Source organism: Homo sapiens, chromosome 16 (genome assembly GCF_000001405.40).
Source record: "Homo sapiens chromosome 16, GRCh38.p14 Primary Assembly".
NCBI classification, from domain to species: Eukaryota; Metazoa; Chordata; class Mammalia; order Primates; family Hominidae; genus Homo; species Homo sapiens.
In genome coordinates, this window is record NC_000016.10 from 11,245,593 (window position 1) to 11,654,629 (window position 409,037).

The 409,037-nt window shown below is 50.1% G+C and overlaps 8 protein-coding genes, 4 long non-coding RNA genes, 2 other non-coding genes and 3 pseudogenes across 40 annotated transcripts, besides 91 other annotated features; 6 read left to right on the forward strand and 11 right to left on the reverse strand.

The window, feature by feature from the left end:
- The first annotated feature begins 4,008 nt into the window (after window positions 1-4,008).
- On the forward strand, window positions 4,009-150,198 carry LOC105371082 (uncharacterized). Of its 7 annotated transcripts, XR_933073.3 has the most exons (4): window positions 67,281-67,345; window positions 70,549-71,292; window positions 134,230-134,295; window positions 135,206-137,933. It is a non-coding gene; the product is annotated as an uncharacterized LOC105371082 (long non-coding RNA). The 7 variants fall into 7 exon arrangements; XR_933070.4 differs by lacking the exons at window positions 67,281-67,345; window positions 70,549-71,292 and adding an exon at window positions 4,009-4,186; XR_933072.3 differs by lacking the exons at window positions 67,281-67,345; window positions 70,549-71,292 and adding an exon at window positions 106,852-110,088.
- Window positions 4,590-4,797: a silencer, noted in NCBI's record as "fragment chr16:11344039-11344246 (GRCh37/hg19 assembly coordinates)". NCBI's record gives its function as "represses an EF-1alpha promoter that drives an FKBP-Casp9 reporter gene in an ReSE screen in HepG2 liver carcinoma cells {active_cell/tissue: HepG2}" and the evidence as "EXISTENCE:reporter gene assay evidence [ECO:0000049][PMID:32094911]".
- Window positions 6,012-6,091: an enhancer, noted in NCBI's record as "active region_10426". NCBI's record gives its function as "activates an Ori minimal core promoter by ATAC-STARR-seq in GM12878 lymphoblastoid cells {active_cell/tissue: GM12878}" and the evidence as "EXISTENCE:reporter gene assay evidence [ECO:0000049][PMID:35858748]".
- Window positions 8,478-8,647: an enhancer, noted in NCBI's record as "active region_10427". NCBI's record gives its function as "activates an Ori minimal core promoter by ATAC-STARR-seq in GM12878 lymphoblastoid cells {active_cell/tissue: GM12878}" and the evidence as "EXISTENCE:reporter gene assay evidence [ECO:0000049][PMID:35858748]".
- On the reverse strand, window positions 8,825-10,612 carry SOCS1 (suppressor of cytokine signaling 1). The gene is made up of 2 exons (NM_003745.2): window positions 10,487-10,612; window positions 8,825-9,936 (listed from the first exon to the last, which is right to left on the reverse strand). Exon 2 carries the CDS (start codon window positions 9,884-9,886, stop codon window positions 9,251-9,253), a length of 636 nt encoding a protein of 211 aa, NP_003736.1. The 5' UTR covers window positions 9,887-9,936; window positions 10,487-10,612; the 3' UTR covers window positions 8,825-9,250.
- Window positions 9,258-9,347: a silencer, noted in NCBI's record as "silent region_7197". NCBI's record gives its function as "represses an Ori minimal core promoter by ATAC-STARR-seq in GM12878 lymphoblastoid cells {active_cell/tissue: GM12878}" and the evidence as "EXISTENCE:reporter gene assay evidence [ECO:0000049][PMID:35858748]".
- Window positions 9,758-9,907: a silencer, noted in NCBI's record as "silent region_7198". NCBI's record gives its function as "represses an Ori minimal core promoter by ATAC-STARR-seq in GM12878 lymphoblastoid cells {active_cell/tissue: GM12878}" and the evidence as "EXISTENCE:reporter gene assay evidence [ECO:0000049][PMID:35858748]".
- Window positions 9,918-9,967: a silencer, noted in NCBI's record as "silent region_7199". NCBI's record gives its function as "represses an Ori minimal core promoter by ATAC-STARR-seq in GM12878 lymphoblastoid cells {active_cell/tissue: GM12878}" and the evidence as "EXISTENCE:reporter gene assay evidence [ECO:0000049][PMID:35858748]".
- Window positions 10,068-10,807: a silencer, noted in NCBI's record as "silent region_7200". NCBI's record gives its function as "represses an Ori minimal core promoter by ATAC-STARR-seq in GM12878 lymphoblastoid cells {active_cell/tissue: GM12878}" and the evidence as "EXISTENCE:reporter gene assay evidence [ECO:0000049][PMID:35858748]".
- Window positions 11,058-11,257: a silencer, noted in NCBI's record as "silent region_7201". NCBI's record gives its function as "represses an Ori minimal core promoter by ATAC-STARR-seq in GM12878 lymphoblastoid cells {active_cell/tissue: GM12878}" and the evidence as "EXISTENCE:reporter gene assay evidence [ECO:0000049][PMID:35858748]".
- Window positions 13,159-13,388: an enhancer, noted in NCBI's record as "active region_10428". NCBI's record gives its function as "activates an Ori minimal core promoter by ATAC-STARR-seq in GM12878 lymphoblastoid cells {active_cell/tissue: GM12878}" and the evidence as "EXISTENCE:reporter gene assay evidence [ECO:0000049][PMID:35858748]".
- Window positions 20,434-20,934: an enhancer, noted in NCBI's record as "H3K4me1 hESC enhancer chr16:11359883-11360383 (GRCh37/hg19 assembly coordinates)". NCBI's record gives its function as "activates a minimal SCP1, AML or CMV promoter by ChIP-STARR-seq in primed H9 embryonic stem cells {active_cell/tissue: H9 hESC(primed)}" and the evidence as "EXISTENCE:reporter gene assay evidence [ECO:0000049][PMID:30033119]".
- TNP2 (transition protein 2) lies at window positions 22,265-23,733 on the reverse strand. Its single transcript, NM_005425.5, has 2 exons — window positions 23,271-23,733; window positions 22,265-22,420 (listed from the first exon to the last, which is right to left on the reverse strand). Exons 1-2 carry the CDS (start codon window positions 23,668-23,670, stop codon window positions 22,404-22,406), a joined length of 417 nt encoding a protein of 138 aa, NP_005416.1. The 5' UTR covers window positions 23,671-23,733; the 3' UTR covers window positions 22,265-22,403.
- Window positions 26,422-27,118: an enhancer, noted in NCBI's record as "H3K4me1 hESC enhancer chr16:11365871-11366567 (GRCh37/hg19 assembly coordinates)". NCBI's record gives its function as "activates a minimal SCP1, AML or CMV promoter by ChIP-STARR-seq in naive H9 embryonic stem cells {active_cell/tissue: H9 hESC(naive)}" and the evidence as "EXISTENCE:reporter gene assay evidence [ECO:0000049][PMID:30033119]".
- On the reverse strand, window positions 27,607-28,037 carry PRM3 (protamine 3). Its single transcript, NM_021247.3, has one exon. It carries the CDS (start codon window positions 28,001-28,003, stop codon window positions 27,692-27,694), a length of 312 nt encoding a protein of 103 aa, NP_067070.2. The 5' UTR covers window positions 28,004-28,037; the 3' UTR covers window positions 27,607-27,691.
- Window positions 28,521-28,644, reverse strand: LOC124900380 (uncharacterized; annotated as a pseudogene).
- Window positions 30,047-30,888, reverse strand: PRM2 (protamine 2). Of its 6 annotated transcripts, NR_104428.2 has the most exons (3): window positions 30,508-30,888; window positions 30,245-30,345; window positions 30,047-30,159 (listed from the first exon to the last, which is right to left on the reverse strand). NR_104428.2 is itself a non-coding variant. In NM_001286357.2 (2 exons), exons 1-2 carry the CDS (start codon window positions 30,776-30,778, stop codon window positions 30,308-30,310), a joined length of 234 nt encoding a protein of 77 aa, NP_001273286.1. In that variant the 5' UTR covers window positions 30,779-30,888; the 3' UTR covers window positions 30,047-30,307. The 6 variants fall into 6 exon arrangements, 5 of the variants coding, with proteins under 5 accessions (NP_001273286.1, NP_001273287.1, NP_002753.2 ...); NM_001286357.2 differs by having other exon boundaries at window positions 30,047-30,314; window positions 30,552-30,888; NM_001286358.2 differs by having other exon boundaries at window positions 30,047-30,338.
- PRM1 (protamine 1) lies at window positions 35,249-35,738 on the reverse strand. Its single transcript, NM_002761.3, has 2 exons — window positions 35,535-35,738; window positions 35,249-35,443 (listed from the first exon to the last, which is right to left on the reverse strand). The coding sequence occupies exons 1-2, from the start codon at window positions 35,644-35,646 to the stop codon at window positions 35,400-35,402; spliced, it is 156 nt and encodes a 51-aa protein (NP_002752.1). The 5' UTR covers window positions 35,647-35,738; the 3' UTR covers window positions 35,249-35,399.
- Window positions 40,515-41,015: an enhancer, noted in NCBI's record as "H3K4me1 hESC enhancer chr16:11379964-11380464 (GRCh37/hg19 assembly coordinates)". NCBI's record gives its function as "activates a minimal SCP1, AML or CMV promoter by ChIP-STARR-seq in primed H9 embryonic stem cells {active_cell/tissue: H9 hESC(primed)}" and the evidence as "EXISTENCE:reporter gene assay evidence [ECO:0000049][PMID:30033119]".
- Window positions 41,016-41,516: an enhancer, noted in NCBI's record as "H3K4me1 hESC enhancer chr16:11380465-11380965 (GRCh37/hg19 assembly coordinates)". NCBI's record gives its function as "activates a minimal SCP1, AML or CMV promoter by ChIP-STARR-seq in primed H9 embryonic stem cells {active_cell/tissue: H9 hESC(primed)}" and the evidence as "EXISTENCE:reporter gene assay evidence [ECO:0000049][PMID:30033119]".
- Window positions 41,064-41,213: an enhancer, noted in NCBI's record as "active region_10429". NCBI's record gives its function as "activates an Ori minimal core promoter by ATAC-STARR-seq in GM12878 lymphoblastoid cells {active_cell/tissue: GM12878}" and the evidence as "EXISTENCE:reporter gene assay evidence [ECO:0000049][PMID:35858748]".
- LOC124903805 (small nucleolar RNA U13) lies at window positions 47,618-47,721 on the forward strand. Its single transcript, XR_007065249.1, has one exon. It is a non-coding gene; the product is annotated as a small nucleolar RNA U13 (small nucleolar RNA).
- Window positions 51,891-52,070: an enhancer, noted in NCBI's record as "active region_10430". NCBI's record gives its function as "activates an Ori minimal core promoter by ATAC-STARR-seq in GM12878 lymphoblastoid cells {active_cell/tissue: GM12878}" and the evidence as "EXISTENCE:reporter gene assay evidence [ECO:0000049][PMID:35858748]".
- Window positions 52,202-52,885: an enhancer, noted in NCBI's record as "H3K27ac-H3K4me1 hESC enhancer chr16:11391651-11392334 (GRCh37/hg19 assembly coordinates)". NCBI's record gives its function as "activates a minimal SCP1, AML or CMV promoter by ChIP-STARR-seq in primed H9 embryonic stem cells {active_cell/tissue: H9 hESC(primed)}" and the evidence as "EXISTENCE:reporter gene assay evidence [ECO:0000049][PMID:30033119]".
- Window positions 53,339-53,388: an enhancer, noted in NCBI's record as "active region_10431". NCBI's record gives its function as "activates an Ori minimal core promoter by ATAC-STARR-seq in GM12878 lymphoblastoid cells {active_cell/tissue: GM12878}" and the evidence as "EXISTENCE:reporter gene assay evidence [ECO:0000049][PMID:35858748]".
- On the reverse strand, window positions 60,848-60,935 carry MIR548H2 (microRNA 548h-2). The gene has a single exon (NR_031678.1). It is a non-coding gene; the product is annotated as a microRNA 548h-2 (primary transcript).
- Window positions 66,140-66,434: an enhancer, noted in NCBI's record as "tiled region #10157; HepG2 Activating DNase matched - State 5:Enh". NCBI's record gives its function as "activates a minimal TATA promoter and a strong SV40 promoter by Sharpr-MPRA in HepG2 cells {active_cell/tissue: HepG2}" and the evidence as "EXISTENCE:reporter gene assay evidence [ECO:0000049][PMID:27701403]".
- Window positions 66,140-66,434: a silencer, noted in NCBI's record as "tiled region #10157; K562 Repressive DNase unmatched - State 7:EnhWF". NCBI's record gives its function as "weakly represses a minimal TATA promoter and a strong SV40 promoter by Sharpr-MPRA in K562 cells {active_cell/tissue: K562}" and the evidence as "EXISTENCE:reporter gene assay evidence [ECO:0000049][PMID:27701403]".
- Window positions 67,441-67,560: an enhancer, noted in NCBI's record as "active region_10432". NCBI's record gives its function as "activates an Ori minimal core promoter by ATAC-STARR-seq in GM12878 lymphoblastoid cells {active_cell/tissue: GM12878}" and the evidence as "EXISTENCE:reporter gene assay evidence [ECO:0000049][PMID:35858748]".
- Window positions 69,038-69,735: an enhancer, noted in NCBI's record as "H3K27ac-H3K4me1 hESC enhancer chr16:11408487-11409184 (GRCh37/hg19 assembly coordinates)". NCBI's record gives its function as "activates a minimal SCP1, AML or CMV promoter by ChIP-STARR-seq in naive H9 embryonic stem cells {active_cell/tissue: H9 hESC(naive)}" and the evidence as "EXISTENCE:reporter gene assay evidence [ECO:0000049][PMID:30033119]".
- Window positions 69,736-70,433: an enhancer, noted in NCBI's record as "OCT4-NANOG-H3K27ac-H3K4me1 hESC enhancer chr16:11409185-11409882 (GRCh37/hg19 assembly coordinates)". NCBI's record gives its function as "activates a minimal SCP1, AML or CMV promoter by ChIP-STARR-seq in naive and primed H9 embryonic stem cells {active_cell/tissue: H9 hESC(naive and primed)}" and the evidence as "EXISTENCE:reporter gene assay evidence [ECO:0000049][PMID:30033119]".
- Window positions 70,434-71,131: an enhancer, noted in NCBI's record as "NANOG-H3K27ac-H3K4me1 hESC enhancer chr16:11409883-11410580 (GRCh37/hg19 assembly coordinates)". NCBI's record gives its function as "activates a minimal SCP1, AML or CMV promoter by ChIP-STARR-seq in primed H9 embryonic stem cells {active_cell/tissue: H9 hESC(primed)}" and the evidence as "EXISTENCE:reporter gene assay evidence [ECO:0000049][PMID:30033119]".
- Window positions 75,325-75,920: an enhancer, noted in NCBI's record as "H3K27ac-H3K4me1 hESC enhancer chr16:11414774-11415369 (GRCh37/hg19 assembly coordinates)". NCBI's record gives its function as "activates a minimal SCP1, AML or CMV promoter by ChIP-STARR-seq in naive H9 embryonic stem cells {active_cell/tissue: H9 hESC(naive)}" and the evidence as "EXISTENCE:reporter gene assay evidence [ECO:0000049][PMID:30033119]".
- Window positions 80,267-80,316: an enhancer, noted in NCBI's record as "active region_10433". NCBI's record gives its function as "activates an Ori minimal core promoter by ATAC-STARR-seq in GM12878 lymphoblastoid cells {active_cell/tissue: GM12878}" and the evidence as "EXISTENCE:reporter gene assay evidence [ECO:0000049][PMID:35858748]".
- Window positions 81,754-81,813: an enhancer, noted in NCBI's record as "active region_10434". NCBI's record gives its function as "activates an Ori minimal core promoter by ATAC-STARR-seq in GM12878 lymphoblastoid cells {active_cell/tissue: GM12878}" and the evidence as "EXISTENCE:reporter gene assay evidence [ECO:0000049][PMID:35858748]".
- Window positions 81,904-81,973: an enhancer, noted in NCBI's record as "active region_10435". NCBI's record gives its function as "activates an Ori minimal core promoter by ATAC-STARR-seq in GM12878 lymphoblastoid cells {active_cell/tissue: GM12878}" and the evidence as "EXISTENCE:reporter gene assay evidence [ECO:0000049][PMID:35858748]".
- Window positions 82,034-82,093: an enhancer, noted in NCBI's record as "active region_10436". NCBI's record gives its function as "activates an Ori minimal core promoter by ATAC-STARR-seq in GM12878 lymphoblastoid cells {active_cell/tissue: GM12878}" and the evidence as "EXISTENCE:reporter gene assay evidence [ECO:0000049][PMID:35858748]".
- Window positions 82,984-83,033: an enhancer, noted in NCBI's record as "active region_10437". NCBI's record gives its function as "activates an Ori minimal core promoter by ATAC-STARR-seq in GM12878 lymphoblastoid cells {active_cell/tissue: GM12878}" and the evidence as "EXISTENCE:reporter gene assay evidence [ECO:0000049][PMID:35858748]".
- Window positions 83,092-83,871: an enhancer, noted in NCBI's record as "OCT4-NANOG-H3K27ac hESC enhancer chr16:11422541-11423320 (GRCh37/hg19 assembly coordinates)". NCBI's record gives its function as "activates a minimal SCP1, AML or CMV promoter by ChIP-STARR-seq in naive H9 embryonic stem cells {active_cell/tissue: H9 hESC(naive)}" and the evidence as "EXISTENCE:reporter gene assay evidence [ECO:0000049][PMID:30033119]".
- Window positions 96,217-99,620, reverse strand: LOC105371083 (uncharacterized). The gene is made up of 2 exons (NR_135174.1): window positions 99,521-99,620; window positions 96,217-96,831 (listed from the first exon to the last, which is right to left on the reverse strand). It is a non-coding gene; the product is annotated as an uncharacterized LOC105371083 (long non-coding RNA).
- On the forward strand, window positions 99,867-106,168 carry RMI2 (RecQ mediated genome instability 2). 2 transcript variants are annotated; one of them, NR_130754.2, is made up of 2 exons: window positions 99,867-99,951; window positions 105,050-106,168. NR_130754.2 is itself a non-coding variant. In NM_152308.3 (2 exons), exons 1-2 carry the CDS (start codon window positions 99,880-99,882, stop codon window positions 105,196-105,198), a joined length of 444 nt encoding a protein of 147 aa, NP_689521.1. In that variant the 5' UTR covers window positions 99,867-99,879; the 3' UTR covers window positions 105,199-106,168. The 2 variants fall into 2 exon arrangements, 1 of the variants encoding a protein (NP_689521.1); NM_152308.3 differs by having other exon boundaries at window positions 99,867-100,174.
- Window positions 99,936-100,095: a silencer, noted in NCBI's record as "silent region_7202". NCBI's record gives its function as "represses an Ori minimal core promoter by ATAC-STARR-seq in GM12878 lymphoblastoid cells {active_cell/tissue: GM12878}" and the evidence as "EXISTENCE:reporter gene assay evidence [ECO:0000049][PMID:35858748]".
- Window positions 100,116-100,195: a silencer, noted in NCBI's record as "silent region_7203". NCBI's record gives its function as "represses an Ori minimal core promoter by ATAC-STARR-seq in GM12878 lymphoblastoid cells {active_cell/tissue: GM12878}" and the evidence as "EXISTENCE:reporter gene assay evidence [ECO:0000049][PMID:35858748]".
- Window positions 108,659-109,511: an enhancer, noted in NCBI's record as "H3K27ac hESC enhancer chr16:11448108-11448960 (GRCh37/hg19 assembly coordinates)". NCBI's record gives its function as "activates a minimal SCP1, AML or CMV promoter by ChIP-STARR-seq in naive H9 embryonic stem cells {active_cell/tissue: H9 hESC(naive)}" and the evidence as "EXISTENCE:reporter gene assay evidence [ECO:0000049][PMID:30033119]".
- Window positions 109,689-109,838: an enhancer, noted in NCBI's record as "active region_10438". NCBI's record gives its function as "activates an Ori minimal core promoter by ATAC-STARR-seq in GM12878 lymphoblastoid cells {active_cell/tissue: GM12878}" and the evidence as "EXISTENCE:reporter gene assay evidence [ECO:0000049][PMID:35858748]".
- Window positions 116,745-116,804: an enhancer, noted in NCBI's record as "active region_10439". NCBI's record gives its function as "activates an Ori minimal core promoter by ATAC-STARR-seq in GM12878 lymphoblastoid cells {active_cell/tissue: GM12878}" and the evidence as "EXISTENCE:reporter gene assay evidence [ECO:0000049][PMID:35858748]".
- Window positions 124,888-124,947: an enhancer, noted in NCBI's record as "active region_10440". NCBI's record gives its function as "activates an Ori minimal core promoter by ATAC-STARR-seq in GM12878 lymphoblastoid cells {active_cell/tissue: GM12878}" and the evidence as "EXISTENCE:reporter gene assay evidence [ECO:0000049][PMID:35858748]".
- Window positions 125,133-125,633: an enhancer, noted in NCBI's record as "H3K4me1 hESC enhancer chr16:11464582-11465082 (GRCh37/hg19 assembly coordinates)". NCBI's record gives its function as "activates a minimal SCP1, AML or CMV promoter by ChIP-STARR-seq in primed H9 embryonic stem cells {active_cell/tissue: H9 hESC(primed)}" and the evidence as "EXISTENCE:reporter gene assay evidence [ECO:0000049][PMID:30033119]".
- LOC400499 (putative uncharacterized protein) lies at window positions 126,423-281,985 on the reverse strand. Of its 4 annotated transcripts, none has more exons than NM_001370704.1 (67): window positions 281,517-281,655; window positions 277,828-277,881; window positions 276,360-276,520; window positions 273,308-273,378; window positions 270,550-270,715; window positions 270,337-270,471; window positions 268,767-268,947; window positions 263,124-263,263; window positions 256,485-256,588; window positions 255,212-255,377; window positions 248,983-249,168; window positions 248,052-248,204; window positions 246,109-246,253; window positions 243,117-243,275; window positions 241,670-241,794; window positions 239,287-239,481; window positions 232,938-233,093; window positions 232,229-232,413; window positions 231,172-231,354; window positions 230,032-230,123; window positions 226,062-226,225; window positions 223,916-224,075; window positions 223,583-223,662; window positions 216,525-216,711; window positions 215,372-215,527; window positions 214,885-215,018; window positions 214,304-214,462; window positions 211,267-211,447; window positions 205,017-205,228; window positions 203,327-203,515; window positions 202,342-202,481; window positions 201,156-201,318; window positions 200,958-201,044; window positions 195,347-195,484; window positions 195,132-195,251; window positions 193,897-193,989; window positions 190,070-190,287; window positions 185,444-185,637; window positions 179,533-179,841; window positions 178,517-178,752; window positions 178,273-178,434; window positions 177,587-177,664; window positions 172,040-172,247; window positions 168,750-168,916; window positions 167,249-167,361; window positions 165,654-165,735; window positions 161,608-161,745; window positions 159,112-159,274; window positions 156,445-156,566; window positions 155,674-155,814; window positions 154,110-154,223; window positions 153,880-154,008; window positions 152,756-152,917; window positions 150,919-151,083; window positions 147,799-147,967; window positions 146,725-146,909; window positions 146,418-146,510; window positions 146,074-146,269; window positions 144,687-144,871; window positions 144,513-144,610; window positions 141,519-141,703; window positions 139,619-139,824; window positions 139,296-139,473; window positions 138,624-138,733; window positions 138,294-138,416; window positions 138,050-138,191; window positions 126,423-127,146 (listed from the first exon to the last, which is right to left on the reverse strand). In NM_001370704.1, exons 1-67 carry the CDS (start codon window positions 281,581-281,583, stop codon window positions 127,142-127,144), a joined length of 9,963 nt encoding a protein of 3,320 aa, NP_001357633.1. In that variant the 5' UTR covers window positions 281,584-281,655; the 3' UTR covers window positions 126,423-127,141. The 4 variants fall into 4 exon arrangements, with proteins under 4 accessions (NP_001357633.1, NP_001382434.1, XP_016879435.1 ...); XM_047434105.1 differs by lacking the exon at window positions 126,423-127,146 and adding an exon at window positions 136,845-136,936 and having other exon boundaries at window positions 281,517-281,985; NM_001395505.1 differs by lacking the exon at window positions 178,273-178,434.
- Window positions 133,781-134,100: an enhancer, noted in NCBI's record as "active region_10441". NCBI's record gives its function as "activates an Ori minimal core promoter by ATAC-STARR-seq in GM12878 lymphoblastoid cells {active_cell/tissue: GM12878}" and the evidence as "EXISTENCE:reporter gene assay evidence [ECO:0000049][PMID:35858748]".
- On the reverse strand, window positions 135,267-135,769 carry LOC100420951 (mitochondrial ribosomal protein L18 pseudogene; annotated as a pseudogene).
- Window positions 141,270-141,579: an enhancer, noted in NCBI's record as "active region_10442". NCBI's record gives its function as "activates an Ori minimal core promoter by ATAC-STARR-seq in GM12878 lymphoblastoid cells {active_cell/tissue: GM12878}" and the evidence as "EXISTENCE:reporter gene assay evidence [ECO:0000049][PMID:35858748]".
- Window positions 141,270-142,237: a biological region, named in NCBI's record as "H3K4me1 hESC enhancer GRCh37_chr16:11480804-11481686".
- Window positions 141,355-142,237: an enhancer, noted in NCBI's record as "H3K4me1 hESC enhancer chr16:11480804-11481686 (GRCh37/hg19 assembly coordinates)". NCBI's record gives its function as "activates a minimal SCP1, AML or CMV promoter by ChIP-STARR-seq in naive H9 embryonic stem cells {active_cell/tissue: H9 hESC(naive)}" and the evidence as "EXISTENCE:reporter gene assay evidence [ECO:0000049][PMID:30033119]".
- Window positions 141,770-141,859: an enhancer, noted in NCBI's record as "active region_10443". NCBI's record gives its function as "activates an Ori minimal core promoter by ATAC-STARR-seq in GM12878 lymphoblastoid cells {active_cell/tissue: GM12878}" and the evidence as "EXISTENCE:reporter gene assay evidence [ECO:0000049][PMID:35858748]".
- Window positions 144,275-145,029: an enhancer, noted in NCBI's record as "H3K4me1 hESC enhancer chr16:11483724-11484478 (GRCh37/hg19 assembly coordinates)". NCBI's record gives its function as "activates a minimal SCP1, AML or CMV promoter by ChIP-STARR-seq in naive and primed H9 embryonic stem cells {active_cell/tissue: H9 hESC(naive and primed)}" and the evidence as "EXISTENCE:reporter gene assay evidence [ECO:0000049][PMID:30033119]".
- Window positions 168,329-169,300: an enhancer, noted in NCBI's record as "H3K4me1 hESC enhancer chr16:11507777-11508748 (GRCh37/hg19 assembly coordinates)". NCBI's record gives its function as "activates a minimal SCP1, AML or CMV promoter by ChIP-STARR-seq in naive H9 embryonic stem cells {active_cell/tissue: H9 hESC(naive)}" and the evidence as "EXISTENCE:reporter gene assay evidence [ECO:0000049][PMID:30033119]".
- Window positions 177,856-177,935: an enhancer, noted in NCBI's record as "active region_10444". NCBI's record gives its function as "activates an Ori minimal core promoter by ATAC-STARR-seq in GM12878 lymphoblastoid cells {active_cell/tissue: GM12878}" and the evidence as "EXISTENCE:reporter gene assay evidence [ECO:0000049][PMID:35858748]".
- Window positions 210,887-211,406: an enhancer, noted in NCBI's record as "H3K4me1 hESC enhancer chr16:11550335-11550854 (GRCh37/hg19 assembly coordinates)". NCBI's record gives its function as "activates a minimal SCP1, AML or CMV promoter by ChIP-STARR-seq in primed H9 embryonic stem cells {active_cell/tissue: H9 hESC(primed)}" and the evidence as "EXISTENCE:reporter gene assay evidence [ECO:0000049][PMID:30033119]".
- Window positions 211,407-211,924: an enhancer, noted in NCBI's record as "H3K4me1 hESC enhancer chr16:11550855-11551372 (GRCh37/hg19 assembly coordinates)". NCBI's record gives its function as "activates a minimal SCP1, AML or CMV promoter by ChIP-STARR-seq in primed H9 embryonic stem cells {active_cell/tissue: H9 hESC(primed)}" and the evidence as "EXISTENCE:reporter gene assay evidence [ECO:0000049][PMID:30033119]".
- Window positions 212,917-213,056: an enhancer, noted in NCBI's record as "active region_10445". NCBI's record gives its function as "activates an Ori minimal core promoter by ATAC-STARR-seq in GM12878 lymphoblastoid cells {active_cell/tissue: GM12878}" and the evidence as "EXISTENCE:reporter gene assay evidence [ECO:0000049][PMID:35858748]".
- LOC101927131 (uncharacterized) lies at window positions 219,668-227,583 on the forward strand. The gene is made up of 3 exons (NR_110907.1): window positions 219,668-219,940; window positions 225,023-225,131; window positions 225,686-227,583. It is a non-coding gene; the product is annotated as an uncharacterized LOC101927131 (long non-coding RNA).
- LOC124903807 (uncharacterized) lies at window positions 222,049-222,137 on the forward strand (annotated as a pseudogene).
- Window positions 224,699-225,200: an enhancer, noted in NCBI's record as "H3K4me1 hESC enhancer chr16:11564147-11564648 (GRCh37/hg19 assembly coordinates)". NCBI's record gives its function as "activates a minimal SCP1, AML or CMV promoter by ChIP-STARR-seq in naive H9 embryonic stem cells {active_cell/tissue: H9 hESC(naive)}" and the evidence as "EXISTENCE:reporter gene assay evidence [ECO:0000049][PMID:30033119]".
- Window positions 248,579-249,575: an enhancer, noted in NCBI's record as "H3K27ac-H3K4me1 hESC enhancer chr16:11588027-11589023 (GRCh37/hg19 assembly coordinates)". NCBI's record gives its function as "activates a minimal SCP1, AML or CMV promoter by ChIP-STARR-seq in naive H9 embryonic stem cells {active_cell/tissue: H9 hESC(naive)}" and the evidence as "EXISTENCE:reporter gene assay evidence [ECO:0000049][PMID:30033119]".
- Window positions 251,754-251,803: an enhancer, noted in NCBI's record as "active region_10446". NCBI's record gives its function as "activates an Ori minimal core promoter by ATAC-STARR-seq in GM12878 lymphoblastoid cells {active_cell/tissue: GM12878}" and the evidence as "EXISTENCE:reporter gene assay evidence [ECO:0000049][PMID:35858748]".
- Window positions 251,754-252,075: a biological region, named in NCBI's record as "Sharpr-MPRA regulatory region 8116".
- Window positions 251,781-252,075: an enhancer, noted in NCBI's record as "tiled region #8116; HepG2 Activating DNase unmatched - State 1:Tss". NCBI's record gives its function as "activates a minimal TATA promoter and a strong SV40 promoter by Sharpr-MPRA in HepG2 cells {active_cell/tissue: HepG2}" and the evidence as "EXISTENCE:reporter gene assay evidence [ECO:0000049][PMID:27701403]".
- Window positions 252,567-253,115: an enhancer, noted in NCBI's record as "H3K27ac hESC enhancer chr16:11592015-11592563 (GRCh37/hg19 assembly coordinates)". NCBI's record gives its function as "activates a minimal SCP1, AML or CMV promoter by ChIP-STARR-seq in naive and primed H9 embryonic stem cells {active_cell/tissue: H9 hESC(naive and primed)}" and the evidence as "EXISTENCE:reporter gene assay evidence [ECO:0000049][PMID:30033119]".
- Window positions 255,849-256,780: an enhancer, noted in NCBI's record as "H3K27ac-H3K4me1 hESC enhancer chr16:11595297-11596228 (GRCh37/hg19 assembly coordinates)". NCBI's record gives its function as "activates a minimal SCP1, AML or CMV promoter by ChIP-STARR-seq in primed H9 embryonic stem cells {active_cell/tissue: H9 hESC(primed)}" and the evidence as "EXISTENCE:reporter gene assay evidence [ECO:0000049][PMID:30033119]".
- Window positions 270,611-271,139: an enhancer, noted in NCBI's record as "H3K4me1 hESC enhancer chr16:11610059-11610587 (GRCh37/hg19 assembly coordinates)". NCBI's record gives its function as "activates a minimal SCP1, AML or CMV promoter by ChIP-STARR-seq in naive H9 embryonic stem cells {active_cell/tissue: H9 hESC(naive)}" and the evidence as "EXISTENCE:reporter gene assay evidence [ECO:0000049][PMID:30033119]".
- Window positions 272,691-273,190: an enhancer, noted in NCBI's record as "H3K4me1 hESC enhancer chr16:11612139-11612638 (GRCh37/hg19 assembly coordinates)". NCBI's record gives its function as "activates a minimal SCP1, AML or CMV promoter by ChIP-STARR-seq in primed H9 embryonic stem cells {active_cell/tissue: H9 hESC(primed)}" and the evidence as "EXISTENCE:reporter gene assay evidence [ECO:0000049][PMID:30033119]".
- Window positions 280,984-281,918: an enhancer, noted in NCBI's record as "H3K4me1 hESC enhancer chr16:11620432-11621366 (GRCh37/hg19 assembly coordinates)". NCBI's record gives its function as "activates a minimal SCP1, AML or CMV promoter by ChIP-STARR-seq in primed H9 embryonic stem cells {active_cell/tissue: H9 hESC(primed)}" and the evidence as "EXISTENCE:reporter gene assay evidence [ECO:0000049][PMID:30033119]".
- Window positions 281,919-282,852: an enhancer, noted in NCBI's record as "H3K4me1 hESC enhancer chr16:11621367-11622300 (GRCh37/hg19 assembly coordinates)". NCBI's record gives its function as "activates a minimal SCP1, AML or CMV promoter by ChIP-STARR-seq in primed H9 embryonic stem cells {active_cell/tissue: H9 hESC(primed)}" and the evidence as "EXISTENCE:reporter gene assay evidence [ECO:0000049][PMID:30033119]".
- Window positions 297,962-298,777: an enhancer, noted in NCBI's record as "OCT4-H3K4me1 hESC enhancer chr16:11637410-11638225 (GRCh37/hg19 assembly coordinates)". NCBI's record gives its function as "activates a minimal SCP1, AML or CMV promoter by ChIP-STARR-seq in naive H9 embryonic stem cells {active_cell/tissue: H9 hESC(naive)}" and the evidence as "EXISTENCE:reporter gene assay evidence [ECO:0000049][PMID:30033119]".
- Window positions 302,130-394,725, reverse strand: LITAF (lipopolysaccharide induced TNF factor). Of its 12 annotated transcripts, none has more exons than XM_047434928.1 (6): window positions 394,505-394,725; window positions 390,233-390,361; window positions 387,941-388,045; window positions 310,919-311,143; window positions 307,941-308,097; window positions 302,130-304,153 (listed from the first exon to the last, which is right to left on the reverse strand). In XM_047434928.1, exons 3-6 carry the CDS (start codon window positions 388,023-388,025, stop codon window positions 304,045-304,047), a joined length of 576 nt encoding a protein of 191 aa, XP_047290884.1. In that variant the 5' UTR covers window positions 388,026-388,045; window positions 390,233-390,361; window positions 394,505-394,725; the 3' UTR covers window positions 302,130-304,044. The 12 variants fall into 12 exon arrangements, 11 of the variants coding, with proteins under 11 accessions (XP_047290884.1, XP_047290885.1, XP_047290883.1 ...); XM_047434929.1 differs by lacking the exon at window positions 394,505-394,725 and adding an exon at window positions 390,697-390,785; XM_047434927.1 differs by lacking the exon at window positions 394,505-394,725 and adding an exon at window positions 390,649-390,785.
- Window positions 314,626-315,480: an enhancer, noted in NCBI's record as "H3K27ac-H3K4me1 hESC enhancer chr16:11654074-11654928 (GRCh37/hg19 assembly coordinates)". NCBI's record gives its function as "activates a minimal SCP1, AML or CMV promoter by ChIP-STARR-seq in naive H9 embryonic stem cells {active_cell/tissue: H9 hESC(naive)}" and the evidence as "EXISTENCE:reporter gene assay evidence [ECO:0000049][PMID:30033119]".
- Window positions 316,581-317,210: an enhancer, noted in NCBI's record as "H3K27ac hESC enhancer chr16:11656029-11656658 (GRCh37/hg19 assembly coordinates)". NCBI's record gives its function as "activates a minimal SCP1, AML or CMV promoter by ChIP-STARR-seq in primed H9 embryonic stem cells {active_cell/tissue: H9 hESC(primed)}" and the evidence as "EXISTENCE:reporter gene assay evidence [ECO:0000049][PMID:30033119]".
- Window positions 317,841-318,470: an enhancer, noted in NCBI's record as "H3K27ac-H3K4me1 hESC enhancer chr16:11657289-11657918 (GRCh37/hg19 assembly coordinates)". NCBI's record gives its function as "activates a minimal SCP1, AML or CMV promoter by ChIP-STARR-seq in naive H9 embryonic stem cells {active_cell/tissue: H9 hESC(naive)}" and the evidence as "EXISTENCE:reporter gene assay evidence [ECO:0000049][PMID:30033119]".
- Window positions 318,471-319,098: an enhancer, noted in NCBI's record as "H3K27ac hESC enhancer chr16:11657919-11658546 (GRCh37/hg19 assembly coordinates)". NCBI's record gives its function as "activates a minimal SCP1, AML or CMV promoter by ChIP-STARR-seq in primed H9 embryonic stem cells {active_cell/tissue: H9 hESC(primed)}" and the evidence as "EXISTENCE:reporter gene assay evidence [ECO:0000049][PMID:30033119]".
- Window positions 326,393-327,330: an enhancer, noted in NCBI's record as "H3K4me1 hESC enhancer chr16:11665841-11666778 (GRCh37/hg19 assembly coordinates)". NCBI's record gives its function as "activates a minimal SCP1, AML or CMV promoter by ChIP-STARR-seq in naive and primed H9 embryonic stem cells {active_cell/tissue: H9 hESC(naive and primed)}" and the evidence as "EXISTENCE:reporter gene assay evidence [ECO:0000049][PMID:30033119]".
- Window positions 326,481-326,775: a silencer, noted in NCBI's record as "tiled region #1740; HepG2 Repressive non-DNase unmatched - State 14:Gen5', and K562 Repressive non-DNase unmatched - State 22:ReprW". NCBI's record gives its function as "represses a minimal TATA promoter and a strong SV40 promoter by Sharpr-MPRA in HepG2 and K562 cells {active_cell/tissue: HepG2 | K562}" and the evidence as "EXISTENCE:reporter gene assay evidence [ECO:0000049][PMID:27701403]".
- Window positions 326,695-326,744: an enhancer, noted in NCBI's record as "active region_10447". NCBI's record gives its function as "activates an Ori minimal core promoter by ATAC-STARR-seq in GM12878 lymphoblastoid cells {active_cell/tissue: GM12878}" and the evidence as "EXISTENCE:reporter gene assay evidence [ECO:0000049][PMID:35858748]".
- Window positions 326,755-326,804: an enhancer, noted in NCBI's record as "active region_10448". NCBI's record gives its function as "activates an Ori minimal core promoter by ATAC-STARR-seq in GM12878 lymphoblastoid cells {active_cell/tissue: GM12878}" and the evidence as "EXISTENCE:reporter gene assay evidence [ECO:0000049][PMID:35858748]".
- Window positions 326,815-326,884: an enhancer, noted in NCBI's record as "active region_10449". NCBI's record gives its function as "activates an Ori minimal core promoter by ATAC-STARR-seq in GM12878 lymphoblastoid cells {active_cell/tissue: GM12878}" and the evidence as "EXISTENCE:reporter gene assay evidence [ECO:0000049][PMID:35858748]".
- Window positions 327,072-327,314: a silencer, noted in NCBI's record as "fragment chr16:11666520-11666762 (GRCh37/hg19 assembly coordinates)". NCBI's record gives its function as "represses an EF-1alpha promoter that drives an FKBP-Casp9 reporter gene in an ReSE screen in K562 erythroleukemia cells {active_cell/tissue: K562}" and the evidence as "EXISTENCE:reporter gene assay evidence [ECO:0000049][PMID:32094911]".
- Window positions 328,921-329,215: a silencer, noted in NCBI's record as "tiled region #2706; K562 Repressive non-DNase unmatched - State 22:ReprW". NCBI's record gives its function as "represses a minimal TATA promoter and a strong SV40 promoter by Sharpr-MPRA in K562 cells {active_cell/tissue: K562}" and the evidence as "EXISTENCE:reporter gene assay evidence [ECO:0000049][PMID:27701403]".
- Window positions 340,081-340,190: an enhancer, noted in NCBI's record as "active region_10450". NCBI's record gives its function as "activates an Ori minimal core promoter by ATAC-STARR-seq in GM12878 lymphoblastoid cells {active_cell/tissue: GM12878}" and the evidence as "EXISTENCE:reporter gene assay evidence [ECO:0000049][PMID:35858748]".
- Window positions 341,091-341,170: a silencer, noted in NCBI's record as "silent region_7204". NCBI's record gives its function as "represses an Ori minimal core promoter by ATAC-STARR-seq in GM12878 lymphoblastoid cells {active_cell/tissue: GM12878}" and the evidence as "EXISTENCE:reporter gene assay evidence [ECO:0000049][PMID:35858748]".
- Window positions 341,201-341,680: a silencer, noted in NCBI's record as "silent region_7205". NCBI's record gives its function as "represses an Ori minimal core promoter by ATAC-STARR-seq in GM12878 lymphoblastoid cells {active_cell/tissue: GM12878}" and the evidence as "EXISTENCE:reporter gene assay evidence [ECO:0000049][PMID:35858748]".
- Window positions 349,321-350,194: an enhancer, noted in NCBI's record as "H3K4me1 hESC enhancer chr16:11688769-11689642 (GRCh37/hg19 assembly coordinates)". NCBI's record gives its function as "activates a minimal SCP1, AML or CMV promoter by ChIP-STARR-seq in primed H9 embryonic stem cells {active_cell/tissue: H9 hESC(primed)}" and the evidence as "EXISTENCE:reporter gene assay evidence [ECO:0000049][PMID:30033119]".
- Window positions 350,195-351,066: an enhancer, noted in NCBI's record as "H3K4me1 hESC enhancer chr16:11689643-11690514 (GRCh37/hg19 assembly coordinates)". NCBI's record gives its function as "activates a minimal SCP1, AML or CMV promoter by ChIP-STARR-seq in primed H9 embryonic stem cells {active_cell/tissue: H9 hESC(primed)}" and the evidence as "EXISTENCE:reporter gene assay evidence [ECO:0000049][PMID:30033119]".
- Window positions 357,641-358,233: an enhancer, noted in NCBI's record as "H3K27ac-H3K4me1 hESC enhancer chr16:11697089-11697681 (GRCh37/hg19 assembly coordinates)". NCBI's record gives its function as "activates a minimal SCP1, AML or CMV promoter by ChIP-STARR-seq in naive H9 embryonic stem cells {active_cell/tissue: H9 hESC(naive)}" and the evidence as "EXISTENCE:reporter gene assay evidence [ECO:0000049][PMID:30033119]".
- Window positions 359,683-360,182: an enhancer, noted in NCBI's record as "H3K4me1 hESC enhancer chr16:11699131-11699630 (GRCh37/hg19 assembly coordinates)". NCBI's record gives its function as "activates a minimal SCP1, AML or CMV promoter by ChIP-STARR-seq in naive H9 embryonic stem cells {active_cell/tissue: H9 hESC(naive)}" and the evidence as "EXISTENCE:reporter gene assay evidence [ECO:0000049][PMID:30033119]".
- Window positions 363,610-363,659: an enhancer, noted in NCBI's record as "active region_10451". NCBI's record gives its function as "activates an Ori minimal core promoter by ATAC-STARR-seq in GM12878 lymphoblastoid cells {active_cell/tissue: GM12878}" and the evidence as "EXISTENCE:reporter gene assay evidence [ECO:0000049][PMID:35858748]".
- Window positions 368,184-368,233: an enhancer, noted in NCBI's record as "active region_10452". NCBI's record gives its function as "activates an Ori minimal core promoter by ATAC-STARR-seq in GM12878 lymphoblastoid cells {active_cell/tissue: GM12878}" and the evidence as "EXISTENCE:reporter gene assay evidence [ECO:0000049][PMID:35858748]".
- Window positions 368,184-368,603: a biological region, named in NCBI's record as "Sharpr-MPRA regulatory region 4417".
- Window positions 368,201-368,495: an enhancer, noted in NCBI's record as "tiled region #4417; K562 Activating DNase matched - State 5:Enh". NCBI's record gives its function as "activates a minimal TATA promoter and a strong SV40 promoter by Sharpr-MPRA in K562 cells {active_cell/tissue: K562}" and the evidence as "EXISTENCE:reporter gene assay evidence [ECO:0000049][PMID:27701403]".
- Window positions 368,394-368,603: an enhancer, noted in NCBI's record as "active region_10453". NCBI's record gives its function as "activates an Ori minimal core promoter by ATAC-STARR-seq in GM12878 lymphoblastoid cells {active_cell/tissue: GM12878}" and the evidence as "EXISTENCE:reporter gene assay evidence [ECO:0000049][PMID:35858748]".
- Window positions 368,739-369,346: an enhancer, noted in NCBI's record as "H3K27ac-H3K4me1 hESC enhancer chr16:11708187-11708794 (GRCh37/hg19 assembly coordinates)". NCBI's record gives its function as "activates a minimal SCP1, AML or CMV promoter by ChIP-STARR-seq in primed H9 embryonic stem cells {active_cell/tissue: H9 hESC(primed)}" and the evidence as "EXISTENCE:reporter gene assay evidence [ECO:0000049][PMID:30033119]".
- Window positions 369,347-369,954: an enhancer, noted in NCBI's record as "H3K27ac-H3K4me1 hESC enhancer chr16:11708795-11709402 (GRCh37/hg19 assembly coordinates)". NCBI's record gives its function as "activates a minimal SCP1, AML or CMV promoter by ChIP-STARR-seq in primed H9 embryonic stem cells {active_cell/tissue: H9 hESC(primed)}" and the evidence as "EXISTENCE:reporter gene assay evidence [ECO:0000049][PMID:30033119]".
- Window positions 369,418-369,591: a silencer, noted in NCBI's record as "fragment chr16:11708866-11709039 (GRCh37/hg19 assembly coordinates)". NCBI's record gives its function as "represses an EF-1alpha promoter that drives an FKBP-Casp9 reporter gene in an ReSE screen in HepG2 liver carcinoma cells {active_cell/tissue: HepG2}" and the evidence as "EXISTENCE:reporter gene assay evidence [ECO:0000049][PMID:32094911]".
- Window positions 376,407-377,175: an enhancer, noted in NCBI's record as "H3K27ac-H3K4me1 hESC enhancer chr16:11715855-11716623 (GRCh37/hg19 assembly coordinates)". NCBI's record gives its function as "activates a minimal SCP1, AML or CMV promoter by ChIP-STARR-seq in naive and primed H9 embryonic stem cells {active_cell/tissue: H9 hESC(naive and primed)}" and the evidence as "EXISTENCE:reporter gene assay evidence [ECO:0000049][PMID:30033119]".
- Window positions 376,624-376,913: an enhancer, noted in NCBI's record as "active region_10454". NCBI's record gives its function as "activates an Ori minimal core promoter by ATAC-STARR-seq in GM12878 lymphoblastoid cells {active_cell/tissue: GM12878}" and the evidence as "EXISTENCE:reporter gene assay evidence [ECO:0000049][PMID:35858748]".
- Window positions 381,492-382,026: an enhancer, noted in NCBI's record as "H3K27ac-H3K4me1 hESC enhancer chr16:11720940-11721474 (GRCh37/hg19 assembly coordinates)". NCBI's record gives its function as "activates a minimal SCP1, AML or CMV promoter by ChIP-STARR-seq in naive H9 embryonic stem cells {active_cell/tissue: H9 hESC(naive)}" and the evidence as "EXISTENCE:reporter gene assay evidence [ECO:0000049][PMID:30033119]".
- LOC124903643 (uncharacterized) lies at window positions 394,870-395,955 on the forward strand. Its single transcript, XR_007064986.1, has 2 exons — window positions 394,870-395,360; window positions 395,713-395,955. It is a non-coding gene; the product is annotated as an uncharacterized LOC124903643 (long non-coding RNA).
- Window positions 394,941-395,235: an enhancer, noted in NCBI's record as "tiled region #8349; HepG2 Activating non-DNase unmatched - State 1:Tss, and K562 Activating DNase unmatched - State 20:ReprD". NCBI's record gives its function as "activates a minimal TATA promoter and a strong SV40 promoter by Sharpr-MPRA in HepG2 and K562 cells {active_cell/tissue: HepG2 | K562}" and the evidence as "EXISTENCE:reporter gene assay evidence [ECO:0000049][PMID:27701403]".
- Window positions 396,185-396,848: an enhancer, noted in NCBI's record as "H3K27ac hESC enhancer chr16:11735633-11736296 (GRCh37/hg19 assembly coordinates)". NCBI's record gives its function as "activates a minimal SCP1, AML or CMV promoter by ChIP-STARR-seq in primed H9 embryonic stem cells {active_cell/tissue: H9 hESC(primed)}" and the evidence as "EXISTENCE:reporter gene assay evidence [ECO:0000049][PMID:30033119]".

The following is a 409,037-nucleotide window of genomic DNA, read 5'->3' on the forward strand; positions in this document are numbered from 1 at the left end:
GGGAGCTAGGAAGGCCTAGGGAACCATGAGAAATTGGGGTAAATGGGAGCAGACGAGGAATGTGACAGGAATGAGGTGTGGTTGGAAATGTACATTGAAGCCAGATGGCGGGGGGGCCTCAAGTTTCACGGGAAAGGGGTCATATTTGAATATCTAGCAGTTGAGAGCTGCTGGAACACTGTGGAGTCACCTTGTTTGGTTCAAATACTGCTTCTACTACTTTGACTACCTTGAAATCATGGACAAGAAACATAACCTCTCCTGGCCTCAGTTTCCCTGTCTGTAAAATTAGACAATAATAATACCTAACTGGAATGTGCTAGATAAGGGTGAGCTGATAGTAATTTTTATTTCCAGTGGGAGCTAAGTGTATAACTGGGGGTGTAAGGTGATCAAATTTGCAATTTGGGTAATCATACCCAATTCCCTCCTAATGCCTGCAAAGGGAGCTGGGGCCCACATCTCTGGTCCTCAGTTTCCCCATTGTGAATCCAGTGAAGGGGAGCCTGCTTTAAGGCTTGAGTGTGCCTTCCTCCCCTGCCCCCACACCCCTGCCCAGGCTAGACCTGAGATAGTTTCACTTTGACCCAACTTCTGGCAACTGTGGCCTTTCCTGTCAGAAGGCTGGCTACAAGAGGACTTGGCAAAGGTGAGACAAATGGCAGAAATATGCCCAGGGCTGGGCATGCTGGGGGTTTCATTTTCAACAGTACAAGCTGGGGTCAGAGGCAGGGTCCCCTGACTTAGGATCCAGCCTGCCCTGGGAATATCATCCCTTTAGTTGAGCATGTATGCTGGGCTCCACAGTTTATTATCACTTTTTTATTTTTTATTTTTTTTTGAGACAGGGTCTCACTCTGTCACTCAGGCTGGAGTGCAGTGGCATGACCTTGGCTCACCACAACCTCCACCTTTCACCTTCAAGCGATTCTTGTGCCTCAGCCTCTGGAATAGCTAGGACTACAGGTGAATGCCACCACACCCAGCTAATTTTTTTTTGGGGGGGTGGTGGGTAGAGATGGGTTTTCAACCATGTTGCCCAAGCTGGTCTCAAACTCCTGAGCTCAAGCAATCCTCCTGCCTTGGCCTCCCAAAGTGCTGGGATTACAGGCATAAGCCACCTCGCCGGGCCTATTATCACTTTCTTTTAATCCTTCACACGCTGTGAGCTCTGGGTGCCTATGCCATTTCACAAGTGAGGAAACTGAGGCTCAGCATCAGTGAAGGGGCTACTTGTCAATAACACACAGCTGGCAGTGTTTCTCCAGGCATGGGATGAGTGCCCTGGAGGGTCTCTGGGTGGGGGTTTTAGGTGAAACATGGACATTTTTATAAAACATCGAGGCCCCTCCTCCTCTGTGAAACCATGATTTCATATTTTCATCCTCTTGTAGTCTTTCTGCTTAAGTCAAAAAGAAAGTCTCATATTGGTGCTATTGTGTCATAAACACCTCTCCAATGCTTGCTAATACTCCCCCTTCTCCTTCTCCTTTTTTTTTTTTTTTTTTTTTTCCCGACAGAGTCTCACTCTGTCACCCAGGCTGGAGTGCAATGGCACGATCGTGGCTCACTGCAACCTCTCCCTCCCAGGTTCAAGCAATTCTCCCGCCACAACCTCCCGAATACCTGGGATTACAGGTACCTGCCATCATGCCGGGCTAATTTTTGTATTTTTGTAGAAATGGGGTTTCACCATGTTGGCCAGGGTGGTCTTGAACTCCTGACCTCACGTGATCCACCCACCTCAGCCTCCCAAAGTGCTGGGATTACAGGAGTGAACCACCGCGCCCGGCCTCTCCTTCTTCTTTTTTTCTTTTCTTTTTCTTTCTTTCTTTCTTTCTTTTTCTTTTTTTTTTTTTTTTTGAGACAGAGTCTCGCTCTGTCTCCCATGCTGGAGTGCAGTGGCAATGATCTCGGCTCACTGCAACCTCCACCTCCAAGGTTCAAGTGATTATTCTCCGGCCTCAGCCTCCCAAGTAACTGGGATTACAGGTGTGCGCCACCATGCCCAGCTAATTTTTGTATTTTTAGTAGAGACAGAGTTTCACCATGTTGGCCAGGCTCGTCTCAAACTCCTGACCTCAGGTGATCCGCCCACCTCAGCCTCGCAAAGTGCTGGGATTACAGGCGCAAGCCACTGTGCCCGGCCTCCTTCTTTCTTTTTCTGTCTCTAAACCAAACATGGAGCAGACCTTTTGCTCAGCACACAGCAGTATCTAGCTAGAACTTACAATTTTTGGATTTCATTTCATTGCTTAAGGGTTACCTCTTTGTTGCGGGTGATTCTACCTTCCATCTATGGTAATAAAACATTTCCCTTGAAATAAAATTAACTTAAGGAAATCATGTAACTTAATTTGCAGGAAATATTAATTAAATAACAGAACAGCTGGGGACTTGGACAGATCTGGCAAAAAAAAAAAAAAAAAATACAAGTGAAGCTCCAGTGACTGGTGTGACAGCCTCAGCTTAGAGATGAAAATGAAGGCATGGCTATAAAATTAGGCTGCCCGAGATTCGAATCCATGCCCCCCACCAAGGCTCTGCTACCTACCTGCAGTGTGACCCAAGCCCGTTATTTAACCCTGTGCCCCAGTTTCCTCATCTGCAAAATGAAGGTAGTAATAGTCATACCTGATTCATACAGTTCTTGTGAGGATTAATTGGGATACTACGCATGAATTACTTAGAATCATGCCTAGCGTCTAGCGACATGGGTGAGCTGGCAGTCACCGCTGTTATTAGCAAGAAGCAACCTGAGAATGGGACCAGGTGGGTCTGACTTCATGGCTGTGCTGATTCAAATCCTCTGCACAGCTGCTATGACGCAAAATAATAATTATTATTATAGTTCTGTCTGGGTGCGGTGGCTCATGCCTGTAACCTCAGCACTTTGGAAGGACAAGGTGGGAGAATCACTGAGGCTGGGATTTCGAGACCAGCCTGGGCAACATAGCAGGACCACCGTCTGCAGTAAAAAAATAAAAAATAGCCAGGTGTGGTGTTGCACGCCTGTAGTCCCAGCTACTTGGGACGCTGAGGTAGGAGGATTGCCTGAGCCCAGGATTTTGAGGCTGCAGTGAGCTGTGATTGTGTCCTTGCATTCAGCCTGGGCGACAGTGAGACTGTTTTTCGCTTGTTTTTTTGTTTTGAGGCGGAGTCTTGCTCTGTCACCCAGGCTGGAGTGCAGCAGTGCGATCTCGGCTCACTGCAACCTCCGTCTCCCAGGTTTAAGCGAGTCTCCTGCCTCAGCATCCCTAGTCGCTGGGACTACAGGTCCATGCCACCACGCCCGGCTAATTTTTGTATTTTTAGTAGAGACGGGGTTTCACCATGTTGGCCAGGCTGGTGACGAACTCCTGGTCTCAAGTGATCTGCCCACCTCGGCCTCCCAAAGTGCTGGGATTACAGGCGTGAGCCACCGCGCCTAGTCAATGAGACGGTGTTTCAAACAACAACAACAAACAAACAAACAGCAGCAATGAAAGAATCAAGCAGAGAGGGCTGATTCCAATGACTGGGCACACATCACGTATTAAGCACTTTTCAGGCATCCTCTGATTGAACTTCACCCATGAGGTGGGTAGTTCTTAACCTCATTTCCAGGTAGGAAAAGAGGTTCAAGACCTAAGGTCTATGTGAGGTTGGGTAGGCAGGGATTGCTGTGGACCGGAATGGGGTGGGAGAACACGTTGGTCTCCGACGACTACAGGGCGTGGGAGAGGGCTCGCTATTGTGGCCTTGACCTGGCATGCCCTTGGGACATGCCCTCCCCGGGCCTGGGGTCTTCCAAGAGCCCTGAGATCCCGGCAGGCAGGACGTACCACGAGAACTGGGAACCACGTGAAGGCCAGAAGGGCTGCGGAGCCCGCAGTGCTGCCGAGAGGCCGAGAGGAAGCCGAGGGAAGCCGAGTGTGGCCGAGCCGAGCCAAGTCAAGCCGAGCGTGGCCGAGCCACGCCGAGTGGGCCTGGGGCAGCGGTTGGTGGGGAGAGCGGCGCAATGACGTCACTGGCGCGGCGCGTGGTGGCCTCTCGAGAGTGCAGGCGCCGTGGGGCGTCAGCTGGACAAAAGCCGACCCGACTTCATTTGTCTGCCTCGACCCCGACCCCGGCTGGTAGACAGCACTCCTGATGCACGGGACGAGGGAGCGGCACGAGCAAAGGCCCTGAAACAGGAGGGAGCGCGGTGAGTGCCTTGCCCAGATCCCTGGGCCGTCGTGGGACTTGGGCCTTCTGTGCGCTGCGGGGAGCCGTGCAGGGCTGCGGCGTGGGATGCTGGACTCGCCCTGGGTGTCGGGGGAAGGAGATGGGGGAGGTTGTACTGGGGCCATACAGTCATTGTAGAACCTGTTCCCCCCGAGGGCCGTCTGTCGGGTCCCAGAGCCAGGACCACGGTTGGGACAATTTGAGCGCCCACCTGAGCACCGTTGTCCCTGTGCGAATGTGCTTTGGTGAAAACTGTGCCTCCTTCTCTAGAGGAAATTAGATACCCCCTACCCGCAAATCAGGCCAAGCCCACCATGTTATTCCTGGTAAGCTCCTAGCCCTGGGGAGGCTCCGAGTGATGGCAGTGGGAGGCCAGGTGAGAGGTACAAAGCTGGCATCCAGGTGGAACTGGCCACACCCACCATGGCCCAGCATCCACCAGGCAGGTCCTGTGGCCTTCCCTTGCCGTTGGTCTGATTGGCTGGAGCCAAAGGGCCTGGCCGAGAATGAACCGCTCCCTTGTAAATATACACCATGAGGCAGGAAGCCGAAGCCCATTTCACCAGGCCCTCTGCTTAGATCATCTCCATCCAGCAGCCAGGCCAGATCAGGTTACCTCCACGTTCCCCATCAATCTTGAAATCCACACTTTCCACCAAGGTCTACAGGACCCCACGTGCCCGGGCCCCTGCCCATCCCTCCCGCTTCTTCACCCCTCCCACTCTGCCAGCCTTCTTGAACGGGCCGAACTCCTTCCTGACTGAGCGCCTTTGCACTCGCTCTTCCCTCTGCCTGGACTGCTCATCTCATCTCCTGGCTTTGCCGGGCTGGTGCCTTTCTGTCATTCCAGGCACAATAATTTCAGTGTCACCTCCTGACCTTTCTAAAAGAGCCCCATCCACTGTCCAACCACCCTGTCGAGTTTTCATCTGACCACTGTCACTATGTACTTGGAATGTTCCTTTTCCTTTATTTCATGTTTGGTTATTTACTGTCCAAGGCCCTGAATGTAAACTCTGTAAGCAGGGTTCAGACCCCTCTATTTTGTTCATTCCTGTATCCTTTCGGCTTAGATTAATGCCTGGCTGGGCGCAGTGGCTCACACCTATAGTCCCAGCATCTTGGGAGGCTGAGGTGAGAGGATCACTTGAGCCCAGGAGTTGGAGACTGGCCTAGACAACATAGGGAGACCCCATCTTGGCAAAAATAAATTAGCCAGACATGGTGGTGCATGCCTGTAGTCCCAGCTACTCAGGAGGCTCAGGTGGGAGGATCGCTTGAGTCCAGCAGGTCAAGGCTACAGGAGCTGTGATCACACCACTCCACTCCAGCCTGGGTAACAGAGTGAGACCCTATCTCTTAAAAAAAAAAAAAAAAAAGAAAGAAAGAAAAAGAAAAAGAGGAGGAAAAGGATAATGCCTGTAACGTAGGAGGTGCTCAGTCAGTGTTTGCTATATTAACCTCAACTATCATTATTGGCACCGCATCATTCAGAGATGTATTTAGCGCCTACTGCATGCTAAGTTGTGCGCTAAGCACTTTCTACCTATTATGTCATAGAAGAGGCTCAGTTCGCCGCTTCCTGGGATAATGACAGTACCTACTCATAAGGTTGGGAGGATCAAGTAGGCTGAGGCCTAGGAATATGCATTTTCACCAGATTCCTCCCTTATCCCATCCCCTCTCCCACTATTTAAGCAACCCATCCTGCGCTGGGCACAGTGATTCCTGCCTGTAATCCCAACACTCTGGGAGGCTGAGGTGGGAGGATCGCTTGAACCCAGGAGTTTGAGACCAGCCTGGGCAACATAGCGAGGCCCCCTCTCTACCAAAAACAAGAAAATTAGATGGGTGTGGTGGCTCACACCTGTAGTCCCAGCTACTCAGTCCCTGCGCTGAGGCGGGAGGATTGCTTGAACCCAGGAGTTTGATTCTGCAGTGACCTGTGATCTCGCCACTGCATTCCAGCCTAGGTGACAGAGCAAGACTCTGTCTTAAAAAAAAAAAGAAGAAGAAACCTGTCTTGTTGTTTAGAGTGGGATGGATTTGGTCCAAGTCCTGGCCATCACTTACGAGCTGTGTGACCTTGAGTAGGTGGCTGCACTTGTCTGAGCCTCCATTTCCTCATCTGGAAAACGGGGGCCAGAGTTTTCAGCTCAAGGGTGGCTTGGAGGCTGGTCACAGGCTGTCCCCACACCCACACACAGTCCTTGTCATTCCAAAGAGTGCCTCCTTTCCCATGGTGCCCGCCCCACACTGCCCTGGCTCACCCGCTCAGTGGGGAGGACACCTCCACTGCACCTGGGCCCCCAACTCAGTCTCTTGCACACACAAACCCTCCTCTCACTTTTCATTCTTGTAAATTGACGTCAGCGCTGCTGAATCATGAAGCTGAGGTTTGAGAGAGAGACAGAATCTGCACCACCCGGGAAGCCACATGGCGCTGGTGCGCGCGCACACACACAAACACACACACACACACACACACACACACAGCCTTTTCCCCCTTCAGTGATGCCTGCACACACTTTGTCACACGGGACGTGGGGTGCAGCTCCCAGGGCTTTAGGTCACTGTACCTATGTTAGTATGGATTTAAGTGACTCATAAAGGGAGGAAGGGGCCAGCTCTGGGAAGTGTGATCAGAGGGGGCCTTTACTCTTAGCTGTTCTGCTTCAAGTTCTGCAAGGGGAATGGGTTTGGATACCCAACACTTGCGTAAGGAAAATACGATTTTCATACTTTTTTCAAAGGAGGAAAAAAAACTGTAACATATTGCAAGCTACCTGCTAGCTGACCCCTCTTTTGAGGAGGACCTGTTTTCCCATCTGTAAAACGGGGATGTTCACAGTCCCTACATCGGAAGGCTGGGTGTGAGTTCAATGTTTTACACAGGTGATGCGGGACCTGGGAGCAGTTCCTGCACAGACAATGCTACATAGAAATATGAGCAGCTGCTATTATTACTGCAGCGGTTAGGTCCTCCGGTTGCCTAGTGGTACCCAGCCTCTGAAAAAGTCCTGAGTGGGTTTGCAAAACCTGGCTCCACCCCTTGTTGTGGTCCTGCTTTGCCTCTTGGAGCCCGTTTTCCCATCTGTAAAATGGGGCCAGCACAGCCACTGAGTGGTCACTAAGGGTCTGTGAGTATACTAGTATTACAACCAGATCCCCAAGCATTGCCATCTTGGATTTCTGTTTCTCCAGACACTGCCCACAGCAGGCAACAGACAGGAAAGAACAAGGACAGGACTTAATTAATCCACAGCAGAGAAGAAAGGGCAGGGGTGTGGCAAAAAAAAAAAAAGAAAAGAAAAGAAAAGAAAAGAAAAGAAAAAGCAAGATTTTTGGAGATAGAGACAAGACATCACCTCCTTCCCTCCCACTTCACCTTATTAAGGGATGAAATTGCCAAAGCTCTCTGAGATCCTAAATCTCTTCTGGCCATCCTTAAAGTCCTGGAGCCTACTTAATCCCCAAGACAGGCCTGGGCTGCTCTGACTCTCTGACCATCAAGTTAATTTTATGTTGTACTTTCAAGTCTGAAAAGTATTATTAAGCATTAGAACACTATTATATGTGTCTCCAAGGCTGAAGAGGGCCACTCTATCTTCTAAAGATGAAGTATGACGTGTCCACCAGGCTGCTTAACCCTAAATCTGAAAATGACTCAGTTCACCATGTGTTGAGTACAACCCTCAAGTTACCACCATGGCCCATGTGTCAGGCTGGCCAAAGACACAGAAGTTGCCAGAAACCCAGGTCCTGGACACTTTCTGGTGCTGTGGGCCAGCCCCACAAACGTCCTGGAGCCACTCTTCCCTTCCCTGGCTCCTGAAAACATCCACCTCCTCTATGATGCGCAGAAAGTTGCCCTTAGAAAGGTGGAGGCCCAGGGAGGCAAGGGGAATTGCCCTAGCCGCCAGCAGCACCCTCCCGCCACCACAGACCACACAGTCTCCTTCTGGCTCCAAGTTGTGTGTTCACCAAAAAGTACACAAGACAGAGCAGGGTGAGAAGAAGGAAGCTAGACCCAGCCCTGTATCCCCCATCTCATCTCAACTGAGTATCCCTTGATGCTGGTTCAGAATGTGCCACTCCTCTGTCCAAAAACTCACTAAGCCCCCACCCCCACCCCTTCCTGGAAGCTGTTGTGGTCATAGAACCAAAGAAGTTTCCTCTCTGTTATCCATTTCAAGCAGATGTTTAGTGGACAGCCAAAAAAAGGCCCAAGTGTTGTCTTTGACAGGAATGGCCACAGGCAGATTTACTCAGTTTTCCCTTCTGTAGAATGGAAATAAGAGCCCGTGCCTCACAGGGTTGTGCCTCTCTTTATAGGATTAAGTAAATTTAAGTATGCAAAGCACAGAATTAGGGCTGGCACGCACAAAGTGCTCAAACGCGAGCTGCTGTCTTACCGGACACACGCCAAAACTAGACCAACCGTTTCTCTCCCTGGAGAGTTGTGGGTGGAACCGTGAGGGATGCCCAGCCACAGGGCAGGCCCCGTACACCACCTGCAGCCCAGCAGGTCAGCCTTAGGACCCTCTCCCCTGGACCTGTTCAGAACCAAGTTAAACTTTTGGCCAAAGCACACTCGCTAGAAAACTTATTTTTTTTTAAAAAAAAAACTTTCATAATAAAGTTTATTACCTAAACTGACTTTAAAAAATATAAAATAGGATTCTGCACAGCAGAAAAATAAAGCCAGAGACCCTCCCCCAACCCCTGGTTTGTGCAAAGATACTGGGTATATGTAAACATGAAGAGGTAGGAGGTGCGAGTTCAGGTCCTGGCTCCAGATACAGTTAAGCTGCTACAACAACCAGGGGGACCCAGAGGGAGCACCAGGAGGGGGAGGACCCCCTCAAGAGGTGAGAAGGGGTCTGCGGCCTCGTCTCCAGCCGAGGGCGGGAGGCGCCTCGCCCCTACACCCATCCGCTCCCTCCAACCCAGGCCGGGGAGGGTACCCACATGGTTCCAGGCAAGTAATAACAAAATAACACGGCATCCCAGTTAATGCTGCGTGCACGGCGGGCGCTGCCGGTCAAATCTGGAAGGGGAAGGAGCTCAGGTAGTCGCGGAGGACGGGGTTGAGGGGGATGCGAGCCAGGTTCTCGCGGCCCACGGTGGCCACGATGCGCTGGCGGCACAGCTCCTGCAGCGGCCGCACGCGGCGCTGGCGCAGCGGGGCCCCCAGCATGCGGCGCGGCGCCGCCACGTAGTGCTCCAGCAGCTCGAAGAGGCAGTCGAAGCTCTCGCGGCTGCCATCCAGGTGAAAGCGGCCGGCCTGAAAGTGCACGCGGATGCTCGTGGGTCCCGAGGCCATCTTCACGCTAAGGGCGAAAAAGCAGTTCCGCTGGCGGCTGTCGCGCACCAGGAAGGTGCCCACGGGCTCGGCGCGCAGCCGCTCGTGCGCCCCGTGCACGCTCAGGGGCCCCCAGTAGAATCCGCAGGCGTCCAGGAGCGCGCTGGCGCGCGTGATGCGCCGGTAATCGGCGTGCGAACGGAATGTGCGGAAGTGCGTGTCGCCGGGGGCCGGGGCCGGGACCGCGGGGCACGGCCGCGGGCGCGCGGGGGCCGCGGGCGAGGAGGAGGAAGAGGAGGAAGGTTCTGGCCGCCGTCGGGGCTCTGCTGCTGTGGAGACTGCATTGTCGGCTGCCACCTGGTTGTGTGCTACCATCCTACAGAAGGGGCCAGCCGGAGGGGTGGGCCATAGCGTCCGGGGGTGCGCTGCGGGAGAGACAAAGAGGTGAGCTGGGGCGCTGCGGGGCCGGGCAGGTGTGCGCCGGCCGGACAACTCCGGAGGGCGGCGCTCCCGGCGGACCCGGCCCTAGGGGGCGAGCACGGAGCACCAAGTCCGCGCGGATCCGTTCAGCCTCAGTGGACACAGCTAGAAAATGGGCTCTGTACTCCGCGGAGCTCTTCCCGGCGGGTGGGGGCTCGGTGGAGGCGGAGTCCGGCCTCCGGGCAGCACCGAGAGGGGGGCGTGGAGAGCAGCCGGTTCTGGCTCCAGCCGTCCGGCCCCGGCTCGCCGCCCCGCGCCCGCCGCCTGCTGGCCAGGCTGGGATCCGCGCCTGGTCTGGGCGATTTGGGCTAGGGCCGGAGAAAGGCTGTGCTGCGGGAGCCCCGCGCGCGGGGGGCGGCCTGGGTGGGGCCGGCGAGGGTCAGGGGCATCGCGGCCGCGACCCCATTCTGCAGCCCCCGAGGCTCGCCCGACTCCTGGCTGCCCTGGACTCCCCTCCCTCCTCCCTCCCGCCTCCTCGCCCAGGGCCCGGCTCACCTGGCGGCGGGGCGCGGGACGCCGCGGGCGGGACGGCGGGGGGCTCCGGGGCGCTCCGGGGCGGCTCTCGCGCATGCTCCGGGGCCAGGAGCCGTGCAGCTGCCACGGCCGCAGCTCGCTCTGTTCGGCGCCCGCCCCTGCGCCAGTCTTTTAAACCGGCTCGGAGGCGGGGCTGGCGACGGCGGGAGGCCCCGCCCCCTGCCGGCCCCGCCCCCAGCTCCACTTTTGGTTTCTCTTTCCGCGGTGGCGTCCGGCGAGGACCGCTTCGGCCCTGTTTCCCTCTCTTCTGGACCCTCCCGCGGGGCCCTCTGCCCGCCTGTTCGCACCTGCCCCAGCACCCGCCTCTCGAGGGGCTCTGGCCCCGACCCTGCGCCTTCCGGCCACTTCTCGGACCCCTCCTTCGGACTTGGCGACCCCGATTTTGCCCCGCTACCTCGGGTTCCACTTTCTGCCGCCAGGCCCTCTTGGGACGCGCCCTGACACACCCTCCTCCGCCCCAGCTGTCTCCACACCCGCCGGGGGCAGAGCCCTGTCCTCTCCTCCCCTGCAGCCAGATCCCCCTAGGAGGCCACAGAAGGTGTCCCCAACCCTGAGCCTGACCCCACCCGTAGACCCCCTCCTAGCCCCTGCTCCACCCGCCGTCGACGCCCTCAGTCGCCCGCCCTGCTGTCCCGAAGCCCCGGCCGGCCGCGGTCTCTGGTCTTGGCTCGGGCTTCCCGGGAAGCGGCGGCCTGACCACAGGCTTCAGAGGAACCCCTGGCGGCGCGGGCGCCTCCACCCCGGCCCAGTTCCTCGGAAACTGGGCGGGGCCGGGCAAGGTCCCTGGTGGCCTCGACTGCCCTCCCTGCGCTCCCACTACCCGGCTGCGGAAGAAACTGAGGCTGGGGAGGGGCTGGGATTTGCAATGGCTTGCAGATTGGGAGCTCTGGACCTGGATCTCGCCTTCCCCGTCTTCATTTTGGGGAGAGGTGCAGCTGGACGACATCAAATTGGAGCCCAGTGAAAAAATGGTGCATTCTCAGACGTGATGAATCCCCAAACCTGGTTTCCTAGCCCTCCTCTCCCCCGACCCCTTCCTCATAGATTTCCCCCTCCTACTGCTCCGTCAGGCATCTGCCCTTCAAAGACTGCCTTCCCACCACACACACGGCCGGGGCTTGGGATGGTGGGCGGTCGGTGGTCGGGGCTGTAATTTGCACACGTGTTTGTGATTTAGTGATTCCGATTGTCGTGCGAGGCCATGGAGTAGGTGCCTGGCTGCTCCGTGTATTTTTGAATGAAGGCATGTGAGGAGCCCCAGCATCACAAGGGGCCACATAAAAACCTGGCTAGGCTGGGCACTTGGTTACTGGCCTCACACTGGGACACACTGCCCTCTACAGACAGCTCTCAGACGGCTTCTCTCCTGGAAGCCCTGGTGCCCAGTCCCTTCCCGCCTCCCTGGCCCCACGATACCTCTTTCCCCAGGCAGAGCCTAGGTCCTTATTAACCTCCTGAACACAGGGAGTGGCCCAGAATCAGCCCAGCTTAGCACCCCATCAGTGCCCTGAATCTGCATGTGGCCAGGGCTGGTGGTGGTCATTGGTGTAGCCTCCTAGGTTGTGCGTGTGTGTGCGTGCGCGTGCGTGAGGGGGTGAGAGAAGATGCAGAACCTTGCCTGCACCAGAGGTCAGGTGTGTGATCATTCGAGAGATGTCCACTGAACATCTGCTGGAGGCCACACTCTGTGGAGGGTGATGGAATACAAGGAGACCCAGTTCCAAATCTGCACCTTTCTATTCTTGTGACCTTGAGCATGTAATTAACCTCTCTGCCATGGTTTCTTTATCTGTGAAATGGGGATAATAATAGTACCTCTAGCAGGGCGCAGTAGCTCATGCCTATAATCCCAGCACTTGGAAGGCCAAGACAGGAGGATTGCTTGAGCCCAGGAGTTTGAGAACAGCCTGGGCAACAAAGTGAGACCCCCTCTCTACAAAAAAAAAAAAAAAAAAAAAAAAATAGTACAAAAATCAGCCAGTCGTAGTGGATTGCACCTGCAGTCCCAGCTACTTGGGAGGCTGAAGCAGGAGGATTGCCTGAGCCCAGGAGGTCAAGGCTGCAGTGAGCCACGATTGTGTCACTGCACTCCAGCCGGGGCAACAGACTAAGACCCTGTCTCAAAAAAAAATAAATAAATAGTACCTCCATCCCGGGGTTGTATGGGAATTAAATGAGTGATTATGGGTCAGGTGCTTAAAACAGCCCGTAGTGTCTAATAAGCAGTCGGTAGATGTTTGTTGTTCATCTGAGGGTGCCTGTGGGTGTGGCAGTGTGTTGGAGCCCACAGACGCATGGCTTCAACCCCTGTGTCCATTTTTTTAAAGAGATGGAGTGTAGCTCTGTTGCTCAGGCTGGAGTGTAGTGATAGGATCGAGGAGGCACTATAGCCTCGACCTCCTGGGCTCAAGAGATTCTCCCATCTCAGCCTCCTGAGTAGCTGAGACTACAGGCACATGCCACCACACCCGGCTAATTTTTTAAATTTTTTGTAGGGATGGGGTCTCACTACGTTGCCCAGGCTGGTCTCGAACTCCTGTCCTTTAGTGACCCTCCTGCCCTGGCTTCCCAAAGCACTGCCTTATATCTATGTTTGAAGCCCTAGTCCAGGGACCACAGGCCAGGGAAGGCACAGCAAGGGAGCAGGAAAGCTTCTAAAGGTACACTCAGCACACGTGGGTTCTCCTCACTGCCACCAGTGACAGACAGCTTTGGTTTCATTTTCTGAAGTCCTGTGTTCAAAATGAAACCAAATCCAGATGCCGAAAGAGAAAAGGAAATCTGCTGGTTGACAAGCATCCACCTTGTGGGCTGTTCTGCTGGAGGGCTGGGCACCAGGCTCACAGGAAGCCAGGCAGTGCGAAACCCTGAGGGGCTCAGAGTGCTCGGTAGGATGGGACCAGGCTCTGACCCCAGACCTGCTGCATGACCTTGGGCAAGTGACCTGTCCTCTTGGGACCTGATTTGCCCCAACTGCAAAGTGATCTCTGGACATCTCGTACCTCACAGAGCAGCCAGACATGCAGAGCCAAGGGCAAAATGCCAGGCATGGAGTCGGTGCTTGGCACAATGACCTCTTGTCACAGGGCGGATGGACCAGCCCTATATCCACAGCTTACTAAACCACAGCCACAGCCAGATGTGTGGAAACATTCTCCTCCCTATCTTGGCAGATCCTCGTACCCCAAATGTGAGGGGCCCAGCCAGCATCTGGGGGAAGTCAAGATCCTGGTGGCTTATGGCACTTAGCTTTTCAGTTTCTCTTTCCGGCTTTGGTGGCGCCTTGCTGGGAAAAGTAGCTCCTGGCCAGGGTGTGTAATCGTGAAACTAGCCTCTGCCCCGGAATTCCTCAGCCCTGCTTTTCCTCTAACCCATGTGTCGGGAAGGTTCCCATGGGAGTCTGTGCCCCTGGGAACCCCGAGCAGTGGGGCTCACAGTGTGGATTCTGCTGACCGCTGGTCTGAATTTAAATGGGTCATTTCATAAGTATGTGGCCTGGGGCCAGCTTCTTAGCTTTTCTGTGCCTCAGTTTCCATATTTGCAAGATGGGATAATAACATATCTATTTCACTTCTTCAGTATTTATTCAGCAGATATTTACTGAGTTCTTACTGTGTGCCAGGCGCAGGGGACTCAGAGGTCTTCAGGCAGACCTAGGGGAGTCAGTGAATTCACACCATCAGTGCAGACCATACTGGGTGCTATGTGGGAAAGAAACAGAGAGAAAGGGGTGACTGGGTGTTTGTAAGGTGAGATAAGGAAGTTAGGGAAAGCCTCTTGGAGGTGGTGACATTAGCACTGACGTCTTTCTAAAAGTGGGATGAAGACCCCAGGTGGCGAGAACAGCCAGTGCAAAGGCCCTGTGGTGGGGGTGCTTGAAGATAGGAAAGGAGAGTTGGTATAGCGAGCCAGGGGGTGGTGTAGGGGTGAGGCATAGGGGTTGGCAGGGTCTGATCCATCAGGCACGGCCTTGCTGGGCTGTGGCAGGGCTTTGGATTTTGCCCTGAGTGCATGGACCAGCCATCCAGGCCCAAGCGACAGCATAGGACTGAGTGTGGAAAGAACCTTCTAGCTGCTGACCTTCCCAGCTGCTGGGCTTTAGCCACGATGAGCTGTAGTAGTGGCCTTGGGACACTTTCCCATGGTCCTGTGAATTGGAAATTATGTGTTTCCCTTGATCAGATGAGGAGAGCACAACTCAGGGAACTGGTGGAACTTGGTGAAGGTGTTTTGGGGAGCCCTGGGGCTTGGCAGAACCTGGCCTGAAGTCCTCTGTCGGGAGAGGTTGCTTTGATGTTTGGAGTAGATCCTTTCTGCTCCCACCACAGGAACGATTGTGTGTCTCAGTGGCGGGTAGAGGGGTGTGAGCTCAGAGGACCTGAGTCCAAGGAGAAGGTGTGAGAGGCCAGGGAACGATGGCATGAGCCAGTGGCTGACTCCAAAGTGGCGCCAGTCCTGGAGACTTGATGAGACTCTTCTAGCAGGCACAGGTGAAGAAAGGAGAGGTGAAGTCAGCTGTTACTTGAAGTAGTCAGTAGTCACTGGCTTTCAGAAAGCAGTCAAGATTGTTTCGTTAACAGCTGCAAAATAGGAGGGGCAGGAAAGTAGAATTCTAGGAATGCTGGTGGAGGGGTCCAGACACACCTGCTTCCAGTCCCAGCTCCCCTCCCCATCAGCTGTGTGGCTTCAGGCAAGTTGACTGAATCCAGTGGTCCAGAGAACTCTCACAAAGCCCGAGCCTGGGAAGCACAGTGCCTGTTCCTCAGTAAATCCCTTGGGATCTTTGTCGTGGCCTATTCACTCCATTTTTGCACAGTATTCCAACAAGCCTAACAGGTTTCTACCCACCCCACCCCATCCCATAAGTGACAAATTAGGTGTCAGCAGCTGACAGCAAGGACCAGTAGCGGTGACATAGGGGGCAAAGAACTTGCAGAAACTATGAAACTAGGCACAAGAGCTAGCACGCAGCAGGCTGGGGACGTTAGAGTGTGGAGCAGGAAGATTCCTCATGTCCATGGGCCCTCACTGTGGTGATGCTGTTGAGAATGTCGGGTATCGCAATGAGAGGTAGAATAGGGCCCAGTTCTCTCTGAGGAGGCGTCTGGTCTCAGGGCACACAGAGCAGCAGCAGTCTCCTCCCATGCCACGATGTGGGAAGCCCAGCGTCTACTGGCCCAATTGGCAGTGCCCTGAACAGGCTCAGGGAGGGGTAACCCTCAACCGAGTTGTAAAGAGTGAGCATCACGGCCGGGCGCAGTGGCTCACGCCTGTAATCCCAGCACTTTGGGAGGCGGAGGCAGGCAGATCACGAGGTCAGGAGATGGAGACCATCCTGGCTAACACGGTGAAACGCCGTCTCTACTAAAAATACAAAAAATTAGCCGGGCGTGGTGGTGGGCGCCTGTAGTCCCAGCTACTTGGGAGGCTGAGGCCGGAGAATGGCGTGAACCCAGGAGGCGGAGCTTGCAGTGAGCAGAGATGGCGCCACTGCACTGCAGCCTGGGCGACAGAGCAAGACTCCATCTCAAAAAAAAAAAGAGTGAGCATCACTTGAGTTCAGGAGTTCAAGACCAGCCTGGGCAGCATGACAAAACCCCATCTCTACAAAAATATGAAAAAATTAGTTGGGCATGGTGACACATACCTGTGGTCCCTGCTACTTGGGAGCCTCAGGTGGGAGGATCACTTGAGCTCGGAAGACAGAGATGGCAGTGAGCTGAGATCACACCACTGCACTCCAGCCCGGGTGACTTAGGGAGACCCTGTCTCAAAAAAAAAAAAAAAAAAAAAAAAAAAAAAAAGAGCTCTCACCAAGGGAACGGAGGGAGAACATATTCCGGGCAGAGCATGACAAGAATGTGAGGCCCTGGGCAGAGCATGAGGCCAAAGGTAAGCCGGACACCCCAAGGCAGCCCTAGTGGCTTCTAGGAGGAGACTCGTCTGGAGGAAGGGAGAGGGCTGGACTGGACCTCTGCCTGCCCTGGAGTAATGAGTCCCTCTGTGGGAGAGCGTTCTGGGTCACCTTGCCCAAACCAGCAAGCCCAGAGCAGGGGCTGATGTTATATCCACATGCCTTTACTGCCTCTCCAGATTCAACAGAGCTTCGCTGAGCACCCATTAGACACATTCACTGATGCTCATTCCTTTTTTATCCTCTTTTTCCTTCAATTTTCCTCCCTCTAGGTAACCCAGGCACCAGCTTGGTCTGTTCTTTGGGATCTTTTTTATTTTTATTTTTATTTTTTGATACTGGGTCTCCCTCTGTCACTCAGGCTGGGGTGCAGTGGCGTGAACACAGCTCACTGCAGCCTTGACACCCCCACCCCACCCCCACTGTGCTCAAGCAATCCTCCTGACTCAGCTTCCCATGTAGGTGGCACGCATTGCCATGCCCAGCTAATTTTTTCATTTTTAGGGAGACAGAGTCTCACTTTGTTTCCTAGGCTGGTCTCAAACTCCTGGCTTCAAGTGATCCTCCCGCGTGGGCCTCGCAAAGCGCTGAGATTATAGGCATAAGCCACTGCTCCCACCCTGGGATCTTTTTCTATGCATCTACATGCTTGTATTTTGACCCATAAAAATTATGTTCCTTGGCCAGGTGTGGTGGCTCATGCCTGTAATCCTAGCGCTTTGGGAGGTCGAGCTGGGAGGATCACTTGTGGTCAGTTCGAGGCTGTGGTGAGCTATGATTGTGCCACTGCACTCCAGCCGAGGTGACAGAGCAAGACCCCAATTATTTAAAAAAAAAAAATAGTATTCCTTTGTGTAGGACTTTTCCCTCTATCAATGTCATGTCTTTCTCCATCTTGCACTTTCCACCCAACAGATACTCTGGCAATCTGGCTAGATCACATATAGATCGACCCCATGCTCCTTAAGAACTGCATGATACTCCTCAGCGTATGTTCATTTAGCCGTCCCCGGTGGGTGGACACATAGGTTGTATTTTTGCTCTTGCAAACAGCGTGGCCTGCACCTCCCTGTACAGCCTCTTGGCACACATGTGATAAACCGTTCTTACCGTTTGAATGTTCATAGGTGCCACCCAGTCACCTGCCAGCGTGCTGTGCACATTTACCTTCTGGGCAAAAGCATTCAACAATGTTTCCCCATGCCTTCACCATTATCTTACTTTTTCCATTTTTGCCTATTTGATGATTTGGTAAGTGGTGGCTTCTCATTGTTGCTTTAATGCCTGCTTCTTCTTTCATTTATTCAACAAATACTTACTGCACTCCTAATATGTGCCAGGCACTGTGCTAAGTCCCGGAGATGCAGCAGTGAACAGCATGGCCTCCTCGGTTCTCTTTACAAAGTGTGAGACGCACCTGAGACTCAGAGAGATTAAGGAATAGTCCTGGGGTCACCCAGCGAGGGAATGGGAGAGCTGGGATTTGAAGCTGGGTCTGTGTGGCTGCAGGGTTTGAGATGTTTTTCCTTTCGAATCATAGCTCACATGGGCATCTCCACCAGGGTCTGCCCTCTCATCTGACCCACTCCATTCCCGACTCCTGCCCCAACCCAGGACCACTGCATTTCCCCTTGGTGATCCCTCAGGCCCACAGGAGTGACAGCCCTGCAGCTAACCCCACCACAGGACAGGCTGCACCTCATTGTTCCCCAGACCTCACCTCACCCCCTAGTAGCCCACTGAAATTAAATCTCTGAGTATCAAGACAGCTCATCTTCAGAACCCACGTACTCTCTTGCTGGCTGGATTTATTGTCTGTCTCTCTCCATTTCCTGAATTTGGGTCTCCAGCAGGCCTGTCCCCAACCTGCTGCCACCCACCCCAAGCCGAGTAAGTGAAAGCATGAATCTGTGGTTGGATTATTTTTTCCTGTCATCATTGTACGTCTGACTGTACAAGGGTGGCGTGTATTGTGAGTGCTTGCCTACATGTGTGTTTCCTGTGGGAAGGGTCAGGGGAGGTGACTGAGAGCCTTCATGCACATGTAGGGGTGTGTATGTGTACTTGGGGTCCACATGTGAATGTGGGTCTCTGTGTCTGAGTGGGTTTGAACAGCTGCTTCTTCATACGTGTGGCCAGGAGTTCGAGGCTGTGGTGAGCTATGATTGTATATATGACTATCCGTGTTTGTGCCACTTTTGTGTTGGTTGTGTTGGTGTTGCTTTCAGGGAAATGTGGAGTTAAAGGTAGGTCCATAAGCCACACGTGTGACCCAGTCCATTGGCTTATAATAAAAGATTTACCTTCAGTAATCATATCATAAAAGGACACTGCCCAGGAAGTAGGGAGGTCCTTTGGTGAGTGGGGCTCAAAGTCCCTGACTTTATGTCTAACCCTGTCTCCACTTCCTCTTTCAAAATATGTTCCCCAGAAGGGCCTCCCTAACTCTTTTGCACCGATGTGTCAGTGACTATCATGGCTTAATGTGGCCTTACATTTGGGAACCAGTAAGTTTTGGGCAAAACATGAATCTCTTATCTCAGACCTGCCTGCCAGGAGTCCTTGACCAAGTTGTTTCACCTCTGAGTCTCAGCTTCTTCATCTGTACAGTGGGACCAATAATGTCTCTTGTTGAGGAGCGTGGATTCCGTGGAAATATTTATGTCAAAACATCTGGCATCTAGTAGGTGCTCGATAAATGGAATTCCCGAGTATGCTTGGGTGCTTCCCCATACCCTCTCCTAATAGAAACAACCTGGAACATTTCCCTGCTGTGAGAGGAGGATAAAGGGACCCAAGGAAAGGAGACTGATGGTGACATTGAGTGGCATTGATCGGGTGGACCAGGCCCTCTCTTGGATGCTTGCAGGTGCATTATCTCAATGAACCTCCACTGGGACCCCTCCAGGCAGGCACCATTAGCCTCCCATTTTACAGAAAAGACCAGGATGCAGACAGGGGACATGACTTGCTCAAGGCCACACAGCTGAGATCTGAAAGAGGACCTTCCATGTCATGCCACTGCCTGGGATGGGCTCAGCAAAGCTTGGAGTCCTGCAAGGCCTTCCCCAAGACACCTGGGTCCATTTCCCTTCCCTGCAGACAGCCCATCACCACTCATTTCTACTCCTGCCCCACCTCCCTTCACCTGTTCACCCTGTTCCTTCAGCCCAAATGTCAAATGCAGCACAAAAGAAAACAAAGTGACCCTGTGTCTGGCGCTATGCTGGGCAGCTTATCACACACCAGGCTGCTGGGTACCCCGCCCCCCAGTATGTCAGAACGATGAGCCCATTAGACAGAGGGGGAGAGTGAGGCTCAGAGTGGTCTAGTCCCAGCCGCCGCAGCTAGGATAGTGAGAACTAGGGCAAACTTGAGTCTGACCCTAAAACCAAGGCTTGTGGGTATGAAGGTCAGAAGCCAATTTACCCAAGACCCTGACCATTCCCCAGTCCTTTTGTCTGGCAGCCGGCATTCCTTCACGAAAATCTGCCTGGTACTTTTTATGCCATGTTAACAGCAGAGGTTTACTGAGTGCCAAGCACTGAGCCCAGACACCATGTCACATGCATGACACACTGACCTCTCCCAACCTCCCAGCAAGGGTGCCCATTTTGCAAATGAGAGCAGGTTTCCTACTTGGAAGCAGGGTTCTGTCTGGTTCACCCTTATCTTCCCTCCTTGGCCTTAGCCCAAAGCCCACACAAGTGGGTGCTCAGTAAATGTTTGCGAAAGAGGAATGAGGAAGGCAGGACTCTGGGCATTATCTTGGGAGGAACCTCCAGCCCACCCGTTGTGGAAAATCACCCCGCTAGACCGGGCTGCCATTCTGCCAATTGCTGTACCCTGTCCCATCCCCTGCAGTCCAGTCTCCACACAGCAGCCAGCACCACTTTGAAAACACACACCAGGTGGCCGGGCGCAGTAGCTCACGCCTGTAATCCCAGCACTTTGGGAGGCCAAGGCAGGCGGATCACAAGGTCAGGAGATCGAGACCATCCTGGCTAACACGGTGAAACCCTGTCTCTACTAAAAATACAAAAAAGTTAGCTGGGCGTGGCGGTGTGCACCTGTAGTCCCAGCTACTCGGGAGGCTGAGGCAGGAGAATGGTGTGAAGCTGGGAGGCGGAGCTTGCAGTGAGACGAGATGGCGCCACTGCACTCCAGCCTGGGCGACAGAGCAAGACTCCATCTCAGAAAAAAAAAAAGAAAAAAGAAAACACACACCAGGCTTGGTGCAGTGGCTCACGCCTGTAATCCTAACACTCTGGGAGGCCGAGGTGGGAGGATTGCTTGCGCTCAGGAGTTTTTAAGACCAGCCTGGGCAACATAGTGAGACCCCATCTCTACAAAAAGTAAAAAAATAAGCCGGGCACAGTGGCTCACGCCTGTAATTCCAGCACTTTGGGAGGCCAAGGCGGGTGGATCACTTGAGGTCAGGAGTTTGAGACCAGCCTGACCAACATGGTGAAACCTCGTCTCTACTAAAAAAATACAAAAATTGGGGTGTGGTGGGAAAGGGGAGGGAGAGCATTAGGACAAATACCTAATGCATTCAGGGCGTAAAACCTAGATGACGGGTTGTTAGGTGCAGCAAACCACCATGGCACATATATACCTGTGTAACAAACCTGCATGTTCAGCACATGTATCCCAGAACTTAAAGTAAAATGAAATAAAAATAAAAAGCAGTGACAAAACTTGCCTGCACAGTGGGGGAAAAAAATTACAAAAATTAGCCAGGTGTGGCGGGCACCTGTAATCCCGGCTACTTGGGAGGCTGAGGCAGGAGAATTGGTTGAACCCAGGAGGCAGAGGTTGCAGTGAGCTGAGATGGCGCCACTGCCCTCCAGCCTGGGCGACAGAGCGAGAAGTCAAAAATAGCTAAGCATGGTGATGCATGTCATGCTACTCGGGAACCTGAGGCGGGAGGATGGCTTGAGCCTGGGAGATCAAGGCTACAGTGAGCCATGATTGCATCACTAAACGCCAGCCTGGGTGACAGAGTGAGATGGTCTCAGAGAAAAAAGCACACACCAGACTCTATCAACTCACCCAGTTGAGACCCTCCCCTGACTTCTCACACCAAGAATAATGTCCAAGCTCCTTCCTGCGGAGATTGGTACAACCCCGGCATGGTCTGGCCCCCACCTGGTGCCCCCAGCTCATGTCCCAGCACCTTCAGATTCTATGCCAGCTCCTCTGGAACACAGGTTCTAACCCAGGCTCATTCCCTCACGGGGACATGACATCACCCTGCTCCCTTGATACAGCTCATTCTGACAAGTCTTGTGTGTTTGGACTGTAAGTTCCATGAGGGCAGGGCCTTGTGTGTTCTCTAGTTCTGTTCCCAGAGCCCAGCACAGTCCCTGAACAGACTTTGGTCCCTTAGTAAAAGTTTGTTGAAATGGCTGCTTTGAGGAACGTTGAGGTTGGTACTATGTTACAGAATCAACAAGTGAGACTCAGAGGTTGGTCACAGTCCAGGGTCACACAGCGAGTACGAAAGATGAGCCAGGATTCAAACTCAGGATGCTCTGGATTGCAAAAGGCACATTCTGAACCCCTCTTCCTGTCTCCTGTCGTGTTCTTGGGCTACATACATGTGGATCACGTGAATAGGTTGTGGACATGTGTGCATCTTGTGTGTCCACATGTGTACACACCCATGTGGGAGCATACAGGGCAAAAGATTGTTATCCAAGCAGAGTGGACTCTGCAGGCTTCTTGGCATCCTACCCCCATTCATTTCTGCCCCTGTGCAGGCCCCCAAAACACATAACACCTTTATTAGTGAAATCAAAATGACTATGACTACTCAGGGATAGTCTTCCAGGTACAAGCTTTAATTAGTGTTGCGTAGAAATCACCATAGTAACATGTTCCTGCAAGAAGATTGACTTCATCCTAGCATTTTCTCCTTTGGGTGAAACACGCAGGAACAAGCCAAGGAGTGCGGTCTCATTAGTTGGATTTCCATCCTAAGGGATAAGAGTGGGAAAGGAACCTTTAATAGCTGAGCACTTCATGAAGTCAGTGACCTCCTTGACCTCCTGTAAGGTCTTACAACTACTCATTTGTGATTGAATATGGGACATAGATAGAGTTTAGACTACCGTCAGTGTCCTTTTGACCTATGTGAATCCAGGTATCCATCCATTTATCCCTTCCATTTGTCATCCACCCATTCATTAGTTCACTCATTCCATTCATTTATTCAACATTTCTTTCCCATTCTATCCCATTAGTCTAGATATCTATTCTTCTCTCTGTTTATTCAATTACTCTATATTACTCTATTAAGATAATATTTAACCAATCAAACCAACCCATCAAAACTTCTACAACTATTTAACTCTATTTCTAACCAATTCATCCACCAACCACAATCTTCAAACTGATCATCTACCTAACCAACCAAATAACTAGCCAGCCAGTGCATTCATCCATTTATCCATCCATCCAGCTAATCGTATCCAAACTTCCTATCATTCAGCCAATGCATTCTTCCAACTATCCTTTCTATAACCTATTTATTGTTTACCCACCCAGTCATCCACCCAACCTCTCAACTCCATTCATGCTTTCATCTAGCTTATCTGCTATCTGTCCATCTTTCCATCCTCCTAATCAACCCATCCAATTTCAAAGAGACTTTCCGTCAATGTATCATACATTCAGCTAGCCAACTGCCATTGTTTCTCTTCTCCCTCTTCCTTCTTGCCTGTGGTTCCTTTGTGACCTGGCTGCAGCCTTCCTCTCACTGCCCCCAAGGTCTGCTCTCCATCATCTGTGGGCTCGGTGGCCCTTCCCCACCTCCTTAAAGGGTACCTGAGCTCCGCGTCTTGGTTTTGTACACCTGCTGGATCCTCTTGGCCATTTTTTTCTTTTTCAGCTTGCCTTCCAAGTTCTTTCTGTTCTTGGGGCAGCGGCAGTGCAGGATGGTGGGCCGCATGGGAGAGTGGTGGGAGTTCATAGTCTTTTTGTGGCGCTTTGGTGGTGGACTAGTGTTGGGACTCTGGCTCTGGTGGCCGGATGAGCTGTGGGCTCCAGTTGGGTTGCGGTGGCTGGCCGGGCTCTGGCTGGAGCTCTGGCTCCGGCTGCCACGATGGCTCTGTCTGCAACTCTGGCTGAAGGTTTGGCAATGGCGGGTGCAGGTGCGGCTTTGGGGCTGAGAGTTGCTATGGAGCTGAGTGTGGGTGATAGGAAGGCTGTGAGTCTGGGTGTCCATAGGAGGCCACGTTTGGAGGGGCAGGGCCTCCTCCTCATCCTCTCCCAGCAGGCCTAGCTTTACAGAGGCCCTGGCAGCCCACCTGGTTATATAGTTGGGGCTGATTATGATGGCCCAGGCCACAGGGGTGTGAGAGATGTGGCTCAGCCAAGACAAAGCCCCCTACCCCTTACCCTCACCCCCAGGCTGGGGCAGCTCTCAGGGGTACCCTGGGGATAGTCCCAGCTACTGGTTCAGGGTAGGAGCCCTTGGGTCAGATTAAGCTGAGTCTGCATCCCAGATCTGCTTTTTCCACATGGTCAGCCCTGGGAATTCGCCTGAACAAGTCCCAGTTTCCCCATCTCTGCAGAATAGGGATAATAATTGTACTGACCTCATTCGGACATTAGAAGAATTATTAATAAAGGAGAGAATTTATATCAAGCAGTTAGCTCAGGCCCAGCCCACAATAAGAGCTCAGTAAACATCACTGACCAGCATCATCAGGTGTTTTTCTTAACGCCCTGGGCAACTTGGGTACCAGGAGTGCAGCCCTGACCCTGGTGATGGCAGCTGAATGGTGGGCAGTTGTTAAGACAGATGATTAGTGCCCAGATGATGGGGAGGTGATGAATTGGTCAGATGGCTTGGTGGATGGATGAAAGATGAGTAACCACATGGACCAAGGGGTGGTCCTGGGGCTCGCTTGGCAAGCCTACCTCCCCAGCCAGATCTAAAGTCGGGAAATTCAGAGCCGGGTTCAAATCCCAGTTTGCACTGATGTCCAGTCTTGGGTAGGCCATTGTGGTTTCTGAGGCTTAATTGCCGTATGTGACAAAGGGGTGTCTTTCCTTCTTTCCTGGTATTCTCGTGAGCCTGAGATGCCTGTCAAGCTACAGGAGGCCCTTGGAAACCCGTCTCTCTCCTTCAGTTTCTGCCTCTTGATTCTCCTCCCCTTCCTGCTAACGAAGCCTCGCCATACCGTTTGAATCACGCCGTCCCTGCTCAGATACCCCAGTACCTCTAGAAGAAAGCCCAGACTTATGTTTGAACACTAAGCCATTTGATCTTCTAGTCTTTGGGTTTCCATCCAGAGCCCTCCACCCCTCCCTGTCTTGGCCGATGCCTTTGGGCTTAGCCCTTGGCCCTGTACTTTCCCACTTCTCTCTGCATGGAACTTCCTCTGTCTCTGTCTGTCCTCCCCGAGCAGGCCTCCGGCCCAAGCCAACCTCTCACTCTGCCCATGTGCAACTTTGCCTCTTGCTATGAGGATTTGCAATCGTCTGCTTTTATGGAAGTTTTTTTCTTTTTCTTTTTCTTTTGAGAAAGGGTTTTGCTGTGTTGCCTAGGCTAGAGTGCAGTGGCACAATTACAGCTCACTGCAGCCTCCACCTCCTGGACTCAAACGATCCTCCCACCTCAGCCTCCCAAGTAGCTGTGACTACAGGTGCATGCCACCACACCTGTCTAATTTTTTTATTTTTATTTTTGTAGAGATGGGGTCTCACTTTGTTGCTTAGGTGGGTCTTGAACTCATGAGCTCAAGGTTTTCTCCTGCTTTGGCCTCCCAAAGTGCTGGCACTACAGGCATGAGCCAATATGCCCAGCCTTTGCAGTTTATTTCTTAATAAACATTTCAAATTTCTTACAGTGAGAACTGCTTTCATTTACTGAATGCTTTCTATGTGGCTGGGCTCTGGACCTTACCCTCTCCAGGCAGCTTTGCCCTCAAACCTCACAGTGACCCTTTGTAGTGGAATGAATGGCAACCCCCAAAAATCTATGTCCACGTTATAACTCCTAGAACTTGTCAATGTGATATTTGGAAAAGGGGTCTTTGCAGATGTAATTAAGCTAAGAATCTTGAGATAAGCATGTTGGCTTAGCTGGTGGGCCCTAAATCCAATGATAAATGTCTTTATGAGAGACAGAAGAGGTGTCACCCAGGGAGAAGAGGAAACCATGGGAAGATGGAGACGAGCTTGGAGTTGTATGAGCTAGAGGAGGCAAGGAAGGATTCTCTGCTAAGGCCTCCGGAGGGAGATCAGCCCAGCTGGCACCTCGACTTCAGACTTCTGGCCTCCAGAACTGCAGAGAATACATTTCTGTTGTTTTAGCCACCAAGTTTGTGGTCATTTGGTATGGCAGCCCCAAGAAACTTATGCACCCCATGAGGCAGATACTATGATTACATTTAGCAAAGAGGGAACAGGCTCAGAGAGGTGGAGTAACCAGCCCAGAGTCCCTTAGCCGATCACGGCAGAGCCAGTCATATTCAGGTCTGGCCTCCTCTCGAGGTCACTAAGGGATTCTCGGCGATTAGAGGGACAGCTGCAGCAGGGTTCTCAGGGCCCTGCCTTGGGTGGCCTCAGCAGGTCCGGTTGTGGGGTATATGCTAGACCAAGCCGTGAAGACTCTCTGGGTCTCTGGACCCCCCTTCCCATGGTCTCCTGCTCCTCCACTGCCAACGCCCCACTTTCCCATCCTGAAGCACATAGCCTGGAATGGAGATCGTGGCCTGCCATCAACCAGCCTCTCCTCCACACACCTTTCCAGTCCTCCCAGGGAGGGCTGACCTCTCCCAGCAGCGGGTGTGCGGCACGTCACGTACCTGCCCCCGCACCCATGACAGTGAACTCTCTCCCAGGACAGCGGGGACTATGTTTTATTACCAGGGCTCCTTGTGACTAGCACCATGTGGGGCATACAACAGGGACTCAGCTCATGTTTCCTGGGCAAATGAATGGGTGGGTGGACCTTTGGGCCTTGGACAAAAGGACAAGGCTGACCAACCGAGTCATTTGTGGGTCTGGGAGTAGTGGGATAACAGGGCCTCCCTTGCCCTAGGCCATTGCCGGGCAGAGCCGTGGCCTCCCCACAGGGTAGCCCAAGGCTCCTTCCTACGTCAAACATGGCCCCCAGAGAAACCGAGGCTTCCCTGAAAATTCCCCATCCCCCAGCCCCACTGCCACGGTACCAACTAGGATCCCCTCGGGAACAGGGGATCAGCTGATCCAGAGAATTAGCTCAAGGTGGCTGGTGCTTGGAGGACTGTGAGGGAATGTGGTGGAGATCGCATTTGTGGCTTCTTTGGGATGGAAGGAGTGAGGGAGGAGCCGGCAGTAGGGTGGGCAGCAGACGCACTCCGAAGCTCCTTGCGGAAGGCGCACCGAGCCCAGAGCGAGAGGATGGGGCCTAGGTTCTGTGTCTGTACCCAGTCGCCTCCCTGGGCCTCTTTTGCCTACTGCTCTCATGGGGTACTGTCTCCGCCCCCAGGGCTAGACCCCTTGAAGAAGGCGGGAGTGAGCTTCCAGGTAGGGGTGCAGGTGGTTGCCAGCAGCATAGACTGGCAGTGGAAGAGTCTGCAGCCAAGAAGGACCTAGAGGAACCACCATGACCCCAGCAACAATCCCTGTCCTAGCTCAGCACTGACTGGTGCCAGGCCTGGTCCCACCCATCACTTGAGCTAATTTTTCTGATCATCTGACCCATGAGTAGCTATTAGCTTCCCCTAAACGCTGGGAGGGGCAGCCTGAGGCTCAAAGACACGCAGTGACTTGCTCAAGGGCACGCAGCTACCAGAAAAGAAGTTTGAACCCAGGTCTGCTGAACTCCCAAGCCAGTGTTCTTAAAAGACGGTCCATAGTTGGGGCAGCACAGTGGGGACTGCGATGAAGGCAGTTACCCTGTCCCGCTGGATGCTCTCGGCTGGGGTGTGCTGGGACTCGCAGAGGAATTTCCCGTCCCAGAGATGGGAAGATTTGGCGGAGATGATTTCCCCCTCTCAAAGCCCCTCAACCTCTGGCTGGGGCTTGGGAACAAGGTCACCGAGCCTTGCTGTTCAGCCTTCCTTGGCAGCTGGCCTCCCTCCGTGTGCACCCACACACACACGCCTTCACACACGTGCACACGTGGGGCCAGAAGGGATAGGGTGAGGGGAACCAGAGACAGGGAGGATTCCTCAGAGACTTTTTATTGACTCTTCTCTGAACACTGTCGCCGGAGCAGCAGTGGGCGTCCCTTCCTGGGCCTTCGTTGCGGGTCAGGAGGGTGTCCGCTTGGGCTCGGGGCTCTGCTGGGCCTCGGCGTTGTCCTTGTGGCCCTCCTCCTGCCGCTCAGGCTCCAGCAGCAGCAGCTTGCCCTGCACCGGCAGCTCTTCTTTCTCCTCCTCTTCCCCCTCCTCCTCCTCTTCCTCCTCTTCCTCGCCCGCTGATGACAAGGAGAAGTTATCCTGACTCACACAGGCCATGAGCTTTTTCATGGAGGATTCGTGGCCCCGGCCATGGCCCGTGCTGTGGCCTGGGCTGTGGCCTGGGCTCTGGCCTGTGTTGAGCTTGGCACAGCGGGAACCCATGGTCTACGTTGCCTGTCTCTCTGGGCAAGGAGGTGAGGCGGTGGGTGAAGGGGCTGCGAGTGGGGGCAGGATGCTGACATCACAAAGGGAGCCCATCCCCACTTGGGAACCTGGGTCTGAGCCAACAGTTAACTCACACCTCAGCCACTGGCAGCTCCCAGCCCCCACAGGGGAGGTCTGCAAGGCTGAGCACTGGGGCCAGTTCGGATGCCACACCATAGTCCTCATTTGCCCTGGAGAAAGTTTCCCTTGTAGCTGGGATGGGAGTTAGGGATTGAATTTCTAGAAGCAGGAGGGGCACACACAGACTCCTCCCCACATCCCAGAAATCGCCAGCCAGAGAGAGCTGTCTCTGTTGAGTTTCTTGACTGTTAACCCTTGGAAATAAATCATCAAGCTGTGTGCTTAAAATGTATGCACTCTGTAAGCTCATAAAACTCAGGAACCCTTGGAAGTCTTCCTTCGGGGGCCTGAAAGTGTGAAATCTTCTTGAAAGGCAATGGCTCCTAAGCATTGTTTGTTTGTCCAAGGCATGGGAACAGGCCAGAAACCAAGCTGGGATGAACAAGGGGTTGCTTTGTCCCTGACTGATGCAAGATGGACACCACCAACCAGAGGCCACTCTACCCAGGTCAGGGTGGAGTGACATCCTCTTAAGTGTTTTGGGGCCACAGAGAAGACATCATGGAGCTGCCCCTTGGCAAGGTTCCACATCTGTGCAGCACAATTTCAGCATGGGGGGAGGGGGTTTAGGACTTTGTCTTTTATACATTGAAATGAGTCGTTTGTACACTGCAATGGTATTTTTTAAATATAAATTTTTTGAGGCCAGGCGTGGTGGCTCACACCTGTAATCCCAGCACTTTGGGAGGCGAGGCAGGCAGATCATCTGAGGTCAGAAGTTCGAGACCAGCCTGGCCAACATCGTGAAACCATGTCTTTACTAAAAATACCAAAAAAAAAAAAAAAAAAAAATTTGTTTAGCTCCTTCAGCTACTCAGGAGGTTAGGGAGGAGAATCAGTTGAACATAGGAGGTGCAGGTTGCAGTGAGCCAAGATCGCACCACTGCACACCGCCCCAGTGACAAGAGCGAAACTCCGTCTGTTTTTTTTTTTGTTGTTGTTGTTTTGTTTTCAGAAACTCGTTGCTTCCTAAAGATTGGTCATTTCTGAGCACCAGAAATCCATTTGCCAACATATGGATTGGATCTTGCCAGTCTTATCCCCCCAGTCCTCAGTGGCTATGGTTGGCTAAGGTTGGCACTCTCCGAAGTGCCCCCTTCCTGATCCTGGAATCTATGATGTAAGGATTGTGAGATGGGGAGGTTATCTTGGGTTGTCCAGAAAGTCCCTCAGTGCAATCACAAGGGTCCTTGATTTCAGACAGGAGGGAGGAGTGATGCAGCCACAGGCCGAGGAGAGCAGGCAACAAGGATCGGATTCTGCCTGGGTCTCCAGAGGCTTCAGCCAGCACAGGCCTCACACAGCGCAGCCCATTACTCTGCATTCATCTACTCCTTGCCTTTTGCCGTCTCTGTGCTGACCAAGTTGTTGCTGGAGCATGCCAGACCTGTTTCCCACCTCGAAGCTGTGGCCTGCACTGAGCAGTGCCCCCACCTCTGCCCCCACCGTTTACACTTCCAACCACCCAACACTCAAGATGGGTTGTGTTTTTAAACTGTGGCACACAGTAGGCATTTAAATATGGCCACAAGGTGCCTTGGCATCTTTGTGACTTAATTAGGACTCGATCTGTTCTAACCATTTTCTCCTTTCATGAGGTAGGATCAGGTTCTTCACTGGAGGGGGATCCAGACAGACTAATGTGGCCTTTGACACCATGGAAGGATGCACAATAGACAGGACAGCATCATAGGGTGGCCTCCCAGGCACAGTAACCCTCTCCTAGGTGTCCTGAGAGCATCAGAACTCCCGCCCTACCTGCCTCTGAGGAAGGGCTGCAGAGAAGCCTCTACCCGCCCTGGGCGTGAGGGAAGCCAGGTTTGTGTGATTCGTGCAAAGAAAACCCGACAGGCCAGCGAGTGTCTTGTCAAGCTTTATTGGGCAGGTGACTTTTGCTCGTTTCACTCAGATCTTGTGGGCTTCTCGGCGGCAACTCAGGGCTTGAGCATTTGATGTAGGGGAGTTGCTATGGCCTCACTCGGTGTTTCTTGGGCAGGTGACTTTCTCTTAACTTCCAGCTGGGGGCTTGAGCATTTGATGTAGGGGAATTGCTATGGCCTCACTTGGTGTTTCGGGCGACTTTTTCTTAATTTCCAGCTGGGGGTGAGGGGCCCAGGAAGCTTAGTGCCTTCTGCATGTTCTCTTCCTGGTTCTGCAGCCTTTTGGGAAAGAAAGTTCTGGTTGAGGGGGTCACCTAGGGACTCTGGGTGGGGACGGGGGTTAGGGGGCTGGAGCTTTTGTCAGGTGGGGTGGGTCCCCGCCTCCCTCCTGTGCCTGGGGTGGTCAGGGACATGCAGGGCAAGGCGGGGGCGCAGGCAGACCTCTGCGATGCCTCCTCCGGTGCCTGCAGGAGCGTCTTTTGCGCCTTCTGCAGGAGCGATGCTGCCGCCTGTGGATCCGGTGCAGCCTCCTTCGAGAGCAGTGTCTGCGCCTATAGTGAGACTGGCCATGGGTCCTCTCGTAGACCTCGACGTGCTCCGGGCTCAGCCCTTGCTCCTCTTGGCCGTGGTGTCCTTGCTCTTGCCCATGCAACTGCTGCCTGTACACCTCGTGCGAGCGTTCGCTCAGGCTCCTCACGCGGTATCGGACCATGGTGTTGGGAGATCTGGTGGCTCCTGGGCTGAGGCTGCAGTGGGCCCTGGAGTAGGGGAGGAGGGCGGAGGCCTGCCCACCTGCCCTTGGTGTTACTGTTGGTCTGGTCTGCAAGGCTCCCCGGGAGCTTGTATATAAAGGGGGCGCCCACTATGACTCTGCGGCCCCGCCCAGTCCCCACCCTGCCCAGCCTCCTCTGTGAGGGCAGCACAGGGCCAGGGGTCACAACTAGCAGGGCCCTGGCACCCAAGCTGCAGGGCTGGAAGGGCGAGAGACCCCCTTGCCTTGCCTGTAAAGCATGTCCTCTGTCTCTTGCAGTAGGTGAACCATACAGATGGCAGGTGTTTTATTGCCTAATCCAAGCCCTCATCTCCCCAAGCCGGTGGGTGCGCACATTGTCATTTGGAAGCTTCCTTGCCAACTCACTGCTGTGCCACAGCCACCATGTGGAAGGGACTTCCGTGCTTGGATCTCTGTGCACACAGCTTACTGTTAAGATGGCAACAGCAGCAAACAGTTCCCTAATAGCTCCTATGTGCCAAGCATTGATTCATTTATTTCCCATACATTCACTCATTCTCTCTCTCTCTCTCTCTCTCTCTCTCTCTCCTCTTTTTGTTTTGAGGCACTGTCTGTCGCCCAGGCTGGAGTGCAGTTGTGCAATCATGGATCATAGCAGCCTCTACCCCTCCAGCTCAGATGATCCTGCCACCTCAGCCTCCCGAGTAGCTGGGACTATAGGCGTGTGCTGCCACTCCCAGCTAATTTTTTGTATTTTTTGTGGAGATAGATAGGGTTTCACCATGTTGCCCTGGCTGGTCTCACACTCCTGGCCTCAGTGAGCCTCCCATGTCGGCCTCCCAGAGTGCTGGGATTACAGGTGTGAGCCACCACCCTTGCATTCCTCACTCTTACAATCCTCATTTTCTGTGGGGCAAACAGGCATGAAGAAGTTGAGTTGCTCAAGGCCACTCTGCTGAGAAGGCCAGGCCGGGCCAGCATTCAGACGGAGACAGCCTGGTTTTAGTCATACCCTTGGCTCTCCACCTCCTCCCTAGCCCAGGGAATGCTCCCCTCTCCGCCTCCAAAATATTCATCTTCTCCCCTCCCGCTCGGCCTTGCCGGGGCTTCTCATTGAACTTTGATGATCCCATTAAAGTCCGGGATCAGAATCACAGAAACTGCAAAACCAGTTTCCCTTTCATGGAGGGCAGGGAGAATGTGGGAATGTGGCAGATACACAAATTTAAGGACTTGAAGATGCAGAGATCATCCCAGATGATCTGGGTTGGCCCAGTGCAGTCACGAGGGTCCTTAGAAGAGAGAATAGGGAGGCAGGAGGGTCACAGGAAGAGAAACTGGGAGACACCACACTGCTGGCTTTGAAGATGGAGGGAGAGGCTATAAGCCAAGGGATGCAGGCGGCCTCTAGAAGCTGGGATGGACAAGGAAATGGGTTATCCTCCCCTCGTGCATCCAGGAGGAACACAGCCCTGCTGACCCCTTGATTTTAGCCCCATGAGACTTCTTTCAGAATTCTGACCTGCAGACCTGTAAGATAATGCATTTATGTTGTTTAAAGCTACAAAATTTGTGATGATCTGTCACAGTGGCAATAAGAAACAAATTCAGGAGGCTTAATCTTCAGATCCTTACAGGAGGTGATGGGTGATATTGCCATGCCCTTGGTGTTTCTATGCTGCCTCTCTTTAGGGATAAGAAGGTCCTTTATGATGGCCCTCAAGCTCTTCGAGGGCGCGTGTTAAAAATATGAATGCTGAGGCCTTACCCTACGTCCCGCTAAGTCAAATCTCCATGGCCAAAGCTTGCAGATGAAAATAAGAAGGGGCGGGGCAGGGCTCGGTGGCTCACACCTGTAATCGTAGCACTTTGGGAGGCTGAGGCGGGTGGATCACCTGAGGTCAGAAGTTCAAGACCAGCCTAGTCAACATGGTGAAACCCTGTCTCTACTAAATATACAAAAATTAGCCGGGAGTGGTGGCGGGCGCCTGTAATCCCAGCTACTCAGGAGGCTGAGGCAGGAGAATTGCTTGAACCCAGGAGGCAGAGGTTGCAGTGAGCTGAGATGGCACCATTGCGCTCCAGCCTCGGCAACAAGGGCGAAACTTCGTCTAAAAAAATAAAATAAAATAAAATAAACATAGGAAGGGGCTGGGTGTGGTGGCTCACACCTGTAATCCCAGCACTTTGAGAGGCCGAGGTGGGAAGATCACTTGAGCCCAGGAGTTTGAGACCACCCTGGGCAACATAGTGAGGGCTCTGTCTACAAAAAATAAAAAAAATAGCCTGGGTCCATGGTGGCATGTGCCTGTAGTTCCTGCTACTCAGGAGGCTGAGATGGGAGGATTGCTTGAGCACAGATCAAGGCTGCAGTGAGCCACGTTCACACCACTGCACTCCAGCCTGGGTGACAGAGCAAGACCCTTATCTCAAAAAAAAAAAAAAAAAAGGCACACCCAGGGGTCTGCCTGTCCAGCCAAGCTGCTATCATGATCCGAGTGTGTTATGGGGAGTCATTGCTAAAGTGATCAGGGTCATGGTAGTGCCAGGGCTAGCACTGAACTCTCATGTGCTCACTTGAAAGAACATGGTTGTTGATACCCACCGTAGGTGAGTGCAGTGGCTCATGCCTGTAATCACAGCACTCTGGGAGGCCAAGGCAGGAGAATCGCTTGAGCCCAGGAGTTTGAGACCAGCCTGGGCAACATAGTGAGACCTCGTCTCTACAAAAAAATTAGAAAAATTAGCCAGGCAAGGTGGTGCATGTCTGTGGTCCCAGCTACTCAGGAGTCCAGGAGGCTGAGGTAAGGAAATCACTTGAGCTCAGGAGATTGAGGCTGCAGTGAACTGTGTTTGCGCTACTGCACTCTATTCTAGCCTGGGTGACAGAAAGAGACCTTGTCTCAAAAAAAAAAAAAAAAGGAAGTGATGTATGCAGAATACCAGGCACACAGTTGGTGTCCCATAAACAGAAGTCATACTGTGACATTTCTGAGGTGCTTGGTGGGCCCTGTCACTTCAGGGAACTGGGTCTCAGAGCCTCTGGTCTCTGCCAAAATGCTCTGGGTTTGCTCTACCATCAGGAAATGACTGTGACCCAGGGCCTGTGTCAAGGAATCGGAGAGGTGGGCTTTCTTAGGCTGTGGGTGAGCCAAGGAGACCAGTGCCCAGCAGGACTTCTTATGTCCTTCCCCAGATCTCACTGGGGTCTTAAACTCTTGCCTTAGAAATTTTAGTATAGGTGGTATATCAAGCAGCTTGAGTGTGGACTTAGATCCGACCAGATGGACAAGTTAACCTTTGTTTCTTCGGTGGACATAACGTTGTGAAACCGTGCCCCAAAGAGTAAAGAAACCGGTGGTTAACAAAAATGTTTGAGTTTACAGGATGGCAGATAAGAGACTTCCTTAATGGTGCTTGATTAAATGTGAAAAGTTCAGCTCCACTGCTACCTGGACAAGTTATCTCTGTACCCAAATGGGGATGAAAACTTCTGGCACAGAGTGAGGAATAAGCAGTTTTGAATTTAATTTTCCTGATGGTGACTGGCTTAATCTATTTAAGTTATAACCTAAGAGTTCCTTTGTTGAAGAGTGGAAATTTCAGCTTTGGGCTGAAATAAACCCGGGTGGGCAGCTAGGGGACAGGTCAGATGGGATGAGCTGGTTCAATCTTGAGCTCCAGCTGGTAAATGTTTAACTGGCTTTGGGGTTCCTGGGATGGAGGGAACCCAGATTTGTAGCATTTGCTGATTTCTGTAAATACTCCATGGTCCATTTCAAGCTGCCAAGATGAGGTCACCAAGCAGAGTGGGGAAATGTACACAGTGGGTCCTCAAACTCGAGAGACCTGGATAGAGCACCCCACTGGGTAGGGATCTGTTAAGAGGGTTTAGGAGGCAGGTTCTGGTTGTGACTTGGGGAGACTGGTTCTTGTTGTATCTTAGGGAGGCAGGTTTGGGTTGTGACTTGTTGGTACTACTAAGAGTTTGGAACAATGGCCAGGTGCAGTGGCTCATGCCTGTAATCCCAGCACTTTGGGAGGCCGAGGCAGGTGAATCATGAGGTCAGGAGATCGAGACCATCCTGGCTAACACAGTGAAACCCCGTCTCTACTAAAAATACAAAAAATTAGCCAGGTGTGGTGGCGGGCACCTGTAGTCCCAGCTACTCGGGAGGCTGAGGCAGGAGAATGGAGTGAACCTGGGAGGCGGAGCTTGCAGTGAGCCAAGATCGCGCCACTGCACTCCATCCTGGGCGACGGAGCGAGACTCTGTCTCAAAAAAAAAAAAAAGTTTGGAACAAAACCCAGCGTGACAACTGTCTTTCATGTCCCCCCCACCGACATCTTTCTCCCGTTGCATGCCCAGGCCCTCTCCCCCTCTGCTCATCCCCGAGCCCTCCTCCCCACTGAGCCTCCCCTCTCAAGAACAAGGAGAGAAGAGTGGGATGACTTTTCAACATTTATTGACAGGCGGCATTGTTCCTTAGCAGGCTCCTGATTTTTATTGGATGGTGGCATTTTCAAGATGTGGCAAGAGGATCTTGAAGTCTGGTAACATTCTCAGGCAGGAGTTTGGTGGATGTGCTATTTTGTGCAATTAGTGTCTTCTACATCGCGGTCTGTACCTGGGGCGGCAGCACCCTGGTGAGACCAAGAAAAGTGGTGAGAGGAAGGCTGGGCCCTGAGAGCTCCCAGCCTCAGCCCCAGCCCACCCTCAGCTGGGCCCACTTACTCATGGCTCTCCTCCGTGTCTGGCAGCTCCGCCTCCTTCGTCTGCGACTTCTTTGTCTCTGGCGGTAATATCTGCTCCGGCTCTGGCTGCGACAGCATCTGTACCTGGCCATGGTGCAGGATGGGCTTGGCCTGAATGCTCAGAGCAGGGCACCACCTTGGCTGAGCCAGCCAACCTGTGAGCAGGTGGAACTCTGTGGGCTGTGAGTCAGGGGCCAGCTCTGCGGCCTGTTATAGATGCCAGGGGGCCGTTGGTCATTGTGAGGGCAAAGGGGCTGGGACCTCACAAACCATGGCCAGGTGGCCTGCATCATGTCCATATATGGGCATTTGAGAGGCGGGCAGGCCCCCGAGTGTAGGGGCTGCCTATGTCACAGCTGGGGCGATACAAGATGACTCCTCCGTGGGAGCAATCATCTAGTTATTCAATTAACAAAATATTACTGTTAATATTTTGGCCTGTTCCATGCCGGATTTTGGCCTAGGCCCTGGTATATAGTGATAAACAAGACAGACATGCCCTTGTTAAGAAGTATTATTATTATTATTTTATTTTTTTAATTACTTATGTATTTTGTTTATTTTTTTGAGACAGAGTCTCATTCTGTCACCCAGGCTGGAGTGCAGTAGCACAATCTTGGCTCACTGCAACCTCTGCCTCCTGGGTTCAAGCAAACCTCTGGCCGCAGCCTCCCGAGTAGTTGGGACTACAGACATGCACCACCACACTCAACTAATTTTTGTATTTTTAGTAGAGATGGGGTTTCGCCATGTTGGCCAGGCTTGGTCTCGAACTCCTGACCTCAAGTGATCTGCCCGTCTCAGCCTCCCAAAGTGCTGGAATTACAGGCATGAGCCACCGTGCCTGGCCATTATTATTATTTGTAGAGACGGGCTTTCCCTATGTTGCCCAGGCTGGTCTCAAACTCCTGACCTTGAGCAAATCTCCTGCCTCTGCCTCCCAAAGCACTGGGATTACAGATATGAGCCACCACACCCTGCCCCTAATAGACTTTATAATCTAACTACAGAAAGCATGAATGAAACAGCCCTGAAGAATAATTGTAATAGTGACAAATGCTGATAATGGAAACCTCGGGTTTCTGAGGATATGTGCTGGGAGAACTTGACCTCAGGTGAGGCTCTAGGGAGAGCCCCAAAGGGGTGCTGGCGAAGTGAACCCTAAATGGATGCTATAGTAAGAGGAGGGAGGAGCACCTGGGAAGAAAGAGCTGCTCCTGCAACTGTTCTGAGGCGGTGCAGGATGTGCAGTTCTGTTTCTATGCAGGGCCAGGCAGCAGGGGATCCGTGGAGACAGAAAGTGATCGGGGTGACCAGGGCGGGTGGAGCAGGGAGCAGCTGTGCCATGGGTGGGGGGCTTCCTTGTGGGCTGATGCTTTGGAACTTGATAGAGGCGGTGGTTACACAACATTGTAACTGTACTAAATGCCACTGAATTACACACTTTATTTATTTATTTAATTTTGAATGAACGAATGACAGGGTGTCGCTCTGTCGCTCAGGCTGGAGTGCAGCGGCGCAATCTTGGCTCACTGCAAACTCCGCCTCCTGCTTCAAGCGATTCTCCTGCCTCAGCCTCCCAAGTAGCTGGGATTACAGACGCCCGCCACCACACCTGGCCAATTTTTGTATTTTTAGTAGAGATGGGGTTTCACCTTGTTGGTCAGGCTGGTCTCGAACTCCTGACCTCAAGTGATCTGCCCGCCTCAGCCTCCCAAAGTGCTGGGATTACAGGCATGAGCCACCACACCTGGCCTTGAATTACACACTTTAAAATGATGTATTTTATGTTACCTGACTTTCAGCTCAATTGCAAACACGAAAAGCTGTGAGGCCAAAAGGTGCTAACAGGTGTGAGGGATTGGAGCAGAGCATGGTGCAGGGCACTGGTCATGGTGTGGTCTTTTCCACAGCCCCATGGATTTTAAGGGTAAAGAGGGGAGCAGTTAGAATTGGTTTGGCTACTTAAACAGAAAACCGAAATGAGTGAGTTGGGTGGAAGTTTTATGTTTTTCTTAAGGAGTCAGAGGTGATTTCGGGGGTCATTAGATTGTCCCTGTTTGGGGGATACACATGCTGGAGGATTTAGGGGTGATGACATATGTTTGCCAACTACTCTCAAGGATTTACCCATAGAGAAAGAGGGAGAAGAAGGGAGAGAGAGGAGACAGAGATGGGGGCGGGGAGCTGAACAGATGTGACAGAACGTTCACAACTGGCCATGCCAGGCGCGGTGGCTCACACCTGTAATCCAGCTCTTTGGAAAGATCGGCTGAGCCCAGGAGTTCGAGACCAGCCTCGGCAACATAGAGCCCATCTCTACAAAAATAAAAAAAAAATAAAAAAGATTTTTTTGAAAAAACAATTGGCCAATCTGTGTAAAGGGGAGGTGTTTGTCAGGGGTTCTTGCAAGTTTTCTGAAATTTTGAAATTATTTCAAAATAGATTATTAAATTTTTTTAAAAAGAACAAAAGAAAACCCAGGGAGGTCAGCCAGGGCTGGTGTGAGGCTCCATCCTTTTCAAGGGTCCAGGCTTTTGTCTTTTAGCTCTGCCTTCAGCAAGTGCTTTCCATCCACAAAGTTGCCTCATAGTCCAAGATCAGGGCTGCCAGGGATGGTTGTGCAGTTTGTGTCCTGCTCCAAGCTCCCTGCCAAAGGGATTGAGTAGGGACTGAAATCCAGCCTGTGGTCTACTTGCCACTCCAGGCCCTGTACTCACAGGGAATGTTTCAGCCCATCGGAGCTGTCTTTTTCCTAATTTGCCTGCTCACAGCAGAAGTCTCTTCCAAATTTGAACAAAGGCACACTAAGGGCTAAACTTGGCCCTGCTGGAGTCCCACCCATATCCACCGTGCAAGCAGGAAGGAGAAAGAGGAGGGGTGGCAAAGGGAGTTCTTGTCTCTTTTTTAGAGACAAGGTCTAGCTCTTTTGCCCAGGCCGGAGTGCAGTGGCGCAATCATAGCTCACAGCAGCCTCAATGGAATCCTCATGGTATAAAGAGCTTTCCCAGATGCCCTGTCCAGCAACTTCCCCTTCTGATCACTGGCCTCCCTGCAAAAGCACACTGCCCCCTGGGGTAAAGCAGGGCTCCTAGAAAGGAGAAGGGGCTGATGGATACCAGGTAGACAGTTAGTACTCTCTTCCCCGAAGGGGATGGAGCCCACCCCTGACCCCAGCAAGATGGGGAAACCATGAATTTGAAGCTAAAGTCTATTGTCACTAAGAGGGATACAGTAGCACATAGTAGGTTAGCAGTAACTTTTCATTAATTGATTCAGATCTAGATTGAGGTAAAATTGTTACCCCCAATCCTCTAACACTTACTTTTTTTTGTTTGGTTGGTTTTTTTGTTTGCTTGTTTGTTTTTTAGATGGAGTTTTGCTATTGTTGCCCAGGCTGGAGTGCAATGACACCATCTTGGCTCACTGCAACCTCTGCCTCCCAGGTTCAAGCGATTCTCCTGCCTCAGCCTCCTGAGTAGCTGGGATTATAGGCATATGTCACCACGCGTGGCTAATTTTTGTATTTTTAGTAGAGACGGGGTTTCACCATTTTGGCCAGGCTGGTCTCAAACTCTTGACCTCAAGTGATCCACCCACCTCAGCCTACCAAAGTGCTAGGATTACAGGCGTGAGCCACCACACCCAGTCCAGGGTGACTATCAATCTTCGACATCTCATCAGGTTCCTCTGAGACCATGTGAGTTACCCTGTCTCTACTAAAAAGACAAAAATTAGCTGGGATGGTGGCTCTTGCCTGTAATCCCATCTACTCAGGAGGCTGAGGCAGGAGAATCACTTGCTGGGGTTACAGGCATGAGCCACTTTGCCCAGCCACAGAGATTAGTTCTGAGTTCTGGGAAGAGGATGCCCTGGAGCTAGGCGGTGGGGACATTTGGCCTCGTCTGGGATCTTGAAGCCTTCCGTGGTCATCTGAAATTTTGGGTTTGTCACAGCAGCTGGCTGTTACTCTAATACAGTACTTGCCACTCACTGATACTGTGTTTATAATTTGTCTCCCCAAGTGGGATGGAAGTTCAGTGAGACTTTCTTTTGTTCAGTGTGACAATCCTAATACTGAGAATAACCTGAACTAAAAGGAACTGAAATATTTGTTGAATGAATAAGTGAATGGCAAATGGATGCTTTGTATGATAGGATTCTTTTCTTGGCTTTTTCCAAATCTAAAATTGTGTTATCATGATTTTTAAAACGACGTTTAGCTTCTCCCTGCCAGCCACCCCACTTCTGTTGGGTATTGTCCTTGGCACTGGCGATTAGAAATCACCAAGACTCCTGCCAGTTAAACACACGCTGAGTCTCATAAGGGGACATCCAATACTGTTCCCTGAGGTCCTAATTGGGCAGCCACATGGCTTGTCCCTCTGCCGACCCCCACGTCTGTGTTGTCACAGTGGCCTCTCACCCCCGCCCTGTTCAAGGAAAGACATCACCAAAGGAGGAAGGCAGGGGTAGGGGATATGTGCCCTGCTGTGCCACTGGGAGGGGTGAATGCAGGCAGTTCATTCCCAGAATAATGAAAGGATAATTTAGCAGTAAGATGACAGTGTTTTAAATGTGCCATCATAGCCACAATTCCATAGTCAGGGATTTATCCCAAAGAAATTCTCCTGCGTGTTCATACAGGTGTGAGATGGAGGGTGTTCATTAAAGCATTGTTTGTGGGGGAAAATTAGAAATCGCTTAATGTTCATCTTAAGGAAATGGTAAATCAGTTGTTTCACCCATGTTGTGGAATAGCTCACAAGCATTCAGAACCCTGGAGAGTGATGTGATGTGGACTGATATGGAAGGAGGTCTATGCTATATCGAAACTGAGTGAGTTGCCAAAATGTAGGGTGTCATCCCATGTTTGTAAAAAGATTAGAAATTAACACTCACATACACAGAGGAAAAAGTCTAGAATGTGATACATTGACCTGACAGTGGGAGGTGGAATAATGGAAGGCTTCACTTTCTACTTTATTCATTTCTGTATTTTGGGGGGATTTTTCACTGTAAGGGTATGTTGAATGAGTTATTTCCATGAACAGAAAGAAAACAATGTCTGTAATCCTAGCACTTTAGGAGGCCAAGGTGGGTGGGTCGCTTGAGCCCAGGAGTTCAAGACCAGCTCGGGCAACATGGTGAAATTCCCTCTCTACAAATTATACAAAAATTAGCTGGATATGGTGATATGCACCTGTAGTTCCAGCTATGCTGGTGGGAGGACCACCTGAGCCCAAGGAGGCTGAGGCTGCAGTGAGTCGTCATCCCGTCACTGCATTCCAGCCTGGGCAACAGAGTAAGACCCTGTCTCAAGAAAAGAAAAGAGGCCAGGCGTGGTGGCTCACACCTGTAATCCCAGCGCTTTGGGAGGCCGAGGCAGGCAGATCACGAGATCAGGAGATCGAGACCACGGTTAAACCCCGTCTCTACTAAAAATACAAAAAATTAGCCAGGTGCGGTGGCGGGCGCCTGTAGTCCCAGCTACTCGGGAGGCTGAGGCAGGAGAATGGCGTGAACCCGGGAGGCGGAGCTTGCAGTGAGCCGAGATCGCACCACTGCACTCCAGCCTGGGCGACAGAGCGAGACTCTGTCTCAAAAGGGAAAAAAAAAAAAGTTGCAGAGTTAGTAAGGGGATTTCCATATACCTCTCACCCAGTCTCCCAGTCTCCCCCATTGTTAACATTTTACATCACTGGGGCACATTTGTCACAATTAAAACACCAACTTTGGCACATTAGTACTTACCAAGCAAGCTCTAGATTTTATTTGAATTTCACCAGCTTTTCTACTAATGCTCATTTTCTGTTCCAAGATCCAGTTCAGGGTGCCATACCCACTTTCTGCTACTATTAACATCTTATGTGAGGATAGTGCATTTCACAATTCTTTAACCAGTAGTGGTGCATTATTATTAACCAAAGTCTATACTTTCCTCAGATTGCTTTAGTTTTTCCTCAATGTTTTCCTGTTCCAGGATCCCGTCTCCCTTTAGGCTCCTCTGGGCTGTGACATTCCTGTCTTTGATCATGTTGACAGTTGTTTTGTTTTGTTTTGTTTGAGATGGAGTTTTGTTCTTGTTGCCCAGGCTGGAGTGCAGTGGCACAATCTTGGCTCACTGCAACCTCCGCCTCCCAGGTTCAAGCGATTCTCCTACGTCAGCCTCCCCAGTAGCTGGGATTACAGGCATGCGCCACCACGCCCAGCTAATTTTGTATTTTTAGTAGAGTTGGGGTTTCTCCATGTTGGCCAGGCTGGTTTCGAACTCCTGACCTCAGGTGATCCACTCGCCTCGGCCTCCCAAAGTTCTGGGATTACAGGCATGAGCCACTGCACCCAGCCGGTCACACTGACAATTTTAAGGAGTACTTGTCAGATATTTTGTGAATATTCCCTCTTCCTCTATTTTTGGAATAGTTTGATTGAGTAGGATTGGTAGTTTTTTTTTAGATGTTTGGTAGAATTCAGCAGTAAAGCCACCAGGTTCTGGGCTTTTCTTTCCTGGGAGACTTTTTATTAAGGCTTCGATCTCATTACTTGTTATTGGTCTGTTCACATTTTGGATTTCTTCATGATTCAATTTTAGTAGGTTGTCTGTGTCCATGAATTGATCCATTTCTCCAGATTTTCCAGTTTATTGGCATATAGTTGCTCATAGTAGCCACACTAATGGTGCTTTGAATTTCTGCAGTATCTGTTGTAATGCCTTCTTTTTCTTTTCTTTTCTTTTTTTTTTTTTTTTTTGAGACGGAGTCTCGCTTTGTAGCCCAGGGTGGAGTGCAGTGGCGTGATCTCAGCTCACTGCAAGCTCCACCTCCCGGGTTCATGCCATTCTCCTGCCTCAGCCTCCCGAGTAGCTGGGACTACAGGCACCCGCCACCACGCCCGGCTAATTTTTTGTATTTTTAGTAGAGATGGGGTTTCACTGTGTTAGCCAGGACGATCTTGATCTCCTGACCTCGTGATCTGCCCACCTCGGCCTCCCAAAGCGCTGGGATTACAGGCGTGAGCCACCGCGCCTGGCCTTTTTCATCTCTGATTTTATATCTTTAGGTCTTCTCTCTTTTTTTCTTAGTTAGTCTGGCTAAAGGTTTGACAATTTTATCTTTTCAAAAAACCAACTTTTTGTTTCGTTGATCTTTTGTATTATTTTGTTTCAATTTCATTAATTTCTGCTTTGATCTTTATTTCTTATTTTCTACTAATTTTGGATTTGGATTGCCCTTTTCTAGTTCTTTAGGATGCATTGTTAGGTTGTTGATTTGGTCAGGTATTTTGTAGAGTGTCACTCAATTGAGTTGTTTTCTTTTTTTTGAAATGGAGTCCCGCTTTGTCGCCTAGGCTAGAATGCAATGGCATGATCTCAGCTCACTGCAACCTCCCCCTCCCAGGTTCAGGTGATTCTCCTGCCTCAGCCTCCTGAGTAGCTTAGATTACAGGCAAGCACCACCATGCCTGGCTAATTTTTGTATTTTTAGTAGAGATGGGGTTTTACCATGTTGGCCAGGCTGGTCTTAAACTCCTGACTTTGTGATCTGCCTACCTCGGCCTCCAAAGTGTTGGGATTATAGGCATGAGCCGCTGTCCTTGGCTTCCATTGGGATTTGACTGATACTTTTCTCATGATTAGACTGGGGTTATGTGTTCTGGGAGGAAGAGCCAGGAGGTGAGTGCCCTTTTCCTCACGTCCTACAAAGGGGACGTGCTCTCAGGAGGACTAACTTGATGCCTGGCTGAGGCAGTGCCTGTCAGGTTTCTTTATAGCAGAGCTACTGTTTTCCCCTGCATTTGATACTGTGCTCTTTGGAAGGAGGTCACTCTGTGCAGCCCATGCCTAAGGAATGGGGAGTTAAGCTCCACCTCCTTCAGGGCAGGGCATCTTCATCACTTATTGGAATTTTCTACCCTGGAGATTTGTCTCTTCTCCATTTATTTATTCATTCATTTATATCAGTATGGATCCATGGATCCTGTATACTTTGGGTGTAATCCAATTCTACTGTATTTTGTTGCTCAAATTGTTCCAGCATTGGCTACTGGATGCCTTTCAGTTATCTCCCATGTCCCTGTGACACACTCCATCATTGTGAGATTTTGAGCACTTCCTTAACTTTCTGGCACCACAAGATGCTCCAGGCTCATCTTGTCTGTTTCCTGTCTTAGACCTAGAATCAGCTGTTTCTGCAAGGAGCCCTGGTTCCTTTCATTGGTGAATGGTATTAGAAACCAAGATCAGGGTGCAAGATGTGCTCAGGGCTGTAGGGTGCTGTTGCTTCTTGGCCGTCTTAGCGGACAGAGCAAGGAAATCTGTGTGTGTACTAACCTGTATGTACACAAATCTATATTTCTATAGGTAACCATCTATGGTACTGTTTTAGCTAAACCTGTTCATGCTAACATCTCCAACTCTAATCCATGGTCATCACATGGATCATTCTAAATACCTCTCCTTGCTCATCTGTAACAGTGGGAAGCCTGGCTCCTACCATCCTCCATCCATTTACTTAGTTGTTCCCTTTCACTCTGCACGTATGGTGGCTTTAGAATTGTTAACCTTTCTAAAGGCTGGGTATGGTGCCTCACACCTGTAGTCCCAGCACTTTGAGAGGCTCAAGCAGGAGGATCACTTGAGCCCAGGAGTTCGAGACCAGCCTGGGCAACATGGTGAAACCCTATCTCTACAAAAAATACAAAAATTAGGTGGGCGTGGTGGCGCAGGCTTGTAGTCCCAGCTACTCGGGACTGAGGCAAGAGGATTGCTTAATATGAGAAGTTGAGGCTGCAGTGAGCCATGATCATGCCACTGCACTCCAGCCTGGGTGACAGAGCTAGACCCTGTCCCCCCAACCAAAACAAAAAACAACAACAAAAAACCCCACCTCACCCCTGATACCTTTCCAGTCATTCATTTATTTATTGAATGCCCTCTATGCTGGGCACTGTTTTCAACACCATGAACAAAACAAAGATCCCCGCCCTCGTGGAGTTATGTTCTAGTGCAGGAGATGAGCAAAACAATAAGAATGATAGATGGATAAACGATACTTTATATTGAAAGGAACACAGAAAAAGTAGGGCACAGTGAGAACCCTTGGGCCTGATGGAGGTAACTGGGACAAGTGGCAATTCAGGGTGCTCAGGGCAGGCCTTGTTGAGAAGGTGACATTTAAGCAGATTTTGAAGGCAGTGAGGGAGTTAGTCATGAGGACATCAGGGAAGAGTGCTCCAGGCAAGGGGAACATGATGGGGTGGGGACAAGGGGGGAACAAGGGGAACCCTGGGGTGGGGATGCACAGCCCTTCTGCTGTGCCCAGGGAACAGCAAGGCCAGCATGGCTGGAGCAGAGAGAGGTGGGGGTTGGTAGGAGATGAAGTCACAGAGGTGGGAGGGGGGCACCACATTATAGGTGGCCTTGTCAGCCTCCCTGAGGATTCGACTTTTACACCAAATGAAATGGGGATCGTAAGAGTGACACTCTTTGTCTTAAGGACCCCTGTGCTCCTGTGCTGAGAAGAATGTAGGGGCAGATGTGGAGGCAGGGAGGCTGTTGCTGTCACACAGGCCCAAGGCTGTGGAGGCTCACACCAGGGTGGTAGAGGAGGATGGTGAGGAGTGGTCGGAATCTGGTTGTGTGTTAAAGATGGGGCCAGCAGGACTCACCAGCAGCCTGGATGAGGGGAGCGATAGGGACAGAAGAGTTAAGGCTGGTTTCGAGACTTTGGGCTCAAGCATCTCAAAGGATAGCATTGCCACCAACTCTAATGTATGGAGAAGGCTTGGGAGGAGGGTCCAGAATTCAGACATCTCAGTAGAGGTGTCCAGTAAGTAGGCAGCTGAGTATCTGAGTGTGACATTTAGCCTGGAAGTGATATATTTGGGCATTGTCAGTGTTTACAATCAGGAGACTGGCCAGGATCACTGATTTAGTTTTTGCTGCTGCTGTAACAAAGTACCATAAACTTTGTAACTTAAAACAGCACGAGTTCATTATGGTTTTTCGCCCCCAACTCTGTCACCCAGGCTGGAATGCAGTGGCATGATCACGGCTCATTGCACCCTTTACTTCCTAGGCTCAAGTGATCCTACCTCAGCCTGCTTGAGTAGCTGGAATGGAAGCCTGGCTCCGTGTCCAGCTACTTTTTTTCTTACTTTTTGTAGAGAGAGGTCTCCCTGTGTTGCCTAGGCTGGTCTCAAATTCCTAGCCTCAAGCGATCCTCCCGCCTCGGCCTCTCCAAGTGCTAGGATTACTGGTATGAGCTGCTATGCCTGTCCTATTATCTCACAGTTCTGCATGTCAGAATTTCAAAATGGTCTTAAGGCGCTAAAATCAAAGTACCAGCAGGATGACATTCCTTTCCAGAGCCTCTGGGGGAGAATCTGTTCTCCGCCTTTTGTTTTTCCTCATGTTTCTAGAGGCCTCCTCCTTGGCTCATGGCCCCTTCCCTTGTCTTCAAAGCCAGCAGTATAGCCTCTTCGAATCTCTCTCTGACTCTGGCTCTCCTGCCTCTGTCTTTCCCTTATGAGGTTTCTTGTGATTACACTGGACCTACCCGGGTAATTCAGGACAATCTCCCCATCTCAAGGTCCTTCATTTAATCATATCTGGATAGTCCCTTTTGCTACATAAGGCAGCTTATTGACAGGTTCCAGGGATTCACACATGAGCATCTTTGGGGCCATTATTTTGCCTACCTCAAGCACGAAGGGGATGATGGAGAGGAAGAGAGTGCCCAGGACCAAGCATTAAGAAGTCAGGAGCTGGCTGGGTGCAGTGGCTCATGCCTGTAATCCCAGCACTTTGGGAAGCTCATTTGGGCGGATCACTTGAGGTCAGGAGTTCAAGACCAGCCTGGCCAACATGGTGAAACCGCGTCTCTATTAAAAATACAGAAATTAGCCAGGCATGGTGGTGCATACCTGTAGTCCCAGCTACTCAGGAGGCTGAGGCATGAGACTCGCTTGAACCCAGGAGGCAGAAGTTGCAGTGAGCTGAAATCACGCACAGAACTCCAGCCTGGATGACAGAGTGAAACTCCATCTCAAAAAAAGAAAAAAAAAAATTCAAGAACTCAAGAGTTTGAGACCAGCCTGGCCAACATGGCAAGACCCCATCTCTACAGAAAATACAGAAATTAGCCAGGTGTGGTGGTGCACACTGTAGTCCCAGCTACTCAGGAGGCTGAGTCAGGGAATCACTTGAGCCCAGGAGATTGAGGCTGCAGTGAGCTGAGGTCGTGCCACTGCACTCCATCCTGGGTGACAGAGCAAGACCCTGTATCCAAAAAAAAAAAAAAAAAAAATCAGGAGCTGAGGAGGAGCAGCTAGGAAGGTAGGAGGAACCAAGAGACCTGGGTCCAGGAAGCCCGGTGGACAAAGGGCACTGGGGAGGGGGTAAGCAGCAGCTGTGTCAATCACATCAGAGGTCGACTCAGAGGTCACCCATGGACATGGCAATGTGGCAGTTACTGGCGACCTTCAGAAGAACAGTTTGTGTGTAGCAGTGGGGGCCAGGCAAACCTGGTGGGAGTGGGATTTATTTATTTGATTTTAATTATTATTATTATTTTTTTTTTTTTTGAGATGGAGTCTCGCTCTTCGCCCAGGCTGGAGTGCAGTGGTGCAATCTTGGCTGACTGCAACCTCCGCCTCCCGGGTTCAAGTGATTCACCTGCCTCAGCCTCCAGAGTAGCTGCAACTACAGGTGCCTGCCACCACGCCTGGCTAATTTTTATATTTTTAGTAGAGACAGGGTTTCACCATGTTGGCCAGGCTGGTCTCCAACTCCTGACCTCAGTGATCCACCTTCTTTGGCCTCCCAAAGTGCTGGGATTACAGGCGTGAGCCACCGTGCCAAGCCTGGGGGTGGGGTTTAGAAGGAACACTGGCCACTCTTTCAAGGACTTTCACTGCCAAAGAGAACAGAAAAACGGGAATGTGGCTGGCAGCGTAACTGGGCCGGGAGAATATTTGGTTTAGTTGGGGTTTGGTTTCCAGCGGGACAGCAGAGCAGGATTGTTTGCTGGTGGGAATGTGCAACAACAGAGAATGACAGATGAGGTGGTTTTGTGGCTCCCAAGCACGATGGTCTGGTGTTCACGAGGGTGTGTAAGATGCACCTCCCTCAAACCTTGTTACAAGGTTGGCATGTTACCCGTCTGATGTGAAAAAAAAAAGAAAAATAGACGAGACTGAGGAGGGAGTTGTTTGATGAATAAATGGATCACACCACACTTCTGCAACTTTTGTTCACTTAACCACATATCTCAGCAACATCTCCATGGGTAGTATTGCTCCGAGCAGTTCTGCTTGATTCTGCTTGCATAAATCTATCCTGTTGATCAGGGTCAGTAAATAGAAAGATAATGCAAGCCAGGCAGGTAAGGTGGCTCATGCCTGTAATCCCAGTGCTGTGAAAGGCCAGGGCAGGAGGATTGCTTGAGGCTAGGAATTTGAGACCAGCCTGGGCAAAATAGTGAGATCCCGTCTCTACCCTCCTCCCCCGACCAAAAAAAGCCAGGTGTGGTGTGATGCTCCTGCAGTCCCAGCTACTTGGGAGGCTGAGGTGAGAGGATCACTTCAGCCCAGGAGTTCAAGGATGCAATGAGTTATAATTGCACCACTGCACTCCAGCCTGGGCAACAGAGTGAGACTATATCTCAAGAAAGAAAGAGAAAGAGTAGAGAAAGAAAGAAATATAATGCAAGAAACAAATGTGAGCTCTATGTCATTTAAATGGTGTTTTAATGTTTTATTTAACTCAGTATATCCAAAATATCATCACTTCAAGTGGTCAATATAGAATGGTTGGGCTACTTTACATACTTCTCTTCATACCTAGTCTTCGAAATCCAGGGTGCATTTCATCCTTACAGTGCACCTCAGTTCAAACAAGCCACGTTTTAAGTCAGTGGCCACATGTGACTCGAGGCTCTATTGTGGTCAGCACAGCCCAAAAAAAACTCACATAGCTTTGGGAGGCCGAGGCAGGTGGATCACAAGGTCAGGCGTTCAAGACCAACCTGGCCAATATGGTGAAACCCTGTCTCTACTAAAAATACAAAAATGAGCTGGGCGTGGTGGTGGGCGCCTGCAGTTCCAGCAACTCAGGAGGCTGAGGCGGGAGAATCACTTGAACCCAGGAGGTGGAGGTTGCAGTGAGCTGAAATTGTGCCACTGCACTCCAGCCTGGGTGATAGAGCAAGACTCTGTCTCAAAAAAAAAAAGAAAAGAAAAAGAAAAGGATCTCACATAGATGAGCAGAGGCTACATACGAAACAGATGATCGCAGTGCTGCTGGTATAACCACAAAGCTAGAGCCAGCCTCACTGTACCCTGGCATGGGGCTGACAATGTATATATTGTGGCTTTTTGCTTTTAAAAGCATTAAAAGGAAACATTCATTTGGGTTTAATTCGTTTATTTAAATTTTTTTTTTTTTTTTTTTTGAGACAGGGTCTCGCTCTGCTGCCCAGGCTGGAGTGCAGTGGCGCCATCTCAGCTGCAACGTCTGCCTCCGAGTTCAAGCAGTCCTCCCGCTGGGACTACAGGTGTGCAACACCACACCCAGCTAATTTTGTTTATTTTTTGTAGAGATAGGGTTTCATCATGTTGCCCAGGCTGGTCTCGAACTGCTGGGCTCCAACGATCCACCCACCTCAGCCTCCCAAAGTGCTAGGATGACAAGTGTGAGTCACTGCACCCAGCCTGAATCATTTTTTAAAGAGCATGTGTCCATTAAAAATTATTTTAATGAAGCTTCTCAGGCATTCAAAGTATCTCATCTCCAATCCCTGGCTTAAATTAGAAAACAATCTCGGCAGATTGGAAGCCCTCATTTACCCCTTCCTTCTGTCATTCCCATCCCTCCTCTCCCTGGACACTGGTGTTTATCGATTCGAAGTCCATCTTTATATGTGTAAGTATGTGTCCCCAAATGATCAGAATACCGTTTTGAGGTGTTGAAAGCTTTGTGTCCCCGAACAGTGAGAACAGTTTTGGGGTGTTGAAATCTTGGTCTGGCTTCACACTCTATGTCTCACATAATAACTTGCTTTGTCGCTGAGGGGTACCTGAGTGAGATTCATCGTAGATGCCTGGATGAAGAGAGGGGCCTTGCGCTTCTATTTGCCTTGTTACATAGTGGTAAGTTACATATTATGTTACATAGTAATCCTTATGTGCCTACCTTGTAACTGTCTTAATTGCCTCTTGTTTTTTGTGGGGGTTTTTTTGAGACAGAGTCTCACTCTGTTGCCCAGGCTGGAGTGCAGTGGCACAATCTCGGCTCACTGAAACCTCCGCCTCCCAGGCTCAAGTGGTTCTCATGCCTCAGCCTCCTAAATTGCTGGGACTACAGACATGCACCACCACGCCCAGCTAATTTTTGTGTTTTTAGTAGAGATGGAGTTTGGCCATGTTGGCCAGGCTGGTCTCGAACTCCTGACCTCAAGTGATCCACCCACATCAGCTTCTCGAAGTGCTGGGATTAGAGATGTGAGCCACCATGCCTGGCCTTCATTCCCTCTTGATGGACACTTGGGCTGTTTCCAATTTTCTGCCATTATAAACAGTGCTGCTGTGGCTAGAATTTCTCTGGAATATATTCAGTGGACTAGCAGTTCTCAAATTTTAGCATGCACCAGAATCACCTAGAGGGCTGGTAAAGACACAAGGTTCAATCTAGAATCCCACGTTGCATTTACGCTACTACTTTTTCTGTTTTTTCCTCTTAAAAATTAAAAAACAAAAAATAGAAACGGGTTCTCACCATGTTTCCCAGGCTGGTCTCAAACTCCTGGGCTCAAGCAATCCTTCCACCTCAGCCTCCCAAAGTGCTGGGATTATAGGCGTGGACCACCATGACCAGCCCTATTCCTTTTTAAATTAATAGTAATAATAAGCAAACCTGGAAAAGACCCCACACGTCCAGAGGTGTTCAGGTGAGGAGTCGGGGGAAGGATCATGAGACAGGATCAGCGTCTTGACCCAGACTTGCTTGGGCCCTGCAAGGACCTGTGGGACCTCTGGGCCCCTCTCACCTCCAGACAGGGCGGCTCCTCCCCACACCCAGCTGGGTGGAGTGGGTGACCTATCTATACTGCTGGCCCTGTGGGCCCTGTAATTAGAGAGATCTACTGGAGTTCAGCATCTCTATGACCTAGGAGAGTCCCTACAAAGAGTCTCAGGCTTCCCCTCTGTGGAGGAGTCCAGGGTGGGGGTGAGAGGCTCTGAGGGGCTGCACTCAGAACCTGGGTCTTTCATTTATTTGGCAAATCTTAAATGTCCCAAGTATTCACCAAGCCTTGTGCTGGTGCTGGGGGGACAGCAGAGAGCCTGACACTCCCAGGGGGCTCCTCATCAAAGGGGAGGCCTACAGTAAACAAATAATTACACAAATAAATATAGAAAATGAACTGTCACTTGGGGAGGCGTGGGTCTTGGAGTGGGGTTTTGAGGTGTGAATAGGAGTTCACAAAGCCTCAGAGGAAGGGGAAGGACTACGTTATTCATAAAAATCTCACTGGAAATGAAAAACACTTTGAGGGTTCCGCTGTCTGTTGTCAGACTACCCAAATACCATTGCCAGGAAATTCCAGCAGGCCCACACAGCAGAGCGGTCCAGGGCCAAATAACTTCAAAAAGTAAAATTAGAAAAGCCTCTCTGAAAAGTAGCTGTACACCTAAAGTCTATGTTTAATGTGGCCCATAGATGTGTTTTGTAGGTTTGCTCTGATGTGGATTGGGGTCCCCCAAGCAGTTGTACCAGTCACACCTCTGAGCTCCTAAAGCAGCTCTGGCAGCCAGGCAGGAAAACCATGGGCAGTTTCTTATAAAGTTAAACATTCACCTACGCTGAGACCCAGCAGTCCCACTCTCAGGTATTTACCCAAGAGCAAAGAAAGCATGTGCCCATCAAGATCTGTGCACAGATATTCATAGGAGCTCTGCTCCTAATAATCCCAAACTGGGAAACGTCCCAAATATCCATCAACAGTGAGAATGGATAAACAAATTGAGGTACCTCCATACAATGGGACACTGCTCCCCAATAAAACATTGCAAACCATTGCACACACCACGTCATGCACCGCTCTCGCACGTGTTGTGTTGTGTGAAACAAACCAGACAAGAAGGGACGCATCCCAAGTGACTGATTGGTTTATGTACAGTTTAAGAACAGGCAAATCTCACTGCTATTTATAGATGGCACAGCAGTGGTTACCTCTGCTAGTGGGGCCGGGGGTCGCTTGTGTACTGGGAAGGGGCTCCAGGGAACCTTCTGGAGGCTGAGGGTGCCCTTGATCCTGATTTGAGTGGTGACTATATAGGTATAAAAAATGATCAAGCTGGACACTTAAAGTCAACATAGTTTATGCACTTTCACGTGTAAACATTATTCCTTAAGAAAATAAAAACAGCACCAGTGGCTCCCCCCTTCCCTGCAGACTCCCCCGACACCACCACCTCCTTCTTCGCCTTGCATCGGTACGATAAGGCACTTGCTTGACGGGAAAGAGAAACTCAGCTGCCAGCTGGGGTTCATTTGCACTTTCCCCCGCCTGGTCTGCGGTCTGGCTGTGCAGCTAGCCGCTCTGACGGGGAGGAGGGGCCCAAAGCCACTGCCTGCCGCCTGGGCAGGGGAGAGGGGCACGTGAGGCTCATGGCAGAGGCACAGCCAGCTTCTTGCATGTGCCCTCCCCGGGGAATGTCTGCAGAGCCCAAGACTGCCACGCCGTGGGCACAGCCCTGGCAACAAACAGCCACTTACCCAGTCACCATGCTCTACTTCTCAGCTGCAGCCCCACGGCCTGGACTCGCTTGCCCAGGCCCCCCAGCCACAAATCCTGGGCCCCTCCCTGAAACCTCCAGACACAAACTCACTTCAGGCTGGGGCCTTGGTTTCCCCATCTGGAAAAGGGGTGAAAAGCCCCATCTTTCCAGTGTAGCAGTCGAGGCATTTGCAGCAGGTGTTTGTGCTCAGTGTATCGATGTAGGAGGCTCTCAAAAAGGATGTAGAAAACATGAATAGTTATGAGTCCTGTTTTAATAAAATTAGAATAAAAAATAAAAGCCAGGCAAGGTGTTGTGCGCCTATAATCCCAGCTACTCATGAGGCTGAGGCGGGAGGATCACTTGAGCCCAGTTCAAGCCCAGCCTGGGCAGCATGATGAAACCCAATCTCTACACAAAATACAAAACATAGCTGAGCGTACTCCCTAGCTACTAGGGAAGCTGAGGTGGGAAGATTGCTTGAGCCCATGAGTTTGAGGCTGCAGTAAGCTTTGATCACACAAGTGCACTCTAGCCTGGGTTACAAAAAATAAAATAGGCCAGGCACAGCGGCTCACAGCTATAATCCCAGCTCTTTGTGAGGCTGAGGTGGGAGGATCACTTAAGCTCAGGAGTTTGAGACCAGTCTGGGCAACACAGCAAGACCCCATCTCTACAAAAAAATTTTTAAAAAATTAGCTAGGCATGGTGGCGTGTGCCTGTAGTCCCAGATACTCAGGAGCTTGAGGTGGAAGGATCACTGGAGCCCAGGAGTTCAAGGCTGCAGTGAGCTATGATTGCACCATTGCACTCCAGCCTGGGTGACAGAAAGACCCTGTCTTTAAAAAACAAACAAACAAACAAAAAGAGTGAAAGATAAACAAATAATTAAATTTAAAAATAAATAGAACTAGAAGAGGAAGCCCAAACTATTTCTGAATGTGTTCATCTGAGAAGAGGGCAAAATGTAAAATACACACCAATTGTTTCACCATTATTTTCCCCCGAAGTTCGGATTAAAGAAAGGGAGGGGATTAGCGCTTCAACACACCTCCCTTTGTCCTGGGTGTCGTGCTTCAGCATGTGTGGATGGTAGCTTTGTGGTTAAAAAAAAAAAAGAAGAAGAAATGAGAGCAAAAAGTACTTTGAGAACTCTTTGTAGCTGTCACGTCCCCAGACCCTGTGGTGAGAACCTCCAGGGACACCTGTGAACATGCATGTTCCCAGGCCCAGCCTCAGGGGTCTGCACGTTTAAGAAATGGATGCACTTGTCTAATGATGAGGGCAATGGTGCCGGACACTGCCCACGTGTCTGCTCTCTAGGACAAGCCCTTGAGACAAGTATCATTATCCCGTTTAAAGACGAGAAAACTGGCAGGGTGTGGTGGCTCACTCCTGTAATCCCAGCACTTTGGGAGGCCGAGGTGGGTGGATCACCTGAGGTCAGGAGTTCAAGACCAGACTGGCCAACATGGTGAAACCTTGTCTCTACTAAAAATACAAAGATTAGCCAGGCGTGGTGGCGCACACCTGTAATTCCAGCTACTCAGGAGGCTGAGGCGGGAGAATCGCTTGAACCCAGGAGGCAGAAGTTGCAGTGAGCTGAGATCATGCCACTGCACTCCAGCCTGGGCCACAGCATGACTCCGTCTCAAAAAATAATAATAATAACACAAAATAATAAAGATGAGGAGACTGAGGCCAGCATGGCTTTGATTCTGGCGTGAGAGTCCACAGTCTGGAAGTATCTGATTTGGCACTCCTATCCCTGAAGGCCCCACTTTACAGGTGGACCAACTGAAGCTGAGGGAGATGACCAGACTTATCCAAGGTCAGGGCCAATGAGGGGCACTCAGGTCTGAGGTTCCCTTCATTTCCCCCAGGGGAACCTGGTGAAAGTAAGCCATGGATTCACCCCCAGACTCTTCTCTTGTGCCCTGAAACCTGATTTCTCTAAGACCCACAGCCTAGGAAGGCTGGGCCAGGGTGAGCCTGGATAGCTGCTTCCCCCGCCATTCCCCCACCCACCCCAGGCCAGCAGGCAGTCATTTCTTGTTTTCTGCCACCGCTGGGTGTTCTGCTCTGACGAGGAGGCCCCAGGTAAACAGTAAGGCTGCCTGAACATGCACTGCTGGCTCGACCTTCCCCAGGCCCCCCAGCCACAAATCCTGGGCCCCTCCCTGAAACCTCCAAACACAAGACCCAGTTTTGCATCAAATGAGTCTGCAGAGGGAGGGAAAGGAAGCTGCCTGTGGAGTCAGGTGGAACCTGGTCAGGTGTGTTTGTGTCTCTGAGCCTCAGTTTCCTCATTTGGACACAGAGCTGGTAAGATCAGCCTTGTAGATTCTATGTAAGGATTAGAAACATCACCAGGGTAGGGCCTGGCACATGTGCTGAGAGGCCGGAGGGTGGTGGTTCTAGCAGGGGGTCTGGAGCCCAGTGCTTGGTTTAAGTCCCAGCATAGGACTTAACTTCCCTCTGTCCACCCAGGTCACACTCAGAGGATATCTGCTGAGCACCTATGGTATACCAGGCACTGTGCAGGGGTGCTCTTGGCCTCAGTTTCCCCATCTGTCCAATGACAACTCTCACGGCCATTGCCTAATAGGGCTGTTGGGAGGATTAAATACCTTAGCAGTGCCTGTCACAGCAAGCAACTGAGTTTGCTGCTTCAGGGGCAGTGCCCCTCACGGGATGATGGTGACTCGATGACAAGTAGGGCAGAGAGTGCAGGCTGGGCCAGGACTGCTTTCCAAATTGGGCCTCTCTGTTCCCTTGCTGGCCTGGATTTTGAAACGCCTTGCTCAGGCTGGCCAAGCGTTCTTGGTCCTCAGCATCTGTCTCTCTCCTGGTGGCCTGTCCAGAGATGCATGGTGGTTTCCATGGACACCTTCTTCCATAAAAAAGAGAAAATGAAATTGTACTTACGACCACATTGGTATAACGACAAACGTAATGCAGGATGGATTTGTTATTACATTGTCATCATGATCCCATGTGTTCTCCTCCTTTCTTTTAAAAGAACTTTAAATGAAAACATTTCCGTGGGCACCTGAAGTGTCATAGCCCCAGGAGCTGTGCCTGCTGAGCCCACAAGGGGTCCACCCTGGGTGGGCTTTTTCAGATTGTAAATCCCCCCCATTACCTCTTCTTAGAAGGTCACCCTTGCCCGGGCGCAGTGGCTTATGCCTTTAATCCCAGCACTTTGAGAGGCTGAGATGGAAGGATCACTTGAGCCCAGGAGTTCAAGACCAGCCTAGGCAACATAGTGAGACCCCATCTCTAATTTTAAAAACAAACAAAAAAACAAGCTAAGGTCATGTGCAGGTGTGTTTAAAAAATAACAAAAAATTGGCCAGGCACGGTGGCTTACGCCTGTAATCCCAGCACTTTGGGAGGCCAAGGCAGGCGGATCACGAGGTCAAGAGTTCGAGACCAGCCTGGTCAATATGGTGAAACCCTGTCTCTACTAAAAAAATACAAAAAATTAGCCAGGCATGGTAGGGTGCGCCTGTAGTCCCAGCTACTCGGGAGGCTGAGGAAGGAGAATTGCTTGAACCCAGGAGGCAGAAGTTGCAGTGAGCCAAGATCAGGCCACTGCACTCCAGCCTGGGTGACAGAGTGAGATTCCATCTCAAAATAAATAAATAAATAAATAAATAACAAAAAATAAGCAAAAAAAAAAAAAAAAAAACAAAGCCACCCTTGTTGTGTTAGAAACTTGGAACTTCCCAAGGAACAACATTCCCCATCTAGACCTCACTGTTCTGAAACCTACTCCTCCTGCCCTTTTCCTTTCCTACTTTCCCATTTAAAGTAGGGTGCAGAGGACCCTGCTTGCCAAAGCCATTTGACTGACTGTGAGACTGTAGCCATGACCATGGAAATCACAGCTGCTAGCAGTGGTGGAGTATTTCACATATTTCACGTAAACCACTGCTCTCCCCAGTAGACAGAAGCCCAGGGAAGCCACAGAACGTGCCCAGAGTTATGCAGTAAGTGATAGAATCAAGATCAGCCAGAGATCCCCTGAAGTGTCTGATCTTCTTCCCCACAATGTCATATAAAATATCAGCAAGACCCTCAGTGGTGGATGTGAACTTATTAATTATATACATTATATTCATTTCCCAACGTTGTGGTAACAAATTCCCACAGACTGGGTGGCTTAAAACAATAGAAATGTATTCTCTCATGGTTCTGGAGGCCAGAAGTTCAAAGTCAAGGTGTTGGCAGGCAGGGCTGGTTCCTCCCAGAGGCTCTAGGGGAGAATCTGTTCCATGCCTCTCCCTAGCTTCTGGGAGCTGCTGGCGACCCCCAATGCTCCTGGGTGTGGAGATGCATTAGTCACTCCAGTCTATGCCTCCCTCTTCACAAGGCCTCCTTTCCATTGTCTTCTACCCTTCTAAGTACACTTGTTGTTGGATTCAGGGCCCACCCTAATCCAGAATGATCTCATCTCTAGATCCTTCACTTAATCATGTTTGCAAAGATCCTATTTCCAAACAAAGTCACCTTCATAAGGCTTTGAAAGGGGTTAAGATGTGAACTTATCTTTTTGGGGCCAGTACACATGGGACACAGATGAGTGCCAAAAGGAATCCCAGGAAGCTGTCAAAAGCAACAATAAGGATGTGAATAAAAGTAATATCTTAGGCTGGGTATGGTGGCTCACACCTGTAATCCCAGTGCTTTAGGAGGCCAAGGCAGGAGGATCACTTGGGCCCAGGAATTTGAGACCAGCCTGGGCAACATAGTGAGACCCCACCTGTACAAAAAAGTTTAAAAATTAGCCAGAGGTGGTGGCACAAGCCTGTAATCCCAGCTACTTGGGAGGCTGAGGCAGGAGGATCATTTGAGGCCAGAAGTTCGAGACCTGCCTGGGCAACATAGCAAGACCCCATCTCTACAAAAAATAAAACAAAAATTAAATAGTAATATATTGGCATATGGCCCAGCACCTGGCATATGACAAGTACATATGTATGTATATATGTATGTGTATATTATATATATATATACACACACACATACATACTTTTCTTATATCTATAAAGTTTTCAATCTCAGAGAAAATGTTTGGATGCGCTGGTTTTGCCCAGTTTCAATGTTTTCCCAAACACTAGCAGGTCTCCTCCATCTCTCTTGACTTTGTTGAAACACCTTTAGTCTCGTTTTCTGTTTGGCAGATGGCCAGTGTTCCTGCAGCTGCTTCAGGTCTGTACAAGCCCCACTTGTGGACACTTTATCTGCAAAGGGGGCCCCTGATTTTTCCAGCCTGGGGCCTTTCCTCCTGCCTCTCTTGGCCCAAGATGCCTCCACCCTCCGCCTTTCACCTGTTGAGACGCATTTTGTAAAATAAGTTTGCCCTCTGTCTGCCCTTGTTACAGTAGGCAGTCAGACATAAGCAGGGCAGGAGAGGGTGCCCCCCAACCAGGACTGTCAGGCCACCATCAGGTGATGGTCAGGTGATTTAACTGTCTCTCCAAAATAATAATTGGTTGTAGCCAGCACTGAGGAAAGGCAGGCTCCCAATAGATTAAAAAACACCAGAAATATGATCAGCAGCTTTGCGATAAGATCTCAGAGTTGGCTCAAGCATGCATACTAAGAGGCAGAATGGCAGAGTCTGGTCTGTGACCTGCTTCTAGGAACGCTGGACTGGTAAGGGAAAAACGCCTCAAGTGAGCATGCGCACAACTTCAGTAAACACACTGCGCATGCTCCCCTCCCAAGGACAGGCAGGCCACGGCTAAGGGGACGGCCCACCCCAAGGGAAGGATCGGGAGAAGTAGTGCAACCCTGGAAGCGTGCCAGCATATAAGACCTCAAGTCAAATGGCAAAGTGGGCAGTTGACTCGTTCAAGTCGCCCGCCTGGCACTCTTCCAAGTGAACTTGACTTCCTTTCATTCCTGCCCTAAAACTTTTTAACAAATGTTCACTCCTGCTCTAGAGCTTGCCTCTCTTTGCCTTATGCCCCCTGCGTCGAATTCTTTCTTCGGAGGAGGCAAGAATTGAGGTTGCTGCAGACTCGTATGGACTCACTGCCGCTAACACACACTGGTGCCCTGTGACTCAGATATGTTCCCTAGTGCTAACATTCCCAGCTCCAAAAGAACTGGGTCAAGTCTGTCCTGTTTACATTGCTGGGTCCTTGTGCTGGAAAAGGAGCCCCCACCCGCCCCCACTCCACAAAACCATTTCCAATAGTCTTGAGATTTCTCACCCTGCCCCGACCCACCTTTCTGACTCCATCTCCCCCACCCCTCCACATGCGTTATGTTTCAGTTGCCGGAATTGAAATCACGTTGCCGTTCCCTCTGCCTGGAATGCTTTTCTGCATTAGGGCATGGCTGATGCCTTCCTAGCTTCCAGATCTCAGCAAAGTGTCCTGGGGCTGCTGTGCCTGGAAGGGACACATTTTGGGTGCCTCCTTACATTATCCGCCCATACCACTGGACAATCGGGTGCTCTGTCTTGCCTCTCTGTGTGCTAGCTGCTTCTCTCCACCAAATCACAATATCCTTAAGAACAAGGACGTTGTTTTGTTCATGGCTTCAGTCCCAGCACCTAGCAAGTCGTAAGTGCTTAGAAAATAATGTGTTCAGAGGCCAGGCGCGGTGGCTCACACCTGTAATCCCAGCACTTTGGGAGGCCGAGGCGGTCGGATCACGAGGTCAGGAGATCGAAACCATCCTGGCTAACACGGTGAAACCCTGTCTCTACTAAAAATACAAAAAATTAGCCGGGCGTGGTGGCGGGCGCCCGTAGTCCCAGCTACTAGGGAGGCTGAGGCAGGAGAATGGCATGAATCCGGGAGGCGGAGCTTGCAGTGAGCCAAGATTGCTCCACTGCACTCCAGCCTGGGTGGCAGAGACAGACCTTGTCTCAAAATAATAACAATAATAATAATAATAGTGTTCAATGTGTGAATTACATCATTCTCTCTCTCTGAAACAAGGGATTCAACTTACGGGTCATGGGTAGATTTCATGGTAGAGAATCTCCTAAAGTTGTAGGCAAAATATGGTCCCTGTGGAAGCATTTTTCTCACTGTGTCCATTTTAGGGGTCAGCATTCCCCAAAGACAGAACCTTCGCTTTACTTAAGTAATACTGCCTACCCCTGCAGTCGTCCTCTCCTTCCATTCTTGTTTCATTCTACTTGTTATTAAACATACACCAGGCCTCCTGTGCCAGTAGTTAAGGACACCAAACCATATGAGGGAAAGTCTCCGTCATGGTCATTTGGGTCTCACAGTGCCACGCATGCAGTCAGCATCTCATTCGTGCTGCCAAATGGAGGAAGGAAGTCAGATTCCACTTCAGCTGCGGAACCCCGGGCTGAAATGTTGCCTGTAATATCTACCCTGGAATCCCCAAGCAGAGAAAGCAGCATGAGTCTCAGCACTGGAAGCAGATGGAACCACCTGGAGGTTTCTACAGATCGTGGTGCCCCACCTCAGGCTACTTGGATCAGTGTGTCTCAGTTGGGGCACCAGCATCGGTATGTTTTAAAAGCTCCCGGGCCTGGCTGGGCGTGGTGGCTCACACCTGTAATCCCAGCACTTTGGGAGGCCGAGGCGGGCGGATCACAAGGTCAGGAGGTCGAGACCATCCTGGCTAACACAGTGCAACCCTGTCTCTACTAAAAATGCAAAAAATTAGCCAGGTGTGGTGGCGGATGCCTGTAATCCCAGCTACTTGGGAGGCTGAGGCAGGACAATGGCATGAACCCAGGAGGCGGAGCTTACAGTGTGCTGAGATGGCACCACTGCACTCTAACCTGGGCGACACAGCGAGACTCCGTCTCAAAAAAATTACAAATAAAAATAAAAAGTTCCCGAGGCATGCGATGGAATATTATTCAACAACAACAAAAAAGGAATGAGGTTCTGAGAACTGATTTTAAACCACGATACTACATTCAAACTACACCATGAGTGAACGTGGAAAACACGGTGTGTGGAAGAAGGCAGGCACAGAAGACCACTTATTATATGGTTCCATCTATGGGAAATGTCCAGAATAGGCAAATTCGTGGAGACAAAATTAGATTAAGCCTGGGCAGCATAGCAAAACCCCATCTCTATAAAAAGCAAAAAAATCTGGCCAGGCGCAGTGGCTCACACCTGTAATCCCAGAGATTCGGGAGGCCGAGGCGGGCAGATCACTTGAGGTCAGGAGTTCAAAACCAGCCTGGTCAACATGGCAAATGCTGTCTTTACTAAAAATACAAAAATTAGCTGGGCATGTTGGCACATGCCTGTTTTCCCAGCTACCCAGGAGGCTGAAGCAGGAGAATCGTTTGAACCCAGGAGGTGGAGGCTGCAGTGAGCTGAGATCACGCCACTACACTCCAGCCTGGGTGACAGAGTGAGACTATCTCAAAAAACAACAACAACAACAACAAAACCTTTTGTACACCCATGTTCATAGCAGCACTATTCACAATAGCCAAAATGTGGAAGCAACCCAGATGCCCATTAATGGGTGAATGGATGAACATGATGTGGTTTATATTAGGTTGGTGCAAAAGTAATTGTGGTGTTTGCCATTGAAAGTAATGACAAAAACCGCGATTACTTTTGCACCAACCTAATACACATTGCTATGGTCTGAACGCTTGGGCCCTCCGGCAATGCATATGATGAAATTCTCACCCCCACTGTGATGGTGCATTAGGAGGCGGGGCCTTTGGAAGGTGATTAGTTCATGAGGGCACAGCCCTCATGAATGGGATTAGCACCCTTATAAAACAATCCCATGAGAACGGGTTCACACCTTTCGCCATTAAAGATCCAACAAGAATCCTTCTTTCCGGTCTGTGAACCAATAAACAGGCCCCCAGCAGACATTGGATCTGCCAGCACCTTCATCTTGGACTTTTCAGCCTCCAGAACTGTAAGAAATAAACGTTTGGCCGGGTGCAGTGGCTCATGCCTCTAATCCCAGCACTTTGGGAGATCCGAGGCAGACAGATCACCTGAGGGAAGGAGTTCAAGACCAGCCTGGCCAACATGATGAAACTCCGTCTCTCCTAAAAGTACAAACATTGCCCAGGTGTGGTGGTGGGCGTCTGTAATCCCAGCCACTCGGGAGGCTGAGGCAGGAGAATCACTTGAACCTGGAGGCGGAGGTTGTAGTAAGCTGAGATTGCACTACTGTACTCCAGCCTGGGCAATAGGGTGAGACTCTCTCTTAAAAAAAAAAAAGAAGAAGAAGAAGAGAAAGAAATTTCTGTTGTTGATAAACTCCCTAGTTTATGGTAGTTTGTTATAGCAGCCCAGATTGACTAAGATAACATGTAGTGGAATATAATTCAGCCCTAAACAGGAAGAGAACTCTGACACATGCAACAGCATGGATGTGCCTCAAGGACATTATGCAAAGTGAAAGAAGCCAGTCATAAAAGGACACAGGTCATTTGATTCCACTCACAGGAGGTACCCGGAGAAGTCGGATTCAGAGAAACAGAAAGTGGAATAGTGGTTGCTGGGGCAGGAGGGAGGGGAAATGGGAGTTGCTTAACAGGTGGAAAGGTTCAGTTTTGTAACATGAAAAGAGTTCTGGAGCTGCATGGCGGTTATGGTTGCACAACAATGTAAAAATGTACTTAACATTTCTGAACTGTGCCCTTCAAATGGTTCAGGTGGTAAGTCATATGTGTATTTTATTACAATTAAAAATTTTCTTAGGCTGGGCGTGGTGGCTCACGCCTGTAATCTTGTTGCATGATCCTTGGGGTGCTGCTTTTATGGCCAGAAACCTCTGTGGCTGGTGGCATCTTTTGGCCAAGTTTTGCTTGGGCCCACTGGGCTAGTTCTGCCCACTCAGCCTGGCAGGCTGTGCTCGGCTCACACTACCAGCCTGGATCCCACCCTTGCTTGGGCAAGCCAGGTGTGGCACAGTGAGGGGTGTGTGAGCAAGTGCGCATGGGGTCTGGCCACTGTGCATAGTCAGGCACACTGGCTGCTACAACGGGGCAGGGACCAGGTGCCCGCACAGGCGCCAGCTCTCTGCGAGGCTGCGGCGGGACCAGGTGTACCACAGGCAGCCTCCACGGCTGCCACTGGGGAATGCATTGGTGCCTGGAAGCCTGGAGGCTCCAGGAACCACAGGGCCCCAAAGAGGGAGTCCCAGTCCTGACTTGGGCTCCCAGGTCTGGGCTCCCTGAAGGGCCACAGCTCTTCTCTCCTTCTCTTCACCCACAATATGGCAAGCAACGGGCGTGTTTCTGCCCTGTTTGTGTTACAGTTCCTTCAGCCCTGCCATTCGGCAGTTCCCGAGTTCTTGTCTTGCTTCCAAGAAGAATGAGGTACGCAGACAAGCGTAGGGCGAACAAGGTGATGAAGAGCTTTATTGAGTGACAGAATAGCTCAGAGGAGGCCTTGGAGTGGGTAGCTGCTCTCTGCAGCTGGTTGACCTGACGTCTGCTCAGCTCTGGCTGAGTCCGGTGCTTTTATGGGTCTCAGAGAAGAGGAAATGCATGCCAAACGGTCCATGGGTGGCCGTGAGTGGGCCCAGAAAAGGCACCACAAGTTCCCACTCTGGTCCTGTGGGACTGGCAGCCTGGCCCACAGCCTTCGGACCCTCCCTGGGTGAAGGTGGGGCCTCACCGGGGACCCAGCGCCTGCACCAAGGAACCTGTCTGCCTCTTGCTGCCGTTCATGGGCCCAGGCTGTAGGTGCCAAGGGGTGCCTGCAGGTCAGCACCAAGCTGCCCTCAGCTCCCCTTCAACTTCCCTTCTATGCTTGTCAGTGCTCAAAGTCCAGAGGGGGCTGAGGCAGCAGGGGACTAGCATGTCAGCACTGCCCCGGGTGTTCACACCTGGCCGGGCTTTGCTTTGCTCCAAGATCAGAGTGGGCACCGACAGCAGGGAGAAGCCAGGCAGTGGGAGCAGGCACTTCTGAGCCTGTGAGGGGAGGGGGGTCTTCCTGGGCCACCAAGAGTGCAGGGATGCCTGGGTCCACAGCTGCAATTTGGGCAGCTGCAGGTGTGCTGGAGACAGGGAGTGCAAGGCTTCTGCCTGCTCTGTGGGGTGGGAGGCCTGAATCTGCAGCTGTGGTTTGGGTGGCTGCAGCTGTACCCAGGAGGGGGCAGGGCTCCTGCCTGCTCCATGGAGCGGGACGCCCAGGTCTGCAGGCACGACTTGGGCAGTTGTGGCTGCATCCGGGAAGCTCCCACCCCACTAACTCAAAAGGGGCGGGGCTCCCACTTGTCCCCAGCTCCTGCCACCTCCAGAGAATGTGCAGCCCCAGCCATGCCTCCTTGCTGCAGCTGGAGTGACGGCAGAGGCCGCTCCACATGGGCCACCGCTGCCATCAATCCTAGCACTTTGGGAGGCTGAGGCAGGAGAATTGCTTGAGCCCAGGAGTTCAAGACCAGCCTGGGCAACAGAGCCAGACCCTGTCTCTACAAAAAATAAAAAACTAGCCAGGCATGGTGGCACACACCTGTGGTCCCATCTATTCAGGAGGCTGAGGTGGGAGGATCCCTTGAACCCAGGAGTTTGAGGCTACAGTGAGCCACTCCACTCCAGCCTCTGCTCTCCAGCCTGGGCAACAGAGCCAGACCCTGTCTCTAAAAAATACAAAAATAAAATAAAGATACAAAAAGTTTTTAAAATTATTGGCAGAACGCGGCGGCTCATGCCTGTAATCCCAGCACTTTGAGAGACCGAGGCAGGCAGATCACTCGAGGTCAGGAGTTCGAGACCAGCCTGGCTAACATGGTGAAACCCTGTCTCTACTAAAAATACAAAAATTAGCTGGGCGTGGTGGCAGGCGCCTGTAATCCCAGCAACTCGGGAGGCTGAGGCAGGAGAATCACTTGAACCCGGGGGGTGGAGATTGCAGTGAGCCGAGTTTGTGCCACTGCACTCCAGCTTAGGCAACAGAGTGACACCCTGTCTTAAAAAAAAAAATTATTATGGTATGCAGTAAGGTCCACAAATCTTCCAAGGAATTGTACATGAGTACACACTCGTGTGGTGACCACCCAGACTGAGATAGAGAACAGTGCCAGCTTCCTGCCTATTCAGTCCCTCTCTTCCCTCCCCCCAGCTCCCTGGGGATCAGACTGTATCACCAGAGTCTGTTTCTGTGACCAAACGTCCTATAAACAGAATCACGTGGTGTATGCTTCTCTGTGCCTGGCTTCCTCCTCTGAACATGATGTCCAGGTGCTTCACCTTGTTGATGTGTGCAGTTGTTTCTTTGTTTTGTTTTCTGAGACTGGTTTTCATTCTGTTGCCCAGGCTGGAGTACGGTGGTGTGATCATAGCGCCCTGCAGCCTTGACCTCCTGGGCTCAAGTGATCCTGCACGTCAGCCTTTCCAGTTGCTGGGACTACAGACACAGGCCACCACACTGGCTGATTTTTGTATCTTTTTCTAGAGATGTGGTTTCACCATGTTGCCCAGGTTGGTCTTGAACTCCTGGGCTCAAGTGCTCCACCCACCTTGGCCTCCCAAAGTGCTGGGATTACAAGTTTGAGCCACTGAACTCAGCCTGTTATGTGCAGTTGTATCCATTCCTTCTCACTGCTGTGTAATATTCCACTGTCTGAATAGACCATAGGTTTATCTGACCTGATGTCAACAAGCTCTGCTGTTCCCAGTTTGGAGCTGTCATGAATAGCGCTGATGTGTGTGTGCTTGAACGTGTCTTTTGGAGAACGTACCACCACATTTCTGTTGGACATATCCTTGGAAGTGGGATTGTGGGGTCATAGGCTGTGTATGTGCCCAGCCTCGGGAAATCTGTGGCAAGCAGATTTCTGAAACATTGCACCAACTTACGTTCACAGCAGCAGTGAGTGGGGGTTCCAGTTGCTCCCCATCCTCACCACTCTTGGTTTTGCCATTTTCACTTTGCACCTTCTGGTGGGTGTGTTGTGTGTGGGCAGCTCCTTATTTCAAAGTGATCAAGGTTAGGGCTCACTGGTGAGCCCAGGCCACAGGCTCTGGGATATGTGTGGGTATCATGAGACCTTCCGTGAAGAATCTCTGGTTGGAGGGCCTTGAAGACCAGCTCTTGTCCAGTAAAGGCTCCTATGGAACGTATAGAATTACCCGGCGCTTGTTAGAAATGCAGACTCTTGGCTGGGCACGGTGGCCCATGCCTGTAATCCCAGCACTTTGGGAGGACAAGGCAGGAAGATCCCTGGAGCCCAGAAGTTCAAGACCAGCCTGGGCAACATGGCGAAACTGAAACTGACCCAATAGTCCCATAGATAGTTTTTTGGATAAACAAAGAAATTGACCCTTCTTGTCTTAAAACTTGAAGCTTTTATTTGTTTACGTGAGTTCTATATCAGGAAAGGACCTTCAGGCCTCTCAAAAAAGTATCAAAGAACTGAAACTAACCACCACATCCAGACAATGAGATGTGGAGGGGCAGGGAGGGGCCCTCATTCATCACGATTGTTTCCTTGCCCCTCCTAGTTCCTGTTTTCTTGCACATCGTTACATTTCTTTCCTGCTGTATAAACCCCTAGTTTTAGTTGGTCAGGGAGGTGGGTTTGTGGCTGACCTCCCATCTGCTTGGCTGCCAGCACCGGATTAAAGCCTTCATCCTTTCCTTGGTAATACTCGTCATCTCAGTCATTGGCTTTCTGTGTGGCGAGCAGCAGGACCTAGTCTGAACCTCTGGTGTCTTGGTAACAAAACCCACCTCTACAAAAAAAAAAAAAAAAAAAAAAAAAAAAATATATATATATATATATATATATATATATATATAAAACCCAGGAGGTGGAGGTTACAGTGAACTGAGATTGCACCATTGCACTCCATATATATATATATATATATGTACATATGCATGCCTGTAGTCCCAGCTACTCTGGAGGCTGAGGTGGGAGGATGGATTGAGCCCAGGAGTTCAAGGCTGCAGTGAGTCATGATTGCGCCACTGCCCTCCAGCCTGGGCAACAGAGCAAGACAGTGTGTCAAAACAAAAACAAAAACCAAAAACCAGACTCTGTGGCTCACCTCCCACTCACAGGGTCAGGAACTCAAGAGGGGCCCAGCACGAGGTATTTTCACAGACCTGCCTGTGAGAGCCTCTGCCCAGAGCTCAGTGGTGAGGACAAGCGCTCTGCCTTTCCATAGCTCCATGGCCTTGGACTCAGTGCTTACCCTGTCTGGCCTCAGTTTTCTCGTTTGTAAAATGAGCATAATAACAGGACCCACTTCATAGGATGTTTTGGGGATTAAAGGGACTCATGTTTGTACTATGCTTGAAACAGTCCTTGGCACCTAGCTAGCACTCAATAAATGGCCGTAAAATTTAAAGTTAAGGCCCTGGCCAGGCACGGTGGCTCACGCCTGTAATCCCAGCACTTTGGGAGGCCGTGGTGGGTGGATCACCTGAGTTCAGGAGTTTGAGACCAGCTTGTCCAACATGGCAAAACCCTGTCTCTACTAAAAATACAAAAATTAGCCAGCTGTGGTGGTGCATGCCTGTAATCCCAGCTACTTGAGAGGCTGAGGCAAGAGAATCACTTGAACCCAGGAGGCGGAGGTTACACGAGCTGAGATTGCACCATTGCACTCCAGCCTGTGCAACAGGAGCAAAACTCCATCTCAAAAAAATAAATAAATAAAGTTTAGGCCCTGTCTCGCCCAAGGGAGGTTGGCACTAGCATGACTTGACAAATCAGTGCCATATAACTGTTGTTCCAGTTGGGACACAGGAAACTTGCCACCTGCAAGCCCTGGCCCAGTGTAAAGCTCAAGTCCAGAGGGCTGGGGTTTGTGGGAGACAGAACTGTCACCCCAGGACTATCAGAGAGAGAGGGGCTCCTGGCTCTTATTTCTGCAGAAGCAGCTAGATGGACAGGTCCCTCACTCCAAGGAGCCTCCACCACGTGCCCACACCTTTCTCTGGTTTCACTTTCAGTTTCTTGGAAAGGCTGTCCTTCCCTACTCCAAGCCCCTCCCCTCACTCCCCACCCAGGATCTGGGCACTGGAGGCGCCAGACATCTTATGCCCTGTCCAAGGCTAGCAGGTAAGAAACGCCCCTTGTATCTGCCAAGGTCAAAATCATACACACCCAGGTGGGGCAGTCCCACCTCTGGGAGGTGTCTTGCAGAAGCACTCCTAGGAGTGTGAGGTGATTTGGCTCCACAGTGCTTGTGGTCAGAAACAACTGGAAAGAAGTTGTGTGCTCAGCAGCATGGTGGGGTGAGGGGGTTGCAGGGCATCCCACGCCATAACCCACGAGGTAGCCTCTATGGGCTGATGGGGGATCAGTGCAGGGTGGTAAGGGCCAGGGCCAGGTCTGAAGGGAGAGTGGGCTCCCATTCATGTGAGTGGGAAAAGCAATGTATGTGTCCAGGTGCGCCAGGTCGTGCAGAGCATATCTTGAAAAGGCACACAAGGGATTGATCAGAGAGGTTGCCTCAGGCAGGATAACTGAGATCTGGAAATGGTGTGGGAGGGGAACCAGTTTTTTTTCTGTGAAGTCCTTGGATGCTTTGAATTTTTGTTTAAGTCATGCGCATGCATGATTATTGTTTATTCCCTGCCCCCACCCCACCTCAAGTACAGAAGAAAAGAAAGACAGTTTCTTTCTTAAACTAGTTTGCTGGAGGGCTGGACATCCTTTGTTGCTCATTTTCTGGGAGATGTAGGTTAAAATTAACCTACATCTTTGGAGGGCTTTGGAGTCAGACTGTCTGTGTTCAAGTCCTGGCTGCCCCACTTTGTAGCTTCTCGAGCAAGTCGCTTAACTTCTCTGAGCTTTTATTTTCTCTCCTGTAAAATGGCACAATATTATTGATATAATGTTGACATTATTATGGATACATTGATTTTTTTTTTTTTGAGACAGGGCCTCCATCTCTCACCCAGGTTGGAGTGCAGTGGCAAGATCAAAGCTCACTGCAGCCTTGACCTTCTGGACTCAAGTGATCTTCCCACCTCAGCCTCTTGAATAGCTGAGACTACAGGCATGCACCATCAAGCCCAGCTAATTTTTTGTAGAGACAGGAGTCTTGCTTTGTTGGCCAGGCTGGTCTCAAACTTCTGGGCTCAAGCAATCTTCCTGCCTGGGCCCCTCAAAGTGTGGGGATTACCAGCATGAGCCAACCCGCCCGGACTGATGTGAATATGTTGATATTAATGTGATACTAAAGTTTCTGCCTTATAGGCTTGTTGCGTGGCTTCAATGAGACAGTGCAGGGACATGCCTGAGAAAGTGCCAGGCACCCCCCACCACATGACAGCAAGACTCAGTGTCTACAGTACACTTCCACTGCTATGGGCGGCGGGTTGGGTGGAGATCTTCATGCCTATTTGCAGATGGGTAGGTTGAGGTACAAAGTAGCAAAGTCCCAGGGTAAGAGGCCTGGTCGGGGCCGCTTGTGCCCTGGATCTATTAGTGACCTGCTGTGGGACCTTGGGATGGTCCCTTCCCCTTGTCAGTGAATTGATGGGGTTGGAAAGGCTCTCCTGGGAATCGTGAAATGCAGGGTCTCCAAGCACTAGTGACAAGTGAGGTGGCAGCACCTCAGATCCTGTTCCAGGCCCTGGGGCTAGGCATCTGCCCTCAGGCTTAGGAGCCTCCGTCTGTGTCCTCTGCCAGCACACCCGCTTTACCAAGCACACGACTTTCCCGGGGTCTTGTACAGTAGAATGCAGATCCTGACCCAGAAGGTGCTGGCGGGGCCTGCAGTTCTGCATTTCCAGCAAGGTTCCTAGAGAGGTCAGTACTGCTGGTCTGAGGACCGCACTTTGAGTAGCCAAAGTCTGAATTTGATGTGGGTCATGGTATACACCTGTGTAAAAAGCTATCCAGGCCAGGCGCAGTGACTCATGCCTGTAATCCCAACACTTTAGGAGGCCAAGGTGGGAGGATCACCTGAGGTCAGGAGTTTGAGACCAGCCTGGCCAACATGGCAAAACCCTGTTTCTACTAAAAATACAAAAACTAGCCCAGCATGGTGGCACATAGTCTGTAGTCCCAGCCCTTTGGGAGGCTGAGACGGGAGAATTGCTTAATCCCAGGAGGTCGAGGCTGCAGTGAGCCATGATCGTGCCACTGCACTCCAGCCTGAGTGACAGAGTGAGACCCTGGCTCTTAAAAAAAAAAGGAAAAAAAAGCCATCAAGCTGCACATTTAAGATGAGTGCACTTGTCTGGTCTGAAGGTAGTAAGTTATCTCAGTCAATTGTTCACAGGCAGTTACAGATCCAACTCCTCATTTTACTCTTTCCCCTTTCTCATGACTGCACTTGACTAGTCTAAAAGCCAAAAAGGGCTGGTTGCGGTGGCTCACGCCTGTAATCTCAACACTTTGGGAGGCCGAGGTGGGTGGATCATTTGAGGTTAGGCGTTCGAGACCAGCCTGGCCAACACAGCGAAACCCCATCTCTACTAAAAATAAAAAGTAATTAGCCGGGCGTGGTGGCACGCGCCTGTAACCTCAGCTACTGGGGAGGCTGAGGGAGGAGAATTGCTTGAACCCGGTGGCAGAGACTGACTGAGCCAAGATTGTGCCACTGCACTCCAGCCTGGGCGACAGAGCAGGACTCCACCTCAAAAAATAAAAATAAAAAAATATCCAGCCCAAGAAGGGCCGCAGGATGAACTCAGAATGGTTAATGAACCATGAGCCAAGTGGTGAGTACTGGCCACCCACGGTGCCCCTTAGCCCTCCCCTCCCCCTCCCCATCTCCTCCATACACTCATCCTCCAACACGCCCTCCTGGTCCAGGTGCTAGGGCGGGATGCAGGCGCCTCACATTCCAGCAGGGCAGCCGTGTCTGTCTCAGGAAATGCGTGTGGTCTCCAGCTCTGGCCGCCAGGAGACAAAGCCACCCGCTTTGTTCCTTGGCCCCCAGCAGGAGGGGGAAGGGGAGAATTTCCTTAGGAGAGGTTCCAAGAAGAGGAATTACTGCTTCAAAGGGAGTGCACCATTTCAGGCGGCTGAGAGCTGCTGCGCCGCCTTCCAGAAGGGGCCCGGCACCCCTTATTGTTCCCAGCATGTGGGTCCCGGCTGGGTCTGCCTTAGGGCCCACTCTCCTGTCACCTGCTCCCTCTCTTGCAGTTGGCGACCCCTGGGGTCTCCTCTGAGTGGCCTCTGCCCTCAGTTGCCCACCCACCCTGCCCCCTGTCCTTGCTGTCCTCTTGGTGGGGATGGATAGCCCCTTCTTTTCCCCTCCCCTACTGCCCCACTGCCTCACTCTCGTCATTTATTTCCTCACTTAGGTCCTTGTCCCTGAAGGGCCATGGAGCTAAGTGACCAGCGTGCCTCTCTGGGTCCCGTGTGTGTGGTAGGAATCTTCACACTGCCTTGCTGTGACCGTGGGCCATCGCATCACCTCCCTGTGCCTTGGTTTCCTGGCCTCTAAAGACTGACCTTAAGGGGTTGTTTGTAAGGATGAAGGCACAAATGCAAGCCAAGTCCTTAGAATTCTCAGCACATAGCAAGTGCTCAATGAACCGCCTGGCTGCTGTTCGCTGGGGACACAGTCTTTTGCTCTCTGGATGTCTGACCGTGCCCTGTCCCTGCCTCACAGGGCCATCCATCAGTGCTGGTGAGCTGAGCTCAGCTGACAAGCCAGCCTGGCACGGAGCGCTGCCCCTCCTGCTGGTCCCAGATCCGTTCTGTCCGGAGGAGAATTTCTTATCCCCAGGAGATGCCTGGCCTCGTTAGGAGCCTCCTCACCCGCCCGCCCGCACCAACCCTCTGACTCCCTCCACCTCACCGCCTGGGAACAACAGGAAGAGAGCAGGACAGCAGCAGAAAGGAGTGCTGCTTATGTGGCTCTTCTCAGAATCAGGAGGCTCCCAGGCCAGGAATGTGAAACCATTATGCAGATGAAGAAGATGAAGCCCGAGAGGTTATGAAACAGACCCAAGTGGGCTCGCTCTTCAGTCTCGGCATAAGGAATCCGGAACCTGGGCCCGTGTCCGGAACTGCTGTGCCCAGGCAGCTTGCCTGGAAATCAGGTAGCGTGGGGGGACCCCAAAATCCCCCTGTGACAGACCACGAATCTGCCGTGTTTGTGCACCTCTGTTTTGCTTCCCAGAAACGAAACTTTGGCAACTGGAGAGGGATGGAGTGGGGCGGGTGGGGTACAGCAAGATCGGGAAACAGCACCGTCCTCAAATGCCTGCAGAAGGTGAGAGAACCAGCAAGTGTGATGAAGCACCTGTGTGCTTCGCAGCCATTACCGTGTCTAAATCTCACAACCACACAGTGAGGAAGGGTTTCTGTTTCCATTTTATAGATAAGCAAACTGAGGCTCAGAGAAAGTAAAGTCACTTGCCCAGGAGACACAGCTGGAAGGAGGCAGGGCGGGAATTCATAATTGTTTTTTGGTTTTTTTTTTTTTTTTTGGAGATGGAGTCTTGCTCTGTCTCCCAGGCTGGAGTGCAGTGGCGCGATCTCATCTCACTGCAAGCTCCGCCTCGCGGGTTCACGCCATTCTCCTGCCTCAGCCTGCCAAGTAGCTGGGATTACAGGCGCCCGCCACCACACCTGGCTAATTTTTTTTGTATTTTTTAGTAGAGACGGGGTTTCACCGTGTTAGCCAGGATGGTCTCGATCTCCTGACCTCGTGATCCGCCCGCCTCGGCCTCCCAATCATAATTGTTTTTGAGTGTTCAAAAGATACTTTTTATTTGCCTGTTTTCAAAAAATATTTCTCCCTTACTTTAGACAATTAGTAAAAGTTACAGGAGCCAACAAAAGGTGGAGAGAGCGTATCATTCAAGGCCTTTTCAAAAAACATATCAATCTGAAGAATGATAAAAAGAATATGGAATTCAAAAATTTTAAAAACTCCTTGCATTAAAAATAAGTCAGTATTTGTAATAAAATCTTGTTTCTGGCTGGGCGTGGTGGCTCATGCCTGTAATCCCAGCACTTTGGGAGGCCAAGGTGGGCAGATCACTTGAGGTCAGGAGTTCGAGACCAGCCTGGCCAACATGGTGAAACCCCGTTTCTACTAAAAATACAAAAATTTGCTGAGTGTGATGGCACATGCCTATAATGCCAGCTACTCAGGAGGCTGAGGCAGGAGAATCACTTGAACCCGGGAGGCTGAGGTTTTAGTGAGCTGAGATTGTGTCACTGCACTCCAGCCTGGGTGACACAGCAAGACTCTGTCTAAAGAATAAAAAAAAAATTAAAAAAAAATCTTGTTTTAACCAATTATTTAGTTTTGTATTAGTGTATTTTTTAATATTAAAGATGCATCTCTAGAAAGATTATTATAATTTTTAATTATAGCCAGCTGAATTATACAACTCCTTTAAAAATTCCTTTTACTGGGGAGGGATAGCATTAGGAGATGTACCTAATGTAAATGATGAGTTAATGGGTGCAGCACACCAACATGGCACATGTATACATGTGTAACAAACCTGCACGTTGTGCACATGTACCCTAGAACTTAAAGTATAATAAAAAAGATTCCTTTTACTAACCTTATTATGACTTACATAGACCATTCACAATGTATTTTTTTTTTTTTTTTTTTGAGACAGGGTCTCACGCTCTCACTCAGGCTGGAGCCCAGCGGCATGATCATAGCTCACTACAGCCTCAACCTCCCTGACTCAAGCAATTCTCCCTCCTCAGCCTCCTGAGTAGCTGAGACTACAGGCACGCACCACCACACCTGGCTAATTTTTTATTTTTTGTAGAGTCAAGGCTCACTATGTTTCTGAGACTGGTCTGTAACTCCTGGACTCAAGTGATCCTCCTGCATCAGCCTCTCAAAGTGCTAGGATTACAGGTGTGAGCCACCGTGGCTGGCCCAGGGCTGGAATTCTGACCCAAGCCCTCATCTCACAGGCTGCAGAACTGAGCTCACATTCCATTGTGGGGGAGACAAGTGATGAACAAATAAATAAGATTAATTTAGGCAGAATGATGTTTTGGAGGAAGTTAAATGATTAGATGATGTAACAGAGGATGATAGCAAAGGGGTGGAATCTAGACCAGCCAGATGGTTGGGGGTAGTGGGGTCTCTTGGCAGAAGCCGTGTTTGAACTAAGATGGGGAGGAAGAGGAGGAAGAGCCAGATGTGTGAATGTCAGAGGGAACAGTGTCCTGGGTGCAGTGACGGCACGTGCAAAGGCCCTGGGGTGAACTTAGCCTGGCGTGCGGAGGAACAGAAAGGCCTGCGTGGCCGGAGCTCTGTGAGTGATGAGGATGGAGGAGCTGGGGCTGGAAAAGTAGGCAGGGGCCTGGCAGGTCACGTGGGGAGGAGTTTGGGTTTATTCTGAAGGTGGGAGGAAGCCACCAGGAAGGACTGAAGCAGGAGGTTAACCAGATTTTTGGGAGCCACAGCCTTACCTTTCCTCAGCCCTGGTCAGGTTGGGGTGGGTGCCTTGGAGAATGGTTATGGGAGTGTCCTGAGGCCCCGAAGCCTGGAACTGTCCCAGACTTTGAGGTTCCCCATACCTGGGATCGCATTCTTGCTCTGCCACTTAATGGCTTGGTGATCTTGGGCCTATAGCTTCAGTTCTCTGGGGCTTAGTTTCCTCTGCTGTAAAAATGGGGATGTCAGCCAGGGGCAGTGGCTCATGCCTGTCATTCCAATGCTTTGGGAGACTGAGGTGGGAGGAATGCTTGAGCCCAGGAGTTGGAGACCAGCCTGGGAAACACAGAGAGCCCCGACTCTACAATATATGTATATTTTTTTAATTAGGCAGGAGTGGTGGCACACGCCTGTAGTCCCAGCTACTCTGGAGGCTGAGGTGGGAGGATTGCCTGAGCCCGGGAGGTCGAGGCTGCAGTGAGCTGTGGTGGTGCCATCCTCCCTTTGCAGAGCAGGCCTTGAATGAATACCAAGCCCTTGGCACAGAGCCAACAACCATGAATGGCGCCTGGTATTTCTGCAGTTGTTGCTGTGAGCATCCCTGCAGCACCTTCTCAGACCCAAGGTCGGTCGTGTTCTGGCTCCCTGGGGGTCCCCACTGCCCAGGGGAGGCTCTGAGGAATTGCAGGAGCCTGGGGATGGCCCAGCTCCCAGAGCACCCCATTCCTGTTTCCTTGCCAGGGCCAGCTCAGCAAGATTTCCATGGACATCAAGTGTTCTTTCCTGTGGGGGCAGTGCAAGGAGGGTCCAAAGAGCAAGCTCCTGTGCCCCCGGGGGTGGGGGTGGGTCAGGGAGCCTCAGTTTACCCACTTGTGAAAGGGCCATAGTAACCTCAGACCTCTTCAGCACTGGTTCCCTGATTTGAGGATTTCAAAGATCAGCAGACTTAAAAATATAAACATAGAGGCAGGGGTTCCCAAACCCCTGGCCACAGACCAGTACTCATCTGTGGCCTGTTAGGAACCGGGCTGCACAGCAGGAGGTGAGCAGCAGGTGAGTGAGTGAAGCTTCATCTGTGTTACAGCCACTCCCCATTGTTCGCATTACTGCCTGAGCTCCGCCTCCTGTCAGATCGGCAGCAGCATTAGAGTCTCATACGAATGCAAACCTCATTGTGAACTGCGCGTGCGAGGGATCTAGGTTGCGTGCCCCTTATGAGAATCTAATGCCTGCTGATCTGTCACTGTCTGCCATCGTCCCCAGAAGGGACCATCTAGTTGCAGGAAAACAAGCTCAGGGCTCCCACTGCTTCTACATTATGGTGAACTGTATAATTATTTCATTATATATTATAATGTCATAACAGAAATAAAGTGCACAATAAGTGTAATGTGCTTGAATCATCCTGAAACCATCCCTTACCCACTAGTCCATGGAAAAATTGTCTTCTATAAAACCGGTCCCTGGGCCAGGTGCGGTGGCTCACGCCTGTAATCCCCGCACTTTGGGAGGCCAAGGTGGGTGGATCACCTGAGGTCAGGAGTTTGAGACCAGCCTGTCCAACATGGTGAAGCCGCATCTCTACTAAAAATACAAAAATTAGCTGGGCGTGATGGCGGGCACCTGTAATCCCAGCTACTCCAGAGGCTGAGGCAGGAGAATCACTTGAACCTGGGAGGTGGAGGTTGCAGTGAGCCAAGATCGTGCCACTGCACTGTAGCCTGGATGACACAGGGAGACTCCATCTCAAAAAAAAAAAGAAAAAAAAAAAAAGAAAAGAAACTGGTCCCTGGTGCCAAAAAGGTTGGGGACTGCGGTATGGAGGGATTGGTAGAGTTAACTACCAATTTAAAAAATTCGCCAAACATGGAGTTGCAAAGAAATCAAATACTATCTATGGTTTTCATCCCTTCCTAAAAGAAAAGATAATTAGCTGGTGCACGTGTGTTAGCTCCTATCGTCAGATGGAAGCTGGTCCCTGAAATGCCAAGTGCTGCTCTGGATGCTTAAGAACTCATTGAGAGATGCATGCCCGGGGACAGGAAGTAGCCATGCAACTGTGAGGTGGCAGATCTGGGATTCAAGTCCTCAGGGGCCGGCTCCCCCATCTGTACTTTGCATCCCTAAGGCCAGTGGTCCTCAAACATCAGTAGGCACCAGTGCCACCTGCAGCACCCACCTGGAGCTCCAGTAGCCGGGGTGGGCCTGAGAATGGTCATTCCTCACCTGTCCCCAGGTGGTGCCAGTGCTGCTGGCCCCAGGCCACCCTTCAAGAACTGCTCCTCATGGGGGCTGAGCAGGGTGGATCTGCTTGTAATCCCAGCACCTTGGGAGGCCGAGGCTGGAGGATCTCTTGAGGCTAGGAGTTCAAGACCATCCTGGACAACACAGCGAGCCCTCATCTCTAAAAGAAAAAAATACACACATGCAAACATACATATGTGCATACACATGTGCAAACACACACACCTAATGCACATACACATACATGCATATATACATGCATACATACACATACATACACGTACATACACTTACATGCATACACGCCTGCATATACACATGCACGCACACATGCATGCATATACACATGCATGCATACACAGACATGCATACACACATGCATATACACATACATGCTACACATACACATGCATATGCATATACATGCATAAACATACACATGTATAAACTCATACATGTATACGCACATGCATGCACACATACATGCATACACAAATGCATGCACACATAGTTGTATACACATACATGCATACACGTTTACATGCATACACATACATGCATACACATACATACACATGCACATGCATATGCACATGTACATATGCATACATACACACATGCTTATACGCGTACACGTATACACATACATACGCACATGCATACACACCTACATGCACACGTACATGCATTCCACCACTCTCTGCTCTCCTATGCCCCAGATGGGCTTCTGCTTTATGAAAAACCTATTCACTTGTTCTGGTTTCTCTTTTTCCTTTGAAGATGTCAGGGAGCAAACCCATTCTGGGACCCATCACATGAGACCTTCGATTGGGGCTAGGACACCAGGTCTGGGGCTCCCCCACTTCCAGGGCTGTGTTCTCATCTGACAAGATGGTGACCTCCACTGTCTCCCTCCAGGAGGCCAAAAATGTGAGGAGGGGAATCCAGAGAGATGCTTGGTGAGGAATTTTCCGGAAGATGGCCAGTTCCCTCAGGCAGTGTTAGCACTTACTGAGGGTCCGGGGTGTCCAGACATGATTTTCCCTTTGTTTTTTTTTGGTTTTTTTTTTTTTTTTTTTTTTGAGATGGAGTTTCATTCTTGTTGCCTAGGATGGAGTAAATGGTGTGACTTGGCTGGCTGCAGCCTCCGCCTCCCAGGTTCAAGCAATTCTCCTGCCTCAGCCTCTGGAGTAGCTGGGATTCCAGGTGCCCGCCACCATGCCCGGATAATTTTTTGTATTTTTAGTAGAGATGGGGTTTCACCATGTTGGCCAGGCTGGTCTTGAACTCCTGACCTCAGATGATCCACTTGCCTTGGCCTCCCTAAATGCTAGGATTACAGGCGTGAGCCACCACGCCCAGCCCCGACACCATTTTCTGTATTGATCTATCAAATTTTTGTTGAGAGCTTTCTAGGTTCCAGGCAGCCACTGTTCTGATGCTTTACATCAACTCATTTAATTTCCCTCATGAGGTAAGAACTGTCATCCCCATTTTACAGGTGAAGAGACAGGCACAGAGAGGCTGAGTTATTTGCCTGAGGTCCCACAGCAAGTAACAGGCAAGGCCAGGATTCCAGGCCAGGCCAGGAGGCTCCCGGCTCTCTGTTGGCCCAGCCCTGGTCTTCTTAATGAGATCCCAGATCAAGGCTGGGACGAGGGGAGAGCTGTGCCTGGCACTGCTGCTTGCTTTCCAGGTGTAGTGGGTTAAAAGTGTCCCCAAAGAGATAAATCCACGTTCTAACCCCCCCAGAACCTGTGACAGTGACCTTATTTAGAAGATGGGTCTTTGCAGATGTCATTAAATTTAGGATCTGAGGATCTGGAAACGAGAACATGGGTGGACCCCAAATCCCATGTGAGGTGTCCCTGGAAGAGAGAGGCAGAGAGAGATTTTGGACACAGACACGGAGGCGAGGAGGCCCTGTGCAGATGGAGGTGGAGGCTGGAATCACACAGTTCCAAGCCAAGGAATGCCTGGAGCCACCAGAAGCTGGAAGAAGCAAGGAAGGGGCCTCCCTTCCATCTTCTGGAGGAAGCAGGGCCCTGCTGAAACCTTGACTTCAGACTTCTGGCCTCCAGAACTGTAAGAGAATCAAGTTCTATTGTTTTAAGCCACTGAGTTCATGACTTGTTGCTTGTGGCCTCGGGAAACTGACATCCTGGGTAAAACTCCTCCCCTCTCTAGGCCTGTGTCTCTTCACTTCTGTGCCCACCATGCAGCTCCTGGGTCCCCTGCTCACTGGTCCCTGACACCAGCTGGCCAGGGACCCCTCAGTACCTGTGGGGAGTGCGGTGGGCCGGCGGCCTTCCAGAACTGCATTGGGCAGGCCCCGCCAGGTTTATGCCTGGAGCGGCCTCCCTCGCCTGATGCACTGGGCTGGGATCAAGAGGCATGAGCTCTGCTGCAGACCCCACTGACCTTGGAGAAGACGTTGCCCTCTGGGCCTGTTTCTTCTGGGAGATGGGAGCCCTGTCACCTGCTAGGTTTGCTGGGAGGGTTCACAGGGTTCTTTAAACATGGCAGGGTCTCAGTCTGTTGTGGACGTCATTGTCATTGGTTTATTACCTGTCTGTCTGTCTGTCTATCTATCTAATCTATCTATCTATCTATCTATCTATCTATCTATCTAATCTATGGAGATGGGGTCTTGCTGTGTTGCCCAGGCTGGAATGCAGTGACGCAATCATGGTTCACTGCAGCCTTGACTGCCCAGGCTCAAGCAATTCTCCCACCCAGCCTCCCAAGTAGCTGGAACCACAGGCTCATGCCACCACACCCAACTAAGTTTGTTATTATTATTTGTATAGATGAGGTCTTGCTATGTTGTTAAAGCTGGTCTCAACTCCTGGGCTCAAGCAGTACCCCCACTTCGGCCTCCCAGAGTGCTGGGATTACAAACATGGTATGTTGAGCATTTAAAATTTCAAATTATTTTATTTTATTATTATTTTTTGAGCCAGAGTCTCGCTCTGTCACCCACGCTGGAGTGCAATGGCATGATCTCGGCTCACTGCAACCCCCCTGTTGTGGGTTTGAGCAATTTTCGCGCCTCAGCCTCCCAAGTAGCACCCACCACCATGCCCAGCTATTTTTTGTGTTTTTGGTAGAGATAGAGTTTTACCATGTTGGCCAGCCTGGTCTCAGACTCATGACCTCAAGGGATCCACCCGCCTTGGCCTCCCAAAGGGCTGGGATTACAGGTGTGAGCCACTGTGCCCGGCCTATTTTATTTTACTTTATTTTATTTACAGAGACAGAGTCTCACTATGTTGCCCAGGCTGATCTTGAACTCCCGGGCTCAAGCAGTCCTCCCTCCTTGGTCTTCCAAAATGCTGGGATTACACGTGTGAGCCACCATGCCAGGCCCATTGTTATTCTTTTAATGAGCTTTTTTCCTGAGCCCCTACTATGTGCTTGGCTGGACATGAAACCCTTCTCAAGGAAATAAGGTTTGTCTGATGCTAATAATGAACTTCATTTTAGTAATGAGGATTCTGAGGTCCAGAGAGGTTAAGACTTTTATGGAGGAGCACAAGCTGGCCCAGGACCTCCACACTTTAGTGCCCTGTAACTGCTGGGAGCTTCCTGGTTGGATGGGCAGGGGAGAGCTGGCGATTTGGCATGTTGGGACAGGGGGAAGAGCAGGCAGAAGGGTGTTCCAGGCCGAGGGCACACTCCAGTGAAATCCAGGAGTGTAGACTTTGATGCCGGGTAAGGCTGGGGCAGCAAGGGGCCCGGAAAGTGCCACTGGCTGCAGTCAAAGTGGCCTGAGCAAGGTGTTCTCTGTGTTTCTGAGGCTGACCTCTGTGAACTCAGAGAGAGAAAGAGAGAGAAGGGATATTGGTGTGCGCTTGTGTGCATGTGTGCACAACCATGCGGTCTGGCAGGCTTGTGGGACAGTGCCCATGTACAAGCAGCTCTCTTGTGTGTGCAGGGCTGCTTGGAGGCCATGGTCCTGGGCTCTTGGGTGTGTGTGAGTGTGTGTGTTTCCACTGGTGGAAAATGGGTGTATCTCTTGGCAGGAGCTGGGAATGTGAGTGGGTCTGAGGTCCAGGGAGAGCAAGCCTACGGTTGCAAGTGGGCAGACTACGTGAGAGGGGTCTGGGAGCCTTTGTGTCTGTGTGCATGCGTATGTGTGCCTGCGCCTCAGAGTGTATGCATGAGTGGATGAGTGTATGCACACCTGTGTATGCAGTCATGCACACACATGCATGTGTGTGTATGTGCGTGTATATATGCTTATGTGTATGGGAGTGAATGTGCCGCCATGTGTCTGCTTGTGTCTGCAATAGCCTGAGTGTGCATGCGTGTGAGTTTTGCTTTCACATTCAGTGCTAGTCAGAGGCTCCAATTCCTGTAAACCTCATGGTCTCATCTTCCAGCAGACATCCCACAGCAGTGGCAGTGGGCACCACAGCCTAGGCTTGATCTGACTTATGGCTTCCCCTTTTCAAGCCTCTGGTTGCAGGGTGTAGAGGGGATGTAGGTGAAGGCAGGACACCCGGCCCCCAGCTGGCCGCAGGCCCCACCATCCCTGGCATCTGCGGCATGAAGCCACCCATGGGAGTCTGAGGGAAGTCACATTACTGGGACTGGCCAGGGTAGAGCTGCCCTGGGAAATGTGGGTTCACTTTCATTCTACTGAAGGTGAAAATCAGATCACGCCTCTCCTCTGTCTCTCTGAAAACCCTCCAAAGAGTCCCTGTTGCATTTCAAGCGAAACATGAGTCTCTACCCAGTATCTCAGATGTCACCAGGGCCCTGCTGGCCAGAAAGACTTGGGAAGGAACCACCCATGGTGTATCCACTGTGTCACTCTTGGCTTCGAGTCCCTTCCTGTAAAAGCTGAGTAGGAAGTCCTTGCAGGGGGCAGGGATGATTGCGTGCTTGTGGCCGTTCCTCTGTCCAGTGGGTAGACACTGGGAGGCTCTGGAGACTTGGCCATGAAGGAGACAGCCCTCCCGGTGGGCCAGAGCCTTTTCCCTTTCCATATAGCCATATGCGATAGTAAAGAGCGGTTGCTTCTCCAGGCTTTAAAAAATTTTTTATTTTATATTTTATTTTTTGAGACAGGGTCTTGCTGTGTTGCCCAGGTGGAGTGCAGTGGTGCAATCACCACTTACTGCAGCTTCAACCTCTCAGGCTCAAGTGATCCTCCCACCTCAGCCTCCAGAGTAGCTGGGACCACAGGTGTGCACCACCACACCTGGCTAATTTTTTAATTTTTTCTAGAAACAGGGTTTCCCTGTGTTGCCCAGGCTGGTCTCGAATTCCTGAGCTCAAGTAATCCTCCCACCTCAGCCTCCCAAAGTGCTGGGATTACAGGCGTGGGCCCCCGTGCCCAGTCCCTCATGCCATTTCTGTGCCACTAGGAAGTAACACTGGCTAACCAGGTTGACATTTCTCTTGTTCCCAGAGTGAAACGAATGAGTGCTTCTTCTTTAATCCTGCAACTACCCCACATGGTCAGCACTTATATTTTCACTCTTACTTGGCAGATGAAGAAATTGAGTCCTGTTAAGGAACGTGCTTAGGATCACATGCTAGGAGGTGGTCGTGCTGGAATTCAAATCCAGGCAGGTGCTAGCTTGAGAGCCACTGCTCTATAAAGCCCTTCTCAGGCCTCCACTCAGGCCAAGGGAGGAGGAAGGGCCCTCAGGCAGGAGCAGCGTGAGCAAAGGTCTGGAGCTGGGACTGAGCATGGCATGTCAGGAGAGAGAGACAAGAGCTCTGTGGCCATGGGGAGCAGCGTGAGGTCAAAATGGAGAGGCAAGAGGAGGGAGGGGTGTGGAGGTCCCTGAATGCCAGCATGAACGCTCCGGGCCTTCTGTGGGGTGGGCGGCACGGGAGAAAGGGAGTCTAGCCAGCTCCGGCTGGGTGCCCTGGCTCAAACCATCCTTGCCTCAGGCAAGGACACCTGCATGGACCCAGTCGCTCAAGTCCCAAACCAAGTCCATCCTTGAGTTCTGTCTTTGTCTCCCCTCATCGGGCCGTGGGGAGTAGAGTGAAACCGCAGCTGCAGCCTCCTGGCTAGTCTCTCCACTCCTCTGCCCCCACAGCCCAGTCTCCACGCGGCGGCCAGGGGCGTCTACTGAAAACGAAAATCAGGTCATGTCTCTCTCTTTCTCTTTCTCTCTCTCTTTTTTTTTTTTTGAGATGGAATCTCCCTCTGTTGCGCAGGCTGGAGTGCAACCACCTCCCGGGCTCAAGTGATTCTCCTGCCCCAGCCTCTCAAGTAGATGGGTTTATAGGCCACCCACTACCACGCCCGGCTAATTTTTGTATTTTTGGTAGAGACGGGGTTTTGACATGTTGGCCAGGCTGGTTTCCTGACCTCAAGTGATCCTCCCACTTTGGCATCCTAAAGTGCTGAGATTACAGATGTGAGCCACTGTGCCCAGCCTCCTCTCTCTGTCTCTCCCCACCCCTCCCCTCAAAAATGCGCATTCCTGGTACATTTAAAGCAAAATCCAAATTCCTTTAAGTGGCCTGTGAGTCTCTACCTGATCTTGCCTCACCGACCTCTTGACTGCATCACTGACTGCTCCCCCATCACTGCGCACCCATACTGGCCTTTCTGTTCCTCATACACACAGGGTCGCTCCCGCTGCAGGGCCTTAGCATTCGCCATTCCCTCTGGTGGGAGTGGCCCTTCCCCAGCCCACCAGCCCCTTCTGTCATTCAGGTCTCAGCTGAGGGAGCCTGTGCAGATAAGCCCCTCTCCCCACCCCTCCTGGTTTATTTTCTTCATCTGCATGTGCTTAGCACCCGAAATTGTCTCTTGCTCTCTCCCCATCCTTCACCAGATTATAAACTCCATAAAAGCAGGGTCTTTTGTTGGTTTTGTTCACCGCTGCATCCCAGGCATTCAGTGAGCACTTGTTGAGTGAAGAAATCAGACTCAGTCTTCCCCTCTGTAAAATGGGACCACATCAAACCTCCTGGCAGGGTAGTGGTGTGGCTCAGAGGTAACGTTTGTACACAGTTGGACTTCTTCCCTACTGGCCCAAGGACTTACCTGGCCACCCCTCCTGGAACCCAGCCTCCTCCAGCTCCCCCAAGCCCTCTGCCTTGGGAGCGGACACCTTAGCAGAAGGGCCGTCCTCCAGACCCTTTGCAGCCAGGCCTCTCTGCTCACAGATCCCTGAGGACATCCGGAGGTTGGTGCCCAGAGCCTAGCCCCAGGCTCATGCAAATTCTGTCTTCCAGTTCAGCAGCTGTGGCCTCCTTCACTCGGCCTTTTAAAAGAAATTCTTGGGCTGACTCACACTTCCTTTGTCTCCAGCTGGGTTCACTCAAGTGTCGCTGTTTTGCAAGGCTGAGGTTTGAGTCCCTCAGAAGCAATCTCTGATGCAGGGGCGCTGTGTGCTTCATTGAACTTCGAATGAAGGTCAGGCCCCCCAGAAAACCTCATACCAGGACAGTTGGGAAACTACCCCTCACTGGTGGTCAGGGCATTCTGGGTTGGAGAAACTGCTTTGGGGCTTTGGCAGGTGTTCATTTTGTCCATCCCCCTGCCTCCCACCTAACCCCATCCCAAACTCACTCAAAAAAATGCCCCTACTGCCCTGGGGGGTGCATTTCAACGTCTCATGTACCCCGCTTTTCCTTCCTTCCCTGTGAAATCAGGCGTTTGGATTCAGCGCACTGCTCAGAAGGTTTGTTTCTTTCTGTGCAAACACGTGGAGTGATGCTCTGTCTCGATTTTCTAGAACACTTCCACTTTCACAGAATTGCGGTTATTTTGAGAAAAAGGGTCTGTTACAGGTACAACAATATACTGGTACTGGTCTGCATTTCTTGTTTCTGTCCCTGGAAGAGTTTTTATGTAAATAAAGTCACACTGCTCCAGGGGAAAGGAATTCCTGAGGAATTCCCTGGAGAGAAAGGGATGAGTGATATTTAACCCATTTTCTCCCGTCTCCAGTAGAAAGAACTGGAGCTTTGGAGGCAGGCTGATTTCAGGGTCAACCTCTTCCTGGCTGTGAGGCATTGAGTAAGTTACTTAACCTCTCAAAGGGCCTGAATTTCTTGGGGGTAGATTTAGGGCACAGTTATCCCTGGATACTATTTTTGAGGGGGGAGTCGAACCTTTTTTATTTACTTATTTTTTTTAGAGACAGGGTCTTGCTCTGTCATCCAAGCTGCAGTGCAGTGGCATGATCACAGCTCACTGCAGCCTCGACTTCCTAGGCTCAAGTGATCCTACCACCTCAGCCTCCCAAGTAGCTGGGACTACAGGCACACAACACCATGCCCAGCTAATTTTTTAATTTTTTGTAGAGACGGGGGTCTCCCTGTTACCCAGCCTGGTCTTGAACTCCTGGGCTCAAGCGATCCTCCCGCTTTGGCCTCCCAAAATGTTGGGATTATAGGCGTGAGCCTGGCCTGGAACCTATTTTTAATAAATGGAAGTGAAATTCACGTAACATAAAATTAACTAATTTGAAATGAACAATTCAGTGGTGCTTAGTACATTTACAGCGTTGTGCAACTACCACCTCTCTTTAGTTGGAAAACATTTTCATCATTCCCAAAGGAAACTCTGTATCCATTAAGCAGTCATTCTCTACTCCCTCTTCTCCTTGGTAGTTAACTTAGGTACTACTGGGCTTTCTTGACTGAAGTCCCTGAAGAAGAAACAAATATTTTCCAGCTGGGCCACCACCTGTGACAAGTTGTCATTTGCACGGGGCTGGGATTCTGTTCTGGGTATGTATGTGCCATTCTATATATATGTGTGTGTGTATATATATATATATATATATATTTTTTTTTTTTTTTTTTTTTAATGCAGAGACTCACTCTGTTGACCGGGCTGGAGTGTAGTGGCATGATCTCAGCTCATTGCTACCTCCGCCTCCCAGGTTCAAGCGATTCTCCCACCTTAGCCTCCTAAGTAGCTGGGACTACATGTGTCCACCACCATGCCTGGCTAAGTTTTGTATTTTTTGGAAGAGACAGGGTTTTGCCATGTTGGCCAGGCTAATCTCGAACTCTTGACCTCAAGTGATCCACCCACCTCAGCCTCCCAAAGTGCTGGGGTTACAGGTGTGAGCCACTGCGCCCAGCCCCCCATTCTCTAAATTTTGACACAGCTGAGAGTCATCTAACCACCACCACAACCAGTACACAAAATAATTTCATCCCTCCAAAAAATTCCCACTTGCTACCCTTTTGTCATCATCCCCTCCCCTGCTCCCAGCCCCTGACAATCACTGGTCTGTTTTCTGTCCCTAGAGTTGTAGCTATGCCCAAATGTCAGATGAATGGAATCCTGTAGATGTGTACTTTTGGGTCTGGCTTCTTTTGCCCAACACCAAGTATTTGAGATTCATCCAAGTTGCTGGTTGTATCGGTAGTCCACACCTTTTCACTGCTGAGTAGTAGTTTATGGTGTGGATGTACCACAGCTTGTTAAATTCCTCTGTTAAATTGGGTTGTCTCCAGTTTGGGGTGATGATGAATAGACTGCCCTCAACATCTATGTATAGGTTTTTGTGTGAATGTAAGTTTTCTTTTCTTTTTGACATAGGGTCTTGCTGTGTTGCCCAGGCTGGAGTGCAGTAGTGTGATCATAGCTCACTGCCCCCTTGACCTCAGGGGTTAAGTGATCCTCCCACCTCGACCTCCCAAAGTTCTAGGACTACAGGCGTGAGATGCCACACTCAGCCTTGAATCTAAGTTTTTATTTCTCTAGGTTAGACACCCAGAAGTGGAAACGCTGGGTTGTATGGTGAGCGGATGTGATTCTGCTCTGTTTGACCTGGGTAAGTTAAATCTCTGTAGACCTCAATCTCCCACTTCTGTAAAATGGGTATAAGAACAGTGCCAACTCCATTGGGTTATTGTGAGGATGAATGAGACACATAAGGCACAGAGTAAGTGCTCAATAAATGTTGCCTTTTGTTTTTGGGTTGGAATTTTTTTTTCTTTTTCTTTTTTTTTTTTTTTTTGAGACGGAGTCTCGCTCTGTCGCCCAGGCTGGAGTACAGTGGCGCAATCTCGGCTCACTGCAAACTCCGCCTCCCAGGTTCACACTATTCTCCTGCCTCAGCCTCCCGAGTAGCTGGGACTCCAGGCGCCCACCACCATGCCCGGCTATTTTTTTTGTATTTTTAGTAGGGACGGGGTTTCACCGTGTTAGCCAGGATGGTCTCGATCTCCTGACTTCGTGATCCGCCCGTCTCGGCCTCCCAAAGTGCTGGGATTACAGGCGTGAGCCACCGTGCCTGGCTGGATTGGATTTTGTTTCATCCATATCTTTGGCCATGTTTTTACCTGCAGCATGGGGGCCATTGGCCAGTGCTGTTGAAAGAGGTGGGGTATGAGGATTTCCTTGAACCCCCTTTTTAGGGCCAGAGGTTGGACTCCTGGGGAATTCATTATCAAGTCTGGCTGTAGACAGAGGTCCTCTCTGTAGAAAAAACATGAGTTAGGATGGTCCAGTCCCTTTATTCCACAGAAGGGGAAAGTGAGGCTCAGAGAGGGACAGTGTCTTGCCCAAGGCCACTCAACCAGGCAGTGGCAGAGAAACAGTTGGCTCCAGAGCTCCTGACTTGCCAGCCCCATGTACCTCCACCTTGATCCAGTAGCCAGTGTTTGTTGAATGACTGAGTGTGAATGAGTGAGAACACATTCCTAACACATTAGGAACACAGGCTCTGGAGCCAGCCTGCCAGGGTTTCATATCAGGTTCTTCCCTGCACAAGCTGTGTGATTTTGAGCACATTCTTTGACTTCTCTGAACCTCAGTTTCTTCATCTGTAAAATGGGTACAATCATTGTATCTGCTGTACAGAGTGATCAGGAGGCTTAAATGAGGTTACGTGTCCAGGCATGGTGGTTCACACCTATAATCCCAGCTCTTTGGGAGGCCGAGAGTTCCAGATCAGCCTGGCCAACATGGTGAAACCCTGTCTCTACTAAAAATACAAAAAAATTAGCTGGGCGTGGTGGCAGATGCCTGTAATCCCAGCTACTTGGGAGGCTGAGGCAGGAGAATTGCTTGAACCCGGAACAAGGAGGTTGCAGTGAGCCAAGATTGCGCCATTGCACTCCAGCCTGGGCGACAAGAGCGATACTCTGTCCGCCCCCCCCCAAAAAAAAAGATAATTTATGCAAAGACTTAAAACAGTGTCAGGCACACAGTAAGTGCTGAATTAAAGCTAACTTTCGCCAGGCGCAGTGGCTCAAACCTGTAATCTCAGCACTTTGGGAGAGTAGGGAAGGAGGATCGCTTGAGCCCCAGAGTTTGAGACGAGTCTGGGCAGCTAGTGATGACCCCATGTTTACAAATAATTTAAAAATTAGCCAGGTGTGGTGGCATGCAGCTGTGGTCCCTGCTACTCAGTAGGCTGAGGCAGGAGGACTACCTGGGCCCAGGAAGTCGAGGCTGCAGTGAGCTATGATCATGCCACTGCACTCCAGCTTGGGCCACAGAGCAAGACTCTATCTTAAGATAATTTTTAATGAAATTAATGACAAGGACATGGTGGGGGGCTGCAAACAGATGTTTCCACAGGGAGTGCACAGTCCTGCCAGTGACGGAGCAGGTCTCCTTCTTGGTTTATTGAAAAGTCGAGGAAAATGTGGATAATTCATGTCCAGGGACCTGTAGCCAACAGAAAAAAGCCCCTGCCTTCCCCGACTCAGAGCTGCTGTAATACAGAAGCCACAAGCCACATGGGGTGACTGAGCACTTGAATGGTGGCTTAATATGAGTTGAGACGAGCTGTCAGTATCAGTTATACAATGGATATCAAAGATGCGGTATGAGCAAAGGTCCTGAGGCAGCTTACCTGGCATGTCTACGAACAGCAAAGCAGTGAGTAGGAGATGAAAGCAGTGATGTGATCTTGTGGTGTCTGTTTCTGTGTCTGTCGCCCCACTTGACTATTGCTTCCTTTGGCAGGGGCTGCATCTGCCGTGTACGTTTCCATAGCCACGGGCTGGCATGGCATCTGGCATATAGTAGGTGCTTACCACATGTTTGTTGAATGAATGAATGGATGTTGGTGGTAACTACATGCAGCTGAGTTAAACTGAGCCCAAGGAGAGAGAGGACCAAATGCCTGCTGTAGTGGACACTGGTGTGTGCCCGGGTCCCCCTTCTACACAGAGGCAGTCACTCCCCAGCTGCTGGGAGAGCTGGTGGCTGATGGTTTGTGCCCAGCTGAGTCCCTCTCTGGGCATGGCCCCCTAGACCCCCTACCCCACGGGTCAGCACACCTCCAAAGACTGGTGAATATGGAGTACAAAAGCCCGGCCCCCTTTTCCCCAGGCAGGACAGCTCTGCTGTGCTACTTGAGCTCCAGAACTTTCCCCAGGGATGACTGAGGCCTTTGTTGCGACTGCATCTGCATCGCAGCTCAACTCCTCTGCCTGGTCCTGCTGACCTCACTCCCACGCAGGTGCTGCCTCCAAGAGCACTCCCCAATAAACCTGCTCACTCGTCCGTGGGCTTCCCTGGGAACCTGACTTGTTACTCTTCTCAAGCCATAACCCTGTCATTCGTCCATTCATTCAGTAAATATGTACTGAACAGCTATGCCCCAGGCATTGTTTTGGGATCCAGCAGCAACCCCAGACAGACCAGGACTGTTTGTGTAGGGATACTGGCCATCGAGTTTTTAGATTTCACCAAGACTGAATCTCATCATCTCCAGCCCCACCATGGCCATGACACTCCTGGGAGGCCTGGCTGCTTCAGCTCCCTAGAGTGGCCCTTAGAAGGTGTGGACAGGTGTGGGGACAGGAAGGGAGCAGACCCAGGAGCCCAGGTCTGTGGAGTCAGGCAGACCCAGGTTCGAATTCAGCTTAGTGCTTTTTTGCATTTCCCTAGTGACTAATGATATTGAGCATCTTTTCATGTGTTCACTGGCTTTTGTATATGGTGTTAGTCCACTTTTGTTGCTATAAAGGAATACCTGAGGCTAAGTAACTCATAAAGAAAAGAGGTTCGGGCGCAGTGGCTCACACGTATAACCCCAGCACTTTGGGAGGCCAAGGTGGGTAGATCACTTGAGGTCAGGAGTTCAAGACCAACCTGGCCAACATGGTAAAACCTCGTCTCTACTAAAAATACAAAAATTAGCTGGGTATGGTGGTGCGTGCCTGTAGTCCCAGCAACTCCGGAGGCTGAGGCAGTCAAGACAGTGCACTACAGCCTGGGTGACAGAGCGAGACTCCCTCTCAGAAAGAAAGAAAAGAAAAGAGGGCTGGGCGCGGTGGCTCATGCCTGTAATCCCAGCACTTCGGGAGGCTAAGGTGGGAAGATTACTTGAGCTTAGGAATTCGAGACCAGCCTGGGCAACACAGCGAGACCTTGTCTCTATTATAAATAAAAACAAAAAGTTAGCTACCAAAAATGAGGTGGCGTGCACCTGTAGTCCCAGCTACTTGGGCAGCTAAGGTGGGAGGATCACTTGAGTCTGGGAGACTGAGGCTGCAGTGAGCTATGATCACACCATTGCACTCTAGCATGGGTGACAGAGTGAGACCCTGTCTCGAAAAATAAAAAAAAAAAGAAAAGAGGTTTATTTGGCTCACAGTTCTGCAGGCTGTACAAGCATGGCACCAGTATCTGTTCGGATTCTGGTGAGGCCTCAGGAAGCTTTTACTCTTGGTAGAAGGCAGAGCGGGAGCAGGCATGTCATGTGGTGAGAGAGAAGGGAGGAGGTGCTGGGTTCTTTTAAACAACTAGACCTCAGATGAACTCATAGAGTGAGACCTCATTGCTGCAAGGACAGCACCAAGCTGTTCATGAGAGATCCGCCCCCATAACCCAGACACCTCCCACTAGGCCCAACCTCCAACACTGGAATGATGTCACATTTCAACATGAGATTTGGAGGAAAAAAAACATCCGAACCATACCATATACCTTCTTTGGAGAAATGTCTGTTTAGGTCCTTTGCTTATTTTTATTTTTATTTTTTTATTTTTTATTTTTTATTTTTTTATTTTTTTTCCAAGGCAGAAGAATTTTTCTTAGTACAGAACAAAATGAAAAGTCTCCCATGTCTACCTCTTTCTACACAGACACGGCAACCATCCGATTTCTCAATCTTTTCCCCACCTTTCCCCCCTTTCTATTCCACAAAACTGCCATTGTCATCATGGCCCGTTCTCAATGAGCTGTTGGGTACACCTCCCAGACGGGGTGGTGGCCGGGCAGAGGGGCTCCTCACTTCCCAGTAGGGGCGGCCGGGCAGAGGCGCCCCTCACCTCCCGGACGGGGCAGCTGGCCGGGCGGGGGGCTGACCCCCCACCTCCCTCCCGGACGGGGCGGCTGGCCGGGCGGGGGGGCTGACCCCCCACACCTCCCTCCCGGACGGGGCGGCTGGCCGGGCGGGGGGCTGACCCCCCCACCTCCCTCCCGGACGGGGCGGCTGGCCGGGCGGGGGGCTGACCCCCCCACCTCCCTCCCGGACGGGGCGGCTGGCCGGGCGGGGGGCTGACCCCCCCACCTCCCTCCCGGACGGGGCGGCTGGCCGGGCGGGGGGCTGACCCCCCCACCTCCCTCCCGGTCGGGGCGGCCGGCCAGGCAGAGGGGCTCCTCACTTCCCAGTAGGGGCGGCCGGGCAGAGACACTCCTCACATCCCGGATGGGGCGACAGGGCAGAGGTGCTCCCTGCATCTCAGACGATGGGCGGCCGGGCAGAGACGCTCCTCACTTCCTAGATGGGATGGCGGCCGGGAAGAGGGGCTCCTCTCTTCCTAGATAGGATGGCGGCTGGGCAGAGACGCTCCTCACTTTCCAGACTGGGCAGCCAGGCAGAGGGGCTCCTCACATCCCAGACGATGGGCGGCCAGGCAGAGACGCTCCTCACTTCCCAGACGGGGTGGCGGCCGGGCAGAGGCTGCAATCTCGGCACTTTGGGAGGCCAAGGCAGGCTGCTGGGAGGTGGATGTTGTAGCGAGCCGAGATCACGCCACTGCACTCCAGCCTGGGCACCATTGAGCACTGAGTGGAGGAGACTCCGTCTGCAATCCCGGCACCTCGGGAGGCCGAGGCTGGCGGATCACTCGCGGTTAGGAGCTGGAGACCAGCCCGGCCAACACGGCGAAAACCCGTCTCCACCCAAAAAATACGAAAACCAGTCAGGCGTGGCGGCGTGAGGCTGCAATCGCAGGCACTCAGCAGGCTGAGGCAGGAGAATCAGGCAGGGAGGTTGCAGTGAGCAGAGATGGCAGCAGTACAGTCCAGCTTCGGCTCGGCATCAGAGGGAGACCGTGGAAAGAGGGAAGAGGGGAGGGGCAGAGGGAGAGGGAGAGGGAGAGGGCTGCTCATTTTTAAATTGGGTTTTTTTGTTGTTGTTGAGTTGCAAGTGTTCTTTATATATTCTAGATACTAGACCCTCATCAGATATATGACTAGCAAATATTTTTTCCCATTCTGTGAATTGTCTTCACTTTTTGGATAATGTCCTTTGATGCACAAAAGTTTTTACTTTTTATAAAGTCCAATTTATTTTTTTCTTTTATTGCTTGTGCTTTTGCTGTCATCTCTAAAGATCCATCACCAAACCCAAGGTTGTGAACATTTACCCTTCTGTTTTCTTTTACGAGTTTTACAGTTTTAGCTCTTATATTTCGGCCTTTGGTCCATTCTATACATAGACAGAGAGGTTGAACTTTCTTCTTTTTCTTATTGTTCTAGCATTATTTATTAAATGATTATTTTCCCATGGAATGACCTTGTTGGCCCTTGTTGAAAAGCCACTGGGGGCCGGGTGCAATGGCTCATGCCTGTAATCCCAGCACTTTGGGAGGCCAAGGTGGGCAGATCACCTGAGGTCCAAAGTTCGAGACCAGCCTAGCCAACACAGTGAAACCCCAACTCTACTAAAAGTACAAAGATGGCTGGGCGTGGTGGCTCACGCCTGTACTCCCAGCACTTTGGGAGGCCGAGGTGGGCGGATCACCTGAGGTCGGGAGTTCGAGACCAGCCTGACCAACATGGAGAAACCCCGTCTCTACCAAAAATACAAAATTAGCCAGGCGTGGTGGCACATGCCTGTAATCCCAGCTACTAGGGAGGCTGAGGCAGGAGAATCGCTTGAACCTGGGAGGCGGAGTTTGCAGTGAGCCGAGATCGCGCCATTGCACTCCAGCCTGGGCAACAAGAGTGAAACTCCATCTCAAAAAAACAAAACAAAACAAAACAAAAAACCAAAGATTAGCTGGGCGTGGTGGTGCGTGCCTGTAGTCCCAGCTAATCAGGAAGCTGAGGCGGGAAAATCACTTGAACCTGGGAGGCGGAGGTTGCAGTGAGCCGAGGTCACGCCACTGCACTCCAGCCTGGGTGACAGAACAAGACTTTGTCTTGGAAAAAAAGAAAAGGAATAGATGTATGGGTTTATTTTTGGACACTCATTCTGTCCTCTGGATCTATATATGTCTGTTCTCATGTCAGTACCACACAGATTTCATTATTGTAGGCTTAGTGCCTTTTTGAGCCTCAGTTTTTTTTCTCCCATAACGGGAGGGAGGGCAGAAGTAGGTCTCTGGTAGGGGTTTGTGGATGAAATGAGCTGGAATACATCATAGCAGCTAGCAGCATGCTTGGCCTGTAGTTGTAGTGGAAGCATTACTGTTATTATCATATCCAAGATGTAGATTGTGCTTAAAGACTCCTCAAGAGAGCTGGAAATGTGTATCAGTCAGTTTAGGCTTTAAAACAAAATACCATAGACTAGGAAACCTACAACAGAAATGTATTGCTCATAATTTCTTTTTCAGATGGGGTCTTGCTCTGTTGCCTAGGCTGGAGTGCAGTGGTGCAGTCACGGCTCACTGCAGCCTCCACCTCCTGGGCTCATGTGATGCTCCCACCTCAGCCTCCCAAAGTGCTGGGATTACAGGTGTGAGCCACTGTGCCCAGGCTGCTCATAGTTCTGGAGGTGGGAAGTCCAAGATCAAGGCACTGGGAGATTCAGTGTCTGGTGAGGACTCATATTCTAGCTTACTGTGTCTTCACAAGGTGGAAGGGGCAAAAGAGCTCTCTGGGGACCCTTCTTAAAAGGACACTAATCCCATTCATGAGGGCTCCATCCTTATTCATGAGACCTAACCACCTCCCAAAAGACCTACCTCCTAACACTTTCACGTTGGGAATTAAGTTTCTTTTTCTTTCCTTTTTTAAATTTTCTTTTTACATTTTTTCCCTTTTTTTTTTGAGACAGAGTCTTCCTCTCGTCGCCCAGGCTGGAGTGCAGTGGCACATTCTTGGCTTGCTGCAGTCTCCGCCTCCCAAATTCAAGTGATTCCCCTGCCCCAGCCTCCTGAGTAGCTGGGATTACAGGCACCCACAACCACGCCCAGCTAATTTTTGTATTTTTAGTAGAGATGGGGTTTCACCACGTTGGCCAGGCTGGTCTCAAACTCCTGAGGTCAAGCAACCTGCCCACCTCGGCCTCCCAAAGTGCTGGGATTACAGGCGTAAACCACCACATCCAGAGTATTCTAGTTTTTTGAGACTATACAATAAATTATAGTTAACCACATACAGTGGAACATATGAATTTGGGAGGAGAGGGCACAAACATTCTGTTCACGCCATGGCAGTGTGCCGTGGACAGCAGAAATCACTACTGGTGCAGAGGGCTAGAGAGTGTCAGTCATCAGGCACTGAGGTGTGACTTTACCCTATTCTACCCATGCTCCCTTGAGCCCAGCCCTGGGCCTGCGTGAAGTGGAGAAAAAGGGGCACCAGAGGCCAAGATGCATCGACTTTCACATGACCTGGTGATACTCTGTGAGTGAGAGAGCAGAAGTTTGCTTGTCACTGAGTAGGGGAGGGCTGGGCCCCAGAATCATTCTAGGGTCCCACCCCCAGACATTCCAATGCAGGAAGGCTGTGCTGCAGCCCTGGAACCTACAGTTGTCCCCAGATGTTGTGTTCTTGAAAGAACTGTGCAGTGAACATCAATCACCCACCATGCGGATTCCACAATGAACAGTTGACTCTAGTTGCCTTATCTCAGCTCTAGCCACCTGTCCTTCCCTCTATCCACCCATCCATCCACCTTATTTCTTATCTTTTTTTTTTTTTTTGAGATGGAGTCTCACTCTGTCGCCCAGGCTGGAGTGCAGTGGCGCCGTCTCAGCTCACTGCAAGCTCCGCCTTCCGGGTTCACGCCATTCTCCTGCCTCAGCCTCCAGAGTAGCTGGGACTACAGGTGCTCGTCACCACGCCTGGCTAATTTTTTGTATTTTTTAGTAGAGACAGGGTTTCACCGTGTTAGCCAGGATGGTCTCAATCTCCTGACCTTGTGATCCACCTGCCTTGGCCTCCCAAAGTGCTGGGATTACAGGCGTGAGCCACCACGCCCAGCCATCCACCTTATTTCTTGTTGCATTTCAAAGTAAGTTGCATCCAAAGTAAGTAAGAGACATCCATCCACTGCCCCTTTGCATACTTTGGCAGGCATTTCATTAAATACAGTTCAAAATTTGTGTGCGTGTATGTGTGTGTTTTCATAAAACCTGTATTTCCAAAAAAAAAATTCCCCAGAGTATTCTTCCACGGTGCCAATCCAGGATAGTGGGTAAGACGTTATGTTAAGAACCACCATCCTGATTACTGAGACACCTAAGAGGAACCCTTTATAAGGGTTCCCAGGGTGGGGATGGGTTCCTGGCTCTACCTTCTCCTAGCTGTGTGGTCTGGGGTAGGTCACATCACCTGTCCAAGCCTCAATGTCCTCATCTCTAAATTGGGCTTAAGAAAAGTATCTACTTCTTAGGGTTGTCATGAGGAATAACTGAGTCTCTGCACATGAAGTGACTGGCATGGTGCTTGGCACATAGTAAGGGCTCAGCTAATAACAGCTTTTGCTATTTTGAAGATGTCACTGTATGGATACCCTTCCAGAACAACCCATTTTATTTTATTTTATTTTATTTTTTCCTTCAAGACCGAGTTTCATTCTTGTCGCCCAGGCTGGAGTGCAGTGGCATGATCTCAGCTCACTGCAACCTCTGCCTCTTGGGTTCAAGTGATTCTCCTGCCTCAGCCTCCCAAGTAGCTGGAATTACAGGCACGTGCCATCATGCCCAGCTAATCTTTATATTTTTACCGGAGACAGGGTTTCACCATGTTGGCCAGCCTGGTCTCGAACTTCTGGCCTCAGATGATCCACCCACCTTGGCCTCCTAAAGTGCTGGGATTACAGGCGTGAGCCACCACGCCCCACCCAGAACAACCCCTTTTCTTAGTGTAGTAGGGTTGTTTCTGGAAACCAGAAGCATTTTTGGCCTGATTGGCCTGGGAACTGGTGAACGAGCAGATTGAGGATAAAGCCAAGGCCTACAATTCCTCTCACCTTACCTTTGTCCTCACTGGTGCAGGTGGCAGGAAACCGCCTTCCAAGGATCTTTGATCTCACTGGGAAGCTGGAGCTCGGGGAGGCTGGCACAGGGGGTTGCTTCAGGCCTGAGTGTGAGGGTGATGGATTGTGGTGTGGGGGAGGGGGGATAATCCTCCCTAGAGGGGAGGCTTACCCAACATGTGTCAACAGACCCCACTTGTCTGCTCATGACTGTAATTTAAAATGCTGATTTTGCAACTCTTGGAGCTGGTGGAACACTACAGCCCCTTGGCTATTTTGCAGGAGATTTAAGGACCTGCACGTTAGTGAACATGCAGGCTGCCTTGGTGCCTGAAGCAGAGGTCACGTTCTAGAGAGAGTTTGCAGATTGGAAGCCCACGGGCCAGAGTCAGTCCATGGATGACTTTCTGGGGCACATGGTTTGTTTTTGTTCCTTTGTTTCAGAATTGAATTGTTTGCCAGCATTTTTTTTTTAAACATGGAAATTATACATGAAAATGTCTTGAGCTGGGCGCGGTGGCTCACGCCCGTAATCCCAGCACTTTGGGAGGCCAAGGCAGGTGGATCATCTGAGGTAGGGAGTTCGAGACTAGCCTGGCCAACATGGTGAAACCCCATCTCTACTAAAAATACACAAAATTGGCCGGGCGTGGTGGCGGGCACCTGTAATCCCAGCTACTTGTAAGGCTGAGGCAGGAGAATCACTTAAACCTGGGAGGTGGAAGTTGTGGTGAGTTGAGATCGTGCCATTGCACTACAGCCTGGGCAACAGAGTTAGACTCCATCTAAAACAAAACAAAAACAAACGAAAAAAAGAAAATGTCTTGAAAAATCAGATCTAGCAACAATGGGCCCACAGTCCTGCACGACAACCACCGGCTGAGTGTGATGGACCCCTGTTGCCGGGACATCAGAAGGCCAGTTTGCCCCTGCTACACCAGGGTTACCTGTCTGTCTGCTGCTGACAACTTAGTTTGAGAACCCAGGCTTTACTGGTAAGATAGACACAGACACAACTATTTATGGCTCAAAACAGAGGGCAGTGAGTATTGTAGCTTAGGACAGTGGTTCTCCATAGAGGTGATTTAGTACCCTAGGGGACAGTGGCAATGTCTGAAGACATATTTTGGTTGTTGCAACTTGAGGAGGGTGCCATGGCATCTCGTGGGTGGAAAGCAGGGGTACTGCTCCATATCCTGCAGTGCACACGACAGCCCCCACGACAAAGATTATCCAGCCCCAGTGTCAGTAGGGCTGAGGTTGGGAAACTGTGGATTAGGGGCACCACCAAACTGGTCTGGAAGGAAGAGGTTAATTCCAGTGGTGGGGCTCAACAAAGGCTCTGTGAAGAGAAGAGGTCTTGCTGCTGAGCAGGCACTTGATGACTAAGCCAGGTTTCAACTGAGAGCGACTGAGGGGGAGGCATGTCAGGCAGAGAACAAACAACACAAGCAAAGGTCTAGAGGCACCTTTGATGGGTGGAGGTGGGTGAGAGTGTGAACAGTGAGATGGAGCCTGTAGTTCAAGATACATGAAGTTTGGGGTCAGGTGGATTTGGGTTTGAGTTCTGACTCTGCCACTCACTAGCCATGTGGCTTCAGGCTTGTCATTGGCTTGAACCTCAGTTTCATCATCTGTAAAATGGGGATAAGACATGAGGTTATGTAGAGCCAGACTCATCTATCCCCAGTCCTCCATTTCTACTCTGTGTCCCAGCCATCCTTAACTACTGGCAGTTTGCTACATGCTTCTTGCTTTGTCTCCCCTGTCTGGCCCCTCCATGTGCAGTTCCCTCTGCCTGGAATGCTCACATGCCAGATGTGTGGATTACACCATCAAGGTGTTATAAACCCGGTGCTGACATGCTAAGACTTGTGTTTTGAAAAGATCACTCTGCCAGCAACATGGTGTTGGGCTTGTGGGAGCAGGTGCAGGGAATCTGGAGGCCAAGGGAATGATGGGGGATTCCCAGGCTCATACAAGAAGCCTGGGGGCTTCTCCCTTCACGCTAACTCCCTTCTCCGTCACTTCTCTGTCCTTAAGGTACCTCGGGGGAAGGTCAGTGAGGACCCACCAGGCATGAACGGGTTGGATTCTCTCTTGGTTAATGTTCCTGCTCCTTTCTCAGCCTAGGAGCCTGGTTACTTCATAGGTCAGGGTTGAGGTGTTGTATTAGTCTGTTCTCACACTGCTATAAAGAACTGTCCAAGACTGGGTAATTTATAAAGGAAAGAGGTTTAATTAACTCCAGTTCCGCAGGGCTGGGAGGCCTCAGGAAACTTACAATCATGGCAGAAAGGGAAGCAAACGTCCTTCTTTATGTGGCAGCAGGAAGAAGTAGTGCCGAGCAAAGGGGGAAAAGCACCTTATAAAACCATCAGATCTTGTGAGAACTCACTCACTATCACGAGAACAGCATGGGAGTATCCGCCCCCATGATTCAATTACCTACCACGGGGTCCTTCCCACGATATGTGGGGATTATGGGAAGTACAATTCAACATGAGATTTGGGTGGGGACACAGCCAAACCATATTAGGTGTAGAGGCCAAAACCTCATAGAGGCTACTGAGAGTCTATGGGCCAGCCCTCTAGCTTCCTTAAGCCTCAGTTTCCTCACCTGTGTGGAACAGTCTTTTCAGGGTCTGTGGGGGTACATGGGATACTTCCTACAAAGTTCTTACAATAGGACCTGGCTCAATTTTATAAAAATGAAGCTCTTGGCCGGGTGCGGTGGCTGACGCCTGTAATCCCAGCACTTTGGGAGGCTGAGCGGGCAGATCACGAGGTCAGGAGTTTGAGACTAGCCTGGCCAGTATGACGAAACCCCGTCTCTACTAAAAAATACAAAAATTAGCCAGGCGGGTGGCGTGTACCTGTAGTCCCAGCTACTCAGGAGGCTGAGGCAGGAGAATCACTTGAACCTGGGAGGCGGAGGTTGCAGTGAGCTGAGATGGCACAACTGCACTCCTGCCTGGGTGACACAGCGAGACTCCGTCTCAAAAAAAAAAAAAAAAAAAAATCAAGCTCTTGCTGAATACTCTCTGAATGCCTGGTACTGCAGGAGGCCCTGGGAACTCAAAGTTTCTCTTAAGAACTGACCTTGACTTTAAGGATTGCCTGATTTAGGATCTGTGGACTTTGCTGACTGGGGACATCCAATTTTTAGGGAGAGATTCCTGGGAATTTTATTTGAAGGATGCACAAAAAGATTTAGCTTTTACGGGTGGATCACGAGGTCAGGAGATCGAGACCATCCTGGCTAACACGGTGAAACCTCGTCTCTACTAAAACAAAGTACAAAAAATTAGCTGGGCGTGGTGGCAGGCACCTGTAGTCTCAGCTACTCGGGAGGCTGAGGCAGGAGAATGGCGGGAACCTGGGAGGCGGAGCTTGTAGTGAGCCCAGATGGCGCCACTGCACTCCAGCCTGGGTGACAGAGTGAGACTCCGTCTCAAAAAAATAAATAAATAAATAAATAAAAAAGATTTATCTTTTAAGTAGGTCCACAGTGGATATATTTATAAAGTGAAAAATTGGAAATAGCCTTAATGTCCAACTGTAGGATATTGGTTTAATATGTGATAAGACAAATCGAGTATTATGCAGTCATTCAAGAGGAAGCAGATGGATATTTGCTGATACAGAAAGATGTTCATTATTAAGTGAAAACAATATACAAAACACTATTTGTATATCAGTAATAGGCCAGGCATGGTGGCTCACGCCTGTAATCCCAGCACTTTGGGAGGCCAAGGAGGCAGGATTGCGTGATCCCAGGAGTTCCAGACCACCTTGGGCAACATGGTAAGACCCTGTCTCTACAAAAAATACAAAAATTAGCTGGACGTGGTGGTGCACGCCTGTAGTCCGAGATACTTGGGAGGCTGAGGTAGGAGAATCACCTATGCCCGGGAGGTGAACGTTGTAGTGAGCCGTCACTGTGCCACTGCACTCCATCCTGGGCAACAGAGTGAGACCCTGTCTCAAAAAAAATACACACACATATTTTAAAGCCTAAAGGCTAATATACCCCAAAATTAACAGTGGGTATCTATAAGCGGCTTTTACAATTATTTTCTTGTTCTACATTTTTCCCCTATTTTTTTTACAATAAATGTGCATTTCTTGTCTGAAAAATAGCAATATATTTTATTAACCTTAAAATTATTTGATGCTATTAAAATATAACTGAAAATAATAATAAAAGAAAAGGCAAGTTTGCCAGCTCTCCCCGTCTCCCTCCCCAGCCTTATCTCCTGACTGGATTCTTGCTCACTCCCAATAAACACGGACTCTTAATTCGTTTCAGTATTTACTAACCTCAAAACAAGGCAATGTAAAGATGAATAATCATACTCTGTAGGTGATCTGCATCCACGCCAAATTTTGAGATGCGTTGAAAGAGGAAGTTCTTTACCTCTCTGCCTTCAATTATTTATTCTCGTTTAACCCATTTCCTCCGTTCATTCCTAACTTGAGGGCGTTTATTTACTTTTATCTACGCATGCGCACTCCTGGCTGCTAGAGAGGGCCTCTTCGCCCGGCGGTCCCGCCTTCTGACGTCGACCATTGGCCGGCTCTGCCAGCGCGCTCCTGATTGGTGGCTGAGGGCCGGGCCCCGCTGCTTCTCAAAGTTGGCGGGAAAGCGGAGGCGGGGCGGAAGGGTGCGGCGAGGCGGAATGGCGGCGGCTGCGGACTCGTTCTCAGGCGGCCCCGCGGGGGTGCGGCTTCCGAGGTCGCCGCCACTCAAGGTGCTGGCGGAGCAGCTGCGGCGCGACGCGGAGGGCGGCCCGGGCGCGTGGCGGCTGTCACGGGCGGCGGCGGGCCGCGGGCCGCTGGACCTGGCGGCCGTGTGGATGCAGGGCAGGGTAGTGATGGCGGACCGCGGCGAGGCTCGGCTGAGGGACCCGAGCGGGGACTTCTCGGTCCGCGGCCTGGAGCGGGTGCCGCGCGGGCGGCCCTGTCTAGTCCCAGGTAATGCCCGGGCCTTACCGGGCGCCCTCTTCCCTGCTGCCCGCCGAGAAGTTGCCGAGGCCAGATTCGATCTTGTTGTTGACACTCGAACGGGGGCGGGGCGGGTCTGGCCCTCCTCCGGGCCTCTGCCCCTGCGGGTCCCCGCTTGGGTACCCTTGCTCCGGTCCCTCCTTGGTGAAGTTGATCTGATGATAAGCATCACCTGCCGTCCCTTTTACAAATACAGATTCCTGGGACTCTCCCACCCCTAGTGGGAATCTTCTGGGGAGGGACTCCGGCACCTTCGTTTGTCACAAGCCCCCTCTCCCAGTTGATATCCTTGTTTTGGGAAATACTGTCCTGGGAAACTTCTGCTCATCCTTAACGTCTCAGCTCAAATGTGCCTTTCTCAGGGAAGTCCTCCCTAGCCCCTAGGAACGGGAGACCCTCCTGTACTTCTCCTTAATTGAACTGTCTTGGGCTGTAGCTCACTCATGTTTGCCTCCTCTCTTTTTTTTTTTTTTTTTTTTTTGAGACGGAGTCTCACTCTGTCGCCCAGGATGGGGTGCAGTGGCGCGACCTCAGCTTACTGCAGCCTCCACCTCCCGAATTCAAGCGATTCTCATGCTTCAGCCTCCCGAGTAGCTGGGATTACAGGCATGTGCCACCACACCCGGCTAATTTTTGTATTTTTTAGCAGAGACTGGGTTTTGCCATGTTGGCCAGGCTGGTCTCGAACTCCTGGCCTCAAGTGATCTGCTCATCTCGGCCTCCCAAAGTGCTGGGATTACAGACATGAGCCGCTGCGCCCTGCCTGCTTCCTCTCTTAAACCACTGATGCTCAAACTTGAGCCAGCATCAGTCTCTCCTGGAGGGCTTGGTAAAGCTGGGATGGCTGGGGCTCCACCCTCAGGGTTTGTGAGTCAGGAGGTCCAGGTGGGGCTGGAAATTTGCATTTCTAACCAGCTCCCAGGTGATGCTGATGCTGCTGGTCTGGGGACCATACTTTCGACTTTTTAAATGTTTTATTTATTTGAGATAGGGGACTCACCGTGTTGCCCAGGCTGGCCCTGAGCTCAAGCAATCCTCCTGCGTCAGCCTCCTTGGGTAGCTGGGACTACAGGCCTGTACCACCACGCCTGGTTTGGGGGCCATACTTTGAGAACCACTGGGCCAGCCCAAGCTACTGGAGGGCCAGAGCTGTGTGGTCCTGACAACTGTATCCTCAGCATCTGGCCCAGTTCCTGACACATAAGTGCTCCAAGAACCAATAGTCTTGAGTGATAGGCAATGGGCATCCATCTCACTTGTTCCCTGGGATGTCAGTTGAGCACGTGTTGTACATCAGCCCCTCATGTGCAGTGTTGGGCTGCAGCCGAGACCTAGATAGAGTCTGCTGGGAGACAGGCAGTGAGCAAGTGTCGCAGAGGATCGCTGATCTTTGGGGAGCCATGAGGATGTGCAAGGTGCTGAGTGGCCCGGGGAGGCTTCTAGAGGATGTGAGGTCTAAGCTGAGGAGCTCTGAGGCTCCATGGGCCTTCCCTCACCTCAGCTCCCTCTCCTGGGAAATCAGGCCAAGATCACTTCATTCCTAAGGGCCCTTCCTGCTCAGTCTTGGAGTCTAACTAGAGGCAGATAGGGCTGTGGTCTGGCCTGAGCTGCTGTGGACTCGGAAAGGCTTAGGTCGAATTTCTGGTTCCACCCCTTCCCAACTGAGCTGCCTGGAGCACTCTTGTTAACTTTTCTGGACTTGTACTATTTTGTAAAAAGGAGCTAATCATTCCTGCGTGTTGTGTGGATTCAATAAGTAAACAACTGCCTTAGTACTGCACCTGGCTCACAGTGAGGATGCAAAATATCAGGACTCGTTTACTGCCACATGCTCCTGTTCCGTCTTCCCACTGCCTTACCCATCAGCCTTCCCTCTGTCTGCCTGCCCTCAGCCGCAGCGTTGGTCTAGGACAGGGTCAGCAAACTACAGGCCTCCTCTTTTCATGTGTCCTGCGAACTAAAAATGCTTTTAAAATTTTTATGTATTACTATTATTATTTTTGAGACAGAATCTCGCTCTGTCTCTCAGGCTGGAGTACAGTGACGCAGTCATGGCTTGCTGCAACCTCCACCTCCTGGGTTCAAGCGATTCTCATGCCTCAGCCTCCCGAGTAGCTGGGATTACAGGTGTGCACCACCACACCCGGCTAATTTTTGTAGTTCTAGTAGAGATGGGGTTTCAACATGTTGGCTAGACTGGTTGGTCTGGAGCTCCTGGCCACCTTGGCCTCCCAAAGTGCTGGGACTGCAGGTGTGAGTCATTGCACCTGGCAGGATTTCACATTTTTAAATGGTTGAAAAGAAAATCGTGATATGTGAAAAGTATATGAAATTCAAGCATCAGTGTTCATAAGTTAAGTTTTATTGGAATACATTGGTAATTTACAGAATGTCTCGGGCCGCTGTCCCACCCCAGCTAGAATTTTATCTGGGACAGAGACCCTATGGCGGGAAAAGCCCAAAATATTTGTCTCGCCCTTTACAGAAAAAGTTTGCCAACCCTTGGCCTTAGCCTTGGCCCAGCAAGTAACCCATGCTGCTTGGTGTGTTGGTTTGCAGGCAAAGCACCTTGCAGGCAGGCTGGGGCAGTCTCCTATCTGGTCTCAGCCCTGGCATAAGCCTGGCATCTAGTAAATAAGTGTTTGAACCCATGGGCATTGGTGAACCTGTCTGACATACCCACTGGCCTGAATGCCAGCTGGCAGGGGCCATGTCATTTCTTCTTGTTAATTAATACTGAGTCCAGCTTGACAAAATTGAGTCACTGCCATCAGGGAGGCAGGGAGGTAAGCGGGCCACTAAAACACAAAGTAACATTGCAGGCAAGAGTGAGGTGGCGCAGAGGAGGGACAGCTGATCTAGGTTTGAGGGCTCAGGGAAGGCTTCCTGGAAGAGGCAGCCCTGAAGGATGCATTGGAGTTATCTGTAAGGACCAACCCTCCTGGGTTGCCTGGGACTGAGAGGGTCCTGGGACGTGGGACTTTCAGTGTTAAAACTGGGACACTTGGGCACCCTCTGTCTGTGTGCAGTGGCAGGAGATTGTGCAGCTCCATGGAGCAGCCTGTGCAAAGGCTTGAAGGGGATAGAGCCGCGTGCCTTTGGGGAGCCTGGGGCAGTGGTGGAAGGTAGGAGGGCTCTATCCTGATGAGCCTCATTGGCTGTCTGGAAGGACCTGCCTGCTTCAAGATGGCCTTGAACTCTGCTCACTGCACTGCTGCTGTAGTGCTGTTCCTCCACCGCCTCTTCCTCTGGAACATCCAGGAGTTTGTTTCCATAAACCTAAGGTGCTGAAGAGGCAGAGTTGAAGGAGAAGCTCTTCCTGCCCTCAAGCTGCTCTCTGTCTGCAGGAGAATCAGAGAAACCATGCTTACCTAGATCGCGCTTGGATCAACTGAGTTCTGGAGGCAGGAGGTGGATTTGACAATGTTGACTGCAGCAGTGGGGTGGGGATGGTTTCGAAGAGGAGGAAGCTGGCAGGAGATGGGCTGGAGCCATTGGAATGGTCATGGCAACCGCGGGGTGGGGATGCAGGAAGGAGAGGGAGAGACAGCGGAGAGCTGCTTTGGAGTGGGAGAGGGTGTGGGTAGAACCTACAAGGTCAATTTGTCCCATCGCGTGCCTTCGAGTTCATCCGGCTGGCTGTGTGTGCCTTCTCAGTAGAGCTCCTGTTCCCCTCTCCCGGTTGGAATGCCCTTGGGCTTGTTTTTCTCTTCGTGGGCCTTCAGTCATTCTACTTCTGTGTGTTCCAACCCTACCAGCACTTTAGGCCCCTTCAGAGGGGATGGCAAGTGCATTTTCAGAACTAGCCTCTGTCACGGAGGGACCCAGGTGGAATGTGGGGTTGGAGTTCTGAGATACTTGAGCACATCCTGCCTGGGGTTGAACAGCAGGATCAGGGGTCAGCTTGCCTGGGGCTTCAGTCAAAGCCCCAGGCCCCACGTGCAGTGCAATGAAAGCCTCACGGGGCAGGCAGCAGGGCTGGCACCGGGCCTGTCCTTCCTGCAGCATTTGGAGTTTTCTTTTACACAATCGGGTTTTATGTGGTTGAGACTGGCCAAGTTTTGCTTTCAAGGAGAGTCACTTCCCCAAGGGAATGGGAAGAGAGTCACAGTTAATACGTCATTAGATCATGCCGGTGGCAGCCGGCCCTTGTGTGGATTTGCTTGTATGTGCTGGAGGAGGTGGCAGGGATAGGTCCCAGCAGTTGGAACAATGGGGCGGGGGGCTGCCTGCCCAGCCTTTTCGGCAATGTGGAGGGAAAATTGGATTGCTTAGTAACTGTCAGAGGGTGTCTGCAGAAAGAGGATGTGTCCTGTGCACAGAAACCAGTCACATACTCTGTAGCATTGAGCAAGGAACAGGATTAGAGGAAAGCTGAGGTTTTCTGCCCCTACCTCAGAGCCGCCTAATTATAACTCGCTCTGATGGGAGCGTCTCCTCCATTCCTTGGGCGTGGTTACATTTTACATGACAGTTTTGTTTGGCCTAGTAAAATCAGAAACCAAAGAAGATGGCTGGGTACAGTGGCTCATGCCTATAATCCCAGCACTTTGGGATACCAAGGTGGGTGGATCACCTGAGGTCAGGAGTTCAAGACCAGCCTGGCCAACATGTGAAACCCTATCTCTACTAAACATACAAAAATTAGCCAGGCATAGTGGCAGGCACCTGTAATCCCAGCTACTCAGAAGGCTGAGGCACAAGAATCACTTAAACTCAGGAGGTGGAGGCTGCAATGAGCCGAGATTGTGCCACTGCACTCCAGCCTGGGCGACATAGCAAGACTCTGTCTCAAAAGAAGAAAAAAAAAAAGAACATTACTATGGGCTTTTCTTCTTTTTCTAGGAAAGTATGTGATGGTGATGGGAGTGGTTCAGGCCTGCAGCCCTGAGCCCTGCCTGCAGGCTGTGAAGATGACAGACCTTTCTGATAATCCCATCCATGAAAGTATGTGGGAACTGGAGGTAGAAGATTTACACAGGAATATTCCTTAGAGTATGTTGGAACTGTCGTTAAAAACAACCAAAATCCCGAAACTATTTAGAAGCTTATAATGATGTGGATTTCATGGACACTTTTCAATGCGTATTTTTCAAATGCTTCTCAGAGAGCCTTGCTTTGGTTGACCAAGGAGTCCGGATGTAGGAATGTTTAAATCCTCGGATACTTCAGTGACACAGCCTCTGCTGCCCCTTGCTTTGCCTGTGTTTGCTGATGAAAAGCAGATGCTTGTGTTTCATTTTCCTTCCTGGTTTGTGTGTGTTAATTCTCTCTCTCTCTCTCAGACACAGAAGTCTCATGTTGCATTTTCCAAATTTTATGAGTGATGATACTTTTTCCATTACTGCTGCGTCCCTGTTTTACAATGCAAAATTTAAGTACGGTCGTTGCCCATGGTGATTAAAGTGTGGTTATGGGCAGGAAGACAGACTGTGTAAAAAAGGAATGACATCCTGGCTCCTCATCTTCTTCATCAGCAACTACCATAACCAGTTTGCGAGTCAAATGGCATTTCCTAACGGCAGGCATGGCGGCCCCTGAAAGACAACAGCTCCCTTTCTGCTTCGGACACCACTCAAACATTTAGACGCAGCTCTATCCCTTTTCCTAGCTAGAGAAGGTGATGCCTTCTTCCATTACTCAGAGATGTTGAGACGTTTTCAGAATTTCTTGTTGAAATGAAAAACATCAAGATAAAGGACGCCTTTCAGGCATTAGCTAAACTTCCACTTCATAACTTTCGGCGAGACATGGTGAGCCTCCTGGTGTAGAGTTCTTTTGTCTTTGTATGGAATGACTTTTTGCTGTGATGGTTTTGAATGTTGGGTTTCTGCTGTCTGCTTAGTACCCATGCCTGAATTTTTTGAGATTGTAAATATCAAAGGAGTTAGATTGTGTTCTGACATGGTTGTAGACTTTCACCTGGATTATTGATATTCTACCTCTAATAAATTTTTAATAGGCTGTATGAGTTTTTTTTTTTAATGGACTTAAGAAAACAGTTTTAGGTGTTCAGGAAAATAGAGGAGAAACTACAGCGTTCGCATATACTCCACACACCCCACTCCCAGTTTTTCCAGCTATGAACATCTTTTATTAGGATGGTACATTTGATAAACCAACATTACATTCTTATTAACTAAAGTTTAGTTTACATTAGGCTTTATTCCTTCTCTTATACATTCTGTGGATTTTGCCAAATGCATAATAACATGTATCCACCACTACAGTATCGTCCAGAATAGCTTCACTGCCCTAAAAATCCTCTGGGTTCCCCTTATTCACCCCTCCCCACCAACCCTGACAGTCACTGATCTTTCTTTTCAGTTTTGCCTTTTCCAGAATATCATATAGTTGGATCATACAGTAAGTAATTTTTTCAGACTGGCTTCTTTCATTTACTATGCATATAAGATTCCTCCATATCTTTTTTTTTTTTTCTTTTTTAAGACAATCTCAGTCTTGCCCAGGCTGGAGTGCAAGGGCACAATCACAGCTCACCACAGCCTCAACCTCTCAGGCTCAGGATCCTCCCATCTCAGCCTCTCAGGTAGCAGGACTACAGGTGCGCATCACCTTGCCTGGTTAATTTTTTTGTATTTTTTGTAGAGACAAGGTTTTGCCATGTTGCCCAGGCTGGTCTCAAACTCCTGGGCTCAAGCAATCTTCCCATCTTGGCCTCCCAAAGTGCTGGGATTACAGGTGTGAGCCATTGTGTCTGGACTCCTCCAGGTCTTTTTGCAGCTTGTTAGCTTTTTTTTTTTTTTTTTTTTTTCAATAAATGCCCGTGCTTATTACAAGATAGAAACATGAAGAATTCCTTAGGTACTGTTTTTTTTTTTTTTTTTTTTTTTGAGACAGAGTCTAACCCTGTCACCCAGGCTGGAGTGCAGTGGTGTGATCTCTGCTCACTGCAACCTCTGCCTCCCGGGTTCAAGCGATTCTCCCGCCTCAGCCTCCTGAGTAGCTGGGATTACAGATGTGTGCCACCACACCCAGCTAATTTATTTATTTATTTATTTTGAGTTTTTTATTTTTGTTTGTTTGTTTAAGATGGGGCCTTGCCCTGTCACCCAGGCTGGCGTACAGTGGCGTGAACGTGGCTTACTGCAGCCTCAACCTCCCAAACTCAAGCAATCCTCCCATGTCATCCTCCTGAGTAGCTGGTACTACAGGCACAAATTCCTCGGCTCAAGCAATCCTCCCACCTTGGCCTCCCAAAGTGCTGGGATTACAGGTATGAGCCACCACGCCCAGCCAGCTCATTTCTTTTTATCACTGAATAATGTTCCATTGTATGGATGTACCATAGTTTTATCTAATCCACCTATTGAAGGACATCTTGACTCCAGTCTCTGATAACTATGAATAGAGCTGCTGTAAACATTCATGCCCAGGTTTTGAGTGGGTGTAAGTTTTCAGCTCATTGGGGTAAATGCCTAGGAGTGCAATTGCTGGGCCATATGGTAGACCTATGGTTAGCCTTGTAGAAACTGCCAGTCTGCTTTTGCATTCTCACCAGCAATGAAGGGGAGTCACTGTTCCACATCGTCTCCAGCACTGAGTGTTGTCAGTGTCTCGGGTGTGCTGTGCTTTTAAACTATTTTCTTTTTAAAGCCGGGCAGATTGGAAAGTATGCATCATTTTTGTTGCCCACAAGAAGCTTGTTTTGAACTGTTTTATGTTCACAGTTTGGGATTTTTCGGGCAATATTGCTGAGCTTTAACAGGAACTTTGCAGTCCTGTCAACCTGAATTTGAGCCCTTCATTTGCAAGTAACCTTGCCGTGTGACTATGAGCAAGGTACGTAACCTCTCCATTGTTCAGTTTCTTTATCTGTAAAATGCAGATTATGCCCAGCTCATAGCACTGGTGTGAGGAATAAATGAAGATGTAGATCACTTTTACATGGTATGTGACACTTGGTAGGCACCAAATCATTATTGCTGGGAGGATCAGTATGTTCTTGCTTGTCTACACACACACATACACACACACACACACGAGAGAGAGAGAGAGAGAAATTGCAAAGATAGTACAAAGAGTTCCCATATACCTGTACCCAGCTTCCCCTATTATTAACATGTTAGTATAGTGCATTTGTTAAAATTCATGAACCAATATTGAGATGTTATTAACCCAAGTCTGTACTTCATTCAGATTTCTCTGGGTTTTTCCTAATGTTCTTTCCTGTTCCAGGGTCCCATCCGGGACACCACATTCCATTTCGTCATCATGTCTCCCTAGGTGCTCTCCCTGGCTGGGTCGTTCAATCAGTTGCTTTTAATTGCATTTAAATTTAATTTTGGTGCAGACAGTGAGATCTGTTACAGAATTCTTAGGTTAAAACTTAGTCACAATGGCTGGGTGCAGTGGCTCACGCCTGTAATTGAAACACTTTGAGAGGTCGAGGCAGGCTGATCACTGGAGGCCAGGTGTTCAAGACCAGCTTGGGCAACATAGTCCCCCGTCTCTACTAAAAACACAAAAAAATTAGCCAGGCATGGTGGCACGCACCTGTAATCCCAGCTACTCTGGAGGCCGAAGCATGAGAATCTCTGGAACCTGGGAGGCGGAGGTTTCAGTGAGCCAAGATCATGCCACTGCACTCCATTCTGGACGACAGAGCCAGACTCTGTCTCAAAAACAAAAAACAAAAAAAGCAAACCTTGTTCACAAAATTATTATGGGGCACCCAGTAGTAGCCCCTGAGCTGGATGTGTGGTAGACTCCCCAGATGTTAACCTGAAGTCTGCCCTACTGTGGCGAAACCTGCTTGTGTGCTAGAAAAAAGACCCAAGCTGCCGAAAACCACCTGTACCGTATCCTGCCCCATTTGTCCTCACCCAACTTCTGGTAAGTAGTGTCCATTGAAAAATGCTAGTTGGGCTGACATGGTGGCCTGAGCAATAATGCATCTCAGGAGTCTGTTGGCGGGGTGGAGGTAGGAAAAGGAGGGCACTGTGTGTTTTTCCTGACAGTCCCCTCAGAAATGCTGGTGGCTTGGTGCTGGAAGGGTGTTGCCTCACCATGTTAGCTGAGCTGTGTGGTTTCTTTGAATGTTAACAACTTTCACTGTTTCGGCTTGAGTTTCCTCCCTGACATCACCAGATGAAAACATATGTCAGAGGTTTTGGGTTTCTGGTGCCAAATCCAAGATGGCTTATCAGCAAGCGCCCCCCGCCAGACAGTGGAGGCTGTGCTGGGGCAGAGCTGCTTCCCCTTTGACATTGGCTTTTTTCTAAAACCGAAAATAAGCAACCGTGGCTGTGACTTCACTTTTCTTGGAACTGCTTTACATTACCCCCCAAATGGAGAAAACCCTCATTTAGCAGCTTTTGGATTGCCAAGTTCTCTAATTCTTTCTGTTGCATATTCTTGTAATGCTCAAGTTTTACTGACAAAGTCTTCTGCATCAGGTGAAGCAGGAGGAGGAAGGAATGACCATGTGAAGTAACTGAGCGCTTTGTTGCCTGGCCTGTGGGTGTGTGGTTTCATGGTTGAGGAGAAAAAGCACCTGGAAGACACAGTGTGTGTAGAATGCCTTCCAGTTCCAAGGGTGACAACCCTGCGATCTGCTGGCCAGCAGATGGGCTAGGGCTGCTGTTGCTAAACATCAGGCTACAGCCGAAACTTACAGAGCAGCTGCCTGCTTCAAGGACAAGGGGAAAAATGCATTTTCAGTCATAATGACCTACATTTAGCAGATATTTCGGAGCCCGTGCGAAAGGACATCTTCAAAGGGCCTCTTCCTCCTTGTGATAAGGGAGACAGTGATGTTAGTCAAACGTGGGGCCCAGTCCTGGTCCTGCCCGTTCCTGTCTGACTTTGGCCTTGGAAGTCTGTGAAGCCGAGACAATTCATCCTTCAAAGGGTGGTACCGGGTAAGTTCTTGGGAATGGAATCCCAAGATCCACTCCTGAGAGTGGATCTTTGTAGACAGGCACATACGTTGTTCTGAAATCATCTGTTGCTATCTCTGTCCCTGTTGGAGGCGCTTCCAGTGACGTCGTGATTGTGTCCTACTTATCTCAGTATCCCTGCCCAGCATGGGGTCTTAGGTAACATACATGGGCAGTCGGTCAATGTTAGGACTGGCTGGGTTTTAGGCTAGAAGACAGAGGAAATATACAAGCAAAGGCACAGTGTCTTAAATTTACACTTGGCCCGCAGCAGTTTTCAGAAGAAAGGAGCCCCCTGCTTAGTAGCGCCTTTTGAATTGGGCCCCCTGTGTAGTTTATAGCAGGCCTGAGGGTGCTGGCTAGACTGTTGGGGAGTGCTCTTTAAGCACAGAGGAAAGATTTGGTAAAGACATAAAAGGGTGGAGGAAAAGGAGCGAGACAGCCGAGTCCAAAAAACGATTCATGTGGTTTGGGCAGAATCTGAAATGAGAGTCCTTTGAGATTGACTGAACGTCTCTTGATAAAGAAAGCAAGTTCAGCTGGGCGTGTTGGTTCATGCCTGAAATCCCAGCACTTTGGGAGGTTGAGGCGGGCAGATCACCTGGGGTCAGGAGTTCAAGACCAGCCTGGCCAACATGGTGAAACCCCATCTCTACTAAAAATACAAAAAATTAGCCGGGTGTGGTGATGTGTGTCTGTGGTCCCAGCTACTTGGGAGGCCGAGGCAGGAGAATCGCTTGAACCTGGGAGATGGAGGTTGCAGTGAGTAGAGATCGCGCCACTGCACTCCAGGCTGGGTGACAGAGAAAAACTCTGTCTCAATAAAATAAAATAAAATAAAAATAAAAGAATGCAAATTCAGCTAAGAGTTAAGTGCCAGGGCCTGTGCTGGAAGCCGTCTCATGAGTCGCTTCATTTTACTGTCCCAGTACGCCTGGGAGGTCTGTTTCCCATCCCCTTTCACAGCTGTGAAAACCGCAGCCACGGAGATGAAGTCCTTTTTCCAGGGGCATCTACCTGGCAGCCGAAGAGCCAGGTGGTGAACCAATAGGTGCCCCTTGTCGTTAAGGGCACTGTTGTTGTGGGTGGCCAGGACCAGGCCCTTCCCTAGGGCAGCTCTTCCCCAGGGCAGCTCTGGGAGCTGATGGTCTCTACACGGGCGCTGGCCCCCCCTGCTGGTCTATGCACAGAAAATGGGATGACAACCCGTCACCAGAAAACAAGGGCACAGAATGGAGCAAAGGAACAAAATGGGGCCATGAGAAACTTCACCCCTGTCTACCCAGGAGTTCTGCCCATTATGGCCAAGCCCAGGTGGGGGTGGGGAGAGTGCTGGATTTGGCAACCAGATGGGTTCTGAGGGGCTTGCAGTGGGGCCAGCCCCACTGTTCATTCAGTGGATGACCTTGGGTGGGTTATTTTCACTGCCCTTCTGATATCCATAGAGAAGGGATGACGTGGGGTCAGAGAGGTTAAATAATTCGTCTGCATGACTGTTAACTGGAATCTGGTGCTTCAAAGTTCACTTTAGTGGCCTTTCTGTCGCCAAGCACCTGCTGGGTTCCAGACTCTGGATACACGAGGTGAAGGAGACACGTGGCTGCCCCCTGTGTGCATGGTATCTTCTTGGACCTCCCATTCCTCCTTATCGTTCCTGTTTTAAGCCCGAGGAAGTCCTGTGCTTTTAAGAACTTGTGCGGTTAGATTGGGCTCACCTGGGTATCGAAGCTAATCTCCCCATCCCAATGCCCTGACTAATCCCATCTGCAAAGTCCCTTTTGCTACGTAAGGTGTATGATATTCAGAGGTTCTGGGGATTAGGGCGTGGACATCGTTGTGTGGGGAGGGACATTCTGCCTACTAGACCCCAAAGATGTGTGTTCATACCAAATACAAAATACATTCACCCTGCCCCAAGGTCTCATCCCATTATAACATCAACTGAAGAGTCCCAAATCTGCTCTCAATCTCGTCACCTAATCACCTCAATCTGGTGCTGCGGAGGCTTTGGGTATGACCCATCCTGAGCAGTTCGTCTCCCTCTGTGAACCTGGAACTCACTAAACCAGTTACCAGGCCCTAAAGTGCAGTGGGTGGCCACCTAGAGGAGCACAATCTAGTTCTGTCCCTGATCCAAGGGACCTGAGATGTAATATGGGCAAGAAAGAAAAGGAAGAAACAATGAGGCTGTACACCCAGAAATACCAAACTGCCTAGCCTCCCTTCCTCCTGCTCACACAGGACAGGGAAAGGAGTTTCTCCAAAGGGCCTGTCAGCACCGAATTCCACATCCTGTGAGCTTGGGAAGATGCCAAGCTACACGCTTTCCTCCAGCGGGTACTGCTCATTTTAGAAAGTGAGTCAGTCTGGGCGTGGTGGCTCACAGCCGTAGTCCCAGCACTTTGGGTGGCCGAGGCGGGTGGATCACCTGAAGCCAGGAATTTGTGACCAGCCTGGCCAACATGGCAAAACCCTGTCTCTACCAAAAATAGAAAAATTAGCCGGGCATGGTGGTGCACGCCTGTGGTCCCAGCTACTTGGGAGGCTGAGGCAGGAGAATCACTTGAACCCAGGAGGCGGAGGTTGCGGTGAGCCGAGATCGTTCCACTGCACTCCAGCCTGGGTGACAGAGTGCCACTGAGACTCCGTCTCAAGAGAAAAAAGAGTCAGCACCTGCCCTGGGGTCTTCCATCAGACAGCTGTGCATTACCTCAGGTGAAGGTTTTCCCAGAGCACAGCTGAGCTTGGTCATCCTGCATGTAGGACTCAGTGTTGTCAAAAGTAGTTGATTATCAGCTCCACCTGGGCTGTTTTTAACCTGGTCCCTACCCATATCTTTAATTAGGATCCACGTGCTGGGGGCTCAGGAAGTCTAAGCTTTTAGAAAGCTCTCCGGTGGGTCTCGTCATCAACCAGGCTTGGCAGCCACAGATCTACAGCTTCCTGGCCCAGAGATAGCTGGGCCACAGGAGGGGTCAGAGCTGCCCGTGGCACTGGTTGTGAACTGGTGAAGGCTTCCTCTGGTGGGGACCCTGGAGCCCTGAGTACCAGGACCAAGGGGTCCATGCATGCCCCAAGCTTCTGAGGAGGAGAAGAAAGGAAGGATGGAAAAAGCCCATGTGGAGGAACAGGGCTGCTCCACCTCTTGGACGTCCAGGGCCATCTTGATGCTGGGCCGTTGCAAGGTAGTGATATCAAGTTCCCTTTTTAAAAAGCCCGGTGGCTGGATGCAGTGGCTCACGCCTGTAATCCCAGCACTGTGGGAGGCCAAAGCGGGCAGATCACCTGAGGTCAGGAGTTCCAGACCAGCCTGGCCAACATGGTAAAACCCTGTCTCCACTAACAATACAAAAATAAGCTGGGTGTGGCGGTGGGTGCCTGTAGTCCCAGCTACTTGGGAGGCTGAGGCAGGAGAGTCGCTTGAACCCAGGAGGCGGAGCTTGCAGTGAGCTGAGATGGCGCCACTGCACTCCAGCCTGGGTGACAGAACGAGACTCCATCTCGGGGAAAAAAAAAAAAGTGAGCCCTTTTACAGAAAACTACTAAGTAAACAATAGTACAGTGGTACCTGAGTGACTGATGTTTGGGTACTTTTTCCTGATGTTCTAAAATAGAGCTGCACTGTCCAATGTGATTGTCACCAGCCTCATGGAGCTGTGGAGTACTTGGAGTGTGCTGGTGTGATAGACAGAGTGGCCAAACTTAGTAAATAAAAGTGTAGGGTGCCTCCCATTCCACCAGTGTGGGCTGTGCACAGTGACTTCCTTCCAGAATGGAAAGGGGGATGAAAGAGTAACTTTACGGTGGTGAAACCTGACAAACTGCCTCAGCCAGCTGGCCAAGGTTAACATCAAGTAATACATCACGTTAATAGCACACATGGGTAAGATGCCTGAGGCCCTGGGAGGCCAGGACTTAGAAGCCTCAAATTCCACAGCCAGTCCTCACCGCCCTCACGTGGCTCCTGCAGAGAGTAGGGACAGTGCCCTAAGGGGACTTTGGGAGTCTCATGTGACCACATGAGGTCTCTTGAAGGCCTGGAGAGGCATTTGCGGACATGGTGTCTTCCATAGGTATGACAGCCGGGGTTGGTGCTTGAGACCTCTGGTCAGAGCCTGTAATGCCACGTCATGAATTGCCACAAACTTAGCAGCTTAAAAAAACAAATGTATTAATATCTCACAGTTTCTGTGGGTCGGGGTCTGGTAGGGTGTTGTTAGGTTCTCTGCTCAGGACCTCTTCAGGCCAAAATCAAGGTGTCAGCCAGCTGAGCTCTCTTCAGGAGGCTCTGGGAAGAATCCCGAATGGGCATCCAGGCTCATCAGGCTGTTGGCAGAATTCAGTTCCTTGCAATTGTAGGGCTGAGGTCCCATTTCCTTGCCGGCTGTAAACTGGAGGCTCCTAGAGGTCCCCTCCATCTTCAGGAACGAGCCTTGAATCTGCCTCCTGCTCTCCAGCCTCTGATTTCCTGGGCCCAGGTTTAGAGAGGGCTCATGTGATTGGCTCAGGCCCCCTACCTTAAGGTCAGGTGACTTGGGACTTTACCTCTCCAGAATCACTGCACAGCAACACCTAGATTCGTGTTCGATTGAATGACTGGGGGAAGGTGTATCCAACGGGTTGGAATCGTGTCTGTGGAGGGGAAGGGGTATCTTAGAATTCTGTCCACGAGGACCTGCCTGATGGAACAGCACAATAGGGCTTCAGATCCAGACAGCATGGTTCCAATCCCAGCTTTACTACCACTCAATAAATGATTTGGGACACATAGCCTTTTTGGGCTTCCATTTCCTCACTTTGCAAAATTGAAGTAAGAACAGCCTTGTTTGCCGCCTTGTAGTCCCTACTACTCGGGAGCCTGAGGCAGGGGAATCACTTGAACCCGGGAGGCGGAGCTTGCAGTGAGCCAAGATCACACCATTGCACTGCAGCCTGGGTGACAAAGCAGGACTCCATCATACAAAAAAAAAAAACAAAAAACAAAACCAGCCTTGTTAAATTCATCCCATGTGTTGATGCACTGGCTGTAATATTCCTGCTATTATTAGTGACTTGCTCCCAGAGCTGCCCTGCCCATTGGGAGAGCTCTTCTGTCTTCCTAGGTGGAAGAATCGTGTTTTCCCTGCCTTTACCACATTCTCCGCCTCTCTGGCTGGTGTCACGGTCCTTTAAGGAGAATGAGCGCATTGACTCCAGGATCTTGGTCTCCCCAGTTTGGCGGCTGGCCCCGACTTGGCATGAGAAATAAATGTCAGTGGGAAAAATCTTTTTAAAGATGTACGTATGTAGTAAAATGCATATCCAAACACAAATGTCGTTGCACGTGTTGATGTGTCTTCAGAAACCTGGGGTAGGGAAGTTTGGTAGGTGGAAGTTACTGTCCATCTCCTTTCTCATTGCATGGCGCATGGAAGATGAGATTTTGGCTTTAGCGTTTCGCTGTGAGTGTCCTGTTTATTTCATGGTCATGGGCCTTTAGTATCAAATTTACTTGAAAACCTTATGAAATTATACAGAAAGAAAGAATGAGGAATCTTGGGTAATGGGAAAGCAACCAGCCAGTTTTGCAAAAATTCCAACATGGGTGATTTTTAACTAATTGGAAAAACATGTCTCTTCTCAGTTGACTTAATCCTTTTTGCAGTGCTGGGGGCCATAAGCGTTCCCAGGAGGTTTAAGGAGCATAATCAGCCCCCAAGGTGGTCTGCACAGTGACAAAAAAGGACAAAGGGCTCTGCCTGCGTCTGAGGGTCCTGTAGTCATGGCCAGCTGTGTCTAGGGGAGCAAAGACCCTGTCTGTCATCAGCCTTCCTGGCTAAGGCAAGGGGATGAGTTTGAGATAGTAGAGTGTGGGCACTTGTTCTGGCTGGAAACTTAGCCTTCAAAACAAGATCCCAGAGGCAGAATTTGAGACCCAAACAGGAAAAGGAAATGCCCAATGTTGAAGCACTCAGAGCGGAGGGGTCCAGAGCCGTTTGATTATAAGCAGAGTGTTGGGTCCTTACACACTTTTACAAAGTTGTTTTCAGAGACACGGAAGTCGATGGTCCGCACTTTCTCTTCCTCATTGGAGTTCCCTGGAAAAGCGTGTTGCCAGGGACAGATGATCTGACGGGGCCACAGCCCCACCAGTGTCCTTAGGAGGGAAACCTGTCAGCAGAGGGACCTCAGCCCTGGCTGATCACATGGGCTATGCTAGGCCAGTATCTGCAGAAACCAACAGCCTGCCCTTAAAGCTCCTAAGTTGGAGAGACCTGCTCGGTCACGATCCTGGCTTTGCTAGCCACACTCAGTCCCCGGGTTCATCTCTCGGGGCCAATGCGATGTTGTTTGTGAGATGGAGAGAATGGCATTGCCCCTACCCCCACCAGGGTGGCTTCAGGATGAAATTCAACACGGGAAGCAGCCTCCCCCCACCCCCATGGACCGAGAGGTGATACTATTAGAGTTATATGGGTTTGTGGTTTCCCCTTACTGTCTCCACTTCCTTCCTGAAACCCTGAAAGAGGCTTCGCAGGAAAGGAAGGGTCTTTCAGATGCCTGAGTGCAGCTGGGAATGGCTGTCCCCAGTTAGCCAGGCTGGTTGGAGCCTAGGGTGAGTTGGCTGGGTTGTGGGTTTGAACCACCAGAATCACTGAGGCACAGCTGGCCCACTGCCGAGTGCTGCCAGCCATCCTGCAAACGCCACCATTGCTCATCCCTGGGAGATGCTCCAGCATTGACCAAAAGGGTTGCCGGGTCTTGTCCTGCTCAGGACAGGCCACTCTAGAGTGATCTATAGTCATACTGTAAGGATAGATCTGGGTCCTGTGCCTCCCACGGACCCTGAGCACAGAATACACATGACAGGGCCCCAGCACACGGGCGGCGGCCCCTCTTGTTAGTATTAATTATGCACTTATGTGAAATGCACCTGCTCTTGAAGAAGGGGACAGCCAATGATTAAAACAGTTGAGGGCAGGTCACCAGGCTGTTGCAGGCTCCATTAAGAAATGGCTCTGAGAGGGTTACTTTAGAGCAAGGGAAGGGTCTTCTGTTGCAGGGGCTCTGTGCCTGGCCAGCACCACCTCCCCCGCCTTTTTTTTTTTTTTTTTTTTTTGAGATGGAGTCTCGTTCTGTTGCCCAGGCTGGAGTGCAGTGGCGCAGTCTCGGCTCACTGCAACCTCTGCCTCCCAGGTTCAAGCGATTCTCCTGCCTCAGCCTCCCAAGTAGCTGGGACCACAGGCGTGTGCCACCATTCCTGGCTAACTTCTTGTATTTTTAGTGGAGACGAGGTTTCACTGTGTTAGCCAGGATGATCTCAATCTCTTGACCTCGTGATCCACCCACCTTGGCCTCCCAAAATGCTGGGATTACAGGCGTGAGCCACTGCGCCCGGCCAGCCAGTCCCTTATTTTATGGAAACCCCAGCCTATTCCAGCCACCCAAGAACCTTCGTTAAGTGGCTCTGAAGTGGGAATGGCTACTTAATTTGCAGGGATCAGCACAAAATGAAAATCAATAATTTTCAGAAATTAAGATTCAAGATGGTAATAGAGCATTCGAGTGAGCATTGGGGACCCTTCTGAGCACAGGGCCCTGTCTGTGCAGTTTGCACACAGCCCAGGTCTGGGGAGAGTACAAGGCAGGCAGCTGGCTTGTAGCATGTGAATGAACTGAGTCACCCTGCCCTTTGTGGGAGTTGACCTGCATCTTTTCTAGGCTGTTGGCCAGGGCAGGGCTGATGACATGAGCGGGGCTTGCCCTGGTGTGGGCTGAATATGATACACTGTGAGAAGTTGAAGGGAGGGGGATTGGAGTAGGGTGCTCCAGGCAGCATCATCTCTGTACAACAGGAAGTCCCTGAGCTTGGACACATGACTTGATCACCTGTCACAAGGTTCAAGGTGAAACCCAGAAGGCCAGGCAATGATGCATTGAAACTGTCACTACCCAAGTCAGCATTTTCTAATACCATTAAACACTTTTGGCCGGGCGTGGTGGCTCACGCCTGTAATCCCAGCACTTTGGGAGGCTGAGGCGGGCAGATTATGAGGTCAGGAGACCGAGACCATCCTGGTTAACACGGTGAATACTAAAAATACAAAAAATTAGCCGGGCGTGTGGTGGGGCCTGTAGTCCCAGCTATTCGGGAGGCTGAGGCAGGAAAATGGCATGAACCCAGGAGGCGGAGCTTGCAGTGAGCCGAGATGGCGCCACTGCACTCCAGCCTGGGCAACAGAGCGAGACTCCATCTCAATAAAAAAAAAACCTTTTTTTATAGATACGAGGTCTCGGTGTGTTGACCAGGCTGGTCTTGAATTCTTGGTCTCAAGTGATCCTCCTGTCTCGGCGTCCCAAGGTGTTGGGATTACAGTCATGAGCCACTGCACCTGGCCTCCAACACCATTTTGAAAATTTTGATATATCTGTGATTTTGGATTACATCTGTTTTGTTACTTCTGTTAGAGAAAACTGACCTGGCCGGGCACGGTGGCTCATGCCTATAATCCCAGCACTTTGGGAGGACAAGGCGGGTGGATCACTTGAGAATCAGGAGTTTTAGACCATCCTGGCCAACATGGTGAAACCCTGTCTATACTAAAAATCAAAAATTAGCCAGGCATGGTGGTGGGCGCCTGTAATCCCAGCTACTCAGAGGCTGAGGCAGGAGAATCGCTTGAACCCACGAGACAGAGATTGCAGTGAGCCGAGATCGCGCCACTGCACTCCAGCCTCAGCGACAGAACAAGACTCTGCCTCCAGAAAAAAAAACAAAACTTCAAAAGCAGATTTGTCATTGCCAGGTGACCTTGTCAACCATGGGTGTACAAGGACAAACCAAATCCGGGTGAAAGAATTTGTGCCTTGTTTTCTTTGCCTTTGACCTTCAGCCCCGTGCATTCCTGCAAATGCATTGCCCCTGGTAAACCTTAAGAAGACCTTAACTTTTCTGTTTTAAGTGAGATTTCCAAGTTAATTTAAGTTGTGTGGAACAGGACACTCCCTTTACTGGAGAGCAATTGGTATCTGAAGAGAATGAGATAGAGGTTGCTAAGGAAACCCTTGTTTGCAATGTTTGGTTTACATAAATTATTGGTGAATAAGAAAAATAAGTTTATTCCTTCTTCCAGATGGTAAACTGGAAGGGAAGCATGTTACTGGGTAAAGTGAGTCATGGGCCGTGGGAGGCTCAGATGGAAAAGGGCTCTGGGATGCCTCTCTCTCTCTCTCTTTACTTGGGACCCCTTTCTAATTTACCTACCAGGCCTCAAAAGACAAAGCCCTCTAATCTGTTTAGGCAGGAACAGATAAAATTCCTCTGGGTGGATGGGTAGGGGAGGGAAGGAGGAAGTTTGCAGAAACTGAAAGAGAACTTTTTTGGGGGGAGAGGGAGAAATCTCTTGTTTAATTACAAAACCAAAATATCATTTGCAATGCCTTCCTTCTCCTACTAGTCTTAAGGAATTGATAAGTAATTCACATACCACAAAATGCAGCACTTTAAAGTGTACCATTCTCTGATGTTTTTTGTTTGTTTTTGAGATGGAGTCTCGCTCTGTCACCCAGACTGGAGTACAGTGGCACGATCTCGGCTCACTGCAACCTGCGCCTCCTGGATTCAAGCCATTTTTCCGCCTCAGGCTCCCGAGTAGCTGGGGTTATAGGCACCCGGCATCATGCCTGGCTAAGTTTTGTATTTTTTGTAGAGATGAGGTTTCACCATGTTGGGCAGGCTGGTCTTGAACTCCTGACTTCAGGTGATCTGCCTGCCTCGGCCTCCCAAAGTGCTGGGATTACAGGCATGAACTACCGTGCCTGGCCTTTCTCTGGTGTTTAGTGTATACACAGTGGTACAACCATCACCACTACTAATTCGAGAACACTTCATCACCCTAAAAGAAATGCCATACCCATTAACAGTCAATCCCACAATCCTCCCATCCCCCTCAGCTCTTGCAATCATGAATGTACTTTCTGTCTATATGAATTTGTCTGTTTTGGACATTTCCTTCCAATGTAATCATACAATATGTAGCATTTCGTGTCTGGCTTCTGGCACTCAGCATGGTGGGTTTTTAAAATTTTTGTTGTTGTTTTGAGACAGAGTCTCACTCTTTCGCCCATGCTGGAGGGCAGAGGCACGATCTCGGCTCACTGCAACCTCTGCCGCCCTGGTTCAAGTGATTCTTCTGCCTCAGTCTCCCAAGTAGCTAGGATTACAAGTACCTGCCACCATGCCCAGCTGATTTTTGTATTTTTAGTAGAAATGGGGTTTCACCATGTTGGCCAGGCTGGTCTTGAACTCCTGGCCTGCAGTGATCCACCCGCCTCAGCCTTCCAAAGTGCTGGGATTACAGGTGTGAGCCACCATGCCTGGCTCAGCATGGTGTTTTCAATATCCATTCATGTTGTGGCCTGTATCAGTACTTCATCCCTTATTATGACTGATTCCTTTTTATGACATAATATTCCATCATATGGATAGACCACATTTGGTTTATCCACTCATTGGTGGATGGACTTTCGGTTGTTTTTCCTAATTTTTGGCAAAAGGGACTTGTTGACACCTAATGGAACTGCAGGAGTCCCAAAGCTGGGCCTTGGTTTTAGGAAAGACTTAACCAGAAGTTAGGGAAAGGACAGCACAGTATTTGATGTTCCTCATGAAAAATGCCATTTTCTCAGGTGGCAGTTGTTATTGATAGAGATGAGGTCTCACTATGTTGTCCAGGATGGTCTCAAGCTCCTGAGCTCAAGTGATCTGCCCACCTTGGCCTCCCAAAGTGGTGAGCCACTGTACCAACCCCATTTTCTGCATTTTTAATTGTTCCATCAAAAAAGTAGGAAGCCGACATATTATCTGTTTATCTGATGTTAATAGAGTTTTATAATTAATGTTTACATAGATATCTTTTTTCATCCTGTGTTTTCATCTTACCTGCTTTTCTATGTACAGTGTGCCTCTTCTACACATTATGTAGGTGAGTCATGTTTTTGTTTGTGTTTTTTTAAATTTAGTCTCACTATCTCACTTTCACTTGGAGTGTTTATTTCACTTACTTTCGTTCAATGGAACTTCTCTCTGTTTTTTTTTTTTTTTTTTTTTTTAGAGACGGAGTCTCGCTCTGTCGCCCAGGCTGGAGTGCAGTGGCGCAATCTCGGCTCACTGCAAGCTCTGCCTCCCGGGCTCACGCCATTCTCCTGCCTCAATTTCCCAAGTAGCCAGGACTACAGGCGCCTGCCAGCATGCCTGGCTAATTTTTTGTATTTTTTAGTAGATGGGGTTTCACCGTATTAGCCAGGATGTTCTCTATCTCCTGACCTCGTGATCCGCCCGCCTCGGCCTCCCAGAGTGCTGGGATTACAGGCGTGAGCCACTGTGCCCAGCCCAATGGAATTTCTAATGTATGCTGTTTGTGTTTTTTGTTGTTGTTTTTCTTTTAGACACAGTCTTGCTTTGTTGCCCAGGCTGGAGTGTGCAGTGGCATGATCTGTGTGCAGTGGCTCACTGCATCCTCCGCACCCCTCCCCCCGCCCTGGGTTCAAGCGATTCTCCTGCCTTAGCCTCCCGAGTAGCTGGGATCACAGGTGCACGCCAGTGCGCCCAGCTAATTTTTTTTTTTTTTTTTGTATTTTTCATAGGGAGCCAGCGCACCCACCTATTTCTCTTTGTCTCTTGTTCCTCCTTTCTTGCCTTCTTTTGGATTAATGGAGTGATTCTTCACATTTCCTTTTATCTCTGTTGACTTCTGGCTATATCTTTTTGCTCTATGTTTTTAGCTATATATGTTTTCTTTAGCGATTGTTCTAGGGATTACAACACACACCCTAACTTTTCACAGTGCACCTACGGTGCTTATGACACCACTTGGGCAATAAGGCAGTAAAAAGGAATGAAGCACAGACATGGGCCACACATGGGTGAGCCTCGAACTTTATGCCAAGTCCAAGCAGCCAGTCACAAAGGGCCACGTATTGTATGATTCCATTTATGTGAAATGTCCACACATGGGTGAGCCTCGAACTTTATGCCAAGTCCAAGCAGCCAATCACAAAGGGCCACGTATTGTATGATTCCATTTATGTGAAATGTCCAGAATGAGAAAATCCAGAGAGAGAGAGGGAGCAGATTACTGGTCACCTGGTGCTGGGGAGGAAGGAAGAACTGGGAGGGGGGATGACTAAGGATAACAGGGTTCCTTGTTGGGGAAATGAAAATGTTCTAAAATCAATTGAATTGTGGTGATGGATGCACCGTTATGTAAGTATACCAAAAGCCACTGATTTTGACACTTTATTTTTTATCTCTGTCTATCTATCTATCTAGGAGACAGTCTCCGTCTGTTGCCCAGGCTGGAGTGCAGTGGCATGATCTTGGCTCACTGCAACCTCTGCCTCCCAGGTTCAAGCTATTCTCCTGGCTCAGCCTCTTGAGTAGCTGGGATTACAGGTGTGTGTGACCATGCCTGGCTAATTTTTGTTTGTTTCAGATGGAGTCTTGCTCTGTCGCCCAGGCTGCAGTGCAGTGGCACGATCTTGGCTCACTGCAACCTCTGCCTCCTGGGTTCAAGTGATTCTCCTGCCTCAGCCTCCCGAGTAGCTGGGATTACAGGTGCCCACTACCTGTGACACCCAGCTAATTTTTTTTGGACTTTTAGTAGAGATGGGGTTTCACCATGTTGGCTAGGCTCGTCTCGAACTCCTGACCTCAGGTTATCCACCTGCCTTGGCCTACCAAAGTGCTGGGATTACAGGCGTGAGCCACTGTGTCCAGCCCCATAAGGTAGATTTATATTCACCTTTTAAGAAACCGCCAAACTGTGTTTTGGAGTTGCCATGCCGCCACGTTCCCCCCAGCATGTGTGGAGCCTCCATTTCCACACACCCCCTCTTGATATTGATGTGACATCTTTTTAATGTTGAACGTTTCTCGATAACACATGCAGCATGGCCTTCTTTGCATTCAAAGTGTTTCATATCCCTCAGCAGCATTTGAAAGATTTCTTCATATGGATTGTGTGTGTATATTTTTGCACATTTATTTCTGAGAATTTTGTTTTTTGGGAGTGTGCTGTTGCAAATGGGATGTTTTCTTCTGTTAACTTTTCTAACTGCTTGTTTGTACATAGGAGGACTGAGGCCAGCCTTGGTGGCTCACATCTATAATCCTAGCACTTAGGGAGACTGAGGCAGAAGGACTGCTCGAGCCCAGGAGTTTGAGACCAGCCTGGGCATCATAGTAAGACCGCATCTTTATGTTATTTTTTTTTTGAGACAGGGTCTTTCTTTGTCACCCAGGCTAAGTGCAGTAATGCAGTCCCGGTTCACTGCAACCTCCATGTCCTGGGTTCAAGCAATTCTCATGCCTCAGCCTTCTGAGTACCCGGTATTACAGGTGTGTGCCATCACACCCAGCTAATTTTTGTATTATTAGTAGAGGTGGAGTTTTGCCATGTTGGCCAGGCTGGTACCGAACTCCTGGCCTCGAGCAATCCGCCTCTCTCGGCCTCCCAAAGTGCTGGGATTACAGGCGTGAGCTGTGCCCGGCCCCATCTCTATATTTTAAAAATTAAGAAAAAGGAAGGCTGCTTATTATGTTACTTTTGTACCTAACTCCTTAGCAAAATCTGTCTGCCTCATTTTTCAGAGTAAATTATTTTACCTCCTGCTTTTTTCTTAAATGTCTTACTTTCCTCCTTGCCTAGTTTCATCAGCTAGGGCCTCCAAAATAATAGTGGTAACAGAGGGCATTCTTTTGTTGCGAAGGTTAATGGAAGCTTCTGTTGCTTCCATCCCCTATAAATGATGCTGGGCTCTGGCTTGATGGGTGTGTGTCTGGGTGTAATTTCCTTTATCGTGTGTAATTTAAGGAAGTATCCCTCTTTCTAATTTGATGTGTTTTTTTCTAAATTTTGTAGTAAATTTTGTCAAATGCCTTTTCAACATCTACGATGATTATGATTTTTAACATATTAATATGAATGAAATTAGGCTGGGCGCAGTGGCTCACACCTGTAATCCCAGCACTTTGGGAGGCTGAGGCAGGCAGATCACAAGGTCAGGAGGTCAAGACCATCCTGGCTAACATGGTGAAACCCCATCTCTTCTAAAAATACAAAAAAGCTAGTCAGGTGTGGTGGCGGACGCCTGTAGTCCCGGGAGGGTGAGGCAGGAGAACTGAGTGAACCCAGGAAGCGGAGCTTGCAGTGAGCCTAGATCGCACCACTGCACTCCAGCCTGGGCAATAGAGCGAGACTCCATCTCAGGAAAAAAAAAAAAAAAAAAAAAATATGTGTGTATATATATATATATATATATATATATATATATATTTGAAATTAAAAGATGTTCTAATTTTGAGCTATCCTTGTCACACTGTACAATTCTCACTTGGTTTAGGTCACTTTTTTTTTAAGGCCCCAGTGGGGTTTGTTTGGTAATATTTTATTTTGGATTTTCTTACCTTGATTTGTATGTAAACATCTTACCTTGTTTTGTTTTGGAGATAGGGCCTTGCTCTGATGCCCAGGCTGGAGTGCAGTGGTGTGATCATAGTTGATTGTGATTTTGAACTCCTGGGCTCAAGTGATCCTCCTGCCTCAGCCTCCTAGACAGGCATGTGCCACCATGCCTGGCTAATGATTAAATTTTTTTAGAGACAGAGTCTTGCTATGTTGTCCAGGCTGGAGTTCAGTGTATATTGTAGACGTGAATTGGTCTTTCCGCTGGAATCATTCCCTCTCCTATCTGTTTCAAATTCATGCATAAGTACTCCACCCACACCCCCCAGTTGGAAAGTATTGATGTTGTCCAACCTGCCTTGAGAAGGGAGAACTATGTTTCCCTCTTTGTATCTCTGCTGGTGTCCAGTCCACTGCTGTGTTTTTGGTAAATACTTGACCCATAGAATGTGGGAGGCAGGAAGGAAAGCTTCTGCGTTTCCTTTCTGGACCAGAAATCATGGATCCGTTAAGCATATTGAGAAACCAACAGGTCAGGTGGCTGCACACTCTAGTTGCATCTGACTCTGAATTGCTCATGGGCCCCTGAGCACCAGTGATTTGCTTTTCTTTTATTGCAAAAGCAGAAGTGGGGGTTGAGTGAGCTTGGGCAGCCTTGGGAGGCAGGCAGGCCCGCGTCAGTGCCATCCTGGCTGTTTGTAGCTTGTATGACCTTGGGGAAATCCCCTCAACTCTCTGAGCCTTTGTTTCTTCTCTCATTAAGTGGGGATCATCCGTTCCTCATTGGACTATTGTAAGGCCTAAGATCAAACTTTTTTTTTTTTTTTTTTTTTGAGATGGAGCCTTCGCTCTGTCGCCCAGGCTACAGTGCAGTGGCACGATCTCCGCTCACTGCAAGCTCCACCTCCCGTGTTCACGCCATTCTCCTGCCCCAACCTCCCAAGTAGCTGGGACTACAGGAGCCCGCCACCTCACTCGGCTAATTTTTTGTATGTTTAGTAGAGACGGGGTTTCACCGTGTTAGCCAAGATGGTCTCGATTTGCTGACCTCATGATCCACCCACCTTGGCCTCCCAAAGTGCTGGGATTACAGGCGTGACCCACTGTGCCCGACCCAAACTTTTTTTTTTTTTTTTTGAGACGGAGTCTCACTCTGTCGCCAGGCTGGAGTGCAGTGGTGTGATCTTGGCTCACTGCAGTCTCCGCCTCCTGGGTTCAAGCAGTTCTCTGCCTCAGCCTCCTGGGTAGCTGGGATTACAGGCGCCAGCCACCATGCCCGGATTTTTTTTTTTTTTTTTTTTTTTTCCAGTAGAGATGAGGTTTCACCGTGTTGGCCAGGCTGGTCTTGAATTCCTGACCTCATGATCCACCCGCCTCGGCCTCCCAAAGTGCTGGGATTACAGGCGTGAGCCACTGCACCCAGCCCCCAGATCAAACATCTTTCAAGGCACTTGGAGCAGTGCCTGGTCTCCAGGGTCTTTAGGCTGTAACCACAGCAAAGCACTCAAATCACAGCCACTCTCCCTTCTGTCTTCCCTCCAGTGTGGGGGTGTGGAGGACCAACCTTCTTGTTCCCATTCACCCTGGAGTTCTTTCTTCTGAACTTCATCTAGCACCTGCTATGCACCAGGGATTCATGGGGGGGATGGTGGGGCGGAGGTCAAGGACGGTCAAGTCTGGCCTTCAGCTTGCCTCAGTCCCCGTGGCTGATGCCTTGCCCTTTGCTCTGGAATCTGGGCCCTACAAGCTCCTACCAGGCTCAGTGCAGAGAGGGCTCGAGGGCACCCCCTATCGGTGAGCAGATTCCATAGCTGCCCACGCCTCCCCCTCTCTTGAGTGGATGATCAACCCCAGCAATCTAGAGACATGTTCTTGGATTCTGCCAGCTTTATTTTTCAGTTGAAAACTCAAAGGAAAAAGTTACATTCCCAAAAGAAAGTAAAACACTTCCAATGATGTAGCCTGGAGGCCTGAGTTCACAGGTGCCCCTACCAAAACAGAGGCCCTCCCCAGGGTCCCCTGAAGCATTCAGTCCCAGTGTGTCTACCCCAAAGAGAGAAGCTGCCTACCTGGGCTTCTGATTAAGAGGCTTGGGGCCATCACTTCCCTTCAAGGAAACTCCTGCCTGAAAAGACCCCTGGATCAGGCAGGGAAAGCCAGTACCAAGCAGCTGAGGACCTGGCTTCGTGTCCCCCACCACGCAGTCAGCGTTCTGAAGCAGTGGCTTCCCAAATGGCTGTTGAATAAGTGAATAAATCTCTTGGGCATGAACAGGGGCCAGGTGGAGTTTTCTCTGCAGAGCTGGTACTTGCTGGCCGCACTGTCTCCTGGTTTGCAGTGGAAGTGTGGAGGAAGGGGGAGAATTACTCAGACCAGTGGGAGAGTTTCATGTCCCCCGGAAGTATTTTGAGCCCAGTGGCAATGAGCCCTGCTTCCGTGCGTTTGCAGCACGTGCGGTTCTGAGTTTCCCGGCATTCCATGCTGGTTATTCTGTCCCAGCCATGAATCTTGTCATTGTCAGGGAGCTGGAATTGCAGTAGAAGGTGAAGGAGTTTGAAGTCTGGCAGCCTAGTGCTGGCATAGACAAAATCTCAAACTGTAAAGGAGAGAGAAAAGTAAGACCAGGCTATGGGCCCCTGAGGAGAGGGGCCCCTGCTGTTTCCTGAAATAAATTATGCTAGGGCCCCTGGCCTTCATTATTAAAAGGACAACTCCCCATCCACTCCCACTCATCTCCCTCCCGCCTTTTTGTAAGAGCAGCGGGCATGGGTCAATGAGTCCCCTACAGCTGCAGGGCCTTTGCAGGCAGCGGTGCTAGGCCCAGCCTGCTGAGTTCCTTGGAAATTGAACAAGCATCTGTGGAGTGCTCACTCTGTGTCAGGTTCTGCTGCCAGCACCCTCGACACAGAGAAGACCAAGACATAGTTCCTAGCCAAGGGGAGGGCGGAACCTTAGCACACGATGCTTTGAGAGCTCAGGATGCATCCAACCCAAAGTGTGGGCTAAAGGGAGCTCACTGTGTGGGTGAGATCTTCAGTACAGCATGCAGTGGAGGCCATGATGTGGGGCTCCTGGCCCTAGAGGGACTGCTCTGCTGTTTCACCATCAAGTGGGGTGGACAAGGGCACAGATGGACACTCAGAGCTACCAGGCAAAGGAAGTGCCCTTCTATCCCTCATCTGCTACGAGAACTGTTTAAAAGATGGGTTTTAACTTTTCTGAGATGGAGTCTCGCGCTATCACCCAGGCTGGAGTACAGTGGCTCACGGCAACCTCTGCCTCCTGGGTTCAAGCGATTCTCCTGCGTCAGCCTCCTGAGTAGCTGGGATTACATGCGCCTGCCACCACGCCCGGCTAATTTTTATATTTTTAGTAGAGACGGGGTTGGGCCAGGCTGGTCTCGAACTTTTGACCTCAAGTGATCCACCTGCCTTGGCCTCCCAAAGTGCTGGGGTTACAGGAGCAAGCCACCATGCCCAGCTATTTATATTTTTTGAGATGGAGTCTTGCTCTGTCGCCCAGGCTGGAGTGCAGTGGTGCGACCTCAGTTCACTGCAACCTCTACCTCCCGGGTTCAAGTGATTCTCTTGCCTCAGCCTCCCAAGTAGCTGGGATTACAGGTACATGCCACTATGCCCGGCTAATTTTTATATTTTTAGTAGAGACAGGGCTTCACCATGTTGGTCATGCTGGTCTCAAACTCCTGACCTCAGGTGATCTGCCCGCCTCGGCCTCCCAAAGTGCTGGCATTACAGGCATGAGTGACCTTGCCTGGCCGGGAAGCACCCTTCTAGCCCTCATCTGGTAAGAGAAGTGTTGAAAATATGGGGTTTAGGTGGCCTTTTCTGCCATCTCTTTCTACTACATTCTGGTTCTTTTTCAGATATATAATTTTCAGTCATTAGTAAATTAGCTGATTTGCTAAATTAATTACTAAACTACAAATTTAGTAATTAGTAATTTTAATAATTTCTAGTTCCCTGCTGAAATCTATAATCTGTGTCTAATAAGCCTACTATCTGAGTCCTGTGGGTCTGTGTCTATTGCCTGTCTGTGCTAGCTTTTACTCTTAGAATTTTATCTCCTTAAGAGTGTTTGGTTTTATAACTATGGTGTTCATAGGTAAAATGTTTATCATCGTATCACCATGCCTAGCACAGAGATGCTCAATATACATTTCTAGTGTAAAAAATTTTAAATGTAGTTAAACACAAGTAACATTTACCATAACCATTTTAAAGTACACAATTCAGTGTAAGTACATGCACACTTTTGTGCAACCAATCTCTGGAACTCAGTAAATACTGCCAAACTGAAACTTTATCCCCATTAAATAACCCATTACTGCTCTCTCCCAGCTCCCGGCAGCCACCACTGTACTTTCTGTCTCTATGAAACTTATTACTCGAGGTCCTTCAAATAAGTGGACTCATACAGTACTTGTGTTTTTGTGACTGGCTTATTTCACTTTGTATAATGTCCTCAAGGGTCATCCATGTGGTAGCGTGTGTCAGAATTTCCTTCGTTTTTAAGGCTGAATCATGATTGATTGTATGGAGAGACCACATTTATCTGTCAGTGGACACTTGGGTTGCTGCTGTCTTCTGGCCGTTGTGAATAATGCTGCTATGAACATCGGTGTATAAATGTGTGAGACCCTTTGAATTTTAGGGGATCCATACCCAGAAGTAGAATTGCTGGATTGTATGGTAACTCTTTGTTTTGAGACAGAGTCTGGCTCTGTCACCCAGGCTGGAATGCGGTGGTGCGATCTTAGCTCACTGCAACCTCCGCCTCCCGGGTTCAAGTGATCCTCATGCCTCAGCCTCCCAAATAGCTGGGATTACAGGCCTGCACCACCACACCCAGCTAATTTTTGTACTGTAGTAGAGATGGGGTTTCACCATGTTGGCCAGGCTGGTCTTGAACTCCTGGCCTCAAGTGATTCGCCCACCCCAGCTTCCCATAGTGCTGGGATTACAGGTGTGAGCCACTGCACCTGACCTATTAACTCTTTGATGAATTGCCATATTGTCTTCCATAGCTGCAGCACCATTTTATACTCCCCGTAAGAATACACAAGGGTTCAAACAACTCAATGTCCTAACACTTGTTATTTTCTGTATTAATTACAGCCATCCTAATGGGTCTGAAGTGGCACCTCCATGTACTTTTTTTTTTTTTTTTTGGAGACAGAGTCTTGCTCTGTCACCGAGGCTGGAGTGCAGTGGCGGGACCTCAGCTCACTGCAACCTCTGCCTCCCGTGTTCAAGCAATTCTCCTGCCTCAGCCTCTTGAGCAGCTGGGACTACAGGCATACACCACCACTCCTGGCTAATTTTTTATTTTTAGTAGAGACGTGGTGTCACCATGTTGGCCAGGCTGGTCTCGAACTCCTGACCTCAAGTGATCCGCCCACCTTGGCTTCCCAAAGTGCTGGGATTACAGGCGTGAGCCACTGTGCCTGGCCTCTCCATGTGGTTTTGGTTTGAGTTCCCCTAATAATTAGTGATGTTGAGCATCTTTTTATGTGCTTATTGGCCATTTGCATATCTTATTTGGAGAAATGTCTATTCAAGTCCTTTGTACATTTTTTTTTTTTTTTGAGATGGAGTTCGCTCTTGTTGCCCAGGCTGGAGTGCAATGGTGCAATCTCGGCTCACCGCAACCTCTGCCTCCCAGGTTCAAGCAATTCTCCTGCCTCAGCCTCCCAAGTAGCTGGGATTACACGCATGCACCACCATGCCCAGCTAATTTTGTATTTTTAGTAGAGACGGGGTGAGAAACCCCATGGAGAACATGTTGAGGCTGGTCTCGAACGCCTGACCTCAGGTGATCCACCTGCCTCGGGCTCCCAAAGTGCTGGAATCACAGGTGTGAGCCACCGCGCCGGGCCCTTTGTACATTGTTGAACCGGGTTGGGTTTTTGTTGTTACATTGTGAGAGTGCTTTATGTATTCTAGATGGGAACTCCTTATCAGATATAATTTGCACATCTTTACTCCCATTCTGTAGGACGCCTTTTCACTCTGTTAATAGTATCCTTCAATGCGATCCAGTTTGTCTGTTTCTCCTTTTGTTGCTTGTGCCTTTGGTGTCATATGCGCCATATCTAAGAAATCATTGACAAAGGAAGCTCTCCTACTGTGTTTTAAGAGTTGTATAGTTTTAGCTCTTACAGTTAGGTCTTTAATCCATTATTGAGGTTTTCTTTTTTTTTTTTCCCAACATGTTATAAGGTAAGAGGTTAACTTCATTCTTTTGCATGTGGATATCTAGTTTTCCCAACACCATTTGTTGAAAGACTGTCCTTTCCCCAATTCAATAGTCTTGGCATCCTTATTGAAATCATTTGACCACATGTGTAAGAGTTTCTTTCTAGACTCTGTATTTCATTCCACTGGTCTGTATGTATGTCTTTACGCCAGTACCACACTTTTGACCACTGTAGCTTTCAACAAATTTTGAAATTGGGAAGTATAAGACGTCCAAATTTGTTCTTTGTTTTCAAGATTGTTTTGGCCATTTGGAGTCCCTTGAAATTGTGTATCAACTTTAGGATGGATTTTTCTATAAGTGAAGAAAAAATGCCACTGGGATTTTGATAGCAATTACGCTAAACCTGTAGATCACTTTGAGTAGTATTGACATCTTAATGATATTCTTACAATCCATAAATATGAGATGCCTTTACATTTGTTGTATAACCGGTCTCTGGGACTCTACATCCTGCCAAAATCTTTGCCTCCTGGTTAAGTTTATTCCTATTTTATTCTTTTTGATGCTATTGTAAATGGACTTTTTTTTTTTTTTTAAAGATGATGTCTCACTGTGTTGCCCAGGCTGGAGTACAGTGGCTATTCACAGGCATAATCATCGTCAAAACTGACAGCCTTGACCTCTGAGGCTCAAGTGATCCTCCTGCCTCAGCCTCCCAAGTAGCTGAGACTATAGGCGTGCACAACCATGCCCGGCAGGAATTGTTTTCTTAATTTCCTTCTTGGATTCTTGACTGTTAGCATGTAGAAATGCAACTGACTTTTGTATGTTGATTTTGTAATCCTGAAACTTTGACAAATTATTAGTTCTAACAGTTGTTTTTTATTTCATGCAGTGTTCAGGATTTTCGACAAAGATGATCATGTCATCTGTTAACAGATAATTTTACTGCCTCCGTTCCAATTTGGATGCCTTTTCTTTCTTAATAGCTCTAGCTAGGATTTCCAGCATTATGAAAGCAGGCATCATTGTTTAATTCCTCATCTTGGAAAACTTTGTCTTCATCATTGAGTGTGATGTTAGCTGAGGGTGGTTCATATGACCTTTATTATGTTGAGGTCATTTCTATTTTGAGTCTGTATGTTTTTAATCACGAAAGGGTATTAAACTTTGTTAAATGCTTTTTCTTCACTAACTGAAATAGTCATGTGTTTTCTTTCGTTCATTCTGTTAATGTGATATCTTACATTGATTTTTATATGGTAACCATCTTTGCATTCCAGGAATAAATCTCACTTGATCATGGTGTGTAATCCTTTTTATGATGCTGTCAAATTCTCCTTATTAGTATTTTGTTGAGAACTTTTGCATCTGTATTTATCAGGAACATTGGTCTATTTTCCTCTGGTGCTTTGTCTGCCTTTGGTATCAGTAATGCTGGCCTCACAGAGTGAGTTTGGAGGTATTCTTTCCTCAATGTTTTGGAAGAATATGAGCAGGATTGGTATTGATTCTTCAAATGTTTGGTGATTCACCAGTGAAGGCATCTGATCTTCTGCTTTTCTTTCCTGCCAAGTTTTTGGTCTCTGATTCAATCTCCTTGGTAGTTACAGGTCTGTTTTTTCCATCTTCTATTTCATTTATTTCTGCTCTAAACTTTATTATTTCATTCCTTCTCCTATCTTTGGGTTTAGGCTGTTCTTTTTCTAATAACTTAAGGTAGAAGGTTAGGTTGTTGGTTTGAGAGCTTTTCCTTTTTCTTTGAGAGACTTGCCACGTTGCCCAAGCTAGTCTCAAACTCCTGGGCTCAAGCAGTCTCCTGGCCTCGGCCTTCCAAGTAGCTAGGATTATAGAACAGTGTCACTGTGCCTGGCTGCTGCTTTTTTTTTCTTTTTTTTTTTTTTTGCCGGGGGGAGGGGGGAGGTGGAGTCTAGCTGTGTCGCCCAGGCTGGAGTGCAGTGGCACAATCTCAGCTTACTGCAACCTCTGCCTCCCGGGTTCAAGTGATTCTCCTGCCTCAGCCTCCCAAGTAACTGGGATTACAGGCGCCTGCCACCACGCCTGGCTAAATTTTATAATTTTAGTAGAGCTGGGGTTTTGCCATGTTTGCCAAGCTGGGCTCAAACTCCTGACCTCAGATGATTTGCCCACCTCGGCCTCCCAAAGTGCTGGGATTACAGGTGGAGCCACTGCACCCAGCCAGCTTCTTTTTTAATTTAAGTGTGTACAGCTACAAATTTCCCTCATAGCACTGCTTTTGCTGCATCCCATAAGATTTCATATGTTTGGTCTCAAGATACTTTCTGATTTTTCCTTATTTTCTTTCTTTGATCCACTGGTTTTGTAGTATGTTGTTTAGTTCCCACATATTTGTGGATATTTCAGTTTTCCTTCTAGTATGATTTCAGTCATTTCAAATGTATTAAATCTTGCTTTGAAGCCTAACATACAATCTTTCCTGGAGAACATTCCACGTGTACTTTTGAAGAATGTGTATTCTGCTGTTGGGTGAAGTTGTCTGTGTGGTAGGTCCAACTGGTCTATAGTATTGTTCAAGTACTTTGTTTCCTTCTTGATCTTCTGTCTGGGTGTTGTATCCATTATTGAAAGTGAGGTATTGGGCCGGGTGCAGTGGCTCAGGCCTGTAACCCCAGCACTTTAGGAGGCCAAGATGGGTGGATCACCTGAGGTCAGGAGTTCAAGAGCAGCCTGGACAACATGGTGAAACCCTGTCTCTACTGAAAATAGCTGGTCGTGGTGGCATACGCCTGTAATCCCAGCTACTCTGAGGCCTAAGAATCACTTGAACCCAGGAGGTGGAGGTTGCAGTGAGCCGTTATCATGCCACTGCACTCCAGCCTGGGCAACAGAGTGAGATTCCATCTCAAAAAAATAAAAAAAGTGAGGTGAAGTCTCCTACCATTATCGTAGACCTATCTGTTTCTCCTTTCATTCTACAGTGTTTGCTTAATATATTTAGGAGCTCTGAGGTGTGTTGCATGTACATTTATAACTGTTACATCTTTTTGGTGAATTGACTGTTATCATTATCTCTTATAACAGCTTTTGACCTTAGGTCGATTTTGTCTGATATTAGTATAGCTACTCCTTCTCTATCTTATTTCATCCTTTCACTTTCAACCTGTGTAAGTCTCTCAGTCTTCTGATGGTGGAATTCATTTGTATTTTTAAAGATTATCATTCTGATGCAACTGACTAACCTGGTGACTGTGTCATGAGGCCCACAGCCAAGGACTGCGGTGACCAGTTGCTGTGGGGAGACTCCAGCACATTACTGACGGGACTTCCCGATGGGGAAGGACTTCCTGGTGCCACGCTGTTGATTGTTTTCTGCATGGCTTATGGTTTGCTTTCTCTGTCATTTCGTCCCTTTGTGTTTAATTGATGTTTTTATTGTGACACACTTAGGATCTCATTTGCTTTTGTGTACGTTCTGTAGATATGTTGTCATTACCATGGGGATTACACGAAACATCCTGAAGTTAGAGCAATCCATTTTAAACTGGTAAGTTCAATCACATACAAATACCCCACTCTTTGACAGCTCTGTCCCCCTCCTATGTTGTTGATATCACAAAGTATATCTATTTTTAGAGACAGGGTCTCACTCTGTCACCCAGGCTGGAGTGCAGTGGCATTATCACAGCTCAATGTAACCTCAAGCCCCTGGACTCAAGTGATCCTTCGGAGTAGCTGAGACTACAAGTGCATGCCACCACCATGCCTACTTTTTTTCACAAATTATATGTTTAACGTAGATGTATAGTTATACATCTTTTAAATCCAATAAAATAATTACAGAGATGAATGAAAATTACAATACAGGTCTTTATATGTGGCCTCAAACTTCCACCTAGCATCTTTTTTTTTTTTTGACTTGAAGGACTCCCTTTAGCATTTCTTGCATAATGAACTCTCTCAGCTTTTGTTTATCTGAGAATGTCTTAATTTCTCTGGCCGGACACAAGGCGGGCAGATCACGAAGTCAGGAGTTCGAGACCAGCCTGGCTAACATGGTGAAACCTCGTCTCTACTAAAAATACAAAAATTCGCCGGGGGTGGTGGCGCATGCCTGTAATCCCAGCTACTCGGGAGGCTGCACCACTGCACTCCAGCCTGAAGGACAGAGCAGAGACCCTGTCTCAAAAAAAAATAAGAATAATAAGTGTCTTAATTTCCTATGAGAATTCATAATATGCCTTTATTTTGTAACTTATAACCACCTTTTAATTTGTCCTTCAAAAGTTAATTATAACGGGTGACTGCTTTTCTTAGATACTTGTCTGGTGTCCAAGAGGGGAATAACTTAGCCCTTGATTTAAAAAAATAAACCCTAAGGGAGGGAGAGGACCTTAACTGCAGATACCATTCCATTGTGACACTGTGGCTGTAAGTCTTCTCTGTTGTCCTCCCAGATGTTTTGTTGATGGCTGACGTAGCGGACTCAAAACAACGAGCACTTCTGCTTGATACACAGATTCTCCGAGGTTCCTGTGGAGCCACAGCACCTCCTGTCTTGGCACTTCATAGTTGTCTCATCGAGTCCAAGGCTGCCTCCCAAGGGTCTGGCTGGTAGACCATGAAGTTGATTCCTGCCTTAAGCCTGGCTCTGCAAGAAGTTGTCCTATATTCTCACCAGTCACATTTTTGGTACTAGAACGGTGCTTTTTATAGTGCACTCGTAACTGGACGCTGAAATCACAGCCTGGCCATTTGGATGTTCAACCGATGCTTTATGCTGCTGAGTCCTTGGAACTCACTCCCCGTGCCGGAACTCACTGGAGCTCAGGTGTGTGGCACTACCTTGTTTCTCTGCAGCTGGTATTGCAAACATTTTTCATGCATTTATTTCCCATTGTTTACTTTTGAGTTTTTGTTTTGTGAGACAGGGTCTCAGTCTGTCACGCAGGCAGGAGTGTGATCATGGCTCACTGCAGCCTTGACCTCCTGGGTTCAAGCAATCTCGCCTCAGCCTCCCAAAGTGCTGGGAGTACAAGTGTGAGCCACCACACCTGCCCTACTTTTGAGCTTTGAGTTCTTTATATATTCTAGAGATGAGTCTCTAGAGATGAGTCCTCGGTCTGATAGATGGTTTGTAAACATTTTTCCCAATCTGTAGCTTATCTTTCCATCTTCTTAATAGAGTCTTTCAGACAGCAAAAATAAGATCTCTCTTGCAAATACTCTGCCTCTGTAGCAGGAAAGCAGCCATAGACTACGTAAATGAACGTCGGTGGATCCCTTGAGTAAGTGTCATTCATGGTAAAGATATCTCTAGACAGATCAGTGCTGAGAGGCTTTTTCATTCTTAAATAATAGTTGAGCTGGGTACACACACTAACCTCATGCTTATTTTCTCTTACTCCACTGTCTTCTGCTGTTGCTGGTGGGAGATCAGTTATCAACATGTTCTTCCTTCTTTCCACCCTCTTCCTTAGCTTTTAGGACCTTTTCTTTGTTTTTTCTGCAGTTTAGTTCTGATGGGTCTTGGTATGGATGGATTTATTGTATTGGGGATCATGCCTGCTGACTCTAAAGGGTCCTGTGTCTGTTTTCATTCTGGAATTTTTTTTTTTTTGAGACGGAGTCTTGCTCTGTTGTTCAGGCTGGAGTGCAGTGGCGCAATCTCGGCTCACTGCAACCTCCTGGGTTCAAGCGATTCTCCTGCCTCAGCCTTCATAGTTGCTGGGATTACAGGAGCCCGCCACCACACCCGGCTAATTTTTGTATTTGTGGTAGAGACAGGGGTTTCGCCATGTTGGCCAGGCTGGTCTCAAACTCCTGACCTCAGGTGATCTGCCCATCTTGGCCTCCCAAAGTGCTGGGATTACAGGCATAAGCCACCACACCCGGCATTTCTTTTAGACATGTTGGATCCTCTTATTTCATCCTCCCTTTGTCATATTTTCCAATTCATTAATTTTCTCTTCTGCTGTTAAGGTTTTAAATGTCTGAATGGCAGCCACTAATTCTGGCATCTGAAGCTCTTGGAAGCCTACTCCTGTTGTTGCCACTGACTTCTATGCCCATTTAGTGGGGCTTTGGCTGTGGGAATCATACGCAGCACTGGATGACGGAGCTCTCACCACATGGGATCTGATGCTGTCTCCAGGTAGCTGGTGTTAGAACTGAATTAGAGGGACAGCCTGGTAGTGGGAACAACACACATTTGGTCACAGAAGTCATCTGCTGTGTTGATGATTATTGTGGTGTGAGAGCAGAGAGAAAACAGGGCTGAGTATTTTCCCTAAACAGTGGTGTACATTCAAATCCCTGATGAGGCTGGGCGTGGTGGCTCCCGCCTGTCATTTCAGCACTTTGGGAGGCTGAGGCAGGAGAACTGCTTGAACCCAGGAGGTGGAAGTTGCAGTGAGCCGAGATTGTGCCACTGCACTCCAGCCTGGGTGACAGAGTGAGACTGTCCCAAAAAAGAAAAAACCTAATGGCAAATTTTCAAGAGGCAACTTAATGTGGCTCTGTGGACACTTAGCTTAGTAGGGGGTAGGGAATCCATTTACAGTGATATAAAGGAGCACCTGAGGCTGGGTAGTTCATAAATGAGATAATTGGCTCACAGTTTTACAGGCTGTACAAGCACGCCTCCAGCATTTGCTTGGCTTCTGGGAGGCCTCAGGAAGCTTACAATCATGGCAGGAGGAGAGAGTACAAAGAGAGGAGGTGCCAGGGTCTTTTTTTTTTTTGAGACGGAGTCTCACTCTGTTGCCCAGGCTAGAGTGCAGTGGTGCAGTCTCAGCTCACTGCAAGCTCTGCCTCCTGGGTTCACGCCATTCTCCTGCCTCAGCCTCCTGAGTAGCTGGGACTACAGGCGCCCGCAACCATGCCCGGCTAATTTTTTTTGTATTTTTAGTAGAGACGGGGTTTCACCGTGTTAGCCAGGATGGTCTCGATCTCCTGACCTCGTGATGCACCCACCTCAGCCTCCCAAAGTGCTGGGATTACAGGCGTGAGCCACCGTGCCCAGCCTTGCCAGCTTCTTTTTAAACAACCTGCTCTCATGTGAACTAATAGAGCAAGAACTCACTCTTCACCAAACGGAGGGCACTAGGCCATCCATGAGGCATGTACCTGCCTCGAGGGGACACACATCCAAACAGGCAGTCTTAATAAATGTTGTGACTCTTAGCTCCTTGAATGACAATTATTTGTCCTCCCTGGTGAGAGAAAGGGACTGGTTTTCCCTCTGGCCTGGAAGGCAGATGCCAGACGGGGCAGAGTGCTAGATGGCTGGGGCAGCTTACCACACTGTGGAGGAGGGGCCAGGGGTACGAATCCACGGGCACACAGGTGGATGTAGGCGGCCGCCAGGTTGCAGGCAGGCTGGAGCTCCTGGGTGCCACAGGGGACCTGCACACACAGGCTGAGGAATGGTGTAGGGTCTACCTGAAATCAGGGACACCGAGTCACTGTCCACACCCTGAGGAGGGACCTAAGCTTGATGAGACAAAGGGCCTTCTGCACCCCATGGGCCAGGCTCACACTCACCACCCGGAAGCAGTCCCTCAAGCTGGAGTGGGGGCCCTCGAAGAAGGCCCAGCAGGCGGGGAGCTGTCCCGGGCAGGCCTGCTCCTGCTGAGGCTTCTCAGTGGCCCTGCAGTCACCACCCACCTGGCAGGATGGATGCAAGACTCAGGCCTCCTGCTGGACCATGTGGCTCCCCCGCGTACACTGGCCTCAGCAGGAGACTTCCCCCAAACCCTGGGCCTACGAAGTCCTCTGCAGAGCCATCAGGCCGCCTGCCTCTCCCGGGACTCTGCAGTGAGCAGCCCTCAAGAACCTCAGCTGGAAGCAGGACAGGCAGGTGCACCCGCTCACCTGCCAGGCCAGGCTGAGCTCCTCCAGGCTGCGGGCCATAGAGCCATCCGGCAACATCAGCTCATTGCCTGCTTCATTGTCATTGGTGCCCAGAAGGCCAGCGGATATGCCTGTGGGGAAGAGGGAAGCGGAGGCCGGCCGTAAGACCCTGTGATCCTCCCCCAGCCCCAGCCCTGCTGCCTCAGGACCTGTGTGTGAGATGAGCCTGAAGCACACAGAGGAGCAGTAGAGTCCCACCACCTCCACCCCGGACTCCTGGAGCCCAGGCCCTGGCTGTAAACCCTCATCAGAGGAGGAAGAGAAAGCACAGGGGCTCAGGGACAGCATGTGTATCCCCCGTCCCCTCCCCATGTCCTCAGCTCAAGTGGCTGGAATCCAGGCCCTTCCTTTGTGTTCCTTGGCAGAGGGACGACAGAAGGGCCAACTCCACACTGGAGCCGCGTGTCCCACGGATGGGACAGAAAGCCCTGGGCCTCTGTGCGGTCATCTGGACATGGGGTCAATGGCATGAGGCTAGATGAGGAGTTGAGGGCACACGCGCTGCCATGCTAGAGACGAGGCCGGCAGAGGCTCTGCATGCACGGTAGCCCCCTGCCGCCCTGGAAGCTTAAAGGGGTGCATCCCAAAGAGTCCGCTGTAGGTGGGGCCAACCCTCCTGGGGCCCAGACCCACCGTGCTGCCAGAGGCCCAGAGTCAGGCTGCAGAGGCCGGTGGGCACGTCACAGGAGACAGACACCCCGTCCTCGCTGGCCAGCTCAATCCTGGAGACGTCCTTCCTTGTCGTGGCAGGATGCAGCTTGAGGTCCGGACAACTGTCCCCCGGCAGGGAGGAGTTGTACAGCCTGTAGGCCTGTGGGCCAGAGGGGGCTGGGCAGGAGGTCTGACCCACAGCCAGGTGACAAGCTTGAAAGTGCCATCCCCCCAGGCGACCTGCCATGGGCACAGGTCTCCAGGGGAGGCTCAGTCCTACAGGCTGCCATGCCTCTCCTGCTCACCTGCAGACTGGGGTAGAGGATGAGGGTCTTGTGGTTAAGTTCCACGAACAGGGCTGTGAGCCCCGAGCCTGTCCGACTCAGCGTCAGCGAGAATGTGTTGTGAGCAAAGTCCTGGGCCAGGAGGATGCTGCCGCACTGGGTGCTGAGGTCCCATACCCGGCCGTCGAAGGTCACCACGTGCTGGGCCCCAGCCACCAGGGCATGGTCTGGGTAGAAGCAGCCCAAAGGCAGGGTGAGCGGGGCCAGCTCCACCCACCGCAGTAGGAGCCCAATGCCTGCTGGGTGCCCCGGATGCCTAGAGCTTTGGCTTAGCCTGCCCTGAGGCCTGGATTCCCCCTCCCCTGGCGCAGCAGCCAGAGGCCCAGGGATCCCCCACCGGCTTCAAGATGACATGAGCTGAAGGTCTACTGGCAATTCAGCCCTAACAAGGAAAGGAGTCCTGAGACCTGCTACAAAAATACTGTGCTAAGTAAAAAAGCCTGGCTCAAATGCCACAGGGTCTATGCTTCTGTTTACATAAAATGTCCAGAGCAGGCACAGCCATGGACAGAAGGCAGATTGGTGGCTGCAGGGTTTCAGTTTGGGGTGATGAAAATGTTTTAAAATCGACTGTGGTGATGCAGGCACAACTCTGAATAAATTAGAAGCCACTGAATCGTACACTTAAAATTCACACATCGGCCAGGCACGGCGGCGCTAAAAGCCATCCCAGCACTTTGGGGGACTGAGGCAGGAGGATCACTTGAGCCCAGAAGGTCAAAGCTATGGTGAGCTGAGATGGCGCCACTGCACTCCAGCCAGGACAACAGAGTGAGACCTAGTCTCAAAAAAAAATGTCACACATACAAGTCATCCATTTAATCTCAATGAAGCTGCTGGCGGGGATGGGGGGAAACATTCACTATGTAAGTGGATAGCCAACAGGTCCCTCAAACACAAGACTGGTGTCCTGCAGACCTACCCTCTTCAGGGTAGGGAACAGATGGCCTGAGAAGGAGGTCTGACCAGTCTAGCCAGTGCGGCCCCTGAGCTGTGGCTTGGGGGTGGGGGTGCCCTTGCCCGTGGCCAGGAAGCACCATCTATGGTGCACAGCCAGGCACCTGTCGGCCAGTCCCAGCATCCTGAGGGAGGCAGTACCAGCCCCGTGGGCAGCTGTCAGAACTGAGAGGCACAGAGAAGCCCACGGTCACACACATGGAACTTGAAGACCAGGCTGTTTTCTACAACACCAATGTGCTGCTTAGACATGACTGCGCCCACGCTTCTAGGGAGCCCTGGGCCTGGGTGTGAGTCCCACACACATAAAGCACTCCTTGCCAAGCCTGGGTACCGGGGTTCCCCCATAGACATGAGGGGCTCCCCCTGCATCAAGAACAGTACATGCCCATTACCCATATGAGCGAGCCACGTTGTTACCTACATTTCACGGTGGAGCAAATAGAGTCCCACAGGTTAGACTCACCTGGCCACACAGCATTTCATGGTGGAGGAAACCGAGTCCCACAGAGGTTAGACTTGACTTGCCTGGCCACACAGCAAGCCTGAGCCACAAGCAAGCTCCCCAGCCCTTGGCTACAGGTCGCCTCTGACCGGCGAGTCTGAAGTCAGTCAGTTCTCTTCCAGCTGGATCTGGAGGGCTGCCGTCTTCTCCAGCAGTGCCCGCAGGGAGGGAGCTGGCCTGAAGCCCTAAACCACCCTCCTCACCCCTCTGCAGGGCCAAGACTTATATTCTGGACAAAAGCAGGATGTGTACCCTCAGCCCTAGTCCCATAGGACCTTGGGAAGTCCAGTAAGCTCTGGGCCTGGCACTGTGATGCTACTAGCCTATGGAGGCTTCCCTGTGCCCAGGAGGCAGGGGGCTCTCAGGGAGGAGGGCGGCACAGCCCGGGGCAGGACTCACATTCCCAGGGGCCCGCCAGCAGGCGGCGTCTGAGCCAGTAGTACTCAGCCAGCACGTTGGCCCCAGACAGCTCTCGGAGCGGCCGCAGCAGCTTCTCCTCCATGAGGTAGCTGGTCACCCGGGCCACGTCCAGGGGCTCGTCCCCCGCAGGCAACAGTGGCAGCATCACCACCACTGAGCGGTTCCTGCAGGGAATGCAGAGGACAAGTCACTGTGCCTGCCCGAGCCTTGCTTCCCTTGGCTGCAGAGGGGAGCTTCTAGGTCTGCAGGAAGAGCTCTGCAGTGGAGAGCATGAGGGTGCCTTTCAGGGAGGGGCTGTCCTTGTTTTGGGAAATCCCATCATGAGGTGGAGGAGGACAGAGGCCGGCATGACAACGGAGGTGGTAGATGATGGCTGGGGACAGAAACAAGCTGCCCCATTTTGAGGACACAGATGTCCGATGTCATGCCTACTCTGCTCCCCGGGTCTTGGGCAGCATGGGCTTATGTGTGGGGATGCCGAGGACAGGAGCTGGAAGGTCTAGGAAATTTTGTTTTTTAAGAATCTCATTCTGTCGCCCAGGCTGGAGTGTAGTGGCACAATCTCAACTCACTGCAACCTCTGCCTCCCGGGTTTGTTTCTCCTGCCTCAGCCTCCCAAGTAGCTGGGACTACCAGCGCCCACCGCAACACCCGGCTAATTTTTGTATTTTTAGTAGAGTTGGAGTTTCACCACATTGGCCAGGCTAGTCTCAAACTCCTGACTTCAACTGATCTGCCCACCTCGGCCTCCCAAAGTGCTGGGATTACAGGTGTGAGCCACTGTGCCTGGCCAACAGGTCTAGAAAATTTCTACAGTTTAGGGGAGGACTGGAACTTTCTCAGGATCTAGAGTAGGAGTCAAGCCTGTGAGATTTGAATGATCAGGGGGATGTCAGCTCACATGGGGGTATAGTGGGAAGACAAACATCTCATACCCTGTTGTTGATGGGCCAGTAGAGAGGGAGCAGGGGCAGGTGGCCTCACTTGCTTACTTCTAGGAACCCAGAGGCCCTGCAGCTGGAGGCAGGAAGCAGCCTCAACTCCCTCTCTGCCACCTGAATCCATGTTTTGGCACCCCCACCTAGCAGTGACAGGATCCCACTCACCAGGTAGGTGAGTAACCAGGCAGGTCATTCTTCAGCCAAGCCAAACCCCGCCCTGGGAGCTCTTCCCTTCATCAGCCTCCATTCTGACCGCAGGAAGGCAGGAGCAGGAACTTGTATCACAGGGAGTCTTTTCCCCATGATGTGGGTTTAGTCCCTATTTTATGGCTGGGGAAACTGAGGCACAGAGCACTGAGGCAGAGGAATCCTAGTTAGAGGCAGAGCCGGATTCCAGATGCTCTGTGAGGCCACCAGCATGGAAGAAGGAGCTGCCTCCCTGCTTGGAGCCCGGTTCCTGGTGGGCCTCGTGCCTGTGAGGGGGAGGATACTGGGTCCCCAGGTCTCTGCTCTAAACTGGGCTCCCCCCTTCTATCCACCACCCCCGTGTTCTCAACACAGGGGCCAAAAGGGTCTTTTAAAGTGAAAGGGCGATCACATCCTTCCTAGGTCAGAGCAGAAGCCAGAGACCAGCTGAGCCCCACCTACCCGCCTCCCCAGTCTTAGGAACTCCCAGTCACATCCACTCTCCCTTGCAGGCATTCTGCTCCAGCCCTGCTGGCTTGATATTCAAATAGACAGGGCTGGGCTTGGTGGCTCATGCCTATAATCCCAGCACTTTGAGAGGCCAAGTTGCTTGAGCTCAGGAGTCTGAGACCAGCCTGGCTAATATGGTGAAACCCCGTCTCTACTAAAAATACAAAAATTCGCTGGGCTTGGTGGCACATGCTTGTAATCCCAGCTACTTGAGAGGCTAAGGCAGGAGAATCCCTTGAACTTGGGAGGCAGAGGTTGCAGTGAGCTGAGATCACAGCATTGTACTCCAGCCTGGGCAACAAAGAACAAGACTCCATCTCAAAAACAAACAGGCCAGGCACATCCCTCTCCCAGGCCTTTGTGCAGTAGTGACCCCCACCTGGAGCGCTCTTACCACGCTGGCCCCGTGGCTCTTGCTGAAACTCTACCTTCTCCTCAAAGCCAGTCATGGCCACACCGTTTCATAGGATCCACCCCCCCATCTCACCGATGTTCCTTCTCTAGCATTTGCTACCTAACGTATAGCTCAGGGGTGGTAAATGGTGACCAGTGGGCCCCAGCCTGTGGCCAGCTTCTGCACGGCCTGCAAGTAAGAAGGGTTTTTGTGTGTTAAAAAGATTATTACAAAACAGGCCAGGTGCAGTGGCTCATGCCTCTAATCCCAACACTTTGGGAGGCCAAGGCAGGTGGATCACCTAAGGTCAGGAGTTTGAGACCAGCCTGGCCAACATGGCAGAACCCTGTCTCTACTAAAAATACAAAAAATTAGCTGGGTGGGATGGCACGCGCACCTGTAGTCCCAGCTACTAGGGAGGCTGAGGCAGGAGAATGACTTGAACTCAGGAAGTGAAGGTTTCAGTGAGCCAAGATTGCACCACTGTACTCTAGCCTGGGCAACAAGAGCAAAACTCCATCTCAAAAAAAAAAAAAAAAAAAAAAAAGATTACAAAACAAAAGCAAGGAAATGTGACAGAGCCGAATGGCCTGCTTAAGATGCGACTCTCAGGCCCTCTGCAGCGAGCTGTACCAGCCCCGGTGTAGATGACTTCCTTGTGCTTCGTGTCTGAGTAAAAGTGAGCTTCCTGAAGGCAGGGTCAGCCTCAGCCACTGCGCTCTCTGCAGCTCCTGAAATCCTGCCTACCCTCGGCCAGTGCTCACGAGGTATCTATGGAGTGAGGAAGAAAGCCCAGCTTCCTCATCTGTAAAACGAGGAGAGAAGAAGCCCCTGGGCAGGGTGGTCACAGGAGTCAGTGTGTCGGAAGGTGTCAAAGCATTCAGCACTGCACCTGGTATGTGGCAGGCACGCAGGATGCGCTACTCTCAAACCCCGAGTTACCTGGCCGACAGGCTGTACAGGTCCAGCAGTGGTTTGCAGAGCCTCTTCAGTGCCCGTGAGAACGTGGCCTCAGCCCAAGACAGCATCTGTTGGGCGGCCTGGAGAGGGAGGGGACAGTGAGAGCTGGCTCAGTCATCCTCACCTGCCAACTACGCCCCATCCTTGCTCACTCACCAGCTCCAGGGCTCCTTTCATGGCCCCCAGGGCCGCCCTGATGGGCCTTGGACCCCCTTTGCCTGGCATCCCGGGCACCCAGGCCTGCAGCCGCCGCATGGCCTCCTCTGCTCGCTCCCGCCACACCTCCTCCAGGGGCCGCAGTGTCACCTCCAGGTAGGCATCCTTCAGTGTGGCCAGGGGCCCTGCAACAGGCAGCCACCACCCACCATGAGACCTCAGGGCAGGTCAGAGAACCAGCCCTGCCCAGACACGCCAGGCCTCGAGGAGATAGGGCCTGTTCCTGGGATTAAGATGTGGGGAGCTGGGGGAACTGGAACAGAGCAGTGGCACTGGAGATTGCAGGGGAGTTGTCACAGCAGGCCTGAGCCGTCTCTGCAAGGCCTGCTTATAAGGTTGTCTGGGAACTTGGATTGGGGGAGGGTTCCCACCAGTCCTAGAATTGATATGAGGCTCCCTGCATCTGAACTGTTTGTACAAACGTGGTTTATGCCGGACCCCTGCTTGCTTCCTAGGAGTCTGACAGTGTGGTCCGTGCCAAGCAGCACCTGCCAGTGTGGCAGCCCCCAATAAAAACCCTGGGTGCTGAGTCTCCCAGGAGCTGCTCTGGTGACAGCTGGGACAGCTAAATGCATCCTGTGTGAAAGCGCTGGGACTGGGAGAGTACCCTGGGCACTGGCCCTGGTTCTCCCTAGACTCCGCCCCAGCCCCCTTCCCTGTGCTGACACTCCTGCATCCCCTCACTATAATAAATCACAGCTGTGAATAGCGCTGGGCGGAGTCCTGGCGCATTCCTCCTGATTCACTGCCCTGGGGGTGGTCACAGGAACACTCTGGCACAGCAGGGAGGATCGGGAGGTAACATTCAACAGCCAGTCAGAGGGATGCCCACCCTGGCGCTGGGCAGGGCCTTGGGGGCTCTGTGCTGTGCTGGGCATTAGCCCTGGATGGCGGAGAGGCCAGAGGTTCCCAGTCCTGCCACGAGGCTGGTTGGGGCAGCAGGTGTGAGCCTTTAATGACCACCTGGCCACATTGAGCTCATCGTGGAACCAGAAAGAGATGCTGTGGCAGTGAGCTTCACAGAAACAAGGCTGTATACTCAAAAGAAAGCAGGCGGGAGACTGAAAAAACCTAGGCAGCAGGCATAAGGGAGATGAGCTTGGAGACTCTGTAAAAATGACACAGCAGACCCAGAAAAAACAAAGGCTGTAGATCTATAACAAATAAGGCAGGGGGCTAAACACAGCTGGGCTACAGGCCCATGGGAAGCGAGGCCACATTTCTGATTGAAACAGTGCCACAGGCCAATGTGAGCGCTTAGGGCCCCGGTGGAGAGGGGGGACATTGATTTCCGCACAGGATTGAGCCCTCCCCCTCCCACACTTACATTCCAGCTCCTCCCGCAGCTGCTCCAGCCCCACCTGCAGCCACTCCAGGTAAAGAGGCAGGTGCTGGGTCAGTGCCTGGCTCCGGGCCCACAAAGTGGCTACTGCCCAACCACTCGCCTGCATGGCCTCCCGCCCCGCCTGGGACAGCTGCAGAAGGAGGCCTGCCACGCCGTCCAGGGTGCCTGCCGGCTGCACCTGGACAGGGAAACCGAGGCAGAATCAGGGTGAGGTCCAGGGCAGAGAGAGCCCCAGACCCTCCTGCCTGGTGAGTGGGGGCTACAAGCCAGGTCAGAGGGGGACCTCTCCAACCTGAGCCCCCACCCTCCCCTGCTGTGATACCCACCAATTGCTGGAACCTTCTCACAGAGGCACCCAAGCCTTGAACCTTCTCTTCCAGCCGGGCTTGCACCTGGGAGCCAACTGCTGCAATCCTGGACTGTGAGGACAGAGGAAGAGGCTGGGGCCTCGCAGGAATGAAGTAGACACAAGGTTCTCGGTGCCAGCAGCAGGTGTGGGCCTCACAATGGGGTTGTCTGCCCTGGTTTCTGGGCACAGCTGGACCCCAAGGGCTCGGGGCTCCTGGCACGGGGGCCTCTGCCCAGTGGGAGAACGGTAACCCCTTCCCTGTGTCCCAGCCCAGGCCCTCTCACCTCCACATGGCCCAGCAGGCCCCCCTGGCAGCCGCGCGCGGCCAGCAGGAGACTCTGGTTGGCAGCCTGCAGGGTCAGGCGTCCCAGCGGCTGGGAGGGCTGCCTGCCATCCCGGAACAGGACCTCCGCCTCGGCTGTCCGCCCATGGGCACATGCCCGCAGCACCACACTCTCCTCTCTGCCCCCTGGAGCCAGAAAGGGACCTGCTGGTGCCCCCACCATGTCTCTGGCTGCCCACTCCCCCTCCACCGCTTTCCGTAGCTCCCCACTGCCCCAGGCCAAGCCTCAAGGCCCTAGGATTTGAGAACCTTGAGCTGCACCACCTAGAGCAACCACCTGAGCCACCTGAAGCCCCCTCTTCTGTCCCCTCCCCCGACACGGCAGTCAGTTAGGGATGCCATAAGGCTTCAGGGGGTTTCCTGAGGTTTTTTTTTGAGACACCAAGGCAGGAGTACAGTGGCTGGATCACAGCTCACTCCCAGCAGCTGAGACCACAGGAACACATCACCCCCTACCCCACCAGGTTTTTTCGTTTTTGTTTTTGTTTTACTTTTTGAGACAGAGTCTCGCTCTGTCGCCTAGGCTGGTGTGTGGTGACACGATCTCGGCTCACTGCAAGCTCCGCTTCCCGGGTTCACGCCATTCTCCTGCCTCAGCCTCCTGAGTAGCTGGGAACTACAGGCACCCGCTACTGTGCCCGGCTACTTTTTTCTATTTTTAGTAGAGATGGGGTTTCACCGTGTTAGCCAGGATGGTCTCGATCTCCTGACCTTGTGATCCACCCACCTCGGCCTCCCAAAGTGCTGGGATTACAGGTGTGAGCCACCACGCCTGGCCACCCCCCCCCCTTTTTTTTAAGTAGAGACGGGGTCTCACTATGTTGCCCAGGCTGGTCCTGAACTCCTGAGCTCAAGCAATTCACCCATCTCGGCCTCCCAAAGTGCTAGGATTACAGGTATGAGCCCCTGCACCCAGCCCCGACTTCTGAAATCTTAACGCCCAGACCCCCGTCCTTTCTTGAGCCAACAGGGGCCGTGGCCCAGCTAGCTGAGCTGGGACCCAGCTGCCACTCACCCTCCTCATGGGCCACAGAGGCCTGCAGACAGCTTGGGGCCCGGAACACAGACAGCCTCACTTTCTCCTCTCTGTTGTCCACGCTTCCCTCCAACCGGACCAGGCTTTGAGAAGTCGAGGTGGAGACACGGCCCAGTAGGCCAACCCGCTGAGCCTTGGAGCCACGAAGCTGGGAGGGGGAAGGCAGAGGCCTGAGTGGAGCCTGGCCCACCTGTCCCTGGTCTCTCCCCTGCCCGCCCCAGGCTCAGGAAGAGGCTGGCTGGGGAGGCTGCTGTTGGACCTGTAGGGAACCAAGGGAAGGCACAATGCCCACGCCCGATCTCCAGGGCACCAGGTTCCCCACGCCATATCCCTGTCTAAGGCTGCCAGTGCCCCATTACAGAAAGCACTTTTGAAAATACTCCGGGCCAGGATCAAGGGCTCACTCCTATAATCCCAGCACTTCAGGAGGCCAAGACGGGTGGATCGCTTGAGCCCAGGAGTTTCAGACTAGCCTGGACCACATGGCAAAAACCCTGTCTCTACCAAAAATACAAAACTTAGCCAGTCTCATGACAAATACTTTTTTTAATTTTTAAAAATACCCATCTAGGAGCCCAACCCAGCAGCAGCCGCCCACAGGGTGGCTTAGAGATGGCTGCTGCCCAGGCCCCACCCAGACACTCTGATTTAATTGGTGTTGGGGGCCCCGGGCCCTGGCATTTCTAACATCCCCAGTGCCCTGGTGTTTCTGCTACAGCCCAGGCTTTCCGAGTTTGCATGGGAACCACTGCAAAGGTCTAAGCAAGGAGACACGGGCACACCTGGCATAACACCCCAGGCACTGGGCAGCTTACCTAAGTCCCTGCAGGTGCCCAGCCTTGGGGGCACGGCAGGGACCAGGACAGGCGAGTCTAGAATGGGGTGGGAAAGAGGCTCAGAGGCCCCCAAGAGAACACAAGCCCGGAGGAGGCCCTGCAGGGGAGGGAGCCTCAGCTACCCTGTATTCTAGTCCAGACACTGCAGCTAACAAGCTGTGCACCCTTCAGTAAGGGTGTCACCCTCTCTGGGCCTCAGCTCCAAGATCTGTAAAATGATACAGAACAATGGTTCACAAAACTTAACAGGACTTAAGAGTGTGTGTGCGCGTGCACGTATGTCTGTTAAGGGTTGAATTTTGTTCCTCAGATAGGTTGAAGCCCTAACCTTCTATACCTGTGAACGTGGTGTTATTCGGAAATAGGTTTTTTGCAAAAGTAATCAAGTTGAGGCCATAGTGGATGAAGGTAGGCCACACACCCAATGAATGCTGTCCCTGTGAGAAGACCATGTGAAGATGCCACCCAGAAGGCAGAAGGCCACCACGTGGGACAGAGGCAGAGACTGGTGTGATGCCACCACAGCCGTGGGTCCTGGCAACCACCAGAAGCTGGAGGTGCTACAGAAGGATCTTCCCTAGGACTTTGAGAGGGAGTGTGGCCCTGCTGACAACTTGCTTTTGGACTTCTGGCCTCTAGAACTGTGACACCATACCTGTCTGTTGCATTAAGCCTTCCAGTTGGTGGCAATTTAATACAGTAGTCCTAGGAATCGAATGCAGGGTGCTTACTAAACATGCAGAAGCATGTCGATCTCTGAGGAGATCCAAGTTGGTAATAGGGCTACAGCCCAGGACTCCTGTGGAATTTAACCAAGCACAATGTGATCTTGCCAGGCAGGTGGGGGCAGGGGACGGTCTGCAGACCACACGGAGTTGGCCCTGGATGGCTCCCAGCATCTGAGCTCAGCCCCGCTGGGTGTCACTGAAGAGCAAGGGCCATGCCTGCCTCTGTGTAGCCTGGGTGAATGCCTGACCTCCCTGAATCTGTCCCTCATCTGTCCTGGGGCCACTGGGTTGGGGTGAGCAAGAAACAAGGCTGGGAAAGCCTTCTGACCACTCCACAGACCCCAGAATGGACCAAGTGAGAATAGCTGTCCCAAATAAATCGGGGATAGGGAAGCAAGAGGACCAGCCTCTTGCCGAGCATCCGCCATGGGTTCACTCCCAGGGCTCCAGTTCCATCAGGCACGGGGCTTACAGAGCCGGGGGCAGGCAGGGGCCTGGCTGGAAACGGGGAAGTGACAGTCAGTCCCGGAGAACAAGAACCTTGGAAGGAGAAACTCCTTTGAAATGGCCACGGCTGCTGAACTCTCAACCCAGAAATGCCATCCTCATTCAGCTCGGATGCCGGGAAGGGAGGGAACTCCCCTCTCACAAGCACCTGCTACATGCAGATGTTGTACAAATGTGTTTGCTCCTAACCATTCTGCAAGGGAGATGGTATTTGTTCCCATTTGACAGAGGGGAAGACTGAGGCTCAGCAAACGAAAGTCACGAGGCCAAGTTCACCTGGCCAGGGAGACAGAGGAGGTGGATGGAAACGCCGAGAGAGCACCTGCTACGTCACGTGCCTTGGCTACGCAGGCAGCGGGAACCGGTATCCAGACTCCCAAAAACCACCCTGTGAAATATCTGATCCCCTCCTACAGATGAGGAAACACATGCTCAGAGAGGTTCCTTCCTGGGATCACCTGGCCAGGTCAGGGCAGAGTAGGTATTGGAGGCCAACTCTGCCCCTTCCTACTTCCCAGGGCTGCTGGGAGTAAGGAGGGGGAGGAGATGGTACCAGTAATGGCTAATAGCAAATACTTACGTAGTGGCTGTTTTCTCTCAGGCACTGCTCTAAGCGATCTATGCCTACGACTATATTTAACCCTTGCAATATTAACCCCATGGGAGATAGGGCCAGTACAATTATACCCATTTTACAGGGGAGGAAACTCAGGTACCAGGAGGCAGCTAGGCTGGGATTCAAACTTGGGCAGCCCAGCCACTGCCTCTCTGTTATAGGAAGGGCCGGGTGTTGGGACTGTGGAGGAGCTGCCTTGTCTTGGCGCCAGGGCCAGGCCTGGGGTTCAGCAGGCGTTCCCCCGACCCAGAATGAAGCTCTGGCCCCATCCAGAATGCTGGTTTGCAGTTCCTCAGATAGCCACTAGATGGCGGGGCCGCCCAGGCAGTTGGGGGCCTGCTGGCCAGGGAGGAACCGCAGGGATGCCGGGATATCTTTCCCAGGGACTGTCAGCCCCATCCTGGCCACTGACCTCCAGTGCCCCGGAGAAGTCAGCTGAACGAGGCCTGCTGTGGTTTTGGAGGGTCAGGCTGAGATGCAGGCCGTGGTCTGGGTCTGGTGCAAGGCCCAGGTGGCAGCGGGAACGCAGCAGGAGTCCACCCTGGCCCAGGGTGTGCTCCCCGACGACCAAGAGGGCCTGGGACGAGAGAGTCTAGGTGTCAGGCAGGCACAGGGGTGGCAGCTTCCTCTCTCCCCAGTCCCCTGCACCGAGAATGCAGCAGCAGCTGCCACCTCCCAGCCTCCACACCTGTCGCAGCTCACAGCTGACCTCTAAGAAACGCAAATCAGATGCCGTCCCCTAAGAAGCTGGGCTCTGGCATGGCCCGTGGCCTGCTTTGTTGTCCCAACCTCACTTCCCTTGCTCCCTCCGTAAGTGCTGCCCCGTGTTCCTCAAGGCAGAGTTGTGCCTTAGGCCCCTTCCCTCTGCAGGGCTCACACTCACCAGTGAGGCCCCTTTTTGCAACACCCTGGCCCCTCTCTGCTTCATTCCTGCACAACGTTTACTACACCCTGACCATAGACCATGCATCTCTAGTTTGTTGTATCGTCCTGGCCCCACTGGAATGCGCCACCCAGGAGGCCGGCACCTAGGCTGTGTCTTTCACATCCACTCCCTGCACCTAGAACACAGCCTGGCATAGGTGAAACACACAAATGTTTTCTGAATGAACAGAGGAAAAGATAAGGGGTGGGAAACTATGGTTTGGGGCCGAATCTGGCTCACTGCCCACTCTTGTAAATGCTTTTTATTTTGAGACAGAGTTATGCTCTGTCGCCAGGCTGGAGTACAATGGCACGATCTCAGCTCACTGCAACCTCCGCCTCCCAGGTTCAAGCGATTCTCCTACCTCAGCCTCCTGAGTAGCTAGGACTACAGGCACGTGCCACCGTGCCCAGCTCATTTTTTCTATTTTTAGTAGAGAAGAGGTTTCACCATGTTAGCCAGGATGGTCTCGATCTCCTGACCTCGTGATCTGCCTGCATCGGCCTCCCAAAGTGGTGGGATTACAGGCGTGAGCCACCGCACCCGGCTTGTAAATACTTTTACTGGAATACAGCCGTAAGGATTCATTTACATATTGTCTATAGCTGCTTTCACAAGACAGTGGTAAAGTTGGTTGTTGGAACAGAGACTGGATGGTTCATAAAGCCTAAAATATATGCTATCTGTCTCTTTACAGAAGAGTATGAGTCCTTGGGATGGAGGGAGGGAGGGATGGAGGGAGGGAGGGATGGAGGGAGGGAGGGAGGGAGGGAGGGATGGACGGACGGATGAATGGATGCAAGGGAGGAACGGTTGGAGGATGAATGGATGGAGAGAGAGGGTACATGGGAGGGCAGATATACGGGGATGGATGGAAGATAGGAAGGAGGATGGAAGGATGCGTAAAGGAATGGATGGATGGGTTGGTGGATGGAAGAACCAATCAACCAGCTACCAACCCCAGGAGGGGAAAGGGGTTGAGGAAAAGGAGTCCTAACACCTCTCCTCTGGGGTAATGATGACTACAGCAGCTCTAACTCATGTGCCCGGCACCAAGGCTGAGCATTCCCGCATCATGTCTCTCTTAAGTCTCACCATCACTCTACGTCCTGGAACCTGCTGCTCCTTCCTCAGATGAAACACCAGAGGCTCAGAGAGGAGATGTGCACTGCCCAGTCACCCAGCAGGCAAATGGCAGAGCCACGATGGTGGCGTCTGGCTGCCTCGCTCACACCCCTGCATTCTGCGGGCACCACCCTCACTGCTGCCCCCTCACCATGGGTCCCTGGTCCTCCAGCTGCCCCCTTCTGCAGGGCAGACTCACCCTGGGCAGGTCACAGAGCCCCAGGTGGAGGGAGTGCCGCAGCCAGCGTGCATAGTCAGTCTGTACTTCTCCCCAGAAGCTCTGACGGGTACAAGAGGCCCCGAGGACGTGCTCCAGCGTGGCCTCCATGATGATCTTGTCTGGCTGAGATGGCCAATGCCTCTGGAATGAGAGGGCCTATGGGTCAGGGGCTCATCACCTAAGAGAATGCCCATGGCCAGCTGCAGTTGGAGACCCTCACCTAGGCAAGAGCATGTGCCAGGAATGTGCCGTCAGAGCTCTCATCAGCCACAGCACCCCCTTACACTCTGCGGCAGGATTTTTTTTTTTTTGAGACACTCTTGCTCTATAGCCCAGGCTGGAGTACAGTGGCATGATCTAGACTCACTGCAACCTCTACCTCCCAGGTTCAAGCGATTCTCCCACCTCAGCCTCCCAAATAGCTAGGATTACAGGTGCATGCCACCACGCCCAGTTTTTTTTTTAATTCTTTAGTAGAGATGGGGTTTCGCCATGTTGGCCAGGCGATCAGGTGATCCCCCCACCTCAGCCTTCCAAAGTGCTGGGATTACAGGTGTGATTCGCCATGCCCCGCTCGTGGCAGGATTTCTGCTGTGAGCACTTAGGGGGCCATGCCTAAGAGCCCCAGGAACCCAGGCGGGAGGTCCAGAGGAGGAAGGGGCTTCCAGGGCCAGCTCTCCCCATTTCTCCATGGCCTGGTTCCTGCCCCAAGCTCTGCAGAACAGTGCTCGGCCCCATGAGGAGCCCTATCAGGTAATGATGCTGGAGGAGACCAGACCTGATGCCTCGGGGAACCGGAGCTCCCGATCTCCCTCCGCCCCCTCCCGAGAAGCCCCCTAGCATCCCACCTTCTTCCCCATCTGTTCCCAGCATCTCGGGCCGTTCCCCTTGCTTTTCTTGTCTTCCAGAGCCCTCACCACATCCCAGTTAGGAAGGGAACCATTTCACAGATGAGAACACTAAGGCTCACAGCAGAGAAGTAAGTTGCCCAGGATCCCGCAAGCACTGGAACCCAGGACCACGTGGCCCCAGAGCTGGACGCTCCTGTGGCAGGTGGAGCCGCCTGGGGGTTCCCTGCCCAGACGCTGCTCCCCTGACCTCACCTCGTAGGTCAAGTTCTGCCGCATGCGGTGCTGGCCCCAGGACACGTTGAGCTGTTCAACGAACACAGCTGGGGTCTGCGTGAAGGCCCCGCAGGCCTGGAGGCTGTTCAGGCCCCAGGTTTCCTGGAGCTGATAGGGAAGAGAATAGGGTACATGACCTGGGGGGCCAGCTGAGAAGCCTGGAGCGAGGGGGACCCCCTCACTCGGTGCAGCGGTCAGGCCCCACATACCTGCCCCGGGGAGGCGGCCAGGCAGCCGTCCCAGGCGGTGCTGTGTGCTAAGGACCCGTCAGCCCAGGTGAGCTGCAGCGTCGCAGGTTGTCCTCTGTTCCAGGTGAGCTGCACCTGCATTGGGATGGGAGGGCAGTGGTGGGGAAAGGGGGACATGTAGGGGAGAGGAGAGGTTAACGGTGTCCCCACAGCCATCTCTGTTGGGAAATGAGAGGCTAGGGAGGATGGAGAAGCTGGTGCCCCTCCCCCAGATATCCCTAGAGGAACTAGGATGGAGGGTGGAGAGACTGCCCTGCCTACCCCCATCTCTGGAAGAGCTCAGAGCCATTCCCAGGCTGGAGACTGAAAGCATTTAAATGAAAAAAAAAAAAAGCCTCATCCCCAACACCCAGACTCAGCATTTCCAAAGACAGAAAGCAACCGTGCTCCTCACTGGGGCCTCCAGGGCCAGCATGATCTGTCCCTGCCCATCTGACCTCATCTCCCTGTCACCCATCCCTCCCAGTCACTCTGTTCCCATCTTATTTCCCTTCCAGCCCTCCCCAAAGCACCCGGCTCATTCCCACCACAGGGCCTTTGCACGGGCTTTTCCTGTTGCCTGCAGTGCTGCTCCTCCAGCTTCTCTCAAGCCCGGCTCCTTCCCATCCCGGGGCCGCCTCCCCCATGAGGCTCTCACTGACCACCCACCTTACAGTTGCTGCCCCACCCACCCACCCAGTCACGCTCAGTCTCACATCTTTTTTTTTTCTTTTTTTCTTCTGAGACTGTCTCACTCTGTTACCAGGCTGGAGTGCAGTGGCGTGATCTTGGCTCACTGCAACCTCCACCTCCAGGGCTCAAACGATCCTCCCGCCTCAGCCTCCCAAGCAGTTGGGATTGCAGGCACACACCACCACACCCAGCTAATTTTTATATTTTTAGTAGAGACAGGATTTCGCCATGTTGGCCAGGCTGGTCTCAAATTCTTGGCCTCAAGTGATCCACTGGCCTCGGCCTCCCTCAGTGCTGGGATTACAGGCATGAGCCACCACGTCCGGCCCCTCTTTACTACTTTACAGTGCTTATCATATCACACCTTCTGATTTTTTAATTCATTCCTTGGCTTGAATTCTGGAGAGCGTCTTTTGCCTGCACACAGCTGGCCTGTTGTCCTCCCTTTCATAGATGGGAAAACCTGAGTCTCAGAGAGGCGATAGGACACACCCGAGGCCCCCCAGCCAGACAGGGAGCCCAGCTGCCTCACTCAGTCCCCAAAGCTACCACTAAACAAGCAACTATAAATGATCAATCAGAGACGCCTGTACCTGTTTCCCACATTAAAATGTGAGCTATCTTCAAACACCGCCTGGTATACAGTAGGTGCTCAATGAGGTATTGATAAAGGAATGATTGAATGAAGGATCCCAGAGATCCCCAGGCTTCAGGAAGCTGTGATTCCGGAGAAGTCTTTGTCACTGATGAACACACTCTCCTTCTCCTACCAGAGGTGCCCAGCCCCACAGGCTCAGTCACGCGGCTCCCACCTCCAGCCCCGGCCAAGGGCGCCTGGGACATCCTCACTCACCTGCCGGCTCTGCCTGCCACCCCTGCTCTCAGCAAGGCCACTGGCCTCGGCTTGCCGCCAAGGGAGGTTGAATGGGTGAGCCAGGGCCAGGCGGGCGGCCAGCTCACTCTTCCCCAGCCACAGGGAGGAGGAGACCAGCACCTAGGGAGGGAGACAGACTCAGCCAGTGGCCTTGCCCAGACAGACTGCACCTCTTTCCCACCCGCACAGACCACCTTCTCCATCGAGGTCAAGGCTGCAAAAGGGCAGGTGGCTTTCAGCACAAAACCCCATCCCTGTGCAAGGCCCTCGGAGAGCTCAGTCCATTTCACAGAGGAGGAAATCCAGGCTTAGAGAGGAGCAGATGGAGCGAACACAGGACAGAGATGGGACTGGAGGTCGCGCTCCTCCTCCACTGTCTTCCCTTAGCTCTGTGGCCCCGGGCAGGTCACTGCACCTCTAAGTGCTTCAATTTCGTCATCTGAACACGGGCCCATTAATAGCGCCGAGCAGATGGGAGGCTGATGTGTGGCTTCACGCACAGAACCTATCACGGGGTAAGCATTCAGGGCCTGTGAGCCACCGTCACTGCCGTGGCTGTCAAGGTGTTGTGGGGACCCAGGTCTCCTGCTGCCCCCCCAGTGCCTTTCCCACAGTCCCTTGGGGATGTGGTACAGCCTCATTGACCCCAGATAAGGCTCCTCAGGCAGGGGAGGGCCCCAAAGACCCCGCTCAGCCTGCAGGGTGGAGTTCAGCTCTGCCCCAGGGTCACCTTCCGGCCCTGACACTTACCTGGTCCCTGCCATCCCAGCCGACAACCAGGCCATCCCGGTGGCTGCCTCCCAAATGCTCTGAGGACAGGCGGAGGCTGCAGTGTCGCGGCAGGGGGAGGGGCAGCGGGTGGGTGAGCTCCACTGGGTGGGTGAGGACACACACAAAGGGTAGGGCACGTGAGCTGAGGTCAGCAGCTCCAGGCCCAAGGGGGTTCAGGGGACTCAACTGACGCCACTGCCAGCTCACGCAAATGGCCACTCGGGGGCCACACAGCCAGATAATTTTCACAAAACTCAGAAGCTACACACTCGCTTTGTCACCATTACCACTCGACACCCTGCACTGTCCCTGTGGGAGCCCCGTTACAATGAGACTCTGAGGCTCCTCCAAGAGGTGGCGTCTGCCTCCCCAGCCCTTGAAGCTGGGCTGGCCTCGTGACGTGCTAATAAAATTCAGCAAAGTTGACCGAGTGCCAGTTCTAAGCCCAGGCCTTAGGAGGCCTCACCCCGCTTCCTCCCTTGAACCCCTGTCCAGCCACATGAGAACAAACCCTGCTGGCCTGTGGGCTGGTGCCACGTGGGGTTGGGGAGAGCCTGCTTTCAGCTCAGGATGTCCTAGCGCAGCTGACAGCTAGCCAGCCCCTGAGCAGGCTGGAGAGCCCAGCCAAGGCCAGCGGAGCCGCCCGCTCACCCTACAGCTGACCTTGAACATGAGGAAGACCAGAAAAGCTGCCCAGGTGACCCACAGCCTCGTGAGCAAGGCGCCACGCTTGCTTTATGCCGCTGAGTTTCGGAATACTTTGTTACCATCCTGAATCAGGAGCTGATGGGGGCAGCCGCAACCTCAACAACCTGCATCCCTCTCGGGGGCCTCACATGCACAGGTGCCCTGTGCCCCCTCGGAAGCCCCACACCCCATGCCACCGTCTGCTGTCCTGTGCTCTCCTTCCATCTTGGATGTGACAGGTGACACCCCATAGCTGAGTCCTCGCAACAACAGATGGCCTCCACACCCCGGGTTTTCTTCCTCTGTCCCCCAGGTGAGTCAAGCTGACCTGACCTCCGACATCACTTGACCCCATCTCCTGAGGCCCCTGAGCAGCCCTGCTTTCCCAGACCCCACAGCAGGAGGCTGCCCGAGGCCCCTGTGCACGCTGGTGACCTGTGAGCTCTGTACAAAGGGCACCCACCTGTTCAGATGGGCTGCAGGAGCCGTGCCCAGAGACACTGGCACTGGCTGGTTCTCAGGGCATCACCCAGTCATTGGTTCTGGGGAGGCTGACCACATGCAGGGCTAGAACCCTTTGTTCCTGCCACCCGCTGACCCCACCTGCAACACTGTCAACACCGTGTGGGGCTGCAGACTGTGTAGCTCACCAAGGGTGGCACAAATACACACACACACAGGCATGCACACACGTGCATGTATACACACACATGCACACATACACACATGAGCACACATACACTCATGAGCACACACATACACGCATGCACACTGCCTTGGCTTGCTGGGGACCTGCTCACTTCCTCTGCCTTCCAGGGCACACATGTGGCAAATGTGACGCTGGGAGGATTCCATCAGGCCACCTGGTAAGCCGTGCCTCCAGGCTGGGGTCTGCACTCTGTCTCCACACCTGGCAGGCTGTGGGTCGGGCTCTGCTCTGTGCTCAGGAGGTTCCTTACACAGAAACTAAGTCTTGTGGCTGCCCAGGCCACAAATTACAGCCCCTTCCAGGGATGCCTGTTTCTGGAGGACCCAGGGGCTCATGGCTGCTGTTGTTGGCGCTGTGTCGGCACTCAGCTCCCCTGGCACCACAACTGCCCAGGGATGCCACCTCTTCCACGCCCTGGCCCCTTCTCCCTGCCCGGCTGCACTCAGGATAAGCCCCAGCTCCTCTCTATGAGCTGAGACGCTGCATGACCTGGGTCCCCCAGCCCTCCTGCCTCGCCTCATCCCTTCTCCCCATTCCAGCCATGCTAGCCCCGCAGCTGCTGCTCCACATGCAAACCTCATTTCCAAGTGGGGCCTTCCGCCTGAAGTGCCTCTGCTCAGATCTGCCAGCTCCTTCTCATCCTTCAGAACTCAGTTCAGAAGTCACCTCCTCCAAGAGGCCTTCCCAGACCACCCCACCTAAAGGAGGCCCACACCCCACAAAGACCCTGCTTGCTCTCACAGCCTTTCCCACTCGTGGAAATGGTCATGCTTGACGTTATTTTGCTTATGTGCATCTTGTTGCTCAATGCCTGTCTCCCTGAGGGGTGACACCTGGGCCATCTTGCTTCCTGATGGACCCCTGGTGCCTAGATTACACCTGGGATATGCAGGTGCTCAGTCATGGCTTTTTTGAGACCGAGTCTCACTCTCGCTCAGGCTGGAATGCACTGGCTCAATCTCGGCTCTCTGCAACCTCTGCCTCCCAGGTTCAAGCGATTCTCCTGCCTCAGCCTCCCAAGTAGCTGAGATTGTAGGTGCCTGCCACCATGCCTGGCTAATTTTTGTATTTTTAGTAGAGATGGGGTTTCACCATGTTGGCCAGGCTGGTCTCAAACTCCTGACCTCGAGTGATCTACCCACCTCGGCCTCCCAAAGGGCTTGGATTACAGGCATGAGCCACCGCGCCTGGCCAGGGATGATTTCTTGAGTGACTGGGCCACCCCTGCCTGCAGCCCCTCACACACTCACCCTGCAGGCTGAGGTTCCTGGTGGGCTTGGGGAAAGGCCCAGAAAGGCTCCCGGTGAGGGCCACCTCCTGGCCATCCCACAGCACCACCTGGCGCAGGACACGGGTCCCATGAGCTCGCTCGTATGCGGTCTGCAGGAACAGCTCCCTGGGAAGAGCGCTGAGCTGGAAGAGAATGACGGCGTCATGGGGGAACCCGACCCATGCTTCTGCCTGGGATGGGAAAGAAGAGAAGCTTGCAGAGGAGGAAAAAGGGAATATTTGTGGATCATTTACAGTTTCCTGAATGGTGACATATGTCAGGGGATCAAAAACCCAAATGCTTCCTAAGGATGAGCAGATAATTTAAAGGAGAGGAGTAGGTGAGGGGAGTATGGCCAACAGGAGACAGCACAGAACAGCCACTTCTCAATTCCATGGCCAAGCTGTGTGGCTCTGGGCATTTTTCAACCTCTCTGAGCCTCAGTTTCCTAGAAAATGGAGGCCAGAAAGTGTCAACCTTTGCAAGATGATACAAGTGGTGCACTCAGCCCAGGGCTACACGGTGGAGAGGAGCTTGTAGGAGGCACGCAGTTGGTATTGCGGTTTCTCAATCATGTAGCGAGCAGGTATCATGCTCCCAAGCCAGTGCTGAGTGCCTGGGTACAAAGCTAGCCAAGACCTGGTCCTGGCCCTTAAGGGGCTCCCAGGGAGATAGTCGAGATAGTCACAGGACAGAAAATGATGGGATAAGGTGACAAGGATGGTCACAAGAGACATTCAAGGGAGAAAGGAACGCAGAGAAGCAAGCTTGGGGAGGAGGCAGGGAAGAGCATTCTAGGCAGATGGAAGAGCCTGTGCAAAGGTTCGGAGAGGGACGCCGTCCCTGCTGGTGGGTGCCACAGTCCGAGGGTGACTTGAGGGCACTGCAGGGGGACTGCTGGGGTGGGGAAGGAAGTTTGCTCTTAAACGTCTCTAAAACCTATCACTACTGCCCCCAGCTTGGTCCACGCATTATTATTGCCCTGCCCCTGCCCATTATGGGGCTTCCTCACTGCTCACTTCTGCCACCTGTAGGTCCCTCCCCACACAGCAGCCAGAGGGATCTGAAATCATCATTTATTTGATCATGGCTTCAAAGGCTTCTAGTAGCAGATAGAACACAATGCAAACGCCTCCCTGTGGCCTGACTGACCCTGTGTGATCAGACCACCTCCTACCATTCCCCACCCACCCAGCTCCAGCCCAGTGGCTCCTTGGCCATTCCTAAAACATGCAAACCCATCCCTGCCCCAGGCCCTTTGCATGTCTTGTTCCCTCTGCCTGGAATACTCTTTTTAAAAAATGTATTTTAGATTGAGGGGGTCAGTGTGCATGTTTGTTACATAGGTATATTGTGTAATGGTGGGGACTGGGCTTCCAGCGTCCCTGTCACCCAAATATCGAACATCATACCAGGCAGGTAATTTTCCAACCCTTGGCTCCCTCTCACCCTCCTCCCTTTTGGAGCCCTCAGTGTTTACTGTTTCCATCTTTATGTCCATGTGTATTCAATGTTTAGCTCCTGCTTACAAGTGAGAACATGTGATACTGGGTTTTCTGTTTCTGAGCTAGTTCACTTAGGATAATTGCATCCCTGCTGCTGCAAAGGACAGAATTTCATTCTTTTTTCCGGCTGTGTAATATTCCATGGTGTATATATACCACAGTCTCTTTACCTGCCTCGAATGCCCCTCCCCCAGAGATTTCTTTTTTCTTTTCTTCCTTTTGAGATGGAGTTTCACTCTTGTCACCCAGGCCGCAGTGCAACGGCGCAATCTCGGCTCACTGCAACCTCCACATCCTGGGTTCAAGCAATTCTCCTGCCTCAGCCTCCAAAGTAGCTGGGATTATAGGCATGTGCCACCACGCCTGGCTAATTCCATATTTTTAGTAGAGACGGGGTTTCCCCATGTTGGCCGTGCTGGTCTCGAACTCCTCACCTCAGGTCATCCACCCGCCTCGGCCTCCCAAAGTGCTGGGATTACAGGCGCGAGCCACCGTGCCCGGCCTTCCCCCGGATTTTCAAATGGCTGGTGCTTATCATCCACCGCTAGCTCATGTGTCGTCTCTTCAGTGGGGCCTTTCCTGGCCACCTAATCTAAATAAGCTCCTTGGTCACTCTCAGTCACTTCAGTACGTTTTCTCCGTATCATAGTACTATCTGGCATATTTCGTTTGTGTGATTTCGGGGAGTCAATCTCCCCCGCTAGAGTGGACACTTGATGAGAGGAAGGATTGATCAGATCTGTTTTAGGTCACGCCCCAGCTTCTGAAATAGTGCCTGGCACCTAGTAGATGCTCCATAAATCATGCAATAAATCCAGCTCAATAAATCCAGCACATTGTGTCCATTTCACAGCCTTGTCTGTCCTTCCGCCCAGGAACCGGGACACTAGGACAATTTTTCTTTTCTCAAAGGGCTGTCCCAGAGGCCCCCCACCCCAGCGTGCTCCGGCCCTGGGCTGACCTCCACACACCTGCAGAAAGGTCTGTTCCAGTTTGATGAAATTGTTGAGACCGGCCTTAGCAGCTACCTGCCGGGTGCTGATGTGAAAATGACGCTCCTCCACGCCCAAGGCGAACATGCTCTGAACCTCACCCTTGGAGTAGTGTAGCTGGGTCAGAAAAAAAAAAAACCACCACAAAACACGATAAAGCTCCTCATCAGGGCTCTGATGGAACATTCCAGGAGATGCTGGCTGTAGGCCGAGGGCTCTGCCTCCCAAAGTCCCAGGCCCAAGAGACCCACAACTCCCTGGGCTGGATGAAGTTTGATGATGCGAGGGTTTGGAGCCTCAGGTTAGGCCATCAAGCGTGGCCATGGCAACTATCTCCTTCATGCCCTCCCTGCTATAACATTGACTTGAAAATATCTACCAGCCTGGCACCAGCAGCCAAGAATTCTAGTTGTAGTACTGTTGCAGACAGCAGGGGGCAGTCTAGCAGAAAGAATTATGCCTGGGTGCGTGTCAGCATCAAACACAACAGAACTCCAAGTGTGGATCTACCACTGAGAGGTGAGTGATCTCCAGCTAGTTCCTTAACCACCCAAGCCTTCTAATCCAAAAACAGGGATAAGGACACCTATTTTATTACGGGTTGCTGCGAAAATTGTATGAAATAATGTGCTAACTTCCAGGTTGGCTGAAAAGCAGAATCACTGCGGGGGAACTTATTAAAAATACAGATTCTGGGCTCCCACTTAAAACCTACAAAAATGGAGTCTCTGGGAAGATGTTCCAGAGCTGTTTTTTTTTTTTTTTTTTTTTTTTTTTGAGAAGGAGTCTTGCTCTGTTGCCCAGGCTGCTGAAGTGCAGTGGCACGATCTCGGCTCACTGCAACCTCTGCCTCCTGGGTTCAAGTGATTCTTCTGCCTCAGCCTCCTGAGTAACCAAGATTACAGGCATGTACCACCACACCCAACTAATTTTTGTATTTTTAGTAGAGATGGGGTTTCGCCATGTTGGCCAGGCCAGTCTCGAACTCCTGACCTCAGGTGACCTGCCCACCTCGGCCTCCCAAAGTGCTGGATTACGGGTGTGAGCTACCGCACCCAGCCAAGAGCTGGTATTTTTAACGCGCTCACTAGAGGCGTCATTTCGTTAGTGATACCCCTTGTCAAAAATGTTCAGCCTGAATCTTATCTTCAAGAAACAATCGGACAAATCCACATTAGGAGGATGTTTTGCAAAATAACTTCCTGGACACTTCAAAATTGTCAGTGCAGGATTTTTTTTTTTTTTTTTTTTTAGACAGAGACAGGGTCTGTCTGCTCTGTCATCCAGGCTAGAGTGTGCAGTGGTGTGAACACAGCTTACTGCAGCCTCAACCTCCTGGGCTCAAGCAATTCTTCCATACCTCAGCCTCCCTGGTAGCTGAGATACAGGTACACACCACCATGCCTGGCTGATTTTTAAATTTTCTGTAGCAATGGGGTCTCCCTAGGTTGCAGGCTGTTTTGAACTCCTGAACTCTAACAATTCTCCTTCCTTGGCCTCCCAAAGTGTTGTGATTATGAGTGTGAACCACTGCATCCAGTTGGGACTTTTCTGAAGGTGGTTAATGACAATAAAATGTTTAGGGGGAATTATATCTGCAACTTACTTTGAAATGTATCCAAAAATAAGATGGATGGATAGAGAGCTATGTGATTATGTGAAATAAAATGTAAACAGGAAAATCTAGTATGTGGGTATGCACTGTAAAATTACTTCAATTTTTTAGTGTCTAAAAAATTGTATAATAAAATGTTGGGGGGCCAGATGCAGTGACTCATGCCTGTAATCCCAGCACTTTGGGAGGCTGAGGTGGGCAGATCATTTGAGGTCAGGAGTTCAAGACCAGCCCGGCCAACGTGGCGAAACCCCATCTCTACCAAAAATACAAAAATTAGCCAGGCATGGTAGTGCATGCCTGTAATCCCAGCTACTCAGGAGGCTGAGGCAGGAGAATTGCATAAGCCCAGGTGGCGGAGGTTGCGGTGAGTCGAGATCACGCCTCTGCACTCCAGCGTGGGTGACAGAGTGAAACTTCATCTCAAAAAAAGAAAAAATAAATAAAAAAATAAAAAAATAAAACATTGGGTAAGGAAGGGTAGGGTGTAGAAGGAAAATATTCTAGATCAGGAGTTGGCTTTTGGGTCAAATTTGGCCCACAACCTGATTTTATAAAAAGTTTTATTGTAACAGCCATGTCTATTCACTTACATATCGTCTATAGCTGCTTTTGTGTTACAGTGACAATTCTGAGTAGTTGTAACAGGGACCATAAGGCCTGCAACCCCCACAACATTTTACTTTACAATAAAAGTTTGTAGACCTCTGTTCTAGATTAAGAAAATTAAAAAGACATGGCAACTACGAATGCTGCGTGATCTTGGCCTGCATCCCGGATTTAAAACAAAACAAAACAGTTTTTTGAAAGAACATTAGTGGGAAAGCTGGGAAATTGTATATGGGCTGTACATTAAATGAAGGTATTAATTCAACGTTCAGTTTCTGGAATGTTGTAATTACCGTGTTAAATCAGAAAATATCCTTGTTACAGGAAATAGTTGAAGTATTTCAGAGTAAAAAGTTGATGTCTTCAGAAACGTCTCTATATTAATTCTTAATGATACAGAAAAAATGTGTGATGATACAAATTTATGTAACAGATAAGAAAGATGGAAAGATATTAACAATTGGTCAATGTTCACTGTCCTACAGTAGCTTTTATATAGGTTGAAATAACTCAAAATAAAACTTGGGAAAAAACTAAGAAGCTCCCGGAATGGAGCCAGGTGTGGTGGTACCACCTGTAGTCCCAGCTACTCCAGAGGCTGAGGCAGGAGGATCACTTGCACCCAGGAGTTTGAGGCTGCAGTGAGCTATGATCACGTCACCACACTCCAACCTGGGTGACAGAGCAAGACCCTGTCTCAAAAAGACATTCTAAAAACAAAAAATAAGGCTGGGCGCAGTGGCTCACGCCTGTAATCCCAACACTTTGGGAGGCCGAGGTGGGTGGATCATTTAAGGTCAGGAGTTTGCGACCAGCCTGGATATCACGGTGAAACCCTGTCTCTACCAAAAATACAAAAATTAGCCAGGCGTGGTGGCGCACGCCTGTCATTCCAGCTACTCAGGAGGCTGGGGCAGGAGAATCGCTTGAACCGGGGAGGCGGAGGTTGCAGTGAGCCGAAATTGTGCCACTGCACTCCAGCCTGGGTGACAAAGAGAGACTGTGTCTCAAAAAAAATTTAAAAATTAAATAAATAAATAAAGAAGTTCCCTGAATGACTGTGCAGTTGGAGCGAAGTTTGAGGAACTCCAAAATCACGTGTAAATGCGGCAGGGGACCCAGCACATAGCGCATGCTCTGTAGACAAAGGTGGCCTGGGCCAGGGCTGGGAGGGTGCCTACCAAAACATGGTGGCTGGTAGGAAAATGAAGTGACTAGTTACAGATGTAACCATTCATGCATGCACTCACCTATTCATGCCCTATTTTTTTTACTAAACAACTACTGTGTGCTGGGCCCTGTGCCAGGCACTAGGCATGCCCTCCAGGAGCTCCGGATCTGGGCACAGACAATGACAGCTCAGAGGGACAGAGGAACCTGGCCTAAGACTACTGGGCCCTCCTGTGCACTCCTACGACCCCTCAAGTCCTGCATGCAGGGCAGAGATGGGGGTGACGCTGGCTCAGCTCCAAAGGGCTGTGTCATCTGCTCCAGCTTCTACAAGTGTGCCAGGCTGGGTGAGGCAATGCCAGGCGCCAGGCACTGGGTGAGGAGGCCTCCCCCATCTCCCAAAGGGCTTGTGAGCCTGACTGGGGGCCACGGGGGCTGGCCCAGGAATGTAAACCTGGGTATGTTTGGGAAAGCTGGAGCCAGGGGTTTCCGAGGGTTGCCCACCGGAGCCTGCTGCAGGCTGGTGAACAGATGTGCATGTATTAACACTCCCCAGAGGGGCCTGGCCCCCTCCTGCCTCGGGCTGGGCATCTGGAACCAGTTAGGAGCCAGGCAGCTGGGGCACAGTTACCTTAGCTGAGGCTGAGGCTGAGCTGGGGCAGAGACCCAGGAGGAAGGGGAGGCGATGCCGGCCTGAGAACAGCAGCTCTTTGCTAGAAGGAAGGAAAGAGAAGGCCTGAAGCTGGCAAGACAGCACCTTGTCCAGTGCCCCCAGGGCCATGTCGAGACCAAGGGGACTTCCCCGAGAGAGAGTCAGAGAGCCAGGATCACATCAGTGGCCCAGTTCAGGGCTATTCACACACCCCGAGGCCCAAGGGCCATACGGTGCCCTGGTTAGGGCTGGACTCTGGAGCCAAGTTACCTAGATTTGAGTCCTGGCTTGGCCTCTGCCTAGCTCTGGCACCAGGAGCAAGCTTCTTGGTTGTCCCTCTCTGAGCCTCAGCTTCCCCTGAGCCTCAGTTTCCCCATTGGTATCAAGGGTTAAACATGGCTCTGGGCTTCAAGTCTTCCATGAGTCCATCAATGAGCTTTCTTGGGTTGGTCCCATGGGAGTCCCAGCAGGGTCTGGACAGCAGGATTTTAACCCCCTGACTCCCTCCCAGGGATCCTCCTCACATAGCACCCCTCCCCTCACTCCTCCAGGCCAGGGTGGTTACAATCTCCACGTTTTTCTCTTTTTCTTTTTTTTTTTTTCCTTCTTCACTAGAGACAGGGTCTTTCTCTGTCACCCAGGCTGGAGTGCAGTGGTGCCATCTCTGCTCACTGCAGCTTCGATCTCCCAGACTCAAGTGATCCTCCTGCCTCACCCTCCTGAGCAGCTGGGACTACAAGCATGCGTCACCATACCAGGCTCATTTTTAAGATTTTTTGTAGCGATGGGGATCTCACTATGTTGCCCAGGTTGGCCTCGAGCTTCTGGGCTTAAGCAATCCTCCCACCTCGACCTCCCAAAGCACTGGGATTACAGGTGTGAGCCGCTGTGCCAGGCCTCTCTCCCCTGTTGCTAACTCCAGGGTGCTACACCCTCTTGTCAGGTTCCTCTCCACCTCCATGTCTCAGCCTTGGCACAGCTGACATCTTGACTCCTGGCCTTCACAGTCGTGGGTGTGTCCTAGGCACTGTAAGATGCTTAGCAGCATCCGTGGCCTCTATACACTGACTCTCACAGTGTCCTCCTCCCCACTGTAGCAACCAGAAATTCCCCAGACTTTGCTGAAAGTCCCTGGGGGGAAACTCGCCCCTAGGTGAGAACCACTGGTCTACCCCTTCAACAAGTGGCTTACTCACCCCCTCCCTCACTGCTGAGACCTGAGGGCTAGAGCCTGGCTGGTGGCCCCTGACTTACTGCACACGTAAGAGCACCAAGCGCCTCACCAGGCCCCCAGGCCTAAGGGCAGTAATAGTTATTAATAAGTGTTTGGGGCCTTGGATGCACTTAGTTTCTGAGACTGAGAACTCATCAGTGCCCTGCCTGGAGAGGATGAGGGATTTTTATAGCTGTGTGACCTTGGAAAAGTTACTTGGCCTCTCTGAGCCTCCCTGCCCTTGTTTATGCAGCAGTGCTGAGCAGAGAATTGAGAGGTGCTGTGTCCAGCGATGGTGCACAGCAGGTACCCAGTCAATGGTTCCTCCCCCGACTCCTCTCCTCCTGGGGGCCCCCCTCACCTGACTGCCTGGTTCTGGCCACGGACGTCAAGGACCAAGGTGGCCTGAGAATCGCAGGTCAGCTGCAGTGAGGAGCTCATCTCTTCTGCCTCCCAGAGTCCTTGGAACACGAGCTGAGGAGGGAGCAGGCTGTGAGATGTGTGGGTGTACATAGCCTGAGGAGCCTCACAGGCTGGGTGGGGACCCCAGCCGAGCTCTATAGCCCAGCACGTCCCTGTCCCTAAGCCCAGCATGGCCTGGCTCATCCAACACTCTCACAGGTGCTGAGGATACAGGGCCGGAGTCAGCCCCTATTGCAGCTCAGGTTGGCAGTGCCCACCGAGGGACCTCAAAGGACAGCTGCAGCCCAGACGTCGACAGAGAATGTGCTCCCGGGAGGGCTCCCTGTCACCTGACCTCGAGGCCAGGAAAGGGTTTAGATGAAGCCAAGGGCACAGGGTATCCAGTCCACTCAGTTGTGGGGTACAGGGCTGAGATCCTTTGCAGGAGGGGTGACATCCTGGCCCCCTGACCCCCTGGGAGCTGCTCCCTCCTCCTACAGCAGAGTGGACTGGGGCAGGGGTTGCTGGGTAATCTGAAACAGGAGGGTGTGAAAGAAGCATTGGCGCCTGGCTCTAGAATAGGCTCTGTGGCTCTTGGAGAAGGAGGGCCCAGCCAAGCAGGACGAGTTCATGCCAAGTGACAGTGGTCAGGGCATGGCCCCATGTGGGTTCCTCTTCACCGAGGCAGGAGGACACCGTGAGGAAGGGCCTGGGTGCCAAGTCTGAGTCCCTATTTTGCTGCTAACTTGCTAGGTGACCTTGGGCAAGTCACCCACACTCTCACGTGTGACCCAGAGATGATGATGATGACGATAATAATCACTGTCAGACCATCAGCATCTTCTTCTTCATCTTTGCCTTCATCACAGCAGGTGCTTAAGGATCTACTCAGGCATTAATGGGATGAACTCACTCGATCCTCACAACCTCCACATTATAGGTAATATCATCATCCCTGTTTTGCAGATGAGGAGATGAGGGCACAGACAGGTGAAGGAATTTGCCCAAGGCCACACAGCTGGCAAGCAGCAGAGCTGGGATCTGAACATCGGAGAGGGCCTTGGTAAGGACGGTGCCATCCTGCCTTTCTCTGGAGCCTGAGGAGGATGAGACTGACGAACGCCCATAAACCCTTTGAAGGGGGCTGGGCACAGGGCAGGGCTTGACAAGCAGGAGCTTTGATTCTGACCCAAGATTGCAGGGCAGAAGGACGCAGGGCAGGAGCCAGACGAGGCTCCAGGGCACCCATCCACACCAGCCCTGTGATTGGAAATGCAGAGACTGCTCAGCAGACCTGGTTATAGCGATTATGAATGAAGCCTTTGTAAATTGTCAAGTACTGGGGAAACCCAAGGCCTGGTCCTCCCCACCCACCCTGCACACAGCGGGTCCTCTGCACACCAGGAATTGGACAGAGAGAACAGAATGTGGAGGGAGGTCCTGCTCCATCCACTCCTTACCTGGTTGGTGAAGGGCAGGCCCAGCCTCTGGAGAGCAGGCACTGTGTGGCTGGCACTGGCCACCAGCTGCAGTGGGCCACGTCGTGGCCGAGCCACCAGGGCTGCCAGGTCCATGCTGACTCCACTGTCCCCACCATGGAGGGCCACCCTGGCCTGGGTCTGGGTCTCTAGAGACAGAGAATGGCATGGGCTACTGAAGACAGCTTCACCTCCCTTCCCAGCCCAGGAACACACCAGACTACATGAGAGGCCATGCCCTGTGGCCCTCAAACACAACACCAGCAGGAAAGGGCAAGGCTGCCACAGCGTGGGTGCTGGGTGGGGTCAACCCCTTTGAGCCTCCGTGACATCATCTGTCATAATTTGTCCCTGAGGATCCAGGCCTGGGTGGCTCCTTCTCTCATTGAAGTTGAAGTTGCTGAAATGACACCTTCTCCAAGAAGCTTCCCTTGACTGCCCATCTGAAGTCCCTCCCAGTCCTTGGCTGCCAGGCATCCTCCATCCCATCTCCCTGGAGTGTGGTTTCCAGCACAACCTGAAATGACCTCGCTCACTTACTTATTAGGTTCCTGCTCCCCAAACTCTCACCCCACCAGAAGGTCAGTGCCTGGGGTCGGGATTTCCCTTAGGACAGCTCCTGACATGCAGCGGGGGTGCAGTGAGTGCTTTCTGAATGACTGTGGGATGAAAGGCTTCTCTGCAGGGATTCCTGAGGATTATGGGAGGGGTAGCCTGCAGAGGAATCAGCATGACGTCTGCTCCCCACAAATGGCCACTGCGGCCACTGACATCCACCTGCAGCCACCTGGCCCTGGCTGGAGGGTCCCGTCCTTCCCATCACCCCCTACAGAACAGGAGATTTTGGCTCACAGTTAGGAGTTTCTTCTTTGACTTAAACTCCCTTTGCTATACAGAGAAACTCATCGGGTCCAGGAGCCCCAGAGCAAACAGATGGCGCCGATTCTGTATCAGATGCCAGGTTCCCGTGGGGTGCAGCTCACGGCTCAGGCCCAAGTGACACTCAGCCAGGCTCCAGCACCTCCCATCTGGCCAGCAGGGTGGACGAGCTCCACAGCCCTGAGCCTCGACTTCCTTATCTATGAGGTGGGCACAGCCCGCCCGCCTCAAGGGACAGCGTCCAGAGTGAATGGGGTAACACACGGGAGAGGACCACTTGTGGGACATGCAGGTGGCCTCAGGAAATGCTTCCTTCCTTCCTCGTTCAACATTCAGCCACATGTACCTACTACATGCAGGGCACAAGGAGACAGGGGACACAATCCCCACACCTGGGAGCACCCGGCTGTCAGAGATACCAAGAATGTTAACGACAGGCAGAGCATCCCCAGGAGGTAGGGACAACAGACTGGACAGCAGTGGGAGAAGGGAGAAGTCACTCTTGGCTGGGGGCGGCCATACCAGGCATCCTGGGTCGGGAACTAGAGCGGCGTGGAGGTGGTCATCCAGAATGGCCTCCCCTCACTTGACTGTCATGTCCCTAACAAACCCTGAGGTCAACTCAGACTGGGGACAATTTCCCCATGTGATCCTGTCCTCTGTTCTCCCCTCAGGAGGCTAACGGCCAAAAATAAAGTGTTTTTTTTGCTGTTGTTGTTTTGTTTTTTTTTTTTTGAGACAGAGTTTCACTCTGTGGCCCAGGCTGGAGTGCTGTGGCGTGATCTCGGCTCACTGCAACCTCCGCCTCCCAGGTTCGAGTGATTCTTGTGTCTCAGGCTCCTGAGTAGCTGGGACTACAGGCATGCACCACCATGCTCAGCTAATATTTTTTGTAGAGACAGGGTTTCACCATGTTGGCCAGGCTAGTCTCGAACTCCTGACCTCAAATGATCCACCCGCCTTGGCCTCCCAAAGTGCTAGGATTACATGCATGAGCCATTGCACCCGGCCCCCAAAATAAAAAAATTTGAGGCCAACAGAAGGACTCCCCTAGGGGACTGGGGAGTCCCCGGGATCCTGAATGGTCAAGAGCCAAGTCTCCATAATCTATATGGGGGTCAGAGGATGGCTCTGGGTTCAATCCTCACTCCGTCATTACCAGCTGTGTGGCCTAGACCAGGTGACTCAACCTCTCTGAGCCTCCATTCCTCATCTGCAGAATGGGAATGGCATTCCTAACCCTATCTCATAGGCTCGTTCATGCACCCATTCGATACCTACTATGCACCCTACGGCGAAGCAGACAAAAGTCATCCCTGCCCTCACAGAGCACACATTCTGGTGATTCTAGCATAGAAAAATGAAAAACAAAGGTATTTGTATGCTACACAGTGTGTTCAAATGACAGAGCTGGGGAGAGGGATGGGAGGGGATGGGAGGAAACGGGGAGGTGGAAAAGAGAGGCCTCCCTGAGATGCCATTGGAAAAATACCTAAGGGAGGTGAGGGAGCCAGGCAGGCGTGTGGGAGAGACACATTCCAGGCAGCAGGATCAGCCCGTGCCAAGGTCCTGGGGCCGCAGCAAGCCTGGCGTGTTGAAGAATAGCAAGGAGTGGAACAAGTAGGGCTGGGGGCTGGGAGATGAGGTCAGATGGGGGAAGGGTGTGGATTCTGATGGCTCGCAGGCCCCTCTAAGAGCTTTGACTTTCACCCTGTGTGATCGGGACGGCTGTACTGTATTGTGCTCTCGTGTGCACACAGCTTGCCTGGCATGTATGCAGTAAGTGCTCAGCCAGTGCTGGCTCCTCTTGTTGCTTTTATCTTCCCACCATAATGGGTTGAACCGTGTCCCCCAAAAAGAGATATTGAAGTCCCACCCCCCCTCACCCTCTGTCCTGTGAATATGACTTTATTTAAAAATAAGGTATTCACAGATGTAATTAAGTAAAAACAAGGTCATATTCAAGTCGGACGGGCCCTCAATCCACTGTGGATTGTTTTTATTTTGAGACAGGGTCTCATTCTGTCACCCAGGCTGGAGGGCAGTGTTGCAATCATAGCTCATTGCAACCTCAACCTTCTGGCTCCAGTAATCCCCTGCCTCAGCCTCCCGAGTAGCTGCGACCACACACATGCACCACCACACCTAGCTAAGATTTCTATGTTTTAAGCCATCCAGTGTGTGGGACTTTGTTGTGGAAGTCCTAGAAAACTAATCCACCTGCCTTGGGAGTTAGGTCATTGACGGGCAAGGCTGTCTTGGTTGTCCTGGAGCCCAGAGCCACACTGGACTTGACAGGAGTGCCACCTGGGTCCAGGCCTGAGGCTGCTGGTCTGGCCCAGGCATGGAGGAAGCCAGCTCCCCAGTCCCGGGCTGTGCGCTGAGTGCCTTACCGTGTATCTGCAGCTCAGCACTAAGGCAGGCCTCGCCTGGGAACCCTGCCCACAACAAAGCCTCACTGTTGTGCCAGCTCCGGCCGGAGAGCTCCAGGTGCCCATCATGGTAATAGCAGCTCACAGAGTAGTTGAGGAATGTGGGCCCCATCAGGATGCGTCCAGAATGCTCGAAGCCGGAGCTGCCATTGTGAATGTCCACAGAGACCTGGAATGACACCAAGGAGACGCTGGACCACCCTGTGCAGAGAGAGCCAGCCTGGGTCAAGCTGGCACTGGCTCCCACAAACCCTGGGGTTATCAGTGCCATCCACGTCGCTGTGATGGGAGGAACTCAGACCCTCTTGAAGGAGCAGGTTTGATGACCAATGGGGTTACTCCAGCTAATTACACATGCACCCAGGAGACCGTAGAGAAAACGCGGAGAAACCAATCAGGAAGTGGGGCAGGCAGGGGAGAGTGGGCCTGGGGAAGATGGCTGGAGAAAGACTTTGGGAAGACCAAGATGTCCTGGCTGGTGCGAAACAGGTTGCAAACCACAGCCTACATCTGTTGTTGTAAATAAAGTTGTTGGAACACAGCCCTGCCTGTTTGTCAGAGGCATTTGAACCAGAGCAACTCCATCTTGAATAGACACTGGGTAAAGTAAGGCTGAGACCTACCAGGCTGCATTCCCAGGAGGTCAGGCATTCTAAGTCACGGGACGACATAGGAGGTCAGCACAAGATACAGGTCATAAAGACCTTGCTGATAAAACAGGTTGCAGTAAAGAAGCTGGCTAAATCCCACCAAACCAAGAAGGTGACAAGAGTGACCTCTGGTCGTCCTCACTGCTACACTCCCACCAGCACCATGACAGTTTACAGATGTCATGGCAATGTCAGGAAGTTGCCCTATATTGTCTAAAAAGGGGAGGCGTGAATAATCCACCCCTTGTTTAGCATATCATCAAGAAATAGCCATAAAAATGGGCAACCAGCAGCCCTGAATTCTTTCTTGCACAAGATCCAAGAACCCTCCCTTGCGGTCTGGATCGAGACCCCATTCCGGTAACATGTTCACATCCCATTCCTGTGGCTGCTTTCACAACACAATAGCAGTAGAATGGAGGCATTGTGGCAGAGACTGCAGGGCCACAGAGGCTAAGACATTTACTATCTGGCCCTTGATGGAAAAAGTTTCTCAAACTCTGCTGTGAGATGTAATTCCCTCCCATGCCACCCCACAATTGTCTTAGTAAAACCTTCAGTGAGGCCAGGTGCAGTGGCTCATGCCTGGAATCCCGGCACTTTGGGAGGCAAAGGCGGACAGATCACTTGAGGTCAGGAGTTTGAGACCATCCTGGCCAACAAGGCAAAACCCCGTCTCTACTAAAAATACAAAAATTAGCCAGGCATAGTAGTGGGTGTCTATAATCCCAGTTACTCAGGAGGCTGAAGCGGTGGAATCTCTTGAGCCCAGGGGGCGGAGCTTGCAGTGAGCCGAGATCACACTACTGTACTCCAGCCTGGGTGAAAGGGCAAAACTCTGTCTCAAAAAAACAAAAAACAACAACAACAAAAAAAATATACTACAAGGCTACAGTAACCAAAACAGCATGGTACTGGTACCAAAACAGAGATATAGATCAATGGAACAGAACAGAGCCCTCAGAAATAACGCCGCTTATCTACAACTATCTGATCTTTGACAAACCTGAGAAAAACAAGCAATGGGGAAAGGATTCCCTATTTAATAAATGGTGCTGGGAAAACTGGCTAGCCATATGTAGAAAGCTGAAACTGGATCCCTTCCTTACACCTTATACAAAAATTAATTCAAGATGGATTAAAGACTTAAACGTTAGACCTAAAAACCATAAAAACCCTAGAAGAAAACCTAGGCATTACCATTCAGGACATAGGTATGGGCAAGGACTTCATGTCTAGAACACCAAAAGCAATGGCGACAAAAGCCAAAATTGACAAATGGGACCTCATTAAACTGAAGAGCTTCTGCACGGCAAAAGAAACTACCATCAGAGTGAACAGGCAACCTCCAAAATGGGAGAAAATTTTCGCAACCTACTCATCTGACAAAGGGCTAATATCCAGAATCTACAATGAACTCAAATTTACAAGAAAAAAACAACCCCATCAAAAAGTGGGCAAAGGATATGAACAGACACTTCTCAAAAGAAGACATTTATGCAGCCAAAAGACACATGAAAAAATGCTCATCATCACTGGCCATCAGAGAAATGCAAATCAAAACCACAATGAGATACCATCTCACACCAGTTAGAATGGCAATCATTAAAAAGTCAGGAAACAACAGATGCTGGCGAGGATGTGGAGAAATAGGAACACTTTTACACTGTTGGTGGGACTGTAAACTAGTTCAACCATTGTGGAAGTCAGTGTGGCGATTCCTCAGGGATCTAGAACTAGAAATACCATTTGACCCAGCCATCCCATTACTGGGTATATACCCAAAGGACTATAAATCATGCTGCTATAAAGACACATGCACACGTATGTTTATTGCGGCACTATTCACAATAGCAAAGACTTGGAACCAACCCAAATGTCCAACTATCATAGAATGGATTAAGAAAATGTGGCACATATACACCATGGAATACTATGCAGCCATAAAAAATGATGAGTTCATGTCCTTTGTAGGGACATGGATGAAATTAGAAATCATCATTCTCAGCAAACTATCACAAGGACAAAAAACCAAACACCACATGTTCTCACTCATAGATGGGAATTGAACAATGAGAACACGTGGACACAGGAAGGGGAACATCACACTCGGGGGACTGTTGTGGGGTGGGGGGAGGGGGGAGGGATAGCATTAGGAGATATACCTAATGCTAAATGACGAGTTAATGGGTGCAGCACACCAGCATGGCACATGTATACATATGTAACTAACCTGCACATTGTGCACATGTACCCTAAAACTTAAATAATAATAAACCCCCCCCCCCGGAAAAAAACCCCAAACTTTCAGTGAAATCTCCACCACCTCTACCACAATTTCGAAGGAGCTACCCAGGCATGAAGGAGCAGGGATGACAGACGGGGAGAGGGCACCCTGGTCCCCTGCAACCCAAAGAATGAGCCGCGGCCCAGCCGTGACTGCATCACCCGGGCTGAGAAACGCAGCATCTCAGGCCCCACCCCAGACCTGCTGAATCAAACCTTCATTTTAACGCCCTCCCCGATTATGCCTGTGTACTGGGTGTGCGGGAAGCCCTGCTCTAGGCAGAAGGACCACCACAGGAGGTCCAGGTCTGCTGGGCTCTGATCATGTGCCACCCACCCTCTGGGATGACAGCACAGGGCCCAGGGCTGGACTTGTCCTGAGTTTCAGGGGCTCTGTACTGCTGGCCACCTCTGCCAAACTGTCCCCATCCACCCTGGGCCACACCCAGGCCTGCCTGCTAGGCCTCTGCTGGTGTCACCGCTGACCTTGATGGTGCCAAGGTCAGACGGGCCCCAGGCACTCAGGCTCAGGGCAGATCCAGAGACTCAGTGTGACAGCAGAGAGGCCAGGGGTGAGCTCTCTGTCACTATCCACAGAGCGCTTCCCTGCACCCCAGCCCCAGTGGGCAGAGCTGGGAAAACTGAGGCCTGAGCCCTCATCACCACACAGCTGGCTCCCTGGACTTTCCCCCCAGGACTAGGCATTCCCAGGGTCTAGTCAACCCTAGACCAGGGGTTGCAAACTGGTGGCCCTTGAGCTGATAAGTTTTATGTGGTCACTCACTCTGGTATTTTTTGTGTTGTTTTTTTTTTGAGACTGAGTCTTGCTCTGCCACCCAGTCCGGAGTGCAGTGGCACAATCTTGGCTCACTGCAACCTCCGCCTCCTGGGTTCAAACGATTCTCCTGCCTCCGCCTCCCAAGTAGCTGGGATTATACGCATGCGCCACCACGCCCAGCTAATTTTGTTGTATTTTTAGTAGAGACAGGGTTTTACCATGTTGGCCAGGCTGATCTCGAACTCCTGACCTCAAGTGATCCGCCCACCTCGGCCTCCCAAAGTATTGGGATATACGACATCTTGTATAATTCTGTTTGTATGAAATTTCCAGAATAGACAAACGCATAGGGACGGAAGGCAGATTTGTGGTTGCTGGGGACCAGGGAGGAGGGGATGGGAGGGACTACTAATGTACTGATGGGTATGGGGATTCCACTGGGGTGTTGAAAAGTTCTGGAACTTGCAAGCACCAATGATTGTAGAATAGTGTGAACGACCATAGCATCCCCGAGTTGTATACTTTAAAACGGTTTTACATTATTACACATATTTTACTACAACAAGAAATGTGAAAAGATACATATGATGTGGAGGGTTTGAGACGTGGCAAACACTCTGTAGTTCCCCACACAGCCCAGTGACACATTTCAGTTCTCCGCCTGCCCCCAAAGTCTTCGAGTTTGCAACCCCTGTACCCAATGCACACAGGTTTATCATTGAAACAGCGGGAGCAGGCTGGGTACATGGCCCATGCCTGTAATCCCAGCACTTTGGGAGGCCGAAACGGGCCGATCACTTGAGGTCAGGAGTTCAAGACAAGCCTGGCCAACATGGTGAAACCCTGTCTATACTAAAAATACAAAAATTTAGCTGGGCGTGGTGGTGGGCACCTGTAATCCCACCTACCTGGTGGGCTGAGGCAGGAGACACTTGAACCTGGTAGGCAGAGGTTGCAGTGAGCTGAGGTCATGCCACTACACTCAAGCCTGGGCAACTGAGCAAGACTCTGTCTCAGAAAAGGAAAGGAATGGGACGGAAAGGAACAGAACGGAACGGAAAGGAAAGGAAAGGAAAGGAAAACGAAGCAAAGGAAAAGAAAGGAAAACAAACAGCAGCAACAGCGGCAGCAGCTGCGATCACTGCCTGAGCATGCAGCAGGTGGCAAGGCCCCTCACCTGTTTTATGTCACCTGTTTTATGAGGCAGGAACTGCTACTCCATATAGGTCAAAAATGTTGACTGAGCACCTACTACATGTCAGGCCCCGTCTCAAACCTGGGGATACTACCATGCACAAAATAGAAATGCCTGAGCCCGTGACGCTCAGGTGGCAGTGGTGGGAGGCAGACAGGACAAAGAGAAAGGCATTGTGCTTCCTGCCTGCACCCTCGGCAGAGACAGCTTGAAGCCACCTGAGCTGAGCTGCACCCCAGCCCTGAGCGCCACGGTCCGCTTGTCTCACGATGCCAGGACATGCCCACCGCCAGCCCAGCTGCCCATGACAGAGGTGGGCTTGCAACCCTTGGGTCCTGATTGATGTTTACCTGTGTTTGCAGATGGGACCACTCGATGACCATCAGGTTGAGCTGATGCCCCTGGGAACTGGGAGTCCAGGTGCATGTCACCAGGGATGTGGGGGGCTTTTGAAGGAGGGGGACCATGTGAGTATCTCCTGGCAGCGAACTCAGCTCCGGGCCACACCTCAGACGGCCCCTGTGATCAGGCTGTGCCAGCCCCGCTGGAGGGGCCCACTATGTACCACAACCATCCAGCCCAGGACAGAGACCCCATACCTCGAGAGGCTGCCCAGCGATGTCCCCTCGGCACCATCCTAACAGCTGGGTGGGCGAGGCGTCTCCACTGCAGTTGACCTACAGAGACCAGTGGGTGGGAAGGGGCTGGCTTCTTCCCTGACCCCAGAGTGAACCGTCGTGGATGCCAAGATCCCACTTGACCCCGCCACCCTTTGGGGAAGCCACCATGGGCAAATAACCCCAAAGAGAGGTTTGCACAGGGACTTGAGGGCGAAGCCACGGCATCATCATCAAATGAAGGTAAACGGAGCTCCCAGCATGCAGGGCCTCCACGCCAGGCACGGTGCTAACTGAACCACAGAGTAACCATGGGAGGAGGTGGCAGATGAGGAAACTGAGTCACGCAAGTCAGGGAAAGAGGAAGCATCTTGCATGTGGTCACACAGTCAGCGACGGTGCAGCCTGGCTTCAGGCCAGGAGCCCTGCTCACTCACATTCCCTCTCCCACCATGGACGGTTTAGCCACCCTCAGGGACAGGCACCGAGGTGGTTTCCTGCTTTTCATTTCTGAGAACAATAAAGAGGACAGCTGCGGGTGTGAGGCTTCCCCAGGGTAGGGGCCCCAGGGAGGAACTGAGAGACCAGGGCCTCTACCATCTTCATTCTACCAGACAGGGCCTGGTGCAGGCTGCAGCCTGGCCCATGTGGGCACCCAACCCACTCACCTCCAGCTGGGAGGGCAGGGTACCCTGCAGCCCCGAGAGGCCATGGTGCAGCCCCAGCACCAGCCCCTGGCGGCCACCCTCTGCCTTCCTCTCCAGGGCTGCGCGGAGCTGCTCGCCATCCAAGATCACCGTCAGCCCGGCCGCCAGACTACGTCCCACACTCTGGGCAGAAGCAAAGCTGTTGGGTGTCCCTGGGACCCACTGGCCCCCGAGAGGGCCCGGGTGCAGCCCCCTCCTCACTCACCTGGAAGTGCCCGTGGCCATCTAAGGAGAAGGGGAGGCCCCAGTGCTTGAGGCTGGGCATGGTGTGGGTGTGACGGAGGCTGGCATGGAGCTGGAGGCCCGAGGACTCGGGGGTCACGTCCTCCAGGCCAATGGCACCGTCTAGCTGAGCCCCCGCGTTCCACAGCGCCAGGCGTGCTGAGCAGTTGGAAGCCACGTGGGTGAGAGACAGGAGCATCCCTGCCTCGGAGGGGAGTCCTGGGGGAAGAGGCCAGCGGGCAGGAGTGGGCAGAGCCCCAGAGACCACTCACCCCAGTCCACCGCATTTAGTCAGGATGGGAACATGACGGGGGCCTGGCCAGCACACCTGCTCTCTAGAGCATCCCCTGAGCCCCATAGCTCCAGGTCCTACTGCACCCAATACACCAGGTTAAACCATCTGAAACTGTCCACAGTTCACAGAAATGGCGATTTCATCTGGTCCAACCTCACAGCACAATTGCCACATGCAGCCGGTGATAAGACCCATGTCCCTTAGGACTTCCAGCTCCCCGAGGAAAGGACACAAATCTCAGAGGGAAACAGGGGTCTGATTGTGTGTCCTCCCTTCGCTGCTGCACCTGGGGGCCCCTCCAGGCCTGGAGGTAACTTCTGAGAAGCTCGAGCAGGGGCTGTTGGGATTATTTCATAGCTGCGGTCCCAGAGGGCATCCTTGGGGTCCTGGCTAGGCCAGGTATCCACGCTGCACAAGCTGTCCCAGGGAATTGGGGGTGGGAGGCCTGGAGGGCTGATGGCAGCGGCTGTCACCAGCTGATTTGAAGCCTGTCAATACGGTAACAACTGGTGCCCTGAAGCTGCATGTTCTGGCTGAATGACGTCCCAGGGAAGGAGACACAGGTGTGCCGGGGAAGCCAGCAGGGGAAAGAAATGAAGCTGGAATGTGAATTTGGGGGTTGGAGGCTCATTTATCCCCCCTCCCTTGGCTCCAGGACTTAGAAGTCTTGGAGGAAGCTGTTCTGCCTGGACCACTCGTCCTACCTGCATCACTCAGCGTGCTGATATTGTGTGTCGGGCCACCCGCAAGCTGTCCGTGCCGGGGGCCCCAGGAGCAGGCGCCACCCAGAGCCAGGCTGGCTGCATGGGCCCGGATGCTGGCCTGGGCCCTCAGGTTCCTCGTCTGGGCCTGCAGCCGGCCCTTCAGCTGGAGCTCTCCAGGCAAGGCCTGGCTGCTGTTCTGGGCAAGGACACAGGTCACGCTGCGCACGCTGGTGCCGTTCCCTGCCTTCTCATGCTGGTCCCGCAGGAGGAAGCCCAGCACAGCTGAGTCAGCAGTGACACTGAGGGTGCCTGCAGAGAATGGTGGAGAAGAACAGAGCAGAGGCGGCTCAGGGAAATGAGCTGCTTTGGAGAGGAGGGAAAAGAATTTGGGGGTAAGAAGTTGCTAGATTCATGATGTCGCACTTGTAACTCATGTCAGAAATGGCACATTTGTGAAATCCATCAGAGTACACCAGCTCCCTCCCAGGATACTCTGAAAATCAAGCGACCTAATTCGCAAAATAATTCAGAAAATCTGAACAGCTCTATATTTATATAGAGCTATACGTTTATATAGCTGTATACGTTTTCCAAAAAACTCCCACAAAGAACGCTCCAGACGTCTTCGCTGGTAAAATCGATCAGACGTTTAGAGAACATCACCACCAATCTCATACAAACTCGTTCAGAAAAGAGAAGAGATGAGGATACTCGACTTGGTTTATGAAATTGGCATAAACCTCATACCAAACCTGACGAAAGCTTTGCAAAAAAGGAAAATTACAGCCCAATAGAGCTATGAACACAGACACCAACTTTCTTAACAAAGTATTAGGAAACCAAATTCAATTACATATAGAAGGAAAGAAAAAAATGCAGGGAATCCCACTAAAGCAAGGTTGGTTTCATACCGAAGTCCAATTTAATTCACACTATTAACAAAATTAAAGTGAAAAACCATATGAATATGTACTAGATTCAGAAAAGGCATTTGACTATATTCAACACCCATTCTTAAGAATAAAAACTGGCCAGGCGCGGTGGCTCACGCCTGTAATCCCAGCACTTTGGGAGGCTGAGACAGGCAGATCACTTGAGGTCAGGAGTTCGAGACCAGCCTGGTCAACATGGTGAAACCCTGTCTCTACTAAGAATATAAAAATTAGCCAGGTGTGGTGGCGCATGCCTGTCATCCCAGCTACTTGGGAGGCTAAAGTAGGAGACTCGCTTGAAACTGGGAGGTGGAGGTTGCAGGTTGCAATGAGCAGAGATTGCACCACTGCACTCCAGTCTGGGAGACAGGGCAAGACTCTGTCTCTAAAAAACAACAACAACAAAAACTCTGCAAAACCAATAGCAAACATTAAAATTATTTGTGGAAATTTTGAATGTTTTCTTTGTAAGAATGAGAACAAGGTAAGAATTTTTACTCTTAGCATATTTATTCAATATTATATACTGTATTTCTTAGCTACTGCAATAAGAAAAAAAAAAACCTAAATGGCATAAAAATATCAGGCCAGGCTGGGTGCAGTGGCTCATACCTGTAATCCCAGCACTTTGGGAAGTTGAGGTAGGAGGATTGTTTAAGCTCAGGCATTCCAGACCAGCCTGGGCAACAAAGGGAGACCCCACCTCTAAAAAAAAAATTATCTGGGCATGGTGGCAGGTACCTGTAGTCCCAGCTACTTGGGAGGCTAAGGCAGGAGGATGCTTGAGCCATGATCATCCCACTGCACTTCAGTCTGGGCGACAGAACAAGACCCCATCTCAAAAAAAAAAAAAAAAGGCATAAAAATCAAAATGGAAGAAAATATCCTATTCTAGAATATATAAAGAGTATCTACAAATCAATAAAAGACAAACAATTTAATAAATGGGCAAAAAAAAATTCATGTGACCTGTCTCAAAGGAAGCTACACGAGCAAATAACACACATGAAGCAGTGCTTGGCCAGGCGCAGTGGCTCACACCTGTAATCCCAGCACTTTGGGAGGCCTAGGAGGGTGGGTCACCTGAGCTCAGGAGTTCAAGACCAGCCTGACCAACAAGGAGAAACCCCGTCTCTACTAACAATACAAAAAAAAAATTAGCCAGACATGGTGGCGCTTGCCTGTAATCCCAGCTACTTGGGAGGCTGAGGCACAAGAATCGCAGAGGTTGCGGTAAGCTGAGATGGCGCCATTGCACTCCAGCCTGGGCAACAAGAGCGAAACTCCATCTCACAAAAAAAAAAAAAAAAAAAAAAAAAAAAGTGCTCAACATAATTAATCAACAGGGAAATGCAAATTAAAGCCACAAGGAGAAACCACTAGACACTAATTTGATTATTTTTTTTGAGACAGGGTCTCATTCTGTTGCCCAGGCTGGAATGCAGTGCCACAATCATGGCTCACTGCAATGTCCACCTCCCAGGCTCAAGCGATCCTCCCACCCCAGCCTCCATGTAGCTGGGACTGTAGGCATGCACCACCATGCCCAACTAATTTTTTTAAAATTTTTGTAGCGACAGAGTCTCCCTATGTTGCCCAGGCTGGTCTGAAACTCCCAGGCTCAAGCAATCTGCCCTCCTCCACCTCCCAAAGTGCTGGGATTATAGGTGTGAGCCACTGCTCTCAGCTGAGATGTGCACATTTCTTTTTATGTAAATTTTATATCAGAGGAACGAAGAAAGGGAAGGAGACTAAGAGCAGGGAGAATTGTAAGCACATTTTGAGCTTTAGTCCATGATGTGTATTATAATCTATTTGGGTGTAAGGTGTTCTGATGTCTACAACTCACTCTGAAAAGCGTCAAAAACAGCATAGATGGATGTGTTACAGGAAAGGGGTCCGGATCCAGACCCCAAGACAGGCTTCTTGGATCTCCCACAAGAAAGAATTCAGGGAAAGTCCACGGTGCAAAGCAAAAGCAAGTTTATTAAGAAAGGAAAGGAATAAAGAATGGCTACTCCAGACAGAGCAGCCCTGAGGGCGGCTGGTTGCCCATTATTATGGTTATTTCTTGATTATATGCTAAACTAGGGGTGGATTATTCATGCCTCCCCTTTGTGTTTATTTTATTTTTTGAGACTGAGTTTCGCTCTTGTTGCCCAGGCTGGAGTGCCGTGGCGTAATCTCTCACTGCAACCTCCACCTTCCAGGTTCAAGCGACTCTCCTGCTTGAGCTTCCTGAGTAGCTGGGATTACAGGCATGTGCCACCACGCCTGGCTAATTTTTTTGTATTTTTAGTAGAGACGGGGTTGCACCATGTTGGCCAGGCTAGTCTCGAACTCCTGACCTCGGGTGATCCACCTGCTTCAACCTCCCAAAGTGTTGAGATTACAGGCGTGAGCCACCGCGGCCGGCCCATCCCTCCCCTTTTTAGACCATATGACGTAACTTCCTGATGTTGCCATGGCATTTGTAAATGACCATGGCGCTGGTGGGAATGTAGTAATGAGAACGAACAGAGGACGCTCTCGTCACCATCTTGGTTTTGGTGGCATTCGGCCGGCTTCTTTACTGAAACCTGTTTTATCAGCAAGGTCTTTATGACCTGTATCTTGTGGCGACCTCCTATCTCTTCCTGTGACTAAGAGTGCCTTAACCTCCTGGGAACGCAGCCCAGTAGGTCTCAGCCTCATTCTACCCAGCCCCTATTCAAGATGGAGTTGCTCTGGTTTACACACCTCTGACAGATGGAGAGTGGATAGGGGATAAAGAAAATAACACAAAATGCGAACAATTATAACATTTAGGTGGGGGGCACGTGGGTGTTTGCACACAATTCAACTTTTCTATATGCTTGCAATCTTGCATGGGAAATGGGAGGGGGAGGGGGAGAAGCCATCTCGTAGGGACTCCCACGGGGCAAATCTAGGAAAATCCGGCACTGAAATAATGATCATGACAGATTACTGAATAAAATAAGAATCCATGAGTCCCTACTGAGGTTAAGGAAGGAAAGAAGGAGGGTGATATGGTTTGGACCTGTGTCCCCAACAACCCTCATGTTGAATTGTAATCCCCAGCGTCAGGGGTGGGGCCTGGTGGGAGGTGACTGGTTGGCCTGGGAGCGGATTTCTTAAACAGTTTAGTAGCATCCCCTGGTACTGTCCTTTCCATAGTGAGATCTGGCTGTTTAACGTGTGTAGCAGCTCCCCCCTCTTTCTCTTAATCCTGCTCTGGCCCTGTGACGTGCTGGCAGAGGAGAAGATGCACCATACTTCCAGTACAGCTTGCAGAACTATGAGCCAACGTCTTTGTAAATTACCCAGTCTCCGGATGTGAAAGCATTGCAAGGACAGACTAATATAGAAGGGAAGGGAAGGGCAAAGGGAGTTAGCAGGGAAAGCATTCTGCCCTAAGCAATAATTTATTTTTTGAGACAGAGTCTCACTCTATCACCCAGGATTGGAGAGCAGTGGTGTGATCTTGGCTCACTGCAACCTCTGCCTCCCATGTTCGAGTGATTCTCGTGCCTCAGCCTCCTGAGTAGCTGGGACTACAGGCGTGTACCGCCACCCCTGGCTAATTTTTGTGTTTTCAGTAGCGACGGGGTTTCACCATGTTGGCCAGGCTGGTCTTGAACTCCTGGCTACAAGTGATCTGCCCGCCTCAGCCTCCCAAAGTGCTGGGATTACAGGCATGAGCCACCATGCCTGGCCTGTAAGCAATAAATTTAAAAAAAAAAAAGAATTAGAAAAATCCCCATTTGGCAATCATCATAACAGTAACAGACTCAGACAAGCATCATCAGTGGGTGCTAAAACTAGGAGGGTCACAATTCCATGAGAACAGAGAATACTTACATGACTTCCAAGTATCTCACCCCAGTTACTTATTAATTACAAAGGAAATAACTAAAAGCTTTACAGCCAAGAAACCTGGCAACCCTACCTTAATCAAGAGATCAAAGCTAATGTCACCAACGTTGGACAAACAGACAGAAGGTGCCACCTGACAAGAGGCTGCCTCATTTCTGTGGTGTCCTACCAACAGGCTTTCTTGAAAGCAGGCATCGGGAAGTGTCACTCAAACCCAGACGGAGGGCTGTTTCACAACATGACTGCCCGGTACCCTTCAAAATGTAAATATCTGCCAGGCGCGGTGGCTCACACCTGTAATCCCAGCACTTTGGGAGTGGAGGCAGATCGATCACTTGAGGCCAGGAGTTCGAGACCAGCCTGGTCAACCTGGTGAAACCCCGTCTCTATTAAAAATACAAAAAAAAATTAGCCAGGTGTGATGCTGTGTTCCTGTAATCCAAGCTACTCGGGAGGCTGAGGCAGCAGAATTGCTTGTACCCGGGAGGCGGAGGTTGCAGTGAGCTGAGATTGCTCCATTGCACTCCAGCCTGGGGGACAAGAGCAAAACTCAGTCTCAAAAAAGAAAACGAAAAAAAAGAATTATCATGTCTGCAATCTAGGAAAACACAATTCAGGAATAAAATAATATGTTAAATATACATACATATAGAGAGAATATGAGAATGATAAGGGAAATGTAAAATGTTAGTAACTGATTAATCTGGGCAAAGGGGCTGTGCGATTCTTTGCATTGTTCTTGCAACTTTTCTACAAGTCTAGTGTTACGTCAAAATAAAAGGTATTCCAAAATATATGCCTGGGAAACCCTGCACCCAACTCTCCCTCCTGGAGATATACAATGTCCATTAGCGTGTTAAAGGCTCTGACAAGTCCTGCATAAGGAACCCTATTCAGTTTTTAGTGAGCAGATTTTCTTTGTCAGAATGCATGTTCATTTCTCACAAAGGGAAATCATCCATACCCCTTTATCTAAACCTGTAGATATGCCAGTGTGAGATGCTGGAGTTGGAGCATCACTGGACTTGGGTGGAAATGAATCTACCTTGCAGTTCCAAAGAAAGTGCTTGCCGCTGCCCCCATGGCGTTCCCCAGGCCCTCACCCTCTTGAAGTGTCTCCTTCTGCTTCAGCCTTCCTGTGAGTGTCAGGAGGCGGGGCATCGCTGCCCAGCCAGCCACCGTGTGCCGGGTTTGGCTCTGGAAAGTCAGGATCCGGCCTCCCCTCCATTCCTCAGATGCCTTGAGGAGCAACTGTGCTGTGTTCTGGTCCAGCAGTGCCTTGGAAAACAGCCAAATCCTAGGCAGCGAAGTAAGGGGGTTAAGATCATGGGCTTTGTAGTCAGGCAAACCTGGGTTCCAACCCCAATGCTGCTGCTCACTAACAGGATGACCTGGGACAAGGACATAACCTCTCTGGGCATCAGTTTCTCCTTCTGCAAAGTGGGAATAAAGTGGACATACTGATATTGAGCTTTTTTTCATTTTTTTCCTAGGAGACAGAGTGACTCTGTCACCCAGGCTGGAGTACAGTGGCACAATCTCAGCTCACTGCAACCTCCGCCTCCTGGGTTCAAGCGATTCTCCTGTCTCAGCCTCCTGAGTAGCTGGGATTACAGGGACCCACCACAACAGCTGGCTAGTTTTTGTACTTTTGGTAGAGATGGGGTTTCACCACGTTGCCCAGGCTGGTCTCGAACTCCTGACCTCAGGTGATCTGCCCACCTTGGTTTCCCAAAGTGCTGGGATTACAGGCATGAGCTGCTGTGCCTGGCCTTGAACTGATATTGATATTGATACTGACAGGTACTCAACCAGGTGTGAAACAGTGTGTTTGCACCTATGGCCAGCTCTTCCCATACTCTCCTGCAAGGTGACTTTGCCACTCCTGCATTAACACGTGAGATCTATGTCCTCTCCCTTTGAATCAGGACTGGCCTTGTGACCTACGTTTTGGTCAGTAGAATGTGGCAGAAGTGACAATGTAGAACTTTCAAGATTGGGCCCTAAGATCTGCAACTTTCACCTTCTCACATGAATGCTGCCTCTTGGAACCCAGCCACCTGGTAAGAAGTCTGACCAGCCTGAGACCGCCATGATGTGAGGAAGCCCAAGCAGCCACTTGAAAAGAGAGAGGGGGATGCACATGGAAGAGCACCGAGGTGCCAGACATGTAAAGGAAGCCTTCCTGGACTTCCCAGTCCACCCCCGTCCTCAGCCCATGCACACATCTGGCTGGGAACTGACTCAGCTGAAGGCTGATGTCAGCCAAGAGTCCCAGAGAATGACCCCTGCCAAAGCCACACAGAACAGAACTGCCTAAGCCTTGTGTAAGTTCCTGACCCACAGAATCGTGAGCAAACAAAATGGTTGTTCTTTAATCTCTATGCTTTGGAGTAGCTTGTTATGCAGCAACATCTAACCAACAGACTCTGACATGCACTGTGCACTTTAGACACATTGTCTGACTCCTTACAAAAGCCCTGTGAGTTTTGAGAATATTATGAACCCTAATATACAGATGAGGAAACAGGTAGAGAGAGAGTAATATGCCCAAAGCTCAAATAAGCAGTTAGCAGTACCTAAAGCATAGGGTTGTTTAGAATTAAACGAACTTTGGAATATAAGGTTCCTACTCCAGGGTCATAATGAGTGATTGATAAATGTGAGAAAAGGAACAGCCCCAAGAAGCTTGCTGTTAAACTTGCTGGAAAATTGGGGCAGGGGACACAGTTCCTATCATCACACAGTGAGTTCCTACATGACACCATTGGAGAGATTTCCCTTGAGCTTCACCACCAGGAACAAGATCAGCCATGCATTTCGTGGTGCACAGCTGTGGACTGTGTGTGTGCACTTCCTGAGGGCCACTGCAAATACTACTACTTGTTGGTTTCTCCCTTTGCATTGGCTGCTAGGAAGCTCAGAGCCAAATCTTCAGCTGAGCTCTAAATAACACAGAGGAACTCATGGCATGAATTTTGTTTACTGAAACTACTTTGAGCAGCTTCCCATTTTTCTTTTCCTTTCCCCCTAGCTTCCTCGTGTATCTTTTTAAAATCTAGAACAAGGGTTGGAAAACTACAGCTTGTGGGCCAAAGCTGGCCCACCACTTGTTTTTATAAATAAAGTTTTATTGGAGCACAATCATGCCCATTATTTATGAATTGTCTACGACACTCTTGTACCGCAATGGCAGGGTTGAGTAGTTGCAACAGAGACCATATGGCCCACAAAGCTGAAAATATTTCCCATCTGGCCTTTTACTGAGAGTCTGCCAACTCCTGACCTACAACAAGGTGCATTTTAATAATTTGCCTCGAATCCTTTTCAGACTGGGGATAAGGATGGGCAGTTGGACAGGTGGATGGACAGACAGCTGTGGTGGCAATGCTGAAGACAAGGTTATCTAGGACCATGTCCACAGCCCAGGGTCTCCTTAAATCCATGCCAAAGCTGGAACAAACATGGGATTGCAGAGGAAATATTTAGTGGAGACCCAATTTGTACCAGAATGTGCAGTACTCAAAATACCAGCATAATATTGTGATGTAATAGGAAATATATATTTGGTCTCTGTCCCTAATCCTTGACACAGAGCTCCTAATCCCTTGGAACTAGAGAGTCTCTTTTGTTGACAGGAGCATCTTTGGTTCTAATGAGGTGACTCTTGGTGGGTTCCTGGACAGGAACTGGTCAACAGAAAGATCAAGCCATGATTAGAGGTTGGAACTTTCAGCCCCACATCCCATCCTCTGAGAAGGGGAGAGGGGCTAGAGGTTGAGTTAATAAGCGGTCATGCCCGCATGATGAAGCCACCATAGAAATCCCTGAACCATGGGGTTCACAGAGAGCTTCTGGGCTGAACACACAGAGGGTGGTGAGCCCAGAGAGGGCGGGGAAGCCCAGCATCCCTTGCCCTATACCTTGCCCTATGCGTCTCTTCCATCTGGCTGTTCTCAAATCATATCCTCTATAATCAATGAATAAATATATGTAAAATGTTTCTCTGAGTTCTGTGAGCCATTTTCGCGAATGATCAGACACAAGATGGGAGGAGGTTATGGGGACCTCCAAGTTACAGCCAGTTGGTCAGGAGGCAGGGGAAGGCTCAGAAGCAGAGGGAGGACAGGAAGGGTCTATAGGAACCTGAGTGAGGGGGAGGATCCCTCCTCCAGGAAGCCCTCCCGAGCCACTCCAGCTCTGGAGAGCTCACCAAGCACAGTGGGCAGCAGAACCTAGGTTCTTCCACCGTTATGAGAGCATTCATGGTATATAACACAAAGAATTATAATACTCTATAAGTAATAATGTATAAAGGGTGGCTCATGCCTGCAGTCCTGGCATGTTGGGAGGCTAAGGCTGGGAAATTGCTTCAGGCCAGGAGTTCAAGACCAGCCTGAGCAACATAGCAAGACCCCGTTCCTACAAAAAAAGTACAAAAATTATCCAGGTGCGGTGGTGAGCCTGTGATTCCAGCTACTAGAGAGGCTGAGGGGAATGGTGTCTGAAGTTGGGGGCAGTCTCGCACACTTAACATGTGGGGTCTGATGCTACCTCCAGGTATATAGAGTCAGAACCGAGACCATTTGTAGGACACCCAGTTAGTGTCCACCAGAGAACTGCTTGATGGGGAAAAAGACCCCCTGTTCCTGGCCACAGAATTATCCTGTACTGAGCATTAAGAGGAGAGCAGCAGAAAAGAGTTTGTTTTTTCCGATTACACCTGCAGCAAAGATGGTAGCCAGCTACTGAGCATGCTCACTGGCCCTGGCTTGGAATTCAAATGCAGGGCTCAGTTCACCATTAGGACAACCCTAAGAAGCAGGTGGAGAAACTGAGGCACAGAAGGGCGAGTGGTCCCAGAGGCAGCCGTGGCCGAGTTGGGACTTGAACCCAAGTGGTCACCCCTGGACCCTAGGCTCCTGAGCACCCCACCATAGTGGACACATGAGTAGGTAAATATATCCTCAGACATGAGACCAGACGGAGACGCACATTCCTTGGGATCACTAGTGATTTTTATTTCATTCCTTTTTACATGATTATTATTATTACTATTTTAGAGTCAGGCTCATTTCACTATTGCCCAGGCTGGGCTGCAATGCTGCAATCTTACAGCTCGCTGCAGCCTCCAACTCCCAAGCTCAAGCAATCCTCTCGCCTCAGCCTCCCAAGTAGCTGGGACTACAGGTGCATGCCACCACATCTGGCTATTTTTTAAAAATTTTCTGTACAGATGGGGTCTATGTTGTCCAGACTGGTCTTGAATTCCTGAGCTCAAGCAATCCTCCCACCTCAGCCTCCTGAGTAGCTGGGACTACAGGTGCACCCCACCACACCTGGCTAATTTTTTTTATTTTTTGGAGAGATGGGGTCTTGCTATATTGTGCAAGCTGCTCTTGAGCTCCTGAACTCAAGCAATCCTCCTGCCTCAGCCTCCCAAAGCCCTGGGGTATGACTCAAGGTGCCCAGCCCTTTATACATTATCCTTTAAGCCATCTACAACGAACACTCTCATAACAACGCAAAAAAGAAACAAAGGGCCAAAGTGAAGAAGTGAACACCACCCTCTTTTCATGCCCTCAGTGGCACCAATGGGGCTGACTTGGGCGTGGTCTCAGGGGAACAGAAGAGGGGCCTCTGAGTGAGGATCTCCCATATCCCAGGACACCAGCCTTTTGGCCTCTGTGGTCTCCCTGCCTCCTCGCAGGCCACCTGGGGACCATTACCTTGCTGGGGTGATCTTTGCAGACAGCTGCAGCCGAACAGCCCTGGGGGCACTGAGGACAGCCTGGTGGAGAAGGACACTCACACCCCAGCCCCGGCTGCTCCTCCGAGTGTCCTGGCTGGCGTCGACCTCCAGCAGAACCAGCTCCCGGCCAGACATTTGCACAGATAGAGACCCGTTGAGGCTGCGCACTCTGTAGCGCCCGGCAGCTGCCTGCACCTGCAGGGAGGCAGGGGAGGGACAGGAAGGGTCTATGGGATCCTGGGTGTGGGGGAGGGCTGCCTCCTTCTCCATGAAGCCCTCCTGAGCCACTCCAACTTTGAGCACTCACCAATCATGGTAGACAGCACACAATTAAGAGGAGAAATGAGACAGAGGGAGGAATGGGGGAGATAGCCTACCCTGGCTCCAGCTCCTGGCCCAGGGGTACAGTCCCATCTTGTCCTTTCCACCACATGTGAAATGGGAGTTCTTACTGTACAAATGGGGAAACTGAGGCACTGAAAGGGTCACATATGCCACCTGAGTCTGCCTAGCTCTAAAACTCGTGCTGGTGCCTGAAGGGGGCTGGTGGGGGAAGCAGAGGACATCTTTGCAACTCCTCCACAGAAAAGGAGGCCCCAGAGAGTGCCCCACGGGAACCAGAGGACCCAGAACTTCTGAGGTTCAAAGAGGATGGCATCTGGGTACCCAAGTGGTCAGGCTGGGGTGAACATGTAGCTAGTCCCAACAAGGGTGCTGAAGGGAGCAGTGGGGAGGGGAGCAGTGGAGGGTGGGAGCAGAGAGGTCCAAGGCTCCACCAGCTCCCAAGGGACGTGAGCCTATCCCTTTCCTGATCTGGGCCTCAGTTTCCCCATCTGCAAAGCAGGTTTAGCCCCATGGTTCTCAATCCAGCCTGTGCATTACAATCACAGGAAAAGTTTTTTTTTTTTTCTTTTCTGTTCTGAGACGGAGTCTTGCTGTGTCACCCAGGCTGGAGTGCAGTGGCACAATCTCGGCTCACTGCAACCTCTGTCTCCCAGGTTCAAGCAATTCTCCTGCCTCAGCCTCCCGAGTAGCTGGAAATACAAGTGCCCGCCACCATGCCCAGCTAATTTTTTTTTTTGTATTTTTAGTAGAGATGGGGTTTCACCATGTTTCCCAGGTTGGTCTCGAACTTCTGACCTCAGGTGATCTGTCTGCCTCGACCTCCCAAAGTGCTGGGATTACAGGCGTGAGCTACCATGCCTGGCCTGGAAAGGTTTTAAAAGAATGCCTGGTGCTTCCTTAGATGAGCTGCTGAATAAAACATGATACACCCAGACAATGGAATATTATCTAGTGCTAATATAAAATGAGCTATTAAGCTGAAAAAGACATGGAGGAAACTTAAATGTATGTTACTAACTGAAAGAAGCCCATCTGAAAAGGCTGCATACTGTATTCCAACTCTATGACATTCTGGAAAAAGGCAAAACCACAGATAGTAAAATGATCAGTGGTTGCCAGGGGGTGGAGTGTAGGAGGAGGGATGAAAAGGTAGAACCCAGAGGATTTTTTAGGGCAGGGAAACTGTTATGAATGATGCCGTAATGGCAGATCCATTACGTTGTATCAATCTGTCAAAATCCACAGGCTGGCAGGGCACGATGACTCACACCTGTAACCCCAGCCCTTTGGAGACCAAGGCAGGAGGACTGCTGAAGGCCAGGAGTTGAGACCAGCCTGAACAACAGAGCAATACCCGCATCTCTACAAAAAATTAAAACATTAGCTGAGCGTGGTGGCATGCACCTGTAGTCCCAGCTACTCAGAAGGCTGTGGTGAAAGGATGGCTGGAGCCTGGGTGGTGGAGGCTGCAGTGAGCCATAATCATGCCACTGCTCTCCAGCCTGGGTGACAGAGTAAGACCCTGTCTTAAAAATTAAAATTAAAATTAATGTTTGAGCTGGGCACAGCAGCTCACACCAGTAATCCCAGAACTTTGGAAGGCTGGGGCAGGCAGATCACTTGAGGTCAGGAGCTCAGGACCAGCCTGGCCAACGTAGTGAAATCCCATCTCTACTAAAAATACAAAAAATTATCTGGGTGTGGTGGCGCATGCCTGTAATCCCAGCTACTTGGGAGGCGGAGGCACAAGAATCGCTTGAACCTGGGAGGCAGAGGTTGCAGTGAGCCGAGATCATGCCACGGCACTCCAGCTTGGGTGACAGAGCGAGACTCGGTCTCGAAAAATACTAATGATAATAATGTTTGCACTCATTAGATGACCCAGCATCCAAGCTTCCAGGGCAACCCACCCCCACTCCCCGATGAGTTCGGGGGATCGATCGCATGCGCTCTGAAACCAGAATGCCTGGGTTCCCACCCAAGATCTTCCACTGGTGAGCTCCATGATCTTGGGCAAGTCACGCCACCTCTCTAAATCTCAGAGCCTCACCCACAAAATGACAACGGTGCTCCATGCCCCCCCACAATAGCATCATGAGGTGACCATGAGCTAATCCACAAAGAGGGTTTAGAACAGAGCCTGCCACGCAATCATTTCACAGACATCAGCTCCTGGAACAAATGGTTAATATGATGACATTTCCTCCAATCTAAGATGCCAGCAGCTCTCAAATGGGCCAGATCTCTGGGAACTCCACAAAAGCAAAAGGTTGCTAGTGAAACGGTGACCTGTGTCAAGGTGAAGATACAGACTGACTTCAGGGACATCAACCTGTGAAAGCTCATGCCTCTAAGAATAAGCAGTTCCCTCCATTCAGAGCCATTCTCGGGCTCCATTCAAGTTTCTAAAACCCAATACACAGGGAATGAACAGCAGGTGTTTAAAAAAATGCTATCAGGGCTGGGCGCATTGGCTCATGCCTGTAATCCCAGCACCTTGGGAGGCCAAGGGAAGAGGATCACTTGAGCCCAGGAGCTCAAGGCCAGCCTGGGCAACATAGCGAGACCCTGTCTCTGCAAAAAAAAAAAAAAAAAAAAAAAGTACAAAAATTAGCTGGGTGTTGTGGCAGGTGCCTGTGGTACCAGCTACTCAGGAGGCTGAGGTGGGAGGACCGCTTGACCCCAGGTGGTCAAGGCTGAAGTGAGCCATGATTATGCCACTGCACTTCAGCCCAGCTAACAGAGTGAGATCCTGTCTCAAAAGAAATTTTAAAATGCTATCGGGCTAGGTGCGGTGGCTCATGCCTGTAATCTTAGCACTTTGGAAGGTTGAATCAGAAAGACAGCTTGGGGCCAAGAGTTTAAAACCAGCCTGGGCAACATAGTGAGACCCCACCTCTAATTTTTTTTATTGCTGTCAAATTAATGGTGTGCCCCATGTCTCCTGAGGGCCTCATCCCTGTTGGGATTCCCTATTTACACCTCCACATCCTTGAATTAGCCACCCCCTAATTTCTGTGCACACACCATGCACAGCCTGCTCAATGAAGCCACAAATTTGGTGGGGGGGACAGGGCTCCCACCTGGATGTCTTTCTCCACCTCCAAAATGCCCCGGGTCAACAAAGCCCTCTTGAAGGATTACATGGCTTCTCCCAAGCCCAAATATAGGGTAGAGTTTGGAGGAAAACTCTGCTTCTGCCCATTTTCAAGAGTGAAATGTGATCCTTCACCCCCTTCAGCCTGGACCATCACTTCCAAATGATGGATGTGGAAACCTCCCTGCCATCTGTTCTTGATTCTACAGGGCTGTTTGGCTAAGCACAACATTGCAAGTGTGGGCTCCCTCCCTCGGGCCCCCATCCTGCCTTCTTTCTGCCCATCTCCCAGCAGGCCAGCTGCTCAGAGACAACCCTTGGCAGGCGAGTCAAGGTCATCTCCAAGGGAGCAACGTCCACACCTGGAAGTTTGGAGGAAATGTTGGTCCGTGAGGATGCCTGAGTTGGAAGAAAAATGCAAAGTCGGAGTCAGATCCGTTCAGCTGGACCGAGGCCTGTTGCAGGGAGAGTTGAAGAGGGGTCAGAGGGAACAGAGAGAGAGATGCAGAACACTAGGAGGTGGCTACTGGGCAAATGCATCCCAGAATATGCCCAAAGCTCAAACCAGAAACTTCTGTCCTCCCTTAATATTCCTCAGCCCTCAATCTTATGCAGGCTGTGCTACTGAAAAAGGTTGCTTAGGAAGTGACATCCTGGATGGGGGGCTGGGAAGACCACTCTGGAACCCCCTACTCCCTGCCATGTTGCCTGTTCATGCCTCCCACAGCCACACCACCTTCTACTTGACCCTGACCTTGAACCAGGCACTGTGCTACCAGGTTCACAATGACCACCTCATTTAATCCTCAGCAGTGCTTTGCTGGGTTGCTGTTACCATCCCATTTCCCAGCTAGCAAAACTGAGGCTCAGTGGGATTCAGTAATTCACCGAAGGTTACACAGCTAGTTAACAGTGGAACTTGGAATTGAACTTGAACTTATATAACACTAAAAGCCCACTAGATTGAAAGCTCCTCAGAGATGGGAACAGAGATGGGGACAGTGTCACCCAGCAGAGATACAACCCATCCATGCTGAATGAATGGACAGGAATGAACACGTCCACGGATGAACAAATGAACAGCCATGAATGAGTAAATATACCTACAATGGCTGCTATATATTCACCAAACTACATTTCCTTTTCTTCCTGGACATATAGCTAAAACTACATTTCCCAGCCTCCCTTGCAGCTAGGTGGGATCATGTGATGAGAACCCAGGCAGGAATGACCTTTCTACCTATGGGTCTGGCACATAAAAGCCTCCTACATAATTCTCCACTCTCTGTCCCTCCATCTGCCTGCTGGGGCACAGCCACAAGGTGGGGAGGCCTGGATCCTGAGAGACTGCATGGAGCAGAGCCACGCTGAACTGCACATGAACACTGGCCTTTCACAAAGAGCCAAACATTGTTTACAACAACAGTCAATGCATCCTGACTAATCACACACACACTGCCAAAATAAGGGCTGTGCTGTTGGCTCCCCAGGGTCATGTCTCCTGCCACCTCCTCAGACATCTCATACAGGGCACCTTCACTAAAGGTTATTAAGACCCGGCCTCCCTCGGCAAGGGAGCAGAACTCAGTCTCCTGACCTGGGATGTGACGTTGTGATTGACGGCAGCTCGTGCATCCATGCCAAAGTTGAATGTTCCTTGGGGACTCTGTCTAAAGATGATGCCCCCATCCAAGCTCAGGGCCTGGGGGAAGCTCAGCTGGGAAGAAATAGACAACACCCTTTACTTCCGCTAACAGCCAAGCTCTGGGTGGAGGGCACAAACCAGTGTCTGCCCAATCTGGGGACCCATACCTGGTAGGAATGGGCCAAGTCCAGGGCCAGGCTGTGCCGGATTTCCCCATGCTGAGATCTGTCATGATGCAAACCCTTCAAGTGCAGGACAACTTTCCGGTGGACTTTCAAAGTGGCCTCGACCTCTCTGTTCTTAGCCTGGGTGTGTGAGAACCAGGGGCACTGAGAGAGGTCTCATCCCATCTCTATGTGCCTGCAGAAGCTACCCTGGGAATCCAGTGGTCAGAAGAAAGTAGTCCAAAGATTGATGGGTTATGGAGCAGTCTACACTCTTCCACTTATAGGGCAGGAAGCGGGGATGGGTACACAGGAATGGTAAACTTCAGTGCCTACAGGTAAGATTAGCAGGGTGGGCTTGATGGAACAAATGTGAATGTGTCTTGCTCAAAGAAAGTGCCTTGGGAGTAGTTTATTTTGTTCATTGCCATATTCCTAATACTTAGCACAGGTCCTGGCATGTAGTAGGTGCTCAATAAATATTTGGACAAATGCAGAATCACTAGTTATAGCCTGAAACCCCAAGGTCAAAGCTGTGCTAGAGTGAAAGAATGAGTAACTCATAGTGGAGCTGGCAGAAGAACACTCATTGCACGATGACATCCATGTCCTCATCACTGGAACCTGTCAATATGTGACCTTTCATGGCAAAAGAGACTTTGCAGTGTGATTGGATTGAGGATCTTGAGATGAGGAGATTATCTGGGTGGCCCTAAAGTAATCACAGGGGTCCTATGAGACGGAGGCAGGAGGGTCAGAGTCACACAGAGACTGGAAGATGCCACGCTGTTGGCTTTGAAGGTGGAAGAAGGGGCCATGAGCCAAGGCATGCAGGCAGCTTCCACAAGCTGGAAAAGGAAAGGAAACAGACTCTCCTCTGGAGCCTCCAGAAGGAACACAACCCTGCTAATACCTTGATTTTAGCCACGTGAGATCCATTTTGGGCTTCTGAATTCCAAAACTGTAAAATCTGTGGCGTTTTAAACCACTAAGATTTCAGAGATTCGTTATGGCAGCCATAGCAAACTAATACACAATTACTCCATCATTTATTCACTCAACAATCATTTAGCTTCTGCCACAGGCCAAGTACACAGTAGCATGTTGCCATCTTTTCCTACCTGTGTTGACTGAGAAGTTAAAAATGCCTGCCAAGGAGCTTTATCACTGGAGTGCATCTTTAAAGGGTGCTCGGCTTTACTTTAGAACCAAGATGGAGGAAGAGAAATAAGGGTCCAAGACGAGAGAAAAATGTATGTCATTAAACAGCTTATTTTATTCTATTTTATATTTTATTTTATTTTAGAGACAGCCTCGCTCTGTCACCCAGGCTGGAGTGCAGTGGCGTGATCTCGGCTCACTGCAACCTCCACCTCCCAGGTTCAAGCGATTCTCCTGCCTCAGCCTCCTGAGTAACTGGGATTACAGGAGCCCGCCACCATGCCTGGCTAATTTTTTTTGTATTTAGTAGAGATGGGGGTTTCACCATGTTGGTCAGGCTGGTCTCGAACTCCTGACCTCAAATGATCCGCCTGCCTCGGCCTCCCAAAGTGCTAGTATTACAGGCGTGAGCCATCTCGCCCAGCCTAGACACGGTTTTAAAAAGAGCAGACAGCTAAATTATATGAAACTAAACGACTGCCATTTACTCAGTCAGACCCTGTTGTTGTCAGCTGGGATTTGAGGCTTGGTGTGGTCACACCGTCTGATTTTCTTCTTATAAACACTGGAAATCTGGGTTTTACTCAAAATCTTCTGATTTTCAATGGTAGCAATTAATTTCCTTAAAAAATTTAAATGCTAAGCAGACCAAACAAAACCCATCTGCAGGCTGAATATGGCCCATGGCGCCGGCTCTGCAATCTCTGGTTTAAGAAACAGCAAACACCATCGGGAGCCACTTCTGCAGGTGTCTAAGGCTGTCATCCTGCCATTTGTTTCTCCCTAGAAGCTCCAATAACTGTACTACCTTATCCCCGGGGAGCCACACGCAGCCTCGTTTAACTAATGGTGAAGGGAGCCCCCAGAAAGGTGGGTCTCAATGCTCAACAGCTGCCTGGTTCACCCTCCTTCCCAGGGGCTGTTGTGTATCTTGCAAATAGAAATGGCCGGGCGTGGTGGTTCATGGCTGTAATCCCAGCACTTTGGGAGGCTGAGGCCGGGGGATCACCTGAGGTCAGGAGCTCGAGACCAGCCTGGCCAACATGCAGAAACCCCAACTCTACTAAAAGTACAAAAATTAGCCGGGTGTGGTCATGGGAGCCTGTAATCCCAGCTACTCGGGAGGCTGAGGCAGGAGAATCACTTGAACCCAGGAGGCAGAGGTTGCAATGAGCCGACATTGCGCAGCTGCACCCTAGCCTGGGCAACAGAGCAAGACTCGATCCTCAGTCTCAAAAAAAAAAAAAAAAAAAAAAAAAAAATGATCGGAGGGGTCTGTGCATGAACCTGGGACGTGGAGGTTGCGGTGAGCTGAGATCAAGTCATTGCACTCCAGACTCCAGCCTAGACAACAGAGTGAGACTCTGTCTTAAAAAAAAAAAAAAAAAAAAAAAAAGAGAGAGAGAGAGAAACAATGACTATCTTCCTTGCACACAGTAGATGCTCCATAAATGCTTGCTGAAAAATACGATGCTCTCCCAGAGTATCAACTCCTCCTAGAGGTGTCAGGAAGAAGACCCGGATGGGGTTCTAGTAGGCATTTTACAACGCTACATTGTAATCGTCACAGCCACTGCATAGAGATGAGTACTGCTGCTCCCATTCTGCACACAAGGAAACTGAGGTCCAGAGAGATGAAATAATTTGCCAAGGACACACAGGCAAAAACAAGTTTCACCCCTAGGGAGCCACATGTCAAGACCCTCAGCCAGGGGTGGTGACTCTTATCTGTAATCCCAACACTTTTTTTTTTTTTGAGACCAAGTCTCTCTCTGTCACCAAGGCTGGAGTGCAGTGCTGGGATCTCGGCTCACCGTAACGTCTGCCTCCCAGTTTCAAGTGACTCTTGTGCCTAAGCCTCCGGGGTAGCTGGGATTATAGGCACCTGCCACTATGCCCAGCCAATTTTTATAGTTTTTTTTTTAGTAGAGATGGGGTTTTACCATATTGGCCAGGCTGGTCTCGAACACCTGACCTCAAGTGATCCACCCACCCTGGCTTCCCAAAATGCTGGGATTACATGTGTGAGCCACCACACCTGGCCCAATCCCAGCACTTTGGAAGGTGAGGCAAGAGGATCCCCTGAATCCAAGAGATCAAGACCAGCCTGGGAAACACAGTGAGACCTCCATCTCTACAAAACATCTTAAAATGAGCTGGGTGTGGTGGTGCACACTTGTGGTCTCAGCTACTTAGGAGGCTGAGGTGTGAGGGTCACTTGAGCTTGGGAGGTCAAGGCTGCAGTGAGTGAGCCATGATCGCACCCCTGCCCTCCAGCCTGGGTGACAGAGCAAGACCCTGCCTCAAAAAAGACCCTCTAAGTCAGGGGTCAGCAACTACAGCCCCTGGTCCAAATGTGGCCTGTTTTTGCAAGTGAAGCCCTGTTGGGACACAGCCACGCCCGTTCATTACGTATTATTCACGGTGCTCTTGAATTGTAACGGTAGTTATGAGTGAACAAGACCTGAACCATGTGGCCCATGAAACCTAAACTAGTTACTATCTGGTTCTTTCCAGAAAAGTTTGTTGACCTCTGCTCTGGATCCTGGCATGCAATGGGTGTTAAATAACATCATGACGGCAACTATTCATTGAGCACCTACTGTGTACCAAGCCCTGTGGCTACGGTGGTAAAGTACTCATGGAGATCATGAGCTTTCCAGAGGAGCCAGGGATTGATGGATCACACAAAAATAGAACTGGGGCCAGGTACGGTGGTTCACACCTATAATGTCAGCATTCTGGAGGCCAAGATGGGAGGATGGCTTAGAGTCCAGGAGCTCAAGACCAGCCTGGGCAATATAGCAAGACTCTGTCTCTACTAAAAATAAAAATAAAAAATAACCAGGTGTGGTGGTAATGTGTGCCTGTGGTCCCAGCTACTTGGTAGGCTGAGGTGGGAGGATCACTTAAGCCTAGGAGGACAAGGCTACAGTGAGCTGAGATTGTGCCACTGCACTACAGCCTGGGTGACAGAGTGAGACTTTGTCTTTAAAAAAAAAAAAAAGAACTGGGATTTGTGATAGGTACTAAAAGCGAAAGCTATAGGGCAAGCTGGGTGCAGCGGTAATCCCAGCACTTTGGGAGGCCAAGGCGGGCAGATCACTTGAAGTCAGAAGTTTGAGACCAGCCTGGCCAACATGGTAAAACCCAGTCTCTACTAAAAATACAAAAATTAGCCAGGAGTGGGAATGCACGTCTGTTATCCCAGCTACCTGGGAGGCTGAGGCAGAAGAATCACTTGAACCTGGGAGGCCGAGGTTGCAGTGAGCTGAGACTGCACCACTACACTCCGGCTTGAGCGACAGAGTGAGACTCTTTCTCCAAAAAAAAAAAAGAAAGAAAAAGATATAAGGCATCGCTAGGGTAAGCACGGGTCTGTGTGAGGTGGTCTGGGGGTCAGGTGAGAGGATGCTTGAGCTCAATCCTAAAAGATGAGTAGAAGGGAGGAGGCAAAGCTGAAGGAGAGGGTGACGGCTCCAGGCACACAGGACACGCAGAGGTCCCGAGGCAGGAAAGAGCCAGGCGAGGAAATGCGAAGAGGCTGGATGAGGCAGATGCAGGCCACGAAGCAGGGCTGAGGGGACAGGACTGGGGCTTTATCCCAAGAGAGGCTGTCAGAGTTTGAGAGCATGCGGGTGGCAGGGTTGTGCTGGCCTTCAGAATATATCCCTCTGACTGTCACATAGACTGTACTAGGGAGGACCAAATGAAACAGAGAACCCAGTCAGGAGAACCTTTTTTTTTTTTTTCCTGAGGCAGTGTCTTGCTCTGTGGCCCAGGCTGGAATGCAGTGGCGTGATCTCAGCTCACTGTAACCTCTGCCTCCTGGGTTCTCCTGCCTCAGCCTCCTGAGTAGCTGGGACTGCAGGTACCTACCACCATGCCCATCTAGTTTTTATATTTTTAGTAGAGACAGGGTTTCACCATGTTGGCCAGGATGGTCTGGAACTCCTGACCTCAGGTGATCTGCCCGCCTTGGCCTCCCAAAGTGCTAGGATTACAGGTATGAGCCACCACACCTGGCCAGGAGAACTTTTTTGTGTGTGAGGTTGGGGGGCGGGGGAGTGGTGTCTGAGTCTTGCTCTGTTGCCCAGGCTGGAATGCAATGGTGCAACCATGGCTCACAGAAGCCTCAACATCCTGGGCTTAATCAGATCCTCCTGTCTCAGCCTCCCCAGTAGCTGGGACTACAAGCACATGCCACCATGCCTGGCTAATTAAACAATTTTTTTTTCTTTTGTAGAAACAGGGTTTCCATATGTCGCCCAGATGGATCTCAAACTCCTGGTCTTAAGCGATCTTCTCACCTCAGCCTCCTGCGTAGCTAAGATTACAGGTGTGAGCCACTGCACTCAGTCCAGATAACATGTTTTCAATCCTATTGAGCGATGACAGCAACTTGAACCAGGGCTGGCTGGGGTGCAAAAGTCTCTGGGGTCTCTGCTCTTACCGTGTGCTGATTCCAAGTAACCAGGCACCCCTCTGTGTTCCTGGGGATGACTTTGCCATCGTATGGATGCATCAGACCTGCACAGACCTGGGAGGGACAACCACATACATGTACACACGCATGCAGGGAGTGAGGAGGCAGCTGGGGCCTTCCTCTGGCTCTCAGGCCCCTTCCGGGCTATGCCCCAGACACACTCACGTAGGGGTGTCCGGCCTGGCAGCCCAGGACCATGGTCTGCAGGGTTTCCTCTCGGCCATTCAGGACAACCCTAGTCTCCAGGGAATAGCGCTGGTGTCGCCTATCAGCTGTGAAGGTCTCCTGCAGGAGGAGGCTCTGCGGGATGGGCAGGTGCAACGGGTGCCTGGTGTGCAGAGGGAAAAACAGGCCAAAGCCATTAAAGCAGCTGGCAGTGCCAGGGGACAATTGTGCCCCACGGTCTCAGCCTGGGCCTGTCACGAGCTTGCAGAGTTAAGACTCTGCCACAGAGAAGAGAACATCAGGACACCTGGCAGCCCTATGCTTTACAATGTGGCATCCAGAACCCTTCACCACCTCACTGTGCCAGAGAAGTGGGCATGGCTGGGGTCCCCGTCGCCATTTGACAGCAAAGACCCAAGAGGATAGATGACACACAGCATCTGGTGTCACACAGACTGGGATTAGAATCCAGGCACGGTCTTTCACTAGCTGTGTGACCTTGGGAAAAGGACTTGACTGTTCTGTGCCTCAGTTTCCCCATCTGTAAAACGGAGGCTAAAATAATACTGATTGGACACAGTGGTCAGGGTTAGAGATAACATACATGAAACGACCACAAGCTCCCCAAGGGCAAAGGTTTCTGACATTCCGGTTCTCTGCCATTTTCCATGTGCCCAGAAGAGCACTTGGTCCATAGTATGTGCTCAATGAATGTAAATGGGATAAAAACACGAACGAACACTCTGCCAACGATGCTGCTGTTCCTTTGTCATCACTGCTTCTGTTTAGGCTGTAGCTGACTTATCTAAGGCCATACAGCTGCTCAATGCATAGCCCGCAGTCCAAGATGGCTCTGCTCGTCCTAACCTCGTGCTGTTCCCTGCACACAGGGAACTGTTTGAATGAGCTCGTCTCTGGGAAATGAGAAGACGCCCCAAGCAGCTCCAGGCTAGGATGATGAGACTCTTAACTCTGCTCCCACCTCAGCAACTAATGGAGGGGGCGAGGGATGTGGGAGCTTTCAGGGGAGGTGGCTCTTCTCTGGGATTTAGGTTCCATCTGGGCCCCAGCAGGTCAGCAGAGATTCTCCAGGTAGCTCTGCCCATCCTGTTCCCCCTGGGGATGCTCCGTGCTAGAGAAGGGGAAACTTGCAGGGGTGTCAGCTGAGCAGAAGGGGCGCACATACCTAAGGAGCAAGGCCCCCCGTTTCCGGTACAATGTCCTGTCTTGCCTCAGCTCCTCCAGCTCTCCTTCCAACTGCAGGCCCCGAGGCTGGCCCTGGGCACCAATCCGCACAGCCGTGAGCGACACCTGGGTCTTCCGGGGCTGCAACAAGATCCAGGCTGAAGAGAGGGACGGGCCAGCAGGACCAAGCTGCAGACCTGCCTTGCAGGAAGGCAAGAGGTAGCCCCCCACAACCTGCCCATCACCCCCAGAAATGACTATCCGAGAATGGCTACTGAACTGAGCCACAGCCTCCACCCTGATCAGACCACAGGATCCCACCGGCACACCACCATGGCTAGACCTCCCTAGGTACCCGGGGGAAAGAAGAACTTGGACTTCTCAGCTAAAGGAAGCCAAGTTTTGCTCCTGGATCTTTGCTAAAGTGACCAGGGTCCATTTCACAGGCCAAGAAACTAAAGCTTGTCTGGGCATGGTGGCTCATGCCTGTAATCCCAACACTTCGGGAGGCTGAGATGGGAGGGTAACTTGAGCCCAGGGCTTTAAGACCAGCCTGGGAAACAGCAATACCTCGTGTCTGCTAAAACAAACAAACAAACAAACAAACAAACAAACAAACAAACAAACAAACAAACGTCAGTGATGCATGGTGGCATGAGTGGCATGTGCCTATAGTTCTAACTACTTAGTAGGCTGAGCGGGGAGGATCCTTCAAGCCCAGACATTCGAGGCTGCAGTGAGCTATGACAGCATCACTGAACTCCAGCCTGGGCAACAGAATGAAACTGTCAAAAAATATATAAGAAAAGAAGGAAAAGGAAAAAGGAAAAGGAAAGAGAAAGAGAAATAGAGGCTCCAGGAGGCCCAAGGTCACAGGCCAAGCCAGTAGCACAAAGCCCTTTTCCATCCGAAGCAGGGAGAGAGGTAGGAAACCGAGGTGAGGGATTCGGTGGTCTCTTGGCTGCACGGGCCTCCTGGGTTCTTACCCACTCCAGGTGCCTGTAGGCCGCTGTTAGGTTCAGCTCCTGCTGGGGGCCTTTCAACCAGCAGTTCAGGATCTTACGGTCCCGGCTGTTCTCAGCATGGATCTCGCCCTGCACTGCTGCGTTCCAGGCTGACTCGAGTTCGCTCCAGCTGTGGAAGAGGCTCTGTGCCAAGACTGTCACTGTGGAAACCTGCAATGAGGTGAGGAGGGGGACCAAGGCCTTTGCACACCCTATTTCCTCCACCTGGGATACCCTTTCATCTCTTTCCTGCTTGGTGAACTCCTCTTCATCCCTCAAAACCCCTTCAATGCCATTTCTCTGACGCCTAACCTGACTGGTGCAGGTAGGCTAGTTTTCTCTACAGGGCCTTGAAACAAGAAGAAAAACTCCTCTCTGTTGCCCCAACCCTGAGCAGAAATAATTTCCTTTTCTCCTCTTCAGTTTGGGGAGGGAATCTGATCTTGTTGGGCCGCTATTACTAGTAGCCAGGGTGTCTGTACCCTGAAGGGCACATGCTGGCAGGTGGCCTTCTCTCCCTGCACCATCACCATGGTCTTCGGGAGTCCTAGGAAGAGGTGGGTGTCATCTGGCTCGTTTCAGAGCTAGGGGAGGTAGGGCATTTGCAGCCGCCACCCTGGCACAAGCCCCCCATGGGATGGTTCCCTGTTGGCCACCATCCCTTGTTCACACAACTCAGGGGTCTCACCAGGAGAAGTGACAAGGACAAGACAGGGTTTGGGCGTGGCTGAGCCTCCAACCCAATACCAGAACTTCGTAACACTTTGTCCCATGTCACTGATCCTTGGTTCCCCACCATCAACTTCCCCATTTCCTAGAATGGCACTTCCATCCCACCAGATGCTTGGGCCAAGACCTCAGAGCCATTTATTTCCTTTCCTTCACTCCTTCCCCACCACTAGTCCATCAGCAAATCTGGCATCTCCAGGATCTGGACACTTGCCGGCACCTCCACTGCCACCACCCCGGGCCAGGCCGCCATGCCCTCTGGTTGGGTGAAGGGCAGGAGCCGGCTAGCCGACCACACCTTGCTCTCCTGTCTTGGCATCCTCTGTTACACAGAGGCCTCCTCATGGTCCCTAAGATTACCACCGCTCTTGACTCCAACCTGGTGCCACCCAGCCCTGCCTCAGAGGGGACTGTGCTGCCCTCGGATGAGCCCAATCAAGGCCCAGACCTTCCCCACATCCACGCATCACCCAGACAGTCCACCCACCAGGCTCCCTCAGCCCTGCAGATGACACTCATGGCTTTTCTCCCAAACCTGTTCTTGCTTCTGCACCAAACGTGTGCAGAGAAGCAACATCATGACAGTCAGTAGTCGGCATCAAACCGACTTACGTCCTAGAAATTTTCACTCTGTTTTTTTGGCAAAAGCCGAATGTCCATCTGTTTCCAAAGTCCCGTTTGACTTGCTTTCCTATTTTATATTTCTCTCCCCGTCATCTGCCGAGCAGGGATGTGGGAAATCTAGATTTTCTTTTTTTAGGTCTAATTCTTCTACGTCACTTAGGAACTAAACTCTGATAGTTGCAGGCACTGGGAGGGCCAGACTTCACACACCTGTGAGCTGCTATCTGCCCACAGACCTCAGCTTTCATCCGCCTCTGCACCAGAAAAAGATCTCAGTGGCAGGGGACCAGACATATATCGGGGGCCGAGCACTGCTCACCCGGAGGTAGGTGGTAGCTGCGGTGTAAACCTGGATCTTGCCTTCCCTGTTGGGGCCCTGACTCCTGCAGCCCACGCTGACCACCAGGTCCTTTAGGGTCCAGGCCTTGCCCAGCGTTAGCTCCAGGACAGCCTGGAACACAGCTCGGTGTGGCCAGTATAGCCTGTGAGCTGCAGAGACCATCAGCCATGGACTATCCAGGTTCAAGGCTCCTGCAAGCAACAAAGAAGGAGAATCTGGTACACGGGGTAGAGAGGAAGCTTCTAGCAGGCAGCTGGAGGTCCCGAGAGTCTCATCACAGCCGCAATGGACAAATCTCAAAACTGGGAATAACTAGGCATGAGGGAACTTTCTAGGACGTTGGTAATGTTGTGACTCATGACAGGTGTTTGGATCACCCAGATGTATACACCTGTCAAAACTCATCCAATCGCACCATGGAGATTTATACATTTCACTGTGCTTAATGAAACACATGCTGAAACGTTTAGGAGTGAGAGGTATCCATGTCTACAATTTACTTTCAACTGCACGGAAAAAATAAGAGGGCTGGATATGCAGAGAGAGAGGTGATGAGGCAAGTGGGGTCAACTGTTAATAGCAGAACCTAGTATGAGAGGATGCTGGTAATCACTGTACCATTCATCCAACTCTTCTGAATGCAATTTTTTCATAATAAAACATTGGAAGGTCAAGCGCAGTGGCTCATGCCTGTAATCCCAGCACTTTGGGAGGCCAAGGCAGGAGGATCACTTGAGTCTAGGAGTTTGAGTCTAGCCTGGGCAACAAAGCGAGACCCCATCTCTACAACAAATACAAAAATTAGCCAGGCACGGTGGTGCTCACCTATATCCCAGCTACTTGGGAGGCTGAGGTGGAGGCTGCAGTGGCTGTAATGGTGCAATGCACTCCAGCCTGGGCAACAGAGGGAGACCCTGTCTCAAAACAAACAAACAAACAAACAAACAAACAAAAAACCAAACAAAAAACACAGGTAGAAATGCTGAGGGCTGTGAAGAAAAACAATAAAGAAGGAATTTGATAAAAATTGGTTAGGTCAGCAAAGGCTTCTAGGAGGAAGTGACAATTTACCTGATACCTAAATGACAGACAAGGGGGAGTTGATCAAAGGGGCAGGCAACCCACCCCTGCTGGAGACAGGAGATTTACTGTCTGGGGAAACTGAGGCAGACAGGCTCAGATGCAGGGACAAAGACACAGTGACGGGAAGGAGGAGCCGCGGAGTTGAGAATAGGGAGACATTGAAGAGTGGGCAGTCTGGTCCCTGCCCAGTTGCTCCCTTCCCACGGGAAGCGGGAAGATGGCACCACAGAAGAACAGAAGGAACGCACGGATCCCTGGAGAGCCAGGTCCCCACCCAGTTGCTTGATTGACAGGGAAACCCACCGGTCTGCACATGCCCCACCTATGTATAGCGCCTCTTTCCAAACAAGTTTTGAGTCTCCAATTAGTTTTCTATTTCATTCATGTTCTTTCAAGGTGATAAAGATCTTATTTCACTTTATAGATCACAGTTGTGATCTGGCAAACTCAGGCCCTCCAGAACATCTGTCTGGTTGCTCAGTTTTTTTGTTTGTTTTTTTTTTTTTTTTGCTTTTGAGGTCATGGTCATTCATTTATTTCTCATTACATTGGGCTGGGCCAAGAGTCATGCGCCAGTGTATAGATTATGTTATTCTGTTGCTTTCAGACAGAATTGGGATCCAGGTTCTAATTGTCTCCCAAGTTCAAGACCTGGATCAGAACCAGAAGAGAGTGGCCACTGCTGCGGGAGGCTAGGGGCTGCTGGAGGAAAGGCAGGAAACAGACCTAGAGCTGACCACACGCGGGGTTCATGATCAAGGGCGCCCCTCTGGGTACCCGAGGATCCTGCACACAGCTCATGGGTCAGGGAGCCCACAGCGGCCCCTCAAAGTGAATGGGGATGGCACAGGCCTGGGTTTGGAACTCCGGAGCTGGAAGGACAACTGCATCTGCCCAGGCAGGACCTGAAAACATGTTGTCCTTCCATTTGTATCCCAAAATCCTGTGTAGAGTCTTTCCATGAGGACAGGGCCAGGGCTGGCTCCTGGGCCTCTGGGTGGCCTCATGGGTCATTCAGTAAAAGTCCTGCAAACTTGTCACCATCTGGGGACATTCCTGCCAGTTCTTCTCCATGCCCTTCTGTGTGAGACACTGGGCAACTGCTTTAGGCCATTCCTGATTCTTCTTCCTCAACTCTTCAATTTCAGAAGATTTCTAATCTTTTAGGAAGCTCTGGATCTCCAGTTACTCCAAAGGTGAATTAACTGGTCCGATGAGTTTTCTGGTTCTTGGTTTCTTTTTCCTTTTTTACTTCCTGAGGGCTTCTAGTCATTTTAGTCAGATGTCTCACTTTCTCCACTTTTATTCCTGAGTTTTCTCCTGGGATCCTTTTTACGGCAGCCTTAGGGCCTAATCCTGGGTTGGCAGAGAACTAGCACTCACTCTCCCCTAATGGGATCCAGGAGAGTCAAGAGGTGGCCAAGTGTGGAAATGTGTTCTCTCCTCTCTGTTTCAGCGGGTCTCTTACTCGAAGTTTCATAAAAGGATTTTAAGGAGAATAGATTTTTTTAAATCTGTGCTCCAGAATATCAGATCCCTAACTTTGCTAAACTGCTGGTTTTAATTAAGTCCTCAGGCAGCTTCTGAGTACACTGAAAACATAATTACCCTGTTTGAAAACAGGGTAACCAATATTTTGAGCAGCCGACTCAAGCATAAGCACATATCCAAGGCTGGCTTAGCATTTGGGGGAAAGCCTCCAACAGGAAATACAGAAATAAAAAGAAAAAGGAAACTCCGAGGCAACAGATAAAACTCCCTGAAATTCTGTAACTTATACTCTAAGAGAAGACAATTGCATTCATGGAACAGGACGCTGTAAGAAAGGAACAACAACAACAAAAAAGAGCTCTTGAAAATATAAGATAATCCAAAATAAAAATGCTAGTAGAAGGGCTAGCATATGAAGTCGAGGAAATCGGCTCTTGAACAGAACCAAAGGACAAAGAAATAGAACAAAAGAGAAACAAGGAGGCCAGGTGCGGTGGCCCACACCTCTAATCCCAGCACTTTGGCAAGCAGAGGCAGGACGATCACTTGAGCCCAGGAGTTTGAGACCTGCCTGGGCAACATACTGAGACCCCATTCTCCAAAAAAAAGAAAAAGAAAAAAAGAAAAACGAGTTTGAAAAGAGAAACAGAGAAAACATTAGAAGCTCAGTTTTCTGAGGACCAACATCTAACCAATAGGAATTTCAGAACAAAGAAAGGAAATTATCAAAGAAACTGTAAGAGAAAATTACACAGACCAAAATGACATGTTTCCAAATTGAAACACCCTATGCTAAGGACCCAGTACAATGGAAGAACATAGATCCATACCAAGGTACCTCATAATGAGATTTACCACCAACAGGACTAAGACGAGCTCCTAAAAGCTTCTAAGACAGTGAGAAAAGGGTCACATACAAAAGATGATAAATCAGAAGAAGCATCAGATCTCCCAATTAATTCAAAACAATGGAGCAATGCCTTCAAAATCCCAAGAGAAAATTATTTCCAACCTAAAATTCTCCACTCAAACTGTCCCAGTAGAATGAAGACATTTTCAACATTTAGGGTCTCAAAATGTTTGTATTCTGTGATGGGTTAACTTGTGTTCCCCCAAAAGATTAATTGAAGTCTTAATCCCCAATCCCTCCCAATGCGACCTTAACTGAAAATGGGGTCATTGCAGATATCATTAAGTCAAGATGAGGTCATACGAGAATAGGACATGCCCTTAACCCAATAGAACTGATGTCTCTATTAGAAAAGAAAAATCTGGACACAGACACACACACACAGGGAGAATGCCACATGACAAAAGAGGCAGAGATTAGAGAGGATGCGGCTGTAAGCCAAGGAACACCAAGCTTCAACATCCATCACCAAATGCTTGGAAAAGGCAAGGGAGGGTTGTCCCCAGAGCCTTAGAGAGAACATGGCCCTGGTGGCTCCTTGACTCAAACTTACAGCCTTCAGAACTGTGAAAGAACAAATTTCTGTTGCTTTAAGCTGCCCAATTCAGTAATTAGTTACAGAACCCTTGGAAATGAATACACCTCCAATGTATGCTTTCTTTGGAAGCTACTGAAAGATGTACTCCATCAGAACAAAGGAATAAACCAAGAGATATGACACAGGTTTAAGAAAAAGGGATTGTGACCCAGAGGAGAAGTAAAAGGAATTCCCAGGTTGATGGAAAAGGGAGGCTGCAGAACCACAGCTGTGCAACTGGTCGTCTTTGGAGCAGGACTCAGGCTCCAGGAAGAGGGTCCCCAAGAAAAATAACAAAACTAATTGAAGTCAATGAACAATCTGATGTGTCTGACCACCTGGAAAAAAGTTTTGCAATGCTGCTGAAAATTCTGTAATTAGTAGACAAAAATTATAGAAAACTAATCAAATAGAAAAATAAAGGCAATTACAAAACTCCAGAAAAAAACAATAGGTCACCATGATAGGACACCATATATCTCAGCTATGTAAGACATTTATAGTTATAATTGGGTAAGCATCAGATGTTAACAAAAGGTAACTCTTTTAAGAAAATGGAAGAGAATATGTATTTGAAAGGGGCACCAATCTAAGAGTTAAATTCTTATCTTCTCTAGTAAGAAACCTATGGAGAAGGCCTAAAGCTGAAAAATCAAGAAATAACAGCATGATTATATTATTTTTAAATATGGAGAATATAAACAGAAAAAATGGCTAAAAGAATTTAGCGTGCTTACTGTTTTAAGCAAGACTTGGGGTAGGGGCCAGGCACAGTGGCTCACACCTGTAATACCAGCACTTTGGGAGGCCAAAGAAGGTGGATCACTTGAGCTCAGGAGTTCAAGACCAGCCTGGCCAACAGAGTGAAACCCCGTCTCTACTAAAAATAGAAAAATTTGCCAGGTGTGGTGGCACACACCTGTAATTCCAGCTACTTGGGAGGCTGAGGCACGAGAAGAGCTTGAGTCTTGGATGCAGAGGTTGCAGTGAGCCGAGATCGTGCCACTGCACTCCAGCCTGGGTGACAGAGTAAGACTCCGTCTCAAAAAAGAAAAAAAAAAAAAAAGAAAAAGAGAAACAAACAAACAACATAGGCAGATGTGACAAAGAGGATGTATAAACTTTAATCAACTTTTATAAACTTTAATCTTTTAGATTAAACTTTATAAACTTTAATCAACTTTTAGAAAACGTAGTTCAGGTCTACACAAGAGCAGAGAGCATAATACAATGAGCCCCCATGGGACCCAGCTTCGACAATGAGCAACTCACAGCCGAATTCACTTTTAAACAAGGTATCGCTTCGATAAAAATAAAAACTGAAAAAATGGAAAAAAAAATTCGTGGATAAAATTTTTTTTTTTTTTTCCTGAGGTGGAGTTTCACTCTTGTTGCCCAGGCTGGAGTGCAGTGGTGTGATCTCTGCTCACCGAAACCTCCGCCTCCTGGGTTCAAGCGATCCTCCTGCCTCAGCCTCCCGAGTAGCTGGCATTACAGGTGCCTGCCACCACACATGGCTAATTTTTGTATTTTTAGCAGAGATGGGGTTTCACCATGTTGGCCAGGCTGATCTTGAACTCCTGACCTCAAGTAATCCGCCCCCACACCCAGCCTCCTAAAGTACTAGGATTACAGGCGTGAGCCACCATTCCCAGCCGGTGGATTCATTTTTTAAAAGTGACAGACAGTGTTTTCGAGACACAAAGATCTGCAAATGCAAAGGCCCTGGAGTGTGTCTGGGGAACAAAAAGAGGCCTCTGAGCCTGCAGGATAACGAGCAAGGGGGAGAGTGGGGTGGGACAAGGCTGGAGAAGGAGGAAGGGCCTGACACTTGACTGGCAAAGGTAAGAAGTTACGATGTAATTATAAGCATCACGGCACTCATTAAAGATAAGGTTTTCGTTTGTTTGTTTTTAAAATTAAGACAGGTTCCTACTATGGTGCCCAGGCTGATCTCAGACTCCTGGCCTCGAGAAGTCCTCCCGCCTTGGCCTCCCACAGTGCTGGGATTACAGGCGTGAGCCACTGTGCCTGGCCCAGTTTGAGTCTTGAGTTAGCCTAGCCAACAAAAGGAAAAGGTGTTCCAGGAAGGAGGCATAGCTTGAGCAAAGGCCTGGAGATCAGAAACCTGAGCTGCTAGCCAAGGAGGCCCCACAGCCAACACTCACCTTCCCACTTCCACAGGGTGGCCCGAGATGTGTCCTTCCACTGCCCGCCTGCCACAAACAGCGGCCGCCCATTGTACTGCACCTTCAGGTGACTGCTGCTCTCCACATAGGGCAGGCGGAGGCTCAAGTGGTAAAGCTGCACGCGGCAATCCACCTGCCTCTCAGGCACCTGCAGCACAAACTGGAGAATGCCCACCCCCCCAAGATGCCAATGGGATCATGCCACCCCTGGCGTAGAATGTGCCCGGGAAGTTGAGGCAGCAGCGAGCCAAGATTGCACTACTGCACTCCACACGGGCAACGGGAGTGGAACGCAGTCCAAAAAAACAAAAAACAAGGAGCGTTGGTAAGGATGTGGAGAAATCTGAATTCTCATACGCTGATGGTGGGAATGTGAAATAGTGCAGCTACTGTGGAAAACAGTGTGGCAGTTTTTCAAAAAATTAAAGATCGGGCCGGGCACGGTGGCTCACGCCTGTAATCCCAGCACTTTGGGAGGCCGAGGCGGGTGGATCACGAGGTCAGGAGATCAAGACCATCCCAGCTAACACGGTGAAACCCCGTCTTTACTAAAAATACAAAAAATTAGCCGGGCATGGTGGTGGGCGCCTGTAGTCCCAGCTACCTGGGAGGCTGAGGCAGGAGAATGGTGTGAATTCAGGAGGCAGAGCTTGCAGTGAGCCGAGATCGCACCACTGCACTCCAGCCTGGGCACAGGGCCAGACTCCATCTCAAAAAAAAAAAAAAAAAAATTAAAGATCGAATTACCATACGCCCCAGAAATAACACTTCCAGGTATACATACAAAAGAATTGAAAGCAATAGAAAGAATCGAAAGCATCAGATATTTGCACACTCACGTTCATAACAGCATTTATTCACAATAGCCAAAAAATGGAAGCAACCCACATGTCCATCAACAGATGAACGGATAAACAAAATGCTGTCTATACAGACAATGGAGTATTCGGCCTTAAAAAGGAAGGAAATTTGACACATGCTACGATATGGATGAACCTTGAGGACATGCTAAGTAAAATAAGCCAGTCAAAAAAAGGACAGGACAGGCACGGTGGCTCACACCTGTAATCCCAGCACTATGGGAGGCCGAGGCAGGTGGATCACCTGGGTTCAGGAGTTCGAGACCAGCCTGGCCAACATGGTAAAACCCCTGTCTCTACGAAAAATACAAAAAATTAGCCAGGGCTGGGCGTGGTGGCTCACGCCAGTAATCCCAACACTTTGGGAGGCCAAGGCAGGCGGATCACCCGAGGTCAGGAGTTTAAGACCAGCCTGGCCAACATGGCAAAGCCCCATCTCTACTAAAAAATACAAAAATTAGCCGGGCGTGGTCGTGGGCGCCTGTAATCCCAGGTACTCAGGAGGCTGAGGCAGGGAGAATTGCTTGAACCCAGAGGCAGAAGTTGTAGTAAGCCAAGGTCGTGCCACTGCACTCCAGCCTGGGCAACAGGCTGAGACTCCATCTCAAAAAAAAAATTAGCCGTGTGTGGTGGCAGGTGACTGTAATCCCAGCTACTTGGGAGGCTGAGGCAGGAGAATCGCTTGAACCTGGGAGGCGGAGGTTGCAGTGAGCCAAGATTGCACCATTGTACTCCAGTGTGGGCAACAAAAGCGAAACTCTGTCTCAAAAAAAAAAAAAAAGACAAACGGTATGATTCCACGGCTCTGTGTTAGCTAGAGTAGTCAAAAATCCGAAACAGAAAGTAGAATGGTGCTTTCCAGGGACTGGGAGAAGGAGAGAATGGGGAGTCAGCATTTCCTGGTTATAGACTTGCAGTTTTGCAAGTTCTGGAGATAAGTAGTGGTGATGGTTGCACAAGAATGTAAATGCATGTAATGCCACCAAACTCCAAAATGGTTAAAATAGTAAATATGGCCGGGTGTGGTGGCTCATGCCTGTAACCCAGCACTTTGGGAGGCTGAGGTGAGCGGATCACCTGAGGTCAGGAGTTCAAGACCAGCCTGGCCAACATGGAGAAATCCCGTCTCTACTAAAAATACAAAAAAATTAGCCAGACGTGGTGGCAGGCACCTGTAATCCCAACTACTCAGGAGGCTGAGGCTGGAGAATTGCATGAACCCAGGAGGCGGAGGTTGCAGTGAGCCAAGATCATACCATTGCACTCCAGCCTGGGCGACAGAGCGAGACTCCATCTCCAAAAAAATAAAAAATAAAATAAATAAATAAATAAATAAAAAACAGTAAATTTTACATGATGTATACTTAGCCACAATTAAAATTAAAAGTTAATATTTAAAAGATCATTTGCAGGACTGGATGTGAAAAGGGAAAAAATATCCTAAACCAATTTTTTTTTTTTTTTTTTTTTTTTTTGAAAAGGAGTCTCGCTGTTTCGCCCAGGCCAGACTGCAGTGGTGCGATCTCGGCTCACTGCAAGCTCCGCCTCTGGGGTTCAAGCCATTCTCCTGCCTCAGCCTCCCGAGTAGCTGGGGCTACAGGCACCTGCCCCCGCGCCCAGCTAATTTTTTGTATTTTTAGTAGAGACGGTGTTTCGCCGTGTTAGCCAGGATGGTCTCGATCTCCTGATCTCGTGATCCGCCCGCCTCGGCCTCCCAAAGTGCTGGGATTACAGGCATGAGCCACTGCGCCCGGCCCCTAAACAAATTTTTAAATAAACATACAAGGTTAAATGTGTGCTGTGTAAGAACCACCACCTGTTCAGCTGCTGAGCACACCATCAGTCCTAACTCAGCAAAAGAACCCACCCTCTGGGAAAGACTAAAAGCGAACCGCTCTTTCAAAAATGCATTTTTACAGGTGGAAATCTATGTTTCCCAAGCCCTCCTGCCAGTCCTTGGCACTCTGACAAGTGTTTCTCACCCCTGGGGACATGGGGTCATGGGGCTGGAGATGCAAAAGGGAAAGTCACCAAGGCTAAGTTTCAGCTGCTTGCATCCTTGTAGCCAGGGCCAGAGGGCCATGTGGGGGTTCCCCAGCTCCTACCGTCCATGCTGGACTCATGGGGCACGGCTCTGCCGCAGTGGCCAGGCTCACCTCCATGAAGTGATTGCTCAGGGCGGGCCCCGAGTCATTCTTGAAGGTCTGGCTGACACGGAGATGCCTCTTGTTGCTGTTCTTGTCCCAGTGCTTCCCGTAGCTCACCTCCAGCTGTGAGTGCAGGTGGCCCGAGTCCTCCTCATGCCAGAGCTGGACCTGGGACACACATGGGTGGTGAACTGCCCATGGAGGCCCTGCCCACCCAGTCCCTGGGCCTCCTCATAGCCACCCACTCCAGGGATATCAGCCTGGTTTTCAGAAGAGACGGTTCTGTAGAAAGCACTATTTTTTTTTAATTTATTACTTATTTATTTTAGAGACAAGATCTCACTCTCCCACCCAGACTGGAGTACAGTGGCGCCATCTTTGCTCACTGCAACCTCCGCCTCCTGGGCTGAAGCGTTCCTGGATGAACAGACATAAGACTGAGACTGAAGTTCCAGCCCCGGATCCATTCCCATATGGCTATGTGATTGTGAGCAAGTCCATCTCTTTGGGGATGAGTTCAGGGTACTCAGATCACCACTTGCCTGACTCTAGTGCTCTCTCCGGATGTCGCACCTGGCCTGGGAACCCACCTTGTGGCTGAAGGCTAGGATCTGTGTGCAGTGGAGCTCGTGGCGCAGCTCCAGCCTGTAGGCACCGTCTGAGCCACTGTCTGCCCGCAGCTTCTGGCTGGTGCTGCACTCGTGTGCCGCCTGCTTTGCCTGACCTGTGTGGATCAACCCAGAGACCCCTGCCCTCCTCTGCCAGGCAGCCCTCCACCAGGGCTCCAAGAGAAGGAGGGCCCGGCCCAGCCTGGCCTCAGCCACACCCCCCATGCTTTGCTCCACCTGTCACTCCATTAGAACCTGTCGATGGGGAGGTGTTAAGAGATGGGTGAATGTCTCCTCAACAGACACACTTTTTAATGGGCAGGTATTCAGTCCTACTCAGAGCCAACAGAATGACTAATGGAAAACCCCGTGGTGACAGCGTATCTCAGCTCACGGAGCCACAGCCCTAGGAAACAGGGCAGGCCCTGCCACCTCCACCTGCCCCGCAACCAGGCACGCAGTGCCTTACCCAGGAGGCTGTACTGGATCCTCAGGGAGTTGGTCCAGAGCTGGCCCCGTTGCTGCAGCAGGCCAAGGGCACGAAGCCCCACCAGCCCTGGCACAAACAGCTCGGCACCCAGGGCGGCCACCCTCCGTCCATTCTCCTCCTTCCTCTCCAGCAGTGCTGCAGGGACAGAGAGCAGGCAGATGAGAGGGTCAGCCCCCAGGGACCAGCACCCCCATCCCCAGGCAAAGAAGGGACTCAGGTATCACCGAGGGGCCTTGGGGTTGGGGGCTCCTTGAAGAGCCAACATGTGCACCCTGCACAACAGGCCACAGACAGGCCTGATCACAGCTCACTGTAGCCTTGACCTCCCAGGCTCAATCGATCTTCCCACCTTAGCCTCCCGAGTAGCTGGAACTACAGACGTGTGCCACCACACTTGGCTAATTTTTGTATTTTTTGTAGAAGCAGGGATCTCACTATGTTGCCCAGGCTGGTCTTAAACTCCTGGGCTCAAGTAATCCTCCTGCGTTAGCTTCCCGAAGTGCTGGGATTTCAGGCGTGAGACACTGTGCCTGGCCCAAAAATAAAGTAGAATAAAACAAAATCGAACAGGACAGAAGAGAAAAGAAAGAATAGCCCATCATGGGTTGTTGGGTAAATTTCACCTTCTGAAGCTTCTGAGACACAGAAGGTCAGCCAGAACGCACAGGTGAAACTGGGCCAGCTGTTATGACTCCCAGACACCCACATCGGGGGGTCCACAGCCACTGCTCCAAGTACCCCCAGCCCCAGCTCCTGTCCTTACCTTGGAATCTTCCGGAACACCCATGAGCGGCACACCCAGGCGCCACTACCCCAGCTCCAGCACCAGGGCCAGCACCTGCTCACTCTGTGTGTGTTTTAAATGCCCAGTGTATTTTAGGTCAAAATGTTACAAGTGTTTCTTATCGTGGGTCAGAATAAAAACAGTCCAAAAGTTGCTATTTTAAGGTTTGTGGGTGCAGTTGGAGGTTGGGGGAGGTTCTGGGGGCTCACATGGAGCTTGGATCTGCCCTTGGATGGGATGTTGATATTAAGAGAAGCTGCAGTGATGAGGACCATAAGGAGGCACTTGGGCCACCACACCCTAACCTGGCCACAGAGCAGAGGGGACAGAAGGGGTCTCATCTCCTACCTGTCACGTTGGCCTGGTCACTCAGCAGATGGCTCAGCGATGCGGAGAAGGCCAGCTTGCTGCCCACCTGCCGTGTGAGGTTCCCGGTGAAGACGACGGGGCTGCCCCCCGTCACCAGTTTCACCTCCAGCTGCGCCTGGAACCGCTCAGCCTCGCCACCCATGGCTGGCTGCAGGTCACTCCAGCCCTGAAACGGCCTCAGTGTCACCTGGGAGGACAGGCTTGGCCAGCAGGCCCAGCCCTTACCACACGAACTGGGACCAGACAGGGCAGGAGACAACATCGCTAACAACCTTCTACACCGATCCTTACCCAATTTTTCTTTTTCCTTGAGACAGAGTCTCACTTTGTCTCCCAAGCTGGAGTGCAGTGGTGGAATCCTGGCTCGCTGCAACCTCCACCTCCTGGGTTCAAGTGATTCTCCTGCCTCAGCCTCCCTGGGATTACAGTCACGTGCCACCACACCCGGCTAATTTTTTTATTTTTAGTAGAGATGGAGTTTCACTATGTTGGCTAGGCTGGTCTCAAGGTCCTGAGCACAAGTGATCCACCCGCCCTGGCCTTCCAAAGTGTTAGGATTACAGGCATGAACTACTGTGCCCAGCCCTTCCCCAATTTTTTAAACTCTGGATTTCTCAAAATTAGAAACCTGTGTTACAAACTCAGACATAAATGTAAGGGACTCCTCTTCTCTCCTTGACATCCCCCTCATTCAGTCCATCAGGAACTTGAGTCAACTGTCCCTATGGAACGCGTCTAGAATCAACCACTTCTGCCACCTCCGCTGCCTCACCAGCTGGAGCCCCGGTCATCGGCCTGTCTCACTGCAACATCCTCCTGGCTCTCCCGGCTCCCATCCCGCTGGTGGCAACTAATCTCCACACGGCAACCAGACACGTCGAATGATGGCACACTAGCCTTTCTTACAGTACAACCCAAAGTCCTTGTGAAGGCCAGCGAGGCCAGAACTTTCTCTGCTGGTCAGTGGTGCAGACCTGGCCATGGGAAGACACTGGCAGATGGGCCACGGGGACAGCTCACTACACACTCCACGGCCCCGCAAAGAAGATTCTCTGGAAAAGTCATGAGCAACTACAAATATCATCTTTGATGGCCCCGCCAACCTGTAGGCTCCCCACCCCCACGCCCCCCTGATGGCCACCAGCTGGTCAGTTTACCCAAAAGACGCCAAAACAAGACTCACTATTACCACACTGCCACTACTTAATGCTCTCTGTCCCCGATCCCCACAGATGTGTGTGCGGATGTGTGTGTATGAATGTGTGTGGATGTGTGTACAGATGTATCTGTACATGGATGTGTGTGTATACAGGGGTGTGTGTATACAGACGTGTATGTACACAGACATGTGGGTGCATACAGATGTATGAATGTGTGTATACATGGATGTGTCTGTATGTAGACATGTATGGACGTGTGTGTGAACGTATGTATACGGATGTGTAAAGAGGTGTATATATATGGATGCATGTATATGAATGTATGCATACAGATATGTCTACACGTGGATTGTGTGAATATGGATGTGTATGGATGTGTGTGTACGGACATGTGAACAGATATGTATATATGGATGTGTGTGTGGATATATGTACAGATATGTATATATATGGATGTGTGTATATATGAACGTATATACAGATGTGTCTACATATGGATGTTTGTGTGTATGAATATGTGTGTATGGACGTGTGTTTATGGACATGTATGTGTGTAAAGAGATGCATATATACGGATGCGTGCATATGAATGTGTACAGATATGTCCACATGTGGACTGTGTGAATATGGATGTATATGGACGTGTGTACACCACGGACATGTGAAAAGATATGTATATATGTGGATGTGTGTATATGAATGTGCATACAGATATGCATTTGGATGTGTGTGAATATGGATGTGTATGGACTCTGTACAGACATGTGTACAGATATGTGTGTATATACGAATGTATGTACAGCTGTATCTACATGTGGATGTTCGTGTATGTAAATATGGACGTGTGTATGATGTGTATGTGTATGGACATGTGTATGTCATATGTGTATGGATGTATGTGTGTGCACACACGAATATACAGACACACCCTTCTCCTTCCCTTTTTACAGAAACAGATGCTCGCTCTCCACTCTGCTCCCAGCTTTTCCTGCTGGCAGGCACATTCGAGCGATGGCTTTCTCCAGTCTGTATCAGAGGCTGTGCAGTGCTCGTCAGAGCTTCCTCAAGGTGCACATGAACAGGGTGAACACAGAATTTCTCACCCAAACCGGAACACTTTGCAGTTAAAGAGAACACTAGTTGTAAATGTGTCACGTCACCAGGCGTAAACTGGGGCTCTCCAGGCAACCCACGACCCAACCCCTGCACACTAGCAGGAGGGGGCACTGAACAGAACATTCTTCCCTAAACCAACCTTAAATCCCATTAGCTTTGAGACAAGTTGAACATAAGCTCTGGGACTTCGTATTCATGAGCTCATCTGCCTCAGTTTCTTCATCTTGTATTGGGTTACAGAGGACTTGAAGGGGGGACCTCCTGTCTGCTGAAACAGGCTCCAGAAAGTTCCGGAGTTCCGGCTGTTACTGTAATTGTGATGAGTCTGGGGCAGACGGAACTAGAATTTCTCCAAAGGCAAACATTTCCAGGCTGCAGGCAGCTCTATAGGGACCAGCAGGAAGATCCACGGGGAGGTAGAGGCAATCCGTGCTTGCACATTTAGCAAACAACTAGAAGTTCAAGGGCCCCTGGGAATTCTGAAAATGAGGCATAAGTCTCAGCCATCAGGCAGGTGGAGCTTTAGGAGGAAGACAGCTCTCCCCTGACATAGGTCTTCCCCCACCCAGGCTGACGGCAGAGCTGGAAGAGGAGAATGTATTTTTGCAGCAAGACATCCAGCTCCGGCTTCAGATGCTCCACTCCAGGCCTCTCTGAGAAGACACTGGAAACTGAGGCAGAATCAGGAGATCCACTGCCGAAGGTGCCCAGCAATCATGCCTGGTGGGATCAAGTCTAAAGCTGCTATTTGTACCCTGGCTGGAATGCAGTGGCATGATCTCGACTCACTGGAACCTCCACCTCCCAGATTCAAGCAATTCTCCTGCCTCAGCCTCCCAAGAAGCTGGGACTACAGGCATGCGCCACCACACCCAGCTAATTTTTGTATTTTTAACAGAGACAGGGTTTCACCATCTTGGCCAGGCTGGTCCCAAATTCCTCACCTCAAGTGATCCTCCCGCCTCAGCCTCCCAACATTTGTATACTTTTTGAAGTCACACATCTTCCTGAAAAGTGGATAGAAGTTTTCAACCTTCTTCGCAGGATGGAGGGCAGACACAGAACTTCAACACAGTGACAGGGGCTTCAAACGACTAAGTTCCGTCCAGGTACCCTTGGGTAAGAACCCTAGAAAAGCACCTACTGAGATGAAAACGAGCCTAGACAACATAGTAAGACCTCGTCTTCACAAAAAAAAGAAAAAAAGAAAAATAGAAGGGCATGGTGGCACAGGCCGTAGTCCCAGCTACTTGGGAGGCTGAGGCAAGAGGATCGCTTGAGCCCAGGGGTTTGAGGCTGCAGTGATCTACGATCACTGCACAGAATAAGACCTTGTAAAAGAAAGAGAAGGCGGGGGGTGGGCAGAGAGGGAAAAGAGAGAGGGGGAAAGAGACTGGTAGAAGACATGGGGGAAAGTGGGGGAAAGACGTGGGAAGAGGAAAAGAGAGGGAATAGAGGGAGGGAAAGACAGGGCGAGAAAGGAAAGAAAAGGAAGAAAGGAAGAAAAAAGAAAAGAGAAAAAACATATAAACCTTGTGGCCTGGGAATTCCATTGTTAAGAATTTACTCTGCAGAGAGAATGGTGTTCATGGCAGAATATTTGTAAGAGCAGAAACCTGGAAAAAACTCAAGAGTCCTTCATTATTAAACTAGCTGAATAAATTCCATTCCACGGACTATTACACAGCAATTTGCGCTACACAGGAGGCACTTATTTTCTTTAAAGTGGATATATTAACTCCATGTGCTGACTGTGTGCATAGATCATCTCAGAAAGGAATCACCAAAAAATCCCTAACAGTGGTTGGCTTTCAGGAGGGGTGGGAGAGAGGTTTTGAGTCTATACCAGCGCCAACCAATAGAACTTTCTGCAATGAGGACAATGTTTCAGAGCCACATGAAGCTGTGGAACACCTGAAATGCGGCCCATGCAGCCAAAGAACCAAATCTTTAATTTTCTTTAATTTTAATTCATTTAGATTTTTTTTTTTTGAGATGGAGTCTCGCTCTGTTGCCCAGGCTGCAGTAAAGTGGCGTGATCTTGGTTCACTGCAACCTCCACCCCACCAGGTTCAAGCAATTCTCCTGCCTCAGCCTCCCAAGTAGCTGGGATTACAGGAGCCTGCCACCATACCCGGCTACTTTTTGTATTTTTGGTAGAGACGGGGTTTTGCCATGTTGTTCAGGCTGGTCTTGAACTCCTGACCTCAGGTGAGCCACCTTTCTCGGCCTCCCAAAGTGCTGGGATTATAGGCGTGAGCCACCGCACCTGGCCTCACTGAGATTTCTATAAACATGTGTGCCACTGGCTACCATATGGGAGAGTCAGTTCTATACCCTTTCATAGCTTTTGAACTTTGAATCATTTAAATGTATTGCCTATTTAATTGTAGAATTTAATAATATTTAGATTGAATTAATCTCAATGAAATCTACAATAGAATTTAAATTTTATCAGCGCATGCTTGTCTGAAAAGATTGCCAAGGTGTACGTACGTATATGTGTATTGTGTGTGTGTGTGTGTATGCACGCACACACACACATATATATATTTTTGAGACGCAGTCTTGCTCTGCTACCCAAACTGGAGTGCAGTAGTATGAAATCGGCTCACTGCAACCTCTGCCTCCTGGGTTCAAGTGATTCTTCTGCCTCAGCCTCCCAAGTGGCTGGGATTACAGGCACGCACCACTACACCCAGCTAATTTTTGTATCTTTAATAGAGATGAGGTTTCACCATGTTGGCCAGGCTGGTCTCAAACTCCTGGCCTCAAGTGATCCATCCTCCTTGGCCTCCCCAAGTGTTGGGATTACAGGCGTGAGCCACGGCGCCCAGCTGCCAAGCTATATTTTTGAGTAAAAAAAAAAAAAAAAGTCCTCACAGAGTTAAAAAAAAAAACAAAAAAACTGGGAAACTGGGAGTGGAGGCTCACGCCTGTAATCCTAGCACTTTGGGAGGCCAAGGTGGGCAGACTGTGTAAGCCCAAGAGTTTGAGACCAGCCTGGGCAACATAGTGAGACCCCATTTGTACAAAAATATAAAAAAAAGAAGCCAAGCATGGTGGCACATGCCTGTAGTCCCAGCTACTCGGGAGGCTGAGGTGGGAGGATCGCTGGAGACCAGGAGGTCAAGGCTGCAGTGAGCCATGTTTGCACCTCTGCACTCCAGCCTGAGTGACAGAGCAAGACCCTGCCTCAAAAAAAGAAAATAAAAATAAAAAAACAAAACCTAAACATGACAACTGGGTTTTCATGCTATTGCATGATACCTGCCTCCCTCAAAACTTGTTACATCATCATATCACTCACCTGATAGACAAAATAAAACCCAGAAACCCAAACTAAAAATATTTGCAAATCTATAAGGTTATGGGTTGTACTGTGTCTCCCTGAAAGATGCCGAAACCCTAAGCCGCAGGACCTGTGAATGTGACCTTATTCGGAAATAGGGTCTTCACACATGATTAAGCTAAGCTGAGGTGATGAGGGTGAACCCTAATCCCGTTTGCCTGGTGTCCTTATAAAAAGGGGATGTGTGGACACAGACACCTACAAAGGGAAGACTATGGGAAGACAGAGACAGAAGACCACCTCCAAGCCAAGGAGCTCTGGGGGCTTCTAGAATCCAGGAGCGAGACCTAGGTCAGATCCTCCCTGACAGCCTTCACAGGTGGGGAAAAAAAAAACAAAAAACAAAAAACAACAATAACAACAAAAAACACCTTGATTTCAGACTCCTGGCCTCCAGAACTGTGAGAACAAATTCCTATAGTTGAAGACACACAGTTAGCGTACTTTGTTAAGGCAGCTCTGGGAAATGAACACAGATTTCTCAGGGCGTGCATCAGTACTTCTGCAGGAAATTTGGGACATGGCATGCTTTAACTTACAAGTTATACCTTTCTCTATTCTGAATTCTTTTTTTGAGAGACAGGGTCTTACTTTGTCACCCAGGCTGGAGTGCAGTGGCAGAAGCATGGCTCAGTGCAGCCTTGACCTTCTGGGCTCCAGCAATCCTCTTGCCTCAGTCTCCTGAGTAGCTGAGACTACAGGCACACAACTCTGTGCCTGGTTAACATTTTTTAATGTTTTGTAGACACCGGGTCTTGCTATGTTGCCCAGGTTTATCTCGAACTCCTACCCTCAAGTGATCCTCCCAACTTGGCCTCCCAACTTTCTGTAATTACAGGTACAAGCCGTCATACCTGGCTTTTTCTTTCTTTCTTTTTTTGAGACAGAGTCTCGCTCTGTCGCCCAGGCTGGAATGCAGTGGCATGATCTCAGCTCACTGAAACCTCCGCCTCCTGGGTTCAAGTGATTCTTCTGCCTCAGTCTCCCAGGTAGCTCGGATTACAGGCACCCGCCACCACACCCAGCTAATTTTTGTATTTTTATCAGAGGCAGGGTTTCACCATTTGGCCAGGCTGGTCTCGAACTCCTGATTTCAGGTGATCTGCCCGCTTCGACCTCCCAAAATGCTGGGATTACAAGTGTGAGCCACTGCATCCCACCTGAATTCTTAAAAGCATGTTTTTGTGTTATTAATATCCATTTTTAACATCAATGACGGTGGGATTTGAGCCCATTTTTTTCTTGTTTATACATTTCTGGGTAATAGAACTAACACTTGTTAACTGGCAGGTAGAAAGGGAAGATCCCAGAGGTGGTGGCAATAGTTAACAGGGCTCTGGTACGGGGGAAGGAAATCCCTGGGGAGGTGTCAGGTGCAGACACAGGTGGGCCTAGGGTGTGGAGCAAACCTTGATGTAGTAGACGTCCCTGTCATCCAGCACCAGCTCCAAGTGACCCGTGTGGGCACTCCCAAGAGCCTCCATCTTTCCTGGGGGTGCAAAACAAGAGTTTAGAGACAAGGGTTCAACATCTGGATCTGGCCCCTCCGTCCCCCTGGGAGGACTGCCTGCCCTTTCTTTAATCTCTGAGCCTAAGATGTAGCACCTGTAAAATGGGGCTGGATTTAGTGCTGACCTCAGGAGGTCACAGACAAACCTATAAGCCAGCTCACTGCAGGGGCCCTGCCCCGGGTGTGGCACCGAGTGAGGGGCGCAGTGAGCAGGGAGGGACGTTGACATTACCGTCCAGCTCGATTTTCTTCTTGGGATGGAGAAGCTTGAGCCGGAACTTGTTCTGGGGCAAGCTGTAGCTCATGTCCACCCCGACGTCCCTCAGCACTTCTGACCCGGGCGTGCCCATGAAGACGTGGGCTGTGGCTTCTTGGGGGAACCAGCTGCCCTTCTGGAAATAGCAGAGTCTTCAAGATTGAGAGCCTCCACCTGTACCCTTCAGACACTCACATTGTTGTCCTCACAATCCCCCAACCAGGAATTTCTCAGGCTTGAAAACTGCCTGCAGAATTGTAAAGCTCTGCAGAACAGCCCAGGACCATGTCCACAGGGTCGCAATTTATTCAGCAAACGGCCAGGGAGAAGCGGCTGCGGTGCACACTCCTGGCACCCTGCACAGACCCCTCCCATCCTTTTTTGTTTTGAGACCGAGTCCCGCTCTGTTGCCCAGGCTGGAGTGTCAGCGGCATGATCTCGGCTCACTGCAGCCTCTGCCTCCCAGGTTCAAGTGATTCTCCTGCCTCAGCCTCCTGAGCAGCTGGGATTACAGGCATGCGCCAACAAGCCCAGTTTTTTTTTGTTGTTGTTGTTATTTTTGGTAGAGATGGGGTTTCACCATGTTGGCCAGGCTGGTCTTGAACTCCTGACCTCAAGTGATCCACCTGCCTTGGCCTCCCAAACTGCTGGGATTACAGTGAGCCACTGCGCCTGGCCTCTCCCATCCTTTTAACCAGCTTTGTGTCCTTGTCCCCCAGCTTCTGCAAGCTCTGCACTTCCTGGCTGTCACCTGAGGGCTTCAGAACATTGCCCTCCAGCACTGCAGCCAAAACTCCCAGCACCCTAGCCCAGAGGGGAACACACTCTGCGAGTACCTCGTGCTCTGGGGCTCCCTGTGAGACCAGGCTGAGGCTGCAACTTCACCTGAAATTGCACATCTCTCAGCATCTTCCCTCGGCCTTTCCTAATTTCTCCACTCTTTCTGGGTCCCCCGGAGCCTTTTCTTAATAAATCACTTGTACCCCAGTCCAAGGCTTCGGTCTCTTGTTGGGGAAGTGCAGCCTCAGCCACAAGTCCCGTTCGGAAATCCCATGTCACCGTACATTTGTTCAACACCAACAGAGATGTGTGCTGCTGCGTGGAAGATGACTGAGCATGAGACACGCAGTGCCCGACCGCGTGGAGCCTACGTCCTAGAGAGGAGGCACAGGAACACCAGACACGAGAACGGGTAAGACGGCAGCCGCCGGTGAGTGTGCTGGCGAAGTCATTGGTGTAGGGGCCCTGACCGGGATGCTGGTCTAGACAGGGAGGCCCAGGAAGGCTGCCTCTGAGGGGTCCCACTGAAGGACACTTGAAAGGAGCTAGGGAGGGAGTTAGGTGGATGTCCCGGGGAAGAGTGTTCCTGGCAGGGGAAACGCCCAGTGCAAAGGCCCTGGGGCAGGCATGTGTGTGGCCTTGAAAAAGGGGCCAGTGTGTCTTCAGGGCAGTGAGTCTGGAGGAGAGTCAGGGAAGGAGGCCAGCAGGGGCAGGACTGCCAAGGGCCTGTGGGTCACGGCGTCTGGCTCCTACTTTAAGGGTAACAGAAGCCATAGGGGGGCAGTCTACACAGAGAAGGGACACGATCCAGCTGGGATTTCAGAGGGCCCATCTGGCTGCTGGTAAAGATGGGAAGGAGACCAGAGCGGGAGCTGGGGGATCAGACAGGAGGCCACCGAGTGCCTCCTCTGGACCAGATGCTGATGACAGAGGGGTAAGTAAAACCAACCCTGAATCTGCTCCCAGGAACTGAGTCACCAGCGGGGAAGACAGACCTTATCCAAGTAGCTTCACTAAGAAACAGAACTGATTAAAAGGGAAGAAATGTGGTTGTCTTACGGCAAGTCACAAAAGAATATGATGTGCTCTGGGGTAACCAAGGCAGGCTTCCCTGAGGAAGTGACCCCTGAACTGAGACCTAAAGACTGATTCAGAGTTAATGCATCATACAGCCCCAGATGGAGAATCAGCATGTGCAAACGTCCAGAAGAAACCTACAGCAAGACCAGCACAGCCCAACAGCCCCAGAGAGGAGCCCCACGTCCTTTAGGGTGAGCCCAGGGCTGACCTAAGGAGATCCACAACATGGCTGAGAAAGACGGGGCTGTTGTCTAGGGCCCACCTGGGGCTGCAGGGTATAGGCAGCTTCCAGCAGGTACTGTCGGAGCCCCGGGTCCCGTTTCTGCAGCGTCACGGCCGCGAACACAGGCAATGAGAGCAGGTAGGGCTGGCCAGGCACCGGCCAGGTCACTCCAGTGCACAGTCGCCAGCCCCAGGTGTAGGACACTGCAGAGAGAGGTAAGCAGGCAGCACTGGTCAGTGGAGACTCAGAGGGCTCTGGGCATGGGTGCCCGCAGCTGCCACATCAGCAAAGAAACCTCTTCTCTAATTTCTTCTGAGGAAAGGCACCATGTAGACAGGACTCCTGTGAGGCAGTGGTGTGTAGACCAGGGTTTCTCTGCCTCAGCACTGCTGACATTTGGGATCAGATCATCTTATTTGGGGGCTGTCCTGTGCATTATGGGATGTTTCGCTGAATCCTGGATCCCCATCCACTAGATGCCAGTAACCCCTACCAACAACCAAATATTTCTGCACATATTACCAAATGTCTCCTGGGGGGTCAAAACTGCCCCAGCTGAGAACCCCTGGTAGACTTTTTCTTTTTTTTTTTTTTTCCAGACAGAGTCTCACTTTGTCACCCGGGCTGGAGTACAGTGGCACAATCTCGGCTCACTGCAACCTCTGCCTCCCAGGTTCAAGTGATTCTCCTGCCTCAGCCTCCCGGGTAGCTGGGATTACAGGCACGTGGCACCACGCCTGGCTAATTTTTGTATTTTTAGTAAAGATGGGGTTTTACCATATTGGCCAGGCTGATCTTGAACTCCTGACCTCAGGTGATCTGCCTGCCTCAGCCTCCCAAAGCGCTGTGATTACAGGCGTGAGCTACCGTGCCCAGCCCCTGGTAGACTTTTTAAAAAGAGTGTCAGGCAATACTGTGTAGAACACAGGCTCTGCAGCAAGAATGCCTGGTTCAAATTCTAGCTTGGCCACTTCCCAGCTGTGTGACCTTGGACAAATTACTTAACCTCTCTGGGTCTCAATGTTTCTTTTTCATTATTATTATTGTTACTACTCCCCAGACTCACTGTAAAGGCCTCAGTCTTTCTCATCTTAAACTGCTAATGATAATAGTTCCTGCCTCATGGCGTAGCTGTGAGGATTAACAGGTCAGTAAGTGTTGAGAGCAGCACCAGGCCTACAGTAATGTCTTTGGTAGTAACTCTTATCCCGATTATAAAAATATATTTGTTAGCTGGATATGGTCGCTCACACCTGTAATCCCAGAACTGTGGGAGGCCAAGGCGGGTGGATCACCTGAGGTCAAGAGTACAAGACTAGCCTGGCCAACATAGGAAAAGCCTGTCTCTACTAAAATTAAAAAAAATTAGCCAGGCGTGGTGGCAGGCACCTGTAATCTCAACGACTCAGGAGAATCGCTTAAACCCGGGAAGCAGAGGTTGCAGAGAGCCGAGATTGCGCCACTGCACTCTAGCCTGGGTGACAGAGGGACACGCTATCTCAAAATAAATAAATAAATAAATAAATAAAATAAAAATGTACTTGTTGCAGGAAATTAGAAAGAAAATCAGAAAGCTCAGAAAGATTTCTAAAATTTTTTTCTGTATTGTATGTTATAGTTTCAAGTTTATTTACAATTCTAAATGCAACTTAAATGCAAAAAAGAAACATTATCAAGAAGCAAAATTTGTATATCTTCATTAAATAGAGCCCTCCCCAACCTTACTCTAAAAAAAAAAAAAGAAAAAAAAATTTCAAGATCTCCTATTATTTGGCACATTTATTTCCTGTCTTTTTACCCAGTTGAGATCATATTCAGTGTTGCTGGCTTACACTTGGCATTATTATTAACGAAGTTTCTCATTAAAACAGCTCACTCATAATGGAGTTGAAAAGTTTGGGAAGCCAAAGCAGGCGGATCACCCGAGGTCAGGAGTTCAAGACCAGCCTGGCCAATGTGGTAAAACCCTGTCTCCACTAAAAATACAAAAATTAGCCGGGCTTGGTGGCAGGTGCCTGTAGCCCCAGCTACTTGGGAGGCTGAGGCAGAAGAATTGCTTGAACCCAGGAGACAGAGGTTGCAGTGAGCCGAGACCGCACCATTGCACTCCAGCCTGGGCAACGAGAGTGAAACTCTGTCTCAAAAAAAAAAAAAAGTTATGCGATATGTCAATAACTTACCAACCCAGGAGCCAGCAAACATTCTTCGTAAAGGGCCAGATTGTTTGTTTGTTTAGTTAGTTACCTAGATAGCTAGCTAGAGACAGAATCCTCCTTGGTCACCCCGGCTTGAGTGCAGTGGCATGAACACAGCTCACTGTTGCCTCGACCTCCTGGGCTCAAGCGGACTTCCTGTCAGCCTTCCAAGTAGCTAGGACCACTGGTGCACGCCACCATGCCCGGCTAATTTGTTAATTTTTATTTTTGTAGAGACAAGGTCTCACTATGTTACCCAAGCTAGTCTTGAACTCCTGGACTCAAGGAATCCTCTCACCTCGGCCTCCCGAAGTGTGGGGATTACAGGCGTGAGCTATCCGCCGGCCAGATAGTCAATATTTTATGCTTTGCGGTCACACAGTCTAGCTTGCAACTACTCAGCTCTGCTGTTGTGGGACAAAGTGGCTACAGGTGATATGCAAATGAAGGGGGTGTGCTGCGTTCCCATACAACTTTATTTCTGGACACTGAAATTTCAATTTCATGAAGTTTTCATGATATGAGATATTCTTCTTTTGACTCTTTTTAGCCACTTAATGTAACAACCTACCCTTACCTCACTGGCATTTATAATTAGCCATTTTGCCTACTCTGGAATATTTGAGTTGCTTCCTATTTTTTGTTCTAAATAATGATGCAACGAACATCTTTGTGCACAGAGCATTTTTAAGTGATTTTGGTTTGCTTGTATAGGGTAGAATTACAGAAGCATTATCATTGACTGAAGTGGTTGGTAAAGGAAAATAAAGCCGGGTGCAGCGGCTCATGCCTGTAATCCCATTACTTTGAGAAGCCAAGGCAGGTGGATCACTTGAGCCCAGGAGTTCGAGACCAGCCTGGATAACATGGTGGAACCCTGTCTCTACAAAATACAAAAAAAAAAAAAAAATTAGCTGGGCAGGGTGGTGAGTGCCTGTAGTCCCAGCTACTCAGGAGGCTGAGATGGGAGGACCACTTGAGCCTGGGGAGATGGAGGCTGCAGTGAGCCATGATTGCACCATTGCACTCCGGTCTGGACGACAGAGACCCTGTCTCAATAATAATAAAAGTACAATATCGGGATCCCAATTCGCTATGCCAAAAGGAAAAAATTAAGCTGGAAGCTGAGTCATGCAAGAAGCTGCCTTCTCTTGTTCCTAAGCAGGTAGCTACAGATAAAAGGTTAAATATTTGCGCAGCTATTCTATGTTCACCTTATCTTATGTAAAGTGTTGATTTATTGAGCAAGTATGAATATGTAAGTGACTATTCCCTTCCCTGCTCCTTTTCCCTTGCAGCTTGTGGATTCAGTCATGTGACCATACCCTCCCTCTTTCCCCTCCAGCCCGCTTTTCCCCTTTAAACAAAGGGAGGGAGAGCATTAGGACAAATACCTAATGCATGCGGGGCTTGTAACCTAGATGACAGGTTGATGGGTGCAGCAAACCACCATGGCACATGTACACCTATGTAACAAACCTGCATGTTCTGCACATGTATCCCAGAACTTAAAGTAAAATAAAAATAATAAATAAACAAATAAATAAATATTGAAGCTTTCAGAATCATCTCTGAAAAAAGGCATAGACCACAGATTGTTCTGTGGATTTGTGTTCCTTTATTTCCAAGCATGTCCTTAACCTTGGCAAAGTAGATGTCTAAATTGATTGAAACCTGTCTCAGATACTTTTTGGTTTGCAGAATATGAATACTTTTAGGGCAGGAGAGCAACTCTGGGATCTGGAGCTGGCATTTTTCCCTTCAACCCTGGGATGCCCACCTTGGTACAATGTCATGGAGGCCCTGCTGCCTACCTTCCTCACCAGTACAGGACTGGACCTCAGAAGGGCCAGGGACATGTCTGAGGCTCCTCACGCCATCCCTGGTGATGAGGTACAGCTGAGAGCTGGGTGGGGAAAGAGGACAGTGTCAGACGCATCATTTTCATTCATTCATTAGACAAGTAACACCTTGAGCTGCCAGAGCTTGGCACAGGGGCAAATTCTACCCTGAGCGGGGCCAGCCTTTGGGCAGTGCACACGCTGGTGTGGTGACACTCCGTGGGCACAGGGACAGATGCTGAGGACCACAGAGAGTGACAAGTGCTGTGAGAAACCCACATGGAGGACAGCATGGCACAGGGCTGTCTCGGGGATAGAGCAGGGCCTCCCCTAGCTGGAGTAGGGGGAGTTCTCTGCAGAGGTAACTTTTGAGCAGAAATCCAAAGGATGAGAAGGAGCTATTGTTCCAGACAGAGGGCACAGCAGGTGCAAAGGCCCTGGGGTAGGAACAAGTTGGCTGCTTTAGGAGCATGGAAAGAAGGCTGGTGGGAGGGGGTCAGGATAGAGGGGGACGGTGAGTGAGGGGCAGGGAACAGGGGCAGATGCGAGGAGGGAGGAGGGAGATGGGCAGAGTCCCCATGGAGCAGGACAAGGGAAAGAATATGGGTAGGTGGGGCAGCCTGGATTCACTCCCTCTAAAATTGCCCCTCTCCAAGAGTCACCTCCTTAGGGGTCACAGACAAGCATGCCCCAGAGGGACTCCAGGAAAGAGCTGAGGGGTCTGAAAGTTCTCCAGCTCTCACCTCTCAGCTGCCCACGGTCCCTGTCAGACACGCCCACCCTTCACAGTCAACAGACACACATGCTCGTGGACACACACGCACTCCCACAACACACTCACTCCTCACTGCCACACTCACGGACACACCCTCATGCACACAGCAGCTCATACATTCTCATATGTCTGATCATGTGTACTCAGACACAGGCTCATGGGTGCACACACTAACACACATGCATGCTAATGTCACATCCACACCCATGCACATCCCCTTGTGCACACGCAGACGTGATCACACACTCACATGCATGCATGCAAGCACACACACCACACACCTGCTCACCTGCACCCTCGTGCTCATGGTTCCCTTCCTGCCGGCACTGGGCACCCACCTGAAGCTGAGCAGCTCCACGGCCTCCTCAGGCGTGTTCAGATGCACCTTAAGGACCCGGCCCTTCTGCACCTGGATCCCGCCATCCAGGCTGGCGGCGCTGCGGACGCTGGTCACCCACCTCAGCCCGGCCTGCCCCAGGATGCCCGCTGTGCCCATCTGAGCTGAGATCTGGAGCAGGGCACTGAGGGACAGGCATGTACCAGCTGCATCCCGAGGGCCCTGGGGCCACAGATCCCACCTGCGACCCCCAGCAGCCCCCTGCAGTCCTGAGCCACAGCAGCCCCTCCACCACTGCCACCACTGCCACCCACAGGCTGTACATGCGCCAAGCACTTTCCAGTCCTCACCTGCACTAATCCCTTTTATGGATGGGGAAACTGAGGCTCAGAGAGGTGAAAGCACCTGCCTGGGTTCCATGACTGGGACAAAGCATGTGGCTGGGACATGTGAATCCCGGGTGTCTAAGTCCCAGCCCAGGCTCTTCACGCCAGAGAGCACCCAGCCTAGGGCATCTGCATTCCCCATGTCAAACTCAGGGCCCAAGGACAGCTCAGCTGAGGGGCTGGGGACAGATGCTCAGCAGCACCATGACAGGTTCCAGAATCGGACCAAATATTGCACACCTTCTGCTCTGGCGCCATGTGGCCCCAGGCTGTCAGTGTCCTCGCCTTGAACCTTGGTTTCCTCATCTGTCAGTGGGAATAAGAAGCACCAGGCTTGGTTGGTCGGGAGGGCGTCACACGAGTTCAGTGAGCTCAAGGCTACCTCCTCTCCTCCCTTCTGGGTGGGGTGGATGGAAGGGCATAGGGTTGTGGCCAGCCACCTCGTACTGCGGTGTGACCTTGAACATGTGACTGGACCTCTCTGAGCCTCATTCTTCCCACCTGTAAAGTGGATCTAACCACCCAGCATCTCTGCACACAGTCTCTTGGCACAGGTGTTCTGCAGAATAGGGATCCTCTCTTACCCATACGGATGTCACCCAGGCCTCTGCAGCCCTCTGTAGGGATGGGATCCCACCACCTAACCTGCGCCAGCTCCCAGGAGCTAGATACCTGGGCTTGACATAACCATTCACAGAGAAATCCGAGCGCTGCTGGAAGTCAGTGGTTCCTCGGACCCGGATGCTGATGGCAGCCGAGGCATTTAGGGTCAGCCGGGCAGGAAGGCCAGACACGGTGGGAAAGACCAGTTCCTGTGCGGCCAGGCTCAGCCTCCGGTTCATCTGCACCTCCTGCCCCTGCAGCCAAGAAATGATAAGCGGGGGCCGGGCTCGGTGGCTCACGCCTGTAATCCCAGCACTTTGGGAGGCCGAGACGGGTGGATCATTTGAGCCCAAGAGTTTGAGACCAGCCTGGCCAACATTGGGAAACCCTGTACTAAAAATACAAAGCTGGGACTACAGACGCCTGCCACCATGCCTGGCTAATTTTTGTGTTTTCAGTAGAGACAGGGTTTCGCCATGTTGGCCAGGCTGGTCTCAAACTCCTGATCTCAGGTGATCCACCCGCCCCAGCCTCCCAAAGTGCTGGGATTACAGGCGTGAGCCACTTCGCCGAACCAGATATTTTGTTATTTTTTATTTAATATCCCATTTCACAGATGCAGAAACTAAGGCCGTGGTAAGTGAATCAACAGCTTCGAGGAGGTAAACGGAAGAGCTGGGATTGGACCTTGGGCAGCCTGACTCCAAATTTCATGCCCTTAAGTGCTTTGCCAAGTGTCACAGGGCAGATGGCATGGGCAGGGGCAGGGAGGAGCTACCTTCATGAGCTTGATGGCGAGCTCGGCCAAGTTAAGGGGCCAGTGGTTCACGTGACTCCCCGTGGCCCCGCAGTTCACAAAGCTCAGCTCCTGCCCCAGCAACTTCACGCTCAGCTCGCATCGCAGAGCCTGCCGGGCCCCACGCCTCCGGGTCACCTGGGGGAGAGCCCAGACAGGTCACAAAGAACACAGTCAGGGTTAGCAGAGTGATATGGTTTGGCTGTGTCCCCACCCAAATCTCATCTCATAGCTCCCATAATTCCCACATGCTGTGGGAAGGACCCTATGGGAGATGACTGAATCATGGGGGCGGGTCCTTCCCGTGCTGTTCGCGTGATAGTGAATGGGGCTCAGGAGATTCTATGGTTTTAAAAATGGGGGTTTCTCTGCACAAGCTCTTTCTTTGTCTGCTGTCATCCATGTAAGACGTGACTTCCTCTCCTTGCCTTCCACCATGATTTTGAAGCCTCCCCAGTCAGTTGGAACTGTAAATCTATTAAATTTCTTTCTTTGGTAAATTGCCCAGTCCCTGGTATATCTTCATCAGAAGCAAGAAAACGAACTAATACACAGGGCAAAGTGCCTGTACTTTGGGAGGGGGAAGGGGTGGCTGAAGAGAAAGGTCAAGAACTTGTGGGATCCAGATGAGGCGTGCAAAACTCCTAGAGCATGAACCAAATCCCAACCCCAGATGTGTTTTCTCTGACTTGCACAGTAGTGCCCAATGCTGAGAGACTGTGTGTATGTTTTCATGAAGGTTTTATTTTAGGATAATTTTAGATTTACGGAAAAGTTGAAAACTGGCTTGGAAAGGTAGCTCATGCCTCTAGTCCCAGCACTAGGGAGGCCGAGAAAAGAGGATCGCTTGAGGCCAGGAGTTTAAGACCAACCTGGACAGCATATCGAGACCCTATCTCTACAAAATTAAAAAATTAAAAAAAAAAAAAGCCGGGTATGGTGGCACCCGCCTGTAGTTCCAGCTACTTGGGAAGCTGAGGTGGGAGGATCGCTTGAGCCCAGGAGTTCAAGGCTGTAGCGAGCTATGATCATGCCACTATACTCCAGCCTGGACAACAGACAGAGCAAGACCCTGTCTCTGAAAAAAGCAGAAAAGAAAAAAAGAAAATTTGCAAAGACAGTACAGAGAGTTCCCACGTATCCTTCAACTGATTTCCCCATTGTTAACATCTTCCATCACCAGGATGCATGGTGCAAACTAACAAACCAACACTGGTATGTTTCTATCAACTAAACTCCAGAGGTCATTTACATTTCACCAGTTTTTCCATTTCTGTCCTCTTTCCGTCCCGAGATCCAATCAAGCAAACCCCACTGCGTCTCGTTGCTGTATCCCCCTGGTCTCTGGTTCATGGCAGTTTTTTAGTCTTTGATTGTTTTTCATGCCACGTATGTTTTTTATAAATTGAATTTGGAAATTGGGAGATTTGATATAAAACCCAGCTCTCCGGCTGCTCTATAAAGAGAAACATTGGGCTGCCCACCCTCCCCACAACAAGGGGCAACAAGGAACCAGAGCTGAGCAGTGGCTGCCACTTTAGCTGGGCCATGGGCTTCCTCTGTCCGCCACAGTCCCCACCACTCCCTATTGTCTCTCCAACACTGAGGCCAAGTATCTGCTGCCATTCATCACTGCACTGATGCAGAATGTTTCTCAGGATGTGAGTCTCTAGGAAAAGTGAGAAAATAACAGACAAAGGGGATTGTGCATTCTAAGAAAAACTGTTTATATCTAGCGGACCTCCCTCTTTCAAGTCTCTTGCTGCCCCCAGCTCTAGTCCAAGATGCTTTTAACAGCAAGGATTATTGCCCTGCTCATCCTGGTGTTCCCAAGCCCCGGGTTCACCCTTGGTGGTTAGGAAACATGTGACCAAGCGAACCAATGCCCCAACCGTCTACCTTGGTCACTATCAGATGTACATGGCAATGACATTTTATAAGAGCAAAATGTTGTCAATAATCTAAAACTCCAACAATGGGAAAATGGTTATGTAAACTGTGGTTCCTACCCATAGGATGAATATTAAAATACCTGCGAATGGTGAGCTTCTAGTAAGAAAATACTCAAGTGACAATAAGAAGAGAAAAAGTAGGCTAAAGATATATACACCCTAAGACTAAGCAATTTCACTCCTAGGTGTACGCCCGACAGGTATAAATACACACGTTCCCTAAGAAAGCAGGCCCAAGAGTCTTCATAGCACTGTATGTAACAGCCAGCAACTGATGGATACAGAAATTGTTGTTTGTTCACACAATGGAATACTATGCAGCTATGAAAAGGAACAAATTATAAGTACACACCACAGGACAGAGAAATCTCACCAATTTTAAACCAAAGTCAGACACAAAAAGAAGTACAGGAGCAGCACTATTCAGTCTCCAAAAGGCAGCAACAACCCAAATGTCCATCAGTGAATGAATGGATAAACACACGTGGTACATCCATACGATGAAATATGACTTGACCTTAGTTAGGAATGGAGTACTGAGCTACGCTACAATGTGGGTGAACTTCCAAAACACTAGGCTAAGAGGAAGAAGCCAGACACAAAGGTCACATATTATATGGTTCCATTTACATGAAATATCCAGAAGAGGTAAATCCATAGAGACAGGAAGCAAATTGGTGGCTGTTGGAGGCTAGGAGGAGGGGCTGCTGGGGAGTGACTCTTTCACGGGTGCAGTGTCTCTTTTGGGGGTGATAAAAATGTTCTGGAACGAGACAGAAGTGGTGGTGGCACAACATGGTGAATGTACTAAATACCATGGAATTGTTCACTTTTTTTTTTGAGACGAAGTCTCACTCTTGCCGCCCAAGCTAGAGTGCAGTGGTGCAATCTTGGTTCACTGCAACCTCTGCCTCTTGGGTTAAAGCGATTCTCCTGCCTCAGTCTCTTGATTAGGTGGGATTATAAACGCCTGCCACCACACCTGGCTAATTTTTGTATTTTCAGTAGAGACGGGGTTTCACCATGATGGCCAGGCTGGTCTCGAACTCCTCATCTCAGGCAATCTGCCCACCTCAGCCTCCCAAAGTGCTGGGATTGCAGGCATAAGCCACCGCGCCCAGCCCTATTTTATTTTTTATTTTTATTTTTTTGAGACGGAGTCTTGCTCTGTCACTCAGGCTGGAGTGCAGTGGTGCTATCTTGGCTCTCGGCAACCCCTGCCTCCCGGTTTTAAGTGATTCTCCTGCCTCAGCCTCCAGAATATCTGGTATTACAGGTGCACACCACCATGCCCAGCAAATTGTTTTGTGTCTTTAGTAGAGACAGGGTATCACTATGTTGACCCGGCTGGTCTTGAACTCTTGAGCTCAAGTTATCCACCTACCTTGGCCTCCCAAAGTGCTGGGATTACAGACATGAGCCACCATGCCCGGCCAATTGCTCACGTTAAAATGGTTATTTTTACATATGAGAATTTCATCTCTTAAAAAAAAGAGTATGCGGTGAATGATTCCATTTATATAAAGTTTACAAAAGGAACTGGATGTGACTTCTACTGCCAACCAAATAGGAGTAATGAAGACTGGGTTTAACCTCCCACGTGGAGCAGCTGGTAACCCAGATGACACAGGCTCAACAATGGTTCCCAAGACACAGACATCAGGCAATCCAAGACGATGAACCCCAAGAGATGTAAACAAGCAAGATGAGCTCAACTTCCTGCCTGGAGACAGTGTCCAGGCTGTGGTGCAAGGAGGGGGAATGGAGGCTGAGCCAGGGGACTCCCTGAACTGAGGAGCTGGGGGTATGGGGAGTCCCTGGCAGCTGGACTTTGCAGGACAGGATACCAGAGATGAGAGAGCTGAACAGAGAGCATGCTCGCAGGTCTGCAGAAGGTCCTACGAGAATCTCTGTAACATCCCATCAGGCAAAAATTTCTGAGATGTAACAGTCAAAGCTCTATCAGCCAAAGAAACTAATAAACTTGACTTCATGAAAATTAAGACTTCCTGCTATTTTTTGGAAGACACCATTGAGAGAACAAAAAGATACACCACAGACTGGGAGAAAATATTTCTGAGTTACATATCTGATGAAGAACTTGTTTCTGGTCAGCCATGGTGGGTCACACCTGTAATCCCAGCACTTTGGGAGGCTGAGGCAGGAGGATCGCTTGAGGTCAGGACTTCAAGATCAGCCTGGGCAACACAGTGAGACCCCATCTCAACAAAAAGAGAAAAAAACTTAGCCAGGTGTGGCAGTACTGCCTATAGTCCCAGCTACTCAAGTGGCTGAGGCTGGAAGATCACTTGAGCCCAGCAGGTCAAGGTTGCAGTGAGCTATGATCACACCACTGCACTCCAGCCTGCATGACAGAACCAGACCTCAACTCAAAAAAAAAAAAAAGGAAAAAGAAAAAATCAACAACTTGTTTCTGGAGTATAGAAAGAATTCTCAAAACTCAGTAATAAGAAAACAAGCCAACAAAATAAGATGAGCAAAAGATTTGAATGTACATTTCACCAAAGAAGACGTACAATAGCAAATGAGCACATGAAAAGATTATCAATGTCATTAGTCATTAGGGAAATGCAAATTAAAGCCACGAGATACCACAACGCATTATTAGAATGGCTAAAATTAAAAAGTCTAACCATATCGAGTGTTGGTGAGGATGTGGAGAAACTGAAACTCTCACACAATGCTGGTGGGAATGCAAAAATAGTACAACCACTTGGGAGAATGGTTTAGCAGCTTTAGAAAAATTTAAACATATACCTACCATATGATCTAGCCACACCTACTAATTATTCAAGAGAAACAAAAGCATATGCCTAAAAACTTGTACACAAATATTCATAGCAGCTTTCTTTTTAATAGCCAAACCCTGGAAACAGCTCGAATGTCAATCAACAGGTGAATGGAGAAACAAACTGTGGTATATCTATACAATGGAATACCATTAAGCAATAAAAAGAAAGAAACTATGTTATAACCTATAGCATGGGTGAGTCTCAGAATAATTATGCTGAATAAAAGAAGCCAAACAAAAAAGAGTACATGCTTTTTTTAAAAAGGACATGTTGGCAAGCGCAGTGGCTCACACTTGTAATCCCAGCACTTTGAGAGGCCAAGGCAGGAGGATTACTTGAGCCCAGGAGGTTGATACCAGCCTGGGCAACATAATGAGACCCTGTCTGTACAACTTTTAAAAAAAAAAAAAAAACTAGATAGGCATGATGGCACATGCCTATAGTCCCAGCTACTCCGGAAGCTGAGGTGGAAGGATTGTTTGAGCCTGGGGGGCAAAGGTTGCAATGAGCCAAGATCATGCCACTGCACTCCAGCTTGGGTGACAGAGTGAGACTGTCTCAAAAAAAAGGACATGCTGTGTGATCTAATTTACATAATATTCTAGAATATGCAAAGAAGTCTATGGTGACAGAAAGCCTCTCACTAGTTTCTGGGGACAGAGGAGAAGCAGGAGGAAGGGACTTTTTTTTTTTTTTTTTTTTTTTTTTTTTTTGAGACAGACTCTCGCTCTGTCGCCCAGGCTGGAGTGCAGTGGCGTGATTTCGGCTCACTGCAAGCTCCGCCTCCCGAGTTCACACCATTCTCCTGCCTCAGCCTCCCAAGCACCTGGGACTACAGGCACCCACCACCACGCCTGGCTAATTTTTTGTATTCTTAGTAGAGACAGGGTTTCACCATGTAAGCCAGGATGGTCTTGATCTCCTGACCTCGTGATCCGCCTGCCTCGGCCTCCCAAAGTGCTGGGATTACAGGCGTGAGCCACTACGCCCGGCCGCAGGAAGAGATTATTAAGGATCTGGAAGAGACTTTTGGGAGTGATGGGTATGTTCATAAGCTTTATCATGGTGATGATCTCATGAGTGTGTACATGGGTCAGAATGTATCAAACTGTACACCTTAACCATGTACTAGTGTTCACCGTGTGTCAATTAGACCTCAATAAATCTCACTTTTAAAAAGTAGAACAAACTGATGCTGCCAGAAGTCAGAAGAGTGGTTACTCCTGGTTAAGGATGGGTATTAACAAGAACAGGAGTACAAAGGGGAGGGTGGGAGCTGAAGATGGTCTGGGTGCTGGTGACATGGGTGTATTGAGGTGGTGGACAGGCAGGCTGTACACTTACAACTTAGGGACTTTTCCATGCATAGGATCTATTTCAAGCAACAGTTTTTCCAAATAAAGCCAGCTACCAGTGGACTACTCAGATTTGAACCAGCCACTTAATTCTGCAAGGAGGAGGCAGAGTCAGAGTTCACGGACACCCAAGTCTCAGGTTCAAAAGTCCACGCATGAAGCGGGGTGGGCCTGCCTGGGGGAGTACAGTGGGTGTGGCCACCTCCCTTACCTTCTGCTGTAGGTATCTCATCCTTCTGTCTCTGTCTCCTGGACACTCGGGGCTGGCTGGCTGTGGTGCAGGCCCTGGTTCTGGCCCTGGGGGTTCCTCTGGCTCAGGCTCTCTCCCGTCTTCCTGACCCCAGAATGACTTCCTGCCAAACAGCCTGTGAGCAATTTCCTCAGCATTTTCCAGCCGGAGCCCAAGCTGGGAAGGGAAGCCACAGGCTCAGGGAGGAACAATTCAGTCACAGGGGTGATGATGAGCTGTTAGGCTGGGGATATGAATGGAGGACCCAGAAGGCTTGAGCACGGCACTCCAGGCTCCCTGGTGCCCACCTGGGCTGAGGTTCGGGGACACAACCTTGGGAAATCCACCAATCTCTCTGTATCTACTTGGTAGATGCCACACGGTAAGAATTCTTGCCAATTCTTTAAGGCTTGGTTCAAATGTCATCACCTGTGGGAAGCCCTCCCTGAACTCCCATGTCACTCTCTTCCCACCTCCTCTGCCCCACACACAATATACTCAGACTGGAATGTGTGTCTTCCTCGAAAGATCCAGGATGAGGGCAAGGGCTCGTGTATCAATCACTAGGCACCTGCACGACCTCCCCTGGATGGGGGGGAGGGTTTCAAAATTTGATAGGTGAATAAATGGATCTTTCCTTCTGTCCCTCCCGTCTTCCATCTGCCCGTCCGCGCACCCCTCTCTTCACCTATCCTTTCATCCTTCCCACGCATCCATCCATCCATCTGCCTCTCCACCTTCCATCTTTTCTTTCCTTTGTTCTATCCATCCTTATTCCTATCCATCCATCTGCTTTTCCTTTCTTATGGACCCCTCTCCTTCTATCTATTCTTTCTTCCCTTTTTCCATCCAGACATCTCTGATAGCATTTTCAGAGAAGTCACCAGAGACCAGCCCTTGGCAATGACTGGTGAGTGGATGGATGGATAATAGATGGATGTGTGACTCAGAGGATGAAAGATGGATGAGTGGGAAAACAGATGAATAGATAGGTAGGTAGACAGAGATGGATGGGAAATTACAGGGCTGGATGGACACACAGATGGACAGATGGGAGGGTGGGTATGTCCATGTATGGGTAGGAGGGTGGACAGATGAATAAGTGAATGGATGGATGGGTGGGTGGGTGGTTTGGTAAATGGATTGAGTGAATAGATGGATGGATGTATGGATGGATGGATGTATGGATGGATGGACGGATAGATGGATGAATGATACATGGGTAGACAGATGATGGGTGGGTAGACGAATGAATGATGGCTGGATAGATGATGGGAGGGTGGGCGGATAAATGATGGGTGGGTGGATGAATGGATGATGGGTGGGTGGGTGTGTGGTTTGGTAAATGGATTGAGTGAATAGATGGATGGATGGAGGGATGGATGGATGGATGGATGGATGAATGGTACATGGGTAGACAGATGATGGGTGGGTAGATGAATGAATGATGGCTGGATAGATGAATGAATGATGGCTGGGTGGGTGTGTGGTTTGGTAAATGGATTGAGTGAATAGATGGATGGATGGATGGATGGATGGATGGATGGATGAATGGTACATGGGTAGACAGATGATGGGTGGGTAGATGAATGAATGATGGCTGGATAGATGAATGAATGATGGCTGGATAGATGATGGGAGGGTGGGTGGATAGATGATGGGTGGGTGGATGAATGGATGATGGATGGGTGGATGGGTGGGTGGGTGGTTAGATGAATGGATGATGGGTGGGTGGGTGGTGGGTGGGTTGGATGAATGGATGATGGGTGGGTAGGTGGATGGGTGGATGAATGGATGATGGGTGGGTGGTAGGATGAATAGATGATGGGTGGGTGGATGAATGGATAATGGGTGGGTGGGTGGATGGATGAATGGATAATGGGTGGGTGGGTGGGTGGTTGGATGAATGGATGATGGGCGGGCGGGTGGGTGGTTGGATGAACGGATGATGGGCGGGTGGGTGGATGAATGGATGATGGGTGGGGGGGTGGGGGGCTGGATGAATGAATCATGGGTGGGTGGTAGGATGAATGGATGATGGGTGGGTGGATCAATGGATAATGGGTGGGTGGGTGGGTGGATGGACGAGATGAATGAGAGGGATGTGCGTGGATGGACGGATGGACAGATGAGCAGGTCAGTGGATAGATGGAAGGAGGGAGGGAGGGATGGAGTGATGGAGGCATGTAGGTGAATTGATAGATGTATGGACATATCTATGGGCAGGTGGGTGACTAGATATTAGGGGAGGAGATTGAACAATGGAGGCAAGGGATGGATGGACAGACAGGTAAGTGACTGGGATATTTTTTGGCCCAAGTCTAGGAGAGGCCCTGCAGAGGCTATAGCAAGGCTCCCCTCTAACCTCCAGAAGGTTGAAGGCACGGCCCATGGTGTGGATGGTCAGGTTGACTGTGGCAGAACGGGGAAGAAAGGAGGCAGGAGAGAAGAGAAGGGTCCCCTCCAGGTTGGCTCCCAGGCTGCCAGACACTAGGAGTAAGACAAGAACATCAGTACACTCTGTACACTCACAGAGTGGGGTCTGGCTATTACCACAGGGCCATACCCTGAGACAGGGCCAGATACATGGTGTGTCTTCCCACCCCTCCCTGGCCAGGATGGGAAACAGCCTTTAAGCCTTTTCAAGAACAGAGGGAGTCCAGGACACAGAGTCACACACACCCACTTCTGCTGACAGGCAGAGAGGAGGTGCCCAGAGCACCCGACCCCCAACCCCAGGCTTCCCAGAATGGCTGAGGTAGTTTTGGAGCCTTAGGTTGAAAGAGATTCCCTTTTTTATTTTCTGTTTAATTACAACAAAGAGGCAGTCTCAGTGTGGGGCTAATCTCTTTTCTTAACACAGGAAAAAACACTTCTCACAATTCACAGCCCTCAGCAAGCCACAGAATCCAGGAGAATTTAATAAAACAGTGTTTCCGCCAGGCACAGTGGCTCATGCCTGTAATCTCAGCTTTGGGAGGCCGAGGTAGGCAAATCACTTAAGGCCAGGGGTTCGAGAGGAGCCTGGCCAGCATGGTGAAACCCCATCTCCACTAATAAAAATACAAAAATTAGCCGGGCATGGTGGTGCGCGCCTGTAGTCCCAGCTACTCGGGAGGCTGAGGTAGAAGAATCACTTGAACCCTGGAGGCAGAGGTTGCAGTGAGACAAGATTGTGCCACTGTACTCCAGCCTGGGCAATAGGGCGATAGTCCATGTCAAAAAAAAAAAAAAATCAGTGTTTCGTTACCCGCCTCTTGGTGTACAGTACTCCTTTTTAGGACTACCTTCTCTTTACAGAGAGTTAAGGTGATTTTCTATTAATGGTAGTGATAGACAATTTCCTCTTTAACAAAAATATAAGGTACAAACAGCCAATTTAGAGAAAAGATGTAAGTATTCAGCTGAATGCCATAAAATAACTGATATGACTTCTGTCTTCCAAAAAAAGCAGCAGGTGCTATGAAAATATTCCAAAAATATTTTTGAACAAGCAGCATGTAAGTTTTTTGTTGTTGTTGTTTGTTTGTTTTGTTTTTTTTGAGACAGGGTTTACTCTGTCACCCACGCTGGAGTGCAGTGGTGCAATCATGACTCACTGCAGACTTGACCTCCTGGGCTCAAGCAATCCTCCTGCCTCAGCCTCCCAAAGTGCTGGGATTACAGGTTTCAGCCACCACACCCAACTGACATGTAAATATTTGACCCCTTGACACAACGTCTGATCCACATGCTCTCAAGAGCTGGAGCTCCAGGGTCCCCCAGCCTTTGTGGTTCCAGAGCAGGACAGGGGCTGCCCAGGATGGCCATACCTGATCGGAAGGTGACATCAGAATAGGACGAGTGTTTCCACATTTCTGGGTGGAACTCCTGGCTGAGGATGTCCTCGGGGAGGGTGTCCCGGAGGGCCCGTTTCAGGGGGTCGTGCGTCTCCAGCAGCTGCAGGATGTGACTCCACACAAAAGAACCCACTGGAATAGAGTCGTGGGCAGCAGGGAGGGGCCGTGAGGAAAGGGCCAGGAGCTGGCGCTGTCCAGAGAAAAGACCCTCCCGACCCCCATCCCAGTCCTGCAATTCCCACGCACGGGGGCTTCTCAGGAGTCTGGCTACAGAGACCTACGTCTTCTCTCAAACAGCAGCCAACAAGTCGTGCCTGAACAGAACTTGGAAATCCAGCCCGTGTATGGAATTCTGACACACTTCCCAGAAGAGAAAGGAAGGTGTCATGGACTCAAAAGTCAGACCTGAGTCTGAATCCAGTCCCAAAGCTCAAAACCTGTGTGACCTTGGGGTGGTCCCTCTGCCTCTCCGAGCCTCAGTTTCCTCATCAGTGAAAATGAGAAGTCAGACCTGATTTCAAATCCTAGTTCCACCATGTACCACTGTGGCCTGAGATGGTCACTCCAGCTCTTGGAACCTTAGTTTTCTCATCTGAAGAAGGAACTAACAAAGTATCTTGCAGGGCTTTTTGGGAAGATCAGTTAAAAGCAGAGCCTGGACCTAAAAAGACTAAGCACATTTCAGCATCAACAAAAGGTGACATGTGACCCATGAAGGTCCCTGGAGGGATAAAGATCAAATAAGAGCCTCAGGGGACTGAATCCAACGGGAATATTAGAGTCCTACAGGGAGCCCCCAACCCTCCCCCCATTGTCTCAGGCTCTTAGAAGGTCCAGTCAGGGGCTTCTGGAACAATCTATCACAGAATAGAGCAGAATGTGGGTTTTTAGGGATAAGGTGCCCACTTATTCCCACTGGACAATATATCAGGTGGTACCCCAGGGCCACTGTGGAGGCTGAGCCCCTCAGCTGATCCCCTGAGGAGGGGTTTAGCACACATCACACCCCATGCCTGAAACTGCCAAGGCAGAGAGGTGTATCTTCCAATAGTGCCATCTCTTCAGAATGTAATTCAGCAACGTCACATCAGACTTTTAAATGTACACACCCTTTACCATGGCAACTTATCTTCTGGGAAATTATCCTAAAGTGAGATTAACTCAAGGGCCAAAGGTAGCTGTGCAGGTAGGTTTGTGGTTGTTGCTTCTAACGGCAAAAGACCAGAAACAGCCTAAAGGCCTATCAGTGGAGACGGGTAAAATGGGTTATAGTACAAACTTCTGGCGGAACACCCACACAGCCACAGATCAGAGTCCACAAGAGCTATAGATGAGAGACAAGCTCCTAGACATGCTAAAGACAAAAAGCAAGCAGCAGGCTGGACCCAGTGGCTCATCCCTGTCATCTCAAGCACTTTGGGAGGCTGAGGTGGATGGATCACCTGAGGTCAGGAGTTCGAGACCAGCCTGGCCCACATGGCAAAACCATCTCTACTAAAAGAATACAAAAATTAGCCGGGCATGGTGGTGTGCAGCTGTAATCCCAGCTACTCAAGAGGCTGAGTCAGGGGAATTGCCTGAACCCAGAAGGCAGAGGTTGCAGTGAGCCACAACTGTGCCATTGCACTCCAGCCTGGGCAACAGAGTGAGACTCTGTCTCGAAAAAAAAAAAAAAAAAAAAAGTCCGGGCGCAGTGGCTCACACCTGTAATCCCAGCACTTTGGGAGGCTGAGGCGGGCAGATCATGAGGTCAGGAGATTGAGACAATCCTGGCTAATGTGGTGAAACCCCGTCTCTACTAAAAGAATACAAAAAATTAGCTGGGCGAGGTGGTGGCCACCTGTAGTCCTAGCTACTTGGGAGGCTGAGGAAGGAGAATGGCATGAACCCGGGAGGCAGAGCTTGCAGTGAGCCAAGATCACACCACTGCACTCCAGGCTGGGTGACAGAGCGAGACTCCGTCTCAAAAAACAAAACAAAACAAAAAAGCCAAGAGCACAACAGCAAGTAGAACATGATCCTGAGAGGCTATTGTTAAGGAGATACGTGTGTATGTTTACCTATGTATTACAAGTTCTGATGTAATACACAGGAGAACTGTTCACAGTGTGTATCTTCAGGACATAGGAAAATACTGGGGGGAAGAGGAAGGAAGACTAATTTTCCATTTGTCCCTTGCCTATGCTTTAAAATTTTGACTATACAGCTACACTGCATTAATAATAATAGCAGTAGTGATAACAACATTAAAAGCAACAGTCACACATATGGCACTTACTATGCTTTCTAAATGTCTTTGTGTATTAACTCATTTTATGCTCACAACACTCTATGAGGGAGGTACTAGCATTATCCCTATTTTACAGGTACAGAAATGGAGGCTCACAAAGGTTTACTTACTTGTCTAAAGGCATACAGGAAGGAAGAGGTGAAGCTGGGATTTGAACCTGGGTTCTCAGGCTCCAGGCTCTCACCCCACTGTGCATTATGGAAAATTTTTCAACAATCAGTTGAACTTATTTTTTTGAATTTACATCTTTGCGTTCAGGTGCCTGTATAAAGGGAATTGTCTCACTCCAGAAGGGATCTAGATTTGCCGACGCCATCCCTCTTCTATCTTAGGTCTCTCTTTAGGATACTGTGTCGTGATCTGGCCAGAGCTAAAAGAGGCCTCACTGATTCCCATCCTATTTTACAGATGAGGAAACTGAGGACCAGAGAGGAGAAGCAACTTCTCCAAAGTCATCCAATGGCAGAATGGGGACTGGAATTGCCATGTGGGGGAGGGGAGAATACATAGCCCCTTATCTAGACAGTGTGGTAGAGAAACAGGGGAACAAGAACACAGCAGAATACCAAAGGGGTGGAGGGAGAGGATGCTCTCAAATCCCCTGCACTCTTCAGGAGGTGCCCTCCCAGCCCCACCCCTGCCCACACCCCTCCCACACACACACCCATGGCTCACCCTGGGTGGAGAGCTCGCCTGCCTGGGTGCGCCGCACCTGGGCAAACACCTCCTCACTGGGGCATCTCATCAGGGCCAGGTAGGCATTGATACGGATCTCAGCATCCTCCTCCAGGGATTGGTATAGACGGGAGAGCACCGATCTCTGGCTTGGGCAGAAGGAAAGCCATCACCCAAGGCCTACCTACCTCCACCCAGGAGTATGATGTCCCTGGCTGCAGCAGGTGGACCTGCTGCCTAGCCCCAGCTGTCCTGATGCCCCTACTGCGGGAGGCTTCCCCGACACACACTCACCTGTGGCGCAGCTGTGGGAGGTAGCAGGGGTTCACTGACCTTGCCTAATTCCCAGTCTCTACCAGCCCCAGCCTAGAGCCTCATCAATTCCCCAACAAATGGGCATGGCTACGTTCCAATAAAACTATTTACGAAAACAGCATAGTGTCTCGCCACACAGGAGGCCTTTAAATGTCTTGGCCTTCCTAGGCAATTCCTAAGCAATTCACCTCCCCACATTGTGACTCCCTCAATACCTATTGGCTTCCTCCACAGCCAGCCAGCCAGCCAGCCACCCACCCACCCACCCATCTATCCATTCACCCATCCACCCACCCATCATCCATCCACCCACCCATCCATCCATGCAACAAATATTAACATAAGCAACAACTATGCACTCAGCACTGTGCTAGGTGACAGCCATAAACAAGACCAACTCAGCCCCTGTCCACCTGAAGCTGGTATCCTAGTGCAGGGAGACAGTCAATGAGATTAGCATGTGAAATACATAAAAAGTTAGGTGGTGGCCGGGCGCGGTGGCTCATGCCTGTAATCACAGCACTTTTGGGAAGCCGAGCTGGGAGGATCATGAGGTCAGGAGATCGAGACCATCCTGGCTAACACGGTGAAACCCCATCTCTACTAAAATTACAAAAAAATTAGCCGGGCGTGGTGGCGGGCACCTGTAGTCCCACCTACTCAGGAGGCTGAGGCAGGAGAATGGCGTGAACCCAGGAGGCAGAGCTTGCAGTGAGCGGAGATGGTGACACCGCACTCCAGCCTGGGTGACAGAGTGAGACTCCGTCTCAAAAAAAAAAAAAGTTAGGTGGTAATAAACCCTAAGGAAGGGAAAATGAAATGGGGAAACAGGACCAGAGCCAGGGGGACCTGGGAGGTTCAATTTCAGGTGAAATTGTCAAGGGAGACCTCACAGTGAAAGTGCCTTTTAAGCTAAGACGTACAGGATGTGAAAAAGAAAGGCCTGGGGACATCTGGAGGAAAAGTGTACCAGGAAAGAGCATGTGCAAAGGGCCTGGGGCAAGAGAGGGTCACAAGTGTTTGAGGAAGAACAGAAAGGGCAATGTGCTGGGGAGGAGGGATGGGAGGTGACAGGAGCAGGTGAGGCCCAGAGGTCAGATCCCTCAGGGCCTGGGAAGTCAATGAAGGGACTGTAACTTTGACTCTGAGTAAGAAGGGAGGTAGTGGTCCAGGGATTAGCAAACTTTTTCTGTAAAGGGACAGAGAACTCTTTTAGACTCTGCAGGCCATGCGGTCTCTTGCAATGACTTGACTCTGCAGGTGGAGCAGGAAAGCAGCCATAGATAACACCTAAGTGAGTGGGCATGCCTGTGTTCCGATAAAACTTTATTGAGAAAAACAGACCAAGGGCCAGGTAGTGGCCCATGGCCCGTAGTCTGCCAAACCCTGTACTAGAGGGGGCACAGATGGCACTGGTAATCATATGGTTGTGTTTTTGATAAATAATCTGCTTCCCACACTACACACAGGCTTAGACCTGGATACCTGTTCACACTAGTACCCAGCCCACAGTAGGTGCTCATTAAATACATGATGAATGAACAACTGAATAAGTGAATTAGCAAACTGTGGTTCGAGACCCACCACCACCCAACCCCAACCCCATGAAACAGCACACAAGGGCTCACGTCTGCAGAGCAGGGGACCCTTCGGAAGGCCTGGATGGCCCCCAGCCGGATCTCGGGTGTGCTGCTTCTCAGAGATGCACAGGCACTCAACGTAGGGGTGAGAGCCATGGCTGCCAAGCCCGCGTTGCCGACTGCCTTCAGCACAAGCTGGAGCTAAATCGAGATGGAGGTAGGACCATGAGGGGCAGTGGCGTGGGGGGCGGGGCAGTGGCGTGGGGGGCGGGGCAGTGGCGTGGGGGGCGGGGCAGTGGCGTGGGGGGCGGGGCAGTGGCGTGGGGGGCGGGGCAGTGGCGTGGGGGGCGGGGCAGTGGCGTGGGGGGCGGGGCAGTGGCGTGGGGGGCGGGGCAGTGGCGTGGGGGGCGGGGCAGTGGCGTGGGGGGCGGGGCAGTGGCGTGGGGGGCGGGGCAGTGGCGTGGGGGGCGGGGCAGTGGCGTGAGGGGCGGGGCAGTGGCGTGGGGAGGGGCAGTGGCGTGGGGGAGGGGGCAGTGGCGTGGGGGGAGGCAGTGGCCTGGGCGGGGGCAGTGGCATGGGATAGGCAGTGGTGTGGGGGGTGGGCTGTGAAGGGCATTTACCCACCTTCTCGGGGTAGGGGCCAATTTCTGTCCCCAGCCACGCTCCAGACCCCGCGGGCCAGCCTGGCGCCTTCCTGGGCATCTCAGCCCATTCCCCCTTCCCCCCTTCACCCCACCCCCACTCAGTGGTGTTGGGGGGCAGTGGTGTGGGGGGGGCAGTGGTATAGAAGGGGCAGTGGCGTGGGGGGGCAGGCAGGAGGGTGAGGAGACGGGTTGAAGTGGGGAAGGGGGAATGAGGGATAGGAGGAAGGGGCAAAGGGGGGAACCCACCCCCACCCTCTCCACCTGGAGCTTGCCTGATTCGCTTCGGCCCCACTGGGGGCACTGAAGCCGGTACTCAGGACACTGGATGTCCTCACCTTGTCATCATCCGAGGGCTCCTGGATGGTACAGTTCTCACCCAAGGCGTCTCCCAGGATCCTCACTAGGGAGCCGACTCCAGGCAGCTGGCCGCAGGGCCCGTCCAGAGAAGCACAGAGGTTGTGCACCAGGGCTGAGATGCCCAGGAAGGCGCCAGGGCTGGCCCTCGGGGTCTGGAGCAGTGGCTGGGGACAGAAATCGGCCCCCACCCGAGGTGGTGGGTAAATGCACTTCACAGGCCTCACCCTGGCCACACACCGACTCACCTGGGCAACTTCATAATACAGAGCTGAGTCCCCCAGAGTCTGAACAAATTGCTCTTTTCAGGGAACATTTTAAAAGCACCCCAGAGGCCAGACACGGTGGCTCATGCCTGTAATCCCAGCACTTTGGGAGGCCAAGGCAGGTGGATCACCTGAGGTCAGGAGTTCGAGACCAGCCTGGCCAACATGGCAAAACCCCGTCTCTACTAAAAACACAAAAATTAGCCGAGCATGGTGGTGTGTGCCTGTAATCCCAACTACTCGGGAGGCTAAGGCACAAGAATCCCTTGAACCCGGGAAGCAGAGGCTGCAGTGAGCTGAGATTGTACCACTGCACTGCACCCTGGGTGGCAGAGCGAAACTCTGTCTCCAAAAAAAAAAAAAAAAAAGAAAACAAAACAAAAAAGGCACTCCATGTGGCCCACGACTCAGACGCCCAGCTACCCTCACTCCAGGGCTTCAGTGAAAGGAAGGCAAACAGGAGGGGGTTCAGGACACAGCTGCTCCCTGCCCCAGGCACCTCAGAGAAATCAGACCAACAAATCTTTTTTTTTTTTTTTAAGATGGAGTCTTGCTCTCTCATTCATCCTGGAGTGCAGTGGCCCTATCTAGGCCCACTGCAACCTCCACCTCCTGGGTTCATGTGATTCCCCTGCCTCAGCCTCCCACGTAGCTGAGATTACAGACACGTGCCACCACCCTTGGCTCATTTTTCTATTTTTAGTAAAGCCGGGTTTCACCATGTTGGCCAGGCTGGTGGTGAACCCCTGACCTCAAGTGATCTGCCCGCCTCGGTCTCCCAAAGTGCTGGGATTACAGGCATGAGCCACCGTGCCTAGTCTAGACCAACAAATCTTAGTAAACAAACTGTGTTCACTACAAGCCAGACTGCTGATAACATGTCACACACGTTGCCTTTCTTATCATTCCCATTTTGCAGAGCAGGAAGCTGAGACACAGGAAGCTGAGACACAGAAAGGGTAAGGGACGTGCCTCAGGTAGCCCACAGCTATAGATAGAACTGAGACTTAACCCAGGAGAGGCTGGCTCCCAGGCCAGGCATGATACCAACACTCACGGCTTCTCAAAATGCAAATTCTGGGCTCACTCTAAAATCCAGCCCTGGGGCCCTGGCTGTGAACAGGGGCCTCTGTGCTAGACCCACGTCACTCCAGAACAGGGACTGCTTGGCAGCTGTGGAGAAATAAAATCTCTGCCTAGCTCTGTCCTTTTTTTTTTTTTCTCGAGATGGAGTCTTGCTCTTGTCACCCAGGCTGGAGTCCAGTGGCACAATCTCAGCTCACTGCAACCTCTGCCTCCTGAGATCAAGTGATTCTCCTGCCTCATCTTCCTGAGTAGCTGGGATTACAGATGTCTGCCACCACGCCTGGCTAATTTTTGTATTTTTAGTAGAGATGGGGTTTCACCATATTGGCCAGGCTGGTCTCGAACTCCTGACCTCAGGTGATCTGCCCACCTCAGCCTCCCAAAGTGCTGGGATTACAGGAGTGAGCCACCACGCCCGAGCTGCCCAGCTCTGTTCTTTCTCTGGATTCGTGACTCTTCACCAGATCTGTGTTACTACGCTAGGGTGTGAGCACACTGTGTGAAGGTGTGAACATAAGCATCTGTGTGTGTGCATATTGGTGTGTGCTGTAGAATCCTAGTGCTTGTGGGTGTGTACGTTCCCACTTGGGTGTGCAGGTGTCTCAGCGCACTCGAGTACCCTAGTATGCGTGTATTTCCTGGTGGATGCCTGTGCACACGTGTCCCCATGTGGGCATCTCGTGTGTCCCATTGGATGTGTGCATGTGCCCATGCGTCCAGGTGCGTGTGTGTGTACTGTGTGTCCCTTGTGTGCCCACGCACAGCCCAGTGTGTCTTGGTGTGCCTATGCATGTGTCCAGGTGTGGGTGGCTGTCTCCACACGTCCCACTGGGTGAGTGTCCTACTGTGTGTATGTGCATGTCCTGCCATGTCTTCACATGTGCATACACTGGGGTGTATATCTGCATCTCCAGGTACGTGAGTCTTGGCGTGTATGCCTCAATGTGTGTGTGTGTGTGTGTGTGTGTGTGTGTGTGTGTGTGTGTGTCTTGACAGGTCTATGGTGTGGGTGTGTGTCCGTGCATTTCCCCATGTGGGTGTCCTGGGAAAGCCTGCCTCAGTGTGAGCCTGCAACAGTGTGTGTAGGTCTGTGTGTGTACACGTGATCCAGCATGTGTGTGCATATCCCTGTGTGTTTGTGTGTCCCTGTGCCTTGGTGTGAGCCTGTGTCAGTGTACGTGCAGGTCTGTGCATGTACACATGATCCAGTGTGCGTGTGCACGTCCCAGTGCAATGGGTGCCTGCTTCAGTGTGTGTGGGTTGTGTCCCATGTGTGTACACGTGCGCTCAGGATGCATGCGTGTGGGTCTTGGCGTGTGCATCTCACTGCATATTTTCTTTGTGAAAGGACAGGGGTGTGTGGAGCCTGGAAAAAGCACATTCAATGTTTCCCTATATTTGAGCAAAGAAAACAAAGCTGTCTGTTTTCTTAATACAGAGCAGGGCAAGCGGGCTTGGCTGGGAGGGCAGGGGTTATAAAAAGACTAAGAAGCTCTCCGGCACATGGGAGGGGCCGCCTGCTGGAGGTTCCCGCCTCTGACTGCTTTGCCCAAGAAAGGCGGCGGGGGCACAGACAGGGCAGGCTCGGGCCTGTCCCAGACCAAAGCTGGAGCCAGAAGCCTGGTCACAGCCTGCAGGGCTGTGGGGCAGGCTGGTGCCACTTGGCTGGCAGAGAGCCCAGATCTGTGAGCCACTTCCGGTGGCCCTGCCAGGACAACTGGGCCAGCATGAGGCCTGGGTGCTGAGCAGTCCACACAGTAATGACCCAGTTGGTTCTGTGTATGGCTGCCCGGGGGATGAACCCAGAAGGGCCAGCCTTCCCTGTTTTCACAAAAACCAGAAACCACATCGCAAAGAGAAGAACAAACAATTTTGAAAGGGAAATAAATTTAAAAAAAAAATGGGAGGAGAAGAAAACAATCTTAATGCAAAAATCTCTAACGAAGGCTTACTTACACTTCAGTTAGAAGTCTGTTTAAAATACTCACTTTTTCATTTTTAAAGATGGAAAAATAAAATTACCCTCAAACCTGTGACCCTTATTAAGCTGATTTCACTTTTCCAACATGATTCTAAAGCTCAGTCATCATGCTCAAACCAACCCTCCCTGAAAAGCTAAGAAAACAGAACTGGGAGAAGACAAGCCAGGAAGCACTGGGACCTGGGGGAGATCAAACACCAGCTACAAAGCATCAAGAAGCCACACTTCACCAACATGAAGAACTTTTGTTCATTGAAAGACACCATTAAGAAGGCCGGGCGCAGTGACTCATGCCTGTAATCCCAGCACTTTGGGAGGCCGAAGCAGGCAAATCACATGAGCTCAGGAGTTCGAGATAAGCCTGGCCAACATGGTGAAATCCCATTTCTACTAAAAATACAAAAAAATTAGCCGGGCCTGGTGGTGTGCATCATAATCCCAGCTACTCAGGAGGCTGAGGCACGAGAATCACTTGAACCCGGGAGGTGGAGGTTGCAGTGAGCCGAGATTGCGCCACTGCACTCCAGCCTGGGCAACAGAGCGAGACTCCGTCTCAAAAAATAATAATGATTAAATAATTAAATAAATAAATAAAATTAATCCGAAATTAAAAGTTCATTAAAATACTCTCTCCCTGCTTGCCCCTCACTCCCCACTTCCCACCCCCCTCCTCTCCCCAGGCTTCACGAACCCGGTGCATTCCCAGAACCTGCCAGGGCTCATGCAGGGCCTTGCTGACTCGATGACAGAACAAGAAAATACAGCCCAGAGAGGCATGAGCTCTGGCCTGCACATGGAACATCACATGTGAGGCAGGTAGAGGAAGCTTCTGGGCTCCACAAGCCGATCGATGCCACCTGCTTGGCTCAGTGCTGTGTCCCAGACTAATGGCAACAGCCACTTCCCTCCGCACACACCATACAATTCACCTGGTCTGCAAGGTCATTCTACAAAATAGTCCCATTGTCCAGACGGGGAAAATTGAGGCCTGGGAAAGTAAAGTACCTTGCCCAAGGTCCTGCTGGTGAGGAATGGGGCTGGGATCTGAAATGAGGAAGTCCAGATGGGTTTGTGCTCTTAGTTACTGCACATGAATCGAACATATGTACAAATAAACGAGTGAAAGGAGGAAGGGGGGGAGGGGGGAAGGGAGGAAGAGGGGAGGGGGAAGGGAGAAAGGGGGCAAAGAGAGGAAGGGGGGAAGGGAGGCAGAGGGGAGGGGGGAAGGGAGGCAGAGGGGAGGGGGGAGGGAGGCAGAGGGGAGGGGGGAAGGGAGGCAGAGGGGAGGGGGGAAGGGAGGCAGAGGGGAGGGGGGAAGGGAGGCAGAGGGGAGGGGGGAAGGGAGGCAGAGGGGAGGGGGGAAGGGAGGCAGAGGGGAGGGGGGAAGGGAGGGAGAGGGGAGAGGGGGAAGGGAGGCAGAGGGGAATGGGGGAAGGGGAAGGAGACAGACATTTCCAGGGAGATGGGCTAAGCCCAGGGCAGGTCTTGGGTGGTTCTGGCATTCCTGGTGGCCAGCGTGCCACCTGCTAGGCTGTGAACTGTGGGTGATGCCTCTTGGGACCCAATCTGGGCCTGGCTCTGAGTCAGTGCCTGATTCTTGTCTGCTGAGCAGAGCCAACAACACAGTCTACCTGGAACAGCCCCACCTCAAACCCTGCGGTCAGGGGCCAGAAGGCAAGGGCTCCCTATATTCCACCTGGAGGGACAGCCAGGGCTGGACCAGCTCCAGGGGCTCTCAGATCCTGGTAGGGTCCATTCTACCAATGCAGGGGTCTCTGATGCCCCCAGGGACCCCAGCTGCCTGGCACCAGCTGTGTCTTCACTCCCGCTCCCTACCGATGCCATCTGACTTGGCACTCACTATTAGCCGGGACAAGATGGGGAGTGACAGGTGACACCCCCTTGCCCAGGAAAGTGAGGACACACCCCAAGGTCTCAGGTCAGAATTGAGGTGAAGGGCAGAGCAGCTGCAATCCCTTGGGCAAGCTGCCCTACCTCTTTGGGCCTCGGTTTTCTCACCTGCAAAATGGGGTTGATGAGAGCACCTACTTCATAGAGACACCTCAAGGGTTAAATGAGACCTCCACATATCGTAGAAATTATTGACCTCATCTCACACAGATTTCCTAATCTCCAGACTCATTAAATATGTGTGTTTATAAATATAATAGCTCTGATTTCAAGTGCTCAGATTTAGTGCCAGACACCAGGAGAACCACTTCACACACAGCATTTCATTCCTCACTATAAGACCAGGATAGAGGTACCACTGCCATCCTCCTTATAGAGACCAGAAAACAGTCGGGCGTGGTGGCTCACACCTGTAATCCCAGCACTGTGGGAGGCTGAGGTGGGTGGATCACTTGAGGTCAGGAGTTCGAGACCAGCCTGGCCAACATGGCGAAACCCCGTCTCTACTGAAAAAAATACAAAACTTAGCCAGGTGGGGTGGTGCATTCATGTAGTCCCAGCTACTTGGGAGGCTGAGGCAGAAGAATTGCTTGAACCCAGGAGGTGGAGGTTGCAGTGAGCTGAGATCGCACTGCTGCACTCCAGCTTGGGCGACAGAGCAAGACTCCGTCCTAAATAATAATAATAATAATAATAATAATCAGAAAAGAAGCTCAGGAAGGTTAAATCACTTGCCTGGGATCACACAGGTGGGAGGCACATTGCTGACCCTTGAACCCGGAATTCTCTGATACCAAAGGTTGCCTTGAACCCGCCACAGAAGCCCAGGAGGATGGGTGGTCTGGCCTCCTCTGCTTATCCTACGAGGGGCTGGCACAAAAGAACTGATCACCTCCCCCACATCTAACCAGCAGCCAAGCCACGGAGGGAGGACACCGGGGCCCCGGGTGGGGTGCAGGGACTCACCAGCAGCATGTGGACCATAGCATCTGTGGGCTGTGGGAGGAAGGCCAGTGATGAGAGCCACGCCTCCACCTCGTCTGCCTCCACCGCGGCTGATGCGATGAGTTCCTTCATGAGGCCCACACAGTGCTCCGTCCCACAGGAAGGCAGGGCATCCAACAGTGGCTGCCTGAGATCATCAAGGCGACCCACACGTGCTGAGCGCCTGCAAAGCTCATCTCACCGAAGTCACCCGGGGGTAAACTGAGGCTCAGAGAGGTACGGTGCAGACATGCCCACCCTCACACCTTGGGAGGGGCTGACCCGGGTCTGGGACCCCGCAGTCTGGCTGAGGCCCGTGCTCTCAGCACAGCAGCACCCAGCCCAGACCCCGGCAGCTCTACCCACCCAAGAAACACTGGTGTGGGAAAACACAAGTCCGTACCCAGTGCTCTGCTGAAACCCACCCAAGCAAATGTCACCGAGAAGGGGTAAAAATCCCTAGCGGAACAGGAACCAGCAATCAGCAAACAGTCCCTAATTTAAACCTCGAATACTCAGCACAACATCAGGACATTTATTTTTTCTTTTTTTGTGAGTTAGGGTCTCACTCTGTCACCCAGGCTGCAGTGCAGTGGTGCGATCACACCTCACTGTAGCCGCCACCTCCTGGGCTCAGGTGATCCTCCCACTCAGCCTCCCAAGTAGCTGGGACCACAAGTGTTCGCTACCAAGTCGAGCTAACTTTTAAATTTTTTGTAGAGATGGGGGCATTGCTATGTTGCCCAGGCTGGTCTCAAACTCCTGAGCATAGCCGTAAGCTGACTGAGTTAGTGCCTCAGAGATTCCCCTCTGAGATTGGGAGTCTCTTTACCCGCCTTACTAGCCCCAGATCAGCAAGGTCTGGGTGGTGGAATGCCGGCCCTGCCCAGCACCCCCCAGCCCAGACTCTCCACGCCCCCAGCAGGAGGGTACCCTAGGTGCATTGGAATGCTAATTCCAGCAAGAGGGTCCCTGTCTGGGGAAGGGAACAATGGCTGTCTTTATCCGCCAGGCCCTTCAGCTTCTGGTCTCAGGCAGGATAGAGCTTGGACCCCGTGGGAACCTCCAGGCTCCCCACTTAATCTCCTTCTTGGCGCACATTCTCAGACTGAAGGACAAGTCAGTGTCAAGGGGACGGGATGACGCATCAGCATCCATCCCTCACTGGGAACCCAGGACAGCACGAAGACTCCTTTAACCCAGGGATGCCCCCAGCCAGCTCCTAGTCCATCCCCCACCCGGAGAGGGACCTTACCCATTGTCTCGGCATTTGAAGGAAGAATATTGCCAGAGTTCCATCAGCTCACCCCCAGAAAGGCCCTGGAGCTGGGACACCAGTGTCAGGAACAAGTCCATGGCCTGCGATTCAGAGGGGGCAGCATGAGACACCCAGCAGTGCGGGGGATCCCCGAAGGTCACCTCACCCGTCCCCTGCCTGTAAGCACAACCGTGGGGAAAGTGGGAAGGACCTACCACCTTCTCCCAGGATGTGCTGAGACCCAGTGAGATGAAGCTCCAGGTCTGGCTTCTCCCTCACTGCACCCCAAGCCCCTACAAGCATACAAGCTGGCTCATTTTTCTCTGATTTAGCAGGTATTTATTGAGCACCTACTATGTGCCTTGCATTGCACTCAGGATATGGCAGTGAAAGAACAGGCATAGTGTCTGAATCTGTGGCATCTAATAAAACCCCAATAAATGTTCACTATGATTGTAATATAATTATTCTAATGAGTCTTAGCATATTTCAAATATTTAGCGAGGTGGCAATCTTTTCCTACATAATATACATACTCTTTTTTTTTTTTTTTGAGACGGAGTCTCACTCTGTTGCCCAGGCTACAGGGCAGTGGCGCAATCTCGGCTCACGGCAACCTCCACCTCCTGGGTTCTAGCGATTCTCCCGCCTCAGCCTCCTGAGTAGCTGGGATTACAGGCACCTGTGACCACGTCTGGCTTATTTTTTGTATTTTTAGTAGAGAAGAGGTTTCACCATGTTAGCCAGGATGGTCTCGATCTCCTGACCTTGTGATCTGCCCGCCTCGGCCTTCCAAAGTGCTGGGATTATAGGCATGAGCCACCACACCTGGACCACCTTTTTTTTTTTTTTTTTTTTAAGAGACAGGATCTCCCTCTGTCTCCCGGGATGGAGTGCTGCAACACAGTCACTTCTCACTGCAGCCTCAACCTCCTGGGCTCCAGCGATCCTCCCACCTCAGCCTCCCGTGTAGCTGGGAATACTGGTGTGCATCACCACGCTCAGCTAATTTTTTTGTATTTTTCATAGAGATGAGGTTTCACCATGTTGGTCTCAAACTTCTGGGCTCAAGTGATCCTCCCACCTTGGCCTCCCCAAGTGCTGGGATGACAGGTGTGAGCCATCGCGCCCACCCTTTTCCAATATTCCTAATAAAAAAATTGTTTTATACAATTATTAACAGTGATGGCTAATAAAGGGCATTATAGGGGGTGCAGAGGGCCCAAAACTCACAAGAAATAAAGGACTCTACTCAGAGAACAGCCCCTGGGTTTAGGAGATGTTTAGTTTGGAAAACCTTCCCTCCTGGTACCCCTGAAGTCTCAGGCTCACTGCATTGGCCTGAACCCAAAGCCACAGAAACAGCAACAAGGTAGGAGCCGAGCCAAGCCAGGTCCCAGCTTCCTGCAGGGAAGCCCCCATACTTTCCCCAGGCTTGGCCAGGGCCAGGCCTGAATCCCCCACCCACCCAGAGGTCCTCCGAGGCTGGGACCTGCTTCCCTGACCCTGGGCCTCCCTGCTGTGTGTGGCTGTGACAGAATCCCTGCACACGCAGCTCGATCTCAGCAAGACGCAGCCTGCAAAACAGGCCCTCACTGGTCACTCGGCCCACCTGCCAACGTGTCTGCCCACCAGAGTCCCGGCAGCCTTCCCAGAATGTGCCTTCTGTGGTCAGAGCCAGTGGCAACCCTCAGCTCTGTCTTTCCTTCCTCCGGCAGGACCCACAAGCCAGCCCCTGCTGCAGGCTAACTGCCACCATCGCAGCTGGCCCTGACCACTGGTAGCCTAAAAGACTCTATTGCCCAGTTTGGGGCGTCTATCCAAAAAATGTCAGTTCCAGGCCTGCTTCCTTCCTTCCTTCCTAATGGGCTCGGCCACATTTCCCTCTGGCTGGTGGCTGCCTTTCCCCAGCTGCCCTTGGCACCCTGGGTTCGGAAGACGTGTGCAGATGGGCACCTGGGGATGGTGCCTGCCCGGGACCACTCCTCCTCCTCTGGGCAAGCCTCTGGCCACAAGTGTTACCCTGAGAATGCGCCTTTCAGATCCAGGCACGACAGGAGGGATCATTAGTGGCTTATCCTGGTTTCCCTCCACTGGAGGAAGAACAAATTCAAAAGGAGAAAAGAGGGCAGATCTAGGCAGGCTACGGATGGAGGCAAAGGGTCCAAGGCTCCTGCCTAGAAATCAAGTCCAGGGCCTGGCGCGGTGGTTCACGCCTGTAATCCCAGCACTTTGGGAGGCCGAGCCGGGTGGATCACTGGAAGTCAGGAGTTTGAGACCAGCATGGCCAACATGGTGAAACTCTGTCTCTACTGAAAATACAAAAATTAGCCAGGCGTGGTGTTGCATGCTTGCAATCCCAGCTATTCAGGAGGCTGAGGCAAGAGATCACTTGAACCAGGAGGTGGAGTTTGCAGTGAGCCGAGATTACGCCACTGCACTTTCCAGCCTGAGCAACAGAGCGAGACTCCGTCCCCCCCCCCAAAAAAAAGACGGATACGTAGGTCGATAAGAAAACTGCCATCCCCATCACCACCAATAACACATGATAATAGTGATAAGGCTGGGTGCAGTGGCTCATGCCTGTAATGCCAGCACTTTGGGAGGTCGAGGCAGGCAGATCACTTGCGGTCAGGAGTTCAAGACCAGCCTGGCCAACATGGTGAAACCTCATCTCTGCCAAAAATATAAAACTTAGCTGGGCATGGTGGCATGAGCCTGTAATTCCAGCTATTCAAGAGGCTGAGACAGGAGAATCACTTGAACTCGGGAGGCAGAGGTTACAGTGAGCCAAGATCGCACAACTGCACTCCAGCCTGGGCGAAAGAGCAAGACCCTGTCTCGAAAAAAAAAAATTGTAATAACAACTACGCCACTAGTTACTTAGTAAGGAGCTTTTACTATGTTCCAGCAACTGGTCTAAGCTGACAGAGAAGGAAAGTGACACTCAAAGTGATTGAGGCAGGGGCCGGTGGCCGCATGCTACTCAGTAGCAGAGCAGACACTTGAACCCAGGGCACCAGCTCCTGAACCCACACTCTTAACAAGCATCCTATATGCAATGGCTTAAAAAAAAAAAAAAAAGTCCTGATTTGTAGCATTTGCCGATCGTCATGGTGTAAATATACCCACCATGGTCGATTTCAAGCTACCAACTTGCAATTGCTAAGGACAGACCTGGGAAGAAATGCACCTTAGCACGTCATGTCATATTTCCACCACACAGTTACAATAAACATGACTAACCTCTAATGGAAAGACAATAGTAAAATGTAGTAAAATAACCAGGTAGTCATGGTTGGGAGTACTTAATACCTTTGTTTCTAATATAATTCATTTTATTTGATTTTTTTAATTTTTCTTTTCTTTTTTTTTTTTTTTTTTTTTTTTTTGGAGAAGAGTCTCACTCTGTCACCCAGGCTGGAGTGCAGTGGTTTGATCACAGCTCACTGTAGCCTTAACCTCCCAGGCTCAAGCCAGCCTCCTCCCTCAGCTTCCCAAGTAGCCACGACCACAGGCACGTACCACCATGCTTGGCTTATTTTTTGTAGAGATGGGCTCTCTCCCTGTGTTGCCCAGGCTGGTCTCAAACCCCTGGGGTTTAAGTGATCCACCCACCTCAGCCTCCCAAAGTGCTGTGTTTACAGGTGTGAGCCACTGTGCCCGGCCTGTTTACTTGTTGATACACAATAGATTCACATATTTTCAGGGTACCCGTGAAATAATTTGATACATTCATCTAATCAAATCAGGATAATTGCGATATCCATCACCGTAACCACCTTTTCTTTACGTTAGAAACGTTCAAATTCTTCTCTTCCAGCTATTTTTAAGTGTAGGATTATCTTAATTATAGTCATCCTAGGAATCTATTGAGTATTAGAGTCTGATTTCTTCTACTGAAGTGTATATTTGCACCCATTAGTCAGCTATGCTAAAACAACTTTATTTATTTTATTTTATTTATTTATTTTGAGATGGAGTCTCACTCTTGTCACCCAGGCTGGAGTGCAGTGGAGTGATCTCGGCTCACTGTAACCTCCGCCTCCTGGGTTCAAGCGATTCTTCTGTCTCAGCCTCCAAAGTAGCTAGGATTACAGGCTCCTGTCTAATTTTTGTATTTTTAGTAGAGACAGGGTTTCACCATGTTGGCCAGGCTGGTCTTGAACTCCTGACCTCAGGTGATCTGCCCGCCTCAGCCTCCCAAAGTGCTGGGATTATAGGCATGAGCCACTGAGCCTGGCCACAACTTAATGTTTAAAACAGCAGTGTTTAACAACCAGCCTGTGGGACATCCGGAAGTCTACTCACCCACTCTTGTGAGCCAGTATGAGCCAGTCCTGTTCTGCCACTGTCTATGCCATTTCGTGAGTGTAAACCGTCCTTAATAAACACCTGTAACTCGAGCTCCTTGTTCTCAGAACACCCAAGATTGGTGATAAGCCATGCCCTCTCCCAGGCATCCTTCCTGGCAGCCTGGAGAAGTTGGCCCTGCTGGCTCCGTCTGTCTGTCCCCTCCCAACCCCACTGCACCCTTGCTTCCTCCTCCTTTGTTCCTTAGGGACGCCCTTGGCCATCCCACCCTCTGCCCCCCACATCGAAACTCCGGGGCCTCTCTATGGAAGGCCCGACTCGGGGGTTTGCTTTCTATTGAGCGCTGAGTCCTGGTTTTGTTTCCAGACTGAAAAACAAACCTTGTCTCCTGCCCACCATCAATGGGGAGGGGCAGAGGCATTTCAAGCCGAAGCTCATGAGGTCTATCCCCCTGGCAACCCAGGCAGGCCCTCAGCCCTCCCGGGGGCCCAGGAGCTGCTTGGTGTGCACCGATGTGTCCCTGCAAAGCCATTTCTAGCAACAGGGTCCTCAGCATTTCACCCCTCAGCCCAGGGGACCTCCACGGTGGCAGTAACTTCCTTTTTTTCAATGCTGTAAGTAAAAGACAGCCGCACAGTGCCCTCTGGGGCTAGCACCGCCAGCGTCCAAAAGTGGAGATCGAGGCCCACAGCCCTTGCCCTGAGCCACCCCTGCCAGGGGAAATGTCCAGTTAGGTGGTCAGGGGTCCTCTTGGGGCCAAAGAATGCAGTGCTGTCTTCCCATCAAGCCATGAGGTTCGGCAGTGCAACGGTTAGAGCACAGGCCACAGAGCAGCGGTCCCCTACTGGTGACAAGTGTGCTCCCCAGGGCCATCTGGTTGCCACGGACTGCAGGTGGTGATGATGGTGGTATCCAGTGAGGAGAGGCCAGAGATGCTGCTAAACATCCCACATTGCACGTGACAGCCTCCCCCACACACTCCACAAAGAATGACCCAGCCCTCGGTGTCCACAGCACCCAGGGCGAGAAACCCTGCTTTGGGCCATGCTGCCTGGGTTAACAGCCCAGCTCTATCACTTGCTAGCAGTGTGGCTTTAAGCACATTTCCTAAACTCTTCAAGCTTCAGTTTCCTCATCTGTAAAATGGGCACAATGATATGAATTTCACTGAGATGATTAAATTAGATAACGCAAGTGAGGCCCCGGAGCTTATTGTCTGAGCATACACTAAGTGCTCAATTAAACTGTAAAGCCCTGGCAGGGCGCAGTGGCTCACGCCTGTAATCCCAACACCTTGGCAAGCTGAGGTGGGAGGACTGTTTGTGTCCAGAAGTTCAAGACCAGCCTGGGCAACATGGCAAAACCCCGTCTCTACAAAAAACACACAAGAATTAGCCAGGTGTGGTGGCATGCCCCTGCAGTCCCAGGTACTCTGGAGGCTGAGGTGGGAGGATCACTTGAGCCAGGGAGGTCAAGGCTGCAGTGAGCCATGATTTCACCACTATACTCCAGCCTGGGCAACAGAATGAGACCCTGTCTAAAAAAAAAATTGTAGAACATTGAATGGAAGCCCCCAAAAAGATATGTCCATGTCCTAAGCCCTGGAACTTGTAAATTTCCCTTATTTGGAAAAAGGATCTTTGCAGATGTAATTAAGTTAAGGATCTTGAGATATGATCATTCTAGATTATCTGGATGAGTCTTCAATCCAATGACACATCACTTTCCTCCCCCAGGGACTGTGCCATGCTAAACCATCTCTCTCGTGCTTTCCATCTTACATGTGGGTTCAGGGCCCTCTCTCAGAACAAGACAGATGGTGAGGAGAATCTCATCATCACAGCACAGCCTCAGGGCCTCAGATTCTTGATGATCACCAACGAAGGAACTGGCCCTAAGTCTCAAAGCCACATCCACCTCCTGACTTGAAACAGCCAGGAGTTTCGGAGGAGGCCTGGGCCATGTGTTTCTAACTTTGCTGTGGGAAGTCCTCAATGCTGAGGCTCAGATGTTGCTAGGCCTGGGAGATTAGACTGTGAGTCAAAAGGACTGTTGTGTGCTCGTAGACAGACAGAGGAGAAAAGGCTTCCCCTCTGCTCACATCCAACCTGGACTGGGGCACTGGCCTGGCACACGCCATCTAGATTTCCTTGCTTCTGCAACCAGGCACAGCTGTGCAGTGCACAACCTACCCACCCATAGGTGACAGCCCTGATATTAAATATCTGAGAGGATGGGCCAGGATATGGGCAGGAAGAGGAAGGTGTCCTAGGGACTCAGGGCCAAGAAAGACTCTGGCCTGGGGCTGGAGAAGCCACTTACCTCCAAGCTAGTGGTCTGAGCCAGGCACAGCCTCCTTACTAATGTGGCTGCGGTGGCCACCATGGCCTGGGATGGTGTCTCCTCCCACTCATACAGCAGGCTGCTTGGGGTCATGTCTTCATCGTCTCTATCATCTGGATCTGAGATGGTAAGAGGTGGATGGGATGACCATATGGGGAAATGCCAGAGTGAGCTAGAAAGCCCTCTGGGAGTCGCCCCCACCCCCTCCAGTGCTTCCTTCAGCATGTTTCAGGCAACAGGTAAGAGGGGTGTCTACGAGGGAAATCATAGCAGCGTCATTGCAAACAGCCTAAGATGGGAAGCACCTATGTACCCACCAGCAGGGGCTGGGCAAACAAACTGTGGGCCACTCACATCAGGGAACACTGAGTATCCTTTTTTTTCTTTTTTTTTTTTTTTTGAGACGGAGTCGCACTCTGTGCCCAGGCTGGAGTGCAGTGGCGCGATCTCGGCTCACTGCAAGCTCCGCCTCCTGGGTTCACGCCGTTCTCCTGCCTCGGCTTCCTGAGTAGCTGGGACTACAGGCGCCTGCCACCACGCCCGGCTAATTTTTTTGTATTTTTAGTAGAGACGGGGTTTCACCATGTTAGCCAGGATGGTCTCAATCTCCTGACCTTGTGATCCACCCACCTCGGCCTCCCAAAGTGCTGGGATTACAGGCGTGAGCCACCATGCCCAGCCAACACTGAGTATCCTTTAACAGAAACAAGTCAGCAGGACACACCCTGCCTTGTAAAGATCTCCAAGCCATCGAGTGACCAAGGCAAGATGCAGAACAATGTATGGTGCAAAAATAAAAATAGACCACTCTGTGCCTGGCACAGAGGCTCATGCCTGTAATCCCAGCACTTTGGGAGGCCAAGGTGGGTGGATCACCCGAGGTCAGGAGTTCGAGACCAGCCTGGCCAGGATGGTGAAACCTGTCTCTATTAAAAATACCAAAAATTAGCTGGGCGTGGTGGCAGGCGCCTGTAATCCCAGTTACACGGGAGGCTGAGGCAGAAGAATTGCTTGAACCTGGGAGGCTGAGGTTGCAGTGAGCTGAGATCACTCCACTGCACCCCAGCCTGGGTGACAAGAGTGAGACTCTGTCTCAAAAAAACAAAACACAACAAAACAACCAGACCACCCAAACAGACACAGTTGCCTATGTATCTGTAAGTACACAGAATTTGTCTGGAAGAGTATACTGGAAGCCAGGAATGGAGTGAGCCTCTGGAGAGGGGGGACTCATTTTAACCGTGTCCTTTTGTACCATGTCACACATCACCTTGTCAAAACAATAAATCTTAATCTCTCTCATGCATTCGTCCTGTGACTGCTTCCTAATAAAGATGGGTGATGGCAGAAACTGCCCTCTGCTCTACACACAGCCATGGTGTTAAACTTCCCTGAGCCCCGCTTGGACCCCCACATCTCAGCCAAAGACCTACCCTCGAATCCACAGTCCACACCTCCCTCAGCTTCAATGCTCCTTAGCAAAGGCGTGTGCCTTCTAGATGCTGTCCAACACCATCTGGCTGCCTGCAGGCCTGGGCACCTGCCCTCGCAGTGTGTCTAGCTCCACACAGGTGCACACATTCATCCATCTAATCCTCAGACCTCTCCTTAGCCCCCCAGGTGCCTGGGACACACAGAGGTCGTGCCTGCCCCAGGGCCTTTGCACTTCCTGTTTCCGCCCTGAATGCTCTTTCCTGCATCTTCCCAAAGCTGACCTTGTCTTATCCTTCATTACTTTCTCAGAGAGGCCCTCTTGGCGCCCCTGTCTAAGTCACTGGCTGTCATGCAGCTGTTTAATTTCTTTCCTGACATGGATCACAGTCTCAAGCCACCTTGACTAGGCTTTTTCCCCATCAATGATTTCCCCCTCCCAGGAGGGTGTCAGCCTCAGGGTGGCAGAAATGGAGTTGACCATGATCACAGGCCTGTCCCCAGAGCCCCGGCAGTGCTCAGCACACAACAGGTGCTCAGACAAGCATTTCGGGTAAGCATGAATGAAAACACACTCCTGATGACCTGCCAAGAATCTGCAAACCTAAGGAGAATTCTCCCACGACAGTTGGGAACCAGATGACTCCAACCCAGGGAGGAAGACAGGGCCAAGCCAGGGCCATCTGAGCCCAGCGCGGAACTTCAAGGAGGGATAAAGTCTCATTTCTGAGTATGCCTTTGGGATCAGGCCCTAAAGAACGGGGCCAGGATGATGTGAACCAGTGCTCACAGAGGCCACGTGCCAGGTGCTTAGCTAAAGGCAATGATGATTTTCTTTTTTTTTTTTTCAGAAGGGGTCTCACTCTGTCGCCAGGCTGGAGTGCAGTGACGCGATCACAGCTCACTGCAGCCTCGACCTTCTGGGCTCAGGTGATCCTCCCACTTCAGACTCTCAAGCAGCTGGAATTACAGACACACACCACCATGCCTGGCTAATTTTTTGTATTTTTCACAGTGATGGGGTTTCGTCACGTTGCCAGACTGGTGTCAAACTCCTGGGCTCAAGCAATCTGCTCACTTTGGCCTCCCAAGGTGCTGGGATTACAGGCTTGAGCCACTGTGCCCAGCTGACCATTTTCTGTAACTTTCCCCATAACCTATGGGGTAAGGGGTGACCTACCCGTATATTTACAGCTAAAGAAACTGAGGCACAGAGAGAAGCTATTGGCCCAAGTCACACAACATAGAGTCAGAATTTGAATCCAGTTCTGACTCCAAAGCCTCCTGGGAATGACAGTGAAAATATGAAAAAATTCCTCTGTACAATGGAATATTATTCAGCAATGAAAAAGAAAAAAATCCAATTCATGCCACAACATGGATGAACCTTAAACACCGTGCTGAGTGAAAAAGCTAGACACAAAAGGGCACACTTTATGACCCCATTTATATGAAATTCCAGAACAGGAAAATTAGAGGCAGAAAGTAGTTGAGTGGCTGCCAGGGTCTGGGAAGATGATGGCTAATGAGCACAAGGTTTCTTTTTAGAGTGATGACAATGTTCTATAGTTGACTAAGGCGGAGCACAGTGGTTCACACCTGTAATCCCAGCACTTTGGGAGGCTGCAGTAGGAGGATCACTTGAAACCAGGAGTTTGAGACCAGCCTGGGCAACATAGCAAGACCCGATTTCTACAAAAAATTTAAAAAATAGCCAGGCATGGTGGCGCACAGCTGTACTGGGGAGGCTGACACTGGGGGAACCCCTTGACCCCAGGAGGCCAAGGTACCATTGCATTCCAGCCTGGGCGACAGACCAAGACTGTCTCTTAAGTTGAAGGCTGGGCACGGTGGCTCATGTTTGTAATCCCAGCACTTTGGGAGGCCGAGGTGGGCGGATCACCTGAAGTCAGGAGTTCCAGACCACCCTGATGGTAAAACCCCATCACTACTAAAAACACAAAATAAGCTGTGCATGGTGGCACATGCCTGTAATCTCAGCTACTCAGGAGGCTGAGGCAGGAGAATTGCTTGAGCCCGGAAGGAGGAGGTTACAGTGAGCTGAGATCATGCTACTGCACTCCAGCCTGGGCAACAGAGCCAGATTCCATCTCAAAAAAATAAATAAATAAAATAATAATAATAAAGGGGCCTGGCACGGTGGCTCACGCCTGTAGTCCCAGCACTTTGGGAGGCCGAGGCAGGCAGATCAGACACCTGAGGTCAGGAGTTTGAGACCAGCCTGGCCAACATGGGGAAACCCCATCTCTACTAAAAACACAAAAATCAGCCAGGCATGGTGGTGCACACCTATAATGCCAGGTACTCAGAGGCTGAGGCAGGAGCACTGCGTGAACCTGGGAGAGGAGGTTGCAGTGGGCCAGGATCACGCCACTGGACTCCAGCCTGGGCGACAAAGCAAGCCTCCATCTCAAAATATAAAATAAAATAATAATAAAGTTGATTGTGGTGATGATGGATGTACAACTCTGAATATACTAAAAACCACTGAAGTGTACACTTTAAATGGTGAATTGTATGGTATGTGAATTCTCTCTTAATAAAGCTGTTAAAAAGGAGGAAAAAAAAAGAAATCTCATCCAACTCAGTGGGACACCACTGGGTCCTGGCAAGCCTGGATGCCCCCAGGCACAGCTAGTTTCTGTAGCTGAGGGTCGGTGTGCGGGGAGGGCAGACCAAGCTGGGATCCTAGAAGGCATCCCATGGTGCAGAGCGAAGTCGGAGAAATCCCAAGGTCCCATCTAGTGGGTTCTCCCCCAGGGGGTGCCGGGAGCCTGCCCTCCAAGGTAAACGCTATTACCAGCCAGAGCTGCAGAACACACGGCAGGGGTTCAGGTCCCAGCCCTGCCTCTCACTCACCGTGTGACCTTGGACAAGTCATTTGACCTCTTTGAGCCACAGGTCACTTATACGAAAAATTTAATCGGCGGGGTTCAACAGTTCACACCTGTAATCCTGTAATCCCAGCACTTTGGGAGGGCGAGGTGGAAGGATTATTTGAGCCCAAGAGTTCGAGACCAGCCTGGGCAACATAGTGAAACCCTGTCTCAACAACAACAACAAAAAATTAGCCAGGCATGGTGCTGTGCACCTGTAGTCCCAGTTACCTGGCGGGCTGAGGTGGGAGGATCACCTGTGCCTGGGGAGGTTGAGACTACAGTGAGCCATGATCAGACCACTGCTCTCCAGCCTGGGCAACAGAACGAGACTGTGTCTCCAAAAAAAAAAAAATTTAAAAATTTATTTATTTATTTATTTATTGAGATGGAGTCTTACTCTATCGCCCAGGCTGAAGTGCAGTGGCATGATCTTGGCTCACTGCACCTCCGCCTCCCGGGTTCAAACGATTCTCCGGCTTCAGCCTCCCGAGTAGCTGGAATTACAGGCGCCCACCACTACTTCCAACTATTTTTTGCATTTTTAGTAGAGACGGGGTTTCTCCATGTTGGCCAGGCTGGTCTCGAACTCCTGATCTCAAGTTATCCGCCTACCTCGGCCTCCCAAACCGCTGGGATTATAGGTGTGAGCCACTACATCTGGCCAAAATTTTTATTTAAATTTAACTAATTTTACCTTCCTAATGGGGTTTTGATGAGAATTAAATTAAATTAAATACACATAAAGTGCTCAGCACAGCAACTGGCCCACAGTAAATCCTTCCAAAGTCCCAGCAGTAAGAATAACCATTCTTATTTCATTATTCAGGAAGACAACTGGTTTCCAAACATGGAAAAGCAATCCTCCCCCCAGATATAGGCCTCGCTTGTTTCTTTCTGTGCAGAATTGTAGGAGGGCACCAAGTCCCAGGGAATGCTATGTGTTAGCAGGAACTTTCTGGAAAATCAGGAAACCTGAGTCAGTTTGCCCCTAAAATGGGCAGACTGAGGGGTCACTGAATTTAAGGTTGAGAAACAGAAGATTCCATCTTCACCAAGGACATCCCAGGGAAAAGGGACTCAACCAAGCCAGGGCCATTTGATCTGAGCCTCAGAAAGAGCCTGGAGAACCTTCTAGAAGTGGCTAACTCTCCTGATGATAACCATTTTCAGCAATAGGTCAGAGGTGTCCAGGCCGGGACAGAGGAACGGAACCTGGGCCTGCTTGGGCCCCTCTGGCCAGACCCCCTCATGCCACGGCCAGGGGGTGGCCACCAGGGAAGGCTGAGGTCACCTGTGCCCGCTGGATCTTGGGGCATCTCGTGCAGCAGACTGAGTGAGGAGAGGGTCCTCATCTGCACAGCGCTTGCCTTTGCAGGAAGTGGCCCCGCGGAGTCCAGCTCTGTGCAGGAGGCCTCCCTCAGCACTCCGGCCCGGAAGCTCTGGACGCAGGTCAGGCGGGAGGTCAGGCCGGGCTGCGGACCAAGAGGGGAAGGGACAGCTCAGGCCAGGATCTAGCCATCCACAGGACCCAGCTGGGACCAAGGGGAGGAGGGACGAGGGACACATCAGAGCTGTAGACCCCCCATTCCCCACTCAGCGAGGCTGGGGAGGAGACCCTGAGGGCTGCATCCCTGCGTCACCCACCCCTGGCTCGCCTGGATTGTGGCAACATCAGCCCAGGCAAAGGCACACCGGAGATGACAAGGACGAGGGGAAACAAGAAAGTCTAGCAGACAGTGACCCCCCAGGAGAGGAATGACAAAGCGTCAGTATGAAAACATTTCAAACAGCAGAGGCCCACCTCCACCTCTTAGATGCTGAGACTTTTGATAGTAAGTGAACATGAACAATGATCACTTCTCATCCTCCTGCAGATGTTTGGTATTTACAAAGCACTTGCCTCTTCAGGGAGCTAGAGACAGAGGCGGGGAGGAGGGCGTGGGGAAAAGGACAGAGGGGCGGGCGTGGTGGCTCATTCCCGTAGTTCCAGCACTTGGGGAAGCCAAGGTGGCCGGAACGCTTGAGCTCAGAAGTTCAAGATCAGCCTGGGCAACATAGCAAGACATTATCTCTACTAAAATTTTTTTTAAAAAACTAACCAGGCATAGTGGTGTGTGCCTGTAGTCCCAGCTACTTGGGAGGCTGAGGCAGGAGGATCACTTGAGCTCAGGAGTTCAAGATCAGCCTGGACAACACAGCAAGACACCATCTCTACTAAAAATCCAGAAAAAAAAAATTTAACCAGGAATGGTGCCTTGTGCCTGTAGTCCCAGCTACTCTCAAGAGGCTGAGACAGGAGGATCGCTTGAGGCCAGGAGTTGAAGGCTGCACTGAGCCATGATCACACCACTGCACTCCAGCCTGGGTGACAGAGTGGGACTCTGCCTCTAAGGAAATACATACATACGTACGTACATACATACATACATACGTACGTACATACATACATACATACGTACATACATACATAAAATAAAATAAAATTTCTTGAAGGAAAGAGGAGAAGGGAGGGGAAGGGGAAGGGAGGAGAGGAGGTAAAGGAAGGAGGACCAAGAAGAGAAGGAATTGGAAGAGAGGAGGTAAAGGAAGGAGGACCAAGAAGAGAAGGAATTGGAGGAGAGGAAATGAAGAGCTGAGGAGGGAGGAGGAAGGAGGAGGAAAAGGGAGGAGGAGGAGGAAAAGGGAGGAGGAGGAGAAAAAGGGAGGAGGAGGAGGAAAAGGGAGGAGGAGGAGGAAGAGGAAGAAGAGGAGAAGGGTCTGGGAGAGCAGCAGTCAGGGGCCCGGCCCAGCCCAGCCCAGCCCAGCCCAGCCCAGCCCAGCCCAGCCTAGCCCAGCCCAGCCCAGCCTAGCCCAGCACTTACAGCCACTCCAGGCAGGGCCTGAGAATGGAGTGATGAGCGTCCCCTGCGCAGGGAGCACCGTGCCAGGTCCTTTGTCTTGTGTAGCCAGTCCCCATGGTGCTGGTATGTGGTAGGACATCGGCCCAGGATGTCCACCTGGGCAGACAGGGTTGGGGACAGGTCAACCTTCTGGCCACCTCTACCCCCTACCCCCTTCCCATCTCCTGGCCTCACCTCATCAAAGGTCTTGGGGCTGTGGGCCCCTGGGTGGCCCTGCAGGAGGCTCAGCACAGCACGCTTCACGTTCAGCACCCAGCGTGGCTCAGTGGGATGGGGACACAGGTGGGCCACACGCCCAGAGTGCAGGATGAAGCGGAGTGGGTTACGGCCCAGGGTGGCACTGCAGGAGGGCGGACAGGGGTCAAGCGGGACCCTCCAGTGCCCCAGGCCACTTGCAGACTGCCAGAGGCCACAGCATCCCTGCCTTCCTACAGGCCAGCCCCCATGGGAAGCTCCCAGGGAACCCCACATCCCCCCACTAGATAGCCTTTGTTCCCTCTGCAGCTGGGCTCTGGGGCAGCCAACTCTGCTCTGAGCCACCCCAGCCTTTTCACCCCGGGACAAATGGACAGGTGTGTGAGACAAGTGTCAAAGAATAAAAGGCTGAGACCCCAAGAGCTGCCTGCATTCCAAAACGCCTCACTTAATCCCAAGGAGCTGAAGGCATTCTGGATGTGCCACCCCAAAATATGCCACTTGGGAATATTGCCTTTTTTGTGGACCAGTCTCGCTCTGTTGCCCAGGCTGAGCTCACTGCAGCCTCAACCTTATAGGCTTAAACGATCCTTCTGCCTCAGCCTCCCAAATGGCTGGGACCACAGACATATGGCCACCATGCCCAGCTAATTTTTAAACCTTTTGTAGAGATAGATTCCCGCTACGTTGCCCAGGCTGATCTCAAACTCCTGAGCTCAAGCAATCCTCCAGCCTCAGCCTCCAAAGCTCTGGGATTACAGGCGTAAGCCACCGCACTCCAGCCTCTTGTCTATTTTGAACCAAAGACTGTATTTGTTGAGAAACAGCAAATACGGGGAGAGGCTTTCTCTGAACTCCCCTCTTCTGCCTAAAGACAGATCCTCCAAAAGGAACCTAATTGTCATCAATGCCCTCCAGGGAGTTTCATCCACCTGGGGAGAGCAGCTCTCATCCTAAGAGAGGATGGTGCAAGTCGACACCACACCCAGACAAACTTTATCCCACACTAGCACATCTCCTGTCTCTTCTTCCAAGGGTCCCTTCCTCTTTCCTAGAAACCATCTACTCCCCTCTAACTTGTCTCGCTCCCTCCTCCCCTTTCCCCTGAAAATGGTGCATAAGCTCCCAAGTCTCAGCACTCTGGGGAGCCTTCACTCTTTCATTCCACGATGCCCCTGTGCATATAAAAAAATCTATCTACCTCTTCTCCTAATGTCAGTTTATTTCTAGACACAGCTATTGAACCCAGGAAGGTAGAGGGAGTCTTTCCCTCCCCTACAGATCCCACCAGGGAGGTAATTATCATCCCTCCACCCACATTCTGGATGAGGAAACAGGCTCGGAGCAATGTAGTGTTTTGCTCGGGGCTCCAGCTGGGATTTGAACCCAGCCAGGCTGGCTGTGGAGTCACAGGCTGCAGAAACCCCGAACTGGAAGTGACTTGAGACTGTCATTGTTGAGACAAGGAAATGAGGTCCCGAGACGGGGGCCTTCTTGGGGGATATCACACAGCAAGTCAGGGAAGGAGCTGGCACCAGAATTCAGCCCCGTGCTCCTCCCGCCTGCCCTTCCCCTGGCAGAAAGGTGCCTGGGTCTGGTATCTGCAGAGTGAAGGGACGGGGAAGTGAAGGGGTGGGAAGTGAGGGGTGATGGAGTCCTCCTTCCCTGGGTGGAGTTGGAAGACAGAGATGCTTCAAGATGAAAGGGAAACTGCCAAGTCCCCAGACCCTACAGGCTAGCAAGACAAAACCCTGGGGAACAGATATGTTACCACTTCTACCTTCCAGGGGGGCAGCGGTCACTCTCCAGCTCCAACTGAAGCCTGGAGGTCTTCCTAAGGCAGTCCCCTGGGTCTCAGGCCTTGATGGAGAGAAATGCTAATGGCGCCCACCACTCCCAGAATAGCAAGTGGCAGTGTGGCCTCCAGGAAGTGACAACCCCTGGCCCCGCTGACTTAGCATTTCTGATGAGGAGCTGGGGGACAATAGTCCCCTTGGAGGAGACCCTCCCCTTGCCTTTCAGTGAGGATCTATCTGTCCCTCAGCAGCATCCCCCATCCTGGTATCCCTAGACAAAGGCTTTCTTTCTTAACAAATGAATTTGCAATAAAAACGGAAGAGGAATCTGCAGAGAAGGAGTTGTCTTCAGGCTGGCGGCTGCTCTGAGCTTTGAGGCCACCGAGGCCCTGTCAGGGAGGCCTGGGAAACAAGCCACAGGGAGAATCCCAGGCTTGGCTGGGTCACAAAAGAGGGGCTTAGCTTGGGGTGGGAGAGGATGGGGTCTCGGCAGAGTCGGGGAGGGGAAAAGGCAGACCTCCATGGGCCCGGCAGTCCCATTAGCCGGAGTCTTCCAGAACACACTCAACAACAATGCCCAAGGGGTGATCGGCAGGTGTGAAATCTGGACATGCTGGGGGTCACAGGCAGAACTACGGGATGAGTTCCTCCCACCAGGTAAGAGAAGAGCACCTGCGGCTATCTGGAGTCACCCAAGGCTTCTACATGAAGGCAGCCCCCCAGCGGTCTTCATCGGTGCTTGACAAGGTCAAAACAAATACAGAAACTTCTTTGAACTTCAGTCCAAGATGGCATCTCTTTGCTACAGAGAGGTCACCCTAACCAATTGTCCTAATCTAATTCAGTGCACCCAGAGCCCGACAGCTGTTGAAAGACGGCAGAGGGCTCACAGCTCCAGCCCCATCGTGAGCAGGTCCCAGCCCCATGGCCAAGTGTCTTACCTCAGGCTCTCCGACTCCTTCAGAAGCTCCACCTTGGCCCCCAGGATGGATGTCACCTGGAAGTCTTGGAGCTGAAGCACAAAGCACCGTGAGTTGGTGACCTCTCCTGTGATACCCCGGGAACTCGCCAGCACCCCACCCACAAAGCAGTTCTAGGGCCCTGCAGGATACATGAACCCATGTTGGGGGCAAGGCAGAGAGACCCCTCCCTTGACCAGGTACCAAGCCTGGGTGGTGAAGGCCGAATGTCTCACTGAAATAATCAAGTACCTACAGCTCCCTGCTAAACGTCTGGAAAGTTCTCATTTTGCCCAAAAAGACGCTGGAAGTTTGGTTGAGGGATTCATAGGACTATATAGCACCAACAAGAATATGTTACATTGTAGAGCAGACAAAGGCTTTGCCCATGATGAGGACTTGGATATCCCACTGTCACCATGGGGTGTGTGTGGTGGATGAGTGGAGGGTGGGGAGGGGGTTGCAAAAGAAGGTAGACTTTCTAAAAATGGAAAATATCCTCCCTAAATAACTGATTTCACTGTTTAAATTTAATAGAGCCGGTCACAGTGGCTCACACCTGTAATCCCAGCACTTTGGGAGGGCAAGGCAGGCGGATCACTTGAGGTCAAGACTTCAAGACCAGCCTGGCCAACATGGTGGAACCCCATCTCTATTTTTTAAAATAAATAAACAATAATTTTTTTAAAGGATGAAGTTCTGCTACATCCTACAATAGAGAGGAACCTTGAAAATGTTATGTTAAATGAAAGAAGCCAGACACAAAAAGTCACGTATTATGTGACTCCACTTTTTTTTTTTTTTTGAGATGGAGTTTTGCTCTTGTTTTCCAGGCTGGAGTGCAATGGCGCGATCTTGGCTCACAGCAACCTCCATCTCCCGGGTTCAAGCCATTCTCCTGCCTCAGCCTCCTGAGTAGCTGGGATTACAGGCATGCACCACCACGCCCACCTAATTTTGTATTTAGTAGAGACAGGGTTTTTCCATGTTGGTCAGGCTGGTCTCGAACTCCAGACCTCAGGTGATCCACCCGCCTCGGCCTCCCAATGAGCTGGGATTACAGGCATGAGCCACCGCGCCCGGCCTATGTGAGTCCACTTATATGAGGTACCTAAAAACAGGCAAGTTCATAGAGACAGAAAGCAGAACAGAGGGGACTAGAGTCTGCAGGGTGGGAATTGGAAGTTACTGTTCAATGTGCACAGAGCTTCTGTTTAGGATGATGAAAAAGTTCTAGAGATGGAGGGTGGTGATGGTTGTACAACGATGTGAAAGTACTTAATGCCACTGAATCATAGACTTAAGATGGTTGAAATGGTGTATTCCATATTATATTTTAATCACAGTAAAAAAATAAAAATAAACCAGACACAAAGGAAAACATCCTGTACAATTCCATTAGAGAGAAGTTCAAAGACAGGCAAAACTCATCTATGGTGATAGAAATAAAAAAGGAAGGCTGGGCATAGTGGCTCACGCCTGTAATCCCAGCACTTTGGGAGGCCGAGGTGGGCAGATCACTTGAGGTCAGGAGTTCAAGACCAGCTTGGCCAACATGGTAAAATCTCATCTCTACTAAAAGTACAAAAATTAGCCAGGCGTGGCGGAGCGCACCATGCACTACCAGTAATCTCAGCTACTCAGGAGGCTGACGCAGGAGAATCGCTTGAACTGGGGAGGCGGAGATTGCAATGAGCTGAGATTGTGCTATTGCACGCCAGCCTGGGCGACAGAGTGAGACTCCATCAAAAAAAAAAAAAAAAAAAAAAAAAAAGTTGTACCCTTGGGAGAAGTGACCAAGAGGAAGTATGAAGGAGGCTCTGGGGGTTATATTTTGTTTCTTGCTCTGGTGATCGCTACGTAGGTGTTTGGTTTATGAAAATTCCTTGTTTTGAAGATTTGTGATTTTTACACTTTTTTCTCTAAAAATATATTCATTAACCTCCCAAGGGGCCAGAAAATTTCCATTTTCACCTAGAATCTTTGAAATACACTGGTTCTTTATATCCTTGCCAACATTTGACATTGGCAGCTTTTCTTAAGTGCTTAAAGTAAACAAATGAATAAAACTGCAACAGAACACAATTTGCTTTGTGAAAACTGGCCCTGCAGATAAAAACAACCACAAGTGTTTTGAAGGGTGTAAAAGGATGATAAAGATTAATAAAGCAGCATCTCTGACATATTGGACACTTTAAGAATTCAGAGGCAGCTCAGGCCCACTCCATGAAAGACCTCATCCTGTGGTCTACATGAAAATACAACAAAACGGCTTTGAGAAACTCTTGCTAGCAAGTGCTCCAGCCAGTACAAAAATGCATCACAATATGAGATGAGACTCCAACAGAAACTAAAAGGCCTTTTATGTGGGTTGAGAGGGTTTATCCAGGAAAAATATGAGGGTTATCAGAAATGAGACAGAGGCAAATGAGCAAGCACTTCTGCTTGCAAGAACATTGAGGAACTTCCAGAAAATCTCAATGAAAAGAAATCTGCAACCACCAAGTGGGCCTAGCTCATAATTCTGCCTTAACCCAGGACTAACACCACTGGACCTTAGTGTTTGCCTATAACCTGAGGCTGTGGACCCAAGCACTGCAAGGCTAGTGTCCACAGGGCAGGCCTTGCTGGGAATAGACTTCCACCCAGTCTATTCCTTTGTCCAAAGGCTTGACTTGGTTTGACTTTGCACACACCCTTGGACTTGCAGACATGGCTCTCAGTCCACCCCTAGGGCACAGTATGTCCCCGTTCTATGGCTCTTCTCACTCCACGAACTCCCCCAACCTGCCCTAAAAATATTCCTTCCTTAACCTCTGCTATTCCCCGATTGGGCCCTCTGTGGCACCTCTTACAATCAAAATTGCACCATTTTCCCACATTCCTCCCAAGGGTCCTCACTTGCCAAATATAAGATTCCTCAGAAAGCTCCTCTGTTGATTAAGCAAATTGGAAATTGGAGGTAAGGGGCTGTGGCTTCCTCTTAGTCCTCCCCAGCATCAACGTGATCTCCCGGTTGCCCAAAGACACTCACCCATAAAGCCATCTGGCACAGGCCAAGCACATCAAGGACAGCCAAGCCTTGGAGGCCAAGACCACTCCCCTCCACCAGGACGTCCTGCAGGCTGGTGCTGGTGTTGGTGGAAAAATGATAGGTGTATCTGGTGCCCACAGGGAGGTGGGGCCCAGCTGACCCTGAAGGGCAGAGAGAGAGACAGCAATGTCACCTTGAACCTGCAGCCCTCTGGGATCCCAACTCCACCTCCAGCCATCCTTGCTCACACCTCTCTCTCTCCATCTGGGCCCTGAGCTGCCTGTCCCCAGCTTGGGGAAAGGTTGGGTAGCTGCATACCCTCATAAGGGTGAAAAAGAAAATAAAGATAATAACAGTAAGTGCTCAATAAGTACTAGCCAGTGTCATCATGGGCCAGGCTTTCTTCTAATATCAAGGTTTCTCTGCCTGGGCACTATTAATAGTTGGGGCCAGGGAATTCTGTTTGTGAGGGCTGTCCTCTGTGTTGTCAGGAAATTTACCAGCATCCCTGACCTTTACCCACAAGATGCCAGTAACCCAGCCCAGTTGTGACAACCAAAAATGTCCCCAGACTTTGCAAAATGTCCCCAGGGGAGGGAGGGCCACAATCACCCCAGTTGAGAAGCATTCATCTACAGTAACTCAGTTAAGCTTCATAACCAACTTTGAGGTGAATACTCTTTTTTCTCCATTTTACAGAGGAAGAAACTGAGGCTCAGAGAGGTTAACTAACTTACACAATCCGCAGCTGGGATTCCACCCTTGGGAGTCTGACTACTCACCTATCATCTTGATGGATATCAAGTGGGGCTGGCAGGGGTTAGGGTGGGTTGTTATTCTGATCTTTATAGAAGATAAAGCTGTAAAGCTGCCCAGCCTTGGGGGATCTGGGGGTGAGGAGAGTAACTGCTCTGGGGAAGAGCTGATTTAGGGAACAGAGAGGTCTGTAATTATCCAGCCAAATCTCTAACCTTCTATTGAGGCCAGGGGATCAAGCGTGAAACCTAATTATAACATCTCACCCCTCCCCATGGCTTGTGATTGAACTGACATTTTCATGTCAATTTCCTTGAGACAGAACCACACCTCATATTCCTAAGATGCTTCTCTCTTTCCAAAGAATTTGTTCCCAAGGTTCTTTCATCTGCTCCACTCCAAAATGCAAATGGCATCACCTGGCCAAAGACATTTATTCCACCTGGGGCCCACAGGCATGAAGAGGAAGCCTTGGGGGCTGGGATGGCTTAAGGCATTTTACTCTGAGCTTGCTATTCATTTCTCTAACTCTGTGGGTGACCTTTCCAGAACTGGCCTTGGTCCTCCCAACTGGTATCTTTGGGAGCATAGTCAGGGCCCTCTGGGGCTGTCTCTAATCCCATCTTACAGCTTCACTCCCATTGGGCCCTGTACTGGGCTCAGGCTCCTGGTCACCAGAGGTGTGATCAGGCGTCCTGAGAGAATCACTCACCTGTGCACGCAGTCATGCAGGAGGCCACCTGCCCCACCTGCGAATCTGGAATTTCTGAAATCGCAAATCAGATGGAACCAGGGTGAGGCCAGAAAGAGGCATAAGATAGCCCCACGCTATGGGCCACTGACCTTACTCTGGGAAGAAGATGAGAAATGATAATGCCAGCTCTCCCCAGACTTTGCAAAATGTCCTCAGGGGAGGGAGGGCCACAAAGACTGGAAGTGATTGCCCTACCCTTTGTCCAATTTGCTCTTGTTCATCTTGGGTACTGGCACCATCATCCCTGATAGCTCAAGCTGCCAATCATTCGTGCTTCCACATCCCTCATCACTACCTGAGTCCAATATGTCAGCAAGCTCTGCCAATTCCATCAACAAATACAGGTCTCCATTCCTCCCATCCATCAATCCATCTACCCATCCCCACTCCCATCCATCCACCCACCTGCTCCCTGCTCCTATCCATCCATTCATCCATCCAACCACCCCCACCCCCACTCCTATCCACCCACCCCCAATTCCCCTATCCATCCACCCACCCGCTCCCCTCTCCTATCCATCTATCTGCCCACTCCCCACACCCCTCCTATACACCCACCCCCAACCCCCCTCCTACGCATCCATTCACCCACTCCCCCTCCCATCCATCCACCCACCCCCAGCCCCCCTCCTATCCATCCATCCACGCATCACTTCCACCTCCTATCCATCCACCCACCCCCCCATCCGTCCATCCACCCCCCAACCCCCCAATCCATCCATCCACCCACCCACTACCCTCTCCTATCCATCCATCCACCTACTCACCCATTCCCCCTCCTATCCATCTACCCACTCACCCACTCCCTCTCCTATCCATCCATCCACCCACCCACTCCCCGCTGTTATCCATGCATCCATCCATTCACCCACTCTCCCTCCTATCCATCCATCCACCCAGCCACCCACCCTCTCCTGTCTCCTATCCATCCAAGTGACTTGCCCAGGTGCACACAGCTGGCTAACGGTGGAGCCTTAGGATTTGAACCCAGGCACTCTGGCTCCAGAGTCCCCAGCCATACCCTCATCCTGAATGAATCAGACAGTAAGTGAGCAAATGAGTAATGAATGGAACACCAGCAAGACCAAGAGGCTGCTGCAGGAAATAGCAGGAGCTGGTGCTGCTCCCTGTTGAGTGTCTCCCTTCTCCCACCATCGAAGGGGCAGAGGACAACCAGGGCATGAGCAGATGTGGTGAGGTGGCCCCTCGGCCCCCAGCTCAGGCTGCTAAGAAAACTGCCAGAGATTCCTGGAGCTCCCTCCCTGGGAAGGCCAGCACCCCTCCCTCCCTCCCTCCAGCCACCCAGCCCTTCCACTGCCACCTACTTTCAAACCTCGTTTCCCCTTCCTGCCAGCCACTTGCAGGATCTTTCCCAGGCATCACCCGTGCCCTCCTATGCATTAAGCAGGCATTCATCTGCAGCCATTTCCATAGGATGGCATTTCAATAATACCACTTCCATCCTCAAAACCACCCCGCTGCACCTCGACTGGTCATTGCTACACTTGCTGACCTGTTTAATCCCTCGAAAAACACATTGTGCCTGGGTACGGTGGCTCATGCCTGTAATCCCAGTACTTTGGGAAGCTGAGGTGGGTGATGGCTTGAGCTCAGGAGTTCGAGACCAGCCTGGCCAGCATGGCGAAACCCCCTCTCTATAAAAAATACAAAAATTAGCCGGGCGTGGTGGTGCACACCTGTGGTCCCAGCTACTCGTGGGAGGTGGGAGAATTGCTTGAGCCGACAGGTGGAGATTGCAGTGAGCCGAGATCGCACCACTGCCTGGTGCGATCGTATTCCAGCCTGGGTAGCAGAGTTAAGACCTTGTCCCAAAAAAAAAAAAAAAAGGAAAAACAAATCATTTCCCCAAAACGGGGAGGGGTGGAGGTAGGGTGCATTATATACTATTTTGTTTACACCCTTTAAAACATTGGACATGGTAAGATATCTGGCAGGGTTTTTTTCTCCTAAATATTTTGGCACATCTAACAAAACCCTCTTTGCATTCAAGTAGAATATCAACAGATAAAACCACATTTCAAAGACATTCAACCCAATCAATTTCCCTTCCAACTTTCCTTCAACTCTTTGATCACTCGGACACTGGGCACCAAATTAAACATATGTGTGCGTAATCATTACGTTCTCGATTGTGCACAAGCCCAGCATCCTGCTTGTTTGCTCAACAGACAATCCCTACATCTGCTTCACTGCTCAGCTAGGCTACAAAGCAGCCTGGCCCACCAGCCTCCAGCCACCATGACCTGCAGAAGTGAGCTGAGGTCTGAGAGCATTGTGCTTGAATTAAGCCTGTACCCCTTCCATTTCCTGAACGCTTGAACACATTTAAAATATTTTTTAAATTTCAGAAAAATGAAGTTCATGTCATGATAAATTCTTAACAGATTAACCAAGGATGGGAAAACACTGCACACTGGAGGTAATAAATTCTTCAATCAGATCCTACTCACTTCCAGGAAGAGATCTGAAATGGACTGAAATGAGTGTCATCTCTAGCCAGCAAATGAAATCAAGTCCCATTTCAGCTTTCTCAGCTGTCAATTCTGATCAGTGTGCATTCTTTTATGAAACCAACACAATTTACCAAGTACCTATAGCATGCCAGACAGTGTTCTATGCTGAAATAAAAGCCCAAATATCAAAACAATTACATCATTTACAACAAATAAAAGACCCCACAATCTGGCCCGCGCTCTCCAGTATGTGGCTATGAAGCATCTAAAATGTTACTGGTTACAGAGAAACTTTTCATTTAATTTTAATTAAACAAAAAACCAATACTCAATTCACTTATTATAAGACTTTCAGCCTGGTGCAGTGGCTCATGCCTGTAATCCCAGCACTCTGGGAGGATCACTTGAGTTTGAGACCAGCCTGGGCAACATGGTGAAACCCCGTCTCCACAAAAAATATTTTTTAAAGAAAGAAAACTTTCAAATATGTTTGAAACAACTTGGCACAGTAGGTAAACCTACTTTCTCAACTCTAAGTTTTAAGAAATCTAAAGACAGATCAAGTATTTGCAATGAAAACTTAGCATCTGAATTGAAATATGTCGTAAGTATAAAATACACATTAAATGTTGAATGGGAAATAAATCTCATTAATACTTCCTATTGATTACATTTTCTAATTATATATTGGATATATTGGGTTAAGTAAAATGTTATTAATTTCACCTGCCTTTTTAAAAATTTGTATGTGTGGGTACTAGGAAAATTAATATTACTTGCATTTTTTTGTTGCTGAGACAATGTCTCACTCTGTCGCCCAAGTTGGAGTGCAGTGGCATGATCTCGGCTCACTGCAGCCTCGACCTGCTGGGCTCAAGCTCAGTGGGTCCAGAAGGCAGCATTTTCTCACTCAGGGCTTCAGATCTGGTCTCTGCAGCTCCCCAATCCCTGCCTTGTCTGAGTTTCCAGAGGATGCTGGTGGAGCATGTGAGTGAGAGATGAGGATTCACCTGTCATCTCTCGCTCCTCTTCCCCATGAAAAGCAAAACAAAAGGTGGCAGCGGAAAGGCAGGTCAACAGGCATCTGGCTACAAAAGCGCAATCCCCGGCGCATCTGGACTGCCCCTTGCTTCGCTCCAGACAGGACCAGGAACGCGCAGCAGTTTTACTTACTCTCCGCAGTCACTGCCATCAGCGGCCAGAGCAGGACCAGACCGAGGAGTCCCACGGGGGCCGGCATCACTTCCTGGGCCAGCCCCGTGCCACCAGCCTCAGGCTCCAGAGCAGCTCAGCGTGGTCCTGAAAGGAATCTTTTTCCCCAAAGAGGAGGGCTCAGCTTTAACCCACTCTCCCAGCCCAGGAGGGTAGAAGGGGAGGTGGGGGGCATTCAGAACAGAGATCCAGCCAGTCAGAAGCCTCCAATAAAGTTATTAGCACCCCGCCCGACAGAGAGGAGGGGAGGGGGCTCCTGACCAATGAGGGGAAAAAAAGCCTAGAGGGGAAAAAAAAGGAGCTTGACTACTCTCCTAGCCTTGTAAACAGAGATCTCAGGTCAGAAGGCAAGACGGTGTAGTGGTTGTTTCTTTTTAATTGCAGTATAATTATATTTTAAAAACATAAAACTGACCATTTTAACCATTTCATTTATTTTAAAAGACAGGGTCTCAGCTGGGCGCGGTGGCTCACGCTTGTAATTCCAACACTTTGGGAGGTCGAGGCGGGCAGATCACGAGGTCAGGAGTTTGAGACCAGCCTGGCCAACACAGTGAGACCCCATCTCTACAAAAAATTTAAAAATTATCTGGGCATGGTGGCGAGTGCCTGTAATCCCGGCTACTCGGGAGGTGGAGGCAGGAGAATCGCTTGAACCCGGGAGGCAGAGTTTGCAGTGAGCCAAGATCGCGCCACTGCACTCCAGCACTGCACTCTGGGCAAAAGAGCTAGATTCCGTCTCAACAAACAACAACAACAACAAGGTCTCAATCCGTCACCAAGGCTGGAGTACAGTGGTGTGGTCATGGCTCACTGCAGCCTACACCTCCCGGGCTCAAGCAATCCTCTTGCCTCAGCCTCCCAAGTAGCTGGGACTACAGGCACTGTGCCACCACGCCCACCTCATTCTTGTATTTTTTGTAGAGACGGAGTTTCACTACGTTGCCCAGGCTGGTCTTAAACTCCTGGGCTCAAGCGATCCACCTGCCTCAGCCTCCCAAAGTGCTAAGATTACAGGCATGAGCCACGGCACCCGGCCCATTTTAACCACTTTTAAGTATTCAGTTGAGTGGCGTCGTGTCCACTCATGACATTGCGCAACCATCACTACTGTCTAGTTGTGTAGTCTGACATTGGGTTTGTCTTTCCCAGTGCTCAGGTTAGGAAAAGCCAACGGGAGGCCTGACTTAGCAAGGCCTTTGGAAATGGCTCTTATCACAGCAGCAGCGGGTTTTTCAAAGCTCCAGGTTTAAGGCCTCCCAAGAGGACAAGGAAGTAATTCGGGAGGCCAGAGGTCTGCTCACACCTGCTCAGCGTTCATTCTAGGTCCCACATCTCTGCCTCTCTCCCTCAAACTCACCTCCACCCACACCTTTTGGTTTTCAAGGTGTGATTTTTGTTTGTTTGTTTTTGTTTTGTTTTGTTTTTTAAAGATGGGCTCTCACTCTGTTGCCCACGCTGGAGTGCAGTGGTGTGATCGTAGCTCACTGCAGCCTCAACCTCCTGGGCTCAAGTGATCCTCCCACCTCAGCCTCCCAAGTAGCTGGGTCTACTTGACTCAATTCTCCCATTTAAAGCACAAAACTCAACTGGCGCGGCAGCTCATGCCTGTAATCCCAGCACTTTGGGAGGCCGAGATGGGTGGATCACAAGATCAGGAGTTCAAGACCAGCCTGGCCAACATGGTGAAACCCTGTCTCTACTAAAAATACAAAAATTAGCAGGGCACGGTGGCATGTGCCTGTAATCCCAGCACTTTGGGAGGCTGAGGCGAGTGGATCACTTGAGGCCAGGAGTTCAAGACCAGCCTGGACAACATGGTGAAAACCCGTCTCAACTAAAAGTACAAAAAATTAGCTGGGCATGGTGGTGCCTGTAATCCCAGCTACTTGGGAGGCTGAGGCGGGAGAATCACTTGAACCCAGGAGGCAGAGGTTGCAGTGAGCCGAGATTGTGCCACTGCACTCCAGCCTGGGTGACAGAGTGAGACTCCATTTCAAAAAAATAAATTAATTAAATTAAAATAAAGCATACAACTCAATGGTTTTTAAGATAGTAAGGGAGTTTGGCAATCATTACCACAACCAATTTCATAATTTCCTCACTGCAAAAAGAAATCCCATACCTAGTAAACAATCACCTCTGGTGCCTCTGACCCCAGTCCTTGGCCACCACTGATCTGCTTTGTGTCCTTATGGATTTGTCTATTCTGGACATTTCACATAAATGGAATGGTTTAGTAGGTGGCCTTTGTCTGGCTTCTTTCACTCAGCATGACAGTTTTGGGGCTCAGCCACGAAACGTGAAATAGTGTGTCATTCCTTTCCGTGGCTGAATAATGCACTGAAAGGATAGACCACTTTCTATGTAGCCATTTATCTCGTGATGGACAGTTAAATGTACTTTTAATGGAATTTTCTTAGAGTCAAATTAAGACACAGTTGACTGGTTGGCACACCATGTTTTATGAAAACTTAATCATTTATGCTTTTAGACTTGGCCCATTTTCTTTTCATATTTTGAAATCAATGATTCTACCTCCCTTTTCCCAAGCTCAAGCATTTTCCTTTATTTTCTTTTTTTGAGACGGAGTTTCGCTCTTGTTGCCCAGGCTAGAGTGCAATGGCGCAACCTCGGCTCACTGCAACCACCACCTCTCAAGTTCAAAGCGATTTTCCTGCCTCAGCCTCCCGAGTAGCTGGGACTACAGGCATGTGCCGCCACGCCTGGCTAATTTTGTGTATTTTTAGTAGAGCTGGGGTTTCACTATGTTGGCCAGCCTGGTCTCGAACTCCTGGCCTCAGGTGATCCACCTGCCTCGGCCTCCCAAAGTGCTGGGATTACAGGCATGAGCCACTGAGCCTGGCCCCCAGCTCAAGCATTTTCTCTAGCAGGGTTCAGGAGCACCTGACCCACAGGGATAAAGACCTAAAAGACCCTTCAGCTCACAGCTGCTTGGGGACTACGATGGGTTCGGGCGTGGCTGCCAAATGCTGTGGGGAAGAGCATCCTGGGGGGCGAGTGGGGGGGTGCTGGCTTGGAGGAGTCAGTGGGGAAACGAGATGCACAGGCAGAAGATCTTCAGCACACCACAGACAGACCTCACGCAGAGAAAGGAACAGTTATTCTGGCAGGAACTCGTGGAAGCAGTTTACAAAGGAGAGATTTCCCTGGATCTCAAAGAATAGATGGCATTGTTGTTAGGAAACTATCAGACTAGGCAAAGCATTCCTTGTATATTGACTCATTCATCAACTTCTCCTGCAAAATCCCTGCAAGGTGAACTAGGTCATCCCATGGTACAGATGAGGAAACAGAGATACAGAGAGGTTAAGACACTTGCCCTAAGTCACACAGCTCAGGAGGATTTTAACCCCATCTGGCTCCAGAGTCCCTGCTCTGTTAGCTCTGGCAGCTTTGGTCCATCACTTTCTTTCTCCGTCTTCTCCCCCAGGAGACTCAAGTCTCTGACCACAGGCCTGAATTCCTCCCCCATTCAAAGTCAGGAGCCTGAGCAGAGACCTTGCAATTCTCAATGCGATGGCTTCTCGCCAATCACAGTGGGTATTGGCTACAAATGCAGATTCCCAGGCCCATTCCAGACCAGGACAATCAGACTCCCTAGGGTGGGGCCCTCCCTCCAGGCCATTCTGATGACCAGCTGTGTTTGCATTGCCCCAGCCTACCCGAGTCTGCCTGGGAAGGGTCTCTGTACCGCTGGCCTCACTTTGTGTCTACATTGTCACAGGCCCAAAACCCAGTAAGGTGGTTTGATAGAACATGGGGACACAGGATTCGATTCACAAAGACTCAGACCCTCCTATACAAGCCATCCACCATAGATCCAGCCTCCCACCTCCTCTTCCTCCCACCAAAGAAAGTCCTGCTTCTACCTAGAGAAAATTTACGGGGTTGGGGTTGGGTTTGCCAGCGACTGGGGATCGAGCTTCCTTCCAGTCAGTGTGAGTTCAGCCGGAGTATGGATTGAAGCCCATCAGGCTCAGGTCAGAGTCACCAGAGTTCAGAAGCCCTTTTGGTGGGTGCAGTGGCTCAGGCCTTTACTCCCAGCACTTTGGGAGGCTGAGGCAGAGGGATTGTTTGAGCCCAGGAGTTCAAGACCAGCCTGAGGAACACAGGGAGACCTTGTCTCTACAAAAATAAAAGCCGGGTGTGGTAGTGCACACCTGTAGTCCCAGCTACTCAGGAGGCTGGGGCAGGAGGATTTCTTGAGCGCAGGAGGTTGAAGCTGCAGTGAGCTGTGATCACGCCACTACACTGCAGCCTGGGTGACAGAGCAAGACTGTTTTTAAAAAAAAAAAAAAAAGGCAGCCTTTTCATTTGTGTATTAGCTTGTTCTCACACTGCTATAAAGAAAGACCTGAGACTGGGTAATTTATAAAGGAAAGTGGGTTAATTGGTTCACTGTTCGGGAAGGTGTACAGGAAGTATATGGTAGCACCTGCCTCTGGGGAGGCCTCAGGTAGCTTTCACTCATGGCAGAGGGCAAAGCGGGAACAGGCGTCTTACATGGCAGGCGCAGGACCGAGAGAGGCATGGCAGAGGTACCACACTCTTAAACAACCAGATCCCTCTGCTCTGCCTATTAATCCTTCCCTTTCCCTTACCACGCCCCCCACCAACCCCAAAACCGCTGATCTTTTTACTGTCTCCAGTTTTGCCTTTTCCAGAATGTCACAGAGTTGGAATCCTACAGTGTTTCTTCAATTCTTTTCAGAATGAAGCAGGTTTTTTTGTTTTTGTTTTTGTTTTGTTTTGTTTTTTGAGACAGGGTCTCACTCTGTCACCCAGGCTGGAGTGCAATGGCGCCATCTCAGCTCACTGCAACTTCCGCCTCCCGGGTTCAAGCGATTCTCCTGCCTCAGCCTCCCAAGTAGCTGGGATTACAGGTGCCCACCACCATGCACAGCTAATTTTTGTATTTTCAGTAGAGATAGGGGTTTCACCATGTTGGCCAGGCTGGTCTCAAACTCCTGACCTCAAGTGACCTACACCTGCCTCAGCCTCCCAAAGTGCTGGGATTACAGGTGTGAGCCACTACACCCGGCCTGAAGCAGCTTTCTTTTTAAACCACCAAAAGATATTTTGCAGAGCTAGGGTAAGCGGGTGAGAGAGCCACAGATACCCCATGATAGAGAAGAAGTAACCAGCAGGGGGCAGTGAGCTCCTCTCGCCTGGCCTTCATGAAGCACTCACTACTGCCACCTTATCTTCAACACAAAAGATGAACAAGAGGCTGGGCTAGGTGGCTCACGCCTGTAATCCCAGCACTTTGGGAGGCTGAGGCAAGCGGATCACTTGAAGTCAAGAGTTCGAGACTAGCCTGGCCAACATGTGAAACCCTGTCTCTACCAAAAAATACAAAAATTAGCCAGGCATGGTGGCATACACCTGTATAGTCCCAGCTACTCGGGAGGCTGAGGCAAGAGAATTGCTGGAACCCAGGAAGGGGAGGTTGCAATGAGCTGAGATCACGCCACTGTACTCCAGCCTGGGCAATAGAGTGAGACCCTGTATCAAAAAAAAAAAAAAAAAGATTGACAGAGAAATTGGCTCCCTGTTGTTTACTAGTAAGGTTGGAAAAGTCAGGTGGATGGAAGAAGGTGGGGAGTGGATGCGAGAGAGCAGGGAGGGATGGTTCATCCCTTTGCTTATTTATTCAATTAGCAGTGTGACCTTAGAAAAGTTACTTAACCTCTCTGGACTCCTTTACTCATTGGCAAAATAAAGGGGCTAGAAATTCCTGACAAAGTGTCTTCTGGCTCCATGTTGTGTTCAAGTGGAGAACAGAGAGTTCAGAAAGAAACCAAGTACACACAGGAGTAGGCACATGATAAAAATAGCATTGCATCTAGTTGGGGAGAACAACAGATTCAAAGATGGACAAAGTATACGAGCATCCCGTTCACAGAAAAGGACACAAAAAAAGACACAGATAGAGTTTCGGCAAAGAGGCTCAACCTTAGACATTAAAAAAATTCAAATTAGGCTGGGTGCATTGGCTCACGCCTATAGCCCCAGCACTTTTGGAGGCTGAGGAGGGCAGATCATCTGAGGTCCAGAGTTCGAGACCAGCCTGGCCAACATGGTGAAACCCCGTCTCTGCTAAAAATACAAAAATTAGCTTGGTATGTTGGCACACGCCTGTAATCCCAGCTACTCGGGAGGTTGAGGCAGAAGAATCACTTGAACCCAGGAGATGGAGGTTGCTGTGAGCCAAGATCACTCCACTAAAAAAGAAATGCAAATTGAAGCTACAAAACTCAGGCTGGGTGCGGTGGCTCACACCTGTAATCCCAGCACTTTGGGAGGCTGTGGCAGGCGGATCGCTACTTGGGAGATTGAGGCAGGAGGATTGCTTGAACCCGGGAGGCCGAGGTTACAGTGAGCTGAGATCGCACCACAGCACTTAAACCTGGAGACAGAGCAAGACCCCATCCGAAAAAAAAAAAAAAAAAAAGAAGAAGAAGAAATTTTAAAAATTAAGTGAAAAGGCCATGAAGCCTGGATGAAGTAATTGGCGACTAGTGGAGAAACAGGACATGGGCCCTCAGGGAAAAGAAAGAGGAAACAGCACATTGAGGTTTTGCAGGTTAAAGGTGAATGGTAGATCACTTCATATTTGGAGTACGTGAAACTCAAGCAATTTAATCTTTTCAAGGGCAAAGACTATCCTCCCTTTTGTATTGCTCATAACACCTTCACATTGTGGCCATAAAAACGCTGGCTGGGTAGGGAAGGGGAGGCACATTTTCTCTGTCCTAGCAATTCCCCTTCTAGAAATTAACCCAGGCCGGGCACAGTGGCTCCCACCTGTAATCCCAGCACTTTAGGAGGCGAAGGCAGGCATAACACCCAAGGTCTCGAGTTCAAGACCAGCCTGGCCAACAAGGTGAAACCCTGTCTCTACTAAAAATACAAAAATTAGCCGGGCATGGTGGCGTGCGCCTGTAATCCCAGCTGCTCCGGAGGCTGAGGCAGGAGAATTGCTTGAACCTGGGAGGCAGAGGTTGCAAAGAACCGAGATTGCACCACTGTACTCTAGCCCAGGCAACAGAGGGAGACTCCGTCTCAAAAAAAAAAAAAAAGTTAACCTTGTCCTGCTCCTGGAAGGAAACTCCAGGCCCTTGGAATGTGCTGCCTGATGGTAATGTCAGTGTCTTTGTTTACCTGGGGGCCTGGAACCACGCCAGCCAGTCTCTGCTAATGACATGATTTAGGGTGGGGGGTTTGGGCCAGGTGATACCAGCATGACCTCTGGAGGGGCTGGAGACTGAGGTCAACTATGGGCCATTGGCCATGACTGGTTGCCAATAAAAACATTGCACACAAGGCTCTGGTGAGCTTCCTTGGTTGGCAATGCTCTGTGCACATTGCCACACATTATGGCTGGGAGAAATAAGTACTGTCCACGAGTCCACAGGGAGAGGACATCTGGGAGCTTGTGCCTGGCCTCCCTGCCTTATGCACCTTTTCCCTTTACTGATTTTACTCTCTTTCCCTGTAATCAACAGCAGCCATGAGTGCAATGTCTTTTCTGAGCTCTGTGATTCCTTCTAGAAAACCATAGAGGCCGAGAGTGATCTCGGGCCCCTCCTGAAATGCAAACATCTACTGTGTGCCAGTCACTGTTTACTGGGGATACAGCATCAGACAGATGAAAGCCCCTGCCTTCAAGGAGCTGACTTTCTAGTGCAGGAAGACAGATCAGAAGCAAGACAAATAGGCTGAGTGTGGTAGCTCAGCAATTTGAGAGGCCGAGGTGAGAGGATGAAGAGTTTGAGACCAGCCTGGCCAACGCAGTGAGACCCCATCTCTATGAATAAGAAACAAGAAAAGATGACAAAGAAGCTTGTCTTTCAGGAGCAGACGTATAGGGGGCCAGGAAACGCCTCGAGACACAGGCTTGGCACCTATGAGCCAGTCTCCATTAGGACCAGGTCATATTCAGCTTTGATAAGCAGGAGTGGAACAAGCCAAGCAAGTGACACTCAATTTTGCAAGCAGCAGCCACCTGTGTCCCCTTCTCATCGTGGACTCCCGGGTGTGGGTCAGCATCAGCACACCTGGCTTGGGTGAGGATGAGCTGGTGGCCACCTCTGTGTCATTTGAAAACACCCATGTTTCTTTCACAGGCGGACCATAGGTGCTGCCTATCGCCCGGGAAATAAAACATGTAGTTTATGAGTGCAAACAAGGAAAAAGTTCAAGCACAAAAACACAAATGCCTCTGGGAGGATTGACATGTTAGCTGAGGAATCCCAGCTTGGAACCTGGGACCGGTAACTTCACCTGTCAGAATTTCAGTTTGTCTGTAAAATGGAGAGGGGATGTTCATCTTACAGAATCGTTGTGAAATTCAATAACAGAATGTGCCCCGCCCATGGCAGGCACTCAACAGATACTCACTGCTGCTCTGTGCTGGGGTGATCTACAGTCATTGGTCATTATCTTCCTGGCATCCAGAAGCTTACTCACTAATTTACCTTTACTGTTTACAGGTTGACATCATTTCACAATCAAAGATCGAGTGCCAATTCCTATAGCTGTCAGGAGCTCAGCTGAGCTGCAAGAGGGCGGGCTGAGCTGTCAGGTGGCAAAGCAATAAGCCAAAAATGACAGCGTTACGCCCGTGATCACTCACCGTGATGGTACAAGCAGGAGGTTAAAACCGGAGAAAGCACCAACTGCCCTTCTCCCGTTTCCCCACGGAACAGGGCATCAGTTGAGGATCTGGTGTATCATCCAGATGTGGGGGAACCAGGCAAAAGGCTCCTGACAGTATTATGGACCTGGGTAGGGGGCAAGAGAGGGGGCTAGGACTGGAAAAGTACTGAGTAACAAGCCAGGGTGGGGAAAAGGGTCTTCTTTTCCCTCCTTCTGGTCATAAGAGAACCCTGAAGAAGATCCCTGCCCAAGGCCTCAGATCAGGAGACCTAGGAAGGCAGGCAGCAGGGCTAAAAATGTAGACATGCATCAGAGCAGAGCCGTGGGGACTGAGACCACGATGCAACCCCCTCTGGAGATCACAGGGTACTGGCTGTACCCCAAGTCTGGTGTGGGGAGGGCAGCTTCCCCTAAGGCCTGCCAGGTAAACGCTTTCGGAATTGCCTATGGTCAGGCCTTAAAAAAAAAAATCACATGTGGGTTTTTTGGTTTTTTGAGACGGAGTCTCACTCTGTCACTCAGGCTAGAGTGCAGTGGCTCGATCTCGGCTCACCGCAACCTCCGCCTCTCAGGTTGCAGCGATTCTGCCTCAACCTCCCAAGTAGCTGGGACTACAGGTGCGTGACACCACACCCAGCTAATTTTTGTACTTTTTAGTGGAGATGGGGGTTTCACCATATTGGCCAGGCTGGTCTCCAACTCCTGACCTTGTGATTCACCCGCCTCAGCCTCCCAAAGTGCTGGAATTACAGGTGTCAGCCACCACACCTGGCCACATGTGGGTTTTTAACCAGGGGCCACGCTCCTCTGCTGTGTTATCCAAGGCCTGAAGCATTGAGACAGTGCATTGCTGTTACCTGGCCCAGGAGTGGGGTGTCCACACATTGGGCGTGCCCAGGACAGCCTCAATTCTGCTGCCCGGCCTACTCATTAACAGCTGCCCTTTTGTCTTTGACATGTCCTATTTAGGCTTACCCTTATAATTTTTAATATAGAAGAAGATTGTCTAAATCATTTTACTGAAAAATGGCACAGTGGTTTTTCTTTTTTTTTTAATAGCTGGTACAATGAGTAGCAAGGATAGAGCCACAGACTTTTTAAAGATATAAAGATAACCTTCAACAGATAAACAAAATGTCATCTATGCACACAATGGACTACAATCTGGCTATAAAAAGCAATGGAGCAATGACACCTGCCACAGCGTGGGTGGCCCTTGAAAACATTATGCCATGTAAAAGAAGCCAGGCATCGGCTAGACGTGGTGGCTCACACCTGTAATCCCAGCACTTTGGGAGGCTGAGGCAGGCGATTCATGAGTTCCAGAGTTTGAGACCAGCCTGGCCAACATGGTGAAACCCCGTCTCTACTAAAAGTACAAAAAAAATTAGCCAGGCGTGGTGGCACACACCTATAATCCCAGCTACTCGGAACACTGAGGCAGAAGAATTGCTTGAACCTGGGAGGCGGAGGTTGCAGTGAGCCAAGATCACGTCAATGCACTCCAGCCTGGGTGACAGAGCAACATTCCATCTCAAAAAAAAAAAAAAAAAAAATCCAGGCACAAAAGACCACATATGCTATGATTCCCTTTACATGATACGTACAGAATGGGCAAATCTATAGAGCTGGAGAGTAGATCAGTTGATTGCCAGGGGCTGGGAGTGGCAGGGAGAGGAGATTGAGAGTCGTCAACTAAAGGGTACGGGATTTTTGGTTTTGTTTTGAGACCATATCTCATTCTGTCACCCAGGCTGGAGAGCAGTGGTATGATTTCAGCTCACTGCAATCTCTGCCTCCCAGGTTCAAGCAATTCTCCTGCCTCAACCTCCTGAGTAGCTGAGATTATAGGCACCTGCCATCATGCCCGGCCAATTTTTGTATTTTTGTAGAGACAAGTCACCATGTTGGCCAGGCTAGTCTGGAACTCCTGACCATAGGTGATCTGCCCAGCTCAGCCTCCCAAAGTGCTGGGATTACAGGCGTGAACCGCCACACTTGGCCCGGGGTTTCTTTTTGAGCTGATGAAAATGCTAAACTTGATTGTGGTAATGGTTGCACAACTTTGTGAATATAATAAAAACCGATTAAATCATTATGCTTTAAAACTTTATGTTTTAGAGACAGGGTCTTGCTCCTGTTGCCCAGGCTGGAGTGCAGCGGTGCAATCACAGCTCACTGCAGCCTTGACCTCGGCGCGGCTCAAAAAATCCTCCTTCCTCAGCTTCCTCAGTAGCTGGGACTGCAGGCACGCACCACCACGCCCAACGACATTTTTAAGACAGAATCTCGCTCTGTCGCCCAGGCTGGAGTGCAGTGGCACGATCTCAGCTCACTGCAAGCTCCGCCTCCCAGGTTCACACCATTCTCCTGCCTCAGCCTCCCGAGTAGCTGGGACTACAGGCGCCCACCACCACGCCAGGCTAATTTTTTGTATTTTTAGTAGAGATGGGGTTTCACCGTGTTAGCCAGGATGGTCTTAATCTCCTGACCTCGTGATCCACCTGCCTCGGCCTCCCAAAGTGCTGGGATTACAGGCGTGAGCCACCGCGCCTGGCCCGTTTTTTTTTTTTTTTTTTTTTTTTTTTTTAAAGAGACCGAGTCTCACCTTGTTGTCCAGGTTGGTCTTCAACTTCTGGCCTACACCAACCCTCCCACCTTGGCCTCCCAAAGTGCTGGATTACAGGTGTAAGCCACCACGCCCGGCTGAATTGTACACTTTAAATGGGTGAATTGTGTGACATGTAGATAACATCTCAATAAAGCTATTGCCAAAGAAGCCAAAAAGTTCTTACCGCAAAGCCCTGTGTGAGTGGCTGTTATACAGCAGAGTCTACGATGGGGTCTGAAACCTTCTCCCTGCGTTAGGAGGCCTGCCTCTCCCGGCACTTTTCCCATTTCTTGGCTACTCAGAGATGCACCAGCCACTTCACCTGTGGCTCAGCTCTATAATCGACCCCTGCTTCCAATCCCCACGTCCTCCAAGCAGAAATACGCCTGCCCAGGATCACAGGTACCCTAGCTGCTAAGGCCTCCGTGGTAATGAGCCCTTATGTAAAGACGACAGCCCCGTGCCCAGTCCCCTTCCTGCCCTTGCTTCCAGGGAATGGGCCCTATTAGCCATGCCCTGAGCAGGACACACGTGCAGCCCTAGATCTGTAGACGCAAGACTCACTCCAAAGATGGGATTCTCAGCTCAGGGAGGGAGGGAGGCAGCCCCCAGGGCCCACCGGTGGAAGGAATGTGGGGGCCTTCGAATGACCTGCAAAGGTGGCTCCTGGCCCCATCCTCACCTGAGCCAGATGTGTGAATACAGACGCCCGCCCCTGGCAGCAGACAGTGGGAAGGAGACACAGGGGGCTGATTCTTGCAAAGTTGAGTGTCATTTCTTGGCTTGCTCTGCTCCTGCGTATCAAAGCTGACCACAGCCTGGTGCTCATTGAGACCTGTGTCTCAAGGGTTTCCTAGTTTACCGAAGAGCTGGCTCCGGTGGGCTGTAGGGCAAACGCACCTGAACGCAATAACCTGCGCACATCCTTAGGATGACCTGGATGGCAGACTCACCTGAATGTGAGTCCCAGCTACGGAATCCGGGAATGGCCAACCTGGAGATTTGTTTCCTGTCTATGAGAAACATCTGAGCCCCTGGCCCATCCCATGAAACACAGGCCCTCCAAGGGATGGAGGCTCTGAGTTTTAGGTTACATGAAGGTTGCCAGGTGGAGGTCGTTAAGGGGAGGGTGTTAAGTGAAAATGCTGAATAAACTGCATGCTGTTTGCAAGTGGCTGCAGTTTCCCTCTCCAGCCCACCAGCACCTGCACTCTCTCCCCTGTGTCTAAGTCCCGAATCAAACCCAATGTCTCCTTTGCTGGCTCTGCATTTCTTCTTCAGCCTCTTGAACTTGTTACCTCCCTAGTGAAACTAACAGGGTTTCAGCACAACATAGGCCAAAACAGCAAGCCCCTAGCATATTCCAGCATGTTCTGGAATGTTCCAGCAGGTACTGTCTTCTCCCCTAGACCTGTCCATTTCCCAACACAGACATTTAGCGCTGGAGGAATCAGCCTACCTCTTCTTCGAAAGGAGAGGAACTCGGTGTGGGAAGCTCAAATGAGTTGTCCCAGCCCTGCAGCAGGTTGCAAGTAGCTCAGTCATGGTTCTTGATGAATCAAATGCTTTCACTTTACTTTCTTCCCTAATTCAACAAGCATGTCCTATACATTTTAACCCAACATTGTACTGGTTCCAAAGATGTTGATACTGAGGTCCTGTCCTCAGATTCTACCATTTGCTTTATAAGTATTATTTAATTATACATTATAGTCTTTTTTTTTTTTTTTTTTTTTTTGAGACAGAGTCTCGCTCTTGTTGCCTAGGCTGGAAAGCAATGGTGTGATCTCAGCTCACCACAACCTCTGCCTCCCAGGTTCAAGCAATTCTCCTGCCTCAGCCTCCCGAGTAGCTGGGATTACAAGCATGTGCTACCACGCCTGGCTAATTTTGTATTTTTAGTAGAGATGGAGTTTCTTCATGCTGGCCAGGCTGGTCTCGATCTCCCGACCTCAGTTGATCCGCCTGCCTTGGCCTCCCAAAGTGCTGGGATTACAGGTGTGAGCCACCGTGCCTGGCCATTATATTATAGTCTTAACACAGTTGGTAATGGTTACTACCTCACTGAAACCTCCATTCTGATTTACGCTGCATCCACAGTTCACTCTATCCTCATTTTACCAATTGTCACATGAAACAATACAAATTGGTGTATTTTCTTTGATCGAGGTGAGATTCACCTAGTACAATTAAACAATTTTACAGTGACCAATTCAGTGGCATCAGCACATCCACATTGTTGTACAACTGCCACCTCTATCTCGTTGCAAAACATTTTCTTTTTCTTTCTTTTTCTTTTTTTTTTTTTTTTTTTTTTGAGACAGGGTGTCACTCTGTCGTCCAGGCTGGAGTGCAGTGGCACAATCATGGCTCACTGCAGCCTTGACTTCCCAGGCTCAAGCGATCCTCCCACCTCAGCCTCCCCAGTAGCTGGGACTACAGGTGCCTGCCATTACACCAATCTATTTTTTTTTTTTTTTTGCATGTCTTTGTAGAGAGAGGGTTTCACCATGTGGCCCAGGCTGGTCTCAAACTCCTAGGCTCAAGCGACCCTCCTGCCTCGACCTCCCAAAGTGTTGGGATTACAGGCATGAGTCACCACGCCTGGACTGCAAAACATTTTCCTCACCCCCAAAGGAGACCCCAGATCCATGAAGCAGTCACTTCCCATTCTCCCCTCTTCCCAGCCCCTGACAACCACCAATTTGTCATCTGTATCTATGGATCACCTATTCTGCATATTTCACATAAATGGAATCATACAACAGGTGACCTTTGCTGCCTGGCTTCTTTCACGTGGCATAACGTTTCCAAGGCTCATCCACACTGTAGTATGTGTTAGTGCTGCATTCCTTGTTATGGAAATTGGTGTATTTTAACCATGTTTGGGTCAGTGACAGACACTCGATCCCCAAACATTGGAAATGTTTCCTTTGACCCATGCACTTTGCCCAGGTGTTCTCAATGAGGTGATTTGATTTTGTTTCTCCAGAGACATTTAGTGATGTCTGGAGTATTTTTTTTTTTTTTTTTGAGACAGAGTTTCACTCTTTCGCCCAGGCTGGAGTGTAGTGGCGCGATCTTGGCTCATCGCAACCTCTGCCCCCGGGTCCAAGCGATTCTCCTTGGCTCAGCCTGCCGAGTAGCTGGGATTACAGGCGCCCGCCACTACGCCCAGCTAATTTTTGTATTTTTAGTAGAGATGGGGTTTCATCATGTTAGCCAGGCTAGTCTCGAACTCCTGACCTCAGGTGATCCACCTGCCTTGGCCTCCCAGAGTGCTAAGATTACAGGCATGAGCCACTCTGCCTGGCCTGGAGTATTAATATTTTTGATTGTCACAACTGGGGACTGCTACTGGCATCTATCTCTGGGTAGAGGCCAGGGATGCTGCTACACATCTTCCAATGCACAGGATGGACTCAGAACAAGGAATGATCTACCCCAAGGTGTCAATAGTGCCAAGGTCAAGAACCCTGATTTCAGTTCCTTCTGTCTGGCTGATCTGATCCCCAGGCCCCATGGAACAACATTTCTTAACATTGCCAGCCCTTAGGAAACACCCCGGCACTCCTTTCTCATTCTCTTTCTTTCTCTTTTTCTTTCTCATTCTCTTTCTTGCTCTTTCTTTCACTCTTTTTCAAGAGATGAGGTCTCCCTATGTTGCCCATGCAGGAGTACAGTGGCACAGTAATAGCTCACTGCAGCCTCTAACTCCTGGGCTCAAACAATCCTCCCACCTCAGCCTCCCAAGCAGTTGGGACTACAACGGGCACCACCACACCCTGCCTTTTCTTAAAAATGCAGATTCCTGGGCCCCCTCCCAAGCCTTTCAAATCTGAATCTCCAGCCACGTAGCTTGGGAATCTGTATTTTTAACAAGGCCAAGGTGAATTGTAGGACCAGAAGAAGTTACTCTGTTATGAATTTCTTGGCAACTGTGTAAATCTCACTTATTCCATGCCTCCTTTCTTTTACTTGTAAAATGATCATGTTTTTCCTTTTTATCTGGAAGAGTTCTTGGCAGGATTGGTGGAGACAGTATTTGAGGAAGCGTTTATATGCAAGATCACGTTATCATAATATGCAAAGCAAGCATAACATGATGACGTTCCAGTTTAGATTCCCAAGAGCAAGGAGCCTGACTCTCCCATTTGCTGCTGCATCCTGGGAACATGTTACACACCCAATACGCACTTACTGATTGAACAGAGGCCCTGGGGACCACAGCATCAGTGATGGAGCCTCACACACTCACACCAACCCCCAGGCCGGGCCAGCGACCTGGGGGCACGCTGCAGCTGCAGGCTGATCGGGGCAGCCTTAGCACTTCAGTGGGCCACTTCCTCCATAAAAATATTTTTAAACATGTATTTTATGACTGTGTTGGTATAAAGAGAAATATAATCCAGGCTGGATTCATTATTATATGCAGGCATTTTTCCCTCTTATGGAAAAAAATGATAAAATTAAAGACTTTCTGTGGCCCCAGTATGGCTGTGCCCAGGGATAGGTCGGCACTGATGCCTGGTGGCATCTTGAGAGTTCCTAATCCAGTTGATCTGGGGCATGGCATGGGCATGGAGCCTTTTAAATGTTCCCCCGGGGGATTGTTTTTTCATTGTTTTTTTTTTTAGAGCAAGGGCCTCACTCTGTTGCTCAGACTAGAGTGCAGTGGTGCGATCACGGCTCAGTGCAGCCTTGAACTCCTGGGCTCAAGCCATGCCCCTGCCTCAGCCTCCAGAGCAGCTGGGACCACAGGCACACACCACCACACCCAACTAATTTTATTTATTTATTTATTTATTTTGAGACAGAGTTTCGCTCTTGTTGCCCAGGCTGGAGTGCGATGGCGTGATCTTAGCTCACCACAACCTCCGCCTCCCGGGTTCAAGCGATTCTCCTGCCTCAGCCTCCCGAGTAGCTGGGATTACAGGCATGCACCACCATGCCCGGCTAATTTTGTGTTTTTAGTAGAGACGGGATTTCTCCATGTTGCTCAGGCTGATCTCAAACTCCCGACTGCAGGTGATCTATCCGCCTTGGCCTCCCAAAGTGTTGGGATTACAGGCATGAGCCACCACGCTCAAACTTAATTTTTAATTTTGTAGAGACAAGGTCTCACTATGTTGCCCAGGCTGGTCTTTAATTCCTGGGCTCCAGCAATCCTCCTGCCTTAGCCTCCCCAAAAGGCATGAAGCCACCGCATCCAGCCTCCCCCAGGGGATTCTAAGGTGCAGCGTGGGGTCTGAGGACAGTGGCCCTGGCCCTGTCGTACAGGATTCAGTAAGAATCTTTCCCATCTGGAATCATCCACCAGCAGCTGGACATAGCCGTGATTGACAAGGTCGGGAGGCCAGGCATGGTCCCCTCCACACTGCATAACAATGGAAGGAACAATCATTCCTACCCTTTAGTCCCTGAGATCAGTGAGGCAACAGTCATTTGTCTTCCCCCTGGGGGTCGTTGGCCTGAAAGTCCTTGCAGGACTCCAGGAGGACTGAAGGCTTCCAGGCCAGTGCAGCTCCGGGCAGCTTGGCCCCTTCCCCTTACGCTCCATGCACCCAGAGACACATACACATGTGGATGCACGCTCACACGGGGCCAGACACTCATAGACAGCTACGGAGACACCCGGAGCCCAGCTCACACACATGACAGACACCTAGGCCCTCCAACAAACACCCACAGACACACCCACACATACACAGACACACTCCTACATATCCCCCCATACACAGCCCCCAACACACACACACACACACACCTATAGAGACACCCAGACCACCCCCTCACATATACACATGTGGACACTATCTGCTCACTGATAAAGGCCTGAACGGATTTAAGACTTTAAGACAGAAGGCAGGCAGAACATAAAATGAGGAGGCCATTAAGTTAGACAAACAACTAATGCAGGGAAAGGCAAACCAATGTAACCACAAAGAAAACCTTCAGTGAAAATGGGAAGGCCAAGCACAGTGGCTCACGCCTGTAATCCCAGCACTTTGGGAGGCCAAGGCAGGAGGATCACTTAAGCCCAGGAGTTTGAGACCAGTCTGGGCAATATAGAAGACCCCAACTCTACACAAAATTTAAAAATTAGCTGAGTGTAGTGGCGTGTGCCTGTAATCCCAGCTACGCAGGAGGCTGAGGCAAGCGGATGGCTTGAACCCAGGACTTCCGAGACCAGCCTGAGCAACACAGTGAGACACTGTCTCTACAAAAAATAAGCCAGGCGTGGTGACATGCACTTGTAGTCCCAGCTACTCAGGAGGCTGAGGCAGGAGAATCGCTTGAACCCGAGAGGTGGAGGTTGCAGTGAGCCGAGATCATGCCACTGCACTCCAGCCTGGGTGACAAGAGTGAGACTTGGTCTCAATAAATGAATGAATGAATGAATGAATGAATGAACCATACAGGTAGAATTACCCTATAACCCAGCAATTGCATTCCTAGGTATACACCCAAGGGAACTGAAAACATATGTCCACACAGAAGCCTGTAAACAAATGTTCTCCGCGGCATTATTCACAATAGCCAAAAGGTAGAAACCACAGACGTTCATCGAGGGATGAGTGGATTAACCAATCGTGGTCTATCCACACAACGGAGTATGATTCACCCACAAAAAGGAATGAACCACTGGTCCATGCTACCATGTGGATGAACTTTGAAAATGTGATGCTCAGCAAAAGACGCCAGATGCAAAGATCACATATTCTATGATTCCATGGATATAGTATACCCACTATAGGTAAATCCATAGACAGAATGCAGACTGACGGGTGCCAGGGGTTGTGGAGAGGAGGGAATGGGGAGTGACTGCTAATGGGTTTGGGGTATTATTTTGGGCTGATGAAAATGTTTTGGAACCAGGTAGAAGTGATGGTTACATAGCACTGTGAATGTACTCAAAGCCACCTAATTATGTACTTTAACATTAGGTGAATTTTAGATGGAAAGAAGGAAGGAGAGAAGAGGAAGGGGGCAGAAATGTTGGCAGGGCAGCGCTAAGCCCACTGTTCACTCTTCCTAGGCAGGGTCGTGTTTTCTACCCCAATTGTACAATGGCTGCAACACAGCAGGAGTTAATCAATGATAAACAATGTCAAATCCACAGACACCAACCAGAGGCTTCCAGATGTTACCCTTCACACTTACTTTACACCGTGACCCCTCCCCCAAACACACACATCTATATATCCAAGTTTTACAAATAATACTCAGATCTATTATGAGTAATGCACTGTGACTTTTGATGAACCCATTAAGTTGATTTTGCCCATTTGGGAAACCGGCCAAGATCACTTAAGAGGCGCTGCAGTACTAAGAGCTTTAAGAATACTTAAATGCTGAGGCCAGGCACAGTGGCTCACATCTGTAATCCTAGCACTTTGGGAGGCCGAGGCAGGCGGATCACTTGAGGTCAGAGGCTTGAGACCAGCCTGGCCAACACGGCGAAACCCTGTCTCTACTAAAAATACAAAAATTAGCCTGGCGTGAGGGAGCGCACCTGTAGTCCCAGCTACTCAGGAGGCTGAGGCAGGAGAATCACTTGAGCCCTGGAGGAGGAGGTTGTAGTGAGCCAAGATTGTGCCACTGCACTCCAGCCTGGGCAACAGAGCGAGACTCCATCTCAAAAAAAAAAAAAAAAAAAAAAAAAAAGGAACAGAAAGGGAAAGAAAAGGAGAAAAGGTATTTAATTGGGAGAACATCTTTTTAATACTGCAGAGATCAGTTACAAGGTGGTGAGTTACATGCAGTAGACTCTATACGTGGTGGTGAGCTATTTATTTATTTATTTATTCATTTTAATCTGAGCTCCAGAATCTTATTTAAAATTCTTAGATTAAAAAAAAAAAAAAAGGCCAGGCACAGTGGCTCATGCCTGTAGTAATCCCAGGACTTTGGGAGGCCGAAGTGGGCAGGTCAGGAGTTCAAGACCAGCCTTGTTAACATGGCAAAACCTCATCTCTACTAAATATACAAAAATTAGCTGAGCACGGTGGCAGGCACCTGTAATCCCAGCTACTCGGGAGGCTGAGGCAGGAGAATCGCTTGAACCCAGGAGGTGGAGGCTGCAGTGAGCTGAGATCATGCCATTGCACTCTAGTCTGGGCGACATAGCGAGGCTCCCTCTCAAAAAAATAAAAAGCAAAACTATTCTTGATGTCTCTTTCATGGCCCTTGCTAGATCTACTTCCAATTCACTCATGTGCCTGCAAAAAAACAGGCGACTCACTGTAAACATTTGAGTCATACAGGGAGGAGAGGACCAAGGAACCAAAAGGCAAATCAGAATTCTGCAAGTAAAATTCCAACGTCTAGATTTACTCCTAACAGAAATCTTGAGCCCAGAAAGTCAGAGAAGGATTTTTAACATCCCAAACACGACAGGCTCTCACTGGGGAGAAAACTGAGGCCAAATGGTGTGCATATATGAAGCCATGTTTATAAATAGTTCAGTATCCAACAGAAGGGTTCTCGTTAGCAACTGGGAAGTCAGTTGTCCCAGAGAAAACATTTTCACGGGTAACACTGTGGTCAGCAAAGAATCCATCATATGCTTAAGTCTGGCTTCAAGAGATGCAGTAGCTGAATGATTTTGTTAAGCCACAAACCAACACTTCTTAGAAGGCCACCTCGCCTAGATGGACATAACAGAATATAAGATATACAGTCACTTTTGGTTTCAGATTGGTAAAATTCCTCTTTGCGGTCCAAGTAGGTAGGTATAAAGCCCTTTCATTAATTGAATGTGAACCAGTGTTTGCAAGAGACTCTCAAGTCCCCACCAAACAGTGGCAGAACAAAAGAGCCTTTTAATTTGATATGTAAGTCCATACTTCGAACAGTAAAATGGAATGTCCAATGAACACTTCACACTCCAGGCATCTGACATGAAAGTTCCGCATAAGACATGTTTTTACGATCCTGAAATAGGGCTCTTGTTTTGAAGACTTTGCATATGTAATTAATAATAGCTTGAGATCATGTACATGCCACCATCTGAGCCAAACTGCTAAATATGCATGGCCCCGAAACTACACAATCAAGATCTGGAAAGCAGCAGTTTTTCAAGACTGTAATTTAGGGTTTAAATGACAATTAAGCCACACCAAGATGACATTATTTCCTTGCATCTAGCAAAATGAAGCTGTATCATCAGGTAGCAAAGGACGGGGGAAGGCGGCATCCATATTCCTGACATGTTACAATACCCTCCTTTTAGCATCTCACAAAGCATGTTTTGTTCAGAGAATGAATGGGGACAGTTCTCTTTTGTGCATTTTATTAAAACTTGAAAGCTATGGCTTGCCGCCATCAATGACGCCTATTGGGTTCCAATAGCCTCATGTTCAAATCTGACTCGTTAGCAAATCCACCCAACTCAACATCGGTCATCTTGACATTGCAGGATATTCAGCAAGTCTGAAGTTTTTAATCGGGAAGGATTTTCTACCGTTACTGAACAAATAAAGGTTCTTTGTAGCAATGGCTGGAAATGCAACATGAGCCCTTTCTTCACACCAAAAGAACTCATAAATAGTTCACCGGGTGAACCAAAGACTTTATTTTTCAAAAGCAGGTAACACCAAAGTACTATGTGGTATCCATATTCGTTGCAAAAATGATAATTACTGGAATTTTCCAAACATCAAATGAAGGGGGATCAATGGTTACCACTATCGTTTTCAACCAATATACAGATGTTCGCTCAAGGTCTAGGTTTTATTTCTACATAGTAGTATTCACATGAGTTCCCTATTCTGAAGTATTATCAAAACGAGGACCCTTGAAGGTCGAGCCCAGCTTTGTCTTGACTTCAAAGATGACACAGCAGCCAACCTAGAATCCTGGCTTGCTGCTTGAGTCCTAGAAATCATGTCTTCTCATGTTTTACAACAAGCTGTGTCTCTGAAAACTAAAATCAGACTTTAGATTCCTCTGAAACAGTTCTGGTTCCCAAGCATCCGCACCATGGTACCCAGACATGCTCAAAATGTGCTTTCCCTTATCTTTCAAAACCCACCACCAGGAAACCAAAACGGACCCCACTCTGAGAGTTCCATGATGAAGGTGTTTAAGAATCACATTAACCCCAAGTAAAGGCAGTAGATGAAATTATCCATTTCTTTTTCTTTTTTTTTTTTTTAAGTGAGACTACATTGGCAAATGGGAAAATGACACCAATCATTTGATTACAGAAAATGGTTTTATAAATCCTCCTCTTGAAATTATGTTCAGGCCCAGCATGGTAGCTTATGCCTGCAATCCCAGCACTTCGGGAGGCCAAGGCAGAAGGATCGCTTGAGCCCAGGAGTTCGACACCAGCCTGGGCAACATAGTAAGACCCCATCTCTGTTTTTTTTTAAAAAAAAGAAATTCTGTTCAAAAGTATTTCAGACCAAAAGGAGGTCATAAAAACTGTTCATATAATTACTCTATGAGAAAAAAATCCCTGTATGGAAAGGGGCACTGAAGATCTGGCACAGAGAAACAAGGGGAGACAGGGCAGTGATAAGATCCAGCCCTATTTTTCTAGCATGCATTTACGACCTTGTGGATATGTCTGTACTGGGTGTTAATAGCCCCCTCCTTGTATTTAAAAAAAAAATTAAGAAATTAAAGTGAATCTGTGTGCTAATGAAGTCTGCAGTTACAGAATCTCAAAGCCAAGCCTGTAAAGTCTGTAAGGCAAGATCTTTGTCATCAGGGACGGGAAGAGACGGATAAGATAATGGTAGGCACTAAAGGCTGGTTCAGCCGAGCTCTGGGCAGAACAGCCTCAAAAATAAGGCAACTGTGGCTTCTCAGTTTGAGACTGCCACCAGAAAGGCCCATGGAAGCAGGAAAAAAGAGCCACTGATGGCAGATCACAGGAAGATATTCGGATAGGGCAATGATCACAGTTAGATGGCAGGACTCAGGGTCTCAGGGAGGCAGGAAACCGTGGAACTGACACTCAAGGGGAATGTCTTTGCAAGTCCTATGCACGACTCCAAGCAGCAATTTCTGGGGTTTGGAGATTTGTTAGTTTTGCGACGTATTCCCCCCAAAAGAAGACATGAAGGTGGGCCCCCTGGAGAGGTGAGACCACCAGGGCAGAACCTCCACCAGGCGTGAAGCTGGATGAGAGGTGGAAAGGACTTCCTGCGGCACCCGGCTCCCTCCACGTCTGGCTGAGTCCTACAAACGCTTGTAGGTGCCCAGGAGAGCTCTGCAGTTGGGACAGTAATGGTCCACGTCCTGCAGGGCATCCACGCAGAAGGGGATGAAGCAGCAGCCCGCTATGCACCTGGGAGGAGAGAGAGACACACGGAGCGCGTTACTGATCACAACAGGGTGAACACTGGCTGCCAAAACCATGTTCATGTCCTTCTTTGTAAAAAGGGTCTTTGCCAGTATAATTAGGAATTTTGAGATGGGATCATCTTGGATTATCCAGGCGGACCCCTAAAACCCAATGACCTTAGAAGAAGAGGAGAGGACACACAGAGATACAGAGAGGGCAGAAGGAAATGTGAAGACAGAGGCAGAAGCTGGAGTGATGAGGCCATAAGCCAAGGACACCTGGACCTACTAGAAGCTGGAGGAGGCAAAAAATGATTCTCCCTGAAGCCTTAGGAGGGAGCGTGGCCCTGCTGACATTTTAGTTTTTGGTTTTGTTTTGTTTTGTTTTTGAGATGGAGTCTCGCTCTGTCGCCCAGGGTTCAAGCAATTCTCCCTCCTCCTGGGTTCAAGCAATTCTCCTGCCTCAGCCTCCTGAGTAGCTGGGATTGCAGGCGCATGCCACCAGGCCCAGCTAATTTTTTTATTATTAGGAGAGTTGGGGTTTCACCGTGTTGGCCAGGCTGGTCTCAAACTCCTGACCTCAAGTGATCCACCCGCCTTGGCCTCCCCAAGTGCTGGGATTACAGGCGAGAGCCACCACACCCGGCCCCTGCTGACATTTTGATTTTGCACTTCTGGCCTCTAGAATTGTGAGAGTTAATATCTGTTGTTTTAAACACTAGGTGTGTTGTAATTTGTGATGACACCCCTAGGAAATTAACATGCCAGCCAATGCCAAGGCTCCTCCTACAGACAGAGCCCCTTTGAGTATTATTTTCAAATCTGGGGTCATTTGGGAGTCTTTCAAAGTCTTAGATGGGCTTGGTGAACTTTTTTTGCAAAGGGACAGATAGTAGATCTTTTAGTCTTTTTGTTGCTGTGTTTTGTTTGTTTTTGTAGAGATGGGGTCTTGCTATGTTGCACAGGCTGGTCTTGAACTGCTGGCCTCAAGTGATCCTTCCACCTCCGCCTCCCAAATTGCTGGGATTACAGGTGGAAGCCACCACACACCCGGCCACATACTTTCATCCTGATGAGCCATGGCGTCTCTGTTGCAACTGCTCAACTCTGCCCTTGGAATGAGAAGACAGCCACAGAGAATCCAAAAACCAACAGGCGTGGCTGTGTTCCCGTAAAACTTAAAACAGGCGCCTGGCTCCAGGGTCGTTTTGCCAACCCCCGTCTTACTGATCTCTTTTCCATATAGACAGGCTGCTTCTTACAGCAACCAAGTAGAGTTCCCCAAATAATGCCTCTTAACCTACATAATCCACCTTTGGCACACACAGGCAGGAACCTCAGACCGCCTGACAACCAATGTTTGCCAAAAATGGAGTTAAAACTCAACCCTTCACAGGAAGACGCTGGTTTACATAAAGCAGAATTTGGAAATATTCTGATGAGGAAATTATCTCATGAAAGAAATTTCCTCCTATTGCCTAAGCTTTCCAGAGCTCAAATAAGGGCAGTCAATCCATTCAGCAGGAATCCTAACCTATGGCTTACAGGTGCAGGCACGGCTCCAGGCAGCACACACACATATTTCATCCTCAGCAGGCCCTGAGGTGGGCGTTATTGCCCCGCACCCCCGTCTACAGATGGGGAAACTGAAGCACAGAGAGGTAAAGTCACTTGCCCATGGCCACACAGCTAGTGAGAGGCAGGATTTGAACCCACTCTACCATGTTTAAGGAAGGAACAAAGGGAGGGAAAGAAAGGTTGCCTCAATTTCTAAAGCCAGACTGGCAGAGGCCAATACTCAATGTAAGTTTCTATTCCTCTATAATCCCAGCACTTTGGGAGGTCAAGGCAGAAGGACTGCTTGAGTCCAGGAGTTCAAGACCAGCCTGGGCAACATAGTAAAACCCCTGCTTCCACACACACAAAAAAAAAATTTAAAAATTAGCTAGGTATGGTGGCACACACCTGTGGTCCCAGGTACTCAGGAGGCTGAGCTGGGCGGATTGCAGGAGCCCAGGAGATCAAAGCTGCGGAGAGCTACGATCGTACCACTGCACTCCTGCCTGGACAACAGAGCAAGACTCAGCCTCAAACAAAACAAAACAAGTTTCTATTCCATCTTTCCCTGATTCCAAAGATAAAAAATTTGTTTTAATACAAATATCCAGAGGCAATGGACTTTTTTTTTTTTTAAGCATTTTCTGCCCACAGAATGAAAACAACAGCAGAGTCCTGTGGGCAAGAGGGGGAATCAGGTGCCCAGAAAGCTGTTTTGTCTCCTTCCTTCCTTATTTAACACATGACCTCAAGGAAGTTAACTAAACTCTCTGGGACTCTGAGCCTCTTATTGAAGTTAGGAAGAGAAATATTGTTCCTTCTCAACCTCAAGTCACCAAAGGACAATGTGGAGGAACGTGCCGGTTGCATGAGGCTCCTGAAACTCACAAACACCGTTTCCTTCAAGGAAAAGAATGGAGCCCCTTGGGGTTTTCTGAGTGGCTCACGTGGCCAGGTATAAGGAAGCTACTTTTACCTGCTTGGTGGGAAACAAAAAATTGATTGTGTTTCCTCAGATTTTTCTCCCAGAACAGAAACTGTTATCTCTTTAAACATAATACCTTTGGTGCAGACATAAAATTTATATAATTTCCCTGCATGGGCAATGGGAAAAATACTTCGGGTCATAAAAGGATAAGAAGTTTTGAAGCAATTCCTATGAAGAATTTTAATGTACAGATTCTTTAAAGCTTCCCTCGGGCTCGAGCAAAACATTATTATTTAGGTCATGAAATTCTAGAAGAAAAAGGAATCCCTGAGGATATTGCCCTGTACACAGCTGGAAGCAGCTGTGAAGCTTGTCCCTACATGCAGGGCGTGGTTTCAGCAGATAAGCAAGAAGAAAAGACGGAAGACCAATTTCTGGGGACGGATACGCTTAAGAGCAGCAGGGATGACTTGGCCTCCCAGGGGGCATTTTTGTTCAGAACACTGGGGAGCGTGGTGCTCCTAGCATTAAGCGGGTGGGGGCCAGGGATGCTATTCAATATCCTACAATGCACAGGACACCCCCTACAATAAAGAAATGTCTTGGGCCAGGCATGATGGCCCACACCTGTAATCCCAGCACTTTGGGAGGCTGAGGCGGGTGGACCACCTGAGGTCAGGAGTTCGAGACCAGCCTGGCCAACATGGTGAGACCCTATCTCTACTAAAAGTACAAAATATTAGCCGGGCCTGACGGTGCACACCTGTAATCCCAGCTACTCAGGAGGCTGAGGCAGGAGAATAGCTTGAACCTGGGAGGCGGAGGTTGCAGTGAGCCGGGATCGTGCTACTGCACTCCAGCCTGGGCAACAGAGTGAGAATCCATCACAAAAAAAGAAAGAAATGCCTTAGGCCAGGCACAGTGGCTCACACCTGTAACCCCAGCAGTTTGGGAGGCCAAGGTGGGCAGATCACCTGAGGTCAGGAGTTTGAGACCAGCCTGGCCAAGATGGTGAAATGCCAGCTCTACTAAAAATAAGCTGGGCGTGGTTGTGCACCCCTATAATCCCAGCTACACGGGACGCTAAGGCAGGAGAATCGTTTGAACCTGAGCAGTGGGGGTTACAGTGAGCCGAGATCGCCCCACTGTACTCCAGCCTGGGCGACAGAACCAGATTCCATCTCAAAAAAAAACAACACAAATGTCTGGCCCTGAATGTCAAGCATGGTGCAGTTGAGAACCCACCCCCGCCAGCACCCAGAGAGAAGGGCAGGATGGCTTGGGGCCAAGTGGGAGGCAGACTCACCCCAGCAGGCACAGGCTCCCGCAGGACAGCCAGGTCAGAGCACCGGCGTTATAGGACAGCTGACTCACGATCATCTTGTTGCAGGAAGGACAACACATTTGGATAGGGCGGTCCAAAAAGGTGATGGGGTGCTGCACGTAGACCGTCTGCACGGTAACTGATGAAAGGGAGAGGGACAAACACAGGTTGCTCAGGAAACAAGGCCAATAGCATTCACTACAGGACAAAGAGAGGAACGCAGGGATGCCAGCAAATATTATATTTGTACATTTGTGTTCATAGCATGCGTTCATCGTCTGGCTATCTATGAGAGCCAAAAGGGGAAGGAACACCAGTGTCCATCGACGGACCAATAAACTAACACAGCGAAGTTTATCCATCCACCAGAATATGATTCAGCCTCAAAAAGAAAGGAGGACCGGGCGCGGTAGCTCATGCCTGTAATCCCAACACTTTGGGAGGCCGAGGTGGGAGGACTGCTTGAGCCTAGGAGTTTGAGATCAGCCTAGGCAACATGACAAGACCTCATCTCTACAAAAAAATATAAAAATTAGCCCAGCGTGGGAGTACACGCCTGTAGTCCCAGCTACTCAGGAGGCTGAGGTGGGAGGATCAGTTGAGTCTGAGAGATTGAGGATGCAGTGAATCATGATTGCGCCACTGCTCTCCAGCCTGGACAACAGAGCGACGCTCAGTCCCAAAAACAAATAAATAAATTTTAACCAGCCTCACACTGTGCCTAGCAGCTCTTGATAAATAATCCACTCTCTTTACACAAACCCTTTGATAAACTCTGACAGCCAATGATAAGGGTAGAGTTTACCAAGCCAGGAAACGCAGGCCAACTCTGTAAGACAACAAGCTAGTGAACTGTGTTGATACAAGAAATGAAAATATAAAATAATGCTAGGAAGAAAAAGCTATGTGAAAACATGTTCGAACATTCTCAAGAATCAGAAGAGAATCCAGGCCGGGCACGGTGGCTCACACCTGTAATCCCAGCAAATCCCTTGGCTTTGGGAGGCCGAGGTGCGTGGATCACCAGAGGTCAGGAGTTCAAGACCAGCCTGGCCAACATGGTGAAACCCTGTTTCTAAAGACAAAAATTAGCCGGGCATGATGGCACGTGCCTGTAGTCCCAGCTACTTGGGAGGCTGAGGCAGGAGAATTGCTTGAACTTGGGAGGCAGAGGTTGCAGTGAGCCGAGATTATGCCACTGCACTCCAGCCTGGGCAACAGAACAAGACTCTACCTCAAAAAAAAAAAAAAAAAAAAAAAGAGAGAACCCAGGGTGATGAAAATCATCAAGCACTTCAGTTGTTAAGCTCATATTTTTGTTAAAGCAACTTCCTTCTGTTCCTTTTTACGTTAGAATGTCATTTATATAACAAATGAATTAGGGGGAAATTACTGCCTAGAGTTAACTGAACTTAGTAATACTCATAGAAAGACCCTCCTTCCAGAAAAGTAGTATTAAATCATACTTTAGCACTTACGTGTAATTTTTTTTTGGCAGGGGGGACAAGGTCTTGTTGTGTTGCCCAGGCTGGAGTGCAGGGGTACAATCATAGCTCACTGCAGCCTCAACCTCCTGGGCTTAAGCAATCCTCCCACCTCAGCCTCCCAAGTAGCTGGGACTACAGGTACAAGCCATCACACTCAGCTAATTTTATTTTCATAGAGACAATGTCTCACTATGTCACTCAGGCTGGTTTGGAACTCCTGGCCTCAGGTGATCCTCCTGCCTCAGCCTCCTCAGTAGCTAGGATTACAGGCGCAAGCCACCACACCCTGTTCATACATTTTATTAAGTGTTTTTGGGGTTCAAGAATAAGTTATTTGGACCAGGCTCTGTGACTCATGCTGATAATTCTAACACTTTGGGAGGCCAAGGGAGGTGGGAAGATCGTTTGAGCTCAGGAGTTAAAGATCAGCCTGGAAAAACAGTGAGACCCGATTTACACAAAAATTTAAAAATTAGCCAGGTGTGGTGCTGTATGCCTGTAGTCTCAGCTATTCCAGAGACTGAAGTGGGAGGATCACTTGAGCCCAGGAGGTCCAGGCTATAGCGAGCCATGACTGCACCACTGCACTCCAACCTGGGCAACATGGTGAGACCCTGTCTCAAAAAAAAAAAAAAAGAAAAAGAAAAAGAAACTATTTATTGATCACAGGATGGTCTAAGAATCTAAAGTCATTATCTCATCCTCTTCCAGCTCAAAATAACTTGAACACAACAATAAGAGTTCACTTTTATCAAACGAGTACTCTGTATTTGGCACACACAACTTCCTCTCATGTTAACAACTCACTGATATTTATAAATAGGTACTTGATGAAACCTATTTTACAAATGGGGAAGCTGAGGCACAAGGAGGTTATGTGAACCCAGGCAGTCTGATTCACGGGCCCCCTCTCTGAGCTAAAGATTTCTTTCAGAACTACCTGTGATACTAAAGCAGTGACATACCAGGGCACCCTTGGGCGGAAGGAAGCACCAAAGGACAGGGACCATCTAGTTGCTCAAAAGCAGAAGAGCAACTTGCATTGAGGGTGAGCTGGTATGAAAACACAATCACACATTGCTCAGGACGGTTTCTTCTCCTCCCTATTCCTACCTCGGCCCTGGCCTCAGGGCAGAAGTTCTGCATCAGACCTCAGGAGGAAGTGTGCGGGCCCTTAAGACACAAACTCCCATTCTCAGAAGAAAGTTGGTTGTGCCTCCAAGAGATGTGCCAAAAGATTCGTATATGATGACCATGGGAAAGATCCTAAACCATACTTTATTACGGAAAAGCTGTGAGCCTCACCAACATGGAATCTAAAAGACTGCGTGTGGAATTTCAAGGTAAGGGGGTAAAACTGGAACGTACTGGCACTTCACTTAGACTCTTTGGCAGAGTCACTTCGGTCACTCTCCTGATTCCCAGGGTGGAGGGCCAAGGAATGGTAAGGGGGGCCTGGGAGGCCACACGTACTTGGATTGTTATTGGGGATGGGCGCTGGCTGGGTATAATACGAAGGAGGATTCATGCCCTTCCCATCAGGCCCCGTCACAAGCCCCGTAGTTGGCCCAGGCATGGGAGCTGGAGGTGTGGGGTAATAACTGTTAACAGCCACTGTCTCTTCATAGGATGGAGGTGCGGATGGTGCTGAGGAAGGCCCAGTGGCCGCCTGGTAAGGTCCTGGAACCGACATTTTACCTAAAACAGAAACAGAACATACCAGATAAGAAATTCAGTTGATCTCTCCCTCTCTTTTTCACCTAAGTCTTCAATTTTCTTTCTGGCAAACAGAAATTCTGAGAAAATGACTTCCATCCAGCTTTGTCCAAAAGCTAGGAAGAGGGTTAATGTCCCTTCAAGACCCCAGAATTAATCAAAAAGTAAATAATTACTACCCAAAATCACCAAAACCTGGAAAATCCAAAGTGGAAACATCAACCAAATAAGGGTCATTTCTTCTTCACATCTTAAACCATTACCAGACAATGACCTACGTACCTTCCATATCTGGTGTTTCTTCTTCGTTGTTTTTTTTTGTTTGTTTTTTTGTGGTTTTTTTGGTTTTTAAACCACTGTGGTTTTCACTAACTGTTTCAGGTAACGGAAAAGATAAAGGCATTCAAAAACCAACCACAAATTATCACAAATAGCAAAGGGGCCAGATGCCACAAAATGCACACTGTATGATGCTATTTAAATAAAGGTCAGAAATAGGCAAAATGAATCCATGGAGCGGTTACTCTTGGAAGAGGAAGAAGAATCTGGAAAGGGGTATGAGGGGGCCTTTGCGGGGGGCGGGTCCTGTTCTCTTTCTTCACCTGGGGGCTGGTTACAGAGGTATGTTCAGTCTGTAAAAATCTCAGTTGTACAATTAAAATGTATATACTTTTTTGTATGTGTGTTATAGTTTTGTTTTTTGTTTTGTTTTATTTTTTTGAGACAAGATCTGTCACCCAGGCTACAGTGCAGTGGTGTGATCTCAGCTCACTGCAGCCTCCACCACCCAGGCTCAGGTGATCTTCCTGCCTCAGCCTCCCAGGTAGCTGGGACTACAGGCATGTGCCCCCCCGCCCGGCTAATGTTTTCATTTTTTGTAGAGATGGGGGTCTCACTTTGCTATCTAGGCTGGTCTTGTACTCCTGGGGGCAAGTGAACCTCCCGCCTTGGCTTCCCAATGTGCTGGGATTAAAGGCATGAGCCACCGCGCCCAGCCTCTGTGTTATAGCTTTTTAAGAAGGAAATACACATAGACTCCAGTTCTCATTTTGAAAAATGAGCACCAGAGCAGCCAGGCACACATTTTCTTTTGTGAGGGCAAAGAAAGGATTTCCCTCCAGCCCTGGCAGAGCTGCTGCTCGCCTAGAATTACACCCTGCACCCAGAGTGTGCTCCTGTCTGATGTTCCATGATCCAGCAGCCATGGGGCAGCTGGAAGCAGACACAGTGCTGTTCTTTGTGTGGCTGTTTTTCTAACTGGGCAGGGTTCAGGCTGCCTTAGAAGAGCCATTCAAACCTGTCTCGGGAGAAATGGGAAATGAGGCTCCGGGGCAGCGAGCCACAACCACCACTCCCCTCTCCCGACACTGTCTGCCTCATTTTCTAGAACTCGTGGGAAGCCAAGGCAGCAATTAATCCCACTGCAGGGAGAAGGGTAGAGTCCTTCTCAGAAGCCCTGCCTCTAAACCAAGCCCCAAAGAGGAGACTTCTCTGGAGGAACCGAAGAAAGGGTATTCACCTCAAAGTGGAAACAGAGACCAGGTGCGGTGGCTCACCTGTAATCCCAGCACTCTGTGGAGCCGAGGTGGCAGGATAGCCTGAGCCCAGGATCTCAAGACTAACCTGGGCAACATGGTGAGACCCCCATCTCTAAAACAAAACAAAACAAAAGGGCTGGGTGCAGTGGCTCATGCCTGTAATCCCAGTACTTTGGGAGGTTGAGGCAGGAGGATCACTTGAGCCCAGGAATTCACCACCAGCCTGGGCAACATAGTGAGACCCTGTCTCTACAACGAATAAAAAAAGTAGCCAGGTGTAGTGGCACACACCTGTAATCCCAGCTACTTAGGAGGCTGAGGCAGGAGGATTGCTTAATCCTAGGAGGTTGAGGCTGCAGTGAGCCATGATCACTCCACTGCACTCCAGCCTGGGAAACAGAGCGAGACTCTGTCTCAAAAACAAACAAACGAAACAAAGTGGAATAGAGGCGGGGGAGTGAACGTGATAAAAAGAAAGTCAGTAAGTAAAGATAGGTTGGGGCTGCATTCTAGAAAACTTTGAAAGTCCCTTGGAGAACACGTGTTCAAGACTTCTTTCTATCAGAGTGCTGTCCAACAGAATCTTCTGTGAGGATGGAAATGCTCTGTATCTGCTGCCCAATATAGCAGCCACCAGTCACGTAAGGTTATTGGGCGTCTAAAATGTGGCTTGTGGCCGGGCACGGGGGCTCATGACTGCAATCCCAGCACTTTGGGAGGTCGAGGCAGTGGGATTACTTGAGCCCAGGAGTTCAAGACCAGCCTAGACAACATAGTGATACCCTCTCTCTACAAAATTTTAAAAATTAAAAAAATTAGCCAGGCATGGTGTTGCACACTTCTGGTCCCAGCTACCCAGGAGGCTGAGGTAGGAGGATCACTTGAGCCTAGCAGGTGGAGGCTACAGTGAGCCATGATCATGCCACTGCACTCTAGCCTGGGTGACAGAGCGACACTCTATGTCTAAAAGAAAAAAAGAAATGAGCTAGTGTGAGTGAAGAACTGAATTTTTTTTGTTTTAGCTTCTTTTTCATCTTTTTACTTGCCAATGAATTTTTACTTGTATTTAAGTTTAAGCAATTTAAATGTGAAAACTAACAATTCAATTATTGGGAAGCTTTTATGTAAGTCTGGGACAACTTGAATATATGAATCATTTTTTCAATGGTAAATTTGATGAACACTGAATATAGATCAAAATGTTTTTTGATAAAAATTTAGCATTCAATTTGGGATAGAATGTCAATGTAAAAATACACCCTGGGTTTCAAAACTTAGTAGGAAAAAATGAATGTAAAATATCTCATTAATAATTTCTTATATTGATATATTAAAATGACCACAGCTTAGATATATGAAGTTAAGTAAAATGTATTGTTAATTTCACCTGTTTCTTTGTACCTTTCAAAATGTGGCTACTAGGCCGGGCATGGTGGCTTACACCTGTCATCCCAGCACTTTGGGAGGCTGAGGCAGGAGGATGGCTTGAGCCCAGGCATTCTAGATCAGCCTGAGCAACATAGGGAGACACTGTCTCTACAAAAAAATTAAAAATTAGCCAGACATGGTGGTGCACCCCTGTGGTCCCAGCTACTTGGGAGGCTGAGGTGGGAGAATCACTTAAACCCAGGAGTTCAAGTGAGCCGTGACTGCGCCACTGCACTCCAGCCTGGGCGAGACTGTCTCAAAAATAAATAAATAAAAACAAAATAAATAAAAAAGAGGCCAGACACAGTGGCTCACGACTATAATCCCAGTACTTTGGGAGGCCAAGGCAGACGGATCGCCTGAGGTCAGGAGTTTGAGACCAGCCTGGCCAACATGGTGAAACCCCGTCTCTACTAAAAATACAAAAATTAGCCAGGTGTGATATTGGGCGCCTGTAATCCCAGCTACTCAGGAGGCTGAGGCAGGATAATCACTTGAACACGGGAGGTGGAGGTTGCAGGGAGCTGAGATTGCGCCATTGCACTCTAGCCTGGGCAACAGAGTGAGACTCTGTCTCAAAAATCAATAAATAAATACATTAAATGTGGCGGCCAGGCACGGTGGCTCATGCCTGTAATCCCAGCACTTTGGGAGGCTGAGATGGGTGGATCATTTGAGGTAAGGAGTTCGAGACCAGCCTGGCCAACATGGTGAAACCCCATCTCTACTAAAAATACAGAAATTAGCCAGGTCTGGTGGCGTGCGCCTGTAATCCCAGCACTTAACCTGGGAGGCAGAGGTTGCAGCGAGCTGAGATCACACCACTGCACTCCAGCCTGGGCCACAGAGCGAGATTCCATCTCAAAAAAAAAAAAAATGTAGCTACTAAAAAATTTTAAATGATGTAATGAAGCTTGCTTTCTGCTCCTAATATACAGCAAAGCTGTGAGCCGTGGGAGTCACAGAAGGTTATAGAGAAGGGGAAAGGCCCAACCCCAGAAAAGACAGATGAGACAGAAGGTCTTTAAGAGGAGCAAGAAGCAAAGTAGAGAAGGCCACAGAAGCAGGAGGGCAGGGTGGGGCTGTAATGAGATCGCAGGAGGTGTTTGTGAAAACAGGCTCTGGTTTAACACTGAGACATGGTGTAAAGTGGTTTGAGGCGTGTTGCTAGTTTCCTCTGACGTACAGGAACAGAAATGCAGCAGTCCCAGCTTGCCCCTAAACTCAGCGGACATCCCTCCCAGATGACCCCGGGAACCCCTGACATCTGCTTCTGGCTTTGTTGAAACTTCCAGCAAAGGGAACGACAGGGCACCCTGGGGGTCTGGAGTGACCTACATCCGGGTTGAACGTCGAGGACTCGCCGTCACAGCCCCAGACCCACCTCCATGATTTATGGTGAAAACTGACTCGTATAAAAACTTACAAGACCAGGAAAAGCCAGTGTGTACAGAAATCCTCAAGGAGCATGGTTGGTCGTGATTGCCAATGGAATGCTTTGAGGGAAAACAAGGCCTGGGGCATCCTAAACCTCCAAGAGGCAATGGCTGAATTCGGCAGCGGCGCAATTCCTGCAAAAACCACGGCCTCTCCTCCCAAAGTGAGGAAACTGCATCTTTACAGAGTCAACACACAGGTGTGGGGGATGGGAGGATGGGAGCTTTCTTTTGACGACCTTTAAAAGATGGGTGGGCCCCAGTTTCTCGTTTTGGAAATTAAGGCCTCGGCCACCGCCTCTCCCCCTTTATTGAGACCATCTTTCATGTGGTAACATCTTATCTTCTGGGATTTCGAGACACTGCATCTTCTGAGCATTGCTTTGAGATCAAACAGCCACACAAACACATTTATAATTCTGAAAAGAACAAGAGCAACAGGCCAGAATAGTAAAAAAGACTCATAACCGCTGGTTTGGAAGTTTTCTAAATAAATTCCACAGTCTTCCCTCCCTCAGGCCCCAAGGCCAGGAAATGCCACCACGGTTAGTCCCATTTTGTTTCCCTTGTTTTGCGCCTTCATTTCAATTTGGCTTATCTCCTGGGATAAGAGGCCCACCCACCAACCATCCCTCTCCTCATCACCCCCCATCCCCTCCTTATCACCCCCCCAACTACGAAACTCTTAGAACAGCAATTAGTCCCCCTCACCCTAAACTCACACACACACTCTCCACAATGTCTTTTTTTTAAAAAAGAGGGAAAGGGAGAAAGAAAGAGAGAAACAGGGTCTCACTCTATTGCCCAGGCTGGAGTACAGTGGCATGATCATAGCTCGCCACAGCCTGAAACTCGTAGACTCAAACAATCCTCCTGTCTCAGCCTCTGGAGTAGGTGGGACTACAGGTGTGTGTCACCATACCTGGCTATAACTTTTTAATTTTACTTAGAGACAGGGTCTTGCTAAGCTGCCCAGGATGGTCATAAACTCCTGGGCTCAAGTGATCCTCCTGCCTCAGCCTCTCAAAGTGCTGGGATTACAGGCATGAGCCACCGTGCCCTGCCTCTCCACACTGTGAACCTGGGAGATGGAGGCTGCAGTGAGCCGAGATCGTGTCACTGCACTCCAGCCTGGGTGACTGAGCGAGACTCCGTCTCAAAAAAAAAAAAAAAAAAAAAAAAAGAAGGAAGAAAAGAAATTCGAACACTTTTTGAACAAAGGGCCTCGCGTTTCCATGCTGCACTGGAGCCCAGAAATTAAGTAGCCAAATGTGACCGGTGGTGACAGAAAAGGAAAAGGAGGCATTCCTGATCCATGGAGAATTTTGATCTGACATGCCCAGCTGTGGAATCACTTTCACATCTATAAATATGCCACTTGGGATATCTTGGGGTCCCTTTTAGCCAAAAGTTTTCCTCATTCTACCTCTCAACAATTTGCTCAACGAAAGGTATTCTTGCCCAGGCATGTTGGATCACGTCTGTAATCCCAGCACTTTGGGAGGCCGACGTGGGCAGATCACTTGAGCCCAAGAGTTTGAGACCAGTCTGGGAAACAAATTCAGACCATGTCTCTACAAATGGTACAAAAATTAGCCGGGCGTTATGGCAGATGCCTGTGGTCCTGGCTGCTCTGGAGGCTAAGGTAGGAGGATCACTTGAGCCCAAGAGTTTGAGACTGCAATAAGCTAGGATCACGCCACTGCTCTCCAGCCTGGGTGACAGAGCAAGACCTTGTCTCAAAACAAAAGAAAAAAAAATAGAGTCACAAAATCATATATAAAGACAATCTTTAAAAATTTTTTTTAATTAAAAAATATATATTAGCCAGACACGGTTGCACAAACTTGTAGTCCCAGCTATTAAGGAAGCTGAGGTCGGAGGATTTGCTCGAGCCTGGGAGCTTGAGGTTACAGTGAGCTGTGATCACACCACTGCACTCCAGCCTGGGTGACAGAGTGAGACCATATCTCTACACAAAAAAATTATAATAATAATAATTTTTTTTTTTGAGTCAGAGTCTCACTCTGTCGCCTAGACTGGAACGCAGTGGCGTGATCTTGGCTCATGGCAACCTCCGCTTCCCAGGCTCAAGCAATTCTCGTGCCTCAGCCTCCCGAGTAGCTGGGATGACAGGTGCCTGCCAACACGCCCAGCTAATTTTTGTATTTTTTAGTAGAGACAGGGTTTCACCATGTTGGCCAGGCTGGTCTCAAACTCCCAACCTCAGATGATCAGCCCGCCTTGGCCTCCCAGAGTGCTGGGATTACAGGCGTGAGTCACCACGCCTGGCCAGAAATTATTAAAAACCAGAAAAATCATGAAAGGAAAATACACCCTCAGTGGAAGCAACACATTTGAACTCTGGAGGGATCACCTCTCTTTCTGCCTCCCTAATACATGAAAGTGCGTTTACTGTGCACTTTTATGCCACATACTTGATGCCATGCAAAAAATACCTGCCAATGATGGGTTCCAACTCATTCTGTCACTGGGCACCTTGCAATTCAAGGTGACCTGCTTCTTAGTAAACAGGCAATAGAACGTTAATGATCAGCCGAGGATGGAAAGTCACAAAGCTCAGCCCTCTCATATTGAGAAGAAAAACAATGAAATTCTGAGAGAGCTCAGAATTTCCCTGGAGGCAGGGTGCCCAAAGCTGCATATTTACTGCTTCAAGCCCTTAGCAAAAGACAAAGGGTTGGGGTGGGGGGCGTGCTTGTCAACCCAGACAGCATCTCCATCTCAGTTTTGCTTGTGTTTTTGTTTGAGACAGAGTCTCACTCTGTTACCCAGGCTGGAGTGTAGTGGCATGATTTCAGCTCACTGCAACCTCTGCCTCCCAGGTTCAAACGATTGTCCTGCCTCAGCCTCCCGAGAAGCTGGGATTACAGGCACGTGCCACTAAACCCAGCTAATTTTTTTGTATTTTTACTAGAGACAGGGGTTTCACCATGTTGGCCAGGCTGCTCTCGAACTCCTGACCTCAAGTGATCCACTCACCTCAGCCTCCCAAAATGCTATGGTTACAGGTGTGAGCCACCGCGCCCGGCCTCAGTTTTGTTAAAAGTGGAGGCAAAAAACCCAGGAACCCGCAGGGAGAAGCCACAGTGTCAGACCCAGCGATCATCCGTGCCCTTAACTGATATTAATGCACCGATCTGGAATCCTCGGGACGTGGAAATAAACTCCACGAGGGACCTCACTTTCAGCAACAGATCTGCTTCTAAACAATTCAGCCTCAACAGCCTCAGAATTCTCTGGAATAGGCCAGTGCAAGCTGCTACTTCGGGCACTCACAAGGTCCTGGGTGTCATCCTACTCCTTGCGCGCCCAAAACGGGTTCATTCAACGTTTGCACAATCAAACCTGCAGGTCAAAAGGTACAGTGTTCTAGATAGAATCTTGAATTTTTTTTTTTTAATGGGGAGATTGCAGGGGAGTGCAAGGATAAGCCTCACCCTGGGAAAACCACGTTCATGATTATGGTATCGCTCCTGCTAACTAAGTATGACCTTGAATCCTAAATGCAAAGGAAAAGATCAGACTTCGGGAAGCCCGGGGTGGCCAGCCTAGCAGTTTTATCACTGATCATTCCGGCTCCACGACAGCCCTGGAATGAACCTCGAAAGCACAAAAGGCTACAGATCAAATGATTCCACTGAGATGAAATGCCCAGAATAGGTGAATTCATAGAGATACAAAGCACATCACTGGTGGCCAGGGATGGGTGTACAGCAGTGGGAGGAAATGGGTATGGGGTTCTTTTGGGGATGATGAAAATGTTCTGGAACCAGATGGAAGTTGATGGTTGCACAATGCTACGAACTTACTAAATGCACTGAATTATCTTTTTTTTTTTTTTTGAGATAGAGTCTTGCTCTGTCGCTCAGGCTGGAGTACAGAACTTACTAAATGCCACTGAATTATCTTTTTTTTTTTTTTGAGACAGATTCTCGCTCCGTCGCTCAGGCTGGAGTACAGTGGCACAATCTTGGCTCGCTGCAACCTCTGCCTCCCAGGCTCAAGCAATTCTCCTGCCTCAGCCTCCCTAATAGCTGGGATTACAGGTGCCTGCCACCACACCCGGCTAATTTTTATATTTTTAGTAGAGACGGGGTTTCACCATGTTGACCAGGCTGGGCTCGAACTCCTAACCTCAAGTGATCCACCTGCCTCAGCCGCCCAAAGTGCTGGGATTACAGGCATGGGCCACCGCGCCTGGCCTTGAATTACTCACTTTTAAATGGTTATCTTTATGTGACTTTCTCTTCACTAAAAAGCGGGGGGCGGGGGGGTGGGGGGAGGTGCGGGGAGGAGACACTGCTGGAAATCTCTAATCTTACTATCCCAAGTCAAGGCCTTAAAACTGAGCCTCTAAGTTGGCTGCTGGTCTTGGTTCAGTCCATCCCGGGCCCGTTTGTTTAAAATCAAGCCACGTGGGTCTTTCTGACACCCCTCATTGTGCTCTTGACTAGCGCGACTCCCTGCTCCGGGTTTGTGGGGACTGAGAAGATTCCCAGGATGCACTGGTGCCCCTACCAACCGCACAGTCTCTCGTGGCGTCTCCCGCCACACCTGCCTTGCTTGGATGTTCCCAAACATGTCACGGGCATGCTCTTTCTTCCGTCTGCCTCCTTCCTGATGGGTCTGGCAAATTCCGCTTAGCTTGCGTGTCACCTCCTCCAAGAAGCCCTCTCTGCTTGCCCCCGGGAGAATTCATTCCTCCTGGAGCCTCTCTATATGGTGCAGAGGTCAAGGGCACAGACTCTGGAGCTAGACCCCCTGGGTTCCTCCAGGCGCCCCATGCCCCAGGGCATGACTTTAGTGCCTCAGTTTTCCCATCCGTAAAATGGGTACACTGATAGTTTCTTCCTCATAAGGCTCTTGAGAGGATGAAATGAATCCATTTGCAAAAAAGGACCAGAGCAACTTGGAACACATAAGCACTCGGTATGTGTCAGCTGTTATTAACTCATGTTTGTTTGCTGTATTTGTCATAAAGCAGTTTTCTTCACTTGTCTGTCTTCCTATCTGGTCATAGACCCCATAAGAGCAGGAACTGACACTAAAATCTGCATCCCAGCACCTAGAAAGAGGGCCAAAACATTATGGGTGCTTCATAGGGTGACCCAATGTCCCAGTCTCCCTTGGACAGAGGGGTTTTTCCCTGGATGCAGGACTTTTGGTGCTAAATCTAGGAAAGTCTCAGGCAAACTGGGACAAGTTGGTCACTCTGGTACTTCAACAGTTTGTAGAAAGCAATACCTAGGTATGAAAACAGGACACCAAGATCCATCTGGAAAGGCATGAAGATTTGGGAGCAGGCCAGACGTGGTGGCTCATGCCTGAAATCCCAACACTTTGGGAGGCCAAGGCAGAAGGATCGCTTGAGCCTAGAAGTTCGAGACCGGCCCGGGCAACATAGTGAGATGCCATCTCTACTAACAATCAAACAAATCAGCTGGGCGTGATGGCACATGTCTATAGTCCCAGCTACTCGGAGGCTGAGATAGGAGGATCCCTCGATCACTTGAGCCCAGGAGGTTGAGGCTGCAGTAAGCTATAATAGTGCCACTGCAATTCAGCCTGGGCAGGGGTAGGGGGGCGCATGGACAGAGGAAGACTCTACCTTGGGTTAAAAAAAAAAAAAGATTTAGGAGTAGACATGAAACAGCAGGAAGGGCTTACTCCAATAGCTCTAACATAGAATCTGAGAAAACGACATTTGTAAAGGAAGATGTTTATGTAATGACAAGCCTCCATATAGATGGTCTCACAGTTCAGCTCAAGGTAACACGAGGATTTATGGTGCAGATGCCAGCACATCACCAAATATGCTCAAGAACTGGAATCCGTGAATTGAGCCTGGAGTCCTTCATTTCCTCCGGGATTCCTGGGGGCAGTGTATTGTTTCTCAACAGGGCACCCTAGGATGTCCAGGCAGGAGGAGATCAAGTCGGGATAAAACATGGGTGGACAGGCTGGGCGCAGTGGCTCACGCCTGTAATCCCAGCACTTTGGGAGGCCGAGGCAGGCGGATTACCTGAGGTCAGGAGTTTGAGACCAGCCTGGCCAACATGGCAAAACCTCGTCTCTACTAAAAGTACAAAAATTAGCCAGGCGTGGTGGCACACGCCTGTAATCCTAGCTACTCGGGAGGCTGAGGCAGGAGAATTGCTTGAGCCCAGGAGATGGAGATTGCAGTGAGCTGAGATCGTGCCACTGCACTCCAGCCTGGGCAACAGAGCAAGACTCCGTCTGGAAAAAAAAAAAAACACAAAACAAAACAAAACAACAACAAAAACATGGGTGGACAGAGGTTGAAAGGGAAGTGTGGGGGAGTGTACACATGGACAAAATGAAGTCAGAAAGAAAAGCTGCCGCAGTCTCCAAACCTCAAGACTGGTTGGTTCATTTTTTTCTCCTTGGTGGAAGTTTATGGCACTGCTAAAATCATCACTCAGCGGAGGAGACCCCTTGTTTGGGCCAGCATCCATTCCAGTTCTGATTCCAGCTATGGAAAGATGTCAAGAGGGTAGTTCCAGGCCGGGCATGGTGGCTCACGCCTGTAATCCCAGCATTTTGGGAGGCCGAGGTGGGCGGATCACTGGAGGTCAGGAGTTCAAGACCAGCCTAGCCAACATGGTGAAACCCGGCTCTAATAAATACACAAAAATTAGCCAGGCGTGGTGACGCAGCCCTGTAATCCCAGCTATGTGGGTGACTGAGGCAGGAGAAGTGCTTCAACCCAGGAGGCGGAGGTTGCAGTGAGCTGAGATCATGCCACTGTGCTCCAGCCTGGGCAACAGAGCGAGACTCTGTCTCAAAAAATAAAGACGGTAGTTCCAGCAGGGCACAGTGACTCACACCTGTAATCCCAGCACTTTGGAAGCCCAAGGCGGGAGGATGGCATGAGCCCAGGAGTTCGAGACCAGCCTGGGCAACACAATGAGACCCCATCTCTACAAAAAAGACAAAAATTAGCCAGGAGTGGTGGTATGCACCTGCAGTCCAAGCTACTTAAGAAGCTCAGTGGGGAGGATCACCTGAGCCTGGGAGGCAGCGGTTGCAGTGAGCCATGTTTGCACTACTGCACTCCAGCCTGGGCAACAGAGCAAGACCCTGTCTCGAAAAAAAAAAAAAAAGAAAAGAGAGAGGGTAGTTCTTACCACTGTATTATCCATTCAGAACCTTGAGTCATGAGCAGGCTCCCCAATGTCCCCACCCCATCAAATTCAGAAATACTTGTCACTCCACGCTCATCACCTGGTCCTTGGGGTAGCCCTAAAGCCACTTGTTCAATGGGGACAAGGTGTCATCCGTTCCCCAGAAATGACACTGGCTTTCTTCATGGGTATCAAGCAGATTCTGAGTCTCTAACTTGCTGGTACCCAAAGATGTCACAACGTCAACAGTTCCAGCCAACAGGTGTGGAGAAGAAAGGGGACATCGAGTTGCTACCGTGTAAGTGCTCCACCTTCAGTGCTTGCTTGTGACACTGAAGGTACACCCTTGTTTTTTTTTGTTTTTTTTTTTTTTGAGATAGAGTCTCATTCTGTTGCCCAGGCTGGAATGCAGTGCCACGACCTCGGCTCACTGCAACCTCCACCTCCCGGGTTCAAGCGATTCTCTCACGTCAGCTTCCTGAGTAGCTGGGACTACAGGCATGCGCCACCAAGCCCAGCTAATTTTTGTATTTTTAGGAGGGACAGGGTTTCACCATATTGGCCAACCTGGTCTCCAACTCCTGACCTCAAGTGATCCACCCGCTTCAGCCTCCCAAAGTGCTGGAATTACAGGCATGAGCCACTGTGTTCAGCCTGACACCACTGTCAAAGGAGTCTCAGGGCCTTTCTCCTCCCTGACCCCATCCCTCTCTGGTGAAATGGCCAACAGGCAGACAGAGCCCAAAAGGGAAGGACGAGTAGGACGGATAGTGTCCAAGGCTGAGAACTGCCCTTGAGCAGCTGAACAGGACGCGGGGGCTTCCGAGCAGAATCCCATCAGAAATTGGCCTGGTGGGAAAACTGAGGCCACTAAGCTCAGAGATGATACAGGCTGGACATCTCTGCCTGGTGCCCAAGATAAATTTCTGTTTTTGAGAAGGAATCTCACTCTATTGCACAGGCTGGAGTACAGTGGCACCTGCATAGCTCACCACAGGCTCCAACTCCTGGGCCCAAGTGATCCTCCCACCTCAGCCTCCCAAGTACCTGGGATTACAGGCACATGCCACCATGCCTGGCTAATTTTTAATTTTTTTTGTAGGGATGAGGTCTCGCCATGTTGCCCAGGCTGGTCTCGAACTCCTGGCCTCAAGTGATCCTCTTGCCTTGGCCTCTCAAAGTGCTGGGATTAAATCAAGATAACTTAACATGTGGAAATTTCAGAAACACCTCTGTGTGTCCCCCTGTTATTTACAAGAGTCACAGATTCACTCATAGCTCAGGGAGAGTAGGAATGGCGTGGACTACGGCCTGGTCAACTGAACACCCAACTGTTACTCAGAGTGAAGAGAAGACACAGATGATGGTGAACAGGCAGGGCATGAAGAGGGAAATAAAAAGGGCTAAAAGAAAGGTAAGACAATGGGGCCAAGCGTGGTGGCTCACGCCTGTAATCCCAGCACTTTGGGAGACAGAGGCAGGTGGATCACTTGAGGTCAGAAGTTCAAGACCAGCCTGGCCAACATGGCAAAACTCTTGTCTTTACTAAAAATATAAAAATTAGCCAGGTGTGGTGGTGCTTGAATGTAATTCCAGCTACTTGGGAGGCTGAGGCAGAATTGCTTGAACCTGGGAAGCGGAGATTGCAGTGAGACGAGACGCACTGCTGCACTCCCGCCTGGGCCACAGAGCGAGACTTTGCCTCAAAAAAAAAAAAAAAGTTAAAATGGCAGAATTTTAAGGCAGGTCAAACCTTTAAGAGCAGAAACTCTAAGACCCAGGCTCCTTGGTTCAAATCCCAACTCTGCCACTTCTACGGTGTGCAAATGGGGGTGAGTTGCCAAATTTCTCTCAGGTTTCCTCATCTGGAAAATGGGCCAACAGTAGTACTTACACTTCAGAGGGCTGCTGTGAGAATGTAGTGAGCAAAATACACCGGAACATTGGGTAAGCAGGTTACTATTATATCAACACACAGCTGTCATTACAGAGGAGAGTAAAACCCAGGGAGGGGGTGACTTTCCCACAGTCACACGGGGGCTTCACTGTGAGAGGCAGGAGGACCCAGGCACAGACCTCATCCCGCCACAGGGACCTGTTCTGTACCCAGTACCTCCACGGCTTCACAGGTAGACATTCACTTGTTTGGCTAAATCCCCTACAGTCTGACCTTCCCACCCCTACCCGCAGTGTGGGCGACAGAATAATGCTCCCCAAAATTGTTCACAGCCTAATCCCTGGAAGCTCTGAATATGTGACCTTAAGTGGTAAAGACAGACTTTGTGTATGTGATTAAGAATCTTGAGATGAGGGGGTTATTCTGGATTAACCAGGTAGGCCCGGTGTAATCACAAAGGTCCTTATAAGAGAAAGGTAGAGGAGTTCGAGACCAGCCCTGGCCACATAGAGAGACCTCATCACTACAAAAATTACAAAAATTATCAAGGTGTGATAGCGCACATGTATCATCCCAGCTACTTGGGAGGCTGAGGTAGAAGGAGGTTGGGGGGTGGGGTCTAGGGGGTTGAGGCTGCAGTGAGCCACAGCTGCACCACTACACTCCAGCCTGGGCAACAGAGCAAGACCTCTGTTGGGTTTAAATGTAGAAAAAGGAAGCTGTTGGCTTTGAAGGGGGAGGAAGGAGCCATAAATTAAGAAATGCAGGCGGCCTCTGGAAGCTGGGAAAGGCAAGACCATGGATTTTCCCCAGGAGCCTCCAGGAGCACAGTCCAGCTGACACTGCTATTTTTTGTGTGTTGTTGAGTCCAAGTCTCACTCTGTCGCCCAGGCTGGAGTGTAGTAGTGCGATCTCAGCTCACTGCAACCTCCGCCTCCCAGGTTCAAGCGATTCTCCTGCCCCAGCCTTCTGAGTAGCTGGGATTACAGGCACCCAACACCATGCCTGGCTAATTTTTGTATTTTAGTAGAGATGGAGTTTCACTATGATGGCCAGGCTGGTCTCAAACTCTTAACCTCAGGTGATTCGCCTGCCTCGGCCTCCCAAAGTGGTGGGATTACAGGCGTGAGCCACTGCGCCCAGTCGACACATTGCATTTAATCTGAGGAAGCCCACTGCAGACTTCAGGCTCCAGAACTGGAAGATACTACATTCACGTTACCTAAGCCACTGAGTTCAGGGTAATGAGTTAGAAAACTCATCCATCCACCCTCATAGCTGGGTTGCCCAGATTCCCCACTGGCCCTGCAGATTCTCAATGGGCACTCTTCCCCCTCCCACAGCAGGGGGCACCAGGCAGAGGTCAGACCCCCTCAACCTCCCACCTGAACCCCCAGGCATCTGTCTGCCCGCCCTGGGCTCAGAAGCAGCCCTCCTCCTCTGGTTCAAACTTCAATCTGGTGAATGTGGCCATCTCTAGGTGGGAGTGGGCCCTGTGGTCTCTGGGAGGGACTGTGCTCAGACAATGTCCCCTCTTGCCAATCACGCCCTCTCGGCTGGCTCTTTTCCTGAGGTCTCCTAAATGGTTTAATCTTTCCAAGCACGGTGGCTCATGCCTGTAGTCCCAGCACTTTGGGAGGTGAGGTGGGGAGATCACTTGAATCCAGGAGTTCAAGACCAGCCTGAGCAAAATGGCAAAACTCTGTCTCTTTTTTTAATTAGCCAGGCGTGGTGGTGCGCACCTGTAGTCCCACCTACTCACAGGGCTGAGGTGGGAGAATCACTTGAGCCCAGGAGTTTGAGGCTGCAGTGAGCTGTGATCACGCCACTGCACTCCTGCCTGGGTGAAAGAGCAAGACCCTATCTCAAAATAAATAAATAAATAAACAAACAAACAAATAAACAGATCAAAACAAAATCCCCCTCCTGCCTTAGCCTGGGTCCTCAGCCCCTCCAGTGACCTGCCTCTCCTCCAAATCCACCTTCCACGTCAAGACACTCCTGTTCCCTTCCTGCTCCCCAGGTACGCAGGGTCTGCACGAAGCCCTTGTGGTTCCCCCCACCCCTCAACCTCAAACGCATCAAGCTGACCACAGCCCTCCCCTAGACAACACCCCGAGTCCTCATGCATGAAATGATGCTCCAGTCCTCCTCAAAAGCAGGGAGATGCAACTAAAACCACACAGAGACAGATGATCGGGCTGAATATCGTCAGCGAGAAGTCACATGACATCACACACCAGCGAGAAGTCACATGACATCACACACCTGCTGACGGGACATCACACACCTGCTGACGGGACATCACACACCGGCTGACTGACAGGATGAGGTGAGAAGGGCCTCTGTGGCCTTCCTCCCCTAAACCCGCAGCCCCACGTAGTCATGAGAAAACCGGCCACAGGGCATCAGGCCAGCACTCCTCAAAACTGTCAAAGTCACGGAAAACAGGAAAGTCCAAGAAACTGTCAGAGACCAGAGGACAATGAATAGAGAGGTGACAACTGAATACAACGTAGAACCCCGGCACAGAAAAGCCTTAGTTGGAAAAACTGGTGATGTCCAAATAAAGCCTGGAGTTTGGTAAACAGTAACGCAGCGGTGTCAGAGAAGCAGTTGTGGCCAGTGTCCCATAGGGAAGTAGATGCTGGGTGACAGTAAATGGGAGCTCTCTGTATTAATTGTACCAATTTTCTGCACATCTCAAGCTCTTTTTTTTTTTTTTGAGACAGGGTCTCACTCTGTCAACCAAGCTGGCATGCAGTGGCGCAATCTCAGCTCACTGCAACCTCCGCCTCCCAGGTTCAAGCAATTCTCATGCCTCAGCCCCCTGAGTAGCTGGGACTACAGGCGTGTGCCACCACGCCTGGCTAACTTTTTGTATTTTTGGTAGAGATGGGGTCTCACTATGTTGCCCAGGCTGGTCCCAAACTCCTGACCTCAAGCGATCCGCCTGCCTCGGCCTCCCAAAGGCCAGGGGTTACAGGAGTGAGCCACTGCACCCGGCCATAAAAGATTTTTTTTAAACCCCATAACCAATGCCATGATATCATGATATCATTTGTCACCCATCCACCAGGCAAAGAGCAAAATGTTGGTAACACACACAGAGAGCTAGCCTGGGTATCGATAAACTGAGGCTCCTGCAACAGAAACGGCCAACCAAATTTAACATGAACAAGTCCAGCAACTCTTCCTCCAGAAATGTGTGCTGGCAATAACCCCCACATGTGGCTGAAATGACAAAATGACAAGCACATGGGGTATTCACTACAGCGTTGCTGGTAACAGCAGAAGCCTAGTCCGCCAGCAAGGCAAGGGTACCAATCAGGGATGGTCCCTCCCCACAAGGTACTGAAACGAGGAAGAGTTTTATTTGGAGAAATGCAATCACCACCAAGATATACTATCATGTTTAATGAGGCAGGAGAGTGTTTGTAGTGTGCCACCATTTGTGTATGGTGAGAGAAGAAGATATCCTTTTTTTTTTTTTTTTTTTTTTAGGAGTCTTGCTCTGTTGCCCAGGTTGGAGTGCAGTGGCGCGATCTCGACTCACTGCAACCTCCACTTCTCAGGTTCAAGCACCTCTCCTACCTCAGCCTCCCAAATAGCTGGGATTACAGGCGCCCACCACCACACCCAGCTAATTTTTGTCTTTTTAGTAGAGATGGGGTTTCACCACGTTGGCCAGGCTGGTCTCAAACTCCTGACCTCAAGTGATCCTCCCGCCTCGGGCTCCCAAAGTGCTGGGATTACAGGCATGAGCCAAGGTGCCCGGCGTTTTTTTGGTTTTTTTTTTGTTGTTGTTTTTAAAGACAGGTTCTCACTGGGTTTTTTAAAGACAGGTTCTCACTGGGTTGCCCAGGCTGGAGTGCAGTGGCATGATCATAGCTCATTGCAGCCTGGAGCTCCCAGGCTCAAGCGATCCTCCTGCCTCAGCTTCCAGAGCAGCTAGAACTACAGGTGTGCACCACCACACCTAGCTAATTTTTTTATTTTTTGTAGAGACGGGGTCTCAGTATGTTGACCAAGCTTGTCTCAAACTCCTGGGCTAAAGCAATCCTCCCACCTTGGCCTCTCAAAGCGCTGGCATTACAGGCATGAGCCATCATGCCTGGCCTAGTATTTCTTTATATAATATGCAAAAAATGTCTCCAAAGGCATACATAAGAAACTTAACGGTCGGTGTTTGTCGGGAAGGGAACCAGGTGGACTAGGGGATGGGGTGTGACAAACACTGGTCACTTTTACACCCTTGCTGGTCTTTTGTATGTTAAGCCATAGTAATATTACATATTTACAAAATACATACTTTTTTAATTAAAAAAGAAAGTCTCCTCTGCAAACCTGTCTCTGCCCTCCCCAGGCCTCCATCCTGGGTCCTTCCCGCCTCTGGGTAAAGGTGATGTCATCACAGCCCTTTGTGTTCCTGCCCAGCACCTGGCCCTGGGACCTTCCCTGTTTGCAGAGTGATTAAAGCTTCTAATTATTTCTATTTGGTAAGAAGACGTTCCCTTTACCACTCCCACTATATCAACCCCAAAATTTGCACTAACAACATCCTATTTGTCAATATAAAGTTTTTTTTTTCTCTTTTTTGAGACAGAGTCTCATTCTGTGGCCCAGGCTGGAATGCAGTGGCGTGACCTTGGCTCACTGCAACCTCTGCCTCCCAGGTTCAAGCGATTCTCCTGCCTCAGCCTCCCAAATAGCTGGGATTACAGGTGCATGCCACCACGCTCAGCTCATTTTTTTATTTTTAGTAGAGACAGGGTTTCACCATGTTGGCCAGGCTGGTCTCGAACTCCTGACCTCAAGTGATCCGCCCACCTCGGCCTCCCAAAGTGCTGGCATTACAGGCGTGAGCCACTGCACCCGGCCTAAAGTTCTTTTTTTTTCATGTTGCACTATGATCCAGTTTTCCTCCAGGGGGTTCTAAACACCAATGGTGGACAAAGGATTGAGAGATGTGGACCCTCCCTTGCCGGCCTTATGGGACCCATATAGGGAGGCAAAGTCAACCAACAGGGGCAGATGTGGGAGAGATATGAAGGGGAGACTGGGTATAGTTTCTTTTTTTGTTTTGGGAGGGGTACGGTTCCTAGGAGCGAGTGGAGGATCTGGGGACAAGGGCAAGGGGGCAGATCTGGGTACAGCGGGGACAGACACCCAGAAGCCATGTACCTGTGTCCCGTGGGGCAGGTGAGTAGTGCGGGGCCAGGAAAGTGAGGTCGTGTTACAGGAGCCTTCACATCACAAGGTGGGCACCAGCGCCTGGGTTTATGGGGGACCCCACCAAAGGGGCTTCTATTTCAAAAACCAGCAGTCCAAGAACAACTTGAAAACCCCCAGGGGGATTCAACTCCTGCCAAGAAGGAGAGTTCAGAGTCTAAAAATAAGCTTCAAAACCGAGAATACCAAGAGAACCACCCACCGCAGAAGCCATCCCAACAACTCGCGGTCAGCGTAAACACACATCAAAGGTCTCACGGCCCACGGCCAAGGGTGTCTTCTCCCGAGAACACAAAAAACCAAGTTGAAACACAGCAGAAACCCCAGTCTCCATAGCTTCTGGTGTTGCTTCATTCTGACCCACAGCCTCTGTAAACATTCCCCCGAAAAAAGTATCTTAACCTTTTTCTTTTCTTTTTTCTTTCTTAAACTGAACTTTGTTTTACAATCGGGGTCTCGCTGTGTTGCCAAGGCTGCAGTGCAGTGGCGCAATCATAGCTTACTACAGCCTTGAACTCCTGGGTTCGAGTGATCCTCCCACTTCAGCCTCTCGACCAGCTGGGACTCCAGGCACATGCCACCATGATTAGCTAGTTTTTTTAATTTTTAATTTTTTGTAGAGACGGGGTCTCACTATGTTGCCCAGGCTGGCCTCAAGTGATCCTCCCAAAGCGTTGGGATTACAGGCATAAGCCACTGCACTCAGCCTTAATCTTTTTCTAAAATCGATCCCAGCTGGGCACGGTGGCTCATGCCTGTAATCCCAGTGCTTTGGGAGGCCGAGGCGGGTGAATCACTTGAGGTCAGGAGTTCGAGACCAGCCTGGCCAACATGGTGAAACCCCATCTCTACTAAAAATCCAAAAATTAGCTGGGCAAGGTGGTGCATGCCTGTAGTCCCAGTTACTCCAGAGGCTAAGGCATGAGAATTGCTTGAACCTGGGAGGTGGAGGTTGCAGTGAGCTGAGATCGCACCACTGCACTCCAGCCTAGGCAACAGAGCAAGACACTGTCTCAAAATAAATAAATAAGTAAATAAATAAATAAATTCCCATATTCCCCTCTCCTTTCTTACAATCTGCAAAAAAAAAAAAAAAAAAAAAGAGAGAGAGAAAGAGAAAAAGAGAAAGGAAAGGAAAAATGCTTGTGTCCACATCTGTGGTTCTACACGGTCCCAGGCTGCCAACAGTCCAACATGGGGCTGATGGCGGCTCCATCCCACCAACACAATTTGCTACTTCAAAGCCTCTGAGGACTTGGACACCAGCAGAACCCAGCGTGCAAGGACTCTGTGTAAAGTAAGAGTTCATAGTTGCCGTGGGCGCCTCCTCTGAGTGAGGTAAACAGGCTTGGGCATCTGCTTTGATGATAAATATATACCTTATTTGGGAGTCTTCTATTTGCTTACTTCCTTTGTTCTGGCCAAATTCCAGATGACTGCAGGTAGTCCAACTGTCTGTCTTTGAAAATTCCAGAAAACAGCAATCTTGCCTTTAGCAAGACTTACGGATAATGTGGGAACAGGGTGGTGGTGGACATTGCCTGTCAAGCGCTTTTCATGCCTGTTTCACATCCCCTGGCTGACACCACATGATCTAGCCCTTGATGACATATGTCTTCCTCCTGCATCCTAATTGCTTCCTGTCTGCAAGTTAGCTTCTATTAATATTTCCCTAACTGGACCATATTACGTTACTCTCTGCCCACCCCAGGGGAAGGGATGTGATCTATATTTCCCCACGAGGGCTTGAGAAAGCCAAGTGCATCTGACATCCTTGCACAGCTGAGGTCTCCTGTGCCCATATGGCACATCTATCCCATCTATGACAGGGTATCTATGGCATCAGCTCATTAGAAGTGTCTATTTTTTTTTTTTTTTTTTTGAGACGGAGTCTCCCTCTGTTGCCCAGGCTGGAGTGCAGTGGCACAATCTCGGCTCACTGCAAGCTCCACCTTCCAGGTTCAAGCAATTGTCCTGCCTCAGCCTCCCGAGTAGCCGAGATTACAGGCACCCACCACCACGCCCGGCTAGTTTTTGTACTTTTAGTAGAGATGAGGTTTCACCATGCTGGCCAGGTTGGTCTCGAACTCATGACCTCAAGTGATCTACCCACCTCAGCCTCCCGAAGTGCTGGGATTACAGGTGTAAGCCACCACACCTGGCCAGAAGTGTCTATTTTTTAAACAAGAAAAGACAAATCTTCCTCACTGACAAATTCCAAATAGTATGAGTAGATACTCCCTCTCCAGGGGATGCACTTTTATTTTATTTTCTTTTTTTGAGACAGGGTCTCACTCTGTCACCCAGGCTGGAGTGCAGTGGCACCATTGGCACCATCATAGCTTACTATGGCCTCAGCCTCCTGGGCTCAAGCGATCCTCCTCCCTCAGCCTCTCGAGTAGTTGTGACTGCAGGTGTGCATCAACAAGCCCAGCTAATTTTCTATTTTTTGTAGAGATGGGGTCTTGCTCATTCCACTATTTCCAGGCTGGCATGCAATGGCTTGATCGTAACTCACTGCAGCCTTCAACTCCTGGGCTCAAATGATCCTCCCACCTCAGCCTCCTGAGTAGCTGGGGCTACAGGTGTGCACCACCACACTCAGCGATTTTTTTTTAACTTTCCATAGAGATGGGGGTCTCAATATGTTGCTCAGGCCGGTCTTAAACTCGTGGGTTCAAGTAATCCACCCGCCTCAGCCTCCAAAACTGCTGGGATTATAGGCATGAGCCATGGCACCTCGTAGGAGGTGGAATTTAATCTCTCCCTTTCCTCTCCTGTGTGTGGGCTGGACTCCTTGACTCTCTTTCAAAGAACAGAGTCGCCAGGCGTGGTGGCTCATGCCTGTAATCCCGGCACTTTGGGAGGCCAAGGCGGGTGGATCACCTGAGGTCGGGAGTTCGAGACCAGCCTGGCCAACATGGGGAAACATGTCTATATACAGGCACATGCCTGTAATCCCAGCTACTCAGGAGGCTGAGGCAGGAGAATTGCTTGAACCCAGGAGGCAGAGGTTGCAGCGAGCCAAGATCGCACCATTGCACTGTAGCCTGGGCAACAAGAGCAAAACTCCATCTATGAAAAGGGAAAGACAGTAAACTACAAGCGAGAAAATCTGGCAAATACCTCCTTTTCACTCTCTCTCTTGATATTAATTAACATCAGGAATACTTTACTCTCTCCCTTGATATTAACATCTGCAATGTCATGTGCATGTCATGTGCCCTCTGATGTGACAGGATGAGAAGGACACTTCACCTCCGTGGTCTTCTCCTCCCAGAACCCACAACCCCACTGTAATCATGAGAAAAATATCAGACAACCCTGATTTGAGGGAAATTCTACAGAATCCCTCATCTTCAAAAAGTATCTAGGTTATGAAAAACAAAGCAAGACTGAGAAACTAACATAGCCAGGGTGGCTGAGGAGACAAGATGACTAAATGCAATGTGGGGCCGGGCACAGTGGCTCATGCCTATAATCCCAGCACTCTGGGAGGCCGAGGCGGGTGGGTCACCTGAGGTCGGGAGTTCGAGACCAGCCTGGCCAACATGGGGAAACCCCATCTCTACTAAAAATACAAAAATTAGCTGGGTGTGGTGGTGCGTGCCTGTAATCCCAGCTACTCGGGAGGCTGAGGCAGGAGAGTTGCTTGAACCCGGGAGGCCAAGGTTGTAGTTAGCTGAGATTGTGCCATTGCACTGCAGCCTGGGCAACAAGAACAAAACTCTGTCTCAAAAAAATAAAACACAGTTTGGGAGGCCGAGGCAGGTGGATCATGAGGTCAGGAGATCGAGACCATCCTGGCTAACACGGTGAAACCCCGTCTCTACTAAAAATACAAAAAATTAGCCGGGCGCGGTGGCGGGCGCCTGTAGTCCCAGCTACTCGGGAGGCTGAGGCAGGAGAATGGCGTGAACCCGGGAGGCGGAGCTTGCAGTGAGCCGAGATTGCGCCACTGCAGTCCGCAGTCCGGCCTGGGCGACAGAGCGAGACTCCGTCTCAAAAAATAAAATAAAATAAAATAAAATAAAATAAAATAAAATAAAATAAAATAAAATAAAATAAAATAAAATATATCAATGCAATGTAGTACCCTAGGTTAGGACCCTGGCCCAGAAAAAAAGGACATCAGTGGGAGAACTGGGAACTCCAGATAAAGTCTGGAGTTTGGTGAACAATAACATACCCTCATCAGTTTCTTGGTTTGACAAACATACTGTGTGATGTAAGATGTGAATAATGGAGAGAACCAGGAACTGGGTGAGGAACTCCCTGTACTAACTTCACAACTTTCTTGCAAATCAAAAATTATGCCAAAATTAAAAGTTTATTTAAATACTTTCAGGGATCCCACTTATAAATGAGTCAGATAGGTGATGGGGCTCAGGACACACTACCCCAAAATATGACTGCAGGAGACTAGAACATGTCACCTCAGGATCTATTTCTTTGGCATATATTGAGCTGATTATTCTGAGAAACTGCAGACACAGGAGCAGCTCTGAAAAGCTGCCCTTTGATACAATAAATTGAAATCTACAGGTTGATTATCCCAAATGTGAAAATCCAAAATCTGAAACTTTTTGAACACAGACATGATGCTCAAAGGAAATGCTCATTGGAGCATTCTGGATTTTGGATTTTTGGATTAGAGATGCTGAACCAGTAAGTAGAATGCAGTATTTCAAAATCTGAAAAAAAGATCCAAAATCTGAAACACTTCCGGTCCCAAGCATTTCAGAGAAGAGATACTTGATCTGTGTAAAGGAAAGTGACTATCATAGGACCCTCATCAACCAGTGAAGTTTTTTTTTTTTTTGAGACGGAGTCTCATTCTGTGGCCCAGGCTGGCGTACAGTGGTGTGATCTCAGCTCACTGTAACCTCTGCCTCCCAGGTTCAAGTGATTCTCCTGCCTCAGCCTCCTGAGTAGCTGGGATTACAGATGCCCACCACCACACCCGGCTAATTTTTGTATTTTTAGTAGAGACGGGGTTTCACCATGTTGGCCAGGCTGTTCTTGAACTCCTGACCTCATGATCCACCCACCTTGGCCTCCCAAAGTGCTGGTATTACAGGCGTGAGCCACCGTGCCTGGCTGGAAGATCTTAACTTAGGAGAGGAGACTGAAGGTCGACACCTGGTCACAAGCCATCACCTGCTCTTCTGAGGCTACTCTGAGACAACTTTCATCATTCAAGAGGCTTTTTATCTGCATTAACAAGGCAACCTTTGTTCACCATACATTTCCTCCCCTTACCCTTCTATAACCTATCACCACCTGCCTCCAGGAGCCCCAGGCCCCTATTCCTTTTTCTTTTTTATTTTGAGACAGGGTCTTGTCTGTCACTCAGGCGGGAGTGCGGTGGCACTATCTCGGCTCACTGCAGCCTCGACCTCCCAGGCTCAAGCGATCCTCTTGCCTCAGCCTCCAGAGTGGCTGGGATCACAGGCATGAGCCACCATGCCAGACTAATTTTTGTATTTTCTGTAGAGACAGGGCTTTGCCATGTTGCCCAGGCTGGTCTTGATCTCCTGGGCTCAAGCGATCCTCCTGCCTTGTCCTCCCAGAGTGCTGGGATTACAGGCATGAGCCACCACGCCCAGCCGCTTATTCCTTTTTCGTAGCTCAGGCACACTACATAAACTTCAATTATCTGACCTTGCTTTGAGTTTCACTTTCTGTGGGACTCCCACATTTATGCATGGAATAAATTTGTATGTATTTTCATCCGTTAATCTATCATCAGTTTATTTCATAGGCTCAATTATGGTACCTTCAGAAGGCAGAAAGAAAGTCTTCTCTCTCCCCTACATAGGCCAAGAGTAAGAAAAACTATAAGGTGAAATGGAATAGGCAGGTCTTACCCCAAAGCACTCAAGTTCAATTTAAAAAAACAAAATTTGAGTGCTTTGGGGTGAGGCTCATGCCTGTAATGGCAATACTTTGAGAGGCCAAGATGGATGGATCACTTCACTCCAAGAGTTTGAGACCAGCCTGGGTAACATGGCGAAACCCTGTCTCTACAACAAAAAACCACTAAAATTAGTGTGGTGGCTGAGGTGGAAGGATGGCTTGAGCTCGAGAGGGAGGTTGAGGCTGCATGGAGCTGTGATCACGCCACTGTACTCCAGCCTGGCCAACAGAACAAGGCCCTATCTCAAAAAATATATAAGTAAATAAAGTATATTTTGGTTAAATGCCAAAGACTAAGTGGGGGGTAAAGGAGAGTTTCTGACACTTCTAACTGATGAGGTGAAAAATAAAAAATAAAATAAAATAAAAAGATACCTAGAATTTCAGCAAAAGAACAGGTTTTAAAGGAATCTCCCAAACTCTGCCCAGCTGAATGCATATTTACACCTGACCACAAGTCCGCACTCCCCTCGAAAGGTATTTCACAGCTTCCACAAAGGAAGGACGACAAAATTGAGCTCACAGAAGTAGAGAAAAGAACTGTGGTTACTGGAGGTTACAAAGGGGAGGGGAAGAGAGGCTAGAGAGAGGTTGGTTGATAGGTACAAAGTTACAGTTCAATGGGAGGAATAAGTTCTACTGTTCTGTAGAACTGTAGGGTGAATATGGTTAACAATTATTCAGTGTATATTTTCAAATAGCTAGAAGAGAGAATTCTGAATGCTCACAACACAAAGAAATGATAAGTGTTTGAGGTGATGAACATGCCAATTACTCTTTGATCAATTACACACTGGAGACATATAAGAAAATATCACTCTTTATCCCATAAATGTGTATGATTATTATGTGTCAACTAAAAATAAAAGAGAAAATGGTCAATGGCTTTTTAAAGGGTTTGAAAACAAGAGCAAGATATAGTGAAATATCTATTTCACTCACAACGGAAAAAAAAAAAAAAAAAAAGAACTCCCCACAAAGCTTTAGCCACATGTGGGTGGTAAACTCTTCTAAAAATATATCCTCAAGCTGTGTATAGAACTGTTTTCTACATTTGGGTATCAGATCAACACATAAAAGGGCAAGGCCTTCAGAAAGATAAAGCGGCTTTTTAACTACCAACTTAATCCTCGAAGATCGATTCTTCCAGGAAGAAAAAGGAGAAATATTCAATTCTACTCTGGTCTCCATCTCCCAGCCCCCAGAAAAGAAACACTAAGCTAGGCCCATGAATATGTATATCGCAGAAATGACCCCAGAATAAAAAAAGGGATTCCTTAGGCAAAAGAAGGGCACTCACATGCAAATTGTCAGGTCCCCTAAGAAAATAGCCTAGTTTGTAAACAAGAAAGAGAACCAGCTGCGAGGGTCAAAAAGGTCTGGTCTTTTAGGGTCTCTGGAGAAAAACGTTATTTCCAATAATGGGAGCACAGTGGATCCTGACTATAATCAACTTTCAGGAACTATCCAAATTGTACACTTATTAAATTGAATATTGCTTAAAATTCTTAAACTAAGGAGGGTCACCTGGCAGGTTTTAAGCTACAATAATTCTGCAATACGGTTTTTGTTGTCATGGAATTTAACCTGTCTATCATTCCTGAAAATGTTCAAGGTGAATGGTGCGTCTTAAGCCATAAATGGTTAAGCAGGAAGGTAGACAAAAGGGGAAACCCGGACCTCCAGCTCTTTGGGAAAGGAAGCGAGAAATTGGCCTTTGGTTATTTGATCCCAAACAAATTCCAGTTTCAGTAGACCTCAGTAAAAGTACAGAAGCTCAGAGTGAAATATTTCAGAGAAATGTGTGCCAATTCCATCTTCTGAGTTCAGGCTGTTTCTGCAGGGCGGTATGTCCCACAAGTCAAAGATAAAGTTACCACAATCTTAAAGCCAGGTTCAAGCATGGCGTAATGACAAATCACAGTGATTTGTGGAATGGAAAATGCTTCCATCGGGGAGTTGGGCTGCTCCCCCACAATCAGAGTGGGCAGTTTTCCTCTGGACTCCTGGTGAAACCACATCCCTAGTTTCCACGTGAATCACAGTTTTTCATCAAACAGTGCAAGGAGATCATTAATAAGACTGAGACTGCATTAGGATACAAAATTGTATGAACGCTGATGACAATTTCATAGAAAACAGGCACAAAGACAAAAGACAGAAGCCGCCCGATAAGGACAGCCAGTGGTAGTTGTTTCGTTCTATAAGATTATGCCTTTCTTCTTTATCTTCCACACTTTAATATTTTTTAATAAAAAATTTCAAACTATCAGTGCATCATCTAGGAATAACCTCATGGATTCAAGTTTAAGGCAAGACATCATTAAGCTCTTAAACTTACCTGAGGCACACTGTCAATTAAATCTAAGGCTCCATGAGCTAAATAGCTTAAATTCTCCAACATTATTTTCTCTGAAGCCTCCAGCTTTGGATCCTGGTATATAAACTCCTACCTACTGCGAGGTGAGCAGAGAATTACCATCACATAGACACCCTCCAGAATGGTTCCTTTCTTGTGTCCATGCCTTAAGCTCTATGAAATTACACAATTCTTCTACTGAAATAACCTGCAGCCAAGGGACAACTTCATTAGCTACAAAGCTGTTGTCACCTGTGTCCAGAGTGTCAATCAATACAGGCTCAAACAACAAGATGAAATTATGAGGACCCTGGAAAATGCCACTTGACCTCAAATAACAATTCTTAGGCAAGTAAACATCAATCAAATTCAGAACAGACCATGGGTGGCCAAACAGACCCGGGAGACGTCAAAAATATGTGTGCTAAAGAAACACAGAACTAAGGAAGTCTATTTACCTGATAGACCGCCTCACCCACGGGGCTATTTTCACTGCTGTAAAAGCGAAAACAAATAGAGGACAAGTCACAGTGCCAAGAATACAGGACTTCCTCTTGCAGATCCTCTTTTTTCCACCCTCACTGTAGCTCTGGGGAAATTCCTATTCAGTGGGAGAAGTTTAAGTCACAAAACGGCACCAGCCCATTCTCAAAGTGCTATTATACACCTCTGAGCAGTGAGGATGGGTAATGTCAGCAAAATATGCACTGTTTATTTTCTTGAAAATTAACTTGGGCTGGAAACGCCTTCCAGCTCCTTCCTCTCAGTGGATTTTCCATTTACTGTCTTCAACCACCTGGGCTTGTCTGTACCTCTTCCACAGCTCTACTGAGACCCTCCTGTTTGTCTGAACTATGTCCTCATGTTCCTTCTGCCACATGTGCTCAGGCCTCAGTTTTTCCATGAAACTTTCTCTAACTTAGCTGCCTCCTTTCCACTGTTCTCAAGCCCTTTCTGGAGTTACAAGGGCATTAGCAAGCACCAGCTTTTTCGCCGGTGTGTGTTTCTACTTTCTACCCATTGCGTAAACCCCTCAGGACCAGGAGCCATTCTTCTGCATCCTTTACACGGCAAGGGTAGCGCTTTATTTCTCAACAGCCCGCCCATAAAAGGAACGGAAGTAACAAAGGGAAATGTATTCCCCAAAGACAGTGAATTACACTTCAATCTACTATTTTAGAGACTTAAGAAATGGGCCGGGTGAGGTAGTTCACACCTGTAATCCCAGCATTTTGGGAGGCCAAGGCAGGTGGATCACTAGAGGTCAGAAGTTCGAAAACAGCCTGGCCAACATGGCAAAACTCTGTCTCTACTAAAAATGCAAAAATTACCTAAGCATGGTGGCACCCAACTGTAATCCCCGCTACTTGGGAGGTTGAGACACTAGAATTGCTTGAACTCAGGCAGGGGGTTGAGGTGGGGTGGGGAGGGTTAGAGGTTGCAGTGAGCCGAGATCGCACCACTGCACTCCAGCCTAGGCGACAGTGAGACTCTGTCTCAAAAAAAAAAAAAAAAAAGAAAGAAATTGATCCTACGTCTTAGATCAATCACCCAGTCACTTAATCTGTGAAAACATTACAAGATACTTTCTCAAATGTGAATAAATGCATCAATTATTCATGCCTTAAAGTAACAGGAAAGAGGGAGATGGGCCTCCCTCATGGTAGATTACAATTAAATGTTTCTTAGAGAGTTTGGTGCACATTTAGTTCCCAGAGCAAGGGCTGGTGGAGAAGAAAGCCAAGTGCAATATGGGTGTTACTCTATGCCAGGTAAAGCAAGTCACACGCCATCTAGATCCTGCTCCAACTGATAAAACCAAAACACTGGTGGAATTCCAGATACCAGCCTGCACTTCTCTCTGTAGGCATCTGGGTTAGTCCTAAATAGGAAGTCCTAAAAAGAGTCACTCTGAGAAGGCAGGGGGTGAGAGGGCAGATGAAGCAGCCAAGCACACATTAAGGCAAATCATGGCTTTCCTAAAGAGGACCCCAAGCTGGGCTTCAGACAGTCTTTGAACCAGCACCAGTGCACCAGGCCAAGGGGAGGGAGGCATCCTCTTTGGGAAGACTGGTAGGAGCTTGGAAGACCCCGTGGCTTCCACAAACTGTAGATTTCCCAGTGACCACTGCTCAGTCCAACAGCCAGTGACATCAGCTCCACTGTCGGGAAGTAGAAAACCAGTGAAGGTCCAACTAGCCTGGTCCCTGAAGCATGACTGGCCCTTCCAGAACATACACCTTTCCCCTATCACCTCCTCTCCCTGACCCCGAAGAGCTTCGGGCACACCACCAACTGACCACCTATCCACAGTGACCTGCAAACCAGAGCGGGGAGGGTATTTGCCTAGCTTGGCAGGGAGGGGCGAGATCCACTTCTGCCACCAGTCACCAGCTGGTCCCACCAGCACCTACCCAGCACCGGCGGTGGACGGTGAGCGGCGTCTGGGCCCAGAGCTGGGTGCCATCAGCAGTAAGAGGACCCCTGCGCTCGCGGGGTGCCCGCCTTACCCCGCGGGGAGGGGTCAGGCCTAGGGGCCACGGCCCGCTTCGCTCTCTGATTTTCACCTCCCCAGGGTCTCCCAGGGGCCTCGGGTGTCCTTCCCGGATCTTGCGCGAAGTCGCGGGGGCAGGGAGAGAAACGCGGGTACCCGCGCCCCTAGAAGTCAAATGTTTGGCAAATAGCATTTGGGAATTCGTTGGGGTTTTTTTGTTTGTTTTGGTTTTGTTTCTGAACCCCCGGGGGATATTTCTGGAAATCTCAACCTGAGTCACTAGAGAGAATCGCGCCTTTTTCTAAAAAGCCCAGGGGCCGTCCTCTCCGGGGAGGGGGACGCGGCGGGCCGCGAAGGGCGCTCGTTCGGGTGGGGGCCGGACGACCCCGCCACGCGCGATCGGGCCACTCTGGGACGCAGGAGCTGAACCCAACCGGAGACGCGGCCGGGACCAGCGCTGGGAGGCCGGACCCCGCCCCGGCCGGGCCCCCACGCCCTCCGCCGCGCCTCGATGCCCGCGACCCGACCCGCGCCCCCTGGCATCCCAGGAGGCCCCAGCCAAGGGCTCAGTGCCCGGGGCCCCCAGCAGGTGCTGGCGCCACCGGCCCCCCGCTGTCTCCCGCTGGTCCCCGCGCCCCGGCGTCCCCGCGCCGCACTCACCGCCGCCCGCGCCGCCTGTCGAGCCGGGAGGTCTGAGCTGGCCTCTCGGGCGCCCCGAGAAAAGGGCCGGGCGGCGGGGACGGGGGCGGGGGCTGGACCCGCCGGGGCGGAGCGCGGCCGGCTTGGGCTTCCGGCTTCTCCCGCCCCCGCGGCCCGCACCTGGGCCCCAGGCGAGACCACCGCCGGTTCCCCGCCTCACTCTGATCGCCCCCAGGCTCCATCCCACACCCGGCTCGCTCGCCACCCCAGAGCTTCCCAGGCTTACCCCCGAGACGCCTGGCGCGGACCTGGTGTCTCCCCCACTCTCCTATCCTGCCCCTGCCTCTCGGTGCCAGCCCCACCCGTCCGCCCCCGACAGCCTGGCCCTCCCTCCTGATTTGCCGCTCGCGGCTCTCCCCACTTTCCCCCCTCCCCGCGCCGCTCCACCACTTCCAGGCGGCGGGACCACCAACCTCGACCCCGGACCCGCGCTGGGGCGCTCCCGGCCCTCTGGAGGGCGGCCCTTCTCTTCCTGTAACTCTACAGACGCGTCCGGACAGACCAAGACACTCTCTGTGCCTTCGGGCATGTTACCCATCCTCTCTGAGCTCGGCTTCCTGTCTGCAAAATGGGCACAATAGCGGTCCTGTCTCCTAAGACCGACTGGGAGTGAACTGGGAAGATGGTAAAGTTTTTAGCACAGGATAGGTATTAGGTAAGGCTTATCAGCTGCCTGTCCGCTTTGTGCCCCCAGGGTGGTCCGTGCCGCCAGGTAGGCCTTTCTCAGCCATCACTGAAAGCAAGCTCTGGAAATCAGTAGCCCCATTTCACATCCGCCCCTAAATGGGTGCCATCTGCCCGTCTGCTTGGAGCCCCATCGGCCGGCTGCAGTGATAACAGCAGCAGCCTGGATCCAGCAGGCTCTCTGGGAAATCATTAGAGGGAATTAAGAAGCATGCCTGGCTTTCAGAGTACACAGAGTCAGGAGATGGGCAGAACCATGATGTGGCCATCCACAAACAAACGCCATTTGGACAGGGAGCTTCCGAGCCCCATGCTGGCAAAGACCTGGATCTTAGAACCCTCCGGTGCCCAAATCCCATGCCTTTACCCGAGGTCCTAAAGATAGTGAGGCCCAGATAGGGAGTGTGGCTTGTCCCGGGTCCCTCAGCAAAGTGTCCCCAGCCCCAAGTTCTTGCCACCTTGCGCCATGTCCACTGACGGGCCACCCTCAGCCGTGGACGAGTTACCAAGTTGGAAGGGATTTCAAAGTTCTCCCAAGCATAGGAGGTTCCCATGTAGATGTTATTAGTGTGGGCAACATTTTACTGCTTTTAAAATATGAAGGGGGCGGGTGCAGTGGCTCTTGCCTATAGTCTCAGGACTTTGGGAGGCCATGGCCAGAGGATCTCTTGAGCCCAGGAGTTCAAGGCCAGGCTGGACAACATAGTGAGACTCCATCTCTATAAAAATTTTTTTAATTAAAAGAATAATAATAAAGCGGTGGAGTGGTGGCATGTGCCAGCTACTCAGGAGGCTGAGGTGGGAGGATTCCTTGACCTCCGGAGGTTGAGGCTGTAGTGAGCTATAATCGAGCCACTGCACTGTAGCAAGCAAGCAACAAAGAAAGAAAGAGGGAAAGAGGGAAAAGAGAAAGAAAAAAAAAAGAAAGAAAAAGAAGAAAGAAAGAGAAAGAAAGAAAGGGAAAAGAAAGAGAAGGAAAGAAGGAAGGGAGGGAGGGAGGGAGAAGAGAAGAACAGGAAATTGGATTACACCCAACCTCTGCCATTCCTCCATTCTCAGGATGCAACCAAGGCTTGCAAAGGTACCAATTATTATACTGACATTAAGACAGAATATCACAGACCATTGCTAGGGAGACATAACACCTAGGGAAAATCTCTCAGAGATAACGTTCAAGAAACATCCCTGTATGAATGCTTTTCTTCCTTCCTTCCTTTCTGTCTCTCCCTCCCTCCCAACCTTTTCTCCTTCCTTCCTTCCTTCCTTCCTCCCTTCCTCCTTTCCTCCCTTCCTCGCTTCCTCCCTTCCTTCCTGTAAAAAGCAGTAGTAAGCCTGAATTTTCTTCTGTCCTTTACTGAATACTACCACATCTTCATTTGTTTTTCTTTCCCCAACTGCTGAGCAGCAACAGGAGCCAGCTTTGTGTTTTTATCCATCCTAAACACTTACCACGGCTGTGAGCTTGCAATTATTTATGGGGAGAGCTATAAGACTGTAACTCTTTTCTTTGATCCCCAAAAAACCACAGAGATTGAATTTCCAACCCAAGGCTTCCAACCAGGGGGTAAAAGTAAACTGGGCCACGTGATCATCTCAATAGACGGAAAAAGCATTTGAAGAAATCCAATAATGCTTTCATGATTAAAAAAATAATAATAAACTAGAAATAGAAGGGAACTTCCTCAACCTTAGGGCTTCTATGAAAATCCCAGAGCTAATGACACACTTAATGGTAAAAGACTGGAAGTTTTACCCCTAAGAACAGGAACAAGCCAAAGTGCCCACTCTGGCCACCTCTGTCCAACATTGTCCTGGAGGTTCTGGCCATTGCCATTAGGCAAGAAAAATAAAAGCATCCAGATTGAAAAGGATAAAGTGAAGCTATCTCTATTCACAGGTGATATGATCCTATATGTAAGAACCCTAAAGAATGTACTAAATACCTATTAGAGCTAATAAACCAGTTCAGCAAAGTTGTGGGATTTAAGATTAACATACAAAAATCAGTTGCTTTTTTTTTTTTTTTTTTTTCGAGACAGGGTCTCTGTCACCCAGGCTGCAGTACAGTGGCTCGATCACAGCTCACTGCAGCCTTGACCTCCTGAGCTCAGGCGATCCTCCCACCTCAGCCTCCTCAGTAGCTGGGACTACAGGCATGTACCACTGTGCCCAGCTAGTTTTTTTTTGTAATTTTTTGTAGAGATAGGGCTTTGCTATGTTGCCCAGACTGGTCTCAAACTCCTGGGCTCAAGCCATCCACCTGCCTGGGCCTCCCAAAGTGCTGGGATTACAGGTGTGAGGCACCACACCCAGCCAGTTGCATTTCTATATACTAGCAATGAGCAATCCAAAAATGAAATTAAGAAAATGGCTCCATTTACAATAGCCTCAAAAGGATAGAAGCTGGGTATGGTGGCACACACCTGTAGTCCCAGCTACTCAAGAGGCTGAGGCAGAAGGATCCCCTTGAGCATGAGAGTTTGAATCTAGCCTGGGCAACATAGCGAGACCCCATCTCTAAAAAAAAAAAAAAGAGAGAGAGAGAATGTAATACTTAGGAAAACGCTTAACTAAGGAAGTTCAAACAAGACCTATACACTGAAAACTACAAAACATTGCTGAAAGAAATTAAAGAAAACTAAATAAATGGAAAGACATTCATGGACCAGAAGATTTAATATAGTTAAAGTGGTATATCAGTCAGAAATCTTTCAAAGAAAGAGAGAGGAGATATATACATATATAGATGGTACCAGACTTAATGATGGTTCAATTATGATTTTTTGACTTTATGATGGTGATACACATTCAAAAGAAACCGTACTTCAAGTACCCTTACAACCATTCTGTTTTTAACTTTTAGTATAGTATTCAGTAAATTACATGAGATATTCAATACTTTGTGATAAAGTATTGAATTAAGTAAAGGAGACCGTCTCCTTTACCTGAAGTCAACTAAAATAAACCACATCTGCAAAATACTTTTACAGCAACATCTAGATTGGTGTTTAATTGAATAACTGGGTACTATAGGCTAGCCACGTTGATGTGTAAAAGTAATGATCACAAATGGCAATACTTCCCAAACTGATGTACGGGTCCAATGTAATCTCTGTTTTTGTTGTTGTTGTTTTGTGTTTTTGAGATAGAGTCTCGTTCTGTTGCCCAGGCTGGAGTGCAGTGGTACGATCTCGGCTCACCGCAAACTCTGCCTCCTGGTTTCAAGCGATTCTCCTGCCTCAGCCTCTCGAGTAGCTGGGACTACAGGTGTGCACCACCAAGCCTGGCTAATTTTTGTATTTTTAGTAGAGACAGAGTTTCATCGTGTTGGCCAGGCTGGTCTCGAACTCCTGGACTCAAGTGATCCACCTGCCTCGGCCTTCCAAATTGCTGGGCTTTCAAGTGTGAGCCACCGTGCCCGGCCCAGGTCCAATGTAATCTCTATCAAAATTCCAGCTGCCTTTTTTGGCAAAAATAGACAAGCTGATCCTAAAATTAATATGGAATTACAAGGGATTTCAAATAGCCAAAACAATCTTGAAAAATAACAAAGTTGGAGGATCCACTGTTTCTGTTTTTTACACTTTGTTTTTGAGACAGAGTCTTATTCTGTTGCCCATTCTGGGATGTAGTAGTGCCATCATAGCTCACTGCAGCCTCAAACTCCTGGGCTCAAGCGATCCCTCCCACCTCAGCCTCCAGAGTGGCTGGGACTACAGGTGCGCACCACCATGCCTAGCTAATTTTTAAATTTTTTGTATAGATGTGGTCTCACTATGTTGCCCAGGCTGGTATTGAACTCCTGGGCTCAAGTAGTCCTCCCACCTCCACCTCCCAAAGTGCTGGGATTACAGGTATGAGCCACTGCACCTGGCCCACACGTTCTGATTTTAAAACTTACTACAGAGATACAGTAATCAAAGCATGTGGTTCTGGCATAAGAATAGACATATAAATCAATGAAATAAAATTGGGAGTCTACATATAAACCATATATCTATGATCAATGAATGCCAAGACCATTCAATGGAGAAAGAGTCTTTTTTTTTTGAGACAGAGTCTCACTCCGTCACCCAGGTTGGAGCGCAGTGGCGTGATCTTGGCTCACTGCAACATTCACTTCCCAAGTTCAAGCAATTCTCTTGCCTCAGCCTCCCAGGTAGCTGGAATTACAGGCATGCACCACCACAGGCTGGTCTCAAACTCCTGACCTCAAGCGATCCGCCCACCTTGGCCTCCCAAAGTGCTGAGATTACAGGCATGAGCCACTATGCCCAGCTGAGAGTCTTTCTGACAAGTGGTGCTGGGACAACTGGATATCCACATGTAGAAGAATGAAGTTGGATCTCTACCTCACATCATATACAAAGGTTGACTCATACAACTCTTAGAAGGAAACAACAGCATAAATCTTCATGACCTTGGATCTGACAATTGTTTTATAAATATGAAAACAAATGCACAAGCAATAAAATAAGAAATAAATAAATTGGACTTCATCAGAATGGAAAACTTTTGTGCGCCCAAGGACACTATCAGGAGAGTAAAAAGACAACCCACAGAAGAGGAGAAAATGTTTGCAAATTATATATCTGATAAGGGTCTAGTATCCAGATTATATAAAGAACTTTTACAACTCAGCAATAAAAAAACAACAAACAACCTAGTGTAAAAATGGGCACTGGGGCTGGGTGCGGTGGCTCACGCCTATACTCCCAGTACTTTGGGAGACTGAGGCGGGCGGCTCACCAGAGGTCAGGAGTTTGAGACCAGCCTAACCAACATGGTGAAACCCCATCTCTACTAAAAATACAAAAATTAGCCAGGCATGGTGACAGGCACCTGTGGTCCCAGCTACTTGGGAGGTGAGGTGGGAGGATCACCTGAGCCTGGGAGGTCAACACTGCAGTGAGCAGAGATCATGTCACTGCACTCCAACCTGGATGACAGAGCAAGACCCTGTCTCAAAAGAAAAAAAAAAAAGGGCAAAGGACTTGAGTAGACCTTACCCCCAAGAAAATACACAAATGGCCAAGAAGCACATGAAAAGATGTTCATCATCACTAGTCAGCAAGGAAATACAAATCAAAACCACAACGAGATACCTCTTTATACTCACTATGATAGCTACAAAAAAAAATTTGGGGTCGGGCACGGTGGCTCATGCCTGTAATCCTAACACTTTGGGAGGCCGAGGTTGGCAGATCACTTGAGGTCAGGAGTTTGAGACCATCCTGGCCTATGTGGCGAAACCCCATCTCTGCTAAAAATACAAAAATTGGCCGGGTGTGGTGGCTCACGCCTGTAATCCCAGCACTTTGGGAGGCCGAGGTGGGTTGATCACGAGGTCAGGAGATCGAGACCATCCTGGCTAACAAGGTGAAACCCCGTCTGTACTAAAAATACAAAAAAATTAGCCGGGCGTTATGGCAGGCGCCTGTAGCCCCAGCTACTCAGGAGGCTGAGGTAGGAGAATGGCATGAACCCCGGAGGAGGAGCTTGCAGTGAGCGGAGATTGCGCCACTGCACTCCAGCCTGGGCAGCAGAGTGAAACTCTGTCTCAAAATAAATAAATAAATAAAAATAAAAATACAAAAATTAGCCGGGCATGGTGGCAGATGCCTGTAAACCCAACTACTCGGGAGGCTGAGGCAAGAGAATCGCTTGAACCCAGGAGGCAGATGTTGCAGTGAGCCGAGATTGCGCCAGTGCTCTCCAGCATGGGAGACAAGCGAAACTCTGTCTCAAAAAAAAAAAAAAAAAAAAAAAAAGTTAATGGAAAATAAATATTGGTAAGGATGTGAAGAAATTGAAACCCTCAAACATTGCTGGTGAGAACATAAAATGCTATAGCTACTGTTCCACTCCAAGGTATATACACAAAAAAACTGAAAACAAGTACTCAAGTGAAAACTTGTACGAGAATGTTCATAGCAGCACTATTCCCAATAGTTAAAAGGTAGGGATAACTCAAATGTCCATCAGTGAATGAATGGACAGACAAAAATGTACTATATCTCTACCAGGAGTATTGACCATAAAAGAATTGAATGATTTGGCCATAAAAAGGAACAATGCATTGATGCTTTCCACAATACACAGGGACCTCAAACACATTTTGTAAAATGAAACCAGACACCAAAAACCACATATCTATTATTCCATTTACATGAAATGTCCAGAATAGGCAAATCCATAGACAGAGAAAGTGGATCCGTGCTGAAAGGATTGGGGGGTGACTGCCCAAGAGTATGAGGTTTCTTTTTAGGGTGATAACAATGTTCTGGGCTGGGTGCAGTGGCTCATGCCTGTAATTCCAGTACTTTGGGAGGCCAAGGCAGGCGAGTTGCTTGAGGTCGGGAGTTTGAGACCAGCCTGGGTACCATGGTGAAACTCTGTCTCTACATTAAAAAAAATATATACAAAAATTATCCAGGCATGGTGGCGCACAGCTATAGTCCCAGCTACTTGGGAGGCTGAGGTGGAAGGATCACTTGAACCTGGGAGGCAGAGGTTGCAGTGAGCCGAGATGGCGCCACTGCACTTCAGCCTGGGTGACAAAGTGAGACCCTGTCTCGAAAAAAAAAAAAAATTCTAGAACTAGATACTGGTGGTGACTGCAAAACACTACATGCCAATGAATTGTACAGTTTAAACTAGTTAAAATGTTAAACTTCATTACAACAACTGTATCCCAATTTTTTTTTTAACATAAACCAGGCATCTATGTGGGCATAGCAAGAGGAGGCCAGGCAGGCTATGGTTTTATAGGACATCTGCCAATACCCCAGGAATCACACGGACCAGAAAGGAAGATGCTTTTCCTCTGGGTGTACTCTGAAACTTCAGACATGAAGTGGCCACAGGAGGAAAAACTGGTTCCCTAAAAGAATGCAGACTATGATCCCACTTATTTTGTTAAAAAGAAAAAGAAATACACACACACCTGGAGGAAAAGGTTTCCAAGGAAAAAGAATGCTATAGAGGCTGGGCGTGGTGGCTCACACCTGCAACCCCAACACTTTAGGAGGCTGAGGCAGGTGGATCGCTTGAGGCTAAGAGTTTGAGACCAGCGTGGTCAGCATAGTGAAACCCTGTCTCTACTAAAAATACAAAAATTAGCCGGGCATGGTGGCTCGTGCCTGTAATCCCAGCTTCTTGGGAGGCTGATGCAAGAGAATCATTTGAACCCAGGAGGTGGAGGCTGCAGTGAGCCAAGATCATGCCACTGCCCTCCAGCCTGGTCAACAGAGCAAGACTCCATCTCAAAAAAATAAAAAAAAATAAAATAAAGTAAAATAAAAATAAAAATAAAAATAAAATAAAGGCTATAAATAGTTGTCTCTGAGTGATGTAATTAGGGAATTTTTCGTCCTTTTGCTACTGTCCATTTTCTAATGTTTCAAGAACAAATGCAAGTTGCTTATTGAAAAAAACTAATCTCCAAAACAGGAACCCAGTTGCCAGTAAACAGCCCCCACTGACTGGTCTGTGTTACCCATTAACGACCAATTCCGGTCACTCATGTTTCCATAACACCTTTCCATTTCTAAAACATGTTTCCCACATACATCACACGCTTTATCCTCAAAAAAGGTCCATGCAGCTGGGATTCTTCCAGCTGAGTTATGCAGATGGGGAGCCTGAGGCCAGGAGGACAGGAGGCTTGCCTGAGGTTACACCCCCAACCCCAATTCTGGCTCAGTGGCCTGGCCCTGACCCTGGCCAAACGCTTTGTTTCTGCTGCTGCCAAGATGGAGCTGAAACGGGGTGAGCTCATGGGCAGAGGGAGGCTTTAGGGAGTGTTACTGGATCTAGCACATAACTATGAAGGATGCCGGCTGGACACGGTGGCTCAAGCCTGTAATCCCAGCACTTTGGGAGGCCGAGGCGGGTGGATCATGAGATCAGGAGATCGAGACCATCCTGGCTAACACAGTGAAACCCTGTCTTTACTAAAAATACAAAAAATTAGCCGGGCATGGTCGGGGACTCCTGTAGTCCCAGCTACTTGGGAGGCTGAGGCAGGAGAATGGCATGAACCTGGGAGGCGGAGCTTGCAGTGAGCTGAGATCGTGCCACTGCACTCCAGCCTGGGCGACAGAGTGAGACTCCGTCTCAAAAAACAAAACAAAACAAAACAAAAAAACAGGTAAAACTATGCAGAATGCCCAGTTAATCTGAATTGCAGAGAAGTAGCAAATGCCTGTTGGTCATTTGTATAAGTATGTCCCAAATGCTGTGGATTTGTAATATGTCCCTATACTGTGTAAGACATACTTATACTAAACAATCATTTGCTATTTCTTTGGAATTCAAATGTAACTAGGCATCCTGGGTTCCATCTAGTAGTGCTCCCCGTGAGATCTGCCTCTGGCCAGGACAGGATATCCCAGTGAGCAGGCGGCCTGGCTCCAAGTCCATGGACAGTCCCTGGTCACCGTCTGGGGGTGATGGCACCTGCAGCCAGTGGCACAGGTAGAGGCCCAGGTGAGCTTCCCAAGCACTGTAATTAATGGGTCAACCCTTCCCCTCGGGGTGTGGGACCATCCCAGAACTGGCTAGGCCTCAGTCTTCACCACGGCCAGGAGAAGCAGCCCAGCCGGATAGCAGGTGGGGCCTTTCCAGCCTGCCCAGAGTGAGGCCCGGGTTACCTGCTTCAGGGCAGGGGCCCTGTAAACCGCAGGAAGAGCGTGTTCTCAGGATGGGAGGCCTGATCCACTTAATAATGACACACAGGTGTCCTCTTGGCCACAGGGATTGTGCTGCATGACTGTGTTTCTATTTAACAAAACATACCCAGGTCACAGCAACTGGCATCTGATGCAGAATGAAATCCCAATAGAGGAGGAGGAGGAGGAAGAGAGAAGTAAGGGGAGGAGGGGGAGGGGGGAAGGGGAGGAGGAAAGGAGAAGAAGGGGGAGGAATGGGAGGACAGAGAGGGGAGGAGGCAGAGGGGAGGAGGAGGGGGAGAGGAGGAAGGGGAGGAGGGAGGAAAGGAGGAAGGGGAGAGGAGGAGAGAGGAGGGGAAAAGGATGAGGGGGAGAGGGAGGATGTGGAGGGAAAAAGGAGGGGAGGGGGAAGGAGCAGGGGGAGAGGGAGGAGGGGGGAGCGTGAGAGTGAAGGAGAAGGGGAGGAGGAAGAGAAGAAGGGAGAGGAGGAGGGGGAGGGGGACAGGGGAGAGGGGGAAGGGACAGGAGGAAAGAAGAGGGGGAGGAGGAGGAGGTGGTGGGGAGGAGGAAGACAGTGATGGGCACACAAGCTGAGTACCCACTGGGTGCCAGGCCCTGGAATGTAAAAGCACTTTTACATCCACCATCTCATTTTCTCCTTACAACAATCCAGCTGTTTTACAGATTAGGCAACTGAAGCCCAGACAGGTAAAGTAACATGCCTCGAATCACAGAGCAAGAAGGTGACTACAGGTAAAATTTGCACCAGGTCTGGCTGATTCGTGAAGTTGTCAGGCAGCTTTCTCACCCTCTCAGGTGATGTGTCCTAGGAACCAGGCACCATTTCAGGAGCTAGAACTGGGGTAACAAGATAGCGGTCCCAACTCCCCTGGAGTTTATATTCTGGTTAGGAGCAGGGGAGGAAAAATCCACAATAAACAAGTACCCTGTGACTTTGGGGTCATCTACTGGCACTTTCTCTTCCTTGTAGCCTCCAGGAAACACACGTCTTCATAACACAGAAGAATTTCATTCTTTGAGCTCCATTCCACAACCCACTGGGGGTGTGGGGAGAGGCTGGGCAGTGGAGTGCGGGTGGAGCATGAGTCATAGAATTATAGTCGCCTAACAAACAGTCACAGTCACATAGGCCACCAGACTCCTCTCTCCCAGCAACCCTATAAGGGAAATATTATCATCTCCGCTTTACAGACTTAGCAATACAGGCCCAGAGAGGTCAGGCAGGTTGTCAAAGGTCACACAGCCAGCACATGGCAGCAGTAGGATTTGAACCCAAGCTGTCTGGCTCTACGTCCATGCTCAGCCCCCATGCTGTGGAGAGCTTAGAGCTTTCTAGATGGCCCAGATCTGTGACTTTCTGGCCACAGAACCTAAGAACCTTCCCTTCCAAAACAGTGTCCTACAGAGCCCAACTCACAGAACAGAAACAAGCAGTTCTGTGTGAGGTGAGGCAAGTCCCTGCCCTCCGCAGTCTGAAGGAGAGCCCTCTGCCTGTTTTCCCCGCTCCAGCCCCGTCATTTTATAGCTGAGGCCCAGAAAGGGGTTGAGGAGCTAAAGGCCCCACAGCCAGGCTGGAAATGGGACAAAACCCAGCATGCTTTTTTGCTTTCTTTTTTCTTTGTAGAGACAGGGTCTTGTGTAGTCACCCAGGCTGGAGTGCAGTGGCGCTATCATAGCTCACTGCAGCCTCTACCTCCTGAGCACAGCAATTCTCCCGCCTCAGACACCCGAGTAGCTGGGACTACAGGCATGCGCCACCACGCCCGGGTAATTTTTTACTTTTTGTAGAGATGGGTTTCCCAGGCTAATCTTAAACTTAATCCTAGGCTCAAGTGATCCTCCTGCCTCAGCCTCCCAAGGTGCTGGAATTACAGGCATGAGCCTCTGTGCCCGGCCAAAAGCTCAGCACTCTTGGGTCTCCATGCAAGTTTCTCTCCTCTCTTGGGGCACCCACTGAGGCCCCACTGTCTCTCCAGGGCCTGAGCCTTTTTTTTTTTTTTGCCCCAGACAACAACAAGCCAAGATGCCACTCTTCTACTCGGCTTGCAAAAGAACCTCCTTGTCTAGGGTTTTCTCCAAGACGCACCATGGCTGGGCTGTTGCTGTGTTTCCCGAAATTTGAACCTCCATATCAGTGTCTGTCCATCATCTGAGACCCCTGGCACGAGCTGCGGTGGCTCAAGGCGGGTTTCTTTTCCTGAGGCCAGAAGGGGAAGCGCAGGTAGGGAGTCGTGCCTGTGGGTACCGGGAAGCCACAGGTTGCTCAACCTCCCGAGGGGGTAACCGGGGCTTACGGTGCAGCCAGGCCCCCTTTGGTTTTTAGGAAATGGTGAAAGCGGTGACAATGATGACGTGGCTTTGAAAGTTCCCTCTGGTCTCTTTCGCAGCGGCCACAGGACCTGAGCCAGCGCCTCCCTTCCAGAACCTATGTTTTTGTTCTCTCAGCTGCCCTGCCTCCTCCCCATGGTCATGACAATGAGATAAAGCAGCAGGCACCGTGCCTCATTCAGCTATTTATGTATTTATTTATTTTTTTAAGACAGAGTCTCCCTCTGTCACCCAGGCTGGAGTGCAGTGGCGCAATCTCGGCTCACTGCAACCTCCACCTCCCGGGTTCAAGCGATTCTCCTGCCTCAGCCTCTCAAGTAGCTGGGATTACAGGCACCCGCCACCACTTCTGGCTGATTTTTGTATTTTTAGTAGACATGGGTTTTCACCATGTTGGCCAGGCTGGTTTCAAACTCCTGACCTCAGGTGATCTGCCCATCTCGGCCTCCCAAAGTGTTAGGATTACAGGTGTGAGCCACCGCACCAAGCCTTTTATGGGGGGGTGGGGGGACAGAGTCTCACTCTGTCACCCAGGCTAAAGTGCAGTGGTGCGATCTCGGCTCACTGCAGCCTCCGCCTCCTGGGTTCCAGCGATTCTCCTGCCTCAGCCTCTGGGTAGCTGGGATTACAGGCATGCATCACCATGCCCGGCTAACTTTTGTATTTTTAGTAGAGACGGGGTTTCACCATGTTGGCCAAGCTGGTCTCGAACTCCTGACCTCAGATGATCCACCCACCTCGGACTGCCAAAGTGCTAGGATTATAGGTATGAGTCTTTCAGCTATTATGATGATGGTGTTGCTATTGACTTTAAGCTCCCCTTCCACCCAAAACAAAACCCTGCAAGGCCCATGAGTGAGCCCTGGGCTGGAACTCATGTGTTTCCAGAATCACAGTTTTGATCTGTTTGCTGTAGCCACAGCTTCGTGATAAGAAAATGGTCCTAGCCAAGCAAATGGACTCATGACACAAACCACCCCCTACCTGAGCTCTGGACTCAGTCTCCCCAAAGCCCAGAGAGGCGGCAGAGCCCTTCCTGAGAACTCTAGAGCCCTGTGTTACCCTAAGCCTCGTCTCTTCTCTGCCCCTCACCTCCAAAACATCTTCCACTCTGCTCACTCCACTCCAGCCACAGGGGCCTCCTCCCAGCTGTTTCAGAACTGTCCTGCCTCAGGACCTTTGCACGGCTGCTCCTCCTGCCTGGACTGCAGGCATCCCAGGTATCTATGTGGCCTGCTCCTTCCTTCAAACCTGTGCTCAAACACCACTGACCACTCTATCTGAGGTTATCCTCCCCTTCCCGACCCTCATGAAACACTCCCACCCTGTCACCTTTTTCTGTTGCACTACCATCTCCTTTTTAATTTTTTAATTTTTTATATTTAGAGACAGGTCTCACTCTGTCTCCCAGGCTGGAGTGCAGTGGCGTGATCATATAGTTCACGGCAGCCTCAAACTCCTAGGCTCAAGCAATCCTACCACCTCGGCCTCCCGAGTAGCTGGGACTACAGACACCAGCCACCATGCCCAGCTTGTTTTTGTATTTTTTATTTTTGTAGAGATGGGATCTCTCTGTGTTGCCCAGGCTGGTCTGGAACTCCTGGCCTCAAGCACTGGGATTACATGTGCCAGCCACTGCATTCGGCCACATTTGTCACCTCCTAAATAACTACATCATGGTTGTTATTCCACGTCTGTCTTCCCAGCTAGAGGGTCCCTGCTGGGAGGATAAAGCTTGTGTGTTAGTCACTGCTGTGTCCCAGATGCCTGGCATAGGCCTGTGAGAGTGGCAGGAGGCAGCCAAATGCCTAGGCAGATGGGCCGGGTCCCCAGCGCAACCCCACCTCCAAGTGGGAGACAGTTTAAAACCCAAAAGCCAAGCTAGAAGTTAAATTCTCGGACTGGATTGGGAGCTTGTCTTCCCGTTTGGCATGCTTTCCTCTAGCTGGCCCCCACCCTTCACCTATTTGACATATACCTACCTTTTCCTAATTGGTTTTCTACACCGTCATGCCCACCTTTGAGTGGTGTCTTCATTTTAACCTTTTTGCAATACTCACAAACCAGTCAGCCCACACTCCCCATTCTGAGTCCATAAGAGACCCCAGACCCAACCACAGGGGGAGAACTTCCCTGCCTTCAGGTAGGGGCACCAACCCTGTGTCCCCTCTCCGCTGAAAGCCGTTTTCATTACTCAATAAAATTCTTCCCCACCCTCCTCCTCCAATGTCCCGCATATCCTCATTCTTCTCGGGCATGGTACAAGAGCTCGGGAACTGCCAAACATGGATACAAGCTATAATACAGGCAAACCGGGGCATGTCAGTGTGGCTGAGTGAGGCCTGGGCAGGGTGTCGCCTACTGGGGGTCCCTGGTTTGGAAAGTGACCAAGAAGAAAAATCCCGCATCACCGGCACATGAAAAAGTGAATAAAGAGAGGGTAGTATGGACAGGAATGGAATGGGGAGAATCCTGATTCTCCATCCCCCCACCCTCACTCCTCCTTTTGCACCTGCCTCCACACACACAGGCGGCCCTCCAGACCCCATCCTGGGAATGTCACTCGGAGGCCTTAATGTCTGGAGGGTTTCCACAAATCAGACAAATAAAACCGCCTCCCCTTCCCACCTCCCCACCCTTCTGTGACAGAGGTCATTCCCCCACCCAACCCCATTCCACTGGCCTCCCTCCTCCACCCTGAACACCTTCATGGGGCTACCACAATTAGACCCTGAAATGTAGAGGAAATATTTGGGAAATCCCAGAGGGAAGGGGGCTCTCCAATTTTCTTCTCTCTCTTGGCCACACAGAACCAGGGTAAGGTTAGCTACTTGACCCAAACTCTTTCTGAACCAAGAATATCCTCTTTATAAAACCATAGTATTTTCTTAAAAATCGTGACTGGTTCCTACAAGGAAACACAGTAGGAGCCGCTTTTGTTTATTTATTAACTTTTTTGAGACAGGGTCTCGCTCTGTCGCTCAGGCTGGAGTGCGGTGGTGTGATCACAGCTCACTGCAGCCTCCACTTCCTGGGCTCAATCAATCCTCCCCTGCCTCAGCCTCCCCAGCAGCTGAGACTACAGGCACCCGGCTAATTTTTGCATTTTTTGTAGAGACGGGGTTTTACCATGTTGCCCAGACTGGTCTCAAATTCCTGGGCTCAAGTAATCCGCCTGCCTAGGCCTCCCATGTTGTCGGGATTACAGATGTGAGCCACCCTGCCTGGCCTGTGGCTTTGTAGTCCAGAATTCCACCCTGGGAATCTACCACATGGATGTGCTTGTTCCTGTGCCTAGATGGGATGTTCTTGCTCCTGTGCCTGGATGGGATGTCCCACATGACCTCAATAGTGATAGCCCCAGCGTGGAAACAATGCAAATGACTCCAGAAGGAGTTGAACAAATACCTCCAGAAAAACCACTCAATAAGATAACTCTGCCCAATGGGGCCGGGTGCAGTGGCTCATGCCTGTCATCTCAGAACTTTTGGGGAGGCCGAGGCGGACGGATTGCCTGAGCTCAGGAGTTCGAGACCAGCCAACATAGTGAAACCCTGTCTCTACCAAAAATACAAAAAATTAGCTGGGTGTGGTGACACATGCCTGTAGTCCCAGCTACTTGGGAGGCTGAGTCAAGAATTGCTTGAGCCCGGGAGGCGGAGGTTACAGTGAGCTGAGATCGCACCACTGCACTCCAGCCTGGGTGATAGAATGAGACCCCGTCTCAAAAATATATAAATAATAAGATATTCTGCCACTGTTAAGGAGGAAGGAAGAGCCCTACGCAGGCTGTTATGGAAATGTTATGGAAAGCAGGCTGCTAAATTCTTCAGTGTGAGTCCCAAGCTGTAGGACAGGGAGTCGTGAACAGCTGGCCTCGTGTGTCACTGTCTACAGCAGGTGTCTGTCTGCAGGTCACACCTGCAGTGGGGCATGAAATCATTTGATTGGGTTATGACGAGCCACCTTTCTTTGTAAACAAAATGTAATTGAATGGAATGGAATAGACTACACAACTCCAGATGGGCACTCCATGCCACAAGTATGGTTGAGTTACACTTGTGTTTTATTTCTATACGAGTGCCCGTGTGTACCAGGTTGTAAGATCTATTGTTCACTGTGGCTTGTTGCAAAAAAAAAAAAAAAAAAAAATTGGAAAGCCTTGAAATGGAAACTATCTAAAAGAAAGGACACAGGTGGGATTCAGTGACTGACTCACGCCTATAATCTCAGAGCTTTGAGAGGCCGAGGTGGGAGGATTGCTCGAGGCCAGGAGTCCCAGACCAGCCTGGGCAACCCAGCGAGACCCCATCTCTACAAAAAAATAACAAAAAATTAGCAGATTATGGTTGCCCATGCCTGTAGTCCCAGCTACTCGGGAGGCTGAGGTGAGAGGGTCCCTTGAACCCAGAAGTCCGAGGCTGCAGCGAGCTGTGATCACACCACTGCATTCCAGCCTGGGCAATCTAGAAAATAAAATAGAACACATTTAAAAATAAAAGGAAGAACACAAACAGTAAAGGGTGCCTCCCTCTGAAGAGGAGGAGGGGGTTGCAGGCAGGAGCTTTATATTATACAATTCTGTACTATTTGTGTGTTTCTTTTTAAACAATCAGCGTGTATTGCTTTTGCAATAAAATAAAGACCTTTAACAATCTTTTAGAAAAAATAAACTTCCCTGCCTCCATCCCCAGGATGGGGGCGGTGCTGTTTGAGCTGTCAGCAGGCTTTTGAGGTGAAAAAGACCAAATCCCTGCCCCAGGGGCTCTGCCTCCCGAGGGGTTTCAAGGGCCTCCCTGGCTGTCTTCCACGCGCCCTTCTCTTCCCCTCCAGAAATCCAGGGGAACATCCAAAAAGGAAACACGCCTTGAGATGTCGGTCTTCATTTTCCAAAATGGAACAGGCGCTCCAGTTTTAGCCTGGGAATGGCTGGAAACGCCCTGGGGGACACAGCTGCCTGGCAAGGTTTCCTAGCAGACAGAGCAATGCGGCAGTATCAGAAATGGTTCGGAAAATCCGCAGCCCCCATCCCAACCCGGCCACCTCAGCAGGCATGCAATTGTGTTTCCAGCTTAGCTGACAAAGAGCTCTCAGAACTCCTTCTTATAAATGCACATTTAAGAATCCACTAGAGGCCGGGCGCAGGGGCTCACGCCTGTAATCCCAGCACTTTGGGAGGCTGAGGCGGGCGGATCACAAGGTCGGGAGATCGAGACCATCCTGGCTAACACAGTGAAACCCCATCTCTACTAAAAATACAAAAAAAAATTACCCAGGCGTGGTGGCGGGCGCCTGTAGTCCCAGCTACTCAGGAGGCTGAGGCAGGAGAATGGCATGAACCTGGGAGGCGGAGCTTTCAGTGAGCCAAGATCACGCCACTGCACTCCAGCCTGGGCAACAGAGCGAGACTCCACTAGAGGCTGGGCGTGGTGACTCATGCCTGTAACTCCAGCACTTTGGGAGGCTGAGGCAGGAGGATTGCTTGAGCCCAGGAGTTTGAGACCAGCTTAGGCAACATAGTGAGACACTGGAGGGGTAGGTGGTGATGTGAAATTTCAGTTCTGTGTGCTTATTGTTCTAAATCAACCAAACCCATTCATGCCTGCTCTAAAATGTGGAATATGCTTGGTGGATTTTAACTTGGAACTACATTCACTGAAGGGAAAGAAATTCCTGAGAGCTGACCTCTCATGAGCCCCTGTGAAGCAAGTATTTCATATATCATTAGTTCATTTAATCCTCATTACGACCCAACTAATTGCACAGTTTTGTATCATAAATATATTGTTTAGATAGCAAAGGGAATTTATTTGCTCATATAGTTGGAAAGTCCATGGTGAGGACTTCAGGCATGGCTGGATCCAGGAGCACAAATGCCATCATCAAGAATCTCTCGGCCAGGTGTGATGGCTCACGCTTGTAATCCCAGCACTTTGGGAGGCCAAGGCAGGAGGATTGCTTGAGCCCAGGAGTTCGAGACCAGCCTGGGCAACACAGCAAGACTCTGTCTCTCTTAAAAAAAAAAAAAAAAAAAAAAGAATCTACTAGGTGGTGGCCACAGTTGTGTCACCTGGATGGTTCCCTATTATAAAATGTCACTGCAATAGATATTGCTGGGCACATGGCTTTTCTTTTCTTTTTTTTTTTTTAGGGTTATTTCCTTTGGGCAAATTCCCAGAAGTGTGATTACTGACGAGAAAAGTATAGACATTTCCAGGCCCCTGAAACGCTGCGTCAAACTGCTTCCTGAAGAGGCTGGGACCCACCCACGCCTGTTCAAGGAACTGCCTGCTCAGTGTAATGAAGCCACTGCCATCTCGGTCATCTTTGGATGTGAAACATCTGTTCTCCTGTGTCGGGAAGTTGGAGCAATGCGGGAAAGAACGGAACTTCCTTGCCTACTCCAGGAATCGGCCAGGACCACTGCTGGACGTGGGGCACTTGAATGGGTCCCTCACCCGTGTGCAGGCCCTCAGGGCTCCCAGGAACAGGAATGTGTCCTTTCCTCTCTCTCTCTCTCTCTCCACTGTGCAAACAGGGAGCCCAAGCTCTCAGCATCCCCCCAGCCAGCTCTGGATGGAGGATGAGCTGAATTACGCACCGTGGACTTCACCAGTGGGGCTGTGACAAGTGCCTGTGTCCCCGTGGGGAATGTGGCCCCTAGTATTCAATGGGGGGATGCCACGCAGGTCTGGCTATGTCTTCAGAAACCCCCACGAGGCCCAGGATTCCTCCCAGGCGGGATCCTGTGCACCTCCCGGAGGACTGGGAAGAGGGAAAGGAGCACAGCTAGCACTGCCCTGGGCTCCCTTCACAGTGTGGGGGACCCCTTCCCAGCCCCGTGTCTCTCTTTACAGCCCAGAGCCGCACAGGAGGGAGACTCCTAGGCAGGGGCCGCAAGGAAGGAAGGGAAGAAAAGGAGAAAGAAGGGAGGGAAAAAGAGAAATGAAAAGAAAAAGAATTGAGATGGGACAAGGAGTGAGAAGAGGGGAGGAAGCAAGAAAAAGTAAAGCAGCAGCCAGCCGGGCACGGAGGCCAAGGCAGGAGGATCGCTGGAGGCCAGGAGTTCGAAGCTGCAGTGAGCTATGATTGCACCACTGCACTCTAGCCTGGGCAACAGAGTGAGACCCTGTCTCTAAGAGAAAGAGAAGCAAGAGAGTTACCGTGAGAGCCCCGAGAGCTTCCCACACTACACATGTCACTCTCACAACCGCACCAGGAGGTAGGTTCCACTGTTCCCACGGAAACTTATCAATAGCTGCCTCTTTAGGATCAAGACCAACCTCTCCCACGGCCTGCGCACAGCCTGATCTTCTGGGAGCCCCCATTCTTCCTTCAAAGTGTTGCACACACAGGATATGTGATCATTGATTTAGTTGAGGGATCCTTTTTCGTTAAACTTATTGTGGGCTATTGCTATCAGACACAGAACAGGCATGATAGGCTGATGGCACTGACCTCTACACCCTACTCACCATCTGGTCTGTCTGATGCTATCCGTCCCACATGGTTCCCTCTGCCCCTGGATTTTTTTTAATTTTTATTTTTTAATTTTTTGAGATAAGGTCTGGCTGTATCACCCAGGCTGGAGTGCAGTGGCATGATCTCGGCTCACTTCAACCTCCACCTCCCAGATTCAAGCCATCTGCCCACCTCAGCCTCCCGAGTAGCTGGGACTACAGGCACGCACCACCATGCCCAGTTAATTTTTGTATTTTTTGTAGAGACGAGGTTTTGCCATGTTGCCCAGGCTGGTCTCGAACTCCTGATCGCAACTGATCCACCTGCCTCGGCCTCCCAAAGTGCTGGGATTATAGATGTGAGCCACCTCGCCTGGCCAGAAAAGTTCCTGAAGGAAATTAAAAGTACGCACATGAATGATAAGAAAGTGAAACAGGCTTACTGCTGATATTAATTTTATATGCACTGGAAAACCAAAACATTTCTGTGACTTGCTTTCTTGCAATTTTTGCTTTATTGTGGTGGTCTGGAACCAAAACCATAGTATCTCTGAGGTATGCCTGCAGCCACAAAACTACAACATGCCCAGGCTGGAGTGCAGTGGCACGATCTCGGCTCACTGCAACCTCTGCCTCCCGGGTTCAATCGAATTTCCTGCCTCAGCCTCCCGAGTAGCTGGGACTACAGGCCCCCACCACCATGCCCAGCTAATTTTTTTGTGTATTTTTAGTAGAGGTGGGGTTTTGCCATGTTGACCAGAGTGGTTTCGAACTCCTGACCTCAGGTGATCCACCTGCCTCAGCTGGTCAGAGTGCTGGGATTACAAGCGTGAGCCACTGCGCCCGGCCTACTTCACTGTATCCTTCCAACAACCTTACGAGCGAAGTGCTATTCCTGTCCTATATTATGGATGAGGAAACTGAGTTCAGAGAGCTTTCAGGAATGGCCCAAGGTCACACCACCATTTGGGAGTAAATCCACATCCTCACCCCAGGCAGTTTGGCTCCAGAGCCCCAGCTTCCACTGCTATTCTGAACTGCCTACAGTGTGGACCACGTTTTCTGTTCCAAAGTTGGGAAAGTAAAACCCCCACTCTCAGGGCAGGTGCCCCATGTATAGCTGCCTTGCCAAGCTGGCCTCAGCCTTGCATCACAGGCCTGCATCAGAGGATGCAATGTGATACTCACTATCATGTTCCCTGCAGAGCTGTGTCGAGAACAGTGCTGTCTCCTCCAGCACATTGCCTTGGCCCCTGTATAAGGGCCTGTAGGAGAAAAGCCCTTCACACCCAAGAAGGCTGGACTTCCCTTAAGCTCTTAATTTATTTTCAATTTTGGGTCAGTGAGAATCTTGAAATTAATTGGTTCTCTTTTTGCTCTGGCCACTAGGAAGCTCAGAGCCAAATGTATGTCCCACTTCTGAAAGTAGTGTGCTTTAATATGGGTATCATTCGGGAAAAAAAAAAAAAGTTCCTTCCTTCTTATTGTTTTCTACCTCAACGTCCTCATTAAAAAAATCCTGTTGTTTTGTTGGTATCTCTGTAAGTTACCTCGAATCCATCTTGGAAAAAGGCAAGGGTTGTGAATGCAAAAAAAAATTTAATAAATACAGGCACACATGAAAAACGAATGAACAACCATAACATCACCAGACCAGGGTTCATCAACCTTGGCACTATTAGTATTTGGGGCCAGGTCATTCATTGTTATGGGCGCTTGCCTGTGCATCATGGAAGGTTTGGCAACATCCCTGACCTCTTTCTAGAAACCAGTAGCACTCCTCCCCACATCATGGCATCCAAAGATGTCTCCAGATGACATCTCCAGATTTGTCTCCTAGGACCAAATTCCCTCCCAGTTAAGAACCCCTGTCCCAGCTCCCTGAAGGCAGGATCATTATGGTTTTACAACAGTAAACCCCCTCAGGCATGAAGCTGGCACTTAGCAGAAACAGCTGGCTGAAGAAATAAACTAATGCCTGCCCCAGTACATCATCCCTTTCCAGGCTTCCAGGACACAGAGCTCTTGCCATCTCGATCCTCCTAGCACCCCCATGGGATCAGAATTAGATCCTTGCGTCACAGATAAACCCCACTGGGGTTCAGAGAAGCTGAGCGAGTGGCCCAAGATCACACCGCAAGCACAGCCCAGGATAAAGGATAGAGTGCAGAAAGACTGCCTGTCCCTCGTTATGGTGAGAAGAACGGGGAGCAGTGAGGAAAGGGACGTAGCTGGATCATGGGGAACAAGTTGGATTCTACCGGGTGTGGGGAAAGGGGAGGGGAGTTCCCAGGTAGGGAAATCCCAGCATGAGCAAAAGCCCGTAGGCAGGAATTTGAGCAGCTTGCTTAAGAGTTGGGAACTCCCACAAGAATTGAAAACCTAAAAATCCATAGGAAACTGTACACAAATGGTGGAAACACCCCAAATGTCCGTCGACAGACAAGTGGATGAACAAAATCCGGTCTATCCATACAACGGAGCATTATTCAGCCATGGAAAAGAATAAAGCACTGATACGGGCTGCATCGTGGATGAACCTTGGAAACAGTACACTGAGTGAGAGAAGTCAGGTGTGAAATGCCACAGGGGGCCAGGCGCAGTGGCTCATGCCTATAATCCCAGCACTTTGGGAGGCCGAGGCAGGTGGATCATCTGAGATCAGGAGTTCGAGACCAGCCTGGCCAACATGGTGAAACCCTGTCTCTACTAAAAATACAAAAATTAGCTGGGCATGGTGCCGCATGTCTCTAGTCTCAGCTACTCGGGAGGCCGAGGCATGAGAATCTCTTGAACTCAGGAGGCAGAGGTTGTAGTGAGCTGCACTCCAGCCTGGGTGACAGAGTGAGACTCTGTCTCACACACACACAAAAAAAACAAAACAAACAAACAAAAAAAAACGCACCGAGTATACAGTTCCATTGATGTGAAATGTCCAGAACAGGCAAATTCACAGAGACAGAAAGCGGATTCATGGTTTTAGGGCTGGGGGAACAAGGAAATTAGACAGCGATGGCTAAAGGGGATGAGGTTTCTTTTGAAGCTGTAGAAAAATGTTCTGAAACTGACAGTGGTGACAGTTGCACAATTCTATAAACTAAAAGCCTTTGAATAGTAGACTTTTTTTTTTTTTTTTAATACGGAGTCTCACTCACTCTGTCGCCCAGGCTGGAGTGCAGTGGCGAGATCTCAGCTCACTGCAACCTCCACCTCCTGAGTTCAAGCGATTCTCCCGCCTCAGCCTCCTGAGTAGCTGGGGTTACAGGCGCCTGCCACCACACTCAGCTAATTTTTTTGTATTTTTAGTAGAGATGAGGTTTCACCATGTTGGCCAGGCTGGTCTTGAACTCCTGACCTCAAGTGATCCACCCGTCTCGGCCTCCCAAAGCGCTGGAATTACAGGCGTGAGCCACCGTGCCCGGCCTGAATGGTATGCTTTAAATGGGTGAATTGTCCGGTATGTAAATTACGTATCCAAAACACTCTTGGAAAAAAGAAAAAGGGATAAAGGGAGCAAAGGATTCAGGCTGCAGGACTGGCTGTGCCACTTCCCGGCTGCGTGACCGTGAGCAAGTTACTTCACCTCCCAGAGCCTCAGAGGCCCCCATCTGCTACGGTTGAGAGATGCCTGCTGTTCAAGGGACCGTAAACATTTGTCCCTGGCATGCCTCCTTCCTGCCCACTTCTCCCTCACACTCCAGAAGCCTCCAGAATGTCTGCTGCAGGAATGGGGCAATTCCTTGAAATCCAAACGGAAAAGACCAGGCTTTCCTGGCCAGTGATGGAAACAAATTTTCACTGTCGTCCAAGGCCTGGATGCTGAAATCACACCCCACCTTCTCTCTCCAGGCCCAGAGGTCCCCGCCTGTCATTTACAGTTTCAAGGCACCAAATGACCCCAATGATTTGCAAAGGATTCCCTATGGCCACCAATCTCTGCAGCCTTCAATCCTCCCCACCCTAGTCCCCACTGCTCCTGATGGCTTTGGGGGGCCTCAGGGAAGCACAGAGAAGCTGGGACTCACCCTGCAAAATAATCCAGCCCAGGAGGACTGGGTGGTGGGGGGACCCCATAAAGAAGCAAGTGTGTGAGCAGCTCCTCCGCACACAATGGCCCCTCAGAAACCTGTCCCAGGGGAAAACAGGGGATCTCTATCGGCAATCCCTAAGAAAGAAATGTCTGTCTTCTTTCAGGACCTGCCCCCGCAGGCTCCAGGCCAAGAATGTCCGGCAAGGGGTCTATTAAGTTTCTAAAATTATGCCTAGGTTGGAGGGTTGGTGGGGGTGAGGATCGGGAAAGGACGTGGCGGTCGGGCAGGCAGGAAATCTTTATTCTGGTCCTTCAAGCCCCAGCCTGCACGCTGGGCAGTGGGAAGGGAGTGGAGAGTCCCTCCAGCAGATATCAGGATGGCTTGAGAATCAAAAGCTCTGTGCACATGGCTTGGCAGCTCAGTTGTCTTCAGACATTGCCACAGTGCCTTCCCAGAGTGCTCAGGTTTTCCCCCGAGCAAGGGAACAATGGGATGGAGCCCAACTTGAGCAGTAAATAAGAGGAAAAAAACCATCGCCCAGTGGTCATAATCTAGAAGTGGAAACAGGGTTGCTGTGTTGGGTTGTGCAGGTTGCGCACTGCACAAATGCAGGGGGCACTCTTCTCAAGTATGGAGTCATGCTTTGTACAACTCAGACAACCATTCAAGGCAACCTGTAATGTACCAGAAGGGGGACCAGCTGGCTCATGGGAGCAAGCCTTCACTCTTGGGTGGGGCTGGGGAAATGTGAATCAGTGGCCAATTTGTACATGGAAGACGGAACAAGACCTCACGACAGTGTCAGTCCTAATTGAAACACTTAGGACCCCTCTCCCCCAGCTACCGAAATCTAAGGGGTAGGAGGAGGGAGGAAAAGTCAAGGAGAAGGCGCCTAAAAATCTATGAGTCGTCCTACCTCCCAGATACGGTTTCCAGAAAAAAATACAGTACATGGCTAGGCATGGTGGCTCATGTCTCAGCACTTTGGGAGGCTGAAGCAGGAGGATCACTTGAGGCCAGGAGTTCAAGACCAGCCTAGGCAAAAATAGTGAGACAAAAAAAAAAATTTTTAATTAGCCAGGCGTGGTGGCACAAGCCTGTAGTCCCAGCAACTCGGGAGGCTGAGCTGGGAGGATGAATTGAGCCCAGGAGTTCGAGGCTGCAATGAGCCACGATCACCCCCCTACACTCCAGCCTGGGCAACAGAACGAGACCCTGTCTGCAAAACATATATATAGGATGCCCAGTTAAACTCAAATGTCAGAGAAACAGTGAATACTTTTTTAGCAAGTCCTAAATACAGCATGGGATATACTTATACTAAAAAATCATTTGTTGTTTCTCTGACATTTGAATTTAACCAGGCATCCTGCATTTTTATTTACTAAATCTAGCAGCCTTTCCCCTAGAGGACATCCCTATAACAATACTTTTTACCACCTACTATTGCCTGGAAATGGCTACTAAATTGCAGCCAATTGGGAGCAAATTTCCTCCAAGCATTTTTCTATCTTTTTTTTCTTTCTTTCTTTTCTTTTTCTTTTTCTTTTTTTTTTTTTTAAGACAGAGTCTCCCTCTGTCACCCAGGCTGGAGTGCAGTGGTGCGATCTCGCCTCACTGCAATCTCCACCTCTCGGGTTCAAGTGATTCTCCTGCCTCAGCCTCCTGAGTAGCTGGGATTACAGGTGTGCGCCACCATGCCTGGATAGTTTTTTTGTATTTTTAGTAGAAACAGGGTTTCACCATGTTGTCCAGGCTGGTCTCAAACTCCTGACCTCAGGTGATTCGCCCACCTCGGCCTCCCAAAGTGCTGGGATGACAGGTGTGAGCCGCTGCGCCTGGCCCTCCCATTTCGACTGTTGTGGGGTCCCACAGGATATGGAGTGTGACAACAACCCCCATCCAACGCAACTTAATGGCTTCCTTCTTCCTTCTTCCCCTCGGGGCTCGGAAATCACCACTCGCCTGGCAAAGAGGGTTATGTGGGTGCCCACACAGCCATGTCACTGAGAGGGTGGAAACAGGGTCTCAAAGTCCAAGGATCTCCTGGCACTGCCCACACCGCCAAAGCTCAGGACAGCCAACCATGTGCCAGGTTTGCTCAGCCCAGATCTAAAACGGGGGTCTCTCCAGTGAGTCAGACCAGGTCATTTCCCAGCCCAGGGACTCTGTGACTCCTGGGAGCCGCAGCAGGCTTTGGCTGCACCGTCCTCATCATTCTTGTGAAAAGGGGCCACCTGGGGGGCAGCCTGGAGGGTTGGTGAAGAGGTGTCTCCCTCCCTGGCTTGGCCTGGGCTCTCTGGAAGGCAGGTGAAGAATGAGGAAGGAAGGGCCTTATTGGGCAACTCCCAGCAGGTTTCTGTGGGAACGGCTGTCTGACCTCGTGTGGGTCACCTGCGGTTAGAGCAAACTGCACTGCATGCGGCCAGCGGGCGGCCAGGGCCGGCCCAGCTCAGGACGCTCACGTGCACAGAGAACCTGGATGGAAAGTTAACAAGGCCCAGGCAGGAGCCCTCGCAGAGACAGCAGACCTTCCCACCCCACTCCCAGCCCAGAACTGGCCACCCACTTCCCCACCCCATTCTCCCCTGACATCTCTGTTTGTCCACGTCCTTGAGAAGGGCGGAGGGACGAGGACAGACTGAAAAGAGATGTTTGGAGGATGAGTCCGCCCTCTTGGGGAATGATTTCACTGTGGAACCAAGCTTGGTTACACCAGAAGCTCTTGGGCACCATCTCAGGGACTCCCATGGCTCCTGAAGACTTGTGGGAACCCTGTGTCCCCCTAGAATCTTGACCTCCCAACCCTGCAAAAGCTGTCATCTTGGGGCACAGCCGATGGCCTGGGTGCCTCTTGATGGGCAAGGCCAGCCATTCAGGTGCTTCACTCTAGGTTTTTCTTTGGATTTTTTTTTATTTGTTTTTTGGGGTTTGTTTTAGATGGAGTTTCGCTCTGTTGCCCAGGCTGGAGTGCAGTGGTACAATGTCGACTCACTGTAACCTCCATCTCCTGGGTTCAAGCGATTCTCCTGCCTCATCCTCCCGAGTAGCTGGGACTACAGGCACCTACCACCACGCCTGGCTAGTTTTTGTATTTTTAGTAGAGATGGGGTTTCACCATGTTGACCAGGCTGGTCTCGAACGCCTGACCTCAAGATCACTCTAGTTTTTGTTTCCACTTCTGGATCCCCATGGGATGGAGAGAGACGGGACACTCGCATTGACAGAGAGACCAGACCTCCTGGGTCACCTGGGGGAATAAGCAATGCAGCCAGCTGCCAGGTCCCAGGGCTGCCTTCTCCTGACCATCTGGGCAATTCAGACACAGCTGGGTCTGAGGTGCCAGAGTGTGTTGTTCCGCCTGTTTAGACCTGCCCCACCTCGAAGACATCGGTGATTCACAATCTTCCCTAGAACGGACAACTCCTGGAGGGTGGGGCCCCTGCTGATTCAAACTGGGCTCCTATGAAAGCTCCCAGAGGGTGAGGGCAGTCAGGGAAGGCTTCCAGGAGGAAGTGGCTCTTGTTGAAGGCTAAGCCAGAGTTAGGTGGGAGAGGAGCAGGAAAGGTGTCCTTACAGGGAGCACAGCCGGACGGAGGGTGTGGCGTGTGCCGGCTAGGCAGTTCACACTGGTGGAACCGAGGGCACAGAGGTGGCTGGGGCAAAGCCCAGACAGAAAGGACATCTCAGAAATGAGGATCTGTACTCCGAGAGCCGGCCTCACCCTGCCACATGTTGTCAGATGACCGGGCGGGCCACTTCTCTCGCTGAATGTTTATTTCCTTATCTCTAAAACGGAACTGACAGTTGAGATCAACGCCTGTGTTCTGTGGGGTCCCTCTGCTTCCTGGCAGGTCCTGAGATTTGGACACTTGCACATGACTCATTCATTCCCAGCAACACCAGTCAACAGTGGAGCCGTTGTGCCCATTGTACAGACGGGGCAGCTGAGGCTTGTGCAGGCTCAGAAGGATGTCCTAGTCTCTCTCACTCTCCTTTCTCCCTCCTACGGATGCTGTGACAAATGACCACAAACTAGGTGGCTTAAAACAACAGAAACTGATTGTCACAGTTCTGGAGGCTAGAAGTCTGAAATCAAGATGTCAGCGGGCTGGTCCTTCTGGAGGCCTTCTCCTTCTCCTTCTCCTTCTTCTTTCCTCTTCTTTCTTTTTCTTTTCTTTTTTTTTTTTTTTTCTTGAGACAGAGTCTCACTCTGTCACCCAGGCTGGAGTGCAGTGGCACAATCTTGGCTCACTGCAACCTCCACCTCCCAGGTTCAAGCAATTTTCCTGCCTCAGCCTCCCAAGTAGCTGGGATTATAGGCACACACCACCAGGCCCGGCTAATTTTTGTATTTTTAGTAGAGATGGGGTTTCACCATGTTGGCCAGGCTGGTCTCGAACTCCTGACCTCAAGTGACCTGCCTGCCTTGGCCTCCCAAAGTGCTGGGATTACAGGCATGAGCCACTGTGCCCAGGCTTTTTCTGGTTTTTTTTTAAGATGGGGTCTTACTCTGTCACCCAGACTGGAATGCAATGGCACAACTTCAGCTCACTGCAACCTCCACCTCCAGGGCTCGAGATCCTCCCATCTTGGCCTTCCAGAGTGCTGGAATCACAAGTATGAATCAGTGTGCCCGGACTGTTTTCACCTTTCAGCTGTTACAAATATCTTCTTACTTCCTCTGATATGCCTACTAGAAAATTTAAACTTGCCCAGTGGCATGCATTACCCTGCAGCTGGACCAGCTCTGTTCTAGACGGCAGGCAGTTCTAACGGCAGGGAGTCAGTTCAGTGATTGTCATGACAGCGAATGCATGGCTTCCAGGACCCTGTGGCCCGCTGTCAGATGGGGCCGGGTCTGAGTGCCTCACTCACAGCTGCTTCTCCAGCACCCAGCCCAGCAGCTGGCACGGGGTGGATGACCAGTCGGTACACACTGGGAGAATGAATGAATGAACAAAGGAAGGAAGGAGAGACCAAGCTGGGGCTCTAGGAGAAAACGAGGCAGGAAAGTCCCAGGGGACAGTGGCTGAGGAAAGAACAGAGATCCCAGGAAGAAAAGCGACACCCAGAGCCCCATCTACCCTGGGGTGTAAATGGCATGGGCAACAACTCAGAGGAAAAGTAAAGACCTTGGGTGCGGTGGCTCACGCCTGTAATCCCAGCACCTTGGGAGGCTGAGGCAGGTGGATCACCTGAGGTCAGGAGTTCAAGACCAGCCTGGTCAACATGGCGAAACCCCGTCTCTACTAAAAATACAAAAATTAGCCTGGCATGGTGGTGCATGCCTGTAATCCCACCTACTCAGGAGGCTGAGGCAGGAGAATCGCTTGAACCTGGGAGGTGGAGGTTGCGGTGAGCCGAGATCACACCATTGCACTGCAGCCGGGGCAAAAAGAGTGAAACTCCGTCTCAATAAATAAATAAATAGCCAGGTGTGGTGGTGCATGCCTGTAATCCCAGCTACTCAGGAGGTGGAGGTTGCAGTGAACCGAGATTGCACCACTGCACTCCAGCCTGGGAGACAGAGTGAGACTATGTCTTTAAAAATAAATAAATAACTAAAATAAAATAATAAAAAAAGAAAAGTGAAGACCTATGTGGTATAATAAAAAGTATCTGCTTGGTCTTTGTTCCCTGTCACTGGTTCCTGGCACAGAGCTGCCAAAGCCCTTGGACCCTCCTCAGTGATTAGAGTATCTTTCGTATGCTAATGGGATGACTCAAGATGACTCAGTGTGGGGGTACCTAGATAGCTTTGGAATGCTTAGAGGGTTAGAAGGTTCAGTTCACCCACTCCTCACCTCTGGGGAGGGGAGAGGGACTAGGAGTTGGGTCCAATCACCAATGGCCATGATTTAATCAATTATGCCTACGTCACGAAACCTTGATAAGAACCACTAGATAGGTTTCTGGGAGCGTTCAGGTTGCCAAATACATCCACTACCTGGGAGGTGGGGCACCCCAACTCCACGGGGACAGTGGCCCTACATTCAGGGCCCTTCCAGACCCCACCCTATGCTCCTGTGCATCTGGCTGTTTGTATCTTTTATAATAAACTGGAATAGTGCTGGACACCGTGGCTCCCACCTGGAATCCCAATGTTTTGGGAGGCTGAAGCAGGCAGATCCCTTGAAGCCAGGGATTTGAGACCAGCCTGGGCAACATGGCAAGACCCCATCTCTAAAAAAATTTTTTATTAAATTAGCCAGGCATGGTAGCACGTGACTGTGTTCCCAGCTACTCAGAAGGCTGAGGTGGGAGGATTGCTTGAGGCTAGGAGGTTGAGGCTGCAGTGAGCTACGATTGTGCCACTGCACTCCAGCCATGGGTGACAGGGTGAGACCCTGTCTCAACAAAACAAAACAAGAAAAAAAAAAAGAAAAAGAAAGGGGCTTATGATGAATAACAAAAGATGTACCTCTCATCTTTGCCACTCAGGAAATTACGAGGACCTTAGAAGCTCTGTCAGGTACGTGAGGCAAAGACCAAATACATATTTCCTATTGTATCACAATATCACAGGCTACCCTCTGGCCTTTGAACACAAATCCCTTACAGTCAGATGATCATAAACATCAAAAGATGCCCGGAGTGGGCAACATAGGAAGACCCCATCTCTACAAAAATTCTTAAAAATTTACCGGGCATAGTGGTGCACACGTGTGGTCCCAACTACTCAGGAGGCTGAGGCAGGAGGATCACCTGAGCCCAAGAGGTTGAGGCTGCAGTGAGCTGTGACTGAGCTACTTAACTCCAACCTGGGAAAGAGAGCAAGACTCTATCTCAAAAAAAAAAAAAAAAAAAAGATGCCAGCAGGGCGCAGTGGCTCACATCTGTAATCCCAACACTTTGGGAGGCCGAGGCAGGCAGATCACCTGAGGTCAGGAGTTCGAGACCAGCCTGGTCAACATGGTGAAACCCCATCTCTACTAAAAATACAAAAATTTGCCAGGCGTGGTGGTGCAAGCCTGTGGTCCCAGCTACTTGAGAGGCTGAGGCAGGAGGATCGCTTGAACCCGGGAGGCAGTAGTTGCAGTGAGCCGAGCTCACACGAATACACTTCAACCTGGGTGACAGAGCGAGACTCCAACTCAAAAAAATAAATAAATAGAAATAAAAAAGATGCCAGCACATTGCTAAAATCCATCAGTCCTTAATAACGATACAGTCCGCCATCCCATGAAATGTATGAAAATGTCCCCCAGGGTAAGGCTGCCCAGGCTTGCAGGCTTCCATTCTGTCTTATCAAGTTCTGAAAGCAGGGGCAGTCCCAGCAATATATCAATATATGGCTTCACTCTTTTTTTTTTTTTTTTTTTTTTTTGAGTCGGAGCCTTGCTCTGTTGCCCAGGCTGGAGTGGAGTGGCACAACTCACTGCAACTTCTGCCTCCCGGGTTCAAGGGATTCTCTTGCCTCAGCCTCCCAAGTAGCTGGGACTACAGGCTCACACCACCACGCCCAGCTAATTTTTGTATTTTTAGTAGAGACGGGGTTTCACCATATTGGCCAGACTGGTCTCGAACTCCTGACCTTGTCATCCGCCCGCCTCGGCCTCCCAAAATGCTGGGATTACAGGGGTGAGTCACCGTGCCTGGCCTATATGGTTTCAATCTTTCAGGCATCTGGTATAACTGAGCCAAGGGACAACGCCATCTCTTGATCTAAGCCTCTTTGAAGGTGTTAATGTAATATTAAATTTCCTTCCCTCCGTAACCTATTTATTTATTTATTCATTCATTCATTTATTCATTTTATGTATTTGAGACAGGGTCTCACTCTGTCACACAGGCTGGAATGTAGCAGCTCGAACATAGCTCACTGCAGCCTCAACCCCCTGAGATCAAACGATCCTCCCACCTCAGCCTCCCAAGCAGCTGGGACTACAGGTGCATGCCACCACAACCAGCTTCCAAAAAAATTTTTTTGTTCGAAGAGATGGGGTCTCACTATGTTGCCCAAGCTGGTCTCAAACTCCTGGGCTCAAGTGATCCTCCCCAGTCAGCTACTGGGATTACAGGCGTGAGCCACTGCACCTGGCCATAACCCATTTATTTATTCTGTCTTTTACCTCCAGCTATTTTTGTTTCTTCTCTCCATTTATGCCCAAACTTTTCCCCCTTGGAAGAGACATTCCGTTCTGCCACTGTGCTGGTCTAGATTGCAGGCAGAAATACTAGTCTAGCAGGTGCCTCCCCTGGCAAGGCGGGAGGAGAGCCCTGAATTTGTAATCAGCCAGGCAGAAGTAGGGGTAGCCTGGGGACGCCATTTGCACTGGTGTCTGAAGTGGGAGCAGTCCTGTGGGACTGAGTCCTTTGACCGTGCAGTCTGCACTAACTGTGGGCAGCTTCTGTCGGAACTGAATTGAATTGCTGGCCATGCAGCTGGTGTCAGAGAATCTGGAGAGCGTGCTTGATGGGCTCCCCGGGCTTTCGCTGTGTGCGATGGGCTAATAGCAAGATAGTTTCTCTCTGGCCATGGAGCCACTGGCCATTGTCCCCGCCTCCCAGTGGGTGGAGCATTTCTGGGGGTGGGGAGGGGGCGCTTCATAGAGCTGCAAATTAAAAACCCCCGCACTGGCCGGCCGCGGGGGCTCACACCTGTAATCCCAGCACTTTAGGAGACCGAGGCGGGCGGATCACGAGGTCAGGAGTTCGAGTTCAGCCTGGCTAACATGGTGAAACCCTGTCTCTACTAAAAATACGAAAGTTAGCCGGGCGTGGTGGTGGGTGCCTGTAATCCCAGCTACTCAGGAGGCTGAGGCAGGAGAATCGCGTGAACCTGGGAGGTGGAGGTTGCAGTGAGCCGAGATTACGCCACTGCACTCCAGCCTGGGCAACAGAGCTAGACTCGGTCTTAAAAAAAAAACAAAACAAACAAACAAACAAAAAAAACCCCAGCACTGCCCGGGCACGGTGGCTTACGCCTGTAATCCCAGCACTTTGGGAGGCCAAGGCAGGCAGGTCACTTGAGGTCAGGAGTTCGAGACCAGCCTGGCCAACATGGCAAAACCCCTTCTCTACTAAAAATACAAAATTTAGCTTGGTGTGGTGGCGCTTGCCTGTAATCCCAGCTACTTGGGATGCTGAGGGAGGAGAGTCGTTTGAACCTGGGAGGAAGAGGTTGCAGTGAGCCGAGATCACATCACTGTACTCCAGACTGGGTGACAAAGCAAGACTTCGTCTCAAAAACAAAAAACAAAAAAAAAAACCCCAGCACTGCTGGGCTCAGAGGACACATCTCCACATGGCATGATGAGGCAAAGACCAGTGCCCCAAAGGCCCCAAATGTCATGTGACCCATGTGCACTTCACCCTGTGGCAAGAAGCTGCCAACTCAGCCCTCTTCAGGGGTCATGCAAGAGACAGAAACAGGAGAAGCAAGCTGAGTATAATTATTACAGCCACAGGGCATTCTTGGCTTATATTCTACTTTCCCACTTTGTTTTTGTTTTTTTTTTTGGAGACAGTCTCAGTCTATTGACCAGGCTGGAGTGCAGTGGTATGATCATAGCTCACTGCAGTGTTGACTTCCTGGGCTCAAACCACCATCCTGCCTCAGCTTCCTGAGCAGCTGGAACCACAGGTGCATGCCACCACATCTGGTTAATTTTTTAAAATTTTTCTTTTGTAGAGGCGTCATCCTGCTATGTTGCCCAGGCTGGTCTTCAACTCCTGGCCTCAAGCGATCCTCCCACCTTGGCCTCTGATATAGTTTGAATATTTGTCCCAGACCACATCTCACGTTGAAATGTAATCTGCGGACGGGTGCAGTGGCTCATGCCTGTAATCCCAGCACTTTGGGAGGCCGAGAGCAGTGGATCACCTGAGGTCAGGAGTTGGAGACCAGCCTGGCCAATATGGTGAAACCCTATCTCTACTAAAAATACAAAAATTAGCCAGGTGTGGTGGCGGGTGCCTGTAATCCCAGCTACTTGGGAGGCTGAGGCAGGGAGATTGCTGGAACCTGGGAGGCAGAGGCTGCAGAGAGCCGAGATGGCACCACTGCACTCCAGCCTAGAGGACAGAGTGAGAGTCCGTCTCAAAAAAAAAAAAAAAAGAAAAGAAAAGAAAAAGAAAAGTAATCCTCCACAATGTTGGAGGTGGGGCCTGGTGGGAGGTGTTTGGATCATGGAAGCGGATCCCCCATGATTGGCTTGGGCCATCCCCTTGCTGATGAGTGAGCTCTCACTCTGAGTTCATGGGAGATCTGATTGTTTAAAAGACTGTGGCCCTCCTCCCAACACTATCTCTTGCTCCTGTTTTCGCCGTGGGACATGCCTGTTCCCCCTTCGCCTTCCACCATGACTATAAGCTTCCTGAGGCCTCCCCAGAAGCTGAACAGATGCCAGCACCATACTTCCTGTACAGCCTGCAGAACCATGAGCCCAGTAAACCTCATTTCTTTATAAATTACCCAGTCACAGGTATGTTTTTACAGCAATGCAAGAATGCCTAAAACAGCCTCCCAAAGCACTGGGATTACAGACGTGAGCCACTGTGGCCAGCCCACTTTCCCACTATTGAAGGTGATATGGAAAAAATAGGTCATTTCTATTCTGTGAAAGAATCAGCAGCACAAGTATGATGATATTAGGAACTTATTCTCAGCCTGTGGTCAGGGAGACAGACAATAGGGAGTGGTGGGGACTGTGACAAACTGAAGGGCAAGGCCCCATGTAACAGGTGCAGCGGGCACTGTCATGGCCCTGCCCACATCTCCCTCAGCAGCTGCTGCTCCAGGACATGTCAACACTGCACACTGGGCTCGCCATTTGTGACTTTCTATTTTGAGATGGTCTCGCTCTGTTGCCCAGGCTGGAGTGCAGTGGTGCCATCATGGCTTACTGCAGCCTCAACTTTCTGGGCTCAGGTGATCCTGCCACCTCAGTCTCCTGAGTAGCTGGGACTACAGGCGCACTCCACCACACCCAGTTAATTTTTTTTTTTTTTGAGATGGAGTTTCGCTCTTGTTGCCCAGCCTGGAGTGCAATGGCAGTGCGCGATCTCGGCTCACCGCAACCTCCGCCTCCCAGGTTCAAGTGATTCTCCTGCCTTAGCCTCCAGAGTAGCTGGGATTATAGGCATGTGCCACCACGCCCAACTAATTTTGTATTTTTAGTAGGGACAGGATTTCTCCATGTTGGTCAGGCTGGTCTCGAACTCCCGACCTCAGGTGATCTGCCCACCTCGGCCTCCCAAAGTGCTGGGATTATAGGCATGAGCCACTGCACCCAGCCCCAGCCAATTTTTATATGTTTTGCAGAGATGGGGTCTTGCTATGTAGCCCAGGCTGGTCTTTAACTCCTGGGTTCTAGCCATCCTTCTGCCTCAGCCTCCCAAAGTGCTGGGATTACAGGCATGAGCCACCGCTCCTGGCCCACCCATGACTTTCTACTTGAAGTTTTCTTCTTGGCCTATGTGCAGAACAGACTGGTATTAACCCCCCTCAGAAGCAGGCCTCCATCAAGGATAGACAGGAGTCAGAAGGGAACATCCCAGCCCCCTTGCCCCTCAGGAAGCACAACCCACGTTCTACACAGCTCCCCTGAATTCCCCGGCAGGATGCAGCCCCAGGTGCCCACAAGAGTGGCCGGCTCCCTGACACCTTGTAGTGTGTGTTGATTCTTTCCCTGCCCCGACTCTCTTCCCAACTGCTTGTGCTTCCTGAGATCCCCTCCCTAGTAAACCACTGGCACCCAGATCCTAAGATCCTGCTCTCAGAGCTCCGGGGCAATGCAAACTAAGATAAGAAACCAGCTCCTACGTTGCTGCAGCCCATTTCTTCTGGGTGGGAAGGCAAGACCTTCCCATTTTTTTCAAAAGAAACCAAGATCCAAAGTTTCTCGTGAAACCTTCTGAGGGTTCATTGCCAGCTCAAATTAAACAATGCAAAACAAAATGAAACAAAACACGTCTGCAGGCCCGCTCCAGCCCTTGGCCTTCCCAGTTCAGAGCTGTCGGTGGCTGATGAGGGTGGAGGCAGTGGGGATGTGGTTAGAGAGTGTGTTTGGGGGACCCGCCCTGGCAGCCTGGTGGGGACAGCTCAGAGGAGGTGCCACCATAAGCCAGGCGGCATGGCTTGCTCATGAGACCCCAGCTGGAAGCATCTGGACCGCCTGGCACGGCCACCCTCGGGCTGTCAAGAGACCCAGAGTAAACAGCCTGAACGCTTTCCCAAACACACAGACCCCAAGCCGCCTGCGGCCTCCCCCTGCTCCCTGGGTGGGGAGATATCCCAAGACCCCTCTGCCTGCCTGACATCTGAGCTCAGGCCCAGGAAAAACAAACCCCGGATGGCTGGAGAGCCCCCGGGAAGAGGCAGCAATCACGGGAGAGCCACTTGCAGACCGCACACTTGTGAACTTCATTTTAATTCTGTGCAGATGGAGGAGGCTGTCTGTGCAGATTTCCACCTCCCTACACAACCCCCTTCTTTCCTCTTGCAGAGAAAACAAAAACGGTGTCTCTCGAGATTGCTTTTGCACCGTTTAACAGGGTTATTTAAAGCCATTGCTTTTCTGCTGTCTTTTCAGAATGTAAATTAAGAATACAAGGTGTCGTGAAGGATACTGGAGGGGTAGGTGGTGATGTGAAATTTCAGTTCTGTGTGTTTATTGTTCTGAACCACCTAAACCCACCCATGCCTGCTCTAAACTGTGGAATATGCTTAGTGGATGTTAAGTTGGAGCTACATTCACTGAAGGGAAAGAAATTTCTGAGAACAGACCTTTCATGGGCCTCTGTGAAACAGGTATTTCGTATATCATTAGTTCATTTAATCGTCATCATGACCCAATTAGTTGTATAGTTTCATATAATGAATATATATATATATATATATATATAATTTTTTTTTTGAAACAGAGTCTCGCTCTGTCGCCCAGGCTGGTGCAGTGGCGTGATCTCGGCTCACTGCAAGCTCCGCCTCCTGGGTTCATGTCATTCTTTTGCCTCAGTCAACTGAGTAGCTGGGACTACAGGCGCCCACCACCACGCCCGGCTAATTTTTGTATTTTTAGTAGAGACGGGTTTCACTGTGTTAGCCAGGATGGTCTCGATCTCCTGACCTTGTGATCCACCTGCCTCAGCCTCCCAAAGTGCTGGGATTACAGGCATGAGCCACCGCGCCCGGCCGAATATATTTTTTAGATAGCAAAGGGAATTTATTTGCTCATATAGTTGGAAAGTCTGTGGTAAGGACTTCAGGCATGGCTGAATCCAGGAGCACAAATGCCATCATCAAGAATCTCTCAGGCTGGGCGTGGTGGCTCACACCTGTAACCCCAGCACTTTGGGAGGCCGAGGCGGACAGATTACGAGGTCAGGAGTTCGAAACCAGCCCGGCCAGCATGGTGAAACCCCATCTCTACTAAAGATACAAAAATTAGCCAGGCAAGGTGGCGCATGACTGTAGTCTCAGCTACTCAGGAGGCTAAGGCAGGAGAATCGCTTGAACCCAGGAGGCAGAGGTTGTGGTGAGCTGAGATCACAACCTTGCACTCTAGCCTGGGTGACAGAGCGAAACTTTGTCTCAAAAAAAAAAAAGGATCTCTCTCTTGGCCAAGTATGGTGGCTCACCCCTGTAATCCCAGGACTTTGGAAGGTCGAGGTGGGCAGATTACCTGAGGTCAGGAGTTCGAGACCAGCCTGGCCAACACGGTGAAACCCCGTCTCTACTAAAAATACAAAAATTACCTGGGCATGGTGGCAGGCGCCTGTAATCCCAGCTACTTGGGAGGCTGAGGCAGGAGAATCTCTTGAGCCCGGGAGGCAGAGGTTGCAATGAGCCAAGATCGTGCCATTGCACTCCAGCCTGGGTGACAAGAGCAAAACTCCATCTCAAAAAAAATTTTTTTAAAAGAAGAATCACTCTCTTGGCCAGATGTGATGGCTCACACTTGTAATCCCAGTACTTTGGGAGGCCAAGGCAGGAGGATCACTTAAGCTCAGGAGATCAAGACCAGCCTGGGCAACATAGTAAGACCCCATTTCTACCAAAAATAAATAAATAAATAAATAATTTCTCTCTCTCCGTCTCTTGCCTCTGCTCTCCTCTGTGATTGTATCATTCATTATCAGGTAGGCCTTTCCCTCAGAGGGGTAAAGAGGGCCCCCAGCAGTTCCAGCCTTATCCCCAACCAACTAAACATTTTTGGTGGAAAGAGAATATTTTCCAATAGTTCCAGCTAAACTCCCACGGTTGAATCTCACTGGTCCGGTGTGGGTCACGTGCCCATCCTCTGGTCAATCTCTATGGTTACAGCAATAGAATTCATGATAACAAGCCCCTCCCTGGAGTCTGAGACTGTCAGCCTCACTAGAATAGAAATGGAAATAGGTAGTTACTATCCTCAGAAGGAGCCCTAGATGCTGACATTCAAAAATAACAAATGCCTACCACAGTGGGGCATGTGAGAAGAATAGGTGAGTTCTATGACATCTTGCACAGCAAGGCTGCCGTGACAGTTGCACAGGTTGTGCACTGCACATCTCTACAGGGTCTCCATTTATATTCACTATCACCCTATGTTTACAGATTTATCATGATAAATTTCCAACAGACTGCAGTTAAACATCTTCAGGAAGGGAAGTGTGATCGACTGAAAATGAAAAACATGGTCGCAGTATTTTGCAACTCTTCCTGTCAAGAGGTAGAGTCTATTTCCTTACCCCTCAAATCTGGGTGGCCTCGAGACTTGCTTTGACCAATAGAATATGGTAGAAGTGACTCTACAAATTTTGAGGCTAAGACTTAAGAGGCTTAGTTTCCACTCTGACCCTCCTGGCGTGCTGCCTGAGACTGCCCGATAAGACTACCCCATAAGAAGGCAAACAGCCCCCAGGAGGGTGAGAGGTCACGTGAAGGAGACCCAAGGTGCCCCAACCAACCAGCTCTGGACTGGAGGACCCAGGAAGGTGAGACAAACTGCTGGGTGAACTGTGCTGTGCCAACTCATTGAAGCTGAGAACTCAATTTCCCAGAATTTCCTCCCCATGTGGTTCTGGTTAGAGATGACCAAAAGAGGAACATGAGTGAAATTTGGAGAGTGGAGACAAAGCAGTGGCCGTGACTCTCTGAAGGTCACTGTGGTCCGGTGTGATGGTGGGTGGTGTCTCCCGAGATCACCTCCCAAAAACCTTTTTTTTTTTTTTTGAGACAGGGTCTCGCTCTGTCACCCAGGCTGGAATGCAGTAGTGCGATCTCGGCTCACTGCAGCCTCTGCCTCCTAGGCTTAAGCAATCCTCCCACATCAGCCTCCTGAGTAGCTGGGACTACAGGCACGTACCACCATGCCAGGCTCATTTACGCATTTTTAGTGGAGACAGGGTTTCGCCATGTTGCCTAGGCTGGTCTCCAACTCCTGGGCTCAAGCAATCTGCCCATCTCCGCCTCCCAAAGTGCTGAGATTACAGGTGTGAGCCACTGTGCCTGGCTCCAGATAAATTACTTGCACCCAAATTTCTGTCTCAGCATCAGCCTCTGGGGGAACCAAGTCTAAGACAGGCTTCTTAAGAAACCCTGAGTTCCCCTAGGTTGTGTGCTGAAGGAATGCAGTGACAGAAATCAGAGCAGAAAGAGATCAACCTTCCCTTTTAATCTTTCATTTATTCATTCATTTTACAGTCAGTGAGTCCCTGCTGTGTGCCCGCGCTGGAGACAGAAAGAGCCCAGAACTTGGAGTCAGCCAGGCTAGTTCTAACTCCAGCCCTGAGACACAGACAAGTCCCCCTAAGCTCTTGGAGCCTCATCTGATCCTCACAATGGTCCTACGAGGCAGAAAACCTCATGACCCCAGTGCCCATGAGGAAATGGAAGCACAGAGAGGTTGGGTGACCTGCCTAAGGCCACACAGCTGAACAGTGGCAGAACCAGGATTTGAACCTGGGAGTCAATTCCAGATCCCATGCGCTTAGTAAATTTCTCAGGAGTTCCAGAGACTGGGCTGATTGATGAAAGTTCCAGAATTTAGGACTTGTTCCAATAAATGGTATGAATTAGTTCCCCTATGTTTGTGAGAAAGATCCCACTACTTTACTTTAAAAAAACAAAACGAACAAAAAAAAAAACTTCTTTTTATACAGTGAGTCAGAGTCTTGCTGGAGTGCAGTGGTACAATCTCAGCTCACTGCAACCTCTGCCTCCCAGGTTCAGGCAATTCTCCTGCCTCAGCCTCCCAAGCAGCTGGGACTACAGGCTCATACCACCATGCTCTGCTAATTTTTGTAATTTTTTTTTAAGACAGTCTTGCTCTGTTGCCCAGGCTGGAGTGCAGTGGTGCAATCTCAGCTCACTGCAACCTCTGCCTCCTGGGTTCAAGGGATTCTTCTGCCTCAGCCTCCTGACTAGCTGGGACTACAGGCAGGCATCACCATGCCTGGTTAATTTTTGTATTTGTAGAGACCAATTTCACCATATTGGCCAGGCTGGTCTCCAACTCCTGACCTCATGATCTGCTGGCCTCGGCCTCCCAAAGTGCTGGGATTACAGGCGTGAGCCACCGCGCCCAGCCTGTAATTTTTTTTTAGTAGAGACGGGGTTTTACCATGTTGGCCAGGCTGGTCTCGAACTCCCACCCTCAGGTGATCCGCCCACCTTGGCCTCCCAAAGTGCTAGGATTACAGGCGTGAGCCACCTTGCCCGGCCTTTTAAAACATTTCAAGCTCTACTAGGTCCACTATATTTTTATTTAATGTGCTACTGGTGAAAATTTATTTCTTCTTTTTTTTGTTTTTTTTTGAAATGGAGTCTCTGTCGCTCAGGATGGAGTGCAGTGGCACGATCTTGGCTCACTGCAGCCTCTACCTCCCGGGCTCAGGTGATCCTCCCACCGCAGCCTCCCAAGTGGCTGAGACTACAGGCACGCACCACCATGCCTGGCTAAACAAGCTTCTTCCAGTCTGATCCCATCCCCCTAGGAACCCGGGTGTGGACGGCCTCTCTTACCTTTGCTGCAGACGCGTCCCTCCTTCCTAGCCCCAGGGGCTGTGTCATGCACATGACCAAGCCTGGCCAGTGGCTACCCAGCATCTCCTGAGCCTCAGTGATTGCTCCAGTAATGGGCATGTGACCCAAGCCAAGCCAATGACAATCAACCCCAAGACCCTTGCTGGAGCTCCTTGAATAAGACGAATTCTTTACAAGGCTGGTGAGATGAAAACCCGGAGCTGCCCAGCACCATCTTTGCCAGCAGGTAGAGCAAGCCCACTGGAGAATGAAGCCAACACAGAGAACAGCCAGGCTTGGAGTTGGAGACAGATCCCTGACAGCATGGTCTGAGCTTCTGGATCCAGCCAGGCCTGAAGCTCTTGCCCTCCCCACTTCCCAGTGACACAATACATTCTGCAATGGCATAAACCAGTTCCAGTGGGATTCTGGTTTTTGCAGCATTCTGCTATTCATCCTGACTAATGTATTAGACTTAAAAAAATACAAGGCCTGGGAGTGGCGGCTCACGCCTGTAATCCCAGCATTTTGGAAGGCCGAGGTGGGCAGATCACCTGAGGTCAGCAGTTCGAGACCAGCCTGGCCGACATGGCAAAACCCCATCTCTACTAAAAATACAAAAATTAGCCAGGTGTGGTGGTGCACGCCTGTAGCCCCAGCTACTCTGGAGGCTGACGCAGGAGAATGGCTTGCATCCGGGAGGCAGAGGTTGCAGTGAGCCGAGATTGTGCCACTGTGCTCCAGCCTGGGTAACAGAGCAAGACTCAATATCAAAAAATAAATAAAAATACAAAAATTAGCCGGGCGTGGTACCACACATCTGTAGTCCCAGCTACTCGGGAGGCCGAGGCAGGAAAATCATTTGAACCCAGGAGGCGGAGGTTGCAGTGAGATTGCGTCACTGCACTCCAGCCTGAGCGACAGAGTGAGACTCTGTCAAAAAAAAAAAAAAAAAAAAAAAACAAGGCCTGTAATTCTCCATTGGCCCAAGACAAGCACAGTCCTGCAGAACACAAAGACACATTTGCTCCTTGAAAGATTCACAGGAAGGGAAAAATATTTCCCATTCTGTGGTAATGAATCAATACCCAAATAAGACCTGGTTCGTTTCTCAAGCAGGTAATCCTGCCCAACAGCCATGACTCATCCCAGCCCCAACCAGCCCTGAGGTTGGTGTGGCCCCAGATAACTCGCTAAACTTGGGGCCGCCCCAGATTTTCCATGTTTGCGTGTCTCCTCTCCTTTCTCTTCCAGCTAAGAGTCCTGGGAACTCTTTCTAGAGTTCCAAGTAAACGCTTTGCAGAACGCCCAACCCAGATCAACACCCAGTAGATGCTCTCAGAGCACAAGGAGACATCCGGAGATCTTGCTTTTACCGAAAGTATCCAATGAAAGGGAAAAAACAAAGTTGGTCTTGACCCTTTCTATTTTTTTATTTTTTTGTTTCTTTTAGTCAAGATCTTGCTCTGTTGCCCGGGCTGGAGTGCAGTGGCACGATCATAGCTCACTTCAGCCTCAAACTCCTAGGGTCAAGGGATCTTCCCGCCTTAGCCTCCAAGTAGCTGGGATTACAGGTGTGTGCCACCACGGCTGGCTAATATTTTTTCTTTTCTTTTTTTTTTTGAAACTGAGTCTTGCTCTGTCATCCAGGCTGGAGTACAGTGGCGTGTTCTCAGCTCACTGCAACCTCCATCTCCCGGGTTCCAGTGATCCTCCTGCCTCAGCATTCCTAGTAGCTGGGATTTCAGGCGCACACCACCATGCCCAGCTAATTTTTGTATTTTAGTAGAGATGGAGTTTCGCCATATTGGCCAGGCTGGTCTCGAACTCCTGACCTCAAGTGATCTGCCCGCCTTGGCCTCCCAAAGTGCTGGGATTATAGGCGTGAGCCATTGCTCCCAGCCTATTTTAGTTTTTTTAGAGACTGGCATCTCACTATGTTGCCCAGGCTGGCCTTGAACTCCTGGCCTCAAGTAATCCTCCCGCCTCGCCCTTCCGAAGTGCTGGGATTACAGGCATAAGCCACGGCACTCAGGCTTGCCCCCTCTTACCAAGTGCTGGGATGGCACCCAGGACCTCAGCAGCAAAGGGAGCCTAACAGGCATCAGATGAGGAAGGCTCAGAAGGCTGAGCGCAGGGAAGGAGCCTCTGTCCGCAGGACACCGAGGACTTTGGGGAAGGCACTCAGCCGGGAAGTCAGACATGACCTCATCCTAGTTGAGGTTCCGTAGAAGCAGAGCCTGTGATGGAGATGTGGGTGCATGTGGTTTTCTAGAAGTGAGGGTTCTCAGAAGAGGGGAGTAAGGAGACAAGGTGCAGGAGGAAGAACAGCAGACAGGTCCCAGCTGGAGGCCTGATCCCAAGGCAGGCCTGAAGTAAGAGTTTTCTGAGTCAGTCCCACCAGGAGGCAAGGGGGCCCTGCTGAGGACCTGTCCTCGGCCAGTCGGTCCTTCTGGGGTCCCTCTGGGCTGCCAAGAAGGGTGGGTGAGGGGTGGGAAACACAGCTGTGAGCAGTCAGCGGCCACACTCGAAGCAGCCGGCTCCTTCCTTCCTCTTCTTGGCTGCACACCTGCTTTTGGGGAAGGAGCTCATGGACTGGTTGCAGCTGGGGTGGGAAGAATTAAACAGACACTGCTGAGCTCAGTGCTTGAGGGCCCAGGGCTTCGGAGGCAGAGGCAGCCAGTTTCGAATCATGATTCTGGGTTGACTCAAGTCTCCAGCGTGGAGCTCCAGGGGCGCGCAGCTCATGGAGTGCGGTACGGATTAACAAGGCCATGTGGTAGGCGCTCTTCCCCCCACAGCCTGGCGCATGGCAAGTGCTCAACAAATCATGGCTCTGCAAACATCTCCAAGTGTCACAGGCCTGGCTGCTACGGTGGGAGATTTAACATCAGTCGCCAGGTGTTGGGGAGGGAAGAGAAGGAGTTCGGGTGCCTTCCTGGACTCATTCCAGCACCCACAGGTGCTCAGCGCACTTCTATCTGGGTCAGGTTTTGCTCCTTCTCATCAAGTGCAAGGCGGGCACACAGGACCCCGGAAGAACGGAGGTCATGGGAGTCCAGATAGGAACCAGACCCCTGGCGTTGGGGGGGCTCCAAACCTCTGTGTTTGGGAGTCCTGGCTTCCCCAACTTCCCCTCCTAGCCTCAGCCCCTATGGATGGAAAAGTACCCCCAGCTGGCATGACTGATCGATTGGTTTGGGGCACAAAGCTGGGTCCTCTCTGAGGAGCAACTTGGCAGGAGGTGCCCGCAGTCTGGCCTTGGCCACAGTGCTACTTTGAAACTGCTTTAAACTCGCCAATGATGTCCTAAAGCCCTGATGACAAATCCCAGCCTCCCGCAGGCCCTGCTCTGGCGGGGACACCTCTTGGGCCTCATTGCAAACCACACAACCCTCCTCCTGTGCCCCGCCTGCTCCAGGCACACAGGAGTCCCTGTTGCTCCACAGCTTCAGGTCTCTCTGGCGGCAGTGCCTTCCCCTACCTGCCCCTGGCCAACTTTTTTTTTTTTTTTTTTTTGGTGGTGAGACAGGGTCTCATTCTGTCACCTAGGCTGGAGTGCAGTGGTGAGATCAAAGCTCACTGCAGCCTCAAACTCCTGGGCTCAAACAATCCTCCCACCTCAGCTTCCTAGATAGCTGGGACTACAGGCACCCACCACCACGTCCAGATAATGTTTTTATTTTATTTTTTTTCTAGAGACAGGGGTCGGGGTGGTCTCACTATGTTGGCCAGGCTGGTCTTGAACTCCTGGCCTCAAAATGATCCTCCCGCCTCAGCCTCCCAAAGTGCTAAGATCACAGGCATGGGCCACGGTGCCCGGCCTGCCATTACCTTTGATGCATGGACAAGAGGTAGCCTCCCATGCATAGCAGTAGCCACGATAACAGCAGTCATTTCTGTTTGCACCCAACTCATCTAAGCACTGTCTGCTTATTTTTGATATTATTTTCCCTGTTTACATTTGCAGAAACCGAGGCTTAACAAGGTTAAAGTCACCTGCCCATAGCGTGTGGTGGACTTGGGATTTGGACTCAGGGCTGCAGAAAATAAATAACCAGGTCGCCATGGGGTAAGTGCACTGCAGGAGAAGCTGCTTACAAGTGAGCTATCGGTGTCCTGTGGCTGCAATTATCACATCACCACAAACTGAGGCGCTTAAAACAGCAATGTATTCTCTGTTCTAGAGTCTAAAAGCTTGAAATCAAAATGTCATCAGGACCACCTCCCCCTGGAGGATCTAGGGAGGGTCCTCTCTTGCTTCTTTCAGCTTCTGGTGGCTCCAGGCATCCCGGGGCTGGGGGCTGCAACACTCTGCACATGGCTTTTTGTTGTTGTTGTTGAGACAGGGTCTCACTCTGTTGCCCAGGCTGGAGTGCAGTGGCGTGAACATAGCTCACTACAGCCACAACCTCCCGAGCTTAGGTGATCCTCAGCCTTCTAAGTAGCCAGGACTACAGGCACATGCCACACAGCTGGCTAAGTTTTTCATATTTTTGGTAGAGACAGGGTTTCACTACGTTGCCCAGTCTGGTCGCGAATTCCTGGGCTCAAAGGATTCACCCTCCTCAACCTCCCAAAGTGCTGGGATTACAGGCGTGAGCCATGGTGCCCAGTCACCACACGGACGCCTTCTCTCCGGTGTCTGTGGCTTCAAGCTCCATGTCTTGCTTACACAGACACCCGTCATTGGGTTTAGAACCCACCCTAAATCCAGGATGATCTCATCTCGAGATTCTTAACTTGATGACATCTGCAAAGACCCTATTTTCTTTTCTTTTCTTTTTTTTTTTTTTTGAGACGGAGTCTTGCTCTGTCTACAGGCTGGAGTGCAACAGCACAATCTCAGCTCACTGCAATCTCTGCCTCCCTGCAATCTCTGCCTCCCTGCTTCAAGCTATTCTCCTGCCTCAGCCTCCTGAGTAGCTGGGATTACAGGTGTGCGCCACCACGCCCGGCTAATTTTTTTGTCTTTTTAGTAGAGACGGGGTTTCACCGTGTTAACCAGGATGGTCTTGATCTCCTGACCTCGTGATCCACCCGCCTCGGCCTCCCAAAGTGCTGGGATTACAGGCGTGAGCCACTGCGCCCGGCCTCGCAAAGAACCTATTTTCAAATCAGGTCACCTTCACAAGTGCTGGGAGTTACGTCGTGGACGTGTCTTTCGGGGAGGGGTCATTATCAAGTAACTACAGCTGCCGTGGGGAACAGGATTAGGCAATCCGCTGGCCCCTCCCCACATGGACTGAGAAAGGTGAGGACGACTGGCTCAACCCTGGAGAGAAGGTGAAGGAGGCACCGAGATGACAGAGACAGGGAGAGGGACAGAGACAGGGAGAGGGACAGAGAGGGCTACTATGCTCCACTGTCTGCTGGAAACCCTGTTGACAAAGGAGGAAGCAACCCAGGGAAGCTCCCGCAGGTCCCAGCTCAGAACTAACAGCTACCCCTGACTCTGCGGGCCCAGAGCAGATCACTGCCAGCCGGCCCCTGTGGGCTCTTTGGCCTGCGCTCCCTGGCACGTGGGATCCCTTGGCCCCATCTGGAGGAAGCCCCACCGAGCCAGAGCCAGGGGAAGAACTGATGGCTGGACCCCAGGCCCAAGGCAGATGCCACCCAGGCCCTTCTTTCGGTTCTGCAAATGCCACTGGCTCTGCTGGCTCTGAGCGCAGAGTCCAGCCCCCATGCACATGACTATGTGGTGCCCTCAGCCCCCGCACGGGTCAGAGTTTTCCGTGTGCCGCCTCCTCGTCCTTCTTCTTCTGCCGAATGCCTGGAATTCCACAGGAATTTCCACAGAGGCCCACCCCACTCTGAGCCTCCTAGTGAAGGAAACAAAGGCCAGCTCTGAGGCCCGGGGCTGGGAGGGCTGAGCTGGCAGCCACTCCAGAGATTTGCTGTCTTAGATAGGAAAGGACGGCCTGGGATCCTGCACCCATGATACCCTCTTGGAGGCCCTACTTTGGGGCCTGGGAAAGGAGGTCTCTCTAGCCCCGTCACCCCTGCATACACATAAGTGCATCCCCCAACACACGTGCACACAGGAACCAGACACATCACGCTGGAGGCAAGATGGGTAGACATATTCCCAGGGGTGCACCCATCCACACGGACCTGGGGCAGCCCAGGGCCACCTGAACAGGGAAGTGGCCCAGCCTGAGTATTGCCTTGGAGCAAGCCAGCCAGGGCTCCAATCTCAGCTCTGCAACCTCAGGCAAGTTACTCAACCTCTCTGTGCCTCCCTCACCTCATTTGCAAATAGTAGTGTCAGAGGGGTTTGAACCAGAGCAACTCCATCTTGAATAGGGGCTGGGTAAAATGAGGCTGAAACCTACTGGGCTGCATTTCCAGACTGTTAGGCATTCTAAGTCACGGGATGAGATAAAAGGTCAACACAAGATACAGATCTAAATACTTTGCTGATAAAATAGGTTGCAGTAAAGACGCCGGCCAAAACTCACCAAAACCAAGACGGCGACGAGGGCGAACTCTGGTCTTCCTCACTGCTACACTCCCACCAGCACCATGACAGTTTACAAATGTCATGGCAACGTCAGGAAGTTACCCTAGATGGTCCAAAAAGGGGAGGCATGAATAATCCACCCCTCATTCAGCATATAGTCAAGAAATAACCTTAAAAATGGGCGACCAGCAGTCCTCACATGGGGCTGCTCTGTCTAAGGAGTGGCCATTCTTTATTCCTTTTCTTTCCTAATAAACTTGCTTTCACTTTACGGACTTGCCCTGAATTCTTTCTTGCACGAGACCCAAGAACCCTCTCTTGGAGTCTGGATCGGGACCCCTTTCTGGTAACAGTAGTACCCACCTGAAAGGGTTGCTGTGAGGATTAACTGAATTGATGCATGGATAGCACCCAAACCCTGGAACATAGGAAGTGCCACATATATGTTTGCTGTGATTAGTGGCATCACACACGCAGACATGTGTAAGGCCACTTAGCAATACACAGACACATGCAGAGGGACATACAGAACCTCAACAACTCACATGCAAATGGACACACAGACATGAATACACATGTGCAGAGACTCATATGGGCACTTATACACACATGCACACAGGTGAGACCATCTTTGCAAAAATTATAACAGAAAATTGTGACAGTGAAGGAGACCTGATCTAACCAACCCCCATCTTGCCTTTCACCTCCAAACTGCTCTTCATCATTCCTGGACTTGGGCCAAACTAACTCTGGGGAACATTTAGTTTACAGTTTAAGTGATACTTTTGTTTTTAGTGTACAGTTTAATGATAATGATTCCCTTCCCCAAAACTCAACCGCCTTTGTGAAGGTAACAAAAGGCCACCAGGTTACGAAGCTAAGGAATGAGAGAAAGCTAAATTCTGCTAAGGTGTAGACATACATGATTACCAGCCATTATTCCAGAGGCCACAAGATTTGCAACTTCCCCTATTGCCCCTGCAGATAACATCACTATTGTAGAATCTAAGATCGGCCTTTTGAAACGTCTTCTCAGGTTTTTGCATTTCTGACGATCCACTGAGGACTCAGTGCACATGAGGACCATTTTCCATAACCCTATGATTGCATCCCCAACCAGTCAGCAGCACCCATTCCCTGGCCAGACGAACTATCCTTGAAAAACCCTAGCCTCTGAATTTTCAGGGAGACTGACTTGAGTCATAAAACTCTGGTCTCTACCAGGCATGGTGGCTCACATCTGTAATCCCAGCACTTTGGGAGGCCAAGGCGGTAGATCACTTGAGGTGAGGAGTTCAGGACCAGCCTGGCTAACCTGGTGAAACCCCGTCTCTACTAAAAATGCAAAAACTAGCTGGGCGTGTTGGTGGGCACCTATAATCCCAGCTATTTGGGAGGCTGAGGCAGGAGAATCGATTGAACCCGGGAAGCGGAGGTTGCAGAGAGCTGAGATCACGCCATTGCACTCCAGCCTGGGCATCACAGTGAGACTCCATCTCAAAAATAAAATAAAATAAAATAAAATAAAATAAAATAAAATAAAATAAAATAAAATAAAACTCCAGTCTCCTATTCAGCCAGCTCTGTGTGAATTAAACTCCTTCTCCCTTGCAAATTCCCCTGTCATGATAAATCAGCTCTATCTGGGCAGTGGGCAAAAGAATCTATTAGGTGGTTATACGGATACACAAATGCACATTCAGAGCATAAAGACAGATGCACCCACAGTGATTGTGCAAACGCTTGCATAGACACACACGCATGCACGCATGTAGATACCAATCAACGCTGGGGCGATGTCTGCAACCAGCCCTCCAGCCAGAGCCAACCCCTGTACTGGTTCATGATGGTTCCAGTGCTTCCTCTCCCTCTCCCCTCCCTTATGCCCTCCACCCTGGCTCACCTTTGTCCAGGACACACCTGGGAGTGGCCATGGGGACAAGAAGCCTTCCACGTCCTTCAACAGGCTCCTTTGTCACCTCTCGGGTTATAATACACCAGCTCACACACAGGCCAGTTTCTGTCCGCCTGACTGCAGATATCCCCAAAGTGCCCACTTCAAGGAGGAAATGAGACCCTGGGCCGCAGTAGCCTCTGACCCCATATCTGTCTCTCTGACCAAGGGGAAGAAAAATGCCCAAACTGCAACAGCTCCCACCTGTCTCCCTTCCTCTGGGCCAGTGTCCCCACAGGGACCCTTTTTGTCAACGGCGCCTCAGCCCAGACCATGTGGATTAAAAGCTTTCCTCTGTGGGACATACGGAGCATTTCTGAGCCACACTCCCAGTACCTTTTTGACTCCTCGAAGACCTGTGTCGCAGGTGGCAGGGTTCCACACCTACACGGGCACATGGGGCCAGACTCGGGCTCTGGGTAGCACAAAGACACGGGGTATTTACAGGAGATGTGGCTGGAGGGTCTGGAAGAACAAAACACTAGGGTCATCACAGGCTGGGTTATTTTTCCTCCCCAAGGCTCAGTCTGCTCATCTGTAAAAGGGGGTGAGAAGAACCGCCATCTGTACTGGGCACGAACATTGTGTGGGGCTACCCAGGCTCTGAGCTCCATCCCAAGCATGGAGAAATTTCCCTCCTTAGAAGGCTTGCAATTCTCCAGCCTCCTCGGAGCCGGGCTGGGGCAATCAGGTGTGCTTGCTCCAGATGGAATGGGTGCTAGTGAAGCAGCGTCGTTGTCTGGGGTAAATACCCGAGATTTGTTGTCTGACAGCCATGCAAAACTAGGATGCGGACACACCAGACTGAAGTTAAGAGCAGAAGTGTAATAGGCGAAAGAAAGAGAAGCGCTCTCTGCGAAGAAAGGGGTCCCAGAGAAAATGGGTTACTGCTTCCGCAGTGGAATGCAGAAGGTTTTACAGATGAGCTTGAGAAGGCGGAGTCTGATTTACATAGGGCATGAAGATTGGTCAGACCAGGTGTGCTATTTGCATAGCACGTGAAGAACTGGTTAGGACTAGGTGTACCTTTTGCATAGTGCATGAAGAAGCTGGCTGCCCCACCCTAATCTTTTATTATGCAGATGAGCTCTCTACCTGGCCAATGCCAATGTTGCCTGTTCCTTTACGGTACACACGATGACAAAGAAAAGGGAAAATAGAGCCCCCGTGTTGAACACACCTGGCCTTCAGGTAGCCTTTTCCTATTGGCACAGCTGCCGGCATTCACCTGTGCAATCTTCCAGCTTGCTTATCTATGTCTGCAGCTCGATTTTCCAGGCTGCTCTTTGTCAGAAAAGAAATGATGTGGAGGCTACTTTTTATTAAAAGTGAAATTCCACCGAGGACTCTGTTGCCCTTACTATCTGCCTAAATAATTTATTTTTCTTTTTTTTTTTTTGAGATGGAGTCTAGCTTTGTTGCCCAGACTGGAGTGCAGTGGCACAATCTCAGCTCACTGCAGCCTCCGCCTCCCAGGTTCCAGTGATTCTCCTGCCTCAGCCTCCTGGGTAGCTGGGATTACAGGCGCACACCACCAGCGTGCTCATCTGTAAAAGTGAGCCCAGCTAATTTTTGTATTTTTAGTAGAGATGGGGTTTCACCATGTTGGCCGGGCTGGTCTCAAACTCCTGATCTCAGGTGATTCGCCCACCTCGGCCTCCCACAGTGCTATGATTATAGGCGCAGGCCACCGCGCCTGGTCTGCCTAAATAATTTCTTTCTATCTCCTGTATCACCAGCACCACAGAGAAGTGGAGAAGGGGCCTCACAGTAGGTGGCAGGAACGCCCATCTCTTTGGGTCAGTGTGGCTGCCTTGGGTCCAGGCTTGCAGCCTGGGAATGGAGCCACAGTAGAGTGGTCCAGTTCTGGGCATTCATTGGTGGCTCACTCTCTATCCCATCTTCAGTGCTGGGGCAGAACTACTCAGTCCTCTTTCTGTAAATTCTTCTTCTGCTTACATCAGCCAAGTCTGTTTCTGCTGCTGGCAGCTGGGGACCTGGGCTCACCTATGGCCTGGTAAAACTGCCGTGAGGAGCAAATGAAACAATCCACCAAGGACTCAGCACAGTGCCTGCCCATGAGGGGCACACAGCACGTGCACAAGCCTGCTATTCACAGCATAGGCTGCACGCAGCGGCTCACGCCTATATTCCCAGCTGAGGTGGGAGGATCACTTGAGCCCAGGAGTTCAAGACCAGCCTAGGCAACATAAGGAGCTCCTGTCTCCACAAAAAATTTAAAAATTAGCCAGGCATGCCGGTGGTGCCTGTAGTCCCAGCTACTCCAGAGGCTGAGGTGGGAGCATCACTTGGCCCTAGGAGTTTGAGGCTTCAATGAGCCATGATTGTGCCACTGCATGCTAGTCTGGGTGACAGAGTGAGAACCTTCCTCAAAAAAAAAAAAAAAAACTATATATATATATATCTATATCTATATCTATATCTATATCTATATATCTATATATATCTATATATATCTATATATCTATATATATCTATATATATCTATATATATCTATATATATCTATATATATCTATATATCTATATATATCTATATATATATCTATATATATATCTATATATATATCTATATCTATCTATCTATCTATATATATATATCTATCTATATAGATAGATAGATAGATAGATAGATATGATTAGCCCAGCTCTGTCACCTGCCAGCCAGGAACCTGAGTACATCACATCACCTCCTGGCCTCAGTTTTCTCAACTGTAAGATGGGAACAGTAATAGTCCACTTCCCCATAGGTTTGGGGTGATGATTAAATGAGATAATGCACATAACAAGTGCTCAGTATTTCCCACTGATGATAGTGCTTGCCTTCACATGGTAACAGCATGATTTCTTTGAGTTTTATGAAATAAGAACTGAGTAGGTGTCCTCAAACTCAGAGGGAAAAAATACATTGGAGCTGGGTATGGTGGCTCACGCCTATAATCCCAGTACTTTGGGAGGCCGAGGCAGGCGCATCACGAGATCAGGAGTTTAAGACCAGCCTGACCAACATGATGAAACCCAGTCTTTACTAAAAATACAAAAATTAGCCGGGCGTGGTGGTGCATGTCTGTAATTCCAGCTACTCAGGAGGCTGAGGCAGGAGAATCATTTGAACCCAGGAGGTGGAGGTTGCAGTGAGCTGAGATCACGCCTCTGCACTCCAGCCTGGGCCGACAGAGCAAGACTCTGTCTCAAAAAAAAAAAAAAAAAAAAAAAAAAAAAAAAAAAAAAAACCCTGGAAATTTAGCATCTAACTTTAATTCCTAATGGAGCAATTCTCATGTTAATATTAGTAGATTTCCAATAGGAATCACAGGTATTTTTAATTCCACAATCTCATTTTAGATATACATAGCTGGCTACCTTTTTAACCTGTGTATTTTTTTTTTTGCATTGAAAAAATATTCTGGATAGTAAACTTTAGTTATTTAAACGCGTAACAAATTGTTCAAGGAAATGGGTACTGACGTCAACAACTTATTGTGAAATGCATCCAAAAAGTAAGATGTGTAGAGTGACGGATGCATGGGTGAATGGTTAGGTAGAGAGAGGGATAGAGGGATGGATGGATGGATGAGTAAACAAATGGGTAGAGGTTAGAGGGATGGTTAGAGGGAGACAGGAATGGATGCATAGATGGTCAGAGGTAGGGATGGATGGATGAATAAATGGATGGGTAGATGTATGGATGGGTAGATGGATGAATGGTTAGAGGGAGAGAGGGATGGATGGATAAATGGTTAGAGGGAGGAATGGATGGATGGATAAATGGATGGATGGGTGGTTAGAGGGTGGGAGGGATAGACGGGGCATGGATAGATGGGTAGACGAATGAATGATTAGTGGGGGGAAGAATAAATGGGTGAGTGGTGGATGCATGGGTGGATAGATGGGTGGATGGATGGTTAGAAGGAGGGAGGGATGGATGGGTGGGTGGGATGCATGGATGGGTGGGTGGATGGATGGATGGATGAATGGATGGATAGATGGATGGACAAATAGGACAAAATGTTATCTGGGTGATGTATACATAGGTATTCCCCGTATAGTTCTTTCAACTTTTCTTTATATTTGGACATTTTTACAATAAAACTTTGGAAGAAAGATTTTTAAAAAAAAAAAAGAAAAAAGAATGAAACAGAGAGAAAAGGACATCCAAAGTCTGGGCAAAGAAAAAAGATTCATCTTTAAAATAATCTTTTTAGGCCAGGTGCAGTGGCTCATGCCTGTAATCCCATCAATTTGGGAGGCCGAGGAGGGCGGATCACTTGAGGTCAGGAGTTCAAGACCAGCCTGGCCAACATGGTGAAACCCCATCTCTACTAAAAACACAAAAATTAGCCAGGGCCTCTGCCTCCTAAGCTCAAGAGATCCTACCCTCTCAGCCCCCCAAGTAGCTGGGAGTACAGGCGAGAGCCACCATGCCCGGATAATTTTTGTATGTTTCGCAGAGACATAGTTTCACTGTGTTACCCAGGCTGGTCTTGAACTCCTGGCTCAAGCAATCCACCTGCCTTAGCCTCCCAAAGTGCTGAGATTACACGTGTGAGCCACCGCACCCGGCCAACAATGTGTCGATGTGGATAACCTTGTTTGTTGACTGTCCTCTCAGTAGAAAGGGAGGTCCACTCTGCCAGGGCTGGGTCCTTATTAGGCATTCACGGCTGGATCCGCAGGGCTGAGCACTGCATCCAGCACATAGTAGCTGCTCAGCACATGTTCGTGGAGCGACTGAGTGTGTAAGTCAGTGAATGAACAAACGAATGAAGGGGTTCTCGCTCTGATACTTGTTCTGCAGCCTGGGAAACTGAAGCTCAGAGATGAAGTGACTTCACCGAGGTCACACGGACAGTGGGCGGCAGAACTGGAGCTACCTACGCAATTGGGATTATGAAATATTTCACAAGTGCCAAGAAGTGCACATGATGCAGGGCTCTAGAAGGCTTCCTCTTTGATTTGTCACAGTCCCTGCAGCAGAGAGGCAGCCCAAGGCTCTGCAAATCACTGCCACTTCATCACGGCTGCAGCCACCCTTGTGCAGGCCCCAGCTCGAGGTCTTCTCACTCGATGCTGGTATGGGGGTGATGATCATCCATCTGGCAGGTCACAAGGACAACCCTCGGGATGGGAAATCTGATCCTAATTGCTGAGTCACAGCTAAAGGGCAGAATGACGTCGTCTGTAACCATGGCATGCATTCCAAACTCAGCCCCAGCTTGGCTTCTCCTCAAGTTTGAGTGAGCCCCTGTCAGTCTACACCACCCCTCCTCATGTTCGGCTGTTTTCAAGCCGGCACACTGGCAAAGATGCTGCCAGGAAAGAAGGAAGCCAAGCCCAGGGAGAGGAGAGAGCTGGTTTGCTGTGGGTGGCCAGGAACAAGGTCCCGTGTGTGGAGGAGACAGAACACAGTCATGATATCAGGCCGGGAGCAGTGGCTGACTCCTGTAATCTCAGAATTTGGGGAGGCTGAGGTGGGAGGACGGCTCGAGCCCAGGAGTTCAAGACCAGCCTGGGAAACATAAGGAAACCCATCTCTATTTAAAAAAAAAAATCAGCCAAGCATGGTGGTGCATACCTGTAGTATCTGCCACATGGGAGGCTGGGGCAGGAGGGTTGCTTGAGCCCAGGAGGTCGAGGCTCCTGTGAGCCGTGATTATGCCATTGCACTCCAGCCTGGGCGACAGAGGGAGACCCTGTCTCCAAGAAAGAAAGAAAAAGAGAGGGGAGGGGAAGAGGGGAAGGGTAAAGGCCACATACTGGCATGTACAGCCTCCCCTGCCTGACCCCCATTCCCAGGAGCCCCTTTCAGAGAGTAAAGAGAGCTGGAACAAGGGAGCAATGCTGACGGAAGGACAGACAGACAGATGGACAGACTGCACTGGGGGCAGAAGGGCCCGCAGGCTCCAGACGAGCACGATCAGCAGGAGAAAGCAGGCCATGCGCAGGTGATGTGGGTGCCAGAAGCAACCCAGCAGATAGAGGAATTCCAATAACCGCACAGCACTCAAGTAAAATAAAAACACCGTGACTTCGCAGCAAGCCAGTATGGCCCCCTAGAGGCCAAGGGCAGAATTTTATTTTTATCTATCTATCTCTCTGTCTATCTCTCTATCTGTCTGTCTATCTATCTATTTTCGAGACAGAATCTCCCTTTGTCGCCCAGGATGGAGTGCAGTGATGTGATCTCGGCTCACTGCAACCTCCGCCTCCAGGCTTCAAGTGATTCCCCTGCCTCAGCCTCCCAGGTAGCTGGAATTATAGGTGCGAGCCATCGCAGCCAGTTAATTTTTGTATTTTTAGTAGAGACGGGGTTTCACCATGTTGGCCAGGCTGGTCTCTTAACTCCTGCCCTTGGCCTCCCAAAGTGCTGGGATTACAGGCATGAGCCACCGCGCTGAGCCTGTTGAGGCAAAGCATAACCCCAGATCCTCCTAGCCAATGGACCCCTCGCTTCTGAAACAGTTCCGGTGGTCAAGTTCTGGGCATGTCCTGGACTTCTTGGTTTTGCGCGGAGGAATCACTAGTTCTGGGTGTTGATAGACATCAAAGCTTTTCCAACTGTGCATGTCTGGGATACCTGACTTGCTGTGTTGGCTCAGTTATATCTGCCAGGTAACTTGACCTTCTGTTATCAACAGAGTAGGTCCAGTTTGGGCTGGTCTTGCAGTTGTGTTTTCTTGAGGAACGGTTTGGGCTCAACCTGTCTTTCCAATCAGCTGAAACTGGAGCATCCCTCAGCCTCAGTTTCCCCAATATCCTGAACTCTGCTCCCTACATCGTGCACAAAGGCCAGATTTCTTATGAAACCATGTGGTGCAGGGTTAGAAAGAGACAGCCCTGGCCGAGCATGGTGGCTCATACCTGTAATCCCAGCACTTTGGGAGGCTGAGGCAGGCAGATCACCTGAGGTCAGGAGTTCGAGACCAGCCTGGCCAACATAGCGAAAGCCCGTCTCTACTAAAAATGCCAAAAAAATTAGCCAGGCATGGTGGCCCATGCCTGTAATCCCAGGAGGCTGAGGCAGGAGAATCTCTTGAACCCAGGAGGCGGAGGCTGCAGTGAGCCAAGATCCCAGCACTGCACTCCAGCCTGGCCAACAGAGGGAGACTCTGTCTCAAAAAAAAAAAAAAAAAAAAGACAAAAAAGAAAGAGACAGCCCTTCTGTGCCCCCTGCCTGGGCAAATGACACCTCCACCCACATAGGCTCAAAGCTGGGGAGCAAGATATCCTCCTTACCACTGCCCTCTCCCACCCCCCACCTTTCCCAAACCCTCACAGGGCACAGCACAGACTACTCTGCACCCCAATATCCACTCTCCCCTTCTTCCAAAGCAATAGGACTTCCAATACGTAGCTGGGCACAGCTACCCAGAAATAAGACCACATTTCCCAGCCTCCCTTGTATATAGGTGTGGCCAAGGGGTTAAATTCTAGCCAATAGGATGTGTGCAAAAGTGAACTGCGCAGGTCCCTGCATGTGTCTCTAAGGGAAAGGGCAGGTCTACCTCCATCATTAGCTTCCCTTCTCCTTTCCCCTTCCTGGCAGTTGGAGTGTAGGAGAGGGTGACCATCCGATTTGGACAATAAGAGCAAAGACAATCGTTTAGGGAAAATGGAGCAACAAGGTAGGAGGAGCCTGGGTCCCTGATGCCTTGGAATAGCCAAACCAGAGCTGCGACACTTACTTACACCAGGACTGACTCTATGTTAAAGGGAAACAGAGGCCGGGTGTGGTGGCTTACGCCTGTAATCCCAGCACTCTGGGAGGCCGAGGCAGGCAGATCACTTGAGGCTAGGAGTTCGAGACCAGCCTGGCCAACATGGCAAAATCCTATCTCTACAAAAAATACAAAAATTAGCCGGGCGTGGTTGTGGGCGCCTATAGTCTCAGCTACTCAGGAGGGTGATGTAGGAGAATCATTTGAGCCCAGGAGACTGAGGCTGCAGTGAGCTGTGATTGCACCACTGCACTCCAGGCTGGGCAACATAGCAAGAAACTGTCTCAAAAAAAAAAAAAAAAAAAAAAAAGGAAACAATCGTTTGTTGTTTAAACCAGTTATTTTAAGTCTTCAAAATGGCAGGTGAACCAGTGTCCCAACTAATAAAATCACCAAGTTCTGTGCATTTTGCCTCGTGCTGGTCACCTCAATTCATCTACTTCTTTTCTTCTTTTTTATTTTGAGACAGAGTTTCGCTCTTGTTGCCCAGGCTGGAATGCAATGGCATGATCGGCTCACTGCAAACTCCGCCTCCCGGGTTCAAGCAATTCTCCTGCCTCAGCCTCCTGAGCAGCTGGGATTACAGGCATGTGCCACCACACCTGGCTAATTTTGTATTTTTAGTAGAGACGGGGTTTCTCCATGTTGGTCAGGCTCGTCTCAAACTCCCGACCTCAGGTGATCCACCCGCCTCGGCCTCCCAAAGTGGTGGGATTACAGGCATGAGCCACCGCACCCGGCCATCTACTTCTTTTCATCTCCACCGACCCCAACCCATGCAAAGACATGGTCCCCTCCATCCCTTCCCTCACTTCCTGAGCTGCAAACTCACCAGCTTTCTATCAGTTACTCGAATGTATCAGGCTCACTCCGGCAGCGGAGCCTTAACACATGCTACTGCCTGCTTCTTCCTCTCTTCATCTAATCACCTCCTATTTTTCCTTCAGATCTCAGCGTGACCACCAGCTCCTCTTCAAGAAAAGCTGTTAGTGACTACTCTGATAGGGCAGAGCCCCTGTTATGAAATCCCACAGCACCACGAACCTCTCCTGCATAACATGTATCATAAGTTAGGATTTAAAATCCCCTGAGGGGAACGAGGAATCCATTCCCCAGATCACAGACACACAGGGTTTTTCACTGCGGCACTGCTAGTGATAGCATAACGTGAGAAACTCAAGCATCCACCAAGAAGGAACTGGTTGAATAATCTATGGCACAGCCACACAGAAGAGTACTATGCAGCAATATAAAGAAATGAGGCCGGGCGCGGTGGCTCACGCCTGTAATCCCAGCACTTTGGGAGGTCAAGACAGGCGGATCACGAGGTCAGGAGATCCAGACCATTCTGGCTAACACAGTGAAACTCTGTCTCTACTAAAAATACAAAAAATTAGCCAGGCGTGGTGGCACACGCCTGTAGTCCCAGCTACTCAGGAGGCTGAGGCAGGAGAATCCTTTGAACACGGGAGGCGGAGGTTGCAGTGAGCCGAGATCATGCCATTGCACTCCGGCCTGGAAGATAGAGAGAGACTCGTCTCACAAAAAAAAAAAAAAAAAAAAAAAAAAAAGGAAAGAGAAAAAAGAAATGAGAAGGCCGGGCACAGTGGCTCACGCCTGTAATCCTAACATCTTGGGAGGCCGAGGCGGGCAGATCATCTGAGGTCAGGAGTTCCAGACCAGCCTGGCCATCATGGTAAAACCCCGTCTCTACTAAAAATACAAAAATTAGCCAGGTGTGGATGCCTGTAATCCCAGCTGCTCAAGAGGCTGAGGCAGGAGAATCGCTTAAACCCAGGAGATGGAGGTTGCAGTGACCCAAGATCGCGCCATTGCACTACAGGCTGGGCAACAGAGCGAGACTCCATCTCAAAAAAAAAAAAAAAATGTTTCCTTATCCTACAATGCAGTGGTCTCCAGGATATATGGTTAAGCAAAAAAAAATAAATAACTGTTCAGGTGTGGTGACTCACATCTGTAATCCCAGAACTTTGGGAGGCCGTGGCAGGTGGATCACATGAGGTCAGGAGTTCGAGACCAGCCTGGCCAACATGACAAAACCTCATCTCTACTAAAAATACAAAAATTAGCTGGGCATGGTGGCGGGCGCCTGTAATTCCAGCTACACAGGAGGCTGAGACAGGAGAATTGCTTGAACCCTGGAGGCAGAGGTTGCAGTGAGCCGAGGTTGCACCACTGCACTCTAGCCTGGGTGATGGAGTGAGACTCTGTCTCAAAAAAAATTTTAAATAAATAAATAAATAACAGTATCCAAGGATCAGAACTATGAATGCAAAGCATGCTACCTACCTTCTCAATACACCTGTGGTTTGTATATGTTTGTTCACATTTTCAAAGAAAAACGATGGAATGATAAAGCCAACATGGGTATTTACAGGGTAAGAGGAGGCAGACTGGTGATGGAGGGGTGGAAGCTCAGCTTCTCTGAGTGTGTCTTGTTTCAGAGTTTCTATTTGGTAAATGTAAATATTTTACAAAATTACAAAGTAAAATCAAAGACAAAAAGACCGATCCCTTAAAATAAAAAAAAAAAGTAAAAAACCCTGAGTATATGCCAATTTGGCATAACCACACTAAGAAGGATTATTGGAAGTGACTTTTTTCCTTTTTTTTTTTTTTCCAGACAGAGTCTCACTCTGTCACCCAGGCTGGAGTGCAGTGGCACAATCTCAGCTCATTGCAATCTCTGCCTCCTGGGTTCAAGCAATTCTCGTGCCTCAGCCTCCCGACATACCTGGGATCACGGGAAGGCATTGCCATGCCCGGCAAATTTTTTTGTAATTTTAGTAGGGATGGGGTTTCACCATGTCAGCCAGTCTGGTCTTGACCTCCTGACCTAAGGTGATCTGCCCACCTTGGCCTCCCAAAGTGCTGGGATTGCAGGTGTGAGCCACTGCACCCAGCCTCTTCTTTTTTTTTTTAACTTTCATTTGAAGTTCAGGGGTACAAGTGCAGGTTTATTACATAGGTCAACCTGTGTCATGGGGGTTTGTTGTACAGATTATTTCATCACCTAAGCATTAAGCCTAGTACACATTAGTTATTTTTCCTGATCCTCTCCCTCCTCCCACCCTCCACCCTCCAAAAGGCCCCAGTGTATGTTGTTCCCCTGTATGTGTCCGTGTGTTCTGCCATTGAGCTCACAGAAAGTGACTTTAAAATAGCATTTTGAGGCTGGGCACGGTGGCTTATGCTTGTAATCCCAGCACTTTGGGAAGCCGAAGCGGGCAGATCATGAGATCAGGTGTTTAAGGCCAGCCTGGTCAATATGGTGAAACCCCGTCTCTACTAAAAATACAAAAATTAGCCAGGTGTGGTGGCACATGCCTGTAATCCCAGCTACTTGGGAGGCTGAGGCAGAAGAATTGCTTGAACCCGGGAGGTGGAGGTTGCAGTGAGCTAAGATCGTGCCACTGCACTCCAGCCAGGGTGACAGAGCGAGACTCTGTCTCAAAAAACAAAAATAGCATTTTGAGCCAGGCACAGTGGCTCATGCCTGTAATCCCAGCACTTTGGGAGGCCAGGAGTTCGAGACCAGCCTGGCCAACTGTAATCCTAGCTACCCGGGAGGCTGATGCATGAGAATTGCTTGAACCCAGGAGGCAGAGGTTGCAGTGAGCCGAGATTGTGCCACTGCACTCCAGCCTGGGCAACAGAGCGAGACACCATCTCAAAAAAAAAAAAAAAAAAGCATTTTGAGCAGGGCACAGTGGTTCATGCCTATAATCCCAGCACTTTGGGAGGCCAAGAGTTCGAGACCAGCCTGGCCAACATGGTGAAACCCTGTCTCTATCTACTAATAATAAAAAATGAGCTGGGAGTGGTGGCACACATATGTAATCCTAGCTACCCAGGAGGCTGACGCAGGAGAATTGCTTGAACCCAGGAGGCAGAGGTTGCAGTGAGCCGAGATTGTGCCACTGTACTCCAGCCTGGATAACAGAGCGAAACTCTGTCTCAAAAAAAAAAAAAAAAAATAGCACTTTGATTGTATTATACCAGATATTATATATCTCTAGTGGGTTTTACCCTAAGGACAAAAGAACCACCATGAAACAGAACTACATTGAAATCCTCACCTGTACTCAGTTATCTTATAGGTAGTGATTATATTAGCATTCTGACAGTGAAGCTGTCAGGTTTTTGCCATCTCTTGCTTCCTCTCTCACCACATGATCTCTGCACATGCCTGCTCCCTCTTTGCTATCCACCATGAGTGGACACGGCCCAAGGCCCTCACCAAATCCAGCTGCCCAATCTTCAACTATTTTTTTTTTCTTTTTTCGAGATGGAGTCTTGCTTTGTCACCCAGGCTGGAGTGCGATGGCACCATCTTGGCTCACTGCAACTTCTGCCTCCTGGGTTCAAGCAATTCTCCTGCCTCAGCCTCCCAGGTAGCTAGGATTACAGGCGCCTGCCTCCACACTCAGCTAATTTTTTGTATTTTTAGTAGAGATGGGGTTTCACCATGTTGGCCAGGCTGGTTTCGAACTCCTGACCTCAAAAGATCCGCCTGCCTCGGCATCCCAGAGTGCTAGGATTACAGGCATGAGCCACCACGCCTGGTCCCAATCTTGAACTTTTAAACCTCTTTTCTTTGTAAATTTTTAAAAAGAAATGATTATCTTTGTAATATAGGATAAAGAAAATAAGAAATTGGCCGAGCACGGGGGCTCACACCTGTAATCTCAGAACTTTGGGAGGCCAAGGCGGGTGTATCGTTTGAGCTCACGAGTTTGAGACCTCCTCAAACTGGCGAAACCTTGTCTCTATTAAAAAATACAAAAACTAGCCAGGCTTGGTGGTGCATGCCTGTAGTCCCAGCTACTTAGGAGGCTGAGGTGGAAGGATGGCTTGAGCCCAGGAGGTAGAGGTTGCAGTGAGCCAAGATTATGCCACTGCACTCCAGCATGGGTGATACAACCAGACCTTGACTCAAAAAGAGAGAAAGAAAGACAGGAATGAAGGAATGAAGGAAGGAAGGAAGGAAGGAAGGAAGAAATTGTGTTAATGTTGTTAGAAACCCAGATTTTCTATGTTAGAAAAAAGGAGATATATGCCGGGCCTGGTGGCTCACACCTGTAATCCCAGCACTCTGGGAGGCCGAGGTAGGCGGATCACCTGAGGTTAGGAGTCTGAGACCAGCCTTGCCAATTTGGTGAAAACTCATCTCTACTAAAAAATACAAAAATTAGCTGAGTGTGGTGGTGCACCTGTAGTCCCAGCTACTCGGGAGGCTGAGACAAGAGAATCGCTTGAACCTGGGAGGCAGAGGTTGCAGTGAGCTGAAATCACACCACTGCACTCCAGCCTGGGAGACAGAGCAAGACTCTGTCATAAAAAAAAAAAAAAAAAAAAAAAAAGAAAAAAAAAAGGCCGGGTGCAGTTGCTCACACCTGTAATCCCAGCACTTTGGAGGCCGAGGCAGGCAAATCACAAGGTCAGGAGTTCAAGACCAGCCTGACCAACATGGTGAAACCCCGTCTCTACTGAAAATACCAAAATTAGCTGGGCATGGTGGTGCATACCTGTAATCCCAGTTCTCAGGAGGCTGAGGCAGGACAATCACTTGAAACCGGGAGGCGGAGGTTGCAGTGAGCCAAGATCATGCCACTGCACTCCAGCCTGGGCAACCGAACGAGACTCAGCCTCAAAAAAAAAAAAGAAAAAGAAAAGAAAAAATAAAATAAAACAAAGAAACTCTCAGAGACTATTGAGGTCCCTTCGAAGGTGAAGGACATCATGCAAAGACGTTCCTGTACTGACTATGATTCTGAGTGCTTTACAAGTTTTTTGATTGTTTGTTTGTTTGAGACGGAGTCTCACTCTGTTTCCTAGGCTGGAGTGCAGTGGCATGATCTCGGCTCACTGCAACCTCTGCCCCCCAGGTTCAAGTAATTCTCCTACCTCAACCTCTGAGTAGCTGGGATTACAGGTGAGCCACCACACCCAGCTAATTTTTGTACTTTTAGTAGAGATAGGGTTTCACCATGTTGCACGGGCTGGTCTTGAACTCCTGGCCTCAAGTGATCCATCCACCTCAGCCTCCCAAAGTCCTGGGATTACAGGCATGAGTCATCACACCCGGCCCTTTACAAGTATTAACTCACCCCTAGGAATATTATGCTTAACCTCATTTAATCCTCATAACATGCCTATTAGGAGGGCACGTGATTATGCTTCTTTTATACATGAGGAAACTGAGTCACAGGGAGATTACTAAGAAAATTGCCCAGGATCATGAAGCTGGTGGGTGGCTCAGCCAATATTTGCATTCGGGAAGTCTGACCCTAGAGTCCAAGGCCTTAACCATCTTCTGAGCTTCCTCTTCACTAACGTAGGTGATTTCACATAAAAGTAGAATAGGAAAACAAAGGAGGCCAACTGTCGTAGCTCATGCCGGCCATCCTAGTGCTTTGGGAGGCCGAGGTGGGAGGATTACTTGAGGACAGGAGCTTGTAACCAGCCTGAGCAACATAGCAAGATCCTGTCTCCATGAAAAAAAAAAATTAACTTAGCCAGGTGTAGTGGTGCACACCTGTAGTCCCAGCTATTTGGGAGGCTGATGCGGGGAGGATTGCTTGAGCCTACGAAGCTGAGGCTGCAGTGACCTGTGATCTCACTACTGCACTCTAGCCTGGGCAACAGAATAAGACCCTGTCTCAAAAAGAAATTTACAAATAAAAATTTAAAAGAAAAGGAAAATAAGCCGGGCACGGGGGCTCATGCCTGTAATGCCGGCACTTTGGGAGGCTGAGTTGGGCGGATTGCATGAGCTCAGGAGTTCAAGACTAGCCTGGGCAACATGGCAAAACCCCATCTCTACTAAAAATACAAAAATTAGCCAGGTGTGGTGTGTGGTGGTGCATGCTTGTAGTCCTAGCAACTCGAGAGGCTGAGGTACTAGAATCGCTTGAACCTGGGAAACGGAGGCTTTAGTGAGCCAAGATGGCCCCACTTTACTCCAGCTTGGGCAACAGAGCGAGACTCTTATCTCCAAAAAAAAAAAAAAAAAAGAAGAAGAAAAGAAAAAGAAAAAGAAAAGAAAGGAAAGGAAAGGAAAGGTCCAGAGGCTTGACAGAAACTCGGGAATGGTGGGGATAAAGGGGTGTGGTTCAGAACCATGGACAGCGCGCGCGCGCGCGCACACACACACACACACACACACACACACACACACACACACCACCAATCTTACCGCCTTGTTAGTACACAGTGCCTATAATCAGGGCTTTCAGAGGCTGACACCAGTGGGATCAGAGGCCAGCTGGGATGTGCTTGGCCCCATATCTTTTTTTTTTTTTTCTGAGACGGAATCTTGCTCTGTCACCCAGGCTGGAAGGCAGTGGCGCGATCTCAGCTCACTGCAACCTCCACCGGGTTCAAAGGATTCTCCTGCCTCAGCCTCCCAAGTAGTTGGGATTACAGGCACCCGCCACCATGCCTGGCTAGGTTTTGTATTTTTAGTATAGACTGGGTTTCACCATGCTGGCCAGGCTGGTCTGGAACTCCTGACCTCAGGTGATCCACCCACCTCGGTCTCCCAAAGTGCTGAGATTACAGGCCTGAGCCACTGTGCCTGGCCTCGGCCCCGTATCTGGGTTAGTTGCTGATCAAGCTTTCATGACACCCAGGCTCTCTGCCAGCCACATCTCACCTCCTCCTGACCTGCCTGGGGCCACCTAGGCTCTCTTCGTCAAGGCCACCCCTTAATAATAGGGATCGCCATTTAATTCTTGAAAATGCTCAGCCAGGTGGGAACGAGCATTCCCACTTCCCAGGTGGGGAAACTGAGGCTCAGAACGGTATCCAACTGCCGAGTTCATGCACCTGCGAAGCGGCTGCTTCTGGTACTGCGCCCTTGTGGCTCCCCATTGCCTCCCTCTTGTTGGCTCATGCTTCCCAGGAGGGTGAGCATGGGGTGCTGGTGGCCCTTGCTGAGAAGTGAGTCGCCCTCATTTTGTGTTTGTGTCATCCCCACAGCTACAGCTGGGAGCTGGGAGGAGGCATCTGAGCCGATGAACTAGGGGTAAGAAGGCTGCTTCTCCCAGCGAGAAAGGACCCAGCTCTCAAAGCACCTGACAATTCTACCTCCAGAAGATTCCTGGAACCTGTCCCCATTCCTTCCTCCCCAAAGCCCCAGCCCCAGCTCAGGCCATCATCAGCTCTTGCCCACACTGTAGGAGCCTCCTCCCTGGTCTTCCTGCCTCCTCCCTCGCCTCCCCGAATCTGCTTCCTGCAAGAGAGATGCAGACAGATGCCAGATACACTTTGAAAGTGGAATTGACAGGGCTTGTGACAAAATGGACAAATGAGTATATTTAGCTGCCACCAACAACGGTGTGACTCCCTTCTCTACCCAGGCCTAATTTTGTTTCTTTCAAGATAATTACCCAATAACGTGGGATCCTCAGGCTCACCAGAAGGCCCAGGCTGGAGGCCTTTCTGCTGGAGGCCATGTCAGGGGCAGCAAATTAGTGATTATGAGTGACGATTCTGCACTTTCTCTAACAATTAACGGGCCAGGAAATACAAAGGAGAGAACCGTTATAGACCAAAGGGGCTCTAAGAGATGTAGCAACCAAATGTGACATTTGGACTTTGTCTCTTGACTTGACCCAATGAACCATAAAAATATATTTAGGAAACAATGGAGGAGATATGGCATTTTTAGACGATATTAATGAATCATATCAAATGATACAATGCCGGAGACCTGAAATAGAATGATTCAGCAGGGGGCAGATGAGGAAGTGGGTGAGGTACAGCTGAAAAAAGGTTGTCCAGAGAAGGTTACACATTTCTCAAAAGACACACTTCGGCCGGGCGCGTTGGCTCACACCTGTATTCCCAGCACTTTGGGAGGCCGAGGAGGGTGGATCACGAGTTCAGGAGTTCAAGATCAGCCTGGCCAAGATGGTGAAACCCCATCTCTACTAAAAATAGAAAAAATTAGCCAGGCGAGGTGATGGGCACCTGTAATCCCAGCTATTCGGGAGGCTGAGGCAGAGAATTACTTGAACCCGGGAGGCAGGGGTTGCAGTGAGCCGAGATCGCGCCACTGCACTCCAGCCTGGGTGACAGAGCAAGACTCCATCTCAAAAAAAAAAAAAAAAAAAAAAAGACACGCTTCAGGCCCGGCTCAGTGGCTCATGCCTGTAATCCCAGCACTGTGGGAGGCCAATGCGGGAGGATCACATATACTTCATCACAGAGGTTCATGCCTGTAATCCCAGCCCTTTGGGAGGCTGAGGCAGGAGGATCTCTTGAGGCCAGGAGTTCAAGAACAGCCTGGGCAACTTAGTGAGACCCTGTCTCTACAAAAAATAAAAATTAAAAAAAAAATTAACAAAAAGAAAAGATCGCTCTCAAACCGGGTGTGGCAGTGTACACCTGTCGTCCCATCTACTGGGGAGGCTGAGGCAGGAGGATCACTTGAGCCCAGGAGTTCGAGGCTGCAGTGAGCTGTGATCTCACCACTGCACTCCAGCCTGGGCAACAGAGTAAGACTCTGTCACTAAAAGAAAAGAAAGAAAAATAAAATAAGATACACTTCCCATGATCACAGTAAATAGAATATGTCTGGAAACTGGGCCAGCCAGCAGCTCACAGGTGTGAGAATATGGTGGTGGTCCACCCCAGGGTGGTATCACTTGTTGATTATGTTTTTTGGTTTTTTATTTTGAGGCAAAGTCTCGCTCTGTCACCCAGGCTGGAGTGCAGCAGTATGTGATCTTGGCTCACTGCAACCTTCACTTCCTGCATTCAAGTGATCCTCTTGCCTCATCCTCCCAAGTAGCCAGGATTACAGGTGCCCGCCACCACGCCCAGCTAATTTTTGTATTTTTAGTAGAGACAGGGTTTCACCATGTTGGCCAGGCTGGTCTGGAACTCCTGACCTCAGGTGATCTGCCTGCCTCAGCCTCCCAAAGTGCTGGGTTACAGGCGTGAGCCACCACGCCCAGCCAGGAGTGAAGGTTTTAGAGCCAACCTGCCTGGTTCAAACTCTGCAGTGTGTAGTGTGACCTTTGGCAACTCACGTTCCCACTGTGTGCCTCAGTTTCCCCACCTGTTAAATGGAGGAATAACAATCTCTGCCTGACAGGGTTGTGGTGAGAGTTACAGGACTTGAAACATAGAACAGGGCCCAGCATGTCAAAAGCACTAAATAAATGTTAGTTCCGATTCTTGCTGTTAGGAAATATTAGGGTGTTTTTATGATTTTTTTTTTAAACTTTGTGTTTATCTGAACAGATTCAGACTCCCTCCCTGGGGGAAGATACAGGGAACCTGGGGGGTTTGCTTATTTTTAACAGATTTATTTAGTTATAATTCACATAGAATTCACCCATGTAAACCGTACACAGCAGTGGTTTTTAGTGTATCTGCGGACTTGTGTATCCATCACTGCGATTTTATTTTATTTTTGAGACAAGGTTTCCCTCTGTCACCCAGGCTGGAGTGCAGCGGCATGATGATAGCTCACTGCAGCCTCGATCTCCTGGGCTCAAGTGAGCCTCTGGCCTCAGCCTCCCAAATAGCTGGGACTACAGGCATATGCCACCACACCTGGCTAATTTTTGTGGGTTTTTTGTTTTGTTTTGTTTTTTGTATTTTTTGTAGAGACAAAGTCTCACTGTGTTGCTCAGGCTGGTCTCAAACTCCTGAGCTCAAGCAGTCCTCCCACCTTGGCCTCCCAGAGTGCTAGGATTATAGGCATGAGCCACCGTGCCTGGCCCATTACTGCAATTTTAGAATATTACCCCAAAGTAGGATACGGCTTCAATGTGGGTAGGTGGGTGGTAATTCTGACCTCTCTTTCTCTCTCTTTTTTGCCTCAACCTCTTAGGCTAAAGCAATCCTCCAGTCTCAGCCTCTCCAAGAGCTGGGACTAAAGGTACCACCATGGCTGGATAATTTTCTTATTATTTTTTTGGCAGAGACAGGGTCTGGTTATATTGCCCAGGCTGGTCCCAAACTCCTGACCTCAAGAGATCCCCCTGCCTTAGCCTCCCAAAGGGCTGGGATTACAGGGGTGAGCCACTGCACCCAGCCCCCTCAGCCTTCTTATGATTTCTCTTATGGCCAAAGGTGTGGGCCATGGGGGCACCATCTGCCCACTGCTCCCCTGGGGTGGGACCAACAGGCAGTTCCCATAATATTCTTTAAGGCACCCGTGAGCTGCCAGCTGGCCCGGCTTCCAGGAGCGTTTAGTTACTGCAACCACGTGAAGTATGTCTTTAGAGAAAGGTGCCCACAGACCTCAGTGTGGCTTTCTCTAGATCAGTGATAACCTGCCACAGTTTAATTTCCTTCTTTTCTGTCCTGAGGGAGGGAAAAATGATTACAGCCTACATGGCCAGTGTTAAAGTTGCTGCGGGG

What these genes read in the sequence shown, in the direction of transcription:
- SOCS1 (NM_003745.2), bottom strand. Translation starts at nt 9,886, where the DNA reads ATGGTAGCACACAACCAGGTGGCAGCCGACAATGCAGTCTCCACAGCA.
- TNP2 (NM_005425.5), bottom strand. Translation starts at nt 23,670, where the DNA reads ATGGACACCCAGACTCACAGCCTTCCTATCACCCACACTCAGCTCCAT.
- PRM3 (NM_021247.3), bottom strand. Translation starts at nt 28,003, where the DNA reads ATGGGTTCCCGCTGTGCCAAGCTCAACACAGGCCAGAGCCCAGGCCAC.
- PRM2 (NM_001286356.2), bottom strand. Translation starts at nt 30,778, where the DNA reads ATGGTCCGATACCGCGTGAGGAGCCTGAGCGAACGCTCGCACGAGGTG. An exon ending in CCGGAGGAGGCATCGCAGAG is followed by an intron (nt 30,390 to 30,507) that starts GTCTGCCTGCGC and finishes GTCCCCACCCAG; the next exon opens with AGTCCCTAGGTGACCCCCTC.
- PRM1 (NM_002761.3), bottom strand. Translation starts at nt 35,646, where the DNA reads ATGGCCAGGTACAGATGCTGTCGCAGCCAGAGCCGGAGCAGATATTAC. An exon ending in GACACGGAGGAGAGCCATGA is followed by an intron (nt 35,444 to 35,534) that starts GTAAGTGGGCCC and finishes TGGTCTCACCAG; the next exon opens with GGTGCTGCCGCCCCAGGTAC.
- RMI2 (NM_152308.3), top strand. Translation starts at nt 99,880, where the DNA reads ATGGCGGCGGCTGCGGACTCGTTCTCAGGCGGCCCCGCGGGGGTGCGG. An exon ending in GCGGCCCTGTCTAGTCCCAG is followed by an intron (nt 100,175 to 105,049) that starts GTAATGCCCGGG and finishes TTCTTTTTCTAG; the next exon opens with GAAAGTATGTGATGGTGATG.
- LOC400499 (XM_047434105.1), bottom strand. Translation starts at nt 281,583, where the DNA reads ATGCCGGCCCCCGTGGGACTCCTCGGTCTGGTCCTGCTCTGGCCGCTG. An exon ending in CCTATACCCTGCAGCCCCAG is followed by an intron (nt 224,076 to 226,061) that starts GTGGGCCCTAGA and finishes TGCTATTTCCAG; the next exon opens with AAGGGCAGCTGGTTCCCCCA. An exon ending in GCCAGGCCGGACACCCCTAC is followed by an intron (nt 201,045 to 201,155) that starts GTGAGTGTGTCT and finishes TGTCCCTCCCAG; the next exon opens with GTCTGTGCAGGTCTGATGCA.
- LITAF (XM_047434928.1), bottom strand. Translation starts at nt 388,025, where the DNA reads ATGACATTTGTAAACTGTCATGGTGCTGGTGGGAGTGTAGCAGTGAGG. An exon ending in TCGTCGCCGTCTTGGTTTTG is followed by an intron (nt 311,144 to 387,940) that starts GTGAGTTTTGGC and finishes TTTCTGTTTTAG; the next exon opens with GTAAAATGTCGGTTCCAGGA. An exon ending in CATCCCCAATAACAATCCAA is followed by an intron (nt 308,098 to 310,918) that starts GTACGTGTGGCC and finishes CCCTTTCATCAG; the next exon opens with TTACCGTGCAGACGGTCTAC.